Genomic DNA, 576716 nt, shown 5'->3' with positions numbered 1-576716 from the left:
AATTGGGATAATATTTGAGAATATTATATGAAAAAGAATTTTAAAAACAGAATATTATATGATACTAGGCCTAGAGACTCAGAAACTCCTAATATTCTAGTCCTGGTCATCCTCTCCTTCGAGTCCTATAAAAGAAAGAAGACATATAAAAAATAACAGACTGCTTTTTATTAATGGCACTGGTCCCTATTGTCACTGAAGTTCAGAACTCTGATAAGCCTCAGTTGAGGTGACCTACTATAAAGTCTTTCAAAATCTTCAACCTCCCTTGCAGCTTGAGTGGGATGTGGTCCAATGTATCTGTCCAGTTCCATGATGATGTGAGGAAATAGAACATGCATGACCTTTTAAAGCCCAGTAACCCTAGCCAGTAGTAAATAGGGACCAACCTACATCCTAAAATGTCACAAATCAGATTTTTCCTCATGGAGAAGAAAGGAACAGTAAAAAGGGAATCTTTCCTGCTCCGTACTATTTAGAAAAATTGAGAACAAAATATACAAATACTTAAAGTTTAAGATACATTTGACAAGGTTATTTTCCAGACAGGCTGGACTAATTTTACTACCCACTTGCACTGTACAAAAATGTGTTTTTTTCTGATCCTTCATTTTAAAGTTAATGAATTCTGACATTTATTAATTGTATTATTGGAGGAAGGAAACAGAACTTTTCTGTGCCACAATTTTTTTTGTCTGCAGAGTGAGATTAATAATGTCTAATTTACAATGTCATTGTAACAATGTAATTATATAAAAGCATCATGCCTGGCATGTGTTAAATTTTCAGTAAAATACAAGGTTACTATTTTGTGATGTGATTGTTTTGTTAAAATCCTAGCTAATTTTCCAGGAGGAAAACCATCTTTCATGTTGTAGTTGTCCTTAATTAGTTACAATAATATCAAGTATTCTTCTTCTATTTAGTAGCTATTCATAATTCCTCTTTGTAAGTAGTCAGTTCATATTCTTAGCCCATTATTTTTGGGGCTCAACAATTTTTGTGGTGTCTTATATGTAATCTTAATGTAAAAAGGACATTAACTTTGGTCTGACATTTCAAATAATTTCCTCAGTTTGTAGTTTATCTCAATTTTATTCGTGATATTATTTCACAAAAGCTTTTCATTCAATGATGTAAATTCTACCTGTTTTCTTTCATAGTCTATTACCTTCTATGTCAGTATGATCCTGTCCAGATAGCACAAGAATTTTGACTTGTGTTACCTGGTTTTTTTTTATTGTTTTACTTTTACCATTTTACTCTTTAATCAAAAAGGAACAATACTTGGTATATTAAGTGATAAGCCTCTATTTCTAAGCCAAGAAAAAATAGCAGTTTTTTAATGGGACAATTAACTTTGACCCTGTTTCATATTTTCAAGCATATGTTATAATTAAATATGTAGCATTTTGAACAGTTAGTGGTGCAGGTTTATACATGGTAATAGTGCTAACAGTACACACAGTCATTTTGTAACAATATGTGTACAGCTATTTAGTAAAATCCACACAAATTCCGATACCCTCATCGCAGAACTAGCCTGGCAGGCTTTAACAATGTCATTATCTATAAGTGGCAGTGGAAAGAGGAGATTTGGAAAAAAATTAAGTCTATTGAAATTACAACCACTATTGAGAATTAAGATATTCTATTTAGTATTAATTAGAATGACTTGGATAGCAAAAAGCTAGAAATACCCAATTTGGTTATAAGCTGAGCTTTAAATAAGACTCTTCTACAAGATGTTACAAACCGAAAGGTTGTTCTTTTTATTTGTGCAAACAGGTAAACAGGCATAATCTCAATGGAAGAGGAAAACCAAACCACTGTGGCTGAGTTTATTTTCCTGGGCCTTTCACAGGACTTGCAGACTCAGATCCTGCTGTTTGTTCTTTTTCTCATCATTTATCTTTTGACTGTGCTTGGGAACCTGCTCATCATCATTCTCATCTTCATGGACTCTCGACTTCACACTCCCATGTACTTTTTTCTTAGAAACCTCTCTTTTGCAGATCTCTGTTTCTCTACCAGCATCGTCCCTCAAGTCTTGGTCCATTTCCTGGCAAAGAAGAAAATGATTTATTTTCTTGGGTGTATGGCACAGATAGTTGTCTCCCTTCTGATTGGGTGTACAGAGTGTGCACTGCTGGCGGTGATGTCTTATGACCGGTACGTGGCTGTCTGCAAGCCCCTGCACTACTCTAGCATCATGACCCAAAAGGTGTGTCTCCAGTTGGCCATAGGATTCTGGGCCAGTGGAGCACTCGTGTCTCTGGTGGATACCACCTTTACTTTCCAACTACCCTATCAAGGGCAGAACATTATTAATCACTACTTTTGTGAACTTCCTGCCCTTCTGAAGGTGGCTTCAGCAGATACTTACAGCACAGAAATGGCCATCTTTGCAATGGGTGTGGTCATCCTCTTAGCTCCTGTCTGCCTGATTCTGGTCTCCTACTGGAATATTATCTCCACCGTGATCCCGATGCAGTCTGGGGAGGGGAGGCTCAAAGCTTTCTCTACCTGTGGCTCCCATCTCATTGTTGTTGTCCTCTTCTATGGATCAGCAATATTCAACTACATGAAGCCAAACTCCAAAATAATGAATGAAAGGGATAAAGTAGTCTCTGTGTTCTATGCAGTGGTGACTCCAATGTTGAACCCCATAATTTATAGCCTGAGAAATAAAGATGTTAAAGAGGGTCTCAGAAAACTAGCTGGAAGAAAGCCCTTTTCTCAGAGATGGTGATCTCAGGGTCTGACTTTTATTTTACTTTAAGTTTTTTTAATAAATTATTTTTTATTGGTGTTCAATTTGTCAACATACAGAATAACACCCAGTGCTCATCACATCAAGCGCCCACCTAGGTGCCTGCCACCCAGTCACCACCAACCCCCGCCCTCCTCCCCTTCCACCATCCCTAGTTCGTTTCCCAGTGTTAGGAGTCTTTAATGTTCTGTCTCCCTTTCTGATATTACCCACTCATTTTCTCTCCTTTCCCCTATAATCACTTTCACTATTTTTTATATTCTCAGAATGAATGAGAACATATAATGTTTGTCCTTCTCCGACTGACTTACTTCACTCAGCATAATACCCTCTAGTTCCATTCACGTTGAAGCAAATGGTGGGTATTTGTCATTTCTAATGGCTGAGTAATATTCCATTGTATACATAGACCACATCTTCTTTATCCATTCATCTTTCGATGGACACCAAGGCTCCTTCCACAGTTTGGCTATTGTGGACATTGCTGCTATAAACATCGGGGTGCAGGTGTCCCGGCGTTTCATTGCATCTGAATCTTTGGGGTAAATCCCCAGCAGTGCAATTGCTGGTCGTAGGGCAGGTCTATTTTGAACTCTTTGAGGAACCTCCACACAGTTTTCCAGAGTGGTTGCACCAGTTCACATTCCCACCAACAGTGCAAGAGGGTTCCCTTTTCTCCACATCCTCTCCAACATTTGTGGTTTCCTGCCTTGTTAATTTTCCCCATTCTCACTGGTGTGAGGTGGTATCTCATTGTGGTTTTGATTTGTATTTCCCTGATGGCAAGTGATGCAGAGCATTTTCTCGTGTGCACGTTGGCCATGTCTATGTCTTCGTCTGTGAGATTTCTCTTCATGTCTTTTGCCCATTTCATGATTGGATTGTTTGTTTCTTTGGTGTTGAGTTTAATAAGTTCTTTATAGATCTTGGAAACTAGCCCTTTATCTGATACGTCATTTGCAAATTTCTTCTCCCATTCTGTAGGTTGTCTTTTAGTTTTGTTGACTGTATCCTTTGCTGTGCAAAAGCTTCTTATCTTGATGAAGTCCCAATAGTTCATTTTTGCTTTTGTTTCTTTTCCCTTCGTGGATGTATCTTGCAAGAAGTTACTGTGGCCGAGTCCAAAAAGGGTGTTGCCTGTGTTCTCCTCTAGATTATTGATGGAATCTTCTCTCACATTTAGATCTTTCATCCATTTTGAGTTTATCATTTTTGAGAGAGTATTGCATGTGTGCTTGCTTTAGCAGGTTAGGGGAAGGGCAGAAGGAGAATTAGAGAGATTGAATCATAACCGGCTCCGCACCCAGGCCAGAGCTGACTCAGGGCTTGATCTCACAACCCTGACATCATGACCTGAGTCAAAATCAAGAGTCGGATGCTCTATTGCCCGAGCCACCCAATCACCTCTGTGGGTATGATTTTTAGAACTATTGTAATATTCTTAAAAGATGCATAGGATTGGGGACCCGGGGTGGCTCAATACCTGGGTCATCAAGGTATCCTTGGAAGAGTCTTTAATACTTGGATCACTCATGGCTCAAAGCATTTCACCTTGTATAATAGCACAAAAGCCAAATACTTACTAGTGCACAATTGTTTCTCTTAAAAGCTTCAAAAAAATGAATTTATTTTCACTTGATATCCCCAATTTTATGTAAACATAAAATAGCAGAGTAATAAGGAAATTTAAGTCATGTACACAAATATAGTTCTGAGTCTTAAACTACTCTGTATATATCTACTGAGTGATTATCCAGCATTTGCCTAAAGAAGAATATATTCCTCCGTAACGTCTTGGATCATGAGATGAATGGTCTACTTTCATTTATACAGATGACCAATGAACAGCATATGCCAACCACCTCATATTTGAAAATCCTCATACCACTTTTGACTCCCCCAAAACTTAACTTCTAATAACCTTGTTGCCTGGAAACCTTACCAATAACATGAGCAGCATTCAACTAACATGTATTTTGTATACATATTACACACTGTATTCTTACAACAAATAAGCAAGAGAAAAAAATGTTATTAAGATCATAAGAGGGAAGCCCTGGTGGCTCAGCAGTTTAGCGCTGGCTTCAGCCCAGGGTGTGATCCTGGAATTCTGGGATCCAGTCCCACATCGGGCTCCTTGCATGGAGCCTGTTTCTCCTTCTCCCTGTGTCTCTGCCTCTCTCTCTCTCTGTGTCTCTCATGAATAAGTAAATAAAATCTTTAAAACAAAAAAAGATCATAGGAGAAAATACATTCACAGTACTGTACCGTATCAAAAAAAAAAAAATCCATGTATTAGTGGACCCATGCAGTCCAAACCTGCATTGTTCAAGGGTCAACTATAGATAGTTTTTTGCTTTTACAAAGATCTTCCATATCATAAGTCAAAATCAATGTTCTGGTACCTTGAACCAAACTTCTCTAGTTCTAGTCCTAGAGAAATTTCATTTTCCTCTACCATAGCCCTCTGAAGTCAGTTCCTGTATTGGCCCAAATTCAATTCTCAGAGCCAATCACTCACTTGATTCTTTAAAGTTCCTAGATCTAACATGCTCAGGCACCCTGTATTCATTCTGGTCATCCTCCTTTGAATGAGCTCATTTTATCCATAAATACCTTTTCCATAAGCAAAAGAGAATTTAGGATTTTAGAAATTGGAATTTGTGAACCTGAGGCAGACCCGTCCATGGGCTTAGATGCCTAGAACCACATCTTACTGTGACTCAACTTCTCAAAAATAGTTGCTTCTGGGCTCCCCTTCAGGTTTCATGAACCCTTAGGACACACAATCTGCCTGACAGCCACCTGTCTATTTTACCCAAGCTTTTAATCAATCATTTGTTTAGAGGGGATTCAATGACAACTGTAAAACTTTTCTACAGTTACCATGGATATGAGTCCAGGAACAACAGACGTCAGGAGTCAGGAACTACTGACTCCACTATAGAACACCTTCCCAGTGAAGAAATATCTAGTAGCTAAATTTCTTCTTTCTTTCATTCATGCATCCGTGCATTCACTTTAAAACCATTATTGAGCTCTTTTTATATTTTCGCTTATCTGACTCTATCTGTATCCAATATATCCAGAACAGACACCTATGTGTTATGTATTTCAATACAAATTTTTGCAATCTTTACTGCCCTTTTAAAATTACTGGAGCTGGACCACAATAGACAGATGCTAGTCTGGGGTGTGAGGATCAGAGAAAACTTTTATAGTAACAGCATCTGATACTTGAAGTGACATAGACAGGAGAAAGCACTAATAGGTGAAGTTGCTGATCTGGCTGCCCATGATGATCTAAATGAGATCTATTTCACTAATGGGAGGGAAAATAAGGAAATGTAAACAGAAAATTTCAACACTAATTTAGAGAATTCTTGCCATGAAGAAGAAAGAAGGTATGGCTGAGAAAGTGGGATTATGAGTTTATAAAATTTTTAAATTCCTAGGTCACTTCCCTCTTTACTTTGAAGACTTTAACCCTTGGGTCACTGTCATCCCATGGCACACTCCTCCTTTTATAGATCTTGGGTTTTCTAGTCTTCACATAAAATGAAATATTTAATTATTCTGCCTTCTCAGAATTCCTTGGATGATCTCAGCCATCCAAGCCTTGGTCCTATCTTTCATATTACCATTACCAAGAGTTGCCATCCCCACTCCAAATTCTGAAACCACAGAATCCTGAGCAAAATAAAATGGTTACAGTTTTCAGGCACTAATTTCCGAGACAGTTTATTATACAGCAGGGGATAACCGAAATGCTGAGAGAATTATACTCCCATTCATTCCATCAAAATAGATACTGGTGGGGTTTTTCACACTACTAATTAAAGCTGCCATCTCTCTCAAAACAAAACGAGACAAAACAAAACAAGCTCCCCAACGCATGCTCTCTCTCCTGCTATGGAAGGAGAGAGGGAATAAACTGCCAGAAAGCTTCTAAAGAAAACATTTCCTGTATACACCAAAAAATAATAATAGAGATAATGTATAGATAAGGGTTCTTAGTTGTGGGCATTATGAAAGTCCTCATCTGAGGGTTTTGAGGGGCTCGGTTGCTTAAGCATGTGCCTTCAACTCAGATTATGATCTGTAGGACTTTGGATGGAGCCTGGTGTGCAGGGAGTCCGCTTCTCCTCTCCTTCTGCTCTCCTCTCTTTCCATCCCTGCCCTTCCCCCATTTCATGCTTTCTCTCTCTCAAACAAAAAATAAAATAAAATCTTAAAAATGTAGTGTCCTCTTCTGATTGTGTTTACTAATATAATCCAACTGCTAGTACACTATCTGCCACAAATTAGATTCATAATAAGAATTTGCTGAAAGAATATGAGTGTAGGAAACCTATTGGCTCAAGTCCAGTTTTTTCTGCATTTTAAAATGATTTTATTAATTTATTTTACATAGTGGCCAGAAGCAGGGGGACTGGCAGAGAGAGAGAGGGAAGAGGCTCCCCACCCCTAGGATCCCAGCCAAAGCCTAAGAAAGATACTAAATCAAGTGAGCGACCCAGGTACCCCTGTACTTTTTATTAAATATTAACAGATGGGTTCATATCAGAAGATCTGTTTTTCATGATGCTAGAAAGAAATAGAGTTTGTAGCAATCAATTGCATGCAACTCAAGGTCATGTCCCATAGACCTTCAAAGCCCTTTACCCTAACAATGAACGTCATATATTGAGGGAAACCTTACAAGATTGTTCATTTAAAAAAAATCTGGACCTTTAGTGAAGTGACTGCGACCAAAACTTATCTTGTTCTATTAGATAGCAGACTCAGGGCTTCAGGGGACCTCTGAGGGTACGTGGTCAGAAACCTCGCATCTATGATTGAGTTGGATCTATGAGAGGTAAGAGAGAAGGTCTGGGAGTTCTCCGTCTTGCTTTGTGCCTTTTCCATCTCCCTCGTCTCACTGGGTTTTGAGCCTGTTTCCTGGCAATACTTACAGGTTAAAATTTAAATTTTGCCTGGCTACGTTATTATGACTTTCATAAAGGTCAGCCTCATTACAAAGAATTCATAGCACACATTCTACCCACATCTTGAAAAATATCATTGAGTGAACAGCAGTGATCTGAGTATAAGTGATCTGAGCTTGGAGCTTAGCTTTGCCAGATTTTAGTTGCAAAAAATTGGGGATGCTAATCTCCACCTTACAGTGTTTTGTGGTGATGAGTGAGATGCTATGTATAATGTGCTTAAGACAGTAGTGAGCACAGAGGAGGTTAGAAAAAGCTCCTAGTAACCTTTTTGTTTTATGTTGGTGAACTCATGGTCTAGATTTAAAGCTCCCTCCCTGGAGGCTCTCTGTGACTGATTCTGTGGAGTCTTCCCCTGGGCCTCAAGCCAGGACCTTCTTTTAGTGTTTTCTTGTTTTCTCTTCCTTTCTGCAATGTCATCCTCCCCCATAGCCTCAAGGATCATCCACCCAGAATGGACACAAACTGTACACCTCTGGCCTCAGACACCAATAAACTGCGGACCCCCGGTCCATCTGCCTATTTGATAATGCTTCTTGGATGACCCAGAGTTATCTTGTACTTAACAAGCCCAAACTGGATTCACGAGACTTCCGTCAGACTTTTTACTTGGATGGAAACCAGAATGAATGATGAGTGAATCGATTAATCAGGGACCACCATGTTTTATACATCCCAGTATATTTTCGAAATTCTGCCCTGTTTTTTGGTCCCAGGCTAATGGGGTGGTGGTGACGTGGAGAAGTGTTAGTGTTAGGCTATCTCAGGAGAGGTGGTGGATTGAAGTACGTGAGGATGGCGGTGCTGTAGAAGAGGGAGACAACAAGGAGGTGGGAGGAATAGGTGGAAAAGGCCTTAGGTTTCCCCTCAGCTGAGGGCATCCTGAAGATAGTAGAGAGGATGTGGACATAGGACCCTAGGATCAGCAGGAAAGGGAAGAGGATAAATAAGACAGTGGCTGTCAGAGCCTCCAGTTCAAACAGAGAGGTATCAGCACAGACCAGTGCAATGACAGGGGGGCTGTCACAGAAAAAGTGGTTCACTCTGTTGGGGTCACAAAAAGGGAAGTGGAAAATCCATGTGGTTTGCACAGGGCCACAGGAAACTCTGAGAACCAAGATGTACCTGCTAGCTGGGCACAGGCTCTGCAGTTCATAATGACTGGGTAACGCAAAGGGTCACAGTTGGCCACACAGCGGTCATATGTCATTGTGGCCAGGAGGCAGCACTCAGCAGCCCCAAAGAAGAAGAAATACACTGAGTGGCATAGCCATGGAAGGAGTTAGTTGTATCTTGGATGATCAGAGTCGCTGCATCTAGGGCACAAAAATCAAGTTAAAACCTACCTCCAGGTGGTAAAAAATTCCTGGGGAAGAAGCAGGTAAGACTTTGTAGAGCAGAGCAGGATGATAAGAACATTGCCCACTACGGTGCCAGTAAATAGTCCAAAAAAGGAGAAAGAGTAGAGCTTGGAGCTCAGAGGACAAGGCTGAAAAGTTCACAGAAACAAATTCACTGTCAACTGTCCAGTTTTCCCATGTCATTTTTCTGCTCAGGAATTCCCCAGGCATCATGATCCAAGAAGCAAGGTGAGGATTTGGGGCAGCTACATGGGTGGGATGGGGGAAGCTAAGAATGTATAACAGGCTCTCCCTGCACCTCACCCTCGCCTCCACCCTCACTGTGGCCTGCTGCCGCCCACTCCCAGCCCCCTGGTTGGACAGCCTTCTACGGGTGGGTGGGGCCTAGGGAAAGGCTGGCCTGGAGATGGGGCGGGGCCTGGGGATAGGAGTGGGCGGGGCTTTATGTGGGGGGGGCCTGAGACGGGAGGGGCGTGGCCTGTTGCTTGGGGGCGGGACCTGGAGCTGGGGAGGGGCGGGGTCTTCTCAGGTGGCCTGGGGCCGCGGGGGCCGCTGGGGGCTCCTTCCAGGGCTGGTGCGCGTGCGCGCGCCCGGGGGCGGGGTCGGGGGGGCGCCTGGGCTTCTGGGACTCGCAGGACCCGGGCGGCGCGGAAGGGCGGGCTGTGCCCTGCTGCTTGGCTCGGGCGTCAGTGCCCACGCCGGCTGCCCCCGCCCGGAGCCGCACGGCCTCCGCGGCTGCCGTCGCCCCTGGCGCCCGGGCGGACGGAACGGAGCCCCTGCCGGGAGCCGCGCCCAGGGACCACCGGCTCGGTGGCGGTGAGGACGCGCTGTGCGGCGCGGGGAGCCCCGCTGCGGCGCGTCGGCGGGTTGGGGCGCGCGCCCCGCAGTGTGTGCGGGACCCCGGGGGGCGCGGGCGGCGGGGAGGCGCGGGCTGCAGGAGGAGGGGTGCGCGCCGGAGCCCGGGGAGCCGCGTGCGGCGCCGCCTCTCGGCCCTGCTGCGGGGGCGGCCTGCGGGCCTCGGGCGGCTGGCGGGGGTGCTTGGGGGCCGGGGTGACGGGGCTGGCTGCGTCGACTGCAGACGCGGTGGGAAGTCTGCATCCCCCTGGCCTTCTTCCCAGTCATCCCTGACCTCCCGCCAGTGCGGACGCTTCGAGGCGTCTTTCTGGGTTTCAGACGCTCCGTGTGCACCGGGCCCTCTGCGCCCCTCTCCCTGCGCCAGGCGCGAAGGGGTTTTACCTAGGCCACTGCCTATCAGCTCTTTAGTTGACATGTAAACTTGCTCTACGAAACAACCCTCTTCACCCACAGAAAGTACCTTGCGCATGATTGGCACCTGTTGAGTCCTCGGTGCTAGAAAATCCCTTGAACATCCCTGTGGCCCCTGGTTCAGTGCCCTGGATTCCCGCCGCCTGCGCCTGTCGCGCCCTCCGTGTCCGTGGGCCTGGCTCGCACTCGAAGCTCCCTCGCTCCTGCCACCGCCGTCCTGAGAGGCGGCCGTTCACTGCAGAGGTTAAACTCCGGCCCTTCTTGGCTTTGCTCGCCCCAGTGTTCATCGCTTACACAGCGCGAGGCTGCTCGCAGTCTCAGCCGTACGCTGACCTTCTGTCGTCCAACGGCTCCTTTTCTGGACTCTTCACTGCAAGCAGGTCCTCCTGAACGTCTCCGACCTTCAGGTTCCTTAATTATTGATACCGACTGAGTTATTAATTTATATTTTCAGCCTATCCATTCCCACTATATTCTGTTGCTTTTTCTCACTCTGAATTGGCTATTTAGCTCATCTCATTATTGCTTAATTACATATAAACGTCTTTGACATTGCCTAACAGTGGAACATGAGCTGTGCTGTATAGATGTTTCTGTGCAATGTTTTTATGGTGTTGGATTTGAGTTGTATTGTAGAGCAAAGTTTAAATTTCAAATTAGTTGAGAGAGTATCTTCTCTTTGTGGTAAATTGTAGTTTTCATTCTGATAAGTGTGGTCTCTACACAGGTAGGTGCTTTTTATTTGAGGAGGTTTTTGTGTAACCTAATATAGTAGCTTTGGAAACCTTTTCATAAGTGCATGAGTAGACATTATGTTTTGTCTGGTTTTCTATATCACACTAAGCACATTTTCATCTCTATTATTACTTAAGTTATTTTCTCTGTTAAGGATTGGGACTTCACCTGAGCCAGAATACCGGAAGACAGACCAATCTAAGTCAGGATGAGTGTGACTTGTGACCTGTCAGATGTAGGAGCTCTCACCAACTCTGGCACAATAGTAGAAGAATACACCCCTGGACTTTCCTGATTTGTTTTTAAAACCATATTATTCTCTAATGCAAATGTGGAGGAGAAAATGTTCCCCTAGGTGACCATGAACCTGCCCCCAGAGTCAGGAAGCTCCTCAAAGGGAATCGTGTGTGCTGCCAACCTTTCTCATTATTCTGCCTTTTCAAGAGATTGAATGTCAACTTTAAGTTCATTTCTCTAATAATGACATTTATGACGAATGAAACAAGATGATCAGTTCATGGAGCCATGCATTGTCTCATCTGACATTCCTTTTAGGAAGAAGATTCTGAGGGAGTCCATTGGAATCGAGAGAAAATACTAAATTTCAGTTCTGATTCCAAAATCTTTTGTGCTCAAAATCACGTACTCCCTATCCTCCATACCGACTTACTGTCTTCCAAGCCCAGCTCAGCAAGGCATATACATCCCCACATAGAGAATCAATATGGACTCCATGGAAGTTCTACTTATGCCCTCTCTATGTGGGGACCATGATTTTTTTCACAAGGAGTTTGACATTGTAGTTGTTTGTTAAAGTAGATCCACTGTGGAAAACACCTTGGCTAGATCTATTAGATTTACCCCTAAGGATCTGATTGTTTGGACCAAATTAGTTGAATTTATAGGCCAAATTCTAGTTCACTCCCAATATATGCCAAGTTATTACCTTTGTCACATTGTGCCTTCTCTTTTGATACCTTTATTTTTTTAATCTTTTTTTAAAAAAAAGATTTTATTTTATTCATGAGAGACACGGTGGGGGGGCGGGCGGGGCAGAGACATAGGCAGAGGGAGAAGCAGGCTCCATGCAAGGAGCTCAATGTGGGATTCAATCCCTGGACTTCAGGATCACTCCCTGAGCTGAAGGCAGATATTCAACACTTAGTCACCCAGACTCCCATCTTTCCATCCCTTTGATAATATTACAACCATTTTTCCATCTGAGGAATGAAAAAAAACATCAAATTAGCATGTTAGTGGGCAGAGGGGAGAATGCAAAAGTGTGAGCATCTTGGTATAAGTCATCTGAGTCAACCAGTTCCATAAAATCTCTGAAGCCAAGATCAAAGACAAGGCAGAAAGGGGAATCCCCACAACTCTGTTGTCCTGTTGCCTCCAAAGGTGTTATTGACGTCAAGGCATACTGTGCAACAATAGTTCCATTTAAACGAGGTCACCAGAAGGATACTTGGAGCAGTCTCTGCAGTGGGTGAAGTGCTCAGGAGAATTCTGAATCATTAGGGTGGATCTTCAGCTCTGTTTCTTCTCATAGGTTCCCAAATGGTTATAAGTAGAATAAAAAATAGCATGCAGTTAGCACTCACATCTCCATTTATGGGCCCCATTTTCAGTTCTGCTTACCTGTCCTCTTCTTTGTGAAGTGTTGTATTGTTGGAATTTCTAGGTTCTAGGTTGCAACCCCGTTGTATTACATATTCTACATATGATTATTAAGAACTTCATCATGTGTAGAATGTGAATATGATGTGTGATAGATTCTTTAATTATTAACATTTAACCCTATTTTCTTTGTCTCTCCTAATACCCATAGTTATTTTAATAACTTGATGCTAACTTGTGGATTTACTGCCCAGAATATATAAGGAACTCCTACAGGTAGGAAAAGTCAGAAAATTCCAGTTTATAAAATGGACAAAAGACTAGAACAAGTCTTTACAGCATAGGGAACACAAATAGCTATAACCATATAAAAAGTGGCACAACAGAATTAGCGACCAGAATACATAAATTAAAAGTACAGTGAAATACCACTAAGCCTCATAAGGATGGGTTTAAATGTCTGAGAATGTATAACACTTTACATTGCTGATGGAAGATTAGCTTGGCACAGTCAATTCAGAAGGTCTATTTGGCAGCATCTTTTAAACCTAACTTTAAATATATGCCTTCTCTCCTACAACCAGTGGTTTCCCTCCTCTGTCCTCCCGCACAGCCGCTGCGCCCCCCGCGCCCCCCGCGCGCCCCGGGACATGAACCTCAGCAGCAGCAGCAGCGCTGCCGAGAAGGCGCAGCAGCCGTGCTCTGGGACTGTGAGCTAAACCAGGAGAAGCGGACCTGGACGGTCAAACCCCAGAAGGAGGGCAAGCAGGACTCGAAGCTGTTGCTCAGTACGATTTGCTTGGGGGAGAAAGCCAAAGAAGAGATGAACCTGGTGGAAATCCTGCCCCCGGCCAGCCCGGAGGACAAACAGGCCAAGCCCATCACCATCGCCTCGCTCCAGGCCTCCGTGCTACCCATGGTTGTCGTGATGGGATTGGAGCTTTCTCCTCCAGTTACTTTCCAGCTCCGGGCTGGCTCTGGACCTGTGTTCCTCGGTGGCCAGGAATGTTACATAGACACTGCAGACGTATCCTGGGAGGAAGAGGAGGATCCCGAGGAGGAGGAGGAAGAGGAGGAGGAAAGTCACAGTGATGAGGTTGATGATGACGACGATGATTAGATGTGTCCCTAGAGGAGACCCCTGTTAAACAAGTCAAGAGGCTGGCGTCCCAGAAGCAGACAAGTGTTGCCAAGAAAAAAAGGATGGAAAAAGAAGAGGAGGCAGTGAGACCCAGGCTTAAAGACCAGAGTCCTGTGAAAAAGGCCAAACCCACACTCAAACCTAAAAAGCCAGGATCCAAGAAATGAGGAGCCAGGAGTGGCCTGGCTGCAGCGACCGAGGGAGAGCTGGCTAGCTGTGACCCAGGTCTCCCCCACCCAGCCTCTCTCCACCTGAGTCTGAATGGGATGGAGCTGCTGAGGCCAACACGAGAGGCCCTCGCCCCAACTCTCAAGTGTTCAGCGGGACCTGGAGCTCCAACCTCAGGGCCATTAATAAAGTTTGCTTTGCCAGGAAAAAAAAAAACAAAAACCATTCATTCTCTAATTTCTCCAAATTTGCTGAAATAGTCTCTAAGGCTATCTGGTGAGGTCTGCCAGCTTAGTCCACCAATAAACATTTTACCGGGGTCGTGCTGGGAGTTGTTGGCGCTGCCTGAGGTGCCTTGGCTCCCATTTGCCTCCATATCTGAGCCCCCCCCGCCCCCCCACCCCCGGGAAACCGAGCCCCACAGCGAGCGGAGGGGAGCGGCGGCTGGCTCCGAGCCCCGATTCTCCCGCTCCCGCTTCTTTATAATGATTACAACATTGCCAAAACTCTATTAAAAAATATTTATGGGGGTCCCTGGGTGGCTCAGCGGTTTAGCGCCTGCTTCAGGCCAGGGCATGATCCTGGAGACTCGAGATCAAGTCCCGCATTGGGCTCCCTGCATGGAGCCTGCTTCTCCCTCTGCCTGTGTCTTTGCCTCTTTCTTTCTTCTCATTCTCTCTCTGTGTGTCTCTCATGAATAAATAAATCTTTTTTAAAAATTATGAGAGACAATACTAAAGTAAATAAATTAAGGGGCAGTTGGCCCTCCCTCCAAAGAAATGCAAAAACATAACAAATACTGTCAGAATTAACTTTATCTGGTTTCTGGAAAATAGAAGTTTACAGCAGCCAATTGAATGTTTAATCAAGAAAAACACTACTGAAACCATGTTTGAGTTGTTTACCTTAGTCTCCCCATGAAAGTGAAATGACATCTCATAGAATGGGAGAAAATACTTGCAAATCATATATCTGAGAAGGATCTAGTATCCAGAATATATAAAGAATTCCTGAAACTCAAAAACGAGAAAGGGAAACAACACAATTTAAAAATGGACAAAAGGCTTCTAAAGGTATGTCTCCAAGTAAAGTATGCAAATGGCTGACAGGAACAGGAAAGGATGTTGCACATCATTAGATTTTTGGAATTGCAAATTAAAACCACAGAAATAGAACCTCTCCTTTCTTCTATAATCCCTTTTACTATTTTTTGTATTCCCCATATGAGTGAAACCATATAATAAATGAGTGGGAAAAATCAGAGAGGGTGACAAAACATGAGAGACTCATAACTCTGGGAAACGAACAAGGGGTAATGGAAGGGGAGGTGGGCAGGGGCATGGGATGACTGGGTGTTGGCACTGGGGGGGGCACTTGCCGGGATGAGCACTGGGTGTTATATGTTGGCAAATCGAACTCCAATAAAAAATATACATATTAAAAGAAAAAAGAAATAGAACCTCTTTCTTTTCTATTGGCAATATTGCTAAGTCACAAAGTAAAAGCCAGGTGGCACTGGTGGGAAAAAAGAGTGATAAGTGGAACGGAATGGAGAGTTCGTAGATAGACATATATGATTTTAATGTCTGACAAAGTTAATTCCAAAAATCCTTAGGAAGAGGACAAATAGTGAAGTATAAAGCATCACTAAATACTAGTTTACTACCTAGAGAAAAATAAAACTGGATTTCTACCTAACATGACACAAGAAGGTAGACTCTAAATAGATTAAATAACTAAAAGTTAAAATAAAACAATGACATTATGCAAGAAAACATAAGGGAACATCTATCTTTCTGACCTAGAGGACAGAACCTCCAAAGCACAGACCATAATGAAACAGTTGATGAATTTGATTTCCTCAACATCTGAGATTTGTCTTCAGTGAAAAACATTTTAAACAAAGAATTTATGAATAAAAAAGGTAAATGAAGGAGATATTCACAGTATGTAGGACAAATAAGAAATAAGAAGTTCATATCAGGAATTGATAATGAATTCTAAAATTCAGGAAGAAAAGGAAGAAACCTCCAATAGAAAACATAAACAACCAGATGATATACAAGGGAATTTACAAAAATTAACCAAAAGTCCTCCAAGAATAGAAAGCAAAACTGAAATTCATTAGTATTAATGGTCTACAAATGGAAACAAGAAAGAGATATCTATTTACCTCTATTAGGCCGGCAGAAATTAGAAAGTCAGATACTGTAAATTGTCGGCAAAAGCAGAAGAGAGAGGAACACGCATTTACATTTGGGAAAAAGGAGGTAGAGCCATTCTGGGAGGGAAATTGGTATCACTTGGTCACCTTATGCCTGTGCATACACTATGATATAACAATCATGCTAAATGATTGCTTTTCTATTGGCAATATAGGCAAATAGAGAGCCACATAATTTCTCACACAGAATATGGTACGGTCATATGGTATATTTCTGTAATGTGTGTGGTTCTGTACTTTGTGTTGGCAACACGTTGTGTGATTTGGATATCCTTCACTGGAGAAGAGATATGGCTAGCTGTGACCATGAAATGAAAATGCAAGAGATGTGCACCAAGGATATTGCACAGCAGTAGGGAGAAGGATTAGATGAACCCCTGGCATTGTAAATGATCTTAAAGACTCAGGTAAGTGAAAAGGTAAGCAAAGAGGCATATAACACAGTATCATATATGTAGAGTGCTCATCCTGTCAAGTGCCCACCTCAGTGAAATTTACCTTTTAAAAAATGTTTTCATTAGCTTGGGCTATAGGAGTATTTCCCTATAGCCCTTTCATTAGAGGGCTATAGGAATAATTCCATTTTTATGTGGCCAAAGTCTTAACTTAATAGTTTAAAAGTCTCATCCTTTAAGACTGTCCTTTGTGAATTATTCCCACAAAAGGAAAGCTTTGACTTTATGTCCAGTAAATTAACAATTTTAATAGAAGAGCCCACCCAGACCCCTACTATCATGTTGATATTAAGACCCTGCTAACCAAATGAACTACACCGTCGAAGGTGAACATAGGGCATTAAAACAACCAAAATGAAACTATGAGCCCTGCAATTAAGCTTGTAGTACTCAGAAAGTTGGCATCCAGACACTCCAATATGTATTTCTTTTCATTTCTTGTCATTGCCATATATGTGAAAACACAAGTTTGATGACTTGCGAACCCCTGAGATATATCTGCTGATGCTATCTGGAATACCACTGGTGTAAGGTTTGAATGAAGGGTGCTAGCATGAGTTAGAGACTTCAGTCTGTGACCTCAAATAGAACACCGAGTGCCCTAGGATGTCTCAGAGGATGGAAAGGTAATCAGGTTGAGGGCTTCTCAAGCTCCAGGGAATGCCCTGTTTACATACTCTCAGGACCTCAGCTTTAAATAGATCCTTGAAGGAAAAATGCTCTCTGTTCAGGAGTGGGACCTAGGAGAATTGGAGTTTGTACCTGGAATTCAGTAAGGCAGAAAGGCTTGGGGTGGAGTCAGACTCCTAGGATGACTGGAGTGCAGCCCCGAGAGGCATTGCTTAGGAGCCAACCCACAACCGGTGCTGTCCTTCCAGACTGGATCTGGAGGCTGCAGACATCATTCCCTCCCACACTTGATCCTTGATCCTTCACCAGGGACCTGGCAGCACAGTTTCTGCCTCCTCTCTGCCCTCAGGTGAGAGTGGACAAGCTGGTGATGGGCCTCAGGCTGAAGGAATCTTGGTACCCGTTGGGGGTTGTGAGGTGGGCATGGCATTGGGAAAGGTAAATTTTGTCATTTGCTTTCTTGCACATCAATGTTGTTCCTTGCTAGCCACCCCGAGACAATTCTATTCCCACTCTTCTCCAGGACCCCAGCCCAAAAATGCTTTCCCAGACTTTCTTCTTCAGGGATGAGGCTCCTTCCAGAGAGATCACAGAGGTTGTGCTTCTTGCTGTTGAAAAGCAACTGCCTGATTCTTTCTTTGCCTCCTTGGTCAGGCCTTCAGCAGCATTGCTTGCCTCAGCTTGCATTTGTCCCACCCTCTCCCATTGAACAAGCAAGGGGCTAGAAGGAAACAGGAATCTTGCTTCAAGGAATTCCATCAAGAGCTCCTTGCTCTTGCGTCTTCTCCGGGTCTAGGAGATGTGAAGGAATCAGGACTGCGTGGTACAGCCTTCTAGGAAGGCAGCACTGCTGCCTCCAAGCCCCTGGTGAGTTAGGGCAGACAGTAGGGTGTGAGTCCAGTTACAGGCAGTGGTGGCCTTCTAGCCCTGAAGAGGATACTAGCGCTCACTACAGGTGCCCTCGGGCAAACATCCCATAGTGTGGTATCCTTCACATAAGGTCAGGCATGTGGGTTCCCACAACACCCAGCCTTGGTCAATATCCAGTTGGCTCAGGACCCACTCTGGGACATTTTTGGTTGTTTTGAAAGAGATAGTGGCCATGAGGGTATGCAAATTAGAGTATGAAATACTTCAGTGAGTATATCTGTGGTGATGGATGTCTGTGTGTTTATATAAGATATTGTGAAGCTGAGAGTAAGTATATGTAACATGTGGTGTGCGTATATGACAAGGAATAATGCCGTGTACATAATGTGAGTGTGTGAGACACAGTCCCTAAGAGAAGATGTCTGGAAAGGCCATACTAGTGACAATATTACTAGGGCCTCAGAGGATGAAAGATGCATTCCCTGTTCCTTCGATTTGAGGGCACAGCTATACTTTCAAATCTCTTCCTGTATTTCTTCCTTCTGCTTTTTCTCCACATCTCTAGATTTCTGTCCTCTCAGCTTAGCTTCTGTTCCCTGAATTCTTCTAATTTCTATTCTCTCTATTGTTTTTCCCACTCTGATTTTTTTCTTCTTCCTTTTTTCTCTAAATTCAATAACATAGCATCATTGTTTAATGAATTAGTAAAGTTGACAAATTTAAATGAATTCTTTAAGACTATGAAACAGTAATAGTCCCTGGCCTTCTTTGGAATGTAAGATACTACGTTTCATTTTATTTACCTCCTTTTCCATTGATTTTTATACTGCTCTGTTTCAAGGTTTTCCCAATCCACATATACACATATTTATGTAAATGTACATGTCCTACTTTTAAGGGACAGAGAATCATTCTTCAAATGTATTGTACAGTCTCTACATGATGCTAAATTTTTGTTGTGGTTAAGGGTTTATTCATTTGGTAAGGATATTCTTTTTTTTCATTGAAGTTCAATTTGCCAACATATAGCATAACACCAGTGCTCATCCCATCAAGTGCTCCCCTCAGTGCCTGTCACCCAGTCACCCCCACCCCCTGCCCACCTCCCTATCCACCACCCCTTCTTCATTTCCCAGAGTTAGGAGTCTCTTACGTTCAGTCTCCCTCTCTGATATTTCCCACTCATTTTTTTTCTTTGTCCTTTATTCTCTTTCACTATTTTTTATATTCCCCAAATGAATGAGACCATATAATGTTTGTCCTTCTCCGATTGACTTATTTCACTCAGCATAATACCCTCCAGTTCCATCCACATTGAAGCAAATGGTGAATATTTGTCGTTTCCAATGGCTGAGTAATATTCCATTGTAAGGATATTCTTTAATGGAATTATCTCCAGAGGGACCAAAAGATACACAGCCCGCACATGCGCGCGCGTGCGCGCACACATACACACACACACACACACACACACACAAAACCCCATATGTTGTTCATACCCAAACATGTTATTTTGCAACCCATTTTTTTAACTCAACAATCTGAACAACATCTTTCTATGGAAAATATAGATCTACTTACTTTTAATGACTTAAGGTTAGTGTATCATGATCACAGCAGCCATTTCTTTCAATGTAGTTGTCAGGCATTGTGCGAGCTAGTTTCCATTAAGTGCTTAATTTAATCTGTACATCCATACTATGAATTTGTGGTGTTATATCCATTTAACACTAGGAAACAGGAGGCATAAAGGAGCTAAATCAAGTGGCCAAGGCCAAAGAGCTAAGAAATAGAGGGAAAGAATTCAACCTATGTCTGTAAAATTCACACATCTCTACTGTTACCCATTTCTCTATATGGTATAGTATATTGTATAGGAAAATAATTTATTTTGTGCACCTACTGTTAGACTGTAAATTGTTTTATCCTGGTAACAATCCTATACATGAATATCCTTTGAAGCAAAGTTTTATGCATACTTATTTTGAAAATGTAAAATACTAAATATAGCATTGTTCAGAAACAAAAGGCAAATCCATTTTGTAAATTTTTACTACTTTCAGATTGCCTTCCAAAGAGATTTTATAAATGATACAGGCCTACATTTTCCATATCTGCCCTATTCTCAAAAATACAGTGGGTGATTTCAATCTATTTCACCTTTGCTAATCTAATGTGAGAGATACAATAGCTATTTTATTTTTGTTTCTCTATGTGAGGATGAACATTCTTTACAGAGTCAGTCTTGGGGCATTTGCATTTCTTCTTTGAATTGTGTGTTTAACATCCTGTTTGCATCATTTTCATCGCTATTCTTTTTATTCTTTTTAGAAGCTCTTTGATGTCCTAGTTTCCTATTTGTTGTTTATATGTTAAATATACATGTTCTTTATTTAACTGCTCATTTTACATTGTTTTTTAATAGACTATACCCACCTTAACTTAAGGGTTATGGTTTTCATGTCATCCTTAGAAGGTCCTTTCCCACAGAAAGATCACAGAAAGTATTCACTTACATTTTCTACTAGTAATAGTATGACGTCTTTGCTTTTGTTTTGTCCTACACTGAGATATTTAATCCATCTGGATTTGGGGAGAGATTAAGAATTGTTGCAAGAGTGTTTTGTTTCCAAACAGATAGCCAGATATCCTAACACCATTTTTAAGTAATACACCTGTCTCTATTAAGGTAGATGACACTTGTATCATTCATTTCCTTATATTCTTGATTTTGATTCTTGTCTACATTATTTCATTGACATTTTGGTTTTTGAGTGAATACAATACATATAAATTAATCAGATTTAACCATATATCTTAATGTGTCAGGTAGGTTAAATTTCCCACCCTCACCCCTACCACAGTGCTTTTCATTTCATTTTTTTCAAATATTTACTGTGAACAGTTTCACATGTATTCTTCTGGATAAACTTCAGAATTATCTTGTTAAATTTCCCATCAGAAATGTGTATGGATTTTGATTATAATTGCACTTGATTTTAGCGTGTTTCTGGGGAGTGCTTCTCAAAATATGGTCCATGAAATAATCACATCAAAATCATCAAGAATACTTGTTAGAAAGGCAGATTTCTTTGTTCCACCACCAACCTATTGAAAATCTCCAGAGCCCAGAAATATTTATTCTTGACAAACTCTCATGTGTATTTTTCTGGTTTAGGATGGTTTGTTCTGAATATATCAGTGAGATCTGTCTGGTTCAATCTGTCATTGAAAAGCACTGATTCTTTGCTGATTTTTTGTTTGGGTGATCTATCCAAAGATCTATCATTCTTGGTCTCTTGTTTTTAAGACTATTTTATCTGATAGAAGTATTGCTACCATGGCTCTCTTAAACTTCCAATTGCATGATTAATGTTTTCCTATCTATTCACTTTCAATCTAATCTTCATGTATCTTTAGGTCTGAAATGAGTCTCTTGTAGTCAGCATATAGATGGGTCTAGTTGTTTTTTTTTTTAATCCATTCTGTCCCCTGTGTCTTTTCATTAGAGTAATTAGTCCATTCACACTCAACGTAGTTTTTGATAAATATGTATTTATGGCCGCTTTGTGGTTGTTTTGTAGTTTTTCTCTGATCCTTTCTTCTCTTTCCGTCTTTCATGGTTTGTTGGCCTTCTTTAGTGACACACTCAGATTCTTTTCTCTTTATTCTTTGCATATCTTATTACTGGTTTTTGATTTGTGGTAACCATTTCATTTGTATGTAGCATCTCCTGCAAATACCAGTTTATATTAAGTTGACAGTTTTTTCTGCGTGGACCCATTCTTTATTCCAATCGGCCCCCCACGTGTACACACACGTCTCAGCTATATGGCATCATATTTTACAGCCTTTCATTTTGTGAGTCCCTTCACAATGATTTTTACAGATTTTTAAATTTGTGCTAGTTTTCTGTTTCCTATTCCTTGTATTCTCACTTATGGTCTTTACTTTCCACTCAAGCAGTCTCGGTTAATGTTTCTTGTAGAAGTGGTTCAGTGATCCTGAACTCTTTCAGTTTCTGTTTGTGTGAGAAACTCTTTATCTCCTATTCTGAATGATAACCTTGCTGGATAGAGTATTCTTAGCTGCAGATTTTTCCCTTTCAGTACTTTGAATTTATCAGTCACTACCTCATGACCTGCAAAGTTTCTGCTGATATGCTGATAACCTTATGGGATATTCCCTGTAACCCTCTTCTTTTCTTTTGCTGTTTTTTCTTTCCTTTTGCCATTTTAATTACTATGTCTCTTGTCGTGGAGCTCCTTCAGTTGACTTTATTGGGGGATGTCTGTGTCTCCTGAATCTAGATTTCTGTTTCTTTCCCATAATATTGTAAGTTTTCAGCTATCACTTCTTCAGTAAATGCTCTGCCCTCTTTTCTCTCTCTTCCCCTTCTGGAATTCCAGAGTGCAACTGTTATTAGGCTCAATGGAGTCACTAAGTTCTCCATGTCTATTCCACTTTTTGATAATTTTTTTTTACCACTTGCTCATCTGGATTAATTGCCATTACTCTGTTTTATTGCTGATTAATTCATTCCTCTCTCTTCTAGCCTGCTATTTATTCCATCAAATGTATTTTTATTTTCATTTTTTGTATTCTTTGTCTCTGATGGGTTTTTTCTTAAGCTTCTCGCTGATGTTCTTTATTCTTTTCTCAAGTTCAGTGAGTGTCTTTATGATCATTAGTTTAATTCTCAGTGTCTATCAGATAAGTAGTATCTGTTTTGCTTAGATCTCTTGCTGTTGTTTTGTCCTGTTCTTTCACTTGGGACCTATTCCTCTGTGTTTTCAGTTTGGCTTACTCTCTGTGTCTGTTTTGTGTTTTAGAAATGTAGCTGTATCTCTATATCTTTTGAAGGTAGTGACTTTATGAAGCCTGCAGTGCAGTGTCTGCCCTGCAGTTCAGTGTCTCCAGTTCTTCAGGACGTGGTGCTTCAGAAAGTGTCCTTTATCTGTGTTGTGTATGCCCTGCTGTTAGTCCTGGCCACTTCTCCCCTCAGTCCAGTAGTCTGCAGAGGCCTCTCTTTGGGTGTTGTGTGCAGTCTTTAGTCCCCAGTCAAGTGGGAACATTATAACAAAGTGATATGCTGGTCTCCTTGTGAAATGAGACCTGCAGCTGCCAAAACTGAGGTCCTACAAAATGTGGGGGTCAGGAGATGTGGTGTTGGTGGGGTTCGGGCTACTCTGGGGGAGGCTTCCCATGGAGCCAAGACTGAGGCAGGTGTGACTCTAATGATCACACTGCCATGTGTGAGTGTAAGTGTCAGCACTGTGCAGGTTCCTGCAGGTGACCTGTGTTTATGGTGGAAGTGAGAGGAAAAATGGTACCTGTCAGCTGCTGTGTTCCTAGAGGGGTCTCCCTGTGAGACTGTCTGTCTGTGGCATGCTTTGAGATGAATAAATAACTCTCCAACCTGCCTGCCCCAACACTTTTTCAAACAACTGGATACAACATACATGCTGTATCTTCCCTGGCTGTTTGTTGTGCTATCTCTTCAAGGGCTTCCTGGTCTCTCCTAGAGCCAAGTTTGCCAATATATTAAATTCTAGGCTGTCGTTGGAATTTAATGGTTCTGAGAACTCAAAAGATTGGATCCCCACTCCTTTCAAATCCAAATGACAATTGGCTTCATCTTTCCCAAGGAAGCTCCCTGGTGTGACTGTTTTTTGCCCTTCTCTGTACCAGTGGCTACCTCCTCACTTCCACAGTCCATTTCATTCCCAAAGTATGTCTTCACCCTTCCTATCTACTTCAGTGTGGCTTCTTTTATACATGAGGTTTGGAGTCTGTTCTGCAATCTTCAGGTCATTTTCTGGGTTATTAAATGATGTAAGTGTTATCTAGTTGTATCCATGGGATAAGGAGAGTTTAAGGTCTCTTCCTTTTCATTAGAATCTTTTATCCATTTACTTTTAATGGAATTATGAATACAATTGTGTTTAAGTCTACCATCTTGTTATTTGCTTTCCATTTTCTCCCATGTATTCCTTGTTCTTTTCGTCTCTCTTGCCTTCTGTTTGAGTACTTTTTATTATTCATTTTACATGTGCCATTTATTTTTTTCTATTCCTATCGTTTTATATACAGAGGGTTAGAATATTCATCACAGTTTTATTCCTAAGAACTGTCCTCTGAGAGGTAGCAACTCATTGCCAGGAGTTTTCAATGAAGCCCTTCCACTCTAGATGGCTGAAATTCCAAAATCTTGCTGCCTTACCTGGGCTTCCTAATAATTGCTTTTTGAGTGGCATGCCCTGTCTTACCCTCAGCCTGCCTGTCTTAATGAACAGCGAAAACCTGTTCAGATTCCTAAAGCCCCTTTACTGTTCATTTTCTTCCTTTCTGATGCTCTCTTTCACCGTTTCCAAATGTTTTGCCACTCATCAGTATGGATCTCTTTCTTCTCAGCTCAGCGAAGCCATCATGCTCTCCTTAAGTTTCAGCTCCATGGACCGTGATTCTGAGAATGCCTCTAGGCATAAAGTTAGTAGGACCATGGAACTCAGCTTATTTATTGCCTTGCTGTACAGGAAATCTTTCTGAATTAGCTTTTACGCAATGTCGGAATATACTTGTTCCATATTTTGTTTTATATTTGCTTTTAGCGAGAGGCCTGGTCCTATAGCAGTTACTTTATAAAGACTGAAATCAGATGCAATAATGTAACTTTAGTTTAGAGCATCCTCAACTAAGTGCTGTTTAGATTTTTCATGTTTATATTTTTCCATATTGACAATAGAGTGTGATTTATTAAAGAACAATATTAAAAAAACAAAAACATTAAAAAAGAAGAAAATAACCCACTCATATTCAAATACCCAGAATTGATCACTCCCAACATTTTGGAAATTATTTTTTCAGTCCTTTCTGTACATTCTGAAACATATTAACATTGGTCCCTAAGGCATAACAAAATCACGTGTGGTAAGTACCAGTAGAAGGTGATTGTCATGATTGTTATTAACGATATTGATTTTATCTGTAGGATATAGAGGAAATAGTAATGCTCAGGTAACAGCTAGATGATCAAATGAGGGGAAAAAGAAGGTGACAAACATTACATTACTGACAGTGCTGAGAACAGTTGTTACCTGTGGAATTTCAGAAATAATTGTGGGAAGGGTGCCTAGGTGGCTCAATTGGTTAAGTGTGTGACTTTGACTCAGGTCATGATCCTGAGTCCTGGGATAGAGCCTGGTTTTCAGCTCCTTGCTCTGTAGGTAATTTGGTTCTCCCTCTCCATCTCCCCCACTTCCTTGCTCATGCTCTCTCTCACTCTCTGTCACAAATACATAAATAAAATCTTTTTTAAAAAAATAATTGTGAAAGTGGACATGGTTCTTTGAATAGCTATATGCACTATGCTATACAGTACCTCTAGGACTTATTCATTTTACATAACTGAAACATAGTATCCTTTTACTAATACCTAATTTGATTAATAATTGCCTCGTTCTCCAAGTCCCTGGCTATGACTGTACTGTTATCTTGCTTCTAGGAATTTGACTATTTTGCATAAGTGATATCATGTAGTATTTTTCCTTCTGTGTCTGGCTTATTTCACTTAGCTAAAGTCTCCAGGTTCATCCATGTTGTCACAAGTGGAAGAATTTCCTTCTTTTTATTAAAGGTGAATAATATTCTATTATGTGTACAGTCAACATTTTCTTGATCCATTTGTCAATGGACATTTAAATTGTTCCTATGTCTTGATTGTTATGAATCATGCTGCACTGAACATGGGCGTTCACATATTTCTCTGAGACCCTGATTTCAGTTCCCTTGAATATCTACCTAGAAGTGAGATTATTATATTATGTGATAGGTCTAGTCTTAATTTTTAAGAAACCTCCAAATCATTTTCCGTCGTAGCTGTACCAATATACATTTCCACCAATGATGTATGAGGGTTTCCTTGTCTCCACTTTCTTTTTTTTTTAATTTATTTTTTATTGGTGTTCAATTTACCAACATACAGAATAAACCCCAGTGCCCGTCACCCATTCACTCCCACCCCCGCCCTCCTCCCCTTCTCTCACCCCTAGTTCGTTTCCCAGAGTTAGCAGTCTTTACGTTCTGTCTCCCTTTCTGATATTTCCCACACATTTCTTCTCCCTTCCCTTATATTCCCTTTCACTATTATTTATATTCCCCACATGAATGAGAACATATAATGTTTGTCCTTCTCCGACTGACTTACTTCACTCAGCATAATACCCTCCAGTTCCATCCACGTTGAAGCAAATGGTGGGTATTTGTCATTTCTAATGGCTGAGTAATATTCCATTGTATACATAAACCACATCTTCTGTATCCATTCATCTTTCGATGGACACCGAGGCTCCTTACACAGTTTGGCTATTGTGGACATTGCTGCTAGAAACATCGGGGTGCAGGTGTCCCGGCGTTTCATTGCATCTGAATCTTTGGGGTAAATCCCCAACAGTGCAATTGCTGGGTCGTAGGGCAGGTCTATTTTTAACTCTTTGAGGAACCTCCACACAGTTTTCCAGAGTGGCTGCACCAGTTCACATTCCCACCAACAGTGTAAGAGGGTTCCCTTTTCTCTGCATCCTCTCCAACATTTGTTGATTCCTGCCTTGTTAATTTGCCCCATTCTCACTGGTGTGAGGTGGTATCTCATTGTGGTTTTGGTTTGTATTTCCCTGATGGCAAGTGATGCAGAGCATTTTCTCATGTGCGTGTTGGCCATGTCTATGTCTTCGTCTGTGAGATTTCTGTTCATGTCTTTTGCCCATTTCATGATTGGATTGCACCAAAGAAACAAACAATCCAATCATGAAATGGGCAAAAGACATGAACAGAATTCCACTTTCTCCCAACACTAGTTACCTTTTGGGTTTTTGAAAAGACTTTTTTATAATAGCCATTTTAACGGGGGTAATATAATATATTTCATTGTGGTTTTAATTTCACTTCCACAATGATTAGTGATGATGCACAACTTTTCATGTACCTATTGGCAATTTTATGTCTTCTCTTAAAAAAAAGGTTATTCATTTATCTTGTCAATTTAAAACATTGGATTATTTGCCCTTTGTCATTGAGGTGTATGAGTACCTTGTATATTTCAGATGTTAGCTCTCTATCAGATATGTGGTTGGTAATAATATGCTCCTATTTCATAGTTTGCCTTTTTATTTTGTTGATTATTTCCTTTGCAGAAGGAACTAAAAGCAGAATATTTTTAGTTAGTTTTTTTTTTAATCTCACTTTTCTAGTTTTTGCTTTTCTTGCGGGTGCTTTAAGTGTCAAAACCAAAATTACCGCCAAATCTAGGGCCCAGATGTATTTCCTATGTTGCCTTCATGGAGTCATACTTCAGGTATTATGTTAAGTCTTTCATCCGGGGTTGATAGTTGTATATGACGTGAGATACAGGTCCAATTTCATTGTTTTCAATGTGGATATCCAGTTTTCCTGACACCATTTATTGGAGAGACTGCCATTTCCTCATTGTGTATTATTGGCACCCTCGCCACAGAAACCCAGCCTTGTGTAGGTTTATTTCTGATTCTTTATTATATTCCATTTGTCTATCAATTTTTAACCATTATTATTTAACATGATGAACATATTCTCTTGCAAATATTTTTCTGCAATTTAAAGTAGTTATCTAGAATAGATTCCTGTAATTAGATTTCTAAATTGGGATAATATTTGAGAATATTATATGAAAAAAATTTTTTAAAAGAGAATATTATATGATACTAGGCCTAGGGACTCAGAAACTCCTAATATTCTAGTCCTGGTCATTCCTCTCCTTAGAGTCCTACAAAAGAAACAAGAAATATGAAAAATAACAGACTGCTTTTTATTAATGGCACTGGTCCCTATTGTCACTGAAGTTCAGAACTCTGATAAGCCTCAGTTGAGGTGGTCTACTATAAAGTCTTTCAAAATCTTCAACCTCCCTTGCAGCTTGAGTGGGACATGGTCCAATGTATCAGTCTAGTTCCATGAAGAAGTGAGGAAATAGAACATGCAGGACCTTTTAAAGCCCAGTAACCCTAGTCAGTAGTAAATAGGGACCAACCTACATCCTAAAATGTCACAGATCAGATTTTTCCTCATGGGGAAGAAAAGATTAGTAAAAAAGGGAATCTTTCCCTCTCCATACTATTTAGAAAAATTGAGAACAAAATATACAAATATTTAAAGTTTAAGATATATTTGACAAGGTTATTTTCCAGACAGGTTAGACTGATTTTCCTACCCACTTGCATTGTACAAAACTGTCTTTTTTTCTGATACTTCATTTTAAAGTAAATTCTGACATTTATTATTTGTATGATTGGGGGAAGGTAACAGAACTTTTCTGTGCCTCAATTTTTTTTTGTCTGCAGAGTGAGATTAATAATGTCTAACTTATAATGTCATTGGAACAATGTAATTATATAAAAGCTTCATGCCTGGCATGTGTTATATTTTCAATAAAATACAAGGTTACTATTTTGTGATGTGATTGTTTTGTTAAAATCCTAGTTAATTTCCCAGGGGGAAAATGTGTCTTTCATTGTTGTAGTTGTCCTTAATTAGTTATAATAATATCAAATATTCTTCTTATATTTAGCAGCTATTCACAGTTCCTCTGTGTGAGTAGTTCATGCTTTTAGCCCATTATTTTTTGGGCTCAACAATCTTTGTGGGGTCTTATATGTAATAATAATGTAATAAAGACATTAACTTTGGTCTGACATCTCAAATATTTTCCTCAGTTTGTAGTTTATCTTAATTTTATTCGTGATATTATTATTTCACAAAAGCTTTTCATTTGATAATGTAAATTCTACCTGTTTTCTTTCATTTCTTTCATAGTCTCTTAGCTATTATGTCGTCTGACCCTGTCCAGATAGCACAGGAATTTTGACTTGTTTTTCCTTTTTTTTTGGTGTTTTACTTTTACAATTTTACTCTTTAATCAAAATGGAACAATAATTAGTATATTAAGTGATGTCTCTATTTCTAAGCAAAGAAAAAATAGCTGTATTTTAAGAGGTCAAATTAAGTTTGAGGCCGGTTTCAAGAGGTCAAATTAAGTTTGAGGCCGGTTTCACATATTGAAGCATATGTTATAATTAAATATGTAGTATTTTGAACAGTTAGTGGTTCAGGTTTATACCTGGTAATAGTGGTAACAGTATGCACAGTCATTTTGTAACAATATGTGTACAGCTATTTAGTAAAATCCACACAAATTCCAATGTCCTCATAGCAGAACTAGCCCAGAAGGCTTTAACAATGTCATAATCTATAAATGGCACTGGGAAGGGGAGATTTTGAAAAACAAAAATGAAGTTGACGAGCTCCCTGAAGGGCTGCAGCGCGCAGGGCTGGACCCAGAGCAGTTCGGAGGGGCTCAGGCGGCGGCTCCGTGGAGGGGGCTGCGGGGCGGGAGCACGAATCCAACAGCACAGAGCGGGAGCACAGGGCGCCGGGACACAGCCCAGGATCCGGCCTCCCCACGGGCCAGGCAAAGGCCAGGAGGGCCCAGGACAGCAATGACGCTCCTGCCCTGAGCTGAGCAGATCAGCGGCCCCGCCCCAGAGCCTCCAGACCCTGCAGATGGAGAGCTCCGGAGTTACTGCGGGAGCTGACTCCAGGGCTCCAGAGCTGGCCCCGCCACTGCGGTTGTTCCTCCTGGGGCCTCACCGGGTAAACAACCCCCACTGAGCCCTGCACCAGGCAGGGGCACAGCAGCTCCCCCAAGCGCTAACACCTGAAAATCAGCACAGCAGGCCCCTCCCCCAGAAGACCAGCTAGACCGACAAGTTCCAGGGGAAGTCAGGGGACTTAAAGTATGCAAAAGCAAAAGATACTCCCCCGTGGTTTTTTTTTGTTTTGTTTTGTTTTGTTTGTTTTGCTTTTTGATTTCTGTTTGCATCCCCCACCCTTTTTTCTTTCTCTCTTCTCTTTTTTTTCTTCCTTTTTTCTTTTTTCTTTTTCTCTTTTCTTTTTACTCTTTTCTTTCCTTCTTTCTCTCCTCTCTTATTCACCTTTTCCCAATACAACCTGTTTTTGGCCACTCTGCACTGAGCAAAATGACTAGAAGGAAAACCTCACCTCAAAAGAAAGAATCAGAAACAGTCCTCTCTCCCACAGAGTTACAAAATCTGGATTACAATTCAATGTCAGAAAGCCAATTCAGAAGCACTATTATACAGCTACTGGTGGCTCTAGAAAAAAGCATAAAGGAATCAAGAGACTTCATGACTGCAGAATTTAGATCCAATCAGGCAGAAATTAAAAATCAATTGAATGAGATGCAATCCAAACTAGAAGTCCTAACGACGAGGGTTAACGAGGTGTAAGAACGACTGAGTGACATAGAAGACAAGTTGATAGCAAAGAGGGAAACTGAGGAAAAAAGAGACAAACAATTATGACCATGAAGATAGATTAAGGGAAATAAACGAAAGCCTGAGGAAGAAAAATCTACGTTTAATTGGGGTTCCCGAGGGCGCCAAACGGGACATAAATCCAGAATATGTATTTGAACAAATCATAGCTGAAAACTTTCCTAATCTGGGAAGGGAAACAGGCATTCAGATCCAGGAAATAGAGAGATCCCCCCCTCAAAATCAATAAAAACCGTTCAACGCCTCGATATTTAATAGTTAAGTTTGCAAATTCCAAAGATAAAGAGAAGATCCTTAAAGCAGCAAGAGACAAGAAATCCCTGACTTTTATGGGGAGGAGTGTTAGGGTAACAGCAGACCTCTCCACAGAGACCTGGCAGGCCAGAAAGGGCTGGCAGGATATATTCAGGATCCTAAATGAGAAGAACATGCAACCAAGAATACTTTATCCAGCAAGGCTCTCATTCAAAATGGAAGGAGAGATAAAGAGCTTCCAAGACAGGCAGGAACTGAAAGAATATGTGACCTCCAAACCAGCTCTGCAAGAAATTTTAAGGGGGACTCTTAAAATTCCCCTTTAAGAAGAAGTTCAGTGGAACAATCCACAAAAACAAGGACTGAATAGTTATCATGATGACACTAAACTCATATCTGTCAATAGTAACTCTGAACGTGAACAGGCTTAATGACCCCATCAAAAGGCGCAGCGGTTTCAGACTGGATAAGAAAGCAGGACCCATCTATTTGCTGTCTACAAGAGACTCATTTTAGACAGAAGGACACCTACAGCCTGAAAATAAAAGGTTGGAGAACCATTTACCATTCGAATGGTCCTCAAAAGAAAGCAGGGGTAGCCATCCTTATATCAGATAAACTAAAATTTACCCCAAAGACTGTAGTGAGAGATGAAGAGGGACATTATCTCATACTTAAAGGATCTATCCAACAAGAGGACTTAACAATCCTCAATATATATGCCCCCAATGTGGGAGCCACCAAATATATCAATCACTTAATAACCAAAGTGAAGAAATACTTAGAAAATAATACACTTATACTTGGTGACTTCAATCTAACTCTTTCTATACTCGACAGGTCTTCTAAGCACAACATCTCCAAAGAAACAAGAGCTTTAAAATATACACTGGACCAGATGGATTTCACAGATATCTACAGAACTTTACATCCAAACTCAACTGAATACACATTCTTCTCAAGTGCACATGGAACTTTCTCCGGAATAGACCACATACAGGGTCACAAATCGGGTCTGAACCGATACCAAAAGATTGGGATCATCCCCTGCATATTCTCAGACCATAATGCCTTGAAATTAGAACTAAATCACAACAAGAAGTTTGGAAGGACCTCAAACACGTGGAGCTTAAGGACCATCCTGCTAAAAGATGAAAGGGTCAACCAGGAAATTAAGGAAGAATTAAAAAGATTCATGCAAACTAATGAGAATGAAGATAAACGTTCAAAATCTTTGGGATGCAGCAAAAGCAGTCCTAAGGGGGAAATACTTCGCAATACAAGCATCCATTCAAAAACTGGAAAGAACTCAAATACAAAAGCTAACCTTACACATAAAGGAGCTAGAGAAAAAACAGCAAATAGATCCTACACCCAGGAGAAGAAGGGAGTTATAAAGATTCGAGCAGAACTCAACGAAATCGAGACCAGAAGAACTGTGGAACCGATCAACAGAACCAGGAGTTGGTTCTTTGAAAGAATTAATAAGATAGATAAACCATTAGCCAGCCTTATTAAAAAGAAGAGAGAGAAGACTCAAATTAATAAAATCATGAATGAGAAAGGAGAGATCACTACCAACACCAAGGAAATACAAACGATTTTAAAAACAAACTATGGCCCTCCCGAGGAGCAAGATGGCGGAAGAGTAGGGTCTCCAAGTCACCTGTCTCCACCAAACTACCTAGAAAACCTTCAAATTATCCTGAAAATCTATGAATTCGGCCTGAGATTTAAAGAGAGACCAGCTGGAATGCGACAGTGAGAAGAGTTCGCGCATCTATCAAGGTAGGAAGACGGGGACAAAGAAATAAAGGAACAAAGGCCTCCAAGGGGGAGGGGCCCGCGAGGAGCCGGGCTGAGGCCGGGGCGAGTGTCCCCAGGACAGGAGAGCCCCGTCCCGGAGACGCAGGAGCTGCACCGACCTTCCCGGGGGAAAGGGGCTCGCGGGGAGGTGGAGCAGGACCCAGGAGGGCGGGGATGCCCTCGGGTTCCCTGGGACAGTAACAGCAACTGCGCGCCCAGGAGAGTGCGCCGAGCTCCCTAAGGGCTGCAGCGCGCACGGCGGGACCCGGCGGGACCCGGAGCAGCTCGGAGGGGCTCGGGCAGAGGAAGAGGCTCCGTGCGGAGGGGGCTGCGCGGTTCCAGGAGCAGCTCGGAGGGGCTCGGGCGGCAGCTCCGCGGAGGGGGTTGCGCGGCCCGGGAGCGCGAATCCACCAGCGCAGGCTCCGGAGCACAGGGCGCCGGGACACAGCCCAGGATCCCGCCTCCCCCGGGACAGGCAGAGGCCGGGAGGGCCCAGGACAGCAAGGACGCTCCTGCCCCGAGCTGAGCACATCAGCGGCCCCGCCCGGAGCCTCCAGGCCCTGCAGACGGAGTTCCTGCCGGAGCTGAATCCAGGTTTCCAGAGCTGCCCCGCCACTGGGGCTGTTCCTCCTGCGGCCTCACGGGGTAAACAACCCCCACGGAGCCCTGCACCAGGCAGGGGCACAGCAGCTCCCCCAACTGCTAACACCTGAAAATCAGCACAACAGGCCCCTCCCCCAGAAGACCAGCTAGACCGACAACTTCCAGGAGAAGCCAAGGGACTTAAAGTACACAGAATCAGAAGATACTCCCCGGTGGTTCTTTTTTTGTTTGTTTTTGTTTTGTTTTGCTTTTTGATTTGTTTCCTTCCCCCACCCCCCTTTTTTTTCTCCTTTCTTTTTCTTTCTCTTTTTCTTCTTTTTTTTTTTTTCTTTTTTCGTTTTTTTTTTTTTCTTTTTCTTCCCTTTTTTTTTCTCTTTCTCTTTTCTTTCCTTCTTTCTCTCCTCTCTTTTTCTCTTTTTCCCAATACAACTTGCTTTTGGCCACGCTGCACTGAGCAAAATGACTAGAAGGAAAACCTCACCTCAAAAGAAAGAATCAGAAACAGTCCTCTCTCCCACAGAGTTACAAAATCTGGATTACAATTCAATGTCAGAAAGCCAATTCAGAAGCACTATTATACAGCTACTGGTGGCTCTAGAAAAAAGTATAAAGGACTCAAGAGACTTCATGACTGCAGAATTTAGAGCTAATCAGGCAGAAATTAAAAATCAATTGAATGAGATGCAATCCAAACTAGAAGTCCTAACGACGAGGGTTAACGAGGTGGAAGAACGAGTGAGTGACCTAGAAGACAAGTTGATAGCAAAGAGGGAAACTGAGGAAAAAAGAGACAAACAATTAAAAGACCATGAAGATAGATTAAGGGAAATAAACGACAGCCTGAGGAAGAAAAACCTACGTTTAATTGGGGTTCCCGAGGGCGCGGAAAGGGACAGAGGGCCAGAATATGTATTTGAACAAATTCTAGCTGAAAACTTTCCTAATCTGGGAAGGGAAACAGGCATTCAGATCCAGGAAATAGAGAGATCCCCCCCTAAAATCAATAAAAACCGTTCAACACCTCGACATTTAATTGTGAAGCTTGCAAATTCCAAAGATAAGGAGAAGATCCTTAAAGCAGCAAGAGACAAGAAATCCCTGACTTTTATGGGGAGGAGTATTAGGGTAACAGCAGACCTCTCCACAGAGACCTGGCAGGCCAGAAAGGGCTGGCAGGATATATTCAGGGTCCTAAAGGAGAAGAACATGCAACCAAGAATACTTTATCCAGCAAGGCTCTCATTCAAAATGGAAGGAGAGATAAAGAGCTTCCAAGACAGGCAGCAACTAAAAGAATATGTGACCTCCAAACCAGCTCTGCAAGAAATTTTAAGGGGGACTCTTAAAATTCCCCTTTAAGAAGAAGTTCAGTGGAACAGTCCACAAAAACAAAGACTGAATAGATATCATGATGACACTAAACTCATATCTCTCAATAGTAACTCTGAATGTGAACGGGCTTAATGACCCCATCAAAAGGCGCAGGGTTTCAGACTGGATAAAAAAGCAGGACCCATCTATTTGCTGTCTACAAGAGACTCATTTTAGACAGAAGGACACCTACAGCCTGAAAATAAAAGGTTGGAGAACCATTTACCATTCGAATGGTCCTCAAAAGAAAGCAGGGGTAGCCATCCTTATATCAGATAAACTAAAATTTACCCCAAAGACTGTAGTGAGAGATGAAGAGGGACACTATATCATACTTAAAGGATCTATTCAACAAGAGGACTTAACAATCCTCAATATATATGCTCCGAATGTGGGAGCTGCCAAATATATAAATCAATTATTAACCAAAGTGAAGAAATACTTAGATAATAATACACTTATACTTGGTGACTTCAATCTAGCTCTTTCTATACTCGATAGGTCTTCTAAGCAAAACATCTCCAAAGAAACGAGAGCTTTAAATGATACACTGGACCAGATGGATTTCACAGATATCTACAGAACTTTACATCCAAACTCAACTGAATACACATTCTTCTCAAGCGCACATGGAACTTTCTCCAGAATAGACCACATATTGGGTCACAAATCGGGTCTGAACCGATACCAAAAGATTGGGATTGTCCCCTGCATATTCTCGGACCATAATGCCTTGAAATTAGAACTAAATCACAACAAGAAGTTTGGAAGGACCTCAAACACATGGAGGTTAAGGACCATCCTGCTAAAAGATAAAAGGGTCAACCAGGAAATTAAGGAAGAATTAAAAAGATTCATGGAAACTAATGAGAATGAAGATACAACCGTTCAAAATCTTTGGGATGCAGCAAAAGCAGTCCTAAGGGGGAAATACATCGCAATACAAGCATCCATTCAAAAACTGGAAAGAACTCAAATACAAAAGCTAACCTTACACATAAAGGAGCTAGAGAAAAAACAGCAAATAGATCCTACACCCAAGAGAAGAAGGGAGCTAATAAAGATTCGAGCAGAACTCAACGAAATCGAGACCAGAAGAACTGTGGAACAGATCAACAGAACCAGGAGTTGGTTCTTTGAAAGAATTAATAAGATAGATAAACCATTAGCCAGCCTTATTAAAAAGAAGAGAGAGAAGACTCAAATTAATAAAATCATGAATGAGAAAGGAGAGATCACTACCAACACCAAGGAAATACAAACGATTTTAAAAACATATTATGAACAGCTCTACGCCAATAAATTAGGCAATCTAGAAGAAATGGACGCATTCCTGGAAAGCCACAAACTACCAAAACTGGAACAGGAAAAAATAGAAAACCTGAACAGGCCAATAACCAGGGAGGAAATTGAAGCAGTCATCAAAAACCTCCCAAGACACAAGAGTCCAGGGCCAGATGGCTTCCCAGGAGAATTTTATCAAACGTTTAAAGAAGAAATCATACCTATTCTCCTAAAGCTGTTTGGAAAGATAGAAAGAGATGGAGTACTTCCAAATTCGTTCTATGAAGCCAGCATCACCTTAATTCCAAAGCCAGACAAAGACCCCGCCAAAAAGGAGAATTACAGACCAATATCCCTGATGAACATGGATGCAAAAATTCTCAACAAGATACTGGCCAATAGGATCCAACAGTACATTAAGAAAATTATTCACCATGACCAAGTAGGATTTATCCCTGGGACACAAGGCTGGTTCAACACCCGTAAAACAATCAATGTGATTCATCATATCAGCAAGAGAAAAACCAAGAACCATATGATCCTCTCATTGGATGCAGAGAAAGCATTTGACAAAATACAGCATCCATTCCTGATCAAAACTCTTCAAAGTGTAGGGATAGAGGGAACATTCCTCGACATCTTAAAAGCCATCTATGAAAAGCCCACAGCAAATATCATTCTCAATGGGGAAGCACTGGGAGCCTTTCCCCTAAGATCAGGAACAAGACAGGGATGTCCACTCTCACCACTGCTATTCAACATAGTACTGGAAGTCCTAGCCTCAGCAATCAGACAACAAAAAGACATTAAAGGCATTCAAATTGGCAAAGAAGAAGTCAAACTCTCTCTCTTCGCCGATGACATGATACTCTACATAGAAAACCCAAAAGTCTCCACCCCAAGATTGCTAGAACTCATACAGCAATTCGGTAGCGTGGCAGGATACAAAATCAATGCCCAGAAGTCAGTGGCATTTCTATACACTAACAATGAGACAGAAGAAAGAGAAATTAAGGAGTCAATCCCATTTACAATTGCACCCAAAAGCATAAGATACCTAGGAATAAACCTCACCAAAGATGTAAAGGATCTATACCCTCAAAACTATAGAACACTTCTGAAAGAAATTGAGGAAGACACAAAGAGATGGAAAAATATTCCATGCTCATGGATTGGCAGAATTAATATTGTGAAAATGTCAATGTTACCCAGGGCAATATACACGTTTAATGCAATCCCTATCAAAATACCATGGACTTTCTTCAGAGAGTTAGAACAAATTATTTTAAGATTTGTGTGGAATCAGAAAAGACCCCGAATAGCCAGGGGAATTTTAAAAAAGAAAACCATATCTGGGGGCATCACAATGCCAGATTTCAGGTTGTACTACAAAGCTGTGGTCATCAAGACAGTGTGGTACTGGCACAAAAACAGACACATAGATCAATGGAACAGAATAGAGAATCCAGAAGTGGACCCTGAACTTTATGGGCAACTAATATTTGATAAAGGAGGAAAGACTATCCATTGGAAGAAAGACAGTCTCTTCAATAAATGGTGCTGGGAAAATTGGACATCCACATGCAGAAGAATGAAACTAGACCACTCCCTTTCACCATACACAAAGATAAACTCAAAATGGATGAAAGATCTAAATGTGAGACAAGATTCCATCAAAATCCTAGAGGAGAACACAGGCAACACCCTTTTTGAACTCGGCCATAGTAACTTCTTGCAAGATACATCCACAAAGGCAAAAGAAACAAAAGCAAAAATGAACTATTGGGACTTCATCAAGATAAGAAGCTTTTGCACAGCAAAGGATACAGTCAACAAAACTCAAAGACAACCTACAGAATGGGAGAAGATATTTGCAAATGACATATCAGATAAAGGGCTAGTTTCCAAGATCTATAAAGAACTTATTAAACTCAACACCAAAGAAACAAACAATCCAATCATGAAATGGGCAAAAGACATGAACAGAAATCTCACAGAGGAAGACATAGACATGGCCAACATGCATATGAGAAAATGCTCTGCATCACTTGCCATCAGGGAAATACAAATCAAAACTACAATGAGATACCACCTCACACCAGTGAGAATGGGGAAAATTAACAAGGCAGGAAACAACAAATGTTGGAGAGGATGCGGAGAAAAGGGAACCCTCCTACACTGTTGGTGGGAATGTGAACTGGTGCAGCCACTCTGGAAAACTGTGTGGAGGTTCCTCAAACAGTTAAAAATATACCTGCCCTACGACCCAGCAATTGCACTGTTGGGGATTTACCCCAAAGATACAAATGCAATGAAACGCTGGGACACCTGCACCCCGATGTTTCTAGCAGCAATGGCCACGATAGCCAAACTGTGGAAGGAGCCTCGGTGCCCAACGAAAGATGAATGGATAAAGAAGATGTGGTTTATGTATAGAATGGAATATTACTCAGCTATTAGAAATGACAAATACCCACCATTTGCTTCAACGTGGATGGAACTGGAGGGTATTATGCTGAGTGAAGTAAGTCAGTCGGAGAAGGACAAACATTATATGTTCTCATTCATTTGGGGAATATAAATAATAGTGAAAGGGAAAACAAGGGAAGGGAGAAGAAATGTGTGGGAAATATCAGAAAGGGAGACAGAACGTAAAGACTCCTAACTCTGGGAAACGAACTAGGGGCGGTAGAAGGGGAGGAGGGCGGGGGGTGGGAGTGAATGGGTGACGGGCACTGGGTGTTATTCTGTATGTTAGTAAATTGAACACCAATAAAAAAAAAAAAAAAAAGATGAGTAAGTTCTGAGGATCTAATGTACAGCATGGCAACTATACTTAATCATACTGTATTTTACACTTGAAGTTTACTGAGAGAAGATCCTAAGTGTTATCACAACAACAAAAGGGTAACTATGTCAGGTGACAGATGTGTTCATTAGCTTGACTGTAATAATCATTTTGCAATGTATACCTAAGTCAAATCATCATATATACCTTGCATATATATAATTTTTATTTGTCAATTCTACCTCAATAAAACTCGAGAAAAAAAGAAAAAAAAAAAAAAAAAACAAACTATGAACAGCTATACGCCAATAAATTAGGCAATCTAGAAGAAATGGACGCATTCCTGGAAAGCCACAAACTACTAAAACTGAAACAGGAAGAAATAGAAAACCTGAACAGGCCAATAAGCAGGGAGGAAATTGAAGCAGTCATCAAAAACCTCCCAAGACACAAGAGTCCAGGGCCAGATGGCTTCCCAGAGGAATTTTATCAAACGTTTAAAGAAGAAACCATACCTATTCTCCTAAAGCTGTTTGGAAAGAGATGGAGTACTTCCAAATTCATTCTATGAGGCAAGCATCACCTTAATTCCAAAACCAGACAAAGACCCCACCAAAAAGGAGAATTATAGACCAATATCCCTGATGAACATGGATGCAAAAATTCTCAACAAGATACTAGCCAATAGGATCCAACAGTACATTAAGAAAATTATTCACCATGACCAAGTAGGATTTATCCCGGGACACAAGGCTGGTTCAACACTCGTAAAACAATCAATGTGATTCATCATATCAGCAAGAGAAAAACCAAGAACCATAGGATCCTCTCATTAGATGCAGAGAAAGCATTTGACAAAATACAGCATCCATTCCTGATCAAAACTCTTCAGAGTGTAGGGATAGAGGGAACATTCCTCAACATCTTAAAAGCCATCTAGGAAAAGCCCACAGCAAATATCATTCTCCATGGGGAAGCACTGGTAGACTTTCCCCTAAGATCAGGAACAAGACAGGGATGTGCACTCTCACCACTGCTATTCACCATAGTACTGGAAGTCCTAGCCTCAGCAATCAGACAACAAAAAGACATTAAAGGCATTCAAATTGGCAAAGAAGAAGTCAAACTCTCCCTCTTCGCCGATGACATGATACTCTACATAGAAAACTCAAAAGTCTCCACCCCAAGGTTGCTAGAACTCATACAGCAATTCGGTAGTATGGCAGGATACAAAAATCAATGCCCAGAAATCAGTGGCATTTCTATACACTAACAATGAGACTGAAGAAAGAGAAATGAAGGAATCAATCCCATGTACAATTGCACCCAAAAGCATAAGATACCTAGGAATAAATCTAACCAAAGTTGTAAAGGATCTATACCCTCAAAACTATTGAACACTTCTGAAAGAAATTGAGGAAGACACAAAGAGATGGAAAAATATGCCATGCTCATGGATTGGCAAAATTAATATTGTGAAAATGTCAATGTTACCCAGGGCAATTTACACGTTTAAGGCAATCCCTATCAAAATACCATGGACTTTCTTCAGAGAGTTAGAACAAATTTTTTTAAGATTTGTGTGGAATCAGAAAAGACCCCGAATAGCCAGGGGAATTTTATAAAAGAAAACCATATCTGGGGGCATGACAATGCCAGATTTCAGGTTGTACTACAAAGCTGTGGTAACCAAGACAGTGTGCTACTGGCACAAAAACAGACACATAGATCAGTGGAACAGAATAGAGAACCCAGAAGTGGACCCTGAACTTTATGGTCAACTAATATTCGATAAAGTAGGAAAGACTATCCATTCTAAGAAAGACAGTCTCTTCAATAAATGGTGCTGAGAAAATTGGACATCCACATGCAGAAGAATGAAACTAGACCACTCTCTTTCACCATACACAAAGATAAACTCAAAATGGATGAAAGATCTAAATGTGAGACAAGATTCCATCAAAATCCTAGGGAAGAACACAGGCAACACCATTTAGAACTCAGGCACAGTAACTTCTTGCAAGATACATCCACGAAGGCAAAAGAAACAAAAGCAAAAATGAACTATTGGGACTTCATCAAGATAAGAAGCTTTTGCACAGCAAAGGATACAGTCAACAAAACTAAAAGACAACCTACAGAATGGGAGAAGAGATTTGCAAATGACGTATCAGATAAAGGGCTAGTTTCCAAGATCTATAAAGAACTTCTTAAGCTCAACACCAAAGAAACAAACAATCCAATCATGAAATGGGCAAAAGACATGAACAGAAATCTCACAGACGAAGACATAGACATGGCCAACATACATATGAGAAAATGCTCTGCATCACTTGCCATCAGGGAAATACAAATCAAAACTACAATGAGATACCACCTCACACCAGTGAGAATGGGGAAAATTAACAAGGCAGGAAACCACAAATGTTGGAGAGGATGCGGAGAAAAAGGAACCCTCTTACACTGTTGGTGGGAATGTGAACTGGTGCAGCCACTGTGGAAAACTGTGGAGGTTCCTCAAAGAATTAAAAATATACCTGCCCTATGACCCAGCAATTGCACTGTTGGGGATTTACCCCAAAGATTCAGATGCAGTGAAACGCCGGGACACCTGCACCCCAATGTTTATAGCAGCAATGGCCACAATAGCCAAACTGTGGAAGGAGCCTCGGTGTCCAACGAAAGATGAATGGATACAGAAGATGTGGTTTATGTATACAATGGAATATTACTCAGCCATTAGAAATGACAAATACCCACCATTTGCTTCAACGTGGATGGAACTGGAGAGTATTATGCTGAGTGAAGTAAGTCAGTCAGAGAAGGACAAACATTATATGTTCTCATTCATGTGGGGAATATAAATAATAGTGAAAGGGAATATAAGGGAAGGGAGAAGAAATGTGTGGGAAATATCAGAAAGGGAGACAGAACGAAAAGACTGCTAACTCTGGGAAACGAACTAGGGGTGGTAGAAGGGGAGGAGGGCGGGGGGTGGGAGTGAATGGGTGACGGGCACTGGGGGTTATTCTGTATGTTAGTAAATTGAACACCAATAAAAAATAAATTAAAAAAATACAAAAATGAACAATAAAAAAATTATGAACAGTTATACACCAATAAATTAGGCAATCTAGAAGAAATGGACGCATTCCTGGAAAGCCACAAACTACCAAAACTGGAACAGGAAGAAATAGAAAACCTGAACAGGCCAATAAGCAGGGTGGAAATTGAAGCAGTCATAAAAAACCTCCCAAGACACAAAAGTCCAGGGCCAGATGGCTTCCCAGAGGAATTCTATCAAACGTTTAAAGAAGAAACCATACCTATTCTCCTAAAGCTGTTTGGAAAGATCGAAAGAGATGGAGTACTTCCAAATTCGTTCTATGAGGCCAGCATCACCTTAATTCCAAAACCAGACAAAGACCCCACCAAAAAGGAGAATTATAGACCAATATCCCTGATGAACATGGATGCAAAAATTCTCAACAAGATACTAGCCAATAGGATCCAACAGTACATTAAGAAAATTATTCACCATGACCAAGTAGGATTTATCCCGGGACACAAGGCTGGTTCAACACTCGTAAAACAATCAATGTGATTCATCATATCAGCAAGAGAAAAACCAAGAACCATAGGATCCTCTCATTAGATGCAGAGAAAGCATTTGACAAAATACAGCATCCATTCCTGATCAAAACTCTTCAGAGTGTAGGGATAGAGGGAACATTCCTCAGCATCTTAAAAGCCATCTAGGCAAAGCCCACAGCAAATATCATTCTCCATGGGGAAGCACTGGTAGACTTTCCCCTAAGATCAGGAACAAGACAGGGATGTCCACTCTCACCACTGCTATTCACCATAGTACTGGAAGTCCTAGCCTCAGCAATCAGACAACAAAAAGACATTAAAGGCATTCAAATTGGCAAAGAAGAAGTCAAACTCTCCCTCTTCACCGATGCCATGATACTCTATATAGAAAACCCAAATGTCTCCACCCCAAGATTGCTAGAACTCATACAGCAATTTGGTAGCATGGCAGGATACAAAATCAATGCCCAGAAATCAATGGCATTTCTATACACTAACAATGAGACTGAAGAAAGAGAAATGAAGGAATCAATCCCATGTACAATTGCACCCAAAAGCATAAGATACCTAGGAATAAACCTAACCAAAGAGGTAAAGGATCTATACCCTCAAAACTATTGAACACTTGTGAAAGAAATTGAGGAAGACACAAAGAAATGGAAAAATATTCCATGCTCATGGATTGGCAGAATTAATATTGTGAAAATGTCAATGTTACCCAGGGCAATTTACATGTTTAATGCAATCCCTATCAAAATACCATGGACTTTCTTCAGAGAGAACAAATTATTTTAAGATTTGTGTGGAATCAGAAAAGACCTCGAATAGCCAGGGGAATTTTATAAAAGAAAACCATATCTGGGGGCATCACAATGCCAGATTTCAGGTTGTACTACAAAGCTGTGGTCATCAAGACAGTGTGGAACTGGCACAAAAACAGACACATAGATCAATGGAACAGAAAAGAGAACCCAGAAGTGGACCCTGAACTTTATGGTCAACTAATATTTGATAAAGGAGGAAAGACTATCCACTGGAAGAAAGACAGTCTCTTCAATAAATGGTGCTGGGAAAATTGGACATCCACATGCAGAAGAATGAAACTAGACCACTCTCTTTCACCATACACAAAGATAAACTCAAAATGGATGAAAGATCTAAATGTGAGACAAGATTCCATCAAAATCCTAGAGGAGAACTCGGCCACAGTAACTTCTTGCAAGATACATACATGAAGGCAAAAGAAACAAAAACAAACATGAACTATTGGGACTTCATCAAGATAAAAAGCTTTTGCACAGCAAAGGATACAGTCAACAAAACTAAAAGACAACCTACAGAATGGGAGAAGAGATTTGCAAATGACGTATCAGATAAAGGGCTAGTTTCCAAGATCTATAAGAACTTCTTAAACTCAACACCAAAGAAACAAACAATCCAATCATGAAATGGGCAAAAGACATGAAGAGAAATCTCACAGAGGAAGACATAGACATGGCCAACATGCACATGAGAAAATGCTCTGCATCACTGGCCACCAGGGAAATACAAACCAAAACCACAATGAGATACCACCTCACACCAGTGAGAATGGGGAAAATTATCAAGACAGGAAACCACAAATGTTGGAGAGGATGTGGAGAAAAAGGAACCCTCTTACACTGTTGGTGGGAATGTGAACTGGTGCAGCCACTCTGGAAAACTGTGTGGAGGTTCCTCAAAGAGTTAAAAATAGACCTGCCCTACGACCCAGCAATTGCACTGCTGGGGATTTACCCCAAAGATTCAGATGCAATGAAACGCCAGGACACCTGCACCCCGATGTTTATAGCAGCAATGTCCACAATAGCCAAACTGTGGAAGGGGCCTCGGTGTCCATCGAAAGATGAATGGATAAAGAAGCTGTGGTCTATGTATACAATGGAATATTACTGAGCCATTAGAAACGACAAATACCCACCATTTGCTTCAACGTGGATGGAACTGGAGGGTATTATGCTGAGTGAAGTAATCAATCGGAGTAGGACAAACATTTTATGTTCTCATTCATGTGGGGAATATAAATAATAGTGAAAGGGAATAGAAGGGAAGGGAGAAGAAATGGGTAGGAAATATCAGAAAGGGAGACAGAACATAAAGACTCCTAACTCTGGGAAATGAACTAGGGGTGGTGGAAGGGGAGGAGGGCGGGGGGTGGGGGTGAGCGGGTGACGGGCACTGAGGGGGGCACTTCACGGGATGAGCACTGGGTGTTATTCTGTATGTTGGCAAATTGAACACCAATAAAAAATAAGTTTATTATAAAAAAATTTTAAAAAAGGAAAAGGAGAAAGAGAAAGAAGGAAAGAAAAAAAGAAAAAAGGAAGCAGAAAGAGAAAAAAGAAAAAAGGGGGAGGCATACAAATCAAAAAGAAAAAGAGTAAATAAGCACACAAGGAGAGTATCTTCTGATTCTGTATACTTTAAGTCCCTTGACTTCCCTGGAACTTGTCTGTCTAGCTGGTCTTCTGGGGGAGGGGCCTGTTGTGCTGATTTTCAGGTGTTAGCACTTGAGGGAGCTGCTGTGCCCCTGCCTGGTGCAGGGCTCAGTGGGGGCTGTTTACCCCGTGAGGCCCCAGGAGGAACAACCGCAGTGGCGGGGCCAGCTCTGGAGCCCTGGAGTCAGCTCCCGCAGTAACTCCAGAGCTCTCCGTCTGCAGGGCCTGGAGGCTCCGGGGCGGGGCCGCTGATCTGCTCAGCTGGGGCAGGAGCGTCCTCGCTGTCCTGGGCCCTCCCGGCCTCTGCCTGTCCCGGGGGAGGCCAGATCCTGGGCTGTGTCCCGGCGCCCTGTGCTCCGGGTCTGCGCTGTTGGATTTGCGCTCCTGCCCCGCAGCCCCCTCCGCGGAGCCGCGGCCCGAGCCCCTCCGAGCTGCTCCGGGTCCAGCCTGCGCGCTGCAGCCCTTTAGGGAGCTCGGCGCACTCTCCCGGGGCGCAGGTGTTTGTTAGTGTCCCAGGGAGCCCGAGGGCATCCCCGCCCTCCTGGGGTCCTGCTCTAACTCCCTGCAAGAGCCTTTCCACACGGGAAGGTTGGTGCAGCTCCTGCTTCTCCGGGACGGGGCTTTCCTGTCCTGGGGACACTGCCCAGCCTCAGCCCGGCTCCTCGCGGGGGTCCTCCCCCTTGGAGGCCTTTTGTTTCCTTATTTCTTCCCCCCCACCCCCCCGGCTTCCTACCTTGGTAGAAGTGTGAACTCTTCTCACTGTAGCATTCCAGCTGTTCTCTCTTTAAATCTCAGGCCGAAAAAAATAAAACAAAATAAATCTCAGACCGAATTCGTAGATTTTCAGGATGATTTGAATGTTATCTAGATAATTTGGTGGGGACAGGTGACGTGGGGACCCTACTCTTCCTCCATCTTGCCCATGCATTCATTTTAAAACCATTATTGAGCTCTTTTTATATTTTCTCTTATCTGACTCTATTTGTATCCAATATACCCAGAACAGACACCGATGTGTTATGTATTTCAATACAAATTTTTGCAATCATTACTGCCCTTTTAAAATTACTGGAGCTGGACCACAATAGACAGATGCTAGTCTGGGGTGTGAGGATCAGAGAAAACTTTTATAGTAACAGCATCTGATACTTGAAGTGACATAGACAGGAGAAAGCACTAATAGGTGAAGTTGCTGATCTGGCTGCCCATGATGATCTAAATGAGATCTATTTCACTAATGGGAGGGAAAATAAGGAAATGTAAACAGAAAATTTCAACACTAATTTAGAGAATTCTTGCCATGAAGAAGAAAGAAGGTATGGCTGAGAAAGTGGGATTATGAGTTTATAAAATTTTTAAATTCCTAGGTCACTTCCCTCTTTACTTTGAAGACTTTAACCCTTGGGTCACTGTCATCCCATGGCACACTACTATTTATAGATCTTAAGTTTTCTAGTCTTCACATAAAATGAAATATTCTATTATTCTGCCTTCTCAGAATTCCTCAGATGATCTCAGCCATCCATGCCATGGTCGTATCTTTCATATTGCCATTACCAAGAGTTGCCATCGCCACCTCAAATTCTGAAACCACAGAATCCTGAGCAAAATAAAATGGTTACAGTTTTCAGGCACTAATTTCCGAGACGGTTTATTATACAGTAGGGGATAACCGAAATGCTGAGAGTTATGCTCCCATTCATTCCATCAAAATAGATACCGGTGGGGCTTTTCACACTACTAATTAAAGCTACCATCTCTCTCAAAACAAAACAAGACAAAACAAAACAAGCTCCCCAACGCATGCTCCCTCTCCTGCTATGGAAGGAGAGAGGGAATAAACTGCCAGAAAGCTTCTAAAGAAAACATTTCCTGTATACACCAAAAAAATAATAATAAAGATAACGTATAGAGAAGGGTTCTTAGTTGTAAGCAAGAGATATTGACTATGTTTGATTTAAGCTAAAAGGAAAAATGTTGAAAGTGGTCATTCTGGTCCTGCAGCCAGAACCACAGGCCACAATCAGATAGAATGGGTGTGATGACAGCATCGCTGCCACTCAGCACTAGATGGCGCACGTCGCTCTGCCAACACCATCAGCCCAGGCCCTGCTGCTGGAGCCGCTGCTTCACTGAGGCTGGAAATTGGGCTGTTGGTGCTTCCTCTGCCCCTGAAAGAAAAAGACTAAGAAAAGTGTATGCTGACCAACAGTAGGTCAGTCAGGTGATCCAGGTGAACAGCAGTAGTGATCATGTGGGTAGTATGTGCCCTTGAGATGATGTGATGGAGATAATACTTTATCTTTGTGACCTCCCTCTCCTAAACCCATAACCTCAGTCTAATTCGAGAAAAACACCAGACAAATTCTAACAGGTCATCTTCCTATAAAATATGTGACCAGTGATCCTTAAAACTGGAACAGTCAACAAAACAGAAGTCTGAGAACCTGTCACAACCAAGAGGAGCTTAAGGAGACATGACCAGTAAATGTAATATGGCATCCTGTGTGGGATCCTGGATCAGAAAAGGCATATAAGGGAAAAGAGAAGAAAAGAAAAGAACGGGGGCACCTGAGTGGCTCAGTCAGTTAAGCATCTGCCTTTGGCTCAGGTCATGATCTCGGGGTCTAAGACCAAACCTCACGTGGGTCTCCCTACTCAGGGGGGAGTCTGCTTCTCCCTCTACCCCTCCCCCCACTCCTGTAATCTCTCTCAAATGAATAGATCAACTCTTTAAAGGAAAGAAAGAAATCCAAATGAAGTATGAATTTTGGTTAATACTGTATCAGTATGGGAGAGAGCTTGGTGGCTTAGTCATTTGGGTGTCTTCCTCTTGGTTTCAGCTCAGGTCGTGATTTTGAGATGTTGGGGAGGTAGGATTATTCCCACATTTGGGGCTCCATACTCAGCATGAAGGATACTTGGGATTCTCTCTCTCCCTCCCCCTAGGCACTTCCCCCTGCTGTCTCTCTCTCAAATAAATAAATAAATAAATAAATAAATAAATAAATAAATCTTAAAATCATGGGATATCAATGTTGATTTTCTTAATTGTGACAAATACTATAATAATAATAATGTAAGATGTCAGTAATAAAGGAAAGTGGCATATGAACACTCAGGGTACTTCTCAGTTTTTCTATAAGCCTAAACCTGATCTAAAAAAATACATTTATTTTTAAAAAACAAAAGAAACAGCTTGTTTTCCTTGCTTTTTCATGTCACTAGAGCTTAATTCAGAATATACACTGGGAATTTCTGAATGACTCCACCTTGCTAGCTAACTACTGCCGCAGTGAAGACAAGAAACTGAATTTCAGGTGTATTCAGCTTCTAAGGAGGGAGACAGGCTCTAACTAGCCCAAGACACACAAAAGACCATAAATGTGGAAAGGCAACTCAAATGACCAGAAGCCAAAAACTGGCATATGGCCATTACACATGGCCTGTGAAACCAAATCCCCTCGCTAATGTCTTGACTACCGATAGATTTCAGCCTGACCAGTGTAATTCATAATCTGCATAACACCATATTCTAAGTAGTTGTAGAGCACAGAATGTTGAGTTCAGACATACAATAGCTTAGCATATGGACTGCTTCTGTGGGCATTATGTCAGTCCTCATCTGAGGGTCTTGAGGGGCTCAGTTGGCTAAGCGTGTGCCATCAGCTCAGATCATGATCTGGGGGTCTTTGGATGGAGCCTGGTGTCAGGCTCCCTGGTCAGCAGGGAGTGCGCTTCTTCTCCGCTCTGCTCTCCTCTCTCTCCATCCTTGCCCCCTCCCCTGTTTCATGCTTTCTCTCTCTCTCAAACAAACAAACAAACAATAAATAAATAAATAAATAAAATCTTAAAAAATATAGTGTCCTATTCTGATTGTGTTTACTAATATAATCCAACTGCTAGTACACTATCTGCCACAAATTAGATTCTCAATAAGTATTTCCTGAAAGAATATGAGTGTAGGAAACGTATTGGCTCAAGTCCAGTCTCTTTACATTTTTAAATGATTTTATTAATTTATTTTACATAGAGGCCAGAATCAGGGAGAGCGGCAGTTAGAGAGAGGGGGAAGAGGCTCCCCACCCCTAGGATTGCAGCCTGAGCCTAAGAAAGATACTAAATCAACTGAGCCACCCAGGTGCCCCTGTACTTTTTATTAAATAATAACAGATGGGTTCATATCAGAAGATCTGTTTTCATGATGCTAGAAAGAAATGGAGTTTGTAGCAATCAATTGCTTGCAAGTCAAGGTCATGTCCCATAGAGCTTCAGAGTCCTTTACCTTACAATGAACGTCATGTATTGAAAGAAACCTTACAAGATTGTTCCATTAAAAACTCTGGACCTTTAGTGAAGTGACTGCAACCAAAACTTATCTTGTTCAATTAGATAGTAGGCTCAGGGCTTCAGGGGACCTTTGAAGGCACATGGTCAGAAACCTCGCATCTATGAGAGGTAGGAGAGAAGGTCTGGGCATTCTCTGTCTTGCTTTGTGCCTTTTCCATCTCCCTGGTCTCACTGGGTTTTGAGCCTGTTTCCTGGCAATACTTACAAGTTAAAATTTAAATTTTGTCTGGCTGCATTATTATGACTTTCATAAAGGTCAGCCTCATCACAAACAATTCATAGCACACACCTACCACCCCCTCAATCTTGAAAAATACCATTGAGTGAATAGCAGTGATCTGAGTAAGAATTTGCACATTAAAAGGTAGATTATGGGGTTCTGTTTGGATGATAGCAATCAGACAACTAATTGTATTGGCACCATTATACATTTAAATCTATTATTTTAGCCAAACTTTAATCATGCCTTCACATTCATTTTACTCGTCCTTATGTGGTAAGCTGAATAATGGTCCCCCAAAGATGTCCATGTCCAAATCCCCAGGAACTCTAAATATGTTACCTTACACCAGAATAGGACTTTATGCTTAGAATTAAAATAAATATCTTCAAGTGGGAGGTTATCCTTGATTATTTATTTATTTATTTTTGGAATACGGTAACAGGAAATCAGAAGATAGGTAGAGAATGAGCTTGAAAAAATTATTCCTGTGTCTTTCTCACTGCCATACAACTAAGTCCACAACTCCTGTCTCATGGCATTCTATATTCAGGTGTCCTGTTCAAGTCCTAGTTGTCTTTCAGGCCCAGAGTGGTACCAACTGCTTTCTCACTTGGTAGCCCTGGGATGCCACTATGTGTTGTTAGTTTCCAAAATCCTGTCTTTACCTTTATCTGATAGATAAAATCTCCACGTACCTCATAAGAATGTGAGAAGGACAGCAGAAACCATATATACGTCTTCTTTGTACTCATGCTCTTCACTACCCACTTCAAACACACATGCATGCACATGTGCAGGAACACATACATGTGGCACCTTGCTTATAGTAAGTGATTAGGTACTGATTGTTTATTTATTGGTTATTTGATGAAATAAATTCAGAAATATCTAAAAATAAGAGTTGGAGCATGATCTGGGATAGATTCATAATAATATACCATGTATGATTTTAAACAGATGGATTTCACTGGTCCCAGGATTTATAAAATGTGCATGTTTCTTATAAGATTTCCTAACTCTTAGGAGCCAAAAGACCAACCAGAAGGAAGCAGACCCTCCTTCTGTGGGTCCATGAATTATTGTCCTTCTTCTACAAAGGAAGTACTGGATGAAGGATGGAGGGTAGGTCGACAGCAAGGTCCCAGGATGAGGATCTAACCAAATTCCAAGATTGCTGAGGAAATTACTCAGTAGTTTGTATAAGTAGGGAGCTAAAAGGGTCTCACAGTCAGTGGGAGATTTCAAGCCTGCATGGGAAATTCCTTGTGGCCACTTTCCTCAGAGCTCCCTTCACATCCTTGTTCCTCAAGCTATAGATGAGGGGATTGAGCATGGGTGTCACCATCGCATAGAACACAGACACCAGTTTTTTCTGTTCTTTGGAAGACTTAGGTGTCATGTAAGTGACAATTCCTGACCCATAAAAGAGGATGACCACCATGAGGTGGGAACCACAGGTAGAGAATGCCTTGAGCCTCCTCACAGATGACTTCATCCTGACCACAGTCACTATGATGTGGCCATAGGATACTAGAGTTAGGGAGACAGGTATGAGGAGAATTATGACACCCATGAGGAAAATGGCCATCTCTGAAGTGTGGGTGTCTGTGGATGCCAGGATCAAGAGTGCAGGGGCCTCACAAAAAAAATGAGCAATACTATTGCTGCCTCGGTAGGGTAGCCTTAGTATAAAAGTGGTATCTACCACAGACACCAGAATGCCACTGGTCCATGATCCCGCAGCCAGCTGAACACACACCCTCCAAGTCATAATGCTAGGGTAATGCAAAGGGTTGCAGATGGCCACATATCGATCATAGGACATCACCGCCAGCAAGGCACACTGTGTACCCCCAAAAATGAGGAAGAGTAAAAGCTGAGCTGCACAACGTGTGAATGAAATGATCTTTTTCCTGGATAGCAGATGAACCAGGGCCTGAGGAACAATGTTGGTAGAAAAACAGAGGTCAGCCAAAGATAAGTTGCAGAGGAAAAAATACATGGGTGTGTGAAGCCGAGAGTCAGCCTGAACAAGGCGCATGAGAAGCAGATTTGCAAGCACAGTAACCAGGTAGACACCCAGGAATAAAATAAATAGGAGCTTCTGAGTGTGGGGGTCATCAGAGAGTCCCAGGAGGAGGAACTCTGTCACCTGCGACTGATTTGCTGCTCTCATACTTTGTTGTTTCAGGAAGAAGTCTACATGCTAAACATAGGTCCATAGAACCTCAGATTTGGAGGCCGTTTGAATTGCTCTCAATCACTATCAACCATTCCAAAACTCCCCTTGTTATAAAAATGATCATGCTGCTTTAGTTGGAGCATTTTCAGTGTTGTAAAACTTCGTACTTTTAAGCTGGCGCCTTCATTCTTAGTAAGTGTAGAGTAGATCAAAAGAATCTTCTTATTCTGAATATCTAATAATTAAAGAGATTTGATTAATCTGTAAGTTATGGCATAGAATTTCACTTTATTATCAACTAGAAATTTGAGTCCTATGCTGTTATTGCCACACCTCCCCCATTTTATGCTGGCATAGATTTTTTATTTATTCTTTGGGCATATGACTGTTGTCTCTTCCCTGAAAAGACAGTCACTAAGATATAAAAAATGAAAAAGGGCCAAAGTATCTTAAAGAACTGACATTTTCTTGGACAAAATAACTTGTTTTGAAAGAGCTGGCAAATCAAGAAGTAATGGGCTAGTATGCCATCATCTCTTTGGTAATCGCACCCACGGCTTCGGATGGAACTCCCAAATATCAATCTTAACCATCAAAAACTTCCAAAATGGCAGACACACTATGACAGCATTTCCACTTGAAGCCACCAGGTTGACTAATTTTCTGTGTGCAGACTACACAGCACTAATGCACCACCTCTAGCCCATCAGCTCTCATTGCCTTGCATTACGTGTCTCTTCTTCCCAGAAAATAAAAACTCCTCTTAAAACTAAATCTTCAGCATTTTTGTGACCTTTTATAGACATGATGTGGTGATTTATTTGATCAATTATCATTAATTAATTAAATTTAAAACTTGACCTTATGGTTTAGTAGAGTTGCTTAAGAAGCCTGTCAGATTCTCTGTGTCTAAGGCGGAAACATTGGTTGTTCCTGACTTTGTTCCCTCTCACAGGAAAAAGAAACAACAACTATTCCAGAATAAAACACCACTAAGAAGCAACCTGCACCACAGAGACCAAGAGAGATGGCATTAGAAAGGTAAAAGAAGCAACTACACGTTGAATGCATTGTCCTTCACCCAGGCCGGTGCAACATCATGTGGACAGGCCTCCACTGAGCTTTCTAGTTCTCTAAATAAGAAAAGAAAACCCAGGGGAGATGATCTGCGCTGCCCCAGCATTGTGAGTGCTTTGCAGGAGGCCCTGCTCTGACCCCAAACTATAGGGACTGCAGGGGAGTCAATGGGGCTCTACCACTGGAATCTGATTGTGATAGAGAAGGGAGAGAGGCTTGCAACAATCAGCATACAGATCTTGGCAGAACAAAATTCATACCTGCTGTGCCCAAGGACTAATCCCAACCTGTAGCTTTGCTCATATGCAGGACTAGCTCAGATATGTACTCTGGCCAAGGAACAAGGTGGGGTGCAGAGCTGCTTGATTCAGATCCTCAAAGGAGTTTTACTAACCTCAGAGACTGGTTTCCCAGATGCAGACAGTGAGCTGAATCACAACCCTGCCTGCTGTGAAAAGTGTCTGCTGGCCTCATCTGACCAGAAGGGCTGAGGATAACTCCTGAAGCAGTACAGCCGAGCAGAGCTCTAGCTGAGAGGTCAGTGGGAAGAGCTGATTGCACCCAGAGAAAAGCCAGTACCAGAGGAACATTCCTGTGCTACATACAGGCAGAGGCATTAATTCATAGCCTAGACTGAAGGTAAATCCCAGCCCCTCCTAACTGGAGAACCTGCCTGGGAAACTGAGAGTAGCCTGAAATGACTCAACTCCCACCTAGGCAAGGAAACTAGGGCATCGCCCCACCCACTGTCAAGAGGGTCTCCTGGCTTCATCTGATTGGAAGGACTGGTGACAGCTCCTAGGGCAGTGCATCCCAGGGACATTCAAGCTAAGAGGCAGGTGCACAGAACTGAGAGTTTGCAGAGCAAAGCCAGTGGCTCTGTTCCATCAGGAAACTTAGGGTGGGTCAAGGCAAGAGAACAGAGATTAGCCAGCTTTAGAGCTGCTTTCCCACTGTGCTCAGGCAAGAAATCTTGTGTAGCTCTACTCATCACTGAATACAGCCTTCAGCTTGTGCAACCACAGAACCTCACCACAGCACATTGAAACTGCCTAGCCCATCCAACGGCCCTATATACAGTGGCACTAGAGAAGAGAGCACAACTGTAGCTTCCCTCATCTGTAGAGCAAAACTGATAACATCACTTGGCCAGGGAATTCAGTAAACCTTCTGAAGGACGGATTGGGGTCCTTAAATAAGAGCTGTACAGGCTTTGGGTTCTGTCTTGCTGCCCTGCCAGAGCAGGGAGGCTCTTTCATATATTATTACTAAATATAGTACCCAGTCTTAATCCTCTAAAAAGCCTGACCAGAGAATCCAGGCAGCCACGGGGCCCATCCTACAACCTCACTTCGGTAAGGAACTAAGACAGAAGTCCTAACCCAACTGTTTTTGGCCGGTGGCACACCTCCCATCACATTAATAGAATGAAAGAAAAGAATCATATGATCATCTCAATAGGCACAGAAAAAAAAGATTTGACCAAATTCAACACCCATTTGTGATGAAAACTCAACATATCATTCATAGAAGGAACATAGTATAATAAAGGCCATGATTTGACAGCCCACAATTATTGTCATAGTTGATGGTGAACAATTGAAAAGCTTTTCCTCTAGGATCAGGAACAAGACAAAGTTGCCCACTTTCACCACTCTAGTCAACATAATACTAGAGGTCCTGGCCAGAGCAATCAGGGAAGAAAAGTAAAAGGTATAACAATTGAAACTGTCTGTATTTGCAAATGATAAAATTTGACATGCCGAAAACCCTAAAGACTCAATCAAAAGAAGAAAACCTGTTAGATCTAATTAATGAATTCAGTAAAGTTGCAGGATCCAAAATCAACAAAATCAGTAGCATTTCTATACACCATCAACACAGTTTCTAAAAAACAAATCAATCCCATTTGTAGTATCATCAAAAACAATAAAATAATTTGGAATAAATGTAAGGAGATGTAAGTGCTCTACGATGAAAACTACAAGACATTGATGAAAGAAATCCAAGACAAAAAGAAATGGAAAGCTATCTCATGTTCATGTTTAGAAGAATTAACAAATGTCAGTACCACCAAAACCTAGCTATAGATTCAATGCTTTCCTTATCAAGAGTCCAATGGCAATTTACAGAAGTAAATGAAACACTCCTCAAGTTTATATGGAACCACGAAAAACTGCAAATCGCCAAAGAAATCTGAGAAAGAAGAACAAAGCAGGAGGCATCACACTTCCTGATTTCTAGCTATATTAAAAACCTATCATCATCAAAACATTATGGCATTGGCATAAATACAAACAAATAAACCAACGGAACATAATGGAGAATACGTAAATAAGCTCAAACATATGGAGACAAATAACACTGGACAGGGGAACAAAGAATGCTCAATGAAGGAAACATAGTCTGTTCGATAAATGGTGTTGGCATAATTGGATAGTCACATGCAATAGATTGAAACCAGACTCACCTCTTATACCACTCTCAAAAATTAATTTCCAATGGATTAGACTTAAGTGTAGGTCCTGAAAGAAAACAAATAAAAAACAAAAATAGTAGAAAAGGTGATCAGACTTGTTACCAGAGGCAGAGGGTATGGGGAGGACATTTTGGAGGAGGGGGACCAAAAACTACAACTTCTAGTTATAAGATAGATATATACTAGGGAAAGAATGTAGACCATGACGGCTACAGCTAAGACTACTTTATAGTATATTAGAAAGTTGTTAAGAGAGTACTTCTAAGTTCTCATCAGAAGAATATTTTTCCTTTTCCTTTTTTTTTCTTTTCTTTTTTTCTTGTTTCTCTATAAGAGAAGATGGATATGAGTTGAACCTACTATGGTAATGGTAATCATATCACAATATATGTAAATCAGGCCATCATGCTATATTCCTTGAACTTACACAGTGATGTATGTCAATTATTTCTCAATAAAACTGAGAGGGTGGAGGGTGGAAGACTTTCATTATGTGTAGAGAGATTTGCAAGACTTGGGGAGTAATAATAAAATTTCATGAAATGGTTCAAAAAGAAGGGAGAACAATCTAAAGTCTAAAGATTGGTTGGGGAGGAGCAAGATGGCGGAGGAGTAGGGTCTCCAAATCACCTGTCTCCACCAAACTACCTAGAAAACCTTCAAATTATCCTGAAAATCTATGAATTCGGCCTGAGATTTAAAGAGAGACCAGCTGGAATGCTACAGTGAGAAGAGTTCGCGCATCTATCAAGGTAGGAAGACGGGGGAAAAAGAAATAAAGGAACAAAGGCCTCCAAGGGGGAGGGGCCCCGCGAGGAGCCGGGCTGAGGCCGGGGCGAGTGTCCCCAGGACAGGAGAGCCCCGTCCCGGAGGAGCAGGAGCTGCACCGACCTTCCCGGGGTAAAGGGGCTCGCGGGGAGTTGGAGCAGGACCAGGAGGGCGAGGAGGCCCTCGGGCTCCCGGGGACAGTAACAGAGCAACTGCGCGCCCAGGAGAGTGCGCCGAGCTCCCTAAGGGCTGCAGCGCGCAAGGCGGGACCCGGCGGGACCCGGAGCAGCTGAAGGGGCTCGGGGGCGGCTCCGCGGAAGGGGCTGCGCGGCCCGGGAGCGCGAATCCAACAGCGCAGGCTCCGGAGCACAGGACGCCGGGACACAGCCCAGGATCCCGCCTCCCCCGGGACAGGCAGAGGCCGGGAGGGCCCAGGACAGCAAGGACGCTCCTGCCCCAGCTGAGCACATCAGCGGCCCCGCCCCGGAGCCTCCAGGCCCTGCAGACGGAGTTCCTGCCGGAGCTGAATCCAGGTTTCCAGAGCTGCCCCGCCACTGGGGCTGTTCCTCCTGCGGCCTCACGGGGTAAACAACCCCCACCGAGCCCTGCACCAGGCAGGGGCACAGCAGCTCCCCCAACTGCTAACACCTGAAAATCAGCACAACAGGCCCCTCCCCCAGAACACCAGCTAGACTGACAACTTCCAGGAGAAGCCAAGGGACTTAAAGAACACAGAATCAGAAGATACTCCCCGGTGGTTCTTTTTTTGTTTGTTTTTGTTTTTGTTTTTGTTTTTGTTTTGTTTTGCTTTTTGATTTGTTTCCTTCCCCCACCCCCTTTTTTTCTCCTTTCTTTTTCTTTCTCTTTTTCTTCTTTTTTTTTTTTCGTTTTTTTTTCTTTTTCTTCCCTTTTTTTTCTCTTTCTCTTTTCTTTCCTTCTTTCTCTCCTCTCTTTTTCTCTTTTTCCCAATACAACTTGCTTTTGGCCACTCTGCACTGAGCAAAATGACTAGAAGGAAAACCTCACCTCAAAAGAAAGAATCAGAAACAGTCCTCTCTCCCACAGAGTTACAAAATCTGGATTACAATTCAATGTCAGAAAGCCAATTCAGAAGCACGATTATACAGCTACTGGTGGCTCTAGAAAAAAGTATAAAGGACTCAAGAGACTTCATGACTGCAGAATTTAGAGCTAATCAGGCAGAAATTAAAAACCAATTGAATGAGATGCAATCCAAACTAGAAGTCCTAACGACGAGGGTTAACGAGGTGGAAGAACGAGTGAGTGACATAGAAGACAAGTTGATAGCAAAGAGGGAAACTGAGGAAAAAAGAGACAAACAATTAAAAGACCATGAAGATAGATTAAGGGAAATAAACGACAGCCTGAGGAAGAAAAACCTACGTTTAATTGGGGTTCCCGAGGGCGCGGAAAGGGACAGAGGGCCAGAATATGTATTTGAACAAATTCTAGCTGAAAACTTTCCTAATCTGGGAAGGGAAACAGGCATTCAGATCCAGGAAATAGAGAGATCCCCCCCTAAAATCAATAAAAACCGTTCAACACCTCGACATTTAATTGTGAAGCTTGCAAATTCCAAAGATAAGGAGAAGATCCTTAAAGCAGCAAGAGACAAGAAATCCCTGACTTTTATGGGGAGGAGTATTAGGGTAACAGCAGACCTCTCCACAGAGACCTGGCAGGCCAGAAAGGGCTGGCAGGATATATTCAGGGTCCTAAAGGAGAAGAACATGCAACCAAGAATACTTTATCCAGCAAGGCTCTCATTCAAAATGGAAGGAGAGATAAAGAGCTTCCAAGACAGGCAGCAACTAAAAGAATATGTGACCTCCAAACCAGCTCTGCAAGAAATTTTAAGGGGGACTCTTAAAATTCCCCTTTAAGAAGAAGTTCAGTGGAATAGTCCACAAAAACAAAGACTGAATAGATATCATGATGACACTAAACTCATATCTCTCAATAGTAACTCTGAATGTGAACGGGCTTAATGACCCCATCAAAAGGCGCAGGGTTTCAGACTGGATAAAAAAGCAGGACCCATCTATTTGCTGTCTACAAGAGACTCATTTTAGACAGAAGGACACCTACAGCCTGAAAATAAAAGGTTGGAGAACCATTTACCATTCGAATGGTCCTCAAAAGAAAGCAGGGGTAGCCATCCTTATATCAGATAAACTAAAATTTACCCCAAAGACTGTAGTGAGAGATGAAGAGGGACACTATATCATACTTAAAGGATCTATTCAACAAGAGGACTTAACAATCCTCAATATATATGCTCCGAATGTGGGAGCTGCCAAATATATAAATCAATTATTAACCAAAGTGAAGAAATACTTAGATAATAATACACTTATACTTGGTGACTTCAATCTAGCTCTTTCTATACTCGATAGGTCTTCTAAGCAAAACATCTCCAAAGAAACGAGAGCTTTAAATGATACACTGGACCAGATGGATTTCACAGATATCTACAGAACTTTACATCCAAACTCAACTGAATACACATTCTTCTCAAGCGCACATGGAACTTTCTCCAGAATAGACCACATATTGGGTCACAAATCGGGTCTGAACCGATACCAAAAGATTGGGATTGTCCCCTGCATATTCTCGGACCATAATGCCTTGAAATTAGAACTAAATCACAACAAGAAGTTTGGAAGGACCTCAAACACATGGAGGTTAAGGACCATCCTGCTAAAAGATAAAAGGGTCAACCAGGAAATTAAGGAAGAATTAAAAAGATTCATGGAAACTAATGAGAATGAAGATACAACCGTTCAAAATCTTTGGGATGCAGCAAAAGCAGTCCTAAGGGGGAAATACATCGCAATACAAGCATCCATTCAAAAACTGGAAAGAACTCAAATACAAAAGCTAACCTTACACATAAAGGAGCTAGAGAAAAAACAGCAAATAGATCCTACACCCAAGAGAAGAAGGGAGCTAATAAAGATTCGAGCAGAACTCAACGAAATCGAGACCAGAAGAACTGTGGAACAGATCAACAGAACCAGGAGTTGGTTCTTTGAAAGAATTAATAAGATAGATAAACCATTAGCCAGCCTTATTAAAAAGAAGAGAGAGAAGACTCAAATTAATAAAATCATGAATGAGAAAGGAGAGATCACTACCAACACCAAGGAAATACAAACGATTTTAAAAACCTATTATGAACAGCTATACGCCAATAAATTAGGCAATCTAGAAGAAATGGACGCATTCCTGGAAAGCCACAAACTACCAAAACTGGAACAGGAAGAAATAGAAAACCTGAACAGGCCAATAACCAGGGAGGAAATTGAAGCAGTCATCAAAAACCTCCCAAGACACAAGAGTCCAGGGCCAGATGGCTTCCCAGGAGAATTTTATCAAACGTTTAAAGAAGAAATCATACCTATTCTCCTAAAGCTGTTTGGAAAGATAGAAAGAGATGGAGTACTTCCAAATTCGTTCTATGAAGCCAGCATCACCTTAATTCCAAAGCCAGACAAAGACCCCGCCAAAAAGGAGAATTACAGACCAATATCCCTGATGAACATGGATGCAAAAATTCTCAACAAGATACTGGCCAATAGGATCCAACAGTACATTAAGAAAATTATTCACCATGACCAAGTAGGATTTATCCCTGGGACACAAGGCTGGTTCAACACCCGTAAAACAATCAATGTGATTCATCATATCAGCAAGAGAAAAACCAAGAACCATATGATCCTCTCATTGGATGCAGAGAAAGCATTTGACAAAATACAGCATCCATTCCTGATCAAAACTCTTCAGAGTGTAGGGATAGAGGGAACATTCCTCGACATCTTAAAAGCCATCTATGAAAAGCCCACAGCAAATATCATTCTCAATGGGGAAGCACTGGGAGCCTTTCCCCTAAGATCAGGAACAAGACAGGGATGTCCACTCTCACCACTGCTATTCAACATGGTACTGGAAGTCCTAGCCTCAGCAATCAGACAACAAAAAGACATTAAAGGCATTCAAATTGGCAAAGAAGAAGTCAAACTCTCCCTCTTCGCCGATGACATGATACTCTACATAGAAAACCCAAAAGTCTCCACCCCAAGATTGCTAGAACTCATACAGCAATTCGGTAGCGTGGCAGGATACAAAATCAATGCCCAGAAGTCAGTGGCATTTCTATACACTAACAATGAGACTGAAGAAAGAGAAATTAAGGAGTCAATCCCATTTACAATTGCACCCAAAAGCATAAGATACCTAGGAATAAACCTCACCAAAGATGTAAAGGATCTATACCCTCAAAACTATAGAACACTTCTGAAAGAAATTGAGGAAGACACAAAGAGATGGAAAAATATTCCATGCTCATGGATTGGCAGAATTAATATTGTGAAAATGTCCATGTTACCCAGGGCAATATACACGTTTAATGCAATCCCTATCAAAATACCATGGACTTTCTTCAGAGAGTTAGAACAAATTATTTTAAGATTTGTGTGGAATCAGAAAAGACCCCGAATAGCCAGGGGAATTTTAAAAAAGAAAACCATATCTGGGGGCATCACAATGCCAGATTTCAGGTTGTACTACAAAGCTGTGGTCATCAAGACAGTGTGGTACTGGCACAAAAACAGACACATAGATCAGTGGAACAGAATAGAGAATCCAGAAGTGGACCCTGAACTTTATGGGCAACTAATATTCGATAAAGGAGGAAAGACTATCCATTGGAAGAAAGACAGTCTCTTCAATAAATGGTGCTGGGAAAATTGGACATCCACATGCAGAAGAATGAAACTAGACCACTCTCTTGCACCATACACAAAGATAAACTCAAAATGGATGAAAGATCTAAATGTGAGACAAGATTCCATCAAAATCCTAGAGAAGAACACAGGCAACACCCTTTTTGAACTCGGCCATAGTAACTTCTTGCAAGATACATCCACGAAGGCAAAAGAAACAAAAGCAAAAATGAACTATTGGGACTTCATCAAGATAAGAAGCTTTTGCACAGCAAAGGATACAGTCAACAAAACTCAAAGACAACCTACAGAATGGGAGAAGATATTTGCAAATGACATATCAGATAAAGGGCTAGTTTCCAAGATCTATAAAGAACTTATTAAACTCAACACCAAAGAAACAAACAATCCAATCATGAAATGGGCAAAAGACATGAACAGAAATCTCACAGAGGAAGACATAGACATGGCCAACATGCACATGAGAAAATGCTCTGCATCACTTGCCATCAGGGAAATACAAATCAAAACCACGATGAGATACCACCTCACACCAGTGAGAATGGGAAAAATTAACAAGGCAGGAAACCACAAATGTTGGAGAGGATGTGGAGAAAAGGGAACCCTCTTACACTGTTGGTGGGAATGTGAACTGGTGCAGCCACTGTGGAAAACTGTGTGGAGGTTCCTCAAACAGTTAAAAATATACCTGCCCTACGACCCAGCAATTGCACTGTTGGGGATTTACCCCAAAGATACAAATGCAATGAAACGCTGGGACACCTGCACCCCGATGTTTCTAGCAGCAATGGCCACGATAGCCAAACTGTGGAAGGAGCCTCGGTGTCCAACGAAAGATGAATGGATAAAGAAGATGTGGTTTATGTATACAATGGAATATTACTCAGCTATTAGAAATGACAAATACCCACCATTTGCTTCAACGTGGATGGAACTGGAGGGTATTATGCTGAGTGAAGTAAGTCAGTCGGAGAAGGACAAACATTATATGTTCTCATTCATTTGGGGAATATAAATAATAGTGAAAGGGAAAATAAGGGAAGGGAGAAGAAATGTGTGGGAAATATCAGAAAGGGAGACAGAACATAAAGACTGCTAACTCTGGGAAACGAACTAGGGGTGGTAGAAGGGGAGGAGGGCGGGGGGTGGGAGTGAATGGGTGACGGGCACTGGGTGTTATTCTGTATGTTAGTAAATTGAACACCAATAAAAATAAATAAATAAAAAAAAAATAAAGTCTAAAGATTAAGGCCCTATACAAAGTTTAAGCTTTTGGCCCTTTATCTACTTGGTAAAGGTGTCTCAAAATAATGGTTCAAATGCATCACATCAAATGTATAGGGTTGCCAAGAAGACCAGTAATATTCACATAGAGTTTATTACAATAGTTTTAGGAAGCAAATATATAATATAATGATACATGTGCTTCTTTATTAATGAATTAAATATCAAAGCATTGTGGCAGGTCTAATAATGATCTTAATTAGAAAATTAATGAGCATAAAGGATATTTGTAGGTATCTTCAACAACTACAACGTGATATAAAAATACCTGTGATTTCTGTTGGTGATGAAGTCATGGATACTGCTAATGATAGTTTGGCTTAGATACCAACATTCAAACAAGCAGGACATTTTGAATTCCAGTTAGAGTAAAGAAGAAATAAAGAAATAGCATCACATCTTAATTGAAGAGCACTCTAAAGTTCAACTTAAGAAGTCCTAGGCTAGGGGTACCTCGGTGGTTCAGTCAGGGAAGCATCTGCCTTCAGCTCAGGTCATGATCCAGGGTCATGGGATCCAGCCCCACGTTGGACTCCCTGCTCTGCATGGAACCTGCTTCTCTTCCCTGCCCCTGCTTTCGCTCTCGCTTTCTGTCTAGTCAAATAAATAAATAAAATCTTAAAAAAGCGTTTCCTAGGCTAAAGAAATGCCCCGTTTTCTCAAAAAGACATTATCACATTCTATGTTATCTGATAATGGGGTCTTAGGCATCTGGATAGATCTATGAGTCAAAGCGATGAAGGGTTCCAATTCATCATTGTAAGAAAGCATGAATCAATAAAACATTAATATAAGCAACCACATCTCTAGCTGACATTCTTTGAGGGTTCCCTTATCTAACCCTAGGCCACCTTTCCAGCCATTTTCCCTGCCACATAGTTAGGACACATTGAATTTTTTTCCTCACTGATTTTTGCTGGGCATAATCCCTTTATTCAGAGGTATGCCCACTACTAGGTTTACTATCACTTTCTTGAACATTCATGATACTTTGAATATTCAGTCAGCTTCTTTGTAGATCAAAAGACATTGGCCAAGCACATTATTGGTACTGGGGATACAGAAAAAAGAACCAGGCCCTGAAGTCAAAGAACCTCAGATACAAATACCCAAGCTATAGTCATATTTCATCCTCAGTATCAGTGTGGTCCCAGAAATATCATAGATTCGTGGCAAATAATAGCTTAATGAATGAATATACTGGGTCAAGTGAGTCTGTATGACCTAACAGTTACTTAAATCAAACTTAAAAAGAACAGCTTCTAAAGAAAAATGTAGTCTATTGCTGAAGTAGCTGACATAAAAATACATTTTGAGACCACACCCTGTTTTAAGAACGGTACTTTGGGAATTTCCTTTCATCTGGTGGAAGGTATTACTTGGTTAGTTCTTAGAGTCTCCCCAAATGCTTTAGACTTTGTTACTCTCTCCACCACAGTTCACACCCGTCCCAGAGTAGAAATTATTGCATGTCTCTAATCTCAGGGAAAATTAAAGGACAAGCAAATATTCTCAGTTTTGATGAATAGAGATACCATAAAACTGAACACTTTTCCCAAAGTTTTAAGTGATGCTTATAATCAGTGGTTAACCTAACAGACGGGCAGCTGCAGGATTTTGCTGATTTCTATACCTTCATCCAACTAATAACTATAGGTTTTTAATGATTCCATTTAGGAAGCATATTACTCAGGAACACCTTTCTTTCTGACCCACACATGTTTCCCATCCCCCACTCCCACTCACTCCCAATACATGTAGACATATACAAGTCAACACATCTAGTCTAGAGACTAGATACATTAGTGTACCTTGAGCCTCGTGTACTTTTATCATGGCTGATAACTTTACATTGGATTTATTTTCTTTCTCTGTGAGTGTAATAAGTGCAAGGACCGCATCTGACTCAACTTTTTTCACAGCATAGAATAAATTGGTCCAGAATAAGTGTACAACACACGTTTTCTGAGCTGATTTCACCTGAGCCAGAATATCAGAAGACAGAGATCTATCTGAGTCAGGGATGAGTGTGACTTGTGATCTGTCAGATGTAGGAGCTCTCACCAACTCTGGCACAATAGTAGAAGACTACACCCCTGTCAAGTCCAAATTTGCTTTTAAAACCATATTATTCTCTAATGCAAATGTGGAGGAGAAAATGTTCCCCCAAGTGACTGTGAACCTGCCCCCAGAGTCAGGAAGCTTCTGAAAGGAAATCATGTGTGCTGTCAACCTTTCTCTCACATCATTCTGCCTTTTCAAGAGATTGAATGTCAACTTTAAGTTCATTTCTCTAATAATGACATTTATGAGAAATCAAACAAGATGATAGGGTCACGGAGCCATGCATTTTCTCATCTGATGTTTTGTTTAGGAAGAAGATTCTGAGGGAGTCCATAGGAACCAAGAGAAAATACTAAATTTCAGTTCTGATTACAAAATCTTGTGTGCTAAAAATCACCTAGTCTCTATAATACATACCCACTTCCTGTCTTCCAAGCCCAGCTCAACAAGGCATAAACATCCCCACTCAGAGGACAAGTACTGATTCCATGGAAGTTCTACTTAAGTCCTCTCTAGGTGAGGACTATGATTCTTCTTCACAAGGAATTTGGCATTGCAATTATGGTTTGATAAGGTAGACCCACTATGGAAAACACCTTGGCTAGATCTATAAGAGAGTTCTACCCCTAAGGATCAGATTGTTTCAACAAAATTAGTTGAATTTTAAAAGCCAAATTTATGAAAAGATTGACACCAATTCTCTCACAATGTATGCCAGATTATTACCTTTGTTCACCATGTGCCTTCTCTTTCCATCTCTCTAATAATCTTACCCCCATTTTCTCATCCGAGGAAGGAGAAAAGATCACATTAGCATGTTAGTGGTCAGAGTGGAGAGCGAAAAAGAGTGTGAGCATCTAGTCATAAGTTATCTGAGTCAAAGAGCTCCATAAAATCTCTGAAGCCAAGATCAAAGACAAGGCAGAAAGGGGAATCCCCACAACTCTGCTGTCCTTCTGTTGCCACCAAATGTGTTATTGACATCAAGGCATACTGTGCAACTATAGTTCCATTTAAATGAGGTCACCAGAAGGATACTTGGAGCAGTCTCTGCAGTGGGTGAAGTCTCAGGAGAATTCTGAATCATTAGGGTGGATCTTGAACTCTGTTTCTTTTAGAGGTTCCCAAATGATTATAAGGAAGACAGAAAATAACATGCAGTTAGCACTCACATCTCCATTTATGGACCCATTATTAGTTCTGCTTACCTGCCTTCTTTTTTGGGAAGCGTTGTATTGTTGCAATGAAGTAATGGGTTTCTAGGTTCTAGGTTGCAACCCCGTTGTATTATGTATTATATATATGATTTTTAAGAACTTCATAATTTGAACAATGTGAATATGATGTGCCCCAGATAATAAAAGATTCTACGATTATTAACATTTTAACCCTATTTTCTTGGTTTCTCCTTATACACATAGTTATTTTTTAGAATGGCTATTATTTTTTTATTGGAATTCAATTTGCCAACATATAGCATAACACCCAGTGCTCATCCCATCAAGTGCCCCCCTCAGTGCCCGTCACCCAGTGACCCCCATCCCCGGCTCACCTCCCTTTCCACCACCCCATAGTTATTTTAATAGCTTGATGCTAAATCATGGACGTACTGCCCAGAATACATAAGGAACTCCTACAGGTAGGAAAAGTCAGAAAATTCCAGTTTTTAAAATGGGGAAAAGACTAGACAAGTCTTTACAGCATAGGAAATACAAATTACTAAGAAGTATATGAAAAGGTACACAGTGGAATTAGCCACGAGAACACATAAATTAAAAGCATAGTGAAATCCATTAAGGCTCAAAAGAATGGATTAAAATGTTTGAGGATGTGGAGTACTTCACATTGCTGATGGGAGTTTAACTTGGCACAATCAATTCAAAAAGTCCATTTGGAAGCGTCTCTGAAAACTTACCTTAAATATATGCCCTCCCTCCTACAACCAGTAGTTTTACTCCTCTGTGGTATCCATACTTTGTGGATAGGAGTGTTTAAATCCACCATAAATATGAACGATGATTTTTATAAAAGCCTTACTTTTAATAGCTCGATGTGGAAACAATATAAATTTCATGGATAGTAGAAAGGATAAATTGTAATACAGTCATGCAGTGCAATACTTTGATATTTTTGAAAGAATAAACTACTACTACATGAAACCAGGTAGACAGAAAGATGTTTAGTAGAAGAAGCCAGACATTAGGAAATGTATTCCTTTTATAAAAAGATTTTATTTATTTATTTGAGAGAGAGAATAAGCAAGAGAAGGAGCAGAGGGAGAGGGTCATATCCAAAATATATAAAGAACTACTGCAACTCAAAACTAAAAAAGATAAACAACACAATTTAAAAATGGACAAAGGACTTGTCTGTAGGATAGATACACAAATAGCTGACAAGAACAGGAAAGGATGCTGCACAACATTAGGCATTTGGTAATTACTAATTAAAACCCAGTTAGAAATAGAACCTCCTCCTTTTCTATTTGCAATATTGCCAAGCCTCTAAAAGAAAAGAGTGGTGGCATTGATGAAAAAAAAAAAAGGACTAATAAGTGCAACAGAATTCAGAGCTCATAGACAGACTAATGTGAAATTTAATGTTCAACAAAGATATTTCCAAAAATCCTTGAAAGAAGGCAAATAGTGTATTACAACGTATTGCTAAATACTAGTTTACTACCTAGAGAAAAATAAAACTGCATTTCTACCTACACGACACAGAAGGTAGACTCTAAATGGATTAAGTAACTAATAGTTAAAATAGAACAATGACATTATATAAGAAAACATAAGGGAACATTTATCTTTCTGACCTAGAAGACGGAATCTCCAAAGCACAGACCATAATGAAACAGTTGATGAATTTGATTTCCTCAATATCTGAGATTTGTCTTCAATGAAGAACATTATGAAGAAAGTTTAAAAGGGGAAAAAATGGATGATATATTTGTGTTATGTGAAACAAATAGAAAATAACTTCATATCAGGAATTCTTAATAAATTCTAAAATGCAGGAAGAAAATGAAGAAATGTCTAATAGGAAAAACACAAGCATACACACACACACGCACGTGCATACACACACACACACACACACACACACCAGAGGATATACAAGGGAATTCACAAAAATTACCTTCAAAGGCTTACAAGAATAGAAAACAATACTGAAATTCATTAGAATTGAAAGGTCTACAAATTGAAACAACAAAGAAGCCTCTATTTTCTCCTATGAGGCATGCAGAAATTTGTCAGATACTGTAAAGTGTGGGCAAAAGGTAGAAGAGAGAAGAAAACTCATTTACATTTGGGAAAATGTAGAGAGGTGCAGCCATTCTGGGAAGGAATCTGGTGTTACTGGGTCACCTTATGCCTGTGCATATTCTATGATACAAGAATTATTGCTAAATAGGGAGCCAAAGATTTCCTCACACAGAAAATTGTACCGTCATATGGTATATTCCTGTAATCTTTGTGGTTCTGTTATTTGTGTTGGAACCGTGTTGTGTGATGTGGATATCCTTCACTGGGAGAAGAGAGAAATGAAAATGCAACAGATGTGCACCAAGGATATTGCATAGCAGTAGGGAGAAGGATTAGATGAACACCTGGCATTGTAAATGATCTTAAAGACTCAATTAAGTGAAAAAGGTAAACAAAGAGGCATATAACACAATATCATTTATGTAAAGTAAAAATATGTCCACAAACAAAACATTTTTTGGAAATGTGAGGAAAATAAGAGCATCACATGCATTAAACGGTTACAAAGTCAGTGGGAATGAAGTATGGGTATATATTATGCAGACAAATTCATAATAAACAAGAAAGGGGCTTTAAAATCACTAATCATGCAAAGTATCGTATACTGAGGAATATAATTAACTCCATTCTCCACACCGGAGAACACACACCCAAAAACCAGGAGAAATAAAATTGCATGGTACTTGTACAGAAATACGAAGTCAGGAAAGGAACCATCTACAGAGTGCTAAAATAGATCAAATTTAGCAAGAGTTTAATTTCTCTAATAAAAGACACTTAACATTGATGAGAATTTTCCAGTAAATGGTGTTAAATGACCATTAAGAGGAAAAAGCTCGGATCTCTAAAGCACTCCTTACATCAGAATAAATTCTAGATATATCATGATGTAAATTAAGCTGTACATGTAAGCAAAACTATGAAAATCTTAGAAGACAAACGGGATGTTTTTTTTTAAAAGATTTATTTATTCATGAGAGACACACAGAGAGAGAGAGAGAGGAGAGAGAGAGAGAGGCAAAGACACAGGCAAGAGGGAGAAGCAGGCTCCATGCAGGGAGCCCGATGGGGGACTCGATCCCCAGACTCCAGGATCACACCCTGAGCTGAAGGCATACGCCCAACTCCTGAGGCACCCAGATGTCCCACAGAATGATTTTTAAAAAGCATAACTTGTTATCAATAGAGACATTTCAAATTTTAGCACAAAATCAAGTCATAAGGAAAACGACTGATTAAATTATAAATGTATGATACAAAAGTCCCTAAAAGCAGGTCACCTGGGTAGTTCAGTGGTTGAGGGCCTGCCTTTGACTCAGGTCATGATCCCAGGGGTCCTGGGATCAATTCCCATATCAGGCTTCTCACAGGGAACCTGTTCCCCCTCTTTTATGTCTCTGCCTCTCTTTGTGCCTCTCATGAATAAATAAATTAAATCTTTAAAGAAAAAAACTCCATAAAGTCAACTGGCAAAGTAGAAAAAGACTTGCTTTTCGGGATGCCTGTGTAGCTCAGCGGTTAAGCATCTGCCTTCAGCTCACGGTGTGATCCCAGGGTCCCGGGATCAAGTCCCACATCGGGGAGCCTGCATGGAGCCTGTTTCTCCCTCTGCCTGTGTCTCTGCCTCTCTCTCTCTATGCTCTCATGAATAAATAAATAAAATCTTTAAAAATAAAGACTTGTGTTTAACACAAAATCAAACAACCCATTTTTCATAATATACAAGGATTTTACACAGCAGTAACAAAAATTTGAATGGCCTAATAAAAGAAAAGTAACAAAGGAAATACACAGTCATTTCACAGAATAAATAGAAAATGAAAATCATCAATAAGCATATAAAACTATGCTCATCCTCAACTGTAATTAAAGTATCATATAATAAGCTAAGAGGGACATACCATTTTTTGACCTAATGGATTAACAAAATTGAAGAGTTTCACACTACCAAATGGTAGTAAAGTTGTAACTAAATAGAAACTTTTATGCAATGTTGATGAGTGTATCATGTTGATATTAAGACCTTGCTAAACAAATTGAACTCTACCACATAAGGTAATCATATGACATCAAAACAGATATAAACCAAAATGAAAGCACTAGCCCTACAATTAAGCTTGTAGTACTTGGCAGCCCCGGTGGTGCAGCGGTTTGGCGCCACCTGCAGCCCGGGGTGTGATCCTGGAGACCGGGGATTGAGTCCCGCGTGGGGCTCCCTGCAGTCTGCTTTTCCCTCTGCCCTTCTCATGAATAAATAAAATCTTAAAAAAAAAAAAGTTGTAGTACTCAGCTAGCATCCAAACAATTCAATATCTGTTTATTTTCATTTCTATTTAATTACCATATATGTGAAAACACAAGTTTGATGACTTGCGAACCCCTGAGATATATCTGCTGATGCTATCTGGAATACCACTGGTGTAAGGTTTGAACGAAGGGTGCTAGTATGAGTTAGAGACTTCAGCCTGTGACCTCAAATAGAACACCGAGTGCCCTAGGATGTCTCAGAGGATGGAAAGGTAATCAGGTTGAGGGCTTCTCAAGCTCCAGGGAATGCCCTATTTACATACTCTCAGGACCTCAGCTTTAAATAGATCCTTGAAGGAAAAATGCTCTCTGTTCAGGAGTGGGACCTAGGAGAATTGGAGTTTGTACCTGGAATTCAGTAAGGCAGAAAGGCTTGGGGTGGAGTCAGACTCCTAGGATGACTGGAGTGCAGCCCCGAGAGGCATTGCTTAGGGGCCAACCCACAGCCGGTGCTGTCCTTCCAGACTGGATCTGGAGGCTGCAGACATCATTCCCTCCCGCACTTGATCCTTGATCCTTCACCAGGGACCTGGCAGCACAGTTTCTGCCTCCTCTCTGCCTCCAGGTGAGAGTGGACAAGCTGGTGATGGGCCTCAGGCCATAGGAATCTTAGTACCCATTGGGGGTTGTGAGGTGGGCATGGCATTGGGAAAGGTAAGTTTTGTCATTTGCTTTCTTGCACATCAATGTTGCTCCTTGTTAGCCACCCAGAGACTATTGTGTTACCACTCTTCTCCAGGACCCCAGCCCAAAAATGCTTTCCCAGACTTTCTTCTTCAGGGATGAGGCTCCTTCCAGAGAGATCACAGAGGTTGTGCCTCTTACTGTTGAAAAGCAACTGCCTGATTCTTTCTTTGCCTCCTTGGTCAGGCCTTCAGCATCATGTTTGCCTCAGCTTGCATTTGTCCCACCCTCTCCCATTGAACAAGCAAGGGGCTAGAAGGAAACAGGAATCTTGCTTCAAGGAATTCCATCAAGAGCTCCTTGCTCTTGCGTCTTCTCCGGGTCTAGGAGATGTGAAGGAATCAGGACTGCGTGGTACAGCCTTCTAGGAAGGCAGCACTGCTGCCTCCAAGCCCCTGGTGAGTTAGGGCAGACAGTGGTGTGAGTCCAGTTACAGGCAGTGCTGGCCTTCTAGCCCTGAAGAGGATACTAGCGCCCACTGCAGGTGCCCTCGCGCAAACATCCCATAGTGTGGTATCCTTCACATAAGGTCAGGCATGTGGGTTCCCACAACACCCAGCCTTGGTCAGTATCCAGTTGGCTCAGTACCCACTCTGGGACATCTTTGGTTGTTGTGAAAGATATGGTGGCCATGAGGGTATGCAAATTAGAGTATGAAATACTTCAGTGAGTATCTGTGGTGATGGATGTCTGTGTGTTTATAGAAGCTGAGAGTGAGTATACTAACATGTGATGTGTGTATATGACAAGGAACAATGCCATGTATGCAATGTGACTGTGTGAGACACAGTGACTAAGAGAAAATTTCTGGAAAGGCCATATTAGAAATAATGTTATTATGGCCTCAGATGATGAAAGATGCATTCCCTATCCTTTCGATTTGGGGACAGAGCCATACTTTCAAATCTCTTCCTGTATTTCTTCCTTCTGTTTTTTCTCCACATCTCCAGATTCTATCCTCTAAGTTAAGCTTCTGTTCCCTGATTTCATCTAACTTCTATTCTCTTCATTGTATTTTCCCACTCCGATTCTTTCCTCCTCATTTTTCCTACAAATTCAATAACATAACATCATTATTTAATTAATTAGCAAATTGAACAAAGTTAGATGAAATCTTTAGACTATGGAAAAATAATTATCCTTGGCTGCCTTTAGAATACAAAAGATACTACATTTCATCTTATTCACTTCCTTTTCCCCAAGTTTTATTACTCTCATGTTTGGACAGCTTCCCTATCCACCTATACACATATGTATGTCAATCTAAAAATCCTACCTTTAAGGGATAGAGGATCAGTCTTCAAATATGCTGTACAGTGTTTACCTGGATGCTAAGTTTTTGTTGTGGGTTAAGAGTTTATCACTGAGGGGCACCTGGGTAGCTCAGTGGTTGAGTGTATGCCTCCGCCTAGGATGTGATCATGGAGTCCCGGGATCGAGTCCCTGTGAGGGCTCCCTGTGAGGAGCCTGCTTCTCCCTCTGCCTATGTCTCTGCCCCTCTCCCTGTGTCTCTCATGAATAAATAAATAAAATCTTTTTTTAAAAGTTTATCACTGAGGTAGTAAGGGTATTATTTAATGGAATTCTCTTTAGAGGGACAGAAACATACACAACCTGCATATGCACATACACATGCAGATATACACACCACATATGTATGGTTTATACCCATACATGTTATTTTCACAACCTACTTTTTATTTTTTTAAGATTCTATTTATTTTTTCATGAAAGACACAGAGTGAGAGAGAGAGAGAGAGAGACAGAGACACAGGCAGAGGGAGAAGCAGGCTCCATGCTGGGAGCGTGACATGGGACTCGATCCCAGGACTCCAGGATCATGCCCTGGACCGAAGGCAGGCACTAAGCCGCTGAGCCACCCAGGGATCCACAACCTACTTCTTAAACTCAACAGTGTGAGCAACATCTTTCTAAAGAAAATATAGGTCTACTTATGTGTTAGTAGACATAGGTCTACTAACCTTAATGGCTTAAGGTTAGTGCATCATGATCACAGCAGCCATTTCTTTCAATGTAGCTGTCAGACGTTGTGCAAACTACTTTCCATTAGGTTCTCAACTTAATCTGTACATCCATGCTATAAATTTGTGGTGTTATACCCAATTCTTTGTGGTGTTATGTCCAATTCACACTAAGCAACAGGCATAAAGGAGCTAAATCAACTGGCCAAAGCCACAGAGCTAAGAAACAGGGGGAAAGGATTCAACCTGTGTCTGTAGGATGACACATCTGTACTGTTACCCATTTCTCTATAAGGTATAGATTATATTATATAGGAAAACAAGAATTTATTCAGCACATCACTTACTGCTAGACTGTAAATTGTTTTATTCTGGAAATAATCCTATATGTGAATATCCTTTGAAGCAAAGTTTCATACATACCTATAATTATTTCCAAAATGTAAGGTCCCAAAAATAGCATTGTTCAGAAACAAAAGGCAGTTCCATTTTGTAAATTTTTAATATTTTCAAATCACCTTCCAGAGAGATTTTATAAATGCTACATGTGTACATTTTTCATATCTGCTTGCCCCATTCTCAAATGTACAGTGAATGATTTCAATCTATTTCACCTTTGCTAACCTACTGTGAAAGGAACAGTATTATTTATTTTCTGTTTCTCTAAGTGAAGATGAACATTCTTTACACAGGTTGGGCATTTGTATTTCTTCACTTGTAAATTGGCTGTGTAACATCCTGTTTGCATCATTTTCATTGGTATTCTTTTTACTCTTTTTAAAAGCTTAAAAGCTCTTTGATATCCTAGTTTCCTACTTGGTGTTTATATGTTAACTGTGTATGTTCTTTACTTAACCACTTATTTTTACCTTGTTTTATAATAGACTATACCCTCCCCCTAACTTAATGGTTATGGTTTTCATGGCATCCTTAGTAGGTTTTTTCCCACAGAAAGTACTCAGTTACATTTTCTACTGGTAATAGTATGGTGTCTTTGGTTTTGTTTTTTCTTACACTGAGATATTTAATCCGTGTGTATTTGGGGGAAAAATAAGAATTGTTGTGAGAGTGTTTTGTTTCCAAACAGATACCCAGATATCCTAACACCATTTTTAAGTAATACGTACACCTTTTCCTGTTAATTTAGATGACGCTTGTATCATTCATGTCCTTGTATTCTTTTTTTTATATATAAATTTGTTTTTTATTGGTGTTCAATTTGCCAACATCTAGAATAACACCAGTGCTCATCCCATCAAGTGCTCCCCTCAGTGCCCGTCACCCAGTCACCCCCACCCCCCACCCACCTCCCCTTCCACCACTCCTAGTTCATTTCCCAGAGTTAGGAGCCTTTCATGTTCTGTCTCCCTTTCTGATATTTCGCACTCCTTTTTTCTCCTTTCCCCTTTATTCCCTTTCACTATTTTTTATATTCCCCAAATGAATGAGACCAAATGCTGAGTAAAATAAGTCAATCGGAGAAGGACAAAGATGTCCGTATATTCTTGATTTTGATTCTTCACTACTTTATTTCATTGAGATGTTTGTGCTTGGGCTAATACAATACATATAAATTAATCAGATTTAATTGTCTATCTTAGTATCAGGTAGGTTAAATCTTCTAACCTCACCCTACCACAGTGCTTTTCAGTTTCATTTTTTCAGATATTTACTGTGAATATTTTCACATGTATTCTTCTGGATAAACTTCAGAATTATCTTAATTTCCCATCAGGATGCTTATGGATTTTGATTATAATTGCATTTGATTTTAGCATGTTTCTGGGGAGTGTTTCTCAACATATGGTGCATGAAATAATCACATCAAAATCACAAAAAAATACTTGTTAGAAAGGGGGGGGTTTTTGTTCCACCACCAACCTACCGAAAATCTTCAGAGCCCAGAAATATTTATTTTTGACAAACTCTCACAGAGAGAATTATGAAGAACACTAATGTGTGAGAATCAAGGAAGGAAGAACTGATATCTTTATAATATTTTAATTTCCCATCTGGGAATTAGGTGTATTTCTCCTTGTATTCATGTTGATGTCTATGATTCTCACTGGAGTATAATATTCCCCTTGCATTGGTTTCTTTTTTTTTTTTTCTTGCATTGGTTTCGATCATATTCTGTTAACATCACAACTGAACATTTGAGAGAGCGCGCTGTTATGAACTTTAAGTGCATTTATTTTTTTATGACTTTATTTACTCATAAGAGACACACAGAGAGAGGCAGAGATATAGACAGAGGGAGAAGCATGCTCCCTGTAGGGACCCCAAATGTGGTACTTGATCCCAGGACCTGGGATCATACCCTGAGCCAAAGGCAGATGCACAACCGCTGAGCCACCCAGGTGTCCCAACTATAACCACATTTAATAAATTCTCTAATTAGTTCTCAGTATATAGAAAAAGTGCATATAACACTCATTTGTTTACAGATCTCTTATTGCTTTTAATCACTTTTCAGTAGATTTAAGTTTTCCAGACAAAAAATAATATTCATTTACGAATAATAAAGTTACCATTTCCTTTCCGATAATTAGATCTCTTCATTCTAGTTTCTATTTCTAATTTCTATTGCATTAACTAACTCTTTGCAAACAGATACCTTTTCTGAACTCAGAATGTAATGTAAATGTTTCTAATATTTCACTGTTGAGTATGATTGAGCCTTTGATTTCAAATAATGTGTAATACCATAAAAGGATATATATTCAAATTCCTTCTAAAATGAAATATACCAGGGAGCTGTGTGGCTCAGTTGTTTGAGCATCTGCATTTGGCTCAGGTCATGATCTTGGGGTCATGGGATATGGCCCAAGTCATGCTCCACTCCATGGGGAGCCTCCTCCTCCCTCTCTCTCATCCACTCCCCCTCATGCTTGTGCACATTCTCTGTCAAATAGATAAATAAAATCTTTATTTTTTAAAAGATTTTATTTATTCATTCATGAGAGACACTGAGAAGTAGAGACAGAAAGAGGGAGAAGCAGGCTCCATGCAAGGAGCCCAATGCGGAACTCGATCCCAGGTCCCGGGATCATGCCCTGAGCCAAAGGCAGATGCTCAACCACTGATCCACCCAGGTGTCCCAATAAATAAAATCTTTAAATAACATAAAATAAAATGATATACACCTAAGCTCATTTTTTACATAGAATGTTCATTACTAATGAAAGTAAACTTTATTCAATGCCCTTTACAGCATCTACTGACATTATTTTATCCTCATTTTGATCTGTTAATATGAAGAAATGTTTTAATCAAGTTCCTAATAATCAGTTCAACTGTGCATTCATGGGAAAAATTCACTTGATCATGAAGCTTTATTCTTTTGGAATACTGTGATATCCTATAGGCTTTTATTTATTCTTAATTTTAATTCCAGTATAATTAACATGCAGTGTTATATTAGTTTCAAGTATAAAATATAGTGACTTGGGATGCATGGGAGGCTCAGTGGTTGAGCATCTTCCTTTAGCTCAGGGTGTGATCCCAGGATCCGGGTTCAAGTCCCATGTCCAGCTCCCTGCGTGGAGCCTGTTTCCCCTCTGCCTATGTCTCTGCCTTTCTCTGTGTGTCTCTCATGAATAAATAAGTAAAATCTTTTAAAAATATATAGTGATTCAACAATTCTGTTTATTACTCAGTGTTCATCATGATAAGGGTATTCTTAATCCCCTTCACTACTTCCTCCATCCCCCCACTTACCCTCCTTTTGTAACCACTAGTTCTCTATGATTGAGTCTATTTTTTGTTTATTTTTTCTTTGTGTAGTTTTTCTTAAATTCCACATATGAGCAAAATTATATGCTATTTGTCTTTCTCTGAATTATTTCACTTAGTGTTATACTCTCTAGATCCATCCATGTTGTTGCAAATGGCAAGATCATTCTTTTGTATGACTAATATTCCACTCTGTATATATGCCACTTCCTATTTTCCATTTATCTCTTGATGGGCATTTGGGCTGCTTCCATAACTTGACTATTGTAAATAATGCTGCAATAAACATAGGGGTGCATGTATCTTTTCAAATTAGTGTTTTTGCATTCTTTGGGTAAATACTTTGTAGTGGAATTATTGGATTATATGAGAATTCTAATTTTAATTTTTTGAATCACCTCCATACTATTTTCCACAGTGGCTGCACAAGTTTGCATTCCTAGAGTAGAGCACGCACGACGGATTCTTTTTCCCCACATCCTCCCCAACACTTGTTTTTTCTTGTGATTTTTATTTTAGCCTTTCTGACAGGTGTGAGGGGATATCTCATTGTGGGTTTGCTTGTATTCCCCTGATGAGTAGCGACATTGAGCATCTTTTCATGTGTCTGTCCGCCATCTGTATGTCTTCTTTGGGGGAATGTCTGTCCATGTCTTCTGCTCATTTTTTATTGGAGTATTTGTGTTTATGGTGTTTAGTTGTACAAATTCTTTATATATTTGGATACGAACTCTTTATTGGATGTGTCATTTGCAAATATCTTCTTCCATTCGGTAGGTTTTCTTTTAGCTTTGTTGATTGTTTCCTTTGCTGTGCAGAAGATTTTTATTTTGAAGTCATGCCAATAGTTTGTTGCTTTTCTTTCCCTTGCCTCAGGAGACATTTCTAGAAAGATGTTGCTATAGTCAAAGACAGAGAAATCACTGCCTGTGCTCTCTTCTAGGATTTTTATGATTTCAGGTCTCACATTTATATCCTTAACTCATTTTGAGTTTCTTTTTGTATATGGTATAAGAAAGTGGTCTGGTTTCATTCTTTTGCATGTAGCTGTCCAATTTTCCCAGCATATTTGTGAAAAGACTGTCTGTTTCTCATTGCATGTTTTTGCCTCTTTGGTCAAAGATTAATCCACCATATAATGATTGGTTTATGTCTGGGCTCTCTGTTCTACTCTCTACATCTCTGTGTCTGTTGTTGTGCCAATGCTATATTGTTTTGATTACTAGACCTTTGCAGTGTATCGAGAAATCTGGGACTGTGGTACCTGCAGTTTTTCTTCTTTCTCAGGATTGCTTTGGCTCTTCAGGTTCTTGTCTTGTCCCATAGAGATTTTTAGCATTATTTGAATCAGTTCTCTGGAAAATGCTGTTGTTATAAGGATTGTGTTTAATCTGTAGGTTGTTTTGGGTAGTGTGGATATTTTAAGGATTTGTTATTGCAATCCATGAGCATGGAATATTTTTCCATTTGTGTCATATGCACTTTCTTTCCTCAATGTTTTATAGTTTTCTGAGTACAGGTCTTTCACCCCCTTGGTTAATTCCTAGTTATCTTGTTCTTCTTGGTGAAGTTGTAAATAGGATTGTTTTCTTAATTTCTCTTTCTGCTGCTTCAATTATTACGTGTAGAAATTCAACAGAATTCTGTAGATTGGCTTTATATCCTGTTACCTTTCTACATTCGTTCATCAGTTCTAGCAGTGTTTGGGTGGAGTGTAAAGGGTAATCTATATGTGGTATTGTGTCATCTGCAAATAGTGAAAGTTTTACTACTTCCTTACCAATTTGAGTGCCCTTTATTTCTTTTCTTGTCTGATTTCTGTAGGGCTAGGACTTCCAGTATTATGTTGAATAAAAGTGGTAAGAATGGACATACTTGTCTTGTTCCTGATCTTCGGGGGAAATCTGTCAGTTTTTGACCATCGAGTATGAGGTTAGCTGTGAGTTTTTCATGTGGGGCCCTTATGATATGGATATATTCCCTCCACACCTAGTTTGTTGAGGGCTTTTATTTTGAATGGTTGTTGTATTTTGTCAAATGCTTTTTTCTGCAACATTTGATTGTTGAAGATTGAAACAATCTTAGGGTTTTATTCTTTCTTGTGTTGATGTTATGTATCATGTTGATTGATCATAGTGAAAGATTTTTAAATATATTGTTGGATTCAGTTTGCTAGTATTTTATTGAGGATTTGTGCATCGATGTTCATCGGAGAGATACTGCCCTGTAGTTCCCCCTCCCTTCCTCTGTCTCTCTGTCTCTCTCTGTCTCTCTGTCTCTCTGTCTCTCTCTCTCTTTATAGTGTCTTTATCTGTACTGGTGGCCTCATAGAATCAATTTGGATGCTTTTCTTCCTCTTCTATTTTTTGCAATACTTTGAGAATAGAATAGAGAATATTAACTCTTCTTTAAATGTTTAATTGCATTCACCTATGAAACCATCTGGTCCTGGACTTTTGTTGTTGGGAGCTTTTTGATTTTGATTCCAACGTTATTGCTGGTAAGCAATCTGTTCACATTTTCAATTAATTCCTGCTTCAGTTTTAGGAGTTTATATGTATCGAGGAAGTTTTCCATTTCTTTGAGGTTGTGGAACTTGTTGGGTATGATTATTTGTATTTCTGTGGTGCTATTTGTTATTTCTCCTCTCTCAGTTGTAATTCTATTTATTTGGGTCTTTTCTCCTTTCCTTTTCCTAAGTCTGGCTAGGGGTCATCAATTTTAAATTTTTTTCAAAGAACCAGCTCCTGGTTTCATTGATCTGTTCTATTGGTTTTTTTAGTTTCTCTGTCATTTATTTCCATTCTAATATTTATTATTTCCCTTCTTCAGCTGGCTTTAAACTTCATTTGATGTTCTTCTTCTAGCTCCATTAGGTGTAAGATTAGGTTGTTTATTGATATTTTTCTTGCTTCTTGAGGTAGGACTATATTGCTATAAACGTTCCTCTTGGAAAAGCTTTTGCTGCATCCCAAATATTTATGACCATTGTGTTTTCATTTTCGATGGTCTCCATGTGTTTTTGTATTTCCTCTTTGAGGAAATATTTTCATATTCTATTCTTTTCTTTTTCTTTCTTTCTTTCTTTCTTTCTTTCTTTCTTTCTTTCTTTCTTTCTTTCTTTCTTCTTTCTGGATCATGCACACAAATGAGCTGGGGAGGGTAGGGCAGAGGTAGAGGAAGGGAATCTTAAGCCAGCTCCATGCTCACATGGAGCCCAACGTGGGGCTCAATCACTACCCTAGATCATGACCTGGACTGAAATCAAGAGTCAGATGTTCAACTGACTGAGGTACCCAGAACCTCTATTTCTAATCTGATTTCTTGATTCACCCATTCATTGTTTAATAGCATGGTATTTAGCTTCCATGTATTTGTGCTCTTTCCAGATATCTTCTTTTGTTTGATTTCCAGTCATAGTATTGTGGATGGAAGCATGCATGGTGTGACTTCACTGTTTGTTTGTTTTTTTAATTTCTTAAGACTTATTTTGTGGCCTCATGTGTGATCTCTTCTGGAGATTGTTTCATCTGCACTTGAAAAGAATGTGTATTTTTCTGTGTTAGGATGGATTCTGAATATATCAGTTAGATCTATCTGGTTCAATATGTCATTGAAAGGCACTGTTTCCTTGTTGATTTTGTGTTTGGATGATCTATCCAATGATCTATCTATCCTTCTTGGTCTCTTGTTGCACTCTTTGTTTTTAAGTCCATTTTGTCTGATAGAAGTATTGCTTCTGGCTTGCTTTGCACTTCTATCTGCATGATAGATGTTTTTCTTTTTTTTTAATTTTTAAAAAGTTTTTATTTATTTATTCACAAGAGACACAGAGAGAGAGAGAGAGGCAGAGACATAGGCAGAGGGAGAAGGAGGCTCCATGCAGGGAGCCGGATGTGGGTCTGGATCCCAGAACTCCAGGATCAAGCCCTGGGCCAAAGCAGGTGCTCAACTGCTGAACCACTCAGGCGTCCTGATAAATTTTTGCTATCAGTTCACTTTCAATCTGCATGTGTCTTTAGGTCTGAAGTGAGTCTCTAGTAGGAAGCATATAGATGGGTCTTGTTTTTTATCCATTCTGTCACCCTGTGTCTTTTCACTGGAGCATTTCTCCATTTACATTCAAAGTAGTTATTGACAGATATGTATTTATGGCCATTTTGTTACTTGTTTTGTGGGTTTTGTAGTTTTTCTCTGATCCTTTCTTCTCTTGCTCTCTTTCAAAGAGAGAAGGTTTATTGGCTATCTTTAGTGATATACTCAGATTCCTTTCTCTTTAATCTTTGCATATCTATTAGTGGTTTTTGATTTGTGGTCACCATTTCATTTGTAAATAGCATCTTCTGCATAAAGAGGCCTATATTAAGTTGATGGTCGCTTCAGCTTGGACCCATTTCTTTACTCCAATACCCCCAAACATATGTAAACATATGCTTTAGTTATATGGTGTCATATCTTACATCCTTTTAATCCATTTTGGGTTGATTTTTGTATATGATGTGAGATAAGGGCCTAATTCCATTGTTTTGCATGTGGATATCCAGTTTTCCCAACACTATTTATTGGAGAGACCGTCTTTTCCTCATTGTGTATCCTTGGCATCCTTGTCACAGAAACCCAACCTTGTAAGGGTTATTTCTGAGTTCTTTATTATATTCCATTTGTGTATCTGTCCATTTTTAACCATTATTATGTAACAAGATAAACATATTTTCTTGTGAATATTTTTCTGGAGTTTATTTATTTTGAATAGATTCCTAGAATTGGATTTAGAAATTGGCATAATATTTGAGGATATTATATGATATTAGGCCTAGGGACTCAAAAACTCCTAATATTCTAGTCCTGGTCATTCCTCTCCTTAGAGTCCTACAAAAGAAACAAGAAATATGAAAAATAACAGACTGCTTTTTATTAGTTGTGCTAGTCCCGAATGTCACTCTAGTTCAGAACTCTGATAAGCCTGGGTTGGGGCACTTGGTCTAAAGTCTTTCAAAATCTTCAACCTTTCTTACAGTTTAGTGGGACTTGTTCCAATTTATTAGTGCCAGTTCCATGAAGAAGTGAGGAAATAGAACATGCATGACCTTTTAAAGCACAGTAACCCTAGCCAGTAGTAAATAGGGACCAAGCAACATCCTAGAATGTCACAAATCAGATTCTTCTTCATGGGGAAGAAAAGACCAGTAAAAAGGAAATCTTTCCCTCCCCCCCTATTGAGAAGTCGGTCAAGGTATACAAATATTTAAAGTTTTTAGTATATTTGACAAAATTATTTTCCAGACAGATTGGACTACTTTTCCTACCCTCTTGCATTGTACACAAAAGTCTTTTTTTGTAAACCTTCACTTTACACTTAATGAATCCTGCTGTTTATTAATTGTGTAATTTGGGGAAAGTAGCTAAACTTTTCTATGCCTCAGTTTTTTCATCTGCAAACTAAGATTAATAACGTCTACCTTATAATGTCATTGAGACAATGTACTTTTAAAACCCTTCATGCTTGTCATGTGTTAAGTTTTAAATAAAATCCAAGTTACTATTTTGTGATGTGGTTGTTCTGTTAAAATCTTAGCTAATTTCCAAGGTGAAAAATGTATCCTTCATTGTTGTACTTAATTACTTGTAATAATATCAAGTATTCTTATATTTAGTAACTAATTGTATTGCATCTTTTTTTGTTGTTGTTTTTTAATTTAAATTCAATTTGCCAACATACGCTGTAACACCCAGTGGTCATCCCATCAAGTGCCCTCCTCAGTGCCCATCATCCAACTACCCCATCCCCCCATCCACCTCCCCTTCAGCACACCTTTGTTTTCCAGAATTAGGAGTCTCTCATGTTTTGTCTCCCTTTCTAATATTTTCCACTCAGTTCCCCTTATTCCTGCATTTCATCTTTGTAAGTAGTCTGTTCATGTTCTTAGCTCATTATTTTTTGGACTCAACAATTTTCATGGTGTTTTATATGTAATCTTAGTGTATTAAAGACATTACCTCTGATCTGACATCTTTAAGTATTTTTGTCAGTATGTAGTTCAACTTAAATTTATTCATGATATTATTATCGCACAAAAGCCTTTCATTTTATGTTATAACTTCTGCATGTTTTCCTCATGGTCTCTTGGCTTTTGTGTCAGTCTGATCCTGTCCAGATATCACAAGAATTTTGACTTGTTTTTCCTGGTTTTTTACTTTTACTTTTAGCATTTTATTCTTTAATCCAAAAAGAACAATACTTGGTATATTAAGTGATAAGCCTCTATTTCTTTTTTTTAAGATTTTATTTTTTTATTCATGAGAGACACACACAGAGAGAGAAGCAGAGACACTGGCAGAGGGAGAAGCAGGCTCCATGCAGGAAGCCTGACATGGGACTCGATCCCGGGTCCCCAGAATCACACCCTGGGCTGAGGCAGCACTAAACCGCTGAGCCATTTGGGCTGCCCAAGCTTCTATTTCTAAGCCAAGAAAAAATTGCTGTTTTTTTTAAGAAGTCAAATTAAGTTTGATGCCTGAAAGCTGTTTCACATTTTCAAGCATATGTTATAATTAAATGTGTAGTATTTTGAATAGTTAGTGGTGCAGGATTGTACATGGCAATAGTGCCAACAGTAAACAGTAATTTTGTAGGAATATGTGTATAGCCATTTAAGAAAATCCATTCAAATCCCAAATCCTCATATGAGAACTAGCCAGGAAGGCTTTAACGATGTCATAATATAGATAAATGGCACTGGGAAGAGGATATTTGGAAAAAAATTGAAATGGGTTGAAATTACAACCAAGCAATCAGAATTAATATTTAGTATTAATTAGAATGACTTGGGTAGCAAAAAGCTAGAAATATCCAATTTGGTTATAATATGAGCTTTAAATAAGACTCTTCTACAAGACTTGATGTTACAAACCAAAAGGTTGTTCTTTTTATTTGTGCAAACAGGTAAACAGGCATAAATCTCAATGGGAGAGGAAAACCAAACCTCTGTGGCTGAGTTTATTTTCCTGGGCCTTTCACAGGACTTGCAGACCCAGATCCTGCTGTTTGTTCTTTTTCTCCTCATTTATCTTTTGACTGTGCTTGGGAACCTGCTCATCATCATTCTCATCTTCATGGACTCTCGACTTCACACTCCCATGTACTTTTTTCTTAGAAACCTCTCTTTCGCAGATCTCTGTTTCTCTACTAGCATCGTCCCTCAGGTGTTGGTCCATTTCCTGGTAAAAAGGAAAACGATTTCTTTTCTTGGGTGTATGGCACAAATAGTTGTCTTCCTTCTGGCTGGGTGTACAGAGTGTGCACTGCTGGCAGTGATGTCTTATGACCGGTACGTGGCTGTCTGCAAGCCCCTGCACTACTCTAGCATCATGACCCAACAGGTGTGTCTCCAGTTGGCCATTGGATCCTGGGCCAGTGGAGCACTCGTGTCTCTGGTGGATACCACCTTTACTTTTCAACTACCCTATCAAGGACAGAATATTATTAATCACTACTTTTGTGAACCTCCTGCCCTCCTGAAGCTGGCTTCAGCAGATACCTACAGCACAGAAATGGCCATCTTTGCAATGGGCGTGGTCATCCTCTTAGCTCCTGTCTGCCTGATTCTGGTCTCCTACTGGAATATTATCTCCACTGTGATCCAGATGCAGTCTGGGGAGGGGAGGCTCAAGGCTTTCTCTACCTGTGGCTCCCATCTCATTGTTGTTGTCCTGTTCTATGGCTCAGGCATATTCGCCTACATGCGGCCAAACTCCAAGACCACAAAAGAGCAGGATAAAATGATCTCTGTGTTCTATACAGTGGTGACTCCAATGTTGAACCCCATAATTTATAGCCTGAGAAACAAGGATGTTAAAGGGGCTTTCAGAAAACTAGCTGGAAGAAAGTCCTTTTCTCAACAGCGGTGATCTAGGGTTTGACTTTTATATTTGTTTAGCTTAGTTTAGTATTAGTTTTTGAGAGAGAACGAGAGTAGGAGCTGGTGGATTGGCAGTAGGAGAGGGAGAGGGACAAGCAGACACCCTGCTCAGTGGATAGCCCAGGAGGGGTACCATCCCAAGATCCTGAGATCATGATCTGAGCTGAAGTCAGCTGTTGAACCGATTGAGTCACTGAGGAGGCCCTATTTAATTAATTAATTAAATGGAGAGTGTGGATGAACAGGTAGCACAAGGCGAAGAGGGAGAGAGAAAGAGAATGTTTAAGCAGGCTCCATCCCTAGCATCGAGCTGATTGAAGGCTCCATCTCATGACACTGAAATCACGACCTGAACCAAAATCAAGAATCAGATGCTTGGGATCCCTGGGTGGCTCAGTGGTTTAGCGTCTGCCTTTGGCCCAGGGAGTGATCCTGGAGTCCTGGGATCGAGTCCCACATCAGGCTCCCTGCATGGAGCCTGCTTCTCCCTCTGCCTGTGTATCTGCCTCTCTGTCTCTCTGCCTCTCATGAATAAATAAATAAAACCTTAAAAAAAAAAAAGAATCAGATGCTCAACTGGTGAGCCACTATGTTACTCTGGTAACATTCTTATAAGAGGTACAGGATTTTAGTAGACAGTTATGAATTAATTCAAGAAGCATAAAAGTGAAGACATGTTCTAAAAACCATGAATATGCACACTGAGCTAGAACACAGAGGAGAGAAATAAAAGGATAAAAAGTTTATGTTTTCCTGATTATAAAACACAAGTGCTATTTTGGAATTTGTGGGTTAATTCCGCTAATGTGGATATTTTTTCAACATGATACAACTGAATCTAAGGCTTAAACTGAATTATTTTGATAAACATCTAATATGACTGGCATACATGATTCTAACACCAAAGACATTTCCGGTTTAGATGTCCCACTCATACAAATCTAGGATTAGGCTCTGATAGAAACAACCAATATATCTGGAAGAGTCTTTAATATGGGATCATTCATGACTCAAAGCATTTCATCTTGTAAAATGCCACCAAGGGCAAAATACTTCCCAGTTCATGATATTTTCTCCTGAAAACTTCAAAAACAACAGATTTTTTTATCTTGATATCCCAAATTTCATGCAAACACAAACTATAGGGTAAAAAGGATATTTAACATTTAACTGAAACAAAGTTCTGAGGCTTAAACCAGTCCATAATATTTCTATTGAGTGATTATCCAGCATTTGCTTAAGATTATATACCTCTCAAAAAAAAAAAGATTATATACCTCTCTACTATCTTGGATCATCCCTTTTCATTTATACAGCTGACAATCAAACAACATGTGCCAACCACTGCATATTGGAAAATCCATGTAACAACTTTTGAATCCCCTAAAACTTAACTGCTAATAGCATTGTTCACTGGAAACCTTACCAATAAAATGAGCAGTCGATTAACACATATTTTGTATGTGTATTATATACTGTATTCATACAATAAAGTAAGCTAGAGAAAAGAAAATGTTATAAAGAAGATCATAGGAGAAAATACATTCACAGTACTGTACTGTATAAAAAAATGTGTAAGTGGACCCATGCAGTCCAAATCTGCATTGTTCAAGGGTCAACTATCGATACTTTTTTGCTTTTACAAAGATCTTCCTACGGTAAGTCAAAATCAATGTTCCTGTATCTTGAACTCACGTTCTCTAGTTTGAGTCCTTTAGTCCTATAGGAAAATTTCATTTTCCTATTCCATGACCCTCTGAAGTCAGTTTCTGTATTGGCCCAAATTCAATTCTCACAGCCAACCACTCACTTGTTTCTTTAAAGTTCCTATATCTAACATGCTCAGGCACCCTGTATTCATTCTGGTCATCCTCCTTTGAATGAGCTCATTTTATCCATTGAATCCCTCTTCCAAAAGCAAAAGAAAATTTAGGGTTTTAGAAATTGGAATTTGCAAACCTGAGGCTGACCCCTCCATGGGCTTAGATGCCTAGAACCACATCTTAGTGTAACTCAACTTCTTTAGCATGGTCCTTCTGCATTCCACTTTAGGTTTGATGAATGCTTAGTACAAACAATCTGCCTGACAGCCACCTGCTTATTTTCCCCAAGCTTTTAATCAGTCACATGTTTAGAGGGGATTCAATGTAACTGTAAATTTTTTCTACAGTTACCATGGATATGAGTCCAGGAACAACAGATGTCAGGAGTCAGGTACTACTGACTCTGCTGTAGTAGACCTCCCCAGTGAAGTAATATCTAGTAGCTAAATTTCTTCTTCCTTTCATTCATGCATCCATGTATTTATTTAAAAACCGTTATGAGTTCTTCTTTGCCAATTTGAATGCCTTTAATGTCTTTTTGTTGTCTGATTGCTGAGGCTAGGACTTCCAGTACTATGTTGAATAGCAGTGGTGAGAGTGGACATCCCTGTCTTATTCCTGATCTTAGGGGAAAGGCTCCCAGTGCTTCCCCATTGAGAATGATATTTGCTGTGGGCTTTTCCCAGATGGCTTTTAAGATGCTGAGGAATGTTCCCTCTATCCCTACACTCTGAAGAGTTTTGATCAGGAATGGATGCTGTATTTTGTCAAATGCTTTCTCTGCATCCAATGAGAGGATCATATGGTTCTTGGTTTTTCTCTTGCTGATATGATGAATCACATTGATTGTTTTTACGAGTGTTGAACCAGCCTTGTGTCCCGGGATAAATCCTACTTGGTCATGGTGAATAATCTTCTTAATGTACTGTTGGATCCTAATTGGCTAGTATCTTGTTGAGAATTTTTGCATCCATGTTAATCAGGGATATTGGTCTATAATTCTCCTTTTTGGTGGGGTCTTTGTCTGGTTTTGGAATTAAGGTGATGCTGGCCTCATAGAACGAGTTTGGAAGTACTCCATCTCTTTCTATCTTTCCAAACAGCTTTAGTAGAATAGGTATGATTTATTCTTTAAACGTTTGATAGAATTCCCCTGGGAAGCCATCTGGCCCTGGACTTTTGTGTCTTGGGAGGTTTTTGATGACTGCTTCAATTTCCACCCTGGTTATTGGCCTGTTCAGGTTTTCTATTTCTTCCTGTTCCAGTTTTGGTAGTTTGTGGCTTTCCAGGAATGCGTCCATTTCTTCTAGATTACCTAATTTATTGGTGTATAGCTGTTCATAATATGTTTTTAAAATCGTTTGTATTTCCTTGGTGTTGGTAGTGATCTCTCCTTTCTCATTCATGATTTTATTAATTGAAGTCAAACTCTCCCTCTTCGCCAATGACATGATATTCTACATAGAAAACCCAAAAGCCTCCACCCCAAGATTGCTAGAACTCATACAGCAATTTGGTAGCGTGGCAGGATACAAAATCAATGCCCAGAAATCAATGGCATTTCTATACACTAACATTGAGACTGAAGAAAGAGAAATAAAGGAGTCAATCCCATTTACAATTGCACTGAAAAGCATAAGATACCTAGGAATAAACCTAACCAAAGTTGTAAAGGATCTATACCCTAAAAACTATAGAACACTTCTGAAAGAAATTGAGGAAGACACAAAGAGATGGAAAAATATTCCATGCTCATGGATTGGCAGAATTAATATTGTGAAAATGTCAATGTACCAGGGCAATTTACACGTTTAATGCAATCCCTATCAAAATACCATGGACTTTCTTTAGAGAGTTAGAACAAATTATTTGAAGATTTGTGTGGAATCAGAAAAGACCCCGAATAGCCAGGGGAATTTTAAAAAAGAAAACCGTATCTGGGGGCATCACAATGCCAGATTTCAGGTTGTACTACAAAGCTGTGGTCATCAAGACAGTGTGGTACTGGCACAAGAACAGACACATAGATCAATGGAACAGAATAGAGAACCCAGAAGTGGATCCTGAACTTTATGGTCAACTAATATTCGATAAAGGAGGAAAGACTATCCATTGGAAGAAAGACAGTCTCTTCAATAAATGGTGCTGGGAAAATTGGACATCCACATGCAGAAGAATGAAACTAGACCACTCTCTTTCACCATACACAAAGATAAACTCAAAATGGATGAAAGATCTAAATGTGAGACAAGATTCCATCAAAATCCTAGAGGAGAACACAGGCAACACCCTTTTTGAACTTGGCCACAGTAACTTCTTGCAAGATACATCCATGAAGGCAAAAGAAACAAAAGCAAAAATGAACTATTGGGACTTCATCAAGATAAGAAGCTTTTGCACAGCAAAGGATACAGTCAACAAAACTCAAAGACAACCTACAGAATGGGAGAAGATATTTGCAAATGACGTATCAGATAAAGGGATAGTTTCCAAGATCTATAAAGAACTTATTAAGCTCAACATCAAAGAAACAAACAATCCAATCATGAAATGGGCAAAAGACATGAAGAGAAATCTCACAGAGGAAGACATAGACATGGCCAACAAGCACATGAGAAAATGCTCTGCATCACTTGCCATCAGGCAAATACAAATCAAAACCACAATGAGATACCACCTCACACCAGTGAGAATGGGGAAAATTAACAAGGCAGGAAACAACAAATGTTGGAGAGGATGCAGAGAAAAGGGAACCCTCTTACACTGTTGGTGGGAATGTGAACTGGTGCAGCCACTCTGGAAAACTGTGTGGAGGTTCCTCAAAGAGTTAAAAATAGACCTGCCCTACGACCCAGCAATTGCACTGTTGGGGATTTACCCGAAAGATACAGGTGCAATGAAACGCCGGGACACCTGCACCCCGATGTTTCTAGCAGCAATGTCCACAATAGCCAAACTGTGGAAGGAGCCTCGGCGTCCATCGAAAGATGAATGGATACAGAAGATGTGGTTTATGTATACAACGGAATATTACTCAGCCTTTAGAAATGACAAATACCAACCATTTGGTTCAACGTGGATGGAACTGGAGGGTATTATGCTGAGTGAAGTAAGTCAATCGGAGAAGGACAAACAGTGTATGTTCTCATTCATTTGGGGAATATAAATAATAGTGAAAGGGAATATAAGGGAAGGGAGAAGAAATGTGTGGGAAATATCAGAAAGGGATAAAGAACATAAAGACTCCTAACTCTGGGAAAGGAACTAGGGGTGGTGGAAGGGGAGGAGGGCGGGGGGGTAGTGGTGAGTGGGTGACGGGCACTGAGGGGGATACTTGATGGGATGAGCACTGGGTGTTATTCTGTATGTTGGTAAATTGAACACCAATAAAAAATTAATTTATTAAAAAAAACCGTTATGAGCTCTTTTTCATTTTCTCTCATCTGACTCTAATTGTATCCAATATACCCCGAGCAATAGCTGACACATTATGTGTTTCAATACACATTTTTGCATTTGTTACTATTTTTAAATTTACTGGAGCTGGACCACAATAGACAAATTCTAATCTGGGGTGTGAAGATCAGAGAAAACTTTGATATAAGCAGCATGTGCTACTTGTGTTATAGACAAGGACAAAAAACTAATAGGTGAAAATGCTGATTAGGCTGCCCATGATGATCTAAATGATACTGTTTAAGCAACAGGAAGAAAAATAAGGAAATGTAAACTGAAAATTTGGACATTAACTTAGAGAAGTCTGGCCATGAAGAAGAAAGAAGAAAGAAGGTATGGCTGAGAAAGTTGAATTGTGAACTTTATAAAAAATTGAAGATTTTAACCCCGTAGGTCACTGTCACTTGCCCCAACACACTACTCCTGTTATAGATCTTAGGTTTTCTAATTTTCACATAAAAAAATATTCAATGATTCTGCATTCACAGAATTCCTTGATCTTCATTCTTCCAATGAACTCAGCCATCCACACCATGGTCATATTTTTAATATTGCTATTACCAATAGTTGCCATCCCCACTCCAAATTCTGAAACCACAGAATCCTGAGCAAAATAAAATGGGTACAGTTCTCAGGCACTAAGTTCTGAGATGGTTTTATTATACAGCAGTGGATAACCAAAATGCTGAGAGAATTATGCTCCCATTCATTCCATCAAAATAGATGCTGTTGGGACTTTTTCACACTACTAATAAAATCTATGATCTCTCTCAAAACAAACCAAATCAAAACTCTCAACACATGTTATCTCTCTTGCTATGGAGGGAGACAAGAAATAATCTGCCAGAAAGCTTCTAAAGAAAATATTTCCTATATACATCCCAAAATAATAATAAAATAATATGTAGATAAGGGTTCTAGATTGCAAGTAGGAAAGACCCACTATGAGTGATTTAAGTTAAAAGGAAAAATATTGAAAGAATGGTAATTCTGGTCCTGCAGCCAAAACCACAGGCCAAAATCAGATAGAATGGGTGTGATGACAGCCTCGCTGCCACTCAGCACTAGATGGCGCACGTCACTCTGCCAACACCATCAGCCCAGGCTCCGCTGCTGGAGCTGCTGCTTCACTGAGGCTGGAAATTGGGCTGTTGGTGCTTCCTCTGCCCCTGAAAGAAAAAGACAAAGGAAATTGTGTGCTGACCAACACTAGGTCAGTCAGGTGGTCCAGGAGAACAGCAATAGTGATCACGTGGGTAGTATGTGCCCTCGAGATGATGTGATGGAGATAGCACTTTATCTTTGTGACCTCCCTCTCCTAAACCCATAAACTCAGTCGAATCATGAGAAGAACACCAGACAAATCTAATAGGTCGGCTTCCTATAAAATATGTGACCAGTACTCTTTAAATCTAGAATGGTCAGCAAAACACAAGTCTGAGAACCTGTCACAGCCAAGAGGATCTTAAGGAGAGATGCCCAGTAAATGTAATATGGCATCCTGTGTGGGATCCTGGATCAGAAAAGGGATATAAGGGAAAAGAGAAGGAAAAAAAAGATTGGGGGCACCTGAGTGGCCCTGTCAGTTAAGCGTCTGCCTTTGGCTCAGGTCATGATCTCTGGGTCTGGGACCAAGCCCCATGTGGGCCTCCCTGCTCAGTGGGGAGTCTGCTTCTCCCTCTAACCCTCCCCCACACACTCCTGCTGTCTCTCTCAAATGAATAGATCAACTCTTTAAAGAAAAGAAAGAAATCCAAATGAAGTATGAATTTTGGTTAATACTGTATCAGTAGGGGGCTTGGTGGCTAAGTCACTTGGGTGTTTGACTCTTGGATTCAGCCCAGGTCATGATTTCAATATGTTCAGGTGGTGGGATTATTCCCCATTTGGGGTTCCACACTCAGCCAGGAGGATGCTTGGTATTTTCTCTCTCCCTCCCCCTAGGCACTTTCCCCTGCTGTCTCTCAAATAAATAAATAAATAAATAAATAAATAAATCTTAAAATCATGGGATATCAATGTTGTTTTTCTTTTTTTTCTTTAAGATTTAATTCATTTATTCATGAGAGACACAGAGAGAGAGAGAGAGGCAGAGACACAGGCAGAGGGAGAAGCAGGCTCCATGGAGGGAGCCAGATGTGGGACTCCATCCTGGGTCTCCAGGATCAGGCCCTGGACTGAAGGCGGTACCAAACCATTGAGCCACCTGGGCTGCCCTCAATGTTGATTTCCTTAATTGTAACAAATACAATAATAATAATGTAAGATGTCAGTAATAAGGGAAAGTGTCATATGAACACTCAGGGTGTTCTCAGTTTCTATACGCCTAAAACTGATCTAAAAAAATAAAGTTTATTTTTAAAAAACAACAGAGACGGCTTGTTCTTGCTTTTTCATGTCACTAGAGCTACTTCAGAATGTAGACTGCGTGACTCCACCTTGCAAGCTAACCATAGCCGCAGTGAAGACAAGAAACTGAATTTCAGATGTATTCAGCTTGTAAGATGGGAGACAGGCTCCAACTAGCCCAAGACACACAGAAGACCATAAATGTGGAAAGGCAACCCAAATGACCAGAAGCCAAAAACTGACATATGGCCATTACACATGGCCTGTGAAACCAAATACCGCTTCTCCTCTCCCTCTTCTCTCCTCTCACTCCAACCTTGCCCCTCCCGTTTCATGCTTTCTCTCTCTCAAACAAAAAAATAAAATCTTATAAAATATAGTGTCCTCTTCTGATTGTGTTTACTAATATAATGCAACTGCTAGTACACTATCTGCCACAAATTAGATTCTCAATAAGAATTTGCTGAAAGAATATTAGTGTAGGAAGCGTATTGTCTCAAGTCTAGCTTTCTCACCATTTTTAAAAAGTTATATTAATTTATTTTACATAGAGGCCAGAAGCAGGGGGAGTGGCAGTCAGAGAGGGAAGAGGCTCTCCACCCCTAGGATCACAGCCAGAGCCCAAGAAAGATACTAAATCAACTGAGCCACCCAGGTGCCCCTGTACTTTTTATTAAATAAATACAGATGGGTCCATGTTGGAAGATCTGGTTTTCATGATGCTAGAAGGAAATGGAGTTTGTAGCAATCAATTGCATGCATCTCAAGGATCAAGTCCCAGAGAGCTTGAGAGTCCTTTACCTGAACAATGAACGTCATATATTGAGGGAAACCTTACAAGATTGTTCCATTAAAAAAATCTGGACCTTTAGTGAAGTGACTGAAACCAAAAATTATCTTGTTCAATTAGATAGCGGACTCAGGGCTTCAGGGGACCTTTGAGGGCACATGGTCAGAAACCTCATATCTATGAGAAGTTGGAGAGAAGGTCTGGGTGTTCTCTGTCCTCCTTTGTGCCTCTTCCATTTCCCTGTTCTCACTGGGTTTTGAGCCTGTTTCCTGGCAATACTTACAAGTTAAAATATAAATTTTGCCTGGCTACATTATTATGACTTTCATAAAGGTCAGCCTCATTACAAACAATTCATAGCACACACCCTACCCCCAATCTTGGAAAATATCATTGAGTGAACAGCAGTGATCTGAGTAAGAAGTGATCTGAGCTTGGAGCTTAGCTTTGCCAGATTTTAGTTGCAACAAATTGGGGATGCTAATCTCCACCTTACAGTGTTTTGTGGTGATGAGTGAGATGCTACGTATAATGTGCTTAAGACAGTAGTGAGCACAGAGGAGGTTAGCAAAAAGCTCCTGTTCCCCTTTTGTTTTACCTTGATGAATTCATGGTCTAGATTTAAACTCTGTGACTGATTCTGTGGAGTCTTCCCCTGGGCCTCAAGCCAGGACCTTCTTTTAGTGTTTTCTCGTTTTCTCTTCGTTTCTGCAATGTCATCCCCCATAGCCTCAAGTGTCATCCACCCAGAACAGACACAAAGTGTACACCTCTGGCCTCAGACACCAATAAACTGTGGACCCCCGGTCCACCTGCCTATTTGATAATGCTTCTTGGATGACCCAGAGTTATCTTGTACTTAACAAGCCCAAACTGGATTCACGAGACTTCCGTCAGACTTTTTACTTGGATGGAAACCAGAATGAATGATGAGTGAATCGATTAATCAGGGACCACCATGTTTTATACATCCCAGTATATTTTCGAAATTCTGCCCTGTTTTTTGGTCCCAGGCTAATGGGGTGGTGGTGACATGGAGAAGTGTTAGTGTTAGGCTATCTCAGGAGAGGTGGTGGATTGAAGTACGTGAGGATGGCGGTGCTGTAGAAGAGGGAGACAACAAGGAGGTGGGAGGAATAGGTGGAAAAGGCCTTAGGTTTCCCCTCAGCTGAGGGCATCCTGAAGATAGTAGAGAGGATGTGGACATAGGACCCTAGGATCAGCAGGAAAGGGAAGAGGATAAATAAGACAGTGGCTGTCAGAGCCTCCAGTTCAAACAGAGAGGTATCAGCACAGACCAGTGCAATGACAGGGGGGCTGTCACAGAAAAAGTGGTTCACTCTGTTGGGGTCACAAAAAGGGAAGTGGAAAATCCATGTGGTTTGCACAGGGCCACAGGAAACTCTGAGAACCAAGATGTACCTGCTAGCTGGGCACAGGCTCTGCAGTTCATAATGACTGGGTAACGCAAAGGGTCACAGTTGGCCACACAGCAGTCATATGTCATTGTGGCCAGGAGGCAGCACTCAGCAGCCCCAAAGAAGAAGAAATACACTGAGTGGCATAGCCATGGAAGGAGTTGGTTGTATCTTGGATGATCAGAGTCGCTGCATCTAGGGCACAATAATCAAGTTAAAACCTACCTCCAGGTGGTAAAAAATTCCTGGGGAAGAAGCAGGTAAGACTTTGTAGAGCAGAGCAGGATGATAAGAACATTGCCCACTACGGTGCCAGTAAATAGTCCAAAAAAGGAGAAAGAGTAGAGCTTGGAGCTCAGAGGACAAGGCTGAAAAGTTCACAGAAACAAATTCACTGTCAACTGTCCAGTTTTCCCATGTCATTTTTCTGCTCAGGAATTCCCCAGGCATCATGATCCAAGAAGCAAGGTGAGGATTTGGGGCAGCCACATGGGTGGGATGGGGGAAGCTAAGAATGTATAACAGGCTCTCCCTGCACCTCACCCTCGCCTCCACCCTCACTGTGGCCTGCTGCCGCCCACTCCCAGCCCCCTGGTTGGACAGCCTTCTACGGGTGGGTGGGGCCTAGGGAAAGGCTGGCCTGGAGATGGGGCGGGGGCGGGGCCTGGGGATAGGAGTGGGCGGGGCTTTGTGTGGGGCGTGGCCTGAGACGAGGAGGGGCGTGGCCTGTTGCTTGGGGGCGGGACCTGGAGCTGGGGAGGGGCGGGGTCTTCTCAGGTGGCCTGGGGCCGCGGGGGCCGCTGGGGGCTCCTTCCAGGGCTGGTGCGCGTGCGCGCGCCCGGGGGCGGGGTCGGGGGGGCGCCTGGGCTTCTGGGACTCGCAGGACCCGGGCGGCGCGGAAGGGCGGGCTGTGCCCTGCTGCTTGGCTCGGGCGTCGGTGCCCACGCCGGCTGCCCCCGCCCGGAGCCGCACGGCCTCCGCGGCTGCCGTCGCCCCTGGCGCCCGGGCGGACGGAACGGAGCCCCTGCCGGGAGCCGCGCCCAGGGACCACCGGCTCGGTGGCGGTGAGGACGCGCTGTGCGGCGCGGGGAGCCCCGCTGCGGCGCGTCCGCGGGTTGGGGCGCGCGCCCCGCAGTGTGTGCGGGACCCCGGGGGGCGCGGGCGGCGGGGAGGCGCGGGCTGCAGGAGGAGGGGTGCGCGCCGGAGCCCGGGGAGCCGCGTGCGGCGCCGCCTCTCGGCCCTGCTGCGGGGGCGGCCTGCGGGCCTCGGGCGGCTGGCGGGGGTGCTTGGGGGCCGGGGTGACGGGGCTGGCTGCGTCGACTGCAGACGCGGTGGGAAGTCTGCATCCCACTGGCCTTCTTCCCAGTCATCCCTGACCTCCCGCCAGTGCGGACGCTTCGAGGCGTCTTTCTCGGTTTCAGACGCTCCGTGTGCACCGGGCCCTCTGCGCCCCTCTCCCTGCGCCAGGCGCGAAGGGGTTTTACCTAGGCCACTGCCTATCAGCTCTTTAGTTGACATGTAAACTTGCTCTACGAAACAACCCTCTTCCCCCACAGAAAGTACCTTGCGCATGATTGGCACCTGTTGAGTCCTCGGTGCTAGAAAATCCCTTGAACATCCCTGTGGCCCCTGGTTCAGTGCCCTGGATTCCCGCCGCCTGCGCCTGTCGCGCCCTCCGTGTCCGTGGGCCTGGCTCGCACTCGAAGCTCCCTCGCTCCTGCCACCGCCGTCCTGAGAGGCGGCCGTTCACTGCAGAGGTTAAACTCCGGCCCTTCTTGGCTTTGCTCGCCCCAGTGTTCATCGCTTACACAGCGCGAGGCTGCTCGCAGTCTCAGCCGTACGCTGACCTTCTGTCGTCCAACGGCTCCTTTTCTGGACTCTTCACTGCAAGCAGGTCCTCCTGAACGTCTCCGACCTTCAGGTTCCTTAATTATTGATACCGACTGAGTTATTAATTTATATTTTCAGCCTATCCATTCCCACTATATTCTGTTGCTTTTTCTCACTTGCAGTTTTCTCACTTGCACTTGCAGTTGACTCATTCTTGTTTAGGAACTTAAACAAGTACGTATGTAAGGCTTTGACATCGCCTAACAGTGGAACTTGATCTGTTCTCTATAGATTCTGATGTGTGATTTTTTTTTTAAAGATTTTATTTATTTATTCGTGAGAGGCAGAGAGAGAGAGAGGCAGAGGGAGAAGCAGGCTCCATGCAGGGAGCCCGACATGGGACTCATTCCCGGACTCCAGGATCACGTCCTGGGCCAAAGGCAGGAGCTAAACTGCCGAGCCATCCAGGGATTCCCCCCAATTATTTTTTTTTTTATTGGTGTTCAGTTTGCCAACGTATAGCATAACACCCAGTGCTCAGCCCATCAAGTGCCCCCCTCAGTGCCCATTACCCAGTCACCCCCACCCCCCACCCACCTCCTTTTCCACCACCCCTTGTTCATCTCCCAGAGTTAGGAGTCTCTCATGTTCTGTCTCCCTCTCTGATGTTTCCCTCTCATTTTCTCTCCTTTTCCCTTTATTACCTTTCACTATATTTTATATTCCCTAAATGAATGAGACCATATGTTTCTCCTTCTCCGATTGACTTACTTCACTCATGATGTGTGATGTTTTTATTGTTTTGAATTTGAGTGGTATTTTAGAAGCAAAGTTTAAATTTCAAATTAGTTGAGAATGTTTTTTCTGTTTCTGTTAAATTCTAGTTTTCATTCTAATAATAAAGGTGGTCTCTACAACTGGTAGATACTTTTTATTTGAGGATTTTTGTAACTTAAAATATAGTAGCCTGGAGGGTATTATGCTGAGTGAAGTAAGTCAGTCGGAGAAGGACAAACATTATATGTTCTCATTCATTTGGGGAATATAAATAATAGTGAAAGGGAATATAAGGGAAGGGAGAAGAAATGTGTGGGAAATATCAGAAAGGGAGACAGAACGTAAAGACTGCTAACTCTGGGAAACGAACTAGGGGTGAGAGAAGGGGAGGAGGGTGGGGGGTGGGAGTGAATGGGTGACGGGCACTGGGGGTTATTCTGTATGTTAGTAAATTGAACACCAATAAAAAATAAATTAAAAAAATATATAGTAGCTTTTGTAAACATTTTCAAAAGTGCTTGAGTAGAACTTACATTGTAGGGCCGCTTGGGTGGCTCAGTTGGTTAAGTGTCTGCCTTAAGCTCAGGTCATGATCCCAGGGTCCTGGGATGGAGCCCCATATGTGTTTCATTGCTTTGCAGGTAGCCTCCTTCTTCCTCTCCCTCTCTGCTACTCTTTCTGCTTGTTTTTTTTTTTTTTTTTTAAAGATTTTATTTATTCCTTAGAGACACACACACACACACACAGAGGCAGAGACACAGGCAGAGGGAGAAGCAGGCTTCATGCAGGGAACCTGATGTGGGACTCAATCCTGGGTCTCCAGGATCAGGCCCTGGGCTGAAGGCAGTGCTAAACCGCTGAGCCACCAGGGCTGCCCGGTGCTCTTTCTGCTTGTTCTCTTTGTCAAATAATTTAAAAAAAGAATCTTATTTTAAAAAGTGCTATCTCGTTTTATATATCACACTTAAATACATTTTGCATATCTACTATATTGTTACTTAATTTTAGTTTATCTTGCTAAGGATTTAGAAAGTTGCCATAATCTCTGCTGTTTCTAGCATCTCATTGTTGATTTCATCTTTCGTTTTCTGAGGAATATGTGATAAATATATTCCAATTATGTCATTTGGTACATTTAGCAAGCCATATTTCAGCATAATTTGGTCATTTAATGTTTTATTTTTGTCTGGTATAATGCATTTGTGCTTTTTAATTCATTGTATTTCTGTGCATTGTTTATACTTGGCCTTTGGAAGATCTCCCAGAGTAGATGCCCATTAGGAAACCAATCTACTGATACAACAGAAGTAGAAATTGGTATGACCCTCTGGAATAGTCACCCTAATGCTTAAGTATGAACAGAAAACTAAGAAAACTAAACTACTTATTTATAAATAAATAAAATCTTTAAAAAATAAATATAATTAAATAAAACTCACCTCTCTGTAGTAAACCTGGGCATAGAAATGAGAGTGGGGTGGAACACTTGATTTTCATCATAAAAGTTCTCATATGCTTTTGATCATTTTTCTTTTTGCCATATGCATGGATCACTTTGAGTTGAAAAAATTTCTCTATAATTTTAATTTGCTTTACACCATAAAATGTTGTTCTCCCTTTACCTCAGCATTTCGGGAGAGACTGTTAGGTTTGTCTGTCATATCATTGGTTCAGTGAAGTGTCCCTTTTGTTCTTTACTCCTTCCAATCAAGGTTGTCAGTCTCTTAATCCATTTTGATATTTATCTTAATCTCCTCTTGTTTTACCAAATGACTCCCTAATTCTGTTCTACAAATTTACCATGCATCCTTTTGAATATGAATACATCAGGCAAGTGTCTTTAATATCTTAAATAAAATTTTTATTTTATCATTTCAGATTTACAGAAAAATTGAGAATATAGTGCAAAGGATTCCCACATACCCCACACTCATTTCCCCTATTAGTAACAAATTAGTACGGTACATTTGTTGCAGTCAGTGAAATAATATAGACATGTTAACTGAAGTCCATACTTTAATCATACTTCTTTGATTTTTACCTAATGACCTTTATCTGATCCAGGATCCCACCCAGGATGCCACATTACATTAAGTTGTCATATGTCCTTAGGCTCCTCTTGGCTGTGACAGTTTCTGAGACTTGCTTTTAATGACCTTCACAGTTTTGAGGAGTACTAGTCAGGTATAGTATGGGAAGCCCATCTATTAGCATTTGTCTGTTAGAATTTTTCTCATAATTAGACTGGGGTTATGGGTCTGGGAGAGGAAAATCACAGAGATAAAGTGCTGTTTCTACCACATCATCTCAAAGGTACATACTGCCAGCGTGACCTGTCATTATTAATATTAACTTTGATCACATGGCTGATATATATTTTTCAGCTTTCTCCACTATAAATTTACTCTTTTCCCCTCCTCCATATATACTCTTCCAAAGGGATTCACTATGCAGAGCCCAAACTCAAGGGACAGAGTTATGCTCCACTTCCTGGAAGGCTGAGTATCTACATAAATATTTGGAATTCTTCTGCATGAGAGATTGGTCTATTCTTCCCTATTTATTGATTGATTCAGTCAGTCATATATATCTATATTGCTTATGAGTATTAATTTTATGATTTAGGTTATTGCTCATATTGTTTCAGCTTTGGCCCCTGGGAGTTCTCTCACTTGACTCCTGGACGTATATGACATGATCCAGTACATGTGTTTTTGTTTTTGAGCTCTTATTTAGTTTTTTTTTTTTTTTTTAAGATTTTATTTATTTATTCATGAGAGAGAGAGAGAGAGAGAGGCAGAGACACAGGTAGAGGGAGAAGCAGGCTCCATGCAGGGAGTCTGACGTGGGACTTGATCCTGGGTCTCCAGGACCAGGCCCTGGGCTGAAGGCAGTGCTAAACTGCTGAGCCACCCGGGCTGCCCTCTTATTTAGTTTCTAATACTTCAAGATGCTCCAGCGTATATCTTTTGCTCCAGTTCTAGAATAAGCCGTTTCTCTATAGAGCCTTGGTTCCTTGTATTACATTAAAAAACGAAATCTGGGAACTAAGTGTTGTTGCTTCTGGGATGTTCTTGCTTCTAGGTCCACTCAGCTGACAGAGCAAGGAAATATATGTGTGTATACCAACCCCTGTATATACAAATATCTATAAGTACTTCTGTATGTAACCACTTTTACCTGTATTAAGCTAAATATAGGTTCATATTGATATTTCCAACTCTAATTCATTACTGCCTGGGTCATTCTTATTTCCTTCCTTTGATTATCTGTAAACTACTGAAACATGGAGAAACCTGCCTCTCATCATCTGCGATCCACTTATTGTTCAGTATAGCAGTATCAGAATTGTTAACCTATACCTCCATAGGAATTAACTTTATCAACAGAGTACAGTGCTACTGTATATTTTCCTCTGCCTTTAGTCTTAGAGATTCCACTCATTTCCATACTTCTATTTTTTTCTTCAGAAAGTTGCATTCTAAAATGTTTTTTTCTGGAGATCCCTGGGTGGCGCAGCGGTTTGGCGCCTGCCTTTGGCCCAGGGCGCGATCCTAGAGACACGGGATCGAATCCCATGTCGGGCTCCCGGTGCATGGAGCCTGCTTCTCCCTCTACCTATGTCTCTGCCCCCCCCCCCTCTCTCTCTCTCTCTCTCTGTGTGTGACTATCATAAATAAATAAAAAATAAAATAAATATATAAAAATAAAATAAAATGTTTTTTTCCTTTGACTTTTTTGAGCATTGTGCATTTTTCCTTCTATACTGTCTTTTCATAGGTCTCCATATATTGTTCTCTCCCTCTGTCTACTAATCCATATTTGAATGTTGAGTGGTCTTTTAAGTAGACATTGCCAACAGATGAGGTCAGGAAATACTTTTGTGAACAAACTTTTGGCCAATCTGTAAGATCTGCTAATAAGCAGACCTATACATGTATAGATAATAGTCTATTGAGTGCTGTGTCTGGGTTTTTAATGGTTGTTATATGATTCCAATAAAACACAATGGAAAGTATTGAAAATTGATACTTTGCCCATTGCTTCAGGCTTTTTTTTTTCCTAAACCTTTGACGCCTTTACCCATTTCTCCCACCTGCCACCCTTCTCCAGCAAGCACCAATTTGTTTTTTGAGCTTGTCTTTTTGTTTGTTTTGTAAGATTACACATATAGGAGAGATCATACAGTATTTTTTTTCTCTGACTTTAGTTCACTTATCATAATGACCTCAAAGTTCATCCATGTTGTTGCCAGTGGTAGGATTTTATTCTTTTTATGGCTGAATAATATTTCTGTGAGTGTGTGTGTGTGTGTGTGTGTGTGTGTAGATAAACATCTTTATCCATTCATCTCTTGATGGACACTTAGGTTGTTTTTATATCTTGGCTATTATAAATGTGCAATGAACATGAGGGTGCATATATCTTTCCCCATTAGTGTTTCCATTTTCTTTGGATAGATGCCTAGAAGTGGAGTTGCTGGATCATAGGGTAGTTCTATTTTAATTTTTTAAGGATCCTCCATTCTGTTTTCCACAGTGATTGCACCAAGTGACACCACCATCAACAGAGCACAAGGGTTCTCTTTTCTCCACACCCTCAGCAACACTTGTTATGTCTTGTCTTTTTCATAATAATCATTCTAACAGTTATGGGGTGATACCTTATTGTGGTTTGATTTGCATATGCTTGATGATTATTGATGTTGAACATCTTTTTATATATCTGTTGGCCATCTGCATATCTTCTTTGGAAAAACATTCAAATCTCTTCTCTGGAAAAATAGTCAAATCTTATGTCTTTAAAACATTGTTTTTTGTTATTGTGTGAGTTCTTTATATATTTTGGGTATTAATCTCTTATCAGATATATGATTTGCAAATATATCTGCAAATCAATCATGTGATATACCACATTAAGAAAATGAAAAAAATCCTATCATTTCAATAGATGCAGAAAAAGCACTTGACAAAATTCAACATCCACTTATAATGATAAACTCTCAACAAAATGGATATTGAGTGCTTATTATCTGCCAAGAAGTGAATGGGTGTTCTTTTAATCCCTATAATTCAGTCAGATGGGTATTGTTATATCCACGTTACGGTTGAGAAAACTCAAGGTTTGGTAAAATAATTTGTTTAAGTTTATACATGTAGTAACTAGTACAGCTGGGATTTAACCTCAGGTCAGTAGGACTCTAAAGTATGTACTCTTAGTCACTGTATATTCTCTATAGCAGGGTTTCTTTCTTTGGAATTACTGACACTTTGGACTGGATAAGTCTATGTTTAGAGCATTGTCTTGTGTATTTTAGGATGTTTAGCAGGATTCCTGGGCTTCTCTCACTAGATGCATGTAATAGCCCCCCAGCCGTGACAGCCAGAACTGTCTCCAGACATTGTCAGATTTCCCCTGGTACCAAATGTCCCCGGAAAACCACTGGCTTAGAGATGGGTAATAAAAGTGAACCCTGAAAGTTGAATTACATCCAGACTGGGAGAATTGTAAATTGGATAGAAAGCTGTATCTGAACTTCTCTGAATGTAATGACTCTCATAATTGGGCAAGCTTTTGGGGGAATGCTGAGTACTCTGCTCTTAAAGTTTTTAAAAGATACTGGCTCTTATGGGAAGGCTTTTCAGTCAGTATGCTTTCTGCACAAGATGTGGATCTCTTCATTTGGCTATACTCTATGAGGACTCCCACAGAAGAACAGTGCTAGTTACTCTGCTAGTAAGCTGTGTTTTCTGTCCAGTGGCCTTCTGAACAAACTAGTGCCAAATACAGCCCATGTAGTCTTGTGTGTCTACATGTTTAGTTGAGCCTATAACCTCCCTGGTGGACATTGCAGATTGGCCCATAGTGAGTCCTAACAAATGAAAACTCCTAATCATTATAGTCTGGGAATGCACTTTTTTTTTAATTGAGGTAAAATTAATATACAGTATTAGTTTTAGTATTCAACATATTGATTCTACAGTTCTATACAGTACTTAAAATGACCACCATGATAAGTGTAGTCGATTGTACATATATTGTACACAAGTGACAATAACATCTGTCACCATGTGTTATTATGATATTATTACCTATATTCCCTATGCTGTACTTTTCATCTCTGTGACTTATTTTATAACTGAAGTTTTTTCACATCCCCCCACCCACCTGTACTCTGGCAGTACCAATTCTCTATAGTTAAGAGTCTATTTGGTTTGTTTGTTTGCTCATTTTTTTTAGTTTTTAGATACCACATGTAAATGAAATTTTGTTTTTTTTTTCTGTCTTATTTTCACTTAGCATAATACCCTCCATATCCATCCATGTTGTTGCAAATACAAGATCTCATTGTTTTTTATGACTAATATTCAATTGTACATGTATACTACCTCTCCTTTATACATTCATCTTGTGTTATTTCCGTATCTTAGCTATTGTGAATAATTCAATAAACATAGGGGTACATATATCTTTTCAAATTAGTGTCTTCATTTTCTTTGGCTAAATACCCAATGGTGAAATTACTGGGTCATATGGTATTTCTATTTTTAATTTTTTGACAGACCTCCATACTGTTTTCCATAGTGGTTGCACCAGCTGACATTCCCACCAATAGTACACAAGATTCCCTTTTCTCTACATTCTTAACAACACTTGTTATTTCTTGCCTTTTTTATACTAACCATTTTCTGACAGGTATGAAATGATAGCTCATTGTGGTTTTATTTTGCATTTCCTGACGATTAGTGATGTTGAGCATCTTTTCATGTACCTGTTTGCCATCTGTATATATTTGGGAAAATGTCTATTCAGTTCCTTTTCCCATTTTTTAAAAATATTCTGTTTATTTATTCATGAAAGACACAGAGATAGAGGCAGAGACACAGGCAGAGGGAGAAACAGGCTCCATGCAGGGAGCCCAATGTGGGACTCAATCCTTGCACTCCAGGATCATGCCCTGAGCTGAAGGCAGACAGACGCTCAACCACTGAGCCACCTAGGCGTCCCTCTTCTTCCCATTTTTTAATTGAAGTGTGATGTGATATGCGTGTGTGTGTGTGTGTTGAGTTGTATAAGTTCCTTATATATTTTGGATATTAAATACTTATCAGATACGTCATTTTCAAAAATATTCTCCCATTCAGTAGGTTGCCTTTTTGTTTTGTTGATGCTTTCCTTCACTGTGCAAAAGGTCTTTATTTTGATGTAGTCCCAGTAGTTTATTTTTGCTTTTGTTTCTCTTGTCTGAGAAGATATATCCATAAATATGTTGCTAAGGTTGATGTCGAGGGATTACTGCCTATATTTCTTTTAGGAGTTTTATGGCTTCAGGTCTCATATTTAGATCTTTAAATCCATTTTGAGTTTATTTTTGTATATGGTATAAGAAAGTGGCCCATTTGCATTATTTTGCATGTAGCTGTCCAATTTTCCAGCACCATTTATTGAAAAGACTGTCCTTTCTTCATTGTGTATTCTTACCTCCTTTGTCATAGATTAATTGATCATATAGATATGGGTTTCTTCCTGGCCTATCTATGTATCTATTTTTGTGTCATTGGAATATATTTTTGATTTATCCCTGACAATGAAATGATTCATATTTATTCTCTTATTTTTTAAACAATTGTTTCTTAATTTCTAGGAGTGTTTGCAATTATACTCATTTTATATAACCTTATTGATATTTTAGTGAGAATTTAGAAAGATATTTTTAGGCATCACTAGTGTAAAGCCTTAATAACTTGAGTATCTTTCTGAAGATGTATTTTGCTTAGTTTTAAAGCAAAAATGTATTCTCGCCTGATGCAGGAGAAATCTAATTGTAATTATGAGGTTTGTTTTAAAAGGATTGTCACTTTTTGTGTGTTGTCTGTGTTTTCTGTCTTTTTGGTGGGTGATTAAGGGGAAGAGAGCATATTTTCTTGTTATAAAAAAAGAAACAAGAATGGAAGGATAATCCATAATATTTATCTTATTAGACAATTTTAAGAATATTATTTGTATTATTTTATCTTTTAACACTGCTAAAACATGTTCATTATATATAGGTCATATTGGTGTCTTTTTTTTCATTGTCTCAGGTACCTGACTGTTGACTTTGTGTCTGAAGCTCCTGGAAGTTTTCTCTTTTTGAGGTAGAACTTGGCTGAAATCACACTGCACACATATTGTATACAAGTGCTTAGCCCATGCCCAAGAATTACTATCCTCTAGTAAGACAAATTTGAACTACAGTGGGAGTTCTGTATAGGAAGATGCAGCCTCTGATCAAGTTGATGGCTATCTCAAAACCTCAAAACCTGATTCTAAATGAACAAAGTGAGGCCCTGAGATCAGATGTATCTTGGCAACAGGAATCCATCCCAGTCGTGGAAACATATGACTCTGAGGCCTCTCGTCAAAAGTTCAGACATTTCCAGTATTTGGAAGTGTCTGGGCCTCATGAAGCCCTGTGCCAACTCTGGGAGCTCTGTCTTCAGTGGCTGAGACCAGAGGTTCATACAAAGCAGCAGATTCTAGAGCTGTTAGTGCTAGAGCAATTTCTGACAATTCTCCCTGAAGACATCAGGACTTGGGTGAATTTACAACATCCAAAGAACAGCAAAGAAGTGGTGACCCTCATAGAGGATGTGATTGAAATGCTTAACGATAAAGGTGAGAATGTAGAAAATTGTCAGTAGAATTGTTGACCTTTATGTGGAATCTTGAAAAAAAAGAAAAATGAGCTCATAGGTACAGAGAACAGATTGGTAGTTGCCAGAGGTGGGGATGGAGGGTGGGCAAAATGAGTGGAGGGTCACAAGGTATAGAAACTTCCAGGTATAAAGTAAATAAGTCGTGGGGATGTAATGTATAGGGTAGTGACAGTTGATAATACTGTATTTCATATTTGAAAGTAGTTAATACATTAAATCATAAGAGCTCTCATTACAAGAAAAAAAGTTTTGTAGCTATATATGGTGACAGATGTTAACTAGACTTATTGTGATGATCATTTTGCAATGTACATAAATGTTGAAGCATTACATTGTACACCTGAAGCTAATACAGTTGACCCCTGAACAACATGGGTTTGAACTGTGTATCCAATTATACGTGGGTTTTTTTTTTTCCAATAAATACAGCACCGCACTGTAAGTGTATTTTCTCTTATGATTATCTTAACATTTTCTTTTCTCTAGCTCACTTTATTGTAAGAATATAATATGTAATACATTTATAAAATGTGCATTAGACTGCTTATGTTATTGGTATGGCTTCTAGGCAGTGGTAGACTATGAGTAGTTAAGTTTTTGAAGAGTCAAAAGTTATATGCAGATTTCCAACTGCTCAGGAGGTTAGTGCCTCTGACGCCCGTGTTGTTCAAGGGTCAGCTGTATGATATTATGTGTGAATTATACCTCATGTAAAAAGACAAAAAGAGCATTAAAAAAAAGTCATTGACTCTTCCCATATGAAAATAAATTATCTCTTTCTGAAGCTAGAAGATGTCAAGTCCAGATCCTGAAGGACTTTCCTATATCAGGAAGCATGGATTTTATTCTGTAGGAAATAGAAATAGAGAATGAGATCTCACAGAATGGAGAGGGGAGTAAAATTATTTGATTTGCCTTTTAAAATGTCATTTTGATAACATTAGAGAGTAGTGGTTGGCAAACTATGGCCCAAAGGCCAAATAGTTTTGGAAATAGTGTTTTTGGAACACAGCACATCCACTGATTTACATTTAGTCTACAGTTACTTTCATGCTATGACTGGAGTCGATTAATTACAGCAGAGACTGTATTGCCTGCAAAACCCAAAATATTTACTATCTGAATCTTTGCAGAAGAAGTTTATCAACATCTTGTTTAAAAGATAGACCTGAGGGCTCTGAAAACAGGAAAATCAGTTAAGATAGATGAGGTGTTAAAGAATGAGGGAGTAGGGATGCCTGGGTGGCTCAGTGGTTGAGTGTCTGCCTTTGACTCAGGGCATGATCCTGTAGTTCAAGGATTGAATCCTACAGTGGGCTTCCTGCGTGGACCCTGCTTCTCCCTCTGCCTATGTCTCTGCTACTCTCTCTGTGTCTCTCATGAATAAATAAATAAATAATTTTTAAAAAGGATGAGGGAGTATTGGGAAAACAGAGGAGTTTGAGCCTGAAGGAATTATGGGCTGTATATAAGGTGTGAGTGGGATAAGATTGATGTAAATGTGCATGTTCTTGCTTTATAAGAATGAGGCATAAGTAGCAGATTTTATGGGAAGGGATTTATACAGTAATTATGTGGCTTGTTTAATTTGAGGTCTCTGTGGGTTTGGAAACTTATAGGTATGAACAGAAGTAGGAAAAAAATATATCCTCAGGGAGCATCAATATTTAAGGGCAATTGCAGATATAACTACTCATTACAGGAAATACAGAAGATGGGGGAACATGTTAAATTATACCAAGGGAATGCCATTAGTAAAATTTAAACTCTGAGAAACTACAGGACAGTCTAGTTTCTAAGACAAAATAATTTTGTTTCTGTTTTTTTTTTTTTTAAAAGATTTTACTTACTTAGAGCAAGCACATATGCACAAGCAGGGAGGGAGGGAGAGATGGGGAGAGAGAACCTCCAGTACTCTGCACTGAGTGTGGAGCCCAGCATACAGCTTTATCCCATGACCCTATAATCTATGAGCTGAGCCAAAATCAAGAGTTGGACATTTAACCGACTGAGCCACCTAGGCACCTCTCTGAAACAAAATAATTTTAAAGGAGAAGTAGGGGTATGGAAGAGGGATTTAGAAATTAATGTAAAAGATGTATGATCAATCACATAAATGTGTGAACCTTATAAGTCATGAGGCAATTAATTGGATATTTGACAAGGAATTATTGACTGGGAACAGTGATATTGTTATTGTTCCTATGTTTAGTCCTTATTTGAAAAAGAAATAAAGGACTAAACAGAAGAAGAGAAGCTAGTTAAGCAGGCTAGAAAACTGTGACCTAGGACATCAGAGAACCAAGAAGCGTTAGTATCTTGAGCTAAGAAAATCTTCAAGAAGGGAGTGTTCAAAAATGGTGTGACAAAAAGGTTTTCCTCTTAAGATAAGTATTGAAAGTAATTTCCTGAAATTGTTGATTATGAAGTAATTGTTAAACTCTGGAAAAGTTTCAGAGATTGAGTTGAAGTGGTGCTTATTTGTAGTTATATTTAGTTTTCTGTTATTGTTATAACAAATGACCACAAAGTTAGTGGCTGAAAAGAATGTGAATGTATTTTACTACACATTTGTAGATCAGTAGTCCAACATGGGTCTCCCTGAACAAAAATCAAGGCCTCGGTAGGACTGCATTCCTTTCTGAGCCTCATGATTCCCTTCGCCCATCTTCAAAGCTGGCAATGGCGAGCCATGTCTTTTCCACGCTGCTTTCTCTTCTCCATTCTTTGGTCACAGTACATGTACTTGCTCAGTTGAGCATGTTTGCTCTCTCTGTGTCTCTCTCTCTCCTTCTCACTGTCTCTCACTGTCTCTCACTTTCACTGACCACAGCTGGGAAACTTCAGTTATTTAGAATTCATGTGATTAGATTGTGACCACCCAAATAATCCGGGGTAATTCCTCATTTCAAGGTCCTTAACTTTAATCGTTCCTGCTGAGTCCCTTTTGCCAGTATATCCAAGGATTAAGGGTGTTGGTATCTCTGGGGTCTATTATTCTCCCTATCACATTCCCCCGCCCCCCCCCCCAAAAAAAAACAGATGGATGAGGTATGAATGTGATAATGATTATAGACTATTGAAGTTTGGTTTAGGAGGAAAGGAGAGGTTGCTAGGTAATAGAGGAGGAGAAAGGTTTTTAGTTTCTTTTAATCTGTCTTGGCTCTCTGAAGAACCCACCCAAAGGACTTGCTCTTATTTTATCTGACTCAGAACTCTCCCAGGACAGAGGTAAGCCACCTACAGGGCAGGGCATTTGTCAAAGCATTTAATGGGAAATGTGTTAGCCTCTGCCACCTAAGACAGTGGATAACTGTTGAGGCAAACACAAAAAGATTGGGAGGAAAGGTTGGGGTATGAGATGCTTTGGGAATAAGGGATTTGAAAAGTTCATATGTATTTCTAGAGATCTAGAAGGCTGGGCACATGTTCAGAAAGATGTGATAAGGCCTTAACTATCACTTTTGGCTGACCTTCAGACTTTTCATAAACAGGAACTAAAGATTAAGGTAAAATTGAAAAATTATCTAGCTAAGAGTTGAAGGCCAGCTTCAACACACACAGCCCATCTGCAGACTAGGAAATGGGTGTGTGTGTGTGTGTGTGTGTGTGTGGTTTTTTGGTTTCAGGTATCTAAGGAAATCTCTGTGGAATCATGAGCTGACCACTAAGCTAAGGGAACAGACTTAAGTGGACACATACAACAAAGAATATAGACTTTGCAAATCAGTTCAGAAAAGTAATTGAGCAAGAATTGCAACAATCAGGCCGCCAAAAATATGAAGCAGAAAACTGACAGAAATGAAGGGAGAAAGAGGTCAAGTTTAATAGTTGGAGACTTCACTTTAGAGGATTATACACCATGATCAAAAGGGATTTATCCCAGGAATACAGGATGGTTCAACATATGAAAGTCAACATTATATACCATACTAATATAATTAAGGGGAAAATCTCAAGGACCTCGATGCAGAAAAGCATTTGGCAAAATCCAATGCCCTTTCATGATAAAAGCACTCAACATGCTAGGGATAGAAGGGAATTTCTTCTTTCTGATAAAGGGCATCTGTGAAAAACTTACAGCAAACAACATACTTAATGGTTAAAGACTGAAAGCTTTGCCCTTAGGCTAAGGAACAAGATAAGGATGCCTACTCTCACCACTTCTGTTCAACATTATACTGCAGGTACTAGCCAGTGCAACTAAACAAGAAAAAGAAGTAAAAGGCATCCTAATTGGAAAGGAAGCAGTAAAGCTGTCTTTACTGTCATTTGATTTGTTATGCAGCTCACCCTTAAACAACATGGGTTTGAACTGCGTAGGTCCATCTTTATGTGACTTTTTGTTGTTGTTTTTTAAGATTTGATGGCAAAAGCCACAGGCATTTATTTACAACTGCTCACTCATCTCCACAAGTCAAATGGAAGACAACTGGTTTAAAGGTCATAGCTACTGACCCTGAGTACCCAGAGAGGCCTGCAGAGCCTGTCAGCAGCCCTTGGGATCCCTGAGACTGGATTACCTATCAATTTTTTTCATCAAAAAATGATTTTAGGGTGGCCCCAGTGGCTTACCGGTTTAGCGCCATCTTCAGCCCTGGGTGTAGTCCTGGAGACCCGGGATCGAGTCCCACGTCAGGCTCCCTGCATGGAGCCTGCTTCTCCCTCTGCCTCTCTCTCTGTGTCTCTCATGAATAAATAAATAAAATCTTTAAAAATAATAATAATAATTTTAAAAAGACAGCCTGTATTCATGTATTGGATGACTTAATATTGAGGTGATCATGCTCTCTAAAGCATCTGCAGTTGAATGAAATTCGTATCAAAATTCAGCTACCTTTTTTTGCAGAAATAGACAAGCTAATCCTAAAATTCATATGGAATTACAAAGGACTCCAAATACTCAAAACAGCCTTGATGAAGTACAAACTTTGAGAATGCATATTTTCAATTTCAAAATTTACCTCAAAGCAATGACTTTAGTTAGGACATAATTCTAATTATCCCTAATCCCTAATCCCTCTTCTCCCTAATCAGAATCACTATTAGAGCTTTTAAAGACTATAGCGTTTGAGCTCTCAACCTTTGGAGATTCTGTTTGCTGGTAGGGGCTGACATGGCTATTTTTCCAAAATTCTAAAGATGATTCCTATGTGCTTAAACTACTATAATCATTAAATGTTTCTCCAGGGTAAACCTTATCTCCCTAATGTTTTCCTTCATCTTCCTCAGAGATACCCTGCAAGGATTCTGTCCTGCTCCAGAAGGAGAGCATTAAGGAGAAAATGGATGCTGACTCACTAAATGTCAATTCCCAGGTGAATTAGGATCTTTACTGGAATGACCTTTTTCTTTTTGGCTTTTGAACTTTTGCTAAACATAGGTCCATCTAAGGACATAAGACTGTTACTTCTCCCATAAGACATTGGATCCATTTTGTTTTAGTTGGTGATGAACTCTCTGGAAAATATTTAATCTTTCTATTTTTCTGTGCATCTTTTCCCTCAGGTTTATAGATGATAAAGCTATAGAAATAGAGCCCACCAGAGAATGTTTAGAATTAAAAGTGAAAGGGGATACCTGGGTGGCTCAGCGGTTGAGCATTTGCCTTTGACTCAAGGCATGATCCTGGATTCCCTGGATAGAGTCCCATGTCAGGCTTCTTGCATGGAGCCTGCTTCTCCCTCTCTATGTCTCTGCCTCTCTCTCTCTCTCTGTGTCTCTCATGAATAAATAAATAAAATCTTAAAAAAAAAAAAAAAAGAATTAAAAGTGAAGGGAGCCAAGGACAGTATCCTGAGTAAGGTCATTGATTAGGCAGGAGCAGAGGAAACCTCAAATACTGAAATGAAAGCATCAAAGTGGTAGAGGAAAACCAAGAAGATAGGATGTCACCAAAAGCCAAAGATGAGAAGATTTCAAGGATAAATCCTTTAAAAATTCAGGAAAATTTAGCCTGAAGAGTACCTATTTCCTAAGCATTGTGGAGATACTGTCATACATGGGAATAAAAGCCAGGTTGCAGAGGACTGAGGAAGACAGTGAGGAGGAAGTAGGCAAACTAATGTAGATGATTTACTCACAAAGTCATGTGATGTCTTAGAGTCATCTGGCTCTGAGGTAGAGTGAGGAAAGAGATTCATGTATTTCATTGCGATCAAAGGTGCCCATTATGACAAGGTTGAGAATCCTGGGGAGAGAAGTGCAACAATTGCTGGTGTGAAGGCCTTCATAAGAAATATTTGTGTAGTTCCCAGTATGCCACTCGTCTAAGGGCTGGGAATATGATGATAAACAAAAGGAAACCCCCTGCCTTTGTGGAAATGTCAGTAGAAGTAGATAGGTGCACACATGCAAATAAGATAATTGCAGATAGTAATAATTATTACAAAGAAAAGAAATAATACAGTAGAGACCAATGAGGAGGGTGGCTACTTGGTTTGGGTAATCAGGAAAGGACTGCATGATGAGATGTCCCTGGGCCGGAAGCCCTGAATAGGAAGGAGTTAGCAGACTGCATTTCTCAATTAGAGAAAATACCCTACCTCTTCTGCTAGCAGAAGCTCCATCTTCATTACAAAGTCCCATCAAATCTACCTGAAACTCCTTCTGTTCTGAATTCCTTTTATGTCAAGTATTTTTACTCTATAGTAATGTTTTATTCCACAATTATTCCAACTGTATTTTTCTCAACCAAAATGAAAATTTGGGATTAGGACTACACTTGATTTTCCTTTTGCAGCCCTTACAAGAGTACCAGGTTGATAGACCTCTAATATAACTTCGATTTTCATCACTTAGAACCCCAAATGTTTGTCTGTTTTTTACATATTCTGGGCAGCCTATCCTTTCCAAATTCATTTCTCCTCTATTAATATTTTCGGGAGTTCCCTTTGATTAAAAAGGAATTTAATGTTTTAGGAACCAGTAACATTCAAAGATGTGATTGTGGAATTCAGCGAGGAAGAGTGGGGACAACTGGACCCTGCTGTAAAGAACCTGTACAGGGATGTGATGCTGGAGAACTATAAGAACCTGAATTCATTGCATCAAGGTGGCTTCTGTGTATTTCCCCCATCTGCCCATCAGTAGTCTCTTCATCTGCTGCTAAAAACTATAGGACTACTATGGTGGTTAAGGGCACTTGGGTTTGGGTTCAGGTTTCTTAATATCCTTTGGGCACAATAGCAGATTTTCCTGCTGTATCTGAGGGGAAGTCCTTTCTGTGGAAGAGCTAGAAATACCCAGGTCTGTGGTGACCCCTGGCCTTATATTTCAGCAGCTCTTTGACTACTACATAAGGATGCAATCTTTTCCCTGTAAAAATATCTGAAGTGTCTGCCTGTTGTTGTTTTTTCATTTTCCCCATGAATAGAACCTCTACTTTCCAAACCAGCTGAGATTTCCAATTTGGAGAGTAAGGAAAGAAGATGGATAATGGAGCAAGAAATCCCAAGCACATCTGTTTTTGGTAAGAACCAGGCAGATACGAGGCATTTGTAAGAAGCTTCTCTTTGTTAAACACACTGTGTACTGTTAACAGCTTTTAAGAGTTGAGGAAGTAACAGCAAGACTGCTGAAGCTTTGAAGGAAAAAAAGTCATCATTCCTTCTCGTTCACAGATTCTTTTTCTTAAGTAGGGAGGCAAAAGAATGTTGTAGGTGAGGATCATAGAAACTAAACTTAAAGCTGTGTGCCCTGGAGCAACTTATCTGCCAGTTTCCTCATCTATAGCATCGAATTAGTAACAGTATTTTCTTCCACATTCCTGTGAAAATTAAGTGAGTTTACATGGGTAGCACACTTAGAACAGTGCCTAGCACATAGTAAGCACTATGTCAACAAACTAGCCAACGTAATATTAAATCATATTCTTTTAAAGAAAATGAAAAGCTCTGCTTTATACTAGAGTGACTTTAGTAATTTTCCATTTTTCCTTTGTTTACCATAGAACTTCTTGTGCCCTCTCTTTCTACCTTCATTGTAATCTCTTTCTTTTTTTTTTTCTAAGATTTTATTTATTTGACAGAGGGATAGATAGAGCCTGAGAGCACAAGCGGGGGTGGGGAGGTAGGAGGGAGAATGGCAGGAGATGTCTCCCCACCAAGCAGGGAGCTCGATCCTAGAACCCTGAGATCATGACCTGAGCTGAAGGCAGACACTTAACCAACATAGCCACCCAGACACCCCATAATCTCTTTATTCTTATTAACATTTTGTTTGTGGGAGATTATCTATTATTGTGTGCTTAATATAAATTTTAATACATATAGAAAAATATGAAGAGGAATAGAACTCACCACATAATCTCACTACCCAGAGCTATGCAGTACTAACATTTTTTTTATTATTTCAGTACTAACATTTTGATATATTTTCTTTTTCTTTTTTTTTTCTCCCACTCTTTCTTTTTTTTTTTTTTTTATTTATGATAGTCATACAGAGAGAGAGAGGCAGAGACATAGGCAGAGTGAGAAGCAGGCTCCATGCACTGGGAGCCCGATGTGGGATTCGATCCCGGGTCTCCAGGATCGCGCCCTGGGCCAAAGGCAGGCGCCAAACTGCTGCGCCACCCAGGGATCCCATTTTGATATATTTTCTTAGGCTTTTTGTGTGTGTGTGTGATGATGTATCTTTGTGGCTTGTGAAAATTTGTTATTTTTCCAAAATTGAGTTTGTCAAGGATATGTCATTTTATATATGTCAGTCTTCTCACCTTATATAATACCATGGGCAATTACCTGGGTCACTTTAGTCTATGGAAATGTGGTTTCTAATTCACATGTAATGTTCCATCATATACATGTATCATAATATATTTGACCATTCCCCACCCCCAGCTGTTGGACATTCAGGTTTTTTTCTTTTAAGATTTTATTTATTAAAAAAATATATTTTTTATTTATTTATTCATGAGAGAGACAGAGAGAGTGAGAGGCAGAGACACAGGCAGAGGGAGAAGCAGGCTCCATGCAGGGAGCCCAATGTGGGATTCGATCCCGAGACTCCAGGATCACACCCTGAACCAAAGGCAGACACTCAACCTCTGAGCCACCCAGGCGTCCCAAGGACATTCAGGTTGTTGCCAAGTTTTCAGGCATATCTGGCAATAGGATATACCTTATTAGAAGAGAAACTTCAGCATCAAAGGGCATGAATATATTTAACAGTCTTGTTACTTTGTGCTGTATTGTCTACAGAAAGGTTATACCAGTTTATAGGTCACTGATAATGTATTATCTATTTATTATTATCACCCTAGAACCATATTGTTTACCTGAAATCTTTGATTTGATAGGCAAATTATTTAATTTCTTCCTTTCTAAGGTAAATTCCCACCCTCTTCCAGTGGACCCCATGCCTTTTTTCCCCCTGCCTTTTTTCACTTAAGATTTTACCATTTCTGCCTCATCCTCCCATTAGCTTTTTAACATTTTCAGGTCATTAAGGATTTAAATTTTTTTTCTCTCAACCTATTACTCTCTCTTCCACCTCTTTATTGCCAAACTTCTCAAGATATATTATACTTGTCTCATTTCCTCAGCATTTATCCCTCACCCCATTCCAGTTTAACTTATTCCAGATCTCCATCTGAAACAGTCCTTACTAAGATCATAGATGACTTTCTTGTAGCTAACTCCAGTGGATATTTTTTCATTCCTTGTCCCACTGACTTCTCCACAGCAAGTGCCTCTATTACCTGCTCCTCACTTTTAAAACACTTGTAGGTTCCTGTAAAACTTCCAATTTTCCTCCTCTCTTTCTGACCCTTCTCTCTGTCTGTTGGAGACTTGCTCTCTCTAGCTCTAATTTCAGAGTTTCTTATCATTTGGTCTCATTTTGTCTTCTTTTATTACTCTGTATTTTCTTCTCTAAGTTATCATATCCACAACTGCAACTTCACTTACTACACCCAAGTGTAGGTGAGTTTACAAATTTGTGTCCCCAGTCTAGGCTTCTTCTCAGAATTGAAAAATTTAGAGATATGTGACATTTCTCTTGGATGTCTGAAAGATGACCAGTTCTATAAAACCAAAGTCATAACTTTTTCCTTTTCAGTCCTCCTTCATTGTTCCCTGAGTGAATGGCACTGCTGTCCATCCAGTTACAGAGTGTAGTGTATTATCCTTGACACTTCTTCATCTCTCTAATACTTGGTATTATTTTATCTTTCTCAATATCCCCTGAATGTCTGCACTTCTCTCTGTAGTCCATGTACCGTCATCATCTCTCCTCTACACTATCCCCACAATCTTTTAATTCATCATACTGCATGATCTTGCCATGTCTCTTGGCTTTTTCCCCAGCTCCAGTGTTTGACCCACATTGCAATCAAAGAGATTGAATTCTGTCCTGTACTTGCTTAAATCATTATGTTGACTGCAGTTTTGCTTTTCCCTACCTAGTCCCTACCTACTTCTCCAACCTTGCCTTACACTGCATCCTCCCCTCACTCTTTACACCCAAACCACACTGCTCTTGTAGTCAGCACCATATAAATATTAGCATCTATTGTGTCCTAAGCACTCTGATAGGTGAAGAAAGACTGCAGAGAAAAGAGTTCCATAGGATACACATTCCAGATGACCCTTGAGTGCGGCTGGCCCTCCAACTCAGGGCCTCTGTACATGCGGCTTCCTTACATAAAGTGCTCGTTCTCATTCTTTGCCTAGTTGACTCTTCATCTTCCTTCAGATCTCAGTTTAACATTTCCTCAGGAAAACCTGTCTTGAATAGTTTCTTCTGTTACATACTTCCATAGGATCATAATTTTCTTTTTAGCACGTATCACAGTTATATTTTACTCGTATCTGTATAGGTCTTTGTCTTCCACATTAGGCTTTATGTTCCTTGAAGGTAAGGACCATGTGTCTTTTTGCCCTACCTTTATTTCTCAAGTTTTTGCACATTTATAGGAACCAAGGAAAAAAATGGTTAGATAAATATTGGATTATGAGAAAGGTAAAAATTATTTGTTTTGGTCATTTGTGATTAGTAAATGATTTTAGGTCCTTTATCTATTAAGACCTTAGAAATTTTTAAGTAAGATCTTATGTAAATTCCCACTATTGATCACAGTTATGGCAAATGAAATATCACTGAAGTTTATTTTATTTATGGTGTCTGCTGTACATATTTTTTAAATTTATGTTATCATTATGTCTATCTTATACCCAGTGCTTTATATCTGTTATTTTTAGGCATAAGAATTTTTCCATCCCCAAATTAGAAACCTATTTCCTAATTTCTTTCTGATTCCATCTATTTCATCATTTAAATATACTTAAGTCAGTCAATCCAGAATTTACCTTGGTAAATGTAATTTATTTTCTGAAAGGGTTAATGGATTACAGTGGATTAAAGGTGGCTACAGAATCTTTATCTCTCTCTCCATCAAGATGTAGACTTGGTACATCTGAAACTAATGTAACATCGTGTGTTAACTATACTTCAGTTAGAAAAAAAAAAAAACATGCAGACTATGTTTCCCCTCCCTTTGAATCTCAGCTAGCACTAGACTGTGTTTAATCAATAAAATGCGGCAGAAGTGACACTGCCATTTCCAGGTCTAGCATGTAGACTTGAACCTGCCACTTCTTTGTCTTAGAAGTTAGCAGCCACTACTTCAACTAGCTTGACATCACTCTGTTTGTGAGAAGCCCGATGTAGCTACATGGAATGTACATGCATATACACACATGTGCACATATATATACTTTCAAGGCTCGTCAGATGATCAGAGGCAAATCTAGATTTAAATGCTAATGATCCAAGTTTATTATAAACAGTTTAAGGTAAATTTGGACAGAAATATAAAGTCAAATTTTGGACAGCTTAATTAGTCAAAACCTGTGAAAAAGAATCCTGTGGATTTTAATCTACTAAACACAGATAAGCCACTGGAATGATTTGAAAACTTAGGGGAGGGCAGCCCAGGTGGCTCAGTGGTTTAGCGCCACCTTTGGCCTAGGGTGTGGTCCTGGAGACCCGGGATCGAGTCCCACGTCAGGCTGCCAGCATGAAGCCTGCTTCTCTCTCTGCCTGTGTCTCTGTCTCTCTCTCTCTGTGTCTCTCATGAATAAATAAATAAAATCTTTAAAAAAAAAAAAAAAACTTAGGGGAAACTTTCAGATAGGCCAAAGAAAGGCAGAGATGGTTTGGCCTAGCGTAGGCTAGTCTCCAGGGGAGTTATGAGCAGACACCCAAGATTGGGATGATAGCTAAGGTTTAAAGTGTTCATTTTTGTTTCAAATTAGAGATAGGGACGAAGTCTTGTAGATAAAGCATAGTTTATCAGTTTGGGATTGGTAGGAATAAGACAATGATTCAGAATCTGTTTAGGGCAAAAGGGGAACAAATCATGAGTGTAAAGATAAACTGTGGTGTTTCCACTAAAATCAATAGAAAAGAGTGTTTGTTGCTATAATCGTTTAATGTTGACCTGAAAGACATAAATGAAAAAATGAGAAAGTTAGTAGAAAAAAGGAAAAAAAGGCTATTATTTGTAAATGATAGCTTTTCTACTTAGAAAATCCAAGAAACTTATTGTCAAAACTGTTAAGAGCTTTGTTAAGATGGCCAGATATAAAATAAAAATATTGGTAGCTTTCCTATATGTTAGTACTGATTTGAAAATAACAAAATAATATGAAAGTGATTTTAAAAGGACTAAAGGAGTTATATGAAAAATGAGTTGTAGAAATATGAGAATATCAGAGATTTACTTAGAGAACACATTTAGGTATTTTCCAATCAGTAAATACTGCTGGAACAGTGTCAGTTTCAGTTACCGATTATTTCTAACAAATTGCCTCAAAACTTACTGACTTTAAACAGCCACCATTTTATTAACTATCACAATTTTGTGAATTGACTTAGGAGTTCTCAGGATTCATATGATGTGGCTGAGAATACAGTGTTCTGCTGGGATGGAATGGTCAAGATGACTTATCACATGGCTAGCAGTTGACATTGATGTTAGTGGGAACTTTTGCCCTGTGGACCATGGCACTTCCATGTGGTCTTTTCTTGAGGCACGGGTTTCTCATAGCATGTCAACAGGTTCTGGGAATATCCTGGGAATTGGAAATCGTTAGTCTCCTAAAGGCCAGGCCTGGAAGTGACATGGTATCACTTCTACATTCTTTGGCTAAGCAGTTACAGGAGTAGCCCATTTTCAAGAGAAAGAAAATTAAATTCCACTTCTCTATGAGAGAGTGTATCTATTTCTTTTTATTACTCTAGTATAATTAATATGTGGTGTTATATTAGTTTCAGGTGTACAATATGATAATTCAACAATTCTATACATTATTCAGTGTTCATCATCCTAAGTGTACTGTTAAGCCTCTTCACCCATTTCACCCAATGCCCTCACCTCCCCTCTGACAAGTGCCAGTTTGTTCATTGTATTTAAGACTCTGGTTTTTTGTTTGTCTTTTTTCCTTTGTTTTTGTTTTTTTTTTTTCTTAAATTCCTCTTACGAGTGAAATCTTAAGGTATTTGTCTTTGGTTATTTTACTTACCATGAGCCCCTTTAGATCCATTCATGTTGTTGCAAATGGTGAGATTTCATTATTTTTTATGACTTAGTAAGTAGTGTATTCCATCATATGTGTATGTATGGGTGTATATATATGTATACATGTGTGTATATATAGACATATGTATACATGTGTGTGGGTATATGTATGCGTATATACGTGTGTGTATATGTGTGTATACACACACACACACACACACACCACATTGTCTTTATTCAGTCCTCTATAGATGAACATTTTGGTTGCCTCTATATTTTGGCTATTATAAATAATTCTGCATAAGCATAAGGGTATATATATTTTTTTGAATTAGTGTCTTCCTTTTCTTTGGCTAAATATCCAGTAGAGGAATTACTAGATCATATAGGATTTCTATTTTTAATTTTTTGAGGAAACCCCATGCTGTTTTCTATAGTGGCTATACCAGCTGGCATTCCTGTAACAATGCACAAGGGTTCCTTTTTCTCCACATCCTTGCCAACACTTATTTTTTGTGTTTCTGATTTTAGCCATTCTGACCAGTGTGAGGTGATATCTCATTGTGGTTTTGATTTACATTTCTCTGATGTTGTGTGATGTTGAACATCTTTTCATGTGTCTGTTAGCCATCTAATGTCTGCTTTGGAAAAATATTCAGGTCCCCTGTGCATTTTAGAATTGGATTGTTGTTGGGTTTTTTTTCATGTTGAGTTGTATAAGTTCTTTATATACTTTGGATTCTAACCCTTTATTGGATATGTGATTTGAAAATACCTTCTCAGGGCATCTGGCTAGCTCAGTTGGTTAAGTGTCTGCCTTCAGCTCAGGTCATGATCCTGGGATCAACTTCCATCTTGGGCTTCCCTGCTCACTGCATAGTCAACTTCTCCCTCTACCCTTCACCTTTGCTCATGCTCTCACTCTCTGTCTCAAATAGATAAAATCTTTAAAAAATTTTTAAAAATCAAAATATCTTCTCCCATCAGTCCTTAATTTTGTTGATAGTTTCCTTCACTGTACAAAATATTTTTTACTTTGGTGTAGTCTCAATAGTTTATTTTTGCTTTTGTTTTCCTTGGCAAAGGACACATATCTGGAAAAATGGTGCTATGACCAATGACAGAGAAACTACTGCCTATGTTTTCTTTTAGGAATTCTTTGGTTTCAGGTCTCACATTTTTGTCTTTAATTCATTTTTAGTTAAATTTTGTATATAGTGTTAGAAAGGGGTCCAGTTTAATTCTTTTTCATGTAGCTGTCCAGTTTTCCCATCACCATTTGTTGAAGAGACCATCTTTTTCCCATTGTGTATTCTTGCCTCCTTTGTCTTAGATCAATTATCATAAAGCTGTGGGTTTATTTCTGGCTCTCTATTTTGTTCTGTTAGTCTATATGTCTATTTTTTTATGCCAGTACCATTGTTTTAATTACTACAGTTTTGCTTAGTATGTCTTGATACCTTCAGGTTTGTTCTTCTTTTTCAAGATTGGTTGGCTATTTGGGGTTTTTTGTGGTTCTGTACAAATTTTACTATTCTTTGCTCTAGTTCTGTGAAAATTGCTGTTGGTATTTTTATAGGGGTTGCATTAAATCTGTAAATTGCTTTGGGTAGTATGGACATTTTAACATACTGGCTCTCCCAATCCATGAACGTGGGATATCCTTCCATTTCTTAGTGTTATTATCTTCAAGTCATTTTTCAGTACCGTTTTATGCTTTCAGAGTATAGGTTTTTGACTCTTGATTAAATTTATTCCTGTATTTTTTATTCTTTTCTATTTTTTATTTAAATTCAGTTTAATTAACATATACTGTATTATTAGTTTCAGCAGAAGAATTTAGTGATTCATCAGTTGCATACAACACCCAGTGCTCATTACTTCAAGTGCCCTTCTTAATGCCCATCACCCAGTTACTCCATCCCTCCACTCACTTCCCCTATATATTTAGTTTTTTGGTGCAATTGTAAACAGGACTGTTTGCTTCCTTCCTCCATTCCTTTCCCTCTCCTCCCTTCCCCACTCCTCCCATTTGGTTTATTTTCTTAATTTCTCTTTCTGCTACTTCATTTTAAGGTATAGAAATGCAACAGATTTCTGTAATAATAATTTTGTATCCTGCAGCTGTACTAAATTATTAGTTCTGGTAGTTTTTTGTTTGAGTCTTTTATGGTTTTTTATATATAGCATCATGTCATCTGCAAATAGAGTTTTACTTCATATTTACCAATATGAATGCCTCTAATTTCTTATTCTTCTCTGATTGCTGTGGCTAGGACTTTCAGTACTATGTTGAATGAAAGTGGTGAGAGTGGACATCCTTGTCTTGATCTTAGAGGAAGAGCTCTGTTTTTCCCCCTTAGAGTGCAATGTTAACTGTGGGTTTTTATGAATGTGCAGCCATTTTGATCTACTTGGTCTGTCTCTGGCCACAAATAATTTTTTTCCTCTCCCTTGTTAAATACACTTACTCTCTCCTAAGAGACCTCATCACATTATGGATCAAGCTTGAAGTCCAGGATCTCACCACCTGAATTAGGTACAGGTTTAGAAGAGGTTTATCTCTCACTGAAGATCTATGAATTAAAATATAGATTATCTGACCACATACTCAGTATACACTTAAGAGGCAGAAACAGGGCAGCCCTGGTGGCACAGCGGTTTGGCGCGGCTTGCAGCCTGGGGTGTGATCCTGGAGACCCGGGATCAGGTCCCGCATCGGGCTCCCTGCATGGAGCCTGCTTCTCCCTCTGTCTGTGTCTCTGCCTCTCTCTCTGTGTCTATGAATAAGTAAATAAAATCTTTAAAGAAAAAAAAGAGGCAGAAACAGGGAAACTATAGTCCGTACTCTCATTATATTCCTAGACTCTGCCCTAGGAGATTGTTTTAATCCTCCAGTTTCTGGTGTATTATACAGACAATTTCTGCTAGAAATTAGGCTAAATCAGGGTGAATTAATAGGTATTCGACAAAATTGGATGTATCAGTGGGCTGCTTGAGGTAAAAGTCATTTCATAAGATAATAGTACCTCAGGGCAGATTAGATACAAGAAATAAAGAGCAATGAGTATGCAAGAAATCTTTGCAGACTCTAGTATAAATATTAGAAGAACAATGACTCACCAAACAAGTAAGGACATTGAGGGAGGTTCTTTCCACATGAAAGATGAAATTCTCAGGCTCGTTTATTGAGTTGGAAGACAGTAGTAGGATAGCCAAGTGGCATTGTTTTGGAGACAGATTTAAAAAAAAAAGTGGATAATATAAGTGAGACTAGAAAGCTGAAGATGTGTTTTGGCTAGCAATAAAATGTGGAAGTAAAAGCATTAGATAAAGCTGAAGTTATATGCAGAAGGATAAAGGGAAGTCAGTGAAATTTAATTATTAAAAAATTGCTAAAAAATACAGTATATTGGACATATTTATACAGAAGCTAAATGAGAAAGGGATTTTGATGGGAAGCCGAGGTGGCTCAGTGATTGAGCATCTGGCTTTGGCTCAGGGTGTGATCCCAGGATCCAGGAGCGAGTCCCATATCATGCTTCTTGTAGGAAGCCTGCTTCTCCCTCTGCCTGTGTCTCTGCCTCTCTCTCTCTCTGTGTCTCTCATGAATAAATAAATTAAATAAATTTTTTAAAAAAGTAAAAAATAAAGTTAGGTAGGTATAGCCCACACAGACTATTTATGAACCAGTAATAATTTGAACTGTAATAGGTCACCCCATCCCAGTTCATATGCTGGTATTTTACCAAGCCCTATGTATTCTCTCTAATATTCCTAAATAGCTGTCCTCATATTTTATGATCTCCTGACCTCCTTTTTTAAAAATATTTTTATATTTAAATATTTAATATTTAAATATTTAATATTTTTTTATTTATTTATGATAGTCACAGAGAGAGAGAGAGAGAGAGAGAGAGAGGCAGAGACATAGGCAGAGGGAGAAGCAGGCTCCATGCACCGGGAGCCCAATGTGGGATTCGATCCTGGGTGTCCAGGATCACGCCCTGGGCCAAAGGCAGGCGCCAAACCGCTGCGCCACCCAGGGATCCCTCCTGACCTCCTTTTTAATACTGTTTCCCTTTTATTTTTTCTATAATTCCCCTTTTCTAATTTCACCTCACATTTCCATTCTGTATTTAAGACCTATAAAATATGCATATTCCCTTGTGTGGTTTAGCATTCCTTTCCTAATTAAACACTTGCCTTTCTTCTATTTCATGGAATTTTTAATTTCTTTTTAGACAGAGGGGTAATTTCAGAAAACCAAGATTCAGTTCCAATGCAGAAAATTTCTGGAAAAGTTTCATCTCCTGGCGTGATTATGACAAGACTGACCAAAAGTGGATCCCCTTCTTTAGATGCTTGGGTGAGCGATGATTGGCTATATAGGAAACAAGAACACTGGGACATAAATTTGTCAGAAGCTTTTGTTCATAAGACAGTCTGCTCTGAGGTGGGAAACTTTGAAAGTAGAGAGAATAAGAAAAGCTTAGATGTTAAGTCAGTTAATTCAATTTTGGGTATACAACAAGGAATTCCTATAAGAAAGGGGTCCTCAAAATGTGATAAGTTTAAAACTAACTTCAAGTTTAATATAGACTCAGGTAAGCAATATTCAAAATATGATGAATGTGGGAATGCCTTGAGCCTGGGTATAGGTGTTCAGTACCCAGAAGGTCATACCTTAGTGCATTCCTATGAATGCTGTCAATGTGGAAGAGCCTTCAGCCGGAGTTCATCTCTCATTCGACATCAGATCATTCACACAGGAGAGAAACCTTATAAATGCAGTGAATGTGGGAGATTGTTCAACAGACGTACAAACCTTACTAAGCATCAAAAAATTCATACTGAAGCAAAGGTCTGTGAAGGCAATACCTGTAGAAAAGCTGTCAGTGAGAGTGAAGACAGTAATAAAAATTCAAGACTTCAGTCTGGAGATAATCCCTATGAATGTATTAGCTGTGGAAAATCCTTCAGCCGAAGCTCATCCCTTATTCGACATCAAATGATTCATACAGGAGAGAAACCATTCAAATGTCAGGAATGTGAGAAAACCTTCAACAGGAATTCAAACCTTAAAAAACACCAAAAAATTCATACTCAAGAGAAGTCCTCTAACAGGAAGCAACAAAGGATTACTTACTTACATCAATGAATTTAACTGGAAGGAATCCAGTGAATAGAGTAAATGCAAGAAAACATTTGTCAGGGATTATTCTTTAATTGATATGACGGAATTAATATTGGAGAGAAATCTGTTATTGGATAGGAATCTGAGGTGGTTTCCAGGCTCTCAAATGAAGCCAGAAGGGTTTGGAGTTAAATGTATCACCATACAAGTCTGCCTATCATTATTCTGTTATCTGTTGCCATCATTCCTGGTTCATAAATGGGAGCTATGGCATCCTATATTCACATGATTTATTGAAGTAGGTATTAGTGAGGAGCCAAGCAAAACCCTTGGAGTTGGATATTTTAATAAAACTCAAACTTTCAGTCCTTATAAGAAGGTCATAAGAAACCAGGAGCCCAGAAGAATACAGAAAGACTATACTTCTAAGGACTGAACTCGCTGAATTAATAGAGATGACAGCCATGGCAAATTACTCCATCCCTGATAGTATCCTTCACTGTCCTGGTGCTGAGTGGGGACTAGAATTGGAGGAGCGTTATCAACTGCAGTGGGAGGTGGGTTAACAAATCTATAGGTAGTCTTCATATCTGCATTTTTAAAAGTACTCTTTGGGATCTAGGCTGGAGAGAGATCCATAGCTTCAAGGTTTATCATTTATACCAAATATTAAGAGGTCAATAAAATGTCTTAATACTCGATGCTCTAGAACTTCCTTTTCCTTCTGTAAGTTACTTCAGGATCCCTTTGGGATCCTGAGACAAAGGGATCCTGAGACAAGCTTATCTTTAATCTGCCCCAAAATACTTCTATAGGAGACATTTCCAATGATTGATGATTGGGGCTTTTTGTTAAAGCTCATATCTTATTCAAAAACCAAAAAGGTATACTGGAGTGTGAACACTTATGAGTTAATGTAGAAAATTATTCTGTATTCATTTGTTTTATGGTTTCAGGTCTTTAATCCATTTTTTATTTAATTTTTAAAAAAGATTTTATTTATTCATGAGAGACACAGAGAGAGGCAGAGACACAGGCAGAGGGAGAAGCAGGCTCCATGCAGGGAGCCCGATGTGGGACTCGATCCCAGAACCCCGGGACCACAGCCTGAGCCGAAGGCAGATGCTCAACTGCTGAGCCACCCAGGCGTCCCTTTATTTAATTTTTGTATATGGTATAAGAGTCATCTACTTTTGTCTTTTTTTTTTTTTTTTTTGTCATGTGGCTGTCCAGTTCCCCTCTACCCCAAGAGCCTACAGAAGACAAATATAGGACTCTTCTTTCAGCTTTTACAGTGAACATGTTTCTGGCACCATGTACCTGCTGTATGATGTGAGCTAGTCATCCAGCTCTTTACTGGGCATTGATGCTTACCAGAAATCCTTCTCCTTCCCCAGACAGCAGTCTTCTCTATTTCCCAAACACTATTTAGACACAATTTTTAAATGAATTATGCAGAATTATGCCTTCTTACTCTCCTCACCTTCATAAATCACCACACCCAGCCCTCAGAAGATCAGCTTGTTTCCATCAGAGAAGTTGTATACTGCCAGACCAAAACTATCTCCACATCCTGCCATCAAATCTTAAGAGTGCATTTCTCCTCTGTAACAATGGAAGAACTATCCTTTCATACCATGGTGCTCTGAATCTTTCCCTTTTCACTTTCTTAGAGAAATCACTCCCTTATACTATATGTTGGCAAATTGAATTTAAATTAAAAGGAAAAAAAGGAATAAATTATTTTTAATATGCAAAAAAATCCCCACTCCCATCAATCACCTCTCCTTTTATATCTTTATTTTTTTAAGATTTATTTATTCATTCATTCATTCATTCATTCATTCATTCATTCATTCATTCATTCACGATAGACCTAAAGAGAGAGAGAGGCAGAGACACAGGCCAAGGGAGAAGCAGGCTCCATGCCAGGAGCCTGACGCGGGACTCGATCCTGAGACTCCAGGATCGCGCCCTGGGCCAAAGGCAGATGCCAAACCACTGAGCCACCCAGGGATCTTACCCCCCTTTTATATCTTTAAATTCACCTTCTATACTTGGCATCTTCTCATCAGCATTTAAAAGGTCACATCTTCCTTGAAAAACTAGGAAAGGAACAAAGGCAAAACAAAAACCTCTCTGCTCCACTACCCATAGTAATTATACTTCTCTTTCATCTTCATGCCAGCCACACTTCCAGAAAGTGTTGTCCATACTGGCTCACTGCCCACTCCTCAACAACCTGCAATCTGGTCATAATCCTCATCACTCTAATGAAAGAGTGCTCGACAAAGTAACCAACTGCTTCTTTTTTGGAACCTAACATACTTTTTAGCCTTTATCTTCCTTCACCTTTATCTCCCTGTGGTGTTTGACTCTATCAGTGGCTCCCTTTTTCTTGAGGTATCTTTTTCCCTTGCTTTTTATATACTACAGTACAGTATACTGTATTGTATACAGGATAGTACAGTATCCTGATTTTCCTCTTAAATCTTTGACAGCAGTTCCTCCTGAGTCAGAGATCTGACTATCTCTCCATGTGATGTTGCTCCTCACTGTTCTAGTCTTCAGTTACTGAAGTAACTTCAGTTACTATCTCTGCATGGATGACCTCAAGCTAAAATATCTTCCCCAAGCTCCAGACCTATAAGACATCTCCATATGGATGGCTCATGAGCTGTTCAGCCTCAGTGCAGGGAATGGTCCAGTTGTCTAATCTCAAAAACCTGCCCCTTCTCTCTGTGCCTGTATGCCGTATCCCACGAATTACTAAGGCACTCTGCTAGTTGTTATCCATTATCGTTATTCATCCCATTTTCACTGTCAATAGAATTTTAGCCACCCAACTCTAAATTTCCCTCTGTTAGTACTGGCCAATGGGATGTGAACAGAAGTGATGTGTGTCACTTCCAGGTCTTCAAGAAGCTAGGCATTATCCTACTCTCCTGACACCTTTTCCTCTCCCTGCTGGCTGGGAAACCATGAAAACTGTAGTAACTGTAGTGAACTACAAATGGAAGCCAGTATTGGGAATGGGATCCTGGACCACCCACCTACCTCCATACTGGTAGAAATAAACTTGTCACATATAAGCTCCTGGTTTTGCTGTGTTTTGTTTTTCTTTTGTATCACAGGTTGCCCTGTACCTTAGTTAATATACTCACCAGATCTTTTAGACTCTTCCTTGTATCTATCTGCATATATCCCTCCTGATACTATATTTATATTTCTGGTTATTGTCCTCTCTCCTACCTTACTGCAACTAGTGTCTCTGCCTTAAATTTTGTAAAATGCAGGCAGAGGATCTTTTTTGAAATACAAGTTTTGATTATTGTACACAAATGCTTAAACCTTTCAAAGACTCCCTGTCAACAAAAGTTGACCTAAAAAGGTGAAATCTAAACTCTGAAATGACTCATTTGCCTTTCATGTTCTAATGTTCTCTTGCCCTACACCCTTTGGACTCCATGTATCAGCCATGCAACAGCTTCCAGTTTCCCATCCACTGTGTATGCTTAGCAGTGTGGTTTTCCATATATTTCCTGTTCTTGGAGACCTCTTCCTTCTCTTCATCTAGCTAATTTTCATTCCTTCAAGCTCAGCTGAAGAGATTTCTTCCCCTAGAAAGCCACCTCTGACAACCCAAGACTATCTATGTGCTAAATTCCACATACTTACATGTGTATAGCACCTATAGGAATCTTATTACAATTATTTATTGGACTGTATCCTGTATTTAGTATGGCTTGGGGGGGGACAAGTATTCTGTAAAAAGTATCATACTGACAGGCAACAAATAATATTGAATGTGAGTAAGAAGGAAATAGACCTACCACTTATTTTTTACATCTCATTGTTAAAACTATGTAACCAAAGACATTTTTAAAAAATATACTATTTATTGCGAGAGTGAGTGGGGGGAAGGAGAGAGAGAATCCCAAGCTGATTTCATGGGGATTGTGGAAACCTACAAACGTACATAGAGGTGAGCCTCTATGTCCTGACCCTGAAATCGTGACCTGAGCCAAAACCAGGAGTCCAACTTAGTGGACTAAGCAACCCAGGCACCCTTACAAAGACATCTTTAAATGAATACGAATGATCCCACTATAACGACAGTACTTTTTCAAGTTTGTGTATTTGAATATAAAAAATAATTGTTCCCACTCAATTAAGATGGAATTATGATGCGTGGCCCTGATTGGGCTCTATTTGCTATCTCCATACACGTGAGCTTTGAAGTCAGTGATTCGCGAATACCAGTTCTGCGCTCTCCACGTTCTCCAAGTACTACTTGGTATCCATGTTGTTGTCTCTTGCTTCCATTACTTCATTGTGATGTTGTAATGGCCACGCTAGGTCACTAAAAGGAAGCTCCTTAACTGTCATAGACCGTAACTATGTGCCGGTCTAGCGAGTGCGGGAAATAAGGTGACAGAATCTTCCTTTACATCTTCTGAGGCAAGACGGTAACAGCTCAGTGGGTTTGGCTTATGAATGAAAATGTGTAAGAGGGACGTGCGGGAGAAGAGCGCAAGGACGGTCCCTTTTGCAGTTTCGCGAGGTCACTTCTCGAGGCCCACCGCCTTGAGGGGTTAGACGGATCCCAAATCCCTCCCATCATTTCCAGAATAGAGTCCGCCTGGCTCGGCCCCGGTGGTCTGAGCTCACGGTCGGCAGTCCCAAGAGCTGCAGGAAGCTGCAAAGGAGCCCTGCGAGGTCTGCAGTCAGGGCGTCTACAGTACGTGGCTTCGGCCTGTCAACAAAAACAAGAAATCCCGCCTAAATCTCTGCTTGCCTGGGAGCGCCTCCGGTGTCAGAGGGCTCCGCAGCCCAGTCCGGCTCCCCGCCCGGCTCCCCCGCCCGGCTCGACCCCACCGCCGCGGGCCTCCCGCACCGCTGCGGCTCGGGGGTCTATCCCGGCCGGAAGGCGCCGCCCACGTGGGGCCTGGGCGGGGCAGGGGGCCGGAAGTGGGGCGGCGCGGAGCCTGCGTGGTGGCCTGCGGCCGCGTCCGTCCCTGTGCGCAAGCGCGGTGGGGGTCAGCCGGCGCGGGGTTGGTCCGCCTGTACCTGCGCGGCCGCCTCGCGGTCCTGGACTTGACAAGCGTTCCCAGGAGAACCCGGTAACCGCTCTGACTTTTGGGCTTGTCTTCTCTTGCACGTGCTACTGGAGGTGTACCGCGACCCCCAGGCCCCAGGGCCGTGAAAGCCGGTTCCTCGCGGTTTCCGGCTGGGCGGCTCGGCGGCTCGGCTTGCGGTGGTCGCGGTCCTCTCGAGCCTTCGGGGCCGTGATCGCTCCGGGCTCCAGCGTGCCGCTCGCCAGGACCGCCCCTGGATTGCGAAACTAACAGGACGTTGAACCGTTAAGAGTTTGCGGAATGAGTGTGCCGTGAAGATGGGCACTTTCTTAGTGTGATGCGCTATTCTAGAGCTCATGAGGGGACTTAAGACTTGTTAATCCAACCTCTATTAATTTACAGTTTACGATGCTTAGAAGAAGTCAAATGATGATCCCAGTGCCATGCAATCAGTAAAAGACCCTGGGTAACACGCAGACAGTCCTTCCGATCTTTCAGCCATTGTGCCTTTTCACTGTTCACCAGGAGAACTTTTTCCAAAAAAGAAAAAAAAAAAGTTAAAATTCGAATTCATTTGGCAATTTTAATGTTTAGTGAAAGACAGCTGTACACATGACTCATAGCGGTATTATAAATTCTAGAATCTGTGAAGATGAACAAAAGCAGAAGATAGTGGATCTCCTAAGCCTGCGTAAGCCTCGTACAATATTTAGTAGGTGTTTGGTGGGCATTTCTGGCACCTCTGCCTGACTCTGACGGTTGGCCTGATGACAGTCTGCATTCCTCCTAGTTCACATTGGCCCAATGATTGTAACCTTTGGCATTAGGTAGAAATATGCCTTATTTTCATAGTAACTGATGTGAGCTCAGGCACCTAGCTCTTAATCACCAGGCTATACTTACTTACTCCTGAGACTCCGTATTTTGCTCAGTCTGCTTGAAACACCCAACTCCAGGGCACCTGGGTGGCTCAGTGCTTGAGTGTCTGCCTTCAGCTCAGATGATCCCTGGAGTCCTCGATCGATCGAGTCCTGCATCAGACTCCCTGCAGGAAGCTTGGCTTCACCCTCTGCCCCTCTCTCTCTCTCTCTCTCACTCTTACTCTTTCTCTTCCCCCACCCCGTGTGTCTCTCATGAATAAAAATCTTTTTTTAAAAAAAAGAAACACCCAACTCCCTTTTTCTGCCTTCCTCCACAACTCCTGGCCCCAGTTTATAACTGAATAAAATTTCAGTTTATTCGGACTGAGATTAGAATCACCCCCTAACTCCTACCCAAGGTTGGGCATGATTTAGTCTTATGGCACAATTTGAGCTTTATATTATCCAGATTGGAAAAAAAAAAAAACTAGGAATAGCTCAAACTCCAAAATGAAATCATTAGATAATTTCACTCTTCCTAAAACACCATTGTGCTCAACTACAAGTTTTTACAAGCAATTCCTCCTATTTCTAAACTATTTTGGCCACCTTTTTGGCCACCACTAATATGCTATCCAAAGCCCAATTTTAAAACTGCCCTCTGATAATCATCATACTGAGACTCCATCCAAAATTTCTCTCACTTCTCTTAAAGGCATTACTGCAGTACCTTCCAAGTGGAATCCTGGCTTTGCCTCTAGCCCCTACCTTGGGTCAATTCTCACAGCCTTCAGAGTGACCTTGTTAAAATTTAAAGTTAAATCATGTTCCTTAAAACCCTCCAATGGCTTTTCATACTATCTCTCACCTTATTTTTTTAGTGTTTTCCAAATTTATACTGGTGAGCACTCAAGGAAACAAAAAAAGAAACTACCTCCTACTGTCAAAACTCATTGATACCACCTAGTGGTGTGCTAAATGGTCTTGGACCTCCATTCTTCCTCATTCTCTTCCCTCACTCTATCAATATATCCCATCCCATTTAACACTGTTGTTAAAGCCATCTTTTTTTTCAAAATGGCAGTATCACACTCTTCATGTTTCTTCACGACCAACAGAATTTTTTTAGTTAAACACAGGAAGTCCTTCATGATCTGGCCATCCTTTAACCTCTCCTTTCACTGACACTTTCTACACCAACAGTGTCAGGGTACTTGTAGCTGGCTGTCTACATCATTTAATTTCATTATTTAATTTCTTTCTTTTTTTTAAGATTTTATTTATTCGTGAGAGACACAGAAGGAGAGAGAGAGGCAGAGACACAGGCTGAAGCAGGCTCCTTGCAGGAAACCTGATGCAGTACTCAATCCTGGGACTCTGGGATCATGCCCTGAGCCAAAGGCAGACGCTCAACCACTGAGCCACCCAGGCGTCCCACTATTATTTAATTCTTTGTACAAATTACACTCTGTGACCTGTATTTCAGTAATTGAACATAGAAAATTATAAAAGTTGACAAGAATAATCGAAAACTTCAGACATGACATTTATGGCAGTTAAATACATGATATAAAAATGAAAAGTCCAAATCCCTGATATAAAGATAAGCATTATGGTACAGTAACACAATGGAATATTAACCATTAACATTTTAAATAAGTTGTATGTAAAAATGTGATTTTATTTTTTATGAAAATAAAGCACTAATAAAAATATAAAAAATACAGAAAAGTATGAATAACATAAAGATAGCCACAATCCATTCTATCAAATAGATCCACTAATAACATTTTTGTGTGTATGTATTTATATATATATATATATATATCCAATTTTTCCCCATGAGACTATCTATATAAATATATAAATAGAATCTTACCCCATATACAGTTCTTTATCTTGTACTTAACACTGTAGGTACATTATCATTACAATAGTCTTAGAAAATATAATTTTAAATGACTGCATAATAGTACACATACAGGTGCATCATAATTTATTTGACCTTTCCCCTATTTGGGGGAGGGGAGCACAGCATAAGGAATAACCTCAATAAATATCTTGAATATTTATCTTTGTGGGTCTAATGTAATTCAGAATGCTTAAACCTGCCACTTTCTGGGGAAACCTTTTGGAACATCAGCCTAAAAGGGCCGTGTTATATGCCTTATCCTATTCCTGGGCATGTCTGAAGGGACCAGAGTGAACATCTGATACAAAGCTAGCCAATCCAAAGGCTTCCCAGGAGCCTATGGTTTAGCCTGGCTTTAAAGGCTTATGTAGAGGCAGTAATGAAAATTGAGCCAATCATCTTCCCCCACTCAGAAATCTGAACAGAGACCCAGAAGGAAGTTACAAGTTAGTGGCAGGCAATAGAATTAAAAAACATATATTCATGAATATGGTGGCAATTACAGACCTGCAAAGTAAGGACCTGCAGAGTAAGTAAGGAGGTCAACAGGTAGAGAGAATAGAGACTAGTGAAAGAGAAGTTTTTGGAAGAGTGGCTTCATCTAATGGCTTTCTAGTGCAAGTTCTAAAACATGAATGTTATATAGCTCTTTTTTCAATTAGATAACTTTAGCAGGCATCTGTTTTTTGGAAATAGAAATGCTCTAAAATGTGTAATCTATTTCCAAAAGATATATGTCTAGACATGAAATCACTGTAGGAAAGAATATCAAGACTTTTGAGGCTTATGATTAGCCAAATCATAAGTCCAAAATCTATCAATTTACCCTCATTGTAAGTAGTGTGTAAGCATCGATCACTCTCTACTCACTGAAAATAGCTATTATAATTGTTAATGAAAGTGGGATTTCATTGCTTTAATCTACTGATGTTTTTTGCCAATTTTTAGTAGATATCCAGTCTTCCATTTTAATTTATAAAAGTTCTTACCTGTCCTAGCCATGGCAAATATTTTTCCTATTGTCTGATTTCCATGTTTTTACCTACAGTTTAAAAAACCTTATGTGTCCCAAATTCTTAGGTATTTTTTCTGAGTTCTTCCATTTTATCTAATTCTCAAAAAATGCATATGTGTGTTTTCAACCATATAAAAACCAACTTTGGTGAATTTTAAACATTTATGTTAAAGCAGCACAACCCTTTTTAAAAAAGAAATCTTATGCTAATCTTGAATATCAGATAAAAATGGGGTTAAATTTGTAGTGTATTTCTAATGCACCAGGCTTCATGAAACAACATGGAGGTTAATGAAATTCTGCCTGAAAACTTTAATCAGTGCTTTAATCAGTCTGTATTAGATCAATATATATATGATGTGGGTCATGAGATGAAAGTCTAATATTATTTTTCACCAGAGGTAAATCATTTTCTTAGCACCATTTACTGAATAATCCTTCTCCTACTCATGGATCTATATAATATGTAAAGTATATATGCATATATACTAAATTCATATATACATATGTAATCCATATTCTGGTCTGTTTCTAAGTGACTTGCTGACTGAGCATTCTTAACATTTTTTTCATATGTATAATGAAGTTCTCCATTTTAGCTTCAATTATATCATCTTATTTTAGGGCAATCTCATTAATCTTATAAATTATCTTTGATCTTCTCCAGTGTGTTTTTCTTATAAGATTTTAGATTTTTTTTAATTTCAAATCTCATTGGGGTTTTGATGAAATTTCAAATAAACCAATAGATTAACGTAGGAACATTTCCTCTAAAAAATTTATAAGACTTCTTTATGCAAGTCCTTTTTTATTTTCCTCAGATTTTTTCATTATTTTCATTCTACATCTTTATTCTTTTTTAGAAAGAAATTTTAGTGTTATTACAAAGTATACTTTTTCCCACCTATTATATTTTCTGATTACAGCAAGAATTCAGGAAACTACTGGTTTATTTTTACTCACCTTATGGGTTTAATTAGTTCATTTTAATTCACTTTTAAAGACGTATTGTAGGTACTCACTTATGTTTGTCTAATAAACCTTTGCCTAGTCTTTTAGATCAATAAAATTAATCAATAAGTCAATATTGAACAATCAGTCAATTAATAATGGATAGTTACTGACCAGTATCATTTTGCTTTAATTTTTTTCTCTCTTTGGCTAATATAGGGACCAAATATTTCTGTTTTTATTTTCTCCCCTGTTTTGAAAAGTATATTGCTTCAGTTCTATTAGTTGCAATTTCTAACTTGTAAAAATATATATGTATATATATTTTACATCTTTATTTCTTCAATTTTAACTGTTAAAGAAGATGTAGAGTCCCTGCTATTTAAGATCAGAAATGTAGCAGATTTTCTTTTGCTCTTCTTACCCCCATACGGTTGCTGGATTTCCAAATAAAAACACAGGTTGCCTAATTAAATTTGAATACCATATAAGCAAATAGTTTCTTGGTGCAAGTCCCATGCAATATTTGGGATATAGTTATACTAAAAAATTATTCATTGTATATCTGAAATCTGAACGAGGTGTCCTGTATTTTATCTGACAACCCTAGTCTCCCACTCAGGCATTTATATATAATCTGCTTTTATACCCAGCATTCATATATTAAATATTTTCTTGCACAGCTATTTAAAATTTTTGACATTTTATAAACAAATTAACAATTATTCTGACTTAACTCTGTTTAAGTGATTTTAGTGTTCATTACCAGTTTTAGGCACATTTAATGGCCACATTCTTGACCTCCCTTTAAGAAAGGAACATGTATGATACTTTGTTTTCTTATTTAACTTGGTGCTTGCATAATTTAAACAATGACAATTTAATTTTAAAAAATACCAAAAGTGATAATAGGTTTTTTAATCTCACAATTCTAAAGGTGTCATTCAGCTGTCTTTTGACATTTATTGTTGGAGTTCTTTATCTATTCTCTCTTTCCACTCTCTTTGTAGAGACCAGAATTTTTCTTTCTGCATGCTTTCAATTGTTCTTTTTTCCCTGTTTCTAAGCATGATTTTTATTTGGTTTTGCCTAAAATCTAGTAAGCCATACGTACGTTTAGCGCAGGTAAAATGTCTTAATTTCTTTGATCACTGATTCTATTCTACATTCTTTTATCTTCCTTAGAAACACCTTTAATACCTACATTGCATCTCCATTCTTTACACTCCGTCTTGTCTCATTGTTTCCATCTCATTATCCTTTGTGTATGCACTGAAGATCTTCTGAAGTATATTCACTGCAGTGTTTGATATCCTGCAGTGCCAATTCTGCTCTTACTGCCTTTTACTTTGATCCATTTTAAATTTCCCTGTAGTCCTTCATTATTTCTCTTTTCATTTTAGAGGCTCTTCTGTACTTAACAGATTTCTACTCTAGTTTTACTGATTTCAGGTTTTCTGTCATGCCACTTAGGACACCAATTTTTTGAAAATTCCTTCAGGAGACTGAAATAGCTAATTTTCAGGGCTATCAGGTTTTACCTCTTCACAGTGGTGTTCTTTCTTTGGTGCTGCAATTCCTTGTTATTTCCCTGAACACGTCCACTTAATTTAGTTTCTCTTGGGTAATGATGTCTAAGCATATTTATATTACCAATAGTTAGGACTGGTGTATTCCTGCTGACTCTGCTCCATTTTACAATGGCCACATTCTCTCTCCTAACATCCTTAGCTTATTAATTCAGTTTTGCACATAGCCCTGCATTCACTTCTGCTTCCAGCAGCTATTTCTCATTACCACTCTGTTCTGCTGAGAATAAGTCAGTCTACTGCTTACATCTCTTAATTCTGAACAGTTGGACTATCTTTAGTTTCCTGAAGATTCACTTCTATCAGCTTTTGCTGACATCTTTCACACAGATATTAAATATTGTACTTCTTGTTACATGGTATCTGAACCTATGAATCAATGTGGAAACCTGGAGAGGGGGATGTGAGAATTGACCGTGGTAACGTAAAAGTGCAGGACCCCTGCAAAAGAATGCTTCCTGACTCTTCTGGTTGACAGAGATAACATCTCTTAAGACATCCTATCTTTAGATAAAGGGTCATGCAGTGTTTTCCTGTGTCCTAACCAATCGAATTGTACTGGCCCTATAGTTAATTCTTCCACATTTGAGCAAGAGGTTATCTACCAGTTTGAGTTTCAAGTTTTGTGTTTTGTCCCCGTGGCTTTCTGGAGACTTTACAAAGGAGTCAGAATGCTGTTTCATAGATAGCTAACCAATTTCGGTTCAAAACAAAATGTAAGTAAATGTTTTGAAGTCAATGAAAACACAGGGTTGAATACACAGTATGATTTCAATGTACATGAAAATGCACAAAAAAAGATTAGAATAAAACAGGATGAAGAGTTTTCTCCTTGAATCCTTCATATATTTTATAATGGACAGGTATAATAGAATAGAAAAAGTAAATACACTTTCACTTTAAATATATAGGCATCCTAAGGATTTCTTCTTGAAGTAAATGATTCTTAGTGGGAGTTAGGGGAAACTATAAATGTTGCTTGGGATTATTCGGGTTATTTATAGAATTTTCTTCCCAGCAGCATTTATTGGGCTTAAGGTTAAGCTTTGATTAAAGTGGTTAACTAGATGAATGTAATTATAAGGTTTCTCGTGGGTGATTATTGTGAATATGTGAACTGTGATCAAATCCCTTATAATACTCATGGCATTTATGAGGTTTTTCTCCTGTGTGGACTCTCTGATGAATTCGAAGAGCCGAGCTATGACTGAAACCCTTACCACACTTAGTGCATTGATAAGGCTTCTCTCCTGTGTGGACCCTCTGATGAATGTGAAGATTAGAGCTGTGACTAAAGCCCTTTCCACAGTCCTCACATTTATAGGGTTTTTCTCCTGTGTGAACTCTCTGATGAATGAGAAGGTGCGAACGCTGACTGAATCCCTTACCACACTGTTCACATTTATAGGGTTTCTCTCCAGTATGGACTCTTTGATGAGTGTGAAGCTTCGAACTCTTGCTGAAGCCCTTCCCACATTCATGACAAGTATAGGGTTTCTCCCCAGTATGGACCCTCTGATGAATACGAAGATCAGAGCTGTGACTAAAGTCCTTCCCACAGTCATCACATTTATAAGGCTTCTCTCCTGTATGTACTCTCTGATGAATCTGGAGATTTGAGCGCTGGGTAAAGCCCTTACCACAGTCATCACATTTATAGGACTTCTCTCCTGTGTGGACTAACTGATGAATTCGAAGATTTGAACTCTGACTGAAGCCCTTACCACATTCATCACACTTATATGGTTTCTCTCCTGTGTGGACTCTCTGATGAACATGAAGTACTGAACTCCGACTAAAACTCTTACCACACTGATCACATTTAAAAGGCTTCTCTCCTATGTGAAGTCTCTGGTGAATATGGAGTAAAGAATTTCGACTGAGGTCCTTATGACATTCAAATTTATAAAGTTTCTCTTCTGTATGGATTCTTTGATGATTGTGAAGACTAGAGATCTGACTGAAGCTGTTACCACACACGTGGCATATATAAGAAACCTCCCCTGGGCAGACTCTCTGATGAAATCGAACACCTAAGCTCTGAGTGAAGTTATCATCAACTTGATCACATCCATACAGCTTCTTTCCTATGTGAATTCTTGGATGTCTGGATAGATCTGATCTTGGAGAGAAACATGCTGTGCTGATAGAGCATTGATAGAACTTTTCTCCAAGTTGATTTCTTTTGTGGAGAACACACTGTGAATTCCAATAATAAATTTCTTTACATATATTACATCTACAGTATTCCTCTTCCATAGAGTTTTTCAGTAGGTCATGTTGACATAGCTCCCCAGTGTACTCCGGAAGGGCTTCCACTGTTGGGACATAAGAATGCTGAACTATGAGCTTCTGTTCTTTTTCCACAGAGAGATTTTTCCTAGATATGTCAAAATGGCATCTGCTTCCTTGAAAACCATGTGATTCATTCATGTAGATTTTTCTAGCATAGTCTTGAGGGTTATGTTTTGTTTCTAAGGACTGCCAAGGTATAAGCTTTGTATATTTTAAGTTCCTGGCACTTTTGTCTTCAAAAGTCAGTTCATAGTTCCCATACCCTGGTACTTGTGTGGAGAGTATTAACCATTCTTGATGGTGGGAAAGGTCTTGTTGCTTTAAGTCTTTGGAATTTATTCCTTGGACAGTTTCCACATAGTTTCTATTCTCATATATCTGAGTGCTGGCATTCCTCCAGCCTTGCCACCAGGGAAGATTTTCATGTTCTAAATATCTGAATTTTTCTTCTTGGAATTTGTAGCTCTCTTTCCAGTTTCCTAAAAGAATAAGCAGATAATCCACTGGTGAGGTGAAAGTGGTTTTAAAAAATTTCCAAGTATCTCAATCTGTGAATTCCAGATTTATGGGAATATATGTGTGCGTGAGAGTGGGAAAGAATTATGACTTAGGCTGCTTCGTATGTCTGAAATTCATGTGTTTGTTCATTCATTCACTTAGTCATTCCATAGATATATCTTAAGCCATCTACTACTTACCAAGTATTGTTATAAATAAACAAGTAAGGCCGACTGCTTTGTGGAAATCACCTTAAAAACTAATATTTGGGATCCCTGGGTGGCTCAGCAGTTTAGCACCTGCTTTCAGCCCAAGGCGTGATCCTGGAGTCCCGGGATTGAGTCCTGCATCAGATTACTGTATTTGGGGCATTATGATAAGAAATAACATACTGTTTCTATTTTTCTGTTCTAGCAGAGCATGACAGATTGTGTGAAAAAATGGCTGCATTAACTCTGTACCTTTGGTACCCCCTCCATGCTGACTTTAGCTTGGCTATACAGCTTACTTTGTTTACTGGGACAACAGCAAAAGTGATACCAGTAGAGACTTGAAAGTGCTTGTGTTGGGGCTTGCCCTCTCTCTTGCTAGTTTTGAAATCCTATGACCACTACCATGTAAAAAAAAGCCTGGGCTAGGCTGCTTGAAGAGGGATATATGGGGATCCCTGGGTGGCTCAGTGGTTTGGTGCCTGCCTTCGGCCCAGGGCGTGATCCTGGAGTCTCGGGATTGAGTCCCACATCAGGCTTCCTGCATGAAGGCTGCTTCTCCCTCTGCCTATGTCTCTGCACCTCTCTCTCTCTCTCTTTCATGAATAAATAAATGAAATCGTTTAAAAAAAAAAAAAGAAGAAGAGGGATATATGGTCAACAACACATCCCCATTATCCCCACTGATAATGACCAACTGCCAGACATGTAAGTCACTGTCCAGCCTCATCTGAGACCATCCAGCACCAATCAGATCATTCTGTGATAGAAGATCCATCTAACCAATTAGAATCATGAAAAATAATGTTTGTTTTAAGTCACTAAGTTTGGGGTAGTTTGTTATATAACAAATGCTAACTTGTACAAATATATGAAGAGAGAACAAATTTAGGACCACACAAAATTGATTATATATGGAGATTTGTATTTTAAGTATAATCCAGAAAATAATTAAGACTAAAAATCACAGGGGCACCTGGGTGGCTCAGTGTTTGAGGTCTGCCTTCAGCTGAGGGTATGATCCCAGGGTCCTGGGACTGAGTACTGCATTGGGCTCCTTGCAGGGAGTCTGCTTCTCCCTCTGCTCATGTCTCTGCCTCTCTCTCTCTCTCTCTGTCATGAATAAATACAATCTTTCAAAAAAATAAAAAAAAGAATAAAAATCTGGGATGCCTGGGTGGCTCAGCGGTTAAACATCTGCCTTCTGGCTCAGGACGTGATCCTGGAGTCCCGGGATCGAGTCCCACATCAGGCTCCATGCTTCTCCCTCTGCCTATGTCTCTGGCTCGCTTGCTCTCCCTCTCTCTTTCTCTCTCTCTGTGTGTCTCTCATAACAAATAAATAGAATTAAATAATAAAAATCACAAACACCTATTAATTACATAGCCTAGGTGTCTTAGGGGAGATGTCTCACTCTATCTTCTGTCCTCTATGACCCAATTTCTGAGGGTCATATTTCTATCTCAATACAATACCTAGATGAAGAACCAAAATACTCAACAAAAGTGGTCCCAAAAGAAACAAATTCTGTTACTTAAGAGCTGGGATAACTTTACCTACTGACATGACATTTGTGTAGTTCTCCCACATGACCTCTCTGTAGAGCTTTTTTTGAGAAGAATCCAGGAACTTCCACTCCTCCCAAGTAAAAATAACAGTCACATCTTCAAATGTTACTGCCATCTGGTCAAAGATCAGGTTTTCCAGGAAGAAGAGATCTAAGTGAGAAGATGGGTAAAGAAACAGCCATTTAACAGGTAATATAAGTGACAAAATCAAAAAAGAAAGAACTTCAGTAATGAAGAAAAACAAGCAGAGACATAATAATACGGTTGGATAAATAATGTATCCAGTCACTGAAGCCCATCTGTCATAAGAAACATTTATATAGAATCTTTCTGCTGACCACTAGGCTAAGGACTTTACATATATTTCAAGTAGTCCTCACAGCAACCATCTCTTGTAGACACTATTATTATCCCAATTTTAAAAATTAGTAGATAATGGTTGAAAAAGATTAAGTCAATTGACCCCTCAACCCTTTATATTCTGGAAATGTTCATATTCCTGCTTCAATCTGGGCTGGCTATTCTTTAGTGCTCTATTTTCTTTTTTATTTATTTTTTTAGTGCTCTATTTTCAAGATCATAGACTTCTTTTTGTGATTTACTCCATTAATTGGGAGGTATACACCCAAATGAGTTCAATCAAGCTATGAATGTTAACTCCATGGCCACTGGAAAAGCAAAAGGTGACAAACAGGCAAGGTTTTTTTTAGGATACCTTTGATTTAAAGGAGAATCTCCAAGCATGGTTACACTGTATGCTCGAAGTCCTTATCATCACTCACAAGTAGTTGGGTATTAAATTCTAGAGCAAAAGGAATTTTATCAGAACTGCTTCACTGTTCATAAGTCTTCATTATTGTTTCTAATTCTTCTATTGTTTCTATTGTTTTTTTTTTTAATTTTAATTCCTTTGCAGGCAACTTTTTCTTTCCTCTTTGGAAATATTTCAGGATCCTCTTTTTTGACTGGCCCTTTGCCTCCAATGGTACGGATGCATCCTCAGCTTCCCAAAGTTCACAGGGCTCATCAAATCCTTCTTGTGCTTATTCTCCTTGGGAGCATTCCAGGATGTAATTGTCTAGCTCTGTGTGGCCCTTAACACTGTTCTTCCTGTTCCCTTCCAAGCTTTTTTAAGATTTGATTGATTGAATGATTGATTGATTGATTGATTTAAAGAGCCAGCAAACATTCACGCTAGTCCCGGGGCAGGGTAGAGGGAGACAGAGAGAGAATCCAGAGCAGACTCCGGACTGAGTATGGAGCCTGAGGTGGAACTTGATCCCAGCACCTCAAGATCATGACCTGAGCTGAAATCAAGAGCCAGACACCCAACCAACTGAGTCACCCAGGCACCTTTACCATATTTTTTGTTGAAATTTCTCATTTGCTGATGGTTCTTTCTTTACTTCGTCATTGCAGGTTCATATATTTTTTTAGTTTTTTATTATCATGCAGTTTTAGAAAGAAGAAAAATGTATGTATTCATACTGCCTAAAAATACTTTTTAGTGAAGAAAACAGCTCATAAGTTGATTATGTGACAAATTAATTTCATTTCTTTGATGATATATTCTCAATTCTAAAGTTTAATTAAAAATGTTTAGTAAATACTACGAATAAAGGAAATAGGTACTTTTCATGGAGGAAAACTAGAATATCATGACCATCAAATCATAATCATAGCAGTTAAATATTATCAAGAAGTTATGTGAAAAGGGCTGTTATTTCTATCACAACAATCCTTAAGGTATAATTATCAACACTAAAGGAATAAGGAAACCAACATTTAGCAAGATTAAGTAACTTGTACAAGGTAATGCAGTTAAAAAGTAATGGTTTTTAAACACAGGACTACCTGCTAAGTTGAAGTCAAGAGAAGTAAAAAACAACTTGGTGAAGGGTTCTAAATTAAGATTTCTTTTTTTTTAAGATTATTTATTTATTCTTAGAGACACAAAGAGAGAGAGGCAGAGACACAGAGAGAGGGAGAAGCAGGCTCCATGCAGAGCCTGATGTGGGACTAGATCCAGGGTCTCCAGGATCACACCCTAGGCTGCAGGCGGCGCTAAACCGCTGCGCCACCAGGGCTGGCCTAAATCACGATTTCCATTTACATCCTTTTTGTGTTAACAAAAGGACAAAAGGAGGATGTAATGAAATATTTAAGGATTCAAAATATACCTCCTAGGTATTGCTTTCCATATAAACCACATGAAAATCCATGCCTAAACAATGAAATATTAACCACAAGTAAGAACTCAAGAATGAGAAAATTCAGTGTTTATTTTTAAATGTTTATAAAACAAATGTTAAAAACTTAAAGTACAATAAGTCTATTTTAATACATACAAGTGAAAATATAAGAAAAAATTGGGATGCTCAGAAGCCCAGACTACAGGACTGAAAACTGCAGTCAGAAAATAAAAGAACTCATTGGTTTCTTACTTAGTAAAAAGTACAGAAAAATAAAACTCAGCCTGTTGTTATGGGCTTTGTTACTTTTTAAAATATTCAAGAATTCCTAAAAAAAAAAAAAGTAAGAATTTCTTTAAAAAATTATACTAGAGGGCTCAGTCAGTTAAGTGGCAGACTCTTAATTTCAGTTCAGGTCGTGATCTCAGGGTCCTGGGATTGAGCCCCATATCAGGCTACACACTCAGCAGGAAGTCTGCTTGAAGATTCTCTCTCTCTCTTTATCCCTCCCCTTGCTCTTGCGTGCTCTCTCATTCTAAAATAAATAAATAAATCTTAAAATATATATACTAAAGATTGAGTCTAATTGCTCTTACTGAAAATAAGTCCATAAAACTTTTAAATAATTCTGAATTAATATCAATAAAAACTAAAAGCCATCCTCCCCAAATACCTTGAGAGATAATCAAGATAGTTTTTACTGTGCCCTTTCTGACATGTTTTCATGCATACACAAAAGCATGCATACATACCCCACTGCATTTTTTCTTAACAAAGATGTGATAATTCTGGCTTGCATTTTTCACATAATATATAATGTACAGCTTCACATTTCAGTACATATAGGTCTATCTTATTTGTGGTTTTAAGATATGTCCACAAATTATTTGATTCCCTTCCCTTCAAGATGTATAGCCAGTTCCCCACCCCTTGAGCATGGGCTGGACTTAATAACTCACTTCTGATTAATATTATATAAAAAAATGTAAGGGAAAGAAGTAATGGCGTACAACTTTCAAGACTGGCGCTTTTTCTAAGATTTTATTTTGTTTATTCATGAGAGATATAGAGAGGCAGATACATAAGCAGAGGGAGCAGGGTCCCTGCGGGGAACCTGATGCAGAACTTGATCCCAGGACCCGGGGATCACGACCTGAGCCAAAGACAGACACTCAACCACTGAGCTACCGAGGCGTCCCTCAAGATTAGCTCTTAAAGGCACTGCAGCTTCCTTTCTGCCCTTTTTCTTAGATCATTCGCTCTGGGAAAAGCTACCTTCCATGTGGTGAGAATACTAAGGAGCCCTGTGAAGCTGCCGCATGGCCAGGAACTGAGGCCTTCTGTCCTCAGTGAGAAATGAGGCCTCCTGCCAACAGCCACATGAGTGAACCATCTTAGCAGAGGATCCTCCAGCCCCAGTGAAGCCTTCAAACGGCTGCAGTCCCGCTGACAGTTTGACTGTAGTCTCATGACAGACCCTGAGCCAGAACCACACACCTATGCTGCTCTGAGCTACCTGACCCTTAGAAATTGAGTGACATAATGTCTGTTATTTTAAGCTGCTATGTATAATTTACTATGCAATAAATGTTATTGTTCTAGCATACATTCTATTAGCAGTTAATTACCATTACAGTTAAACTTTTTTATAAAAAATAGAAAGTAGGGGATCCCTGGGTGGCTCATCGGTTTAGTGCCTGCCTTTGGCCCAGGGCATGATCCTGGAGTCCCGGGATTGAGTCCCACATCAGGCTCCCTGCATGGAGCCTGCTTCTCCTTCTGCCTGTGTCTCTGCTTCTCTCTCTCTCTCTCTCTCTCTGTATCTCTCATGAATAAATAAATAAAATATTTTAAAAAATAGAAAATAGAAAGTGAAAATTGCTAGATCATTATGTAGCTAGTGTAATCTTGACTCCCAAGACCATATAAAGACAATACAAAAACATGAAATTATAATCCCATTTGTAAATTCTATAAATCTATAAAAGTCCTAAATAAAATATTAGCTAATTGAACTCAGAAATATAGTAAAAATATACATCATGATCAAGCATGGTTTATTACAGGAAGAAAGGACAGTTAAGCATGAGAAAATCTATTCACATAATTCACAGTGTTAATAAACTACAGAAGAAAACCTTAATTCACTAATGAGAAAAATCAGACAATAAAGTTCATAATATTCACCACCTTTATATGGTCTTTAAAAATACTTTTAGCAAAGTAGGAATAAAAACAAACTTTCCTCATTCAGTAAAGTTTACATATTAGAAACCTACATAAACATTAAGCTGAATAGACAAATTTTTTGTGTTCCTTTTATTATGGTAAACAAGTTATATAAGAATGACTACCATCACCATTGCTTTCAACAATGCTGACAAATACTATAAGAAAATGAAACAAGAGGCATAAGGATTAGAAGTAAAAACAAAAAATGTAACTTTCTGCATGTTATAGCAATCTACCTAGAAAAATCAAGAGTACAGAGATAAACCATAAACTAAACATAGAGCTTAGCAAAATTACCAGATATAATAACGCATAACTGTATCAGCAATCACCTACTAGAATACAGAGGATACCATTCACAAAAAGCAAAACAGAGGTGCCTGGATGGCTCAGTGGTTGAGCGTCTGCCTTTGGCTCAGGACGTGATCCCTTGGGATTGAATCCCACATCGGGCACCCCCACAGGGATCCTGCTTCTCCGTCTGCCTATGTGTCTGCCTCTCTGTGTCTCTCATGAATAAATAAATAAAATCTTAAAAAAAAAAAACAAATATGAAAAATACTATCTTAACCAAGGATATAAAGAACTTTTTGAAGACAACTTTTAAATTCCAATAAACAGAAAGATGCAGCCTAAATAAAAGGAGAAGCATACTTCCATGTTCTTTAATGGGTTGAATTAAATTCAGTATACCTCCAGTCAAATTTCCAGCTGGATTTTTTTTTTTTTTTTTTTTTTTTTGAGGAACACAATATACTTTTTCCCCTAAAACTTACAGGGAAGGAAAAGAAGGATATAATATAAAAATTTAAGTAAACCAAGCAGGAAGACTTGTCCTACCAGATTGTGACATACCACCAACCACGATAAAATCAGAATTGACAAATAGACCAGTAAAACAACATGGAAGGGGGTAGCCCCAGTGGCTCAGCGGTTTAGTGCCACATTCAGCCCAGGGCATGGTCCTGGAGACCCGGGATCGGGTCCCATGTCAGGCTCCTTGCATGGAGCCTGCTTCTCCCTCTGCCTGTGTCTCTGCCTCTCTGTCTCTCATGAATAAATAAATAAAATCTTAAAAAAAAAAAAAAACAGCATGGAAAACTCAGACTGTGCTTGTTTATATATGACAACACAACAATAAAGATGGCATTACAAATAAAAGGAAAGTATGGATTATTTACTATGTGGTGCTGTGAAAAGTGATTAACTGTATAAAAAAAATAAAAACGGATTCCACTTAGTATCATACACAATGTGGACACTTCGGTGGATTAAACGCTTAAGGGCACGCCTGGGTGGCTAAGTTGGTTAAGTATCTGCCTTCTCAGGTCATGATCCTGGGGTCTGGAATGGAGCCCCACGTCATCAGGCTCCCTGCTCATCGAGGAGCCTGCTTCTCCTCCCCCTCCCTCTGCCTCTCCCCCTGCTTATGCTTACTCTCTTTTTCTCAAATAATTTTTTTTTTAAAGGGGAGGTGGAAGCTATAGAGTAAGTAAAAGAAAATGGTGGAGTTGAAAACATTTACCATTGTGAACAAATCCAAGAACTGGTTTTTTGGAAGAAAAATATTAACAATAAATTAGATAAATTACCAGCTGGCTAACCAAAGGGGAAAAAAAGTAGTGAGCATGAATTGAAAAAAAGTTAGAATTGATACAGGGGAAATGGCAACAGATAAAAATTTAACTTAATGTTAGGTGAGCACTTTCCACAGCTCTTTAAAAATAAATCTTAAAAGGAAGTATATTTTTTCCTAGAAAACTATGCAATATGTCCTAAAGAGAAAAAAGTCTAAACAGATCAGTTATTATGAAAGAAATTGCTCAAGTTGTCAAAGAACTATAACCTTCAAAAATAACTGACCCAAAAGTTTTCTCACATAAATTCTTTCAAATTTTCAAGGAACAGATTTGGAGTTACTAAATTCTTCCAAACATATAGAAAAACTATGAAATTTTTAAAACATTCAGGAAAACACTGAGACAATAAAAGTCAGAAAACTATAGTTCTACACTGTTACTAATGAATACTGATATAAATTTCAAGACAAAATAAAGGAAAATATAAGGCCAATAAAATCTGGCAACACCTATATTTATAACATAACTGCCACAGAACTAATTACTCCAAAATGTACATGGCTTCACATGACAATAATTATTATCTTTCACAACTTCTCTGGGTCAGAAATTCAGGAATGGCCAGGCTGGGCAGTTCTGGCTCAGATCTCTCACAAGATTGTTGAGTAGTGGACTAGAGAAGCAGTCACCTAAAGGCTTGATTGGGCTGGAGGATTCACTTCCAGGGTGGCTCACTCACATGGCTGGCAGACTGGTTGTGACTGTTGATGGAAGGTCTCAGTTTCTTTGCACTTGGTCATGTGGCCTGGGCTACCTCTCAATATAGAGGCAATCAAAAGCTACATCCTATCTATGACTTAGTTTGGAAGTCACATAGCATCTACTTCTACTGTACTCCACTGGTTGAGGTGATCATATGCCCCAGCCAGATTTGAGAAGAGGGTAGGCAAATCCTGCTTTTTGGAGGGAAGAGTATACATCACCTTGTAAAATAAGAAGTCAGATATGTTATAGGTGTGGCCAACTTTGGAAAATGCAGATGCAATCTGCTATAATACCAAAACACATTATAGCATGATAGAATAGTGGTTTATTCCAAAACATAAATAAAGGTCCAAATAAAGAAATCTATTAACTATAAACTGTCATAATAATGTCAAATAAGAAAAGTCATATATTTTAATCACGGCCAAAAAGGTACTTCTTAAAATGCAATATGGGTCCTTCATTTAAAATTACAAACAGGGACGCCTGGGTGGCTCAGTGGTTGAGCATCTGCCTTCAGCCCAGGGTGTGATCCTGGAGTCCCAGGATGGAGTCCCACATCGGGCTCCCTGCATGGAGCCTGCTTCTCTCTCTGCCTAGGTCTCTGCCTCTCTCTCTCTGTGTGTGTCTCTCATGAATAAATAAACAAAATCTTTTAAAAAAAAAAGACTGGAACTCAACAAAGATACTTCAAATTCATTATTTTTAAACCACTGATGATAATACAAGTAGGTAATTACAGAGGGTATGATTGTATATGGGAAACCCAAGAAAATCAACTGAAAATCATTAGTAATTACAAGGAAAGTCAATGTCCCAGAAATTCCAATACTAACTAGGTTTATACCCTAGAGAAACTTACACATGCATACAGAAGATATGTACAAAAACATTTTCAGTATAACTGCTGTAAGAGCAAAAGACTGGAAGCAATACAAAAAGCCCAACAACGGTAGAATGGATAAATAAGTTGTTTGTCATTCTGTGAAACAGTACACAGCAGTGAAAAAAACTAAAGCTACATAAATCAACATGCATGCACTATAAAAATTAACATTATACTAAAGAAGCCATTCACAGGAGTATACAATTATTCCATTTATATAAAACTAGGGAATAATAAACACAACATTTAAGATAGCAGGTGCCTCTCTAGAGAAAGAGGGAATGAAATTGTGGGGTCAGCAAGGGGGCTTTTAAAAATATTTGCTGGTCTAGATAGTGGGTGTTCATGTTATTTTAAATTACACATATATATTTTAGTATATTTTTTTGCATGCACGTAATGCATCATAAGTTCAAATTAATTAACCATGTAAAATACAATTACATAGTTTCGAAAGTTCAGACATGTAATCATTAAAAGGTATTTTAAAAAAATTAATGGGGGTGCCTGGGTGGCTCAGTCAGCTAAGCTGCTGCCTTCAGCTCAAGTCATGATCTCAGGGGCCTGGGATGGAGCCCTGCACAAGGCTCCAGCCTCAGTGGGGAGTCTCTCCCTCTGCCCCCACGCCTGTGTTCCCTGTCTCTGTCTCAAGTAAGTAAGACAATTTTTTTTAATGACATTTACAATAGCAATTAAATATAAATTCCTATGAACTCAATAAAAATGCTGAGAACGTAGATAAATGTAGCTTTTGAATTTAGAAAATACTCCTTAATCTTAGGTAGGAGAAATAAATATAATTTTGTTTTCAGTAAACTTATCTACGTTTTCAGTGACACTAACAGGTTTGAGGGAAGGTCTGAGAACTGATTTTAAGTACTTTCATGATTTTAAGTACTTTTGTGAGAAAAAGGAAAAGTGTTTAAAAGAGATGAGCGGTGACTAACCTAAGTGGCATATTAAAACTCTGCAACTCTGTAATTATAACATCATGAGGTTGACGCAGGAATAGAGAACATCAATAGAAAAGAACAGAAATTTGGAAATGGACTCAAAGAGAGCAGTGAATTCTTTTTCTTTTTTTAAGATTTTATTTATTTATTCATCAGAGACAGAGACAGAGACAGAGGGAGAAGCAGGCTCACTGTGGGAAGCTGGTGTGGGACTCGACTCCAGGACCACAACCTGAGCCAAAGGCAGCCGCTCAACCACAGAGCCACCCAAGTGCCCCTATAGCAATGAATTCTAAACATGATAAAGATATTATCAAATCTGTGGGGATAAGATGGTTTATATAATTAATGATGCCGGAACATCTTGACTAGCCATTGGCCAAACCTATATACCTAGATTAAAGCCCATGTACCTAGAATGGAATGATACATACTTGGAATGGAATATTATATAGTCATTAAAACCCATACTACCAAAAAATATTTGGAAAAGTTAATTATATTTATATGTAATATATATATAACAATGAAAAATTATACATGTAACACCTATCCATACATTCAAACAAATATTCAAGGAGGGCTTAGTATATACTAGGCAGAGTTCTATGTACTGGAAATGTTCTCTGCCCTCGTAGAGCCTACTTACTGTGTTCAAATTTTTTATATATACTCATCTCTCTACATATATGTATGTTAGATTACCTATGTGCCTATATTTGTATATATGTGTATATGTAAACATATTAGTGTCTATACAGACTAGTGAATATATGTATGTATATCAAATATTAGATAAAAGCCTTAAAGCAGGCAGATGTGTCAGTAATGCCTGCCTCTGGTTGATGTGCAGGGGACTGAATGGTGCACAAGAATAAGTGACCAATTAAACATGAATGGCCTCCCACAATGTGGCCTCACCTTATACTTGCACACTTACACGCTCTACAGTAATTAGCTCAGTTTTCTTATTTTTCCACTCAACTTCTGCCTGAGACAAAAGGATGGTCCTTCCTCTCTAGAAGAGTATCTTCCTATTCATGATGATTTTTCAGAACTGAGCTCCTGTTCCTGTTTTTTGAGTGTCACTCATTCTGACACTTTAATATATGATAACTTGAGGAATTATTATTCATCTCATTTGGTTTATCTCCCCAATGTTAAGGAAAGACATTCTTTTATTTCCTTTCTCAGAGCATTAAGAACAGTACAAATTATACAGCAGACCTGAATGATTGGCTGAATAAAAGAATGACATTCTTTTATTTCCTTTCTCAGAGCATTAAGAACAGTACAAATTATACAGCAGACCTGAATAAATGAGTAAATGATGGGAAAAGACACTGGGTGGGAGGCAGGGAAATGCTGCATAGGAGGCTTGGAAGTTTCTCAGGCAAGTGAGGAACATTCTCTATTCTATCTGGTCTGTCCATCTCCACTCCCACTTCCTCTACTCCCACCACTCATAGAGAATTGAGGGGCATTTTATAAGTGAGAAAAGACAATCCTACTCACCTGGGATCAAACTATGAGGAAAATAGTGAACATTCCTTCCTCTTTTATGCTCCTCTTTTGGGGAAGGGTAGAGTTTTGAGAAATCTGAGCTGAGGGAGAACAAAGGAGGAATCAAAGACTGGACATGCCTTGCAATTCTCAAACTCACTACAGTCCCCACATACTAACTGGGTGTGACCACGAAGCCTCCTAGAGAGAGGCCAGAAAGAACCCAAGAACATTTCTATTCCCTTTCAAGGGCCAGATTGGAGAGTTATGAGAATGGCCACCCTGGACTTTATTTCTGAACCTTTAAATCTTCAAAGGTACAATTCTAGCTTGGGCATGAAAACAGAATTTGATCCCACAGTCCCTGCAGGGATGCAGATGCTCTCTATGTAATTTAGCCTGAGTTTCAAGGCTTTCCTAGTTAATTATTGACAAGCATAGTAAAATAACAAAAATGAGACACTTAGCTTCTCACTAAAAGTCCTTTCCTTATTTTGTTCAGTCAGTAAAGCAGAAAGATAATTCCATTGCTCTTCTGTACGTATTACAACAGAAATACCGGGTTTACTATCAGAGTACCTAGAATCTCATAGAAGGATCCCAGATCCAGCGTTCCCAGGACCTGATCAGTCTCAACCCCATTACCAGTTGTAGAACTTTGAAAACCGCCAAACTTCTAGACTTCCCCGGGGCCTCACTTTCCTCACCTGTAAAATGGGGGCATGAGCCTTTGCTACCCCGGTCCTGCCTTGGTGGTCACAGGTCCCTGGGGAAAATGATAGACAGTTAAAAGCCCTCCGGGGAGCAAGAGAGAGAGAGAGAGATTCGTGGACGTTTCGAGAGCAGCATGGGTTTGGGCTCCCCTCCCCGTCGCGCCACGCGCTGCCGAGTGTTTCTGGACTCGGACACACGGACGGTTCTGCAGGAGCCGGCTCCGCCCGCGTCCCGGCCGTGGCTGTGCGCGGCCTCTGCTCCCGCGGCGACGACACGCGAGGCCTCGGGTCCACGTCCAGGCCCCCGCCCCCAGCTCCGCCCCAGCACTTCCCGGCCCCGAGCACCCGGCCCCGGGCTCCAAGCTGCCGCTGTCCTCCTCTCCCCGCCCCACGTTCGGATCTCACTTGGGGAGGGCGGCCGTGAGAGACCCACCTACACTGGTGTCTTCGGGATTTCTAAGCCGGAGCCGCTTCTCGGCCCCTCACCCTCCCTTTTCTGCCACTCTTCCTTCGATCACAGCTCTCCCCGCCCTTGTCCGCTCCTGGCTCGGTGCTCCCGAGAGTCCGCGTCGCCTATGGAGCCTCGGGGGGGACCGGGACCCGCCGAGAAGGTCCGTCTACCCAAACAATGGCCGCAGCCCCGCAAGCCCGAAACGGAAGCCCCGGGCCTCGGAGTAGACACTCAGCGTTTCCATGGAGACGGGGGCGGGGCGGGAAAGGCGAGCGCCGGGGAACGTGGCTCCTGATTGGCCAGAAGGTTCGGGGCGCAGTTCGGCCCTCTGCCCCCCGCCTTGGTGGGCAGGAGACCTGCCTCTCCGCGCTCGACCCCGATGCTAACGAAATAGGACTATTCTAGGTGCTTTTATTTTTTATTTTTATTTATTTGGATTTTTTATATTTTTTTAATTGGAGTTCAATTTGCCAACATATAGCATAACACCCAGTGCTCATCCCGCCAAGTGCCCCCCTCAGTGCCCATCACCCGGTCACCCCAACCCCCAGCCCACTTCCCCTTCCACTACCTCCTGGTGCTTTTAGAGCCCCTGGGAAGGGGGCAGGGCTGGGGATTCAGAGCAATAAGGGCTGCTCGGAGAATTCTGGGATCCTCAGAACCCCCGAGTGGGGACCCTCCGACCCCCCCCGTAGGAATCTGGGGAAACCCTTGCTGTCACGTCTTTGGGGACGAAGGATGCTTGCGCCCGCTGTCCCGCGCCTCCGGCGGAATAGACGCCCCGCTGGCTCCGGCCCCAGCATTGTCCCTAAACTCCAGGTTGGAGCCGCGCAGCCACGAAGAGGACCTTGCACATTCCAGGTCCCCAGGCCCCGGCTTGGCTCCTGCGGACGCTGTGGCGGCCGCGCTTTCCTCGTCCCTCGTCCCTTGCCAAGTCCCGGGCTTCTCTGGAGACTCCAGGCAGAGAGGAGAAAGACAAGGTGGGACCGAGGCGGCGCCGCGGAAAAAGCCTCAGAAAGAGATCGCGCCACCTGCTCTTCTATTATCTCGTTCAGTGTTCCCTTAGGAAAATGTTTTCATTTCTTTAAAGCACTTTTCCGCAAACTTAGGCTGGATCAGTAAGATTCAACTGTTTGGTAAGGAACGCTTTGTAGGGTGGTCTTTAGAAGCAGTGGACTCCGTCGGATCCTGTTCTGACTATACCACCCACTCGTGATGGGATCTTGGCTGAATAACACCCTTTTTGTGCCATCTTTAACATAGGCATAATAATAGTAACTATTTTACAGGCTTGTTGTGAGAATTAACTGAGTTGGTGTCCTCGAAATGCTTAAACCGGTCCCTGGCACATAGAAAGTTATATATGTTAATATGTTTACAGTTCAAGGATTAGCAGAAGCAGGTGGTCAGGGCCTACTCCTCTGGCCTCCACTAGGAAATGAACACCTGGATTTCTGTGACTCCCAAGATCACATTTTGCAAACCACTGTGTGGATCCCTCCCTGACTTACACATTCAGGGGCCATAGGGCAGTGTTTAAAGGCTTGGATTTTGCTGTCTAACAGAACTGACTTTAAAACCTGCTGTGGGGGATCCCTGGGTGGCTCAGCGGTTTGGCGCCTGCCTTCGGCCCAGGGTGTGATCCTGGAGTCCCGCGATCATGTCCCGCATCGGGCTCCCGGTATGGAGCTTGCTTCTCCCTCTGCCTCTCTCTCTGTGTGTCTCATGAATAAATAAATAAAATCTTAAAAAAAAAAAGATACATTATAAAAAAAATTTTTAAAAAACCTGCTGTGTTACCCATTAGGTGATATATTGGGCAAGATATTCAATCTTTAACCCCCAGTTTTCTAATCTGTAAGATGAAGATTTTAATATGGTTAAATAGTTCTAGCTTAAATTAGAAAGGGCAAAGGGAAAGAGAATCTCTAAGACTGCTCAGGGAACGAAACTGATGGGGGCTCTGCATGCGGCTTGATCTCAGACCTTGAGATCACAACCCTGATACCATGACCTGAGCCAAACCAAGAGACAGCCCACTGCACCACCCAGAAGCCCCTATAGTTTCTTTTTTATTAATTAACTTATTATGTATTTATTTATTCATGAGAGACACAGGCAGAGAGTGAAGCAGGTTCCATGCAGGGAGCCCGATGTGGGACTCGATCCCAGGAGTCCAAGATCACAACCTGGGCCGAAGGCAGACACTCAAACCGCTGAGCCAGCCAAGCATCCCTATAGTCTCATTTTTTCTTTAAGGTTTTATTTGTTTATTCGTGAGAGACACAGAGGGAGAGAGAGGGAGAGAGAGAGAGAGAGAGAGAGGCAGAGAGGCAGAGACACAGGCAGAAGGAGAAGCAGGCTCCACGCAGGAAGCCTGATGTGGGACTCGATCCTGGGACTCCAGGATCATGCCCTGGGCCAAAGGCAGGCGCCAAACCCCTGAGCCACCGAGGGATCCCTAGTCTCATTTTTTAAATGTGCTTTGAGACTAAACTATTGTGTATCAGAGGATCTCAGATGTGTGATCGGTCTCCTGCATTGTGAGCTTTTCTGAACTTATTTTGAAAGGGAAGTGGAATCCAGAGTTTTGTTTCAAACAACTGTTTTTTTTTTTCTAATTAAGAACACTAATCCTTAAGACCTTTCATCTTAGACACATGTCTTCTCCATGCTAAGGTTGGCAATACTTTGAAAAAGCAGGGCTTTTTCTTATAAAAGAAAGTGAATGGATCTCCCATTTCATAAGGTCATTCACAGAAAAGAGCAGTAGCTCTCTACTAAAGTTAGATGTGGATCATGCGGGAGATGTGTAATGAGCTCTTCTATTTCCTATTCTGATGTCTGCTTCTCCTACACCAGAGAACTGGAACTTATGGAAAGGAACCTTGAGCTCAGAGCACTGGTTTAGAAACCTGATATTGGATCTCTCTCCATCTCCTTCTTTATGGGGTAGATAAGAATGTAGCAAACAATGTCAGAGCCCACGTGTGAGGACTTGAAAGTGGTTTCTTGAAAAGAGCCTAGACCTTAGGAGATCTGTATACATTTACTGAGGTTCTCTGACTCCCAAGAGACCACGAAGAAGCTGAACACGTAGGCTGCTGGTCCCCTGTGCTGAGTCTGAGAGATTATAAGGAAACTAGAAAGCCAGAGGGTTTTTTTATCTAGGGGTCATAGTAGGAAAATGGCAGGCTTCATGCTTCTACCCAACAGCCAGCTGCAGTAAAGTTCCTGGCCTCTTTTGTTTTCCCCTATCTATGGGACTGCTACTTAAAATAGTCCATTAACCAGACTTGAACCTCAGTGAAATGAAAAAAACAAAACAAATTTACAATATACACATACATATGTGTGTATGTATGCATGTATGTATGCATTTATTTATGCTTTAAAAAAAAAGACTTTATTTATTCATGAGGGACACAGAGAGAGGCAGGATACCCTCAGGGAGCCTAATGCAGGACTCATCCCAAGATCAGGACCTGAGCCAAAGGCAGAAGCTCAACCACTAAGCCACCCAGGTTATATATATATATATACCTTTAAAAATAAAATTTTAATTTAAATAAAATTTTAAAAGTATATATATACTTTAAAATTTGATATTAATAAAAATTTAAAAGTATGTATATACTTTTAAAAATAAATAAAAATAAAATTCTTAATTTAGAAATCTCTAAAATTTAAATTTAAAAATGCTAAATCTGTGTCTATCTACCTATATCTTCCTAATTCATCAATTTAGCTAATGAATTGGGATAGTCACTTTTGAGAGCCAAAAGTAGCCTAGGTAACTTTTAAGAAATACCCCAAAAGCATAGAAGAAAAAAAGAGATAGAAATCATAAAAAAAAAAAAGATAACAGGCTTAAAGGATAGATCTATGATACCTACTACGCAGACAGAAAAGTTCCAGGAGGGAAAAAAGGACTGGATAGAGGTGAAAAAAGTAAATGAATAACAAAATAATGAAAAATTCTTCTGGGCTGAAAAAAAATTTTTTAATGCCTGAATCTACGGATCTAAGGAAGTCACTACATTTCAATCTGGATTAATGAGTAAAGACTCACACTAGGCATATACAGATATCATTTCTACATGCTAAGAAAAAAGAAAACTCAAGCTTTCAGGCAGAAAGGGCAAGTTATCTAAAAAGAAAAATAACATTAGACTTCTCATTTGTAATGTTGAAAGCTAGTAAACAGAGGCTATTGACTGGGAAAATAAAGAGGCTGCATCCATCAGCCAAAATAGGTCACCTGTCCTGGTGAAATAAATATTTGTAGATTTGTAAGAATTCAGAGTCCATATCATTCTTCTATCTGAAGAAACAGTTCAAGAAAGGAACAAATAACAAATAAACCAAAGATGGAGGTAAGTTAGAAAAATTATGGGAAAGCAAACAGAAAATAGTGGTATAAAATAAATAATGAACTCAAAGTAACATATAAAGAATGCAATAAATTTTCAGTCCATGTGCTAAAGGTGAATGGACTGAATTTTCTTATATAAAGGCAGAGACAGACTGGGTCAAGCAACAAAATCCAGGCATATGCTGTTTACAAGAAACACCTGTGAGGTTGGTCAAAAAGCTGCCAGGCAAACATTAAAAGCAGAAATTGCAGAAAATTGGAAGTTCAGAATCAGAGATGGATTTTATACATTGAAAAGGGGCACAATTTATGAGGAAGTATAATAGTATTAAGCCTACTAAATAAATAGGGCAAAAATTTACAAATTTAAGAACTTGATAAATACAGTTTCTATGGGAAAATTCAATACATTTGTGTCAGAATTACACCTAGAACACAAAAAATAAGGTCCTACAGAAATTGAGTACCATAAAAATCCTGATTTAAGAGTTATGTAGAAGGACACCTGAGTGGCTCAGTGGTTGGGCGTCTGCTTTCGGCTCAGGGTGTGATCCTAAGGTACTGGTACCGGGATCCCCATGGAGTCCCCCATCGGGCTCCTTGCATGGGGGCTGCTTCTCCCTCTGCCTATGTCTCTGTCTCTGTCTCTCCCTCTCTCTGTCTCTCATGAGTAAATAAATAAAATATTTTTTTAAAAACAAGAAAAGTTATATAGAAACTTTTATCTCTAGAATAGAGAACATAATTTTGTGTCCATAGAAAATTAACAAAAATGAATTACAAGGTTTGCTATCCTCGTCCATGTATATTGAATGTGCTCTTAATTGCCTTTATTATCTCCCCACCTTATTTAGTTTTATGAAGAATGATGTCTCTCCTTTCAGCTGCGGGGGCATGAAGTGATATCTTAAAGTTTTTTTCCAAGATGTTTTCTTGCTAGTAGTTGTTAGATAAGAAGACTTGCATTTTTCATTATTGAGCATCTCAAGACAAAGAAGGCCTGAAAGATTAAATTTTAGCAAGATAGAGAAACAACAAAACCCAATTTTCTTTAGCGATAATGCAATAAAGGGCAAGGAATGCTCTTCCTCACAAAGGTGGCTTTCCATGGCAGGGCCAAACCAAGAGGGAAACAAAACCAACCAAACAAGAAAAAAGATCGCACTAAAATATAATATGTAGGTATGTATGTAAAATTAAATATGCCAGGTATATGTAAATTAAATGAAAAGGGGGGGAGTCTAATTCACTTTATTAAGGCACAGCTTGAGGGGATCCTTGGGTGGCTCAGTGGTTTAGCGCCTGCCTTTGGCCCAGGATTGATCCTGGTAGTCCTGGGATCGAGTCCCACATCAGGCTCCTGCATGGAGCCTGCTTCTCCCTCTGCCTGTGTCTCTGCCTCTCTCTCCCTTTGTGTCTCTCATGAATAAATAAATAAAATTAAAAAAAAGCACAGTTTGGGATGCTCAGCTTCTAAAACCCTTACTCGAAGGGTTGCCTCAATTTATTTTTCATGGAATGAATATGTTCTTTTTTTTTTTTTTAATGGTTTTACAAACATGTTAGAAATGGCTTTGGAACCCAAACTTATGACATTCATAGTTTCCCTTAAGATGTATGTACTTGTGAACTTCGGCTGTTTTATTCCCGGCTAGAAAGGGCCCAGCCGACTGCCAGGCGCGAGGCAGGTGCTCAGAAGTCACACGGCTTACCGGATGGATGAGGAAAGAGATGAAGCTTACTGGGAGTCCGCCTGTCCGGGAAAGGTCCTCGGCAGCTGGGGCCCAGCGCCCAGCCCCGCTCGTCCGCACCTGTTCTGCGTTCTCGGGAAAGCAGGTGTGCGGCGCGCGGGGCGGGAGCGCGGGGCGGGAGCGCGGGGCGGGGAGCGCGGGGCGGGGAGCGCGGGGCGGGGAGCGCGGGGCGGGGAGCGCGGGGCGGGGAGCGCGGGGCGAGCCCGAGGACCGCGCGAGGAGCGGGAGCGCGGGCGCGGCGTCCCCGGGACCAGCCGCCAATAGGAGGAGCTGCGCCCTGGGCCGGCGGGGGGGCGGGGGGGGCGCCAAGCTCCGCGCGCCGCGGGGATGGAGCTGGGGCATAAAAGGCCGAAGAGCGCGTTCCCGCGTCGCGTCTGGGAGCGGGCCCTGGGGGGTCGTTCCCTTCCCTCTTCGCTCCTTCCCCGGCGCGCGGCTTTGGGCGCTGGGATTTAAGCTTGGCCCCCGACGCCCTCTGGCCCGCGGGGTAGAGGACCCTCCCCCTCCCTGGGCGTGTTTTGCTCGCTCTAAACTAGAAGGTTAGGACCCTTGAGGGTCTTCCCAGCGCCCCCATTCTTATGGAAGGTAAGGAGGGGAAGGGAGACCCCGCCGGAGGTCCAAGGCGAGGAGCTGTCAGGCGTGGGCGGCCCAGGGGGGAGGTGGTTTTCCCGGGGCGAGGCCGCGCGCTTGGATAGGGACCCGTGGGGACCCGCGATAGCCTTGAACTGGCGCCCAGTACCTGCTGCTTAATTCTCCTGAGGGCAGGTGGTATGATGATCCTCACTTTCGCCAAACTTCGTAAATTCAGGCGCTCCTCTCTCCTCCCGGCCGGGGAGCAGGTGTTTAGCCTTAAATCTGAGAGTATTTCCTCCCCCTGGGCTCTGCCTTTGTTCCTCCGCTCTGCCTCCTCTCAGCCCCTCTTCCTACTGAAGAGGATACTAACAGCCAAAAACTTTACAGACCCGTGCTCCGCGCTACAAGTTTTTCTCCGAACTAGCAAAGGTCTAGAAAGAACAGCGCATGCTTGCTGTGTCAGTCTCTTGTACCCATTGTAGTGAGGCTTTAAATAACTCCCACCCTTCTCCCCCAGCAGTGACCTAAAACCTAAAATTGCCCTCTCCTACAATGGTTACCAGTGAGCTCCCACCTACTAAGTTCAAGTACAGTCGACAGGCATTCATTTCTTGGTCTCTTCGGGATTTGACAAACTGATCTTGCATTCCTTTTTACCTTTTGGATTTTCCGCTTTTTAAAGGAATGTATTCTGATTAAGATTGTCACATATTTTCAAAAACCCAAAACACAACCACGGTTAATATTTTGGCTTTTTTTTTTCTGCAGAGGTTTTAATTATCCTCATATTACCATATGCTTTTAACCCTCCACCTGTTGCTTGTCGCTGCATGAAGAGGTTATTTTAATGACCAGAAAGATCAAGCGTGGGACGTATTTCTAAATTTTTAAAGTAGGCTCCACTTCCATCGTGGAGCAAAACCCGGGGCTTGAACGTTCAACCCTGAGATTAAGACCTGAGCTTAAATTAAGAGATGGTCCTTAACCAGCTAAGCCACCCAGGTAACCCTAGTACATGCTATATTTTAATGCATTTATTTCATTATTCATAATGAATTTTAATTTGGCAGTTATTTTTTAAAAGACCTTTAGGTAGAAAACCTTATTTCTATATTTGGGATTCTTTCCATTGGATAATTTCCCAGGGGGAGGTTGCTGATTGAAAAGTCAAGCAGGTTTTTAAAGCTCTTCATAGGTGGGCACAAAGCTTTCCAAGAATGTAGCTATTAACATTTTCCTACAATATCTGCTCCATTCCATTCTCATTGTCCTATTGTATTTTTTAAGGCTAAATATTTTTGCCATTTTGATCAATGTGAAGTGATATCATCTTGTTTGTATATTATCTCTTTCAGTTTGAACTAACCTTTCAGAAAATAGTAATAGGTTTACCCTTCTCCCTGTATGAATAGGCTATTAACAATACTTTGCTTTTAGTGTGTTTCTTTTTTTTTTTTTTTTTTTTTTTTTTTTTAAATTTTTATTTATTTACGATAGTCACACAGAGAGAGAGAGAGAGTCAGAGACACAGGCAGAGGGAGAAGCAGGCTCCATGCACCGGGAGCCCGACATGGGATTCGATCCCGGGTCTCCAGGATCGCGCCCTGAGCCAAAGGCAGGCGCTAAATCGCTGCGCCACCCAGGGATCCCTTTTAGTGTGTTTCTAATCTATAATGTGAACCTTTTTAAAACCATATTTTAGTGTGAACTATAATTCATATAGAAAACAGCATTAAACCTAAATGTGCAGCTAGTGGTTACCAAGTGATCCTCCATGTAAACCAATACAAAATCAAGGAAAAGAACATTACCAGCACCCACGCACCCCCAGGGGCATCTCCCCGAATATAAACCCCTCCCTCCCTGCCAGGGTGGTGTTAAATCAACTTTTATAAGTAGTAATCTCCTTACCCCTAGCCCATTTAAAAAGTATGGTTTTATCACCTATACATGCATCCATAAACAGTATAGTTAAGCTTTCTTTTTTTTCAGTTTCAATGTTTTTATAAAGTTTATTTTTTAAAGTAATCTCTACACTCAACGTTGGGCTCAAACTCCTGAGATTAAGAGTTACAAGCCCTTCCAACTGAGCCAAACTGGTGCCCTAATTTTGATCATTTTATAAATGGAATTATATGGTACATAATCTTTTTGGGTCTGGTTTCTTTCACTATGTGAGATTCATCCTAGCAGGTAGCTGCATATCCTATATTTTCATTGCTGTATGAGATTTCTTGTATGAATTTTCCAGTATTTCTGGTTCTATAGGTGGGCTCTTGGGTCTTTTCCAGTACTTGGGAATGACAGATAATGCTGCTATGGCTAGTCTTCTACATCTCTTAGCGTTTCTGCACACACTTCTCTTGAGTGTATTCTAAGGACTGTACTTGTTAGTCTATAGAGGATGCATGTCTCCAATTTAAAAAAATTATTATAAAATAGCTTTAGATTTACAGAAAGAGGGGATCCCTGGGTGGCTCAGTGGTTTGGTGCCTGCCTTTGGCCCAGGATGTGATCCTGGAGTCCCAGGACTGAGTGCCACATCAAGCTCCCTGCATGGAGCCTTGCTTTTCCCTCTGCCTGTGTCTCTGCCTGCCTCTCTCTCTCTCTCTCTCTCTCTCTCTCTCTCTGGTGTCTCTCATGAATAAATAAATAAAATCTTAAAAAATATTTACAGAAAGAGTTTTTATATACTCCTTAGCCAATTTCCCCTATTTTTACGTTTTGTGTTACTATAGTATATTTGAAACCACTAAGGCAATTGAGACCACAACTAAGTCACACTTACATTTCACCAGCATTTCCTAGTGTTTTTTTTTTTTTTCTAGGATCTTTTCCAGCATACCTATTACATTTTGTCAGTTTGATCTGTGACAGTTTTAGTCCTCCTACCCCCACCTGCCTTTTCTTTTTAAAGATTTTATTTAAATTCAAGTTAACATAAAGTTTTGTTTTTATTATTAGTTTCAGAGGCTGAAAGTAGTGATTCATCAGTTGTATTAACACCCAGTGCTCATTACATCAAGTACCTTCCTAAATCCCCATTGCCCAGTTACCCTATCCCCTCACCCACCTCCCCTTCAGCAACCCTCAGTTTGTTTTCTATAGTTAAGTCTCTTACAGTTTGCTGCCTTATTTTTCCTTTCCTCCCTACGTTCATCTGTTTTGCTTCTTAAATTCCACATGAATGAAATCATATAGTATTTGTCTTTTTTTGACTTATTTTGCTTAGCATAATACCCTCTAGTTCTAGCCACGCCCTTGCAAATGGCAAAGGTTCATTCTTTTTAATGGCTGAGTTATATTCCATTGTGTATATATACCACATGTTCTTTATTTCTTCATCGATGGACATCTGGGCTCTGCATATTTTGGCTAATGTGGACATTGCTTCTATAAATATTTGGGGTGCGCATACCCCTTTGAATCACTATTTTTGTATTCTTTGGATAAATACTGAGTAGTTAAATTTCTGGGTCATAGGATAGTTCTATCTTTAACTTTTTGAGGAACCTCTTTATGTTAGTGAGTGGCTGTACTAGTTTGCATTCCCACCAACAGTATAAGAGGGTTCGCTTTTCTCTACATCCTCACCATCTATTGTTTCCTGAATTGTTAATTTTAGCCATTCTGACAGGTATATGGTATTTCGAGTGGTTTTTATTTGTATTTCCCTGATGAATGATGTTGAACTTTTTTTCATGTTTCAGCCATTTTTAAAAATTTATTTTTAGATAAATGCTAACGAGAGCAGGGGGAAGGGCAGAGAGGGAGAGAGAATCTGAAGCAGGCTTTGTGCTGAGGGCAGAACCCAATGCAGGGCTCAGTCTCAGGACCTGAGATTATGACATGAGCCAAAATCGAGTCGAAGGCTTAACTAAAGGAGGAACTCAGGCACCCCTCTGTTAGCCTTTTGTATGTCTTTGGAGAACTGTCTACTCCTGTCTTCTGCCCATTTCTTGTTTGGGTTTTTTGGGTGTTGAGTTCCTTACAGATTTTGGATACTAGCCCTTTATCTGATATGTCATTTGCAAATATCTTCTCCCATTCTATGGGATGTATTTTAATTTTGTCCACTGTTTCCTTTGCTGTGAAAAAGCTTTTATCTTGATAAAGTCCAATAGTTCTTTTTTGCTTTTGTCTCCCTTGCCTCTGGAAACCTATCTAGCCAGAATTTGCTATGGCTGAAGTCCTATAGGTTGCTGCCTATGTTCTCTTCTAGGATTTTGATGGTTCCCTGTCTCACATTTAGATCTTTCATCCATTTGAGTTTATCTTTGTGTATGGTATAAGAATAATCCAGTTTCATTCTTCTGTGTGTGGCTGTCCAATTTTCCCAGCACCATTTGTTAAAGAGATTGTCTTTTCTCCATTGGATATTCTTTCCTACTTTGTTGAAGATTAGTTAACCATATACCTGAGGGTCCATTTCTGGGCTCTCTATTCTGTTCCATTGGTCCATGTGGCTGTTTTTTTGTGCCAGTACCATACTGTCTTGATCACAGCTTTGTAATACAGCTTGAAGTCTGGAATTGTGATGACTCCAGCTTTGGTTTCCTTTTTCAACATTCCTTTGACTATTTGGGGTCTTTTCTGGTTCCATAAAAGTCTCAGGATTATTTGTTCCAGCTCTGTAAAAAAAAAATGCTGGTGGTATTTTGATAGGGATTGCATTCAATGTGTAGATTACTTTGAGTAATATAGCTATTTTAACATTTCTTCTTCCAATCCATGAGCATGGAATGCTTTTCCATTTCTTTGTGTCTTCCTCAATTTCATAATTGCTCTGTAGTTTTTAGAATACTCTTTTACCTGTTTGGTTAGGTTTATACCTATGTATCTTAGGAGTTTGGTGCAATTGTAAATAGTATGGATTTCTTGATTTCTCTTTCTGCTTTTTTTTTTCTTTTTAAATATGACCCTGACAATTTTGAGAAGTACTGATCAGGTATTTTGTAGCAGATCATTTTGAGTTTGTCTGAGGTTTTCCTCATGTGTAGACTGGGATTTGAGGGAGGAATAGGACGGTGGTGATGTACCATTCTCCTCACATCATTCCAATGTCAGTGACCTATGGCTGATACTAACCTTGATCACCAGGCTGAGACCACTGTTTATCAGGTTTCCTCACTTAGCAAATCACTAAGCACAGTCCACACTCCTGTGTAGGAGTGGGATGGGGTTAAGATATATTTCCCGGAGGAGGGAATTATCTATATAACATATTTGGAATTTTTCTGTAAGAGTGATTTGTCTCTTTCCATTTATTCATTCAGTCATTTATCTCTATCTGTATGTACTCATGGTTATTTGCTTTCTGCTTTGGGTTATAATAAAGTAGATAAATAAATAATAAAATGTTATTTTGGCCAGTGGAAGCTCTTTCCAGTTGGCTCCTGTGTCTTTTTGACCTACCCCATCCTTTTTTCCTTTCTGACCTTATAAGTTCTAGGGTCATCTTGTATATTTCTAACCCCGGCCCTAGAATCTGCAATTTCTCCAAGAAGCCCTGATTCCTCTTATTGAAGGACAGTATTTGAACCTGTCTGATCTGAATCTGAGTGCATATAATTTTAGAAATTAGTAAAAACCACTCTAGAACTGTTGACATTTATATTCCAGTTGTATTTGCTAAATTTCCTATAAAAATTTTTGCTATTTTTTTGATTTGCCATTTGTGTTTGAAATCTTATAGACAAGAGGTTTTAATTTCAACATAGTTAACCATATTTTCTAATATACATCCTGATTCTTTATTTCCCTTATTATGCCCAAGCTGGTAAGTCTCTCCTCTCCTGAGGTGTAATAAATATTCTTTATTTTTCCCTCCTCTGGTTTGAGTATTGATGACTTACTGATTTACTCGGAGATTTATTCTATAAGGATACTAATCATTTTTCCTGAATGGTTTACCAGTTGTCCTTAAATAATCTGCACCGATATGCTTCCTTTTCAATTACATTATTTATTATACATGAAATCTTATCAGATTGTCTTTTCCTGAGTTATCTACTCTGCTGCTTTGATTATGGTAGCATCATAGAGAAGGACTGATCAAGTTACATATTCAGCAGTAGGGGGGGTAAGGCTTTGGAAGTGGTTTCAACCTCTGGGACAGTTTACTGCCCTGGGACATCTGGCAATGTCTGAAAACCCTTTGCCATGACTGCAGGAGACTGAAAGTTCTAATGGCATCGAGTGGGTAGAGGCCAGCAATGCTGCTAAACATCATATAGTGCACCCGAGTGTCCTCAATTATCCAGTCAACAATGTTAGCAATAGTGAGGTTGAGAAACTGCTATAGGAGATTGCATTAGAGCAACCAAGAAAGAAAATCAGGTGAGAGTACTATGAAAAAGGTGGGAATATCATGTTTTCTAGATGAAATGTCCCTTTCCCCAGACCTTCCCATCTCTACCCTTTATAGAAAAGAATCCTGTGCTCTAAAATTCTACTAGAGCTCAGAAGATTGCCATTATATATTTAGAGGCCCTCCTCTTCCCAAAGACCAGTGTTCAGTGCAGTATCACAGAACATGGCCACAAAGATTACATTTAACCCCGAATTCCCCATGCCTAGAATAAGTGAAACTAAAAGGTAGTGGTACCTAGTAGAAAACAAATGAGCTTTGTATTTTGATTGGCTACTTGTCAACTCTGTAACCTGGGCAAGTTTCAGGACTATTTTTAAGACTAAGAATTTTCATAAAGAACCTATACACTGTAGATCTTCAACAAATGTGGCATTATTAACATGTACTGAATATTTTGAACAAATGTGGTTTAATTAAGGGCAAACATCTACGTCAATAAATTTGCAAATTCAATCCTCCAAGACCATGGATTCCTTTAGTTCAGAACATACTGGAATTTATGAATGTCTTCATAGAAGAGTAGCAACACCAGACAGAGCATCTTTCCCTCTTCCCCAAAATATGGTATATGGTACTTTCTGTTAGAATTTGTAGACATCATATAGTAGCAGAAACCCAGTAGGATCCAGAACTATATAGATCTTGGCTCCCAGAGACCCCCCAAAAAGCAAAAGGAAAATGAAAAGTGTGGGATTATGAAAGCAAAAGGGAAAGAGAATATCAAGAAGTAAGGCATTGTTAAAACAGCAGTTATTATGTGTATGGCACCCTGTGAGTTAGGTGCATGTATTAACTTCTAATCTTTGCAGAGGTAGGGACTGTTAGAAACTTGAATTCAAAGATCAATACCTATTAGGTTTTTGCAACAGGGTGGTGATTGCTCTAAGTTATCTCAGTGCATTTCTGATTGCAAAAGTGAGCTTGCAGTGGATGGTGGAGGAATAATAGGTTAAGTATAGAAGACTCTGAATAAGTTTGAGCATGAAGATGAGGGGGATGCAGAGTAAAGGGAACATAGATTTGGGCATGTTTAAATGTTAATGAAAAGGACTGAGGGGAAAAGCCTTTTTGTTCTGGATAAATTTCAGTCTTCCTTTGAAGTTTCCTCAAATTTACTCCTTTTTGCTGCTTTTTAATAAGTTACTATGGAACCTTATTTCCCCCATCCTTCTTTTTGAGGCCCATTAGCAAGATCAGTGGCATAAGCATTTTGGAGGCTGGAACGCTCTAGGTGGAGTTCTATCCTTACCACTTACTAGTTGTCTCTCTAGCCAGTTGCTCTAGAGGAGATAAGGCACTTGGAGACAGTTTAAGTGATCAACTCGAGGTACCTGTGCTGAATAAGAAACTGAATAAGGCTCTTACATGACTGACAAATAAGAGGAAAACAGGCCTCAAGAGAAGAGGATTTGATTGTATTTGAAGAACTGTCACAGTGGGAGGGAGAGCAAGAAATTGCTGCTATCTGGAAGGTATTCCGAGAGAATGGGTTATAGGAGCTTGCAGGTAAGTGTGAGTAGTCATTACTGATGAAGTCTGGAGTGAGAGCATCAGAATGAAATGTTGGAGTGGAATAGTCACGGGAGCTCAGGTCCGTGATGTAAGAGAATGCTGTTTGGGGTGAGCTGTAACTTGGAACACATCCAGAACATTTGCAGTGTTGGGACTCGGTGTGAAAGGAGCTCATGAGCTGGGAACACAGATCGTCACTGGCTATGTAGGGCTTGTGACAAGAAATGAGAAGACAAAAAGAGCTGGATGGTGGCATATTCCAAGTGTGTGTGCTTCAGGAGTAATGATGTGTTGGGAGCAGTGTAATAACAATGTTTTATGGACTGAGGTGTATGTTGGATGTTGGTAGAGGAGAGAAGGCATGACAAGAGTTGCCAGTACTTAGTAAGAGCCTAGACTATGCCAGGCAATAGATGAACTCCTACCTCATTTAATCCATACTGTTCTCTGAGGGTGATCCAGAGCTGCTCCTTTAGGAGAATAAACTGAGGCTCAGAGAGATGAATTGCCTTTATTTCTGACAGCTCATAAGTGGTGGGACTGGGAGTAACTCTGGAAAGGTGGAAGAAACCTACAGTGATCTGTATTAGAGGAATGTTTTTATGACAGCAAAACATATTGCAGGGGGCACCAAGTCAGTACTGAGTCTAACTGTGGGGCTTCAACATGTGTTTGTTGAATTAATCTATATTTTTATGGGTATTTCATTTTCTAATCTTTTGTCAGTCTTGTTTGTTCCTATATATTTTTTAAAGATTTATTTTTATTTTAGAGTGTGCTGGGGGGAGGGGGGAAGGACAGAGAGAGACAGCATCTTAAGCAACTCCTTGCTGAGCATGGAGCCCTACATGGGGCTGGATCTCACAACCCTGAGATCACACCACCTGAGCCAAAATCAAGAGTTGGATGCTTAACCAGACCACCAGGTGCCTCTATTCATATTCTTTTGATGTTTTTTTCCCCTCACTGAAGCCTGAGTATTGATCTGTGAACAAGATGACAGATGGGTCGTCATCTTCCTTCTTCCCTGATTTTGGGCTGCTGTTGTATTTGGAGGAGCTAAACAAAGAGGAGTTGAATAAATTCAAGTCATTTCTAAAGAATGAGACTGTGGAGCCCAGGTCCTGCCAGATACCCTGGGTTGAGGTGAAGAAGGCCAAGCGAGAGGACCTGGCTAATTTGATGAAAAAATATTATCCAGGAGAGCAAGCCTGGGATGTGGCTCTCAAAATCTTTGGCAAGATGAACCTGAAGGATCTGTGTGAGCGGGCAACAGCAGAGATCAACTGTGAGTGATGCTGGCAACCACTCTGGGGCTGGGGGAAAGATGTGCTTCTGGAGCCCCATCAGCATGATTCTATGAAAGGGACTTGGGGATTAAACCATTGTTGGATCATTTGAGAAACACTGAAGAGGCAGGAGGATTTTGAGTACTATTATTCAGTGTGGCTCCTTAATTGGTGGGGTGGGGGGTGGGGACAGAATTCATCCATTTTGTACTAATTAGAATGACTAAAGGAATTGAGTGATAAGAATTGTCCCATCTAGTTAGTGTTCCTTTGCCTGAAGGGCAAATAGTCGTAGGTTGCACTAAATTTTAAGTACCTTCAGATAGGACTTAAGATCTTCACTGAAATATGAGGAATGGGCAAAAGCGTAAGCCACGCTGATATTTCTAGTCATTCCTAAGTATAAAATATTATAGACCTCAAAAATTTCTTATGTACTTTACAAAGCTTTACAGCTACAAAATTGTATTCATTATTTCCTAGGAGCCTTACCATATCCCTGTGAGGTCAGTGTAGACAAGGAAACAGGCTTAGACTACAGCACTTGCCCTGGAGTTACAGGATGGAGAGCCTGGCAAGAGGTCCCTTCCTCGGTGCTGTTGACATTACCTCACTTCCTTAGCTAAGCTGGGGGAGTCTGAGGCTCTGTTTGCTCCAGTTTTCTTGAGCCCAGATGTCATAGAATTAGACCACTGAGGACCATTCTGGCCCCTGTTTGGCTATCACTAAAGCTCTCCTTGTGTATGGTAAATCTCACAATCCTGTTGGAACCTGTCTCAGGGACAGCCCGGACCATGGTAACAGAAGGTGCCAGGACACAAGAGGAACAAGATGATCAGGAGGCAGTGCAAAGTGAGTAGATGTTTTGTGATTTGGGAGGAGTTTGAGGGTTTGAAGTGTGCTAGAGGTTTATGCCCCAGGGGACAGTTGTTGATGATTATTCAAAGAGACTCAAGACAACTGGCTCTCTAGCCAAGGTCAAAATCGGGGCCATGTTAACTCAGGGTCTCAGTGAGAATAGTATTTGGAAAAGCCCAGTCGTGAGTTTACAGTCTGATGAAGGAGGGTATATTCATGTTTTATTTTACAGAATTAGAGTCTCTGAGTTTGGCAGGGACTACTGGGCTTATCACATCTACTCTCTTCCTTTAGAAATGATTCTGTACTGGGTGTTATTCTGTGTGTTGGCAAATTGAACACCAATAAAAAATAAATTTATTTTAAAAAATGATTATTTGAGTTGTAGGAGAGGTAACCAACTAGTCCATATAGAATGTAATTCGTAGAACCAGGTCTCCTCAGTCTTGGTTCAGTACTGTTTCCATTCCCCCAACTTTGTTTTAAATTCTATGTAGTTGAATTCTATTTTATATAAATGGAATTACAGTAGAAAGAAAATTGGACCATGTGGGAAATCCATTCTTACCCCAGCTATGGCTGCTTTCTGATGGGCCACATTATTTCATTCAAGAAGTTAATTGAGATCTACTTTATTCTAAGCACTAATAAAAATTGCTCATTGTGTTAAATGATCTCGAAGATAACTTTCTGCTTTGACTTTAATTTCTGATTCAGTATAGGGAAATTTTATTCCTGTGGTATTTATTACTGGCCATAAATTTAGGAAATCAGGATTCCACCTCATAGAAGTTGACTGTTAGAAAATTTGGAAGATAGATAAAACTCTAACAAAGAAAGTAAAAATCATCCTCATAATCCAAATTTTCTTTTAAGTACTGTACTAGATAATACCAAAAAGAGTATCTGTAATACAAACCGTCTTCTGGAGGAGATTTAAGTGATGTAATTTAGGAATATAGGTGAGGTTTGGTGGGGTGAGCCCCAGAGCTGATGACCCAGAAAGAATTCTTGAGAGTGCAAAAATGATGGTTTTATTTAAAGCACAAGGACAGGACCCGTGGGCAGAAAAGAGCTGCTACCCCAGGGTTATAAGCGGTGGCTGATTTTCTATAACCTGGGAGTTGGAAGAGGTAAGGAAAATTCTTTCAAAAGCCTCAGTGTCCATCAAAAGATGAATGGATAAAGAAGATGTGGTCTATGTATACAATGGAATATTACTCAGCCATTAGAAACAACAAATACCCACCATTTGCTTCGATGTGGATAGAACTGGAGGGTATTATGCTGAGTAAAATAAGTCAATGGAGAAGGACAAACAATATATGGTCTCATTCATTTGGGGAATATAAAAAATAGTGAAGGGGAAAGGAGAAAAAATGAGTGGGAAATATCAGAAAGGGAGACAGAACATGAAAGACTCCTAACTCTAGGAAACGAACTAGGAGTGGGAAGGGGAGGTGGGTGGGGGGTAGGGGTGGCTCGGTGATAGGCACTTGACGGGATGAGCCCTGGGTGTTATTCTATATGTTGGCAAATTGAACACTAATACAAAATAAATTTATAAAAAAAAATTTTTTGTATGCTAAACAGGACCTACAAGCTTTGGAGGCCTTGCCATTGTCTAGGTTCAGTTCTTTTTTCCTCTAGCAAGCATTAAGATAGTTGGGAGTTTCCTTCTGGAAGTTAGGTTATTGATAAATAATGCTTTTTTCTTGTAAATTTCTAAGACCTTTTGTAAGCTCAGGGAGACTTGTGTCTATAAGACTATAATTTCTATAAGTTAACTATTTCTCCTTTCACTTAGCTTTAGGACAGCCAGGAGTGCTTGAGGAATGTCCCACATAGCCCACCTGGTGGGCGGGGGTCCCTTGTGGGGTGTCAGCTTCTGTTTTGTCCTCAGCTAGCCTTCTGTTCCTCATCATAAGCATAATCTAGTGGGACTTGAACTGTTACATGTTTATACTGAATGCCCTGATAGAACAAAGAATTATTTACTTAAAAAAATAATTATAGCTTGTGAGATATGCTGTGAATGAAAATATACCATGTTTTGAGAATTATGAAAGAGAACTATTCTAGCATTGGGGTTCACAGAAGTTTCCTCTGAGATAGTGACGTTTCAGATTTAAAGAAGTAATTGGACTTAGGTGAAACTCTTTCCATTCTGGTTTGACACTTGGGAATATTTTTTAAACCTCCAGTACAGTTAACACAGAGTGTTATATTTCATATGTATAATATAGTGATTCAACAATTCTGTACATTACTTAGTGCTCATCATAAGTGTATTCTTAATCTTCTTAATCCCCTTCACCTATTCCATCCATTACCCACCCCACACCCCCTGCCCTGTGACCATCAGTTTTCTATAGGTAAGGGTTTGTTTCTTGGTTTATCTTTTTTTGTCCACTTATTTTGTTTCTTAAATTCCACATGAGTGAAATCATGTGGTACTTGTCTTTTTTGGACTTATTTTACTTAGTATTATATTCTCTAGATCCTTTCATGTTGTTGCAAATGGCAAAATTTCATTTTTATGGCTAATATTCCATTATATACATCATTTATTTATCCCTTCATCTCTCAATAAAAACACTTAGACTGCTTCCACGTCTTGGCTATTGTAAGTAATGCTGCAATAAACATAGAGGAGCATATATCTTTTTGAATTAGTGTTTTCATATTCTTTGGGTAAATACCCAGTAGTGGACTTACTGATTCATATGGTACTTCTATTTTTAATTTTTGGAGGACTCTCCAACGGTCTTCCACAGTGGCTGCATCAGTTTGATTCTCAACAGTAGTGCACAAGGGTTTCTTTTTCACCATATCCTCACCAACACTTACTTTTTGTGTTGAGTTTTAGTCTGACTGGTGTGAAGTGGTAACTCAGTATGGTTTTGATTTGCATTTCCCTAATGATGAGTGATGTTGAGCATCTTTTCTGTGTCTGTTGGCCATCTGTATGTCGTCTTCGGAGAAATGTCTGTTCATGTCTTCTATTTTTTTTACTGGATTATTTGGGGGGGTTTGGTGGTGTTTTAGAGGTGTGTGTGTTTTGTTTTGTTTTTAATATTAAGTATTCTCTACACCCAACATGGGACTTGAATTTACAACCAAGAGACAGTTGCATGCCCCACTGACTGAGCTGGCCTGGCTGGCTTTTTTTTTTTTTTTTTTTAAAGAATTTATTCATGAGAGGCAGAGACTTAGGCAGAGGGAGAAGCAGGCTCCCTGTGGGGAGCCTGATGTTAGACTTGATCCCAGGACTCTAGGATCACAACCTTAGCCAAAGGCAGATGCTCAACCACTGAGCCACCCAGGTGCCCCTAGAAATTCTTTTTTTTTTTTTTTTAAAGATTTTATTTATTTATTCATGAGAGACATAGAGAGAGAGAGAGGCAGAGACACAGGCAGAGGGAGAAGCAGGCTCCGTGCAGGGAGCCTGATGTGGGACTCGATCCTGGGTCTCCAGGATCACACCCTGGGCTGAAGGCAGGTGCTAAACTGCTGAGCCACCCAGGCTGCCCCCGCCCCTAGAAATTCTTTATGTAGTTTGGGTACTAATCCTTTATCAGATCTATCCTTTGCAAGTATTTTCTCCCATTCAGTAGATTGTTTTAGTTTTGCTAATTGTTTCCTTTGCTATACAGGATTTTTATTTTCATGTGGTCCCAGTAGTTTATTATATTTTAAAGGTTTTATTTATTCATGGGGGGGTGGGCAGAGACACAGGCAGAGGGAGAAGTAGGCTCCATGCAGGGAGCCTGACATGGGACTCGATCCCGAGAGAGAGAGACAGAGACAGAGACAGACAGGGGCAGGCACAGGCACAGGGGCAGGCTCCATGCAGGGAGCCTGACGTGGGATTCCATCCCGGGTCTCCAAGTCACACCCCGGGCTGCAGGTGGTCCTAAACTGCTGTGCCACTGGGGCTGCCCCAAGTAGTTTATTTTTGCTTTTGTTACCCATGCCTGAGGAGACATATTTAGAAAAAAGATTTAGAATATTTTTCTTTAAAAAAAAAAATTCTTCAGGCTATGCCTCAATGTTCATTTCTGTTAATGTTTTACTATAAAGTGGATTATTTTGATCTGTAGATTGAGATATGTCTTCAGGTCCTTCCTCACTGTCACTGTTAATGGTGTTCTTTCATTTGGGTGATGACTCTATCCTTCATACAGTTGTCCTTTTCTCCCTGTAGAGGAAAAGTACAAAGAAGAGAACATCTTTCTTTTTTTGTTTTATTTAAATTCAAGTTAATGTACAGTGTATTGTTAGTTTCAAGGGGAGAAGTTAGTGATTCATCAGTTGCATACAACACCCAATACTCATTCCATCACGTGCCCTCCTTAATGCCCATCACCAGTTACCCCATCTCCCCCCCCACCTCTCTCCTCCAGCAACCCTCAGTTTATTTCCTAGTTTAGCATCTCTTATGGTTTGCCTCCCTCTCTGTTTTCATCTTATTTTTCCTTCCTTTCCCCATGTTCATCTGTTTTGTTTATTAAATTCTACGTATGGTATTTGTCTAAGAGAACATATTTCTAGAATGAATCTAATTTTTACTTTCTACCCCAAATTCATTCTTCTGCATGATCAATTTTGTTTTTTCAGTTTCTTATGCAAGTTTTAAATCTATAGGAACTTTTTTTGGTTTACATTCTTAGCTAAACCAGCTGCACTTTGATTTGAGCCAAGTCCAGTGTTAACACTGCAGTTCATAGAATTTGCTTTGATTATGTGTTTTCTTTCTTCCTGCTGCATTCTGACTTAGGTGATGGAACAGAATACAGGATCCAAATAAAGGAAAAATTTCGTATCATGTGGGATAAGAAGTGTTTGTTTGGGGGACCTGAAGATTTCCATCCTGGAATTGCTCAGGAAGATCGAGAACTCTTGGAACATCTGTTTGATGTGGATGTGAAAACCGGCGAGCAGCCACAGACAGTTGTGCTCCAGGGGGCTGCTGGAGTTGGGAAGACCAGCTTGGTGAGAAAAGCAATAGTAGATTGGGCTGAGGGCAATCTCTATCAGCAGAAGTTTAGCTATGTTTTTTATCTCAATGCAAGAGAAATCAACCAGTTGAGAGAACGGAGCTTTGTTCAAATGATATCCAAGGACTGGCCCAGCACAGAAGGCCCCATCGAAAGGATAATGACCCAGCCGAGTAGTCTCCTTTTTATTATTGATAGTTTTGATGAACTGAACTTCGCCTTTGAGGAACCGGACTTTGTGCTATGTGAAGACTGGACCCAGGTACACCCCGTGTCCTTCCTTATGAGTAGTCTGCTGAGGAAAGTAATGCTCCCTGAGTCCTTTTTATTGGTGACAACGAGACTCACGGCTTGTAAGAAGCTAAAGCCTTTGTTGAAGAACCAGCATTCTGTAGAGCTGCTGGGTATGTCCAAGGATGCAAGAAAAGAATACATTTACCAGTTCTTTGAAGACAAGAAGAGGGCCTCGCAAGTATTCAGTTCACTAAGAAGCAATGAGATGCTTTTTAGCATGTGTAAAGTCCCCCTGGTATGCTGGGCCATCTGTACCTGTCTGGAGCAGCAAATAGAAACGGGTGGTGATGTTTCATTAACCTGCAAAACAACAACAGCTCTGTTCACCCACTATATTTCTAGCCTGTTCCCACCAGTAGATGGAAACTGTCCTAGTCTGCCCAATCAAACCCAACTAAAGAGCCTGTGCCACTTGGCTGCCAAAGGAGTGTGGACTATGACATCTGTGTTTTATAGGGAAGATCTCAGAAAGCATGGCTTAACTAAATCAGATGTCTCGATTTTCCTGGACATGAATATTCTTCAAAAGGACACAGAGTATGAAAATTGCTATGTGTTCACTCACCTGCATGTTCAGGAGTTTCTTGCAGCTATGTTCTATATGTTAAGAGACAATTGGGAGACCAGGAATAATTTATTTGATTCTTTTGAAGATTTGAAGCTATTGCTTGAAAGCAAGAGTTCTAAAGATCCCCATTTGATGCAGATGAAATGCTTTTTGTTTGGCCTTTTGAATGAAGATCTACTAAAACAACTGGAGACAACTTTGAAATGTAGACTGTCACTGGAGATAAAAGGGAAGATCCTTCAGTGGCTGGAGATACTGGGAAACATCAAATGTTTTCCAGCAGAGCTAGAATTTCTGGAATTGTTTTTATGTCTGTATGAGACTCAAGATGAAGCATTTATAAGCCAGGCAATGAGATCTTTCCAAAAGGTGGTCATTGATGTGTGTGGGAAAGTCCATTTGCTTGTGTCTTCATTCTGCCTTAAGCACTGCCAATGTTTACAGACCATTAAATTATCTGTGACTGTGGTATTTGAGAAGACGTTAAACTCAAGTCCCCCAGCTGAAATGTGGTAAGGGAGGTGCCCTGTCAGGGGAGTGAGGGGAAGTAAATTTCAGAGGGAGGAAAGGAGAATTGTTGAGCTGAGATTACCCTTCAGAGTTGTCCCACCTTGAGGTAGGGAGGCCAAGCACTAAAATCCCTTATTGACTAGTCATGGCTTCTGGTGAGGAAAGGACAAAATCTTGCCTGAAGTGACTCTCCTGGCCTGAGGGCCATCCCAAGAAAGGGGCGTGGCTGAGGGCAATCCCCTGGCAACACTTTCAACAACTAGAAATAATCTTTAGTCCTCAGGGAAGGATGTGACCTAGCACAAGGTTGGATCCACTATGATACGTATATTTAACTTTTAAAAAGAATGTACTCCAGAAGAGCCAGGGACCAGGAATTTCATGCTGAAGCTAATTTACACAGGGTATCTGGGTGATGTTCCTCTGTAAGCTACCAACCTAGCTCACCTTCTCCATTGCCTAGATGTAGGTCAGCCTTTGTAGTTCATGAAAGATCTCAGCCCTTTAACCTCAGTAGGGAAAGTCTGATTTGGGTAAGAAATAGTAGGAGCTGAATGTATATTTTCTTTAGTGTTTGATGCCTATATTACCCTCTTCTCTTCCATGAGTTGGCTTTTCTGGCATTCTCGGTCTATGTCTAAGGGAAGGATTAAACTATGGGATTAGCTCTAGATTTAACTAAAATTGAGGGCTTACTGTATGGTATATAGTACATGGGATATTTAACCAATTATCCAGTTTGATACTGGTCAAAAGCATATCTCCACTTATTTTTGAGATTACAAAACTGTGATTCAGAGAAGTTCACCTAGAAAGTGTACCATTATTGATTCAAGCACACATCAGATAACAGCATCTGCTTGACACGTGCCTGACAGTCTTCTGAGTCCCAACTCAATTAGTCTCAACAATCCCAGGAAGATGCTGTTATTTCCATTTTCCTAGTAGAAACCCTGAGGTACCAAGAAGATCTCAACTTCACTGAGGTCACACATCTGATTAAGTCCTTGGTTTTCTAGCTGACCCCATGCTCCCTCACTGCCATTACACGCAGTTGCAGAACCATGTCTCCTATAAGGACATACGTTTTTATTTCTCTTCTGCTGTGGACATAGGAATTGTAGGCTGGGATGCTGTGACCTTTACTGTCCTTGGGGTGTTGTAAATAACCTCCTTCAGTCTGTTATCTCAATTCTGACTTCATAGTTCTTTTTAATGCTGTGATTGAACCCAGGACATTAGAACGTATTTTGTGTTTTGTGCCTAATATTAGGAAGGCATTCTGGCCATTATATTGCTGGTCCTCATGCTACCTTCCCCTCACCTATGTTGTAATGTTACCTAATATTAGAGTTGGCATTGTTGCCAAAATAAACCTGAGATATCAGTGTTTTAAGTGGCACATTATAGGCGGGTCATTGTATTCTACAACACAACAACATTATAAACCTAACAGCCTCTCTGTCTTGTTCCCCATAATATCCTATGGCATTTCCACATAGTAAGCACTTGAATGTTTGAATGATTATTGCCTAATTTTGTCAAATTTAAGACCTCAGGTGATGTAGAAACCAGAACTCTGCAATGTTATTCAATCCAAGGTAAGTAAGGTATGGGGGAATCAATATTTATGGAGTACTGAAGGAGATCAGGATATGCCACCTCAAAATATGCCACTTTTCCATAAGAAGTCTTTTGAGCTGAAGACCTAAGAGCTCCTGAAACCCCTTACCTGCCTAGAAGCAAAGCCTCTGAAAAGAACTCCACTGTCCTAAATCTCCTCCCTGGAAGGAGTTTCTCTACTTTCTTCTTGGAGACAGAAGTTGGCACCACACCCATGTAGACATAGTCACAAACTATCCTGTCTTATCTGTTCTCTGAAGGGTCCATTTATCTTCCCAACAGATCATTTGTTTTTTCACAAGTGCCTTTACTTCCTCTGCCTTTTTCCTGCTAATTTAGCTATACAAAGCCCAAATTCTACCTTTGAGTTACTCCTCACTGAACGTCACCCACAAGTATCCACAATGCACAAGCTAGTACAACTTGTATGCTTTTCTCTTGTTAACCTGACTTTTGGCATTCCAATTTACAAGTCCCTAGCTAGAAGCTGGGAGGACACAAGGAAAAAGTTTTTTCCTCTCCTACAGCAGCTATTTGTATCAGGCAACATGCTAGACTTCATATATTTTAATATGAATAAGTGCAACTACCAATTGTTAGCAAGTATTTCCCATTGTAAATGCTAAACATTTTCTGTAGATTGTTTTACTAAATCTTCACAGAAATCCTAAGAAATCGTGTTATCTTCATTGTTTAAGATGAAGAAGCTGAGGCTCACATAAATTAGTGCCAGAATCACCCAGGTTAGCGAATGGCAGAGTTGGGACTCAGGACTGTTTTGTTCTAGAGTGTACGCTTATAATCATAGGGTGTTCCTCTGTCTTATTCCTTGTTAACCTTTGTTTATAATGGGTTTATTGAAAGTATGCCTCATAGTTAAATTATACAACATTTACAAAGTGCTTTTGTGTATGCACTAAACTTGACTATTAGATCCCTGCAATCCTGCAAAAGGGGATGGAATTCCCATTTCTTAGATGAAGAAAGCTTAGAGTTCTCAGAACTGATGTGATTTACCTAAAGTAATGCAGTTTAGAAAACTGGAGAACTAGAGCTCATAACCCATGGTTCTTAATCCCCACTCCGTGCCTGAATCTCTACCCACTACTCTTATTCTTCTACTTTGAGTCTTAGATTATTTTTCTCCTTGATACTGGCTCTTTGGATATTTGAAGACCTCTGTCATCCTTCCTAAGCCGCCTCATCCAAAATGAAGTCTCTCTAGTGTAATTTTGTGTGTGAGGGAATCATTGGGGAAGCATAGCCTCCTGGAGTGCCAAGAAGACGACTTTTGAGTGGACTGTGCCCATCCCAGACCTGCACTGATGCATTCGCCATTTCCAGAATATACTTTCACCCAATACCATCTTCTGAGAATTGCCTGGGCTGAAATAGATACATTGGTCTTGTCTTTTTCTCAATTATTTAGGCAAAAGGATGATGGTAGCATTATTCATTGTTGGCAAGATCTCTGTTCCGTGCTTCATACAAATGAGCACTTGAGAGAACTGGACCTATGTCATAGCAACCTTGATGAATTAGCCATGAAGACTTTTTATCAAGAACTGAGGCACCCAAACTGTAAACTACAAAGACTATTGTAAGTTTGGCATGAGAAAATTTCATGAAATTATTTCAACTTTCTTTGTCCTACCTTCCACTATTACTTATTAGGGGGAACCAATGAATACTTAAAACCCACTGTGTAAAATACCTAAGGACAGCCATAGTATAAGCCTCTGGGGATGTGGAAGCAGACCTAGTTTGTTCTGGGAAATATTGTATGGAGTGTAGCAGCTGTTGATGTGCATTTTTTTGAGGCTTTATAAGGAATTTTCTAGATGAAGAACAAAGAGCTAAGGCATTCTAGGCAGCTCAACAGAGTATTTTCAAAGATAAATTCTGGGGGCACCTGAGTGACTCAGTGGTTGAGCTTCTGCCTTTGGCTCAGGTTGTGGTCCTGGGATAGTCCTGCATCAGCCTCCCCACAGGGAGCCTGCTTCTCCCTCTGCCTATGTTTCTGCCTTTCTCTCTGTGTCTCTTATGAATAAATAAATCTTCAAAACAAAGATAAGATTTTTAAAAGATTTTTTAATATTGAATAATTGACATTTAATAAAATGCACAGATAATTGACATTTAATAAAATGCACAGACCTGGTTAAGTTTTGACAATTGCATACACCTATGTAAGCAATACCCAAAATTAGATGGAAAATATATCCCCTCTGGAAGTTTCCTTCTACCTTATTCTATTCAACTTTCTTACCTTATGCAGTCTCTGCAGCAACCACTTTCTTACCTTTTATCACTATAGATTAGGTTGTTCTGTCCTTAAAAATTGGGATTGTTTCATATAGTTAGTATGTACTTGTGTCAGTATTTTGCTCAACAAAATATTTTTGAAAATTTACCCACATGTTAGTTGCATGCTTCAATAGTTCATTGCTGATGAGCATGCCATTGTATGATATACTGCAACTCCTTCTCTTTTGAATAGACCCCTGGGCTGTTTCCAGTTTTTGGCTATTATGAATAAGGCTGCTATGACTATTCTCATATACACTTTTTGTGTGTGATTCAGGTCTTCATCTCTTAGGTTAATATTTCGGAATGGAATTGCTATTTCACAGATGGATGTTAACTTGTTAGGAAATTGCCAATGAGCTCTTTAGAGTGGTTGTACCATTTTTCAGTTGTACTAGCAATATATTAAAGTTCCTGCTGCTCCTCATCCTTGCCGACACTTGCTATTTCAGTCTTTATTACATCTTAATTTGATTCTACAGACCCTATCACTTCTTTATAGTGGCTGGTTTGCACTTCTGTCTCCTTGTCTACTGGCTCTACTAGGAGCTGGAGCTGAGCCTATTCTGTATTCAGTGCTCATCCATGTGCTCAAGGCCTAATTGGTGCTAAGTAATATGTACTGAATGCTGAACAAATGATTAGCACTGGAGATTGTTCTTTTTTTGGGGGGGAGGGTGAAGGGGTGGGAGGACAGGCTTCTTCCTAAATATGTCCCTTGGAATCTGTTTTTAGTGAGATTGACCTTCGGTTTCAAATAATCAGATTTGGCCTGGTTTTACACATAGATGTAGTAGGTGACTGCACAGATGTCAATATTAAGGGGTTCCTGGAAATCCTTTTCCTTTACTCCCAAACATCTCCCCTACATCTCCCTTTCACTGAATGTCACCAGTCTAAAGCCCTAACAATAGCTACTGCCTTCTTTTGGGCTAAAAGGCTTACTCTTTTACAATGTGAGGGCTTCTTGGGAGGACACCACAAAGGCTGAACTTAGTTTTTCCTCCACAGTGGAGTGGCCTTCCTTCAAGTCCCTCTTCCTTAACACATGAAATTGTACTTTCAATTTATATTTAGTGAGTGCATTAGGCACTTTTACCAGATGATGATGATTAATGCCATAAACCCCAGGTAAAAGCTGTTTTCTTGGGCCTGGCCAGAAGGAGGGTGAGGGTGAAGGGTAGGTGGTGGGCAAAAGGGAGGAGAGGTGATGTTACAAAGGGATGTTCCGAGCAGACGGTGAGCAGTGTAAACATGCAGAGACACTTATGGAAGAATCAGATATAGCTAACAGTCACTGAGTAGCAGATAACAACTAGGAAGAAATACGGGTGTATTTAACTTCCTTCCATATTTAGCTTTGGGCTATCTCTGTACACCTTGCCAAGTCCATGAGTTGACATATTTTGCAATAATCTGTTTTGCTAATCATTTACATCAGTTGATATTAACTATGAACTTATCTTGGGTTATTTAAAGCATGCAATATTGTGAATTAATGTTATAATTAAAGTATTTGGAATATCCTCCATTATTTGTGGTATACTGGAATTGAGTTCAAAAACTCCTCTTCTGCTTTTCCTGATACTACCTTCTCCTACTTCAAGGTCAAAAAAAGTTGAGAGTATCAGTTGTCAGGATGTAAGGGACACCTAAGTTGTAGCCCCATTGTTTTTCCAAGCAACGTCCTGAAACTGATTTATGACTACCCATGAAATATGAGAAACTAAAAGTAAGATAAGAAATGACAAGAATATTTAGATATATAAGAGTTGAGTTTGAAAAAAAAAAGGGGGGGGGGAATGCTCTAACCAGGACAGAGATAATTTTGTTAATTCCTCCTGCATATTTTTCCTCTAAAGGATGAGATTTCTTTCTTTCCCGGGTGGTTGTCAGGATATTGCTAGTTCTTTGACTCACAACCAGAATCTGATGCATCTTGACCTGAAAGGGAGTGATATAGGGGACGATGGAGTAAAGTCATTATGTGAAGCCTTGAAACACCCAGAGTGTAAACTACAGAATCTGAGGTAAGTTGTGAGTTGTTTTTTTGTTCTTGTTATAACTGAACAGATAGACTCTTTTATCCAGATAGATTCTTAAAGCCTGGATTTGCTGTTCACAGGACCAGCTTCAGTCTATTTTCACTATATGGAATAGCAGGAATCCATGATTTCAGAGTGACTTCCTTCTGACAAGACTTTTAACTGCTCCCATCCCCCCACTGAAGACAGTCCCCACTCCATTGTACAGTTCTGTGTCTCCATTTAAAAAAAAAAAAAACCCAGGGATCCCTGGGTGGCGCAGCGGTTTGGCGCCTGCCTTTGGCCCAGGGCGCGATCCTGGAGACCCGGGATCGAATCCCACGTCGGGCTCCCGGTGCATGGAGCCTGCTTCTCCCTCTGCCTGTGTCTCTGCCTCATTCTCTCTCTCTCTCTGAGTATCACAAATAAATAAAAATTAAAAAAAAATTTTTTTTTAAAAACCCAGAATTTATAAAGATTTAAATATTTTCATATTTAAGTACAGCCATATGTATATTCATTGTATCTTTGCTTATAAGAATGCAAGAATGGTAACTGGGGGCAGAGTTAGAGGGCTCAGTTTTACTTGTTTTGATAACTAATTACTCTTAAAATTGCAACTCCCGTGACCAATACAAAAAGTTGAGGAAGAAAACAGCAGCTGTTAGTTGTCAAGGTGCTCACTTGCTCTCACACACTGGATCCTAGTAGTGGGTCTGGTTTTTTGTTTTGTTTTGTTTTGTTTTTTTTCCCCTGAAAGTGAGGGTTGTCGATCCTACTTGGTCCCCACATTGTATGACCAATTTCAAGGGAGCTCTCCTTTTCCAAATAAAGGTTTTTAATTCAGTTTCTCACAAAGTAAAACTAAAACCAAACAAGAACAAAATAAAGTCACTGTAGTAAATTTTACCTTAAAAATTTTCACAATCCATGGACTCACTTAGGGGTGGGGAAGAGCTGAGAAGGGGGGTGGAGTAGGGTGGGCAGGGGGCAAGACAGAACCTTGACGCATGAAAGGCCAAGATAGGTTTGTACTTGTCAGAAGCAAATTGTAATCTATATGTAGAAAGCACAAGTAAAATCCAGAACAAGATCTTTTGGCTAATAGGGAGATGAACTAAATTACCTTTGGGAATTCTTTAAGCCTCCCCATGTTTTGTAGGATGAAATTCACTAATAGCATGTCTGGAAAGTTGAATGCTTCTTGAACATGGGTTGAGTTCAGTTATTAGCAGGCCAGGTTGGGGTATTGGCTTTACCATCTGTGAAATAGTCTTAAGACATTGTGAGGAATTTTCAGTCACCTGCAGCCTCTAGTCTAGAACGCAGGTGAGAAGTAGGTCATTGGTTCTTCCATCAAAAGTGAAACACGTTAGTAGCAAAAAGCTGTTAAATGGAGGGAAAGAGGTTTTCTTACAGTGGGAGGAGCCATGGGTCCAAGACAAAAATGCCCTGGCACTTTATAGAGCAGCAGGCCTTGGTAAGATTTTTATCAGTTGACTTTTTTTTTTTTAAGATTTATTCATGAGAGAGAGAGGCAGAGACTTAGGCTGAGGGAACAACAGCCTCCTTGCGAGGAGCCCAGTGTGGGACCCAATCCCAGGACCCTGGGATCATGACCTAAGAAAAGGTAGATGCTCAACCACTGAGCCACCCAGGTGCCCCTATCTGTTGACATTTGAACAGTGTTTTCCACTGCTAGCCTTCATGTAGACCCAGTTACTAGGCTTTCAAATAGGAAACCATCTATCTGGGTCAAGGAGTAGGGCTCCTTTTACCAGTAAGTAAAAGGTTTTGGTGGCAGAAGTCACTAGAGCTTCATAGTAATTGAATTATGTAGGATTGGATGTTCTCCCACGATGGGTGACCCCTTATTTACACTTTGGAGAAAGTTTCAGTTTTATGTTTGCATTAGACCTCATCACAGTTATGGACAGCTAGTCACAGTAGTCTGGTTTGTGCATAGATCATGCTGAGCTTAACATTGTAGAGTTGCATTTTGATATTTATTTTCCCAGTGATTCTAGATGATGTGAGCAGTGAGAGTATTGATAAATTAGTAGGTCTTTGCCAGGCTGTCTCACAAAATATCTCCAATTACCATAGGAATTTTGCAAATTTAAACTATTTAAGAAAACTTTAAATTCCTGAGAGACTCCAATTAGCTTTTATACATGAGCATACTGGAAAAGTACAATCACTTTCATGTGAATATTTCACTGTAATATTTACTAAAGATTCCCCTCTAGAAGGGGAGAAAGATCCACTCAAGATCCTTTTGCTAATAACTTTTTCTACTTCCTATGTGTGGTCCTGATAATAAAAGCCTTGGGCATATTAGTAATGCCACCTTGTGTAATTGTTGATTCCACCAAACAACCACCTGAAGAGTGCCAAAATGGTATTTTTTTTAAGATTTTATTTATTCATGAGAGACAGAGGCAGAGACACAGGGCAGAGGGAGAAGCAGGCTCCTCACAGGGAACCTAAAGTGGGACTCGATCCCAGGACTCCCAGGTCATGCCCTGGGCCAAAGGCAGACAATTAACTGTTGAGCCACCCAGGCATCCCCAAAATGGTTTTAAAGCAAAACATTCTCTACATCTTCAAAGATTTTGAATTTAGAGGACTAATATTTCAGAAAGGGTGGCATCTAAAATAGCTGCCAGGAGAAACTGATTACTGATCAAGATAAGAAGGAAGGTGCCTGAGAATGAACCACAGCTTTGACTTTATTATTAACTAGAATAAATATTTTATAAGAGGTAAATAGTATATAGACCAGTGGAAAATTTTTGCTTTCCCAGGAGTTTGGAATCCTTCTAGTTTACTACAATTGTTTATATTCATGAAGGGTTCAAAAATGAGTTATAAATATGAACAGACTTTGGAAAAGGGAGAGTATACACTTTGAAGTCAGAACTTCTGCACCTGCACAGATTATCCAGCACACAGACTGGAGTTGAAACCTGAACTATTAATGTTCTTTTCTTTATTGCAAAAATGTCTTCTACTCATTAACTTTAATAAACTTTGATATGTATACATCCACAGCTTCATAATCACACTACACAGGATTTAAATGAAATATAATTTAAAGATTTCAGCCCTAACTTCAAACATAAATAATAATGGAATATGAGAACACCTTGATTTTTGCTATCTTAATTTGAGTTGTAGGAAGAATAACAAATACATAAGAATGTGATTTATTTTCCCTTTGAAGTTTAACTTTTGTAGAGATTTTTAGAGAAACTATTTTTTAAAAAATATTACTCCAAGTTCCTAAAAATCAATGTTTGGAAACTATATTTAAATTAACATTAAAGACCGTATAACCACTGTTAAGTATACTTTTTTGGTATATTCTTCATTCAGAGGTTGATCCAGATAGTATGATATTTGCAATATTATCTGATTTTATGACTTACAAGATTACAACTTACAAAGATGTTGGTCATTTATGGTATTAGATATTAACTCATTTTAATTATATATCCCAATTTATATTTGCATGCTTTTAAATATTAATATAAGTAATAATTATGTGACCTAGAAGGGAACTAAAAGAGATATAGGAAATTCTTTCTTTTAGATTCTTTTATTAAAAATACAAAGCTGTGTATGATCTGAAAACTGTTTGCATTCTTATTTCTCATTATGGTAAATTCAGACATAAATCCCAACGACCTCTTGTAAGTCTCAAATTACATTTTATTTAAGTTTTTAAATTTATTTATTCATAGAGATGCAGAGAGGGAGACAGAGACACAGGCAGAGGGAGAAGCAGGCTCCATGCAGAGAGCTTGACGTGGGACTCGATCCCGGGTCTCCAGGATCATGCCCTGGGCTGCAGGCGGCGCTAAACCGCTGCGCCACCTGGGCTGCCCCAGTCTCAAATTACAGAACAAATTAATTTACCTTATGTCTTACCTTGATTTATAATGGGTCATGAAGCCTATCCTGTTCATCCAAAGGCTTTCCTTCTTGCAGGGAACAATTTCTATTACCATATTTTTTTAGAAACAACTCTCCTGCCTTCTTGCAATTTCTAATGCCTATCAAAAATAATAATAATCTTGTACTCAAATAACAAAAGAATTACAAAAGTCTTGGGCATCCTGGAAATGATGCAGCAGTTTTGAGAAAACATTCACACAGTTGTTCTGAGGGCCTGGAGGGAGCAGACCATCTTAGCTAAGGGAAGACTGGCCTCTCCGGCGATGCCTCTGGAATGGCAGTGTACTGATCCTGAGCTGCTAGCAGCACAGGAGAGCTTACTTCAGTGAAAAATCTGGCATCTTGCATCAGATAGAATCCTACCCCAACTATGTCTCCAACATCAGGAGACCTTTATCCTTGAAACATGGATTTCTTCTTCTGAATGCACTGTATCTAGGACCACCTGGTGGACCTGTACCCATGGACAGCTGGTTAGAGAAACAGACCGAAATCAATGAGAACAAAATTATAACTGCTTGCTTTAATTTTAAAAATTATAATTTGTCTGGAAATTGTCAGCCCTGGGCCTCACCATAGGGGCACTATTAAGAGATAATTGGGTCATCGCTGCAGCAGGACCCAAATGTAAGTTAACATGTCTCCTCTGTTTGCTGGCCCATATGCAGGGGGCCGTTTGGAATCTGCATCCTCAGCTCAGCTTTTGATTGAATCACTGGTGATTCAGGTTATATATTAATATAATGGAGATAAGATCTTCAAACTCTAGGGAAAGTTATGTTTTTAAAACTTCCTTATATATGTGAGAGGGGAGTACTGGTGATCTGATTGACAAAATCTGTTCCCTATTTGTAACATTTAGAAATTAAATATCAATTTGAAATAAGAGTGACACAGTATTCAAACAAACGATCAAAATTAGACTGATGAGTACTTATGAGTTGTTTTCCCAAGGCCTAGCAAAGGTTTTAGTTCTCTTGCTCTGTTTTTCAAGAGTGTCTATTAGTCACTGGTTGTAGCTCTTTTCCTATATAACTGTTACTTTTGGTCATATTAATCTTGTTTTCCCCTTCTTGAGGTATATCAAATTTATTTTCATGGATTTTTTTTTTTTTAATATTCATGAGAGAGACAGAGAGGCAGAGACACAGGCAGAGGAAGAAGCAGACTCCCTGCAGGGAGCCTGATGCAGGTCTGGATCCCAGAACCCTGGGATCATGACCTGAGCCAAAGGCAGAGGAACAACCACTGAGCCTCTCAGGTGCCCCTATTTTCATTGATTTTGTTTTTTATTGTCTGAAATATGGATTTCAGGTTTCCCTTGTCTTTAAACCATTGCAATTTTTTTTTTCTTTTTAAATCTTAAACCTTCCTTTTCTCAGCCTGATCTCCACTTAGGATGTATTCTTCAGAGAATTTGCATCTTCCTATACATTTAAAACCTAAAACAAGCCATTCTAAACATTTTCTTCTGTTTCTGTTTTCTCTTTTTCATATGTGTACTTATCTTCTCTCCCTTAGTTAAGCTTTAATATTTTCTCCACATTGGAATCTTTTATCCGTCTAGAAGGGCTCCATCCAAACCCAGCGTTTCTCTTGTTTCTCTGCCTGCTTGGCTGCTGACAGACTTCCCTTTTGTATCACTCTCTTTAGGCTGCTGTAACCAAGTACCCCCTTAAAACAGAAATCTATTTCTCAAAGCTTTGGAGCCTGAAAGTTCAAGATCAGGGTGCATTTCTGGTGAGGTGTCTCCCATTGGCTTGTAGGTAGCCCCCTTCTTGTGGTGTCTTCATGTGCCTTTTGCATGTGTGTGCGTGCATGTTCTTGGTGCCCCTCTCCTAAGGGCACCAGGCCTGTTGCATCAGGGTCCCTCTTATGACCTCATGTAACCTTAATTATCTCCCTAAGGCCTGTCTCCACATACGGTCACTTGAGAGTTTGGTGTTCCCCGAAATTTGTATGTTGAAGTCAATTCAGTCCGTGACACCTTTTCAGGGCAAGTTGAAGTTTTCAGCCTTAGGCTGTGTCCTTAGTCATATGTTGAAGTCTAGTTCTGGATTGAGGAGGGAGCAGCTCTTTCCTACCTATGGACACCCTTATTTTGATGAAGAGAACCAATTCCTGAGGAATGGAGTTGATACGTGCTTGGTTCAAAGAAGGAATTAGAGCAACTCCAAGTTTTTGGAACCTGTTGTCACCTGCCTTCTCTTGGAGCTGGTATCAGGCCCAGGCTCCTCTGAGCATAAATAGGAGCCTCTAAAAATGTGGGCTCTACCGGCACTTCTTCCATTCTTCTGCTTCCCTTCTTTATTTTTAGAAATTATTTAGTTTCTGACTCACTTATTTTTACTCTTAAGGACTAGGTTCCTCAGAAAACATGAATTGACTCCTATGAATAGGTGAGCTCTTAACAGTGGGAATCACACCTTTTGTTCCCGACGTCCTGCCCCTTTGTTTCAGAAGTCAGGGTGTACACAGTATCTTAGTCCACCTTCTTCCAGGTTGTAGTTGGAGGAAATTCTTCCTGGCTTAAAAAAAGATTATCATTTAAAAATATCTTTAGGGGGGACACGGGTGGCTCAGTGGTTGAGCCTTTGCCTTCGGCTAAGGACGTGATCCTGGAATACCAGGATCGAGTCCCGGCATCAGGGTCCCTGCATGGATCCTGCTGCTCCCTCTGCCTGTGTCTCTGCCTCTCTCTCTGTCTCTGTCTCATGAATAAATAAAATATTAAAAAAAAAAACCCTAGGGGACAGCTGGGTGGCTCAGTCAGTTAAGCATCTGACTCTTGATTTCTGCTCAGGTCATGATCTGAGGGTTGTGGGATGGAGCCTCCTATCAGGCTCTGTGCTCAGCAGGGAGTCTGGTTGAGGAGTCTCTTTCTCTGTCGCCCACACATGCTCTCACATTCTCTCTCAAATAATCTTTAAAGAATATTTTTAGTACATTCATACCTAATTTCCATAAGGAATTGGAGAGGTGGAGATGGAAGAAACAAGCTTCCTATTCCTCCCTTTTCTAATCTGCTGTTAGAGCCTTGTGCTGATTAAGGAACTCACTCCATGTAAGGAAGCTGGTCTTCAGAACTGGTCACAAAGCCTGGGATACTATACCCTCAGGCTGGGTGAGTGGTTGTCATAGCTCTTCTCTGAGTAGGGTCATTTCTGTTCTTTTATGCTGTTTTCCAGCTTGGAATCCTGCGACCTAACTACACTTTGCTGTCTAAATATTTCCAAGGCTCTCATCAGAAGTCAGAGCCTGAGATTTCTGAATCTGTCCACCAATCACCTATTGGATGATGGAGTCAAGCTCTTGTGCGAGGCCTTAGGACATCCCAAGTGTCACCTAGAGAGACTATCGTAAGTCTTGCTCATTTGTTTTCCCTGGAATCCTTTTGTGCAGTCTTGTGTGGCTTAGTGAAGAGCTGAAAGGGCAAACTGCTTGGGCCTTGACACCACTTGGCTCATCTGTCAAGCCTGGGTGAACTCTATGTAAAGGCCTCCTTTCCTTCCTTTTTTGATATTTATTTGTTTATTTTCTTATTTTAGATTTATTTTTTTTTAATTTGTTTTATTTATTTTTTTTTCATGAGAGACAGAGGCAGAGGAAGGGAGCAGGCTCCCTGTGGGAAGCCTGATGCAGGATTCAATCCTAGGACGTGGGATCATGACCTGAGCCAAAAGCAGACACTCAACCACTGAGCCACTGAGGTGTCCCTAGTTTGACTTTTAAATGCTGCTTTTCTTCATGACTGCTTATTTTTATTATTTTCCCCCTTTTCCCCTCCACTGTATATAGCTGCAGTGGCATTTGTAATTTTAGTAGATTGAAAAGGTTGATTCTATAGCAGAGGTGTAGGGGCTATAAGTTACAGCCTAGAGTCCCTGCAAAGGAGAAGAGAAACAGGAGCTTTGGTATTTGAATAATTCCTTCCTGTGTTTCTCTTTCAGCCTGGAAAGCTGTGGCCTCACGGTAGCTGGTTGTGAGGATCTTTCCTTGGCTCTCATCAGCAACAAAAGACTGACACATTTGTGCTTGGCGGATAACATCTTGGGAGATGATGGAGTAAAGCTTGTGAATGATGCTTTGAAACATCCACAGTGCAAACTCCAGAGCCTTGTGTAAGACTGTACTAGTTTTCATCCTTCTGATGTATATTACATTTTGAAATATATTTTAAAAAGGAAAATATGAACGTATCCTGTCCCTTTTTCCTTTGTTATCCATAATGAAAATGACAAGGATGATGCTGTTAATAACTACCACATATTGTATCTTTACTCTATGCTGGGCCCTGTGCTAAATTTGTTTAATCTGTAGAAAAGCACCTGTTGGTATCAGATTGGCCATCCAGGTTCTAAGTGCCTCATTGGACAGGTAGGAAATGTGAGGCTGAGAAAGATTATGTTGCTTGCCTTATACAAGAAAATGATGGATTCAGGACTAAAGTCTGCCTGTCCCGCTCCATTTCTGGGCTTAGAACAGATCTATATTAACACCATTAAACAGAAATGTAGCATCCCATAGTATGGCTATATCACAGTGTGATTATTCTCTTCATTGCTCTTAGACAATTTTAGATGTGGAATTAGAGGCAAAATTTTTATTTTGTCATATATGCTTAAATTTCTTCAGAGATTGTTCATATTTCCTCGGCAGTCTGGGGCCTGCATTTTAATATCCTCACTGGATATCTATTTTTTCCATCAATATTATTTGGATAATTGAAAATAACTAAAAATAATTTATTGAACATCTTCTTAAATATTTTTGGCCTTTAGTATTCTAAGCATTGCCTCTTTGTAGGCCCAATTTTCCTCTGGATGTTTTCTGTTATATATGTTATATATGATGATTATTAATAACACATATACATTATAAACATTATTTTTTTATATATTGCAAATAGTTTACCTAGCATGTTGCTGTATTCCTAGCTTATAGTCCTTTTTAGAATATAGAAGTTCAAAATTTTTGTGAAGTCAAATTATCTTTCTCCTTATGACTTCTTCTGGAAGTTTTGTCATAATTGGAAATATATTTCTTAAAAAAAAAGACTAATGTCCTATTCCTTATGGTTTACTTTTTAAATTTAAATGTTAAATTATTCCTAATTTACTCTAATAAAGCTTAAACTTATTTCCCCCATATGTCAGGTCTGCCTTCCCAAATTATTTATGGTATAATCTTTTCCCTACTGACTGGAAATGCTACTTCTATTATGTACAAAAAGTACTTATTATGATTACTCCTGTACAGTGTGAAGAAGTTAACATTTCACTTATAGTAAGAAAAATTCTGAGAACATGGATCCAGTTTGTGCAATTTGGTACAAACCTAAGTATCCCAAGGGATACAGGCAAAGAGGTAATGAGGGAAGAGAATATTTGAGATAGTGCTGGCAAATAAGGGACCAGAGCATGAAACCTTTTCAAAGATAAAAATCTCTGGCCAGTAAAGCAGTGATTCCATCTTTGCTTACATTGTCCTTCCTATAGGCTAAGGCGTTGCCACTTCACTTCACTTAGCAGTGAACATCTCTCGTCTGCTCTCCTGTGCAACAAGAGCCTGATACATCTGGATCTGGGGTCAAACTGGATACAAGATGATGGAATAAAGCTTCTGTGTGATGCCTTTCGGCATCCAAGCTGTAACCTTCAGGACTTGGAGTAGGTTTTCTGTGACCTTCCTTTATGTACTTTCACTACTGTGAGGTCAGGGGAGATGAGGAAAGGGATGAGCTGTGTATCTGTCAGAGAAAGAATAAACAGCTGATTGCCTCTCCTCCTTCCTGAGACAAGTTCGGGAAATATGTTCATCAGATTTTTCTTAAACAGTTACTACAGTAATTAAAGTCAACCTCCCTCAGGTAAGGAGGACCAGAGAGACAACAGGCTGAACATCAGCCATTTTATTTTATTTTTTGGTTGTGTTTATTGTGAGTTTATTGTGTGTCCTCTGCCTTATATCCATGAGGCAGAAATTATGCTTTACTTTTCTTTTCAGTTAAGCTTTTTTTTTTTTTTTAAGATTATTTATTCATATGAAAGACAGAAAGGCAGAGGGAGAAGCAGGATCCCTGTGAAAGAGCCTGATGTGAGACTCCATCTCAGGAACCCGGGATCATGACCCCTTTGTCCTGAGCCAAAGGCAGACACTCAACCACTGAGCCGCTACCCCAGGTGCCCCTCAGTTCAGGTTTATAAATAGGTCAACTTCTAAAAAAACTAGGAAGACAATTCTTTTTTTTCTTTTAGAGAGTGCATGTGCAAGCAAGGTAGCAGAGGAGGAGAGAGAGAATCTCAGGCAGACTCCATACCCTACTGGGAGCCATACTCTTGGGCTTGATCTCATGACCCTGAGATTGTGACCTGGGCTGAAATCAAGAGTCTGATGCTTAATGGACTGAGCCCACCCAGGCACCCACTAGGAAGGGAATTTTTAAAAATATCCAACAAGCCAGTCATTTTTTTTTAATTTTTATTTATTTATGATAGTCACACAGAGAGAGAGAGAGAGAGAGAGAGAGGCAGAGACACAGGCAGAAGGAGAAGCAGGCTCCATGCACCAGGAGCCCGATGTGGGACTCGATCCCGGGTCTCCAGGATCGCGCCCTGGGCCAAAGGCAGGCGCTAAACCACTGCACCACCCAGGGATCCCCAAGCCAGTCATTATTAAACAATAGCTGTTCTTATTATATCCTCCCATTCTGTGAGTGGGTCTACACACACATGCATGCTGCGTGTATATGTAATTGTGAGTCCTGCATAGATAGGACTTTGAGGCTTCCTTTTCATATGATGGTATTTCAGAAATGTTTGAATACTTATATACAGTTATCTTATTGGCTATTTTAACAGATGCACTATATTTAGTGTTTAATATTTCAATATGTAAATGTTGTGGCTAGAGTGAAGCAACATAGTGGTATTACTTAGTGGTCTTAGCTCCCTTTCCCACCAGGGCCTCCCATGGGACTAGTCACCCGGATAAGTCATTAAGTCAAACTCCAGCATTTTAGAACTATAAACTCTAGATTGTTGGTATATCCAGAGGTGTTTGGCTTGACTGGACTGACTCAGGATAGCCAAATTGCCACAAGAGTTTAATAGTTGATTGTCACATTGGTAAACAATAAGGCGATTCAACCTGTGAGTCCCGTAAATACCTGTACTTTCTTCAGGAAAACGTGTATGATGTGATTCTCTGAAGTTTCAACTGGAAGACAAAGTTTTACTTCATGGAAATTATTGTTAAATCCAATACCTTTATGTCAGCCACAATTTCTAAGTGACCTATACATGCAAGATGTTTGGTTAGTGCACTTTGTCTCCTCACCACTGCTGTAAACACATAGACAAATCTTTTGGTTTCTTAGCTACCTTCACAGCCTCTATGCAGCCCATGCCAATTCTTTTAACCAAAGTTGACAACAAATATAAGCTACATTCTGAGGGCATTAAAAGCTGTTACTAACGTGATGCTCTTGCCCTCCAGTATCTCACAAAATGCTGAGGTCAGGGAAATAAATACAAAGCCAGTTAGAACATATTCCATGTATTATAAAGATAGGACAAAAGTCCCAAGAAGCAAGTAGTGGAACAGAGGGGACTGAGTTACCTTAGCCTTGAAAGATGAGGAGGATTTTGTTGGGTGCAGATATCCTTGGCAGAAGGTAGGAAGAGAGAAGAGACCTGAAGATAGAGGTGGTAGGTTTGGGGGGAAAAATGGATGTGTATGGTTGGTGACTAGGATGGGGATGAAATATGGAAAGAGAATGCTGGAAGCCAGATTGTAAATGCTCTTGACTGCCCCTACTGGAGACTGAAAGAAATATATTCATATATGCAGTCTGCTGCTGCTTGGAAAAAATGCTTTCTTAAAAAAGATTTTATTTATTCATGGGAGAGAGACACACACACAGGCAGAGGGAGAAGCAGGCTCCCTGTGGGGAACCCGATGTGGGACTCGATCCCAGGACCCTGGGATCATGACCTGACCCAAAGGTAGACACTCAACCACTGAGCTCCCCCCGCCCCCCCCAGCCATCCCAGTAAACAACATTTTAAGATAGATTCCTGGGAAGTGTTTTTATTTCAAAAATATATTAGAAACTGAAAGCACAGAGATCTGTGGGTTCCTTGGGTAAACTTCTATCCCCCCCCCTTTTTTTAGTTTTGATAGGAAAAAGTATTTATACCTCTGATTTGGGAAGCTTGGTAGATAACGTGTTTTTGGGAGAAAGAAGCTTTATTCACTGCTTTTTCTTCTCATTAAGAAATCCCATTTGTTTCTGCTGATAATGTTAGACATTCCTATGTGCATCCTGGATTGTGGATAGAAAAGGGGTCAGGGAAAAGGCTCAGATACCTGGGCCTCTCTCCTAGGAATAACTAATTAAGCTTCACAACCAAATGTCTCACTTCTTCTGTATTTCTTGCAGATTGATGGGCTGTGTTCTTACTAGTATGTGTTGTCTGGATCTGGCTTCTGCTATTCTGAACAACTCACACCTACAGAACCTGGACCTTGGGCACAATGACCTGCGGGATGATGGAGTAAAAATTCTGTGTGAGGCTTTGAGACATCCAAACTGCAATATTCAGAGGCTTGGGTGAGTTCAGTTTTCCATCAAGAAAATGCTACATATTTGGTGGCTAGTGTGGCTAGAAGAAATTTAGTAGACAAAAGAGGATGAAAAATGGAATAGAAGGTAAGTTACTCTCAGAAATGAGAATCTGAATTTCAAATATATGGATCAGTGTGTATTAAGCATTAGTATTGAAGCTGTATTTCATGTTTCTTAGTGTCCTCCTTAGTGCCTTGGCCAGAGTCTATATTAAGTAAATGGTACTAGCTTTAAGCTCTTCTATGTTCTGTCATCTTTCAGATATTCCATCTGTCTTTGAATGAACTTCTCTTATTAAATTGAAGATTTTTGGAACACCTGGGTGGCTCAGTTGGTTAAGTGCCCAACTCTTAATTTCGGCTCAGGTCATGATCTCAGGGTCAGGAGATTGAGCCCTGCATTGGACATCACACTGGGTGCTTAAGATTTTGCTTCTCCTTCTACTGTTCTCTCCCCTCCCCTGGCTTGTGTGAGCTCACCTGCACATGTGTACTCTCTCTCTCTCAAAAAAAAATAAATAAACTGAATATTTTGCCAATTGTCTTCTATCTGGAAAAATGCTATCTATGCTCTTTTTAAAAAAGATTTATTTTTGAATCTTTTAAAATCTTTAACATCTCTTATTCTAAAGAGAGGTAGAGGCAGAGAGGAGAGGGAGAGTGTGAGTAGGGGGAGCGGTGGAGGGAGAGGTGAGGGAGAGGATCCCAAGCAAACTCTGCACACTGAGCATGGAGCCCAATGTAGGGCTTGATCTCCTGACCCTGAGATCATGACCTGAGGTAAAATGAAGAATTGGACCCTTAATCGACTGAGCCACCTAGGCATCCTACTATCTATGCTCTTAAGAAGCCTGTGGTCTAAGAAAATCTTATCTTCTGTTTTGAGTACTTTTTATGTTCAATCGTATATTTATTTTTTTAAAATCTTGAAATGATATTGGCTAGTACATTTTTACTTGTATTGCATGAATTATTGACCTCTGGGTCAAGAATTTTGTTCTGTATGTGAGAAACACAAATATTTTGTCTCCCAGACTCTTTCAAGAAAGTGCTGTTTTATCTATGTATGCATCAACTGTTTATTGTTGTTGTGATAAAAATATATATTGTAACTATTGGATCTGAAATGTAATTTTATCCTGCTTATAACCTAATAAGTTAGCCTTGTTATCCATTACAACTCATGAGAGGGAGCAGGACCTGCTGATCTTGGTATCATTGGCAATAAAGGGAGCAAAAAATTGGCCCAAAGCAGTCCCATCTCCAATAAAGAGACACTCAGTGGCCCATACTTCCACATTTAACAAACCTCTAACCTCACTCCAGTGTGGTCTGTATTGTTCCACTGATTTGGGTCATCATGCCCAGCTGATTCTTCCCCTTCAGTGTCCTTACTGGTTAAAAATTGTTTTTGTCTTGCAAGTCCATAGAATTGCTCTTCAGGAATAATCATTCCCGTGTAGAATTGTCCTTATTAATATTTTTCTGGGGAAATGGTGTGCTATTTTAGTCTATAGATGGTGCTCTTTATTTTGGTAGGGTTCCTACTTTAATTTCTGCTTATCTGATTTTCAGGGTCCTTAATTATGCTTGTGTTGGATCTCTTGTCTGTCTTTATAAATTTTTAAAAACTCCTTTTCTTTCACTTTTTCTCTAACCCATACTACATATTTCTGAGTGTATTTTCAGCAGTGGCAACCTCCTTTTTGCTTCTTATGTCACCTAAATTCTCTAATTTTTGTTTTTCTCTCCTGATATTTTAAAGATCTTCCTATGTTCATCTCTTTTGTTTCTTAAATTCCATATGATTGAAATCATATGATTTTTCTTTCCTTATTTCCCTTAGCATAATACACTCTAGCTCCATGCATGTCATTACACCTTTTTGATGGCTGAATAATGCCACTGAATGGCAAAGGAGATTGATTGAGATATTTATATATATATAAATATATATATAATCAGTGGACACTAGGGCTTTTTCCATTATTTGGCTGTTATTGATAATACTGCTATAAACGTCAAGTGCATGTATCCCTTTGAATCATTTTTGTGTCCTTTGGGTAAATACCTAGTAATGCAATTGCTGGATAGTGATAGTTAAAAAAACAAAAAAACAAACAAAACCAAAAACAAGAAAAGCAAATACAAAACAGACCCTTAACTATAGAGAACAAACCGAGAGTTAATGGAGGGAGAAGGTGGGTGGTAGATGGGCTTAGATGGGTGATGAGTATTAAGGATGGCACTTGTAATGAGCATGGGTGTTGTATGTAAGTGATAAATCACTAAATTCTATTCCTGAAATATTACACTGTATGTTAACTAACTGGGAATTTAAATAAAAACTGAAATGTTTATACACAGAAAAAAAATCTGCCAAGTCCTATTTTAAACATTTTCACTAGGAAATATAAAATATATACAAACAAGTAAATAAACCTGTTTTTTGTTTTTGTTTTTAAAAAAAAACAGGTCAGTAAATTGAATTTGCCCAGGAAACTAAAGTAACCTTTATCTTTATCTTTGTGGCCATCATTTATTTGTACAGTGACCATGAGTGTATATAGTCCTAGGCAATATATTAAATTATGCCAGGTTCTGCATTTTATGTACAGAGGATCCTACTCTGTATATTCTTTTGTGTTATGATTTTTTTGTGTGCATTGTTAGGAATTTGGCATCCAGTTGTTTCATGTAGTTAGTTTTTAAAATTATTTATTCATGAGAGATACAGAGGCAGAGGGAGAAGCAGGCTCCATGCAGAAAGCCCAATGCAGGATTTGATCCTAGGACGCCAGGATCACACCCCGAGCCAAAGGCAGATGCTCAACTGCTGAGCCACCCAGGCATCCCCATGTAGTTAGTTTTTTTAGGTCATTTTTATCGCAGTAAAGTATTCCAGTGAATGACTATACCACAAACTATGTAACCCTTCTATTATATGTGGACTTTTGTGTTTTTATTTTATAACCAGTGCTTCTGATGAATATTTCAATAATGAATTCTGAAGCACATACATATATATCCATCAAGGGTAAACAGGAGTAGATTTATTACATCATGGGGACTAGGTCCTCAAATTTATCAGATTTTGTCAAAAAAAAGATTGTACTAATTTCATCTGCCCCTGGTAGTGTGTGATGGTTCTTGTTCTCTATTCTTGCCAGTTTTGTCTGACTTAATTTTTAAAGTTTTAGTGAATCAGGTGTGTTTCAACATGTCATTGTGGTTATACGAATATTTTAATATCTTGGTTTATAAAGGAGATTAGGTTATAAATTTCTTGTGTAGTCCCCTTCAAGTTTTGGTATCCAGATGATCGTATTTTCAAAAAAAGGAGTTCAGGAGTGATCCTCTTCTCTTTTCTAGGGGAGTTTGTGTAATATTGGAATTATTTCATCCTTGAACTTCGTGGAAATTTCTGGTAAAGCTATATGATCCAGAATTTCCTTTGTGTGGAGATTTGACTTCTGATTCATTTTTAAAAATAATTATACATTTATGTAAGTTTTCTAGAGTAATTCTTGGTAAGATTATTCCTACGATTTTATCCATTTCATCTGAATTTTAAAACTTATTGGCAGGTGTCTAAAATTTTATTCTCTGCTCAACTTCTGATCAACTCCAGTGACTTAGACATCTAGTGATGTCTCCTGTCTTTTCCTGGTATTGGCAGTTTGAATTTTTTCTCGTTTTACTTTTTCAAAGAACACAACATAGATCTTCTCTATATATTTTATTTCATTAATTATTATTTTATCTTATTTCTGCTTTTATTGAGTTTATTTTACCATTCTTAAATTCTTGAGTTGGAGGATAAATATTTCCTCCTTTTCCAACACTTAAACATATGACTTTTCTTCAAATCATTGCATTAATTCCATCCTATATTTGATATTATATGCACCATTTGTTATTTTTGAGTCTAAAATATTTAACTTCCCTTATGATTTTTTTCTTCAATCTATGGGTTATTTTAAAGTATATTCCCTAATTTTCAAATATGAGGGGTTTCTTGTCATATTTTTATATTTAATCTCTTGCATTGTGGTCTGAGAACATACTAAGCATGATTACAGTTCTTTGAAATTTGATATTAGCCTCATGACCTAGTATATAGTCAGTTCTTCTATGTGTACCATGATGCACTTAATATGAAGAGTTATGGATTGCCATATTGTATATAAGTGAATTAATATTCTGTTATTCAGATCATCTATACATTTTTTTAAAGATTTTATTTATTCATGAGAGAGACAGAGAGGCAGAGAGACATAGGCAGAAGGAGAAGCAGGCTTCCTGCGGCAGCCTGATGCAGAACTTGATCCCAGGACCCCGGGATCAGTCTGAGTCAAAGGCAGACGCTCAACCAGTGAGCCACCAAGGCATCTTTAATTTTCTATATTGTGAAGCCATTATTAGTGACTGCAAACTTAGAATGATTATTTCCTGATGAATTCTTAACCTCTTATGTCTCCTAGTGCTTTTTACCCTACGGTTTATTTTGTGTGATATTAACCTCGTGTCATAAATAGTGAAATTGTTGTTCTATCACATTAATGGCGAGTTCCATGTGGAGGCAGCAACTTAAATGTTTTAAACTCAGCACCTATATAGGCACTCAATTATTGAATGGCTAGGTAAACATAAGATTAGTTGCTTGGGGATGTCATCAGGTGTAGAAGGCTGAGTTTAAAATACTTCAATTACTAGTAGTATCATTGGTTTATACAAATGTCCTCTATTGACTATTGGTTAATTTATCTCCTTTAACCATTTTCCTTCCCTTGTGTAGGCAGCTGGCCTACTGTGTTTGAAATATGCCATATAATTGTATCATTGTAAAAGATATAATGTTTTTTGGTGTATGCATTTCTATTTGCATAAATGGCACAGTGCTAGAGACCTCATTCTATACCTTGCTTTTGAAATACTCAATACCATATTTCAAAAGTCTACTTACACATCTATACTTTTAATAATCAAAAATCTAACTGCTTCAGCTTTTCTTAGTGTGTTTTCCTATTTATTCCCTGGACCATAATTATGAACTTGGAATTCTTGATTTAGGAAGGGATATATTCAGTCTATAAATATCTAGTAATAATGAATATGAGAAGGACTTACATTCTTCAAATTTACTCTAATTATGCTCCCTTCATTTTAAGCTTTGGAGTCCTCCTACACTCCCAGCTCACAGATCTCTTACGTTCTTGCTCTCTGGGATAAAATTTTTATCTTTAGTCTCTCTTCCCTGCAGATTGGAATACTGTGGTTTGACCTCCCTGTGCTGTCAGGATCTCTCATATACTCTTAGAAGCAACCAAAACCTGATAAAAATAAACCTGAAACAGAATACTTTAGGGTATGAAGGAATGATGAAGTTATGTGAAGTCTTGAAGTCTCCTGAATGTAAACTGAAAGTTCTGGGGTAAGTCTTCATTAACTTCTTAAGGTGAAAGTTTCCTGTAACAGGGGATTTGGGGAACCACTTATTTACTGCAGGCCTAAGGATCAGCCTGATTGTGGATCCTTGCATATTTTTGAGGCCCGTATTTGTTTTTCTCACATAGGACATGGAATTTTGAGAGTGTAGCATAGTTGTAACAGCGAAGAACTCTAAAGCAAGACTACCTGAGTTTGAAAGCTAGCTGGAACTTACTAGACATTTGAACTTGCACTAGTCTCCAATCTCTGTGTTCTGGTTTCCTTATCTACAAATGGGTGAAATGATATCTGCCCATGTGTTATTATGAGGATTGATCAGCTGACTCGGAAGGGGGGGGGCGCCTATTCTGAAGGTAGAGTGTTTCTATGAAAACTTTCATAAGCCAAAATGATGTAAAGCAGAGAAGCAATTACAATTAAATTTATATGGGAAATTTTTTTTAGCTTTCCTGGACCTAAACAATAACCTCTTTCAGGCTTTTCTGATACCTTAGGACACATGCACAAAATAAATTGATATAAAGCACAGATGCCTGACAGTTTAAAGCTATGCCAGCATGGTGCTGAGAGGCAGTGTAGGTCCCAGAGAAGGGGCTTGCTAGATCCAAATGCTATTTTCGCTTTTTACCTGTCTCTGTGTGTGTGTGTGTGTGTGTGTGTGTGTGTGTGTGTGTGTGAGAGAGAGAGAGAGAGAGAGAGAGAGAGAGAGAGAAAAGTAAAAATCTTTAGACTTCCTTTGGTTATCAAAAACAGTTGCTAATGTAGGTCTCTCATAAGGGTGAAGTGGTATAGGTATGATCTTTGAACAGCTAAGGGTACCTGTAGTTAGAACCGTGCCTAGCATATAACACATAATAGTGTTATGTGTTAGCTGTTGCTATCAGTAGTACTGTTTTGTTTGAGAAGCAAAAGCCTCCTGGAGGATCCTCTTAAATTTTAGTCTATTTCTATTTCTACTCTCTATTTTCCTTCACCTCCTGCCTTCCCTCTCCTGTGTATCCCTCACACTTTCCTTGCCCCACTCCCAGCCATGTTCATTTGGGTCTACTGCAGTCTTTCTCAGAGAAACAAATCTGAGTGCGAGAAGAGGTGTTCCCTTGTTTTCTCAGGGTGTGCAAAGAAGCATTTGATGAGGAAGCTCAGAAGCTGCTGGAAGCTGTGCGAATTAGCAATCCACACCTCATCATTAAGCGCGATTATAATGATGATGATGAAGATGGTTCCTGGTGGCGGTGTCCCTGATTTGAAGAACCTGATGTTCTTTTTAAAAGTAAAATGAAGGCCTCAGAGTGACTAGGCTTGGGCCTCTTAGCTTTAGGTGCTTTATGCCCAGACTGTTTAAGGTCTGTTAGATGTAGATGAGTCACTTCTCTGTAACATATCTGTTATACTTCACATGGGAGTTGAAAGGCTATAAAATAAAATGAAAAGCATAAAGCTCTGTGAAAGGTATGACATGTTTTTAATTGGATACAGAGCTTTAGAATTCAGATGTGAGAATCCTAGAAATGACACCAGAGGACGGGGCCAGGGCAGATGACATAAGAATGTCTGTTTTCCTTTCTCTCCCTCCCATAGTTGGCTTACTTCACAGCCTCACCAGATCTGGGATATTTTACTGACTGCTTTTCTTTGTGTGCTCCTGGGACCACTGGTGTCTAAATACTTCGGGTGTTTCTTAAAATGCAGATTATTGAGCCCTGTATCAGACTTACTGAATCAGAATAACTGGATGAAAACCTTAGGAACTAGCATTTTAAATAATTTTCCAGGCAGTTTTTAGGCATGTTATGATTTGAGAATTGCCAGTCTCAATTGAAGTGGGAGTCCACTTCCTCAGTGAACATTTTCCGTAGCCTGTTGCAAAGATATAAGTGGATATAGGATTATTGGGTTTAGAGCTAAAGTCATGTGCTTTGACAGAAACCTGATTCAGTAACCTTTTCTGTGAAAGACTTTTAATTATTTATTAATATGTGAAAAACCATTCCAAAATTTAGTGACTTAAAGCAGTTACTGCTTTGTTCTATCTCATGACTTGGTAGATTAGAATTCAGAGGGGCTCAGCTAAGCATTTCTTACACTCCACACATTACTTGGGGTCCTTCAGTGATACTCAGCTCGCAGCCAGGTTGCTCTGGAGGGTCCAGGGTGACTTCACTCACATGCCTGGTACCTTAGCAAAGATGGCTGGAAGGTTGGGTTTGGCTGGATATCTCTTCCCTCTAGTCTTAGGGACTTTCCACATGGTTTCTCCAGCAGGGAAGGTAATTATCTTATGGGGGTTTAGGACTTAAAGGGTCCAAGTGGAAGCTGCCCATTCCTTGAAAGTTAGGCCCCAGACTGGCACAAAGTCACTTCTATCTTATGCTATTGGTCAGGAACAGTCCAGGGCAGCCAGCCCAGATTTGAGGGCAGTCACTTCTTGATGGGCATAGTGTCAATGAAGTTGTGGTCTTCCTTAGTCTACCAAAGACTCAATTTTTTTTCCCTCCTTGTCTGTAAGAGATAAGTCTCATAGATGGTATAATCACCCCTGTGTCAATGTGGCAGAGCTGGAGGTAAAGAGTTGACCATAGCAATTAGAAGGAGGCGCAGGTGGCAGTCATGGGAAAATTCACAGATAATGTTATTGGAGCTAATATCTATACAGATGATGCCTAGAGAGAGTCACTAATGGGGTTCTCAGTTTTGACAGTCATGCTGGCTAAAGAAGACTAGCCTTGGGTTGTTATAACAAAAGAAAGTATGCAGCAAGGAAGTGGTATTCCCTTCACATGGCAGTTTTGGGCTGCAGTGAACATCTTATCCTTCATAGACAATAAAATTTCCAAGATGCCCAAGTAAAACTCCACAAAGGAGTTAATAAATGCTTATCAAGGTACTTTCTACCAAACTTTCAGGTAAGAGAAAATTCTTACGTTTTTTAAGCCATTTCAGAGCATCACTGAGGAAGGTAACTTTACCATTTTCTTTTATAAAACTACAAAACTTTAATAGTAAAATCTCAAAAAGCACTATAAGGAAATTCACAGTTGGATGTTACTTATAAATATATACATGAAGACTAAATATAAATATTTGAAATTTCCAAAATTTAATTTAAATATACCATGAATTAGGAGTGCCTGGGGTGGCTCAGTCATGTACCTCCTGAGCTCAGAGTTTTGGTTTTTTTTTTTTTTGTATTTTTTTTTAATTTTTATTTATTTATGATAGTCACAGAGAGAGAGAGAGAGAGAGAGAGGCAGAGACACAGGCAGAGGGAGAAGCAGGCTCCATGCACCGGGAGCCTGATGTGGGATTCAATCCCGGGTCTCCAGGATCGCGTCCTGGGCCAAAGGCAGGCGCTAAACCGCTGCGCCACCCAGGGATCCCACTGAGCTCAGAGTTTTGAATTTGAGCCCCACATTGGGTATAGAGATCACTTAAAAATAAAATCTTAAAAAAATATATATACCATGAATATTATGATTTGCATCCGAAATACGAGAGGACAAATATTAGGAGGCATGTTATAATTTAGGATATAGATTGATGTAGAAAGACCAAATGATCACTTCAGTAAATGTTGATAAGGCATTTAATAAAATTCAGTCTTGTTTTTTGGTCAGGTACTTTCATAACATAAGGAATTCTTACCCTGCACTATAACTGTATACTAGAAGCATTTCTAGTCATTTAAATTTTGGAAACACACCTGGTTTCCAGGGTGTTTCTAGGGTGAGGGGAGTGAAGTACTTACTGGAGGACTGTGGAGGCTGCTGGGGTGGATCTTGTGCCAGGGCAGAGTCAGACGCTGTCTTTAAATCTTTGGTGTTCAGTTATCATGGATGTTTTGGGTGAATTTTGATTTACAAAGTATTCCACTAAAATGTTTATCTTGATTACTGAGTTTCTCCATATCTCCTTAAGTTTTGTGCATCACCCAAATTACTCCCCTCATCCTAAATCCAGCCCTGAAGACAGAAGGGTTTGCAATTTCAAATACTGTAGTTAAGGAGTGAAAAAAAAGAGTCAAAGAATAAATAGGGTGATCAAAACAACTTTAGCTTTGTTGGTTTTTTTTTTATTCTTTACATTTTTGAAAAATTTATTTTGTAAATTCTTTTTTTTTTTTTTTAATTTTTACTTATTTATGATAGTCACAGAGAGAGAGAGAGGCAGAGACACAGGCAGAGGGAGAAGCAGGCTCCATGCACCAGGAGCCCGACATGGGATTTGATCCCAGGTCTCCAGGATCGCGCCCGGGGCCAAAGGCAGGTGCCAAACCGCTGCGCAACCCAGGGATCCCTATTTTGTAAATTCTTATTCATTACATTTGAATTTGTTCTGTTAGTATGCTAACGTCTTAAGTTAGATTCTTACTGATTTCTAGCCTCTTTATTACAAGCATTAAGGCTATAAATTCCCCTCAGTTTCTACTTTAGCTGAATTCCCAAGCTTGAATATGGAGTAGTATTCATGTCCTAACATTGTCTTACACTGGGATTTTTTTTTTCCTGTGGCTCATATGTCAAATAGAAGTGTTCATAATTTCCAGACGTAAGAGTTTTTAAAGTTATCTTTTTGTTATTTTTAACCTAATTATCAGATAATGTGTTCTGTTGGAAAATATTTTTTGAAATCGGTTAAAACACTTTATGACCTACCATATAACCAGTTTTCTAGGTGTGCTTGAAAAGAATGTAAACTTTCCCATAACTGAGTCCCTGCACACATATATAGACACATATACATCCATTAAATTAAGCTTTTTAATTATGTAGTTCAAACCTTCCTATACTAATTTTTGCTGTTTAACCTATCAATTGAGAATATTTGCTTTAAATCTAATATGGAATTATTTTTTTCCTGTATTTAAATTTTTGCTTTAGATATTTTGAGGCCATGGTTGTCTACTAAATATGATAGAATTATGTCACAGGCAGATTTGAACTTGCCTTTTGTCAGCTTAGCCAAGGAGAAAAGATGTCTTTTATTATACTGCTTTGGTTTAAAGTGTCTTTCAGAGACTCTAATTGGTGCAGAATGGATCCAGGGATGCAGTAAAACATAATTTTTAAGGATTTAAAATCATGGCTCTTATATAAATGCAGAATGAGTCAAAGATTCATCAAAGACTTATCAGTGCATTAGCAGGGAACTAGTGAGCTAATGCTTTAAAAAGCATTTAAGGAACAAACGTTTATATATCCATCAGAAGTGGTGTTCTTTAAAAAGTTGGAATAACATTTCAACCATTAAAAATGGTTAATGTCCAGGGTGCCTGGGTGGCTTAGTCTGTTGGGCTTCTGACTTTGGCTCCAGTCATGATCTCTGGGTCCTGGGAGTCTGCCTGTCCCCGGGCCCCTCCCCCCACTCGTATTCTCTATCAAAATCTTTAACCACCTTTTTTTTTTTTTTTAATGTCCTACAAGGTAATAAGTAACCTTTGGTATTCTCTTTCAATCATATAGAAATCATTTGCACTGCTAGCTCAAAGAATTATTTATATTGCTATTAGGTTTCTACAGAATACTCTCTGCCCTTAGTTGTGAATCTCCTGATCAAATAGCAAATTGACTGAGAACTTTTAAGTTTTTTAATATGCCTCTCAGTTTATCTTTTTAAGAGTTTGAGGGAAAATCAGTTTGAATTATGCAGCACCAAACAGGAAGTGGAAAGAAGGGTTGCACCCAAAAACAGGAGAAAGTCTTTTAATAGAGAAGATATGAAAGCAAAACAAATTATTTGAATGGCTATAGGTTAAGCATTATAAGCTTTATTTGGAAAAGCCTAGTTGGGTATTTGTGATCAGTTGTCCTTAGGTTTCCATTTAACCTTGAGGCATTTACAGGTTTTTGTTTTGATTTGCTTGGATAGTGTCATTAGCACACTGTGAAGGCACACACTGGAGTGTGTCTTTCCACAATGTTGGCTTTATTCAGTCATAAAGCAAAATTAATTATAAAGCAGGTTCAGCATTCCAAACTCAATGACTTTTCACCATGTGATTAACTGAGCTTTTCACCATGTGATTAACTGAGCTGCTTATAAGGCACACAAAGCCATGCACAAGACAAATCCTACAACAAGACAGAACAGGGGGTAGGAGGTTAACCAAATGTGAAGTCAGTCAGCATATCAGTAAGCTCTTGGCCCCCGTGTAAGTCACTTCTCAGCACTTAAATGCTTATGTTCAAGTGGTGAAGGATCGGTGTTCTTTTCACAGATCAATTAGAGCCTGCTGCAGCAGCTCTGAAGTGGTCAGACATAAAGGGGTCAGTATTAGTTAGACTCTCAAAACAGTTTGCTGCAAAAATCCTACCTTGTTAGAGACTTAATCCATCTTGGGCCCCTGCAGACCTCTTATCTTTCCGCTGGTTATAGGTTCTGAGTGTGTCATCAGCTGGTGTTGGCCTCGGCGATATCTGGTCTCAGCTGAAATGCCCTCGGTGCCTGTGTCACTTCTTGACATAGGCCACTGCTGGATATGAGTGATGATATCTTGCTCTCTGCAATAGGATGCTACGATATTAGAACCACCTCCGTCTAATGGCCACCTGTACACCCCTGGAAAATCAGATAATCCCCTGCTTGCTAGCCAACACCTACCATTGCAATGAAAGGATACCTAGTAATCCTTTTTGCCTATTTTTAAGTTTTGGATAATTTTTCTTAATACTCCTCTCTAAGAATGGTGAGTCTCAACTGTGGTGATTTGGCCACCAAGGAGTGATTTTTGGTTGTAACTGAAGGTTTCTCTTGGTAGTCAGTGGTTTTCCATACATCAAGTGAACCTGGGATCGACGGATTTTAGTTCTGTTACTACCAGCTGCAGCTCTGTAATGTTGGCAGGTATTTTATTTTCATACTTCAATTGAGTTATCTATAAAATGGAGGCTAAAAAATGTCTCACTAACACCCCTGAATCTTAGCCTAGGAGAAAATAAACTTTAGGGTGAGGGAAGTGTGGCAGACAGGACAACCGTCTTCCCCCAACTGTGCTATACTGTACTTTACAATATATTTCAGTCTTCAGGCTTCCTGGCTTACAGCTCTTGAAAATTTTTTAAAGATTTTGTTTATTCATGACAGACACAGAGGCAGAGACACAGGCAGAGGTAGACACAGGCTTCCTGTAAGCCCGATGTGGGACTGATGTGGGACTCGATCCTGGATCTTGGGATCACACCCTGAGCTGAAGACAGCCGCTCAACCTCAACCACTGAGCCACCCAGGCGTCCCATTCTTGAAATTGCTTAAGAAAACTCTTGAATTTCCTAACCCATAAGAGCAATAGGAGCATCTTTTGTTATAATATTTGGTCTTTTTGTCCTCAGTTCCTGAAATTGCCTCAGAGCCATAAAGGTGAAATGGCTGTCTTGTTATTCATGAGTCCTTTCCAATGATGAATTTATGTTGAGGTGACCTTCAGAATGCCCCTGAGGAGGAGGGGCTGGTTGCCAGTGGAACCAACCTTGATTTGAAGGTTGGAATTTTCAGTCACAGCCCCTGACTGGGAGGGGGGGGTGCTGGTGCTTGAGGTTCAATCACACATGCCTATGTAATGGAGCCTCCATAAAAAACCAAGAGAGTTTGGGCAATTTCAGGATGGTGAACCTAAATGTTATCAACCTGCTAGCCCCCAAACTCCATGGGAACAGAAGTTCCTGCTCTTAAGGACCTCTCCCTATGGATCTCTTCATCTGGCTGTTTATATACTATTGTAATACATCAGTAATAGTAAGTGATGTGGAGAACAAAGGTAAAAGAAAAACTTCCTTACAGCTTACAGCCCATTGACAAGTACTTGAGACAGGTAGAATTACTTTCCTCATTGCCTAGCCGCCTCATTGTTAATACTCTGCTAGAGGCGAAAGGCAACCATAGTTTGATGTTAGCCTGACCTCCAAGACTCCATAAAAATCCCTTTGGAAACTTCCTTGTCCCCTAAACCAAGATATATATTAGCAATCTTCCTCCAAGCATATGGCCCACTTAAGTGTTTCATGACTAAAGTTTTACTAGACACAGTACGAAATGACCTTTTCCCAACAACTAGCCCTTGAGGTCCTGGAAACCTTGCTTCCAAATTCCCTTAGACACTTACACTATCCCCAACTCCCTCCCATCATGAAAGTATCTCAGCCACTCCTCACAACCCCAGTGCAGCTCTTTCTGCCCATGGGTCCTGTCACTGTGCTTTAATAAAACCACCCTTTTTACACCAAAGACGTCTCAAGATTCATTCTTGACCATTCGGTCCCAAATCCCAGCATTTCCTATCAGTAAGTTTTCTCGTTTCCTGAGTCTGTGCAACACTCTAGCAAGTTAATCGAACCCAAGGAGGGGGCTGAGGTGTTACCAAATAATCTATCACAGGCCAGCCCAATGCTCCCTTCCAGGGAATCCCAAGGAGGATGCACAAATCAAAAGCATAGCTCCTGACTGGGTTTGCCAACACTGTTGCCAAACTGATAAATTTGTCATGAGAGGTCAGTAACTCAAGAGACAAGGGTTTGGAGGAGGGAGAAATTTATTTTGGGTGCCAGTAGCTAAGGGAGGTGACAGGCTTATGCCTTTACAACTGGCCTCTCCAGCAGATGGACACCTAGAGTTTTGCAGAGGTTTGCAATGTGGGTGGAAGGGGTGGTATGTGCGAGAGAGCATGTGATCAGCCTTTGATCTTGGGCAGGGAGGGGGGCTTGTGGGGTGTGATCTTCTAGGCATTCCATTACTATCAGGGCTTTTCTACTCTGACCCTTGGAATGTTCCAGTTATCATCAATGCCTTAGGAAAGTGTAATAAGGAATGATTGTTGGGGTTCTATAGTTGAGGAAGAGGGGTAACTGACACTCTGATTTACATATAGCCAGTTCAAGGGACAGATGAGCAACCTGGACTTCCAATTGGCATCGTGTGGGACTCAGTACTCATCAACCTGTGGAATATGATGCTATTTCTAGGTGGGCAGTGTCTGAGTTGAGTGAATTTGTAGGATATTCAGTGTCTGGGGAGAATTAATTGGTGTGGGAAAAACACATGGTACCTTCCATTGTCAATACACTTTAAGAGTGCAAGAGAAAAATTCTAAGGGAAGACTCGATTGAAAAGATTTCTTTCCAGTGTTAGTACAGTTTATTTTAGGTCATTTCCTATCTGATCTCCCAGCTTCTCACTTATTGCATTCTACTATGTCCTTCACTCAAAGTAGTTTTCTTTAAAAGCAAAACAAAACTATATTCAAGTCTCTTTTCCCTGTCCTTCCACTTCTAATGCTTTACATTCAACTTCATCTCTTGACCCCCACAGTGTAAGCCATTGATAATGTTGTTTCAAACAGAATAATACTCTATTCAGTTTATTTTGTCCCCATTTCATTGTGCACGTATTGTTCCCAATAATATTGTCTTCATTTATTTTTTAGTCATAAGTCCCTTCCTAGAAGATAAGTAACATCTAAGTGCAGATTAAAGGGTGGACCCTAGCAGGTTCCTTTACCAATAGGAGGAAGAAAGGTGATGAACTCACATATTGTTATGTCTTTCAGATGTAATTAGTTGTTTAAACAGTCCCTGTTCTTTTTTTTTTTTTTTTTTTTAAGATTTTGAGAGTGCATGAGAGGGAGAAGCAGAGAGAGGCAGATGCAAACTCCCCACTGAACAGGGAGCCTGATGTGGGGCTCCATCTTAGGACCCAAGATCATGACCTGAGCTGAAGATAGATACTTGACTGAGCCACCCAGGGGCCCCCTCTTTGTCTTTACCTCAGAATCTCCAACACCTAGTATGGTGCCTGTCCTATCGTAGGTACCCAATATTTGTTGAATGAATGAAAGAGTAAGTGAATGTGAGAACTGGATAAAATTCTCCTTATTTAAAAGGCAGCATAATTTGGGCATCAGGGTGGCTCAGTTGGTTAAGTGTCTGATTCTTGGTTTCAGCTCCATTCATGATCTCAGGAGTCCTGGGATCAAGCCCCACATTGGGTTCCCTGCTGGCAAGGACTCTCCTTGAAGATTCTTTCTCTCTGACCCTCCCCCCACTCACATGCTCTCACTCTCTAAGATCTTTTTTTAACAAAAAGGCAGCATAATTTGGTTCCACTTTCCAATATGTCACTCCCCCTTCTCACTAAACACTGATTTCTTCTCAATTCCTTGAATGTTGCAATTTTTTCCACCACTGGTCCTTTGCTTTGTGATCCTGTCTGTCCACTCTGCTCTTCCAGCCTTCCACAGAGCTGACTCTTGACCATCCTTTACACTGCAGTTTAAATATCCCTTGTCAGAAAGGTTGAGCATTGTTATCTGAAATACTACTGCCCCTTTCCTAACAGAGCATAGGTGCTTCTATCCAACTTCACCAAGATTTCCTTGTTGCCTATTTTCATCAACACTGTGTAAGTTCAGTGAGGGCAGGAACCATGGTTCTTTCCTTCCCTGTTCTATTTCTAGCTCCCAGCACAATGTCTTGCCCAATGTGGGCTCTGAATGAATGAATGAAAGCAAAAATATCTCACTCTTCCTGAAGGCATCTGATGTATTACTTTCTAACTTCCTACTACCTCAGTGAAGCTGTTGATCTTGTCATGCTGAGAAAAGCCACTGACTCCCACAGCTTGGAAATGCCCAGCTTCTAGGAAACTCCTGGATTCACATCCTCTGCATCCCGCTGTGGTCCCTGGATTCTAACTTTGATGGGGAGGACGGTGCTTGTTTCCAGTTGGCTTTTTAGAATTATTAAGCAGGGTGAGTCTGCCTTCAGGTCCTGGGATGAAGCCTGGGAGGCAGGCCAGGAGTTTCTTGCGGAGTGTCCGAGGTTGTGGCAGATTGGGGAGAAGACAAGCTCAGGCTGGGGAGGCCAGAGCCAGGCGCACAGATGCATGGCTGGCGTGCCTAGCTTTCGGTGGGTCGGGGCGCAGGCCGCCCTGACTAGGCTTGTAGGGGGCGGGAGCCCAGAGTCGCAGGGTGGGTAGTCGGCTCCCGGGCCTTGTGTCCCAGAGGCAGGCACCCTCAGAACATGGCTTGCGATGCTGTTCATGGTATGGACGTGCTTAGAAAGGAAGCGACCCCAACCCTGGCCTCCCAAGCCAGAGAACCTGGACACTAGGACCCTGGACAGCGTTTAGAGGCCAAGAAGGCTTGAGTCCCTTTGAGTTCCCAGATCTTTTCCCCTGGGGCAATTTGGCCACTCCTAATAAAGCTGAGATCCCAATCTGTGGAGCTGCTTTCCTAAAGCTGGGCAGAAATGGATTTCCAAGAAATGGACATGTGTTATCATTCACCAAAACAATATAAATATCTTTGAATCAAGAGGAACATAAAGAAGTCTTTCAGTTCATATTATTTGAATAAATGAAGGGGTCTAGTACTTAGATTGTGAAGACAGAAAGTACAGAGGTGGTGGCCAGGGGCTGGAAGGAATGTGGAGTTGTTTAATGGGTAGTCTCAGTTTTGCTGGATGAAAAGAATTCTGAGCTTGGTTTCACAATGTGAATGTACTTAATGCTACTGTAAAGGGAACCTCTTATTTTCATTTACATCAAACACAATACTCTGAATACTACACTATGTCTGACGCTTCTGGTCACCACATGTGTACACATCCAGCAATTCTCCAACACCAGCTGAGTGTCCTACAATTCAACTCAATTCTGATATTCTCCACCAGGAGAGCACCTCCCATCCCACAGGTTGAAAACTCAGCCCTGCAACACTGCCCCTCCTCCTGGTGGCTCTTTAGGTGCCAGTCACAAGTCCAGATTGTACCTGTGCTTCTGACCCACCAGCTATGAAGCAAAGATTCCCAGGATCCCCTCTTCAGGTCTGATTAATTTGTTAGAGTGACTCGCAAAACTGAAGAAAACATTTTTAAAAACATTTTTCTTATTAGATTACCAGTTTGTTACTAAATGGCCTAACTCAGGAACAACCAGATGGAAGACATGCTTAGGACAAGGTATGGGACAGGGTGCAGAGCTTCCATGCTCTTCCTGAGAAAGAATGCCACTTTCCCAGTACCTCCTCATTCACCAGCCTGGAAGCTCTCCAAACCCAGTATTTTCGGGTTTTTATGGAGACTTCATTACATATGTGTGATTGATTAAATCATTGGTCAGAGTGATTGAACTCAATCTCCAGCCCCACCCCCCTCCAGAGAGGTGGGAGCAGGGTGGGACTGGAAGTTCCAACCCTCTAATCATAGGCTGGTTCCCCTGGCAACCAGCTGCCCTCCTCAGGTGTTTCCAAAAGTTACTACATTAACTTAAACTTAGGTGTGGTTGTCTGGAGCCTGCTATGAATAACAAGACACTCATTTCACCTTTATGGTCCTGGAGCTACTTCAGGAATCCATGACAAAAGATTAAATATTAAAAGTTGCTCCCATTGTTCTTATTCCTCAGCAAATGCCAAGGGTTTTAGGAGCTATGAGCCAGAGACCATAGACCAACAACAAAATATATAATAAACCACAACATCACAACTATTGAACTATGTACCTAAAAATGGTTAAGATGGCAAATTTTATGTTAAGTGAATTTTATAATTTAAAAAATTTAAGTTAAAAAAAAGGCAGTGCCCAAGCTGCAGAGTGCCTGGGAAGCTCCCTCCTCACTGTCAAGGAGCTTGTGGGATAGTATAGAGCCATGAGATCACTCCATGTGTCTGGATGGTTGGACCAGAACTCAGTCTCTGAAAATACTGGAAACAGATTCAGGGTCCCAGGCCCCAGGCATTGGTGTTGCTTCCAGAGATAGTCCCTGACCTTCTTATTAGGAAGGATGGGGATCTCATTCAGTTGACTCTCATATCTGCCCTGAGGAAATGGGGAACCTCATGACTGTTCTTTTGCACTCTCCAAGTCTTCCTTGTCAGGGCATAGCCCTTTATAGAGATTATTACTGTTACTACAGAAGGGTGATTTTTTTTTCTTGAAATGTGGATAGTGGATAGATTTCTTTTTTTCATCTTGGAGCTTCTCTACCCACTAAGTCCCTACCTCCCTGGCCCAGTTACTCTCTTGAAGGATCTGGTAGCCAGTGAGATACTCTATAGGGAATGCCCCTGCACTCCATTGCCTGGCTCTCCTTTCTTTGATGTATCCTTCCCTGTCCACTGATTTTCACAACTTGATGAATTATTAAGATCTACTACAGTTTGCTGCTAGTAGTTGCAAAAGGAGTGAAAAAATAGTATTAGCATTCTTTTTCACAATACATGGGGAACAGCTGTAGACACATAAAATATTCATTATCATTTTGCAATTTCAAGTATTGTAATTATTAAAATATTTCAAAATGAGTATGTGGGTGGTTCAGTCGGTTAAGCATCAGACTCTTGATCTCAGCTCAGGTCTTGATTTGAGGGTCATGAGTTCAAGTGGGCATAGAGCCCACTTAAAAAAAATTCAGAGTGGCCCAGACTATGAGTGTTAGAATATAAAACAACCATGTATGTTAGAACCTCTTCATCATAGGGCAGAAATTCATGTGATCTGGGGATCCCATGTGCACCTGGCCTCTGAATAAGGGCAGTTTTGTTGGGACTGAGCCCTTAGGCTGTGGAGTCTGTGCTAATTCCCAGGCATTAATGTCAGAAGAGAATGACGCCCCGTTGGTGTCAAAGAATTGAGAGTTGTTAGAAAATGACACACTGGGACAGCCCGGGTGGCTCAGCGGTTTAGCGCCACCTTCAGTCCAAGGCCTGATCCTGAAGACCTGGATGGAGCCTGCTTCTCCCTCTGCCTGCGTCTCTGCCTCTCTCTCTCTCTCTCTCTCTGTGTGTGTGTGTGTGTTTGTGTGTCTCATGAATAAATAAAATCTTTAAAAAGAAAAGAAGAAAATGACACACTGTCTCTCCTTGATTGCTACAATAGCCTCCTGGCCAACTACAAATTTAGGAATTCTCACAATGCCCCTAGTTTCCATAATGCACTAGAAAGACCCATAGAACTCAATAAAGTGCTATCCTTATGATTACAGTTTATTATAAAGGATGCAAATAAACAACCAAATGAAAGGACAGAAGGCAAGTTCAGGAAGTGGGTCTGTAGCTTCCACTCCCCTCGAAGCAAGCGACCTCGCAGCACATCCATGTGTTCACCCAACAGGAAGTTCCCTGAACTCTATTGTTTAGGGTTTTCTATTTTTTTAAGATTTTATTTATTTATTCATGAGAGACACAGAGAGAGAGAGAGGCAGAGACATAGGCAGAGGGAGAAATAGGCTCTATGCAGGGAGCCCGATGTGGGACTGACTGAATCCCAGGACTTTGCCCTGAGCCAAAGGCAGACGCTCAACCACTGAGCCACCCAGGCATCCCTGTGTAGGGTTTTCATATGGGCTTTCACTGCAGAGGCATGATTGGCTAAATCATTGGCCATTGGTGATTGAACCCAATCTTCAGGCCCTTTCCCCTTCCAGAGTCAGGTTCTAACCCTCTAATCACATGGCTGGTTCCTCTAGTGACCAGCCCTATCCTGAATCTATTTAGGGAACCCTTTAGGAGTTACTCCATTAACATAAACTTTGGTATAGTAGAAAGGGTTTATGGGTAAAAAAAAAAAAAAAAAGACACTTGTATTTTCTAACATTCCAAGAATTTTAGACAAAGATTAAGTATGTGTTTTACTGTGTCCCTGACCCCCTCTAGTCTTTGACCATGGATCCCTTAAAGCAAAAGAAACATCATATCTGAACATAACCAATAACAGCAACATTTGGAGGAGTTCATGTGGGATAGAGATGGGAGGCTTTTAATTTAATTTCCCAATACATCTGACCATCAATATCAGTATTACAATTTTACCAATGATGTAGATATAAGACCATATTTCATTATGGTAAACGTAATTTGAAAAATAAAAGATACTGGCCTATTACTAGAGTCCCATTGAGTCCAGGCCATCATCGTACTATCTGGAAATACCTCCCACGGTGAGGTCACTCATGTTTGCAGGCTTTCATTTGATCTTGACATGTTCCAACAGCAGGAGTAGCCTCAGCACTACATAGCTTCACTCTTTCAGGCATCAGTATCACTGCGCTAAGGGACAGTATCATCTCCTGCTTTGAGCCTCTTTCTAAGTGTTACTGAGCTAGAGCGTCTCTCATTATTTAACTCATTTATTTATTTTATCTTCTTTTTTATCCAAATTTTCTCACCTTTCGAAGGGACATTAAGTTCCCTCACGGTGCTGCTCTAGATCGCAGACAGCAATATCAATCTAGCAGGTACCCTCCCCTCAGGCCACTCCCATGTGTTTAGAATAGGATGATACAGATACAGAATTAGTGGACTGATTTTACTACTAGTCATAGTGGAACTCACTGTTAATCACTGTTTTCCCAAATGGGGTAAAGGTATACTTCATCAGGTCCTTAGGGATTCTGACAGAAGGATTTAAAATATAGTCACAGTTTCTTACTAAAGAATCATCTCTGCTTCTGGAACTTATAGCTGCAGCCTTGATCCTGCGACCATTAGGTAAGAAAAAGAAAGTTGAGGTGGTAAGGGGAAGAAAGAAAAATTACAGTCATTAGTCATTATCCCATGAGAAGATGCATAGTCATGCTACCATCCTCTTCCAGTCCTCTTCCTCAGATCCACCAGGAAAAAAAAAAAAAAAGACTCTATTCAGTGAGGACAGTACCTTAGCCCTCCCTGTGTTGAGTGTGAGCATATACTCATAAAGGCCTTCATGCCTTTATCTCTCCCTGTTTCAGATGAACAATGTCTAACTGCCCATTCCAATTCTCTATCAAACTATTACTAAGAGGATACCTCCCTACTCATTGTTGGACATTATGGGCCATAATGTATGTTCCTTGTCATACTTCAGCCAAGTATGTTCCTTGGTCTGAAGAAATATGATTTGGTGATCCAAACTGGTACAGTCTGTTCTGTCATGGTTCTTTTACAGTACTCTGAACATTTGCATCTTCTATTGGGTAAGCAGAGTCTACTTCAAAATCCACATCTATTCTAAGACCCCTTGGCTACCAGTATCAGTTTCACTTGCCAGCTGTGTTTCCCCAGCTAATTTGCCCATACATCATCTGTAGTTTGTCTCTCTTGTTGGCAGACAGAACTGTAGCTCGTGGCATTTTGTGCTCCAGAGGTGCAAGACAAAAATGTCTAGATTCAGGCCATATCTGCATTGCTCCAGTATCCAGGCATTTCTTGCATGCAGGTAGCCTCTTCAAACAAGTACACAGGGCTGTCGACTAGTGAATTCCAATCACCTTGTGAAGCTGCAGGTTGCTTCTTCTAATGGGCATCAACATGTCCTGTAGTGCACCCCCCAAATTCTCACAGTGATTTCAATAGGGCCATGCCTCACATCTCTCTCTTATTTAAATATTTCATCTATTAAGTAATCTCTACCCCCAATATGGGGTTCGCTAATGACCCCCAGATCAAGAGCTACGTGCTCTACCTACTGAGCGAACCAGGTCCCCCATGGTTATCCACCCCTGATCAATGGACACCACCCATGAGTCAGTGAAAGCTCAAACCAAGAGGCTTTTATCATTGTTGACTTCTTCAATCACTGCTAAGAAAACAGCATGTAATTCTGCCCACCAAGCTGATTTGTTTTTACCTTCCCTCAAACAGTTTTTAGCCTTCCAAACGGGATGCTATCTGTTCACCTTGGAACTGCCATCCATGAACCAAGCAGCTCCTTGTTGGTCACTTGAGAAACTGTTTACAGGGCACTGTTCATAGAATATAACCCTACAGCTCGTCATGTGGTTCCAAAGTCAATCCAAGGGGAAAGTCTACCTGGCTTGCTTGTGAATCCACTGGGCAAACTTTCTGCAGTCCTCTGATAGCATATTCCTATACAGACCATTTCTATTTTATTGTAGAAGTCTTCTGGGCACTGTTCTACCCATTAGTATGTTTCTGTGACCTCATCCAATTATCATTAATATTTCTGGTCTTAAGATTATTATTTTTCATTAAAAATTTTAATTATGTTAAATACACGTGACATGAAGTTTACCATCTTTACTGCTTTTAAGTGTACAGTTCAGCCGTGTTAAGTATATTTACATTGTTGTGCAACCAATCCCTAGAATTTTTTCATCTTGCAAAATTGAAGCTCTGTGCCAATTAAATAACAGATCATTTTCCCCTCCCTCCGGCCCCTAGCAACCGCTGCTCTGCTTTCTCTTCCTATGAACTTGACCATTCTAGGTACCTCATATAAGCGGAATCCTTGTTCAGTATTTGTCTTTCTGTGACTGGCATGTTTCATGTAGCATAATGTCCTCAAGATTCATCCGTGCATCTGTGTTGTAGCAGTAGTCAGGATTTCCTTCCTTTTTCAGGCTAATATTATATGTACATTTATACTACATTTTGTTTTTCCATTCATCTGTGCATGGACACTTGAGTTGCTTCCACCTCTTGGCTACTGTGAGTAATGTTGTATGAACATGGGTGTACAAGTATCTGAGGCCTTGCTTTCAGTTCTTTAGGATATATGTCCAGAAGTAGATTGCTGGATCATAGGGTAATTCTACTTTTATTCTTTTGAAGAACCACCATACTATTTCCTATAGTGGCTGCAATATTTTACATTCCTACCAGCAGCGTGCCAGTGTTCCAGTATCCCCACATCCTTGCCAACATTTGTTATTTTCTGGGGTTTTATTTGTTTGTTTTGGTTCTTTGATAGTAACTATCTTAATGGGTGTGAGATTATACAATTATTTATATCTTTCAGGCATAGGAGCAGTTTCAATTAATGTCTAATAGCAAGCGACTATTATATGAAGTGACTGCTCTTCAAATGGAAATTCTCTAGTCCAAAAAGTTCCAGTAGTCATGGCTGTAGGCCATTCACAGGCTGTTCCATAAGCTCCAGTTTATACTCCATATGGGTCTCTGGTACAGAGAATTCACTCATACCAGCACTCCAGCTTTTCTTTTACACTGTGTGGGCTTGGGCAGTCTTATCAGTTCCCAGTTAGCATGTCTAATATTGCTTGAAGGGTATATTTACATGCCAATGTTTTACATAACAGGGAGGGGAAACATTACTCTATCAGGCACAATAGCCATCCACATAATACATGGAGATAAAAGAGATATAGGGATGCAGTCACTTCGTATAAACATTCCTGTTTTCACCCAAATCTCTACATCAATCCTATCAACCCTTAACATTTCTATATTCTCTCCTTTTAAAAAATTTTTTTTATTTATTTATGAAGACACAGAGAGAGGCAGAGGGAGAAGCAGGCTCCACGCGGGGAGCCTGACGTGGGACTCGATCCCAGGTCTCCAAGATCATGCCCTGGGCTGAAGGCAGGTGCTAAACCGCTGAGCCACCCAGGCTGCCCCTATGGTCTCTCAATCTGATTATAGCTCCCGTTAGGGATGTATCAATGGGTTTTTTTTTTTTCAATGGGTTTTTTGATACCACAGTGCACAAGGTTCCCTGGTCTAAGGGTCCCAGAAACTGCTCTTCTCCATTCCTGTCCATTTATCTGCTCAGAAGACTTTGTGTCCTGAGCAGGTGTCAGGTCAAGGTACCTATGCCATTTGTCAATCTTTGTCTTGATTAATCTGCATGACTATTACCCCAGGTGATTCCAGGTCAGGTGTTTCTCATTGTAGTATTTATCTTCAGGCTTTTAAAACTCTTCTAAACTGGAGTAAATAGAGCAGATTTATTTGAAGCTGTTTAACATTGAAAGACTAGCAGGAGGTCCTATTGGTTCACCCAACATTAAGACCTCCTGCTGCATTAAGATCTTTGTTACACCCCTATCAATGTCCATTCGATTTATCTTGTTGCTTAATAACCATGCAGGGATTTCTACCTTGCTGGGGCAAGTCCTCTGACTACCCTCTGCCTTTCTCCATTTTATTGTTAGTGCCTTTTTTTTTTTTTTTTGGATTCATTTATTTTAGAGAGAGAGAGAGAAAGAGAGAGAGAGAGCGCGCACACGCACCTGAGGGGAAGGGACAGATGGAGAAGGAGAGAGTCTTAAGCAGACTTCATGCTGAACACAGAGCACTAAACGGGGCTCGATCTCACAACCCTCAGATCATTACCTGAAACAAAACCAAGAGTGAGACGTTTAACTGAACCACCCAGGTGCCCCTACTGATAGTATTTTTAATAGCACCTATAAGAGGGGAAGCTGAGATTAAATTCTATGAGGATTTTCAGACTGCTGCTCTATTTTGCAACTTGGGATACCCATACAAAAAGGTCCCCTAACCAACCTGTGTAACTGGCATATTCAATGGGTGGATATCTTCATTATCAAAAAGCCAGTCCCACATGGCTTGCATATGAAGCATATCAGTTGTTTCATGTTGGGTGTTCTCCTTGGCATTTATAGGGGTAGTTGAATTGTCCCCCTTCTCAGACTTCACAGTGTTATTCAGGCTGGCTGTTTTCTTGAGAATAGCTTGCTGTGTTTCTGGATCATGTATTGCCATCTGTGGATTGTTCACTAGTGAGCTGTTGGTCCTGTATCAGTGTAAACATGTGTTTCTGCTCTGCAGCATTCAGAACCAAAGATGTCCCCCTACATTAGTCACTTTGTGAACTGTGAAGTCCCATGCAGCACAAAGGACTTACCCAGACACTGCGCTAAGAGACCTAAGTGTAGCCTGGTTTCCACCTGTACTGGGACATGTCTTTAGAGGTGACCCCAGCCCCCTGCCCATGCTCAGTCTTTTTTTTTTTTAAGATTTTATTTATTTATTCATGATAGTCACACAGAGAGAGACACAGGCAGAGGCAGAAGCAGGCTCCATGCAGGGAGCCCGACGTGGGATTCAATCCCGGGTCTCCAGGATCGCGCCCCGGGCCAAAGGCAGGCACCAAACTGCTGCGCCACCCAGGGATCCCCATGCTCAGTCTTTGTCTAAGAAAGCACAGAGTTGCCAAATTGCCAAATATATATCTTCCCAGCCCCCATTCCCAAACCATGTTCAGTACTTTCCCACAACCTCCTTCTAAAGTTTTTCCATTTCTCCAGGGCCCCTTAGTCCTACTTTTTTACTTCCCCAATCACCCCTTTTTGTTCCTCTCTGTTCTTCCTTTAAAGACATATCTCCAGGACGCCTCTGTGGCTCAGTGGTTTAGTGCCTGCCTTTGGCCCACGGCGCGACCTTGGAATCCAGAGATCAGAGTCCCACTTCGGGCTCCCTGCATGGAGCCTGCTTCTCCCTCTGCCTGTGTCTCTGCCTCTCTCTCTCTCTCTCTCTCTCTCTCTCTCTCTGTGTCTCTCATGAATAAATACATAAAATCTTTAAAAAAAATAAAGACATGTCTCCTTTGTCTTAGTTGGGTTGAGCACAGTTTCTACAGTTTGAGTTTATACTTAATGTCTGTCTTGCCATCTTTAACAAGTGGCTGATGCTGTATCTCTGTTCTGTGGTGCCCCTACCCAGATCTGCATTGAAACCACCAAAGGACTCTGGTACGCGACAACTGGACTGACTCAGCAAGCACTGAGACCTTTTGTCTCCAGTTTGCTTGCTTGTTTATCCAGTGAGGAGTCTGACTCCTGATCCAGTGCTTGGAAGCACAGTGAAGAAAGATTTTGATTGTTAGGATCCTGGGTATACTCTTGAGGTTGAGATAAAGTTCCAGGCCTCTTTGTAAGTTACTATTAGTTAAGGATATGGGAACTTCTCAGTTGACATAGTACCCTTCCCCTCCCAACTCCTCCAGACTGTATGTTTTGCAGCAATGGCCCTAATGCTGTTCACTTTCTTTTACCCTGACAAAACTTTACTAAAGACAATACTGAATTATAGTGGCCTTTTTGGGGCTCCTGGGACAAGACCAGCCTGGTTTGAAAGGAGCCCTGGAGCAAATGGGAGCAAAAATCTCAGACACACAATGGTCCCTTTACTTTGCCCGGAAGGAGAAAGATCAGAAAAAACTCTCCAGCTTCTTGGTCCTCCCTAGAGGGGGGTGTAGGGGTGTGTGTGTGTGTGTGTGTGTATGTAAGGAGGCGGGAGCTCAAAGTTCTAACCCTGTAATCACAGGGTGGGTTCCTTAGGCTATGAGTCCCCATTGTGAAATGATCTAGGGGCCCCACTAGGAGTAACCTTATTAGCATAAATTCAGGTGTGTCAAAAGGGATATCTTTTAACAAAAGATACTGTATCCCTTAGGAAATCCCAAGGGTTTTAGGAGCTCTGTGCCAGCAACTGGGGACAAAGACCAAACATATATATATTTTATTATTCCTCAGGTGTGATAGTTTGTATGCAGTTGGTAGTAGTGCAGAAGTAGGTAAGTGAGTCTGGATGTGTTTTGGGACTGGGGACTGATTGGGTAGGGAGGGGGCACCATGGGAACTGGAGGAAACAAGAATCACTACCTCCCTCCACAAGCCCCTATATCCATCAGTAGGAAAATGGGAAAAATAAATTGTGGTATAGTCATACGGAGAATATTAGAAAATCAAAAAGAACAGACTACTGGTGCATACAAAACATGCATGAATCACAGAAATAATATGCTGAGGGAGGGGCATCTGGGTGGTGCAGTCGGTTAAGCCTCAACTCTTGGTTTTGGCTCAGGTTGTGATCTCAGGGTGGTGATCTCAGGGTCATGAGACCGAGCCCTGCATCAGGCACTGTGCTCAGCACAGAGTCTGCTTAAGTTTCTCTGTCCAGCTCCCTCTGCCCTTCCTCTGCCCCTCCCCCACAGGCACGAATACGCTCCTGCACTCTCTCTCTCAAATAAATCTTTTAAAAAAGAAGAAATAACAAACTGAATGAAGTAAGCCAGATACAGAACAGTTTATTCTATAGATTACTTTTATATAAAGTTTAAGGACAGGCAAAACTAACTTATGATCAATATAAGTCAGAAAAGTGGTTACCTCTGGGAAGAAGGTATTGTTTTGAAAGGGGCGCGAGGGAACTATCTGGGGTTGTGGAAATGTTATTGATCTTGACGTTGGGTCATGGTTACATGGGTATGTACATATGTAAAAATCTATAAGATTCTATAAACTTATAAACTTAGTGTTTATTAGTTAGCCCTAAGTAAACACATTCAAGGTAAACATTCAAAGAATAGAAATGGAAGGCAAAACTTCCAATTAGAGGAAAAAGAAAGGAATAAAGACAAATCATTTGATACAAGAATGCAAGAAAGTTGGGGAAAAAAAGAGGCAAGAAAGGTATGGTTAACAGCTCACAAGAAGCTGGCAGAAAGAAATCTGAAAAATACTGAGCTATATAAGTATTAGATAAAATAGATTAAGATAAAAATGTTTTGGGTAATGGGGATCATTACATAACAAAGACATTTACCAGAAATGCATAGCAATTCTCAATTTTTATATATCCAACAATGTAATCTTAAATTACATGAAACAAAAACTTACATAAAAAGAGAAATTTCCAAATCCACAATTACAGGAAATTTAAAAACCATTCTCAGTGATTGATAATTCTGTCAGACAAAAATAGGATAAGGTAGATTTAAACATCGTAATAGAAGGAAAGAATTCTACCCCAGTATTTGGAGAATATACTTTCCTTTCAAGCATATATGGAACATTACACGGACACACACACACACACACACACACACACACAGATCCACAGCAGATCACAAAGCAAGTTTCAAGCAAAAACCAAAGAATGGAGATCATACAAAGTATCTTAAGAAAAAAACCCCAAATATGTATGTTCAAAAACTTGAAAACATACTTCTTTATAATTCATGAGTCAAGAATGAAAATGAGCAAATGTTAGGAACTGAGGAGCAATGCAAACACCATGTTTCACAGCTCAGGACATGCTGTTAACTAGCATATAGAGAAGAAGTTTTAAACTTAGATACAGCAAGTAGAAGAAATATTTTTTAAAACTCTTAATGCACAGTCAAAAAATTAGGACAAAAATAACACAAACTGTAAATCCAAAGAATGTGGAAAGAAGAAAGACAATAGTAGCAAATAAAATAAAAACAAAGTATCAACAAAGAAAAAGGCTGCTTCTTTGAAAAGATAAAAACTTTTGGTGAGACTGGTTACAAAACAGAACACAGCTATCCATAAAATGAAATTTCAAATTAAAAAAAGATGATACACTTAGAAAAGTGTAAACTACAAAAACCAAGTCAAGAAATAAAAAAAAAAAATCTGAATAGCCTTAAAACTGAAAGAAATTTAGGCAAAAATCTCCCCAGCTCAGTAAGGGTATGAAAATTATAGGCCAATGCCCTTTATGCTCAGAAATGTAACATTTCTATGTAAAACATGAGCAAAGAAAAATAAATTTATTTAACAATAAATACATCATGAATTGGTAGGCTTACCTTAGAAATATAATGATTTAATAATGTGTTACTGCAACTCATGAACTGATGTGATGCATTTAACTTCTATTCATGCACATTAAAAAATCTTAAAACTTTAAGAAAGTTCACATTAAAGTCAAACATAAAAATGCCTGCTTTTATCACCTCTTTCAACATTATGTGGCTATTGCAGTAAACCAAATTAACTCATATGTACATACATATGTACACGTTACATACACAAATATTGACTTCTCATGACTATTGTTAACTTTTCATATAGCAGCCTTTGAAAAATCTAAATTATTTTATTTTTAAAAAATTTTTTTTAACTTTTATTTATTTATGATAGTCACAGAGAGAGAGAGAGAGAGAGAGAGGCAGAGACATAGGTAGAGGGAGAAGCAGGCTCCATGCACCGGGAGCCCGGTGTGGGATTCGATCCTGGGTCTCCAGGTTCGCGCTCTGGGCCAAAGGCAGGCGCCAAACCGCTGCGCCACCCAGGGATCCCTAAATTATTATTTTAAAAAGCCCTCAAACACATTATGGTTTTTTCAGACAGTAGTTTTAGATGTCACAATCTCAAGCACAGCTATGTTCACCAAGTTACTCTTCACACTTAGTTTCACTCAGAGAATATTGTAAGGAACAAATTTGAATTGTGTAACCCGTTTGAACCTAAAATGCTTTGTTTCACTGAGATGTACCTCCTTTTTGGAGAGGAAGAGGCAAGGGCTTCAGTTGGTTTTGCTTGCCTCAGGTGCTACTGTGAGGAATGTCTAAGAGCTCTCATGTTTTCCTTTTATTTTTCCTAAAGGGGACTTTTTGTGCAATACCTTTATATTAAAGGGCAGTACTACATAAAACTATGAGCCCTTTGGAGTTTGGCAAACGGATGAAAATGGTGCAGAAGGGGAAAATGATGCATCCAAAGAATGACTCCCTCTTTTTCCTATTCTAGCAACCAACCCTCCCCCTCAAGTCTTCTCTTGCCCTTGGACAAGTGCAAAAGTTCTTAATACACTTTATGTACAAACTGCGTTTTTAAACTTTTCAGTCACTATTTCATTTTTCAGTGGATTTTTTTTTTTTTTTCCTGTTTGAAAAAGTGGCTCAGCGGTTTAGCGCGGCCTTCAGTCCAGGGCGTGATCCTGGAGACCTGGGATGGAGTCCCACGTCGGGCTCCCAGCGTGGGGCCTGCTGCTCCCTCTGCCTGTGTCTCCGCCTCTGTGTCTCATGAATGAAAGGAAAGGGAAAGGGAGAAGAAAGAAAAAAGAAAGAAAAAAGAAAGAAAAAAGAAAGAAAAGAAAAGAAAAGAAAAGAAGAAAAGAAAAAGAAAAAGAAAAGAAAAGGAAAAAGAAAATGGCTTGGATAACTTGGATTAGAATACTTTATAATTTTTCTCCTTAAGGGGCCCCTGGGTGGCTCAGCGGTTGAGCGTCTTCCTTTGGCTCAGGTCGTGATGGGGGCGTGGGGGGGTCTTCGGGATGCGGCCCTCCGTTGGGCTCCCCGGCACGCAGCCTGCTTCTCCCTCAGCCTGTGTGTCTGCCTCTTTCCGTGTGTCTCTTATGAATAAATAAGTAAAAATATCTTTAAAAACATTTTTTTCCTCAAGAGTGATGGGGAAAAAAATTTTTTTTTTTTTAACCTAACGGCTTTTCATTGCGCAACGGAGCTTCCAGGAGTGACAGCAAGCCGGGGCAGGTCAGGAACCGGAAGCTGGGAGACCTGCCTCGGAGCCCCCCCGCGCCCCCCGGCGCCCCCCGCGCCCGGCAGCCAATCACCAGCAGAGCCCCGCCGGGCCGCGCACCCGCCGGAGGCTCGCCTCAGCCGTCCGCCTGCGCTGCGGGGGCTCCGCCGCGACGCGCCGCCCGACCGGTAGGAGCCGCCGTCGCCGTCGCCGTCGCCGTCGCCGTCGGGGAGCGCCCCCGAGCCCCCCCGCCGCCCCCGAGCCCTCGACCGGCCGACATGGTTGAGGCGGATCGCCCCGGGAAGCTCTTCATCGGCGGCCTCAACCCCGAAACCGACGAGAAGGGCCTCGAGGCCGCGTTCGGCAAGTATGGCCACATCAGCGAGGTGCTCCTGATGAAAGATCGAGAAACCAGCAAGTCCAGGGGCTTCGCGTTCGTCACCTTCGAAAGCCCCGCGGACGCCAAGGCCGCCGCCAGAGACATGAACGGCAAGTCCCTGGATGGTAAGGCCATCAAGGTGGCCCAGGCCACCAAGCCGGCGTTTGAGAGCGGGCGGCGGGGCCGCGGCCGCCTGAGGGGCCTGCGCGGGGCCCGCGGCGGCCCGCGGCGCCCTCCGTCCCGGGGCGGGCCGGCGGACGACGGCAGCTACGCGGGGGATTTCGACCCGCGGCCCTCCAGGGCCCCGATGCCCCTGAAGCGCGGGCCGCCGCCGCCGCGCAGGCCCGGGCCGCCCCCCAAGAGGGCCGCGCCGTCGGGCCCGGCTCGCAGCGGCGGCGGCGGCGGCGGCGGGATGCGCGGGCGGGCCCCGGCCGCGCGGGGGCGAGACGGCTACGCGGGCCCGCCGCGCCGGGAGCCGCCGCCGCCGCGCCGCGCCGCCTACCTGGGCCCCCGGGAGGAGGGCTACTCGCCCCGAGACGGCTACTTGAGCCGAGACTACCCGGGCGCCCGCGACCCCCGCGAGTTGGCCGCCTCGCCGCGAGACTACGCCTACCGCGATTACGGCCACGCCGCGGCCCGGGACGACTGTCCGTCGAGAGGCTACGGCGACCGAGACGGCTACGCAGGGCGCGACCGCGACTACGCGGACCATCCGAGCGGAGGCTCCTACCGAGACCCCTTCGACAGCTACGCGGACCCGCGCGGCGCCGCGGCGGCGCGGGGGCCCCCGCCTTCGTACGGCGGAGGAGGCCGCTACGGCGAATACCGGGGCTGCTCGCCCGACGTGTACGGCGGCGGCCGCGACACTTACGGCGGCGGCGGCCGGAGCGACCGCTACTCGCGGGGCCGCGACCGGGTGGGCAGGGCCGACCGCGGGCTCTCCCCGTCCTTGGAGAGGGGGTGCCCCCCGCCGCGCGAGTCTTACAGCCGCTCGGGCCGCAGGGTCCCCAGGGGCGGAGGCCGCCTGGGAAGCCGCCCCGAGAGGGGGGGAGGCCGCAGCAGGTACTAGGCGCCCGCTGCCGCTGCCGACGACCCACATTCCGTTTTCCGAGAAACTAGCGGAAAGAGAAGAGGAGTCTGTGCGATGGTGAACTCTAACCCCAAGGACTCGTGCCAGGAAGAGTTGTTTTTTTCTTTTTTTTTTACCTTTTGAGCGTTCTCTGTTAAGCTTTCTCTCCCTAACCTTGGTGCTTTTCGGGAGGAAGAAGCTAAAGCTCGTTTAATTGCTCGTTTAACGTTTTGGAATTGTTTAACGTTTCTTTCAACAAGCTCGTGTTAAAAGTATAAGACTTGAACCCGCGTACTGGTCTTCTTATATTTCCAAGTAAAAATCCTTCCAAAGGCTTCCTCCCTCCTCAATTTTCCTGATAAATGAGACAGACAGTTCTCAAACCGTTTACAAACATCTGCCCGCCAAAAACGGAAAGAAGGATCATTTCTATTAATACAGACCAACTAGATTTTTTGGGGGGGACGAGTGGGAGGGAATTGGTGTATGCCACTCTTAAGATTGCAGGGTGTCTTTCAAATCCGGGCTCAGTGCTCCCAGTATTTAAAAAAAAAAAAAAAGTGACCAGCAGCAACAGCAAAAATCACTTAGATGCGTATTTAAAGAAAGTTCTATTCACTCTATAAGTCTAAAAAAAAGCAAGTCAACAATGCTGGCCATATTTTGTTTTTTATTTTGTTTTTGCCTTTACTTTGGGAATCTGCAGGACCTCCTGTTCCCTTTCTCCCCAAAATACTGTTCATATGTGTTGAACAAGAATGGAATCCTAAGTTAAAGATTTGGCCAACCAACCACAGAGCTGCAAAAATCCCAAACATCAATTAATAGAGTTTATTTTCACCACCAACAAATTACTAAGAAACAAGTAGAAAATACGGTAGTGGATTTGGGGATCATAGGGCTTTCATTCCTAACTCTCCAAGCTACTTGCCCTTGGCTCTAGGGCTGGCTGCTGGCTCATGTGGAGAGAATTAGACTTCTACCCCTAAGGGTGGAGGAATCAAATGTGAGAAGCATCAGAGCTCAGAAGCTCAGAGAATTCTTGAGAGAGCTTGGCATTTCAACATCTGAGGATTTCATCCCGGTGTGAGGGACCTGGGTCTGTTCACAAGAGGCCGGGGATGGGTTGAGGGTTCGGTTCTATTAAGGTGGGGAGAAGGACTTGAACAGACAGAGATCAGAGAGGCTCCCTCTAGAGTGCCTCAGGAGGGAAAGTGAACAGTCTCTTCTTTCCACCCCAAGCTCAGGACAAGAAACACCTTTTCCAGTTAGCACCTGTGGAATTTCCTGGTTTATCAGAGAGAGAGAGAGAGAGAGGTAATTGCACCTCAAGGTGCAAGGAGCTCTAGCGGCCAGAGAAAAAAGGATCAGGTTAAAATAGTAGGATTCATGTTCTGCGTAATAATTGCTGGAGGAAAACAGATGAGCACCTGAACTACAACAACAAAGTACTAGAGATCTGAACATACCACACTCACATACACAACTCTAAAAATACAGTTTTTTGACAAAAATAATAAAGTAGGGGATTTACAGGAGAGGCTGCATTAGTGGCCCAGAAGATCAAATGCAAGAAATAGCTTAAAAAAAAAAAAAAAAAAAGTCCAGGACTCAATCTGGCAAAAATGTGTTATAGCTTTATGGAAAAATTGTTAATGTTTATTAAAGGACCTAAAAGAAGAACTAAATAAATGGGAGGTTTGTATCATGTCATGGTTGGGAAACACTTTTTATTATAACTCTTCTCAACCTCACCAAATTAATTTGGAGATCAATACAACTTCAAATGAAGTTACAACATGATTTTTCCACACAGCTCTCTTCTCTTTCTCAATAATACCCATTTATTTGTGTGATCAACGATGGAATACTAAATAAAAGATTTGGCCAACCGGCCACAAAACAAAACAAAAGCTTCAATTCACTACAAACAAATGATGAAGAAACAGGTAAGAAAAAAACACTAATGGGAGTTTTAGTCTAATAATCCTAAAGCTTATATAGTGAAATAAAGAGCAAGAAGAGCCAAAGCAATTCTGAAAAAAGCAATAATTAGGAAGGACTCACTCCACCAGATACCAAATTTGTTACAAAGTTAGAGTGATTTAAGCTGTGTGATATCGACAGACAAGGATAGACAGACCAACAGAGCCAAAATAGTGAGCCTAGGAACAGGCCCACTTGCATATGAAAACATGATACATGACAGAGGTAACTTTGAAAGTCACTGGTGACAGGATGGACTTTTTCTTGTTTTTGATGGCTATCTCTTTGCAAAAAGAGAAATGAGATTCCCTAACTCAGCATACACAAAAATACATTCTAGATGGTTTGAAGATATAAATCTGAAGAGGAGATTTTTTTAAATACTTAGAAGAAAATAAAGAAGAAATGTATCACACTGAGGTAGAGAACTTTTTAAGACATAAAACACAATCCTAGGAGGAAAATGTTAATAGAATTTTCCACGTTATTAAAATTTTTTTATGATAGGATACTTAACAGTGAAATACCTAACCATACATTGGAAGAATTTATTTGCATTGAAATAACTTCCAACAGAATGCTTAGGAACCAGTAAGAAAGAAAACACCCAAGAAAGAAAAGGGGGAGGGGGCAAAACGACTGATACCTTTCTGATAGAGGTATAAATTGACATAATCACTGGAAATAATTTTGGCAATGCCTAGCAAAGTTGGAGGGTGCATACCTTATGACCCAGAAATTCCACTTCAAGGAGAGGACCTAGAGAAACTTGCACATGTACACAGGAGATTTGCACGAGTCTGGGTCTTAACTGCACTCCTGGAATGTTAAAAAGTAGAAGGTCTACCTGGAGTGGATCAACGTGAGGTTTATTCTTATAATGAAGTTCAATGTAGAAGCTAATGAGAATCAGCCATATCCACATGCAATCTAGGTAAATATCACAATATTTGTTGGGTGAAAAAGGCAAGTTGCATAAATACAGGTGTAATAAAAAATACATGATTGGAGTGATACACCGTAAAGTTGGTAAGTTTTGCGGGAGGAAAGGAAGATGGGATGAGTGGGCTTTAGCTGAATCTGCAGTGTTCTGTTTAACAGATGGGTTTTAAGCAAAAATGACAATGTTAGCATCTTAAATTTGTGTCTGTACATTAGCTTCTCCAGTATTCTATAATTTTGATATATTTCATACTATAATCTTTAACATGAAAAGTAGAGCTTAGCACAGAGCCAGCATATAATGGCTACTCAAAAATGCTAGTTATTATACTGAAACTGTCTTTCAGATTTAACACTCTTTTGACAATAACGGTCCCTCTTGGCTTTGTTTATGGGTGATGCCTTATTCTATTTGACTCAGTTTATAGAACCTCCTGTCATAAACTGCTCACAGCTGGCTCACCATAACTTCAAGAATGGAATTTGCATATCTGAGGACCAAATCTTAGAGGAAAGTGTAGTTTTTCCCTTTACCATTCTTTCAGAAGCATAATAGCGATGAAAATTTTTTTCCAATTAACAAAAATGCCAATTTCTGGAGAGTAACCTCCTGAATATTGAACTATTAATAACTTTTATTTTTTTTTAAAGATTTTATTTATTTATTCATGAGAGAGAGAGAGAGAGAGAGGCAGAGACACAGGCAGAGAGAGAAGCAGACCCCAAACAGGGAGCCCAGTGTGGGACTCGATCTGGATCCTGGGTCTTCAGGATCAGGCCCTGGGCTGAAGGCGGCGCTAAACCACTGAGCCAACAGGCTGCCCCTTAATAACTTTTTAAAAGAAAACATTTAGAAAAAAAGTCTCCGGCAGAGCTTAGATGAGTTCAAGAGATCATAGCATACAAAGGTTTTGGCTTTCTCATGCACATACACGGTAGAGGAGCCCCAGTTCTTCTTTACTGGAAATTAATGCATAAAGCTGTTTTTGTAGGAAAACATGTAAGAGATCTAGCAATTGATAATTCTTGTTTATAATTGCTTTCATAATGATGAGAAAAAGATCATACCAGGTATTTCACAAGACCTACCCACTGAGGGCAGTTTAAAGAATGTGCATCTCATAACCCAAGCCTTTGTGTTTTCTATCTTGAGTTTGGCTCAGTCTACTCCTGAGACCCTCTCTCCACATTCCTTCTGTCCAAAACAGGGTTCCAGGAGCATCGAAAGTATCCATGTGGCTACTGACAGCATTACTGACTGTCCCCCACCAGGTGAGGCCTGAATGTCTTCCATCTCTGATTGCATCCTGCATCCTGTTGTGGGTCCTGGGGCTCTCTGGAGGGCTGGAGGTAGACCTCTTTCCTAGAGGGCAGTAGCTCCCCTTTTTCCCTTGCTGCAGGCCAGATAAGATGGGGAAGTATTTCCTGCTTATATTCCTTCTACCTGGAACCCCTAACATCTCTCAGCCTTTAGATCATTGGGGTTCATGCTGCCACCCTTTTAGCCTTTACCTTAAAAAGGTTGTGTGATTTTCCTTCTTGTACAGAAATTTCCTTTTGGGGGACAGTTACTCTGTTCTTGGCTCAAGTATATTTAAGAACTCACCAAGCAGAATCGATGGTGTTGCTTTTGCTGTGCACGTATGGAATCTAGTGGTAGTGGGAATTCTTTCAGAATTCATATGTTTGTGGTGATGTCTGAAGCTAATTTCTCTTACAGTATGGCACATCTAAGAACTCTTTAAAAATTATTCTGAGTATAAAATATTTTGAGGGTGACATTTAATATGGGAATCAAGTACAAAAAATAAACTATAGCAACTACAAAGCAGTGATGACTCTGTGGAAGGCATTCCACTATCATATTTACTAAAATGTTCCAGGAGAATGAAAAAAATATGAGGATGTATTATGAAATTCTTAGGGAAAGCATTAGGAAAGAATAAGCTTCCTTGTAATATTTGGAGGCTGCTTGTTATAGTAAAAAGGTAATCTTGGTCATATGTATGAGTCTTCATTCTGTTATTTAGGTGACTTGGACAATTTTTTTTTAAAAGATTTTATTTGAGAGACAGCACAAGTGGGGGAAGGGACAGGGGGAGAGGGGGAGGTAAAAGCAGACTCCATGCTCAGCAGGGAGCCCCCATGTGGGCCTCCATCCCAGGACCCCTAGATCATGACCTGAGCCAAAGTCAGATGCTTAACTGACTGAGCCACCCAGGTGGTCCTGGGCAAGCTTTCTAAAATTTTTGACCTTCAGTTTTTTTCATGTGGAAATGGAGATGATATAACTATTTTGAAAGTTTAAAATAAGATAATTCATGTAAAGCATGCAGCACAGTGACTGGACTTGTAGGGGGGCTCATTCAATAGTAGTACCACAGTGCTCTGCATATAGCAGTAGCACAGACTTTCTTTTGGAATTTATCATTGCCATTGACCAGTAAAATTACTTATGTACTAGAAATCTTCAGAGAGTTCAATTTGAAGGTGTTAATGTATTTATCTTCAAGGTGTATTCACCCAGCTTGAAATCTTGGAGACATATTTGACTTTTTACAGTTCCCACTTTGCCTCTGCCTTCTGTTGTTCTTCTTCTTCTTCTTCAAAAAAGATTTTATTTATTTATTAATGAGAGACAGAGAGAGAGAGAGAGAGAGAGAGGCAGAGACACAGGCAGAGGGAGAAGCAGGCTCCCTTCCATGCAGGGAGCCTGATGTGGGACTCGATCCCCTTCGGCCCAGGATCATGCCCTGGGCCGAAGGCAGGCGCCAAACAGCTGAGCCACCCAGGGATCCCCTGTGTACTTCTTGACAGAGAGGGTGACTTTGACTGGTAGGCTCAGTGTCCCATTCCTAACCAAACCGAAGTGATAAATTTATCAAGACCTTTTTTCCTTCAAATCTAGTAGGATTTAGAATTCTTACCCTCTGGTATAATTAACTTAGACTTCACTTTATGTCATAAATAATATAGCTAATGCAGTGCCTGAATTTTAAAGCGTGTGGCTATTATTGTTATTTACAATTGACCCAGGGTCCAGTGCACCTCAGGAAGTCCCTGAGTTCCAGTAGTGTGTATTGATCTAGAATAGGCACAGAATCTGGCAGACCTGAATTCAAATCCTGTATCCACCACTTACTAAACATGTGATCTTGGTCAGGCTACTTTACAGCTCTCTGCTTTGCTTCCCTTACCTATGAAACAGAGATGAGAGTGCTCATTCATGAGGTAGTTTGTCCATCTACTTACTCATTAAATCCAATGATGAGCAGATACTTATGTAATACCCACCATATGTCAAGCACCGTGTTAATCTGGGACCAAGGCAAACAACACAGTGGCACATATACTTGGCTGCCGAATTCGTGTTCATTAAGGAAGAATCACAGTGGTGGTTGCCCAGATGCAGACTAGGGGAATGTACATGTATCTAACAGGATTAGTCATTGGTTTCCTCCCACCCCCATCCTACCTGGGACTCTAGTTTTCTTTTACTTTTTTGCCCCCCCCCCATTTTTTTAGTATAGTTGACATATAATGTTACATTAATTTTAGGTGTACAACTTAATGATTTGACAAATTTATACATTATGTTTTGTTCACCACAAGTGTAGCTATCATCTATCACCATACAATGCTCTTGCAGTATCATTGACTATATTCCTTATGCTGTGCCTTGTTCATCCCATAATTGAAAGCCTGTATCTCCCCCTCCCCTTCACCTATTTGCCCAACAGCCTCCCACCCCTCTAGCAACCATCAGTTCTTTATTTATAGGCCTGATTCTATTTTTTGTTTATTCATTTGTGGTTTTTGTTTGTTTGCTTTTTAAGATTCCACTTATGAATGGAGTCATCTGGCAGTTGTCTTTCTCAGTCTGACTTATTTTAGTTAACATAATATCCTTTAGGTCCATCCATGTTGTTTCAAATGGCATGGTCTTACCTTTTTTTAATGGCTGTGCATTGTTCCTTTGTGCTCATGTGCATTTGTGTGTGCATTGCATGTATATCTTATGTCTGTTGATGAACACTTAGGTTGTTTCCATATCTTGGCTTTAAACATACAGGCCTGGGGGGGCACCTGGGTGGCTCAGTGGTTAAAGGACTGCTTTCAGCTCAATGCGTGATCCTAGGGGTCCTGGGATCGGGTCTTGCATAGGGTTCCCCAGCCAGGAGCCTGCTTCTCCCTCTGCCTATGTCTCTGCCTCTCTCTCTCTCTCTCTCTCTCTGTCTCTCATGAATAAATAAATAAAATCTTAGAAAAAACACACAGAGATGTGTATATCTTTTCAAATTATTGTTTTCATTTTCTTTGGGTGGTAAATACCCAATAGTGGATTTTTTGGATCATATGGTATTTCTTTCTTTTTCAGGAATTAAAAAAAATATTTTATTTATTTATTAATGAGAGACACGGAGAGGCAGAGACATAGGCAGAGGGGAAAACAGACTCCCTGCAGGGAGCCTGATGTGGGACTCGATCTCAGGACCCTGGGACCTCACCTTGAGCCGAAAGCAGATACTCAACCACTGAACCACCCAGGTGCCCCTTTTTCAGGAATCTTAATACTGTTTTCCACAGTGGCTACACCAGTTTACATTCCCACCAACAGTACACAGAGGTTCCTTTTTCTTCACATCCTCTCCAACACTTGTTATTTCTTGTCATTTTGATTTTAGCCATTCTAACTGGTATAAGGTGATATTTCATTGTGGCTTTGATATGCATTTCCCTGATGATTATGATGTTGAACATCTTTTCCTGGGTCTGTTGGCCATCTGGATGTCTTCTTTGGGAAAAAAAAATGCCTATTTAAGTCCTTTGCTATTTTTTGATCAAACTTTTTGTTTTTTTGGTATCAAGTTATATAAGTGCTCTGTATATTTTGGATATGAACCCCTTATTGAATATATTATTTGCAAATATCATCTCCCATTCAGTATGCTGTCTTTTAATTTTGTTAATGGTTTCCTTTGCTGTGCAAAAGCTTCTTATTTTGATGTAGTTCTGATACTTTTGTTTTGCTTTTGTTTCCTTTGCCTTATGAGACATATCTAGAAAAGGGTGGCTATGGCTGATAGAGAAACTACTGTGCCTGTGCTCTCTTCTAGGATTTTTATGGTTTCAGGTCTCACATTTGGTCTTTAGTCCATTTTGAGTTTATTTTTGTGTGTAGTATAATAAGAAAGTAGTCCAGTTTTATTCTTTTGCATGTAGTTGTCATTTTCCCACACCATTTTTAAAAATTTTATTTATTCATGAGAGACACGGAGAGAGAGGCAGAGATACAGGCAGAAGGAGAAGCAAGCTCTCCGAGGGGAACCCAACGCGGGACCTGATCCTGGGACCCTGGGATCATGACCCAAGCCAAAGGCAGACATTCTACCGCTGAGCCACCTAGGTGTCCCCTCAACACCATTTATTAAGAAATTGTCTTTCCCCCATTGTATAGAAATTAATTGACCATAAATTGTGGGTGTATTTTTGGAGTCTCTATTCTGTTCCATCAGTCTAATGTCTGTTCCTGTGTCAGAACCATACTGTTTCGATTACTACAGCTTTGCAGTATATCTAGAAATCCAGGATTGTGGTACCTACCATTTTGTTCTTAGGATTGCTTTGGCTATTCAGGGTCTTCTCTAGCTCCATACAAATTTTGGTATTTTTTGTTCTAGTTTTGTGAAAAATGCATTTAATATTTTGATAGGGAATGAATTGAATATATAGATTGCTTTGGGTAATATGGACATTTTAACAATATTAATTCCTCTAATTAAACATCAGCTTTGAGAGAGAAACTTCTGCATTTGGACTCTGGGACATTTGAATTGCATAATAGAAAAAGTACCAGCTGGAATAATCTAGGATTAAGGTGTAGTAGTAATATGTCATGACAGAACTTTAGCTCTAACCCTGCCATTACTCATTACTCATGGATGGGATTTGAAGGAGTCAAGATCTTAATAATAAAACCTACCTGCCTACTTCAGACTGATTAAAAAATGGGACACAGAGATTCCTGGTAAGGGTTTTTGACTAGCCCAGATATCAAGGACTGGAGAAAGGAGGGGCAGTAGAGTATAAATGGTGGTATAATATAATGGCTGTGAAGGTATTACTCTGCATAACACCTCTTAGATATTGGGGGAATGGGACCAAAGTCTTACAATTGAAGCTGTATGATATAGCCAACTAGCAGTAGGATTCGCTACATCAGCATTCATGATTGGGAAAGGATTAGCCCTTTCCTAACATCATAGCTGTAGGGGCCACTGCAGTCCAAGCTGTGCAGCTGACCATGATTGATTGCTTTCAAAACTAGGTCTTACCCAGTTTCGTCTGATACTCTGCATAAGGCCAATCTCTGGGTGGCCAATCTGCTGGGGATTAGTTTTGGACAAATTAATCCTTATCTCTTAGCTAACCAATGGAGAGACATGGTGTTGAACAGAAGTAGACATCATTAATCCTCAGGAGATTAATGTTCAAAAGAGATAGATTTGGGTTGAAAAATGTAAAATTTTAACTGCGATAAGCATTGTGAGAGAGCTGCCTAGTGCTATGAGATACTATAGTAATAAAGGTTTGGTGTAGTACAAGATGTTGGAGAATGCATCCTTAAGGGAATGATGATTGAATTCAGATGTGAAAGAAGAGTAAGAGCTACATTGCTGGGAAAATTAAATGAGACAATATGTTAAAGCATGTAGCACTTAAGTTCTCCTTAAATAGAGACTGTGGTTTTCTTATGGCTATTCTTTTTTGACACTGAGGTAGTTTTTGCTGGAAGTTTAAGCTATATGGGTAAGGGTAAAGGAACAAATCACTAACATATTAATTTAAGAAGGCATACCTTGAGGTTGATTGCCAGGAGCACACAAAAGAAGAATGCCAAAATGTGGATCAACCAAGGCAGAAAGTAGGAGATTCAGTTAGAGGTCAAACTGAGAAGAAAAACTTAACAGGGAAAATGTGGAAACTGGGAAGCAGGCATGGACTAACTTTTGGGATTGATGCCCTGGAACGTAGTGCATTTGTATTAACTGCCCTTCAAAGTCTGTATCACATTCCTGGAGAAAGTCACTCTTCTTAAAGGTATCAGGGCTGTTTGGATCTGGGATGAACCAGCTCCTGTCTTTATCCTTTTTTTAAAATTTTATTTTTAAAGATTTTATTTATTTATTAATTCATCACACACACACACACACACACACACACAGAGTGGCAGAGACACAGGCAGAGGGAGAAGCAAGGTCCATGCAGGGAGCCTGATGTGGGACTCCATTCCAGGACTCTATCCCAGGACTCCAGGATGACGCCCTGGGCGGCGCTAAACCGCTGAGCCACCCAGAGAGGAGGGATCCCTCCTGTCTTTATCCTTAAGGCACTCACAGTCTAGTGTGGTTGGCAGATTGTTCTGTGTTAAATTACCTTTAGTGCAAAGCAGAGGAATATTAAATGCTGTGAGATAGGTAAGGGCAATGTGCTAAGAGAGCAAAGGAGTTCTGAGTAGTGGAGGGCTTTCCAGAGAATGTGAATTTCAAGATTTTTCCCTGAAACAGAGAAACTCCTCTTCAGTGCTTGTATATTGTACATTTTAGAGACGGCTGGGTCCATTTTTTTTCCTATTTGTACCTCATTTTAGGATTGTTACCATTTTTTATCTCCCTCTCTGCTGATTTCCATCTACTTTATTCCATTGCCAATTGGAAGCCATTGAAACTTCTGAAGACAGGAGTGGTGATCTGAGCGGCAGTTGACTGTTCTGTCCCTGGCATCTAAAAGATGGATTGAAGAGAAAGGTTGGAGACAGAGGGCCATCCTTTACATGATAAGACTTAAAGCTTTTATATTAAAATTGCCCTAGTGGATTAAGAAACTGGGGGGTGGCAAGGGTTTCTGGTCTTTGAACAGAGGTTAACCCATAAACAGTCCACTAGATGGCACCAAAAGCTTAAGGATTGTGGCTTCATGGTTCCTGGCTCCTGCCACGCAGAACCGGGGCTCCAGGGCCAGCTGCTATGTGGCTGAGTGGTGCCTGAACCTTCCTTCTGGGCATGATGAAAATGAAATAGGGACAATTGGAACTCTTTATTGACTCAGATACTGAGCATCGGTTACAGTTGGAAAGACCAGAAATACATCCACGTGTATCCAAGTATTCAAACTAGTAGGGAATGACAATGCAGTGAATAATGCTGATTTAATTGGCTAGTACTTTGGGAATAAAAACACATACTTTTATACTCCAAAATAATTTCCAGGTGGATTAGCTTTTTATTTTAGGTAAGGTTTTTTTCTATAAAAATTATTTCCAGTTTTCTTCTGTAATAATTGACCTGTATCATTGTAAATTTAAGGTATACAGCATAATGGCCTGACTTACGTGTTGAGAAATGTTCACCAAAATAAGTTTAGTTAGCATCCATCATCTTATATAGATGCAATAAAAAGAAAAAGCAAAGAAAGAGAAACCTTTTTTGTCCTTGTGATGAGGACTCTCAGGATGTACTCTCTTAGCAACTTTCCTGTATGTCACAGAGCAGTGTTAGCTGTGGTCATCAGGTGCTTCACGTCCCTAGTACTTGCTCATAACTGGAAATCTATACCGTTTGACCACTTTTCTTCAATTCCCCCACCTCTGGTAACTGCAAACCTGGTATCTTTTTCCACGGGTTTAAAATAATTTTAAATGTGGTAAAATATACATATAAGTTACCGTCTTAGCCATTTTTAAGTGTTTAGCTCAGTGGCATGAAGTACATTCACACTCTTGTGCTACCATCATCACTGCCCACCCACAGGACTCTTTTCATCTTGTGAAATGGTAAATTAACTTTTCAAGTCTAAAAAGCAGAAACTAGAAACTGGGGAACGTGGGTGGCTCAATCGTTGAGTGTCTGCCTTTGGCTCAGATCTTGATCCCAAGGTCCTGGGATCAAGTTCCACATCAGGTTCCCCACAGGAAGCCTGTTTCTCCCTCTGCCTATGTCTCTGCCCCTCTCTCTGTGTCTCTCATGAATAAATCTAAACAAAACAAAACAAACAAAACTTTATAAAAAAATAAAAAGCAGAAGCTTTAGAAAGCTTAGAAGATTTGGTGTGTTTTATATAATCTTGAGTTTGGGAAGATTTTTCTATGCCCAATAGCAGAAGTATCAAAAGTTATATGTTGATACATTTGATTGCATAAAGATTAAAATTTTGTTTCCATATAAATAACCTTCAAAATTTATGAATTTATCATATATACTTATTATGTTCACAGAATTCATCTTCAAGTGGTTAGAGGGTTGTAAACCCGAGAACGTTAGTATTAATAACATCTGTATGACATCTCCATAATCAGAGTGGTGACAGCCTGTCACCTTTGACATATAATATAACCTAATCAAGGAGTCGCCCCCCCATATATGTTTATCACATTGAGGAAACATGAAATATGAGTTTTAAGAATATACTAAAATTTTTTTGTGGGGCTTTGAGGAATGTGTGGATTACAATTCTATTTTATTTTTAATAAAGTTTAAGTCTAAATTCATATTGGAACTTATTGCTGTAAAGAAACTATACAATTAAAGAAAAGAGGTTTACATACTTGGGATAAATATCAGAATATTAATGGAAATTATGCAGTCAGTCCGTTAGCCTAATATTCTTCAAATTAAAAAGAAAAGAAATAGAGGTTAAGATAATTTTGATCTATACGATCTCTAAGTTTTCTTGCTGGCTGCAATGATAATAACTGAAATAACTAATATTTTTTGAGTGATTCCTCTGAACAGGCACTGAGATAATTTACTTCATATACTCTTCACAGTGACCCTAGGAAGTAGGGTAAAACCCATTTTACAGATGAGGAAAGCGAGGCCTAGGGATGATGGTAGGTTTCTATGATGTCAATTCAAGTGGCTCGTTTCTCAGCTTGAAGTTCTGGGAAAAGTTACTAAATGGGGAATGTTCTTTTCCCATCTAATAAGCATTCACATTTCAAAATTGCAGAAAATATTTAATGAGAAGAAATATATTAAAAATTAGCATGTAGATTACTTAACAGAGATAAAGCTCCACCAATCCCTCATTTCACCGAATATATTAGTACCTTTTAAAACTCATGCTTCATACTTCTCCAAGGATAAGATAATAAGGATAAAGCAGGAGGACACCTTGGGTGGCTGCTGTGGCATTCTGCTGGCTACTTACTACCTATTCTTAATTATTTTGATTGTTCTTTACAATTAGCATCTTTTTTTCTTAAAAGTTTTATTTATTTACTCTTGAGAGACACAGAGAGAGAGAGGCAGAGATGTAAGCAGAGGGAGAAACAGGCTCCCTGCAGGGAACTTGATGTGGAACTCGATCCCAGGACCTTGGGATCACGACCTGAGTCAAAGGAAGATGCTCAACCACTGAGCCACCCAGGTGCCCCTATAATTAGCATTGTATCCCTCAATCATCATAGCTGTTTTGAAGTGAGAAATCTTACAATGAATCTTGAATTATAATTGATAAAGTATATATTTTTAAAGATCCTATAGTGATCTTTGGTATCAAATCTAGAGAAGCTCGGCTCTGTCAGAATCATGGGGCACACACTACGTTCAAACTGACCACTTTTAGGTGGCAGTTGTCTGGATATAACTTGAAATAAATCCTTCCTAATATTCGATTCCCTATCATGTGTAAGTTCAATCATGTCCTCACATGAGTCCTCCAGTTCCCTCTCAGGCAGTAACTCATTGATTCTTGTTTGGTTTGAGATTGTAAACTCACAGATGTCCTACTTTCCCCTACTTTCCCTATTACATTATGATACCATTTGCTTTTATTTTTCCAATAACATCAAGATACATAATAGGATTCTGTCTCCAGACTTGAATTTGTGCCAGAGAACTCAATCATTACAACATTCTTATTTTCATTTGTGTTTTATTTCATTATCGAGGCCACATGCAGCAGAGTATGGTTTTAGCCTTCATTTCCGCCTGGAAATTTAATTGTTATAAGCTTTTTTTCTGCAGACCTCATTCTGGTTTTGGGTGAGATTCTAAACCTTCTAAAGTAGATACTATGTTGGGTGTTTCTACCAAAATTACAGACCTGGAAAAACTAACCATTTGTATATTTAATTATGGGGGAAATGTTCCTGGGGTAGTAATCGGTCTGGGCATTTAGACAGGCTGGACATGCAATTCCACTTTTCATAGGCTCAGTGGCTTCCAAGAAAATGTCCAACCTGCTGGTGAGGAATTAGAGGCACAGAGCATGTAAAAAGGAGCCTCTTCATGCTTGCAGCTGTCCTCAGCCTTCCATTCGTTCATTTAGTAAAGATAATTCAACACTTCAGGCTGGGCAAATGAGATTCTGAAAGGTGGACATGCAGATAATGACACCAGTGATGATCTCTTCCTTTGAATATTTATCTCTCGGTCCAGGGGAGGGGGAAGAAGAACAAACTAGCAATTGTAACCCAACTCCTGTATAAGAGTACAAATGAAAACATTTCACCTCAGTAGCAGAAAACAGATTTTGGCACTTTACAACAGAAGGAAAATGGAAGATCAGAAATGAAGCAGGGTCTGGAGGAAGCTGTTGTGTGTTTCCTCTTTTAAGTCCAGTGAAAGATTTTTGACACTAGAACTCCAAAAGTACTATATAACACATTGGAAAATCTCTTTCTCAAAACTTTGAGGAACCATCAATACTCTGATATAAGGGAGTCATAAAAATTATGAACATTTTGATATACTAAAATAGCAAACTAAGATTAGTTTTTGCCAAATGGACTTTATGGCCTCAATAATAACACTGCTTCATTTATTTTCATTATTTCCAGTGGAGTAAACACTCCACATGTAACCAATATATTTGGATTAACTCCTCTGTGCTGCTTTTTTTTTTTTCTGGGAAGGATTAACAACAAAGCTAGATTTATGAGCCTTGGGGGGAGGGATGTACTTTGTGGAACTCCTCATCTGATTTTATACGTGTTTCTAAACAGCCGTGTTCACAGGCCTCAAAGGGTGCCCAGGAGAGATGAGATTAAGCAGGCCTCCACTCTGTAAGGGTGCAAGTGCTGGCTGACCCAGACGGCTACATAATTAGGGGAAGCTGTGGAGTAGTGCTCAGGCTAGTGCTAATCCACTGCTGCGGCAAAACACAGGATTCCCAGCCTGGTGTGTGGGCCAGGTGCTGTTCTTAATCCTTTTGGATGGTGCTTTCTCAGCCTCAGATTGTTTCCTCAGGCACATGCACCCATCAGGGCTTGCCTGAATCCCCAGGTGGGACCCCCTACAGATGTCCGGAGTTCTAGGTCTTTGTGCTGCCTGGCTCTGGTCCTCGGGCCTGCGGGTGGCGGAGGCCTTGTTCCCCTCTGGACTCCTGTCTCTGGATCCTCAACGAAGGGCCTCTTCCTTAGGCCAGGCTCTACCTGGGTTTCCTCCCTGCTCTCAGAAAAAAAATAGGCATTTCATAGAAAAATAGGAATTGTAGAAAGAGATCCAAGAATACACAGAATATGTAAGTAGGATAATAATCATGGAAGTAATCTAAAATGTGAAAGAATTCTCTAAAGCCACACTTGTTCAGATTTTAAAGAACTCCCATGTTATATAAATTTTTGAAGAGTATTTTAAAAGATAGACCATGTCTAAGTTCATTTTACAAGGCAGTATAAACTTGCTACCAAAACCTGACAAAAATATAAAAACATGAAAATTATAGGCACTTTCCCCTGTAAATATAGGTAAAACTATATTTTCAGTAATATAATAATGATTCACATAACATTAAAAGAGTAATATGCTATGAATAAATAGGAACGTAGTTTTATAAAATCTACTAATATAATATTTTATACAGTAGACCTAAAGAAAAGTCACAACTGTCTCCATAGTTTCCAATGAAGCATTAATAAAAATTTAATATCCATTTTTGATACAGGCTCTTGGGAAACCAAGAACATGATAAATGTACCTAATTTAAGGTATTGACATTGACAGCATTGACAGCATTCTTTTTCTTTTTTTGAAAAGCATTTCTTTTTTTGACAGCATTCTTTTCTTTTTCTTTTTTTTTTTTTTAAGATTTGTTCATTTATTTTAGAGAGAAAGAGCAGGAGAGAGCGAGCATGTGCGTGTAGGGTAGGGGCAGAGGCAGAGGGAGAAAAACAGACTCCCCTCTGAGTGGGGAGCCCAACGCAGCTTGGTCTTGGTCTGGAGACCCTGAGATCATGACCTGAGCCAAATCAAGAGTTGGAGGCTTAACCGACTGAGCCACCCAGTCACCCCTCAACTGACAGCATTCTTAATACTTAAAGCAGAAGGAATCTGACTGAAAGAAGAAATAAGACAAAGATATTGCCCTCATAATTATTTAGTATTGGTCTATGGTGTCAGCATATGAAAAAAGGCAAAAGCAATTAAATGAGATGAAATATAATGATGTGGTGATAACATGATTATTTACATTTAGCTGCTTATAAATGAGGAAAGAGCTATGCTTTCAATGTCAAGAACAAAAGTATTTTCCACACCCCCTCATTTTTCAAAAAGAGAAGATGAGAATGTTTCTACACCCTAGTTGTCTCCCATCGCCCTTTACAGTTTTGAATCATTGGGATTTTATTTATTTATTTATTTTTCATTGGGATTTTAGATATAGTTTCTGTAACTTCCTTGGCAAAAATAATTAGTGACCCGAAACTAAAACACTATATGTTAATTATACTTCAATAAAAGAAAAAATTAGTGACAGTGGTACTTAATTCCATTTGGATATTTTTAAATTATGGAATTTTGTTTGTTTTCAATACTTACTGCCAATTTTTATACTATCTTCCGTTTTATTAAGTTTAAAACAATTTTAAAGTTATAGTCTGTGAAAGTAGAATCTGGAATACCTTTCAAGGAAAAAAATGTGATTGTCAGGTTTTAAGTTCTTATATGGTTGGAAATGTTTTTCAGTGGCTTCTCAAATGAATGCTTGCAAGACCAAATAGAAAATGTTGGTGTGTTGATTGTTTTCAAGATTCTGTAGTTAATGCTAAACTGTTTTCTGGCATTTATTATTATAGAGTAGACATCTGAGGCCAACAGGATTCTATTTTTCCTTTGTGGTTCATTTTTTTCTTTATACTTGATGGTGGATTGAATTTATTTTTTCATCCGTAGAATTATAGGTTTTATGAGATTATACCTTTTCCCCCCATTACATTTGCTGTGAGTGAAGTGAAACATTTCAACCTAAAACTTCAGCCAGTTCTTTAGTTCAAAGCAGGTTTTTCTTCTACTTGAGTTGAAACCACACAAGATATTTAAAGAATAATATGCCATGAACTACTTTTATATCAGTAGACTAGAAGAAAAAAAGATCACACGATCATACCCATAGGTCCCAATGAAGCATTAATGAAAATTCAATATCCATTTTGCTACAAGCTCTTAGCAAACCAAAAATAGAATGTGTTTCTATTTCTCTTTTAAGGATGCTTCTTATATGTGTATTTCATGTGCTTGATTTATCCTCTGTGTCTCTAATATTTTCTCCTATCAGTTCTGTCCGTTCAGAGTCATTTGTTTTGAGGTTCAAGAGTTTTTCCTGAGCATGTATTGAGGTTGTTATGCCAGTGTTTTTCTCATGGCAAATCTCCCCCATTAAAAAAAATTAGCAATCATGCTTTTTCAAGCCCTGAAAAATATCTCCTAATCTCATATTGTGCTTTTCTTGTAATTTTATATTCTATTTTAATAAATCATAATGTACTCCTAAATCTTGTTAAGTAGGTAAATTGGAGGTTTTGTAATGATTTTTCTCTTTAGGACAAGAAGTCCGTTTACTTGGGATGGCCAAGGTGTGAGACATGCTCAGACTTGTCAGCTTGGTTCCTCTTTTCCACTGCTGACTATTTCCATAGTCTAATTATCTTTGGTTTTTTTGTTGGTTTTTTTTTTTTTTTTTTTTTCATTTTATCTGCGGAGGGGTGTCTCTTTTTTAGTGGAGGGGAAGCAAGGTGGCCTTAGTCAGAGACCATGTGGGTACTTGAAGCACCAACACATACAAGGAGACAGTCTCAATTTTCAGATACTTGAAGCACCAACACATACAAGGAGACAGTCTCAATTTTCTCAGGTTTTACTTTGCCATTGAAAAGATCCAGAAACCTGTCAGGAAAATTAAAACTGTAAAGCTAGAAGTGGCCAAAGCAAGAAGCATTGTCTTGGTGCCTAGAAGATAGGTTTCTGTGTTTGTCGTGACAATCAAAGTTAGAGAGTTGTGTGCCTTGCCTTCAGTTTTCCTCCTTTTCTTCCTCCTCCTCTTCTCTCATCCTCCTCCTCTCAGTTTTGTTTATTTTTGTCCTAGTTTCCTTTTTAATTTTTTTTTTAAGATTTTATTTGTTTATTCATGAGAGACACACAGAGAGGGGCAGAGACACAGGCAGGGAGAGAAGCAGGCTCCTTACAGGAGAGCCTGATGTGGGACTTGATCCTGGGACCCCAGGATCACCCCCTGACCTGAAGGCAGACCCTCAACCACTGAGCCAAAAGGTGCCCTCCTTTTTAATGTTAATTGCAAAATACACCATATGTGCAGAAGAGAACGGAAATTTCCACTTACAGTTTAAAGAAAGATTATAAAGTGTATTACACTGTATGTTTTCTTTTGTGACTTTCTTCTTTCAATATTTTATTTGTGAGTTTTATCCATGTTCTTGAACAAAGTAGTATAGTTTGTTAATTTTCATTGCTGTGTTAATTTTCATTACATTGTATGAGTCTACCGTAATTTATTTGCCCATTTTGTGATTGTAATTATCTGCATCTTTTCCAGCTTGGGATCATTTGGAACATTGCCCATCTCAACATCTTTGTTGTATCTCTGGGTCTAGAATATTTAGCAAATAATCTGCTTTTTCAAGTGTCGTGGCCTCAACGTATAGTATACTTAGTCATGTTTGTAATGTCAGAACACATTCATTTACCAGTCAATGTAAATTGATAGAGAAGTAGTAGGGAAGCAATCCCTGGGTATGTGCAGTAGGGAAGGCTGCTTGATGTCTGTCTTGCCCTGTCTCTGGGGGTACAGCTCTTTGGAGGGAGGCTCTCTTTCCAGAATCCTCACCTCACTGCACCCTGGATTTGGTTTGTCTCCCAGGCTGAAGCCAGCCTTAGAAACTACCATGAACGTTCAGAGGCTTTGGCAAATGTTCTCCCAGCAAAAGTTTTTTCACTTACATTCTGGTCTGATAATTTCTTTTACTATTTGGGAAGATCTTTGATGGGCAGGATTTATTTTTGTTTTATATATTTCATTCAAAAGTTTAGTTTTTAAGTTGTTTTTTTTTTTTTTCATCTCTCCAGATCAAGTGGCTCAAATAGCCTTAAGTCTATACTCTTTTATAACTGGCATGATTGCCTATTTTAGATATCACCACAGCAGGCCCCTCACCTTCATTAGCTGGTAATCTGTGCTGTGGGGCTGGATTCTTTCTTTGGACAATGTCATTTTCCCTTAGGTGCCAGTAGGAAATAAATTTGCCCTCCTTTCAGCACCAAATGAAGGTGCAGTGAAGGTGACTGGGAAACTAGCTCTGATTAATTAGGGATTGACTTGGCATTACTCTCCACTTACTCCCAGATAGGCTTTTCAGCCTCTTGCAGGAAATTATAGTTTGGTATTCCTTTTTCCGATCTTATATCCATTATGTCTTTAAATATCATTTTGATGTAATTGACAGGTAAAATACAAACCTTCTATGGTCCCTTCACTGATTGATTACCCCCCCTTCATTATATCCTCTTAGTCCTTTTCAGTGAAAATTTGGAAGGGATTGGAGGTAGGATTTTAGTTAATATGTTCATGTTGCCACCCTAAGCAAGAATTCTGTTTTGTATATTCTGAAACAGTGTTACTAAGGGTCTGAACGTTCATTCTGTTATGAATTTGGGGAATGTATCATACTCCTCAGCTATTTAGGAAACTTATGCTACTATTTTTTTCAATTTCAGCTCCTCCCCCTCTACTGACTTTTCTTCATCAGCATTTAAAGCCTCTGAAAAAACTTTCTTAATCACCAAACCCTCTCTAGCTGTTACCCTTTGACTCTCCTTTCCTTTGCAGCCACGTTTGTTCCTGTTTCCTTATCCTCAGTCCTGTGGGATTCTTCCCTGACTGAGAAAATTGGAAATCAACATGTTAAGTTCCTTAAAATTTCATTTTATATTTTAATTGGGACTACACCAAAGTTATAGATAAATATAGTGTGAATTAGTATTTTTAAAATACTGAGTTTTCTCATTGAAGAATAGTTTGCTTTTCTATTTAATAAAATTTCTTTCATACCCTTGGATAAAGTGGAGTCATATTTTTTATATAGATTTCATTAGGTTCATTGCAACATATTTAACAATTTTTTTTTCGTACAGGGAGTGCTTTTCCTTCTCAGTCAGTTGTAATTATTACTGCTGGTTGATATAAGAGGCTGTTGATCTTTGTAGACGTCTCTCATATAGAGCCAACTTACTCAATACTCCTAAGTTCAGAGAGTTACGTAATTGATTTTATTGTATATTCAGAGGAAGTAATTTGCAAGATAGCACTTTCTCTTTTTTCCTAATCTTTATATCTCTGTGTTTTTTTGTCTTAGTGAAATGGGTACAATTCTCAATAAACTTAATGAGATATTAATCTGGTATTAACCATTAATTCTGGTATTTACCATGAGGCATGTTATTTGCTGTGGAGTTTGTTAGAAGACCTTTATTTTTTTCCTAGTTTACTCCAAGTAGCAAGGTTTTGGTTTATTTGTTTTAAACTAAGAATAGTTGTTTAACATTAATAATTATTTATGAGATATCCATCAATCAGGTCACATATTTTCCTTTAAACTGGTAGTATAGAAGGATCTTCAGATAAACCCTATGTAGCATGTTGTCTCATTTTTTAATGCACCGATGGATTCAGTTTTCTAATATTGATTTATAATTTTCTCATCTATATCCATAAGTGAGTCTAGCCTGCAGTTTGTGTTTATGTTTGTTTTTCCTTTCTAGTTTAGGTATTAGGGTTAGGTTGGCCTCAGAGAATTTTACAATTCTACTGTAAGTCTGTGTATTACTTGCAGACAACATGATGATTTCCATACAGAGAATGGAAAGAATCAATAGATCAATTATTAGAACATTGAAGTGAGTAAACACGATTGCTAGGTGTCAACTTACAAAAATAGGTACCATTCCTCTATATGGACAGTTATTATTTCTAGAAAACAGAAAATGAGATAACAGTACAGTAATAGCAAAAAAAAATATAAATTACATGGAAACTAACTTAACAAAGTCTTCACAAGATCTTTAAGTATAAAAATATTAAAAGCTGTATGAGAACATAAAACTTCATGTGCCATGTTTTAAGGCAGATTGACTTAACATTGTGGAGGTTAAAATTCTTTACATGTTAACATATAGGAGGTTAAAATTCTTTACATGTTAACATATAAATAAAACAAGATTTGAACAAATATTTTAATAGATTTTTTTGAGAAACTTGGCATATATAGTATGCATATATTATATAAATCTTTTCTCAATTTTATTTTTTTCAATTTTATTTTTTAAATAAAGTATCTTATTTATTCATTTGAGAGAGACCAGGAGTGGAGGGGAGAGGAGGGGCAGAAGCAGAGGGAGAAACGGGCTTCCCACAAAGCAGGAAGCTGGAATCAGGGCCCAATCCTATGGTCCCAGAATCATGACCTGAGCCAAAGCCAGATACCCAATTGACTGAGCTACCCAAGCACCCCTTTTCTCAATTTTAGGTGTAAATATCTTCTTCCAGATGATAATTCATCTGTATCTCTGCTTTTAGCAGTCTTCCCCAGAAGAGAATCCTTATTTTTGATGTAGACAAAGCCATCCAATGCTCTTTTTGTCTAAAAAAGTATTTTTCCAGGTGTGCCTGGGTGGCTTAGTCAATTAAGCGTCTGCCTTTGGCTCAGGTCATGATCCTGGGGTTCTGGGATCCAGCCCCATGTCAGGCTCTCTGCTCACTGGGGAGAGAGCTTCTCCTGGCCTGCTTCTTCCTCTGCCTGCTACTCTGCCTGCTGGTGCGCTCTTTCTCTGTCAAATAATAAATAAAATCTTTAAAAATATATCTTAAAAAAGTATTTTTCTACTTCAAAGTTACAAGATATTATCCTGTATCTTTTTCTTTGTTTCTTTTTTCCTAGAGAAAGAGGCATTTGTTCTGCCCTATAAGCACATCTCTTCTACATCTTTTTCTATTAGAAAATAAAATATTGGATCATAAAATAAATGAAATAATGAAAATTCACAACCAGCTAAGAAATTTTTTTAAATGAACAAAAGAAGAGACACACCCTACCAGAATTTAAGACTTATTATGTAGTCAACTAAAGTGGAAATGGCAAAAGAACAATGAAACAAGATAGGCCAGAACTAGTTATAGGTTTGTGTATGTATGACTCCATATATAGTAGAGGTAGCAGTGAGGAAAAGAAGTATTGCTTAGTAGATGTTGCTGGAAATGGATTCATTCTATTGAGAAAAATAGAATGAAATCACTGCCTTATATCCTAAACATGGATAGACTTAAGATTAGGTAAGCTAAGGCTAACATGTAAATGGTAAAGTTGTAGACCTAATGGGCAAGGGATCAGTATCTCTAAAAGAATAGCCACTGACTCTTGGCCAACTGGCATTTGTGAATATCAGCCTAGTGTTTCTAGATAGTCTCTATTTTTCAAAAAGAAGGCAGAAATACAACTGTTATGTGAAATCTACCAAATTTAAATTATTTATGATTTAATTTGTAAAGTTAAAATTATTATGTGAGTCCTTATTTGGCTCATAGACCAAAGATTTAATACATCTGAACAGATGTAAAGCCTACCAGTAGCTAATTTCTACCCAATGTAGAGCTTCCAATCAGTCTTATTCCCTTATTATTAAATATGAACAGACCACTATGAGTCATCAGATATTTAAAGAATGCCTGCAGCATAACCAAGGTAGACGTACTGAAAACTGATCCCTTGGGGAAACAGAGATAATTCTGGAAACAGAAGACAAGTTAAACTGCATCACACATGGTAATCTCCCTCATAAATCCAATAAATATTTTTGAACTGTAAGTTCTAGAGGGTCAGAAATTAGTGTCCTTATTGGCTGGTGGTACTTATGGGGAATTCGATACCTATTCTAGAATGTAATCCGTATTGCGAAATCCTACTGTGTTGTGAGATTGGTCACCTCTGGCTCTTTCTCCATACTATTTGCAGAATAAGAGAAATATCATTACACTACCACAGAGTGCTCAGGTTGCTGACAGAATGATGACAAATTTAATTCGTGTGAGAAACACTACCATGTCAGTGCCATGCATCGTTCTTGAGACGCATCAGGCTCCACAGGCCTAGGATGGGATTTGATGACAGGACTTTCTTTGTGGCTTTTGCATTATGTTATTCTAGGATATTTTTAGAACTATGTAAAAAGAAAGTGTCAATTCCTTTTATATCTTCTTCCATTTCTTTTCTGGAGTAATAAGACAGAATAAGGCCAAGAGCAAATATTTTAGTATATTAGGCTATATGCTTTTAAGGAATAATTAGAGCAAATTACAGACTTCCTTAGTTTGAATTCCAGTCTTACCAGGGATTTGTGCTTTAAGATTGGTAAATTCTGAGCTTTTAATGGAAGAGTTGAATAGAATAATTTATTTGAATATCTTTGCCATTTATCTCTTAAATAAAATTTGGTGCCTTTTAGTGATTCTGTTAGTGACTGAAGTCTACATTTCTCCATTCAAAGGTACTTGCCACTTACTATAGAGTTCTTATTCTCTTTTTAACTAAAATATACTGAGCAATTACCAAAGCATAATGCTGGGGTGTGGTGGGGGAGGGATACAAAGATAAATCAGATATAAGCTCTGCCCTCAAGATAGTCAGGCTCACCATGCTGAAAATAGTTGGTCATTTGCATTGGGTCCAAAAAGAATGCCATATTATACTTTGCCAGAAATAGAATAATGTAGTGGTTTAAAACTGCAGGCTCTGGAGTCAGACTGCCTGAATTCAAATCAACTCCATAATTTAATAGCTATGTGACCTTGGATAAATTACTAAACCTTTCTGTATCTTTGTTTTTCTCAATTGTAAAGTTATAGTAAAAAAGAATGGTACCACATAGATTGTATGAGGATTTAATGCAATAATATTCATAAAGTTTTAGGGAGCTGTGTCCTGGAATAATAGTCTCTGAACTATAATCTCTATAATCCTCACTGCCTCTTTATGAATGACTGGGATTTTTAAGTCTCAAGCTCCAGAAAGTGTTTAGAGAAGGGGAAGTTTGAAAAAAAAGAGCAATACCTTCCTATTTTTAAAAAATATTTTATTTATTTATTTGACAGAGAAAGCACAAGCAGGGGGAGTGGCAGGCAGAGGGAGAGGGAGAGGCCAGCTCCCCATGGAGCAGGGAGCTTGATGAGGGACTCCATCCTAGGACCCTGTGATCATGATCTGAGCTGAAGGCAGATGCATAAGCAACAGCCCCCCAGATGCCCCTATTTTTTTAAAAGACTACACCCAGAGTGGAGCCTAATGTGGGGCTTGAACTCATGTCCCTGAGAACAAGACTTGAGCTGAGATCAAGGGCTAGACAATTACTCAACTGAGCCACCCAGGTGCCCCAGTGCCTTCCTATTTTGGAGAAAGTTCTGGGGTTTTGGAAGACCATATTCTGCTTGTATCTTTCTTTCAGCCCACAGGCCTGGTCTTGCATAGTGATGTCAGTTGGTTTGATTTAGGGAAAATCTCCTTGCACTAAACTTCTTTCTTTAGAGATTGGATGAACAGACACCCCAGAGAGACATAAATTGGCTCTCAGAAACTAACACCCTTTTATGGTTTGATTTAATCAGCTTACTATCCTAATGCAAAACTGAGCCCAGTTGAAGAAACAGATAGATGTTTTGTTGCGATAAGAATAAAGTGAGGAAGACAATGGCATTGCTGAATGCCAGCATAAAAGTAATGATGCATAGTGGGTAAGAGGAGAGGAGGAGAGAACATAGGTTGAAAGAGGCAGCAATAGGGAAATAAAAGGTATAGAGCTTGAGAAGGGTATATAGGGAGGTGTGTAATATTACAGATGGAGATAGGAGAGAAAGCATGGAGTACTCTAAACCTTGCTACTCAAAAGTGTGGTTCTCCAATCAATCAGTTGCAGCATGTCACCTGGGAGCTTATTAGAAACACAGCATCTCAGACTCCACCCACAAATAAAATCTGCACTTTATCTTCAAGTGACTTGAATGTACATTCAACTTTGAGAAGGGAGCATAAAAGACACAAGTCCCCACTGTCTCATGGTGATGAGAGAAACATGCAGGTGTATAGTGGAAGGGAACAGCCTAATGGATAAGATGGAGATGCATAGATGGATCCAAAATATTCCAGAGAAAAGTGGTTATAGAGTAGTTTGTGAGTAGTTAAGCTGACAGTGAATTATATTTTAGTATCCACTCTGGCTATCAGAGCTTCAGTGGTATGAGACAAAGAGAGTTTTTAAGGATTAAAGTTACTGGAGATTCCTAAAATATTCTGATACCATTGGGTATTGGTTTTAATTTTCAGCATTTGGTGTTAAACGTATATTTTTGTTCTTTTTGGTTGAGTTATTTAGTTGGGGAGGCTGTATTTTGGGGAGTGATGCAGAGGTAATTTTAGGCAGGAAGTCATTCACATCACTTGGCTTCCATTCTTGTTTCCAGACACAGCCTCATTCTCAAACCATTCCTTCAAAGGGCCTCTTACAAGTCTTACTTTTGAGCATCTCCTGGATGTTTTTGTTTCTGGGTTGTGTCATTGGTCATCTCTTCTCTTTCTTCACAGAATAAACTTCTATAGATTGTATCACTTATTATTGTGAATTCTACTCTCCCCAGCAAATTGCCACTTGAGATTTATCTTCAGTCTTGTCCAGTCTTCAGAGCTCTAGAACTACTGCTCAGTATCTTACTGAATATTCTGTAGGCAACTCAGATTCAACAGATCACAAACTGAGTTCATCTTTTCTTTAAATTGCTTTCTTTATTCTCGGGGAATGTCACCAACATGAACTCATGTGAGCCTGATGTTGGGGCAGAAAAAGTACAAGATGAGCCTAAAGTACTTTGATTTGAAGCAAGAATTTGATAAAAATTGATGAGGACTTGTCAAAAAGACACAGTAGCCAGCATGAAGAACAGCTGGGACAATTTGAGCATCAAAATAAATAATGACTGTAACCTATTATAACCTATGGATTAAAATAAGAATTAATGAGTCTACAAATGAATGAATAAATAAATGAATATAGGAAAAGGGAGAACTCTTTCTTACAGTAAAATATTAACATAGAAGAAATGGTAGAGCTACAAAGTCATTATTAATAAACATCACAGTAATTGTTTAGTCAAGAATCATCAATAGAGTATCAAAAAAACTGTTGAGGAAAAGTTTGATGATGAATAGGATAAAAATGTAATTTCAAAGGATCACCCTACAAGTACTTCTTAATTACAAAGGGAGAACTGTAACTTTATACAGAATTTTGATAGGCACTACCTAACCCAGTGATGAAAGTTAGCCTCACTAGGAATGGTACAAATCAATATTGTGTTCTTGATAAGATACCCTGAGAAGAATATAGCATCACTTCTGTGACATTCCTGCCAAAAATATATAACCTGAATCTAATATTGGGGAGACACGAATAAAACCAAATTGAGGGGAACTCTACAAAATAACTACATTGTACTGTTCAAAAATGTCAAGATCAGGAACCAGGAAAGACTGAGGAACTGTTCCAGGCTGAAAAAAAAGTTAAAAGGCATGACAATGAGATGTAATACTTGAACCCCAGATGGATGTTGAACCAGAAGATCCTTATACTTTTCTTTGCTATGAAATACATTACTGGGGAAATTTGTGACATTTGAATCGCATTTGTGGGTTATATGGGCTCAGTGTTAATTTTCTTAGTTTTGTGGTTTTATAGGAGAGTGTCCTTTCCTCTAGGGAACAGCAGTAATGGGTCATGCCTGCAACCTATTCTCCACTAATTTGGAAAAGAATGTGTGTGGTTGCAGGGTGGTGGGATGGTGGGAGGAGGGGAAATAAGAGAGAGAGGGAAAGAATGATTAAGAAAAATGTATCAAATATTAACAATTGGGAAACCTGGTTGAAGGCATGCAGGAGTTCTTTGTTATTCTTGAAGCCTTTTGTAGCTTTCGTAATTACTGAAAAACAAAACAAAACAAAAGTTGTGAAAAAAAAAATCACTATTTCTCTGACACTTTCTTTACTTCATTTTATTTCCTAACTATAGGTTCCTTCTAATGATTCCCCAGAGCCGATGGAAGCAAATTAGTAAACCATAGGAATAAATTCATTAGACGCAGTAGTAGTAAAATATGATGGTTAAGCTTTCTGGGCTCTTCATCAGACAGCCTGAGTTCAAATCCCATACCTTCACTGACTTTTCAGACAAGCCACTTAATCCCTCCATGTCTCTTTTCTCATGTATAGAATGAGAATGATAAGAATGCTTACCTCACGATGGTTTGGAGAGGATTAAATCATTTAACGGTTACATTTAAAATACTTAGCACAGTGCCCACCATATGGTAAAAAACTGAATTAATGTGTCTTCAGGTTTTTTTTCCCCCAAAGGACTTATTGAGAGAGATTAATCCTGAAGAATAGCTGGTTTCTGTGGCATTTTGTTTATCGGATCTATATAGAACCCTTGTGTGGGTGACAGTCCTACCCACACAATATTGAATTAATTCAATTTCTCCAAGCTCCATGAAAATGCAAGGTGTTTGGTATCACAGGCTGAGGAATTCTTCCCCCCGCCATGTGAGATTTTTTATTAATTATAATGAGTGGGGTTTGGGTGGGGTTTTTTGTTGTTGTTGTTGTTGTTGTTAGTGTAACTTAAAAACCACTTGCTACCACTGTCCAGAATCATCAGAGGATAGGGAGGATGGAGAGAAGGATGAGGCACCTACTTTCAGTGAGAGATTCAGAAGAACAGAACAAACTCGGTGCTGCAGGCAATGCCTGAGAATGATTCCATGAGCTATTTAGAAGCTTATTTTAAGAAATATTGGATTTTATCAGGTCAGTCAGTGAGGCAGAAAAAGCTCAGCTTGCTTGTGATGCTTCTGGAATACAAGAAATGCATCTGTACCAGAGCTTAGAGGAGCAGTGCAGGAAAGGAGATGATAAGAAAAAACAACTGGATGAGGGAAAAACAATTAAAATCCCATGCTCCTCACTTTCAGTCCAAAATAAAGTCCTGCCCAAGTGATACTCAACATAGATTGTCTTTGAAGGACATGATGGTGGTTAAGAGCACCAGTTTTAGAGCCAGGCAAGTCTGCAAGTGAATCTTGACTCTGTTATTTAATAACTCAACAGTACGATCTTTAGAAGTTATTGAACTTCTCTCAGCCTTAGATACTGCAAATATAAAACAGAGATAATATTGCTTACTTCACAGTGTTATGTAAGCATTAAATGAAGTGCTATTAGAATGTCTGTCACATAATGTGTTCAATAAATATTTCTCCTATTCTGATAGGAAGCATAAAGTAAATCACAAAGACAAAATTTGGAAGAAACATTTTGACTCATCTTTGAAAATAAAGTTCATTTTTTTCATTTTTTTAACTTTTTATTTTGAGATAAGCATAGATTCATTTGAATTTGTAAGAATTAATACAGAGAGATCCCAGTCTACAGTACCATAACTCATTTTACTCAGTTTTGAGTACACGTTCCTTGATGTCTGGTAACTACTAGACATTTTACCACTTCTGTGGTTTGGTAATTTTAGGAATGATATTTAAATGGGCTCATATAGCATGTAACCTTTTGTTATTAGCTTTTTTAATTTGCACATCATAATTTTATGGACATTTAAATTTTTGCGTGTGTCAATAGTTCATTCCTTTTTATTGCTGAATAGTAGTTCAAGATATGAATGTGCCACAGTTAGTTTAAGTGTTCACCCATTGAAGGATTTGAGAATTGTTTGTAAGTGTGAATCTGGGATAAATGCCCAGGAGTGCAGTTGCTAGATCATATGGTAGTTACACATCAGTTTTTAAAAATACTGCCAAATTGTTTTCCATAGGGGCTATACTGTTTTACATTTACACCAGCAATGTATGAGTGATTTGGTTTCTCTGCGACTCTGATGTCTATTTTTAATTTTAGCCATTCTGATAGGTGAGTAATGACATCTCTTTTGTTGTTTTAATTTGTGTTTCCAAAATGACTAATGATGTTGAACATCTTTTCGTCTGCTTATTTGCCATCTGCTTATCCTCTTTGACTTATCCTTTATATGACCTTTCCCTTTTTTAAAAAATTTGGATTGTTGGTTTTATTACTGATGGGTTTTGAGAACTCTTTATACATTCTAAATGTGAGTACTTTGTCAAATAGGTGGTTTGCAAATATTTTCTACTACTTTGTAACTTGCCTTTTATCCTAACAGCTTTTATAGAGAAAAAGATTTAGTTTTGTTGAAGGTCCAGCTTATCAATTTTTCCTTTTATGGATCATGGTGATGGGGTTGTAATAATCCTCACCTAGACATAGTTCCCTAAGATTTTTAGGTTTTTAATAAAATACTGTAATTTTACATTTTACATTTAAGTCTGTGATCCATTTAAGTTAATTTTGTTTAATGTATCAAACTTAGGTTAAGGTTTTTGCCTATAGATATCCAATTGCTTCAGCATCATTTGTTGAAAAGGTTGTCTTTCCTGTATTGAACTATTTATATTACCTTTGAATCTTTGTCCACAGTCTATCAGGCATATCTGTTTGGGTTTCAGTGCCTTGGAACCCAGGCATTTCTGCATTCCCTATTGTTTTTCATCATTCTATTTGCCAATAATATACAGTATGGATTACTGTAGCTATATAATGTCTTAAAATTGAGTAGACTATCTGCTTCTAATTCTTGTTTTTCAAAATTATTCTAGTTTCTTTGCCTTTACATATAAATTTTAAAATAGTCTTATCTGGATCTACAGAAGTCTTTCTGGGACTTTGGAAGAAGTTATATTTAACCTACATATCTATTTGGGGGACAATGGGCATCTTTACTATACTGAGTCTTAGAATCCATGAACCCAATATGTCTATTTATTTTGATCTTTGATTTCTTTCATCAGCATTTTGTAATTTTTAACATGTAAGTCCTTCATATGTTTTGTTAGATTATACTTGTGTGTCATTTTTCTAGTGATTATATATGGTGTTATATTTTAAATTTCATTGTTCATGTAATCATTGCTAGTGTAATAATATTTGTATGTTTCTTTTGTATCCAATTACCTGCTGAACCTGTTTACTAATGCTAGGAGAATTTTGTAGATTCCTTGATATTTTCTACTTAGACAATCATGTCATCTGCATATAAGGTTTTATTTTTTTGCCTTATCTCTGTCTCTATCATCTATCTATCTATCTATCTATCTATCTATCTATCTATCTATCATTTCTTTTTCTGGCCTTATTGCATGGGCTGGAACTTATAGCACTATGTTGAACATGAGTAGTTAATGTTTCATCCCAATTTTGGGGGAAAATATTTAGGCTTTATTCCATTAATTATAGTGTCATAGTTGTTTTTTTTTTTTTTTTATAAATGCTTTATCAAATTGAGGAAGCTTCCATCTGTTCCTGTGTTCCTGAGAATTTTTACCATGAATAGATGAGGAATTTTGGCAAATTCCTTTTCTGTATTATGTTATTTGATTTTTTCCTTCAACATGTTAATATGGTGGATTACATTGATTTTTTTGAAGACTTTATTAGTTAACTTATTTATTTAAAAGAGAGAGAAGGAGGAGGGAGGGGAAGAGATAATCTCTAGTAGACTCTGCACTGAGCAGAAAGCCTGACTCATAACCCTGAGATCATGACCTAAGCTGAAATCAAGAGTCAAAGGCTTAACCGACTGAGCCACCCAGGTGTTCCACCTTGATTGATTTTTGAATACTGAATCAGCCTTGCATCTCTGGAATAATCCTAACTTGGTTATGGTATATATAATTCTTTCTATAGATTGTTAATTGTATTTGTAAATATTTCATTATGGATTTTTTATGTGTATTCATGAGGAATGTTGGTCTTTGGCTTTATATTTAAATATACTTTCTGTTTTGTTTTGGTACAGGGATTGTATCACCTTCATAAAATAAATTGGGAAGTGATTCATCTTCTATTTTCTTTTTTAATTTTTTTATTTTTTAAAGATTTTATTTATTTATTCATGAGAGACACAAAGAGGCAGAGACATAGGCAGAGGGAGAAGCAGTCTGCAGGGAGTGTGATGCGGGACTTGATCCAAGGACCCCAAGATCACACCCTGAGCCGAAGGCAGATGCTCAACCACTAGGCCACCCAGGCATCCCTCATCTTCTGTTTTCTAGAAGAGATTATGTGTAATTGATGCTAATTATTCTTTAAATATTTGGTAGAATTCTCTGGTTAAACCATCTGAGCCTGGAGATTTCTTTTTTGGGGAGTTTTGAAAATTATGAATTCAATTTCCTTAATAGTCACAGAGTTATTAAAATTATCTTTCATATTAGGTGAGCTGTAGTAGTGTATATTCTTTGAGGAATCAAAGTGGATAAATTTATGAGTGCAGAATTATTCATAATTTTCAAAAGGTTATTCTCTTAGCCTTTTTTTTTAAAGCTTATTTATTTATTTTTAAAGAGTTTATTTATTTATTCATGAGACACAGGGAGAGAGAAGCATAGACACAAGCAAAGGGAGAAGTAGGTTCCATGCAGGAAGCCTGATGTGAGACTCAATTCCAGGACTCCAGCTCACGCCCTGAGCCAGTCAGCCGCTCAACCGCTCAACTGCTGAGCCACCCGGGCATCCCTTCTATTAACCTTTTGATGTTTGCAGGATCTGATTGATATCCCTTGCTCATTCCTGATATTGGTAATTTGTGTCTTCTCTCTTTTCTCTTTTAGTATTGCTAAATTTTTGTTAATTTTATTGATTTTTTTCATTTTTCTTTCATTATTTTAATTTTTTCTGTTTCTATTTTCACTGATTTCTATTCTGTTATTTCTTCTTGCTTTGGTTTTATTTTGCTTTTCTTTTTTTAAGTTTTTGAGAGGCCAGCTTAGATTATGATTTGAGACTTTCCCTCTTTTCTAGTATATAAACCACCAAGAATATATTTATAAATATTGTATTTATCCACATTTTTGCTTATCATCTGCTTTCTTCTTTCCTAATGTTCCTTTTTTAAAAAAAATAATTTCCTTTCTTTTTAGAGAACTTCTTTTAGATATTGTTTTAGGGTATATTTGTTGGCAACAAATTCTTCATTTTCCTTCATTTGAAAATATCTTGACTTCTTTTTCATTCCTGAAAGGTATTCTGGGTTGGCGGTTCTCTTAACGCTTGAACAATGATGTGCTACTTTTGGCCCCAGTGGTTTCTGATGAGGAATCTGTCATTTAAAGTAATATTATTCCCCTTATTGGCTGCTTTTAAGAATTTTCCTTTATCTTTAGATGTAGAAATGTAGTTAATTTAAATTTGGGTGGATTTCTTTGAGTTTATCCTGTTTGGAATTTGCTCAGTGTCTTAAACCTTTAGATTAATATCTTTTGCTAAATTTGGGAAGATCTCATCCACTATTTTTTTTTTTAATATTTTTTTCAGTCCCTCTTCTCTTCCGGGCCCTCTAGATTTTGTTTGTTTTTTGTTTTAATCTATTTTTAGTAGGTAGCTCCAAGTAGGTAATTACTATTGCTCTTTCTTCAAGTTTACTAATTCTTTCCTCTGTCTTCTCCAGCAGGGAGGGGGAAAAGCATCCTGTTAGTGTCAGGTGGGGGTAGAATTCCGGGATCCCCACGTGAATTATTGTGGTTTTAATGCAAAGTCACTTAGAGAGAAGTCTGACATCCTCTCTGGAAGTAAGTTGGTCATCCAGACAGATCCTTCAGATTGGCATTACCTTGGCAAATTCATGACAGGCCTGAGAATGGCTCTCAGGCCATCAACTTGAAAACCTAATTGTCAATGTGATGCGAACTAGATCTGTTTCTCAGAGTGGGCTCATATTAAATAAGCTCATGGAAGCCAATGACTGAAGAAACCTACAATGCCAATTAACTTAAAATAAGAAGCTTAACCATTATATAGGCTTAAGAATAAATGCTTTCTCTGGGGAAAAAGGAAAACATAAAGTTTAAATATTAGAAAGAAGCTTGCAACTAGAAAAAGAGCAGGTAGCTGGAGATTTTAATGTCTGTGTCGTGAAGCCCCCCCAAAATTGCTGAGTGTACCTCTCCCATAAGGTCATACCTGTTACACTGTCTGGTTGGTCGTTATATTGGGCTGGATGGACATTCTCTTCCGTGAAATAAGACACTATCAATGTTTGACTTTCCCTTTTCTAAACTTCCTTTGCTGACTAAATCACTTAAAGACTGCCATGTTATTTGCATTAGTACATTTAATATAGTTTTGTCCAAGGGACACCTGGGTGGCTCAGCAATTGACCATCTGCCTTCGGCTCAGGTCATGATCCCAGGGTCTTGGGATCGAGTCCTGCATCCTGCAGAGAGCCTGCTTCTTCCTCTGCCTGTGTCTCTGCCTCTCTCTGTGTGTCTCTCATGAATAAATAAATAAAATCTTTAAAATATATATATATATATAGTTATAGTTATGTTCAAGTCTTAGACCTCATTCTGTCTCTGTTTTGCAACTTTACATTATCTCTGATTAAAACCATCATTTAATTGGGCACCCTGAGTGGCTCAGCGGTTTAGCGCCGCCTTCAGCTCAGGTCGTGAGGAGTCCCAGGATCGAGTCCCAGGATCGAGTCCCAGGATTAAGTCCCAGGATCAAGTCCCAGGATCAAGTCCCACGTCAGGCTCCCTGCATGGAGCCTGCTTCTCCCTCTGCCTGTGTCTCTGCCTCCCCGCCCCCTCTCTCTCTGTCTCTCATGAATAAATAAATAAAATAAAATCTTTTTAAAAAATTGTTTAAAACTCCAGATGAAGCTTCTTTCCACATTCTTGAAGGGAATCTAATTGCTCTCCCTGTGAACTCTACTAAAATTGAAAATATTATTTGACAACAAAGACTACGTGCAAGTTATTCCTTTTCTTTTCCCCAAAAAAGCTTCATCATCCTCTGGGAGTTAAAAGCTGGCAAGAGTATGTTTCCTCTATAACTTCATCTTTAGGAAATAGATAAGAGATCTTAGAAGGTGGGACAGAGTAAATTTGGTTCTGTGCCGTATACCTGATTTTAAGGACTTTGGAGGAAAACTGTGGAGAAGGCAGACGTTGGACTGTGAGGTATAACCTCATTCCCCACACAAAATTTCTCCCACAGTTACTGTCTTTGGAGAATGCTGGCTGCCTTTACCAGACCTGGAAGGTTTCGTTTAGTGCTGGATGAACTGGTTTCTTTGGTCAGATAGTTATCATGCTTAGTTAGAATATAAGAAATCGATTCCTTTTTTTTTTTTAGTAAAGAAAATCATCATTTATAATAGCAATAAAAATATGAAATACTCAGGATTCAATTAACAATTATGATTACTTATTATCCAATAATTTAGCTCCAATTTAGGAATCATTTAAGGAAAGAAACTTTTCTCATGTTTGGGGATGAAATTCAAATTCTCTACTGTTCAGTTGTTCAATACAAATTGAATGACCATTTGTCGAGCTGATGATTAATCTGATAAGTCAGTTTCTGTTGTAGCAAGCAAGACTTTGAGTAAAATTTTAAAATCACCTCAAGTACGATACTCCATTGCTCATAGGAAACTGCTGATTTTAGAATCAAATTCGAACATATAAGTATGGGCAACCCAGGTGGCTCAGCGGGTTTAGCGCCACCTCCAGCCCAGGGCGTGATCCCGGAGACCCGGGATCAAGTCCCACATCAGGCTCCCTGCATGGAGCCTGTTTCTCCCTCTGCCTGTGTCTCTGCCTCTCTCTCTGTGTGTGTCTATAAATAAATAAATAAAACGTTTAAAAAAAAACATACAAGTATGATACAGTCCCCGCTTAACTTCCAAGTTCATTGCCCCCAGTTCCCCCTGCTCCTCATAGAGTTCCTGACCTTATGGAGCACGTGTTTAGTGCAAATGATAGACATTAGTCAAACAATCATGCAAATAGAAATAACACAACTGGAACAAGTGTTATAGAAGGAGAAGAGTGTGATATTATAAGAAAATAAAACAATATTTTTTATGTTATCAAGGACATAAGCAGGTCAGGAAGGACTTCTCTGAGGAAATGATGCTTGAGTTGAGATTTGAAAAAAGACATGAAGTTAAAAAAGCAAGAGGAGGAAGGGAAAATATTGATGTCATGAGGAAATGATATATTCAAAAACCTGCAGCCAGAATGCCAACTGTAGTTTGCAAAAGTTTGTAGCTTGAGTTGAGCAAGTGGTGGAGGAGCATGTTCAGTTCAGATGTTGCTAGAAAGACACGCATGGGATGAATCATGTTAAGGAATTTATCTTTACATATATATATGTATATATGTATATTTATGAAATAAACTCATTTATTTCATAAAAAGAATGAAATCTTGCCATTTGCAACAACGTGGATAGAGCTAGATATTACGCTAAGTGAAATAAATCAATCCCAGGATTTTATTGATGTGTGGAATTTAAAAAACAAAATCAAACAAAAGGAAAAAAAGGACAAACTAAAAACAGGCTCTTAATTATAGATAACAAACAAATGGTTAGCAGATGGAAGGTGGGTGGAGGGATGGAAGAAGTAGGTGAAGGGGATCAAGAGGACACTTACCAGGATGATCACTGAGAAATGTACAGAATTGTTGAACCACTATATTGTACACTTGAAACTAATATAACACTGTATGCTAACTATATTGGAATTAAAATTTAAAGAAAAGAGCAATGGGAAGACACTGACATATTTTAAACAGAAAAGTGACGTGATAAAATGTGTTTTCACAATAACACCCTGGCTTCTGTGTGTATTGCCACAGAACAAAGGTAGATTCAGAAAGATCATTTATTTATCAGACTACTGGAATAGTTTAAACAATAGATGATGTAGGGGAGGGAGAGATTTCCTTCTTTTTTTCTCAAAGTCTTCTAGCTGGCTTAGGAATTAAATTGATATGAAACAGATTAATAGGAGAAACAAACCAAAGTTTTATTATGTGTGCAAGAAGAGCCAATAATGAAATTGAAGCCCAAAGAAATGACCCAAGCAGGCAATTTTTATACATTTTAGACAAAGGGAAAATAAATTAGTGGGGAATTGACAGGATAAAGAAAACAAGTATTTGGTAGCTTTAGTTAGTAAGGAATTCTGAACAGAATTTAGGCTGAGGTAGTAAGTTAGAAAAAAAAATAACAAGGTTTGTTTCTGGAACTTTTTCCACTTTACAGCCTTTACCTCTGGTGATAAGGATGTCTTTATACTTCTTCTGCAGGGAGGGTACCTTTCCTATGAGAGATTTATTTCCCACTTTCAGGAGGACAGAGGAGGGTCTGAGTGTCCTTCCTCTGGCTGTTTCCCAAGTAACTTGAATTCAAAATAATCAGTATACCATGTGATACATTTTGGGGAGCCTTCCCTGGGCCCCTGCAGTGATGGTAGCATGGCCCAGCCACACAGTGTGATAGGAATGAAGTTGGGATAGATCATAGAGATATTTAGAAAGCAAAATCAAAAAGAGAGGCAGAGGGGCAGCCCGGGTGGCTCAGCGGTTTAGCGCCGCTTTCAGCCCAGGGCCTGATCCCTGGATCCAGTCCCGTGTGGGGCTCCCTGCGTGGAGCCTGCTTCTCCCTCTCCCTCTGCCTGTGTCTCTGCGCATCTCTCTCTCTCTCTGTCTCTCATGAATAAGTGAATAAAACAAAACAAAACAAAACACACACACACACACACACACACACACACAAAACAAACAAACAAAAAGAGAGGCAGATGAGAAGTAGGAAGTCCTTCTTGACTATGTATTCCCTGGGATTGGGCTAGGAGCTCCTCCAAGGAGTATTACTCCTTGTACTTGCCACTTTCAAAGGGTTTTTAATAAAGTAGTGAAAATTGCCTACCTACTCTGTATATTGTAAGCTCCATGTCTTTGCTCATTATTATATCTGTAGCACCTAGTACCACACCTAGTACACATTAGTTTTAAGAATTTATACAAAGAAAGAGTAGAAATAGGACTTTGAAGTGGAGTTCAAATGTTAACAGATTTTTCAGAAAAAGGAGTTTTAATATGAAAAGCAGTAAGATATCCTCAGTGCTTAACTCTTGGTTATGCAATATGTATTTACAAGTTCAGAAATGGAGCAAGCATACTTTTGTACTCCAGTGATATATCCAATGAAACAAAACAAATAGCAATTTTAATTGCAGTTTTGCAGGACCTCCAGGAAGGGGCTTGGAATAGAGAAGTCAGACACAGACACTAATTCTAAGACACAAGAAACCAGCATCTCTTACACTGCCTCCCAGCAGTTATGCTCAGAGCTCTAGTCAATTCTGAGAGCTGGGTCAACGGTGCCCCCATCTCCAGGCTACCTTGATATAGACAAGAGCACCTGTACATGTCTTCATCTAATCCAATGCTATTTTTGAAATCCTCTTCCTTTGTACCATCCTCCACCTTCTTTTGGCCCATCACTTCTTGCTGCTTGTAAAATATATCTACGGATACCAATCCATGTTTTTAACAACTTGTTTCTTTTATTTTGTTTTCAAATGTTCTCTCCTACAACCTAATGAGCTTATCTGGAGTCACATTTTACCTTGGATTACCTTGGTCTTTTTCTTTCATGCTGCAGGTTTTATCCATATGTCCGATAATCATTTTTTGCCTACTATGGGCAGCCAGCCTCCAAGACGGTGTCCAGTGGTACCATCTTCTGATAGTCTTGTCCTTCTGTTTCCTCTCCCACTGTATCAAGATTGGTCTGTGTGACCATTAGAATATGGTTGACATGATGGTATATAATTTTACAGGTTGGGGCCTAGAAAGCATTGTGACTTCCTGCTTCCTGCTTTGCCCTTCCTCTTGGATTACTCTCTCTGGAGGAAGCTAACTACAATAACATGAGGAGAAGTCCATGTAGGAAGAAACAGAGGCCTCCTGATAACAGCCATTCCAGTGAGCTTGGGAGAGGATCCTTCAGTCTCCATTAAGCCTTCAGATAAATAAAACCCCAGCCAAAATCTGGACTGCAAACTCATGAGAGACCCTGAGCCAGAATGACTCAGCTAAGCCACAACTGCATTCCTGATCCTCAGAAACTATGTGAGGTAAAGTATTAGTTATTTTAAGCTACTAAGTACTGGAATAACTTGTAATACAACAGTAGATAAAAACTATTGATATTTAGAATGGAGGGAATAGAAAGTGTCAAGTAGGAGTTCTATGCATGTGAGTGGGCTTATTTCCCTTAAAATGAATTATTAGAAAACTTTGTGAAAAATAGGGCCTCACTTCTGTGTTACAGCACTCTCATTAGGCACCCTATTTCTCCCCTATAGTTCAATGAACTTTTTTCCAGTGACAAATGCTGGGCTACTTCAGCTCTTCCTGTAGTAGTGAGGCTGGTATAGTCTGTTCTGTACCTAGATCTTCAATTGATCTTTTTGTTTTCTATCTTACTTCTAACCTTCACCTCATTTTTTAAACTAATTAATTACTTTTTATTTTTATTATAATTCCATTACAGTCAACATACAGTGTTATATTAGTTTCAGGTGTACGATACAGCAATTCAGCAGTTCCATACATTACTCAGTGCTCACATGCTAAGTCTATTCTTATTTCTCTTTATCTATTTCACCCATTCCCCTACCCACTGCCTCTTTGGTAACCATTTGTTCATTCTCTTAAGAGTCTGTTTTTTGGTTTGTTTTTTTTCTTTTTCATTGTTTTGATTCATAAATTCCACACATGAGTGAAATCATATGGTATTTGTCTTTCACTGACTGACTTATTTTACTTCCATTATACCCTCTAGATCCATTCAAGTCATTGCAAATGGAAAGATTTCATTATTTTTTAAAGATTCATTTATTTATTTTAGAGAGAGTAAGAGAGAAAGAGAGAGAGAGAAAGAATGTGTTGGGGGGGAGGGGCAGAGGGAGAAGGAAAGAATGAGTCTCAAGCAGACTCCCCACTGAGCATGGAGCCTAACATGGGGCTCCTTCTCATGACCCTGAGATCATGACCTGAGCCAAAATCAAAAGCTGGATGCTTAACCAACTGAGCCACTTAGGTGCCCTGGCAAGATTTCATTGTTTTGTTTTGTTTTGTTTTATGACTAATATTTCATTGTGTGTGTGTGTATATATATATATATATATATATATATATATATATATATATATCACCTTTTCTTTATCCTTTCATCTATTGATGGACACTGGGCCTACTTCTATAGTTTGTCCATTGTAAGTAATGCTGCAATAAACATAGGGATTAATATATCTTTTTGAATTAGTGTTTTGTATTCTTTGGGTAAATACCCAGTAGTGGCCTTCCTGGATCATATAGTAATTCTATTTTTAATTATTTGAGGAACATCCATACTGCTTTCACAGTGGATATATCAGCTTGCATTCCCATCAACAATGCACAAGAGTTCCTCTTTGCATCCTCACCAATACTTGTTATTTCTTGTGTTTTGGGGTTTAGCCATTCTGACATGTGTGAGGTAACATTGTGGGTTTGATTTGTATTTCCCTGATGATTAGTGATATTGAGCATCTTTTCATGTGTCTATTGGCCATCTGTAGGTCTTCTTTAGAGAAATGTCTGTTCATGTCTTCTGACAATATTTTAATTAAATGGTTTGGGTTTTTTTTTTTTTGGTGTTGAATTGTATAAGTTTTTAAAATATATTTTGGATACTAACCCTTTATCAGATATGTCATTTGTGAATATTTTCACTTGTTTAGCAGAACAAGAACAAGTTATGTTGAGATGTGCTCCCTCTAAACCTACTTTGTTGAGGGTTTTATTCTGAATGGATGTTGTACTTTGTGAAATGCTTTTTCTGCATCTATTGAAATGATCATACAGTGCTTATCCTTTATCTTGTTGATGTGATGCAGCATGTTGATTAATTTGCAAATATTGAACCACCCTTGTACCCCAGGAATAAATCCTACTTGATTGTGGTGAATGCTTTTTAAATGTATCATTGGATTCAGTTTGCTAATATTTTGTTAAGGATTTTTGCATCTGTATTCATCAGAGATACTGGCCTGTAGTTCTCTTTTTCTGTAATGTCTTTATCTGATTTCAGTATCTGGCTAATTCTGGCCTCTGAAGCTTGAATTTGGAAGAATTCCTTCCTTTTTTATTTTTTGTAGTAGTTTGAGAAGAATAGGTATTAACTCTTCTTTAAATGTTTGGTAGAATAGATCTATGAAGCCATCTGTCCTGGACTGTTGTTTATTGGGAGTTGTTTTGCTTACTGTTTTAATTTCATTGTTGGTAATCAGTCTGTTCAAATTTTCTATTTCTTCCGGATTCAGTTTTGGGAGGTTATATGTTTCTAAGAATTTGTCCATTTCTTTTAGGTTGTCCAGTATGTTTGCATATAATTTTTCATAATATTCTCTTACAATTGTTTCCATTTCTGTGCTGCTGGTTGTTATTTCTCCTCTTTTATTTTTGATTTTGTTTGAGTTCCCTCTCCCCCCCCCCTTTTTTGATGATTCTGGCTAATAATTTATCAATTTTATTGATCTTTTCTAAGAACCAACTCCTGGTTTCATTTATCTATTCTGTTTTTTTTAGTTTCTATTTCATTTATTTCTGATCTAATCTTTATTATTTCTTTCCTTGTACTGGTTTGTGATTTGTTTGTCCTTTTTTTCTAGCTCCTTTAGGTGTCAGGTTAAGTTGTTTATTTGGGATTTTCCTTGCTTCTTTAGGTATGCCTGCATTGCTATAAATTTCCCTCTTAAAACAGCTTTTGGGGCAGCTCTGGTGGCTCAGCGGTATAGCACCGCCTTCAGCCTAGGGCGTGATCCTGGAGTCTTGGGATCGAGTCCCATGTCAGGCTCCCTGCATGGAGCCTGCTTCTCCCTTTGCCTGTGTCTCTGCCTCTCTCTCTGTCTGTCATGAATAAATAAATAAAATCTTAAAAAAAAAAAAAAAAAACTTTTGCTTCAGCCCTTTTTGACTTTGTGTTTTCATTTTCATTTGTATCCATATTTTTTTTTATTTCTTATTTGATTTCCTAGTTGACCCATTCGTTATTTAGTAGCATGTTATTTTACCTCCATGTATTTTTGTTCTTTCCAAAGCTTTTCTTGTGGTAGATTTTTAGTTTGATAGTGTTGTGGTCAGAAAAGAAAGATGCATAATATGTCTTTAGTGTTTTTGAATTTGTAACAGAATGTAACAGAGATTTGTTTTGTGGCCTAATACGTGATCTATTCTGAAGAATGTTCCCTGTGCACTTGAAAAGAATGTGTGTTATTCTCTTTTAGGATGGAATATTGTGAATATATCTCTTAGATCCATCTGGTCCCATGTGCCATTCAAAGTCACTGTTTTCTTATTGATTTTCTGTTTGGAAAATCCATCCATTGATGTAAGTTGTGTGTTAAAATTGCTTACTACTATTGTATTATTATTGATTACTTATTTTACGTTTGTTATTAGCTACTTTGTATATTTGGGTGCTCCCAATGTGCTTGCAGAAATTTTTTCAATTGTTATATGTTCTTGTTGTATTGTTCCCTTTATGATGATATAGTGTTTTGGTCTGTTTTTATAGCCTTTGTCTTAAAGCTACTTTTTAGATATAAATATTGCTACTCTGGCATTCCTTTCACTTCCATTTGCATGATAAATCCTTTTCCATCCCTCAATTTAAATCTATAGGTGTCTTTAGGTTTGGAGTGAGTTTCTTTAGACAGCACATAGATGGGTCCTGCTCTTTCATGCATTCTGTTACCCTATGTCTTTTGATTGAAACATTTAATCCACTTAAAGTAATTATTGATAGGTATGCACTTACTGCCATTTTATTACTTGTTTTGTTGTTTTTCTCTGATCCTTTCTTTTGCTTTCTTTCATGGTTTGTTGGCTTTCTTTGGTGGTATACTCAGATTCCTTTCTCTTTACTCTTTGCATATCTATTACTGGTTTTTGATTTGTGGTCACCATTTGGTTTGTATATAATAGCATCTTATGCATATAGCAGTCTATATTAAGTTGATGGTCACTTAAGCTCGAACCCATTCTTTACTCTTTTCTGCTCCACATTTTAGATATAAAGTGTCATACTTTATATCCTTTTATTTTGTGCATCCCTTAGCTGATTTTTGTAGACATACTTAATTTTACTGCTTTAGTACTTCCTAAGTTTCTTACTCCTACTTATGGTCTTTGCTTTCCACTCAAAAAGTCCCATTTAACATTTCTTGTAGGGGTGGTTTAGTGGTCATAATGAATGCCTTTAACTTGTTTGTCTGGGAAACTCTTTATCTCCACTTCTGTTCTGAATGATAGCCTTACTGAATAGAGTGTTCTTGGCTACAGGTTTTTACCTTTCAGTACTTTAAATAAATCATGCCATTGCCTTCTGGTCTACAAAGATTTTGCTGAAAAATCAGCTCATAACTTTATGGAGTTTCTTTTGTAACCGTTTTTTCTTTTCTCTTGCTGCTTTTAAAATGCTCTCTCTATCCCTGTTTTTTTTTTTTTTTTGCCATTTTAATTACTATGTGCCTCGGTGTGGACCTTCTTGGGTTGTATTATTGGGGCTTTCTACGCCTTCTGGATTTAGATTTCATTTTTCTTCTCCAGATTTGGGATGTTTTCAGCTATTGTTTCTTCAAATAATTTTCTGAACCCTTTACTGTATTTTCTCTGGGATTCCTAGAGTGTGAATGTTACTATGCTTGATGGTATCACTGAGTTCCCTAAGTCTATTTTCATTTGTTATTATTTTTCTTTCTCTTCTGTTCACCTTGATTGCTCTCCATTGCTTAACAAGTTATTGATCCACTCTTCTGCTTCTTCTAGTCCACTATTTATGCCATCTAGTATACCTTTAATTTCAGTTATTGAGTTCTTCATCTCTTATTGGTTCTTTTTAATGTTTACTGTCTCTTTATTGGGGGTGTCATTGAAGTCTTCCACTCTTTTCTCAAGTCCAGTGAGTACCTTTATGACCATTGCTTTAAATTCTCCATTAGGCATATTACTTATTTCCATTTCATTCATGTCTCTTATTTTGTTCTATACTTTAATTTGAGACATATTCATCTCTCTTTATTTTGTCTAAGTCTCTGTGTCTGTTTCTATGTTTTAGGAAGGTCAGCTACATCTCCTGCTCTTCAAAGTAATGGCCTTATGAAGAAGAGGTTCTGTGGCACCTGGGTAGCTCAGTCAATTGAGTGTCTGACTCCTAACTTCAGGTCAGATATGATTTCCTGGTTGTGGGATTGAGCCCTGCTTTGGGCTCCATGCTGGATGGGGAACCTGCTTAAGATTCTCTCTCCCTCTGGCCTCTTCCCCTCACTCTCACACACATGCTTGCACATTCTCCCCCTCTCTAAAAACAATAACAGCAACAGCATGGGGCACCTGTGTGGCTCAGTCAGTTAAGCATCTGCCTTTGGCTCAGGTCATGATCTCAGGGTCCTGGGATTGAACCCTGCATTGGGCACCTTGCTCAGCAGGAAGCCTTCTTCTCCCTCTCCTGCTCCCCCTGCTTTGCTCTCTCTTTCTCTATCAAATAAATAAACCCTTAAAAACAACAACAAACCAGGAGAGTTTCTGTAGTGCCTTGCAGTGCTGTGTCCCCTGTTCACCAGAATCTGGCATTTCTGGAGTGTCCCCTATGTGTGTTGTGTGCACCCTGGTTTTGTGGGTGCTTTTGCCTTCAATCCAGTTGTCTGCAATGGCTCTCTTTGCCTGTTTGTGGGCAGGGTTTGGTCCTCGCGTTGTTAGTGCTAGTCTGAGGCCACCTTGGGTTTGATATCAGTCAGAGCAGGCACTTGCCAGAGATTCAGCACCAAACTGCAGAGTCCTTTAGTTGATGTGCAGGACCTCTAGGCAGACCAGATGTCTGACTCCAGCCCACTGCTGGGGCCATAGTTGGATTGGTGTGTGTGCGTGTGTGGTTATCTTTTCCCAGGAGTCACTTTGGAGTGGTGCTGGACCTTGTCAGGGCTGCCTGCACCCTGTTGGACTGTGGTACCACTTTGGACGGAATCCAGCCAAGGGCTTATTAGAGGGGGCAGGTGTGCAGAAGAGTGCAGTAAGGGATGAGGAGGCTGAGGCATGTGGTATTAGCAAGATTCACCTGGGTCTTCTATGGGAGGGGACCTGGAGCCAAAGCCAGGCTGGAGGGAGTGTGTCCATAGGAGGACAATGAGGTGGAACATGTGGTTAGCAGGTTAAGTGGAGAGGGTTAGCTGCTACCCTGGTTCCTATGGGTATCTATGTGTCTAGATTGGAGTATGAGTGAGGGAATTGGTGCCTGCCATCTCTGCTGTCCCTGAAGAAGTTCCCTAAAGATTCCTACTCCTCCAGTAAACGCTCTGAGATTAGTAAGTAAATCTCTCCATACGCCTCAGGCATTGTTCAAACTGCTGCTTCTAGGTAGTATCTCTGTGGGATTGTTTCTCAGGCTGTCTGTAAGGGTGAGCACTGTTTCCTGTCATCTTCCCAGCTCTCCCAGAGCCAAGCCTGCTGATTTTTAAAATTCTAGGTTCTAAGTACTGCTGGATGTAAGAACTCACAAAAATTTAGCCCCTCTTGGTTTCTGGTTTTATCATTTTAGTGGGATTTAGGGATTGGGAAAGGCAAAGTATGTTCAGTCTGTCCTCTTGAACCAGAAGCCCTCTGTGTAGAATCCTGTATTCCAGTCATTTATTACACACCACTTCACTTTTAAAGATCTAAAGCAGGTTACTGTTAGTATGGGTTTTTTTCCCCCAAAAGGTCTCTGGGACCATTGTACCTCCTTCATTTACTCTTTGTCTAGCCCTACCATTGGGGTCACTATTCCTCTCCAGATTATCTCCATTCTCTCCAACATTTCCTCTCACCCTGTCCCCCCCCTACCCCCCCCGCTCCAAACAGTTACAGGTATTTTTATGAATCCCAGTCTTGTGGACAAATGATCCTCTCTTGTCTGGTGTCATATAAATGACTAGGGAAGTCCTAGTTAGGAACGATTTTGTGACACAGACCTCTAGTAAGCTACCAAATGGGGCTGGAGAGAATAGTATCTGCTAAAGTTAACAGAGAAAATGAGTATGATGAGGAAGGAAGACTCCTTCACATTTCTGCTGAACGTATCCACAATCTTCCTGAGCCACAGGATACTCCTTCCCATAGATGATTATAAACCCTGGAGTATAGAAAAGGAAAACACAGTTCTGGAATTAAAGAACCCCCTGCTTCTGCCTCCCTAAATCACAGAGAAAGGCATTTCTGGAAAAGAAACTCCTGATAGCTGTCCAAGTTCCACAACTAGCTCTGTATATTTGTTTCACACCAAGGTTTAGGAAATGACAACTGTCACTTTGATATTTTGAATTTCTTCTTTTAAAGTTTATTTATTTAAGCAATCTCTACACCCAATGTGAGGCTTGTATTCAGGACCCCGGGATCAAGAGCCATATGCTCTACCAACTGAGCCAGCCAGGCGTCCCAATATTTTGAATTTCTGATAGTGATGCTGTCCACGTGTGAACCATATGTAATTCTTCTTTCCACGTGCAGAATATTGATAAACAACAGTGTTATAATTTAAAAGTTTGAGTCTGTGTCTTTAATTATTACAATATTGACCCAAAAAGTGTGTATTTCATGTGAGCAGCCAGGGAGAAACCCAAGAAATTGGTGCATCTTCACATGTGGACAAAGTATAGTGGGGACGAATACAATGCAAATGGTATCTTGACATGTTCTCAACATTTGGAAGGCCCAGTCACAGAGGTAGGGTCCCAAGATGGGGAATCATTTAGGAAAGTAATTCCAGTATTGAGCTTATCCAGAATGTGACAGAGCCTCAGTTCCAGAAAGGGAATGGAGGGTGGCGCAGGTCACAGGTCAGGAACTAGAGAACTGAAGGACTTCAGTTTCACTAGACACCTGGGGAAGATGCCCAAATCAGGTCATGTGAAACATGGGTGCTGTGCTTTTCTTCCTGTTTGAACTAAGTTTTAAAAACTTAACCTCATTAAATAGAACAAGATCTGGACTTAGTATGGTTTATCTCTGGAAGGGGCATTACTAGGAATTTTTCAAGATTATCCTATGTGGATCCCTAAGATGGGGCAGCTTCCTGCCCAGGGATGCGGAGACATCTGCTCACAAAGTTGGGTTTATTTATAAAGCCATGCTGATAGGTCAGCAAGGCCTTCCAGGCCTGGGCCAATAAGCATAATAGGGTGACCTCTTCACTCTCATATTTATAACCATGGCAATCTCCTATTCGGACTTGAACATTTTTACTAAATTTTCAAATCTGAGAATGCTTTCAATTCTCACTCCCATTTACTTGCTATAATTAGTCTTCTGCATTAGTCCCTGTTTAGACAATGTATAAAATAGCAGCTTAATGCTTACTTTGTGCTCAGCTTTATGTATTCTAATTTACATATATCTTCATGTAAACTTCAGAACAGTCTCGTTAGTTTTTCCACTTCACAGTTTTCACAGTTGAAAGGACCAAAGTAAGGAGAGATTAACTAATTTACCCCAAATTTTTCAAGTGCAAAGTGCATGTAAAATGAGTCTGGCTTCGAAGTCTGTGCTCTGAACCACCAAAGCCAGGCCTTGTTCTTGCCAATTGTTTCCAGAAACTTTGGTCTTGTCTCTGAACTTGAAGGCAGCCAACTCAACATGAATGACTACCTTGGGTGTAGGCAGCCTCTCTGTAGTCTTTGAGGTTCTGTCCACTATAGGCTCTCCATCACTACACTCTACCTCCTGCTGATCCGGCAGCTATTTCAGTTCTGTCTTTTGCCCCTAAACTCAGTATTGCTCAGATACCCGTAAATGTGGACATGGCTTGACAACCACCGTCAGCCAGGAGGGTCACTTAGTATCTCTCAGCTCTGTCCAGGTGGGTCAGTCTATTGCCAGGTTGTGACTTCTTTTCCTACCTACATTTATCTTGCTGTAAGTTAGCCACTAGCTTTGCCTATGAATTATAAGCCATTACAGATGTGCAAAATAATAAATAAATAAATAAATAAATAAATAAATAAATAAATAATCTGACATGAAGTGAAGAAAAATACTGCTTATATATGTATATGTGCTGCTGAAGTGAGCACTGAAATACTGTTTATATAAGAAGAAGCTATGTGCCTGCAGAAGACACAGACTGAGCATGGACCTTCTCTGCAGACCATGTGGGCAAGAAAGAAGACCTAAAAAAAAGTGCAATAATTATGGACACCTTTAGGCAACTGAGCGAGATGAAACGAGCACAGGATTCCTGACACAATGCTTGATGCATAATGAGTGATCAGTACAAAATGTTTGTTTGGGAATAAGTGACTGAACAATACACACTTCCCACAAAGTGTAAACCTGGCAGAGGCAGGACATTGTCATGAAAGGGAGTAAGAATCAACTAGTTGTCTGGAGGGAACCTCTGGCTAAAAGCAGAGTCTGAAAAGGCCTTGATTCCTCTCAGATTATTTTCTGAAAGCAGAGAAAGAATTAGAAGACCTGGCAACTAAGGGCCTGTGATGGTTAATTTTATGTGTCAGCTTCTCTGGGCCACAGGGGGCTCAGATATTTGATCAAACATTATTCTGGGTGTGTCTGTGAGGCTGTTTTGGATGAAATTAACATTTGAATCACAAATCACCAGCCTGAGTAAAGCAGATGGCCTTTCATAATGTGGGTGGGCCTCATCCAGTCAGTTGATGGCCTGAATAAACCAAAAAGCCTGACTCCCGCCCCCATTAGTAAAAAGGAATTCCTCCTGCCTGACTGCTGGAACTAGAATATTGTTATTTTTCTTCAGACTCAAACTGAACTCTCAGCTATTTATGGCTCTTGGACTGGAACTATACCATCAGCTGTCCTGGGTCTCTAGCTTGCTGATGGCCGATCTTGAAATGTCTTAGTATGCATAATCATGTGAGTTAGTTTCTTTTATAATAAATCAATCTCTTCTTCTCTCTTTATCAAATATGTATATTTGTTTCAAAAAATAAAAATATTTATCATTTGTATAATATATGTAACTTAGAGGTGCAATATTATATTCTTTTAAAAATAATAAATAGGGATCCCTGGGTGGCGCAGCGGTTTGGTGCCTACCTTTGGCCCAGGGCGCGATCCTGGAGACCCGGGATCGAATCCCATGTCGGGCTCCCGGTGCATGGAGCCTGCTTCTCCCTCTGCCTGTGTCTCTGCCTCTCTCTCTCTCTCTGTGTGACCATAATAAATAAAAAAAAAAAAATTAAAAAAAAATAAATAAATAAAAAATAAAAATAATAAATATATTTACTTGTATGTGTGTATATATATAATATATATATGATAAATAAATAGGATATTTATATTCTGTTTCTCTGGAGAATCTTGACTAGTACAGGGCCTAATTCTAACCAATAAGGAGGAATTTGTTGGTGATGGAAAAATTGAGAAAAAGAGAAAGGTCGGTATTAGATTTGAAAGTGGTAGATATTCTAAAGACAAGAAGAAAATAAGATTGTAGTTCTGCAGTGGAAGACTTTAAATGGAATGTTGGCTTTAAGAGAATTGGATAATTCTGACTTAAAAATAAAATACATTAGCTAAAACAAAGGAAGAGCCATACGAAGATACCGAGGAGACTGTAGAGGGAGCTGTCTCATCAGCTCAGATACCTAAAAACATGCCAAGAGGAATGAAGAGTACTCAACCAGACACTGCCTTGCGTGCACTATTCATGGGACAATAACTTAATAAACATTTGTATGAATAAGACTGAAATGAAGGACAAAGAGAAGACATACGAGAATTTGTGTCCAGAAAAATTTATATTCAAGTTTGCTAGAATTCAAAAAATGCTGTGGGGCAAAGAAGGAGAGGGTGGCTCTATGTTTAGACACAGGCTATGAAAGAATAGATGCTGTTCTAAGAAAGAACAGACCCCGCTTGAAGACCATACTCTAAAGTAGATGTCTCAGTCCTGATTTGGTCCTATATTATCTTTCAAGGATGAAAGATTAGGATGAGAAGAGTTACAAGGACTCTGGAAAGAAGGGACAGTACAGAATGGGATGGATATCAGACAGTTCAGCCCATCTCCAGATCCAGGACTCATCCCATCTTCCACAAGTTTGCAAAGGGAATTCTTGATATACTCACAGTTCAGTTCAACATTCATTTATCAAGCACATGTTGTGTGCTTGGCAGTAGATCAGACAGTCAAAATACAAAGATGAAGACAACACAAAATAGTCTCCTTAGAGCCTGGAGAACTCCAGAAAATGGAAGAAAATGGAACAAGTTCTGGAGATTAGGAAATGTTCCAATTCCCCCAAGGATAATATGAAGCGGAGTCCTCAAAGTACTAGTTTCCTGGTTCTGGGAAACTCAGGCTTCCAATCAGGTTGACATATTCCATATCAAGCATCTGGTGGGCTATAAAAGTGACTTTCAGGCTTTTGAACCATGGACCCTTCTGTCTTTGATTCTGCTCCAGCTCCTAGTGCTTCTGTTGTTATGTCCTCCTGGCTTCTGGTCCTTACCTTTGTCTCTTAGTTATAATTCTGTCCTTTCTTGCTGAATAAAATGCCAAATGTGGCATTCATACATTTATTTATTCAACAAATATTGATTGAATGTCTTTCATATACTAGACTCTGTTCTAGGTGGTAGGGATACATCAGTGACTAAAACAAAGTCCCTGACCTAATGGAACTTACCGCCTGATACTGGTTGTGGGGGTGGAGGCAAAATATAAACATATACATATCTATATATAAATAAATATATATGTATATGGTCATCTACACAGATATATAGATATGAAGAAAAATATATCAGCAAGAGCAAGACAAGGAGTACTAGGAGTTAGTATTTTATGTAGTGTGATCATGGAGGGCTTCTCAAATAAGGTGATGCTTGAACAGAGATTGGAAGGAACTGAGAGTGAGAATCGTGCTTTGCTGGTGGGAAGAACATCCCAGTAGAGGGAAATGCTAATGTAAAGGCTGCAACAGAGTGGGTGGAAGAAGACTGATAAGAGGTGGGGTCATAGCCGTAGTGAGGGCAAGGGGAGAATAGAATGTAGGGCCTTTCAAGCCGTGGTCAAGACTTTGGCTTTAACCTGAAACTATTACTTTTGAAATGTTTTGAGTAGGGAAGTGCAATCATCTGATATGTTTTGAAAAGATAACTTGGACTGTCATATGGAGAATTGGCTTAGGGTAGGGGAGGTAAAATCAGAAGAAAGGAGAGCAGTTGGGAGTCTATCAGACTATGTAGGAAAGAGTGAAAGTGGCCTGGATGAGGTTGCAATGGTAGAGGCAGAAAGATGTAATGGAATTCTCAACATACTTTGAAGGTATAACTGAAAGAGTTTGCTGTTGGGTTGGATATTGGGTATGTAGAATATTGGAGATGCAATGTTCCTGGCTTTGGTCATTATTATTCTCTAAGACATGACATATTCTCATCTTCTGGCATTATCTACTTCTAGGCCCTTTGGTCTCCAACTCTTTCTACCCTCACTGAGAATGTCAGCACCCAGCTCTGGCATTGGGCTCTCCTGCCAATTGCTCCTACTGGGCTTGCTCTAACCCCCAAAGGAGGATTAGACGGGTGTTTTCCTCCCTCAGATTGAAAAACAAAAGCAAAAAAACTAATTGAAATGGCTTCTAGTGTAACTTGACATGGTTATAAATCTAAGAACAAATAGGATTAATAACTATGTATAAAAATTTAGCATTTTCTTTTCTTTTTTTTCTGATTAAAGATCAATGTTTGAATGATCATAAAATGAAAATGGGTGCATAAATCCTGACCAAAGAGGAGAATGTCCTAGGAAAATAAACTCATGTTTCTGTATCAAGTCAAAAGATAGATGATTCAGAAGAAATCTTTTCCTTCATGTTGTGGTAGTGGATTTAGCCCAGAAACTTCTGATTCTAGCAATAGTCTAAGGGCACCAGAGAAATTGTGTTTATCCACAGCTGAAGTACATCGATCTCCTCTGCCCGACTGCTACTTTCTCCCCTTTTACACTAATTGGAACCCAGGCAAGTGTCTTTGGCATAGGAGCTGATGGTGGCATTCCTGCATTCCTGGGTCAGACCAAGGGAATCCAGCTTCTCTGTTTTGGCTGTTACACAGATGGCTTGCCATTCCCACACACGAACAGGAGCTGATTAGCACTCCGGTGCCCTATTTAAGCTTTCTGGCTCCAGAGAGAAGCTATTTTGAAAGTGAAAAGATTACACTCCGATAATAGACCAGAGGCCTTACCCATGTGGATGGCTCACAGAGGATTAAAAGAGCAAACCCAGAATAAATGCGGCCTGCACCTGATAGAACAATGAGGGTGACTCGTTCTCTCACTGACTGCAGGGGCTGTTTGAAGGAAGTTCCCTGTTCAGATCATTGGAGCGTCTGTGAGCCAACACAATGGCAAGTGGTTTAGGGGGCCAATGTCTGATCCAACTGCTGTCTTCTCGAGGAACCAATTAAACCACTTCATACTCCTTTGATAGCTTGGGGATCTTAGGTCACAATTGGTAGACTTGTCCCTCCAAAATTTGTTTGATCTTTTTCCGAGTGTTCAGCATTTTCCCAGGGTTACTAATCATCTGAAGAAGTGAGTGAGTGGGGGAAATTCACACTTGTTCTAATTTATTTTAAACAAAAGATGATACAGATTGGAATTCTATTAATTTCAGGCCAAGATCCCCTAGACCTGTCTGTAAGAGGAGCCCATGGATGGAAAGGCCTTTAAGCCCTGTGATCAGATTTAAGGAGATCAAAGCTTTGGGAAGACTAACTCATTCAACTGTGTTAATACCCATATGTTAAAGTATTCATTTACCAAGATAAGTTATATGGTCCAAAGGATACAAAGTTTATCGTCATATTGGTCTCAATGCATTTTCTGTCCAGAAATTAAACAAACATATTTAATAACATTTATTAAGCACATATTGTGTGTCAAGAACTTTGCCTAGCATTGAATATTCAGTGGTGAAAGAGAATCAAGGCATTGGTTTGCTGTCTATAATCAATGAAGAGGAAACTGTTGAAACAGTACCCCTCCTCCCCAATCCTATGGTTGATAGTGGGGTCCATTATGTAATCCATGGTGTTTGTCCCAGAAATTTTTTTGGTGTCTTTCAGATCTGTTTTTGACTCAAGCATATTAATCATAGGTGAGAAATCAATCATGGACCACCAGGCCAGATTTATAGCCACAAAGCATCCCAGTATTCTATATTATCAAAAGTGGTCCACGGGGTGATGTTGTAGCAGAGTACGGTGTCTAAGTGGAAGCAGTGGCCTTCCCTGCTGCGCAGCACAGGCTCACGCTTCTTGTTCCTGCCTGACCATCTTGGTCAGTCAGAATGAGGCCAGGGAAAATTTTCCTGGGTGTGAAAACCAACTACTGTTGTTCCAGTTTTCAGGCTTGTGGTACTTGGCATCTATTTGGTGGATCTGACTTTCCTGAAGATAGAGTTTGAACCTCTTTGGGGAAACTTTCTGGTATGTCTCTTTTGCTCTAAGAATAGGTAGGCAGAACTTGCTGTCAAGAGATACATGGTCTTTTGAGGAAGTGTCTCTGTGCCTCCAAAGCGGCATACTGTCACTAGTTATTACCCACACTGGGTTTTGGTACTTATTTTAAAATATGAGGAAGTGGTAGTTAGAAATCCAGGAAAGAAATATCAGGCAGGGAGGGGTATACATCCTTCAGTTTCAGCCGTGGTTAAGCAGGAAGCCAAATAGGTCTCATGGATACAGTGAGAGCCACTGTCATAGGATCCTTTGAGTATGTTTCATTTGCCCATGCATCTGAGCATGACTTGAGCCCTTCCTAGGCAAGAGTGGCATGATTAACTTTTAAGTAGGTTTTAAAAATTTTTATACAAACTTTAAATTTTATAAGAATATTTGATTTACAGAAATGTTACAAAGATACCACAGAGAGTTTCCATATACTCCTCACCCATTTTCCCCCGTTATTAATATTTTACATTGCCATGCTACATTTGTCACAGTGGAGGAGCTAACATTGGTAAATTGGTATTAAGTAAATCCCACTCTTTGTTTGAATGTTACCTGAATTTCCTCATGTAGGAGTTTTTTTGTTTTTGTTTCTTTTTTTTTAAAAGATTTTATTTATTTATTTGAGAAAAAGAGTGAGAGAGACAGAGAGAGAGAGTGAGCACCAACAGGGGGAGGGGCAGAAGCAGAGGGAGAAGCAGACTCCCCACTGAGCAGGGACCCTGATGGGAGCTCAATCCCAGAATCCAGAGATCATGACCTAAGCTGAAGGCAGGCACTTAACCGACTGAGCCACCCAAGTATCCCTTTTAATTCATTTTCTAATATTTTATTTTTAAGTAATTTCTATATCCAACATGGAGTCTGAACTTGAAACCTTGAGATCAAGAGCCACAGGCTCTACTGACTGAGCCAGCCAGGTGCCCCCTATTCAGTGTAGGGTTTTGAATCGTCATTCATACACAGCACTAGTTGGTAGCATCCTATCACCCCTATTCAGTGCAGCAATGTCTAGTTTTGATTCCAGTGTTATGTCAGCTTTATAACCTTTCTCTAAGCTGTGGAACAGTTTACAAAAGATTGGAATTACTTGCTTATTGGTTTGAAAGAACTGACCTGTGACTTGTGTAGTTTAGTGCTATTTGGGGGATGTTACATGACCTGAGACAAAGGCTGAGAGGAGCATCAATATAGTCAGGACTTTGGCCCCACCCTCCAGTGTGATCGATAGTTGAGGTGTATGAGCACTTGGATCCAGAATTCTCACCTCGGCCAGGTTGATCTGTATGTCATGGAGAGCAGGCTGAAAGACCCACCTAGTCTCTTCCCTTTGGGCCCACTCAAGAATCTCAGGTTTTATGTCTCTTTGAGAAGGAAAGGCCATAGCAGAGCCTTGTAGTTGGTGAGAAAATGACAGAACAAAACCAGAGGAACCAGACTTTAATGTGATGCTCAGAGAGCCTACTCTTAATCCTTATATGCTCAACCCCAGAATTTTGATTCAGTCTCAAGAGGGGTCTGGGGCGTGGCACTGGGAACCAGTTCTCAGGTGATCACTGCTGGCCCAGGGACCACACTTAGGAAACACTGCCTTAAGGTGTACTTTGTACAGAAAACAACAACAACAGAATAAGTGCTTCGTTATTTCTCTTCATCTTCCAGCTTTCTAAATGATAATTCAGGTCCCTTGAGCTTCCAAAGGACCAGTGATTTTTATTTCCATAACATTATGAATTCAGGCGTTGTTTCTGACATATTTAATGTGTCTCAGTTACTTGCAGGTATTTTTCTTCTTGGAGCTCAAGTTGTCTCATGTTAGGCTTATGAGAGCCTCTTCACATTGGCTCCATGTTCTTTTGATAGGACCCATTTCAACAGTCTTCAAGAGCTTCCTTGTTTTTGGATACCAACAAAATACAGCAGGCTCGTCTTATAAATCTCATACCACAACTTTGAATTCAGCCATTTCTCCAGAGTCTTGGTTCCTTTTAAGGTGTATCTGTGTTTTATATTTAATAATTTTTTAAATTATAAAAGCATTTTCTCTGTGCAGAAAGTGTAGAAATAGCATAATAGTGTAAAGAAGCAGAAAAATCAATCCTACCTGTTTAAAGGAGGTGATAGCATTTTAATCTATTCCTTCCCAGATCTTCGGCAGTGATATTTGATATAGTTGAAATCACATCGTGGATGTAAATTAATATCTTGCATTTTTAATTTAAAAAATAATTTTTTAATTTTTTAATTAAAAAATTGTTCATCATAATTTTTTCCCCCTGGGTGGAATCTCCCTGCCTCTCCAGCTTTTATTTTTTATTTTTAATATATATTTTCTTTTTATTGAAGTTCCATTTGCCAACATATAGTATAACACCCAGTGCTCATCCTGTCAAGTGCCCCTCAGTGTCCATCACATATAGTATAACACCCAGTGCTCATCCTGTCAAGTGCCCCTCAGTGTCCATCACCCAGTCACCCCATCCTCTTCCCACCTCCCCTTCCACTACCCCTTGTTCATTTCCCAGAGTTAGGTATCTCTCATGGTTTGTCACCCTCTCTAATTTTTTCCACTCATTTTCTCTCCTTTCCCCTATAATCCCTTTCACTATTTTTTTATATTCCCCATATGAGTGAAACCATATAATGATTGTCCTTCTCCGACTGACTTCACTCAGCATAATACCCTCCAGTTCCATCTACATTGAAGCAAATGGTGGGTATTCGTCATTTCTAATGGCTGAGTAATATTCCATTGTATACATAGACCACATCTTCTTCATCCATTCATCTTTCAATGGACACCGAGGCTCCCTCCACAGTTTGGCTATTGTGGACATTGCTGCTAGAAACATCGGGTGCAGGTGTCCTGGCGTTTCATTGCCTCTGTATCTTTGGGGTAATTCCCAGTTCAATTGCTGGGTCGTAGGGCAGATCTATTTTTAACTCTTTGAGGAACCTCCACACAGTTTTCCAGGGTGGCTGTACCAGTTCACATTCCCACCAACAGTGCATTACAATTTTTCTATATCATTGAAAACTTTCACAAGCGTCATTTCAATAGCAGTACCGTGTCCTAGTGTATGGACTTTCCATAACTTCCCTAATCATTTTCCAAATATTGGTTCTTATAAATAATGCTTCCAAGGACAGCTGTGTGCTTAAATTTTTGATCCTATTTTATATTGTTTCCTTGACATCTATTACAGAAGTAGAATTCATAGATCAGAGTATATGAACATTTTTAAAGGTCTTGAAACCTATTACCAAATTGCTTTCCAGAAACCATTATACTACACCCTTGCCAGCATTGAGCATTGTCATTTTAAAATCTTCAGTGTGAAAGGTGAAAAATTCACATCATTGTTGTGATTTGCATGTTTTGAAATAATTAACACTTGGTCTGTTAGGATTTTGCAAATATTTCCTCTGGTTTATCATTTGTCTTTCTGTATTGGGTTAGTTTTTGATACATAGAAACCTTCTATACTCACCTGCTAATATCTTCTTTCATAATTTCTCCCATTGGATTTATAAGGTCTAAATTGATAACAGAAATAAAAGGGAATATCTAGTTTATTTAAATTAACTATACAACTGATTTTACTAGAGCACATATGTTCTGTAAACCAAGATATAAGAGCGAAGAGATTTTTCAGTCCTCCCTGTAGTCACACATGAGTGGAGTCTCTGGCCTCACACTGTAATCTGTGTGTGGTATGGTCCTTTCTTCCCGGCTCTGCTCTGTGCAGGGCAGTTGAGTCTCCCATATTTAGAGGGGTGATCTTTGTTGAAATAATAACTGCTGAAAACCAGTTGTGGTTGAATAATCCACATGGGCTAATAACCCTTCAAAAATGTCTCACCCTGGGCCCTGTGATGGGACAAGGGACAACAAAGTCTTCCTCTGGCTACTCTGCCAGAGCCTGGCTGTTCTCCATCAAAAAAATAGGCAGAACTATAATAACAGAAGGGAGGGATGAGGTCATCTTAGCGTAGGAGCATGGTGTGGGGAGAACAAACTCAGAGCTCGGTCTAGTTTGTGCCACGGAAGACGTACTTGACCCTCTGCACAGATGTGCCCCAGTGGGTACTAGCTTCCACTGGCTCCTCCTTCTCTCTGCCTATGTCAGCTCCCCCTTTCCCTTCTACATCTCTCCATTCTTCCAGACCCTTCTTACACCCTTCCTCTGCCCTCATGGGACTCCCTTCATCCTTTAGGATTAAGAGTTTCATCCTTTGCATTTCGCAGACTCCAGCAGTGTCTCAAGTTTCTCTACCAGGCTCCTTGAAGTTTGCTTCTCAGGTCATTGCTAGGTTGAGAAGGGTGAGGCAAAGCTTAACTTTCATTTTCTAAGAGAAAACTGAATACCAGTTGGGTTTTTGTTTGTTTATTTGTTTGTTATTATTTCACCTAACATATATAAACACATTTCAAGTGAACATTGTCTTTGTTAAAAAAAAAAACACCATGGTTTAATATATGCCAAGAGAGAAGTAATTTGTTATCGGTATGACTCTGAGCTTTGCCCATCTTGGAACAATAAACCTCATCATGATTGTGTTAAAGAGCATTTGGCAATCTCTGAGCCTGGCCTGCTTTTGCAGAAGGAACTACAGTAGCTCTAAAAGGCCTGTCCTTGCTATGCAGAATGGATGCTGCTTGCTCCAATTAATTTAAGAGTCAGTTCATCTCACCTCAAAAAGGCATGCTCCCCACCTGCCACCAAGATAAATTATGTTCCTGTTGGATTGTCAGTCTCCGTACTTGCTTTGGCTCATCTACCACTTGTATCTTTCAGAATATATTTTTACACAGTCACATTTTTTTAATGGGAGAAATATATGTTCATTAGTGTTTATATTAGTAGATGACTTTTGAGGTAGAAAATGTGGCTTTATGGTGGTCTTCTGCTTCTTTGGATGGAGATAGTAATTGGGAAGATTTCCCTCACTGTGAGCAAAACATTTGAGTGGTTAGTTATTTAAATGTGTGACCAGTAGGCCCACTTTGCTGTGGGACTAGGTTTAAAAGGGCATTTTTCCTCTTTATGTAACCAAGCAAATGCTGAGCTCAGGGGAAAACATGAGATAATTTGCATAAGGAGATTTGATGATAGGAAAGCTTTAAGAGCCCGTCTTCATGGTAAACATGAGGCCCAGGGCTGAAAATGATACAGAGGACTCCAAACAGGAGCTATCCATGGGTGCATCTGGGCTGTGGCCAAGGGTCTTGAGTGGGGTTAGGAGCTTTGCTTCAATATGTGATTGAGGTTGGCAATGGCAGAGACTCAGCCACCCCAGTGGAACTGTGGGGGAAAGCCTCCGCATGTATTTGTATTTTTGTGCTGACCAAGTTATGAGTTTGAAATCCAAGGCTGAAGCAGTGCTGTGGCCATGAAGGATTTTTGTAGGATTGTTGCTGCAGCTGTACATCAGCATCCTCTGACCTGCTGAAACCAGTGTTCAAGTACTGTGAGACAGCCGTGGGAACTGTGTAGGCTAGGGGATGAATGTGCTTTCCGGGTTTCCTTCTTCATATATTTTTGGAAGCAAGATGGATTCCTTCAAACAAGCAAGCTTCTAATGCTCTTGCATTTTTGGACATGGTGGCAGCTTTAACCAGGAGAGACTGGATTTCTCAAAGTTGCCAGAAATCTTAGATTCTGTTTTCCTTTCCTTATTTCTAATCTATTGGTAATGCTTGATGATTCTACCTCCAAAATCAAAAAGAATCCCATCTGCTGCTATGCTGCTGGTTTGGGCCACTGGTATGCTCTCCTGGTTTCTCCTGTTTCAGCCCCCCGCCCCTGTAGAATTCACTCTCTGTACAGAGTAAACTTTTGAAAATATAAATCAGTCTTGCTATTCTCCTGCCAAAACACTCCAGGGGCTGACCTTCCTGCTCATAAGAAATGCACATCTCCTTGTACTGGCTCACAGATCCTCCAAGGCCTGACCCCCTCTCTAGTCTTTTCTCTCTGTTCTTCCTCTGCCCACTGCATCCCAGCCACATGATTTTCTGTTTCTGGAATGGGATATTTATTCCCACCTCAGGGCCTGGACACCAGCTGTTACCTTTGCCTGTACCTCATTGCACTTCCCCTGACTCCTTAGCTTCCATGTCATAGCTTCAGAAGGGCCTTTCTTGGACACCCAGGTTAGGGTAGCCCCCACACTCATCACTTGGATATTTATCAACACTTAACATTTTCTTAGTTATTTTTATCTATCTATCTATCTATCTATCTATCTATCTATCTATCTATCATCTATCAACATCTAATTCCAAGCTAGCTACTAGTTTATGGTCTAGTTTGAGGGGGTGGGAAATGAGTGGTGAAAGATGAATGAATAATTGAATGAGTGGCCAGCTATGAATTTATTCCTTTACTTATCTCTTCCAGGCTTTGACTGAAAATTTCACAGGAGCAAGAATTTTGAATGGATTCTTAGCTCCTAGAACATTGCCCAGTACATAGTAGTCATTCAATAAATGTTTATTGAATGAATGAAAGGGCCAAAGTGTATAATTGAAAAAATAAAGGCGTGTGCTCACTTTTTATCCCCAGGGGGGTATGAAATGCAGCTCACCTGTAACACATGACTAAAGCATTTTAGTGCTTCCTAGGAGACAGGTAATGTGCAAAGTGTTTTTTCCATGCTTCATTCAATAGTTACAACAACCTTCTGAGTATATTACTTCTATTCTATAGGTGGAGAAACTGAGGCTCAGAGAGATTAAGTAACTGATATGTAAGTCAAATAATAGTATCTGGTCATTTGATACTATTTAGTAATCTGTAAATATGGTTTCATTTCATTAAAACATGCTTGGCAGCCACAATTTTTTAAATAAGATTTTATCTGGGGCTCCTAGAGGCTCCTAGAGGCTCACTCAGTTAAGGATCCGACTCTCGATTTCTGCTCAGGTTGTGATCTCAGGGTTGTGATATCGAGCCCTGTGTTGGGCTCCACGCTCAGTGTGGAGCCTGCTTGAGATTCTCTCCCTCCTTCTCCCTTTGCCCCTTCCTGCTCATGCTCTCTCTTCCATTCTCTCCGGAAAAAAAAAAAAAAAGATTTTATACATCTTAGAATAGTAGACAAAATGGCAGCATTGGTAACAATAAATGGTAAAAAGTATCCTTTCTTGCTGGTTTCCTGTTCCTGGAGGCAGTGCTACCTTATGGCAGAAACAGCTATTAGCAAATGATCAGATTATAAATGATCAAATAGGGGGACAATTTGTTGCAGATTGTCTTTTCAGTTTGCAGGAAAGGAAGAAATGGAGTGAAATAATCTTGTATTAGAGGGGATGTGACAGAGACTTAAACTAAATAGTAATCTCTTCCTCTCATGTAGAGAAAAACATTCTGCTGTTTCCTTTGGAAAGTCCAGGCTTCTTTTAGAGATGCAGGTTTGCTTCCTAACTCCATGGGGTCCCTGACTCCTAGGAGCAGCCTGCTTTGGCCGGTGGCCCCCACTTCCAGCTTTAAGCAGGCCCGGCATTTGTCTCCTTGTGTCCATCCCTCTGGGCTTCATGACGGACAGATGGAGCTTGATTCCAAACTGACCTGCTGAGCTTGGGGATGATGTTTTCAGACATGAAATCTTGATTAACAGCAAATGTTAATTGAAGCAGTGAATTATTAAAGTGCTTTTCCATAAATGATAAATGGTGTTGTTGGCTGTTTTGTCTCTTGTGACATCACAGAACTTTCCAAGAAGTTGCTAGCTTTGTCCAAGGAAAACCGGAAGAGGTAGCTGCATTTGATGGCGTTCTTGATGACCCACTTATGCTCTGTGGCCAGGCCTGGCTGGGGATGACACCACCTTCTCTTCTGGAATGCTACATCACCTCAATCAAACAAGCAAAGCCTTTTCCCCTTAAATGCAGAACTGTCACCAGGTAATATCATCCAGCCTCCCAGCTTCAGTTCCCATCAAGAGCTGATAACTCCCAGTCCCTACCTAGAGTACAGATTTTCCCCTGAGTTCCTGACTTCTCATTCCTGGACCACTCCACTGGATGTCCCAGGGGATCTCAAACTTGTATTCATCCACTTAACAAATATTTATCAGGCACCTGTCATATGTCCCCAGTACCACTTTGTCCTAGGCACCACCAGAGAAATAACAGCGAGCAAAATAGATATAGTTCCTCCTGGATCGTACATTTTAGTGGGGAAGGGAGGAGGCACATGGCCTAAAGCAGGAAAGGGAAGCAGAAGCCCTGTGCATTGCAGATGGTGGCAGTCACAGGGGTTTCAGTAAGGTGCTCAGAGAATGTCCCGTTACGTGACTTTTGAGTAGAGACTCAGAAGAAATTCTAGATGGATCTAAGATTTAAGAATAAAAAAAAAAAATTAAACCTCCAAGTAGTACAAATTCTGTTTTTTCAAATATCCCCTTGTCCTTACTCACAATCTTGGAGAATGTTGCATTCAATCGCTAGAGCTATATGCATGAGGTTATCCTCTGTGACCTCTACATTTGTGGGAGAGAGCAACCTCTCTCCCCTCCAGAATTCCTGCCAGCCCCAAGTGGGACCTTAGAACCTCAGAGAGGCAATGGGTTGAATCCTCTGCCACCTGTCTGCTGATCCTCGGCTTCTCCGCTGGGCCAGATGAAGAGAGTCTCTCATCCACCCGTCCTGTTTCTCTGGTGTTCTCTGGTGGCACTTCTCAAACTCATGTGTGCAGGGGACAGCTGGGGCATCTCATTCAAATGCAGACCCTGATCCAGTCTGTCTTTCCTGGGGTCTGGGATTCTGTATTTCTGTTAAACTCTTGGGTAAGGCCAATGCTGCTGGTCTATGGGCCAGACCCTGGGTGACAAGGGTCTGCAGGATATGAGAAGGCTTCAGTCCTTTACACTAAAAAGCTTCTCAGCAACTCCAACATTCCTCCCCTGTAGGGCCTAATAAATGGGCTGGAGAGCACATGTTAGGAAGCCCGTTTTCACTTCAAATCCAAGCCAAATCCACCAATTCAGGCTTATCAGATCAAAGCCTATATATATTGATTTCTATTTGACATCTATCTATTCCTCAATTGGTTCAGAAGTCAGGAGAGAGAGGAGGAAGGTATTGTTATTTTAAAGACAGGAAAATGGACACATAATGAAGCTGAACAAATGATTTCAAGGCACACGTGGAGGAAGTGCAGACTCAGATGCAAAGCCTCTCAATTTGACCCTAGCATTTACCCCATTACCTGCTGTTTTATGCTGCCCCCCTCAAAACTGCCCTGCCCCACGTGATCTGATTGCTGTGTTGCAGTGAATGACACTGCAGTCCCTGTCCCCTATTTCGTACCCCCCACACCAGTCACGGCTTCCTTATCCTTTTTTGCTTCTTGGCCATCTTCTTACCTATCAATATGCAGATCAAGGTCTGCCTTCTTTCTGAAGCTTTTCTTTGATGCTTCAGCAAGAAATAATCCCTTCCTATTTGTCTCTTGGTTTACTGTGTACAGAATCTATTGGTTCCCTTGCAGTAGTTATTGCATTTATGTGTTACATGCCAATTTCCTCTACTTGGAAAAATAGGAATAGTGTTTGCTTCATCTTTTCTTCCCAGTGCCCTGCTCAGGGCTTGCACTTATTAAGTGCTAAATATGTACTGAATGAATGTTTAATGCCAGTTTTGGAACTAAGTGGCTGAATGCTGCTGTGCCCCATCTTCCTTTCCCTCTCTCCTCCTCTTCTATCCCTTGCATTTTGTTTGAAATGTCCATTTCCTTCTCCACCATATGAGCAGAAATAGAGAGAGAGGGCAGGGGCAATGTCTTACTTGCTCATCACTTGGTGAGGACCTTGCACAGACTTGTGACAAAATAGAAGCTTGGTAATAAAATACTTCTGTGTCCTGAGAAGAGCAAAATACAACTTTTAGCTCAAAATTAAAAGAACCAGATATCCCATTAATGAGTGGACTTGTTATCTCAATTATCTGAACTTTTAAAAAGATTTATTTATTTATATTAGAGAGAGAAAGGGGCAAGGGGAAGGTCAGAAGGAAAGGGAGAGGATCCCAAGCAGACTTCTTACTGAACATGGAGCCTGTTGCAAGGCTCGATCGATGCTGGCTCAATGCCACAACCCTGAGATCATGACCTGAGCCAAAATCAAGAGTCTGACACTTACCCAACTGAGCTGCCTAGGTGCCCTTAAATTATCTGAACGTTTCCACCCTTATCTGTAAGATGATGGTGTTGACACCAAAGTTTAAGGATTAAATGAAATAGTGCATCTTAAAGAACAGCAGGCACTCAATCCCCTAGCTTCCTTTTAACCATCTTCACTGCCAGCATGAGGTTTAAGACCTCATCATACTTGTTTCTTTCTACTTCCCGTCCCTCCTGTTTTGGTCCATTCAACATATGTTGCCATGGCCCTCTCCCTAAACACAATATTCACCCTGATGCTCTTCTGCTTTACGATCTTGTCACTAACAAGATAAAATCCAAGCAGCCTTATTCCAAGGTGCCCCTTCAGCCTCCCACTGTGCCCTGACACCAGTTCCTGCTCCAGGCTAAGTGGGCAGGCTCTACTTCTTTGAACATACAGTTTACTTTCTTATCCCTGGGCACTTTCTCATGTGGTTCCATTTACTAATTATACTCAACTATTGAAAATCCAAATCTTATCCTCAAAATATACTGCAAACCTTAATTTCCCAGGCACCATGTATAATGTGTGCTTGCTCTTCTGACCTGTGTGTCCCAATTAAGGTAATTGGCTTTGCATTTTCCTATTGGAATAATACTTTTCCTATTGTTTGAAAAGCCCCTTTAATCTTGCTGCACCATTTTCCCTCTTCTACCAGATGCAGAGTCCTTAGGAGCAGGGCCCATACCTTGTATTCCACCTAACTTTGTATTCCAACCACTGCCAAACATGCAGTGTTTTGTTTGTTCAGCCCCATAACAACAGTTTGCTCTATGCCAGGCACTAGTATGTGAAAATAAATATCAAGACATGGCATATGAGGATTTTAACCTAATTATGGAGAAGCAGGTGTAACACAGGGGGTATGGTAGATAAAAATGTCCATGGATTCTGTGTAACTCCTTTCATCAAGAGGTGAAGTATATCCCCCTGTTCCTTGAATCTGGCTGGTCTTGTGATGTACTTTTCCAGTAGAATGCAGCAGAAGTGACATCATGTGAGCCCTTGCAGCATATATTCTCCTTCTCTTGGGATACTGCAACTGTGAGCCACTAATGAAAGCACATACATCAAAATACAGGCTGCAAGGTGCTATGGAAGGGGACATGAATTGTCTCACTGAGCTCCAGTTTTCTTCTTTTTGGCGAGTCTTACTTTTTGTTTTTTTCAGCTTAGGCTGAAAAGCTAAAAAAAAAAAAAAAAAAAAAAAAAAGATATTTTCCTAGACTCTCTTTCAGCTAGGGTTCTGGATAAATTAGATTCTACCAATTTGATGGATGCATATATGATTTGGAAGGGCAAATTCCTGCCCCTTTGGTTATTTTCTCTTGGCAAGGTCCTGTGATTAGTCTGCTCCAGCATCCCAATGCCCATTTAGCAACTTCGTGGCTGCCAAGAGGCAATTTCGGTTGAGGTATTGACAGCTTTCCAACTCTGATTTTCTGATCCCTGGATCATAGGTATCATGTGTTTTCTTATGCTAAAGTCCATTCTGTAGTGTTCTGAGTCATTTCAGAAGACCTATCCTAGAACCGTTGGAACAATTTTGTAAGCATTTAATTCTCAGTCTTAAATCTCAGTCTGCTTAAAGCACTTAGTGTGGTTTCTGTTTCCTGTACTGAACATTTACAGATGGTATAAAAGTATATAAACAAAGTAATGAGAATCCAGCCAAGTGCATGACTAATTCTGCTTCGGAGATTTGGACAAATTTCCATGGAGGAAGTGATAATATTATGTATCTTGAAGGATGAGTACTAATAATTATTCAGTAGGCAACTAAGAGAGGGAAGGGCAGTGACAGCATTGAAAAAAGAGCTCATGTAGAAACACAGAGGTGCTGAAGATACCAGTGTTCAGGGAATGAGAAATAGACCTCTGAATTTCTACTGGCATTTCCAGCCCGTTTTCTAGTATCTTCTTTTAATAATGCAATTATACCTCAGTTAGTATTTCCCCATGGAGTGCCAATTTTTTATAGAATTTTTCATGTCATAAGTACCAGTATGTATGTGTATATGTGTGTGTGGAATTAGAATATACCTTTCTCATGTCCAACCAAGCAGTAGAGAGATGTGAGGGAGTAGTATATATAGTAAGGTGATTAGGTTATATGATTGGGAATCAGATTGCCTTAATGATAACCACCCCCTCTATTTTCTCCTCCATAAAAATAGGGATAATAATAGTGTCTTCTCACCAAATAATTGTTTGGAAGACTAAGATTAACCCATGTAAAATGCTGAGACCACAGTAGACATGCAGAATGCCCTCAATAAAGTTACTATGGTAATTGCTTAAGCTTACGGTTGTACTGTCTCAGCCAGAGAGAGCTAGTGGACTAGCTTGTGCTCTTTGCAATTGGAATGACCCTCACAGGTCTGTTTGTTTGCTCTTCTGTCATAGTTCTTTTTACTGTAATTTGTTTTTGAGAACTATTTTGACCCTTTCCGGCTATCAAAAGTTATGCCAAGAAGAGTGCTTGTAGTGCCACAAAATTGCCAAGGAAGAATTCCATGCTGGTCAAAATGCAATGTTTATGATGGTTCAAGGCATTTGATGTAACGGGCAAGGCAACAGAAGATAAATATCAGTAGAAATTGGTGCAAATCTTTTGACATTTTAAAGGGTATTGTAAACAGTACTGCAGACCAATGATTGTATGACAGAACCTAGAAAGAATAATGTAAGTGGCATAGAGGCTCTGCTAAAACTTTAAAACTTAATACTCTCGTTTCCAAGAAAAGATTTACTAAACTAAAAAGGCTATGCCTGTACCTTCTTTTTAAATCTGTGCTATTTGTATTGTCCTCCTCGCCCCCCCCCCCTTTTTTTTAAGATTTTATTTATTTATTCCTGAGAGACACCAAGAGAGACACAGGCAGAAGGAGAAGCAGGCTCCCTGTGCTGAGCCCTATGGGGGTAAGGGTGGGAGACTCCATTCCGGGACTCCAGGATCACGCCCTTAGCCAAAGGCAGAAGCTCAACCACTGAGCAACCCAGGTGTTCCTGTCCTCCTGTTTTTTTGTCACCTTTGCACGTTTCTGAAGATTTGGGGGACCTGACTTTTTATTGTCTATCCCACAGACTTTCCTGCGAACTCCCAGAAAAACTTCAACTGACAATTTTCGGTTCTAACCGCCGCCGTTAGAACTACAACGTAAGCCCCTGTTGTCAGCAACTTTGACCTCTTTCTATTAAGAGCTCCACTTTAGGAAATCCCTTCAGGCCACATTAGGGAAGGCATTCAGTCCCACCCCTTGGGTCTGTGTACCCTAGAGAACTTGACCTCTTGTTTTCATACCTTATCCTTAAATTTGCTCCATCACACTACACTTTTACCCTTTTATAAATTTCTGCAGTTGTTTCCTATTCTGAAGCAAAACCAAACCCTTTCCTTTATCTTTGTTATTAATCTATTTCTTCATTTTCTTTCTTTTAACATTTACTTAAGCCACTATTATGTGTGTTCTAGACCCTTGGGATTCGGAACAGGAAGACTATCCCTATTCCCAAGGAACATTCAATGTGCTGGAACAGACAAAGGAGTAAAACCTAAAACAGCTGGTGATTTAAGCAACTGCCAAATTCTGTAGGAAAACTAAGAAGGACACAGAACCAAGACTTGCTTGGGGAGCAAAACTGAAGTTAATTTTTATTAATGGTGTAAAGGAATATCCAACTTCATTCTTTTGCACTTGGTTATCAAGTTTCCCAGAACTCTTTGTTGAAAAAAAAAGATTCTTTCCCCATTGGATGACGTTGACATCCTTGTAAAAAATTAGTTATCCATGGACATACAGGCTTATTCCTAGACTCTCCATTCCATTCCATTGATCTGTATATCTGTCCTTATGCCAATACCATACTGTCTTGATTACTGTTGCTTTGTATAAGCTTTGAAATCAGAAAGAGTGAGTATTCTTACTTGTTCATCTTTTCTGAAATTGTTTTAGCTGCCTGAAAAGGCCACATACTGTATGATTCCAATTATGTGACATTTGGGAAAAGGCAAAACTAATAGAGACAGTAAGCAGATCATTAGATGCCAGAGGTTTAAGGTGGAGGAGGGTTGAATAAGTGAAACTCAGGGGATTTTTTTTTTTTAGGTTGATTAAACTATTCACTATTCACATGGCAGTGTAATAGTGTATACAGGACACTGTGCATTTTTCAAAACCCATAAAAATTTAGAGCAATAGAGTGAATCCTTATTGTATGCAAATTTTAAAATCATTTGGAGGTTGGAGATCTCAGGGTAGAATGCAGACTTTAGCAAAAGAATCTAATCATGTTATGATTATATTACTAAAGTGTCTATGGGACTTATAATATTCTCATTTTGTAAATGTTAGAAAATTTTCATTATTCTTTGTAAAGGTAAGTGAAATATGAAAATATATTCATGCATATATGCATGCACACACATATAAAATCTGTGGTACTGCAGATTCCAGTCACTTGAAAGCAAATGCTTAGATGGAATTTACCATGCAAGATGTTTATTAAGGAGTGTCCTTGAAATTAAAACTTGTGGAAAAGAAGCAAAGGAAGGAAGCAGGAGTGTGTAGAGGGAAAAGTCAAGCTGCAATGTAAGGCCAACTTCAAGTGGAGCTCCGGAGCAAGAATAGTCTTTTAGAGTTTTCCCTATTTGGGCCTAGCAGGCCAGGATTTTGTACTGCTGCATCAGTGAGTCACTGGATATGGGATAGCCCATGAGGGACTGTGACATCAGGCAAGGCAGCTCTCCGCAACCCCTAATGGGTCTGACAGCTAAAGGTTGTCTACTGACAACACTTCAAGCACCTAAGCTGATGCAGCAAGTCCTTCCTTGAAATGGGATCTGAGCAGTGCAACATTGGGTCCAGCACAGGTGGTAACCGGTCATATAGATGCGAGAAGTCAAGGCGAGCCAGAATCTATGCAGGAGAACACGGATGGGTTCAAGATCAAGTAAGTTTCCAGAGTTCAGGGAGGTGTGCAAGAGTATGCCATAAAAAAGCTGGGGAAAGGAGTGGTGGGAAAGCCAAAGAGCCAAGCAAGAAAGGCTTCACAAAGCCTCAGAATGAGAGGGCTTTTGAAACTGTAGCCAATTTATGACCTAGAAAGAAATTTTTCACCAAAAGGCCAGAGCCAGCAACTGACTATTGCAATGGGAAGGAGGAAACAAGGAATAGTAACTAAGTACTTTGAATGACCTGCTTAGAATTCCACAACTTGCAGAGAGATCTATGCTCATCCTGCTTAGTGATACTTAACGGTTGCCTGATAGGAGGGAGAAAATGCTTTCATTCGTGGAAAAGTCCTACTCAATCTTTAAATCCTATTTCCACCATAAATGTTCTAAGATTCATAATCTGTTTTCTAGATCTTTTCCCATTCCCAGAATTACCTTGTTGCTAAATGTAAAGAATTCTGATCAGATTTCTTTGTTCATGGATGCTACTAGTCATTCCACATTGTATACTTAGTTTCTGAGAATCTGTGAGTCTTCTTATATTCTGCATCTTTCACTGGAACACTTTGCCTCTCACTGACAGACATCTCAGATAACCCTGTCCATCTTTGATTGAACCAATAGGCTCTGGGTCTTCACCATTTTGTGCCACACTACCTGTTTGGATTGTCCAGCCTATTGACTTGTGGGCATTTCTAAATGGTAGGATATCTTTTCTAACATGTCTAGCGAATAGGATCATATACAAGATTAATGAAGAAAACTTCACTTATAACATAGGGGTCTTACATCCATCCCATCTAGTGTCATGAAATGTTCCTCGTTACCTGATGGTGAGGCATAGGTGTCAACTTTCTCTTCCTTGGTTCTCAGTTGGAAAAACTTTACCTAGGCTGCCCCTTCCAAATATCTATATTTGATCTTTCTGGCTACTTTACCTAGAATACCCTGCTTTGTCTTCTAAGTCCGTGGCTCAGCAATGACTTGTATTTTTTTTTTTAATGACTTGTATTTTTTAGTTTGCCAACCACCTCTTCTCTTTCTTCTAATTTTTATCTGTAACTTGTTATTTTTATGAAGGAAACATTTTTTAAAATTTTTATTTATTTATGATAGTCACACACACACACACACAGAGAGAGAGAGAGAGAGAGGCAGAGACATAGGCAGAGGGAGAAGCAGGCTCCATGTACCGGGAGCCCGACGTGGGATTCGATCCCGGGTCTCCAGGATCGCGCCCTGGGCCAAAGGCAGGCGCTAAACTGCTGCGCCACCCAGGGATACCCTGAAGGAAACATTTTAAAAGAAATATTCCAAAGAAATTCTTGCTGACTTCCTTAATATTTCTGTTTAGTTAATAGAGATTTGTAGAAAGATACTCTGCAGAATGCTTCTCTGCAGGAGTCTACCTCTGACTAGGAAGGTTTCCTACTTCACATTTCCATATCTTAAGCATATAACTTACATACATACATACATACATACACACAGAGGCTGATTGATTCAAATTCACAGTCATTTATAGGAATGGAGTTTCCCTTACCTTGGGATGGATGTATTGTCATATTTCTTCCAGATTTAATGGCAGCCTTCCCTCGTGTGATTGCTTTCTGTTTTCTAAGCTATGTGACAAGTTGAAATAAGGTAGAGGCAGGTAATGTAGAGAAGGACATGTGTACACCAGGGCAGCAGAATAGAGATCCAAGTGTCTAAAGCAGCTGGGGCTGGGAGGAACTAGGAATTTAGTATGACTGGAGCATGGTGAATGAGAGAAGATTGTGGGAACTGAAGTTGGAGGGTGGGGATGTAGGCGGGGACAGGAAGTGCAGGTCTTTTGGATCCTTTGCGGCCACAGTAAGCACACTTACAGTTGTATCTGAGGAGCATGAGAAATTTTCTGTTCTCCTTATCTCTATTCAGTTTTATTTTTTCAGAAACATCTTTTAATTTTTTTCCAAAAATGTGTAACTGTGGTAAATGCACATAACATAAAACTTACTATCTTTACTATTTCAATGTATAGTTCAGCTGTATTGTATATTCATGTTGTGCAATCATCACCACCATCCATCTCCAGAATTCTTTTCATCTTGCGAAATTGAAATTCTAAAAAGTAACTCACCATGACGCCTTCTCCACAGCCCTTTGCAACCACCATTTTTCTTTCTTTTTCTTTTTCTTTTTCTTTTTCTTTTTCTTTTTCTTTTTCTTTTTCTTTCTTTCTTTCTTTCTTTCTTTCTTTCTTTCTTTCTTTCTTTCTTTCTCTCTCTCTCTCTATTTTTAAAAGATTTATTTATTTGAGAGATAGAGCATACTAGCCCACGAGCTATGAAAGATGCAGAGGAAGAGGGAGACAAGCAGGCTCCCCGCTGAGTACAGAGCTCAATGTAGGACTTGATCCCTGGACATTGAGATCATGACCCAGGCCAAACCCTAGAGTCGAATACTTAACCAACTGAGCCACTCAGTCATCCCTCTTTTTCTCTTTTTTTAAATCTCCCCTATTCCCTAATAACCTCTGGTAACCAACATTTTACCACCTGTAGTACTATGAGTTTACTTTTTTTTCCGTTTTATTTCTGCATACAAATCATATCATGCAATATTTGTCTTTCTGAATCTGGCTTCATTCTACTTAGCATAATGCCTTCCAGTTTCATCCACATTGCCACAAATGGTAGGATCTCCTTTTTTAAGGCTGAATAATATCCCATGTTTTTCTCTAGGAGTTTTTTTGTTTCAGTCCTTAGATTGAAGTCTTGAATCCATTTTGAGTTAATTTTTGTGAGTGGCGTAAGATTGGGGTCTAATTTTATTTTTTTTGCATATGAATATCTGGTTTTTCCAACTAGAAAGATTCTCTTTTTTGCGTTCAAAGTTAAATCCTATCTAGTCTCTGTTCTTCCTTATTTTATAAATTGTATTTTTAAACGTATTGACTCTTGTTACTTAATTATGATTGTATGGAAATTTAATCTTTCATATAGTCTTTAATCATGTTTTTTTACCTTAAAACCAAGATTTGCCTTGAACTCTCATGTGGTTTTGTGATTTTTAATAAGAAATACATACTGTCTTTGTCTCGTTCTGGCAAAGCTCCTAAAACCCTTGGAATTTCCTAAGTGATAAGGGGGAGGAGTAAGAGGTGTCTTTATTGTGATAATGAAGTGACTTTTATACATCACCTAAGGATGGCTACTGGTTGCCAGGAGGACCAACCATGTGATTGGAGGGTTGGAGCTTTCAGTCCTACCCCCAGACTTTTGGGGAAGGGAGAGGAGCTAGAATTTGAATCAATTGCCATTGGCCAATGATTCAATCAATCATGCCTATGTAATGGAGCCTCCATAGAAACCCAGAAGAACTCCGTTCAGAGAGCTTCTGGAATGGTGAACTCAAGGAGGTGCTGGGCAAATTGTTCGCCTGAATGGCAGCTCCATGCCTTTTCCCCATACCTTGCCCTATGAATCTTTTCTATACGGCTATTTCTGAGTTACAGCCTTTTAAAATAAATCAGTGACCTAGTAAGTAAAATATTCCTTTGAGTTCTATGAGCAGCTCTGGCAAATTAATTAAACCCAAGGAAGAGGTTGTGGGAACTTTTGATTTATAGCCAGTTTATCAGAAGTGTAGGTGACAACCTGCTGTTGAGACTGGCATCTGAAGCCCAAGGAAGACGTAGTTCAAACCTCCTCCTTTGTTGCTGGCACATCAGAAGCACTGGTAACAATCTGGTTTGGGAGTGGCATCTGAGGGGTGTGTGTGTGTGTGTGTGTGTGTGTGTGTGTCAGGGGTGTGTGTGGGAGGCAGTTTTGTAGGACTGAGTTCTTAACCTATGGATTCTGCCCCTTCTGGGAGGATAATGTCAGAATTGAGTTGAATTCTCAGATACCCTGGTGGTGTCAGAGAATTGCTTGGTGGATTTGGCGGGGGGGATCCTTACCACCACCACATTGTAATTGGGTCCTAGAATCATTTTATCTCACTTCCCTGTCTAGCTAATATCCTATTTTGTTTTGTTCCTTTATAACTAAATTTTTAAAAAAGATTTTATTTATTCATTCATGAGAGACACAGAGAGAGAGAAAGGCAGAGACACAGGCAGGGAGAAGCAGGCTCTATGCAGGGAGCCCGGCGTGGAACTTGATCCCGGGTTTCCAGGATCATGCCCTGGGGTGAAGACAGACACTAAACTGCTGAGCCACCCAGGCTGCCCCATAACTAAATTTTTTTAAAAAGATTTTATTTTTTTGTTCATGAGAGACAGAAAGAGGGGGGGTGGGCAGAAACATAGGCAGAGGTAGAAGCAAGCTCCATGCAGGAGCCTGATGTGGGACTCGATCCTGGGATCCCAGGATCACACCCTGGGCAGAAGGCAGCCCCTAAACCGCAGGTGCTAAACCTCTGAGCCACCCAGGGATCCCCCATAACTAAAATTTTAAAACAGGAGCTTACCTTCCCTTTTCTGCTTCATCTCCTATTCATGATACAAATCACAGTGGTCTGTTATTCACAGAAGTGACTCTCCAGAAATATCTATTGCTAAATGCACAAACTACCCCTAATTGGTCAAATTCAATAAAACCACTTCAGTCCTTTTCATACATGTACTTTATATTGACTAGTCATTTTACCTTGAGATTCTTTCATTTGTTGGCTTTCAAACCACTTTTTCTTTTCTTATCTCTGCTAGTGCTTTGTTAGCTCCTCTCTCCATTCAGCTCTATATTTTGGTATTAACCAGCATCATATTTTGGGGTTTATTACTTTTCTAAACACTTAAGTTGAATTATTTCATTCACACACACATTTCAGTTACTGTGTAATAACCTATCAACTTCCAAACCAGTCTCTGACCTTGACTTCTTTCTTGAGTTTATATATACTTACATGTGTTTATCTGGCATTTTTCACATTAATCTGTCACAGATGTCTGAAGCTGAACCTGTCCAAACCATAGTGTTTGCTTCTCAATTTATATTCCCAGTTCAGTCCATAACCCTATAATCTATTCATTAAGGCTAATAAAAAACACAGAAACCATCCTACTTTTTTCCACTTTCTACTCTAATATTAAACCTGTTAATTCTCTTTGTCAGTAAGTCCCAAACCTATCACCTCATCTCAATTCCCACTACCCCTGTCTTAGTTCAGGTTATTATTATTATATTGTCTAGACTACTTAAATACCTTCTTAATTCCTCCTCCTTTAAACTTCAATTGCTTGATTATTATGGAAGTCTCACTTCATGGTCTGTGATGATATTTACCCCACTTCTTGCATATCCTCCTTTCCCATTGCCCCTGCTACATAATGATTTAAGTGCTTGATGAAATAAAATTTTGAGTTATAAGAACTTAACTGTACATAGAAGAGGCTTAAAGGAGTTTGTTTAGGGCATAAAAATGCCTTTCAGAAACTCACTGGGATTAGTGCTTGGCAGTGTGCCAATTTTCCCCTGTGATCCTAATATTTTCTGGAGCTGCCTATGAATAACAATCACAGAAGTCTCTTTCTTGCTGCATGGGGAGATAGAGCCTTTTAGTTTATTTTAACAGTTATTTCTACTGACTGCCAGATGTTAAGCCAGCCAGCTATAAAACCCTTATTCAGCCAACGTGTATTCTGTACCTAGTTGGTGCCAGGCACTGAGGTAGATGTGGGCACACCATGATGGCTGAAACAGCTTCACTGCCTCCTTGTAGTTTAGAGTTTCTGTGGACAGATAAGCATGTGAACTGGTAACCTCAGTGCAATATTACAAATACTATCCCATATATAGACAGGATGCTAAGAGAGTATTGAGGATGGTACACTTAAACTTGATTTGGAAGGAAAGAAAACTTTGGGGGAAGAGTTGACACTGAGGTGAGTCTTGAAAGGGAATAGGAGAGTTTATTACATTGACAAGGCCATGCCACAAAGAGGGAACATGTTGAGTAAAGTCTTGGATTTAAGAAAGATCATACGTAGGAAAAAGGTCTCATGTTGTTTGGCTTTCTTACAATTCACATAGCCTGTTGAGAGGCAGGAAATGAGTATGGAAAGATATTCATGGCAAAGACCTTAATAGATTTTATATGTCAAGACAACAAGTTTGGTATTTTTCTTACAGATCATGAACATGAAAAACGATTTGTAATTTTCTGGCATTGGTTGCAGCTTTCTTTCTCCAGTTGGCAAAGTCAGTTACATTTGCCATTTGTTTTCCAACTCCCTGAATTTTGTTGTTGTTGCTTCTAATCACTTCTAATTCTTTGTTCCTTCCCCTTGAGAACTTTATCACTCTTCTATAATGGGGGGGGGCATGGAAAAGAGGGGAGCTAGATGCATTTAGTTAATCTGTCATTAGGAAGTCCTCATCAGCTTTTTATTTTGAAATTGCTCCCAGCTCTTTATTTTAAAAAACCTAAAAGATACATAAAAGTTGAAAGAATACTCCCATGAGCACTCATATCCCCCTTCACTCAGATTTATCAATTGTTAGCCTTTTCCCATAATTGTTTTCTATTTCTGTCTCTGGCAAGTTTTGGGCAATTAGAGTCTAAAAAACAATTATCTAATTTTGCTAATCCATTTGAAATTAAGTTGCAGATATCATGAACTACACTCCAAAATGTATGCAGAGCCTTAAGTACATGAAGAATAAAGAAATCCTTGTACATAAGCACATTACCATTTCACACCTAAAAATTTAACAATAACCCAAAGGAAATAGTCAACAAAACTAAAAGGCAACCTAAGGAATAGGAGAAGATATTTGGAAATGACATATCTGATAAAGGGTTAGTATCCAAAATATATAAAGAACTTATAACTAACACCCCAAAAAACAAATAATCCAGTTTAAAATGGGGCAAAAGACCTGAATAGACATTTTTCCAAACAAAACATACAGATGGCTAATAGACACATGAAAAGATGCCCAACATCACTCATCAATAGGGAAATGCAAGTCAAAACTACAATGAGATATCACCTCACACCAATCAGAATGGCTATATAAACAACACAAGAAACAACAGGTAATTGGTGAGGATGTGGAGAAAAGAGAACCTTTTACACTGTTGGTGGGAAGACAAACTGGTGCAGCCCCTCTGGAAAACGGTATGGAGGTTCCTCTAAAAGTTAAAAATAGAACTATCCTGATCCAGCAATTGCACTACTAGGTATTTACCCAAAGGTTACAAAAATACAAATTCGAATAGGTACATGCACCCTGATGTTTATAGCCATGTTATCTACAATTATGGAAAGAGCCCAAATGTTCATCAACTGATAAATGGATAAACATTTTATTGATTTGTTTATATCAAACTTTTGTCTCTTTTTCCTTAACATGAACATCTTGGTACCTATATATTTTCTTTATTCCACGGTATACATTAAAGTGTTTCAGAATTACATTACTGATATTACTACTAACAGTAAAATATTATAAGTTGTTCAGGATTTCTTTGCAGTTCATTTTGTCCTCAGAATAGATGCCACTAGAAATGTAAAGCTACAGTGCAGTATTCAAAAGTTATTTAAAAAAATTGTTTTCCTGTGTCTTATCATCAATTTCAAAAATAGCTAGTTTTCTCACCTTATCTTTATGTTCAGTTGTAAATGTTTTCTTTTTAAATGTTTGTTCTTTAATTTTATATATTGAATATATAAAGCATGTACATTATTCCAAAATCAAAACTATATGAAAATGTATAGTCAGATAAGGATATGTGAAAGCATGTATTCAGGTAAAGGTATACTTAGACACTAGCTCCTAACCTTACCCTCTCCACCCTTCTCCCCCACATGTTACATAACTGTAGGAGGCAATCACTCAATTTAGATAATCAGTCAGGTTCTGATCTTTCCTTCTTGTGATTCTTTTTGCAAAAGTGAGCATATATTTATATTCTTATTTTCTCTTCTTTTGTATATGAAAGGAAGCATTCTCTTTATATGCTCTTTTGTAGCCTTTTTCCTACTTAATTATGGAAATTAAAATGGAAATTACTCCCTATCAGTTTATAGAAATCTTTCTAATTATTTTTAGAAGCATAGTAGTTTATTACATAGACATTTGTTGAGCCATATTTGTGACAGGAATTTGTGTTGTCCCACATTTCAATAGACTTTACTATTATGAAAATGCTGCAATGAATAAACTTATGCATATGCTGTATTATTCTTGTACCTTCAAGGTAAGTTCTAGAACTGGAATTGGTTAAAGTGTAAATGCATAAGTATTTTTAAAGTCTTCTCCACAAGGAGCTAATCAACTTTTAAAAACATCTAAACTTAATACCTAACTACCTTCGTTAGGTAATTTTGATGCCTTTTTATAAATAACAGTTTAAAAAATCTTTGCATACACCCTTCAAACATTAACTCAAAATAGACCACAGACACAAAAGTAAAATACAAAACTATAAAACTACTGGAAGGTAACATAGGAAAAAATCTAGATGACCTTGGGTGTGGTGATGGCTTTAGGTACAACCCCAAATGTACAGTCTTTGAAAGACATAATTAATAGTCTGAATTTCAGTAAAATTAAAAGCTTCATCTCTGCAGAAGACATTGTCAAGAGAATGAGAAGACAAGCCACAGACTGGGAGTAAATATTTGCAAAAGATACATTTGATAAAGGACTGTTACCCAAAATATACAACTCACAAAATTCAGCATAAGTACTCATAAAACTCAGCAATAAGAAGACAACCTGATTAAAAATGGGTCAAAGACCTTATTAGACACCTCATCAAAAAAGGATATACAGATGGCAAATAAGCATATGAAGAATGCTCCACATCATATCTCATCAGGGAAATGCAAATTAATACAACAGTGATACCAGTACACACAGATTAGAATAGCCAAAATTTGGAACACTGACAACATCAAATGCTGGCCAGCATGTGAACAACAGGAACTGTTTTTTTAAAAAATAACTTTTATATTTATTACATGGTGGAATAACATTTTGGATATTGGCTAAATAAAATATATTATTAAATCTTTTCACCTCTCTTCTTATTTTTAATTAAGTTTTTGGTTTAATGAGAGACACCTAACTCTGGGAAATGAACAAGGGGTGGTGGAAAGGGAGGTGGGTGGGGGTTTGGGTGACTGGGTGATGGGCACTGAGGGGGGCACTTGACAGGATGAGCACTGGGTGTTATGCTATATGTTGGCATATCGAACTCCAATAAAAAAATATACAAAAAAAAGAAAAAAAGTTTTTGTTTTAATTCTAGTATAGTTAACATATATTATCATATTAGTTTCAGGTATATGATATACTGATCAACAATTCTATATGTTACTTAATGCTCATCATGTTAAGTATGTTCTTTAATACCTATCACCTGTTTCACCCATCCCTCCCACCCACATCCCTTCTAGTAAGCATGTTTGTTCTCTGTAGTTAAGAATACGTTTCTTGGATTGTCTCTCTTTTTTTCCTTTGTGCATTTTTGTTTCTTAAATTCCACATGTGACTGAAATATGGTATTTGTCTTTCTCTGACTGACTCATTTCACTTAGCATTATCCTCTCTAGCTCCATCCATGTTGTTGCAAATGGCAAGACTTCATTCTTTTTTTTTTATAGCTGAGTAATGTTCCATTATATATATGTTCCATGTCTTCTTTATCCATTCATCTATTGATGGACACTTGGGCTGCTTCCAAAAGTTGGCTATATCAACAGAAACTCTAATTCATTGCCTAGTGGGAATGTAAAATGGTGCAGTCATTTGGAATATAGTTGGGTGGTTTCTTACAAAACTAATCATACTCTTACCCTGTGATCCAGCAATTGCATTCCTTGGTATTTTCCCAAAGGAGTTGAAAACACTCATCCACACGAAAACCTGCACATAGCTGTTTATAACAGCTTTATTCATAATTGCCAAAATTTGGAAGAAACTAAGATGTCCTTCAGTAGGTGAATGAACAAATAAACTGGTACATCCAGACAATGGAAGTGCTAAAAGCAAATGAGTAATCAAGCTATGAAAATACATGGAGGAAACTTACATGCATACTAGTAAGGGAAAGAAGCCTGTCTGAAAAGGCTCTATACTGTATGATTCCAACTAAATGCCATTCTGAAAGGGCAAAACTATGGAGACAGTAAAAAGGTGAGTAGTTGCCAAGGGTTGGAAATGAATAAGCAGAGCACAGAGGATTTGGGAGCAATGGAAATACTTTGCATGATACCATAATGTTGGATGCATGTTATTATACATTTGTCCAAACCCTTAGAATGTACAATATCAAGAGTCAATTGTAAAAAAAATAAAAAATAAAATAAAAAAAGAGTCAATTGTATTATTGGCAAATAGAACTTCAATAAAAAACAAACAAAAGAGTCAATTGTAACGTAAACTGTAGACTTTGGGTGACAATGATGTGTCAGTGTAGGTTTATCAGTTGTTACAGAGGTACCACTCTGGTGGAGGATTTTGACAATAGGAGGCTATGCATGAGTGGAGGCAGGGGCTATATGGGGAATCCCTGTCCTTTCCCCTCACTTTTGCTATGCATTTTAAATTGCTCTAAAGAAATAGTCTTAATTAAAAAAAAAAAAACACCAAAATATTTGCATTACCTTTTGAAGAACTAGAATTTTGTTTTATTTTAATCTATTATTTAGCCCTTTTTCCTTTAATGCTTTGATACCCACCCACATCCAGTTTTCCTTGTAATTTCTCAATAATCTTAAAACGCTTTATGGATCCTTTTCTGGGGCCCTATAGTTATGGAAGTATATTTTGTACTTCACAATTGTCTCTTGTTAGCCCACCCATGTTAAGATGTTAGCCGCTTATCTTTTCAATGTGTACCTCTCTGTAAAACCAGCTCAATCAATCAATCACAGTATTCCTCAGCGGCATGGTATTTTCTGTTATTGTGGTTTGGGAAATGTTTTTCTTCTCCCTTCAAAGAGAATAGCAACTTAGCAAGATAATTGATCTGTGGTGAGAGAACGTATCCCATAAGTGTTCTATAAGTATTATCCCAGACTCTTTGGTCCTCTAATCTTTAAGTTATGAAAGTAAATATCTTCTTTTCTTCCCACCTTTAATGTTAGGTCTCCTCTTATCCTCGCTGCATGTAGTTCAAGTTCTTTGAATTTGTAATCTGAAATACTAAGAAACATATTGGTTTAATGCTGATGATGAGAGACATGTTAAAATCTCTCTCAAATTCTAGGATACGTGTTTTTTTTTTTATCAATTCAGGAAAATTGTTATAGATCAGTTTCTTAGTTTCATAATTGTGGTTTAATTTTTTTTCCATGTATCCTTGGGTAATGCATTTGTTCACAGAGTAGCTTACATTTATGATACACCTCAGTCTTTATTTTCAGTTCATTATGTATAGTTAACATCCATTCTAGTTGCAGTGTCCATTCTGATCGGTTAGTATCCATTCCATACAGGTGTAAAATACATTTAATAATATCTTCCTAGTGTGATATCATCACACTAAATCAGTGGACCAGTGCCAGTCCCTGATGAAATTTGCATTTATCTCTGGCTAATTGAGAAATATTAGGACAATAAAATCAGTTTGTAATAAAGATAAGGTTATTCAGTTTACAAAACAATTCATAGGCTGTGTCACTTCTAAAGTTTTGGTTACAAAATGATTGTTCTTTTGTGGGAAAAAAAAAAGGAAATTTAAAAATAAAACATTCTTACTTGGCTTAATAGAAAGATGCTAACACTGTCCTCAAAAATTTAAAAAGGAGAAAAAATCAATTTGTCAAATTCAAAAGTCTGGGAAAACTATTCTTTGCCATTGCCTGTAAGTTAATGTCCAAGCCAGTTAGTTGTCTTTGAATCTGTCTATATCATTTCTCTAGGATTAAGATTTGAGATTGAGATTTAATTTTGTCTTTAGAGTTACTGAGCCTTTTTCCCTTCCTTTTTGCTATTTTCAGGAGTTTTTATAACTCTTCTTTTTTTCACTTTGTTTTTTTTTTTTTTAATATTTATTTATTTATGTATGATAGTCACAGAGAGAGAGAGAGGCAGAGACACAGGCAGAGGGAGAAGCAGGCTCCATGCACCGGGAGCCTGATATGGGATTCGATCCCGGGTCTCCAGGATCACGCCCTGGGCCAAAGGCAGGCGCTAAACCGCTGCGCCACCCAGGGATCCCCTTTTTTTCACTTTGATCCAAACCATTCAGTTCTTGTATATTTTCATAGTTGATGTTGTCTACTTCACATTCCTCTGGTTGCAGAGGCCAAGGGGCCTAGCAATGGTAATAAAGAGAATCTAGTAATAAATGAGATTTTTCTGGCTCTAGTCTTCACCTACCATTACACATTTCCCACTCTGCAAATTCTCCTTCTGTTGTTTCCAGAAGTCACTAGTGAGCATTTCACGTGTGTGCATTAATCAGTTTCTTGGGTCCGCTAGTTGCATGTAGCTCTGTAGCCCACATTGCTAATAAAGATGCTTTGTCATCATCAGTGGCACCAAAGCTCACTCTTGTGAATATGATGTCTGTCCAGTAATGCTATGTTCTCATACTCCCATAGATGAGGGCAATCAGTACTGGAAAGATTGAAACAATATTTTATTATCTGTAGTTAAAATTGTATATTAGAAACTTTCCAACAATTGGCAAAAAATAATAGCATTAGTTTTTTAATTGAGAAGGCATGTCAGTTGCCAAAAAAAATAATGCTCTAATGTATTAATAATAAATGGAAAGTCTAAACAAGAAAGGCCCTTCCTCAATACACACATACAAATACACACACACACACACACACACACACAAACACATAAAGGCACTGGAATAAAATAATAATACATAACTACATAATGGAAATAATAAAACCTTGATAAACATAAGCAAAAGTTTTGAGCAAATATAGCAAGCCAGTTAAGAGATAGGGAGAAAAAAACATCTGTTAACTTTTGCTGCAATTCTAGGATCTAGAGTTGGACAAGGAAAACAGGAGAACTTGGCAAATAGTCTAAAATACTAGAAACAAAGTAATAGGAAAAAAACATAGCACCTTTCAGGGAACACAGGCCAGAAACCAAGTAACTGAAAAGATCTGACCAATAATAAAAAGAGAAGTAAAGGAAAAAGAACAAAGTTCAGGGCCAAAGGTCCATTAAAGCATATTTTAAAAAAGCAAGAGAATAGACTCAGGGAGGAGGGAGGGCATGCATGGGGTGTAAGGCAGAGCTTGAAGAGTTTCCCTTACAAATGGATTCAAATCAAATATGAACGGAAAATATGTAGTTAGCAGTCACATCACAGGTGTTACAAATTTCAAGCTAATCGAATAATTTTCCAAGAGTTAACTTAAAAGTTATACACAATTCTGATTAGCACTCCAATCAGATTTTAACTTAGAAAACAACAAAATGCCTCTAAATTTCACATGAAAAATGAACAGATCACACAATCACAGAAACTAAAAGGAGTAGTGAAGGCCCATTCTACTGAGTATTGGAACGTGGTAGATACTAAAACGTTCGGCTTCCGATTCTACCAAAGAATATAAGAAATATTAGGACAGATTAGAACTCTAAAAACTGTGTGATGAAGCAATCAGCATCACAGAAGAACTGAAAAAGACCATGTATTAAATGACAAGTTGATCACTGGATAATACTTTGAGAAACCAGTAATTTAAATCCAACACCTACCGAATTTATATCTCTTGCCAAAATGAACCCTTCACTGACTATTTAACACTGGCCCCACTTTCCCTTCCGTGTGATTTGTACTTGTTACCTCTCATACAAGATTCTGAGCTTCTTGAAGAATTGATATAAAATGTACCAAACACAAAACAATAAATATAAAATAAAGAAAACGTTTAAAATCAACTGTATTGTATATTTATATTTGCAAGGGAACAGAGATGTATATGCATATGTGCATAAATATGCCTTTACTTTTATATGTGTAGGGAGAAAAGGAAGATACCTAAAAAATCAAAAATATGTTTATTGCTGGAGAGTAGAATTACTCTAGGATAAAGGTTTTCATTTTTTTTTTTTTGTCTTTTGACTCCTTTATATCCTTAAACATTATTGAGGACCCCATGGAGTTTTTTTCTATATAGAAAAATAATCATATTTTCCAAACTAAAAATATTAAGGAGAAGAGTAATATTGTTTTGCCTTTTTATAATTCTCTTTAATGTCTGGCTAAATAGAGACAGGTGGATTTTTATTCTGCTTTTGAGTTTAATCTGGTGCACTGTACACTCCTGAGAGAGAGTATAAGAGGAAAATAAAATCTTAGTATTATTATGAAAATAGTTTTGACCCAGATCCCCCAACACTTCAGGAACTACTTTTGTAGAAGAAGAGAGAAAGGTTTTTGTTTTCAGTGGAGATAGTTTGTGTTTTATAGTTCTCTAAGCCTTATCTATTAAATAGGAAAAATAATTCTGCTTTATTGAATATTTGTGATGAATGTATATAATGTGCTTAGAAGAGAAATAAGCATATTTCAGGCAAGTAATAAATGATAGACGTCATTATAATGGTAATTTATTATGATGATGGTTAAATGCAAAGGCAGGATGAAAACTTCTGAATTTAAATCCAGTACTTTTTTCACTGAGGCAACTTATGGCTTAGAGGCTGCATGGAGTTGCAAAGGCTTAATACAGCCTCCTTTCTCTGAGATCTCTGGAGAGAAAGGAGGCCAGAGAAAGGCAACCAAGTAATCAACTCAGAGTCTCGTGTGTCTATTGAAGGACCCACAAGAGTTTATACCCAGAACAGTATTGGGCACAACTCAAAAACGATAATGAAGCTGGTAGTCTAAGAAGTGAAGGGTGATATGATGGTGTTGAAAAGTAGAGCAGACAGGTCAGAGTACAGCCTGCACTGGCAAAGCCAGGAAGCTCGCCTAAAATTTCACCTGCTCCCCAACACTCTTGTGGTTAAGTAGGGTCAACATGGCTGGTTTTGGACAATGGAATAAAAAGGGATAAATAATTTAATATATACATTGTGAAGTGGCGGTTAAGAGGCAAGAAGATTTATTTGATAGAAGTCCAAAAGAATCTAAGAGAGGAAATGAAAAAAAAAATCTCAGGAGATAAAAATTGAAATTTTTACAATCAAATAAATATGGATCTTTAGACTAAATATGTACTCCTGAGAGCGCCTGGGTGGCTCAGTTGGTTAAGCGTCTGCCTTCAGTTCAGGTCATGATCTCTGTGTCCTGGGATCAAGCCCGGCTTTGGGCTCCCTGCTCAGTGGGAATCCTGCTTGTCCCTCTTTCTCTGCCACTCCCCCTGCTTGTGCTCTCTCTTTCCATGGCAAATAAATAAATAGATAAAATCTTTTTAAAAAGTGAAAAATAAAAAGGTACTCCTGGAACCAAACAGGTACATACCATGTGCCACACCTAGACATTTTACAGTGAACCTGTAGAGCATTGGGATGAAAGGAAATCTTTATTTTTTTTTAAAGATTTTATTTATTTATTTGAGAGAGAGAGAGAGTGAGGAGCAGAGGGAGAAGCAGACTCCCCACTGAGCAGGGAGCCCAAATTGGGGCTTGATCCCATGATATGAGCAGATGCTAACCCACTGAGCCACTGAGGTGCCCCTGAAAGGAAATCTTTAATACTATTAGAAGAAAAATACAGATTACATACGAATCAACAACATTTGATAGCTGACTTCTTGGTGATAATAGATGGCAAAAGACAAAAGTAATATTGAATGATAAGCTATTAATCAAGATTAAGACAAAAATGTTTTCAGCTTTATTTTTTCTTTTTTAGGAGGGAGGGGCAGAGGGAGAGAGACTGTGTTTAGCAAGCTTCACACCCAGCATGGAGCCTAACTTGGGGCTTGATCTCATGACCCTGAGATCATGACCCTGAGTTTAAGATCCCATCCTTATGTTTAACTGAGCCACCTAGAGCCTCTTAGCTTTTCCTTAATAAGACCCAAGGTTAGAGGTTAGAAATAGGAGTACATGTGTATGTGCTAAATATTGCCTGAGGCTCTACCCCCCAGGCTCTACCCCCAGATTCTATAGGTAGAAAAAGCCAGGAAACTGGGAATATATGGAAGCTACTAGGAATTCTAGAACTAAATCTGCCCCCAATATTGCAGTGGAGCAGTAAACTGAACAATCCTTAAAAGACTGGATACTAAGCTGGAGAATTGTGAGGATGCATCTGCAAAACCCTTAATAAGAAAAGGTAAACACAGAGGAAAAAATAAAAAATAAAAAGAAGAAATCTTTAACATTCAGAATTGAGCTTGCAAACCAAAACTCAAACATATTAAGAGACTTAATGTTAAGAAAACAGCCTACAAAATCAACTCCAAAATCAGGGGTGCCTGGGTGTCCCAGTCCAACTCTTGGTTTCAGCTGAAGTCATGATCTCAGAGGGTCATGATTTCAGGGTCATGGGATCAATCCCTGTGTCCACACTCAGCAGAGAGTTAGCTAGAGATTCTCTTTCCCTTTCAGTTTCCCTCTACCCCTCTCTCCCTTTCTTTCTCTCTCAAATCAATAAATAAATCTTTTTAAAAACTGAAAGTTTATTATAGATGTGATTACATTTCTAGGACAGATGGTTATAAAGTCAGTGTACTGAATGTATTTGAAGAGGTAAATGAAGACAAACATCTCATTATAAAAATAAAAATAAATTATGTTCCAAATAGGCAAGGATAAAAACAGATTTTAAAAGGACAATTAAAATACATTGGAAATGAGTACAGTCATTAAAGTAAGAAGCTAAAATAATAATATAAACTCAATATAAATTCTTAAGAGAATTGGGTATTTGGAAGAAATAAATTTGAAAGTCATCCAGAACATAGTCCAGAGAGACAAAGAGATTAGAAAGTATATTAGTGTAACTAAGAGATGAGGAGATCAGAATAGGATACCTGCTTTTGCCATTTGTATTCAATGTTACACTTGGAGGTTCTAGTCAGGGTAGTTAGGTCAGAAAAAGAAATTAAAAGCATACAGTTTGGAAAGGAAGAAGTAAAACTATCTCTTCACAGATGGCAAGATCTTGTATATTAAAAATCTTGAGGACCACACCCCCCAAAACTATTAGAGCCAATAAATGAGTTCATCAAAGTTGTAAGATACAGTATACACAACTCAATTGTACTTCTATACACTAGCAATGAAAAATCTGAAAATGAAATTAAGAAAACAATCCCATTCACAAGAGCATCAAGAAGATACATTACTTAGGAATAAGTATAACAAAAGTAGTATAAGACTTGTCCACTGAAAACTACGTAACATTGTAGGACCATGTGGTATAGGTATAGGATAGACATATAGATCAATGGAATAGAATTAGAAGTCCAGAAGTAAAGCCATACATCTATAGTCAATTGATATATTGAACAAGGGTAGGGAAAAAGTAATCTTTTCAACAATGGAGCTTGGACAACTGGATTGTCACACACAAAAGAATGAATTTGAAGCCCATCCTTTAAACCATATACAAAAAAATTAACTCAAAATCAATCAAAGACTTAAAGACCTGAAGTTGTAAGAACCAAAGCTGTAAAATTCTTAGAAGAAAACATAGCAGTAAATCTTTGTGGCCTTGGATTAGGTGACATTTTCTTAAATAGGACACCTAAGGCACAAGCAACCAAGGACAAAGTAGATAAATGAGAGTTCATTGAAATTAAAAACTTATGTGTTTCAAAGGGCACTATAAAGAATTGAAAAGACAAACCACAGAATGCGAGAAGATATTTGCAAATTGTATTTCTGGTAAGGCTTTGATATCTCAGTCATGTGAAAATAAATGAGAAATAGTATTGGCATTGGGTTTCTCTTCAGCATTACAGAAGGCAAGAAGACATCGACCTAATTGAGAATATGTTAGAAGCACTCCCTTTTAAAACAGGAACAGAAGAAATGCTATGTGTTCTCATGAAGAAGAAAAGTAATTCCAAATTCATCTATTGACTCAGTGTAATTCTAGTTAAAATAACTACAGAGCACTTTTACAGAATTTACTAAGCTAATTCTAAAATTCTTATGGAGAAATTATGGACCAAAAATAGAAAATCTATTTTACATAAAAAGATCAGGGGAAAGGTATGACTTACCATTGTGAGATTACATTGTGTCCAAATGATTTCTAGACAGAAAGAGGAATAAACATTTATAATTAGTTTGTCTCCAGTTTATGAATCTAGAATTCATTTAAATATTAATAACATCCTACTGAATATTTACATAGCTTGTACATAAACTGATAAATCAAATTTAAGCACTAAACAGATTAAATTTCCCCAAACATTTAAGTGTTGATTGGAAACTTAATCAAACACTTCTAAACCTTTAATTAGAATCCCTTTGAATATATCAGAATCTCTTAAGTGCTCTAAAATTTCAAAGAGCTGTCAGAAATAACATGCAGTATAATTATTATGCTGCTGATCAGATGTTCACCAGAAAATCACTGTATAAAAAGTTTAAACCAAGGTTTTAAAGTTATTTCTTTGTTATCTTCATCCTTATACTTATTTCTTACTGGAGTTGCCTTTAAGATGAAGTTTAGCAGTTTTTTACGTTTATACCTTCCTAAAATTTCCTTAGTTTTTCAGACCTCCAAGAAAAGAGGTACTCAGGTGAGAACTGCTGAGATTTCAGTCTGGGTTTGGGCTACCTCACTGTTGGTGAGGACACATGAAGTTGAGTCCTTCTTTATAGTAATGCTTTAGTTGTTACGTTGTGAGACTGTTTCATACACCATCTATCATATTGATATTAATTTGTGACACTTGGTATCTTTGCCAGAAACAATAATGTATTTATTATTCATTATACTTTTCCATTTTTTTGTTTCAAAAATTTTAAAAATTCAAAATGTGCAAATGTATATAAAGTAAGAAATTAGTGTCTCCTGTACAACTCATTACACTATTCCTACTCCCTAAGAGAAACTATTAATAGACTTTTTTCTATAATAAGCAACTATAACACACATGTGTACACATCCAAAAATATAAATATTAAATGCTGTATAACATAAATATAAAATTAAAGTTATATACCATATAAATGTGTCAAAATATAAAATATCTTCATTAAACAAGCAAACAATATACATATTTTCCCGTAACTCAGTATCATTCCATGTAAATATACACAGAACAGCATCATTTTAATGCTTACTACATACAAATATTTCTATAAGTGTCTTAAGTACTGTCTTTCAGTTGGACATTGTGGTTACCTCTGATCTTTTAGCTCTTACAAATAATGTTCCAGTGAACAACCTTGTACATTTAATTGTATACAATTGTGTAAGTATTTCTATAATTTATACCAGTGCTGTCCAGTAAGTCTTTCATAGAAATAAGAATAAGTGTTTTAATAGAAATGTTTTATGTCTCTTCGGTCTAGCATTGCAGCCTCTAGCTATGTGTGGCCATTGAATACTTGAAATGTGGTTAGAGTGACTGAGGAAGTGAATTTTGTTTTAAGATTATTTATTTATTTATTCATGAGAGACAGAGAGAGGCAGAGACACAGACAGAGGGAGAAGCAGGCTCCCCCCGGGGAGCCCAATGCAGGACTCAATCCCAGTACCCTGTGAACACACCCTGAGCCAAAGGCAGACTCTCAACCACTGAGCCATCCATGCGTCCCTGAATTATTAATTTCATGTTTAAGACACACACCGTGGGTTAAACCAAACTTCAGGGCAGATATCAAGTACTGTGGCCCTGTTAGAGTCCTCAGTTTTAAGTAAAGCATTTCCTTATGCTTTTGCTGGGTTTGAAACCCCAGTGACTCCCCACAAAAGAGGGAATTCAGACCATTCGGGCACTAGCAACAATGTGAATTCCTTGCATGAAGGCAGAAAGAAAAGCAGGACAGTGGAAGGCCATGTTTGTGGGATACCTGGGCTCTTCCATCATAATCCTAATTGTTTAGTGGTCTTCCTCTGCCACGTTTGGGGTTTACTATCATACCCAGTAGAACTACATTCTTCCCTTCCACTAATTAAGGGGAATTGTGTTTGACATTTTAATGAGAATGAAAATTAAACCAAATCAGTGATTAAGGATATATCTCCTTGTGATCAGTGAAACAATCTTAAAACTTGGGTGAGAGGGGATGAAGTGAGGCATAGTGCTGAACCACAACCCCTAAAATTACTGCTAAAAGCAGAGCAGTGCAGGAGGCACTGCCCCAGTGCCAAGGAGGTTTTAGCAGCTGGATCCCACCAGGAAACAGCCAGCTCATGTGGAGGGTTTAACTCCAGAGAGCTCCATGGAGGGGGCCAACAAGAATTGTGAAATACCACTACACCCCGTAGCAGGAAGCAGGGACAACCCCTGGATGTGAAGAGGCTAGGAGAGGATGGGGGGGGGGGGGCGGAATCATTCAGTAAGTGTGTTTTGAAGTATTAAAAGTGTGTTATAAAGTATAAAATGGCACCCCTTTCCACCATTATTTCTTGGTTATCAAACCCATGTATTCTCTAAAAGAGATGTTTATGTAAATGTTTATGTAAAGATTTTGTAAACATAATTATATGTAAATATAGTTATGCATACCTTAATATTTAAATACATTTTTTACTTTATATAAGGTTTTTTAAAAAGATTATTTATTTATTTATTCATGAGAGACAGAGAGAGGCAAAGACATAGGCAGAGGGAGAAACAGTCTCCCTGCAGGGAGCCTGAGCCTGATGTGGGACTCGATTCTAGGACCCTGGGATCACGCCCTGAGCCAAGGGCAGATCCTCAACCACTGAGCCACCCAGGTGCCCTACAGGTGTTTTTAAGACACATCTCTATCTATCATCTATCATCTATCTATCATCTATATATCTATCTATCTATCTATCTATCATCTATCATCTATATACACACACGTGTTTAAGGTATATATCACATTTTATCTTTATATCTATATCTATACACACACAAACACCTGTATTAAAGTAAAAAAAAGTATTTAAATATAAATTTATATATAAACACAGTTACATGATTATATTTACATAAGTTTATATTCCTATTTGTATAAGCATATATTTATATATCTTTAAGACATATTCCTCATCCCATTGAATAGCACCATGGTTCACAGAATATTGTCCCATATTTACTGCCCTTGTTGAGCTTCCCCAGGCTATTTGGCACTCCTGTCAGCCCAGCTGCTTCTAGGGGATTCTACAGTTAGAGCTCATTGCTACACTTCTTTTGCTGTAAAATATATTCCTTGGTTGGAAATGGTATTGTGTAGGATGACCTGGCAGTGAATAAGACAATCCAACATCCAGAAATGGCAGTGTGAGAGTATATGGGAAAAAGATCACAGGGGTGCCTGGGTGGCTCAGTGGTTGAGCATCTGCCTTTAGCTCACGTTGTGATCCCAGGGTCCTGGGATTGAGTCCCACATAGGGTTTCCCGTGGGGAGTCTGCTTCTCCCTCCGCCTGTATCCCCACCTCTCTCTGTGTGTCTCTTATGTATGGATAAATAAAATCTTTCAAAAAAAAAAAAAAAAGGAAAAGGAAACCCAAATTTGAATCCCAATTTTGAGTCTGTGGCTATGAGGAGAAATCTCTGCCGACCCCATGATGGAAGGAAAATTGAAATAATCAAAAACATGTATCACTGGGGTGATAAAAAATAATGGAAAGAATATAACTCCAGTCTTGGAAGTAATGCATAAGGGGTAATTTATGTCTGTAAAGGTAGCTGTTTAAATTAGTAGGGAAAAACAAAGATTAATAAATAAAATTAAGACAGTTATCTAGCCATTAAAAAAATCTGGATTCCTACCTCATTTACCATACCAATGTAAATTCTTGCTAAAACCGTAAAATACTAAAGCACTAATGAATACTTTTATAATCTTGGGTTGGGAAAGACCTGTTTGTCTCAGTATTAGAAAACATAATAGGAAAGGTTGGTAAACTTGACTACTAAAAGTGAAACTTCTTTGTAAAATAAACACCATAAGAGTTTGAAAAGTAGAAGACAAATTGGAAACTTATTTGCAAAATGTTAGACAAAGGATCAATATCCTAGATGAATAGAGAGCTCTTAAAAATCAATAAGGAAAATATTTAATGTTTTAATGGGAAAATGGGCAAAATACACTGAGGCAAGTTACCAAAGAAACACAGAGACTTATGAAAAATGTTTAACCTCATGAATAATCAAAGAAATGCTAGTAAAATGTGAATAGTCATTTCCTCCATCAAACTAGCAAAGGTTACAATTATTGACAAACTTGAATTTGCAGTTCTGAGGGGCAGCAAGTCTTCTGCAATATTGTTGACAGTGTAGAATAGTCACATCACCTTAGGAAAGTAGTACAGCGCTGTATCTTGAAATGTAGATTATTTCTAGCTGTAGCATACTTCTGGGAATTTACCCTAAGGAGATGAATGCACATTACTGCTCTATTTACAATATTGGAAATGTGAAGCAACCTCAATGCCCATCGATAATGGACTGAGAAAGTAAATTATGATGTAGGAATTTCATACAGCTCTTAAAAGTGGACTCTATATTTATTGACTGGAAAGATCTTGTTGAATGAAAAATAAAGGATTCAGAATACAGGCCACATAAAATTATAATAGATTTGTATGCCTATTTATGAATAAAGAGGTGCTTGAAAGGATGCTAGCCCTCTCACCCTCTTTGCTCCCCCTAAAGAAAAGTAAAAATAATTAATTAATTAATTAATTAATACATGTTTCATGTTTAAAAAGAAGTCTGATGACACAGAAATGTAAAAAGGAAAAGGTCAAAGTGCTTCTCTCACAGATTCCACATAACACCTGCCTCCAGGGATATAAGCAGTGTTAATCAGTTGAGTTCTATCTAACCTTAAGATCTCAAAACCCATATCTGTCCTTGTGCTAACATGGGTGGATACAGAGATATATTGATATTTACAAAATATATGTTCTGCTACTTTTAAATGTATTTCATGGCAGTATTGTTTGCATACATAAAAGTGCACAGGCCACAACTGTACATCTCAGTGAATTTTCACCAGTCGAACACACCAGAGTAGCCAGTGCCAAGGTAAAACAATGCCTCTACCACCCCAGGACATTACTGGCGCTCCAGAAGACCTCCTAGTGCCCCCTTTCCAGTCCCTACTCTGACAGTGCTGACTTCTAATAGGAGTGAATCATGTGGCTAGTTATGTATTTTAAATAAATATAACAACAGCAGGGGCAGCATCAATAATATGTGCATGTGTGCATTTGAGTCTGGCTTAGTTTGTTCAGTGTCCTATCACTGAGATAAGGCCACGTTGCTACATGGGATTGTAGATTGTTTATGCTCATCACCGTCTAATATTCCACCATGTAACTGTACTTCAGTGTATTTATTCATTGCACTTTCCATAGGTTTCTGGAGAGTATTCAGTTTATAGTGCTGCTGTGAACAACTAGACATGCTTTTTGGGAATCATGCATATGCATTTCTATTGACTCTAAACTAAGGGGTAGAACTAATGGGTCAGAGAGTATAATATTCAGCTCGGGTGTACAGTTCAAAGACATTTCCCAAAGTCCACTTACATCCCTTATGATAGTTAATTTTACATATCTACTTCTCTAGGCCACAGTACCCAGATAGTTGGTGAAATTTTATTCTAGATGTTTCTTTTTTTTAAAGATTTTAGTTATTTATCTGAGAGAAAGAGAGAGAGCACAAGCAGGGGGAAGGGCAGAGGGAGAGAGAAGCAGACCCCCTGCTGAGCAGGGAGCCCAAAGGGATGTGGGGCTCGATCCTAGGACCCTGGGATCATGACCCAAGTTAAAGGTAAATGCCCAACTGACTGAGCCACCCAGTCGCCCCTATTCTAGAAGTTTCTGTGAAGGTATATTTTACATGAGATTAACATTCAAATCAGTAGACTTTGAATAAAGCAGATTGTCCTCTGTAATGTATATGGACCTCATTCAATACTTACAGGCCTGACCTACTTGGAGGAAGAGAGAATTTTGTTAGCAGGCAGCCTTCACACTGGAACTATATAGCTCTTCCTGGGTCTCCAGCCTGCTGGCCCACCCTGCAGATTCTGGACTGCCAGCCTCCACAATTCATGAGCCAATTCCTTAAAATAAATCTCTCTCTATATTTACACATCTGGTTGTTTCCATGTCTCTGGAGAACTCTGACTAATACACCCCTACCAGACAGTGTTTGAGAATTGCTTTTCCTCCTCCACATACTTCCTAAATATGGTATTTCCTGTCTTTGATTTTAGCAGGCTGGTGGGTGTAGTACCACTTGTTTTAGCAGCATACTTTGGACAACATTTCACATCAAGATATTTGGCCTTTATTTGACTTTAAAGGCTATACATCTTCCACTTTATGTCTATATCATCTTTTATTTAACTACCTCCTACTAATGGACATTTAGGTTATTGCTGGTTTTTCATTATTATAAGTAATACTGCTGTGAAAAAAAAATTGTGCAGAAATCTTTAAAAAATTTTGTGTTTCTTTGGCCCCTGGTTGGCTTAGTTGGTTAGAGCATGCAGCTCTTGATCTTGGGGTCTTGAATTCAAGCCCCATGTTGGGCATACAGCTTACTTTAAAAAAAACAAAAAAACAAAAAACTGTGTTTCCTGGAACTGAAAATTTGGGTCATGTACACACATATCTAAAGTGATGGTGAGTATTTTCAAAGTGTTCTCCAAATGTGTGCTAGTATTGTACTCCTACCAGTAGTGAGTTGAAATACTTAATTTTCCACCCCATTGCTAGGTAAGATGTATTTTAAAAACCTCTCTGATTTTCATTTTTATTTTATTTGTATTTCTTTGGTTTTATTTTCTAGGTTGACTTTTAAAAATATGTATTAGTCATGTATATTTCTTATGGTTTTTCTGTTTATATCTTTCCCCCCCACTTTTTCTATTGACTTAATTTGTCTTTCTAAATCGTATATAAGAGTTCTATAGGCATCATAGATATTATTGTGTGGGATATTTTGTGATGCAAAGATTTTTTCAGCTTTTCATGTATTAAGGAGGCAATGTAGTACACTTGTTAAGCAAAGAGGTTTTAGAGTCAAAGTTTGTTGATAACTCAGGTTTGTTGCTAACTCATTGAATAACCTTAGGGAAGTTATTTAACCACCACCCCCCACCAAACCTCAGTTTTCATAATTTTAAGTATAGATGACAATAACTTTCTCATAATGGGATAATTGTGGAAATTAAATATTGCATGTCTAAATATAAAACACCTAGCCATTTTGTCATTGAAAAGTGCTTATTGTTATTGGAGTTGTCTTATAACTTCTTATATGATTTCTTGAGAAAGTTATAATTCTTATGTTAAATCAGCCAATTTTCATGACCTCTCAGTCTCCTGGTGTCCTCCTGTAAGATAATAAAATAGTGCTCTTTGGTTTCTTCTAGTATTTACATAATTTTATGTTCTTTGAGATTATCAAGCCACATGGAATTTGTTTTTTATATGTTATAGAGATTTACCTTCATCATCTTTCAAATAGAGAGCCAAATACCAAAAGTCATTTTTGTAATCATCAGGCATTTCCTCGCAGACTTTAAATGTCACTGTTTTAATACTAAAATAATATTTGTACTCGCATGTGTTTCTGGACTCTCTTTTATGTTCCCATTGATCTATGTCCTCAATTTTACACTGGCTGTGTGCTATTTTAGCTTTGCGGTGTTTTTTCATATCTGCTGGTCAAGCCTCTTTTTATTATTGGTCTTTCTTACACCGGTTCATTCTTATTTATTTATTTATTTATTTATTTATTATATTTTTCTATTGGAGTTCAATTTGCCAACATATAGCATATCACCCAGTGCTCATCCCGTCAAGTGCCTCCTCAGTGCCCATCACCCACTCACCCCAACCCCCCGCCCACCTCCCTTTCCACCACCCCTTGTTCATTTTCCGGAGTTAGGAGTCTCTCATGTTCCATCATCCTCACTGATATTTCCCACTCATTTTTTCTCCTTTCCCCTTTATTCCCTTTCACTATTTTTTATATTCCCCAAATGAATGAGACCATATAATTAATGTTTGTCCTTCTCCAATTGACTTACTTCACTCAGCATAATACCCTCCAGGTCCCTCCATGTCGAAGCAAATGGTGAGTATTTGTCATTTCTAATGGCTGAGTAATATTCCATTGTATACATAGACCACATCTTCTTTATCCATTCATCTTTCAATCTTACACCGGGTTCTTGATTGTTACTGCAGATTAATGCTTTCACACAGAATGCAGAATCAAGTAGTCAAATCAACATCCTGTGGCATGATGCGATTCCTCTTCATTTTTCTTTTTAGTTTTTTTCTGATCTTTTAAACTCGTCATTGATTTTTTCTTTCTTCATTGATGTTTGGATTCAAAGAATATGTGTCCTCTGTAATTGCTCTGAGAAGGAAGAGATGGTTTTGATTTCAGTGTTTTCTTTTTTGTTGTTTCTATGCTGTGTTCATGTTATTTCCTTTCTGCCAATTATTTATCCAGAATGGGGAACAGGGCCACAATCCTAGGAGGCATTGTTCACAGAGTTGCAGTGCAGATCCTACAAATTTGTTGTACAGCAGGCCTAGGGATCAGTTGTATGGGAACTTCTATGGACTCAAGAATAGCATGTATTAATTCTCCTTGATTCTCCTCTCTGGTAACCTGGACACTATTTTAATTGTGGTGTTATATACTGAGCCAGAGAATCATTTGTGTCATGGTTTATCATCTCTGTGCAGCATTTCATTTACTGTTAGGGGACAGGAAGCCAGGACTGGAACAACCAGTGTACTGAGGCAAACTATTCAGAAAGGTGGTATCACGGCACTGTGGCAGATGGCCCAGCTCCCATGGTGGTTAGGTGTGGTCACATGACAAGTTCTTATCAAGGCAATGTGAGCTCAAGTCGTGGGTGTCACCACAAGGATGAAGTGATTAAGAGGCAGAGAAATCTTTTCTACTGTGATATAGTGAAAATATGTATTTTGTCTTGTATTCCTGCCCTGGAGCTCTTAAAACCCTTGGAAACTTTCATTTCATTTTATTTTTTTTAAATTTTATTTAGTTCTGATAGTCACACACACAGAGAGAGAGAGAGAGAGAGGCAGAGACATTAGGCAGAGGGAGAAGCAGGCTCCACGCAGGGAGCCCGATGTGGGATTCGATCCCGGGTCTCCAGGATCGCACCCTGGGCCAAAGGCAGGCGCTAAACCGCTGCGCTACCCAGGGATCCCCCTTGGAAACTTTCAAGTGATAAAAATGGTTTTGTATGCAGGGCTCCTGGATGACTCGGTTAAGCATCTGATTCTTGGTTTCAGTTCGGGTCATGGTCTCTCTCTCTAGGTCATGGGATGGAGCCCGACTGCAGGCTCTGTACTCGGCATGGAGTCTGCTTGAGATTCTCTTCCCCTTTTCCTCTGCCCACCTCCACTTGCACATTCTCTCCCTCTCTCTAAAATAAATAAAATCTTAAAAAAAAAAAAAAAGAATGTTGTTGTATGCTAGTGAGATCACACCTGGCTAAAGGGGTGGGAGGGTCTAGAAAGCTTCTGACTGGTGGCCAGAAAAACCAAGCCATGATTAAAGGTTGGGACCTGGGCAGCCTGGGTGGCTCAGCGGTTTAGCACAGCCTTTAGCCCAGGGCGTGACCCTGGAGATCCAGGATAAGGTCTCATATCGGGCTCCCTACAAGGAGCCTGCTTCTCCTTCTGCCTGTGTCTCTGCCTCTCTCTCTCTCTCTCTCTCTCTCAAATAAATAAAATATTTTTTTAAATTTTATTTATTTATGATAGTCACATAGAGAGAGAGAGAGAGAGAGAGGCAGAGACATAGGCAGAGGGAGAAGCAGGCTCCTTGCACCAGGAGCCCGACGTGGGATTCGATCCCGAGTCTCCAGGATCGCGCCCTGGGCCAAAGGCAGGCGCCAAACCGCTGCGCCACCCAGGGATCCCATAAAATACTTTAAAAAAATAAATAAAGGTTGGGACGTTCAGCCCCATCTCCTAACCTGGAGAGGAGAGAGAGGCTGGAGATTGAGTTAATCGCCAATAGTCAGTGATTTAATCAGTCATGCCTCTGTAATGAAACCTCATAAACACTCATAAATGATGAGTTCAGAGAGCTTCTGGTTTGGTGAATACATTGAGTTACTAGAAAGGTTCCATACCAAGCCATGGAAATTCTGCACTCACCTGTGTACTCCCTGCTTCACTTTGCCTCATGTATCTCTTCATTTTGGACGTTTCTGAGCTGTACCCTTTGTAATAATAAGCAAAGTGCTTTTCTGAGTTCTGTGAGTCATTCTGGTGAATTATCAAACCTGAAGAGGGGGTGTGGGAACCCCTGAATTTATAACCAGTCAGTCAGAAGTCAGGGTAGCAACCTGGGACTTCTGACTGGTATCTGACATGGGAGTGGTCTTATGGGACTGAGCCTCTAATCTGTGTGGTTTGTGTTAATTCTGCATAGTTAGTGTCAGAATTGAATTGAATTGAATTGAACTGTTGGACACCCAGTTGGTGTTGAAGTGATGTCAAAAAAAAAAAAAAAGGCAACACATCCACCCTTTATATTTCTGTCTTCTATATAAATACTGTGAGGCCCTAGAGAAAGGTGAAACCACAAGATAGAAGGAGCCTTTGATCCTGAATGACAGGTAGATGACAACAACCACCAACCAGGAATATTTACAATGGATAGCTATGTGAGGAAGAAATTACTTTTTATTGTATTAAACCATTCAAATTGGAAGTTGTTGTTGTTTTTTTAAGATTTTATTTATTCATGAGAGACACACGGGGTGGGGGGGGGGGGCAGAGACACAGGCAGAGGGAGAAGTAGGCTCCATGCAGGGAGCCCGATGTGGGACTCGATCCTGGGTCTCCAGGATCATGCCCTGGGCTGAAGGCAGGCACTACACTACTGAGCCACCCAGGGATCCCAGGAAGTTGGTTTGTTATAGGATATGCTTCCAAATAAAATGTAGAATAAATTAGCCACATGAATCTCCTGAGCCACAACCCCTGACCCCTTCCTTACCCGGTTTATTTTGGTGTCTTTGTTGATATTTGATTCAAAGAATACATTACCTCTTTAATTTCTCTGAGAATGTAGAAGATTTGATTTCAACATAGAATAACAAAAAAGGATACTGTTAGCAATATTCCAATTAATATTAATACTTACCACCAAATATAACAAGTTGTCAACCCTAAATCATGATTCCCCTCAGCAATTTTTACACCCCTTTTAAATAAGTAGGACACTGATGGTACAATGTGAAGCTCTTTTGGCTTATATTTAGGACCCTTACTACATAGATCATATTTTAGTGATTTAGTTTTAATTTGTTTGATTTTTAATAGTTATTCAGTTAACTTTACAGCTGATGTCAAACCAATCTGATGGCCAAATTAATCTCCTAGAACTTTTATATTTATATTTTATTCTTATTGTCCAGGCTTGACACCTGTCACTCTTCTCAGTGTACTGTTGCATAGCCACACTTTATTCTTCTCATTCTCCAAATATATGCTCCACTTTATTTGTCCTCACCTTACTCCTGCTATAGCTTAGTCTGGGACAATTTCCTCTGTTTTCACCACTATGAAAAGCTTAATTAATCCCTCTGTAGTAAGCTCCAATACCACTTTATCCATGAGATCATCACTGTATAAATTTTTCCTTTCTTGCAATTCTTCATAGCTTTCTTTGTATCATTTATTTTATATTGCATTATAATTATTTACATGTTTATATCCACCTCCAAATTATCAAGGAAATATATTTTACTCACTATTGTATTTTCTTCATGCCTGGTATGGAGCCTAGAAAAAAGGGGACATCATGAGATGATCACTGATTTAATGTCCCATGTTAATTAACTTAATAAATATCATTTAAGCACTTACTATATACCAGGCATCTGATACAAAGAATCTAATTTCAAAGTTGCTTTGTGAGTGAAGAGCTTCCATATTACCTGGCCCACAGTTTATTCTCAGTGTGAATATTGTGATTGAATGTGGTTATCAGAGGAGGCATTTGCAAATAGCCCTTCTTGGTAAATCAACATAAATTCTCCTACTTGGCCACTTCCTAACACAGATGGAAAATTTGAAACTCTCTTCTTTATGACCAGTCTAGTCGGAGCATATATATAGGCTCAGTAATTCATTCAAGAATAAATAAGTTGCTGTGCTTGGCTGTCAGAGTTCAAGTAGGGTGAGGAGGTGTTTGTGTGGAGAGGTAGTCTGGTACAGAGTATGCATTCTAGTGCAGCTTGTGGAGGGTGTTGACACAGAGGAGCTCCCTGATGGGATTCAGGGACCACGTGGAATGGGGAAGGCACCCACACAGGTGCCCTGGAGTGGGATGCTAGAATCAGAGCAAGTAGAGGAGAGTATTCACATAGGGAAGAGGATAGGCAGAGTGATGGGAGATTGGTTACATACCTTGGAGTTGGTAAAGTAGGAAATATAATAAAGATAATAGGAGTGAGATTTCTCACTATCACAGAAGAGAGTTACAGATATGGACAGAGATAAAACTAGGATGAACTGTAGTGTGTGAATTCATGGACGTCTCTAAATATAGGTAGATATAGAAATAAATGTATATATAAATATATGTGAATGCTCTGTTGACTATGAGGCCTGGAGGCCTTACCTCAATAGGAGTGAGCACATGGTACCCAGATCTTGACTTCTAAATGTCATTTTCCAATAAAAGAAACCAGTGCTTCCTGGAGAAATGGCTGATCCTAAGGCTGGGCAGAGGGATGAGCCCAGAACATCTTTTCATACCAGAAAGCAAGGAAGTGCTCAAAGAATGATGAGACATGTCCAAAAGACACACGAGCCATCTTGAAGGCCATCACATCTGAGCATCAAAATATATTGTGGGAATAAAGGATTATAACCCATTGAGTAAAATAGGAACCAATAGTCTGTTCTGATAGAAATAAGAACATTTGATGAATAATGGGATAATTACATAGTTTTAAAAAACTTCTTCACAAATCACTTCCTAATTTCAAAGGAAAAAAATGTAATTTACAGTAAAGAAGTGTGGCATAAACTACCTCATAAAAGTGAACATGATCAATAATGGGACAAACTGAAATCTTATGTTACCTGATGGGATGCAATGACAAGAGCACAGCATTATTATCTGATAAATTAATCTGATTCTGATCATGAGGAGGTATCAGACACACCAAAAAAGAGAGACATGATGCAAAATAATTGGCCCATAATCTTCAGAAGTCATAAATGCAACACATAATTCCTAACAGTTAAATGCAATATTTAATTCTAGATTGGATCTTCTTGCTATAAAGGACATTATTGGGACAACTCGAAAAATCTAATGGGGGTGTAAGACTGAGATAGTATTAATGTATCACAATGGTTTCTTGATTTTGATGTTTATGTTATGATCATTGAAACAATATCCTTGTTTGTAGGAAATACAAGTCAACAATCCACTCTCAAAGTTTTTTTGTACTGTACACACTACTTTTCTGGAAGTGCGAGATTGTTTAAAAATAGAAAACTACATGCCAAAGAAAGAATAAAATGGTTTGTGGGATATTCTATCACCTTAAAATCAGAACTTCCATTTCCAGTCCCAAATAGGTTTTCCCTGAAGTGCATGCTCACCTTCACAGCCTGGAGCAGCTTCTTTTCTCAGATGGCTCACCATGGCACTGATCACACTAGCCACTCCTGTCTCCTCTTCACTACTGTTCAGTGAACTCTTTCTGGACTTAGAGTGTACTTATTTTTAGAGCCCATATTTTAACCATTAGAAGAAAGGTGTAAACACTTTAGGTGCATTTCAGCATATCCATGTTAATCAGAACTTGAGATCAAGTTCTCAGAGTCCTTAGTTGATATGATATTAAATTTGTATTTTTTGTTCCATTGCATCATTATATTTGATTCTCGTGAAAACTTTTTTATTATGCAAACCAAATGACATTGCATTATGTATTTTCTCATATGCAGCCTATAAAAGTTTACATAGAAAATACATTTTATCTTATTTTAATAATTAAAACTTTTAAAAATTATCAATAATTTCTTTAAAGTTTGCAAATATATTTAGCTTAGAGAAGTGACAGATAAATATTGCAATGTATTGATATAAACATAGTATACTCTAAGTGTAGGAAACCAAATTATCTGTCAGGGAAAACACAATATGTTTATTGCCATCTGCCTAGATAAGTAAAAAAAAAAAAAATGTATAAATCAACTAACTGAAGGAAAATTGAAATACCAAAGATACTCCCTTATGTGTCAGGGAAAGGAATATGATTGCTCAGCTATTTAGGTATTTCCTTTTGAATGGAGGGGCTTTGTAACAACTTGAAATAAATGCACTATTATGAACACTGTGGTTTAGTATAGGGGTTAAAAGTATACATCAGTGGACCATAAAATAGGAAACTCCTTTGGCTACTTTGTCACTATGGTGGTCTAGTATGTGCCAGCCTGCTTACACCATGACAGTCCACTGACATTAACCCAATATGTTTGCCTACCTGTCCCAGGAGGGCACTACATATGTCTTATCAGCTCAAAGTATGTCAGTGTGTGTGTACCATGCCGGCTCATGACCCACTGTGACAGCCCTATATATTAATCTGCATGTGCCATGACAACCAAGGATATATGACAGCACTGAATAGGTCAGTTTGTATATACCTGGAGAGCCATTTTACGCTATGCAGGACCAGTGTCAGTCTCATTCACCATAACACTCCCATATTCGCTGAAACAGCACAGAGTATGTCAGGATGTATGTATCATGACAGCCAATATAATCTGGGACAGCACAGGATCTATGAGCTGGCATGCACTGTGACAATATTCTGCATATACCTTGGCAGCTCAGTATATATACCATGACAGCCTTACATGAACCACATTAGCCATCTTACACAAAGAGGGGTGGCATTTCATGTCTGTCTACATGTACTATGATTGCCTGGGGTAGATATCGTAACATGCTAGCAGACCAGTATGGGTCAGTCTGCCGGTACTCTAACAGTCTGTGTACACTGTGACAGCACACATCTTATCAGCCTGCATGCTCCATCACAGCCACTGCCTGTCCTAACAGCCCAGCACCAGCCATTCTGCAGATATAATGACAAATACAGACTGTGATCACCCAGTGTGTGGCAGTCTACATGGACCAGGATAGTCAGTACATAATGTGATGGCTCATAATGTGTCCAGACTTTTGCTCTGACAATGCAGCTTGGTGTGTTGTCCCTGTGTATGTGTGCTGTATATGCTTAATTTACCTACACTGGTTCTACTTGTACTTCTTTCCATTGCATTGGCTTCTATTTCAGATTACTTGCTTTCTGTTTCCACTTCCTGCAAGTGTTTGTGTCTATTTGCTTTCCTCATTCCAGAGGGCCACAACAGCCTATTGGCTAGCTATCACTTGATGTTTTTTTGAACTAGGAGCACTTGGGTGGCTCATTTGGTTAAGTATCTGACTCTTGGTTTTGGCTCAGGCTGTGATCTCAGGGTTGTGGGATTGAGCCCCACATGGAGTCCTTCACCAGGCTTCGTGCTCAGTGTGGAGTCTGCTTGAGAGATTCTCTCTCCCCCTTTCCCACTGCCCCTCCTTCTACTCATGCTCCCTCTCTCACTCTCTCAAAAATAAATATTTTTATTTATTTATTCATGAGAGACACAGAGAGAGAGAGGCAGAGACATAGGCAGAGGGAGAAGCAGGATCCATGTAGGAAGCCTGGCGCGGGACTTGATCCTGGGACTGTGGGACCATTCCCTGAGCCAAAGACAGATGCTCAACCACTGAGTCACCCAGAGGTCCTTTTTTTTTTTTTTTTAATGTCCTTCCTTCTAATCATAGACTTCTCTGTGGAAATCCGCTTGTGTGATTTATTTATTTATTTTTATTATTTTTTAAAGATTTTATTTATTTATCACAAGGAGAGAGAGACACAGGTGGAGGGAGAATCAGACTCCGTGCAGGGAACCTAATGTGGGAATAGATGTCTGGACCCGGGATCACGCCCTGAGCCAAAGGCAGATGCTCAACTTACTGAGCCACCCAGGCACCCCTCAAATTTTAGTTTAATCTCCTTTCCTCTCCTTTGATTGTCTACAACTACAACCTCACACTCTCTTCATCTCTTTTCTCTCTCTGTCTCTCTGCTTCTCACTCTCTCTCTCACACACATATACACAATGGCACTTACATCACATTTTTAAAAACCCTCAAAGTTTCCCATTGCTAAAGAAACAAATTAGCATCACTGCCATGACCTCCCATGCTTTTCTTCAACTTTTCATTCCAATCTATTTTTGTATTATGCTTTGCCCCATTTCATGAATGAAGCTCTGCACTTTCCCACCATTGGACCTTGATTTGCTGTGTGCCCTCTTGGTATGATGTACATCTCTGAATATTTTGTAAGTTTGAGACCTTTCACTCTTTCTGTCCAGTTTTCCCCTTTCATTGACTCAAAAAGCTGAATATTTGATGGGGGAATAGTATTTCATTAAAAGGATAGAGTTCACATTAAGCATTTGTTTTTAATTGTGAGGGATTTTAGTGGGATATTAGACCAGCACAATTTCTTCTAACAAGTGGCACCCCATCTCAAGTTCCAGTTTCAAAAAGATGATTCTACCTAAATATATCTGTTGACCAATCATTATTCTGTGAGATATGCATGATTTATTAGGATGATTTTCATTAACTTGTAATTAGAGGAAACTGGGTAGTCACATCAACTCCAAATCATTGGAACCAGTTTTTTACAACCTCCCTACCTTTTGGAAGAAAAAATTTTTTGGAAGAAATTATTATTATTCATAATTATTGTGTGTAACAGACATTTTGTTTAGGTAATGAAAAAAAATTGCCTATTGTAACCAAAGACCTATATTTTAATTGTTGGGACTATGTTAGTAATTTTTAGTGTTCTATTCAGTATACTAATAAATTTTCGTTTCAGTTTCACCAGCTAATAGTTCTTTGAATATGAACCAGATAATATATATAAGCCTCAGTTACTTCATTTGTAACATAAGAAAGTTTTTTTAACACCTACCTCATAACATTGTGAGGGGCAAATGAGATCATTTATTCGTTCAACAAATATTTATTGAATACCTGCTACATGCCAATAACTAACTGTTCTTAGTGCTCAGAATATATTGATGAGCAAAACAGGGGAAAAATTATTTACCCTCAAGAAATTTGCATTTCTAGTAAATAGTAATGGTTACAGTATATTAGAAGTACTATAGAGACACAGCGTGGGTCAAGAGAGACTGAGTTCTGGGGTGGGGATGGGGGAAGTTATCACTGAGAAAGTGACATTTCAGCAGTCTTGAAAAATGCCCTGGAATAAATGAAGCAAACATCTTGGGGAAAGAGTGCTCTAGTATATGGGGAGCAGCCAGGACAATAGCCCTACAGTTCAAAGAACCTTAAGCATATTCAAGGAATGGCAAGGAGACCAATGCAGCTGGAGCAGAGTGGGTAGGGGGAGAAGGAAGGAGATGAGACCAGAAAGGTAACAGAGACCCAGATCACATGGAGTATCGTTGGTTATTGTAAGAATCATGTGTTTACTCTGAATGAGACCAAAGACCATTGGAGATGTTTGAACAGAGGGATGACGTGAGCTTATTTACATTTTGAAAAATTTTCACTAGCCCCTGTGCTGAGAATGACAGAAGGGTAAGAATGAAAACAGGGACACCAGGATTAAGGAGTGTACTTGTGATGAGCACTGAGTAATGTATAGAATTGTTGAATCACTATATGTACGCCTGAAACTAATATAACACTGAGTATATTAACTGTACTGGAATTAAAACCAGAATGAAATTTTAAAAAGAAGAAAATAAGAAGTCCAAATCCAGGTGAGAGATGATTATAAACAGAGAAAAGTGGTCAGAGTCTAGATATATTTTGAACAGAGTTCAAAGGATTTACTGATGAATATATGTGAAATATGAGAAAAATAGAATAAATGGATAGCTGCAAAGTTTTCGGCTTAAGCAATGGAAAGGATGCCATTAGCTGGAATTTTTTAGAGTGCAGGTGAAACAGGATAGGGCTGGGTAAGAACAGCTCAAATTTGGACATGATAAATTTGAGGTGGTGATTTGACATTCAAGTATAGATGGGTTTTTTGTTTGTTTGTTTTAAGATTTTATTTATTTATTCGTGAGAGAGGCAGAGACATAGGCAGAGGGAGAAGCAGACTCCCTGCTGGGAGCCCCATGCAGAACTCCATCCCAGTACCCCAGGATCACAACCTGAACTGAAGGCAGATGCTCAAATTGAGCCACCTGGATGCCCCAGGAGTTGTCATTTCGTACATGATACTTAAAGCTATGAGACAAAGAGGGAGTATGAATAGAGAAAGGAAGTCTAGGGATCCCTCCATGGCTCAGCTGTTAAGCGTCTGCCTTCAGCTCAGGGCGTGATCCTGGAGTCTCCGGATCGAGTCCCACATCGGGTTCCCTGCATGGAGCCTGCTTCTCCCTCCGCCTATGTCTCTACCTCTCTCTGTGTCTCTCATGTATAAATGAATTAAATCTTAAAGAGAGAGAGAGAGAGAGAGAGAGAAAGGAAGTCTATGGACTGAGCCTTGAGATCCTCCAGCTTTAAGAAATCAGGAGTGGGGAAGAACCAACACAGGTTAGGAATGAGGATGTGAAGGAGTGGTCAGTAGGGATGAAGAGTAACCAGGAGATAAGTAGTACTGAATGCAAAGTGTCTACTACTGCTTATTAGTCAGGTAACATGAGGATGTGGAATGAAATATTGAGTCAATGGAATTTAAATATGGAATTAAACATTGGATTTTTGGATCTGGCAAAAATGGGGTCATTGTCGATCTTGAAAAAAGTAGTTTTAGTGAAGTAGTAGAAGCAAAGTCTGAGTGAGTATAAGAGAAAATGGAAAGAGAACCATATTAGTGAGTATATACAGCTCCTTAATTTTTTTTTTTCTGTAAGGGGAATAGAAAAACAAAATAGTAGCTGGAAACAGAAGTAAAGTTAAGAGAGTTCTCTTTCTTTATTTTTCTTTTCTTTCTTTCTTCTTTCTTTTGTGGGACAAATAATAATATGTTCACAGGTTGATAAGAAAGTTCTAGAAGAGAGGGAAATTGTTTTTTCAGGAGCAAGAAGGAAAAATTACAAGAATGATATCCTTGAGTGACAAGAAAAGGTGAGATCTCACACATCTAGTGGTGTTTCTGAGTCCTGCTCATGCAAGCTCCAAAGACCAGATTATGAACATCTCTTTCAGCTCCAAGTTCAATGACATCAGATAGGCCATCTTGGGACTCTTTACACCACAGAAATCAGTAGAGACTACAAATCTGGGCTCTTTTACCCCAGGAGAATAGGATATTAACATCTGTGAGCATACCACTGAGTCTGTCAGTGGAGGGGCTTTAGATAAGCAAGCACACAAAGTGTTCATCATTAGGAGAGAAAGGAGAGAAAGAATAAAGGTGCAGATTCTGGTGAATGGAGATATGTATGCACCATACTTGTCCCCAATGACTATCACACAGTAGTGATTAATTATTAATTTTTATCACCTCATTCAATCATAGCACATTGCCTCCAGCTACAACAAGGCTTGCAGACTATGTAGTATAACATTATGTCTTTAAAAGGAGGAAGATAAAATATTCAGTCTCTATGGACTAAGACTTTAAGCTCATTGATTCTTTAATTCATTCATTCAATAAACATTTATTGAGTGTCTATTAGGTGCTCCAAATTATGTCTTAGATTCAATTAAGTAAATCCAGTAAATATTTGATAAGAAATGATACTAGACAAAGTATTTTAGTGGGTACAGTAAAGGACCAAAGATGAATTCTGGTTAAAAAATATTTAATTTGTACATGAGTTCTAAAACATATAAGCATGTTGTGTGGTATAAGTATATAAAATAAATAAAAAATCAAAATAGCAGAACTAAATTTATTATATATAATTTGGGGAATTTTAGGCATAGGATAAGTGTCACTTATAAGTATGCATTTTATTTTTCAGTAATTCACTGATAATCTAATTCTATCCAATTTGGGAATAGGAGCCACTAAAGGAATCTTGAAACTAGAAGAAAGCTTAATACCAATTGTTTTCTAATTCTTATCCTATTGGACTTTTCTTTAGCATATTTCCTTTTTTGGAAATATTTTATTCTGTTTTTGAAATTCTCCCCTCTTGGCTTCTTTAATCACATCATATTTTGGTTCTTCTATATCATTGACCTCTATTTTGAAAGAACAAAAGGTTATCTTCCTCTGCTCTCCTTCCCGTATTATTTTTATATTTCAGTCTCCCTCAAGATATCTAATAGACACCTTAAACTCAACACAGCCACCTCCTGGAAACTAAGGAATTGCCTGAGTTCCACCATTCTCTCCCTACTGCATCTGCTCAGACATCCAGTTCTATCAGTTCTTCTTTTTAAATATTCACTGTCCCTGCCAATTCCTTAGTTCAGTGATTACTATTTTTATCTCAGTCATTGCTAACAGTCTCTTTAAAAAAATATTTTGTTTATTCATGAGAGACACAGAGAGAGAGAGGCAGAGACATAGGCAGAAGGAGAAGCTGGCTCCCTATGGGGAGCCTGATATGGGACTTGATCCCAGGACCCTGGGATCATGACCTGAGCTGAAGGCAGATGCTCAGCCACTGAGCCACCCAGGTGCCCCTTGCTAGAGTCTCCTATTTTGTTTCCTTATGTCTAGTTTTTTTCCCTTTTCATCCGAACTGTTTTTCTGAAGATTTGTTTTTTTATATGAGAGAATGAGAGAAAGAGAGAGAGAGAGAGAGAGAGAGAGAGAGAGAGCTCACTAGCAAGAGGAAGGGCAGAGGGAGACGGAGAGAATCTCAAGCAGACTCTCCGCTGAGTGCGGAATCCGATGCAAGACTTGATCTCACAACCCTGAGATCATGACCTGAGCCAAAATCGAGAGTCAGACGTTTAATTGACTGAGCCACCAGGTGCCCCATCAGAACTATTTTTCTGAGATACTCATAGGATCAGATTAAATTCCTTCTAAAAATCTGCAACTATCTATCCTAAGGATATTGTGTAATATTTAATAGAAACACAAATGCATGTATGAAGATGTAAATCACAGTATTATATGAGTGAAAATATGGAAATGACATAAATTTTCAACAATAAGGGAATGGGTAAGTTGACTATAATGTATAATTCAAATGGACTATCCAGCCTTCAATAGTAATAATTTTACAGACAACCAGAGCAGACTGAGTCTAAGGGATGCTTATTGGAGCTAGTGCAAATTTATGTTCTTATTTTTTTCTACAGCCCACACAGATTTCTGACTTAATCCTCCCAAAAAATTGCTTCGTGCTCATGGATATCACATACAATTTCAATAGATCTCAGAAACTCTGCAAATCTTTTTTTTAAGGTTTTCTTTATTTTTTCATGAGAGACACAGAGAGAGGCAGAGACATAAGCAGAGAAGCAGGCTCCCTGCAAGGAGCCCAGTGAGGGACTGGATCCCAGGAGGACCTGGGGATCATGATGTGAGCCGAAGGCAGAGCTCAACCACTGAATTGACGTGTCCCAACTCTGCAATATTATTCCCCAAAAAACTATAAGCAGTTTCATAAAGGTGATCACCAACACTTCTGTGCCTGTGCTCTTGCTTTCTTCATCCCTGATTTTTGTCTCTTGAGCCCCGACCCCAAATTTAATATCCAATTCTAGTCCCATAGGCTTTTAACAAATTAAGACAGACAGTCTTCCATCACTCACTCAAGGCAACTGATGAGAAATGGTCACTGTGCTACCCCTGCAAAAGGGAATGCAGCATGCTTATATGAGGATGAGAAATTACAGACAGGAAACTGCTCTTGTCACATTGACAATGATGAAGTTTGAAATCATGACAGAGTATTCATAAGAATTGTGAGAAAAGGCATTCCTTGACCCAGTCTCCTTCCTAAAACTGATTTAAGGTGGTTGGGGTGGAGGGAGAGCAAGAAATGTCCATAAGAAATGCTCAGACTTTCTCCTGCATAAGCCACCTACAGTTTGTAGGGAGCCTTGAAAGAGAGGTTTTTCTTGCTGTTTGTTTATCTAAAAATGAATAATAAGTGGGTGGTCTCCATCCAAGTAGAAGGAGTCCCTTTTAATGGAATACAGAGGATTCTGGGACCCCAAGTGTCATGTAGTTAACATCCTATATCATATATATTTCTTTTATCTCCTTTATCACCTGTGTATCCTGTGTTCAGGATGTACTGAATGCTGATAAAAGTGAACATTTCTCTCTGGCAAGGTAAAGAAGTGGGAGCCTTCCTATAGCTCAGCGTTTATCTTGCTGGTTTTACATCTATAAAGAAACCTCTCCCTTTTGTGGGTTGAGGAAAGACTTCATTTCTTCATGGCTATGGCCCTTAATCCCATACGGGGGAAGGAATATGTGTTCTATTCACCACTGCTTCCCCAGAGTCCAGTGCAGCATCTAGTAAGGAGGTGTTCAATAGATATTTGTTGAATGAGTGAAGGTCTGATTGCCTCTTTGCCACATAGCCTCTGTCCTATTCCTAGAATGCCATTTCATGTGTGAAAGTTTCTACCTCTGCACAGAGACAAGTATATTCGTCCCTTAGTATAGTAATCCCCAGGTAGTGTTATTAAATTTAGCCATCTGATTTTCCATACTGCTAGAGTACCAATCACCTCTTCAGTCTGCTATGATCAAGCTTGTTCTCATCTAGTTATCAGACATCTCCTTGTGGCCAAATCAAACTATTTTATCAGACCTTTCTGCTGCATATTACCCTAATTCTTTTTGAAATCTTCGTGTACCTTAACTACATCGGTGAATTTCATTTTCAAAAATATATGTCTCTAGTCCTGATCTTGGTCTTCAGTCCCAGATATTCAATTAATTGTCAGAGAGGAAGCTCAAATTCGGTGTGGGAAAAATTTGGTTTATAATCATCCTCTCAGAAAAGCTTCTTTTCCTGTATTTATCATCATAGTTAATAAACTGGATTGATCAAATTATGTTTGTTCCTCTTTTCATCAATTGATTTTAAAGTCCTGTAACCTATTTCAAGTTTTCTACTGCTTTCCTTACCTTAAATAGACATTTTGAAACTTTTTGTTTTTTTCTAGTGGTGTTAAGAATTAAACAGAAATTATGTTTTTGTCCTCTCAGTGATATAATAACAATAGCAGCGATGATGATGATAGGTGATGTTTATTAGGCACTTACTATACGCTGAATACTTTTCTAAGCCCTTTATATGTACTAATTTTAATACGTGTGAAATACTTTTCCAAGCTTAATATGAATACTAATTTATTTATTCTTCACAACACCCCTATGAAGCAGATGCTATTATCAAGCTCATTATACTGAGGAAGAAACCAAGGCACAAGAGGTCAAATAATTTGCTCTTGATTATAATAGCTAGAAAGTGATAGAAGTAGTGGTTAAACTTGAGGATCTGTATTCTTGAATTTATTCTTACATTGTTATTCATTTTTGCTTACATTATGTCCTTTCTATTTCAAGAAATCTTTGTTAACAATTCTCACATACCTCAGGACCATAGTACCAACTGTTATTTAGATTGAATTACCACTAGTTTCATTGATTGCTACTGTTTCTTGTATATTAAATTTTCACCATCTTGAGATCTTTATGCTAATGCAATTTTCATTTGGCTAGAGTACTTTTATGAATATCTTTTTTTTCAGAGAGGAAATATGGATGTAATACTTTCTAAGTACTTGCATGTCTAAAAATTCTTTGCCATCACAAATGAACAAAATTCGGTCGGATATGGTAATGCAGAATTACCCTCTCTTTTTTAAAAAATGCACAGATATTTCTCCATTGATACTGTATATCCAGTATTACATATGAAGATACTGGTGCCAACCTGATTAAAATTTTTTTTTAGGTAACTGCTCTTTTCTGTGTGGGAGCTTTTAGGACTTTATCTTTTGATTCTAAAATGTCACTGGATATGTCTAAGTATACATAGATATTTTTTCAGTAATCTTGGCCAGTATTTGGTTTTTCAACTCAGAGAAATTTTCTTCCAGGTTAGTTTTTATTGGCATTTCTTCTCCATCAGCTCTTTTCTCTATTTTCAGTTCTCTCATTGTTCAGATTAGAGCACCTGAATTTGTCCTCTATGAGTTTTCTCATAATTTCTTTTGATCCTCTTGCTCTGCATTCTGGGAGAATGTGTGTTTCAGTAATTAAACTACATTCAAGAATGTAGCATACATTCTTCTGTTCATTGCCTCTGTTGAATGTTTTATTTTGGCAAATATAATTTTTATATTGAAAAACACTTTTTTATTGTCAAATTGCTCTTTAGTATGGCAGCCTGCTGAGTTTTATCAATCCAATATCCTATTAACAGAGCATAGGGTTTAGGGGTGCCTGTGTGGCTCAGTCAGTTATGCATCCAACTCTTGATTTCAGCTCAGATAATGATCTCAGGGTCATGAGAGGAGCCCCAAGCCAGGCTGCATGCTCAGCTAGGAGTCTGCTTGAGATTCTCCCCCACTCAGCCCTTCCCCTTGCTCACTCACACTTGCTTGCTCTCCCTCTCGCTCTCAAATAAGTAAATAAAATAATCTTTAAAAAGAGCAGAAAAGGGTTTAGAATTCTTTAAAGTCTTCTCCTATTTTCTACATTAACTCTTTTTTTATGAAAGAAATGCTGATTTCTTTGCTCTGATTACTCTGTTTAATACTCAGTTTTGAAGTACTAGTTTTATTTTCTCCATGATTTTGTTCTGCCTTGAAGAGCTACAAAGTTTCCCTCACCTTCAAATTCTATGTAATTCTGATATCTGTATACCTAGAGAAGCAGCAATTGGGTTTATTTCCTAGAAGATCATAGATGAGAAGTGGGAAGGCCCTCTTATACAAGGTAATAGATCCATAGATCTTCACCTCAGGTGAGTCTTTTCTAAGAGGTAAATGACTATAAGACCCCCTCAGATTATTTTTGTGACTATGGGAATTCTTTCCAATTGCCATGTTATATTTTTCTGGAGGCTATATAGGTTGGAGGTGCAGAACTATGACTGCCAAGCAGACCCTCAATCTAGGCATCATCTATGGGTAGTTTGGGCTCATTTTGGCTTTATCTATTTACAGGAAAGTAAAATATCTACAGTCAGGCAGCATGGACCTCAGTTAGCCAAGAGAGCTGCCACCCAGCCAGCCACCAGTTTCATGCAGTGACTAATTACAGCCAGTGGACATGTGATTATCTTTTAAAGTCATTTTCCTTGGAACGCGTTTTATGAACCTAACATTGCAGGTATGTTGGTTTGGTCCACTTCTGTTTTCCAGTGATAATAATTTTTCTGTGCTCTACCTTCATCATTTGTTGGGTTGTCTCAATAGCAAGTTGAATTTAGAATCCTATCTTCTCAGAGTCCTAAATATCTTTTATGCCTTATTTTTCCTAACTTTAATTTTGAAGTGATGGTGGTACACATTTTTATCTCTAGGAATTGTCTCCATTTATCTCCACCCCTCCAATTGTATGAACATTCAGGTAAAACTTACCAACCTGTCCTCACCCGTATAGTTCTCCTTGGACGACATGGTCAGATGAGAAGTGCTATGGACACACAACTCACTTCAGCAAAATAGTCTCCAGAAGTGGGAAAGGATGGTCCAAATGAATCACCAGAAGCAAGACATGGTAGTATGAGGAGCATGAAAAATTTTGGAAATTGCAGAAGGTCTGGAGTGTCTGCAGTGGAATGTGGCAAAAGATAAGGCAACAGAGCTGGGCAAGAGCCAGATCCTGGGATTTCTTTTAATGGCATGACAAAGAATTTGAACATTATCCAGAAGGCAATCAGAAGTTGAAAGCTTTTAAGGAAGGGAGCAAAAACATTAGATGTGTGTTTTAAGCATATCGTCCTATTAGCAGTGTGGAAAATGAATTGGAGGAAGAGAGAATGGCATGAGGAACCCCATTAGGAAGCTCTCAGAGAGGTTTAGGTGAGAATTTATGAGGCTTCTACTAGAGCTATAGGCAATGAGAAGAATAGTGGAGATATTCAAAAGCTACTTAGCAAGTAGAATAAACAGACTTAGTGTTTGATTACACTTGGAATGAGAAGAAGCCAGAGCCTAGGATGGCTTGATGATGGGTATGTCTGGTGATATATTTCTTGAGGCAGGGAATGTATATTTACAGAAAAAGAGGGCATATTGTGTATAATTTGTCTAAGATGTTTGTATGTAAATGTCCCAAGTATATCTAATATGTATACCACACATTACACATGTAACAAAATTGCTCATTAAGGATACATGCGCTAAATTTGTAGATATGCACATCGATAGCATATGGTTGATATGTAAAGAAAGAATATAATAGTGAATACAATTTCTGGGTTTTTAGTATGATCTAGATCCTATATTGGTGTTTTGAAGATAGACAGAGGAGTCTAGAATCTCAAAGATTAGAGCCAGAAGTAAACAGAATATGAAGAGAATGTGAGGTCAAAAACATGGAGGAGGGAAAGAAGGGAGTCTCAAAGTGTAAAATAAGCTCATATTCTAGAGATGTCAAATGAGTTGGGGAATAAAAAGTGTCCTTTGGAAATACAAATAAAAACCACAATGAGATACCACCTCACACCAGTGAGAATGGGGAAAATTAACAAGGCAGGAAACGACAAATGTTGGAGAGGATGCGGAGAAAGGGGAACCCTCTGGCACTGTTGGTGGGAATGTGAACTGGTGCAGCCACTCTGGAAAACTGTGTGGAGGTTCCTCAAAGAGGTAAAAATAGATCTGCCCTACGACCCAGCAATTGCACTGCTGGGGATTTACCTCAAAGATACAGATGCAATGAAACGCCGGGACACCTGCACCCCGATGTTTCTAGCAGCAATGTCCACAATAGCCAAACTGTGGAAGGAGCTTCGGTGTCCATCGAAAGATGAATGGATAAAGAAGATGTGGTGTATGTATACAATGGAATATTACTCAGCCATTAGAAACGACAAATACCCACCATTTGCTTTGACGTGGATGGAACTGGAGGGTATTATGCTGAGTGAAATAAGTCAATCGGAGAAGGACAAACATTATATGGTCTCATTCATTTGGGGAATATAAAAAATAGTGAGAGGGAATAAAGGGGAAAGGAGAAAAAATAAGTGGGAAATATCAGAAAGGGAGACAGAACATGAAAGGCTCCTAACTCTAGGAAACGAACTAGGGGTGGTGGAAGGGGAGGTGGGCAGGGGGTGGGGGTGACTGGGTGGCGGGCACTGAGGTGGGAACTTGACGGGATGAGCACTGGGTGTTATTCTGTATGTCGACAAATTGAACACCAATAAAAAATAAATTTATTTAAAAAAAAGTGTCCTTTGATTTTGGTAATTAGGAAGTCATTAAAACTCTAATTAAGTTGGAAGTATAGACAAAGGATATGGAAGAGTTCCGGTTTCTTTCTTTAGAATTGCATTTGACTTTGATTATTCACCTTTTGAACAGGTTTTAGAGGAAGTACTTGAAATTAGAAGGAAGCCTCTGGGAAGAAAATTGTGGTGGTGGCTTGTTATTGGAGGGTGAATAGAGCCCACTTCCTAAAGTGGGAGAGAAGGAATAAAAAAAATCATGCTCTCAACACATTGAGGGAAATGAACAACATCACCTCAATGTTTTGAGAGGCCTACCATACTTCTGCGTAAGAAGGGATGGGCAAGGCTGGGATACCTGAACGGGCTTGAGGAGAGTGACTTGGAGGAAGGAAAGGTAAATGTGCTGCATGTGAGGCCCGTCTTCTAGATTCATCTTCAAGGAGTGAGTTTCTCATTCTTCCAGTTGTCAAGAAAGTTGACTGCTGTTTGTTTGCTCATGGCTGAGTCCTTCCACAGAAATTGTCCTTTTTCAAGGTTATGCTTCTTCCCCAGGAGCAACCTGCATTCAATGACTTGTTGATGCAGGGATATCAGAACCTAGACCCCTTGCCTCAATTCAGGATATCTGTGAAGAGCCATCTCGGTTTCAGAGCTACCATGAGATTGGCTGAAATCTCAGTGCAAGCACTTTAACCTCTCTTAGTAGAATCCAGTTTGTCCTACTCATTTACAGGTATTGTTCTCAAGGACAGTCTTCAGTGAACCTCTTGCATCAAATCTTGGTTGCAATGATTGTTTCTAGGGAACCCAACCTAACGGAGATACTATATATGTTATAATCTGCTTAATGTCTCCCAGATTTGGATCCAATTAACAGGAACAGATTTTTGATTTTGCTATTTAGTGGACTGATCAAAAGATTACAAAATGAGAAGTTAATGTGATTCTAAAACAGTAGTTCTCATCTGGGAGCAGAAGATATCTCCCTTCCCCAAATTCTGACACACCCCATAACACCTCCTTGAGAAAACACAATTTTAATACTGTGGAACTATCTGTACTTTGGGATGGACCTGTTGAGGAAGGTGTGACACTGCAAATGGAAAGTCTATCTGTGACACAGGTAGTCCCTAGAGGAGAGAGGGAAGAGTAGAGAAGAGCGGTCTTGTTTAAGGAGATACTTTACTATATTTATATTCTAGATGAAAGAAACCACTGGAGAGAGAAAGAGCAGTTGTGAATCAGGGGAAAGAAGAAATAATTGATGGAAGGGCACTTTGCAGGTGCCTGGGCAGCTCAGTTGGTTAAGCAGCTGCCATCAGCTCAGGTCATGACCTAGGGTCCTGGAATTGAGCCCTGCATTGGGCTCCCTGCTCAACGGGCAGCCTGCTTCTCCCTCTCCACTGCTTGTGCTCTTTAGCTGTCTCTCTATCCCAAATAAATAAATAAATAAAATCATAAAAAAAATTTTTCAAGTAAAAAAAAAGAGCACTTTGCTTGAAAAGACCCTATCCCACCCAAACCCACTAAATTATTCTCCAGTAGTCTCATGCCCACACTCGGAAAGCAAGAACTCTTTTTTTTTTTTTTTTTTTTTTTTTTTTAGATTATTTATGATAGTCACACAGAGAGAGAGAGAGAGAGAGGCAGAGACACAGGCAGAGGGAGAAGCAGGCTCCATGCACCGGGAGCCCGACGTGGGATTCGATCCCGGGTCTCCAGGATCGCGCCCTGGGCCAAAGGCAGGCGCCAAACCGCTGCGCCACCCAGGGATCCAAAGAACTCTTATCTTGCATCTTTAGAATTGGAGTTTCCATCTCCAAATCCCCAATCCCTTCAGACTGAAGATTGGTGATATTTGACAGAGACTTCCAGGGCTTTATCAACTCATTTCTTTCTTTTTTTTTTTTTTCTCAACTCATTTCTAAATGACTTGGTCATCCTGACTCTCAGCTGCTGAGGGTCATCACGAGACCAGCAAGTTTCAGTGTCTTTGGGAGATCTTATAATGACTGTGCTTCCTGCTTACAGCTCTCCTGATGGTCTAGGAAGTTTTGCAGTGGTCACCCTTCCCCTTGAACCAAAACCCAAAGGCTAATAAGTCCCTTCACATCTCACAGCTGAGATAAGCTATAATTATGATGAAACAAAACTGGGAGTCCAAGTGAATGTTCCAACCACTGCAGGAACTGTGTGCCCAGGAGTGGTCATGCGATAAGGCTTCGCTGCAATTAGAAATCTCTCCTGGATGTTGACACTTCCCTCTGAGTTTAAGTGGGAAAATAAATTGGATGAGAGGAAGGGGCAGGACATGCAAGAGGAGGTAGAAAATTTTAAAAGATGTCTGACAAATCACAGCTAAAAGGTTGAATTTGTTTAGTTTTGTTTTTTGGGTGTTTTAATTCGGTTGCTTGGTTTTGGGGTTTTGTTTTGTTTTTAACTGCTTTGGGGGATGAAAGCAAATTTCCCTGGTAAGAAATGATTGCTTTCCACGGCCAGTTTGGGGGCTATTAACCTGATATGACCTGAGTGCAGTACTCCCCACAGGTCATAGAGATGACTCTATATAAGAACTGATCATAGGGAAAATGATTGAGGCTATTATTAACGCATTACTCAATTACTTATTAATTACTTTAAAATGGATAGAAATGAGGCAATTAGGAGTTCACAATTCTAATTGATATTTGAAATCACAGAGAGTGAATTGATGAGCACCAGCTGCTCTGACATTTTGCCTGGTGATCAGCTACAGGGGAAGAGGCTATAGAGTGATACTCTACAGTCTCTCTTTTCACAGCACGGCCACACTGAGGGAGGGCAGATGGTTCTCCTGGGAGAATAAAAAAGCACTTGTACTTCCATTTGACTAGACAGCCATGAAGTCAGGATCTGGCTATGGCATGCAGTCCTCATAGAAAGTAGGAGGAAATCTGTGTGCATTGGTCTTTCCTACTGTGGACACTGGAACTAAATATGAACCCAGGAAATGAGGGATGATTACGAGTATGACTGAGTTCAAAATTAAACTTTGGGGATGAATGGGTTATTAGCTAGCCAGACACAGTATAAACCATTACTAAATCCCACAGAATCCTCCAGCTTGTTGAGAGTAGGCGGGCTAACCATTCATGACACCTTCCCTTCCTTATTCAGGTCCTCAGAAGGTCCTTGATGTCTTTTGGTCATGTGTCCACTAATTTTGTGAAAAGAAGTCAAGATGCTCAAGGAAGCATCCCATGAATTTTCTAGAGTTTTCTTTCTCCAAGGACATATTTTTATGATATTAAATATGTCCTAATATTGTTCTGTATATCTTTCTGTTCTCCTCATAGGCATCTTTAATCACATCCTTTGAAACAGGAGGAACTTGGGACGCCTGAGTGGCTCAGAGTCTGCCTTTGGCTCAGGGCGTGATCCTAGAGACCTGGGGTCGAGTCCCACATCAGGCTCCCTTCATGGACCTGCTTCTCTCTCTGCCTATGTCTCTGCTCTCTCTCTCTGTGTCTCTCATGAGTAAATAAATAAAAATCTTTTTAAAAAACAGACAACAATTTTCATCATGTCACAGCTGTGGAGAGTTAGTTTTCTCATTTTAGTAACTGAGTCAATATGAGAACAGTCTTTCCTGAAAAGTCTGCAATTGTCTTTTTTTTTTTTTTTTACCAGAAAAGATTTTAATTTCTATAAGAAAATCTAAAATATGGGAAAAAAGCATGTCAGGAAGGAGGAGAAGAGGGCACATGAGATAAGAAGAATGAAAGACGGAATAGAATAAAAAGCCAAACAAAGAAGCAGAAGGGACTGAGAACATAGAAAATCAGGGACATCTCCCTGTCCCCTTCTGTGTGGTTAATTTTATGTATCAATTTGACCAGGCCATGGGGGCCCAGAAATTTGTTCAAACGTTATTTTGAGTGTGTCTGGGAGAGTGTTTCAATATAAGATTAACATTTAAACTGTTAGACGGGAGTAGAGCAGATTGCTCTCCCAGTGTAGGTGGTCGTCACTTCCTGAAGGCCTGAAAAGAATAAAATGGCAAATAAGAAGGAACTCACTCTCCTTGACTACTGAATTGGTCTTCTCAGCTTTCAGACTCAGATTGAAATATTAGCCTGGATCTTGAGTCTGTTGGCTTTCAGAGTGGAACTTAAATCATTGGTTCTCTTGGTTCTCAGACCTTCAGACTCAGACTGGAACAAAACATCAACTTTCCTGGGTCTCCAGCTTGCTAACTGGGACAGTTGCTGGGACTTCTCAGCTTCCATAATTGTGTGATTAATACCTAATGATAAATATCATATCATATCATATCATATCATATCATATCATATCATAGTTATCCAAAGAAACAGAACCAATAGGATATATAGTATACATATACACATACATATATTTCACTATAAAGAAGCATATCAGAATATATGTATTCTTTACCTATTGGTTCTGTTTCTCTGGGTAATCCTGACCAATATGCCATCCCAGACTTTTCTTTCTCTGTGTATTTCAGGGAAGAAGGATTTTATTCCATATCTACTTCTAGGCTACTTCATGCTGAAGACTTCTCTATTATCATCTAGTTTCTCATATCACTTTCATAAAAGCCTTAGGTGTCGACTTTGATCTGGAGCCATTACCTGGAGCTTTGGGACTCCCATCCTCCATAATGTTGATCCAGCCACCACCATGCTGGCCTCAATAGAAGGATGATTCAGAGAAGGCTATTTTTTTTAAGTTTTTATTTAAATTCCCATTAGTTAACATACAGTTTAATATTAGTTTCAGGTGTACAATATGCTGATTCAACACTTCCACACAACACCCGGTGCTGATCACACAAGTGCACTCCTTGATCCTGATCACCTATTTAAGCCATCACCCCATCCACCTCCCCTCTGGTATCCATCAGTCTGTTCTCTATAGTTAAGAGTCTATTTCCTGGTTTGCCTCTCTTCCCCCCCCCCCAATATGTTCATTTGTTTTGTTTCTTAAATTCCACATTTAAGATTTCCAGTGAAATCATATGGTATTTGTCTTACTCTGACTGACTTATTTCACCTAGTGTTATATTCTCTAGATCTATCCACGCTGTTGCAAATGACAAGATTTTGTTCTTTTTTATACCTGAGTAATATTCCAGTGTGTGTGTGTGTGTGTGTGTGTGTGTGTGTGTGTGTACACCACCTCTTCTTTATCATCAGTTGATGGACACTTGGGCTGCTTCCATAATTTGGCTATTGTAGATAATGCTGCTATAAACATTGGGGTGCATGTATTTTAGAAGGCCATTTTTCTTTAAAGTTCCATTTTAATTCTCTGTAGAACCACTAATGGAAAGATGTTACATGTAAGTTTAGAGATAAGTAGAAAGAATTTCTAGTAGTCTCTTGGTACCAATTAGTTTTGCTGTCCAGCATCTCTTCCTTTTTGTCTGGTAATAGCACCATTCTTCCACTGGGGAAACTCTCCATTCCCATTCTATTTTGTTCTGGTAGGGTATCATCATGTGCCCACACCTCATGGCAACAGTAAGTGGCCCAAGGGAGTGACACTTGGCCCAAACAAGGATATCAAAACTCTTTCTTAGGATTGATATGTGGACACTGAGAAAAAGTGTCTATCTTTCCACTGAAGTTACTAAACTCAAAGAGTATAAATGTGGAGCTGCAGGCAACCATCTTCCCTAAATGCATATTTAAAGCCATCTCTAGTAGGCGAAAATAGGGCCAACAAGAACAGAATAAAAAATTGAGGAGTAATATGAAAAGGAGAAGAAGGAGGAAGAGGGATCTAATATTTAAGTTCTTGAGTCTACCTATGTCTGAAGGAACTGTTAAGCCTTGGACTTCCCAGGCATATGAGCCAATGGGCTTCAGTTTTGGTAAGGTAGTTTGATTTGAGGTTCTGTTATCTCTAAATAATACCAAAGCACATAATCCATAGTATTTTGATTAATCCTAATCATTTAAAATATCCAGATTAAAACCAAAGATGAGGGGACACCTGTGTGGCTCAGATGGCTAAGCATTTGCCTTTGGCTCAGATCACGATCCAGGGGTCCTAGGATTGAACCCTGTGTTGGGCTCCTTGCTCAATGGAGAGCCTGCTTCTCTCTCTCCCTCTGCCTCTGCCCCTCCCCCTGCTTACGCACTCTGTCTCAAATAAATAAATAAATAAAATCTTAAAAAATAAAATAAAAAATAAAGCCAAACAGTGTACAGAGGTTGGAGTATTACTACTAACAGAGTCATAGTTGTAGAGCTAGCAGAATTCGGGTATTGGTTAGTGGGGCCTCTTGCTGAGAAGTTGACAATTTGAGTTGAGTGGTTGTGAAGCAGCTGGTTAAACTTCTGTCTACTGGGTCATTAGAGTCAGATTCTGCCTACTATAAAGCTAGGACTTCAAGGGACTTGATGGGAAAATGTAAGGGAGATGAAGCATTTTTGCTATTCCTGTTGCCCTTTACAAACATTGTGCAATTAAAAAAAGATAAGCTTTGTTTCAAGATGGCGCATCTGAAAACAGTAAAATAGCACAAATAAGACAGCACATGGCTTTGTAAAGGATACCCTTTAGCCCTGGAACCAACAGTCTGAACCCATGGAGGGAAGGAGGGATAGGGGTCAAATAGTCATAAATCTTTCAATAAACTTAATTATCTGCCTCTACAAAATCAAGAAAGTGGCAAAAAGTGGGAAATACAACTGGGATCTGAGACACTTACAGTATTTTGTGGGATTGATGCTTCCTTTCTTGAGATAGAGGGATTGTCTTTTTTTTTTAAGGGTTGGAAAGATCCTTAGGCTCTCTTGCCTAAGAGATTATAGGTTTTTTCATAAGAAATTTTGAAGATAAGGAAATACAAGAATAATAATATAACAAATACCTAGTTTCCCACAACTCAGAATTAATGGTGGCAACTGCCTACAGACATAGGTAAGCTATATATAGCTTAAATTTTTTATTTACTGTGGAGTATTTCACGACATGATTATTAGCCTAAAAAGTTTTGTCTGTTCCCGTTGGGATTTTTTTTGTTTGTTTGTTTCTGCTTTGTTTGTTTTTTAAAGAATTATTTATTTATTTATTTATTTGAGAGAGAGAGAGAGACAGATCGATCATATAGGAGGAGGGGCAGAAGAAGAGGGAGACAATCTCAAGCAGACTTCCTGTGGAGCACAGAGCCCAATGCGGAGCACGAGCACGATTCCTCAACCTTGAGATCATGACCCAAGCCTAAATCAAGAGCTGGAAGTTCAACCGACTGAGCCACCTAAGTGCCTCTTGCCTGGTCCCTTTGTAATAGACATTGAGGTTGTCAGATTTAATAGATAAAAAGCAATAGATTAACTAATGTCATTATATGTTTTGTGGTGCATACATGTGAGAATTTTTTCTAGTTTATACATCCAGAGTGAATTGCTGAATCATAAATTTTACATAGCTGCTACCAATTGCTCTCTGAAGTTGTGCTAAGTTATATTCTTGCCAGTAGTGTATGACAATTCCATTGTTCCCAAATTTTTGCAAATAATTGACATTGTAGAACTTTTTAATATATACCTATTTGATGACACAAAAATAGCACTATGCTGTGGCTTTACTTGCTTTTATTTTGCAAAAACTAAATAAGGCTGAACTTTTTTTGCCTAAATAAACAAACAATAATAACAATATTTATTGTTCATGCAGATATCTTCTTCTATGATTTTTCTGTGTTTTTTCTTCTTGAATTGTGGGAGATCTTTATATATCCTGCATGTGAATCCTTTGTTTGGGTAGTGTTTGTAGACTATAGGTTTTGACCCAATCTCTGTTTGAATTCTGGTTTGTTACTAAGCAATAAGTTACTTATCTCTTCTGTGCTTCAATGTTCTTATCTGTAAGCTAGAGAGAATGCTAGTTCCTCTCTCATGGTGCTTTCAGGAAGATTGAATTAATAGCTAGGAAAGGGATTTAGAGTAGTGCTCTATTACTGGTCAGAAGGTGAAGGAGAGAAAATATGAGAAAAACGCAAAGAGCTCACATCCTTTTCAATTCTTTTACAGCAGCAGAAACAAAACCACCATTAGTAGCAATAAATTATCCTGGTTCACACTTTATAGTATTCTTGTTGGTTCCTTAACTTTTCACATGCCTCTTCTTTTCCTGCCCCTCATTTTATGTGCTATTTGAGCTTCTACATGTGTGCAAACTTAACACAAATAGTTTATGTTCATGAGAATTTATGAGATGATCTCTCCTTTGGGTCCCAAAGATTCTTGAAAATACCTTGAACATGGCTCTTACCTCTGCTCAGCTTGGTAAAGGAGTTAGGACCAAAGACTGCCTCATGCATCTAATAGCCCCAGTGGCTAGGATCATTACTGCCACTTGGAAGGGATTCTCTAGTTGACCATAAAGTTGAGGGTCCACTTCTGGATTCTCTATTCTGTTCCATTGATCTATGTGTCTGTTTTTGTGCCAGTACCACACTGTCTTGATAACCACAGCTTTGTAGTACAACCTGAAATCTGGCATTGTGATGCCCCCAGCTTTGGTTTTCTTTTTTAAAATTCCCCTGGCTATTTGGGGTCTTTTCTGATTCCACACAAATCTTAAAATAATTTGTTCTAACTCTCTGAAGAAAGTCCATGGTATTTTGATAGGGATTGCATTAAACGTGTAAATTGAAGGAGGAAAGACTATCCACTGGAAGAAAGACAGTCTCTTCAATAAATGGTGCTGGGAAAATTGGACATCCACATGCAGAAGAATGAAACTAGACCACTCTCTTGCACCATACACAAAGATAAACTCAAAATGGATGAAAGATATAAATGTGAGGCAAGATTCCATCAAAATCCTAGAGGAGAACACAGGCAACACCCTTTTTGAACTCGGCCACAGTAACTTCTCACAAGATACATCCACGAAGGCAAAAGAAACAAAAGCAAAAATGAACTATAGGGACTTCATCAAGATAAGAAGCTTTTGCACAGCAAAGGATACAGTCAACAAAACTCAAAGACAACCTACAGAATGGGAGAAGATATTTGCAAATGACGTATCAGATAAAGGGCTAGTTTCCAAGATCTATAAAGAACTTCTTAAGCTCAACACCAAAGAAACAAACAATCCAATCATGAAATGGGCAAAAGACATGAAGAGAAATCTCACAGAGGAAGACATAGACATGGCCAACATGCACATGAGAAAATGCTCTGCATCACTTGCCATCAGGGAAATACAAATCAAAACCACAATGAGATACCACCTCACACCAGTGAGAATGGGGAAAATTAACAAGACAGGAAACCACAAATGTTGGAGAGGATGCGGAGAAAAGGGAACCCTCTTACACTGTTGGTGGGAATGTGAACTGGTGCAGCCACTCTGGAAAACTGTGTGGAGGTTCCTCAAAGAGTGAAAAATAGATCTGCCCTACGACCCAGCAATTGCACTGCTGGGGATTTACCCCAAAGATACAAATGCAATGAAACGCCGGGGCACCTGCACCCCGATGTTTCTAGCAGCAATGTCCACAATAGCCAGACTGTGGAAGGAGCCTCGGTGTCCATCGAAAGATGAATGGATAAAGAAGATGTGGTCTATGTGTACAATGGAATATTACTCAGCCATTAGAAACAACAAATACCCACCATTTGCTTCAACGTGGATGGAACTGGAGGGTATTATGCTGAGTGAAATGAGTCAATTGGAGAAGGACAAACATTATATGTTCTCATTCATTTGGGGAATATAAATAATAGTGAAAGGGAATATAAGGGAAGGGAGAAGAGATGTGTGGGAAATATCAGAAAGGGAGACAGAACATAAAGACTCCTAACTCTGGGAAATGAACTAGGGATGGTGGAAGGGGAGGAGGGCGGGGGGTGCGGGTGACTGGGTGATGGGCACTGAGGGGGGCACTTGACGGGATGAGCACTGGGTGTTATTCTGTATGTCGACAAATTGAACACCAATAAGAAATAAATTTATTATTAAAAAAAAAAGGAAGGGATTCTCTAAGTGTCCAATGACTGCCTGACAGGAGCTGTTCCCAACTGGAGGAAAAATAATGCTTTAAAAATTTGGTCCAGCCAATCAGTAAGTTCAAGGGCAGTAGCTTTACCAAATGTTAATTTTGGAATCATTTATTAAATATATTTTGAACTAATTGTTCAGTTGCACTTGGGAAATCTAGTATACATATATCATGTGTACACAGCACCTATGCACACAGGCATCGCGTGCACGCACACACACACACACTCACACTATGTTGTAGAAATATCAGCAAAACCTTGGGGGAAAATGTATCTCACTGTAGCTCTTCCTGGAGCTCATCTTACTGCTTATTTAAAAGAAACAATTCTTTCCTTTTGGGCCTCAGTACAGAACTCTGCTAAACTGAGCTCCTGGGCTGGTAACACATTAGAGAGAAAGGAAGGTGTCATTTGGCAATTTGGCTGCTGCTGATGACACAGTCATCTTTCAGGAAAAAAGTTTGCTTCAGGGAGGGCTGTCTATTAGAGCAAAAGGATAGCAAGTTAAGAGAATCGGTTGCTAGCTTTTCTTTGCAGTAAAGCAAGCTTTTTTTTTTTTTTTTTTTTTTTTTGCTGAGTATGAGAAAATGCAACCTATTTATTCTGAGGGAGATAATACCAGGAAAGGAGAGGCTAAAAACCGAACATACAAATCTTGAGAGGCACAAGAACTATATAGTCACTGGGAGAAGGAACCGTGCCTGTTTTGTTTTGTTTTTTAGCCCTTTCTATATGTACACTGAGCACCTGGCACAGTGACTGGCATCAACAGACCCTTGGTAAATATTTGTTAAATGAGTGTATGGATCAATGTCTCCTAGTTCTAGAAGTATCTCTTTATCCTTTTCCTTCAAATTCTTTAGTATAAAAATATATATTCTCAGTATTTTCAAAATTACCAAAAATAAAGAGACTAAAAGAAAACACATTCAGAATCCACCCATAAAGATAAAATTTGGTTTTGAATATTTTCCTGTAACATTTTTATGTCTGCGCATGTATTAGTATTTGTTTTTATTTTTTGGCTGCTTTAAAAAAGATTTTATTTATTTATGCATGAGAGATACAGAGAAAGGCAGAGAGACATAGGCAGAGGGAGAAACAGGCTCCCATGGGGAGCCAGATTCAGGACTCGATCCCAGGACTCTGGGATCACACCCTGAGCTGAAGGCAGACACTCAACCACTGAGCCACCCAGGTGTCCCTCGGCTGCCTACTTTTAATTTATTTCTTTTAAGACCACCTTCTTGCAGGTCACCTGGGTACCTGAGCAGTTGAGCATCTGCCTTCAGTTCAGAGCATGATGCCAGGGTCTTGGGATCGAGTCCCACATTGGGCTCCCTGCAGGGAGCCTGCATTGCCTTCTGCCTATGTCTCTGCCTCTCTCTGTGTCTCTTATGAATAAATAAATAAACTCTTTAAAAGAAAAAAGACTACCTCCTTGCAATTTCCAGAGAGAAAATATAACACAGAAAACAGACTTCATTTCAAATATATAAACACTGTGCTGGAATTTAAAGTATTACTGTTAATGTTGTTACAGAAGAATGTCTGCTTACTCCAGGGCACTTCCGTATTCCTGAGGAATAAATATGATTTCGCTTTTCCTCCCACTGGGACATTCTCAGGTATGTCACTGCTCCTGCTCTTTGACATATTTTCTATGTAGAAGATAACAGAGCCTGGAAGTGAGGGGTGCCTGGGTGGCTCAGCAGTTCAGCATCTGCCTTCCACTCAGGGCATGATCCCTGGATCCTGGAATCAAGTCTCACGTTCGGTTTCCACAGGGAGCCTGCTTCTCCCTCTGCCTATGTCTCTGCCTCTCTCTGTGTGTCTCTCATGAATAAATAAATAAAATCTTTAAAAAAAGAAAAGAAGCTAAGTGAAAAGCAAATCCTGATCCAAAAACCAGACTGCATCTGCCATGTACCACCCATCCCACTTCCTGCTGAGCTCTGAATCTGACATGTGTTGTTGTTTGTATATGCATGTGCATAGATATACACAGATTTATGGTCATGGTATATAAACAGGTTTTCATTCTAGTTTTTATTTGCCTTGTGAATGTTTTTGAAGGTCATAAATTTCTTTAAGAATTTGATTTATAATTGCTGAAATATTATTAATCTTTCAACATTTAATGATTCTTTTCTATTGTTAGATAATTAAACTTTTAAAATAGCAGCTATTTTAATAACATGAACTCCAATTAATAAGGTTACTTAAGTCAAAGGATATTAATATATAACTACTTTGGCATACTTTCTCAAAAGAATTTTCCAGACAGGATTTAAATGCTAGGATAACCCTTAGTAACGCTGAGCATTACAGCTTTTTAAAAGCTTTTTCAAATTTGGAATCGGGAAAACATTGCTTCATTGTTATTTTAACCAACATTTTTTCATAACTAAAAGATCATATTTTTTTCACATTGTTTGCTGCTTCTGCCTGTTTGATAAATTATCTGTCCATGTCCTTTATTCATTAGAAGCTCATGAAGTGGCAGTGTTCTTTTTGAGTTGACAGTAATTTTATTTTACTTTTTAAGTTTTTATTTAAATCCATTTAGTTAATGTACAGTGTAGTATTAGTTTCAGGTGTGCAGTATAGTGTTGCAACACTTCCATACAACACCTGGTGCTCATCAGGACAAATGCACTCCTTAATCCCTATCATCTGTTTAACCCATCCACCCCCCCCCACACACACACACACACACCTCCCCTCTGGTGACCATCAGTTTGTTTTACAGTTAGGAGTCTGTTTCCTGGTTTGGCTCTCTCTCCTCCCCATCTTGTTCATCTATTTTGTTTCTTACATTCCACATATGAGTGAAATCATATGGTATTTGTCCCTGTCTGACTGACTGACTTAGCATACTACTTTCTAGCTCCATCCACGTTGTTGCAAATGGCAAGATTTCATTCTTTTTATGTCTGGGTAATATTCCATTGTATATGTATACCACATCTTAATCCATTCATTACTCGATGGACATTTGGGCTGTTTCCATAATTTGGCTATTGTAGATAATGCTGCCATAAACATTGGGGAGCAAATATCCCTTCAAATTAGTATTTTTGTATTCTTTGAATAAATACCTAGTAGTGCAATTGCTGGGTTGTAAGGTAGTTCTATTTTTAACTTTTTGAGGCACCTCCATCCTCTTTTCAATAGTGACTGAACCAGTTTGCATTCCCACCAACAATCTTAGAGGGCTCTCCTTTCTCCACATCTCCACCAACACCTGTTATTTATTGCATTAATTTTAGCCATTCTAATAGGTGTGAGGTGATATGTCATTGTAGTTTTTATTTGTATTTCCCTGATGATGGGTGATGTTGTGCATCTTTTCATGTGCCTGTGGACCATCTGTATATCTTCTTTGGAAAAACGTCTATTCATATCTTCTTCCAATTTTTAAATTGGATTATTTGGTTTTGGGGTGTTCAGTTTTATAAGTTCTTTATATATTTTGGATACTAACCCTTTATTAGATATGTCATTTGCAAATATCTTCTCCCATTCCATAGGTTGCCTTTTAGTTGTTTTTCTTTTAAGATTTTATTTATTTATTTGAGAGAGAGAGTACATGCTGGGTAGACAGTACAGGGTGGGTGAGGAGGGGCAGAGAAAGAAGGAAAGCAGATTCCCTCCTGAGCCCTGACATAGGGCTCGATCCCAGGACCCCGATACCATGACTTGAGCAGAAGGCAGACGTTTAACTGACTGAGCCACCCAGGAGCCCCTGCCTTTAGTTTTGTTGATTGTTTCCTTTGTTGTGTAAAAGATTTTTATTTTGACAGGTCCCAGTAGTTCATTTTTGCTCTTGTTTCCCTTGCCTTAGGAATCATATCTAGTAGGAAGTTGCTGTGGCCCATGATAAAGAGGTTATTGCCTATGTTTTCCTCTAACATTTTGATGATTCTGTCTCATATTTAGGTCTTTCATTCATTTTGAATTTATTTTTGTGTATGGTATAAAAAAAGTGGTCCAGTTTCATTCTTGTGCATATTACTGTCCAGTTCTCCCAACACGACGATTTTTATCATGCATGGATGTTGTACTTTGTCAAATGCTTTTCATCTGTTGAAAGGATTGTATGGTTCTTATCCTTTCTTTTATTAATGTGGTACATCATGTTGATTGATTTGTGAATATTGAACCACCCTTGCAGCCCAGGAATAAAGCCCAATTGATCATGGTGAATAATTATTTTAATGTACTGTTGAATTTGGTATGTTAGTATTTTATTGAGAATTTTTGCATCCATGTTCATCAGGGATAGTAGCCTATAGTTCTCTTTTTCAGTGGGGTCTTTATCTAGTTTTGGTATCAGGGTAATGCTGGCTTCATAGAATGAATTTGGAATATTCCTTCCTCTTCTATTTTTTGGAATAAACTCTTCTTTCAGTGTTTGGTAGTATTCACCTGTGAGGCCATTAGGTCCTGGACTTTTGTTTTTTGGGAGGTTTTCAGTTAGTGATTCAATTTCTTTGCAGATTATCAGTCTGTTCAAGTTTTCTACTTCTTATTGTTTCAATTTTGGTAGTTTATGTTTCTAGGATTTATTCCATTTCTCCCAGGTTATCCAATCTGTTGGCACATAGTTTTTCATAGTATTCTCTTATAATTATTATTATTATTTTTTGCTTTGGTTGGTTGTTATTTATCCTCTCTCATTTGTGATCTTATTTGTTTGGATTCTTTCTCTTTTTGATAAGTCTGGTCAGAAGTTTATCAATTTAATTGATTTTTTTTTCCAAAGAACCAGCTCCTGGATTCATTGATCTGTTCTATTGATTTTTAAGTTTCTATATCATTTATTTATCCCCTAATCTTTATTATTTCCTTCCTTTTTGGTGGTGTTAAGCTTCGTTTGTTGTTCTTTTTCCAGTTCCTTTAGGTGTAAGGTTAAGTTATTTATTTGAGATTTTTCTTGTTTCTAACGAGAAGCCTGTATTGCTATGTCCTTCCCTGTTAGGACCACTTTTGCTGCATCCCAAAGGTTTTGGACCATTGTGTTTTCATTTTCATTGGTTTCCATATATTTTTTAAATTTCTTCTTTGATTTCCTGGTTTGACCCATTAATTATTTAGTAGCATGTTGTTTAACCTCCATGTATTTGTGATCTTTTCAATTTTTTTTTCTTTTGGTTGACTTCAAGGTTTAGTATTCTGATCAGAACAGATGCATGGTATAATCTCAATCTTTTTGTACCTGATTTTTCAGCCTGATTTGTGACCCATGATGTAATCTATTCTGGAGAATGTCCCATGTGCACTTCTCACCCATGTGAGAAGTATAGATATTCTGCTGTTTTAAGATGGAATATTCTCAATATATCTGTTAAGGCCATCTGGTCTGAGCGTGTCATTCAAAGCCATTGTTTCCTTGTTGATTTTCTGTTTAGATTATCTGCCCATTGATATAAGCGGTGTGTTAGACTCCCCTACTATTATTGTATTAATACCAATGAAGTCTTTTATGTTTGTTATAAAGTATTTTATATATCTGGGTGCTCCCATGTTGGGTGCATAAATATTTATAATTGTTAGATCTTCTTTTTGGATTGTCCCCTTTTTTATGATATTTTGTCCTTCTTCATCTCTTATTACAGTCCTTGATTTAAAGTCTAGTTTGTTTGTTTGTTATGAGGATTGTTATTCCAGCTTTCTTTTGATGTCCGTTTGCATGATAAATGTTTCTCCACTACTTCACTTTCAGTCTGCAGGTAGCTTTAGGTTTATTTTTTTATTTTTATTTTTTATTTGATTTATGATAGGCACACAGTGAGAGAGAGAGAGAGAGGCAGAGACACAGGCAGAGGGAGAAGCAGGCTCCATGCACCGGGAGCCCGACGTGGGATTCGATCCCGAGTCTCCAGGATCGTGCCCTGGGCCAAAGGCAGGCGCTAAACCCCTGCGCCACCCAGGGCTTTGGGTTTAAAATGAGTCTCTCATAGGCAACATATGGGGGAGCAGTCTTGATTTTTTTGTTTTTTGTTTTTTGTTTTTTTTCCATTATGGCACCCTCTTTTGATTGGAGCATTTAGTCCATTTACATTCAGAGTAATTATTGGTAGATATGTATTTAGTGCCATTTTGTTACTTGTTTTATCTCTTCTGAGCTTTCCTCTGTTCCTTTGTCACTTTTGGTCTTTCCACTTGATTTGACAGTAATATATTGACAGTAAAATATATTCTAAAATATTTTAAGAAGACTTAGGCTGTCTATAAATAATTTTCCAAGTTGTTAGATTTCTATTAACTTTATTTTATGGTAATTGATAAGAAACACATTTTAGATTTTTAAGTAATTAAATCTACTGTTTTTCCCCTTGTGATTTCTTCTATGTCATTCATTCTTGGAAAACATTTTCCCTTTCTGGAGTCTATAAAATACTCATTTATGGTTTATTCTTGTTTAGTTTGGTTGACTTTTGTTTAGTTTTATTTTGTCTTAATTTTAAGCACAATACTAAGTCATTTCAATCTAGCTTTATTTTCCCAGCATCATTTACTGAATATTTCTCCTTTTGCATACTGATTTACGATGGGCACTTAACTATATTTTAAATTCTTATATAGAAGAACTTTGGTTTCTAGAATCTATATTGCTCCATTGATCAAACTGTCAATTCTTGCCCTAGAGACACAGGATCTTGATAACTGAAAGTTTATTGTAGGCTTTATTATCTCATAAGACAAATCTCTCTTCATTACTCTTTCCATCTTATATTATTTCATCTTTTTGAAACTTTACTATTCAAAACTATATACTTTTAAAATGAGCTGTATTATCTCTTTGTCGAGGAAAAATCGGAAGAATTCTTTTAAAAGATTTTTATTGGAATCAGATTAAACCTTTCAACTATTTCAGAAGAATTAAATAATCACCTTTATAATATTTAGTATTCCCATTCAAGAACATGGTATATCTCTCCATTTATTCTCCTATTATATCTCTCTGTTTTCTAATTTTCTTCATAGAGATGACATACAATTTTCTAAATTGTTTTTCACTCCTTCCTTCTTTCCTTCCTTCCTTCCTTCCTTCCTTCCTTCCTTCCTTCCTTCCTTTCTTTCTTTCTTTCTTTCTTTCTTTCTTTCTTTCTTTCTTTCTTTCTTTCTTTCTTTCTCCCAACACAAGGCTTGAACTCATGATCCTGAGATCAAGGCTTGAGCTAAGATCAACAGTCAGGCACTTAAACTAAGCCACCCAGGCACCCCTTCAGAGATTTCTTATTAGTGTTTTTTGAAAATGTGCTTTATTATTTTAAATGACATAGAATAAAATAGTTTCACCATTATAATTTTAAGTAGACTATTGCTGGTGAAAAGAAACACCTGTTATATTTGCATCTGGACATCTTCCTAACTTCTCTAATTAGTTTGAATAATTTTTAAAATTTCTTGAGTCTTTCTAGATCAACAAAGCAGTAATTTGTAAAATATTTTTCCTTTATTTTAACAGCAATACCATGTTTCCCTTTAACTCTTTTATTGTTTTGCAAATTAAAAAGTATTGTTAAGTAAAATGACATTAGAACTTTTTATTGTTGTTCCTGAATTTGAAAGGAAATATTTCTGTTGTTTAAGCATTCAGAATGTTGCCTCTAGATTTTTATATCATTGTAATGTTAAGGAAATTTTCTCCCTTGCTTATTTTCTAAGACTTTTCTCAGGAATTGATACACAATTTTATGGCATATTAGGGCATCTGTGGGAATGATCATGTTGCTCTTCTCCTTTGGCCTATTACTGATGGGCAATACTAATAAATTTGCTATTATAAGTGAACTTTTTAAAAAGATTTTACTTTTTATTTGAGAGAGAGAGAGAGAGAGAGAGAAGAGCGCACAAGCAGTGGCGAGGGCAGAAAGAGAAGCTGACTCCCTCCTGAGCAGGGAGCCCAACACAGGGCTTGATTCCAGGACCTCAAGGTTACAACCTGAGCCAAAGGCAGAGGCTTAACCAACCACTTAGGAGCCCCTAAATAAACTTGTATTCTAAGAAAGAAGTCTGCATAATATTCTGGGCAGATTATTCTTCTAATTTAGTACTATATTATTTTCATTGACTTATTTCAGATTTTTACATCTTCTAAAATATTATGGAAATTATAACCTGGCTACCCCCTTCCCCATATTCTAGATGCCTTTTGCCAGGCGTCTCTCCTTTAAAAAAAAAAAAAATAATGGGACCACCTGGCATATTATATAATTAGAATGAAAGCTCCATAAGACTTTGTTTTATTTGTTGATGATGCATTTAAGACCTTAGAAGCATTCCTAACACACAATTGGTATTTAATGGTATTTGAATTTAATACTTCCCGAATAGATTAGTGAATTCTCTCTTGTATTGATCTTTACTTTCTTCTTCATTTATACTACAAATTACACATCCTTTTTTTTTTAGTTTAGCTGGAATAAGACATAGAAGTATATATATTGTGCACAATTTTTTTCCATATGAATATGAGCATGGTGTATTTGCTGAAGTTTTGATTATCTGAGGATTTCTTCCTGTTGCTATCAGGAATAGAAAAATAGCTGAAGAAAAAAATTCTTCTCATATACTTTTTTCTCTTCAAAATTGTACTATATTGTTTCATTATTTCCTGATACTTAGCATTGCTGAAGAGTATTATAAAGCTGGCTTTAGTTTCTTCATCTTCCAACTTTTCTTTTTGTTTCATGCCAGAATACTTCATTCTTGAATTTTAAAGAGAATGACAAAAAGAATACATTTGATTCTTTAAGAATATACAGACATATGTGTTATATAAAATGAAAATCTCTCTCACTACTTATTCCTTCTCTCATAGAATTCCTCCAAAATAACCTCACTCCTCAGCTATAACTACTCTAACTACTCTGACTTTCTTCTAGGTTTGCTTCTATATATTTATAAGATTATAGAGTTTCTGCTTTCTAAAATAAGATCATATTCTTGTAACAAGGTACCTGGAAGAGAAAAACTTTAAAAATATTTTAGCAATAGAAGCTGCCAAATTCTTCTTTGTATAGATGGACACAGAGATTCACATTGAAACAGATATTCTTGGCCTACTGCCGCTACTCGATTTTGTAAATATTAGAAGAGTAAGCACTTGCCATCCTAGGGAAAAGAGACAAGAGGGACTTTTGTATATTTGTCAAGGCTGCCTTTTCTGAGTGTCTCAAGTATGTAGACATAACTGATCTTTGAGTGTAGAAAGTGGAAAATTTTACATAGGAGCCATGAAGCTGCCCCAAACGACAGATAAATGTTTCATCCCCTTCCTGTTGAAAAGTCAACATTACTAAAATCTCAGAGATGAATTAAGATGGTCCCAACCTAGCACAAGGGTCCCAAAGTAAACAGACTAAGAAGAAATTTTGAGTCTCTAGAAGATTACAAAGAAATATGAGATGTATGACAGAGTTGGAGGTGGTGAAGAGCTCCAGGAACATGTCATGTCAGGAGGTTAAGCTAGTTCAGAGCATTCCAGCCAGTGAGAAATTTTTAAGAATGGAGAATGGCTAATATATTTCTAGGAACAATGATGTCTGTTATTAAATTTGGAGGCATTTCCTTGATTGACTACTATTACCTTCTAATATTTCTAAACTTTCAGTAGAAATCTGTTATCTAAAATAACCTAATGTTTGTGGTACTTGGTAGGTATGGAGGAAGAGGAAAAGAGTCTACACAGACCCAAAAACAAAGAAAGTCTTTCAGGAGCAGGCTGTGATGAAGCAGTGGGATTCAGGATGGAATGTAATGTCAGAACACAAGCCCTCCCTGGAAATCCAAAGGACAATACCAGTGGTAGAGGTAGGTGTACTTTGTACAGTAATAGGATGGATGCTTGAACCATCTTATTTGGATAATAGGATAAGACTTGAAAGATGGAGAATTTGGGAAGTACTAGATTGTAAATGCTTGAGTATAAATAATTCCCAGTCAGAATGACCCTGCTGTAAGGGGTGTGGTGGGTGGCCTCTAAGATGGACCTCAATGATCCCCACCTCCTGATATTCATGCCTTTGTGGAAGTCCCTCCCCTTGATTATGGGTTAGATTTAGTGATTCACTTCTAGCAAATAAAATACAGCAGCAGTGATAGGATATCTCTTTTAAGATAAAATTACAAAAAGATTACAGATTTCATCTTGGACATCCTATCTTACTCACCCTGAGAAATGCCAGCTACTGTATTGTGAGCTTCCTACTGGAGACATCCACATGTCAAAGAACTGAAGAAGGTTTCCAGCCACTAGTTAGCAAGAAACTCAGGCTCCCAGTTCGACAGCCTGCAAGGAACTGAAGTATGCACACAACCACATGCGTGAGCATGGAGAGAGATTCTCCCCATCAGATCCTCGGATGAGACCATAGCCATGGCCCTGTGGCTTGACTACAACCTCCTAAGAAGCCTTGAGCCAGCTAAATTGCACCCAGATTCCCGACCTACAGAGACTATTAGAAAATGAATGTTTGTTGCTTCAAGTTCCTAAGTTTTATTTGTAATTTGTTATGCAATAAGATATAATTAATTCAGTGGGAGAAATAATCAAGTGTATATCAGATAGTTGATAAATTTGGGTGAAGACTCTGATTTGGGATTCTGAATGGAATTAAATGTTTAATAGAGCCAGAGTATAGGAAATGCAATGATATGTTTAAGGATGCATCATTGTATAAAAGCAGCATGCCACAGGATATTATACCAAAGCATCTGTTTTCATGATTCCACTTGATTTTTGAGATATGTATGTAAATCTGTTTTAGAAGAGACAACTCAAAGACTCAGGGGGAGCCTAGCAAGGCAACCCTGACTTGTCTTCCCTTCTTTCCCAGCAATCATATCCTGAAAACACAGAAAGTTACATAGGAATACTATTCAGAAGTCTAGTAGATTCCAAGTAAAGCCAATCATCAGAGTGTAGCGAGGGCATTAAGTGAGGAGAATCCAAGAGGCCCAGGGACTTTACCCACCAAAGGCTACAGAAGAGCCACTCTCCTTGGACCTCTCTCCCACTCAAGCCATACACAACAGTGTCCACATTAATACCTCTCTTTCTGGAAGCTTTTAGAGAATTGAATTCCCAGGATTCAACCTAGCTAAGGGCATAATATAGACAGGTGGGGGAATACTGTATCCAGAGATATCAGGCTGATTGTATAAAAGAGTAGAGACAGAGAAAACACTACAGCCTCCTTACAATTATCAGTATATTTCAAAAAATTACAGTCATAGGTTGTTACAACAAATTCCTAGTGTTTCTTATTCTTGTATTTGCCTTGTTATCATCCTAAAAATCAATCAATATCTAAATATATAGTTGCCAAAGTTCTGTTCTATTTTAAATTGTGATTTTATTTAATATTAACATTACATGTCCATTTCTAGAACCTGGCTCTAAGGGGCCTGGTTAGTCAGAAGGTGTGGTGTTGCCGTTAATAAAACAGTCTCTAGACAGACTGGTTGGATTTGAACCCCAGCTTTCCTACTTACTGGCTGTGTCACCTTGGGCAAGTGACTTAATCTGTCAAGGCTTCAGGTTCCTTACAAGATGGAGATAATAATAGCACCTATCTGATAGCATTATTTTGAGGATTCAGTAAGTCAATGCTTGCAAAGTGCTTAGAACAGCAACAGCTCCACAAATGGGTCCGCTTTCTGTTGGCCATTAGTTTTGTAATAGAACAGCAGATGATGGGGGAGGGGAGGGGTGTTAGTGGACAAGAAGAGAAACTTTAAGCTTGCCCAGTACAGAGTTCCTTTTGCCTCAGGAGTCATCTTGACCCAGAAACAGTATAAGTGGCGTGACATAAGGCTGTTTTGTGTTCCCTGAAAATAACAGATTAATATTAACACTCATGGGATAGTCTCTGGAGGCCCAGACTTGGACCTGCTTATGCTTTAGCCCTGCTGGGCCTTACCTCATACATATTCACTCAGACAAGTATGGTTTAAACTGGGAAAAAAGTCAGCTTTGGGGGCCTTTGTTTTTTATTTTATGGTTCTTTCTTTTGAAAACCAGATGATTTATGCTCTTGCCCCTCTGGGAACAGAGCAGGTCATAAACTGAAAACAAATGTCTACAGAAAAAAGAAGTTTCCAGACAACAGTTCTTCTAACAGACAGAACATTATCTATTCAGTAGAGAAAGCCAAGCTTGCTCGCTTACTGTTTTTTAATACTCTAAAAAAACCAAAAACCACACCCCTGAGAATGGCCACTTTACCATAGTCATCTTTATCTAAAGCTTCACAGTGAATTGAATTTCCTACAAAGAATAGGAAATGGAGGCCCAAAGACTGACAACAAGAGATATGAGCCCCTACCTCAGGTAAGAAATTCTGAGATGTTAGAATAGGAGAGAAAGATGAGTTTCAGTGCATTAGCATGCATTTAGTCGATACCTACTGTGGGCCAGGCAGTGCCCCAGGGATGACTGTGACATCAGTCCTACTCCATAATTGTCTAACAGGGGAGGTGAAACCAATACACATGAAAGAGACAATCCAAGGTCAAGGTTATGCTGTCAGTGCTTAAAAGGACCTGGTTTTGTCAAATGTGTTCATTTTGACAATGGGATCCCAATATCCAGAAAGCCATTTACTTATGGCCACACAACCAGATAATAGACAAATGCTTCTTAATAGAATGACTCTCTCCATCCCTCTTAATTGTTTTGTAATTCCACATAAACAACAACAATAGTAACTTTAGCATGGTTCTGTGTTTTACCTAGGTACCACTGTTTTTTCTCCAGAACTGGGAGGTCCCATAAGGTAAGAGCTGGTCTTATACATTTTCAAACCTCACAGTGACTAATACCATCATAATTATCCAGAAGGTGCTCAATTCATCAGCCTAAAGTGATCTGGCCTAGTCCAGGTAGTTTGCTATTGGCGTAGGGCTCCATTGGTTACACAAGGAAGCAACACAGGTAGTAAAGAATTAAATCTAAGATACAGATTCAAGTTAAAAATACTTCAAACTTGGCATAAAAACTACAGACATATTTCCAAGTCCTTCTGTTTCCTTATCCATTTTGACCTCAGGTCTTGTATAATTATATGGACAAAGGTAATGCGTTTTTATTTCAGCTAGCAGGAAAAGGTCAAGATCCTCAGGGTGCTTTTGATTCTTCATATTCACAGACAGAATCATTGAAAGGTTTTGATATATTTCTCTTGGGGGTTTTCTGAAATTATACCAGGTTACCCTATCATCAAACATTTATTTCAATAAGAATTTTTTAAGTCATCATGCCAAACACTGGGCAAGTTGTTGGCTACAAATTTGCCTGGCTGAATTATTGAACACATACTTTATGCCCAGAAAAAATAACAGCAAAGCTGTTGTATTATTTTTCCAAGGCTTCTGTAACCAATTGCCATAACCTTGCTGACTTAAAACAACAGAAATTTATTCTCTCATAATTTTGGAGGTTGGAAGTCCAAAATCAAAGTGTTGGGTGGGGCCAGACTCCTGGAGGCTCTAGGAGGAATCTTCCCTTGCCTTTTCCTAGCTTCTGGCGGCTCCTGGCAATTCCTTGACATTCCTTGGCCTGTAGCTGCATCACCCCCATCTCTATCTCTGTCATCTTCTCTGTGTCCTCTCCTATTCTTAGAAAGAGTCACCCCTAAATACAGAGTGATTTCATCTCTAGATCTTTAACTGACTACATCCACAAGTACCTTGTATCTAAATAAGGTCACATTCTAGAGGTTCCAGGTTGGCATGAATTTGGGGGGACACGATTCAATAGCTGTGCTTGTATTTTGCTTGCTTTGGTCTGTAGTGACAAAACTGACAGTGATAGAGATGGCCATGGTGGGGGAAGCTTTACTTTGTTTCCATGAACCAGTTCCTCCCATCTTGCTTCTGGTTCTCCACAGTCTTACCCCATGTCCTGCATATACCCAGATCCAGACTGCGACTCTTCAACATATGACACTGGTTCTTATGTGTTCCAAACTAATGACCCATGCTGTCATGAGTACCCTGGCCCATCAGAATTTGAATGCTGCTTGCCATCATCCAACTTTCTTTAATTAACAAATATGTACTGGATATTTCATGAGAATCAGGCCCTGTCTTGGATGCTGGATTCTCAGTATGACAGACAAGGTCCTACCCCATGAGTAATGAGGGGTGGGAATAGGGGAAAAACAAGCAAATTTGGCATATGAAACAGTTTCTGGTACATAGTAGGTGTTCAATAAATATTTGTAATTTGGTAGAATTAGTAAGATTGTTTCTGATAGTGATAAGTGATATGAAGGAAATAGATTAATATGAAGTGAGGCATTTAAATAGGATCAACACGGAAGGCCTCTCTAAGAAGGTGATGTTTAAGCTAAAATGTTAAGAAAAGGAAGGAGCCAACTGAGGACATATGTCTCAGAAAGAGGAAAGAGCAAGTGAAACATCACTGAACTACGAACAAATGGATTGTATTTGGGGACAGAAAGAAAACAATGTGACTTACAGAAACCCAGCAAGGGGGAGAATAGTACAAGATGGTGTCAGACACATGCTAGACACTATGGATCAAATAAAGGAGTTTGGATTGTTAATGTCCACTGCACTTGGAAGCCATTTGGGGTTTAAGTAATGAATCGAAGTGATTTAAACTCATGAAATAAAATGAATTAAAAGATCACTATAGCTGCTCTGAGGAGGAAGGATTGTAGGAGGAAAGACTGGAAGAAGGGAGAAAAATGTTTTAGCACATAAACAGGTTATAGGTGTAAAAGATATTGATTCCTTTAGTCTTTAGTGTAACCAGGAGAGGACTGAGCTGACCAAAGCCACAGAATTGGTCTGTCTACAAACAAACTCATCCATTAATCTGAGATTACTGAATAAATAGCATCATTTTCCATGTCTGCCACAATGTGAAAAAGATTGGAAAGCACTGCACTTATGAACATTTTTCTTTTTTCTGTTTTTTGTTTTTTTTTAATGAACATTTTTCATGTTTTCTGATCATCGAGCTCCTTTTGCACACTCTTCTTGTGTTTAGACAATTTCCTGTTGTGGTAACCGGCCTCCAAGATGGCCTCCAGTGATCCCCCATCCCGTTCGTCACACCTCTGGTAGTCCCCCACACTCAGTACCAGGGTTTATTTTGTGTAACTAATAGAATGTGACAGAAGTGATTGTATATAACTTCAAAAATTAGGTCATAAAAGACTGTGGCTTATATCTTGGGCTCTGTCTCTCTCTTGGATGACTCGCTTTGGGGTAACCAGCTGCCATGTCTTGAGAATACCCAGGTATTAGGCCTATCCAGCCCTAATTCCTCTCACACTCCCCCACTCTATCACTGAAGGTCTGTGTTCAAAGGCAACAGCCATCGTTTGCATTTTAACTTTCATCTGTGTTTGAAGTTCTATAGAACAGATTCACTTTACTTTAAGAGAGTTTCACCCCTGAATTGAGCCTAAAAACTACTGGAAGTCAAAGGAGATTAAGAATGTAATTGAGGGTGAAAAACACTTTAAAAAAACTTGTCTAGTTTTTCTTTCTTGAATAATATATGCAAGCCATTTTTCTCCAAAATGGCATCTTAAAAGGCAAACACAAAAATAAAAAACAAACAAACAAAAAACAGCTCACAAAACAAGCTTTGAATGTATCTTGATGGGATGAGCACTGGGTGTTATTCTATATGTTGACAAACTGAATACCAATAAAAAATAAATTTATAAAAAACGAAATAAAACAAACAAACAAACAAAAAAGAATTTATCTTTTAATATGCCAAGCATTTTAAAACAAAAAATGAACAAGACCACCTCTGCTAGTTTATTGAGTCCGTATCCTTAAAGTAGTTCACAAATAACATTATGTTGCTTAAAATAGAACGATTTCAAATAAGACAACCAATATATAATGACCCCTTTTTTTTTAGATCTAAAAGAAAATTAAGGCATGTACTTTTATTTTAATCAATGAGAGTTAAAGGTATAGTTTAAAAGGTACCCTTCTTCTTCTAATTAAACCCTCAAAGTCAGGCAGCCATCTACAGTTCATTAAGGTTCAGATTTTGCACAAAACCTTCATTATCTGAACTTGATGAGTTTCTCTTCCTTTCAATACATTGTACCCTCACAGAAGATGTCTGATCTCAAAAGACTCTTCAAGAAATGTGAAGTAAGCCCTCACCCTGGCTCACTGTTGTGCCCTGACAAACCTGAAGAATTCTAACCTTTTTCAGAAACAAATACTCTTCCAGAGGGAATAACATGGTTCAAAAGAAAAAAGAAATAGCTTATTTACTACATCCATATGTATCTAGGGAAGCTGCTTTGTACTGCAACAGAGTCAATTACTTCCTCTACAGGCCACGCCCTGAAAAGAGTTCTCTTTTGCTAACAAGATGGTAGAGATTATTTAACACACACACACACACACACACACACAGCACATATTTTAGAGACCATCATGAAAATGAGAGAAATAAGGTAATGGAGAAATAGTAAAGTACTACTCGTGTACAAGGAGATAAAAAGTATTTGTGTGGTAGAGGATAGCAATTATTTTACAGTTCCTGAATAGGAGGAGAACTTATATCTGGTTTGTGGAAACTCATAAAGATTTATTTATTTATTTGAGACAGAATGCTGGGGAGAGGCAGAGGGAGAGAGAAAATCTCAAGCAGACTGTAGGCTGAGCATGGAGCCTGACTCGAAGCTTACTCATGACCCCTGAGATCATGACCTGAGCTGAAAGGTTAGTGGAAACTCTTTATGCAAAATCTGAACTTTCATAAGTTACAGATAGAAAAGTTGAAGTTTCTGTGGATGAAAAAGTGATTCTAATGCTGACATGAAAGGCAGAAGAAAAATAGGAAGAAAATGCAGGCCAGGAGAAATTCAGTGGAGCGGATCCAGACTCCAGTGGGACTGCAGATTTTTAGGTCAGGTGGGAGTGGGTTGACAAAATAATAGAAGATTACAGTGTTCTACTGGTAGTTTATCATAAAGTCACTTGGGCTTTAATCAGTTCTTTAGTAAGCTACATGTAATTCATTTTACAGTGTGGATTTGGTTTTCCTGCAGTTGTCCAAGGGGATCATAAGAGTCGCCAAGAATATACATAAAACTTGAAAACTCCTGTAAGACAGTTCTGATAACAAATTCATGGGGAAACATATTGTGTGATAGTTAGATTTTGGTTTTTGGAGTCTCCCCAACATGAGTTCGAATTTGTGTTTCATCCTTTGCTAACTGCGCCACCTTAGGCAGGTAACTTAGACCTCAAAGTTTTAGTGTTGCTGTCTCTAAAGTCAGGATGATAACAAGTATTTCAAAAGGTTGTGATTCAGTTAAGCCAAGCATGTGAAGCACAGCATTACAGTATATGGCATGAGGCAATTGTTCAATAAATGTCCACTATAAACGAACACTTAAGGCAGTCTGGAAAGACCCCACAGGACATAAATGTACATTGATCAGATCCTGCCCATTTTCACTTGCAGAAAACAAAATCAAGGTGTAGCTCTGATTGCAACTACCAGAGTTGGTAATGGCATGATGCCAGTTTCTGCTCTTTTGGCCTTTGGGTTCGTTCAGCTTTGGGATGTGGGCTCTGCTCTCACCTGAACCCAGCATATCCACCTGCAGAGGAGGACAGTGTTCAAGGCAGAGCTGAGGATCACACAGCCCATCATGACCACTGACTAGCTTTGTGACCTTGGGCTGGCTACTTGAATTCTGTGCCTATGTCTTCTCAGTTGAATAGCAGGGATACTTAATAACAATACCCTGCTCATGTGGTCATTCTGAAGATTATATGAGCAATATATTTAGAATACTTTTTAGAGTGTCTGGTGCATAGCGTAAGCTAGAAAATCTATAGTAAAAAGTAATATAATAATCCTAATAAAGTTTTGAAATAGACCCCTGGCATCCCAAATTCTACTTTGCTTCCTGACAAAAGCTTTGCATAATGGATTTATGGAAACAAAATGAGAGAGAAGAGGATGAAGAGCAGGTAGGTTAGAGGAGGCAAAGAAAGGCAGGAAAATTTGCCATAGGGATAACTCAAAGTATAAGCAGTACTAAGAGGATGAAGTTTTAAATTACAAAAGATACAAGAAGAAAGCTTAAGTATGGAAATTTAATATTCATGTCAGAAGTTGTAACAAAAACCCCTTGCATTTAGTGAGCACTTAGTAGACATATGATTAATTGGTTGATTAAATGTGATTAAATACTGAACTTTTCAGTAGACAACCTGAAGCTTGGTTCTTTGGATAGAGTGAGGGCTGAGGAAAATATACAGTCTTATGGTCTTCTGAATAAGGCTAGAGAGGCAATGACATGAATTCTCTCCCTCCCTCCCTCCTCCTTCCTTCTCTCCTTCTCTCTCTCTCTCTCTCTCTCCCCGTATGACTAGAAATTTTTGTCCAAACCATTTATCGCCAAGCAAAAGATCAAGAAAGGCATTGTTGAAATTCTTCCTTAAGTGCTTAATGCTTACATTCTTGCTCATAAATCTGCACATTGACCCCTTTTCTTAATAAGCAGGCACTTGAATGCAAGTCAACCTATTTTTAACACTGAGGATAAATGGAAGTTTGATGTGGAAGACAAGAAATGGTACTGGCTATTTGGAATCTTTTCTTCTGTCACCTCTTTAGCTGGTTGGATATTTCATGACCACTGTGACATGGTCCAGCCAGTATTGGACTCCATCATCCTCTTTTCTCTTTGCAGCATCCAGAGTGACTCCAGCAGTTCCCTAGACCTGTCAAGGGTGAGGACATCAGCCACTTTGAAAGGCAGCTCCAGGGACGCAAAAAGTGTTATTAAAAAATTACTTGGTGGCAGAAGGTACCTAGGTGTAGGTTTTTATCGGTCAGCAGAAATCTGACCCCTGCTCTCTCCCCTGTCCTCATTCTGAAAAGATGAACAAATGTAGAATGAGTGTCTACTAAAAAGAGACCGCAGAGGAGTGCCAGGCCCTCTGACCCGGAACATTGCCTTCTGTTCCTTTTAATATACTCCTTTTATGGTGTATCTTTTAAATACTAAAGTTAATAAATCTCTACTTTTTTTTTAAGTCAAAGAAATTGTAGCTATAACTCTGTAACCAGCAATCATAAAACTGAGAAGGAACTGCACAGCTCAGGAAGGAAAAATAAAGATTTTGAACATTCCTGAATAACCTATTTGGTGTAATGATTAACGGACACATGGGCAAAGTGGGGCCCCTCAATCCAAAATCTGCTTTCATTTTATCTCTCAAAAAAAAAAGTTCACTCCAAATAGGGAAGAACTAAGCTCACAGACTTAAAAGGAGGGTGATGCCCAGGATGAGAGAATGCTTGTCACAGAACATGAGCTCACTTCTCGTCTCCTCGTCCAGGTGAATTATAGGGAGTGCAAGCTCTACAAGAGTGAGGATGAATTCCTATCAGGATTAATTAAGCAGGAGGTCTGGGAGTATTTTATAGGGGTGGTAATCACTGGGAAATAGCATGGGCTCACTAAAAACAAGTGCCAGTTGGATCTTATTTTCTTTTGTTAGAGGCAAACTGGCAAGGAACTGAATCAAACAAAATGCCAACAAATAGGAAGTTCTGCCATTAGGAGTGCCAAAACACTTCCCAAGAAACAGAATATGGGTGTTGAAAGCAGGAGTAAGGATATGGTCTAAGAGCAGCGTGGAACGCTTACGGGATTTTTTAAAAAATTATCCCCCCCACCCCAGCTGGATGTTTATACTCTATGTTGGCAAATTGAATTGAAATAAAATGCAAATATAAAATAAATAAATAAATAAAATATAAAAATTATTTCCCCCACTTTTATTGAGGAATAATTGACAAATAAAATTGTATATATTTAAAATGTAAATGTATACATGATCTGGTATACATAAAGATAATTAACACATCCATCACCTTTTAAATTTTTAACTCTATTAAAAACATTTTTTTGTGTGTGTGGTCAGAATATTTAAGATCCACTCTCATCAAATTTCAAGTGCACAATACCATATTATTAACCATCATCACCATCCTATGGATTAGAGTCTTTTAACTGAGAGTTTGTATCCTTGTACATCTCCCCATTTCACCAATCCCAACCTCTAGCACCCATCTTTCTACTCTGTTTCTGTGAGATCAGTATTTTGGTTGGTTGGCTGGTTGGTTTTATAGGTTCCACATGCAAATGATACCATGTGGTACTTGTCTTTCTCAGTCTGGCTTGTTTCACTTAGCATAATTCCTTCCAGGTTTATCCATATTGTTAGAGATAGCATGATTTCTTTCTTTTTTAAAGCTGAATAATATTCCTGTGTGTGTGTCACATTTTCTCTTTCTCTATCCATTTGTCCATCGATGGACACTTAGGTTCTTTCCATGTCTTGGCTATTGTGAATAATGCTGCAGTGAACATGAGGCTGCGGATATCTTTTTAAGACAGTGATTTCATTTCCTTCGTGTATATATCCAGAAGTGCAATTGCTGGATGCTGGATCATATGGTTGTTCAACTTTAATTTCTTTTTAAAGATTTTACTTATTTATTTATTTAGATTTATTTATTTATTTTAGAGAGAGAGAGAGAGAAAGAGAGCATGAGCAGGAGAGACAGAGAGAAAGGGAGAGAGAATCTCAAGCAGACTCCATGCTGAGCACAGAGCCCTACGTCACCCTGACATCACAACTTGAGCTGAAACCAAGAGTCAGACATTCAAGTGACTGCGCCACCCAGACATCCCTATTTTTTAAAGGTTTTTTAAAAAATTATTTTTAAAGCTTTTATTTATCTATTTGAGAGCAGTGGAAGGACACAAGGAGAGGGAGAGAAGAGCCTAAGCAGACTGCACTGAGTGCAGAACCAGAGGAAGGGCTCGATTTCACAATCCTGAGATCAGACCTGACCTGAAATCAAGAGTTGGATGCTTAACCAACTGCACCACCCAGGTGCCCCAAGATTTATTTATTTATTTTACAGAAAAAGACGGGGATGGAGGGAGAAAGAGAGAGGGGGAGAGAGAGAGAGACACTAGGGGGAAGGACAGAGGGAAAGCATCTTTAAGCAGACTCTCCACTGAGCTCAGAGCCTGTTGTCTGTGGGGCTAGATCTCATGATGTGTGAGGTCACAACCTGAGCTGAAACCAAGAGTCGAACACTTAACTGACTGAGCCACCCAGGCACCCCTTTAATTTTAATTTTTTGAGGAACCTTCATTTTGTTTTCCATAATGGTTGCACCAATTTGCATTCCCACCAGTGGTGCATAAGAGTTCCTTTTTCTCCACATCATTGCCAGCCACCATTCTGACATCACATCACTTTCCCATATTCTTTTGGTTAAAATAAGTCACAAGGCTAGCCCAGTTCAAGGGGGATGGGAAATAGACTCAATTTCTTGATTGAAGGAGTGGTAAAATCACATTGAAAAAGGATATGTGGAATGGGAGGGATGGTTTTGGCAGTCTGGGGGGAGGGATGGTTTTCCCAATTTGTCCTTGGGAAAATTATTGAACTACCTGATTTCACATTCTTCACCTGTGAAATAGGAAATAACACTTACTGCTTAGGAATGTTGTCACTAATAAATTAAGAAAGTGTGTTTAGCATCTCATACATTGTAGTAGACACATAACAGCCATAAAAAAAAACAACAACAACATATATTGACTGAGCCTGTGTTGTGTGACAGCACTGTTCCAGGTCCTTTTATGTAATCTTTATAACAATTCACTAATGCATATATTAGTATTATCTGAAGAGAAACCCTAGGCACAAAATTTTAAGTAACTTCCATAAGGTTGGTTCCAGAGTAACTATTCTAAATTGCATATGTCATACTGCCTGCTACATCCAAAGGGCACCTCTTAGTTTTTGTCTGTGTAGGCTCTGTTGATAATTGATGGCTGTAGATCACTCCTCCATCAAATGTTCTTCCTCCTTTGGCCCCCACGACTCCCCTCTGTCCAGTGTTTTCTCTGTCACTGCTGCCTTTCAATCTCCTCCTTACTGAACCACATTTTAAATGACAAAGCTCTCTCCCATTTTTCCAGCTCTCCTTGCCTGGAGGAATCCATCCAATATGGCAACTCAATTTCTCTTTCTATGGATGATTTCCAGTCTCCCCTCTCTCCATAACTCTAGGCTTCCAGTTCTAAGCATTTTCCATTATTCACCACATATGACCCAGGTCAGTTTGTGAAACTTCTATGTCTTTCATTCTATCTCATCCCATTGATTGCAGTCCTGTCAACTAATACTTGAAATGTTTTTCCAGTTTAGATGTTCTTGCCAATCTGCTAAGTGCCTTTGGCCTGATCTAGGCCCTCATTGTATCTTAACCGGCTTATCAAAGTAATTTTTTTAAAAGTTTTTAAAATTTATTTATTCATGAGAGACAGAGACGGAGAGAGAGAGGCAGAGACACAGGCAGAGGGAGAAGCAGGCTCCATGCAGGGAGCCTGATGTGGGACTTGATCGTGGATCTCCAGGATCAAACCCTGGACTGAAGGCAGCGCTAAACCGCTGAGCCATCCAGGCTGCCCTCAATGTAATTTTTTGACTGGACTCCCGCTTTCAGCTCCTCTCTGAGGTGGTCACATCAGTAGTATATTTATACATGCTTGAACATACACCTCCTCCCCACCATTACTATACTAGCCCTAGCCCCTTGCTCTCTCTCTGGTTCCCCCTTCACCATTACATGGTTCCCTCCTTTCAGGGACCAGCCTCTGCACTACCTCCTCCACAGGCTCCCCCCCTTCAGCTGGCTTCATCTCCTTCCTCGTTTTCCTAGGTCAGAGAGTCAACCTGTCTTTTCACTGTCTAGTTATCTTTATAACTCTGCATTTTCTCTGCTGTTCTAATATAAGATGCTTGAGGCCCTAGCACCGTTCACAGCAGGATTTCAGAGCTCTCTGTTCAGCGAACACTCTGGCATCCTGAAATACCTTCCTGCACAGTATTATTTGCTATGAGGTGTCCCTAGCAACAGCACAACCTATGGCTAAGAGTGCCAGCTGTGGAGAGTCAACTCTAATTGTTTTATAGCAGGGCCAGGACACTAATTTTACTTGAAGCTAATAATAATAATAATTATTATTATTACTATGTAATAATACCATGCCTCCTCAAGTATGAACTCGGGCAAGTGATGCCTTTCTGAGTCTGAGGTTGCTAAAATGAGGATAACAGTTACAGACCTTGCTGGGCTGTCAAGGGAATGAATTGAGATAATGTATTTAAAAGGCTCGTGGCGTAGAGCCCAGCACCCCTCTTCTTCTCCCTCCCACCCCCCCAAGAGTTCAGTACTTCGGAGTTATTTCTGGGCTTATTGCCTGGGAGGCTGAAGAGGGGAGTTCATGAGAGGCGCCCAGAGTTCCCTTCCAAAAAAGCTCTGATTCTGTGATACTCTAAGTTGGTGGATATGGGAGAACAGGTTGGCAAGCCCCCGATTTCTAATCAGTTGCTTAGAAAGCCGGCCAGGATCTATGTCCTGGCATCTGTCCTCGGGAGCCATTCATGTGACCTCAGTACTAATGCTTGGGCCTCCCCCTCCAAAACGCGGCGGGGATCGAAAACGTCCTGCACGTGGGAGATCCTTCCTTTGTTGGCATATCTTGGCCTCGAACCCGCATTTGGGAGCGGGGTGGGGGGCGGGGCTAGAGCCCTTAGGCCCATGTTTCTTGCCCAGACGGCGCTTTCGCAAGTTCGAAACCAGGACCCGGTTCTCCAGACCGCGCGGGTGCGGTCCCGATGGCACCTTCGGCGCGGACGCCCAGCGCGGGCGGGAGAGGGCAGGGCTGGCGAGCTGAGGACCGAGCCCCGCGGCGCCGACGACGCGCCCACCCCCCGCCCGGGCGCAGCCGCGCCGAGCGCCGGTCCCCACCGCGTCCCCACCGCGTCCCCACCGCGTCCCGCGCTCCCGCAGGAGCCGGCGAGCGCCCCCCACCCAGCGCGGGACCGGCCCCGGGATCCCAGCCCGCGGCGCGCGCCCCTGACCCGGCCCCGCCCCCGGCGGCCGCGAGTGGCGGGCGGGGCGGCGGGCGAGAGGCGCGCGGGGCCGTGCGGCGCCGCCTCCCCTGGTGCCGGGGGAGGGACGGAGCGCTCGGGCGGGAGAGCCGGAGAGCCCGACCGACCGGCCGCCGCCGCGCTGCATGCAACCGGTGGGAGGCCGGGCCGGCCGCGGCTGGGGCTCGCGCCGGGGCTCGGCGGCTCCCTGACGGCGAGCGCGGACGGCCCGGAGGCGGCGGCTCGGGGCTGGCAGGCGGAGGGTCGTCTCCGCGCCCGCCTGCCCGGCGCGGTCCGAGGATGCGGGGGGGCGATGCCCGGGGCCAGGGACGCGCTCTGTCACCAGGCGCTGCAGCTGCTGGCCGAGCTCTGCGCCCGTGGGGCCCTGGAGCACGACAGCTGCCAGGATTTCATCTACCACCTGCGGGACCGCGCCCGACCCCGGCTCCGCGACCCAGGTGCGTGCCGCCGCCGCCGCCGCCGCCGGAGGGCCCTGGGCCGGGACTTGGGGCCGCTCCGGGGCCTGAGGCAGGAGAGCGACGCGGACTCGGCGGGGCGGGGGGGCGCGGGGCTAGAGACGGGGACCGGGACGCGGCGGCCGTGGCCTGATGCCGGACCCGGGCGGGGACCGAGGCCGAGCCCGGGGGGGGGGGGGGGGTGGGACCACGCCCGCCACCTGCGCTCGGTCTCGGGGCTCCGCGCTGCACTTCCCGGGCTCTGCGCTCCGGGCGAGGGGAGGCCGCGGCCGCTCCGGCGGCGCTGGGAAGGGGGACGAGGCCGGAGGAAACTCTGGGAAGTTGGGAGTTGGGGACGGCCCGGCTGCGGCTGAATCCGCCGGGGCGCTCCTCGCCCCCGCCCCCGGGCGCCGGTCCCTGCTCGGTCTGCGCTGGGCAGGGCGGGGCGGGGCTGGCGCTGGGCCGGCGGCGCGGAGCTCCGGGTCCCGGCAGCCGGGCCTGAACCCGGTCCCCGCGGGCCGCCTGCGTGGAGGCGGCCTGGGCCTGGGCGCCCGACTCGCCGCCGCCGCCGCCGGGCGCTCCCGGGTCGGTGGGCTCGCGGGGCGCGGGGCGCGGCGGGGGCACCGCACCGCAGGCCTCCCTCGTCAAAGTTGCACAGCTCCTAACTTTGGAAAGTTCGTGTATTTTGGCATTTGACCAATTAAGGTTGGAGGAAGGAGTTCTGGTGGAGCCATTTGCTTTCCCTAAGGGCCCTGGGTCTCCCACGTCTCACCCACTACTGGTTCCTGGAAGACACACTGCTTCCAAATGTCCACTTGAGATTCTTCTTACCTGGAGAAATCATTTTCTCGAATATTCTCTCTCTCTCTATATATATATATAGTCTTCTGTTAAAGATGAGGTGAGAAAATGGCCTTCACCCCTGATATTCCAGTGTATAAATATTGGAAATGAACCATTGCCTCGCAAATTATCCAGTACAAATTTACCTATTTTAAGACCATCCATTATATTATATATATAAATAATATATGACATTTATATATTCTATATATATAATATAAAAGTCTACTTTCACAAAGGATAAGTTAGGGAATTATTTGATTTGTAGAGAGATATATATGGAGCCTGACTTAAATAGCATTTCCTTGATAGTATCTTCAAAATGGGCCTGTGTGGTGAAGAAAAATCATCTGCTCAAAGTTTATATCAGATTTTCCCTATTTGAAATCTATTTCTCTACTGAAAAAGAAAGATTGTTTCCCATTGCCTGTGGTTACATTAATTAAATTTATCGGATGATCACTAATGTCCTACTTCAAAGTACAGAATTAAGTCAAGAAATACTGTTGATCCCCAATGATCTCCCTGGAGGTTCAGTGCTCAGCCTTTGTGTGGCTCATTGCTGGCTGTGATATGCTGCACAGACCACAGATAGAAATAAGATCTCCTTGTCTCATGAACTGGGAGTCCGGGATGATGTCCTAAGTGAGGAACGTTTTCTCTTTAAGCTTCAGGAACGAGAAAATTATTTGGCATGCTTCACCCCAAGCAAGTGTTAGTGTTGAAATGTCCCACTTTCTTGCCCATGACTGTGCCACAAGTTTCCATTGTTTTCTCACATAAGTAAATAGCGCCTTTGTCTTTATAAGAGAAGATGGATGAGGCCTCTTGATGAGTCTCCTGTTTAATAGTCGACTTCTTTTTGTATGATTTTATGCCCCTGCTTCCTTTAATACATGGGCTGGATTCCACATTCTGGGGCTTTACTCAACCCTTGCACTGGACTGCCAGAGTCACAGAAAAAAAAAAAACTCCATGCAAGAAACAAATCATTCCTTGGCTGAGAGCCACAGTTAAGAGTATGCCTTGCTATTCTTTGAGTTCCTAAGAACACTATTGCGCTTTCTGAACAAGTGGTTTTTAGGTAGCCCGTGTCCTTCTGGCTCTTTGGATTGGGTTAGAAGTAGCCTGCTCGTGAGATAGGAGTGGGGCACTGTGAGCTAGAGTGAGAGGAACTAAGGCTGAAGCTCACAGAGTGCATCCTCTCTTCCAGGGCACTTCAGCTCAGGCCAGAATCTCTCTTCATTTCCCTCCTTCCTCTCCTTGCCTTCATTAACTCTTACATTAGATGCATTTATCTCCATCCCTCTGATGCTGTTTGATTGTCTGGACCAAGAGTGGCTTTCATTTCAGGCCCTAAAAGCTGAGTAACTGGAGTAGCTGTATTGTACAACACTGTATGTGCATGGTGCCCTTGCTGTTGTCTTGTGGGGAACCAGAATGAGCTTACACAGCAGCCCTGGGACGTGGGTCCCTGAGAGAGTTCTCTCTGTAAGTGGATGACTTCCTTTCCTGTGAAGGAAGTTGCCCTGGGCGCCATGGACCAGCCTTTTCTGTCTGTTGCCCATCCATGGCTACTCATTGGTAGTTAAGTTTTCTCAAGCTCAACTAAGGAACTTTGGTTTCAAAAGAAGAAAACAGACATGATTCCCTGTGGGCAGCAGAAGGACACTGTATCCGGGATGTTTGCTCAGTTTTTCAGAGGCGGGCTACGCCCAGGTCACAGACCAGTGGGCCATCTAAAAGGATTATTCTCTGCCTAGGTAGCTGCGGTGCTCTGATGTGGAAGTACAGCACCTAGTCTTACCTGACCTGGTGTTAAGAGAGGATTTGATGAAAGAGCAATTTTTAAAAGCAAAGCTGTGTCACAAGTGGAACTGGAACGCCTCACCCAGCCTTTCATCTGTACCAACTATGGAAAGTAAAGTGCTGATCTTGAAGCTGAGTGGGGGCACTTTTTTCCATAGACAGCAATTAGCATCCTTCTGTTAAGTATCTTTATGTTGTTTCATACATTGGCAATGTGGGACATAAACTTGCAAACCCCAGAGGATAGCCTTCGTGACGAAGGGAAGAGCAAGTATAGAGACAGGGGCATCCTTGATGTGATTCAAGGAATGGTGAAGTTCAAGAGTGGCTGGAGAGAGAAAAAGATTGAGAATGACAAGAAATGTGGTTGAGGGCTGCAGGGTGGGGGGGGAGTGGATTGGGGGGAGGGGAGATCATGCAGGCCCTTGTAACCAGTAGGAGGACTTTGGATTTTATTCTGAAGGAGAAGGAAGGGGTTGAGAAGTGGCAACAGCACTCTAGCTGCTTGCTGAGAAAATGCTGTTGAAGATCAAGAGTGAAGACTGAGAAATGTAGCAGGAGGCTATTGTAGTCATCCAGACAGAGGGGAGAGTGACTTGGCCAACATCATCATAATGGAGGTGGCCAGAAGTGACTGGGTTGTGTACACGTCTGAAGGTAACAGTGCTAGGATTTGTTGATGGAATGGATGTGAGGGGTGAGATAAGTGGAGTTAAAGACTCCAAGGTTTTTGACCCAAGTAATTCTATTTACTGCAGAGGGGAGGACTTTAGGAGGAGCAGAGTCAGAGTGGGGAAGGAAATGAGGTTTCCGTTTTAATTTAAAAAATATTTTCTTTTGGGTATCCCTGGGTGGCCCAGTGGTTTAGCACCTGCATTTGGCCCAGGGCGTGATCCTGAGTTCCTGGGTTTGAGTCCCACGTCGGCTCCCTGCATGGAGCCTGCTTATCCCTCTGCCTGTGTCTCTGCTTCTCTCTCTCTCTCTCTCTCTCTCTCTCTCAATTTCTGTCTCTCATGAATAAATAACTAAAGTCTTAAAAAATATATATTTTCATTCCTAGTGTGTGATGTCTCTTATTAGTTCAGCAGTCCACCTAAAATGTGAATGTATTCTTTAATATCATCAACTGTTCTATGCTCACATTTTGTAACTGGAGACTTCACATTCACTCCTCAAGAGGGCCAGTTGATTGTAGGGCAACATTTATTGTTAAATGGTTTTTCCTGGTGTAGAATGAAGAGAGAGCTCCATTGAACTTCCACTTATAGACCTTGGTTGCACTTTTTTGCAAGTGAAAACAATGTTGTTGTTGTTTTTTCCTTTGGCTGTAAGGGGGTAGAGATTTCAACTATTCTGAACCTGCTGTTTTCACATCTGGAAAAGAAAGGAGGATCAGATCATATATCTCTGGATTTTCAGCACATTTTATTATTTTCCTTGTTAAGTTTTTTCTTTTGTAGGACACCAACCACATCAGTGCCAGGAGTTTTAGGTAGGTCATTTCATTTAATCCTCATGATGTCTTCTAAGATATTGCTGCTCCAAGCGGACCTGTGGACCAGCAGCATCAGCAACAAACATCTGGGAGCTTATTAGAAATGCAGACTCTCAGACTCCACCTAGACCTACTGCATTTGAATCTATGTGTTAACAGGATACTCAGGTGATTTGGAGGCACATTAAAATTTGAGAAGCATGGCTAAGAGAGGTTGGTATGTATGAATAAACTGAAGCTCAGAGCTAAGCACCAAGGCCATGGATCCCATTTTGAAAAGGTTGAATCTAAGTCAAAGTAGTTTCTTAGGGAAACACATCACATTGTACTAAGAATCTGAAAGTTTTCATCGATGAAAATTTCCTAGGTATTTTTCTTTTTCCTGGTGTAGAATGAAGAGAGAGTATTATATATTTTGTCTACTTAGTTCTTCTGTAAAGGATTCAGTATCTTACTGTAGATTAAATTCTGTGCAGTTATGGAAGTTCAGCTTAATTTTTAGGTTATACATTCTTTTTGTTTAGGATATTGGGTTTACATTGGCATTGCAGCTTTGTATTTCAAGAGATTTTTCTTCATTTTCTGGTCAAGGTGTGAAGCAGAGTCTTACAGCTCATCATTAATGACTCTTCTTTTCAAGTGGACATTAACCCTCCTAAGGAAAAGCTTTTTCTAAGCAAATGATTTTCAACTTTGGCTGCACATTGAAAACATTTAGGGAGCTCTAACAAAAATAAAACAAACAAAAAGCTACCAATGACTGAGCTTTTCTCTAGAAAAAATCTTTTTTTTAAAAAAAGATTTTATTTATTTATTCATGAGAGACACAGAGAGAGAGGCAGAGACACAGGTAGAGGGAGAAGCAGGCTCCCCGCCGTGCGCCTGATGTGGGACTCGATCCCTGGATCCCAGGACCACGACCCTAGCCAAAGGCAGTTGCTCAACCCCTGAGCTACCCAGGTGCCCCTCTCTAGACAAATTCATTCAGAATCTCTGGGGGTGGGGCCTGGTATCAGTATATTTTTTAAGTTCTTTAATTGATTCTAAAGTGTAGCCAAGTGGAGGACAACTGTCAAGACCATCAAGCAAAGGATGAAACCACCTGAACTTCTCAGCTCAGCTCATATTTCTTTCCTGAAAAATTAGGAAAGATGTATCAAAAGTCAGGGGCCTTGTAACAGTTACTACACATATCGACTGATTCTTAACTCTCTTTTGATAATATTACCTCAAATTTTTATTTTGAGGGTTCTATAAAAATATAATGAGAATCCATTATGTTCACGTAACTTGAGGAAAAAAAAAAAAGAAGAAAATTTTGTCCGAATAGTATTTCATTAAAGGGCTAGAATGTGGAACCTTCACTAATGTCATGTTATACTGAATTAGAATGTAATCATTTATTAGGAGATATACATATAAAATAATAATTAAATATAGTTTCTAAGGAAAAATCTTCTAAATAATCATCAAGACTAAATATAAGTCTTAAAACTTTCAAAGATAGTCAAAAGACAGGTAACCTTAAAACATTGGATTTTTTTAATAGGTGTTGGTATTATGCACAATGGGATTAATTTTTAAAAATTAATGTTAATTGCAATCAGGAAATAGACTTCTAAGGAATGAGTGGCATATTGGATGCACAATATGTGAAGATAATTTGCATTTACTTCAGTGACATTTTAGGGCTTCTTCATAAATATTTTATTTAAACAAGTGTGTTTTCATCTCTGTGGGATTCTTCTACATGGACCAGTGAGTGGTTTAGTCATGAGGTAATTATCAAGAGGGAGAAACAAAAGCAAACTGTGGTAAAGGCATCACAGGCAGCCCTGTGGCCAGCTGCCTCTTTCAGAATAAACAATCAAAAGCACAAACTTTTTGATGTGGGCTAACCTCTCAAGGAAGAATTAAGCTGACACCTAAGGGAAATCACCTAAAATTTCCTATTATGTACAGAGCATAGGCATTGCTTTCACTGTGCAAAACATATCCGCACTTTTGTGTTTGTTTGTGCACATGTGTTTTCCTACATGATTGGCCTGAAAAAATTCATAATCTTTTCTTATCTGAGTTATTTGAAGGAACCGACAAGTTTACATGCTGATATGTATAGAGAAAGGGGAGGAGCTTAGTGAGAGGCATAGGTAGGGGAGCAATCTCACTTTTAAAAGGATAGGTATGGAGTATGCTTTTCTACTTTCTAAATGAAATCACAATTTAAGCCACAATGTGCATCCTGACTTTTTCTTTTAAGTCTTTTATTGGGTTAGTTCTAGAAAGGGCTTAAAACCAAAGCAAACCCTTAATGTCTAGGTCTTCCAGATCTCATTGAAATATTCATGTGTCTTTGTGCATTTATTTTATCATACAAAAACTTATATATCAACATTGATGGAACTGCACCTGAAGGGGAAAAAAACCTCACCCAGGAAATCAAGATGACAACGTGGAATAAAGCAACAGCTTAAAGTCAGAATCTGATTGTGCTCTTACTAGCTTTATGACTTAGAGCAAAATATTTAACTCTTCAGTTTATTCATCTGTAAAATGGGAGTGGAAGGCTGCTGTAGCACAGTGCTCAGACTAAGTGCTCCAGAGATTTTGGTGGCAGTGGTGTCTTCTGTCCTCGTTCCCTCTCAGCCATGATTCATGGGCATGCATATGTTTTACCCATTTATAATCACTCAGAGACAAAAGGTTTCCATTCTGCCTTTTTTGTATGCTTAGCGTTTTATCACTGCTCATTAGCTGTATGTCCCTAGGCAATCTCCATGTCTTAGTTTCCTCATCAGTAAAATGGACTGCCAGTATTCAGATAAAATATAGGATGCCCTGTTCAATTTGAATTTCAGATGAACAGTGGATAATATTGCATGGGACAGATGTATACTGAATATCTGTTATTTATATGAAATTCAGATTGAACTATGTACCTTATATTTTTATCTGCTAAATCTAGAAACCCTATTTTAGTACCTATCTCACAATGTATGTGAAATCTTACCACAGGGACACCCGGATGGCCCAGTGAGCTAAGTGTCTGAATCTTGATCTCAGCTCAGGTCTGGATCTCAGGGTTGTAAGTTCAAACCCTGCGTTGGGATCCATGCTGGAGCCTACTTAAAAAAAAAAAAAAAAAAAAATGGAAAAATAAATACAGACTTACCATAGTACCTGGCACATGGTAAATGCTCAATAAATACTAACCATTATCATGATTATTATATTTTTTCTGTGATGAAAGTCATTGTGTAATTTTTACAATGACTATATATATATATATATATATATATATATATATATATATATATTCCAAAGAGTAAGTGAATCTTTTTCACTTAACCATGCTTTTGGCATTTCTACCTTCTGATTTTTTTGTTACCTAAAAATACTATTTTGTGTCTATAGTATCCTACTCCCTTTTGGGAAAATATCTTCCCTTCCCTTTCCCCTTTCCCTTTTCCATTTCTCTCTCCTTCCTCCCTCCCTCCCTCCCTCCCTCCCTCCCTCCCTCCCTCCCTCCCTCCCTCCCTCCCTCCCTCCCTTCCTTCCTTCCTTCCTTCCTTCCTTCCTTCCTTCCTTCCTTCCTTCCTTCCTTCTTCAGTTAGTGAAAAGGAAACTATATTGAGGTCCCAGGGCTCTGGGGCTTTGTCAGGAGGCTGCCTTGCCAACAAAAGAAGAGCTAGTGGAGGGGCCTTATTTGACCTTCTTGGGGTGCAGGTAGTTGATGTGCCTGCACTTTTTATGGCTGCTGATAGTGCAGGGGTAGACGTGAACATAATACTTAAGGCCGATCATCTTGTTGCAGTTGTATTTCTGGACCAGCTAATGGAGGAAAGGTTCAATGATGCCATCCTGCAGGCCAAGCGCCCAAGTGCAGGGCGGACTCTGGATATTGTAGTCCCAGAGTGCAGCCATCCTCCAGCTGTTTGCCCACAGAAGTCAGATGATGCTGATCAGGTGGGATGCCCTCCTTGTCTTGGATTTTGGCTTTGATCTCAGTGGTGTTACTGGGCTCAACCTCAGGTTTGATGGTCTTGCCCGTCAGGGTCTCCACAAAGATCTGTACCTCTACATCTGCCATAAGACCATAGCCACCAATCCGCTCGGCCGCCTCCTTGAAAAGGAAGAGGTGGAAAATTTCTTAATGATAAATTATCAACAATGGGTTCCAATTACTTTCCTGTAGATTGTCAACCTTACAAATAAAAGTTGCCTGATATTTTACCAGCAAAAGATGGGTTTATTCAGGAATAAAAGAGAATTGACATCTGGGACAAACAAGCTGTGGCAAAACCACAGAAGTCTGGAGAACAAAGGGATACTTTTTGAAGTAACCAAAAGACCAAAAGACCATAGGAGTAAACTGGGTTCCAAGTGCGATGGCTTCTCATTGGCTGAGCCATTGAGTGGGTGGGGCGATAGGAAAGCATGTTTTCCTGGGCTGGGATAGTAAAGTACCTCAAGCAAGGTCAAGTCCATTTCTTCCTGTTGGGTCTGCTGTTGATTAGGAGTGGTGGGGTGATAGGGCGTAGGAGCACCCCTTCCCAAACCTCCTGACTCCATTTTTAATTTTCCACATTTTAAAGTTCCCTATTATTAATTTTCACAAGATTGAGCCAACTATCCCTGCTATGAATCAACCAGTAAATCCACTAGCATTAGGTGGTAATGATGTGTACAAAAACTTGCTAATTTAACAGGTTTTAAGTAACTACCTGGTTGTGGTTTCAATTTGTATTTTTTTATTGGCAGTGGTGGAATTGAATATTTTTAATATTTTAAGCCTGTTTATATGTCTTCTTTTTTTTTTTTTTTTTAAAGATTTTGTTTATTTATTCATGAGAGATACCGAGAGAGAGGCAGAGACATAGGCAGAGGGAGAAGCAGGCTCCACACATGGAGCCTGATGCAGGACTCAATCCTGGGACCCCAGGATCGTGACGTGAGCCAAAGGTATCTGCTCAACTGCTGAGCCACCCAGGCGTCCCCCTACTTCTATTTCTTATGTGAATTTTCTGTGTTTAGTGTCCATCATGTGGCAGCTTATTTTTTTGAGAATCTTAATGGTTTTATTACTAATTTGCATTAGTTAGAATATAAATATTCTGACAGATTAGCTCACAGAAGGATTAGTTCACAGTTCAGTGAATGAGCTCTCATTGTCTGACTACAATCAATCATTAACTAGACTGCCTTTTAAAATTTTAAGGGTGCCTCAACAAGTAGGGATTCATTGTAATACTCTTTTTTGGGGGGAGGACTTAAGCTTTAATTGAACAATGTTGAGAATTTAGTGTTTTTACTTTCTGCCCATAATGGCAAAGAAAAAAATTGACACATTATAACATTCTTTCCAATGCAAAGTGTTGCCTTTATTTATGTATGTGAAATATGAAAAGAAATTGTAATATAACTTGAATCTCTCTTTCTCTATGTTCTTTTTCCCTTTATCCAACTCCTCCTTCCTTCACAGCACTTATGAAGCCTTACTTACTCTAGCCACACTGACCAGATCATTTTTTTCTAATTATAATTAAATTAAATTAAATTAAATTAAGAAGACATTGGAATGCCTCATAATTGCCAGGTACTAGGTTAGGCATCGTAATTCAGAGATCCATTAGACATGGTTGCTGCCCCTATGGAATTGAGATAAAAGAATAATTGCAATTAATAAAATGAAGACAGAAAAGGAGATGTATATGAGACGCCATGCATTAAAAGAAGAGAGAAGTAATTAGCTGGCTTGCGTGGATCTGCGAGGATTCCTAGAGAAGTTGATTCTGGGTCAGAGTACTTTGCCTGCAATGTATCAGTGGGAAGGACATTCCAGGAATTTTAAAGATCCTATCACAAGAGAGGATGAATCTTTGGTAGTAATAGTAAGCAGAGTATGTATTGAGACTGTTAAGGGATGAGTCTGTTCTAGTAAACATCGGTCAGTTAGTGGAAGTCTTGTATGCCATTGTCAAAGTCCCACAGAAGACTTGAGCTAGAGCACTCTGATCCAGAAATCTTGAAAGAACCACAGTTTACTGTGATGAGTCCAAACAACCCATTCTCAGCAAAGTACTCCAGGAGATTTCAGGATAAGAGAAGTTCTGCGGGTGCACATCTCAAGTCTTTCTGGTTCCTCATGGGAAACAAGCTCAAGTTGGTGGTGGTGATGCTCTTCCTGTCCAAGGGTAAGGTCCTGACAGATTAGAATCACTTAATGGGAGATCACCTATTTTAAATCCCCAATTATGTCACCCTGAAACTCAGGTATAATTACCTCACATAATTGCCTTAACAAGTTAGTCATCTGGTTCAAACATCTGGGCTCCAGATATAATTTCAGATTATGCCAACAGTGACATCTTGCTTCCTCACTTGTTTATTTAATATTGAAAAAACAACGTGTTCAGTTGCATTGCAACCACTCAGCTCGTGGATATGCAGTCTGTTTTTTCTGATGTTATAGGGCCCAGGAGGAGGTAAAAGCATGGCATGCCTGCCTAGTGCCTACCAAGCTATGCTGTGGAAATGGTTCTTTATTGTGCATACAGGGGCTTCCAAGTAGTGGGAACAATATGTTAAAATAATTCAATTGAATGCCTTAGATGGGTCATATACTCTCCACTTCTCTTATCCTCCTGTTCCCTGCCCTACACGAATGAACGTTAGTCATCACATTTATGGTATATGCCTGGCTACTGAAGACATTTCAGTTTGCATCAGCTATGGCACTGCAGACCCATTGAAGAGTTCTAAGCTGAAAATTAAGGTGAACAGATTTATCTTCTTATTCTGTCACTCTGCAGACAGGATGAAGGTTGATTGGAGAGATCATGATTGGAGAAGCCATTTACTAACTCATCAAATGATTATTGAGCATCTCCTAAGTGCAGGGTTCTGTTGTAGGTAGGGTACATATCTAGATAAGTATTGTACATATAGCAGGGAACCAAACCAAGCAAAAAGCTTGCCTTTGTGGAACTTACATGTGGCTGAGAGGAAAAATGATAATACATAAATAAATTAATTAATTACATAGTAGTGTTAGATGGTAATAAGTACTAAGGAGAAAAATAAAACATGGAAGAAGAATGGGGGACCAAAATGGCATCACTGAGAAGTTGATGAGTACAGGTCAGAGGAAGATGACGGGAGCGAGGCATGTGTGTATCAGGGGAAGAGCATTCTAGGCAGGGCAGCAGCAAATTTAAAGGTCCTAAAAAAAAAAAAAAAAAAAAAAATTTAAAGGTCCTGAGGCAGGCACATGCCAGGTATTAGCCAGGAGCAAGGAAGAGAGACATAGCAGGTGAGGTTGGAAAGGGGATGTGAGGGCCCTATAAGCCATTTTAATGAATATGACTTTTAATCAGAGTAAGATGGGAAGTCATTGGAAAGTTTTAAGCAAAGCAGTGATAATATCTGACTTAAGAATAGAAAGGATCACTTCAATTGGACTGTAGAAGAGTAAGGGTAGAGTCAGGGAGAACAGCTATGTGATTATTATAATAATTTATGTGAGAGATAATGGTTGCTTGGACCAGAGTGATGGCAGTGGAGATAGTGAGAAGTGGTCAGACTCTAGGTAACCTAGTGGTAGAGTTGACAGGATTTATCAGTGAGTGGATGGGGGGTGTAAAAGAGAAATCAGAATGACTCCCAAAACTTTTGCCTGAGCAAGGGAATAGAGTTGTATGAGAGAGGTAAGTTTGAGGGGAACAATTAAGGGCTCAGTTTTGATGTGTTAAGTTGGAAATGCTTATAGTGAGTCAAATGGGGCACGGATTAGGAAGTTGGATATATGAGCCTGGAGTTACAGAAAGATGGCTGGACTGCAGATATATATGGGAGCATTGTCACATAGAGATGATATTTCAGATGAATCTGGCTGAAATGATCTAGGAAGGTAGAGGAAGGAAGAAGACCAGTATTGAATCCCAGAGCTCTCCCAACACTAAAAGGATAGAGAGAAGTTGAGGAACCAGCGAAAAAAGACTAATAAAGATGGACCAGAAAATCCAAGAGTGTTGACCTGAAAGCCAAGATGAAAAGCCAAGAAAAAGCTATATCAAAGAGGAAGGCATAAAAGTTGTGTCAATGCTACCATTAGGTCAGGTAGAGTAAGCACTGAGTACTGACCACTGCCATTGGTATGTAGGGGTCTTTGGAAGTGATGTTGACAAGCAGTTTTGGTAAGAGGCAGGGACAAGAGCCTCATTAGGGTGGCTATAAGAAGAATTGGCTGGCAAAAGTGGGAGAGTAAGTATAGACTATTTCAAGTTTTTCTGCAGATGGCAAGTATCTATCTGATGTGAGGGAAGTGAGATCAAGGGTTTTTTTTTTTTTTTTCTTTGTTTAAAATTGTTAAGAGAGAACATCACTAATGTGATGGGAATGATCTGGTGGAGAACAAAACTATATGATGTAGGACAAAGGGGGAGAATTGTTGGAGCAATATTCTTGAATGGGTATTAGGATATCCTTCCTAGATGCTCAAGAAACAAGGGTAGTCTGTAGATACATTTAGGAGCATCAACATAGAGATGGTATTTAAAGCTAAGAAACTAGATGTGCTTAGCAAGCAATGAATGAAAATTAAAAAAAAAAAAAAGAAGTCATCACACAATTAGTGAGAGGTTAGGAAGATGAAAAGGACCACCAAAAGACTGAAAAGGATCAGCAAGTAGAGTGGGAGAAAACAGAATTACCATGTGACCCAGTAATTCTAATACTGGATATTTACCCAAAGAAAACAAAACCACTTAGTTCAAAAAGATATATGCACATCTATATTTATTGGTATTATTTGCAATAGTCAAGGTATAGAAGCAACCCAAGTATCCATGCATAGATGAATGGATAAAGATATGGTACACACACACACACACACACACACACACACACACACTGAAATATCACTTAACCATAAAAAAGAATGACATCTTGCCATTTTCAACAACATGGATGGATCTAGAGGGCATACATAATGCGAAGTGAAATAAGTCAGACAAATACCATTTCATTCATATGTGGAATTTAAGAAACAAAACAAACAAGCAAACAAAGAAAAAGGAAGCGAAAACAAAGTCTTAAATATAGAGAACAAACTGATAGTTACCAGAGTAGAAATGGGTAAGGGGATGGGTAAAATAGGTAGAGGATCAAGAGGACATTTATTGTGATGAGCATTGATAATGTATAGAGTTGTTGAATCATTATATTGTACACCTGAAACTAATATAATAGTGCATATTAATCATACTTCAATTGAAAAAGGGAAAAAAATGATGTAAGGGATTCAATTGCCTGAGTGATATACTTGAGTAGGTGGGTTTTCCAAAGGATTTAAAGTGATATGCACCACCACAGGCATGGGTACTTTTCCCACACATGCACTTGTGTTTGTGCAGGCAAGGAGTTGTGTTTAAGAAGGGTTGTACTTATGTATGATGATGAGAGAGTGGCAAGAGTTGAGGGTGTAGAGTGAAGGGGTTGAGATCAACTCTGAAATCTCATTAGAGGTAAAGAGGGGAAAGTGGACAGGTGGAGGTAGTGAAAAGTTTATAGGACTAGAGTGTTGTAGGTCCCCTGGTGTAGGTCAATTATGGGGAATGCAGTGAAGAGGAAGGGCTGCAGTTGTTGGTATAATCAAGTCTGGGGTGTGATAGTGGAGTGAGGCCCTCAGGTAGGGAGAAGGACAGGTTACTGAACAAGACAGGAACAAGAACAGAAAGAGCATGGTTTTGGAAGTACTGAATTAATCACAGGTTAAGACAAAAGTAGTGTTGGAGAGAGTGACAAGAAGCCAGGAATGGTGGGAGAGTGGAGAAGTGACCTGAGGAATATAGATATCTGTGATGAGGATGGGCAGTTGTGGGATAGTGGTGCAGTTAGGCAACATGAGATTCAAAGCTTGGGGATTTTAGAGAAAACACCAGAAATAGTAGACTGTTAGTATTTATCTAGGCTGAAATGTTGAAGGAATGTTTTAAGGCAATGGAGTTAGGGAAGACGGGATTGATATAAAACATATTTAAGGGGTAAAAATAATCAGTATGTTGATACTAAGTAGAAGGATCCTAGTTCTCTGATTTTTGGCATAAGTGCCTGGGAGGATGGTCACATGATTTATTAGGTTTATGACAAAAAGTTGAGCATGTTTTATGGGAAAAAATAAGATTTTTTTAAAGATTGTATTTATTTATTCATGAGAGACACACACAGAAAGAGAGAGAGAGAGAGGCAGAGACACAGGCAGAAGGAGAAGCAGGCTCCATGCAGGGAGCCTGATGTGGGACTCGATCTTTGGTCTCCAGGATCAGGCCCTGGGCTGAAGGTGGCGCTAAACCGCTGAGCCACCCGGGCTGCCCCAAAATAAGATTTTAAACGCATTAAGTTTGAGAATGTCTAGGAGATCTGATGCAGACAGTTGACTGGGAGACCACAGGGAAGATATACCAAAAATCATGGTTGAATGCTAAGGCTCCTTCCAGCTGGAAGGGTTTGGGGAAGCGATTCTCAGTTCTGGCTATGCATCAGAATCAATTGGGGGAACTTTTGAAGTCATAACTGCATCGTTCCCTAACTAAATCAGAATCTTTAGGAATGATGCCTAGAGTATGCCTACATATGAGTCTGGTGTGCATCCGGGGTTGCACATGACATGCATTTATGGCCTTTATGGATTTAAATGATTTCTCACAGCCCCATTGTCAAAATAAATGCTTCAACCATCTGTATAAAACTGTTATAATATAATAGGCAAGGAAATCCAAGCATGAAAATGCTTTTACTATCTATCATTGATCCTTCTTTTTTTTTTTTTTAAACCACAGTGGGAGTTAACCTCAAATTATTAGACAGCTGCTGTTGGCACAACTAATAATACATTCTATAGAAAATTTAGCTGTAGGATGTAACTATAGCATCCTGGCACTGACTAAAATCATGGTCTTCTTTATTGCTAGACATGTAATATGATTATCATTTATTTTTAATGTAGGATAACCACACTAAATAAGCTCTGTAAAAACTCTAACTAGGCTGAGCTTAGAGACTAACAGGGTTGCTTGATTCCTGTCGTCTATCACTTGTTTCTGCTTATATGTTCATTTCCTATCAGAAGAACTTGGGAAACAAAGAAGGGCATATATGAAGATGAATGCGGGGCCACATTCGAACCACTTTTAACACTTTACATTGAAAATCTCAGGTCAAACATATTTTATTTTGGGACAAGTTAGTTCAGAAGGAATGAGAAGACTGTTGTTTGCTGTTCTTTAATCTGTTCTACTGTACTTTAGATTTCATGTCACTGTAATATACTGAATTTATAGGTCATCTTTCTTCTGGGGCTTTTAAAGTACTTTGTGTGTATCACTTTAATTTTGAGGTAGCTAAAATTCATCATGTTATGGAATCTATTTCAGAGAGAGTCTACAAAGAGAACTAGAAAATCCCCCAAAGTGTTTCTTTTTTTCCTTCCACATGCTATTGGGAGAAGCATCCATTGATTCGAACTCCACGCTGCTTCTGAGGCCATTTATGTGTGGATTACTGTAGGCTTCTCTGGAGGCAATCTAATCCCTGTAGGTTCAGTTTGAGAGGATCTACTCTTTAGGCCAATAAAGATTACAATCACAGCTCTTTCCCATTACCTTGATTTCTTTATCTTTTATTTTTTATATTGTCTTACATATCAATGTCTTAATCACAGCTGTCTTCCTAGGGCCTCTGTACCTTAGAAATGGAAAGTTGAATTGGACAGATTCACAAGACAAGGGCCCGTATAGCATATGTCTTTATAGTAAAAGGGGATGTTTTAGGGCTTGCAGTCACAGTACTAAAGACAGTCATCAGATTTGATCCAGGGAATGGACAGAAGTGGGTGTTAAATAGTGGCCTTAATAATGCAACTTAGAACATGGGGAAATGTCAGAGGAGGATCAGAGTTGAATGTACACTCCCTGATTTTTTAAGTGTTCAGGAAATGGCTTCATTGAAAATATTAAAATAACAAGTGTAAAATATCTGTGGAGTTTTAAAAAATAATTATTTTGAGAGAGAGAAAGAGAGAGAGCAGGGGGAGGGGAAGGGTTAGAGGCAAAAGGAGAGAGAGAATCTCAAGCAGACTCCTGCTGAAGATGGAACCAGATGTGGAACTGGATCTCACATCTGACATCATGACCTGAGCCAAAATGAAGAGTTGGACGCTTAACTGACTGAGCCACCCAGGCACCCCTCTGTGGATTTTATATCATCTTTATCTGCTTTTTTTCTAAGACTTCATGCTAATCAAACTAACATTCCTATAATAAACACACTGAATGTGACATAAACGTCATCACAATGTATTTTAGCTTGGTACTAGTGCTATAAACAATGCAGACTTACCAGTCATTAATTTTTAATGAATGAAGTAGGATTCAAATATATTGAACTAAGTTTGTTCAAACTTCAGAAGTTAGAAACATCAGAATTATCATGGGAGACTTCACTAATAATGACATATTAATAGATAAAAGAAGTGGATAGAAATGATGTTGCTAAAAGTTTGATTTATATGAAATACCAATGGAATTTTCTACTTACCAAGGGAGAAATAATGTTCACAGAACATTAAAAAAATGGGTCAATACCATAAAAAAGAAACATTAATTCCAAAAGACCAAATTTTATGAGCCATGGTTATAGACCATAATGCAATAAAACTATCAATAAGTGAATAACAAGTAATAACAACACCAGAACCCTAGACACTTGAAAATTGAACTCTTTCAGAGATCTCTTTAATTAAAAACTCAGATATAGAATCAAAAGTTATAGACATTGAAAATACTATGGAAGTGAAAGCACATAAGTTAAAAACTGTAAAGTGAAGCCAAAGCTATATTTAGGTGACAATTCATAACTTTCATTAGTTGAATACATAGAGTTATAGGAAAGGAATATATATAGCATTAAATTTACAAACCTAGAAATGGAAAAATAAACCAAAAGCATGAAGTAGCAAAGCATTAGTAAGACCAAAAGAATGTATTAATCAATTAGAAAGTGAAGAATAAAAAACACAAACAAAAGCAGTATTAAAAAACAAAACTGTGTTTTTTGAAATATACATAAATATTTTGCTATTCTGACCAAGAAAAAAAAATGTGAAAACACAAAACGAAAGGAATGAGAAGGATTTAAAAGCAGATATAGAAGAGGTTAAATGAAAATGCCATATATGCCAGTGATGTAGAAGTTGTAAATGTCTCAGAGTAGGTATAGAAATATTTAGAAGAAACTAAAAGGTGGTCAAAGAACTATTCCCCCTAAAAAAGTATAGGCCCAGATATGTGTATAAGTCAAATCTATCGAAATGTCAAATAATGCATCATCCTCTTCTCTTCTGTTGGAACCCAATAGTCATTGCAAATTTGTTTTAAATTCTCATTGCAAAACAATATTTTACATGAGTACAAAAATTAAATAAAGGTCACTACTACTTTCACTGTCCAGAAAGAGTCATTGTTATTTCTTTTTACTAGAAATTGGATTGCTAGATCTAGGCTTATGCTCTTTATTTATTTATTTTTTATAGCCACAGGTTAAAATTTTATTATATGTAACTGGAAAGGTATTGCTAAGGAACAGCTGTATGTCCATGTTATAATTTAAATAAGTGAAAATATCAGTGAGGGTGACAAAACATGAGAAACACTTAAATCTGGGAAATGAATAAGGAGTAGTGGAAGGGGAAGTGGGTGGGGGGTTGGGGTGACTGGGTGATGGGGGCACTTGGTGGGATGAGCACTGGGTGTTATGCTATATGTTGGCAAATTGAACTCCAATTAAAATAATTAAAAAAAAAATGCTACCGCCTGGGTGGCTGGGCGGTTGGGCGTCTGCCATTGGCTCAGGAAGAGATCCCAGGATTGAGTCCCACATCAGCCTCCCACAGGGAGCCTACTTCTCCCTCTGCCTAGGTAGAAGCCTCTCTCTCTGTATCTCTTATGAATAAATAAATAAAATCTTAAAAAAAAAAAAAAAACGCTACCACAATTGAACTTAAGGTTTGAGGGTTTTTTAACTTTTGAATGTAATGTATATTATATTTGTAATAAAAATACATTGTATCTTTTTATTAATGAGTTAAATATATTTATAAAAAGCGCTGTGCATTGTAGTGGAAGGAGCACTATATGGAAGTCTAAAGTGTTGGTTCTAGGTTCTGCTCTGAGACCATCCAGCTCTATAATCTCAGACTTACAAGTTACTGTAGCATTCCTGATTCCTTTTTTTTTTTTTAAGTTTTATTTAAATTAAAAAAAAAAATTGGGCAGCCCCAGTGGCTCAGAGGTTTAGCGTCACCTTCAGCCCAGTGTGTGATCCTGGAGACCCTGCATGGAACCTGGTTCTCCCTCTGCCTGTGTCTCTGCCTCTCTCTCTCAATCTGTGTGTATAAATAAATAAATAAATAAAATCTTTAAAAAATAATAAATAAATTTTTAAAAAATTATTTAAATTCAATTAATTAACATATAATGTATTATTGGTTTCTGAGGTAGAGGTCAGTGATTCATCAGTCTTATATGTCACCCAGTGCTCATCACATAATGTGCCCTCCTTAATGCCCATCACCCAGTAATCCCATCCCCTTACCCTCCTCCCCTCCAATGACCCCCAATTTTTTCCTATGATAAATAGTCTCTCATGGTTTGTCTCTCTTTCTGATTTCATCTCGTTTTATTTTTTTCTTCTCTTCCCCTATGATCCTCTGTTTTGTTCTTAAATTCCACATATGAGTGAGATCCTATGATAATGGTCTTTCTCTGATTGACTTATTTCACTTAGCATAATACCCTCCAGTTCCATCCACATTGTTGCAGGCTTATGCACTTTAAATATTTAATAAAAAAAACTATCAAGTTGTCCTCTGGAAAGATTTTATTAAAAAAACTATCAAGTTGTCTTACTTTTAAAACTATTTCAAGCTTAGAAAAGATATAGAAAGCATCCTAATTTCACTTTATGAGGCTGATATCAAATATAACAAATAAGAAAAAAGATCTTTATTCACATAAAAAATCAAGCACATAAATGCCCAAGCTCTATGTTAAATAATAGTAAAATAAAGATAGCTTTGTATTAAAAGCATGGTATATTGTAGGGGCACTTGGGTGGCTCAGTTAAGCGCTTGACTCTTGATCTCAGCTCAAATCATGTTCTCGGGGTCATGGAATTCAGCACCAGGTTGAGCTTCGCACTGAGTGTGTAGCCTGCTTAGGATTCTCTCTCTCCCCCTGCCCTATCAACTAGCCCTTGCTCTTTCTTAAATAAAAAAAAAAATAAATAAAAATAAAAAAAAAAAAAAGAAGGAGAAGGAGAAAGAAGGAGAAGGAGAAGAAGAAGAATGATATAGTATAATCAGTGGAATTTTCTACTGGGTGTTTACTTTGATAATATGAGAAACCTATCCCTGCATGAATAGGATTTATTGTAAATACATATGCATACATATATATGCATATATATAATTGTTTTAAGTTTTGATCCTGTTTATACAAAATAACTAACATAAACTTCTCCCATTTTTTCCAATTAATCTTCATCCATTCCCTCATTAAAAAAAAAAATAACTTTAGGGGCACCTGGGTAGCTCAGTGGTTGGGCATCTGCCTTTGGCTAAGGTTGTGATCCCGGGCTCCTGGCATTGAGTCCTGCATCAGGCTCCCCACAGGAAGCCTGCTTCTCCCTCTGCCTATGTCTCTGCCTCTCTCTCTCTCTATGTCTCTCATGAATAAATAAATAAAAACTTAAAAAAAAAATAGCTTTATTGAGGCATGTTTTTACATATTCTGTAATTCAGCCACTTTTAAAAAGTATGCAATTTGGTGACTATTTAGTAAATTTATTTATTTATTTATTTATTTATTTATTTATTTATTTAATTTAATTTAGTAAATTTATGAAGTTGTGTAAGCATTACCATAAGTTTGGAACATTTCCGTTACCCTCATGCCCATTCACTGTTACTTGGTTCCAGAAGGCCTCTAATCTACTTTCAGTCTCTAGATTTGCCTTTTCTAGACATTTCATTGAAATGGAATCCTACATAGGTGATCTCTTTTGTGACTGAAATCTTTTATTTCCATGCTGTTTTTGAGGTCCAATCACGTTGTATAATGTGCCATTAGTTCTTTATTTTTTATTACTGATTAATATTTCATTACATAGATATTCCACACTTTATTTATCCATTCACTGGTTCGTGGGTGTTTGGGCTGTTTACAGTTTGGGGCTATACTAAGAACATTTATGTGCTAGTTTTTGTATGGAGGTATGTTTTGAGGAACTGCCAAACAATTTTCCAAAATGGCTGCAGTAATTTAATTTGCATCAGTAGTGCTTGTGGGTTCCCATTTCTCCACCTTCGTCATTTCTTGTTATCTCTCTTTTTTGTTATAGCCATTCTAGTGGGTATGAAATGGTGTCTTATTCATAATACATAAGTTTTTGGAGAAACAAATAAACACAATCATGTCAGATGATGCCAAAAAAGCATCTGATAAAATTCAATATTATTCTTGATAATACCTTAGGAAACAAAAAAGCTGCCATCTTAATGTTAAGAATGATGATGGTGACAATGATAATGTTAAAAATTTCAACTATTAATAATAATAATACCAATGAGACATAGTAGTACTTGATGCCAGATATTGTTCTAAGCTTTTTATGTAGTACCTCATTTAACACAGCCACCTTGAGATAGGTTGTAATGCGATCTCCATTTTACAGAGGAGGAAGCCAGAGTGTCAAGTAAGTGATTTGTCTGCCTCCGCACAGCCAGTAAGTAAGTCATGGAGCTGGAATTTGAATGCAGAGTCTACCCTGTTAATCCTTAGGCTGTAATGTGGAGAGTCTCATTTTATCTAGGCCCTCAGTGCTGCTCAGTAGTTCTTACTTGTTATCTGGTCTCTTCCTTGCCCTTCTCTCCCTCCTCTACTCTCAACTTCCACTTCTCAGAGAAAATAAAGACTATGCAAAAACAAACAAACCAATCTAATAGAACAGAAATAGAATAACATGCCATTATTGTATTTGGTAAATGTGGCATTTCAAATTAGTGGGGGAGGAAATGGATTATTCAGTAAGTGGTGCTGGGAAAAGTACTCTATTTCTGCTCCATTCCCCAAATTTATTTTAAATTTTACAAAAAGTGGGACGCCTGGGTGGCTCAGCACTTGAGCATCTGCCTTTGGCTCAGGTTGTGATCCCGGAGTCCCGAGATCAAGTCCCACATTGGGCTCCCTGCATGGAGCTTGCTTTTTCCTCTGCCTGTGTCTCTGCCTCTCTCTCTCTCTCTCTCTCTCTCTGTGTGTCTCTCAAGAATAAATAAATAAAGTCTTAAAAAAAGAAAAAAAAGGAAAAACCTGGATCTTAATTTAAAATAAACAAATTTTACAAAAAGTAAAATCATTAAAATTCTAAAGGAAATTATAATTTATATAATCAGGATCCTCTACATGTGACAGGAAAACATTAATAGTGTCTTAAACACAGAAGGTACATTTAAAAAAAATATTTATTTGAGAGAGCAAGAAATAGAGTAAGAGAGTACGAGCAGGGCGGGAGACAGAGGAAGAAGAGAGATAGACATCCCAAGTGGACTGTGGGCTGATCACAGAGCCTGTTACAGGGCTCAGACCCATGACCCTGAGATCTCAACCTGAGCCAAAACCAAGAATTAAATGCCCAACTGACTGCATCACCCAGTTGCCCCAAGCCCAGCTTCTAACTCAAGTCACCTCATGGGCTAAGATGGCTGCTGGAATTCCAGCACTCACATTTACATTCCTGAAAGAGACAAGAGTCCACCTCCAGCCCAAGTCTGATCTTCTTAAGTAATCTTTTTGGAAGCCCCTGTCAACACTTGTGCTCTCATCTCTTGATCAGAATTTAGTCACATGGCCATACCAAAGTTGGGAAATGTGGTCTTTTGGTGTCAAGCCAAATTCCAAATTCAATTTGTTTCATTGTTTTGGGGGAAAGGGAAAAATAGGTACTGGGTAGCAACTGCCAGTTTGGGGCATATTTTTGGTAGGTAGGGTGATCCCAAAGCCCACAACCATAAAAGACAAGCTTGACAGATTTTGGCAAACAAAATAGCAACAGTGTTTTCTTTTGCAAAAGGCATTATAAATAAAATGACGACAAACCATAAAATGAGACAGAGTAATTGCAATGAATGGCATGTAGTTAATATTCTCAAAATGTAAACAAATATACTAATTAGTAAGAAACCTGATTGCTTTTGCCTTTTGGAGAGAAAGCATCAGTTCTTTGGTTTTTCTTTAGATGTACATTATAGACTAGACAAGACTTAATCTTACATGTACTTTTTAAAAAAAACCATGTTGATCTTTTAGCAAGGAGAAACATTTTGTTTGTTTTAGGCATTTTTATTTTAATTCTCTACCCCTCAGAGGGACATACTAGGCTCATCTGTTTGCTGCTACCCTCTATTAATACATGTAGATTTCTGGGTTGTCTGATTTAGGACAGATTCAACTAGATTACCAGAATGCTCAATTAACTGCTATGGTTAGAATCATCTGCTTTCAGATTAATAAGAAGATCAAATCAGTAGCCATTCTCAGTTTGGTGCTTCATCAGGAAGTGAAAAAGTGAAACCATTAGCGGTCATTTTTCTAAATACTAATCACTGAGTTTTAAATCCTAGAAAAAGCCTTGCATGTTTTTAATGATTATTATAGACTGGAATGTTTTTAACTGAGTTCAGGACTGAGGGACAATGGGAGGTGGTACTTTCTTGGCCAGATTACTTAGACAACAATAATTCTTCACAGCTTTCTGTTAATATCTTCTGATTAACAAGTAAGTTGGAGCCAACTGATTTCGGCTATTTGGTATCCTTGGTAACCACTGTTAGATGATGAATTGAATCAGTTAAAATTAATTTCTTGTGAAAATATGCTTCCATGAGAAAGTATTGACTTTGATATCTAGATAACACAAGAAATATATATGTATATGTGTGTGTGTGTGTGTGTGTGTGTGTGTGTGTATGTCATCAGATGTGGAGAATATTTGTAGATTAAAAATCTGCAAAGCCTAGTAAATTCAAAAAGTGGGGAAGATGAGGGAAAGCTGCAAGAGCTCTGCCTTTAAGGATTCTGCTTCTACCTGGAGAGGGACTATCTAAAATGAAGGAGCCTAAGGCATAATAGCCACTGTGTGAGCCTTTGTTCAGCTACAGGAGTAAGTAGCCTTCTTTCCCTTGCATCTATGAATGCTGTCATGACAAAGCTATTTTATTGTTATAGAAGTTTGGAAAAAGAGAACAGTTTTTTTCCATTATAAAATAATGCAATATGTATATTTTAGCTCCAAGTCCATTTTTGATGTCAATTTATGAAGGGTTTTCCTTTGGCCCTGATGGGTGCCTTATCTGAAGCCCATATCTGCTGCAAACTGTGCATTTCCAGAAATTTACATTTTGGGGGTATTGCTAGAACATGGAAATGCAGTGCTGGACTGTGTAGCATGAGCCAGGATTGCTGGTTGCTGTGATAGCAGCACTGCTACACAACCCCCAGGCCCATATGCAGCCTGTAGCAAAGGGTGGGCTAGAGCAACCTCACTATATAGATGTCACCTAGGTCCTTGTAGGCCAACATTTCCCTAGACAGGGCTGGCAGGAGGAGGAGGAGCGGCATGGATGGTCCTGAGATCAGTTCCATGTAAGATTTTGGCAAATTCTGGCTTCAGGACAGTCTGCTTGCTCTCAGAGGAGCTATGTAAGAAAAGAAGGAAGAAAAGCAGGAGCTGAGCTATCACAAGGTAAATCACAGTTTCATTTATAAGATTTGCTGCTTACAATTTTTTTTTAAACCATCAAATCTGGCCTTTGTTCTATAGTTAACTATTTCCTGGGCAGTGCATGTAGAGTGGGTTCAAAGACGACCTCAGCACTTTATATTTGTATAACTTGAGGATGGTTACCTAAATTATTGGTGCCTCAGTTCCCTTATCTGCAAAAGGAAGATGGTAATGTTGATAGGGGAACTGTAAGATATAAATGAGATTGTGGATTTGGGACAGGACCTGGCACTCAGAACTCAGTTAATGTTAGTTCCCTTATTACTCCCCTCGAGAAAGATTTGTCTGAGCTTCCTGAAAATCCGCACAGGTGACTTTTACTGCATCCTTTATTTTTTGCCTTCTTTTACCCTGTTGCATTAATCTCTCTTCTTGTTTTCCACTCATCTTCTGATGCCCTACTCCATTAATGTTTTCTCTCCTTTTTCTTCATCTTACTCCCCCTTGCTTCATTTTATCCTTCAAACTTGTTATTGGCTCTTTTCTTCGGCTCTTTATAAATGAAGATGTCATGTAATCTGGCTAATCATTCACCATATTTAACATCAAACTACCGCGTGTGAGATGCTGTCCTTGGTGCTGGAATTATTATAATTGAGAAAGGCATGGTCCTTAGTCCCAAGATGACCTTCTAGTAGAGGATACAGACAAGTAAACAGGCAATTACAATTGAGCGCAATAAGGGAAAGTGTGGTATGTTAGGGAAGCACATAGGAGGAGCACCTAACTCAAACTTGCCAGGAGTGGTGTCGAAAACAGCATCTCCAGATAAGAAGTAAAGAAGCTCTGATGTGTTATGGAAGTGGGAGTTCAAGCAAAGCATTCAGAGCAAGAGTTTTTAGTAAAGAAAACAACACATGCAAAGGCTTGAATACTTGAAGTAGGGAATGACCTTAGGGAGCCTGATTGGGTTTAGGGTTGGTAAAATTGAGTTTGGGAGCTGGAGTGGCGGGTGTTTGTGTGATGAAAGATAAAGTCAGAAAGGTAAATAGGGGTCTTGTGGGCAGTGGTAAGAATTGAAATTTTATCCCAATGGTAATGGTGATCTATCTGATGATAGAATTTGTAGGGCATGGAGTACAGTAGGAGGGAGTTGTAAAGGAAGTCTGAGGTTTCTGAATTAGGACATACAGAATGCACAAGAAGGAGCAGGTTGAGGGAATGAGAGAGACTGTGTTGAGTTTTAGGAATGTGTGTCTGTGATATATAGTAAATATGAGTTATAAGCATGGGTCTGAAATGGAAATGCAATTTCAAATATTTTGAAATGATGGTAGTGATCACGTTTGTTACTGCTAGTAGTTTTCTTGTCTTTTTTTTTTTAAGATTTTATTTATTTATTTGAGAAAGAGAGTGTAGGGAGAGGGAGAAGCAGACTTCCTGCTGAGCAGAGAGCCTGACGTGGGACTCAATCCCAGGACACTGGGATCATGACCTGAGCTAAAGGCAGATGCTTAACTGACTAAGCCACCAAGCCACACCAGTTTTCTTGGGTCTTTCTGCATGATTCTGGTCCTTCTGCTTGTCTTTATATTTTGGTATGCATAGCTGGGTAATGATGGCTCAATTATATGTATCCAAGTGGGATCAAAGTGTGAGAACATAGTTGTGGTGAGGAGAGAGAATCCAGGATGCACTTCCTGTGAAGGCAATTAGAATAAAATGGAGAATGTTTAACCTTTGGTAAAGGAGTTGCTTATAGGAACTTGGAGGTTAGCTTCTTTCTAAGAATCAGAAGTGCCATTCTAAGTGAATCCTGTGGCCAGAATCATGACTGATGGTGGCCCCAAGGGAAGTGTATGAATGAGAGTTTTTGGGGTGGGTGATAAATAAGGTCTTATCCTGCCTACACTCAGCCTTCAAGATGAGAGGTATTTCTAAATCAGCTAATTTCTGGGCAGCCCACGTGGCTCAGTGGTTTAGCACCACCTTCAGCCCAGGGCATGATCCTGGAGACCTGGGATCAAGTCCCACATCGGGGTCCCTGCTTCTCCCTCTGCCTGTGTCTCTGCCTCTCTCTCTCTCTGTCTCTGTCTGTCTGTCTCTCTGTGTCTCTCATGAATAAATAAAAATCTAAAAAAAACCTAAATCAGCTAATTTCATTTAAGAAACAACTGTGGTTATGTTATTGCTGAATTTATCTAAAAATGTTTAGAGTCTATTTTTATTTCTGGCTTCTATGTCCTTTGAAATGAAGTCCTATGGTAAGTTTATTACCTGCTGAGCTGTGTAGAGCTGCCTTTGATTAGTAAGAGCCTGACCTCCGCTTTGCTTCTAGTGCTTCTCTTTTGCTGCTAATATCTCAGATTTTGTTGACCACATCCATGTGTCTGTAATTTACACCAGTCCTGATTGTATAATCTTTGCTCATACCTCTGTAAGTTCATATTTTTATGATGTTACTTTGTATGGTTGTTTTTTTCACAGACAGGTGGGTTCTTATTTCCATCACTACTCAAGTTTTCCCTTTTACACCTCCCACATCCCACCTGATATATGGAACTGGACCTGACCTTGGACTCTGAGGCTGATGCCTAATGGTATAAATGGAGGAACGAGGAGTTTTCCATTATAGGATATAGTATCACACATAAGGCCACCTTCTCAGAAAACCCAGCAGGGGCTTCCCAACCCCTTCCTCATGGCCAGGCCCCTCCACCGACAAACATCATTTGTTATGTTTTGCTTACAGTGTCTTCCATGACACCCAATTCCTCATATAGATTTGGGAAGACTTCTTAAAGATTTCTGCAGTCCACTGGAGTGAGGAAAGCTAGGTAATCTAACAGCTCTATCCTGGCCCTGTGAAGTCCAGGGCACGGCCTGGAATGAGTTCTTGGGAGGCAGGGCTGCACAAAGCCAGCTGGCAAAGCATGCATGGCCTCTGCTCCAGCTCAGGGCATGCCCCTGGCCTGCCAGCACTGCCCCAGCTGATTTCTCCAGACTCGACAGATTCTGGATTCTCCTGGTATAGATATTCTCTCTGCTACCTGTCACCTCTCCATATGACCTCTCTCTTCACATCCACACTCTCATAAGATGCCTTATACTTGCTGGGTTTCCTTCTCAACTTCTTCAAACCCCTGTCATCCAATTTCCCCTACTCCCCAACCCCCCTACTCCTCTGAGGTTGCTCTCCTAGAGTCATCAAGGACCTGCTAATTGCTAATACCAGCAGCCACACTGCAGTTATTAGAATGCTGCTCCTATGGGCATGGTGTTCACTGCTTTCTATCTTCTTGCATTTTGCAACATTGAACCCATTCCTCTCTTTCTACTTCATGGTTTTCTTTTTTTTTTTTTCTATTTGCCGCTTAACTGTTTGTATGTCTTAATTACCTAGCTTGGCCACTGCTTTTCTCACTTTCTGCATTTTTCCCCAACTCATCCCCTCTACTCTCAAAATTCAGCAGCCTCTAACACATTGACAGTTCTAAATACACTTCTAGCACAGACTCCCCTGAGCATGAGCCCTGTATATTTTACTGCCTTGGATGTCTCCATCTGGATAAATTAAAGTCACCTCAAATTCAACATGTCCAAAACAAGAGTCATAATTTTGGCCTTTATACTGATGTTCTTCTGCCTGGAATATGCTTCCTACTGGTCCCATGGGGCTTACTACTCTCTTCATTGAGTCTCTCTGCTCAGTGAGCATCTTCTCAGAAAGGTGCCATATCTACCTGTTTCTTCCCTGACTTTTTTTTTTTCCTTCAGAACACATATATCTGAATTGATATGATAGAATTACTTTTACTTGTTTAGTGTTTGCTTCCCCCCATTAGAAAGGAAGCTCTCTTTATCTACCTAGTTCACTATTATATTTATAGGATCTGGACCAATTTCTGCAACATAGTAGGTACCCAAATCCTGAGTGAAAAACTAAATTATCCCTCCCCCTCACTCCCAGACTGATTTCCATGTTTTGTTATCTTGATGGGTAATACCACACCCATCCTTAATCATTCATATCAGAAACTTAGATGTTATTCCAGAAACTTCTGTCACTGATACCCCAGCCTTCCTTTATTCAACAGTCCCCAATTCCAGTTAGTTTTATCTCATAAGTATTTCTCAAATCTGTTTCTCTGACTACCACTTTATTTTAGGCCTCAAACCTCCCTCTTGCATTACTGGAGTGCCTAATGACCTGCCTCTATTGTTAACACCCAAACTGAACCTCTACCCAAAGCCAGAGTAGTCTTTCTGAAAAGCAGATCTGACCCTGCTGCTTTCTTTTGAAAAACTCGACATTGGTTCTAGTCGGCTATAGGATCAAGTCCAATCTCTTTTTTTTTTAAATTTTTATTTATTTATGATAGTCACAGAGAGAGAGAGAGGCAGAGACACAGGCAGAGGGAGAAGCAGGCTCCATGCACCGAGAGCCCGATGTGGGATTCGATCCCGGGTCTCCAGGATCACGCCCTGGGCCAAAGGCAGGCGCTAAACCGCTGCGCCACTCAGGGATCCCCAAGTCCAATCTCTTTACTATGACCTGTGAGAGGCTACTCCAGGCGCACACTGTGCCAACCCTCGCTTTACTAAAGGTAGAGTGTGCCATGCAGTCTCCTGCCCTCTTACTTAAACTGTCCTCTTAGCCTGGAATGACTCTCCTCGCTCCCCTGTCCCCTTCCTTCTAGAGGAGTCTTTCGTATCCTTCTGTTAACATTCAGGTGTGGATCACTTTCATATGGATTCTCTGTGCTCTTCTCCCTTTCACCGTACCTACACTTAAAACATTATCTGTCCATGTATCTACCTCTTACATTTGAGAATGCTTTGATGGAAAGGACTGTGTTGTTATTCATCTTTCTATTCCCTTCCTCTTAATCTTACCCACTGGCTGAAGTATAATACGTACTTGATGAATACTTGAATAGATGAAAGAAAGAATGAATAACCTGTCAAGATGGGTGTTTCTGGCTGAAATCTGGTCATTGTCATCAAGTTATGGCACAGGATTGCATTTTAAAAACCTGGAAGATATTAGTATAATCTGCAAGATGAGGGTTCTTGTGTTCTATGTGCTATAGAACATTCTCTTTAAACTTGCTTGTCAGGAAATGCTATGTCTTCCCTTTCCTATTGTTCTGTTAAGACCCCAAATCAACAATAACCAAAAAGAAAAAAAAGGGCCATTGGAAGATTATGTTTCCATGTTGTATGAGTCTGAAGGTTTTCTGAAGAAAGAATAAAAGGACTTTTTTTGGCATAGTTAAGTAATTGTGTTATTATAACATGTATTGTGTCAGCTACGTGGACATTATGGCTTAGTAAACAATTTCTTAAGGATTTAGAGTATCCGTAGTTGAAAGTCACTATTCCATCCCCCAGAGTACATACTGGATTTGAGTTTTCAATGTGAAAATAAATGTTTCTGTTGTGGAATTTTATCATCAACTTGTTGGAATCCATGCCCAGAATTTTTTGAGTTGAACAGTTCTGTCTCTGTGGCATGTAGATTCACCAAGAAAGGCACTGTGCCAGTGATACTGTAAACTTGTTCAAAGCTACGAAAGCTGCACATTACTTAAACGGCAGAGGGAAGTCAGTCCTAAATTGAGGTAAGCACTTAAATCTTCAGGGTGGTTTTAAAACTCTGGTTTCATGAGCTCTGATGAGATTCTGCAACATTGCCTTGGCTACACTTGAACCTAAGGTGTGAAAGTGAAGCTTCCCTTCACTCTCACTGAACCTGAGCAACAATACTGGTATCTGGTTTATAGTAGGTGGGTTCCTTGTCATATTTCCCATGATATTATATTTGGCTTGATTTGACTGAATAGAGCTGGACTTGTGTTTTATAACATGGAAAAAAATTGTAAGTGAGCACAACTAGGTATAATTTCATGTAGTCAGATTCCAAATAGCTTAAGCGGAATGAAAAATATAGAGGACTCTACATTCTCACATTCTAACTCTTGAAAGTAGAGGAGGAGGGGAAGACCCCATTATCTTAGAAACTAGGGCCAATGGGCACAAATGTAAAGGGTTATGACACCCAAATGAAGGGGCCAGACAAATATAATCCAGGAATTTTGAGGAGGCATATGCTACAAACATGTTTCCAGGAATGCTGGTGGCAAGAATGAATTGGTCAGTATTTTGGAAACATCCAAGGAATAATCTGAAATGTATTCTTTTAATTTATGTTCAAACCAAGAAGGAAGGCATCTCCCTGCCTGGGGAGAGGGATTAATAACAGATGCCAGGAGACATCCAATAGAGGCAGAAGCCATGCCAGCAGATAAAGCTGGGCAGATGGCCCGGTCCTCACAGTGGAGGATATGCGGAATCTAGAAATTCAAGGCTTGCAAACTTGGTGTCCATCTCTGGCAAAGTCCTAAGCCAATTTAGCAGATGGTTTGTGATCACCTAGGAAAGAAAATGTGCCCCAGAATTGGCTTATTAAAACCAAGTCATAGTAATTGTCCTGTGCATCCTTTCTTGATTGAATCCTTCTTGGCTTTAGCAAGATTTTTCATGAGGCTGCTTACAATACCGAACACAAGTTCTTTTTCACTGAAAATGAAGAAACTGAGTTGGGGAAAAGGTGTGTAAGGTGAGGCTCCTGTCAGCTGAAGAGAAAAGCCAAGAGGCAGGACAGTACTTCCTGTGGCCAGCTTGATGGATCCAGGGAGAGTCTGCTTGAAAAGGGAGTGGGGAGCATCAATAAGCTACTATATTTGGACTGCCCCCTCACACTGCATTTCTCAAACAGGGAGCCAGGAGCCACCTGCCTTCAGAGATACTTGGTGATACTCATTTAAATGTAGATTCCTGGGCCACCCACAATCAGGATCTCTGGAGGCACAGCTCAGGAATCTATACTTTTAACAATCTTCCCAGGCAATCATCAAGCACACATAAATTTTAGAACTATTGTTTTAAAGATAAGCTCATGTGCTGTAAAGAAAGTTACCCAGGTAGAGAAGTATTGGTGTTTTTTTAGTTGTTTTATACACAGATTCTTTTTTTTGTATATGATTATGACCCAGAAATTTCTGATCTTTCTCTGTATCTAATTGCCCAGGGTCAGACCCAACTCTGTTACCATCTGGTGATAGTCCATTTATGCTGGAAAAGTAGGGCTGATGAGGCAAATCTTTTGAGCACTAAAATGAGAATTCAGCATCAGGTAAAGACCTTATGTAAAGAGCAGTGGGGAACATGCTTGAAGAAACTTAGCTCTGTACAGTTCCTTAAGAGAGTCAGTCTCCATGATGCCTGAATTGGGGTGCTGTTCTATGTGGAACAACCATTTATGCACAGATTTTAAAATAGGTGCATAAATATACACACATAAGTTTATTGTAAATTTTACAATAAAAGATGTGCAGCACACAATTCATAATATACATACTTTATTGATTACATTACAGTTGATTCTTACAGAATGCCTTCTGTGATTTTTGTCAAACATCTATATCCATAGCAACCTTTGGTTGCAGTTGACCAAGTGTGGGTCCAACATGCATGGTGGTTGATAGTTTCATGTATGTTAGAAAGTAAAATGAAAGTGAATAACAGTAACACATGCCCTCATGTCACTCATTCCTCAATAACGGAAGCAGCCTCTTTGTTGAATCAGGCAATAGGCTGAAATACTGGAAGAATGTATCTTTAATCTTTTGTGCTGTTCACAGTGTAATGGCTATAGGCATGATACACTTTTCATCTATATTATTGACATTTTCTCCATCACTCTCTTAAGACTAGTCCATCAACAGAATAAATCAAGCCGTGATTTGTTGTGTTTGAAGTCTCCATGGTGTAAATGCTTCTACCATAGCTGATTTTAACCTACCAGTATGACATCACTGAACTCAAGAGTTGGGAAGGCACGAGCAGTAGCATATAATTATATAGTATTTCCACCATACAGGTGCAATATATCTAAATAACTTTGGGAACAGAGGTCATAGTAAATGTAGTCAAATGGGTAGGAAATGGCAACTTTTGAATATTTATTACTTTTGTTTTCAATATAATTTATACAATTGTAACTTCTGTAATTTAATTTTTTTCGTGTAATTTAATTTTAAAATAATGGCTGTGTTTAATAACCAGCTCTCAAAATCCCTGAAAATTTAACAATTGGCCCTTACGCTCTGCTGTGAGCTGGCTCTAACCCGCTGCTGAATAGGGGCGCATTTTCTGAACCTGCAGATTGGTTACTTGGTTATGTTCCTACTTTTATGCAGGAGTACAGATAAGATATTCAGGCACCTTTTCATATTTGCATAAAATGCAGCTCTTCTAAGCCAGAGCATAGCTATAACATGCCTGACAAATGTGTCCTGCCCCTGGGCATCAGAGTAAAGAGGAATTCCTAAACAGATGAGTTCAGATCCAATAGAACAGGTTTCCCCTGTCATGTCTGGGAAACTATTTATGACTCATGTTCTTTGCCAGCTTCGAGTTTTGCATCAGTAGATAATCTGACATGTAAGGGTACCTCTCTTGGTTGCATCCTACTGATTCCGGCAAAACTGTTTTTGATATTTTGACACTCCAGTCAGGAAAACCTGAATACAAGTATGTTATGATATTATTATTTCTTTTCTATTTTCTTCTACACCTGTTCTGTAAAAGGGCAGTCAGTTTGTTATTAAAATTTGATGCAAGACTAGCTGTGGGCATTAGAGTAGATTTTTTGGAGTCATTTGCCCAAAGCCAGATATGGAATTTGCTTGCAATTTGTAAGTTTTTGGAGCTGGAAGTTTGAGGCTATCTGCCTCAATATCCAAAGATAATTAGGATTTGAGCTGCACTTTTACCTGAATTCTTATTAAAACTGACAGTGCTGTGCAGTATTGTTTCTTTGATAGAATTTTTGGATAGTCAGGGAGTAAGTAATATGCCTCCGGTGCACAATCACATCCTTTCTTCCTGTTTTCTCACTGTTATGCTTACAAGCACATTGTTGAGTAATTTCATCCTTCTCCCCAAGAGCATTTCCTGAGGTGCATTTGAATTTCCCACTGTAGGGACTTAAGCTCTATCAATATTTTCTGTACTGACCCTTGTAATTATGGCACTGGGACCCACTTAAACAGACTTTCACCTAACAAATATAAATGCAAAATTGCTTTAAGTTGCTAATGCTCTTTCCTGCTGTGGATATTGGCTATATAATCCAGCAACTTGGCTGCTATTTCAGTCATAAGAAATCTTCTACAGGCTCTCAAATACTTCTTCAAGTTAAAATTCTTAGGGCACTCCCTGATTGTTAATTGGGGTAAAGGAAAATTCACTCCTAATATTGTAAGAAAATTTTACATTTATTAAATGAACAAAACCCATTTTTTTTTTCGTATCATAAAAAAACCCATAAAATGAAACCCAACAATCTTTTGGCTGGAGGGAGACCCTGAACCTATTTTACAGTATGGATACCGTCTTCCCATTTTTCTCTTGAAGCCAAATCCATGTTCATAGACGCTCTCTCCGTGTGTGTGCAGCTGACTCCGTGATTCTGGTTCGGGGCAAAAAGTGGAACCATGACCAAGGGCTTCCATAAAATGCCCTTTGGCCGGGTATGTATCGAGGTGTGAATTCACAGAGGCAGGCAGGTAGACAGATGGCAGGCTAGGCACCCTGGGCTTCACGTGCGTGATGACAGGCGGTGCCTAATTACAGATCCTCCAGCACGTACCTCCCAGGGCCCTCTGAGCAGGCGCTGACCCAGGGACTCCTGGGAAGCCATCTGCGTCCCCCACCCTAGGGTTACCTGCCGGCAGCTCTGTGGCAAGTTTCAGAGAGCAGAAATCTTCCCAGGTGCTTTTGTGTGGCTTTTGGCATCTGCTTCAGTTGAGACAGAGCCCCTTCTGGGTCCTTAATGATCTTCTTTCACCAGAACTGGGCATATTTCAGCTTCCTGATTTAAAGCATGTTTCCTTTATGTGTACTATATTTAACTTCTCCACATCTTATTTGCAGTTTTTAATTATAATTATCTAAGTAATATATATGTTTAGAAAGTGTTTCAGGAAATCACGCAGTACTGAAAAAAGGAGAAAGAGAAGCTTTATTTCTTACTTGCAGGTCCACTCTCAGAGGTGACCATTTTCATCGGCTCTTTACTAGGTTAGGTTTCTGGTAATTGCCTTCACAATGTAAATAATATACTTGTGCTTCAGTTTTTTATTTACCAACTTCATGATTTTTATTTATTTATCCGTGAGAGACACAGAGAGAGAAACACAGGCAGAGAGAGAAGCAGGTTCCCTGCAAGGAGCCTCATGTGGGACTGGATCCCGGGACCCCAGGATCATGACCTGAGCCAAAGCTAGATCTCAACCACTGAACCACCCAGACACCCCTGTTTATCAACTTTATATGTAAACAGGGTTAGGAATGTTCCCATTCCCAAGTTTTATTTGTTATTATGTTTTGGATCCTTTTATTGGTTACTCTAAAAAATATTTAAATTTTTTAAATTTCCATATCCTGTTGTATCAACTTTAGTCATTATTTCTGGGTCCTCTGCTTTGTAGGATGAAGATAAATTGGTTGACTATCATGCTGTTACTATGCTGTGATGGCAACATTCTTACATTCTGTAATCATGAAGCCATCCATGCTTTGCCCATATGTTAATCCTAAATATTACATACAATATTACATACCAACAAACTGTGTTTTACGGTACACTTGAAGCTTTCTTAACTAACTTCCAGTTGTCTGTTTGGCTGGAATTATCAGGGCTTTCCATTTCTTCTAGAAGACATTTCATAAATACCATGAGAAGCTGAGTGCTCAGAGACAGCAGGCTTTTCACTACAATTCGTGTTTGTTTCTGCTTCCATAAGTTAAGTGGAATGCTTCCTAGGAAGCAGTTATTTTTGTTCTAGAACTTATTTATTCTGGTTGTATTTATTATTTCAATTATGTAATTTAATTAAATATTACATATGCTGGTGAAATAAGAATACTAAAAGGGAATTATTCTTTCTGTGAAAATTGAACCAAATGCTCCCTAAGACTTACTAAAGGTAAGTCGTATTTTTAAATGTTGCTGATATGGTTAGAGTAGAGGAGCGATTGTGAAAGACTGAAAACCATGGTAAAAACCTAGGATGCTCCTATCAGATTGCCTCACAAATATCTTTAACTTCATATTCTAGTTTAAACAAACTCAAGTTGAACACAAACAGTCTTATGGGTATTTGTGACATAAGAAAGACAACACAAAACTATAATCTGAGGACCCATATGTAAAGAGAAGTGCTTTACCCAGTATCGAAGAATTGGTGAATTAATATTTTAAGTTAAAACAAAATGTTTACATTAAGATAAAATATTTGAGGTATAGGGGAGGTGGGGTTTTTCCTTTAACTGACTTTTTCAATTAACTGGCAACAACCACATGAGCTAAAAGTGTTATTGACTGGTAATGTTAGAGCACAGTGACTGAGTAGCCTTCAACAAGTTACCTTTCTGTAGGCAGGTTTCCTCATCTGCTAAGCTCTGGTGATCATAGGGTTTCCGTATGATCAGTGAATTAACACACAGGTGATGCTTATCACAGCATTGGCCCTTGTTAGGCGCTCACAGGTGGAGCTATTATTACTGCTATTGTCTTTTTGTGATTTTGTAAAACTCAGTAACTGCTGCACCATCAAGTGGGATTGGACCTCGGAAAGGGAAACACGGTTTTATGTTGTTAACCTTGTGCCACTTGAAGGATTTGGTTCCTTGGATCCAAAGTTTTCAGTAATGTGCCATCACTTGTTCATAATTTTGTTGTATTGTAATTAACTTGATATCTGACTGTAACTTTATCTGACTGTAACTTCCTTTTTATTTTTTTAAGATTTTATTTATTTATTCATGAGAGACACAAACAGAGAGAGGCAGAGAGACATAGGCAGAAGGAGAAGCAGGCTCCATGCAGGGAGCCTGACGTGGGACTCGATCCTGGGTCTCTAGGATCAGGCCCTGGGCTGAAGGCAGTGCTAAACTACTGAGCCACACTGGCTGCCCTGTAACTTCCTTTTATGGCATTTTGTGTTTCTTGGACTATCTTACAGTATTTTCTATAGCAAATATAAAAGGAAGCATATTTCTTCACTTTATTATCAAAAATAGCCAGTCTCTTGATCATATATATGGTATTGGGAATCTACTTTCTTCTTGATAGTATTCTTCTCAGGAGTTCCTGCTCTCATCTAGAAATATTCTCTCTAACATAGACAGAGGTCCTGTCCTGGGACCCCATATCACTGGCACTTGAAGGTTAAGCACACTGTTTATTAGTTTCCCTACTTTCTCTTTTTTGAATTCCTTTTATTTTTATTTAGTTAGAGTACATTCTCAAGTAAATTTTTCAGAAGATGGACATAGGATATAGATACTGAGTTTTTGCATTCTAAAAATGCTTTTATTTTGCCCTCATTTTTATGGATGATTTGGCTAAGCATACATTCTATAATGAGAATAATTTTCTCTTGGATATTTAAAGGTACTGTTTCACGGTCTTCTTGCATTACAGAATTGCTTAAAAGTCTAAAGGTGCTTGCTTCTAGATCTCTTTATGATGTTCTCTCTAGCCTTGGGGTTTTGAAATTTCATAGCAATGTGTCTGAATATATGCCTTTTTTCATTCATCTTGCTCAGCATTTTCTGGGATATTTAGTCCAAAACCATATGTCTTTCTTTTACTCTGGGAAATGTTATTTTTATGAGAACTTCTTCCTCTCCATTTTCTCTTTGAGGGGGACTCCTGGATTAATCCTCTTTGTTTCCCAGCTTCTCTGCAGCTTTTTTCTTTCTGCTCTGTATTCTTAGTATATTAGAAGGCAAAAGTTTACATCAGAATAGCCTAATGTGGTGAATCCTTTGTTTCCTCCTCTCATTTCTCCATACTTTTCTCTCCTTACATGACCCTTTAACCCTAATTTTCCACATTCTCCCCCTCACCTAATCATGGGGTTTGAGCATTGAGAAACAGAAAGACAACTCAGTATGAGTTTACTCAGGCCATTGGGTTCTATTTCCACATCCTGGGGGCCACACTGTCTTAGTTCACTTGGGTTCCTATAACAAACTACCATAGACTGGGTGACTTATAAATAACAGAGATTTATTCCTCACAATTCTGAGGTCTGGAAAGTTCAAGATTAAGATATAGGCAGATTCAGTGTCTGTTAAGGGCCCACTTCCTAGTTCATAGATGCCATTTTCTCCCTGTGTCTTTATCTGGTGGAATGGGCAAGAGAGCTCTCTGGGGCCTCTTTTATAAGGGAACTAATCCCATTCATGAGGGCTTTACCCTCATAACCTCCCAAAGGCCCACCTCCTAACACATTGGGTATTAGCACTTAATATATGAATTTTGGAGGTATACAGTCTATAGCACAAGCTACTCCTAGATCCAATTTTAGGGGATTTTGAGACTAAAGTTCAGCCAGGCTTCTATCTTTTCAATGCTCATATTAAATTAATGGTTTTTGGAAACCTGGGTGGCTCAGTGATTGAGTGTCTGCCTTTGGCTCAGGTCATGATCCCAGGGTCCTGGGATCAATCCCACATTGGGCCCCCTGCTCTGCGGGGAGCTTGCTTCTCCCTCTGCTCCTTGCTTCCCCTGCTTGTGTTCTTGCTTTCTCTTCCTCGCTATCTCTGTCAAATAAATAAATAAATAAATAAATAAATAAATAAATAAATAAATAAAATCTTTAAAAAAAATAAGGATACAGATTATCTCAAGGTGAAGAAGGCTATAGTAAGGAGCTTGATCCTCTTCTAAGACAGGGAGCAACTCAATTTCTGCTCAGACCTTTGAACAAGTAAGGGTAGAAACCATAACCACCAGCAAACTGAGAAGCCAATGTGGTAAATATGTCCAATCATTACTTGATGTTATCTTAGGAAGAAGTAAGCTGACTTTGCTGAAAACCCCTTCTGACTAATGTTGGTTGCAGAGTTCTGAACCTTACACTCCTGACTTTATAAAAAGAACCATTAATTAATTAATTTTTTAAAAGATTATTTATTCCTGAGAGACACAGAGAGGCAGAGACACGGGCAGAGGGAGAAGCAGACTCCTGGCACAGAGCCCAATGCGGGACTCAATCCCAGGACCCTGGGATCATGACATGAGCCGAAGGCAGACACTCAACCAGCTGAGCCACCCAGGTGCCCCTGTACCCTTATTTTATTTTTTATTTTTTTAAAAGATTTTATTTATTTATTCATGACAGACACACACACACACGCACACACACAGAGAGAGAGAGAGAGAGAGAGAGAGAGAGAGGCAGAGACACAGGCAGAGGGAGGAGCAGGCTCCATGCAGGGAGCCTGACATGGGACTCTATCCTGGGTCTCCAGGATCACACCCCAGGCGGAAGGCGGCATTAAACCAGTGGGCCACCGGGGCTGCCCTGTACCCTTATTTTAAACGTAACTTGATTAATAGTGATGATATCTAATTGCAACTTTTTTTTTCTCATTTGGTACAATGAGATAGAGGCCCCCTTTTAGTTTCTAACAAATTATAAATCAGCAAACATCTAGAATTTTCCAAAACAGTATGTAAGTTATAAAGACAACCAAACACTTTATGCTTTCATTCCCTTTCCTTATATATTTTATAAGTTATTTATGGAAGTTGAATTGTTTAGGCTCTGATGCACCACATTTTCCAAGTGGTATATAGCAGTCCATATGTTCACAGTGGAAAGAAACATCATGACTTCATGGCAAATGGCAAAGATACTCCTAGACTTGATTTTACAAGATTGTCAAAGGCTCTTCTGACACAGACTCCGGAGTCACAACAGTGGGAATAAGTAAGTGATGCTAGGGCTCTGGGAAACCCTGGAAGGAACCCCAAACTGTGGAGTGGGCAATACTCCATTAAGAGTATTTTGGTAGAGGGACTTGAGAGAGAACGGGTGCCTGGCTATTACTGCTAAAGCTGTGGAGTTATGTATGTATTTGTTAGAAATGTAACTCTTCACAACCTGCTCCTTGCATAGTAATTCTTGTATTTTTATGATGATGTCTCATCCTTTCTGATCATTTCAATAATTCTTATTTCTGTTTAATTGATTAAATATCTCCTGGGCACATAGTTGCCTCCTATGTGAGGCAACTTTAGCATTTTATACCTAGGCCTGCTGGACCATCATTCTTTACCTGCTATGGGATAGGAAGGACTCCTGTCTTCCCACTTCTTGTGTTTTCCTATGAGTCTCCCATAGGCAATATGGTAGATAATAATATCCCACTTAAAATGAGCCACTCTGTTTGGCTCTGCCATCTTTCAGCTGAACCTACTGCTTGTGTCCTGCCTCTAATGTGTACTTGCTGCTCCTGCTGTTTCTTCTTCCAATGTTGCTCCTGTGTTCCTCGCCTTGGCTGCCCGCTAATCTCAGCTCTGTCCTTAGGGCCCCCTGCATGATCTACTGCTAGTGTTCTAGCCACGATTTCTTTTGCACCTTTATGTGTGAGAACCCTGCCCTCTCTACTTGCTCTTTGGAGTTTTCATCACTCCTGTCTCTAGCACTCGCATTTTTGGTCTTTAGGAAAACACTTTTCCTGTCTCAAGCCTTGTTTGTATAGAGTGTGTCATGGCAGTGTTGCTTGGGCTGAGTGATACAGGATGCTGATGAATGACAGAAAAGTGTCTTCCTCAATTTCTTTCAGAAGTGTTCTATAGTTTTGAGGGTATAGATCCTTTACATCTTTGGTTAGGTTTATTCCTAGGTATCTTATTCTTTTGGGTGCAATTGTAAATGGGATTGACTCCTTAATTTCTCTTTCTTCATTCTCATTGTTAGTGTATAGAAATGCCACTGACTTCTGGGCATTGATTTTGTATCCTGCCACGCTACCGAATTGCTGTATGAGTTCTAGCAATCTTGGGGGGGAGACTTTTGGGTTTTCTATGTAGAGTATCATGTCATCGGCGAAGAGGGAGAGTTTGACTTCTTCTTTGCCAATTTGAATGCCTTTAATGCCAGATTTCAGGTTGTACTACCAAGCTGTGGTCATCAAGACAGTGTGGTACTGGCACAAAAACAGACACATAGATCAGTGGAACAGAATAGAGAATCCAGAAGTTGACCCTGAACTTTATGGTCAACTAATATTCGATAAAGGAGGAAAGACTATCCATTGGAAGAAAGACAGTCTCTTCAATAAATGGTGCTGGGAAAATTGGACATCCACATGCAGAAGAATGAAACTAGACCACTCTCTTTCACCATACACAAAGATAAACTCAAAATGGATGAAAGATCTAAATGTGAGGCAAGATTCCATCAAAATCCCAGAGAAGAACACAGGCAACACCCTTTTTGAACTCGGCCATAGTAACTTCTTGCAAGATACATCCACGAAGGCAAAAGAAACAAAAGGAAAAATGAACTATTGGGACTTCATCAAGATAAGAAGCTTTTGCACAGCAAAGGATACAGTCAACAAAACTAAAAGACAACCTACAGAATGGGAGAAGATATTTGCAAATGACGTATCAGATAAAGGGCTAGTTTCCAAGATCTATAAAGAACTTCTTAAACTCAACACCAAAGAAACAAACAATCCAATCATGAAATGGGCAAAATACATGAACAGAAATCTCACAGAGGAAGACATAGACATGGCCAACATGCATATGAGAAAATGCTCTGCATCACTTGCCATCAGGGAAATACAAATGAAAACTACAATGAGATACCACCTCACCCCAGTGAGAATGGGGCAAATTAACAAGGCAGGAAACAACAAATGTTGGAGAGGATGCGAAGAAAAGGGAACCCTCATACACTGTTGGTGGGAATGTGAACTGGTGCAGCCACTCTGGAAAACTGTGTGGAGGTTCCTCAAACAGTTAAAAATAGACCTGCCCTACGACCCAGCAATTGCACTGCTGGGGATTTACCCCAAAGATACAAATGCAATGAAACGCCGGGACACCTGCACCCCGATGTTTCTAGCAGCAATGGCCACGATAGCCAAACTGTGGAAGAAGCCTCGGTGTCCAACGAAAGATGAATGGATAAAGAAGATGTGGTTTATGTATACAATGGAATATTACTCAGCTATTAGAAATGACAAATACCCACCATTTGCTTCAACGTGGATGGAACTGGAGGGTATTATGCTGAGTGAAGTAAGTCAGTCGGAGAAGGACAAACATTATATGTTCTCATTCATTTGGGGAATATAAATAATAGTGAAAGGGAATATAAGGGAAGGGAGAAGAAATGTGTGGGAAATATCAGAAAGGGAGACAGAACGTAAAGACTGCTAACTCTGGGAAACGAACTAGGGGTGGTAGAAGGGGAGGAGGGCGGGGGGTGGGAGTGAATGGGTGACGGACACTGGGGGTTATTCTGTATGTTAGTAAATTGAACACCAATAAAAAAAAATTCATTAAAAAAAATAATAAAAATAAAATTTGAAAAAAAAAAAGAAAAGTGGGAGAAGGTCTATGCAGCTGCAGGACAGCACATTCCATCCAGGGTCGGGGAACTGGCAGAATGTTAGTAAAACAATTACTTGTGGCCCCCTTTCCCAGTTAAGTCTCTGAAGTATCATTTGGAATGGCCCCCCAGGCTCTCTTGTTTACTGGGCATTTTGTAGCTGCCTGCCTGTGCTCTCTGGCTGACATTGTCTTCAGTTCTCTCTGCACTTTTGAGAGGTGAAGAGCCTATGTAGGCTTCATTAAAATGAAGCACACTATTTGGCTTATCAGAGAGATGGAAAGTAGAACTGTGGTTACCTGGGGCTGGGGAGAGGGATGGAGAAGTGAATGGGAGGTTATTGTTTAATGGGTGCAGAATTTCAGTATGGGATAATAAAAAGTTCTGGAGATGGACGGTGGTGATGGCTGTACAAGTGTGAATGTGCTTAATGCCACTGAAGTGTGTGCATAAAAATGGTTAAAATGGTAAATTTTCTGTTTTGCAGAATTTTACCACAACAAAAAAAAAAGTGGAAAATAAAACCCTACCCAATATAAAGAGAAGTGAAGACCACAGAAAAGTCTTAGGAAAAAACATCAGTGTGTGCTTATAGCTATAGTAGTAGCCACTTTGCCTGTTAGTCAAAATTTCTGTGACTCAAGGAGAGGCAGTCCTAAAGAGATAATTTTTGAGAAGCATTGGTATTCTTTGTATCTTCCAGTTAGTAATTTGTATTGAAACCTAAAGTATATTTTTCTTTACAGCGAATGCTTTTTAGAACAAGTACTACATTTTGGGGTCATATACCGGTAATATTAATCATTCTGGTGTTGAATAGATGCCACTTTCTATACCTAACTACTAATGAAAATGAATGATTTAAGAGAAACCATCTTCATTTTGGCAGCATGAAATATTTACTGAAAGGAAATCGACTTAAAAACATAATTTGTAGAAAATTAAGAGTTAAATACAAGACACGAGAGCCCATGCTTTTAATCAGTTGCCAGTTATTTAAGCCTGAATGTCTTGCACAGGCAGATCCATGACCTGGTGGGTACATTAGGGTTTCACGTATAGAAGTCCAAACTAGTAAAAAGTTACACGTTGGAAGAAGCCTGTTCCTATGGACCAGGGTTCAAGACAGACAGAGGGGAAAAAAATAGGGAAGAGCTGGAGCTAAGAGTTCACTCTCTGTTCTGACTTAAGCATCCTGTGGCTTGGAACCTTTCTTAGAAGAGATGCTTCTAGGGTTAGTGTTGCCCTAAAAGCAAGACTATCTGGAGACACTATCTGGCTGTAAGAATGTCTCCTGAAAATGTGATTTCTCTGACACACTCTTTATAGGTCACTCTACCCCTAATTACATAATAATTTCATCAAGGCAGCTCAATACAATGCATTGTGAAGTTCATTTAAGAAATGATGCCTGGGCCAATAAAAAATAAGTTAAAAAAAAAAAAAGAAAGAAATGATGCCTGGGGATCCCTGGGTGGCGCAGCGGTTTAGCGCCTGCCTTTGGCCCAGGGCACGATCCTAGAGACCCGGGATCGAATCCCACGTCGGGCTCCCGGTGCATGGAGCATGCTTCTCCCTCTGCCTGTGTCTCTGCCTCTCTCTCTCTCTCTCTGTGTGACTATCATAAATAAATAAAAATTAAAAAAAAAAAAAAGAAATGATGCCTGTCTACAGAGCCCATGCTCTTTCCATTGCCCTGCACTGCCTCTATAGAGTCTTAAATGTTCAAAGAAGCATGGAATACTGTATCATTTTCAATCGTGATGAAAAGGTTATCTTAACGCTCACTCTATATATACTGAAGCACACGACTTCTTTGGCAGTTTCTTTTCCTGAAGCACATTTTTTTAGTGGATACAAAAATGGAAATGATACACAGCTTAGAATTTTATCATTCATCAAACATTGAGTGCCTCCTGTGTGCCAGACATCATGCTAAGTTGTAGAAGAGACTTTAGATATAAAATTTCTCTCACTCAAGAACGTGAGATCTGGAAGGGCCCTTCCATCTCATTGCATCTTATTTTATATATTAGGAAACTCAGGCTCAAATATGAGTTCAGGTTCCCTGAGGTTAAGCAGGTGACAAGAGGTAGGGCCTAGAATATAAAACAGCTCATTCTACAGCATATCATTCTGGGTCCCAGTGGAAACAGGCACTGCGGTCAAACTGGGTAATTTGAGGATTGCTTAATAAGTGAGTTTTACAAAGGCATGGTCAGGATGCAGGGAAGCCAGTACAGTACTCCAGGGCTTGAAATAGTAGAGAGCCATCGCCACCCATGAGCCTGAAAGAATCCAGAAAAGGGGCTATGGTTTCCAGTAGTGGGACACATATGGCCTGGTAACTTAGCTGGAAGAGAACTGGGGGAATAAATACTGTAACTTCATTCTCTACTCACCCTCTGATTTCCTATTAGGGCCTCTTCTTGGCCTAACTCAACAGAAGCCAAGGCAAGGAACCTCATGGATACAGTCCATTTGAGTCAACCTCCATGTCCCAAAATGAGACAGAGGGGGAAAGAGATGGATTTGGGGTAAATGGACGATGCTGTGGGGCTTCTGGGTGGCTCAGTGATTGAGCATCTGCCTTCGGCTTGGGTAGTGATCCTGGGGTCCTGAGATGGAGTCCCACAATCAAGCTTCCTGTAGGAAGCCTGCTTCTCCCTCTGGCTATGACTCTGCCTCTCTTTCTGTGTCTCTCATGAATAAATAAATAAAATCTTAAAAAAAAAAAAAAGGAAGATGCTTTCTAATTGAGCAACCAACCCACTTCACCTCTGAAAGGAGAAGAGGAGGGTAATGATAAGGAGCATTTAGGGAAAAATCACTCCTCATGGGAACCAGGAATGGGAAGAAGCATTGTCACCCTAACATTCCATATTGCTTTATGAGATTTTTCTAAATGCTTGTTCACAAAGGTGGTGGTCAGCAACCTCTTGATCTTGTTCCACAGGGTAGAGGAGAGATTTCAATGGTAATTGGATCAAAGCAAGACCAGATCTGGTCTAGGAAGTGACTGGGACTGATGAAATTTGGAAAGGGGTCCTGTGGAGGGTACAAATTATTGGGTCAATGCAGCAGTGCCAAGCTTAAGGAGAATCTCAACACTATGAAAGTATATGGAAGGCTTTTATATGGATGCAAGTGCAGCTAACTTTCAAAAGAGCCAGGCATGGAGGACTTTCCTCACCCCTTTTAGAAGTAAACAACGGCCCTGGAGCAGTTGCAGGCAGTCCCTAGTCTCATACAAAAAAAAGAAGTGGACATCAGGTCTCCGATTGCTGCCCGTATCCTTCTGCACTGCTGGGTGGGCTAGGACCCCCAGTTTCTGCAGACACACACCAAGGAAGGTTGCCGACCTCTTTGGGTTGTGTCTATCCCCCACATGTTCTTGGGTTCCACTTCACGGTGTTCTTTTCAGGCAAAAAGTCCCCATTGTCTGACCCCATACATGTCAGATTTTCTATTATTTCACAGGAACCTGAGTACATCTGAGTGTTTCCATTTACTCTGCACAGGCCAGAATCCCATGATATGGAAAACATTGTATTTGCAGGCACTTCCAGTGAAGCTACAGTGGGTGGTAAAAGATTTTCTTAAGTAGATTTTGTTTCCAGTTAAATAATTTCTGCAGAGAATAACAAGAGACTGGGAGCCCAGTGGCAAACCTGATAATTCTGAACCCTCCTGTTGTGCAGACAGGAGGGGCTCAGGTGCCACAGGACTAGAAGGGCAGGGGAACCAGAGTTAAAAGCCAGCTGTTGGTGTTTGTGGTTGCAGCCCCAGTGTTGTGGGAGCAAGCCCCTGCCCCGTGTGGCCGAGGCAGAGGGGCTGATGCCATTGTGAAGAGGAGTGGGTCACGCTGATGAGGCTGCACTTTGCAAATAGAAGGTGCGACAGAAGGTGTTCTCGCAAGGCTAATTTTAGGCCAGCTGTTTAGTTAACATACAGGATCACTTGGGCAGCCTTTTGAGGAAGGGATCTGAGGGATCTGAGGGCCTGAGACACGGTCCTGCTAAATGTGCTCCACCTTTTATGTCAATCACAGGAAAATGCAGTCATTGCCAATTTCCATGTTCTAATTCATTTTTACTAGTCCACGGGCTTCTTAGGGTTAAGGCAGAGAAGAGCTCTGTCTGGCTCAGGACCTTCATCACGGTATGGACCCTGCAGACTTGAGTTAACGCTCCTTAATCCTTGAAGTTTTTACCATGAGCTAGTGCTAAGAGGACCTGCTGCAAGCATGAAAAAGTAGGAATGGTCCTAAACTGTAGCCTCCAGTTGGATAGCACCCATTGGCTTGTGGTCACTAACGGGCATGAATGATGGTAATGACTTTAGCTCTGGATACAGATATTGCTGTGAACCCAAGGTCATTTGGCATCTTCACACGAACCACAGAATTGCAAGAGCCATGCCCCAGACCTTTATGACAGATGAGGAAGACCATAGAGAGGCAGTGACCTACACAAGGTTATGAATTACAAATGGTGGCATAGCTGGTCCTAGAGCTCGTGGAACATGCCAGTTCTTTCCTGGAGCCTCCATATACAGCTGGCCTTTCTTCTGGTAAAGTCTTTTGCTCACATGGCCAAGTGATCTGAGTTTGGTCTTTGTATAAGAGAAGTAGTTATAAGTAGGACTTGGCTCCCTCCTCTTTTATGGTAAGCCTTGTCTAAAAGCCAGGTTGGGTTATGTATCCCCCACTTCGGGCCTTCAGTAGCTAGCACTCGGTGGTGATTCGCTGATTCCTGAATAACATTGTTGAAATTCTCTTGACTAGTGGTTCCCTGAGGGCAAGCAAATACCAGGTGCTTAATAGGCCCTCCTTTTTTTTCTTTTTGTCCTCAGTAATTAAGCTCCATAAGCACCTATTAGGCACCTGATGTTTGCTTGTCCTAGCCCATTTCATCAAGCTACAGGAGGTCTCACTATTTATTAACCAGGCTGACCATTTTTTGACATAAGACTAAGTCTGGATAAGCAGTGGCTGAATCCTGAAAACACAAAACCCAATAATTTATTGAGTGCTAAGACCTTTCTAAACACTCACTATAACCCCAAGAAGTAAATACTATTATTATCCCAGCATTGTTACAAAGAGAAATAAGATAAGGAGAAATCTAAGTGTGGTTACACCACTGGTGTGGGGCTGCAGACCTTGACTATGTGATTCTAGAACGTGTGCCCCTAACCACTGTGCTCTTGTGCTTGCAGTATAATTAAAGAGAAAGTTCTGCAAGATTGCATTTCCCAGACAACTTAAGTGCAATAATTTAAACACCAAAACATCTAATTTTAGTCTAAAATCTATTATATACTTTTTTTTTTTCTAAAGATTTATTTATTTATTTGTTCATGACAGGCATAGAGAGAGAGAGAGGCAGAGACAGGCAGAGGGAGAAGCAGGCTCCATGCCGGAGCCTGACGAGGACTCCCTGGGCCAAAGGCCAGGGCTAAACCGCTGAGCCACCCAGGGATCTCCTATTATATACTTTTATCTAAGATGCCTGAGGGTCACCATCCAGAAGATGCCCTCTGGGCTACTGAGGTGTGTATGAGGCTGAGTTCCCCTTTTCTGGATAACTCCAGAATGCTGTGATTATTAAACACAGCAATTTTACTATATTATTCTCTTTTTAAATTGTAGAAGAATACATATTCATTGTATTAAGGCTAAAAGGACAGTAAATAAAGTATTCAAATGAAGGCCTCATGGTCACATGGAAGGGATTGTTGATGAGGGAATTCTGACATGGGCTGTTGTGGGTGATCACTCAAGTTTCTTGTAGTACAGGGTTTTTCATGTTGGTTCCCTGACAGCTTATCCTCAAAGCTGTCTGTTCTTGCCTGTTCCCTCCATCTAATTACATTACTGCTTTACCTACAAGGCACCAGTTAATAGCCTCAAGTTCTCTGTGGCCTGACTGTCTAACTAGATTTTCCAGTGTTATCTTTATTAGGCCCTCAAGACACAATTGTTTTAGGATTAGGAAGGCGTCTTGTGTTCTGAACCACTATGTGTCTGTGTGCGCGCATGGATATGTGTATGCCATATGTATAGATATACATCAGGTGTACTCAGTGTTATCTGTATACTGCCTACATTAGCTTAATCAAGATTTGAAATGCTTATTAAAAATGGAAATTAAAGGTCTTCACCCCAAGGCCTATTAAATAAGAAAGTCTAAGATTGGAGTCAGGGATCAACATTTTTCCTGACCAAAACATGTTTTGTTTTTTATTTTTCATTAAGAAATTGTCAGAAGTAAAGAGAATAATAAACTCCACATACTCATTACTCAGTTTCAATAACTATTAACCCGTGGTCAATCTTGTTTCATTTATTAATTTGAAACAAATTCCAGATATCATTTGAATGTTTTCATTTGTATCTACACAACATAACCTCAATATAATTATATCTAGAAAGTAGTTAACAGTAATCTCTAACATCATTACGTTTCTAGTTCCAATTTTCCTTGTCTAAAATGTTTCTTAATTGTTTAGTGTTTTGGATGCTGAATCACATAATTATTTATATGTCATTCTTTTCTCTGACAAGTGGGATGTTGGGAGCCAATTCTCTAGCCACTTCTGGCAACTTTACAAAACTTCATACATGTTTTTTGGCTATGTACCTTACCCCTGACTTCATCTTCATTTTGCTTTTATTTTTCTTCGGTCCTGATTTCCTCACAAAGTTTATTTTATTTTATTGTGCTGTATATTAATTTTTTAAAGATTTATTTATTTATTTTAGGGAAAGAGTGTGTGTGCAAACATGTGAGCAGGGGAGGAGCAAAGGCAGGGAGAGGGAGGGAGAATCTTTGGGAGACTCCTTGGCAGAGCATGGAGCCCATGGGGGGGCTGGATCTCACAACCCTGAAATCATGACCTGATCCTCAATGGACTGAGCTATCCAGGCCCCCCAGTGGTGTGTGTGTGTGTGTGTGTGTGTGTGTGTGTGTGTGTGTGTGTATGTGTGTTATATATATCTTTTAAGCTGCCTCCAATCCTTTGATTGAAAGGTAAGTCGTATGTAGATGAATGGATCAGTGACATTGAGCCACTTGCCTGCCTTCATTTTGCAGTCTTTTAAGCCAGTTCCTATCATCTTAGCTTCTGACTTTAAGTTCCCTCTTCTTTATGTCCCACTCCATCTCAGGCCCAGTGCTTAGCACCATTTTTCTGGTTCTGATCTTTTATGCTTTCCCTCCTCAATTGTGATTCCCAGCTTCTTTTGCCTACCCTGGAAATACCACATTTCCTTCATCCCGAGTGTCGATTGGCTTCTCTGGGTCTTCATTGTCTGTTTCCTTTGGCCAGGAGAGGACTAGACACAGACCCTAAATCTTTAGGTTCCAGTGTAATCCTTTTGAAAACTCCAGTCCTCTGGGACAATGCAAAGTTGGGAGGAGATAAGAATAAAAAATATTTCTTGATCAGCCCCCATCACTAGTTGGGCCTGGGTGATCCCATGGACAATATCTCCCGAATATACATCTCTAAATTTTCTGCAAAGTGTCCAACTGAGTTGTCAGTAGTCTACTTAGCATCTCCTCTTAGAATTTCCATAGGTATCAGATTCTCCACTTTGTTGCCTATGGTTCCTGAATATGCAGTTTGTGGTTTTCTAGCCAGAAGCTAAGCTTCTTGAGGACAAGAGGATGTGTCTTCTCTTCATTCCTTTCTGAAATTTATGCATAGTACTTGCTTACTTCATTTAGGTTCAACAACAGGCAAAGTAGTTCTCAGAGTATATCCCAGACCAGTAGCAGCAGCAGTGGCCACACCTAGGAACTTGTTAGGCAGACCTACCGAATCAGAAGTTCTCTGCCCTCTATGAAATTTTTAATTTGTTTCAGCAGTCATGTTATTTTACTTCTAGAGAATTAGAACATTGTCTAATTCTTCATTCATTTACTAGTGATCTACTCTAGTTTTGTGGATTAAAAACCTTCTGGAAACATCCTGTGAATGAAAAATTCTTATTTCCTCACTGATTTTATCTGTTTTCTGTAGGAATCTCTTTTTGGCTTCTATACATTGAACTGGATGCTGTAAGATTTCCTTACATGGCTGGTGATTCTTTGTAGCTTAGTCATATTTAATAATGAGGTAGTAGAAAAGCTATGAGGCTGTGTATCTGTGGGTGATATTTTATTTTATTTATTTTTTTTTGTGTGTGTGGGTGATATTTTAACAGGCAAAATTTACTTTAATGGGATTTAGGGGGTTAGATTTTTTGCAAGAATGTGGCGGATTTTGCCCTTGGGCACTAATTCTCATACTAGTTGCCTTGGTTTCTTCCTATATAGATCGGACAATATTTTGGTGAATATTTTCAATCTGTGCCCATATTTTTAGCTTTGTATCTCAGTCTTAGCTGCCTCCATATTGGAAATGTCTGTGTCCTGAAGTTGAGGTCAGTAGGTGAGGTTGCCTACCCTTTTGCTGTATTACTTTCTGCATCCTCTCCTGCTTCTCTATCCACATACAGTCTTCCAGGAAAGTTTTTCAGTTTGTCAGTTGTCTTGTGCTGTACTCCCTGTTATTATCATTTATATTTTTTATTTACTTCCTATCACTTAATGGGGGTCTCCAGAAGAAGAGGATATTAACATGTATACAGATGTGTCATTATGAATCAAAGTCCCCCTTAAATATTTCGTATACATATTTGCACTCATGCTTCCTTATCAACATCAAGTCGAGGTATCGATAATTTCTACATGCTAACAATATAGGACATTTAATTTGTTTTTACATCTTTCCTTCTTCTGCCTCCCATATTTTGTTGGAATTGTCAGAATTTAAGTGTGCGTATAGCATCATTCTTTTGCTCTTTTATGTGTTTTTTTTCCTGAGCAGTTACATTGAACTTCATAACCTCATAACAGCAATAACTTAGATTTAGTGCACTTTGTGCTATTTTCTTTGCTTATCACTAATTCTTGTGATACACAGTATGTAAGTCTATATCTTATATAGTATATCTTTCCTTTTCTTGGGTTCTCTATTCTGACAAAAATTTTTATTTGTTTGTTTGGAGAATTTCTTAGGTTTGATGCAGGAGAAGGTACATGAATGGTATATTTTCTGAGTCACTGACTGCTAAAAAATGCCTTTTTCCCCCTCTTGTGATAATGTGGCTAGCTATAGAATTCTAGGGGTACAATCTTCTTTTCTTAAAAGATCAGGTGGGATCTCAAGGCTGTCTGATTCTGATCACTACTGCATCCGTATTTCTTAGTTTTATTCACTATTTTATAAATCTTACTGAGTATAGAAATTAATTTGCCTCTTATGTTAATTTGTTTAATGTCAAGGGCCAGTTTATTCTAATGGCTCAGCTTGGTTAACTTCTTTTGAGCTGCTCATTTGTCCCATAGCTTTTCTTTGGTTGTCAGTTTATATATTCTCTTCCTGGACCTTCACAGTTTAGGGGAACAACTACTATTCATCTGTCCATGTACAGTGTATGGACTAGGGACTTTGAAGCCTTTCTTTCATTGGACAATAATATTTGCCATTCCAGAACAAGTCTTTAGGCTTGCATGGATCTCTTAGAATTATAGATGTATAGGGATATCTGTTGAATGTAGGGATGTCATGGTGTCTTGTATCTGGTGTTGAGGGGTATTGCTACAGTACATCATGTCCAATGGCTACATCTAATAGCAGGTAGAAGAGAGTTCTGATGGTCAGACCTGATTGCAGGATCTTCTGTGCCACATCTTCCTTGGAAGAATGTACTCAATGTCAGGTCTGGGTATAGTTTTCATGCACAGTCACCTCCAAGCAGCAGCACCTCCAGGGATCTGGAGCAGAACTGGGTTGCCATTTGCCTCCCTTCATCCCTGAATCACCATCTGGTTATTCTCTTGGCTCTTGGACAAAAGAACTAATTATACTTTCCCATTTTTTAAGAAAATTTATCTTTAGAATAATCATTTTTTGATGTTACTATTTTTTTCCATTTTTGTTATGAAATATGCCATAAATGCCAAAGAATATATATATTGATAACATATGGTTTCAGGATCAATCAGAAAACAAATGGCCATGTACCTACCACCTAACTTAAGAAATAACTTCTCTTCTAAGCAAAGCTATTGTGTGATTCTGAGCTGATTCTCTTCCCTATCCTAAGGTTGTGAGTCTGAGGTGGCTAGTATCTATGGCCGTAGTGACTCCACAGCAGTTTTTTCTAACACTTTGTTCTGAAAAAAGAAAATTGTCCAGAGGGTACCCTGAGTTGTTTGCAAAACAGAAGCCCAGATGATTGTACTCAGTGGTTGGTGTGTCTGTGTAGGTCATCATTGGTTTCTTCTGGAAGATATTCCCTGGCCCATTGCTAACACACATGGCACTTTAGAGTGAGTAAGAAAAAAATCATTTTTGTCACTTGCAGAAATTCTCTGTAATACCTGTATGCTCCCAAATCCATAATGATTATGAGGGTGAGTAGCACCTCCAAGGGTGTGTAGGCCACAACCATAATTCATGGTAAATGTAGCAGATGGCTACAGCGCTCCTCGGGTGGTGTCATCAGACATTTACTGAATGCCTACTGTGTGCCAGGCATTCTTTTAGTTGTTTGGCATTCAGTGCTGAGATAGACAAGATTCTTGCTCTCATGGATCCCCCATGACTGGACTTGTGAGCAGCAAGCTGAGGGATTTTTTTTGGTGCATGAGCTGAAGTCAGCTAACAAGCTGGGGACATTCTTGAGCTGGGTCAGGGCCCTGTGGTTACTAGCAAAAGTGGCCCCAGGCTTTAATTTCTTTTATTTAGTATGTTGTCTATGCCATGTTAACCCTGTGATGTTATATTGTACCAAGGTGATGAGTCCAGAGTGACCATATGCTCTAGTTTACCCTGGGTACTGGTTGAAGTCTCTTGTCCCAAATGATTATTAATATCACGCCTTCTCTCTGTATATATATTTTTAAAATTTATCTATTTGTTTGAGAGAGAGCATGCATGTGAGCAGAAGTTGTGGGGGGGAGGGCAGAGAGAGAGGGGGAATCTCAAGCAGACACCCCACTGAGTTGGGCATCCAATGCAGGGCTCAGTCCCACAACCCTGAGATCATAACCTGAGCCAAAATCAAGATTTGGACAGTTAACTGACTGAGCCACCCAGGCACCCCCACCCTCTTCTCTCTCTTAAGGTGTCCCAACTTTAGACAATAAATTATATGGTCATGTGTTAGTCAACGTTTTTTGCCATGGTAACAAACATCTTCAAAATGTTAGTGACTTAAAACATCAACTCTCTAGGATTTGCTCATGGATATGTGGATCAGCTACAGCTCTGCCCCACAGCTGGTTCCGTCCTAAGTTGGAAGAGTGAGCTTTATTTAAGATTTCTTCTCATGGGAGAAGGTGGAGCCAAGAGTACTCTGGTCAGAGGTGGCATGGGCCATATCTACTCTTATCAACTAGAGCAAGTCACATGGACAAAACCATTATCTAGAGGTTGGGATTTATTCTCCTTCCTCGGCATAGGGGGGCACTGTGATGGAGAGGGGGGAGAGCAAATACTGGGTGAATAACAATATAATTAGTACATTGTACTGGTGAGCACTACTGCTTTCCAGTGTGCCCCAACTCCAGTCTGAGCTGGTGTCTTGTAGCAGTGTCTTGTGTCAGGACAGTGCCAAAGTGATTAACAGGCAAGGAGTTTTGTCTCAGTTTGAATAACTATGTGTTAAGGGATTTCACTGTGTTGTGGAGCCTGTTTTGTTTTTAGATTTTTTTGGACAAGGTAGGAGTTGATGTTTGCTGTGGCAGTCTGATTAACTGGGACAGGGTCTCCTCCTTTCTGTGTCCCCAGCAGTACTACCTATGCTAGAAGTTTGTGTTGACAAATTTTCCATGCTCCTGTGTGAGCCATCAGAATGCAATGGAGCCTGTGGCTGGACCATGCTCTCTCCCTGCCTTATGTTGGGGCTCCATAAGATGTGATTTCTGGTGCCCCTTACTTTGCCCCCACTGACTCTCCTTCCTGTTGCCATCCCTGCCCTTGCTGCTCTGCACCTGGGAGTTTTAGTTTTTATTGTTCCTTAGTGTCACTTCATTTGCTTGTGTTAAATGTTCAGTACTAATTGGCTTTAACTTTAAAACAATTCTAGAAATTCCTCAATGTTACTGGTTCACTGATGGATTGATGGAACCCATCCTTGTTTTCAGTTGCTGTAGAGTTTGCTAATCCCCTTCAGTGGGACTAGAGGAGAGAAAGGTAGCAGAGTTGAGCTCACTAACCCATGTGAAACTCTTAGTATTGTCGAGCAGAGATAGAATACAATTTCACCAAAAGGACAAAGATTGATGGGGAGGCATAGAGGAGATACATTAGATCCATCACCAGCCCTAGCAGCTGGCGCTCTCTCAAGAGCAATTTTTCAATTTTTCATGAAGAAACTGTTTTATCATTTCATAAGAATGATCAAGTATCTTCAGAGACATGCTGAAAAGCACACGGATGGTGGGTGGTCAGCTTGGCTCAGTAGGTAAGTGACTTGTGGTTGGGCCTCACACGCATATCTCAGCAGAAAGACCAGTTGTTTCATGTCGTGGATTGTTGGCATGCTGTGGATAATTGATATTGTGAAAATTAACTTATTCCTAATTATCTCCTTCATAAGAATATGAGTCTATGAAGAAAGTATGGAATGTGTCTGTCATGTTTTCCCTTGTACAGTTCCCTAAACCGAGCACAGTACCTGGCATGTAATGGACATTCAGAAAACTTGGGCTGAAGCAATGCAAATATTTTGATGATGGACAGTAAAGGCAAAACCTGGGAGAATTCTTGGAGCTCCTGAGTGTAATGGAGCACAGTAAGGGCAGGTGCGAGTGTCCTTTAAAATAAGGGGTTTACAACCACCACAGTGCCAGGAATGAGTTCAGGTTGATGCCTTAGCCTCCCTGGCTCCACTGAGGCACGGGGCAGAAGCCTGAAGGGGGGTGGGCTATATTCTGGGAGTTAGGGGCATAGCTACTGCACTGCCATGGGCCCTAGCTGAGGTCACACGGTCCAGGTAGCAGATGCTATGGTTGCCTTGCCATATCCATTCACCCTCACCACTTCAGCGCGTGCCTGCTGACCTCCAAAGGCCAGCCCCCTTTATTTGAATGTGGGAGTTTGGGACTGCACCACTTGTGCTGCAGGTGGGAAATGCCCCATGAGAGCTGCCCTCCAATCCCTGACTAAGGGAGCTGACGTTTTACGTAACCCAGCTCCTTGCCTCTTGTGGGGGTGACTGAGGTGTGACTCTTGCCCAGGAGATGTAACCTCCATCTGTAGTGACTGGCTTGGTAAAGCCTCTTTTGCTGGCCGCCTTCCCTGGACCACTTCCCTACTCCTCTACCTGTGTTTTCTTCACTTTATAAATAAACCACCTGCCCTTGAATACTTGTCTCGGGGAGTGCTACTGGGAGACCCAAACTATGATGGCTGGTGCTGGGTCCCGGGCACCCGGCCACTGGCTGTAGGATATCCTTGAGGCTTCAGAGGACTTGAGCTTCATGTTGCTTAGATTCTTCAAAATCAATATCAGAAAGAGAAAGAAAACATTCCAGTTTCTTTTGATTTAGAAAACTGTTGCACAACTCCCAAATTCTATTATACGGCTCTCTGAAATGACCGAGTCATTTTTAAGGACTGCTGAAACTGTCCTGCTCACAAAACCCCAGTGATTTATATTGCCCTGGTGTAGGGTCTCAGTTGCCTTAGAGGGCATTCCTAGTCTCCCTGAATATATCCTGCCTCTTGCTAGAGCAGACCGTTCATCGTTTGGAAATACTGCCTGCCTGTTACCTTCCCTATGCTGTCTCTGAGTCTCACTGTCCCCACGCCAGAATCAGGTGACCCTGCGGCCAGCTCCCGAGGGATGAATGGATGAAAGGGTCATCTGCCTGCATTGTGCAATGGATGGGCCCAGGAAGAGCAGCCACACTGACCTTTGATCTTTGCTTCTTTGCAGATATCTCGGTGAGCCTGCTGACCCTCGTGGTCACTGCCTGTGGCCTCGCGCTTTTTGGCGTGTCTCTCTTCGTGTCTTGGAAGCTCTGCTGGGTTCCGTGGCGAGAACGAGGCCTGCTGTCTGGTAGCAAAGACAACAACCGGGAACCTCTTAACTACACGGACACAGAGACCAATGAGCAGGAGAACAGTGAGGGCTTCTTAGACCCTCCCACCCCCTGCCCTGACTCCTCCATGAAGATCAGCCACACGTCCCCGGACATCCCCCTCTCAACCCAGGCGGGGGGGCCGGAGAACTGTGCCCATGGCGTCCGTGTACAGCGCCAAGTCACAGAGCCAACCTCGTCGGCCCGGTCAGTAATGCCCCCTTCCTTTCTGAATGCAAGGCAAGGACCACTCTCTTCCCTCTCTTGCCAGTAGTAGCATTGGTTAGCGCTGGAGCCCGTAGCCTTTCATACGTCCATTCAGTATTAGAGACATGAAGATGGGAACATGAAGGAACCAGTGGGCTCCTCCTTCCCTCTCCTGAGCTCCCTACGTAGGCTCCACTTTAGCCATAGTAGTAGAGTTACATCACCAAGACTTCCCATGTCAAGTACTAAGAACTTCATAGGCATAATTTTACGGTAGTTCACAACTTTGCACAAGATGCCAAAGTTATCATTTTCATTTCACAAAAGAAGAAACTTAAGTCAGAGAGTTTATTTTTTTTAAAGATTTTATTCATTTATTCATCTCACACACACACACACACACACACACACAGAGAGAGAGAGAGAGAGAGGCAGAGACATAGGCAGAGGGAGAAGCAGGCTCCACGCAAGGAGCCCGACGTGGGACTTGATCCCGGGTCTCCAGGATCAGGCCCTGGGCCAAAGGCGGTGCTACACTGCTGAGCCACTGGGGCTGCCCAAGTCAAAGAGTTTAAATTTAAAAAGGTCATATGTTGATATGCCCTGATTCAGCCAACACCAGAGCCTGAGCTCTTAACCACTCTTCCTGCTGTCCTCCTGGTGCTATTGAATTTATGCCCCATGCTTCTGACCTGCCCTAGCTGTCACACACAGGCTGTCCCCATAGTACACAGAGTGGCTCCAGGCCTGACTTTCTTCAGCCTTTGAAAGGCCTAGAGCCCCCAGGCCTAGGGTTACTTGCTTTCTATGGGTGGGATGCTCTGTGCTTTAAGCAGGAGAGAAATCCTTTAGTGCAGTGATAAGCAGCAAGGGTTCGGGGGATCAGGTGAACTGGCTTTACTTATGTGCGTGACACTGGACATATTACTTAACCTCCATGTTTCCATTTCCTCTTCTGTGAGAGAGGAATAGTAATAATAGCAACATGTGGGTGGTTTTAAGAATGAAGCAGTAGCATGTACATCATGCCCTTTGTACAGGCTGCATCTGGTAAGCACACCAAAGCCTGAGCTGCCATTTTGATTGCAGTATTGCCTTGGTCATGATCATTTTCATTGTGACTGGCTTCTCCCAAGACTCAGATGGGGCACAGATGTGGCTTTGAGGTTAAATAGCCAATTCCCAATTGCTGGATGTAAAAATCCTCTTTCCGTAGGAGATTTCAAGAAGAGAGATGGAGAAAGCAGCTTTTTTAAAATGAAAATTTGCCTGAGCGATAGAGGAATAGCATGTGCTGTCATTCGGAAAGTATGAGCACAGTTTGGGGGCATTTTTAAAACATCTTTTTTTATTTGTTCTCTAGAAACAGAAATAAGATTTTACCCTTTTTTTATGTTAATCGAGTTTATCCTAGAGACTCTGCTCATTCACATTAAGTGGGATGGAATATGACAGTTTATAATTTAATTTTTCCACAAACCTATTTTAGCATCATTTCCAATTCTGAATCAAAGAAGTAAACCTAAAATATTCCTCTGTAAGGAAATGAATGGTTGTTTGCCATTTGATTTAGAAGAACTCCTCAGATTTTATCACTAGGATTTCTCTTTAGATATAGACTTAAATATAACTGGAGCTCTGTTTGATGCTGTCATGGCATTCATGTAGTGGTGCAGACTTGGAATAAAATTCCTTCAGTATTTCAAAAACTAGAATCTTTCAGATGAAGTATCCATTGAAATCATCTCCTATTTGTTTTTACTCTGCCTCTTAATTTTTCTGATCAAGTCCTCATTGATATAAGATATAAGGTGATAGTACTGTGCTTTTATTAGATTATGTAGCTGAAGACTGCTGTAATTCTAATGAATTGATAGCAGTAGTATCACTATAATTATCACAATATTTATTCTAGAAAAATATATAAGTAATCTACACCTCAAGAAATATATTTCATTTAAAAATAAAAACTGTGGTAAAAAAAATAAAAGTAAATGAAAACTGGTATCTTCAACATTGATTTATGGAAATTGAATAGAAGGAAAAAAAGATAAAAAGAAGAAGCAAAGGAATTATCCCTATAAAATGAATTTTACATTTAGATTTATTTTAGTTTTGGAGTCACATAATTATCTTTTCTGATGGCCAAAATCAAGTTTAGTAAAATCTGACCTACCGTAAGAAAACTAAATTCTTTCCAGCTGCATTTGATCTAATACTGATAATCTGCATCATTATGCATTTAAAACATTCTTACCTAAATTACTACTGACCCAGTTTTATGGGTTATGTCTGGAAATACATATCTATGATTCATGGTCTCACCATAATGAGTGGTGTGTCATCTTCTAATTCTTTAGGAATTGTGTTATATTATAAACAAACACAAAACCTTTTTACTGACAGAATGGGAGAAATGATGTTCCAAAACATTTTTAACACTGTTTTTTAATTAATATTTTTGATACTGAATTTGGGGAGGGAGCAGGTACTCTGTACTGAGATACCTCTAAAGAGTCTGCTCTGCTAGTTCTTATTTCTTTTTCTTCTCATTATGCTCTTTATTTTCTCACTCCTGTCTCTTTCTTTCTTACTGATTCTCTCCTACAGTTGTTGTGATTTGTTCCAGGGGTCTTAGGACATCTCCTTGACCCAGAGCACATAAGACCTAGACTCCCAGTTAAGGGTGTCTCTACTGTCCCCGAGATCCATTGGCATAGCTTCTCTCATAGCATTGACATTGGGAAGCTCACTGTCTCCTGGCCTCTTGAACTTGACTATATGTGGCCCCCCACCAATGTCTATGGAGTACCCTAAAGATGAGCCAAGTTGTGTTATCTTCTCAGAAGGTTTCTGGTCAGGATGACTTTCTCTTGTTTTCCCAAGATCAAGCATGTTAACATTCTGTTTCTACTTAGCTCAGTTACTATTAGAACCCTCCAAAGTTCCTCTTAATTCTTTGCAGTTTAGATGAAATATCTTTTGTGTAATATCCTGGGAATATGGATTTTTTTTTTTCAGAATGCTTCAATACCAGAACATTTTTAAGATCTCTCTTCCAAATATATAAAAATCCCTGAATCCTCAAAATAGAAGGAACCTTGACAGGCCATTTCCTGGTTCACATCCCGAGATTAAAGTCCAACCTATTTTATTAAGTCTTCTCAAACTTCCTAGGTAACACTTTGGTTTTATAAAAATTTCAGTGACCACACTGCCATCTTTTTATCAGGCCTGTTAGGGCCTGCATGTTGTTGCCACAGTCTCCTGTCAGCTCACCAACTCAGCGCCACATGGCACTACCCTGGAGGACATGGACTCACTAGGAAGCTTTATCTGGGAAACCTTGTCACGTTCCACCTACCCTAGCCTCTCTCTCAGTGTCTTCAGAACCTCCCACCTTTTCCTGCCTTGAGGCCTTTGCACGTGCTGTTCCCTCTGCCTGGAATGCTTTTCCTTTTCCTCTCCAGCTCCAGCGTCCCTCCTACAGAATCACCTCCTCAGAAAGACCTCACCAACCACCCTGTCTGAAGTATGTGCTCTTGCCTCCACCACTTTGCACTCTTCATTCCCTCACATGCTGCCTTGCTTGCATTTCTTCACAAGGTTGAACTCTCCAACTAAATGATCATTCACTTACTGGTCGCCTGTAACCCCTCTCTAATCTGTGAGTTCCATGAGCTCAGAGACCACATCTGCTTTGTTTTTCCCTATATATCCAAACCTTGTGCAGCCCCCGGCATAGAGCACATAGAGCAGACTTTTAGCATGGATGACTAACAGAATACCTTCATCAGTATGCAGCCACTTTTCTCATGTTCTGCTGACAAGAATGGCAAAAGGCCAGAAGTATAAACCGAAGAAGGGCCTATATGGGATGAGGCTGGAGGAAGGCCTTTTGTAACCTGTTTTACCTTCATCCAGAGCCTTACACGAGGACTTTTGACCTTATCTCTGGAGTCCATAGAGTCACAGAAATATTCTGACAGAGTTGAAAGAAGATGACAGTCATTGAACTTTAAATTTGGGTCCCATGGCTGGCCACAACTTGGTATGCTGGGGTCAAATGTCATGATTACTCAAGAGTACCACGATTCTATTAAGCTATGCTTTTGTAGGTGTGTGGTGAAAACATTAGTTAGGTGTAAACATTCAAAATGCAACAGTTTTTTGAATTACTCTTAGATGTTTCTTCAGATTTTAATACACTGACAGCTTCAAAAATGGAAGCTGCTTAGACCTCTTTTAATTCTCATGAGGTTCTGAAATTAGATGTAAATGTACATTTTCTCTACTAGGATTTAATTATTGGAAACCAAACCATATGTCCTTGGCATTCATATATTTCCTCAAGACACTTGTATTAAGCATCTGCTACATGCAAAGTTCTATAGCATGCGCAGGTCATAAAGATAGATAGATAGACAGACAGACAGACAGACATCCCTGACCTCAACAGGTCCATAGCCTAATTGGGAAAATAGGTGAGAAGAATACCAGTTACACACATTGAAGTGCTCCAGTTGTTCTCTAGATTAATCTGGCAGGAGTGTCTCAGATGCTTGGGACAGGGTGAATAGGGGCTATAAGGGGCTGATTCAGGCCTGTAATGATGAGGCCTGAACTCAGTTGGAAGCAATGGGAATGGAAAGAGGCATGAGTTGTAAGCTACTTTTGAGAAGGTGTTGGTGGACCTAGGCTTGTCAAATAAATAGGGAATAAAATATTCTAAGTGAAACCAGGATTTCAAACTTGTTTAACTTGGGGGATGTCGAGGATGTAGGTCATGTATCAGAGTATCCAACTGCACTTGACTACATACCTCCACGGACCAAGGTGTGATGCTTACATCTTTGTTATATCATCCATTCTGGAAACCTCTGAATCCTGTGCTAAGAAAGGTCCCCATTTCCTTCTGCCCTGTAGTCAGTTCACTGCATCTGCTCTGAGACTTCCTCTTCCGAGTCTGCCTGTGGCTCAGGACAATCCAGCTCTCTCCTCTTTATTACCCAGGGATATCTTCATTGTTCCCAAACTGCCCTGTCTTGACTTGAACCTAGTAAAGAAACCCATGTGGTTCTGAAATCACAGTTTGCTTCTCTCTTTCCTCTCCTTGAATCCTGAAGCTCTGTCAACAGTGGTGCTCCAGATTCAGGGAAGGGATAGGCCAAATTTCACCTCTGAAATAGGGTCACTGAGGTGATGGTGGATAGAAGAGCGCATACTTGCCTATAGTTGCATGGGAGATGCAGAGGTGGAAGGGATTGTGGGAATGATGAATGTTGGCTCTCCCACAGACCCTGGATGGAACATGTAGGCATATGTAAGGAGAAAGCTTTGGGGACACAGAGTTGAAGATCCTATCTTGCTGGAGAGCTGGGATCCAAGATGGCAACTTACTTAATTTCCCTATTGAGGTCTATAGCATCAGCTTGGAAGCTAATAATATGAGGCCAAGTTAATGTAGCCAGGCTCTATGAGAGTGCCATTTCCTCCATGACCATTTCCCAAGCCAGGGGCCTCTCTCTCTGCCTGTCTGGCTCCTTAATGTCTGGTCAATTCTTATCCTCTTCTGACCTGCTGTGTAGTCAGTGTTTGACTAACTTGCAGGCAGTGACTAGGTTTGCGTTTCTATGCCCTCCACCCTACCTGACCCCTTGCTTTGCACATTCATATTTGGTGAATTGTGGTACTACCCTCTTTCTTAAAATCCAGTGGAGGTAGTTGGCTATTTGGGTGATGGTTCAGGGACTTAAAGTGGGACCCTGGAACTGGTTAATTCAATTTTGAGGAAAGAGAGAAGGGAAAGCTTTTTACATCTGGGATCTTGCTTCTGCTAACCTGAGGCTACATATCAGCAGGAGGCTCATAGTCCTTCAAGCATTAAAGTGTTTTTGAGTTTGTTGTGGGAAATATGCTTTACAGGTTTTGTTAATCATCTTCAAAATTAATCTTTCTCCAGGCTCAACCATCAATCTTCCAAATCAGATTGGGACAGCAACCTCCAATCTTTCAGTTCTCTTCCACAATCTGAAAATGTCCTCCCCCTGCAGAGGATCTTCCCCTCACTGTCCAGCCTCTCTAAGGACAGCATCAGAGTATGACTTATTTACAGAGGACCTTGTCTCTCAGCTTTCCCTTTCCCACCCCAGTCTTTGGAATCCATTCTTTCTCCTTCCTTTCATTATGCACATTTAGTCCTGAGAACACCCAACATACAGGACTCCTCAGACCCTCTCAGGGGACTGTCTGCTTCAGACACAGATCCCTCCTTGTCACACACTCTGTGACAGTAAAATTCCAGACCCTTACCCTGGAGGCTTCTAGTTTACTGTAGTCAAAGGCCACCTCCATTGACCATTTTAGAACCACCTCACCTGGGATGGCAGGAGCCAGATCAAAAGATTCTGCCCCTCCCCCCCCTCGTACCTCGATTTAGACTTGGTTTTCCTTCCCACCTCCATGTGAGCAATCTATGAGAGCTATGGGATGGATATTGATTTTCCATTTCCTCTCCTTTGTCTTCTTCTCATCCCTGGGACAGCCCTTTTTGCTCATGTCTCAGCCCAGAGAGCTGCAGAGGTTATGTGGAGGGGCAGTGAATTACCCTGGTTCCCTGACTGCTTTGAGCTTCTCTGGTCTGCTCACCCACCCCCCAACTCCTGTAATCCCTGACTCTCTCCTGAAAGGAAATTGAAAGTGATTGAAAGAGAGCCCCAGGGAGCGAGCACTGTCATGGCCTGTTACAGTCTGTGCTGTCTGCTTTAGGCCACTGCCTTATAGTTGGATTTAGTGGTTTTCCTAACAGTAAGTGTGGTTCTGATTGGAGACAGAAGTATTGAGAATGAAATTAGTGATGAAGAACATTTGGATAGATGATTGTGTTCATATCTGTGTTTTATTTAAAAAAAAAAAAAGACTCTTTAGCTCTATTACAATTTTGAATGGAGGCATCCTGTGCAGTTGGGATCTTGCTTTGGTCTTTGAAGTAAGATCTCTTTATGATGTCCTCCCCAACCTACTGCCTCGATCTCCTGGCAATCCATTGTGGTTAGGAAAGACAAAGCACATGGGACTTATTTCTGTTCAGATTTCCTGTCTAAGAAAATGTATAAGTAAAACAGAATATGTTCCATTGCTAAGCAGTCAGAGTCATGTATTTTAAATTTAAATTTACATGGCAGGCCTAGCCTACAGATAGGGTTAAGACAAAATGTTGCTATGATGAGTCTAAAACCAGTACTCAAAAAACTCAAGGTAAGTTGTTAGGCACAGACAGTCTGCTCAACAACCACCTTGGGAGAGAAGTGGTAGCCGAGTGGCAGGGTCTGGGTCTGGCATAGACACAGGACTGGTGTTCCATCAGACGTTGGTACAAAGAAGGTATGTGTCATGGGCCTTGAGGAAGCACTTTTAATATTTAAGCAGGATTACTAGACAGTTCCTGGAATGATCTGTTGTAGGTGGGAACTGACACCAGACCCAAGTATGACCCTTATTTCAATCCAGCCTAGAAGGAAAAATCAACATCAAAGGCCAGAACTGGCACTAGCCCCTTATGGCCTGTGCAGAGGGCTGGGCACTTGCTGCTCCCTGCCAGTCTCTTCCGCTCACAGACCCCAGTGGAGTGAGACTGGAGCTCTGTTCCAGCCCTACAGAGGGCCGGTGTCTGGACAAGGGAATAGCTGAGCTTTACCAGCACAGGGAGCCACTTTTAGGTGTTTAACAGCATCCCTTACCCTCTCCCTCCCCCTGAGAAAGCATAAGATGCAGAGAAGACTTCAGATGGTAGACTTCTTTGTAAGAAATTAAAATCTGACAACAGAGACTTTCAGATGACACAGTTTTTGTGCATACGGGAATGTATATGCCTTTGGGGTATCCGCTTGCAGTGGACTGTGTTGGCCCTGACAGGTCCATGTGACAGTTCCATGACTGTGTTTTTGCTGTGCCGTGGAGGTGTTTGGTGACCACAAGTATATCTGAGGATGAAGAGGAATGTTCAGCAGCACAGCATCTACACCACAAGGGAGAGTAGTTTCAAACATGTTTGGGGGTCTTTTAATCCCATTTTACATCTTTATTTCATAAAGTCATCTCAGGAAAGGAAGAGAAGACAGACTCAAATGTTTACTCTGCCTCTCCAGCTATTTATCAATCCCTCAGAGACAGCCTGGCTATTCCTTTCACCTAATGGTGGAGAGAGGCTACTTTGGTTAGAAAATACAATATAATGACTCTGAACTCTGAGCAAAAACAAAGATAACATGAAAAACAACCTTGTACATAATGACTACGTCTCTCAGTTTATGAGAGACCTGTATCTCACACAGATACATCAGGTTCCAAAGAGAATTTCAGGGAAACTACTCACCGAAACCAATAAGCTGATAGGGTGAAGAGTAAATTCTCTCGGCAAATATTTAATTTGCAAATATCAGTATTCGACCTTCTCTGAATCCCTACATACATTTATATGGCTTACCTTTAATTTCTATACTCTTAGAGTTTACTACAGAAATAAAACCCTTCCTCTTGATCACTGATCACCCACATAGTGTGACAGGAGCTCCGTCAGGGAGCTGCCACTTGTACCTGTCACAGACAACACAGTCCACTGCAGGCAGACACATCCTGTCACATGCATTCTCACAAGAGCTAAAACTGTTCTTGGGATGAAATGCTTTGATTTGAACCAGCAAGAATTTACTTACTAATAAAGTTACAAGCCAGTGACGGGAAGTACTATGTGATTTAGAGACAGATGCATTTCTCCTAAGACAACACAAAGTTAACTATTTCAGTTTCAGGATGACATTATGTATAAAGGTGAACAATTTTATTTTGAAAGCAATTTGTACAAATCTTTACATTCTACCAGCCGAATAAGCTTCTTTAATGGCATATTAGGTTAGAAAGTGCATTAAACCTTAAAAGCTCCAAGGTCACATGTTACTTGGTTCATTTCCTGATACCAAGCCTCAATTTTGAGCTTCGAGCCTTGGGGAGCAGCTTACTCACATTGATGAGCATTTTGAATTTAGGCCAAAAAAAAAAAAAAGGCCCACAGATCTAAGCTTTTAAAAGGGCATAACAGGCTACCTATATCCCATGCACAAGTTTCTGAGAAACCTGTGGCTAATGAGATTGTAACTTTGTTCTCTCTTGCTCTTCACTCAAGGCATAATTCAATCCGAAGACAACTCAACCTGTCAAACCCAGACTTCAATATCCAGCAGCTTCAAAAACAGGAACAGTTGACCGGAATTGGTCGAATTAAACCAGAATTATATAAGCAGAGGTCACTGGATACTGATGATGGGACTAGGGGTAACAGCAAAGCCTGTGGGAAACTGAATTTCATTTTAAAATATGACTGTGACTTAGAGCAGCTCATCGTGAAGATTCACAAAGCTGTCAATTTGCCTGCCAAGGACTTTTCTGGAACTTCAGATCCTTATGTCAAGATCTATTTGCTTCCTGATCGGAAAACAAAACACCAGACTAAAGTGCACAGAAAGACCTTGAACCCTGTGTTTGATGAAGTGTTTTTGTTTCCAGTTCCCTACAATGACCTTGCAGCACGGAAGCTTCACTTCTCTGTGTATGACTTTGACAGGTTCTCTCGCCATGACCTAATCGGCCAAGTAGTGGTGGATCACTTCCTAGACTTGGCTGATTTCCCCAGGGAGTGCATCCTTTGGAAGGATATCGAGTATGTCACTAATGTAAGTCCAACATTTCTCCATTTGGGGGGCGACTTCTTGGTCTGCGTGCAAACAGATTATTTACACCTTCTTTTATTTTGGGGGCGAAGTATAAAATTCATGTCAATGTCCGGATGGCTGTTGTTTCAGAACCTTCTTGTACCTTCTCAGAAATGGGTCTTTACCAATATTCATTTTAAAAGTTCCCAGAATTACTCATGAAACAGTATTAAAGAATAACAATCTCTCTTTTCTACTTTCTAATTCTTAGCTATCCCCTAATTGGCAGTAGATATTATCTGCCCTCCTTACCACATTTTCTGTAGAGCTTTCTTAGGTTATTTGCACTAAATGGATCTTTGCGTCCTATTAACTGTAATCTACAGCTATGAGACCATTGCCAGACTCTCTGAGAGCATTAAATCCTTGCCCATGTTCCCAGGTCAGCTCAGTTGCATTTTCCATGATCAGATCTTCCTCTTTAATCCCAGAAGTGAGAATGATTGAGAAGAGTTGGCACCACATTTTAAAATACAGAGTCAAAGTGACAAGGAGTTCAGTCTGAAAAGATGTGCAGATAATGGCAAAACTAATCTATGGAAGGTCAAATCCAATTTAGAGCTCAGGAGAGAGTGCAAAAGTGCTCTGTAGTGACACCACATACCTGTGTTTACATTTTAAATGAGATTGCAGTGGTGATATTATTACTCCATTTACATCCTTTCCACTGTCCTGCAGATGTATTGACACTCCTGAAAGAGGAGAATAGACTCTCTTAGGGTAACTGTGATACTTTAAAGCCACTTCTTTCTTCCAGATTCCCTCAAGCAACTCTGCTCACACATCTTCTAGAATACAAGCCCTACTGAGGCCAGCATAGTTTTCATTCTCTGCCTTGGCATGCAAAGGCACCAAGCACTATAATCCTCCCTCAACTCAAATGATGATCCAGCTTGGAGTTTGGAGTCCATTAAGTGAAAGGCTTTCATTCTGTTCAGGAAGAGAACATGCAAAACCTCTGCCCAGTGACCAAATACCCACACTAGTACTTTCTCACTCTTGGCTGCCTTTGTGAACTGGGGATTCACTCACACTTTTGCTGTTTCAAAAGACACCATCTCTTCATGTGCTGCAAGATACCAGTGCCAGGTTTGTCCTGACTCAGATAAGCAAAGAGTAGCATAGAGTTTGGCTGGCCCTTACCATAATGACGAAGAAAGGGAAGAAAGAACTGGAGAAGGTGCAGGGAACATCAGTTGGTGAAACTAAGATGATTTGGGAGATGGGAAAAGGAATAGATCTCTTCAGACTTGAAAAGGTCTGTAAATCCAAAAATGGATGCTGGGGGAAGCAAGGACTGTATCGCAAATCCCATTTGCCAAAATCAGGAGGTAGCATGAGAAGCTTAAAAGAAACAAAATGGACTGTTTATACTAAGATATGAGTGGCTCAAGAACAAACTCTTTTACTGAAGTATTTACCAGGTTCCCTGGGGAATGAGCTGAGATATTGCTGACCAGTAGGGACACTACTTGACAGAGCTTGGTCACACAGTCTGGTGTGGCATCCATTTATATTTTTTGACAAATGGATTCCACAAAATAGCTGGGATGATTATCAGAAAGCTCAACAGGGATCCTGCTCTGAGTGAACTTCTGAGAGACTTTATGGGCAGAGTAACACTGAGTACACAGTAGCTGATAAAAATCTGGATAAGGCTGATCCCTGGTGGAAACATCTAGAACAGTTTCCCATGGCATGAGAATAGAGAATGGCAGAGACCTCCTGCCCCTGAAATCACTGCCATTTTAGCACTTCACTGAGAGTAAGAGTTTCTGTGTCTATTGTTGGAGAATCCTGGATTTCTACTGAGTGGAGAAGACTGTAATATTATTTATTAAGGAGGAAAACTTACAAGGCTAAAGACTTCAGAATTCTCAGCTCTTTCCTCAGGCGAATAACAAATATTCTGAGCATTGATTTAGACCTTTGGATGGGCAGCAGGGGAGAGGAGGTTTTGAAAATGGAATTACAGTTTATGTCATAATCTGCCATATAATTTTTTTTAAATTGAAGTATAGTTGACACATAGTGTTACATTAGTTTCAGGTGTACTGCCCTATAGTTTTTAGAATCCCATTTTCAAAATTGTTATTTGAGGCTATTTTGATTGTGACTTTGTATAGATACTGAGCATGAAGGTCTGAGGTTTGCCAAGTTTCTATTTTTGTAGTATAACATGTAGGGGCACCTGGATGGTACAGTCGGTTAAGCATCTGACACTTGGTTTAGCTCAGGTTGTGGTCTCAGGGTCGTGAGATCAAGCCCTACTTCAGACTCCACACTCAGTGCAGAGTCTGCTTTAGATTCTCTCTCTCTCCCTCTGCCCCTCCTGCTCATCATGCTCTCTCTCTCAAGTAAATAAATAAATCTTTATAATATAGCATATATATAATGCAGTGTAGATAATGTACACATACAGATTAATGAGGGAATAATTAAATGAACAGGCACGAACCCGCTGTTCATCCGAAGAATAGAACAGGACCAATATTTGTGCTGACCCTTGGGTTGTCTTCCCTCCTCACATTCCCTCTCAATCCACTCCTGCCAAGCGGAAAACACTATCCTGAATTTCATTTATATTGTGACATATTTGTAAGACAATATATTGTCTGGTTTTGTCTGTTTCTGCTTTTCATAGCTCTTCTTTGACTACTTTTTTTCAGCCCACTTTGATTATGACATTTAACAATAGAGTTCAGTAGAGCTGCGGTTCATGTATTTTCATTGCTGTTTAATATTCCATTGCATTATAGATGACAAACTAGCTTTCCTGCATTGATGATATTTGGGTGGTTATTTGTTTTTAATGATTCTGAATAATACTCCAGAGAACCTTTTGGTGCCCGTCTTCTAATTTACAAATGCATTGCTTCCTCTGGGGTGCATCCCTGATAGATGTAAGGTGCACATGCGTTTAGCTTTTCAAGGCCACACAGAGTTCCTTTCCACAGTGACTGTCCAGACTGGCCCTTCCATTGGTGGGATAGAGAGTTCTTGCCTTCTACCTCCTCATCAACTCTTACAGATGCCACACTATTTAATATGTGTGTATGTGTATGCCCGTGACATGGTAAATAATTTATATTTCCTTTGTTGTCAAGTTGAGCATCTTGGATATGTTTATTGGTCATCCACATTTCCTTTCTTGCACAATGCTTGTTCAGCACTTTTACCTCTTCCTTACTGATTTCTGTATGCTCTTTGTATAGGCTGGATGCAAATCCTTTGTTGATGATGTGTATTAATGGACATTATCTCTCAATTTATGACTGTCTTTGTACTCACTTGATACTGTCTTCTGATCAATAGAAGCTCTTATGTTTAATGTAGTAAAACATAACAGTATTTTCCTTCATAAGTTAGTGCTTTTGTGTCTTTTTAAAGAAATCCTTCCTTACCCTGTGTCATAAAGATATTTCTCCTATTTTTTCTATTAGAAGTTTTAAAGTTTTGACTTTCCTAGTTATGATTCTCATCCACCCAGAATGAAACTGTAAGTGTATTACAGGCATCCTGTATTAGCTCAGGCTGCTGTAGCACCATATCGTATGCTGGGTGGCTGAAACAACAGGCATTTATTTCTCACAGTTTCAGAGGCTGAAAAGTCCAAGATCAAGGTGTTGGCAGATTTAGTTCCTTGTAGCTTTTTATCTGCTTTGCAGACAGCTACCTTCTCAATGCATCCTCACATTTTTTTTTTTAAGAGTTTTTTAAGTAATCCCTACCTGGCCCTCCCGGGTAACCTTCTCAATGCATCCTCACATTTTGGGGCTCAAACTCACAACCCCGAGATCAAGAGTTGCACACTCCACTGACTGAGCCAGCCAGGTGCCCTTCTCTTAAAATGCACTAATCCCATCATTGAGTCCCAACCTTCATGACCCCATCTAAACTTAATTGCTTCCCCAAGAATCCGTCTCCAAATACCATTGTGTTGGGGGTTAGGGCTTTAATATATGAATTGGGGAAGGGTGGGGGACACAAACATTCAGTCCCTGGTGCATCCATGTTTTTCCATATGGATAACCAGTTTCCTGGCATATCTTTTCAAAAATCTGCAGTGCATGCTCTGTCCCACATATATTTCCATATATCAAGAATCTACTTCTGAAAATTTTTTTATTTTGTCCTTTTTGACTATATCTACCTATAGCACAATTTGCAAATTACTGTCATTCTGTAATAAAGTTTAATATCTGAAAGGACAGTCATCCAACCTGCTTTTTCTTCAATTCAGTCTTGGCTGATATTTGACCTTTCACATAAATTTTAGAATCAAATTGTCAAGTTAATAATTTTACAGGTATTTGTTTGGACTTGTACGAAGTCTGTAGATTAGGGAAGTTTTGCATGTTTTGTGATACTGAGTCTATTCACAAAAGACAGTATTCTTTCATTCAAGGCTTGTAATTTTCTTCACGAGGATCCTGCATGTCTCTTGTTAGATTTATTGGTAGGTGCTATACTTTTCATCATTTCAGCTGCAGTTGACCCTTGAACAACACAGGTTTGAACTGCTTGGATCTACTTATACATGTATTTGTTTCATAAATCCAGTTCAGTGCTGTAAATGTATTTTCTCTTCCTTATGATTTTCTTAATAATATTTTCTTTTCTCTAGCTTACTTTATTATAAGAATACAGTATATAATACTTAAAATATACAAAATACATGTTAATTGACTATGTTATCCATAATTCCAGTCAACAGTAGGCTATTAATAGTTAAGTTTTGGGGGATCAGCAAGCCTAACCTTCACATTGTTCAAGTATCAACTGTAGCATTTTTTCTAAAATTACATTTCCTCACTTTTGCTGCCCTGCCTTACTAATGCAGTTTAAATTTTGTATATTTATCTTCAATTTGACAATCTTGAAAAATTCTTATTAATTCTTATAATTTGATTGCAGAATCTCCTGAATTTTCTTTGTAGATAATCAGATATGTGAATTGTGATAGTTTTGTTTTTTTTTTTTCTAATCCGTATGCCTTTATTTATTTTTAAATTGAGTTTACAGACTAGGATTTCCAGTATAATGCCAAATAATAATTGTGGTAGTAGTCATCCTTGACTGTTCCTACTTTTAAGTGAAATGTCTTTAATATTTCACGGAGTAGGGGATGCCTGGGTGGCTCACTGGTTGAGAATCTGCCTTTGATGCAGGTCATGATACTGGGGTCCTGGGATCGAGTCCCATATCAGGCTCCCTGCAGGGAGCCTGCTTCTCCCTCTGCCTGTGTCTCTGCCTCTCTCTCTCTCTCTGTGTGTCTCTCGTGAATAAATAAATAAAATATTATTTTAAAAAATATTTTATAAAATATTATTTATTTATTCACGAGAGACACACACACACAGAGGCAAAGACACAGGCAGAGGGAAAAGCAGGCTCCATGCAGGGAGCCTGACATGGGACTCAATCCTGGGTCTCCAGGATCAGGCCCTGGGCTGAAGGTGGCACTAAACCATTGAGCCACCACCTGGGCTGCCCAAATAAATAAAATCTTTAAAAAAATTTCATGGAGCATGATTTTTCTGTAGATATTTTATGGACGTCTTTATCATATTAAGACTACATCCTTCAAAAAAATGTATCCTTCCATTCCTAGTTGACTAAGACTTTTTATTATAAACATTTGTTTTGTCAAATGCTATGATCCTGTGAGGTTTTTCTCTGCTTTACTTTTTTTTTTAAAGATTTTATTTATTTATTTTAGAGAGAGAAAGAGAACATTACTGGGGGGGGGGTGGCGCGGAGGAGTAGCGGAAAAGAGACAAACAGACTCTGCAGTGAGTGTAGAGCCTAACACCGGGCTTGATCCTATGACCCTGAGATCATGATCTGAGCAGAAATCGAGAGTTGGATACTCAACTGACTGAGCCATTCAGGTGCCCCAGGTTTTTCTCTGCTTTAATTTGCTATGATTCTATGAAGTTTTTCTCTGCTTTAATTTTCTTCTTTACTCAATCACATTTATCAGTTTTCTAATTTTGAAACAATCTTATATTCCTAGTATCATTCAAACTGACTTTGATGTATTACCTGTCTCATACATTGCTAATACTTTGTTTACATTTTTTTTATCTGTGCTGATGGGTGATGCACGTAATTTACTTTTTTATATGGTCCTTAGCTGGGTTGGAATCAAGGTAATTCTTGATTTATAAAATTAGTTGGGAGACTATTTTGGATACTTTCTTTTTTATTTTATTTTTTATTTTATTTTTTTATTTTGGATACTTTCATTTGCTCCCCCTTGGTGCTCCTGGAGGCTTTGCAGGGTTTTGTTTATTTTTCTCTGAAGTGAAAAGACCTCTTTTAGTCTCTGGCTTCTGTTTGGGTTTTGGAAGTGAGCAAGGGAGGAGAGCGAGGTTGGCATATTTATTCCCCTAGAATACCCTCCTCAGGGCATATGTAGGCTGGCAAAAACTTTCAACTGAAAGCCTCAGTTCTAAATATGTCATTTTTTTGCGGTTGTTCTTAGAATGTTTTCCTGAGGATTAAAAGTGAGGGCTTAAAACTCTCAGCTACTTTGATTCTGGCATTACAAAGCTATCATTCCATAGTCCTCTGACCTCCATCTACATTTGAGAAGTTGACAGCATAATATTTATTCCTCTGTGTGTGTAATTTTTCTTTTCTTCCTTATTGCTTTCATTATCTTGCTTTCTTCTTTGGGGTTCTGTAATTTTACTATGACATTACTAAGTGGTGATTTCTTTTTATTTATCCTGACAGATTTATTGGGATTCCTGAATATGAGATCGATTCTTTTTATCAATTCTGGAAAATTCTTACCCATTTACCTTGCCTAATATCTCTGATAGTCTCTTTTGTTGTTCTTGTTTCGAGCATACTTTCAATTCCCTTTTTTATTTCTTTCATCATTCTGTACATAGTGTTTTTTATATTCTGTGACTCCTAACTCCAACTTGGCAGCTCTGATTTTTTTTGTTTGGTATTTCCATTGGCTCTAACTCATCATGCCTTATTGCTCCTTGTATTAAGTGATTTGTGATTGTACGCTCATCTAGCTTGGAACTTTGTCAGTGGAAAATTTCAAGCTCTGGTTTTAAATGCATTCCTTCAGAGATGATTTGTGAGCTGACCAACATGGAACCATTCTAACTAAATTTCGAGCTTGAGGGTTTAGGGGCAATAGAGAGTCAGGGTGAATATAGGCTCCAAATGTGTAAGTGCAGGCTTGTATTAATGGTTAGACTCGGGCAGGGGAGCCTTTTACCTTGCTTTACCTAGAGCAAGTCCAAGACCAAATATATTGCCAACATCGACTTACGCAGGGGAGAAGTTCATTTTTGCTTAGCCTTTAAGGATGTGTCCCTTAATCTTTAGGACTTTGGCGTTATGCATGATTCTCCTATAGTCTTCTAAAACCAGGCACTAAGCCACTGGAGATTCACATTTATTTCCATTCAAGCTCCAGATCCAGAGCTTATTTACTTCCATGGATTCATATTTTCTTACTCTTTCTGGCCTTGAAAAAAAAAATTCTGTTACTGTCCTATCAGCTCTGCAATGCATTAAAAAGGATTTTGTGATCCAGTATTTTTAGCTGGAGGAGTTTCTGTGAGCATTTGCCCTATTGCTGGAAATACCATGTGCTATATTATATTGCTCAAAGTTTGTCCAAAAAAAGCAGTTTTTACTTGTATTAACTGAGTAGTAATCTCTGTATTGTATGTTTGCCTTGTGGCAAAGAGCCAGAAAGAACCTTAGAGGTTCTGTAATCTGAAATCCTCCTTTGGCACATAACACTGAAGTGGAAGGTTCAGCCAAGGTCACATAGCTGAATAATGGCCACACAGGAATTAGGACTAGGGTTTTCAACAACCAATTCATGCAGTTCATGAAAAGGTGTCTCAGAATTATCGTATATGCTGGTTTACTTCTCTTTACCTAGCTAACTCCTATGAAGCTCTTAGATCCCAGCTCAAATGCCACTTTCTCAGAGAACTTATATCTGAGACCTGGAGTAGGAGAGTAGGTGTTTTTGGTATTTGCTTTTATGACACTCTGTACTTTTGTCATTACTCATCGTGCCTTCTCATATGTATTTATTCAATTTTTTTCATTCTCCATTAGACTATTCTGGAAGTGCATGGACCATATATGTCATGTTCACTACCATGTGCCCAGCCTCTAGAATGGTGCCTGGAAGTGAAATAAATAATATACACTTATTGAATAAAATGCAGCTCCTTAGGAGGGGCTAATTTGGTGAAGCTCTAGGGACTGATTTGGTTAGGAAGTGTTACACAGTGCTGAAACCTATAAACTAATCTTTTCATTAAAAAATTTTTTTGTTCTTTATTTCCCCAAGGAGATTATGGGCTTTGTAAATTTAGCAATCAAATAAAAACTAATCCTCACACTTTCTTGTGAAAGAATAAAATATGGCAATTATTGAGTGTAAAAACAGTAGTTTGATTAAACCTCTCAACAAAGCCATATGAATCAATCATACTAGGATGCATCTCTGTGGGACATGTGTCAGTCAGTAGAAGAGAAGACCGCATCCGGGAGAAGGTCGGAGTTGGGAGGGCATGAGTTCAGTGGTTTGGGTGAATGTTGGTTGTCATGCCTGAATCTAGACATTTCTGTATACCTTACTCATCACTGGCTGCCTCACAATAGGCATTGCACGTTCAGGAATCTCTCAATGGCACTTAGAAACTGATTCAGAGGGACACCTGGGTGGCTCAGTGATTGAGTGTCTACCTTTGGCTCAGATAATGATCCTGGGGTCCTGGGATATAGTCCTGCATTAGGCTCCCCACAGGGAGCCTGCTTCTCCCTCTGCCTATGTCTCTGCCTCTCTCTGTGTGTCTCTCATGAATAAATAAATAAAATCTTTTAAAAAAAGAAAGAAACTGATTCAGAGACTTTTTTTGAGAATGTACCATCATCTCAGCAAGACTCTAATTTGGGGGAGATGCTGGAGTTTTCACAGGGTAACAGCGGAAGTCATGAGGTTCCCTCCATGCCAGTATGGATCCCAGTTCAGAAAAGGAAAAGGTACAGTTTACAATAGTATAGAATCTCTTTTAATATTAGGAGTTTTAAAACTTTACATTTCCATCAAATTTTGACTTGTGAGTCATTGCAAAGTCCTGTATTTTTCAGTAGGCTGGTTTAGGAATTATCCTGTTCCATCTTCCAAGTTCCTGAGGCCATTTTTAGACCTGATAGAGGTAGATACCTGGAACTACTCAGGAGCAAATATAAGTATCCAGGGAAGCCAGTTGAATGCAAATGGGGCAGGCAGTCTCTGTTACTGAAGAAGTTTATCAGTTTAACCCTGTTTCAGGGATCCCTGGGTGGCTCAGCGGTTTAGCGCCTGCCTTCTGCCCAGGGTGTGATCCTGGAGTCCCAGGATTGAGTCTCATATCAGGCTCCCTGCATGGAACCTGCTTCTCCCTCTGCCTGTGTCTCTGCTTCTCTCTCTCTCTCTGTGTGTCTCTCATGAATAAATAAATAAAGTCTTAAAAAAAAAAAAAAACCTGTTTCATTCTATTGCATCATTAGTCCTGAGTTACCATCATAAGATTGTATGGCTATGTCAGATTCGGTGTCATCTTGGTAGATGTGTAACATCTGGCTGCTAGGGTGGAGGAACAAGAAGGGGGCCTAATTTGTAGCATTTGTTTATTTCTGTGTGGTGTAAATACTCTTAGCAGGGCTGATTTCAAGCTATCAGTGTGACATCACTGAAGGTGGAATTGGCAAATGATGTTCACATTGGCTCTTGCAAGCTGGTGCCAGTTGATAAGAACTGGCTCCAGGACACCACTGCATTTAGTGCTGAAAATACTAAGACTGGTTGGATAACTGATCCTAAGGGAACAGCAATTCGTAAAATCCCATAGAAGTTTCTGGTTTCCAGCTGACGACAGGGAAGCCAAGTTCTTTCCATAATGTGGATGTGGGTGCAGTCAGCCAACCCTGGAGTCTCATGAACTGAATCTTCATGAAAATCCACGGAATCCCACGCTATCATTTCTCCCATTCATGATCCTTCAGACATGCTGTCCCCCTGACATCAAGATTATTCAGAAGTAGCAAGAAGTGGCACAAGTGTAGAGCAGAACATCTGAAGGAAGAAGCTACTAAAGCTGCAGGTCTCTGATGGAGAGACTTGGATAGGCTTTATCCTTTCAGAGAACAAACATTTGCTTTTCTAAGTGAAATATATGACAAATACAGTGTATATGTAATATATATGTAAGATTTGACAATACTAACAAAATCTACATTAGTCAATCCAGAATTTAGTTCAAGAAAGAGAACATCATCCATCTCTTTGAAGCTCTCTCTATGCCTTTTGTCTATCCCCCAAATCTCCCCAGAGATAATTGATAAACTAAATTTAAAAAAAAAAATTTTTTTTTTAAGAGAGAGAGTGAGCAGGCAATAGGGAAGGGCAGAGGGAGAGGAAGAGGGACAACCTTAAGTAGACTCCTTGCTGAGTGCAGAGCCCGATGTGGGGCTCCATCTCACGACCCTGAGATTATGACCTGAGTCAAAATCGAGTCAAATACTTAAATGACTGAGCCACCCAGGCACCCCAATAAACTGAATTTTATATCTATAGTTCTCTTGTTTGTAAAATCACTTTACCACATAAAAATAGGTTGTTCGGTTTTGCCTATTTTTGAAATTTATGTGGATAAATTATATGTATTCTGCAAACTGCTATTTTCAATATTTTGTTTTGAATCATTTATGTTCATGTATATACTGTAATCCTTTTTTGTCTTTTTAAAATTTTGGGCAGGGGTATTTTAGCATTCCATTGTATGGTGTACCATACTTATCTAGTCTTTTGTCAATAGATATTTGAATTAATTTGTTTTTTCTATTTTAGGAAATGCTGCTATATGTATGCTTTCTGTACATGTCTCCTGGTAAAAATGTGCAGGAATTTCTGTGAGGATATACACCTAGGAATGCAGTTGCTAGAGCAAAGAACATTGTATCTCAAAGAGATTTGACCAGTGAACAATCCCAGCAACAGTACATGAACCTGTCTTTCTAACACTTAGTATTACTCCATTCTCTATTAAATTAACCACAGATTCTTTGGAATTTTGTACAGTGACAGTTATTCCATTCATGAATAAGAACAGTTTTGCTTTTTCTTTTCCTTTTGACTTGTCTCCCCACATCACCCTTTTTGCTTGCTTTGTTGTATTTGCCAGGACTGCTGGTACAAAGGCCCATAGAGTAATCTTTGCCTTTTTCCTTATCCTAATGCTTTGAAGGATGCCTGGGTGGCTCAGTCAATTAAATATCTGACTCTCGATTTTGGCTCAGGTCATGGTCTCAGGGTCAAGAAATTGAGCCCTGCTCGGGCTCTGGGCTCAATGTGGAACCTGCTAAAGATTCTCTCTCTCAAAAAAAAAAAAAAAAAAAAAAAAAAAAAGATTCTCTCTCTCTCTCTCTCTCTCTCTCTCTCTCTCTGTCTCCCTCTGTCTCTCACTCCCCCTTTCCCACCCTCTCCCCCTGCTCCTCTCCCCACTCCTATAAATAAAATAAGTAAATCTTTTTTTTAAAGGAATTCTTTGAATTTTCATACTAAGCAGGACATTGGCTATAAATTTTGAAAACCTGAATGGATATTGAGTTTTATCAGATCATTTTTATGTATTTATCTAGATGATCATATGTTTTTGCTTCTTTCATATTTTAATGTGATAAAGTATGTTGTGTTATTTCCTAATTTTGGTAAAAACCACATTTCTGTGGTAAATCCAACTTGTCCATGATGTGTTTTTCATATACACAGATATACATAAATGTATATCTGTAAGTAAATTAATGAGTGAGATCAGCTTCTAATTTTATTTTCTTGTTTTCTGTTCATCTGGTTTCATGATCAAAATGAGTTGATGGAGCATTCTCTTTTCCTATTCTCTTGAGGATTTTGTGAACAATTGAAATAATTTTTTCTTTCTGTATTTAGTAGAACCGACCCATACAACCTTCTATGTCTGGTATAAAGGGTCTGCCAATGTTAATTCTCTCAGTTTTTATTTGTTTGAAAGTAACACTATTTCACATTTACAACTGAGAAAACATGAGTAGACAGGTCTTTTGTGGATAATTTTTTTCTCAGCAAATGAATCTATTATTTCATTGCCTCCAAATGCTTGGTTTTGAGAAATCAGGTACAATCTAATTGTGCACTTTTTTTCTTCTCTGTATTAACGTTTCTCTTTGCGATTTGATAACATAAATGTTGTGGATTTTTAAAAAAATTATTATTTATCTTCCTTAGGATTCACAGGGTGTCCTGAGTCTGGGGATGAGTATCTCATTAATTCTGAAAATTCCCAGCCACAATCTCTTCAAATATTGTTTCTCCCTGACACTTTCTGTTTTTTCCTCCTGGAAATACATATTTTTAGACCTACTCACTATGTATTTTATGTTTGTTCCTTTGTTTACTTTTTTCTGTTGCTGATGCATCCTGGGTAATTTTTAAAGATCTGTCTTTCAGTTCTATATATCTCTCTTTATCCATTTCTAATTAGCTATAGACTGAATCCATTGATCCTCCCAGTTATTAATGCAGTTTTCATTCCTAGAAGCTTTGATTCCCAAAGCTTTGGTCATTTGTATAATCCTCTTTCACATATTCAATATCTGTTAAAAATTTCTTTAAGCCTATCAATCTACTTATATAATACTTTCAATCAGACAATTATAAAATAATACGATTATAGACATCACTTCTGCCTGCATTTGAGACAAAAGGAAAGTGTCAGGAAGAAAGAGTAGTACTTACTACCTCTCAAACTTTCCATCAGGAAAGTAAAGCTTTCTTAGAAGTCACACCAGTGTCTTCTGCTTATTTCTTACTGGCCAAATCTATGTCTAATAACCACATTTAAGAATGATATTAAAAACACAATTTTCAATTTTTCACCCTCTATGCTGGAATGTGACCAGATGAGGGGGTTGGAAATTAATGTCAAGTTATTTGGTCTCTAGGGTCTGCCCCAGTGGCACATGAGGAGATGCTCAAGAACTTCTCATTGAATCTGAGTCTGAATTGCAATATCCCATCTAGACATATAAGTAGGTGGACAAGGAGAAGGACAGAGCAGAAAGCTGAGCAAGCAGGCTGGCTCTGTTGGGATTCCTGTGTAACGTACATGGAGGCAGTACCAACAGCTCAAGAGATAGCAGGGTACTGATATTTTTCTCTATAAAATCTACCTATATTTTCATTATTTTAGGTGGAATTTGGAAAAGAGAACATTTATAGGAGAAATAAAAACACTTATAAAAAAATCTATGGATTTGTATGTGAATATTTACAGCAGCCTTATTCATAATTACCAAAAATTGGAAACAAATGTCCTTCAGTGGATAAGTGGATAAAATGTTACATCTATACTATTAATACTATTGATGCTACTGAATAGTATTCAGTAATGAAGGGAACAATGTGTGCATGATGCACACACAGTAACATGGATGAATATCAGATGCATTATGCTCAGTGAGAGCAGACTGAAAAAGCTCCATGCTGTAGGATCTGTGTATATGATATCATCAAAAAAACCAGACTACAGGGATGGAGAACAAATCAGTGGTTGCCAGAGTTGGGGCCAGGAGATGCAGTGGGTGCAAAAGAGCAATAAGAGGGAATTGGGGGGAACTGATGGAACTGCCTAGTATAAATGGGGTGGTGGGTACAAGCCTCTGTGCATTAGTCAAAAATCTCATTCAACTGTCTAACTGAATTTTACTGTATTTAAATTAAAAACAAAAATTTCAAAATCACCTTTGAAAGGGAAAATAAATAATTAAATGAGAAAAAAAAAAGCTAATGAAAAGTCAGAATAGGTAGAGTTTGAAAATACCGAGAGAGTAGAATAATCAATAGAACAAGTTCCCTGAGAAAATAGGGGACAAAATCCAAAATACAGGTCCAGGGGTTGACTTTAGATACACACAGGGACATCGTTTTCTTTGTTATCAGGGGTTAGTAGGAAAAGGACAGGAGCAGAAGCAGGGAAGTTTGTAGATTTGGAGATGCATAATGGAAGATAAAACATAAAAATGTATGTGCCAAAAAAAATGGCATGAAGTTTTCACATGGAGGATCAACATTAATCAACTGGTGGTAGCTGACTAGAGGGCTGTGGGAAGGTTTAAGAAGCAGTATCATAGCCCAGCAAACGAGAAGGCCAGGATCCAATAGCAATGACTGCCATAAGCCTTGGACAACCAATTCTCTTCTGTGATTCCAGTTTATTCTCTCTAATTGCTCACTCATGTATGTGTTCTCTATACATACTATTCTCTGTCTGCAATGACCTTTTTTTCCCACTCCTCTTCTCTGTTCAACTAAATGTTACTCGTCTTAGAAGTCCCACACTCAACCATCACCTCATTAAGTCAGCCCCCGCGCCCACTGTATCCACCCAGAACAGATCAGGTGTCCAAAGTATCCTATATGCAACTCTTCAGAGCCTTGATCCCATTTGACTGGAGGTATCTGTTGATCCTGACCCACCCCACTAAGCTAGTTGCACCTTGAGGACAAAGTCAGTGACCATGTCTTTCTTTATTAACCCAAGAAATAGATGATAAATGCTTTTGAGTAAAAAAAAAAAATGAATAAGTGAACAAAATGAGCATAGCTCCAATATAGTGTGTGTATCTGGAGTAGGGATTCCCCAGAAGTAGAGGCTGGGAGGGATCCTTGTGCAGGTGATTTCCTGAGGCACTGCTCTCACGGAAGTCTGTAAGGAAGTAAGGGGAGGAGGATAGGCAAGGGTGAAGGTCTGGTGAGAGCCTATCTTGAGCCTGATCCCATAGGCAGCTGTGGAGCATGAAAGGCACCACAGGGGTATCCCATCCTGAGTCAAGCGGAGTGGGCTGCCTTTAAACCCCGAACTGGTTTGTCATCTGCTGCAGGCCATTTCTGGGGGAGAGGGTGTAACTAGTCCGTGATTTTTAAGGTGACTGCCTTCGGCGGAGGGCAACTCTCCCGAGAAGGATGCAGCCATGAGCTGTTTGCAGCCAGTGGTCAGCAGCTGAGGAATGGGTGCAGCAGTCTGGCCAAGGGGATGTGGGCACGACACAGTGGAGTCTACCGCAGTGTGATAGAACAGCAGGGGAGACCCTGACTCGCGTGGCCTCTGAAATGGAGGGTAATGATGAAGGAGGGAAGGGACTCTTTCCCACCCACCCCCATCTCATCTTGCATGCTCTTTTTACAGCCAAGAGTCCGCTTGCTGCCTGGGGGAAGGTACCGAAGGCAGGTGTGCGCATTGTGAGCCCAGCGCTCCTGAGGGAGAGGCTGGCATTGCATGGAGCTGGAGGGGGCTCTCCTTGGCCTCCCCTTTACACAACCCAACAGCTCCTCAGCTGAACACGTGGGGACAGCCTAGCTCAATGAAAATCTCCTGCAACCCTGAAACAGCTAAAGGAAAAGTTAATGGAGTTGTCAGGGCGGCAGTTTCATCCCTGAAGAAAGGTGCGACTAGTCAGGTAGGATGTTCCCCTGGGACAGCTTTTAATGATCTTCTACCTGTGGAAGCATTCGTGTCCAAAATAGCAAGCCAGTTCCTGATGGAAAGCCTGATCCCATGGATTGGCATTTGCTTGCTTAGAAATGAGTTTTGAGCCTTTGGAGAATCAAAGCAGTCTGTGGTATTTACAATACAGCCTTACTGTCCAGTAGCTAAGTATAGTCCAATTCTGACAGATGGCTCTCAAGGGAAATTTTCTTTCAGATTGGATTCTGCTTCCATGCTGAAATGCTCTAATTAAGGGGAGTCTATAAACATAGTGGGGGAGTAAACGAGAGGGGAAGGTAGGCTGTTTCTTAGGAAGCTGTTCTGGAAAATGGCCATGTTTGCAATCTTTATCTTTCCAGCCCCACACACTCAACTACACTGAGAATCTAGGCCACTGTTTGCTAAAATACATGGTAGTGCTGGGTCCGTGGTCACCTTTCTGCAGGAGGCTGTGATTTCATTTCCTGCAAGGTCCTGCCTCTCTTTCCTCTTCTTCCTCCTATTTCCTCCATGCTTTGTTAACTGTCTCCTTAACTAACTTTGTGACTATCTTGGGGTGTAACTTTCAGAGTAAATGTATCGTTACAATGAGCATGACTGACTTTTTAAAAACCTCAGCTGATCTATTAGTTCAGCTGTGCCAAACATTGCTAACTTTTCTAAGTCTAATATTTTGGTTTTAAAGTATTTAATACTTAAGCTATTGCTTCATTACATTTCCTAATTCTTAACAATTTGAGACATAAGTAATTCTAGAAAAAGTCTACTTGGCTGTCAGATACAGGACGGATTTTGCATGTGTGGGTTAGGAAAAATCTAATTTGGAACTCAGGAAGTGAATTCTTAGTCTATCATTTATTCAGCAAATGTTTTTGGGTACCTACTATGTACAAGACAATGTACTAGGTATCAAGTACTGTCTTAGAGCTTATGGTCTTGGGAGATGGAATATGAGGAGAAGGGAGAGTAAAGACAAAAATTACAGAGACAATTGATTACATATGTATGTGGCTGGTTCCACAAAGGAGACAGAGGTAAGTGTTACTTTTAAGACCTAACCCATTAGCGCGTCAAAGAAGAATGGCTAGAAACCATCGAAACTGTGACAAAAGGAAGGTTGGGAGTTCATCTGGAAAAAGGCCAAGTCCAGGGACTGACTTGTACAAAGGCCCTGGGACAGACACAACTCTGGCAAGTTCCAGGAGCAGAAAGTGCAGAGTGGTTAAAAAGAGGGAAACACAATGGAGTTGTGAGACTAGAATTCAGGCAGGAACAAGAACAAGTGTTTCAATCTTTATGAGTAATTTTTGAAGGATTTTGAGCAGTGAAGTGATACAAGTAGGTTTATGTTCTTCAACAACAACAACAACAACAACAACAACAACAACAACAAAAACAAAACACTTTGGCTGCAGCATAGAGAATGGATAAGGGGACCCAGCAAGGAAAGGGTCAGGCTGTTGTAGAAGGCCAGGAGGGAGATGATGATTTCTCCCTCCAGGCTGGTGGTAATAGAGTGGGAGGAAAAGAACAGATTCTAGGTTTTAAAAAAATAGTTTTGTTTGAAGAATAATTGGTATACAATGAACTGCATGTGTTTAAGGTGTACAATTTGACAGTATTTGACATGTATACATTTTGTGGAACCACTTACACAATCAAAATAATGAACATATTTGTTACCCCCAAAACTTGTCTTCTACCCCTTGATAATCCCTTCCTGTGTCACCTCCCTGGTATGCGTCCTCCAGCCCTTCAGACACCTGTCAAGCTAGATTCTGTCACTGTAGGATGGCTAGGATTTTCCCAGAATTTCATATACATAAGAACCATACAGTATGTTCTCTGTTTTGTTAGGCTTCTTTCAATCAAAATCATGATTTTGAGATTTTTTCTGTGTTGTACATATGAGTAGTTCACTCCTTTTATTGCTGAGTACTCTTCCATTACATGGATATACAACTATTTATCCATTGCTTGTTTGGATTATTATTATTGGATTATTTGGATTCTTTTCAGTTTGAGACTATTTCAAATAAGCTGCTGTAGGGGCATATGCTTTCATGTTTCTTGGATAAGTCCCTAAGAGTAGACTGCCTGGATTATATATATATATATGGTAGTTATATAGTTACCTTCTAAGAAACTGCCACACTGTTCACCCGAACAGCTCAATCATTTTACCTCCACACTAGCTGTGTATGAAAGTCCTTGTTGCTCTGCGTTACCACCAGCACTTGGTAAGGTTGGTCGTTAATTTTATACATTCTAACAGGTATAAAACGGAATCTCATTGGGCCTTAATTTGTGTTTCCCTACTGATTTATGATGTTGAACATCTTTTTATATACTTATCTACCATCAGCTTATCATGTATGATGAAATGTCTATTTAAATCTTTTGTCCATTTTTTTTTAATATTTTATTTATTATTTATTTATTTAAGTCACAGACAGAGAGAGAGAGGCAGAGACACAGGCAGAGAGAGAAGCAGGCTCCATGCACCAGGAGCCCGATGTGGGATTCGATCCCGGGTCTCCAGGATCGCGCCCTGGGCCAAAGGCAGGCGCCAAACCGCTGCGCCACCCAGGGATCCCTTTTGTCCATTTTTAATTGAGTTATTTGCTTTCTTATTATTGAATTGTGAGAGGTCTTGTGTATGATGGATGCCACTCTTTTATCAAACATTTGAGGTGCAAACGTTTTCTTTGCAGCTATAGCTTGTGTTTTTATTCTCTTACTATTGTCTTTTGAAAGGGAAAAGTTCTTAATTTTGTTCAAGTCCATTTTATCCATTTAATCTTTTATGGAGTGTGCACTTACTGACATGTCAAAGAAATCTTTGCCTAATTCAAATTTATATAGTCTGATTTTCTCCTGTTTTCTTTGAGCAGTTTTATACCTTTAGCTCTTAAATTTGTGACTCTGATATATTTTGAGTAGTTTTTATATATATTATGAGGTATGGATTGGAGTTCTTTTTTTTCTGTATATGGCATTCAATTGTTTGAACACCACCATTGACAAGACTATAATTCATCTATATAACTGCCTTTTTCGCTTTTGAAGAAAATCAGTTGATCAGATATGTGGATCTGTTTCTGGACTCTATCTTCCATTGTTTATTTGTCTGTCTTCTCCAATATACCACAGTGTCTTGATTTTTGTAGATTTATAAGTCCTGAAATCAGGTAATATAAGTATTCGATTTTGTCCTATTTCAAAGTGGTTTTTATTATTCTAGGTTCTTTGCATTTCCGTATGAATTTTATAGCTAGCTTAAGTCTTATCTCTCACACACACATACATACTAATGTACATGCTGTTGGAATTTTGATTGGAGTTTCATTGATTATAAAAATCAAATTGGAAAGAATGGATATCTTAAAAATACTGAGTTTTCCTAATAATGGAGAGCATATGTCTCTCCATTTAACACATCTTCTCTAATTTCTTTCAGTGGTGTTTTATCCATCTTTCTCCTCCCAGGACTCTAGCTGGGTTGACCTTTCTGGACTCCCAAGTGCCTTTCCCCATGCTCAGAGCCCTCTGGGCTCTGCCAGGGGTTTTCATCTCTCCATGCTGTGTCTTGAAAACTCTTTCCGGGTAGTGAGCCAAGCTCCTTGTAGGACTCATCTCCTTTCTTTCTTATCACCCAAGTATCACTTATCCTCCCTGCCTGGTGTTCAGTGTTTTGGAAATCGTCATTTCACATACTTGGTCCAGAGTTTTAGTTGCTGAAGATGTGAGGATAAATTCTTTTCCTGTCTCTCTGTTATTTTCTCTGAGACTTAAAGAATGGACATCATCAAAATTATTTCCTGGTTTCCAGAGTAAGAACCACCCCCTCCAAAAAAGGTGCTGGTATTTATCAAGATAGGGAGTGTTAGATAAAGAAGTATTTATATTTTTGGTGTTGATAAGCTCATGCATGACATTTTTAGCCTATGTTGTTTGTGCATCCAGTGACACATTCAGTGCAAAACACAAAAAGTGATTGGATACCCAAGGCGGTGGTTCAGAAGCAGGGTCTGAGTTGGAAGTAAGAATTTATGAATTGTCAACATATATTGTTTATGCCCTTTGAATCTTAGAGGTTGAGGAAGTTACTTAAGAATCTAGGGTGAGGAAAGGAGAGTGCGGGACCAATTCCTGAGACTTATGGTAACCTGAGGGGGAACACCCCAAGATTGAAAAGGAAAACTGGCTGAATGTGTCACAGAAGTCACTACAAGAATGTTTCAAGGACCTGGGGGCGGTCTGGTAGGTTTAAAAGTTGCACTGGTGTGTCAATTAAGAAAGGACTGAAAGAACCCATTGGAGTCTAGGATGGGAAATACTGGTGATCCTAGGAAGGGAAGTCAGCAGTAAGGAACGAGGCCAGCATGGAGCCAGCTGAAGAGCAGATGAGCAGACAGGGAGGCATTGTGTTGAAATAGCTCTGTGACTCATTTGTCTGCAAAGAAAAGAGATTGGAATTAAGGCGGTTTTGTCGAGATGGAAGGGACCTTTGAATTGCTGACAGGTGAAGAGGAAGAGTCTCAAGATGCAGGAGAGCGAGAATGAGCGGCAGAGGGTGCCCCATGGCCAGGAGCCCCAGGACCAGTGGGACTGGACAGAGGAACCAATGGTGGCCGGCTGGGGTAGGGCACTTCCTCCCCTGTCACAGCGGATGGGGAGACCCCACACAAGCAAGAGGTTGAGTGCAGCCCCATCCAGTGACTGTCTTCTCTGAGAAGGGTGAGACCGAGCTGGGTGCTGAGAGGGTATATGCAGGAGCCCCTGCCCTCAGGGAGCTTGTGGTCTTTTGATATGTGCTGGCCCAATGAGTTCTTTTATGATAACTACAAAATGCAATTTATTAAACTTAGTCTCCCTTTAAGTTTGGTCTGTTTTATATTTTAGGATATATTTTACTTTTCAAATCAAGTTGTTGGCTTTTCCTTTTATTGGGTGATAGGCTCAAACCAGAAAACTTGAGTAAGAGCAGAAGGATAGATAATCCTGAATACAAAGTTGTTCACAATCCCTCTGTCCAGAGTCACACATTGGACAGGTTAAGGTTTGGATATGTCTTTCCCATGTGATCTCTGCCCATGGCTATTCGTTGGCCATTTTGATAGAGTTGTGACATGATTTGGCCTGCTTCTTTGCTTTCATGTGTTTCGGGAAAGAAGCAGAATGCACCATTGTGTGTCTCAGAGGGTACCCTCTGCAGGTGGGTGTGGCCTCTGTCCCTGAACAACTGGACGGGCCTTTAATTCCCATTGTCCACATGTCCTGAGGTCAGGGTTTCCCTGGGAGCCAGGCAGCCCTGGACAAACCCAAATCCAGTGTGCAGCCTTCAGAGGAAGCTTGTCTGGCTTCTTCTCTCTCTCTTTGGAAGCTGAGGGGTCTTAGTCAGTGTGTCTGAAAGAAGGGCTGGCACCAATTAGCCAATACTACTTTCAAATAGTTATTATGCAAATATTCCAATCAAATTAGGGTAATGCTTGCAGGGCTAGGCACTGGGGAATGGGAAGTCTCAGGTGCAGCTGTCAGGATCTTAGGGCCAGCATCCCTGTGCTAAAGGATGCTGCTGGACCTGGGGAGCAAGGAAGTTTGCGGCTCTGCGGTGCTTCCACGTAGGCCTAGAGGGAAAGTTCTCAGTGTTCTTTCACAGCAGATGTGGACAACAGCTTGTTGAAGAGATGGAGGCCCAACAGAGGAAATTTGGGAGTCTTGTTGTACTGAGCTGGAGGTCTATAACTCAGAGCAGAGCATGAAGGGAAGAAGGGTCCAAGGTCCGGTGAACCAGCAAACATTGCTAGTTAGGCTGGATGCTAGGCCCTGGGATGCCCATAGAAACTGAAGGAGAAGCCACCATCTGGCAGACACCGAGTCTGTGGCATCAGAGTGGGAAGCAATTCCAAGAAGAAGAAACTTATCTTTAGCTGCATTTATTCCCCTCTCATCTTAGAAGAGTGAGAGGAAGGAAGCAAGCATAATTCCTAATGAGGGACTTCTCTTAATACCTGCATTTCATGTTAATAAATTAGAATTACATTTCATAATTAAAAGAATACTCTCTGCATAGAAGGAGTCCTCCATAAGATCATGCAATGCTTAATGACTATAGCTGGACCACACTCTTCTAGAAAAAAGTAGGGATCCCCTCCCCCCACCCCCCACAAAAGACATACACTAGCTCCAGGAAGCCACCTGAGAATCTTGTGTTGGCCTCTGTACCACCCTCCCCGGTCTCCCTTAATCTGTTCCCAAAAAGAAATGTCACCAGATGGCCCTGCAAATGTCACCTGGCCATCAGCATGGCTTCGCCCAAAACAGGGAGGCGTTAGAGAATCTAATCCATAGTTCATTTTCTTCATTTCAGGTCAGTTTTGGATCCTTTCCTAGGCATTTAGTATTTTATTAACACACAGGGTTGGACAGTAAGGTCCATAATTGTGCTGCTATTAAAGAAAATTGCTTTTGCATTTAATGGAAGAGGCTTCCAGTGATTCACAGATCCCAATCATTTTGGAAGAACTCCTCTCTTGTTAGCATTTAATGCCAGGTTTTACTGCCCTCTGCTTCATGAACTGTGTACTCCCTCAGCATTCTTAATGCTTTGAGCTATTTTTAGCATTTAATCCCTTCCAGGTATCAGAGCCACCAGACTTTTTTTTTTTTTTTTTTTAAGAAGAGAATCCTTCTGGATTTTCAGATTGTGGATGAGTGGTTTTTAGGAATTGAGCTAGTCCTTTTGCAAAATGGGTTTTGCTTTTACTGTCTCCCTAGATCTTTAGATTTCCTACCCAGCCATGGACGTCAGATCAGGTCTCATCCTGGCTGTGGTGTGTGTATTTCTCGATTCTAGCAGTTATCAGAAGGTAGTTGAAGTCGGTTTGATCCTGGAGAAGGGAAGGGAGCCAATCTCCACACACTGAGGAGGGTACAAGCCACAGCTGGGGATGGGGTGGGAGGAGTATGGAAGGCCTTTCAGGCAGAGGGGCCATACGCCATGCCATGATGTGGTTTTGAGCTCACTACAGCTTTTGGGGAGTGACTTGCAGAGGAGTCAGAAGATTCACAAGTGGATTTGGAATAGGAAATTTCAGGTGGGTCCCTGTGCCTAGTTGTCACCACCACCCACTCCTCGGTGGGAGTTGTCAGGGGATGGGAAGGGGAAGTGAGTAATTAATGGATATAGCATGTCTGGGATAATGCAGAAGTTCTGGAAATGGGTAGTGATGACGGTGGCACATAGTGCATGTACATAACGCTACTGATTTGTACACTTACAAATGGTAAAAATTGTAGGCTTTGTGAAATGTGTATTTTTTCCTCTATGAAAAACAACAACCCTCCACCAGGAGATGAAAGAGACCTATAGATAGCAGAGGAGAGCCTATAGCAGAGCATACAGAGCTGCCCTGCCTCCACTGGGCATGGAGACAATATGGTAGGCATGGTTTCTCCAGTATGGACCAGGCTCCAGGAGATGCGAACTGGCCTTTTTTCAGCTCCTGGAGACCTGTGTCATCACCCATGGGCACGCATCCTTACAAAATTCACTCCTTTTATTTCACTTTCTTTGAATTCTCACTTGTCTCAATACCCCATCCATGCAAGTCTCTCTCCTGGGTGCTGCGTATACCCACTGGAGGGAAAAAAAAGTCTAAATTGGAAAAATATTTTCTTTCCTAGAAATCATTGGGATGGTCAACAAACAGCTCAACAGCAGTTGAACCCTGGTTGGTGCTGGATTCTCCACCAGTTTCCAGGTGGGGTGGGGGTAGGGAGGCAGGCAGGATGTAAGGCAGGAGAAAAGAACTCGAGCGATACACACTTCCTAGGTGCCAGAGCCCAGTTTCAGGGCTTTTATGTATCCCAACGAATTTTTAGAACTGGGAAATAGGTGTTATGCCCATTTTACAGAAGAGGGGATTGGGCATAAAGGAGTTCATTCCTTGCCTAAGGTCACACAGGTAATAAGGGGCAAAAGAAAACCTGAATGTTAGGCATATTTAAAGCCTGTGTTCTGAAACCTATGTTTTTTCCATTATACCACACTTCCAAATATCCGTTCCCAGTATAAAAATAGGCTTTGAACAATGCCTTCTCAACTCTGTAATGAAAATGCGTCTGTATCCTGGTTTGCGTCTAGCACACTAACGAACGCTGCTAGTGTTCCTGGTGTTTCCATCACAGATCCCCTCCGCCCTGTGAATCACTTGTGCCGGTGGGATCCACCTACAGCATTTTGTCCCCCAGTGTAGTTTTTGATGAATAGATGATACATCAGAGCTTGAATAGGGGCAGGCTGGCCAGACAGATTTCCAGAGAAGTAATCAATAAAAAATGCTAAAACACTGTGGTGGAGGAAACTATTAATCAAAATTTCTCTCCAGGAGAATATTACATGTAGTTGGAACAAGTACCACAATAAGCCACAGAGGGAGCGCATGGACATTCCTGAATAGCCCCGACAGCAGTGGATGCTCATTGTCATGTCTTCTGATGATACTGGTCCACTTCATGGGAAGATGGTGATGGAGGGGAGAGCAGTGCTGCCTCCAACAACCGTCTTTCTTGACCCACCGGTACAGGCAACGTATCTTCTGATAAATACCGAGGAGGTATATAAATAATGCCACTTTGAAGGACAGCCCATGGCTCCTGCCTGAGCTGCCCGCATGCGCTGGTCTGTTGTGCAGGCTCAAGCCTGCAGTCCTGTCCACCCACATCTGCCTCACAGACATGGACCTCCAAGATGCAGTCCTGTGGCCTATGGTGACTTCCCATCATCTTCCTTATCCCAAGACTCATTGTTCAGGCCTCCCTATGCCTCTCTCTTTCCACTCCTCTCCCCCATTGCCACATCCCCAGCTCCTTTTATCACTGGTGTTGCTATTATTGCCACCACCAACATTCAACCTGAGAGCATGATTTTTCCAAAAGAAATGAGGGCGGGGCAAGAGGTAGAAAATAAACCCTATACTGAGTGCCTGGTTAACTCAGCTGGTAGAGCAGGTGACTCTAGATCTCAGGGTCTTTTTTTTTTTTTTTAAGATTTTATTTATTCATGAGAGACACAGAGAGAGAGGCATGCTCCTTGAGGGCAGCCCGGTGTGGGACTTGATCCTCACACTCCGGGACCATCGCCTGAACTGAAAGCAGATGCTCAACCACTGAGTCACCCAGGCATCCCCTAGATCACAGGGTCTTGAGTTCAAGCCCCACATTGGGCATGGAGCCTACTTAAAAAAAAAATTAAAAAAAAAAAAAGGAAATAAATACTCTGTGTGTTTTGACACTGCCTAAAAACAAACAAACTTCCAGCACTTATAAACTTGTCTAAAAAATGTGTAAAGCAACTGTGTTTAGAGGATTCCCAGCTCTGACCCTGTCTCTAACCCTCATCTTATTTGGGAGTGATGATCACATAGAAGTGAGGCCAGGGATGAGGGTAGCACCCACTTGATAATAAAATCAGTGATTTTTAGGATAGAATGCTCTTGTCTTAAAACCATCCAGATTCAAATGTCTGCCTTAAAAAGTTCTGCTCCTGTATGAATAGCCAAGATTTTAAAAATAATTTTTAGTGATTTTTTTTGTACTTTGAAAATATAAAGTGGTATGTAGTTCCTATTTTTAATGGTTGAATATCATGAACTTCAGTGGGGGAAGAAACTAATAGTTCAACAGTTCCTAAGATCTTTAATAGAAGTAAAGTATTATCTGTGTGTCATTTGGGGCAGTGGTTACATTTTCAAGATTCCACCATCTGTGCTAATTGGCCAGGGATGTGGCTAACCAGGGTCAAGCTCCTGCAGTCAGTACAAGAGAGTTCCCATGGCTTTGGGCAGCCTGTCTGATGGGAGTCACCTAATGCTCGATGCAGTGGTGAGGCTGGCCTACTTTTGAGAGTAGCTTCAGAGTTACGGGCTCCCCATATGGGGGGTGTGTTGGACAGAAGCGCCAGACTGCTCGTTCCCTGCCCAGACCCTTAGCCTGTCAGCATTGATTTGATGGGGAAAGAAAGCATTTCCTTTTGTAAACACCACACCAGTGTCTTCAATAAGATGATGTAATGGGATTAATGATGCACTTTCCAGAATGCTCATCGATTCTGAAGATGGAAGTGGAAATTTGAGATGAGGCTGAGCTCTGTTTTGTCAACAATTGGCCACTCCGTTAAGCAAAGTATCCTCAGACAAACAGTGGGCTCAGTTGAAAGATAGGCTGCTATTTGAATACCCAGGACTAGGAGGATTCTATCTGAGTTACAGACATCGCCAGGAGTGTAACAGGCCTGAGAGTGAGCAGAAAGGAAGAAAAAACTAATGAACAACCAGCACCCTGTGCCAGAGCCTACTGTATGGGTGATCTGGGATGACTGGCTTGTGAATATGTTTTCCAGAAAGTAAACCCCATGGGAGTAGGAGGAACAGGATGGAGTGAGGGGAGCAGAGAGACCACTGGTCCTTGTTTTTCTTTGCAGGTGTAGGTCTGCTATGAGCCTGAGGAGGTCCCTGATGGTGAGCAGTTGTGTGGTTCTTTGGCCAAATCCCAACTGGCTTGACAGGCCATCTCTGAAGGTTTGGGAAATGTGTGCTTGTGTGTGTGTGTGTGTGTGTGTGTGTGTGTGTGTGTGTGTGTGACAGAGAGAGAGAGAGAGAGAGAGAGAGAGATTTTACCCAGTGACATCCCCAGGGAGGGATTTTACGCATCTTTAGACTCCTGACATAAATGATCTCAAAGGAAGTGGGCTTTTTCCTTCCAAAAGAAACATAAACACAGAAGTTTCTATTACAGGTGCTGTCTAAGCACTCAGAGATGGAGAAGAGATAAGGGTCTCTCCAGTAAGGCAACTGGGTCTGCATAGCTGCCCTGAATGTCTGTACTGGGATTGAGAGAGTATTTATGTAAACTCATTAGAAAGTTGTACAACAAATGTTCCAACTGACAACAACAAATGCATTTTATTAAGTGTGCTCTTGCCTCGTATCCTTTGAGGACTGAGTTTTAAAAAAGGACCCAGACATCATAATTTAAACTTTGGAAACATGTACTTCCTCTGGCTCATTGTTATTTGTTTTTTTTTTAATTTTTATTTATTTATGATAGTCACAGAGAGAGAGAGAGAGAGAGGCAGAGACACAGGCAGAGGGAGAAGCAGGTTTCATGCACCGAGAGCCCGACGTGGGATTCAATCCTGGGTCTCCAGGATCGCACCCTGGGCCAAAGGCAGGCGCTAAACCGCTGTGCCACCCAGGGTTCCCAGTTATTTGAATAGTAAAGAAAAATGGTGTTCAGTAGATATTGATGTTATTTAAGAATAGTGGATGATGATGGATATATTTGTGGCATAGATTGGGGTGATAGTTTTGGGGGTATAGGCATTATCCTCAAACTTATCAAGTTGTATACATTAAATTGTCTAGGTTTTTATATGTCAAGTGTACCTCAGAAAAGTGGTTTTGCAAATAAAAAGAAGAGTCAGTGACTCAACTATTAGAAGTTTGTGATGACTGTAATTTTTATCAAGCCCTGTGGGGAATAGTATAGTGTGACCTGTGCCCCTGCTGTTGTTGGGCAGCGGGCGGGGGTGAGGTACACTTGTGTGACACTGAAGGAGCAGTACATAGCGGGATTCATATAGGAGTGGAATGAATGAGGAGATTATTATGAGTTACAAAGATGAGAAAGATGTCACAGAGTAAGTAGTTTGGCTGTGGTCGCTGACAAGTTTGAGTGGAGTACATTGAGGTGCAAGAATAAAATAGAATTTGGGCAGCCCCGGTGGCGCAGCGGTTTAGCACCGCCTGCAGCCTGGGGCGTGATCCTGGAGACACTAGATCAAGTCCCACGTCGGGCTCTCTGCATGGAGCCTGCTTCTCCCTCTGCCTGTGTCTCTGCCTCTCTCTGTGTGTCTCTATGAATAAATAAATAAAATCTTAAAAAAAAAAGAATAAGATAGAATTTCTATTTATATCATCTTTGTGGTTTCTTTTTTGTGTATATTCTATGTAATTTGTTAGAATTTTCTGTAGGTAAATTATAAGTAAGCAAATGTACATAGGTTGAGGATAATGCCCCAGTCTTTTGTACTGCATGTGCCAGTTATAAATTTATTTCCTCTCAACTCCAAATTAATCCTTCATTGCCTACTCTCGAAAAATTAATTGGAACCTTTGAATATTTTACCTTTACCACCTGACACAATGCTAAGCTCTGGCAGTAGAGGGCGCTGGACAGACAATGGAGCAGGAAGGGATTTGTGTTCCTTAGTTTTGGTGTTTTCAGGCTCCCACCAGGAGGCCAGGCTTCTCCAGCACCCGGCTCGGCACCCCAGGGCCCTCTTCCTGAAATGCGAGCATCTGTTTCAGTGCCGGCCTCCACAACGCAGGTGGCCTTTCCAGCACTCGGTGGCCATTAGCTTTCCCTGGTACCCCTCTCGGGTGGTTTTCTAGCAGAGTACCTTTGGTGAGACATCTCATGAACAGTCCTTCCTGGCACCTCAATGGCAGATTCTCGGCAAGTTCCAGAGGGTGGATTTCCAGTAAGCTCTGCTGGTGCAGCACTACAGCGACTTCTTTGTCATTCAGTGAGTGAAAGCTGTGCCCTCTCCAACAATGTCTGGGGCTCTTCCTTGAAGGTGGGAAGGATCTTTTCCTTGGGTGCTCTATCTCAGTCCCAGGAAAGTGGCTGCTCCTTTTTTTTTTTTTTTTAAAGATTTTATTTACTTATTTATTTATTTGAGAGAGAAAGAGAACATGAGCAGGGTCAGTGGCACACATAGGTAGAAGGAGAAGCAGACAAGCCCAATGCGGGTCTCCATCCCAGGATCCCAGGATCATGACTTGAGCTGAAGGCAGATGCTCAACTGAGTTACCCAGATGCCCCTCCTGTGTTCTTTAGAGCTTTCTTTCCTCCTTGGTAGCCACTCTCTCTTTACTCCAGTCCTTTGGTATAAATAGTGATTCTTCATATTAAACTTTGCCTGTCCAAATTACTGGGTGGTTTTCTCTCTCCTGTCTGGACCCAGACTCATAACAGTGCAGTTCTATTAGTTAAAAAAAAAGAAAAAGAATTGAGCCTTAACTGCCAATATATGTTTATTTTCTTATTATCAATTATAGTCATGAGCTATTTTACTAATTTCCGTAAATGTGTTAAAATATACATAAAAATTTTAATAAAAGATGAAATATTGTGTATTTGAAATTTTGTTTATTAACTATCTTGCTGATTATAATAGTTTTATACCATCATTAGTGAATATCTCAAGTAAGAGATATTAGCAAATATCTCCGTAAAGATCAAGTGTGGTTAATCATTAATAATTATAAATATCTACATTTTAAATAATGTTTCTGATTGAGATCAAGAGAGGCTGCCCACATCCATCTTTATATTAAGTCTAAGTCTACGCCTTCTCTCCTTTCTAGCTCATTTCACAGTCCACAGCCATCATAATCCAATAAAAAGCACGTCACTCTCTTGCTTAAAACACTTCATTGGCTCTCCATTGCTCTTATGATAAACTACAAAGCATATCGTAGACCATTCTGAGAAGGCCACCAGTTTGCAAACATGTATGTCCTCATGTAATTCAAGGTCCTGCTTCCTCGTGCTCTCAGCTGAACGGTGTTCTCATCTATTCTCCCTCTTCAGTATAACGCTGTGCTTCTTCTAGGCAAGAAGCCGCCCATGTGTTGCGCCCACAATAATGCTTTATAGTTTGTTCTCAGAGGTGTGCAGGGACCATGCAGATATGTCCATTGTCTTATTTGCCCCTAACACTGCCACTTGGGAACACTCTCTCAGGCTGCTCCTCTGTAAATCCTATGGTCACTGTTTCTCCCTATGTCTTTGTCTCCTCATATGGAAAAGATATTAATACTTGTATCTACCTATGGAGTTGGGAAGAACAACTGAGTTAGTGTTTGGACTGGTACTCAGAGTAGATTTTTTTTTAAGGTTTATTTATTCATGAGAGGCACAGAGAGAGAGAGAGAGAGAGAGAGAGGCAGAGACACAGGCAGAGGGAGAAGCAGGCTCCATGCAGGGAGCCTGATGTGGGACTCGATCCCGGATCTTCGGGATCACGCCCTGGGCTGAAGGCGGCGCTAAACCACTGAGCCACCCAGGCTGCCCTAGAGTAGATATTTCAGTAAACACTAACTTTTTTTTTCAAGGCCCACACGAAGACAAAAGTATATATGTCCATAGGCTTTCTCCTCACAACTTCACTCACACTGCATACTTGACCCTACTTGAAACCTAAAAGCAGCAATTTGCTCCTTCCTGCCATCAGACTCTTGCCCAACTGGCATGCTGTGGGACACAGGGGTGCCAGATGGCCTACAGGTGTGCTGATATACTGATTTCTCCTCAGTTTTCTGGGAGGCCAGGTGGGCTCCCACCACCACCAGCCCTCCCACCCACTCTGGGGTGCACTACAGTTATAGCTTTGTTTGCCACAACACAAAATATTAGGGAGGCGCTGTGTTGGAGTCACCTTCTATTCTTCTCCTGTCTCTTCCATTATTCCTTTTGGCTCCAACTCTAGTCCCATCCCTCCCTTAAACTCTCTCTGGCCTTCCTCAGCCAGAAGGAGTAGAGCATCCATCTGGAGCAGATTACCCCACCCTCTTTCATATACTTCTACCACAGTTATTGCCTGATCCATTGATTAGACAGTTGAAGAGATATTTCACCACTGCCTTGGGACATCTCTTAGATGCAAGTACTGGGTTAGAGAATAGGGAGGGCACAGTGAGATGGGTGGGGAGGGCACAGTGAGATGGGTGGGATTGCCTTGAGAGAAGCTTTACTAAGATTCAGTGGAACTAGTTTAATCCCCTGGAGCTGGCATTGGAGTGCCAGGATTCTCATAACTAGTCCACAATTGTGCTGTTTGCATTTCTTGTGCTGTGTCTTCTCTCCCTGGTTATCTTAGGAGCAGCTTGGAGGCCCATTGCTTTCCTTATTGATTTGTGTCTGCCTGGCCCAGGGCCCTGTACAAAGTAGGAGCTCATGAAATGTATCTTACTGAACTTGATTGGTTGCACCCAAGCCTCTCCCTTGGATTTCATTTAAGAATCAAACTTAAATCATTCCAGTGGAATGGTAGTTTCTCTTATGCTCATCAACTGTCTCAAGTCTAGCCTGAGATAACTGACAAAGTATTTGAGCTTATGCAGGAGCTGAGCTTGGTCACTGAAGTTCAAGTCACAAATGGTAATGAGCTTGGCCTAAGGATGGAAGAAGCAGTTCTGTGACACCAGTTGTCTGGATCCTAATATAGTTCTAGCACAGAAAGAAAGACTGAACTGTTTGGTTAGTCCACTGTTTGCATCTTCAAACTTGACTCATCTTTCTAGTTCTTGAAATTTAACTATAGTACCTTTGCAACTTTGACACTCAGCATTTAGATTCTCCCTTGGGAGAAATGGCCACTTTTGTATTTCAGTGATCTAAAATAGGAGCAGTGAGCATCCAGGCCATAGTCTAACCTAACCTTACCTGGTTTAGGGGCTTGCTCTTTTCTGCCCTTGCTATCTCTCCTTCCCAGCATGGCTTTGACTTCATATAATGCAGCACCCCAGGGAGGGAAGAAGAGGATGCCCTGTTGCAATTACCCCCCTGTTCTCCACTAATGCTACTTTCCCCTTGTGATCCAATTACTTAAACCTATGACTTGAGAGCACTTTTTGAAAGATCTAAAATGAGTCTTTTATAGACAACTGTCAACATTTTACAGTAGATGCAATGAAAAGTAAAAATCATCAGCACTTGAAACTCCACTTGCAGGTTCTGTTATTTGGAGAATCATTATCTTTGATTCACTTTTTTTTTTTGAGTTGTAATATTAAGACATGCTAATTCATGCATCCCACAATAACATGTTGAATGGTTACTGTGTGCCAGGCATTGGCTGGCTACATCTGAGGGTCTCTGTTTTCGTGGTGTTTCTACATGGAGGGAAGGCAGATAGATAGATATTCAACAACTAATTACACAGATTCCTATTTAATTGATAGTGTGAGAAGTGGCACAAGAAAAAATATCTGACACTCCAAGAATCGGTAGCAAGAGGGCAGAACTTGTTCTGAGGCCTGAAGGAAGGTTTCCCCAAAGTTGTAATGTTTCTGCTGAGGGCAAAGTGTGACTAGAAGCTAACCAGAAGAAGAGGATGAAGGAGAAGTTCTGGAAAGGGCATTTCATGATGAAAAAACAAGCCATGTTGAGTGTTTGGGATTTTCCCCCCTTAAACAACAAGTAAAAACCTACTGAAGGATTTTTAGGAGGAAAGTGACATGAAATTATTTGCATTTTTAAAATAGCCCTCAGACTGTTATCTGAAGAAGAGATTGTAAGGTGTCTAGGGAAATTGTCAAGGACTATATTGGTATTGTCTTAATGTTGTGAGATTACAAAAGGGAGCTAATGTTTGCCATAGGATATGAATACCAGCATAAGAAGAAAAAAGTAATATTATGTTTACACTGGTCTTTAAGACCTGATAATAAAATTTTTTAAATTATTGGTATTACTAAACTTTGTCTCCCAAGTGAGGTAATGTAAACCAACCAACCATAATTGGATGAGTGTCCTAAAGGTAAAGAGACAATGAGAAGTAAACCCCTGATATGATAGTTTTCAGATAAATGGATAACCAGAGACCCCAAACTTAACTCCTACTTTTTTTTAAGGGCACTTTGGCAGGAGCTAACAAAATTAAGACATTACCCAAGAAGAGCCATTGCTCATCTGTCATCAGTAACATCCATTTTGGGAAAATATCCACAATTTTAAAGATATTCTGTCCTGGGAACAGGGGTTGACTGAGAAGTCAGGAAGACTAGAGTGGGGAGAGAATGGATGGCTAGTATGTTAATTCCTTCCATTGTCTCTCTATTTTTTTAAAAAAAATATTTTATGTATGTATGTGTGAGAGAGAGAGAGAGCACAGAGGGAGAGGGAGAAGCAGAGAGTGTGCTGAGCAGAGAGTCAATGTGAGGCTCAATCCCCAGACCTTGAGATCATGACCGGAGCCAAAGGCAGATGCTTTACTGTCTGAGCCACTCAGGCACCCCTACATTGTCCTTTTCATTTGTCTTTTATTCCTGATATTTTAACTTATAGAAAAAATCCAAAAAAAAAAACCCAGATGTTCATATGTTAATATCTTGCCATATTTGATTCTAATATTTTTATAGTTATAAAATAGTACAGACATAGTCAAAGCCCTCCCAACCACCTGACCTAGCCACTGAAGTTGGTGTATATCTTTTCCATGCATATCGTTAGTATTTTACTACGTGATTATGTCCATAAACAATTTAATATTGCCATGTGTTGAAATTTTTCATAAGTGGCATTACAATTTGTACGTCCCTTTGTAACTTGTTTTTCTTCTTATTTATTTTCTCAAGGTTTATTTCACATTGATACTTGGATGTATAGATAACTTACTTTAATTATTATTCAGAATTCCATTTTGTAAATAAATTAGTTTGCTTATCCATCTCCTGCCTGCTGGATAGTTGCATCGATTCCACTTTCTGCTAAAAAAAAATCTATAATGAGCATCCTTCTACATGTCCCTTTGGGATATTACTAGAAATGAAATTGGTAAGGGTTGGAATAGATACATAATTCAATTTTTATTAGGTATTTAAAAATTGCGTCCCTAGGTAGTTATCCCAATTTATATTCCCAACAGAAATGTATAATTTTCAGTATCTGTATGTGTTCCTCCAAATTTGGTCGTTTGGTTAATTTTGACAGTTGTAGCTCATTATTTTAAGTTACATTTCCTTATATTTTTATTACATTTATATGTTTTGCCATTAGGATTTTTTGCAGATTGCCTAATCATATAGTTTAGTCATTTTTCTTTTAGGATTCCTGGGTTCATTAATCGTTAGGATTTTTTTTTTTTTTTACTTTCTAGTTATAAATCATTTTTCAATTATAGATATTGTAAATCCCTTCTCTCATTCTAAAACTTAGCTTCTAACCTTGTATGTTGTATCTTTTGCCCTACAGAAGCCTTTACTTTTAACACGGTCAGAATTGTCTCTATCCCTATGGTCTGCAGTTTTAGATGGTTTTAAGAGATCTTTCCATACCTCAACTTTATAAAAAGAACCTTTTCGACTGTCTTCTAAAACTTTTTAGTTTTGTATCTTACAGTTTATTCTTTGGTCTGTGTGGATTTTCTTTTATGTGTGCGGTGTGAGTGTTCTCTAAAAGATACCTGTCTTTTTTCATAAAGATATCTATATCCATTATCTAATGCCACAGCAACGTTGCATAAAAAATAACCACAAAACCTCAGTGACATAATTATTTTGCTCCCAAGCTTGGCTGTTGTGGTGATCAGAGGAGGGCCTAAAGGGCCTTGCTCATGAGTATGTTATCTGCTAGAAGCTGGCAGGTAGCTCTGCTGATCTTGGCTGGGCACATTTACTTGTCTGGAGCTTCCATTGGGACAACTATACTTTGCTCTGCTCCATGTGGTTCCCCAAGCTTATTCTCCTGGCACAGGTTCAGGAATAGGAAAGTAGAAGCACATAAGGCCTTTGGAGGCCTAGGTTTGGAACTGACACACAGGCACTTTGGTGTCATCTTATTGGCCAAAGCAAGTTTCAGGGTTGGCCCAGATTCAAGGGATGGGGAAATAGACCACCTTTTTATGGGAGGAGCTGAAACCTGATTTTGCCAAAGGTATGTACAGAGAGGGGTGGAGCATTGGAGCCATTTTTATAGGCAGTCCACCATAACAGCCACATGTCTCAGCACCATTTATGAATAGTCCATCCTTTCCCCTGTGAGTCTGTAAGTCTACTTTTGACATATGATAAATTCTCAGATAGACACTGTTTTTCCTCTGGGCTCTCTTCCCTTTTCCATCAGTTTTTATTTCATCAATTTCTATAGCATTTTATTTGTTCATTTCTTTTCATTTAAATTCAATTAGCCAACATATAGTACATAATTAGTTTCAGATGTAGAGTTCAGTGATTTATCAGTTGCATATAACACCAAGGGCTTATCACATCATGTGCCCTCCTCAATGCTCATCACCCAATTACCCCATCCCCCCACCAACCTCCCCTCCAGCAAGGGAGAGGTTTGTCTCCCTCTCTATAGCATGTTAGTAACTGTTGGATCTGGCAGTGTGAGTCTTCTGCTCAACTCTGTTCTCAGTTTCCCTCTCCTCCCTCTTATGTGAATAGGCTATTTTTAACCTTTCATTATTCCTTAAGAATTTTAGGGTCAGCTTATTCAGCTTCATGAAAAAAATGTAGACATTTTTATTTAAATTGCATTGAACTGATATATTAATTTGACTAGAAATGACAAACTTAAAACACTGATTTTTTTTTCTACCCTTCGATACTAGATTTCTCCATTAGGTTAGATGTTCATTAATTCATTGAAAAAGTATTTATTGAGCCATACTATGTGCCAAGCACACTATTCCAGAGACTTATGCAGCAGAGAAAAAAAGCAAAAAGAGTACTAACTTTGAGGACTTTATATTCTAGTAGAGGAAACACACAATAAAAAATACACATGGTAGAAGGTCAGAAGTATCACTGAGAAGAAAAAGTGATGTGCAAAGGAATAAAGAATGACAATAAGGTTAGTACTGTTTTATATTGGACCTTTTTTTGTCATTCAGTAATAATGTTCTCCTTAAATTTTTTTACAACATTTATAGATTTATTTCTCAGTACGGTATAGTTTTGTATGCTACTGTGAAAGTTATCTTTTAAATGACAGTTGTTTTGGCTGCTGAATAAAATGCTATTGATTTTTTTCAATATTGATCTTATATCCAGCAAACTTTTATATTTGGCTATTAGTTAAATTAGTTTGCAGAGTCTCTTTAGGTTATAATTTTAACAAAATACAACTTCGTTTCTCTTCATTCCTTCTGCTAGTTGTTTCTCCTATTTGGAACACTGTATAGGGCTGTCTATAGTTTTTGATGTGTTTTTTTTGTTGTTGTATCCTATGACTCATTCAGTTCTAAGTAGCTTCTATTTCCCATTTTAATACCTGTTTCAACTGGTGAATTATTTAAAAGTATGATTTTTAAGTTTCCAAGTTTGTGGGTTTGTTTAGCTTTCTATTGTTGATTTATAATCTTATTGCACTTTGCTCAGAGAACATGATTTGAAGAATATCGGTGGTTTGATTTTACTGAGGCTTGCTCTGCAGCTTTATATGTGTTCCATGGTTCTTTAAAAAGTATGTATTTTCAACTTCTGGTTTCTGGTTCTTCATGTGAGGAACATGGAAATTGCTTCTCTCTCCTAACAACTAAAAGGCTGAGCCGACTGAAAAACACCACCAATTCTTTTAGAATCTAAAATAGAGGTGAGGACACAGAACAAACCCCCAAGACTGGAGAGACCAACAGGCAGTATGGAGCATAACAACTTCTGGAGTGAGGTCTCACTCATGGAAACCACTGCTGGTCATTTTTTCTCCTTTGCCCTTTAAAAAATGAGTGGGAAATATCAGAGGGAGACAGAACATGAGAGACTCCTAACTCTGGAAAACAAACAAAGGATGGTGGAAAGGGAGGTGGGCCAGGGGGGTGGGGGTGACTGGGTGACAGGCACTGAGGGGGGGTACTTGATGGGATGAGCACTGGGTGTTATGCTATATGTTGGCAAATTGAACTCCAATTTAAAAAATATGTAAAAAAATAAAAAATTTAAAAAATGAAAAAAAATTTAAAAAAAAGGAAACCACTGCTGGAACTAGTGCTTGGGTCAGAAACCTGATGAATTGCTAGAGGCTCAGTGTAGACAACTCTGAGAATTAAAAGCTCCAGGGGAACCCAATCATAACTTCACAGTTTTGTAAAATTTACCTCCAGTTCAACCAGGTTTTCATAGTAAATATCAGAAAAAAATCCCTTCTTGCTTCTGGAAGGTGGAAGGGAAAAAGAACCATTTTGAACTGTGCCAGGTACCCTGTTCTACTTAACAAGACCTGCCCTTAGGAGAAAGTTTAACCAGAGACTTACCTGCTGGTGTATTATGAAAGCCTAACTAGGGGAGGGAAGTACCCAACTCTGGCCAGCTCTAGCCATCCTCCCCCACCTGAAGATGGGAGAAAAAATAATTAAAAACACTTGTGAAGGTCACAGTCCAGAGGCACAGGCTCATAAATAGACTGAGTCCTAATCATAGAACCATAGAATGCTTCCTCTCCCCCACAACTCAGTACCACATAACTAAAGGCCTATTTACAGCAGTTCCTTTTACCCAGTACATCATGTTCAGCTATCCATACAAAATTACAAGGCGTACACCAAAAGGAAAAAAAAAATTTGAAGAGACAAAGCAAGCATCAGAACCAGACATGGCAGGGATGTTGGAATTGTCAGACTAGGAATTTAAAACAACTATGATTAATATGCTAAGGGCTCTAATGGATAAAATACAGAGCATGCAAGAACAGATGGTCAGTAAGCAGAAATAGGGAAATGCTAAGAATTAACCAAAAAGAAATGCTAGAGATAAGAAACACCATAGCAGGAATAAAGAATGCTTTTGATAGACTTATGAGTAGACTGAGTACAGCTGAGGAAAGAATCTCTGTGCTTGAGTATATCTCAGTAGAAACTTCCAAAACTGAAAAGCAAAGAGAAAAAATACTGAGGAAAAATACTGAGGAAAAAAAAAAAAGAAATATTCAAAGACTTTGGGACAACTACAAAAGGTGTAACATCCATGTGACAAGATTGCCAGAAGAAATTAAGATACTAAAGAAATATTTGAAACAATAATAACTGAAAACTTCCCCCAAATTAATGTTAGACACCAAACCACAGATCCAGGGAGCCCTGAGAACACCACAAAAGATAAATGCTGAAAAACTACACTGAGGCATAGCCCTTTCCAATTGCAGAAAACCAAAGATGGAGAAAAAAAATCCTGAAATCCAGAAAGAAACCATACCTAACCTATAGAAAAACAAAGGTAAGAATTACCTCTGATTTATTTTCAGAAACTGTAAGCAAGAAAGAGTGGAGTGAAATATGTAAGGTATTAAGAGACAGGAACCAACCAAAAATTCTTGCAAAATTGTCCTTCAAAAGTGAGGGAGAAATGAAGACTTTCTTTGACAAATAAAAACTGAGGGAGATTTGTTACCAGTTGACCTGCCTTGCAAAATGGTTAAAACAAATTCTTTAGAGAGAAGGAAAATAATATAGGTCAGAAACTTAGATCTGTATAAAAAAGGAAGTAGATCAAGGAAGAATTAAGCAAAGATAAAAATTAAAACTTTCATCTTTCTTATTTTTAATTGATCTAACATAACAGATCAATTCACAGATAACATTTTGTCCAAAATAAGAACAGTGTAATTTATGATGTATATTTCTGTATAAAAAAGAATGTTTTCTCCTGTTGTTGAATTCAGGCTTCCATGTATATCCAATAGATCAAGCTCATTTATTGTGTTTTTCAAATAATTTATACTTCACATAATTTATTTGCTTGGGTTATCATTTACTGAAAAGGCTATATCATAATGTCCTACTATGACTATTAATTTGGTGTCTCTTTCTGGTACCTATATGCTGGTTCAGAATTATTATATCCTAATGAATTGTTCCTTATATCATCATGTCTGCTGGAAATGAGATCAGCTGCATGTTATGGAAAACCAACTAGAGTGGCTTAGTGAGAGAATATCATTCTTCTCAAGAAGTAAGAAATCTGATAATAGATAGCTCAGGGCTGGTCACACTCTAAGGAAGTTTTCAGGGACTCAGATCCTTCTAACTTCCCACTCCACTATTCTTAAAATCGTACTTTCAAATTCATAGTCACTGAATGCCTTCTCTACCTACAGTATCAGTTCAGCATTACGCATAAGAAGATGGTAGGAAGTTGAAAGACAAGTGTCAGCTAAGACTATTCTTTCATATCAGGAAAATAATAGCCTTCTGAAAAGTACCATCCAGTAGATTTCCACCTTTATATTCTCAGCCAGAAATGATGACAGTCATCCGTTGCTGCAAAACAGTCCAGAAAATTGAGTATTTTTAACTGGGCCCATTGCTGCCTCAAACAAAATTGGGGTTCCATTAGTCAGGAAATGGGAGAGGTTGAATATTTAGTAGAAAATCAGCTGAGTATGCTGTACTTGCTTTATCCCAAGTAGTGTTTTTCACCTTAAAGACCCTTTGTCCAATATCATATGAACTTTTGGTTAGTGTTTACCTTGCATATATTTTTCATTTCTTTGTTTTCAACATTAATATGTTGTTGTATTTTAGGGATGTCTCATAAAGAGCTTAGAACTAAGTTTTATGTGAAAATTTAATCCACATGCATATATTGCTGTTACTTATATATGTATGAATTTATTTCACTGTTTTACTATTTTTCACTTTAACATAGTTGATATCTTTTTTGCCTCCTCTGTCTTTTTTTCTTGTTGTTTGTTCAATTGGCCACTATACCTTTTTTGTACCAATACCTTTTTTGCACCAGTTACTTATATTAGGAACTCAGACCATCTCTCTCTACTCTTCTCTTGTTCTCCTCAAACATTCCATCAATCACCAGCTTTTGTAAATTTCAGTTTGTACATTTAGCTTGAATCTCCCTTACTGCTACCTTGGTCAAAGCTATTATCATTCCTCTGCACAGTCTCCTAATTGGCCTCCTGGAATCACTCTTGCTACAACTTTTGAGTGATTTCACTGAGCTGGAGAGAGAAATTAGTAAGAAAACAACTAACCTAAATTTTCCCATATCACCCCACATGGCACAAATTGAGTACTTTTCATACCAGAAAGTCATAAAAAGAAAATGATGATCCTAAGTTTTTTCACACTAGCATCTAGGTGAATGGTGATGCCATTTATTGGAATGGAGGATACTAGAAACATGTTTAGAGTGGTAGGTAATGAATTCAGTTTTTTACGTAGTGAATTGGAGGTGTCTGTAGGCCATCCAAGTGGAGATGCTGGATAGGCCCTTAGATGTGTGGGTTTAAAACTGAAAGGTAGGGCTGCCCTGAGCATATTGAAGCAATCATCCCAGATCTAGAGGGGAAACAAAGCAATGCCTAGTGCCAAACCATGGGGGCTTTCTACATTTAAAGGTCCAATGTAGTGGAAGCCTAACCAAAGGAAACTGAAAAGGTAGAGTCAGAAAGAAGGAAGAAAAGCAGGAGAATCTAACGTTGTCAAATCCAGGGGAAGTGAATGCTTTCACAAAGAGCATATGGCTCATTTGTGACAAGTGCCTCTGAAAGGTCAAGATGAAGATGGAGAAATGCCCACTGTATTAGTAGGTTTGTGAGAGCAGTTTGGATAGAGCCCTGGCTGCATAAGCCAGGTAGACATGGGTTGAGGAGCAAGTGGCAGGTAAGTAATTGGAACTATTTTGTCTAAACAACCCTTTAGAGAAGTTGGGCCAAATAAGAAAGTGGCAGGCAGTAGCTGGGACGAGGGCCATATTTTCAAGGACGAGATTTATTTAGGGCACGTAGGTGGCCTCAGTCTGCCTTCAGCTCAGGTCATGATCCCAGGTCTTGGGATCAAGCCCCATGTCAGGCTCCCTGCTCAGTGGGGAGTCTGCTTCTCCCTTGTCCTATACTCTCCCCAGAGGGCTCGTTCTCTCTCTCTCTCTCTTTCTCTTTCCCCCCTCCATCCCTTCCTCCCTCAAATAAAAAAAATAAAATCTTTTTTAAAAAAGAGATTTATTTAAAAATTCAGAAGTATGTTTATTTTTTTTAAAAGATTGTATTTATTTATTCATGAAAGACACACAGAGAGAGAGAGAGAGAGAGGCAGAGACACAGGCAGAGGGAGAAGCAGGCTCCATGCAGGGAGCCCAACGTGGGACTTGATCCCTGGTCTCCTGGATCAGGCCTTGGGCTGAAGGCGGAGCTAAACCGCTGAGCCACCCGGGCTGCCCCAGAGAGTATGTTTAAACAGTGATACACAGGATGCATTGGAGAAGCAAAGGGTGAAAAAAAAAATGAGGAGAGCAGAAATAATTCATTAAGTTCCTCAAAGGGCTTAGTGGGGTGGAATGTCAGTTCTGCCTCATCAGATGAGGAACACGTCTTCCAGCTCAGGAAGGAGAATAAAGATACGGAGGTCTTTGTCAGGATGTCGAGGGAGCAGCCCAATGACTTCTGTCTTCTCCTCAAAGAAACAAAGTCATTTGCTGATGTTGAAGCACAGGTAAAGTTCAGAGAGGTTTGAGAAAGAGTTAGAAGCCTTATTTACAGGTAAATAATAGCTTATGTTTTTTTAAATTTCTAGTGTCAGGGACATATATTATTTCTAATAATCACAGATAAACCTATTTATGGGGCATTGGAGTAGCTCAGTTAAGTGTCTGACTCTTGATCTCAGCTCAGGTCTTGATGTCAGGGTCTGGAGTTCAAGTCCTACATTGGGCTCCATGCTGGACATGGAGCCTACTTAAAAAAAAAAAAAAAAAAAATCAGTGCTAGTACCTTCACTCTAGAGATGTGAAAACAAAGGTTCAATTTTTTTGCCCAACGTGGTCAGCAAAGCTGGGACTAAGCCACTGATCTGTTTGCCTTTCAACTGACCCTTTAATTTGAAACACTAGAGCCTGTGGCAAAGACCAAACGACCCCCTTCCAGTTTTCCCTGGCTTGTTGGAGTTCTCGGCCGCCCCTTCACTGTCCTGTTTATACAGTTCACAGGGATATTGAAGATCCTTTGTGACCCAGTTGAAAAGTCTAACCTGAGTGAGCAGGGTTTGTCGTCTTCTGTGGTTACATTTATTTCTGTTAAATGTAAGGCATCACTAGGACTAAAATAGAATTTGGGGTCAGATTCCTTCATGGCTGGGGAACTCTGCAGCTGTGACGGATGAGGGAGCAAATGCTAGCAGGAGAAAGGGAAGAAAAAAGATCTGTCCTAAACTGAACCTTGTATCGGGACAGCCTTGCCTCCTGGTACAGGTTCTCTGAATTGCTCGGGGCCCTTGCTGTGTGTCCTGGGGTATCCGAGTGAGTATGCTGTTGAGGCCACCAGGCTCCCTCTTCCCAGGCTAACCCTCATCTCCTCTCACTCCCTGGGTAGTGAAATCCTGCAGTAATCTGTCCATTTCCAATGATATGGAGAGCTGTGATGATGTACTCAGTTTTTGTCATCAGGATTGTGGAGAGAAGAAACAACTTAGAAATCGTCCAGATGGGGTGGGAGAATGGGAACAGATGACTTGTCGGGAAAACAGACACCCTAGTCTAAAAAGTACAGCCTTTATTCTCCTCCCATGTTATGGTGAAAAGCACGTTCTCCATTTTTTTTTTCTCAGCCAAAAATGAAAAAAATATTTTTCACATTTCTCAATTTGTGTCTTTGCAAGCCTAAAAATGTTTTAAGACTTCATAGTATACCATGTTCTGATAATGTTTTCATTATATTTAATTGCTGGGTGTATCTGATTTGCATTTCTGAGAAAACAGGATGGGATGGGAACTCCTCAGGGTCTGGAGACTCTGGTTCACCTTTGCAAACCCCAAATTCTAGCACCTCGTGCCAAGTTTGACATCTCGTGAGTGACAACTTTTTTTAATTAAACGAATGAATAAGCAGATATACTTTTCTTGCTGAGTATTCTCGCCAGTTTTATTTTTTTTTGTATATTTTTTATTGGAATTCAATTTGCCAACATATCGTATAACACCCAGTGCTCATCCCATCAAGTGCCCCCTCAGTGCCTATCACCCAGTCACCCCATCCCACCACCCAACTCCCCTTCCACTACCCCTTGTTTGTTAACCAGAGTTAGGAGTCCCTCATGGTTTGTCACCCTCTCTGATTTTTCCCACTCATTTTCTCACCTTTCCTCTATAATCCCTTTCACTATTTTTTATATTCCGCATATGAATGAAACCATATAATGGTTGTCCTTCTCTGATTGACTGACTTCACTCGGCATAATTGACTTCTGATTCTCTTTGCTTTTTCTCTTTACTGACATTTTCAGAGGATTTCTCACCTGTTTTAATTTTTTTTTTTTCTGGTTGTTGTAGTTATTCTTTTAGTCTGAATAGATCTCACAGGTTTTTTGTTATCATAATTGAAGTATTCTCTGACAGGCAAAGTACAGGTTTTGATATAAAAATTTGCGTTACAATATTCATGAAGATGAACATCATTTTATATATTTATTGACCATTTGTTTTTCTTTTTCCTTTTGTGATTTGTCCATTTCTTTCATTTGTTTTTGTATTGGGATTTGCATTTGTTTTTTCTTAGTAGTTTTTAAGATCTTTTTGAAAATAAAGGTGTCAGTCTTTGCTTTTTGACCTTTTTAAATGTATTCACATACACGATGTTCTTCTACTGAAAATTCTGCCTTTGGAGATGTGCTTCGAATGTCCCTCCCATCTCCACCGTCATTCCTGAGATTACAAAAATCACCTATACCCACAACCAGAGGCATCCAGGACTAACATTTACTAAGCACTTAACCATTTGCCAGCCCCTGTTCTAAGAGCTTTGCACATGAAATTTTCTTTATTCATCACAAAAACCCCCTAAGGCATATGCTGTTATTATAACTTATTTTACAAATGAAGAAACTGAGGTACAAAGAGGTGAAGTGATTTGTTCAAGGTTAACATGCTGAGTGGCAAAGCCTGGACTCAAGCCCAGATAGTCTGACTCCAGAGGCTGCAATCTAAATCGTACTCTCAACTTTAAAACTTGAATCCACTTAGAATGAATTTGGTGTACATACAAACTAGCGATCTTAACTAATTTTTCCCAAATTATTAGTTATTTCAACCCCACCTGATTAAGCCAACATTTCCTAAACTGCCAATATTGTCATATAACAAATACTCATATTTTTAACTTTTGTGCAGTCTGTACCTTTGTGACTTATACATTGACATCACTAAACCACCCTTTATAGCCCAAATTTAACATTTAACACATCAGCTGATAAAGCTCTTGAAAACTTTTTAAAGTGGCATGGCTGGAACAGAGCAGTTTTAGTGATGTTTTCATCTTCATTTGATTAGTGATATTTATATAATTGTTTAAAAATTCTATCTTGCCCTTATTTTGAAGCCAGACACAGTAGAACATATATTGTATGATTCCATTAATATGGAATTCCATTAGTATGGGATGTCCAGAAAAGGCAAATCTATAGAGATCCAAAGTAGATTAGTGGTTGTCTAGGACTAGGGAGGTCATGGGAAGTGATGAAATAGGTGTGAGGTTTCTTTTTTTAAATGATGAATATGGTCTGAAATTAGATTGTGGTGATGTTAACGGAATTTTGTAAATGTACAGAAATTCACTGAGCTTTACGCTAAAAGCAGGTGAATTTTATGGGGTGCAAATTATTTTTTTGCAAAGCAATTAAAAAAGAAAAGCAAAAACCTACGCGCGTGCACACACAGAAGATGGGAAATTAAAAAGTGCTGATATTAATCATAAAGTATAACCCTCAAAAATGTAATAAAATTGGGATAAATATGGAAATAATTAGAATTTGAAAACAGTTCACTGTTATCCTCAGACAGATGCTGTCTTACACTTAGCCTGGTGATTCTGGGATCTCTTGTGAATGAAAGAGAATGTTGGGAACATGTTAAAAATTGTTCTGCTAAAGTAATGAGTGATTAGGGTTTTAATAAGAAATTTAGTTCTTAGAGAATAGAAACCCCTTTATTAAAAAAAAAGTACATTTCTTGAGTTGTATGCATTTGTATACCTTATGTTTTAATGAGATAATTATGCATCCAAGTAGGGGACTGCTTATATAGTTGGTCTATTTTTGTACTTTATGGGGTTTTTTTTTTTCCATTCATCTTCTCTTTTTTGGTAGCAGTATACTGGTATTAGAATTACAGTCTCTTAACAATACATTTTACTACCTAGTAAGACAAATGTCTCATCTTATTCTTATAAATAGTGAAAAGATTGGTTATTTCATGGATGTAATCTTCCAAGTAATCCTTTACATAATTTCAGAAAGATGTTTAAAAAATGAATTATGACATTTCTGTGGGATTTACTTATGTTTATGTACAATTTTGGTATGAATGAGCATCGTTACAAATTTAAAGATTCCCATCTGGGAACATAGAATATCTCCATGTACTTTGGAATCTTTAAAAAAGTCATTTAATAACATTTTGTAAAATTTCTTTATCTGGATTCCTTACATTTCTTTTTAAGATTTTGCCTGTGTACTTCATATTTTTGCTGCCATTGAGAATGGGAATTTTTTTCATTTTCAAAATCTGCTTCACTGATATATATAGAAAAGACTTTTAAAATTGAGATATAATTTACATTTGATAAAATGCATAGATCTGACGTGCTCAGTTTCATGAGTTTTAGCATTTGTGTTCACCCACATAACCACCATCCACAATAAGGTATAGAACATTTCCGTTGTCCCAGAAAGTTCCATCATGTCCTCTTCCAGTCAGTCCCTCTATCCTACTCTAACAGCAGCCAAATTCTGACTTTTATCACCACAATTTCCTGTTTTTATATTTAATAATTTGTGTAGGAGGGAATTATTTTGCTCAGCATAGTTTTTGATATTTAACTATGCTGTGGAGTATATCAGTAGTTCATTCCTTTTTTTTTTTTTTTTAAACTGAGTAATATTACAGCATAAGAACACACCAGAATCTGTTTATTCATTCTTCTGCTTTTGGACACTTGGGTTGTTTCTAGTTTGGAGTTTTTTTTCTTTGTTTGCTTTTGTTTTGGCTAATATGAACACAACTGTTATGAATATTCTTGTATAAGTCTGTGGATAGACATGTGTTTCATTTCTCTAGAATAAATACCTAGGGTAAAATTCTTTGCTCATAAGGTAGATATATGTTTATAAGAAATGCAACTAGTTTCTTAATACATTGTCCTATTTCATATTCACACCAGTGGTGCATGTGAATTCTAGTTGCTTTGTGTCCCTGCCAATATTTGGTATTATCTTTTTTATTTTGGCTACTCTAGTGATGGTGTTTCATTGTGGTTTTCCCCTATGACTACTGATATCAAGCTCCTTTTCTACCTTTCCATGTATCTTCTATAAAATTTATGCTTTAGCTTTTTGCCCATTTTTAATTGGGTTGTCCTTGTTTTATGACTTTTACATACATGTAATTACCTACCTGTTGCATTAGTTTCAGTAGTTACTCATGTAGTTGTCATTGATTTCCAGATAAGCAATCATATCTTCTGTAAAGAATTGTATTTACTCCTTTCTTATAATAATTTTAGCTTTTATTTATTTTTCTTACTTTGTGGCATTGGCTAGAACTTCCCAAACTGTTGAATAACAGGAGTGATAGCCAGAATTCTTGTGATCATGAATTTAATGATAATGCTCTTAATTTTGCATTATTATTTTATTAGGAATGGGTGTTGAATTTTATCTAATACCTTTTCTGTTGAGATGCTTCCTCTTTAATCCATTAATGTATATACTAATTTTGAAAAATCTTGGCATAAATCCTATATGGTCAAGGTGTATTATTAATACCAATAGATTTTGTTAATATATAGGATTTTTCAACTATGTCCATATAAGAATTAGCCTATAGATTTGTTTGCTTGCTTGTTTATTACTATTTTGGTAGAGTTGCTTGTGACTTTTGTGCACCTTTGTCAGATATTAGTTTCAGGGTTATACTAGACTCAATATAAGAGTTATTATTTTCTTCCCCTTTGGAATATATGTTTAAGTAAGTCAGTTATGTATGTCACATTTTCATTCCTATCCTCCTATCCATTTTACCCTTGAGTGATTTTCCTTAAGCTTGCACTTCCTCTTCCCATATTGTTATTGGCCAGTACTGAGCTCCAGGTGTTCCCACCTGCTGTTGGTCTGCTCTTGGTCTGACTGCTTCAAGTACAGACTTTATCAGCCTCCTTTGTACAGGCTGCCCTGAGTCATTGAGGCTTGCATTTTATTTTGGAATGAGTTCTCTTGTACTAAGTCAGAGGGCATTTGTGAGAGCATTTAGGGCAGCAGCAAGTTCAGTTTACACTGACTCTGAACCATGAAATAGATTGAACTATATGAAATTACTAATAGTCTATCATTTTTTAACTACAGAAGTGGAACTTTCACATAATTCAACCTAATACTTGAATTCCCTCCTCCCAGATGTCTAGAAGCATCTAGAGGCTGAGGAAGCCTTCACATCTTCTGTTTTGGAGAACCTAGAAGGAGCTACCTATATTAGGTATGACTGAGGCCTCCAGCATTGGGAAAGATTGCCTGGTGAACATTTTCAAAGTTCTTTTTACATTTTGCTAGATTGTCCTGGAGAGTTATGTTTTGATAGCCCAGAGTTCCTGGGAAAAATAATCATCTAGTCCCCTATTGTGAATCTTCCTAACAAAAGGAATGTTGTATCATACCCTATGGCATCTGACTAGATGAGTAGCAGAGAAGTGTATATAACAAAAGCAGTGGCGAATTCCTTAACCAGTTAAGCCACTTCTTAATGACTAAAGAGACCTTAAAAATCCAAGATAATCTTAGGAAAATAGCTAAAAACAATATACACTTGAATAGGATAAGTTGCAGGCTTATTGCAATGGCCTCCTAATTGGTTATCATGATCCTATATTGCCTCCCTGCTTCATGCCATTCTCTACACAAAAACTAGAATGATCCTTTTAAATTTTTGGTTAATTCTTGTCACTTCTTTGCCCTCAATCCTCTGATGGCTACCAGTTTCATCAGAATAAAAGCCGAAGTCCTCCAGGATTTGGACCCCATCTCCCATTACCTCTGACTTCATCTCAAGTCCTTTCCAAAATATTTTCTACATTCTAATTATACTAGAGGCTCCTGCTGCTGTTCAGACGCTTCTGCCTCAGGGCCATTTTCTCTGCCTGAACCACTTCTCCTAGATATGCACAGGCCTTGCCTCTTCACTTCCTTCAGGTCTGCTTTTCAGTGTCATCATCCCTGAGGTCTTCCCTGACCATCCTATTTAAAATTGAGTTTCCTTCCACCACCTCCTATCTGCCTATAATTTATGGTAACCCTTCTTACCACTTAACATACAATATAGTTTACTTTTTAAAATTTGTTCGTTGTTTGAATTCTAGAATATCAACTGCAATGGCAACTCCATCACAGCAATGATTTTTACCCTTTCTTACCCTTTTGTATTTCCAGCACCTAGTATAGTGCTTAGTACATGGTGGGTTTTCAACGAACACTTGTTAAGTAGATGAATGAGTAAATTTAAAGCAAAGACTCCAGCTCTTGGGTGGCTCAGTTGGTTAAGTGTCTGCCTTAGGCTCAGGTCATGATCCTGGGGTCCTGGGATTGAGTCCTGCATCAGGCTCCCTGCTCAGTGGGAAGTCTGCTTCTCTCTCCCTTCTGCTCTTACTCTCTCTCTAATTAGTTAATTAATTAATTAATTAAAAACTCTTTCTCTCTTTTTAAAAAAATATGCCTAGGTCTCCCTTGCCTCCCGCAAAGCTGCCTTTCTTGTCCTGCATAAATGAACTATGCCTTTGCAGAGAGAAGATAGAATTCCTACAAAATGAGACTCTAAGGAGTCAGGGAATTCCTCAAGTGATCAGGGCAACGTTGGTGCCCAGGTTTGTCACCCAAAACACCCCAACACACGGAATGGTCGTGCATCATCACCAAGAAGTAGACTGTCTATAGCAGTTGACTTCCTTTTCCTAGAAATGCCTGTGAGCCTCAGCTGGAGCATTAGGTGGAGAAAATTGCAGACTCTGCTGAGTCCTGGGAGTTAGAGTGGGAGGTTTGTTCTAAAGTTCTAATAGGATGGTTTGACACCTTCTAAAAGTCACTACTTTTGATTGAAGACTTGGCGTCACAGCCCAGGGAGATAGAAAATATCTTCAGATCCATTCTTGACATTGGTGAACTTTGTGACCATAGGCAGGTTGTTCAACCTCTCTGTTGATATCTAATAACCTTCTGTAGCTCCTAGGGCTGTACTATTTTAGAAGGATATTTTATTTGTCTTCTTTCTTGTATAATTCTTTTCATAGCTTAGGAAATTTCTGTAGTATCTGTGTGTCTCCTTTATCCAGCTAGCAGATCAGGATGTAAGAGTGTTTTCAAATGTGGATTGAGCTATTGGAGAGGAATTTTTGCTCTGTGCTTTTTCTGATGAGTCTCTCTTATCTTTTCCATAGAGATAAGTGATACATTGTGCTTGATAGTTCTAGACCTCCTCTGTGCCATGCAGTGCTCTAAGAGGTGCGGGAGCCACACAGATAATGAGTTAACACGTACTTCAGACATTGTGTTAAATGTTTTACCTATATTAGTTCATTTAATTTTTAAGAGAGAGATGATTATTATTGTCTTTGTTCGAAGCACATCTGAAATGCTTTCTAATTACACTACACTTCCCTTTATTGTAACCAAATCTCTTATTTCCCTAAAGAGTATTAGGAACATTTAGTGGATATAGAAGGAAATGGTCTGATGCTTGTGCAGGAAGGAAAGGCAGATCCTCTTTTGCTAAAGCCCCATTTGCCCTAGTTCTCAAATAGGATTCAGTCAAAGTCGCTTCTCTTTTTCCTTTTTTCTCTCCCCCACTAACTGCAAAGGCAGAAGTGAGTACCTGCTGATAAAAAGTAAAGGTCAGCCATAAGGGTAGAAACCTTGTGTGGTAAAGGGAAGGTTCTGGAGACTTGTATTTCCCAGTTCAGCTCCCCCATGCTTCCTCAAGTCTCTCTCCACCATACAAGAAAGGAGAATTTGGCCACCTTCTCCTTTACCATCCTCTTAGAGCCTCTTGGGCTAGGCAAAGATTCTCCACTTGGGAGCACTGTAGGCTCTCCAGTCAGGCTGCCTGGTTGGGGCATGGCTTCAGCACTAACTAGCTGTGTGACTTTGGGCCAGCTACTTAACCTCTCTGACCCAGAGTTCTCTTCTGTTGAATGTCTGGGGCCCTGATAGAAGTGCCAAAAGAAAGGAGATATAGCTCCTACTTTCAGCATCTCACAAGCTAACACAAATATCTCTAACTTCATGCAGTAATGGAAAGATGGACAAAGAGCTTCCCCGAGCAGAGAGCACAGGCTTGGAGGGACCTGACGTTTGCACAGTAGGGATTACTTGCAAGTTGGGTATTCAAAGATACAAAAGAACATTTCATCAGCAGAGAAGCAAGCAGTCATTCAGGAAGAAGCAGCAGCACACAAAGCAATGAAAGGGTAATGTATGTGCTGAGAGTTAAGAATAGTTCAGATTGATTGGAGAATTGGAGATGTTAGGAGAAATAAGAAGAAATCAGCTGGACAAGTCATCATTTGCAGGATATGCTAAGGACATCTGGGATCTAGCAAAGGTTTTAAGCAAGGAGTGGAGTGATCAGATCTGTGTTTCCATGGACGGTAGATTGGAAGAAGTAGAACTACCACCAAGGCATCTTTCAGAGACTAATGCAGAGGGAATAGAGAGGAAGTGTTAATGAAGACACATTTTGGAGGTCAAATGAAGTGAGTGACTCAGTGACCCAAGTACTAAACTCTAAGAGTCATATAGTGATAGGGATGGAGGAACAGATGATGGGGATATCTAGTGCTTGTCTCCAGTAAAAGATTAAAAACACCCAAATCCTGTGATTCTCTCTGAAGCATGTCTCCATCCATGGTAGGGTAAAAATAATGTGTTTATGATTATTCTTACCATTGAACATGTTGGTTTCATTCACTTACTGTTATACTTCTTTTTAGAGGGTGTTTTTTACTAGAGACTCTCATTCTCTCATCTTCAATAAATGTGAATTCTTAGTTTTGATGGACATTTTCAGAATGGCAAGAATGTTTAGAATGCAAGGTAGATTCATAATTATCTCCAACTTATCTTAATGTTTTGATTTCTCCAAAAGCCACTGATACATGTTGTGGCCATCAGAGCCAACACACACCGCCCAGGCTTCTAAGGATGCTCTGATATTACCAAATGAAATTTGTGCTTTAATAAGAACAAATGTTCATCTCCATTTACTTCTGGGTTTTTATTCCTATTGAGAATTGGTAGATCTATAAAAAGTCTTCAGAATAAATCATTTTACATTCAAATTCAATACGAAAGCCTTTTCTGTAGCCCTTTAACTTCTGAAACCTATTTTTACAGAGGACAGTCTTTGACTAGACATGCACTCTGGGAAAACAGGAGCATTAAAAAAAATCATGTGTAAATTTCAAAGTATCTATTAGGGAAGCATGTTGAGAAAGATTAAGAAGGTTCAGGAAGACTCCTATACTCAGTATTCCTGTGCTAGGTGCACCAAGGCTTGAAATTCACCTCCTCTTTCCCATGTCCCCCTTTAAAGTATACGTGCTCCTGAGACACACAATTGAGCTTTCTTAGTCAACGGCCATTACTGCTCTGACCTCCCAGTCTCCAGATCTTTCCCTCAAATACAGTTGCAAACCCCACCAAATCTTATCTCCTAATTTCACTTCTGATAACACAGTTGCCTTGCTCCAAAACTTTGTCTCGCTTGCCTGTCAATTCATGTCTGAGATCAGGAAATTGCAGGATACCAGGGCTGGGCAAGGCTTTACGTTTGTTTACCCACCTCTCCATATTCTGTTCTTCTTCAAAGCAGAGTAGCCCGCCCAACAGGAAGGGAATTTACCACTTTCAGAGATGAGCAGACTGTGATTCTGTGTTGTGATAGAGAAAAATGTTCTACATCTTCCCATTGCTTCTACTTTTGGGTCCTAGTTCTAATTCTTGGAAGCATTAAGAACAAGTTGAGTCCTTCTTCTGTGTGACACCATTTCAAATATGTGCTGCCAATAACCTCATCTTTCTTGAATCTTTAAATCCTTTCCTTAAAGGTTAATAGCTCCTCATTGCTCCTCCTATAATCCTGACGCTCTCCCATGTGATTGTTCTCACACTGTTTTCCAGGTGATTACATTCCTCTAAAATTGAGATGTCCAGAAGAGAATAAATGTTTTGGGCGTGTGGTGACTGGTGTATACTTTCCTTTCCTAGACTCTACTTCTATTGATGCAGCCCCCAAACAAAATCAATTTCTGGTAGTTATATCACATTTTGATTGAAGGTAGAATTAAGCCATACAGGCTTTTATTTTTACATAATTGCATCTACTTCAGAGGTTGCATCATTGACTTTGTAGGCCCTCAAATAATTTATCTTAATAAGTTTATATTGTTAGGCTTTATCCATATCACTTACCTATCAGGATTTTTATGAATCTTGATTCTGGGCTCCAGTGTACTTATTGTACATATTGTGTCATGCCCAAATTCTAGGTTTTCTTCCAAATTATTGACACAATACTAGACTGGATAATACCAATTGTTGAATCATTAAGCAGCACCTTTTGGTATGGTTGTCCAATTAAATGGTAATTCATCTTTTTTTTTTCTATCATCCAGCCTAAATTTATCCAGATTATGTACAAGGGGACTGGGAAAAACTTCACCAAATACTGTGCTGAGGTCCACATTTACTGTGCTTACAAAAGTACCCTGATGTGGGAGTCAAATCAAAAAAAGGAGGTGATGTTGGTCTACTGACTCCCATGTTTAATGAATCCATGAAGACTCAATAAAATTTTAGAGCCTTCAACACCATGGTTTTAAAATAATCAATCTCGGGACACCTGGGTGGCTCAGTCAGTTAAGCATCTGCCTTTGGCTCAGGTTATGATCTTAGGATCCTGGGATCGAACCCCATGTCAGGCTCCCTGCTCGATGGGGAGTCTGCTTCTCCCTCTCCATTTGCTTCTCCCCTCGCTCACACTCCCTCTCGCTCTCTCAAATAAATAAAATCTTAAAAAATAATAATAATAATCAGTCCTAATAAGGTGAGGGGAGCACCAAGTGTCCTTTCCCTGGAAAAGGGCCTAACTATACCCTGAGTGTATGGTTTTCCTCTGCCAGCTAGCACCCTACCCCTGCCTGTGCTGAAGCTCTGTGCATCATCGTAGGCAGTCAGTCCCTCCAGAGCACAAGCCAGTCACCAAGCTTTTCTCTTATCCTCTAGTGCTGAGAATAGTTGAGTACCTCATAGGCCCTCCATGAGCTACTGTCAGCTAAGTATGTCACAGAAGAGAGTGCCTGCCAAGTCACTACATCTTCCCTGGCTGTGTTGGGTCGTGTTCTAAAATATGAAAAACTCAAATCCCAGCAGAGTAAAACCAGCCATCATGTCACTCAAGATAAACCAAAGCTGCCTCTCTTTTATGAGAGGGAAGAGAGGTTGCTGAGACTGAGCTCTTAACATTCTTCTCGTCGGTGGGTTTTCCCTCCTGTTGTTACTATTAACAGTCTCGTCTGCCATTGCAGCTCTAGGGGACAGCCACTTCCTGTGTGGTAGGGGCATCTTGGGAGCTCCCCAGCCCCCAAGCCATACTCCAGAAGCCTGTAAGGGAAAGCACCAATCACAGGGGCAAGTAGGGACTGCAGGATCCTCTCCCTGGTGGGACCAGTCCTTTCCTGAAGTTCTGTCCATGTACTCACCAGTGCACGGGACCAGACTAGGAATCCCAGATAGAGTCATGTTGCAGTGGGGTTGTGAGGATATGTAAGCAAACAGTGAAGGCTTCCTTCCACCTTGAGCACCGTGAGCCATCGGGGAGCATGCTCTGTGGGCCTAGAGCAGCCAGTAGCCTCAAGGACTCGCCTCTCCTTTTTCCTTTACTGCTCTTCAGTCGTTCATGTGAGAGAGGTGACAGTATCCTGGAATAAGGAAGTGTATGGAGAAGGAGAAAATTGGACAGACTCGAGATATTTTGGGAGGGAGAGATAGCATGACTTGCAGATGTGGGAGGGTGAGAGGAGAGGAGGAATATAGATATGCTGACTACCAGATTGTGAGCTTCAGCTTCTGGAGGATGTTTTTACCAAACTGAGATGAAGACGACTTGGGTGGGAAGGCTGGGGGCAGGAGAGGGAAGTCAGCTCCATTTGTGAATTGTCAAGGTTGGGTTGCCTGTTAGTTAACTAGACATCTAGAGAACACACCTCGATGTATGAGTCTATAATACCAGGAAGAGCCTGAAATGGAGACATAAATGTTGGGGACAGCCATGCAGAAGTTGCATTTTAAACCAGGGAGCTAGGGATGCCTGGGTGGCTCAGTGGTTGAGTGTCTGCCTTCGGCTTAGGTGGTGATCCCAGGGTTCTAGGATCAAGTCCTACATCGGGCTCCCTGCATGGAGCCTGCTTCTCCCTCTGCCTGTGCCTCTGCTTCTCTCTCTGGGTCTCTCATGAATAAGTAAATAATATCTTTTTTAAAAATCCAAACAAGGAGCTGGATAAGATCAGATAAGATAGGATACTGAATGTTTAGTCAACCATGAAATACTTTACACACATGTGATGTTATTCTCTGGTCCTCTCCTAGCCGAACCTATCACTAGTCCGAGCAAATGCTGTCTAATGTTGGGCCAGCCCTATGGAAAATGACTTGGAGTCATATGAGAAAGCAATTCAGAGAAGGAAAAGGAGTGGGCTGACCACAACCCCGTGCAACACCCTGCAAGGGCTGCTGGATTTACTTGTGCCCCAGCACCGATCAGAAAGTGTCATCCTCGAGGCTCACTGCCAGTGCAATTAATCATGTTAATATCTATAAATAAAGTGCAATCAACAGTTACTTTAACAGTGCATCGCTAATTATTGGTAGGATCTGTCACTGGAGGATGTTTCTGCCAATTTTGTCATGTCTGTGGCAAGTATCAGGAATACAGTTGAAGTTTCTGAGAAAGCAGGATGATCAAATCATGAACAGCTTCCATGTTACAGGTGGGGCAGGTTTGGGCCATCACTGTGATTATTACAGTAGAGGATTCATAACACTCGAGGGAAATGTTACAACTAGGATTTCCTCTCCACTTGCTAAATGACAATTTCATGCTGCTGCATCTCACAGGGACTTTATAGTAGGCCTTCTCAACGAGTCAGGAGTGCTAAAGAATATGGGCAGTTTGTAGTGATCACATGTCCCATTGCATGGTGGCTCACTGGAAATTTGACCAAAAGGCCCCAGGAAGGTAGGCTTCTGAGGCTGTAGCAGGTGTCCCAGGACCCTTGTACCAACTCTTCATTTGTGCATCATTTCATTAATTCAAGTAATACTGACCAAGTTCCTCCTAAGTGTTGGCCACTGGGAGAGGTGAGTGAATGGGACTTCTGAAGAGTACATAGACCAGTGAGAGTGAGAAACATGTGATCAAAGACAATGTGGTAATAGATACCTCGTATTCAGTACTGACATATATAGCAAGTGTTTTCACACTTAATCTTTTTTTAAAAGATTTTATCTATCCATTCACAAGAGACACACAGAGAGAGGCAGAGACATAGGCAGAGGGAGAAGTGGGCTCCCTGATGGGAACCCAATGCAGGATTCGATCCCAGAAGCCCGGGATCATGCCCTGAGCCAAAGGCAGACGCTCAACTGCTGAACCACCCTGCCATCCCACATTTAATCTTTTTAACAACGCTGTGCTTTAGATATTAATTCCAGTCTCCACATGAGGAGATGCTGAGAAATTACGTATCTTGTCTAAGTTTGCATAATAGTAAGTGAGGCGCTGAGACTTGAATTCAGCTCCCGTTAGCTGCACTACATCAGGGTCATTAAAATACCAATCTATGTCATCAGCAGGGTCTTTGCCAATTTATGTCGTCATCTTTATGTTTATGCATCCAATTCCAGTTCCCACTGTAGAAGCAAATACTTTGAGCTACTTTAACTATTTCTTTTAAAATCCATATATTTTTAAATGCTTTATTTTGTTTTTAGTTTTAGCTTCTATTGAATTTTATTATGGAAGATGAGAGCATAGCTCCTAAGTCCACTGCACATGCAAACTCTTCCCCATCTTCTCAAAACAGTTATAAATTTGTGGAAGTAATTATGTCTAGGCCATTATTATGCTAACTTGGTTTATAGTTGAACCATGAAGTGTGCTGTCATTCTCTATTCTCACCTAGGAGTTGGTCATTTGTATCTCTAGCCTGGCTCTTTCCTCTGATCTCCATACTCATACCTGATTGGCTGCGTGACATCCCCATTTGGGTCTCACATTTAATGTACAAAAAACTGAGTTCTTGATCTCTCCCATAGTCCATTGTCTTTTCCCTCTACCTGTAGAAATGAGGGTTAATAGAAATTCTACCTTTCTATTAACTCAGGCCAAAAATACTGGAATCATCATTGACTCCTCTCTTTCTATTATTTAATCTACTAGAAAATCCTCTTATCTTCAAAATCTGATGACTTCTCCCTGCCTCTACTGCTTTCTCTGGACGAAACCACATTACCTCTCACTAACTGATGATAACCTCCTTAACTAATGGCCCTGCTTCCACCTTCGTCCCCTCAGACTATTCTCAATGCAGCAGCCTGGCTGATCCTGTTAAAATAAAGTCACATTGTGCTACTTTTCTGCTTTAATCCTTTTAATGGCTTCCATTCCCACTCAGAGCATAAGCCAGAAATCTTTTGATAACCTACATGATCTGGTCCCTCACAGCCTCTCTGATCTTGTCTTTTTTACTCTCTTCCTTTTTCCCTATCTCTTTTTCCTTCCTCGGGAAGAGCAGATACACTCCCACCTCAGGGCATCTGCCCTTACTCTATGGTCTGTGTGGAGTCTTCCCAGTTAGCTGCACTGCTAGCTTTTTCACTTCATTTCCCCAAGTCCTTACTCAAAAGCCATGCTATGATGAAGCCTTCCTATTTAATATTTTATTTAATCCTTTGACACTACTTAAACCTCTTTTCTACTTTTTTTCTTTTCTACATTTCATTATATGTGTGCTATACGTGTATTTAGGAGTGTGTGTGTGTGTAATTTATTGTGCTTGTTGTCTAGCTTCACAAGAAATATAAGCCTCATGAAGGAAAATGATTTTTGCCTGTTGGGTTCACTGATGGATTCCCAGCACCCAGAAGAGTCCTGACAGTTAATTATATTCCATAAATGTTTGTTGAATGAAGAACAAACAAATGAATTATCTGGGATTATTTGCTGTATGTGTCCATATTCCTATCACTAATTCATTCCAAACTCTTATCAGATGTTTAAATCTCATAATATATATATACCAGATTTTATTTCTTACTGTAGAAAACAGCCTTTTAGGGCATAGAGCAGGGAGTTGTGTGGAAAGGCAAATGAAGATAACCAGTACATAAAACAAATATCCATACATACACGGGTCAGTTTCTGGGCTCTCTATTCAATTCTGTTGGTTTGTTTACTTTGCACAAATGTTACACTAGTCCAGTCCATTGTGGACATTAGTCCAGTAGAATTCTAATTAGTTTTCCTATCTAGTGAAGTCTCCCAATGTTCTTCTTCAAGAGAATTTGGACTTTTTTGGCATTTTGCATGTCCACATAAAATTTAGGATTACTTTGTCAAGTTGTAATCTGATTGGAATTATATTTAGTATGTAGATCAGTTTTGGAGAGTATCTTCATAATATTATATCTTCCAGTCTATGAACATGGGATATCTCTTCATTTATTTACACCCTCCTTAACTTTACTCAATAATGCTTTATCTTTTTTTCTATAAAAAAAATTGGACATTTTTTGGTAAACATATTCCAAGGTATTCGATGGGGGGTTTTTTGATGCTATTTTAAGTGAGGGGTTTTTTTTCTTTCTTTTTTTTTTCATTTTTTTTCTGGTATGTAAAAAGAAAACTTATCTTTGTTTACTGATCTTGTGGCCATTAATCTATCAGTTATTGATAAACATGCTTATTGATTCTAATAATTTTTCTGTAGGGTTTGTTGGATACTTTTATACATCATATCAGCTAACAATAATGACAGAATTAATTCTTCATGTCAAAACTTTATGCCTTTTATATCTTTTTCATGCCTTATTTCCCTAATTAGGACCTCAAGTATAATGTAGAACAGAAGTAGTTATGTGTCTTATTCCTAACTCAATTGGGAAGCTTTCCACATTTCACCATTAAATACACCAATGCTATAGCCTTGTTTTTAGATGCTGTCCATCAGGTAAGTAAATTCCCCTGTCGTATATGGTTTGTTAAAGGTTTTCATCACAAATAGATGTTTGATTTTATCATATTTTTCTATATTCATTTAGATAATTATATGATTTTTCCCTTTATTCTGTTATGGACAATTATGATTTTTAATTTCACATGTTAAATTAACATTGTAAACTTGAGATACAAAACATAGGCTAATAATGTGTTATTTATGTTTTTCTGCATTGTTTTCTAATATTTTATTTAATTTAAAAAAACCTCGGTTCATAAGTGAAATTGGTCTGTAATTTTGCCTTTCTTGTAATGGGCCTCTTATATTTTGGTACCCAAAATTTAATGGCTTCAAAAACAAATTTTTTCTGTTCTCTGAAAGTGTTCGCACAATATTGGTTTTATTTCTTCTCTAAATATTTAATAGAATTTCCCATGAACCCAGCTGGGCCTGAAAGATGTTTAATTATAGATTCAATTTCTTTAATAAACAATAAAAATTCAATCTTTAATTCTTCTTATATTAATTTTATAAATTTTGCGATTTGAAAAGTTCACCAATTTTCTCTAATTTTTAAAATCTATAGGTGTAAGGTTGTTTATAAATTGTTTTTTTTTTATCTTTTTAATGTTTTTAGTAAAGATCTGTAGTGGTGTTGCATTTTCAACCGTGACATGGTTATTCATACATTCTTTTATTACCCTGCCCCCTTTTTTATCTGTCTTTAAAAGAGTTCAGTAGTTTTCATTAGCCTTTTCAAAGCTAACTTTGTCTTTGTTTGGGTTTTTGACTCTTTCTAATGTAGTTTTCTAGTTCATTAATTTCACTCTTAGAGTTATTATTTCCTTCCTTCTACTTTGGGTTTAGTTTATTGTTCTTTTTCCAAGTTCTTCAGGTAGATGTCTTGATCACTAGTAATCAGCCTTATTTAAAAAATAATAATAACCAGCCTTATTTTGTTATGCATTTAAATCTAAAAATTTTCCCTTAATCTGATTTTTAAGCATTTATGTAGAAAAAAACCCTACCATTCTCTTCCCATGTGTTTCTCCTTTACTTTCATACCACTGTCACACTCACAGCACGTCTGATGCCAAACATGTGGGGTTTTCCCAAGCATTTCTGTGACACCAACTTGGTATCCTAAAATTTAACTCAGTTCTGATACTATATACCTGGAGAGAGCATCAAGATCTCACAGGTGAAGGGCTTAGGCTCATGAGATTGCCTGTACTTTGGATGCCAATCATAAGTAGTGGGTCCCTGGGTTACTCACAACTTCTGTCCAACATGGCTACAAATCAGGGATTCCCCTGACCTCTTTTCTGTTGGGATTTGATTATTTGCTGGAACAGCTTATACATTCAAGGAAACACTTACTTACTTTTACCAGTTTATTAAAAGATGTGATAAAGGATACAGATGAGCAGCCAGATGAGGAGATGCATACATAGGGCAAGGTTTTGGAGGATCTCAAGCATAGGAGCTATCCCTGTGGAGTTGGGATGTGTCACCTTTCCATTATACAGACATGTTCACCAACTTGGGAGCTCTCTGAACCTAGGACTCTTGTGATTTTATGGAGCCTTCCTCATGTATGCATGATCACTTATTAACCCCTTCCATCTGGCTCTCCTCTGGAGAATAAGGAGTGGGGCTGAAAATTCCAAGCTTTTTATCATGCCTTTGTCTTTCTTGTCTTCCAACCCTCATCCAGAAGCCCACACAGAGTTGCTTCAGTAGAACAAAAGATGCTCCTCATTCTCTTTATCACTTAAGAATTTACAAGGATTTCAGGAAATCTGTCCCAGGGGGGACACAAACCAAATATACATTTCATTGCATAAATCATAATATTACAGCATTGTACATACTTTGAAATGTATTATTTTCACTGTCATCTGATTCAATATACTTCTAATTTTTATTGTGATTTTCACTTGTACCCATGGTGTATTTGGAAGTATATTTCTTAGTTTTCAAAAAACAGAAATATTCTAATTATCTTTTTTGGTGTAGATTTCTAGCTTATGTGCATTATGGTCAGCCCTCATCTTGCCTAAGGTCTCTGCCAGGTCCTGCTGTTAATTAACCTCTTTCCAGAATGTCTTCCATGACATCAACTGTTGATCTCTAGGTTATGGTTGGGTACAAAAGCATTGGACAACAACCACGTCTCCCCTTTCCAGTACCAAAAAATATGTCTGACAAAGCAAATTGAAATGAGAGCACTGAGTGCATTCAGTAAAGGGTTAACTCAGTGAGTTTTGGGTACTCAAACCCATTTTATTTTATTTTATTTTTAAAGATTTCTTTCATTAATTCATTGATTGATTGATTGATTCATTCATTCATTCATGAGAGACACATAGAGAGGCAGAGACCTAGGCAGAGGGAGAAGCAGGCTTCCTGCAGGGAGTCTGATGCAGGACTCGATCCCAGGACCCCAGATTTATGACCTGAGCCAACGGCAGACAGATGTAACCACTGAGCCACCCAGGTGGCCCAAACCCTATACATTTTGAAGAAAGCACTGGTCTTTGACTGGTTCTTGAGAGACAACCTCTAAGTCCTTCGAATATCCTGCCTGATAAGAGTTCTTTATATAATGGACCTTGGACCACACCAGATATTTTACATTAACAATATGATAATGGTGAACACCTGTTTTTGTTCATGTAGGGCCCTGAGCCATGCTTTTTGACCTCTGATGAGGAGAATGAATACTGACTAGTTAAAGTCATGTGGACATTCTTTGCCACCCACGATATGAACCTTGGACATCAAGGTTTAGATAAGTTTCCCAGTTGGCAATAGTTGATATGTGTCATCACACATCATGGCCGAGAGAATTAGGTGCTATCTGTGTGACTCCACTGGGAGAAGCCAACTGGAAACTCATGCCTGGTTTTTCCTGGACTCCACCCTATGTATCTTTTTCCTTTGTTGATTTTAATCTGAGTTCTGCTGTAATAAACCATAGCTGTGGGAATAACAGCCTTTCTAGGTTCTAAGAGTCCTTTTAGTGAATCATCAAAACTGAGAGTCATCTTGGGAACCTCCAGTACAGTGGTACTTAAAAATATTGAGGAAACTGGGGTATCAAAAGTCTGTCAATAATGATTCTCTTTGCCTAATTTTTGTAACCTTCTAAAAGCCAAAGTCCAGTAATTTTGTGATGTTAATATTACACAAGTAGCATTAAAGAATAATTCATCAGAACTAGTTAAATGCATCAGATGAAAAATATGAGATTGCCTCTACTCCCTCTTGGTACCCCTCATAAAATAATAGTAAAGGAACTGCAAAGGTCAAAGCAGTAGTAGACTTTTGCTTTGACCCTTTGATTATATAGATAGACAACTAGGGATATCCGAGAAAAACCACCATCATGGTCCAAAATAAACAAATAGATCAACTGATCACTGGAGAAAAAGACATTAAAAGAAAAGAAAGAATTCTAATTAACATAGATCATTGAGAGCCAAACAAGATCAGTGAAAAGTTATCCAAATACCTTTTGGGGAAATTTCTGAAGGTTTAAGTACAAAGTAAAAGTACAAAGAGACAATCTTAAAACCTTCTTGAAAGGAAAAAAAAATCTACAAAAGAATGGCATCAAACACCCCAGCTGGAACATGAAGTTCTTAGAGACATTGCGACAATGTAAAATGATTCTAAGAGAAAATAATTTTAACCTAAATTTTGTACCCAGCCAACTTTCTTTTAAGAATTAGACAATAAAGATTCTTTTAACTGTCTATGAGCACTCACTGGAAAAAAAGGTCTCAAGGACATACTCAAGCAAAATGAAAAATGTATCTAAAAGGGGCGGGGGGATGATGTGGGTTTTAAGAAACTTCAGTAAGCAAAGAAATGAAAATATTTTAGCCATAGTTTAAATGTTAGTTAATTTGGCTGGGAAACATAATTGAATAGCAAAACAAAAACAAAAACAAAAACAAAAACATATTTTAAAAGACAAAAAGCATAATTAATTAAATTCTGGGAGGAAGAAGATTCAGATACAAAATTAACAAGCCTGATTTAATCTACATAGAAATTTGGCCCTGGCAGATGGAGAATACACACTGAGCACATTTAAGCACAAGTGAATGGGATAGGATAGGATAGAATAACATAATATTTTAAATGGTTGAAATCATTAAGACGTATTCTCTGAACTCAAGGCAATAAAATTAGAAGAGTATAGTCCTCTGCAAAATGTGTCTTTTCAGAATTTTTAATGCCCATCATTAATTTATACACAATGAAACTCACCAATTTTAAGTGCACAAGTTTTGTCACATGTATACAGTCATGTAACCATCACCATAATAGTGGCATAAAATATTTCTGTCAAAGGTTTCCCAGTGCTGCTGCAGTCAATCCCCTCCTCCCACCCCCCAGTCCCTAATTCCCAGGGATGACTTTATGTCACTGTTATTTTGCTTTTCCCAGAATTTGACATAAAGGGAATCATGCAGTGTTGCCTTTTGTGTGTAGATCCTTTCACTCAACATAACGCTTTTACAATGTATTCCTGTTTTTTTTTTTTTGTTTTTTTTTTTTTACTAATGGTTTTCCTTTTAGTTGCTGAGTAGTATTCCTTTGTATGAACATACCACACTTTGTCCATTTACCATTTGGGTTTCTTTTGGTTTGGTCTCACAACAATTGCATACAAATCTTTGGTTGGATATGTGGATGGAAAAATAACCAGGTGTGGGATTTCTGGGTCATTCAACAAGTGTATGTGTAGCTTAGGGGAATCGCCAGACAGTTTTTCCAAAGTAGTTTCAACATTATGCATTTCCAGCAGAGCTTGTGAGAGTCAATTGCTCTGCATCCTGGGCAATAAGTCATATTGTCAGTCTTTCATTTTAGCTGTTCTAATGGGTGTGTGGTGGTATGTCACTGTGGTTTAATGTAATTTTGATGAAATGCCTGTTCAGCTATTTTGCCCGTATTTTTGTTAGGTTCCTTCTCTGAGTTGTAGGAATTCTGGATATAAGTCCTTTATTGGTTGTATGTTATGCAAATATAATCCTTCCGCCTGTGGCTTACTTAACCTCTGCCTTTCCTAAGTATGAGTTTGAAGAGGAAAAGATTTTTAACATTGGTGACGTACAGTATTTTTTAGTTTTTTCTATTATGCTTTGTGCTTTTAATGTCCATCTAAGGAATCTAATCCAAAGTCACAAATATTTACTCTTATTTACTCTTGGGCTTTCTTCTAGCACTTTCATAGTTTCAGTTCTTACATGATCCTTTCCATCAAATTCTTTCCTATCATGTGAAGGAAGGTCATGGTTCTTTTGTTATTGTTATTCCAAATAGATATCCAACTATTCCAGTACTATTTGTTTAAAAGAGTATCCTTTATTAGATTATGTGGCCCCTCTCTAGAAAATCACCTGACCAGATAAATGAGGGTCTAATTCTGGCCCCTTCATGCTGTTCTGTTCATCAGTATGTCTGTCCTTTTGCCAACACCTCCTTGATTATTGATTACTGTGATTTTATTCTGTGCTTCATAGGCAGGTAGTATTAACTCCTTCAATTTTTTTTACAAAACTATTTTGATTATTCTAGGTTCTTTATATTTTCACATACATTTTAGAATCAGTTTGTCAACATCTGCAAATGGTATGTTGAGCTTTTGATTGGAATTGCATTGCATTTATAGATTATGGAAGAATTGATATCTTAATGATATTGAATCTCTTGAATGTAGATTATATCTCCATATATTTATGTCCCCTATCTAATTTTTCTCAGCAGTGTTTTGTAGTTTTCATTGTATAGATGTTGCACATAATTTGCTAAATTTATCTGTGAGAGTATAAACTTAAATATATTTGGGGGGGGTACCTGGGTGGTAGTTGGTTTAGTATTTGATTCTTGATTTCAGCTCAGGTCATGATCTCAGGGTTGTGGGATCAAGGCCCCCATCCAGCTCTGTGCTGAGCTTAGAGAATCTTCTTAAGATTTCTCTTTCTCCTTCTTTCTCTGCAGTTCCCCACTCGCATGCTGTTTCTCTCTCAAAAAAATTTTTTTTAATAATATAAATAAATGTAAATGTATTTTTAAATTTGAATTCTTAATTGTTTCATTTCTAGTATATAGAAATAATGTTGCTTTTGTATTAATCTTGTTGGCCTTGCTAAACTTGTTTTTGTAGCTTTGTATAGATTCCTAAGGACTTTCTCTGTAAACCATCATTGCATCTGCAAATAAAACAGTTTCACTTCTTCCTTTTTAAGGTATACGTTTTTAATTTCTGCCTTATTTCACTGGCTGGACTCTTTTGCACAGTGTCGAATAGAAGTGGTGAGAGCAGATGTCCCAGCCTTGTTCCCTAATCTTAGGGGAAAAAGTCTATCATCATTAAATTAAATGTTAACTGTAATATTTTATAGATGTCTTGCTCGTTTCCTGAGAGCATCTATCCTGAATGGGTATCGACTTTTTTCAAAGGTTTGTTTTGTGTTTGTCGATACGGTCTTTCCTTTATTGTATGTTGATATGGTGATTTACTTTGATTAATATTTTCAAGTGGTAAGCTAAACTTGCATCCCCAGGATAAATCCCACTAGTTCAGGATATATCTCCTATTTAATATATTGCTGGGTTTAGTTTGCTAAGATGTTATTAAGGATAATTGTATCTGTGTCCATGAGGATGCTAGTCTGTAGTTTTCTTATAATATCTTTGTCCAGTTTTAGTATCAGGATATTGCTGTCTTTGTATAATGAGTTGGGAAATGTTCCCACCTCTTCAGTTTTCTGGGACAGCTTATATAGAATTGGCATTATTTCCTTCTTAAATGGGCTTGACTTTTCTTTGTGAAAAGGTTTTTAACTATGACTTCAGTTTATTTAGTGGAAAGAAAACAATGAGGTTATCTATCTTTTCCTTTAGTATGAGTTTTTGGCTTTCAAGTAATTTGTTCATTTTATATATGTTGTCAGATTAATTGGGATAATATGTTCATAATATTTCCTTATTATTATTTTAGTGTCTATAATTATAATCTGTGTAGATGTATCTGTGTAGATGTACCCAATTCCATTTTTTATATTGATGATTAGTATTTCCTAATTTTTGCTCCTGATCAGTCTTTTTTTTTTTTAAGATTTATTTATTCATGAGAGACACACACAGAGAGAGACAGAGAGAGAGAGAGAGAGAGAGAGCCACAGACACAGGCAGAGAGAGAAGCAGGCCCCATGCAGGGAGCCCGACATGGGACTCGATCCCAGATCTCCAGGACCACACCCTGGGCTGAAGGCAGCGCTAAACCGCTGAGCCACCCAGGCTGCCCACTCCTGATCAGTCTTATTAGGATATTGGTTTCATTGGTTTTCCTCTAGGTGTTTCCATTTTTTATATTTCATTGTTCTCTACTCTTATATTTATTATTTCCTTCCTATCTATGTTGTGTTCAATTTTCTCTTGTTTTTGTGTTCCTAAGTTGAAGATCAGATCATTGTTTTGAAATGATACCTCTGTTTGAATGTAAGCATTTTTTAAAGATTTATTTATTTGTGTGAGAGAGAAACAGCAGGGGGAGGGGCAGAAGGAGAGAATCTTCAAGCAGACCCCCACTGAGCACGGAGCTTGATGCCCGGGCTCTATCTCATGATATATGAGCTCATGACCTGAGCTGAAATCAAGAGTCAGAGGCTCAACCAACTGAGGTATCCAAGTGTCCCAAAAATGTAAGTATGTTTTCCCATAAGCCCTGCTTTGTCTGTGTCCTACAAATTTTGATATATTTTCATTTTTATTCCTTTCAAAATAATTTTTAATATCCTTTATATTTTTTTATTTGACTTGTGCATAATTTAGAGAAGTATTTTTTAATTCTCAAGTATTTGTGGGTTTTCCAGATAGCTATGATTGCATTGTAGTTTAATTTTAGTCTTATTTGGAAAATACTTTGTGTGATTTCAATCCTCTTGAATTTAATGAGAATTATTTTTATGGCCCAGAACGTAGTTTATCTTGGTGACTGTTTGGTGTATAATTGAAAAGAATATGAATTTTGTTGTTATTAAATGGAATAATAATGGGTAAAGTAAATGATAATTAGGCCAAGCTGTTCAATATTATTGCTCAGGTCTTTTATATCCTTACTTCTTTTCTGCTTGTTTATTCAATCAATTACTGAAAGGGCAGTGTTGAAATCTCTACCTTTACTTGTGGGTTTGCCTATTTCCTCTCTTAATTCTATCAGATTTGTTTAATGTATTTTGAATTTTTATTGATGAATATATACACATTTAAGATTATGTCCTCTTGATGATTTAACCTTCCCTTCCTAGTATTGTTCCTTGGTTTGAAATCTTCTTTGATATTAATATAGCCTCTAAAACTTTCTTTAGATTAGTGTTTATATAGCCTAATTGTTTTTAGTCTTTTTGACTTATCTTTGTCATGATAGTTTAAGTGGATTTCCTGTAGACAGCATATATAGTTAGGTCTTGCTTTGTTTTACCAATTAGTTTTTTAGTGAGTACTCTATTGTTTGAAATATACATCTTACATTATTTTACCTAATCTTTGTTATTTCCTTTCTTCTACTTACTTTTTTTTTTTTAATAAAGATTTTATTTATTTACCCACGAGAGACACAGAGACAGAGAGAGAGAGGCAGAGGGAGAAGCAGGCTTCAGGCAGGGAGCCTGTCGTGGGAGCCTGGGATCAAGTCCCAGGTCTCCAGGATCACGCCAGGGGCTGAAGACGGCACTAAACTGCTGAGCCACCCGGGTTGCCCTACTTACTTTGTTTTTATTAATCTTTTTAATTTTCATTTATTTATTTTTTTCTTCTTAATTCTTAGAATGGAAGCTGAGGTCATTGATCTGAACTTTTTTTGTTATAATATAGGCATTTTGGTGGTATAAATTTCCTCCTAACTGCTGCTTTAGCTGCTTTTCACAAATTTTAATATATCGTGTTTTCATTTCAATTCAGTTCTAAATAATTTCTAATTCCTTTTTTGATTTCTTCTTTGATCCATGGATTATTTACAAGTATGATAATTAGTTCAAAATATTTGGAGATTTTCCAGATGCCTTTTTATTATTGACTTCCAATTCATTTCCACTGAGGCCAGAAAATATACTTTGAATCTTCTCAAATTTGAGACTTGTTTTATGGCCCAGAACATAGTCTTTCTTGTTTGGGTTCTGGGTGCCCTTGGAAAGGATGTGTATTCTGCTGCTGTTTAGTGCTTTTGTAATGCCACTGGTTACACTGAGTTAGTTGACAGAGTTGTTCAAGTATTCAAACCTCTAACTATAGCTTGTCTATTCTCACAATTCAGTCATCTTTTGCTTTATGTATTTTGAGAGTGCTCTATCTGGTGCATAAATATTTAGAATTGTCATGTGCTTTTGATGAAATGACCCTTTATGATGATGAAACAATTCTCTTTGCCCTGGTAATATTCATTGCTCTGACATATACTTTGTCTGATATTAATATAGCCACCCCAGATTTTTTATTAGTGTTAGTATGGCATATCTTTTTTTATTCTTTTACTTTTAATCTACTTATATCTTTATATTCAAAGTACATTTCTTGTAGAGACCATAAAATTGAGTCTTGCTTTTTTACTGAATCAATCTTTGCATTTTATCTGGATGCTTAAATCATTTATATTTAATGTGTTTGTGGAAATAGTGGGTTTAAATTTACCATCTCATTTGTTTTCTATTTCTGTCAGATTTGTCTCTTCTAATCTTATTCTCTTTCCCTTTTTTTCCTGTCTTCTTTTGGATTAATTTAATATTTTTAAAGCATCCATTTTATCTCCTTTTTTGGCGTGTTAGCTATAAATCCTTTTAATACTTTAATCATTTCTTGTGGACTTATAGTGTACATCTTTAATATATACGAACAACCTAACTTAAAGCAATATTATACTATGTGTGCTATATACAGTACAAGAACCTTACAATCCTACTTTCATATCATCTCAACGAGTAATCCCAATAAAATGATAATTTCTCCATTTCAGTATCAATTTTCCAATCCCAGAGAGGACTGCAAGTGGCCTTGCTTGGGTTTTATACTCATCCCTGAATAGACAACAGTGGACAAGGGCATGAATATTTTGCTGAGCTTTGCAGCAGCTGTTCTAAAACTTCATAGAATTGGAAAGTTGCTCACCAGAAGAACCTAAGAAGAGGAATGCAGAAGTGCGCTAATTAGACAAAAACTAGAGCTATCATGGACCACTGTAGGTAAACATACCACATTACAAATTGGCAGGTAGAGAATTCACACACACTTGCTATAAATTCTTAATGTATTTTGCTATCAATACTGAACTTGGCTACACAAGCAGGAGCAAATGAAGCATTTCTTTATATGACATTTTCTTTCCCCTTGTATCCGCCAGGGCACACAGCCACCAGTGACACTCTACATATCTGATTCCTGTCAAGCCGAAAAAGAAGCCAAATACTCCATCACCCTTTTATATTTGACTTTTATCAGCACTCTGGAAGAATTTTTATGAATAATATTAGGCACTTCTGTGTAGGGCAGTTTCTCAACCTTGAAACTATTGACATTTTGAACCAAATAATTCTTTGCAGGAAGGAGCTGCCATGTGCATTGTAGGATGTTTAGCAGCATCCCTGGACTCCACCTGCAAGATACCAGTAACACTTGCCTCCCCCGTTGTAACAATAAAAAATTTCTCCAGATAGTGCCAAATGTCCTCCCAGGGGAGCAACACTGCTCCTAGTTAAGAACCATTGGTTTAAGGGAGTGTTTGCAAACATCAGAATCTATAGGTTCTTGATCCCAAATCAACATCAGGGGGTGAGGAAAAAGTAGAATTAAGATTAGGCTCCATCTACTCCTGTTGCATATCCCTGCAAGCCCATCTGTCCTTAAGGGACTGTGTCTGTTGTTCCCCCACTGCAAAAACAGCTCCCAGCACCTGGAAAAGAGCAATGTTCAACCATCACAACCATAGCCAATACTAAAGGAATAAGTGAGTGAGTGGATGGTTGGATGGATGGATGAAAAGAAAATAACAATTATTCACAGTGTTACTCTGAGGATAGGAGTGACATAGATGTTATATGCATAAGAAAGGGGGATGATTACTGTTTCACTAAAAGTTTCTATATTTGAATTTTATCATCATTTTTACTTTCATGACTTAGAAAATGTTAACTTTTATTTTTAAAGCACTTGGAAATCAAATCAAGCATTTTCTCCTCGGTAACTACATTTTAATTTTCTGGGGTTTGGGGGGTTTTAAGTAAAAATGTGGATTTTAGCCCTAGTTGACTTTTCAAATACTGTCTCACCAGGTCTGAAGCTTGATTTTTTTTTTCTTTTAAATTATGAGCAAAGAGCCATATTATGAGTATTTGTGAATGTGGTTTATATTGGGAAAAAATGTACTTAGCACAAAGTAACGGACTCGTCACATTCAGCATGTGCACTGGGCTTGAGGGCAGGGTCTGGCATGCACATCTCGAACCCTACAGAGCTTGGGTAAGCCCAGGTCTTCCAGAATTGTATGCTAGTGACGATTAAGCTTCATAGGCATGATTTTGGTCACTCCTGTTTTACTTTGTCAAACTCTGATTTTCTGGGCAGGAGGAGAGGAAGTGGTGGCGATCAAGGAGCAGTGATCAGAATGCTGAGGGAGGAACAGGTGTTTTAGCCTTTTTGCTTAAGAAAGACAGAAATCAAAGGGCAAAGGAATAGGACAGGGAATGTAGAAGGAAAAAGATAATTTGTAGGAACAGCTGTTGTTTCTCTTTCTCCTCTACCACCAGCAGGAAGCTGGGTCAGATCTTCCCTTTTTAGGGAGACCACATACTTGTCCTGCAATGGGGAGTCCAGCAGCATGAAACTGTCCAGTGTCCACCCCGTGTGACACCCCCTCTCCTGTAGAATCCTTGTCTCTCCTCCTCACTCTACCCCAGAGGGAAAGGACCAGCTACCTGGGTCTCTTGAGATCCGGGCTTCAGAATACAGGAAAGCCTTGCCTGCAAAGTGAGGTCATTTATTTACAAAAGGCAAGCAATGCACGAAGATGCAGAGCAATCCATCTGCCTTAGCGACCAAACAGATTCCCTTCGCCTCATCATCCTGCAGAAGCGGTCAAGGCAGGGAGGTTGGGCAAGGTCACCTTCCAGAACTGAATCTTTGCTTCTAAAAATAGAAGCATCCTTGGCGAATGGAGGAGGGGAGGGGAGGTTGTGGATGTTGAGGGCAAAACCCAGACTCCCCAGAGCATTGTCAGTATGAAACTGTATTAATTAGACACAGGCACCCAGCTCGATAGCATTAGGTATCACAGAAATTGAAACTAAATGAACTGGCTTTTTTCCGCCTTTCTGATAACACTCTCCTTGGGCTAAAGAGGAGGAAGAGAACTTCCTTTTTGAACCACTGCACACTGCCTGGGGAGATGTGTTCCCCAGCAGAGGGAAGCAGGGGCTCCTCATGGGACACACCAAGAGAAAATAAGAAGTATAGCCAGGTGGGAGGCCCCGAGGCCAGCAGTAGGGGGTCATCACCCCTCTCCCTGTGTGGAGCCTACACAGGGTTCTATCTGAGGCTGGACAGGGCCAAGTGAATGTCTGGATGTGTCTAGGACTGTGAATGGCACATATGGGTCAAGGGGTGCCACTCTCAGCCTTCTGCAGAGTGCTTGTCTAGAGCCAGATGGTAGAGACTAAGTATTTCAGGACAGAGCAGAACTGTATGTTGGCCTACACACATAGTATATGACCAGTTTGTGTGCAGTGCTCTGGTGGGTGGAGGGTTGTGTCTGTGTGTGTGTGTGTGTGTGCACGTGCATGCACCAGTGTGTGTTTTGGGGGTGCAGTGTTTGCAGGAGTGTGTGGAAGTATGGCAGTCCTGTGTTAGGGCGTATGTAGGACTGTAAAGGAAGGAGGTATATGGCTGCTGACTATCTGAAGGACTTTGTGGACTGATGTGGGGCCTGTGGGAAAAACTATGGGGGAAGCTCTAGAGGAAGCAGGGAGGGACTAAATGGGGAGCTGTTTGAGACGCTGCAGAAGGCAGTGTGGGGCTGTGTGCAGAGTATGTCTGGGCTGTTGGTGGGGCTGTGCACACCTATAGAGCAGCTCTTCAGGCAGCTTTGTCCTGGGGACCCTGGGGGATTGTGGTGGGACTGTGAATGGAGCCACATGGGGGACTCTGTGGAGAAGAGTTGAGGCTTTGGGGGCTTCATCCCTGGGGGCTACATTCAGGGCTGCAGGGACCTATGTGAGGCTGAGCAGGGCTGCAAGCTGCCAGCTAGAGAGTGGTAGAGGCCCTGCATGGCTCCTTAGCCCTGCCATCTGAGCAGGGGCTGTACTTCCTTGGGGGCAGGGACCCCCAAGTCCAAGCACCTGTTCCTCTCCGTGTGACTGACATGAAGGGAGAGATACCGGGGACTCACAAGATGAGCAGAAGTGCTATCCCTTCCAGGGCTGCCCCACAGCTGATCCGTGTACAGACCAGGCTCAGGACACTTTCTAATGCATCAGTTTGTGCTTTCTCACAGGACAATGTGGATCTTGGAGAGTTGATGTTTTCCCTCTGCTATCTTCCAACTGCTGGCAGGCTGACCATTACCGTTATAAAAGCAAGGAATTTAAAGGCAATGGACATAACAGGAGCATCAGGTAGGACATTCTCAAATTCGGACTTCCTCATAGGCTTCTAATGTAGTGCTCATGAAGTCTCTAGTAGAGTAACGAGGTGCATGGAACCAAACTACCTAGGTTCAGTCCCAGTGCTAGACCTCATGGCTGTGTGACCTTGGGCAAGTCCCTTAACCTCTCTGCACTTTAGACTCTCCTTCTGTAAAATGAGAGTAATAACAGTATCTGCCTCATCGGCTTGTTGTAAGATTAAATAAGTTAATGCATATAAAATTGTAAGAATAGTACCTGGCACATACTAAATGCTATCTAATGTGAATAATCATTATTATTCTGTCTTAGGTCTTCTTCACCATGATTGTGAACTAATCCTATAGTTTGCACATGCTGATACAGCTTATCTAACTGGGTCCTTCCTCAGATATAAACAGTTACCATCTCAGGCCTACGAAGATTGAAAACAATCTTATATCCTCAAAAAAGGCCCATCAATGAGCTGTATAATTTGGTATTACCAGTGAATCAAGCATGTACACTTAAATTCTAAACCCTAAACCAAAAATGCCTCAACATGCAGTTCTTTCTATATAAGTTTATAAGCAGCCTCTGCAGAGGCTCTCAAAATACGGTCCTAAAACACCCAGTCCACTGGCTATTGATCACAGAAACCAAAGTGTATTGGATGCAATATATCCTGTTTACTGTCCTTCAGTATTTTTCCAAGAGAAAAAAAGATGTGGCCCCTTCTGAGTCCCTCCTGGACGGTGTACGGGCAGTCAGGGCAGTGCATGGTTATGCAGGTAAAGAGAGAGAACCCACCCACTGAGCAGAAGGATAGTGAGGTGGAACCAGAAAGTCCCACTGGAAGCAGAGACCAGCCTTGTCACCTGTCACCCTGTGCTTGTGTTGCACCGCAGGCAAGTCTTTGGCCTTCCTTTCCTTGCAGCTGCAGGCAGCTCTGGGGCTCGAGGCCCCTGCTCTCCCCCAACTCTCCCTGTCATCTAGATATCCTGTCCATCCCTTTCCTAAAGACCTAATGTTTAGGAAGAGTCTCTGGGGTGGCCCAGAGTCGAGGCCTGCAGCCCATTTCCCCTGCCTTGGAACACCTTGATGTCTCTTCCCATGGAAGCCAGGCAGGTCTTGCATAGAGCTGGAATGTTTTCTTATTCGGTAACAGATGTTTTCACACTATCTTTAAATTCCACACACTTTGAGGAGTCCTTTGCTTTTTCTTGAATGAATGTCTTAATTATCCTAACTCTCATCACTGCCCAGGCATCATATTAATTAAAATCCTCAACTCCCGTCGATAGGCAGGTAAGGGAGTTCTGCATCCCACAGTCCGTGGAGCTCTGCCGTGATGAAACTGGCCCCCAGATCCACATTTATCCTCACATTTATCCTTTCTGCTTCTCATGGTTGTACAGATCCCTACGTGAAAGTGTCCCTGATGTGTGATGGCAGACGACTGAAGAAAAGGAAAACATCCACCAAGAGGAACACTCTGAATCCTGTTTACAACGAAGCCATAGTCTTTGACGTCCCCCCTGAGAACATTGACCAAATCCACTTGTCCATAGCCGTCATGGACTACGACCGGTGAGATGCCTGGAGCTCTCTCTCAGGGTGGCTCTTCCATGCTCAGGGCAGGGAGGGCAGAGGGGGCGTGTGGCCACAGACTCTTAGCTGGGGTCCCATGCTGTGGGAACCGAGTCAGATGAGCCCCATGGGGAAAGCTGACTGACCAGGAGCCAGCATTTTCCAAACCTTGCTGTAGTGGTTTGCTCTCCCCCTTTTCATTTCTTTCTCCTTCCCCACCCTCCCCACCCTCCCCACCTCCCAGCCTCATCCCTTCTCTGGCCCTGCACACTCCTCAGAATCTCAGCCTGGAAAACCGTGGCCCCACCGCTCTTAATATTCTCCCGTGCAATCCTGCCTGGCCTTTTTGGGAAGATTCCACTCAAAATAGAAGAGTGATTCCTTTAGCTGCATTTCTAAATACATAACTCTGTTATTTTTTCCCTTCTCTCAATGTGTTTAATAAAGATCATTTCCATCCACTTAAGTCTGAAAGCAAACAGAAATGTTCTCTTGAAAATGCTAGAATCAGTATGGATGACAGGGTACATTAAAATGTATAAGATGCTCGACTTTCTAATTAATACAGCACAGAAGAGATATTTATAGCCTGCATTGTAGCCAATTGTGTATTTAAAGGACAGATTTGAAAAACAGTCATTTTAATATGCAAAGGAAGTACCAACAGGGAATTAGACATGTTAAACCAGTCATTAGACTGAAATGCAGTCTCTTTTTAATTGGAAACCTCCCACGTGGTCTGGGCACAATTATAAAAAATCATTCTGACTTCTGATAGAATCTTATAAATATTATTTGTAGCCACGAATTTTCCCACATACCCCTGAAATGTCAGTAAGGCAGCTTCAGCTCCCTGAACACTCTTTCTAGCTGATGCCTAGGTCAAGCAGACCCATTTTCCAACGCAGGGAGCCCATGGGTTGGCTCAGCTGCCCATGGGTGTGACAGCCCACATCCAGCGATAGACCTCATCCTGTCCTCCCTGCAGGAAATGCAACACCAATAGTGTCAGGCCACAGGAGGGGCCATTGCCCACCAACCGTGGAAACCTAGGCCAGCTTTTTTCAAGCGATTGCCAAGTTTCCCGCATCGACAAATCTGATTATATGAGCTCTGCTTCAATTCAATTCTCAGTAAACTCATGAATCTGCCTGGAAAAATCCATAGCAGAATTCATGGGGCTTCTGCATGCAACTGATTTTAATGAGCATAGACTCGAATATCCCTCACTCTCCCCCACCCATGTCTCACTCTTATTCCCTACAAACAAATAAGGAGAAAAACCATTCATCTTTGCAGGAAGGGAAAAGAAAGTCCATGAGTTTGGATCCCAAAGAGTTAAAGGATGGGTCCTATCATTGTAGGTATGCAGATGACTTCTAACCAAAAACTGCTAAGGAGGACAAATTGTCCTGAGGCAGGGACATACCCAGGGAAAGTTTCAGAAGTATTAACCCTAATGTTACACAGGCGAAATTATCTTTCTATAGTAGGGAAATCAAGTTGGATCAAAGAAGCACTGATGAGCTTGGAAGGAAAGAGCATAGGGCATGAGAATACATGTTCTCTGAAGAGAGGGGTTGCAAGAAGACCCAGGAGCTATCTCCACCCTGCCCTCTTTATAAGCTCAAGACCACAGCTGCCCTCCACAGCACTTCTCCCTTACCCATACTTGGTTGCCTCTTATGGGAATTTGAGCAGCCATTAATGCAAGGAACTCCTTTCAGATGGTCTCCTCTTTGGTATATAGGTTTGAAGACCTAGAGGTCAGCCTAGTTCTAGAATTAGAGTCATCCTTAGCAGGCATCAAGAACAAGCCAAGCCATGCCAGTGTGACAAAAGCTGAGATGTATAATGGCCATACTCTGCTCCTCCTCTCTGTACCACCAAGTACAGTATTGGATCCCAAGTTCTATTACCTGTTATGCTGGTCCTGTAGTTTTAAATGAGGGAATGAAAAAAACCACCCTTTCCCTAATTCCCACTCATTTAATTGAGTAGTTGTTGCTGTTGCATACCAAAATTTTAAGCAAAAATTATTGTGGGCCATTTTCACAGTGTAGGTCATAATGAGATCATCGGCGTGTGTCAAGTAGGCAACGAAGCTGAGAGGCTGGGCAGAGACCACTGGAGTGAAATGTTGTCATATCCTCGGAAGCCCATCGCACACTGGCATTCCCTGGTGGAGGTGAGACCCTACTCCCACATGTTCCACTTTATGGAAGAATAAATGCTTTGCTGTTAAAATGCAGGAGCCACCAAAAGTGTGAGTGTACCAGGGTCTGTGGTCACTGACGGGTTTCTCTGGTTGCCTTTCCTGGGGCTGTTGGAAATTGCATTCAATCTGAGGTTGAATCTATGTGCCCCACCTGTCTAGTAGGTTTTAAACATGGATCACTCATCCCTCACTTTGATTGTCTTCAAAAATCAGGATTTTCTGATTCCCTGTTTGTTGGCTTTGGGTTGACATTTGGAAGGTATCTGCAAGATCTGGATGAGTGTGGAGTTTCAGGTTGCCATATGGTGACTTATGTGTAGCATCAGAAAGAACTGGAGACTGGGAGGGAGGAGGCCTGGATTCCAGGACTGGCTCTAGCATTAACCTATGATTCTGGACAAGCTGATTAGTAGCAGACTCAACTACCTGTGATTAAAAAAAAAAAAAATGCAATGGAAATTTCTCTCTCTCTTACCTAAAAAAAGGTCCAGAAGAAGGCAGTCTAGGTGTTATAGTGGCTCTCTGATCAACAGAGACCTAGACTTCTGTCTTTCTGCTTCACTGCCCGAGTATGGGTTTATGGGTTTGGTTTTGTTTTGAGGTTACCTCATTGAATAACATGGCTGCTAAGCTCCAACCATCACAAATCTTCCAGGTTACAGAAAAGTTGAAAAAGACAAAAGACAAAAGCACACACATTTTCTTTGAAAGGATTTTCCTTGATGTCTTGTGCAACACATCTACCTATATTTAACTTAGTCATAGAACAGTCACATGGCCACATATGGGAAATGGATTCTTTTGTTGGTTGGAAATATGCCCAACTAAAAACCAGGGTTCTGTGCGCAAGGAAGAAGAGAGGAGTGAATACTTGCATACGGTGGACCATCATTCTGCCGCACACGTTCATTCATTTCCGCCCATCACTTACTTCTCATTTTATGCATCCCCCACTGGCCCACTCTCATTTTTATTTACTGACTCATTCTCTCAAAAACAAATTGCATTCACTAGGTCACATTTGTGAGAAAATAGATGTGAATAAGCAGCCTTCCCCTGAAGAGCTTATAGACCACAAGGGAGACAGAAGAAGGCATGCAAACTAATCATTAAAATGTACGGTCATAAGCTTAAACCCACAGTAGGTGCTGCAGGAGCACACAGAGGAAGGAGGTGAGATTGCCCAAGAAGTGTTCTCACCTCCTGCTCTTGGTAAGTGAAGGGAAGTGAGCCCCCAAGACCCGGGACTCCAGGGAGCATGACTTCCAGGCAGAAAACATCCCTCTTATTCTCCCAGTGCCGGCAACTCTGCTCCCTGCAAAGCCATCCTGAGAGGCCAAGGCAAGAGCCTTGTCAGTGTGAGACCTGCTGCCACTGAGAGTCAGGAGCCTTAGGTTGAAGTTGACATGCGGGGCGGCTGTGGAGAGGCAGCAGGCCTGGGGAGGAAGGGACAGTCTTTCCTTTGTTGGAGGTGATGCCAAAGGAGAAGAGTAGTATGGGCCTTATGGATTGATTCTAAGCTTCAGGGCCTCTGGGTGTATTTGAGCAGCACCTAGGGCCCCCTCATTTACAGGTCCCTGGGGACACCTTTGCCCCTGAGCCATCGAAGCCAGGACTCTTTCTTTCCTGGACTCAAAATTAATCCCTAAGGGAGACCCACAGTCCCTGGGAAGCACCTGAGAAGTAGCTGAGAGATGGAAACTGACCCAACTGCCCCTTGCTTCTTCAGCTTCTCGTGGAGCTCGCTCTCAAAGGAGTCCACGTGTGGGCTTATTATACCGCCTGAGTCTGTCAGTAGCAGTGGCCATCAGAGCAGTTGTAATAGACTTTTTGCACACTAATGAGTCACTGCTGACTATAATTCTTGCTTATAATCTGGAGTGTCACAGAGCTCTCTGCTTCTTAGACACAGGATGGGGAAGGAGTGAGGTTTAGGGGTCTGGTGTAAGGCTGAGACAGGAGCCCCGATTCAGTGCACAAGCCACTCCTTCTCAATGCCCTTTGCTGGGAAGTAAGGATGGGTGGTGTGTTGCACGCTGGGCCCAACTGGCAGCGCATGCATGGTACCCGACAGGAAGTGTAGAAAGCGGGCTTTGGGAGCTTCCTTCACTGCCAAGGAAAAAACACTGTCTGACTTTACTCACCTAGGAGATATTCCCTAAACCCTGAGCACTTGGCTTTTTGCAAATGTGTGTATGACAGCTATGTAAGTGAGAAATCGATGTTTTTAGGGTTAAACTGCTGAAACTTGGGAGTTGTCTTTTGCAGCAACTAGAGTGACTCCAGCTGGCACACCAGTAGTTTCTCAACTGCTGCAGCAGAACAACATGCTGGAGCACCCATGTGAGGGGCAAGCAACTGTCTCTGCCCAGTTGCTTCCTGTCTCTTTGAAGTATGTACCCAGGGCTCCACATGCATCCTGAGAATGGAAGCAATACTTTACCTTTCAAAAATAAAGTGCAGCTAGCAGAAGTGGGACACTGGTACCAGAGGAGATGACAAGCAGGATCGAGAGGGTCACCATGACAGCTCTAAGGACAGAAGTGGCAGGAGGCTGAGCCATAAGGTAGAGGTGTTCACTGTGGAACTGAACGGACCTGGGTTCAAATCCCTGTGCTGCCACTTGCAAGTTGTTTGTTTTTCCCTTTCTGAATCTCAGTTTTCCCATCTGCAAAGTGGCCATAACAGCAACTGTCTCCCAAGTGTGAGAGCACCGTGGTGACACATAATAAGCACTCTGTGAGGTTCTCCATTATGGTCGTTATTCTGTATGTCGCACATTGTGAGGGACTGCTGTGTGTCTTCATGGTCCTATCATCCATAATGTTTGTCACAGAGGGTAAAAGGGAGGTTGGAAATGCCCCCAATGGATTGGGGGGAGGGGTCACTTGAGACATGACTGGACGTAGGTGCAGGTGCTTAAATTCTGTTTCTTCTCCCCTCTCCTTGTACTATCTAAAAACCTTTACATTTTTCTGCTTTAAAACAAAAACAGCAACTAAATCCCAGTTCTGTATGTGTGGGTGTGTTTGTGTGTGTGTGTGTGTACATATGTGTGTGTATGAATGAATGAGAGAAAGGGAAGAGAGAAGACATGGGGTAAGTAGGATTTAGTATAAAGGGAGGCTGACCTGCCAGAGGCTCTTCACTGCTGGGGGCTGAGGGACCAGGTTAGGACTGAACCCCGACCCCTGCAGAGGTCTGGCAGTTGCCTCCAGGCTGCATCCAGCACACCCTGACCTTGCCAGGGCAGGTGGCAGATGGAGTCTTCAAAGCCAGTGAGTTCAAAAATCCATTTCTCTCTCAGGGTTTCTGGACGGCTTCACTGCACACTCAAAGGTCAGCCAACACAGCTCCCTTTACTCTCCATGATGCCAAAGGCTAGGGAAGTTGTACAGACTCCCCCAGAGCTGGCTGCCTGGGACCTGGGGACAGGAAGGAGTAGCCCCTCAGTGGGGCCTCAGGAGGCAGTAGAGCTCTTGGAGCTCCCACCACAGCCTTGTCTTCTCTCATCCCAGAGAAGATGGTGTTTGCCTGGCCGCATCCCAGCACCTGTCCCACCCTCCTGCATGTGGAGCTGGCCTCCATCATGAACCTTTGGCAAGAATAATAAAAGCAGCTCTGGGTTTTCTTTTCTTTTCTTTTCTTTTCTTTTCTTTTCTTTTCTTTTCTTTTCTTTTCTTTCCTTTCCTTTCCTTTCCTTTCCTTTCCTTTCCTTTCCTTTTCTTTCCTTTTCTTTTCTTTTCTTTTTTTCTTTTTTTTTAATTGGAGTTCAGTTTGCCTACATATAGCATAACACCCAGTGCTCATCCTGTCAAGTACCCCCCTCGGTGCCCGTCACTCAGTCACCCCAACCCCCGCCCACCTCCCTTTCCACCACCTCTTGTTCATTTCCCAGAGTTAGGAGTCTCTCATGTTTTGCCACCCTCTCTGATATTTCCCATTCATTTTCTCTCCTTTCCCCTTTATTCCCTTTTACTATTTTTTATATTCCCCAAATGAATGAGACCATATAGTGTTTGTCCTTCTCCAATTGACTTACTTCACTCAGCATAATACCCTCTAGTCCCATCCACGTTGAAGCAAATGGTGGGTATTTGTCATTTCTAATGCTGAGTAATATTCCATTGTATCCATAGACCACATCGTCTTTATCCATTCATCTTTCGATGGATACCGAGGCTCCTTCCACAGTCTGGCTATTGTGGACATTGCTGCTATAAACATTGGGGTGCCCTACGACCCAGCAATTGCACTGCTGTGGATTTACCCCAAAGATATAGATGCAATGAAACAGTGGGACACCTGCACCCCAATGTTTATAGCAGCCATGTCCACAAAAACAGCTCCAGGTTTTCACCACGTCCCATTGGAGTGCTCTACAACCTCTGCATCAACAGGGAGTGACCTAGTCTAATGGAAAGATCAGATACAGACACTGTTTGGAAAGATCAGATACAGACACTGTTTGGCTAAATAAAATTTTACTTTTCTAAAAGAGCTAGAAGACAGAATATCCATCAGAATGTATAGTGAAGGGATGCCTGGGTGGCTCAGCCATTGAGTATCTGCCTTGGGCTCAGGTTGTGACCCCAGGTCTGAGGATCTAGTCCCGCATCGGGCTCCCTGTGAGGAGTCTGCTTCTCCCTCTGTCTATTTCTCTGCCTCTCTCTGTGTGTGTTTCTCATGAATAAATAAGTAAAATCTTAAAAAAAAAAAAAAAAAGAATGTATAGTGAAGATCAGTAACATTATCCTGACGGGCAGAAGTAGAAGATTATAAACCACAAAGTCCTACTCAAGTTGTGCTCAGGTGTGGATAAGTCTCTTGTCTCCAAGCTCAGCGTTTCACTCGTATATGTGTATAAGGCTAACGAGGTTCTGTACTTGGCTGGTCTGGCAATCTGCAGGGCCATCTCACTGAGCCCAGTGCCCCCTTGCAACTCAGAGTTATTCCCCAGGGTAACTGAGGGACAGGTGTGGCATTGTACACCTGTCTGGCATGAGCATCTGCCACCCTCTGGAGCCTCCTTAAAAGTGTAAACTTAGAGCTGTAGAGCTCAAGCAAATGTCAGTTGCCTAGACTGCACTGTGAGTTACATGAGCAGGCCCTTAAAACCAGCTCTAGGTAGTATCCATCAGGTGCCCAGCAGGACCTACCTGGAGTCTTTGAGGTACACATACTCTCAGGGGAAGGCATCTGATTGCCCTGGTTGGGTTAAGTGTCTCTCCCGACTCACTTTGCTGTCGGTCGGGGGTCATAGAAATGTGAGCCAGGGCCCATTTCCACTTCCTGAGAAGAGCTCAGCAGGATGGGGAAATTGACATGGGTGAACCCTACTGCTACCCAGATTTTGAAGTGAGGGAGTCAGAGGCCTTAGCACTTTGGGCAAATGGTTATTTATAAAAGATTGAAGAAACAGGAGTGATTCTCCAGAAAAGGGAGGAGTTGGCTGGAAAGAACCAAGCAGGAGATTGGGTTCTGATCAAAGGAATTTGGGTCTTTTGCAAGACTTGAGTCCTGGTGAGGACTAGACTAACAGAGAAGAAGACTGGTTGGAATGAGGAGGGAGGATCACGGACTGAGGGATAGGACAAGAAGAGCCCTAGAAAATGCTGCCACTCAGAAGCAGGAGGGACCCATTGCAGGTCTTTGGAGATACCATGAATCCAGTTCCAATAAGTAGGGAATGAACTGAGGCTGGCAATCACATGCTTTGCCCTCTGAAGGGGTGGCTCAAGAACTGGGTCAATGAGCTGAGCATAAGCCTAAAGTGTGTGTTGGGGAAGTAATGGAGATGAGGATTCAGTACCCAGAAGGCCACGAGCTATCACAGTATTATCCCCATGTTGTGACATGCTCCCCCCCCCACACACACACACATAATCCAACAGAGAACAAAATGCTTGCTCTGGATGGAACTGAGAGAACAAGAAGCATTTAAAGTATATTAAAATAGTGTAAGAAAATGTAAATTTCTGTATTATCTAAAATGAATACCATCCTGGTAAGAAACAGGAAGGGGAAAAAAATAAACTTGATCTTGCTAATTCATGTTTCTGGTCTTTTCTAGATAATTTCAGTCTCTTTGGGATAAATATTCAGTCAAATTTAATGTTCAAATTCCCTACCAGAGTTTTCTCCCTTCTTCCTAGAGTCCCCTTCTTCCTACTTCCTAAGCTGTGTCCAGGTGGCAGGGGTGGACCGCATGCTTTCATCTGACAGGGGACACTGTCTTTCTTGTCTTTGGGCATCAGATACTGCCTGTCACTGCCTGTGCTGAGGATCTCTGCTCATGTAACTTGGAACCTCTCCTCACAGTACAAGCCAGGTAGGATTGCTCCTTGGGCGTTTGGCTCTTGCCAGCCCTATAGATCCCAGCAGTCTGGTGGCACCTCTCACTTGATGCCCAGCCTAGGAAGCCTGGAAAGTCTTTGCAGCCCCTGCTATGGGGTCACTTCCCCACTTGCTGGACCCTGCTCCAACCCTGTCAGCTAGCTGTCACCTTTCTACACCCTCCAAACATCAGGGACACATGGGAGCTACAGGAGACTTGATGACATAGGAGGTGCCCTCTGCATGCCTATTCTATTCTTTTAAGGTTTTATTTTCAAGTAGGCTCCATGCCCAATGTGGCAAAATCCCAAGATCAAGTCACACATTCCACCCACTGAGCCAGCTTGGCACCCCTTGTGGCCATTTCTACATTTTTCCTTTGGCCTCATGTGGGCAGAGGGGTCACATCCACCTTCAGCTTCCTCCTCAATCCACCTGAAACTTGGGATTTCAGGCCTGGGGGGTGAAGCCAGGACCTCACATGAGAGCCTCTATTCCCCTCTCTCTGTCTCTTCTGCCAAAGGCTCTTTATTTCCTCCTCTCAGCTGGTGGAAACTTCTGTAACTGAACTAATGTGAGTTTGCTCCTTGGTGAATTCCAAGTGGAGACTACCCCAAGGGGAGTTGTCACACAAAGAAAACTTCATTTGCAGCAAATAAGGAGATCACAGGGAATAACTTCCAAAACTATGACCACCACCTCCCTCCCCCCAAGCAAGCATGAGCAGGTTCTGCATGAGCAGGTTCTTTTTATTTAAAGTTTAGGATAAAATAAAATAAAATAAAATAAAATAAAATTGAGGATGAATATTCAGAAAGAGGAGCTTTGTCATCACTTGTAGACAGACAGATTGTGTAGACATACTTAGAAAACATGGCTATGCGTTCATCCTATGTTATGTTAATGAAGTTTGTGCTCCTTTTAGGGGCCTGATGGTATAGTGAAGCAGAGGTAGCTGTCAGACAAGGGGAAGGGGCTCTGGACATGCTCCTGGAGCTCAAGAACAATATAAACTGCCTGGAGTCTTGGGGTCCGTATCTTGGAGCCCACTGCAGGTCCTTGCTTACTTTTGAAACAGCACTGGGTGGTTTTACCACTGATTGATTGTCTCTGATGCAAACAGGCTATTCCCTGGCCTGGTAGAGATTAGTGGTTTTTGCATGTCTTTGTGATTCTGACACATCCTAGGAAGTTCTACAAGAAGTGTGCTTGTGCAAGTAGATCAGAAAAGATAGCTGGGGACCTAAAGGACTTCTCATAGGTCACTGAAGCTCTATCGCATCTTTCTTTGGTGGGGGGACCCCTAACTCTTTCTGTTTATGCTTCCTTTATATCTAGCATGAGTCCTCTTTGCTTATGCCTTATGTTCAGATCTCCAGTATTTCCTATCTGCATGTAAAAGGAACAGTTGGAATTTATCTCTTCTCTCAACAAGGCCCAGCTTTCCAGACTCTTATTTCATAAGGGACTAGCTGATGACTGACCTTGCGTTATTTGCCTTTAGCTTATAGGAATCTATGGCATTGATTCATTGCATGGAACAATATGATTTGCAGAGAACAGAAACATTACTTCTGTTATGTAGGCATTGAATTAGTATTGATGAATGAATGAATGAATGAATGAATGAATGAATGAGACATATAGTGAAAGCATTTGGGTTCCTTTAGTTCTAAAGTTCCACAATTTTCCATTCAACAGAGTCCAAAGTGGAAGTCCTTTCAGGGCAAGATGTAAAAGGTACTGACACTCAGTGGGCTGTTCAAATGAAAATGGCCTTTAATAAGCTCCAAGTTTTGATTAACTTTTCTCCATTTAGGAGAAGGATGAGAAGAGGTCATTTTCTTTCTCTGTTCCCACTGTTTAAAAAAATCGAAAGTCAACTGAGTAAATTTAAAGATCTTATTGGCTTTATCCAGTGATTCATGAATTGGGCAGCATCCCATCTGGCAGATAGAAAGGAGCTCTGAGGAGCTGTACAAAATGAAAGACTTCTGTAGGCAGAAGGAGGTGAAGCAAGGAAGTTGTTCTAGCAAAGAGTGGATTGTTTCAGCAAGATCACCTTCCTTTGGGGGAAGAGAGGGGCTCAGCAGGTTACCTCACTAGCTCTGACCAGGTAAGTCCAGATTGACTGGTTAAAGGTCACATTCACTGGTTAAAGGCTGAAACTGCAGTTGGTATTAAGTCTTGATTTGCTGACATGGGGCTTTAGCAAAAGTGACTCCATTTGGGGCCTATTGTTTCTGCCATCTGGTGATAGCTTTGCATTTTGAGTATAATTGAGAAATAATCAGAACAGTAATGAGGCACTGTAGTAAATCATGAAGGACCCCCCACAAACTGATGTAGGTGGCCGGGTCCTAGAGTACTTCAGTGTCTTCTTTTATATTAGACAGAGGAAGCAAAAACACCATAAAGACGTCTATGGCGAGTGGTAGACAGATGCATCCTGTGACTAGACTAGACTATGAGAACTAGTCAGGAGGGACAAGGACATTAGTCCGTAAGTTGGCTTTTCTCACCAGGGAAACACTTTAGCAGCAGTTTTATACAATGTAATGATTCACTCCACCTACCTGTGATGACAAAAAAGAGAAAAATACCAGGAAAGTATTTTTTGGACAAAATGAAGAACTTATAATTGAGATTTTTTTTTCCCAAAAAATAAACTTTTTATTGATGATATTTAGCATGCCAGTATCCATAAACACCTCCAGGGCCACTGAAGCAAAACCAATTGCAAGGAGCATAAAGATACGCTACATGTTTGGGGATCTGAAAAACATTAACAAACCTTTCAGCATCTGTGCCAATTGTTACAAGCAGCCAGAATGTTGTTTGGACAAGTAGGCATGGTTAGTGTTAATGGGGCATTGTATTTCCAGCTGGTAGAGGAAATGGTCAGCAAGCAAAGCCAAGAGCACTCAGTCGTTCCCAAGCAAGTCTTCTTTCTTATATTGAATTAGCTGTAACAAAAAGAGAGAGAGACAGCCAGCCAGAGAGAGATGGTAAATATTTTATCATCTTCAGCTGGGATGCAAAATCAGCATTCTTCCAAGTGTCTGTAGAGATAGTAATCATACAAAACATGGAAACATTTGAGGGTAATACTAGAGATATAAGAGATAATAATAACGTGTTAGAAAATAACATTTCTGCCTGAACAAAAAGTCAACTGCATCTGAACTCTCCTCTTATTCAAAAATGACCTTGCCCCAGCAGTCACTGCCCTGGAGTGCATCTGCTGCCCACTTGAATAATAATTAAATAAGAAAGTGGTTAACAATGGGCTTGGGTCTTCAGCAATACTCCATCTCCAGGAATGGCATTCAGAGGCGACGGTTTATACAGTGGGCCAGTGGGCCAATTCTTCCCGCACAGATGAAACCCACTCGAATCTGCCAGCCTCTAAAAGAGCCACACCCCCACATGGTATCTGGGGGTAAGAGGGAACCTCCTGGGTTGAGGAGCTTGGAGCAAGGGTAGTGCATCTTGGCAGAGGATGGAGGAGTCTGGAATTCCACTGCTCCTGCAAAGAAGTCTTTCAGGAGCTGAGCCTGTTGAATGCTGCTTCCGATATATCATCAGAACAACCGTTGCTAGGGTAAAGCTGAGTTTATTGTTTGCCTGGTATGGAATGGGGGTACTTGGTTAGGACTCAGTGAAGATCATGATGTGATACCTTAGGTAGACACAGCAAGATGAGGATTATGAGACCAAGATTCAAAGAGTTTTAGGGTAGGGGTGTCTGGGTGGCTCAATCAGTTAAGAATCTGACTCTTGATTTTGGCTCAGGTCATGATCCTGGGGTCCTGGGATCAACCCCACATTGGGCTTCTTGCTCAGCAGGGAGTTTGTTTCTCCCTCTCCCTCTGCCCTTCCCCCCTTCCCCCCCCCCCTCAAGTAAAGGGATGAGATCTTTGGAAAAAAAAAATTGGAGGGAAAACTGCTTTGCTTTTGTATCTTAACTTTGCAAAGGGAAATTCAAAACCTGTATGTACCTGAAGGACCTGTGCACAGCTCTGTATCTGATGATGGCTCCTTGGGTTGATGAAGGCACAGTTCCTCAGGAATGAAGATCAGTCACATGCTTGTCATTTCCCTGTGATGTCTCTCCCCGACCATGTACTACAATTCCTCTGTTAAGAATGAAAATAAAAATCGATACTCTTTTTAATAACAGTATTTTGAGCAATTCTAACATTATCTTTTAATTCCATTCTTATTTTATTTATTTATGAGCTATAGCTCAATTGTATGTTTAAAGTCTGTGATCAGTTTACACATTTTCCCCCACTTTAAATCAAGTTCAGAACATGAAGTGTAATAACATTGATCATTCAAATGCTTTGAAATAAAGAAACAGGGGAAAAAAATCATTGAGCACTTACAAAGTACAACTTTAACTCTGAGGCTTAGGGTGTACTACCATGAGCCATGCTCAGATTATCAGGAAAAGCAGTTATGAATGAGGGGCAGGGAAACAAAGATGTGCCTTCTTCCCCCTGGGTAGCTGAGGATCTGAGTGGAATGTGCTTTCACACTGTACGTATTGATAGGAAATGTCCAGATTTAGGAAGTTTACTAGAAAAAGGTCATAAAGCCAATCAAGAAAATGCCATCCAAAGAGACTCAAATTGACTCAAATTAAGCAATTTAAACATTCCAAATTTTCCTTCCTGATATTAATGCTTAATGAAGTCTCTGAAGGGGGGGACATGAAGATGCAGATTCACAGAGTGTTATTAGTTGGGCTTTATCTACATTCTCTCCCCCTGTTGCCTGGAATCATGGTCACATTGAGGAGCAGATCTGAATTGGTACAGGCAACACCTACTCATGAGGGGAAGATGGGCACAGCACCCATAGAATCCATAACTAAGATACTGAGATGGAGCATCTAGGGCACCCTTTTTATTTCTGGAAGCTTCCATACAGGGTCATGAGTGGAGCCCTCCAGTGGCAATAACTATAGCTGCAGATTCAACCTCTAACGAAGCCAAGAGCCAAGGCAGGGATCAGGGCAGTTAGCACTAGGCACTAGCATTCTGATAACTTCCATTATTAGAATGATGGCAGAGCTCTTCACGGCAAACTTTGAGGATTGAGATAGGATCCAAGTAGGATCTCAGCTTTGAAGGCTGGATCCATCTGGTGGTGGAAGCAAAGGGTATAGGGGTTTGACCCACCTGGGCACCTAAGGTCTTCCCCTGGAAGATGGCCTCACAGGACCTTGAAGTGCAGCAGGGCAACCACAGAGCTGCAGTTGTGCCTCTCCAGCCGCAGCCTGCAGGGTGAAGTCAGCAGTGCCTCCATAGGTGAGTGGTGAGGAGTGACAGGATCTGATCTTACACTTGCATTTAAAATTTTATGTTCCAGGCAGCCCCGGTGGCTCAGCGGTTTAGCACCGCCTTCGACCCAGGGCGTGATCCTGGAGACCCAGGATCGAGTCCCACATCAGGCTCCCTGCATGGAGCCCGCTTCTCCCTTTCCCTGTGTCTCTGCCTCTCTCTCTTTCTCTCTGTGTGTCTCATTAATAAATAAAATCTTTAAAAAAAATTTATGTTCCTTAAAGGCACAAAATGTCCACTTCCAGGATTGGTGCTAATGGCTCATCTCCTACTGCTTAAAAATAATGTGAGTGTTCTGTTGTTTCTCAAGTATGGAACCAAAGTATGGTGTGAATGTGGGCATACCTAGAACTAAACCTTTTACCGGGAATAAGGATCCAGAGATCCTTGTAGTAAAAGAAATAGTGACTCAGGGAACCCCACATTCTCAGAGTAACAAGGGGAAATCTGAGATCCTGCCGTCACTCACAGAGTCCAGCAGAATCTAGGCCATCCCACATAGTGTGCCCACCGCTCCACCCTGCATCCTGCTACTGCTCTCACAAGTCAGTGGGCACCAAAGTGTTAATAGCAAGGCCTTGGGAAAGCTGTGCTTTGTTACAGCGAAATAGCTTTTAGCTCCAGCCGCTGCTACCAGAGGAGATGCTTGAAAGCAAGAAAGGGAATAATAGGCAAGAAAAGGACTTTTGAATCACATGGGAGTCTTCAAGGACTACTCAGCCCAGGAGATGTTCTTCTTACTGCTTTATGCCACTAATTCTCTAAAGCCCCCAGCACAGATGCAGCTTCTTTCAGTGTCTGCAGACGCTGTTTGAGTTCATGGGAGCCCAGGAAACTGCCCTGCTGCATAAGGACCTCCTCAGTAGCTGGAACTAGGCACGGCATTCATGATAGGAGCAGCCCTGGAAATGCAGTGCTGAGCCATGTGTTGTCGTCAGCATGGATGGCTCTGAGCTTTTTGAGAGTCCTTGAGCAACTGCAGACAGAGACTGCTCTAACTCTTTGCTTACTGAATCAGCTGCCAAGACCAGAAGGGGAGTCCATGAGCCAGGGAGTGCTGGGGAACCAGGGCTATGAAAGATCAAGCAGCTCTGGATCAGACTCAAGGCTTCATCTATTCCCTGGAAGGTCAAGGCCAGCCCCCTCCACCATCTCCACCCCACCATGCTAGGAGAACATTAGGTGACCTCTGTTTTCAAGGTTCTGTGTTGCAGGATGGGACCTGCCTGCTGAATAGCTACTGAGTGGGGTGGGGTAAGAGGTTGAATAAGAAGCCCTACAAATGGTTGAAGAAGTCGAAAGAAGAGTAGGTTTGGGGGAGAGGATTGGGGGGCAGTAGCCAGCCACAGGGAAAGGAATCTGGTGGACTAGGGGATGCTGGGAGATGAAAGACATTTTAGTGAGATCCAGAGTCGGTTTTATTGGCCAGAGACAAGGTAGCCTTAATAGCTCCAGGAAGTCTTCAATAGGATTGACATAGATCTGCATTTAGATTTTAAGGTGAGAACTCACTGGATCTGGCCCCCAGACTGGAGGGCCCATGGAGGTCCTACATGATTCTGAACTATTTGTAACCCACTCTTTATATGCATCTGTAAATGTGCAAATTTAATAAGTTAGCTCTTTGCAAATTTAAGCATATACCCAAGGGCTTAAATTAATTCTTTAAGACAGTCATGTCCAATTTGGGGGGCTGGGGTTTGTTTTGTTTTGTTGGTGAACTCTTTCTTGAAGTCAAATCTAATTGGAACCTGAATGAGTAAAACAGATAAATGCAAGAGCTACTGTGATTGAAGCCGGCAAAATAGATGGAGAGCAAAATAATTTAATCAAAGAGGAAGGCATGACCAGTTACACGTCCCAGTGGGCTGGTCCGGTTGTGCCACATTACTGGTGTCTAACAGGGAGGGGAGCCTGATTCTAGTCTGCCCCTTAGAGCTCTGGTAATCTGCACCAGAGCAAATTACCTACTCCCTTTCAGGTCAGTTTCCTCCAAGGCAAACTGAGGCAAAATGAACTGTTTAAATGACCATTGTGATGATTAAATGATACAGCATATATGAACGCACCCAGCATAGTCCCTGGCAGTGAAAGATGCTCAGTAAGTGAGGAACAAGTGGGAAAACACAACCCTACCCAGACTTTCAGCCACTAGTTGTTGAGGACATTCTTGCAGTGCTCAAATAAGGTAACTTTCCTGGGGATATTCCACACTGTCGTTTCTCTGGCTTTTGGAATTTCCAGAGACTTCAATGTCAAGAACGTGAGGGGCAGCATTGTATTTCAGTAAGCTCCCAATTGTAAGGGAATAGAGCAGTGTCCTCAAATGATCTTAGCTATGATTTAGGGTAAGAAATACATTTTACAAAAAAAAAAAAAATACATTTTACATCATGACATACCAGATATAAAACTGAAATAAGCTTTTTATGAAATAATAGACACATATTGATGCATTTTTTTTTTGAAAAAGAAATTTTTTTTTCTAAAAAAAGAATACTGGTCACAACCATTAAATTGGCTTCACAACCCCAGTAACAGGTCACAGTTCACACTATGAAAAACGCAGAGGTACAGGATATGCACCTTTAGGGCCACTGTGATTTTGATGTAGTATGGGAGTTTTAGGAAGGAAATGTGGACCATAACTAGCTACATGGCATTTTTTTAGGACCATCCAGAATGCTTTTTGTCCAAAAGATTGGGATTTTAGGCTTTTCATCACATGTATTTATCAGGAAACACCACCATCCGCTGGCTTTAGTTTTTCTATGTTGGATGCCGCAGGCCTGACTTGATGTTGACTCATGTGTGTGAACACAGATAAGTTATTTTTAATCACAAATATTTAACCTCCTAGTTTGGAGCTGTACTTAGCCTTACAATGCTTTAAACATCACAGAGACACCAACTGTGCATTTATAATTGAAGAAAAATGTTGTGTAAAGCTACAGAAGGAAGGGAGAGGCAATTCTTGTTGGATGTATGTGTTGCTGCTTCCAGAGTTCCCTGGGGGTAACTATCTCTCCATGGACTCCTATACCCCTGCCAGGTGCTGGGTACTGTCCTAAGCACTGAGGACCCAGTGCCCATCTTCAAGGAGTCTGGTGGGGGAGTCTGACAACAGACTGTATTATCATTTTCAAAATCTGTAAGGGAGCATAGATGGGAGTCCCCAGCCACCCAGTGGAGAAGGCTGGCCAAAGAGAGACACGCTGGTCCACTGGGGAGGCTCCGCATAAGAAGTAGGGATCTTCCCAGAGCAAAGAGAAGGACAAACACATTCAAAGTCATGGAATGTTGATGGAAGGCTGGTGCCTGGGGCAAGGGAGTTCAGGATGATTGAAACACAGGATCCGTGGGGATGGACATCGGTGCAAAAGGGAGGGAAAGGCTTCTTCAGCCATGATAAGAAATTTGAACTTTCTGCTGGGACAGTAAGGGCCTTTGGAATGATTTGTAGGAAGAGCTGCAGGGATGCCCAAATCCGTGTTTCAAAAGGATCACACCGACCACCTGGAGGAACTTGAGTGACAGGGATGAGGCTGGGGGCAGACGCTGCTATAGGGTCCAGGTGAGCTGTGCTCATGCCCCGACCTGAAGAGGGCACAAGTAGAGGCATCGATGGGAAGAGAGTCTTGCTGAGGCTTATGGAAGGCCAGGAAGGGAGAGGAGTTTGGGGAGATTCCCAGGCTGCTGATGCTGACTGAATGGATGATCCTGACGTCTGCTGAGCTACAGGATGGTAGAGAAGGGATAGGGTGTTTGGGTGCAGGAAAAGAGTGCAGAGAGCTTGTACAAGCGTACAAGGAGTGGAGAGATGAAAGAGTTTCACCATGTGCGGACAGCAGTGACATTTGAAACAGTACATTCTAAAAGATGCTCCTCTGAAGATATATAGTATCCACAACTAAGTTACTTCAATTTTGACCATTTACTCACCCCCACACACAGACGTGCATGCATGCACACCCACACTGCATTCCTACCTCCTGCCCTCCTCTCAGCTCATAGCCAGTCACATTCTAATCTGGGCCCAAGGCCATGGAAAAAAGGCAGATTTGTTCACCCATTTTTGTTTTTTGTTTTTGTTTTTAAGGATTTTATTTATTCATGAGAGACAGAGAGAAAGGCAGAGACATAGGCAAAGGGAGAAGCAGGTAGAAGGGAGCCTGATGTGGGACTTGATCCCAGGACCCTGTTATCACGACCTGAGCCAAAGACAGACACTCAACCATTTTCACTGGGTGAAAATGCCCATGCCCATAATCTGCTGACAAAAGGCTAATTAGCCTGATTTTAAACCCAGGATCCCGTGAGGAAGAGCATGTCAGAAAACTCTGAGCTTTACCAACAAAAGCTCTCCCTGAATTAAGGGAGGTTGTGGGTTTTCCCACATGGCCTGTGTATCAGTACTGGAGAATCCAGACTCGGCTGTGACCCTACTGTGAACAGAAGGGCCATCCATTCACACAGGCTGAGTCTTCGAAGCGTGTCCCTCTCCCACTGAGGCCTAGAGTGAGGACTGAAAAAATAATTCTGGAACAACAGTTTCCAAGGGGCTCAGATGGATGGGTGTCTTCCAAACAAGGAGTGGATGAGGGAGCAAGGACTGGAGAGGCACAAGGGGACAGAGTAACAGTAAGGTAGTCAGTGTCAAGGTGGTGTCACGGAGCAGGGCAAGACAGAAGGAAGGTTAGCAAAATCTGTTCAAATCGTTGTCAAACTTAATGATACTTTAAAATCATTCCTCAATACTATGTGCATCTCTCTGCTTCCCTTCAAATTTCTCAAATATTTTTGATCAAATCTTGAGAGAAGGAGAGCACTCTTGTGTTTCCATATGCATGGGTTGATTGGGCTGACTGCCCTGAGTTTTTATGTCTGTATATCACCCCGCCCCTCAAGGAGAGCAGTTTCAGCAGAGTGGTGGTATCTGGTGTCTTCCAGAGACAGGTGAAAGGTTAATAAACACAGATAACTCTTTCACAATTCTTGGCTGAAATGGGAAGGCAAGAGACAGGCCAGTCACTAGAGAACGATGAGGATTTTCAAGAATGAGATTTTCTTTTTCAGAAGCAAGAATCCCCAATTTTCAATGGAGAAGGAAAGGTCAAAGATACAAGGGAGAGAAGGGATGGCGGCTTTGTGGGCGCTAACCTGGAGACACCGGGTCCTGGGCCTATGCCCAGCTCCTCTAGCAGAGCACACAGGTGCTCCTCCCACCTGGTTCAGGCACAGCACGGCTCCATCTTGCCTCAGGGGGCCTATGGAAGCAGATGCCACTCCATAGGCGGGGTTGATGCTGTGCAGAGCACTCAGCATTTACACAGTGCCCCTTTTCACCTCCCCTGATGACCAGAACTAAGGCCCAGATGATCCCCTGACTGCTCTCTTCTGGAGCCTCTGGGTCCCCAGGTTTCCTGTGTATACTTCTTACACACTGCCATGTCCTGAAAGCAGCTGTTCCTTTTTCAACCTGGCCCCACCTTGAAAGGGCCTCCTTCTCTACCTGGATCCTGCTGAGCCTTTTGCCAGCATCCAGACATTGCTCTTATTCTTCTGTCAACTTTGATCAGAATATCTGGAATGGCCCAGCCTCCTTCCAATGCTCTGTCTGCACTTTGAAACTGACCCTTCAGATCAACTGCACCCTGTCCTCCCATGCACCTCCCAGCGTCCCACGCCTGACACCTGAATGGGCGTGCCACGCCTCTGCCTAGACCTCATCTCTCATTTCAGCATCAGCCTTGATGCAGAAGCTTCTTCCTGCTAAGTCCTCCTCCTGATTCTAATTCATAGCCCCCACCTCATTCAATTCCAGCAGGTCCTGCTGTGGACAGTCTTTGAGCATTTATTCTAAAGTCCTGAAGCGCTGAAAGCTGATGTGAGAGGCTGCTCCTCACAACTCAGAATATGAACACTCGCTGTGCCCTTTTGGCCTTAATCAGACAAACTCTAAGATGTTGGAAGAGATGAAACAGCATGAAAAAAGGTTCCTAAAAACCCAGTTTAATAGAGGAGACAATGTTCCAGGAGAGAATGGAAGAAATACTATAAGCAATGGAGACACTGAGGCATGCACACACCATACAAGAGGAGAGGTTGCTGTATCACTAGAGTTTCATAATGGTGTGAAACCTTCACTTAGAATGTGAATTTAACCTTCTGGGAGGTTTCTCTGTTCCAGCAAACAAGGAGAAGGAGGCTAGGGGAAGCCAGTGTTGGCACACAGTGTGGGCTGATAGAGAAGAGGAGCATGTTTGATCCATGTAGCCTGTGCTGATGCCAGCAGGTTGGCCAGTGCTCAAGAACGCTGGGCCGTACCTACTGAGGCTTGGTAGAAATGTTCGATGATAGTGGACGCCCTGGCCAAGCCACAGGAGCTTCAGTCAGGCAACACTAAGTCAGCAGATAGGCTAAGAGGTGAGAGGGCTGTAAACTGAGATTGGAGAGGCTGAGCAGACTTCAAGGGTGGAGGTGAGGAAAATGAAGCAAGGATGGGACACAGAGCAGATGGGAGGCAGAGCCATGCAAGAGAATTCCACTGAGTATGTTACTCACGGTGCCTGCCCTATCTCAGCCTCCCTTGTATGCACACACAGCTCCACCCCGACCATCTGTTGAAGAAGCATTCCTAATCATCATGGTTTGTAAAATGTATCGCTGGCCACAGATGATTGGATCAAGAGGGGCACTTGCTCCTAGCAGCCAGTCTACGGGCTGCCCAGTAACGTACGACATGGTCACATGATACCCTAGGGTAGGTTGGGTCCATTACTGCCAGTGACCCTGGATATGTCAAAAAAAAAAAAAAATGAGGCATCAGCAGGACTATGAGATAAAGAGAGGCTTTAGAGGTCTCGGTTGGCCATGGAAAAGCCACATTCTAAGTATGCTGAAATTGTAGTGAGTAGAAGTATACGCTCAGTAGAAGATGAAGAAGCCAAGTGGTAAAAAGAGAACAGCACCGCTGAATTCAGTTAATAGTGGACCAGAGCAAAGATCCAGAATTTGTGATGCAGAGGTTCTAGGAGTTACCTTGGACCCAGAACAAAACTCCTGCCTGATTGGTCATAGGACCTACACCTACCAGGGTTCTTGCTCTCGAACTTCTGTGAGATTCCATTCCATTATTGCCCTGTGAGTGTTTTCATGATAAATTACACCATCCCTGGCTAACCTTTATATTGATCTACCTTAGTGAGCCTTTTTTCCTTGCAACTCAGTGACTTAGCAAAACATGTATGGATGTCGGGCTCCCCAGAAGTACATTTGGTGAGTGTTGGATTTGGGCCACTCCCTTTGTTGTCACATAATTTGCCACAATCCAGCTGTGCTTAGGATGAAACCTGAAGGTGGTAGGAAACTCCCTCAATAGAAAAGAAGCTATAATGAATAGAACAATACACAAGAGGAATAAGATGTATCCCATTGAGAGGAAGCCACCGTTTCTGGAAGAGTAGCACAGATGGAGAAACCTCAAGAACTTGAGTGTGAGGAAAGCTGCGTGGAGGGAAGCTTTAAAAGACCCTGGTCAGTGATTCCCTGTCATGAGACAGTTGCAGATGGATCCAAATGACCTGATGGCAGGATGGCCTCCTGGTGGCCAATGAGGTATAATAAAGAGTCAGATGAGACTGGTCAACTTACTGTTTCTCATGGACAACCCACTAGGAGCAAACATAGCTGCATCTTCAGAGATAATGGTTTTGCAGTGAGAAAATGAACGTTGAGAGGTATTTGCCTTACTCCTTCCCCTTGTCCTTTGGAACACTGGAAAGGAATGCCTCAGAGATGATCAACAGTTGCCTCAAAAAAATCAGGCTGATGTTTAGATGAGGTTCTGAACCATGGCTTAAAATACCAGACAAAATCATTTTTAGCCAAGAATGCAGATCTTAAAAAGAGATGGAGGAATTAGCAACTGTTTGATTAATCCCTTCAAGAGGACTTAAAAGTGAATACCAAGAGGAAAGGGGAAACAACACAACAAAAGAGATAGCACACCAGACTAATCCTTATTAATATTAAGTAGGATGTGGGAGAAAGAGTTTTGGGACCAGGAGTGTCAGTGATACACGGAAGGTAAGATCAGAAGCCCAGCTCTAAGTGACCTCCAGCATCCTAATGTATCCCACACAGAGAACAAGTCAAATAACCCAGCACAAGGTCTGTGGACACGCAGACATGTCAGCAGGATCACTTAGAAATGGACAGGTTAGAGACACCTGGGTGCCTCAGTGGTCGAGCATCTCCCTTCAGCTCAGGTTGTGATCCCAGGGTCCTGGGATCAAGTCCTGCATCACACTCCCCGCAGGGAGCCTGCCTCTCCCTCTGCCTATGTCTCTGCCTCTCCCTGTGTGTCTCTCATGAATAGATAAATAAAAATTTTAAAAAGAGAGAGAAATGGGCAGGTTAGTGTGCTGTACCCACCTGCAAAGCCATGCACCTATGGCAGAAAACTCAATGACAAGGGTACATGTGGGGCTTAGTGGAGTGATCACAGGCAGAGGGGCAACACTGTCCTAAATCGAACCATAACCCTAGTACAGAAGCAGAATCTCCCACCAAGGAGACAGGTCCTGGAAATCCTCTTTGATTAAGAACAGAGGATCTGGAAAGCTCTTGAGTTGCTTTGCTGGCAAGATGTATCAGAAGACTTTAGAGGTGAAGGACAAAATCCCGCCACAACTTGATTAAACAATAAGAAATGTATTCATCTGGCTGAGGAGGTGGAGTTAGAGTTGGACAGGGCTTGGGAATTATAGGTTCCCTACAGTGGTTAATGAGAAGATCAGGAACTCTGGATCTTTCTATACTGGTGTGCCATCTTTCCTTTTTGGTCCATCTTCATTCAGGTTGGTGGCAAGATGGATCTCTAGGCTTTGTGTCCAGACATGAAAAATAACCAGAGGAAAGTGTAATTCTTCTAGCTTTCTGTTGGGGGCAAGGAAAAGAATTCCCTGAGCCCTCCACAGACTTTCCCCTTACATGTCATTGACCAGAAGATGCCAATTTTTGAATCCACCACTGGCAAAAGGGATGGGACCATGTGGACCAAACAGATCCGACTCCAGAGATGGGTCCTCTTCCCCAAAGTTACAGAGGTGCGTGGGGAGAAATGGAAACCTGGCAAATTCAGGATTCCCTTAGGAGGGAGGACATTAGGGGGCAGTGGATGCTGGGCAGGTCATTAACAGTATGCTTCATAAGACATCTTCTGATAAATGTAGACAATGAGAAAAAATAATACATTAAAGTAGAAAGAGAAGAAGAAAGAAAACATGTAGAAAAAAAACAAGAACTCTTTGGCAAAGTAGAAGTAATTAGGCCCTTGGGGAAAATTACTGTTTCATCCTAGAGATCATGGTAGAGAAAGAGATAATGTTCGGATAAGGTCAGATTCTATTATCAGCTTTCGAATGAAGATTTTTGAAAACTCAGAAGAAAAAATAGGGAGGCATTTTCAATTGCTGGGAGCCTGGATGGAGAGACGGCACATATTTGGAAAGCTCTTTCTGACTGTATGGTCACAAATGATGGGAAGGGAAGGACTCGGAGGAAGACCTGCCTACTGATGCTTTACATGAACCGGGACAAAAGCTGAAATGAAAACCATAAGGAAGGTGCGCTCTTGCCTTTGTCTTACTACCTGGTCTCTCTCTCACCACTGTGCAGAGTCCTCGTCCTTCTGCCTCTCCACTGTACTTCCGCTCTCTAGAAAATATAGACCTTGCTTGTCTTACCACTTCCCTAGAGGGGCTCATGCACTTAGAAATCTGGTCTTCTGTCTCGACTGGGAAGCTGAGCTGCTTCAAGGAACCATGGACTTGACCCAGGGCCGCTTGTTTTTCACAATTGGGACATGTGGAGGCATCGTGCAGCAAATGTGCTTCCATCAACGCTGTGGTCAAAAAACCTGAGGTTATGCACCTCTTTATATCCTCCCCGGCTAAGGACCTCCCAAAGCTCCCGACACTCAGAGCATCCTGAAAGACTGTGTCCCACTTACCACTTGGGATAGCTGGCAGTGTCACACCCATCAAGGCACAGAGGCCTTCCTTTGATTTGGAGGACGCTGTCTTTCACATTGTCCTTCACATTGTCAAGGAACACCACCTCCTTGTCCCCTAGCAATGTCTGTCTAACCTTCCAGCTGTGACTCCCTCCATTCCCCTGAGGCCCGCCCCCAACAGCTCTGGGCTCCATTGTCTCTCCTCCTGGAAACAAACTATTTTCTAGCCAACATGGGCACCACAGGACAGCGAATCAAGTCCGCAGCTTGTGTTTGCCGGATCAGCAGCCCCCACTGAGTAATTGCTCCTCCAGGTGAGACGCAGTCCTGGCAGGCAGCCACGGCCTGTGCCCCACCTGTCGCCTGTCACACCTCTGCATGTGCCCTCAGCACTCTGTGCACCGGGGAAAATCGACTGAGATGAGGAGTGCTTCCAATGAGCTGGCAGTCTGCCAATCCCCACACCTATGGGGGACCTTGGGAGCATCCCTCCATGCAGCCCAGCTGGTCTTGGCCTTCTCCTCCTACTGTTCCTGAGCCCAAACCGGGCCAGGAGGTGGTATCAGGCCCAGCTTTCGGACACTTGTCACTTTAAGAACCAAAGCTCCAAGAGTCAGTCTGGAGCTCCGGGAGCTGTTCTGCACAGGGCTTGTGCTGCCAGCACTGTGACTCTAGACTACTGCCTTGGGATCCTGGACATCAGCCCCTCTGTCCACGCACCAGTACTCCATCTATGGCCCCTAGCCTCTCCAGCTGCCCACTCAGATTGGTCCCCCTACTTTATGACACTAGGTTTCATTGGACTTCTGTTGGCTGTGTTCTCAAGTCCTGGCACCTCCAGTGTCCCCAAATATTCACATGAATAATAGGACTTTTGCCTCCATGCCAAGCCATCCCCAAAGAGCAAACCTCTCTCTCCTGGGGCTCTGCCCTCAGCTCTGCTGCCCTTTGCTGCCCTCCCCTGGCCATCAGCATCACTGCAGGCAACCCTTCAGCACCCTGATGCCTTTACTGATGCTCTTCCTCAATAGATACTTATTTGGGGCCACTTTACTACGTAGTGTCTAGACACTGAGGATTCAAGGATAAAAACACATGGCACTTTCTTTCCAGGCGCACAGTCTAATGGGGACAAGTGTAGAGCAAAAGAGAGAGAATGGGAATGGATGAATTCTAGTGGACCCCTGGGGAAGCCTGGATTTGCTCGTCATTCCATAGACACCACTGCCCAGAACCTGCACCTGACATGCCTTCCCTTTTGGGGTGGAGTTGAGGACCTTTGACCTCCCTCCAGCAGTAGAATGTGCCCACCCCGTCTGCCTTCTTCCCCCATCCCCCGCCCCGCCCCAGCACGTTTGATTTCATTGATAAACCAGATATTTCTGAGCAGGTGCCAAGCATGGTGCCAAGCATACTGCCAAGCACTAGAGATACCAGGGAGCAAATGCTACCCCCATTCCCATGGAATTTAGAATCTAAGGACATAGACACAGGTAAGTAATCAGATTGATAGCACTTATAGTAAGCATCACCTTTCGCTACATTCTGCCCTGTTCACATCTAGTAAGAGTCCTGCACAGCAAGGATCGGGTATGGGATCCATAGTTTGGGGGTGGAAGGAGTGAAACAGGGGAGCAGAGTCTGTGCACATGATGAGCATCTCAGGAGGTGCCAAATGTGTGATGGAGGCTGCAGACCTGAGGTCTGAGAACCAAGCCCATTGCCTCCAATGAGCTATGCTGAAACCAGCAGCTCCCGTGCCTCCTCCTCAGCCACAGTGCTCCCACCCCTTCCTGACACTGTCTTGTGCCCAACCTCCTTATCTCCATGTGCAGCTCCAGATGTGTGAGATCTTCAGTAGGTTCCTGGTCAGGTCAAGGATAACTCGAGCAGCCTGGTCCAATATTACAGGAGCCGTATCCACTCCGTTCACCTTGGAACACCCAGTCCTTCACCCAGCACCTGGCACACAGGAGGCACACCCTCATTCTGCGGTGGTGGTTGAATGAATATGTGTATTGCGCATAAGTATCCTGGCAGGAGCTTGGGCTCCTTTGATCCGTGGAGATAGCCATTCTGGTTAATCTAGACCTGAATCTATAACCTAATTTGGTGTACTGGCCACCAACAGGGCGTAGACTGTGTTGTAGTGACGGTCAGGGCCAGGGGTGAAGCTGTGAGAAATGCAATGGCGAGAACACCTTCCCCAGGTTTGGGAGCTGAGCCTCTGCAAGGGCCGCGGCCCCTGTGACGAGTCCTAAGGAGCCCCTGTGCTGCTAGTGACAGACTTTCACTCAGTCTGGCAGGGGCTTCAACACATTTCGCTTAAAACTACAGCTGGTTTGTAATTTCGGCCTCAGACAGTAAGTACAGCTGCCAGGGCTCCTTGGAGAGATAATTACAGAAAGGATTCAGCACATTCATTTTATCTACACACTTAACCATCAATTAAATCATTACCGCCTAATCCTATTCCAGGGTCTGGAAATGTTCTGTGAATGTATAATTTTGAAGGCATGAAGTTTGTTTTCAGATGGTTTTAAGTGAAAAATTACCCAATTTCCAGAGCCAACGGAGGCCCGCTTGTGTGCTTCCCCCGTGGAGGCAGAGCCAGGGATATTCTGGTCCTGTGGTGGCTGCTTCCCTGGAAGCCTGCCATGGGAGGGGCCAGGTGGGAATGGGCTGGTGGGGTGGCACCAGCTTTGCCTTTGATCTGTCTTGGAGCTCATGATTTTCCAGAGCAGGATTACTACACAGGCCTAGAGGTCAGCTGCTGGGGACAGACGGGAGGGTAGCTCATCTTCCCAACAGGCTTCCAGGAGGGATTTTTCTAGGAGCCCTAGGCCACGCTAACCGAAAGCCAAGGATGAAGTCTTTTCACTGTGGGAACCCAGGAGAGCATGGTATTAAAAACATAAGCTCCAGAGTCAGACCACGGGGCTCCCGTGTTGCCTCCACCACTTCTGAGCTGTGTTGTTGGAGCACATTTCTGAGCCTCTCTGAGCCTCAGATTATTCACCTCTGTAACGGCACAGCAATTGACCCTCCCACATGGAGCAGCTTGAGACTTAATGAGAAAGTAATGTAGCATGTTTGTTTAATACGGTGTCGGCCCTTAAAGGATGCTAGGTAAATTTTGATAATTGTAGTCACTTAAATACACATATGTCCAGGGGAAGGAGAAAAGCAGAAGGGAAAACCAGACTGTCCAAAATGTGCCACGTCAAGGCCCAATGGCCTCTGGGAACAGATGGCAGCAGGCCTTAGGCTTCGCTGGCCAGCTGGGACTTTACAGCCCTGCCCTCAGGCCTCAGTCTCCCTCCATGGTGACCCGCCCAAGAGCTCCTGACTGCAGCCTCACTCTGTGCCCCTTCTGCCCCAATCCTCCCCTCTCTAGGCTCCTGCTGGCTCCCAGAACAAACTTGCTTTCCTCTTACATCTCCAACTGCCCTTTCCTGTCTCATATTCAGTTGGGCTCACCAAGTTGGATCCAGTCATGCCTCAAGTTTATGTTTTAACATAAACTTTCTTCTATGCCACACAAAGCAGCTTTTGGGGACGGGGCACTGGATGCAGTTGATGCCAGAGACACAGTTCTTTGAATAGGCACGGCTTTCGGGCCAAATCAGCTACTGAGACTCTGTACCTAGAGCAGGGATCCCAGAGGCACCGTCTCCACCATGGAGCACTGGGAAGTCCCCTATTGAGAAGCTGACGTTTTCAGACTGCCACACCACTCCTGGCCAGCCTCTGGGCTCAGCTGGCCCCACCCTCCTGCACTCAGGACGTGCCTTTTCTGCTGAGGTTGCTTCAAAGCCCAACTCATGTGGCCAGAATGGCACTGACCGCAGGGCTGGCTTTTCTCCTGACGTAAGCAGCAATTACGTGGCAGCCCCAGGCTGGGAACCAGCCCCAGGCTCAGCACCATCCAGGTGCCAGACCGGCCTGGAGCACCCACTGGATCCTACAGCTGTGCAGCCAGGACTGCAGAGAAATGAGACACTCCCAGCCAGTGACGTCACGGAGCTGGATGCCCAGTCTTTACGTTCATAGACGATCGTGGTTATTGTTAGGAAGGCTTCAGGTGAAGATTATCTTTTTAACTACCTGCCAGAGTTGTAAGAATCAAATGAGTTAATAAATATAAAGCACTTATAAGAGTACCTAGTGCCTACTATATACTCAATAGATACTAATTATTATTATTATTATCATTATCATTATTATTATTATTAAGGGAGAAACCAGACTCCATGTGGCTTATAGAGTCCTGGCCCGCCTGCTTTAGGACCTCTTGGAAGGTTTGGTCCTTCTGTCCACACCCAGTGATATCATGACAGCTTTTTGATTCCTAAACTCAGCATTTGGGACCATAGGCTCCACAGGCTGGTTCCTGAGGAACCTGGATCCTGGCACTGCCCAGAAGGAGAAAATGACAGGCCCTCCCTGCCCATTTTCCCTCAACACCCACCACTCACATGGCCTCTGGGTTGAGTCCCTCAAGGAGAAGCAGGAGGGGAATACTCTGTGAGCTCCCCATCCAGGGCTCAAGGCTGGTACACTGGTACCTCCCAGCTTCCCCTGCCCTCTTCCTGGGTAATGTGAGGAGGGGGTTCCTGCCCTGCCTCTCTGCCTGTGAGCCTTGGCCTTGGTCTGTCCCCCAGGTCTCTTGCAATGACTCCTGAATAATAAAATGCCCATCCAGTGGACAGGGAGGACCCAATCCTTGAGAAGAGCAAGGGAAGGAAGCATAGGGCATACTTTGATGCTAATACCACCTGGGCTATCCACCCTGGGTCCCAACAGAACTTGGCCATAATTGCAACACAGCTGTCACTCCTGAAGCCAACGGGCACACACATCCTTGTGTCTTTTAGCTTTGGCATATGGGGTTTGGCCACATGGAAGTATATGTGAGGCTGCAGGACAGGTGAGAACATTGGCTGATGGAACTCAGCCTTCCGGTTCTGTGAGATGCTATATTTTGGGGTCTGACCAGTCTAACCTTGTAACCAGAGCTCTTTGGAGCAGGAGACAGATGCAGCCAGCTTTCCCGTGCTCCAGTGGGCACATCTGGAAATTGTCTCCCACTACATGTCTCACCCTCCACCTTACCCCAATTCTGTTTTTCCCTCCAGCTCTTCCAGGCTGTCTATTACTGGTAGACCCCAAATTCCTGAGTGTGCACACACAGGCCTACACAAGCTGGCCCTTGTCTGGAGTCTGTCTGGAGTCCTAGCCCATCACTGCCCTTGACATTTTATGCCCAGCCACACCACATTCCCTGCTCCGAGGATGTGGAGACCCTGTGCTCTGTGATGTCCCTTTGCCTTTGCCCGTGCTGTTCCACCTGCCTGGGATGCCTCCCCAAAGCTTCCCTGCAAACACGTACTTCCTTTAGATTCAACCCAAGCATAACCTCCTCTCTTCACAGATAGACCTTTGATCCCATAATGCGATTTTTGCCATCTCATATTTATGTTCCTGAACAGACCATGAGTTCCTTGAGAACAGGGAGTAGATCTCATTCATCCCTGAATCTCTAGATCCTTATCTGGCCCCAGCAAGTGGTGCTTGCAGTTGGCTGGATGAGAGAGAGGCAGAGGGTCCAGCTTCCCACATGTCTCACATGAGGTATGCACACCCTTTCCTGATCACAGATTGGGCATCCTTCACTGACAGCCTCTGCGTGATCTCAGCAGATTGCCTGGTTACACATGTACCCACTGCAAAGCTGAATGGAAAAAGCCCTCCCTGGCAACACCTCATGCCTTGCCCTACAGCATGGGATCTCCCTCTCTGGAGGGGCTAGTAGGGAAAGTCTATAAGGCTCCCAAGGAAAGAAATACACCTGGGCGTCAAGGCCCCTGACTCTGGGATATTTCACGTTTTGAGATGGTTGGGTGACTTTGCTCATGAAACAATGAAGGCAGGTGATGGAGGGGTGGCAGGGGTAGAGGCCTTGCCCTGCAGAAAGGCTTCAGAGTCTGTTCTGCAAACAGCCTTTGCCATCCAGTGTGCCACACTCAGTTGTGAGGATGTAGCTTGAGGCTGGGGGAGCCTTCGATGGCACCTATGAGAAGGGCACCCCCTCGGATCTCAGCTTCTGTGTGCTCCCTGCAAGGTGGAGACAGGTAGTAGCAGCATGAAACCCCCGCTCTGAAGAAGAAAGCAGCCCATGTGTGTGCTTGCGCTGGCTTCGGCGAGATGACTGTGCCTATTTATTGCAATTTCATGCTGTGATTATCCCGCTTCGGTCTATGCTGAAAATGGCAACTGTACCCACTGTGTCTCCAGAGTTGTGTCCTGCATGGTTTTGTTTTCCAAACTTACTGAAATCCTTTGACAAAGTGGCAAAATCTCCTCTGCTTCAGAGCACAGAGAGTTCTCTCAAAATAACTCACCTTTTATAGGTCCTCCAATAGAATTTTGCAGGGAGCACAGTGAGTTAGAGGCCACCACTCTGCAGCTTCCCCAGAGATCTGAATTTCCGTCGACACCCCCACAGCCACCGTGACCACCACTGCCCTCACAGCTGGCCACGGTTCCATGGTGGGATGGGTTGGCACCCACGTGAGACACCCACGTGGACTAGTTATCAGTGCGGGGCAATCACAGGGCCGGGAGCAGCAGATACCTTAGTCTTCATTAAACGAAGGGGGCTGTTCCTGGTGGTAGCAGGAAAGAGAGGTCCCGGAGGTTTAATGAGAAGGTGGAGGAACAGAGGCATCAAGGAGCAATAGAGACAATGCCACCACCCTACCCTGCGAACCAGGGGACATAGGGGCCTAAATGGCCTTCTGTTGGGAGGCTTCTGAGTTGTAGCTCCGAGAGAGAGAACATAGGGTGGGGAGGCTGGTGGAAGGTTCGAATGAAGAGTCAAGGACGGAGAGGATGGCCTGTGGAGAGCACCAAGAGGGCCAGAGTTGGTTCAAAGAAGGGGTTCCTTCAGAGAAAGGGAAGTACAGAGCAGGATATGGGGGACATTGTGAAGAGATGAGATGACAGGATAGTGGGGGCAGAAGGTAAGGGAGTGAGGCCTGGTTGATCAGCTTCAGGGAGCAAAGTGTGCCTTCCCTCGGGGAAGTAAGGTGACCAGGCTGTCCTGGGGGTAGGACGATAAAGCCACAGCCACCCTCAGACTAGCTGCCCTCACAGAGTTGTTTGTGGGGGGACTTGACCTGAACCATCTGTCATCGGTGTATCCAGTCATTCACATGTCACCACCCAGTGCTCATGAGTCTTGGGCCTAGTGTGCCCATGGCCTTTCCACCAGTTTAGACACTTACCAGCCTACCTGATCACCACCTCCCCTCCTGCTGCCCTGAACTGAGCCCATCTAAGCTGGCAATGACTGTCCCACCTTCCCGGAGCCAGTCACCACCCTCCAAGCAGATGCACCTTGCCTATAACACAGTACCTCAGACTAATAATAATAATATCATGTTAGCTTTCCTAGCAAGCACCGACTCCAGGGCACCGTGCTAAATACTGTACATGCATCATCCAATTTCACCCTCACAATGCAATATCATCTCCCAGAACACTGAAACTTGGCTAACTTTTCCAACATCATGAGGCAAAGAAGTGGTAGAGCTGGCATAGGTTGCGTTATTTGGGCCTTGTTATCCGCGCTCTCTACACTCTGCAAGGATCTTATACTCTGGTTACTCTGGATGAGGCCCTCTGACTTGCTTTGCTCAACAGACAGGGCCATAGCTCCAGGTGAGGGCTTTAAGAGGCAGCCCATGTTTCTACTCATCCTGTGGAACTAACTTTTGGCACCTGTTCGGGAATTACGTAGGTCCCGGAATGAGAAGACGCAGAAGCAGACCTCCCCCTGTCTGGAGCCAGGTCTAGCCCACAGTCCCCTGAGCAAGAAATAGGTGTTTGTTGTTTTAAGTAGCTAAGATCGGGGAGTTGGTTGTTATTGCAGCAGAAGCTGACTAATACAGATTTTTCTGATTCTGTTCACTGCTTTTAAAGTCGCCATGTTCTCCTGCCCTGGTGCTTCTTGGGCATCAAGATACCAAGGCTGTTCTGACGGGGTCTGAATGTGGACCTCATCACCCTCTCAGAAAAGGCTCTCTCCTCCTGTCTTCATCAGGTTGAATCAGGTAGCCTATAGCTGTTCCAGTTGCTCTCTGTTCCTAGAAAAATACCTGCCCATACCTACACATCGCAGCAACTCTCAAACCCACTTCTTTGCCTGCCAGAGAGCTTGCAAGACACCGCGGCATTAGTTGGACACAGCCAGTCCCTCACATGGCCAGGCAGTTTATGGGTTGCACGGCTCCACTGGTTCTGTGAGATCTTTCTCTTTGTGCTTGTTGTTATTCAGCTCAATTAAGACTGTAAAGCCAAAACAACGCCTGAGAATCTTTGGAAAATTCTTTTGTGTTCCTCCCACATATGCTAATCCTCTATCCCTTACAACCTCACGCTCCCAAATGATTCCTCATGAAGTTTTTTTTTGGCTAACTTCCTTTCAGTTGTCTTGTATTAGCTGTTTCTCCTGCACCTCATCCTCTGCTGCTTCAACATGATCATAATTTTCAAAACCAGGAGGACATTCAATGAACAATATGCAGTAAAACTGATTCGCTCAAACCCTTTAAAAAAAAATCCTCTTGTGTTGTAGCAGTCACATTATGTTCTCTGGGTTTTTTTCTGCAAGTGTGTCTTGAAATGTGTTCTGATGAGACTAAACTTGATAGCAGCAAAGACTTTTTCCTTCGAATAAGAACATGATTTTCTCTTAATGTGAAAGGCTCTGGAGTATGAACTCGTGTTTTGCCTCTGCAGCATTCCTTCCTGGGATAAAAAGACCCTGTTCTCCTTGAGGACCCGCCACACACCCCTCCACCCCTGTGGTTTGGGGGGACGTGATGGGGCCCTCTGCCCCAGGAGCACAACTGCATCTGTGTCACCTCTGCCTGTGTCTGATTGGCACACTTGGGCATCGATTCAGGGTGATGACATGACCCAGCTTAGGCCCAGGGATTTTGCTGGAACTGTCAACCAGTCACATCTTTGCCCCAGACTGGGGCCTGAGGATGCCCATGTGGAGTCGCTCCTGCTCTGTCACCCTCACACAGCCCAGCACAGAGCAAGTCAGAGGAGAGCCGCGGTGAGATGCGGAGAAAGTGATGATGAGTCCGGGTGACACTTGGTCTGAACGTCTGGAGGGAGGGAGAGACGGAGAGGCAGACTGAGACACCGTGAAGTCATGTTGATAATGTCACTCAGCATCTCAGCGTTGACTCAGCAGCGGGGTGGCTCAGGGTGGAACTGGCCTGCCCCCCGGCCCCTGACCAACAGCAAGCTGAAGAGAGGAGTGGCAGCAGGTGGCTGGGGCTGGGGCGCCTCAGCGGTGCGGGAAGGGTAGCTGCCAGGGCCCGGGCCACAGGGACAAGTTCCAAGACTGACAGAGGCAGGCAGAGTCGGCGGGGCAGAAGTGGTAAACTGAGGCTGGGACCAGAAGCTGACCAGTCAGGACAGGGCCCCCCTGAGGCAGGAGGATGGCGGTGGGACCTGAGGGTGAGTGGGGTGGCTCTGCGAGCCCTGGCAGCTCAGGGGGGCTGCAGTGGTGAGACCGGGTCCCCCTTCGTGCAGGGCTGGGCTTCTGCCCTCCCTGACTCACCACCTCTACTGGGGAAGTGCCGGTTGCTGTCGGGGAGCCTGGGGGCCCGGGGTGCTCGGGGTGTGCAGTGGCACAGGCACCCAGCACCCTCTTCTTTTAGTTTATTCTGGCTACAGCTCAGAGAAACCAAATGGAACTAGCTGGGGCTATTTTGTGAGGAGAGGGAAATTCTTGGAATTCGAGAACAGAAATATATCTAAGTTCCAGGAAGGCCTGGGACTGGCACCTGGAAACTCTGGGGAAAGCAGATGACATTTATTTTCTCTTTCACTCTGCTCTCTCCTCCTTTTTACTTCTCTCTCTCCCACCCCTCCCCTGCCCCTCCCTCCCTCTCCCCTCCCCCTCACCCCACCCCTCTCTCTGTCTCTCTCCATATTCTCATTTCTCTCTTTTCCTCTCTCTTTTCTGTCCTGACTTTCTCATAGGAGATCTTTCATTCCCAGATCTTGGGTTGGGTGCCCACTGCGGCCGGGACAGCTGGGATAGTGGGGGTGCGGGGTGCGGGGGGGGATAAAGGGACAGCCAGGTCCTGCCAGTGTGGCTTCCAGGACTCACCGCTGCAGTGACAGAGAGGAGGGGGTGTCATCAGCGTGAGCTAACTGCCCCCCTGCCGTGAGGGGGGCTGGCCACCGGCACATTTACCATCGGTTCCCACGGTGGGCTCCAGCTGTTCCGATGGCTGCCCTCCCCCCGTCACGCAGCCAGCGTTCACTGGGCACCTGCCACGCGCCGCCTGCCGCCCCGGACGCTGGGAATGCAGTGTCGAGCGTGGGACTTGCACTGTGGCAGGAGGACGGACACTGGCAAACCGCAAAGGCGTAAACAGAAGTAGGTCATGATGAGTGCAAGGATGAAAGTAGCAGAGAGATGTGGGGGGGGGGGGCACCTTCGTGTTGGGCGGTGGCCCTTTGCAGAACCTGGGCCAGGAAGCAGCCCGCGGAACAGACTTGGGCAGAGCAGCAGAGAGGAGGCGGGTGGCTAGGACGCCGAGTCCCAGGGAGTCTGTCCCCGCCAGCAGGCCGGCTGCCCTTGCCCTTCTGCACCCCTGCCCCTCACCAGGAGCCCAGGGGACGGGCCTTGGCCTTGAGCTCAGCCTCTCAGCCCGTCCCCTCTGCAGGCTCATCGCGTCTCACAGGCCAGGTGCTCCCAGGAGAGCTGGGAGGGCTCAGCCTCCCCGCAGGTAACACCAGCCCCTAATCCATCCCGAAGAGCTGCTTTTCCCAGTCCTGGCTCCTCCCCATCACTTTTCTCCCTTCTCCCTGCGTTTCCAGCCCCTTGATGCAAGGTCCGCGGGTTCTAGCTGTGTGAACCTGGGCCTTTGTGTCTGCCCTCATGGACTTCTGTCCCCACACGGCTCGGCGAGTCCCTGTCTCACGAGTCCTACTCCTTGCTCACCCGTTCTTCCCCCAGCTGCGCTCCATGGTTCTCTGCTGGGCATCCTCAGAGCTCCCAGGCCTTCTCCCCCAAACCAACAGCCTCTCCCTGTACCGCTTACCCCCAGCCTGGACCCAGCTCCTCCACGGGTCCCCTGAGCACAGCTAGTGCCTGGCCACAGCGTCTAATGAAGCTTTCCTAAGGGCTGGGGGTGACGTGAGCAATTACAGGACTAACAGATCATATGAAACTAGAAATTCTATAGCCAGGGAAGGACACATCCACCTCATGTCGTGGCTATCCCTGCCAACGGGACACTGCCTGCAAGGAAGACACGTCACACAACAATGCAGCCTCCTGTGATGTCAGCCTCTCAGGCCAAGATAGGTTCTTACCTGATCATCTAGGCCCAAAAGGGACCCCCATCCCAAGAGCTTCTCACCAGGGCCTCACCAACACTCTGCACGTGGTTCCTGCAGCAGGGAGCCAGGCTGAGGGGAGACATGAAGCCAGGTCAGCTGGCTTCTCTCACCAAGTGGTGAGTGTGGCCCAGAGGGGCTCCTGTTTCTAATTCTTGCAAAGACCCAGAGTTAACGGCATTGTGGAGGGATACATTCCATAGCCGATGGCCGGGCAGATGTTTCAGAAGAGAGCAGCTACTCAGATAAGAGAAAATTGTGCTGATAGGTTTATTTGTTTATTTGTTTGTTTGTTTGTTTGTTTGACATTGTGGGAGGCTGAGATGAGAAGACGATGGTAGGAATAATACCCCAAATATTGATATTATTTATAACTTCATATAAGCTTCTAAATCTTTGGGAAAAAGAGAGTGTCTTCTATCACACCCTTTTCCCAGACAACAAACACATTTAATGATGTCTCTCTCCCACAGAAAAGTAAGCTGCAAGACATTACTTTTTTTTTTTTTATTTACCACGTAGTTAATTGACTTTTCAAGATGCAGTTCTGCTCAACTTATTAGATGTATTTATTTCCTACAACTACATCCCAGAGTTTAAGCTCATTCTGAGAACTTCTCCCAGGTTTCTCCCAGAAAAAATACATCCATACTCACACCCAGAGAAGGAAGGGGGAGCATAATGGACCTGGGTAAGCTGGTGGGGGTGGACCTCTGCTTGAGGCCACCACATAGCAGGGATTTTCTCTCTTGTGGTGCCGTAATAGGCTACAAATTCTACAGCTGTTCTCTTTGGCCTGTGTAAACTCTGGGCATGGATGACCATCTCCTGTGTCATATCTGCTGAAGTGAGGATCACCAGCCAGTTGGGGTGAGGCTGGCCCCAACAAGTGCCCAGGAAAGAGGCCCCCCAGTCCCTGCCATCCCCACCCCCTACAACAGTCCCTTGGCTGTTTCCTTCTCATTTTAAGCCACTCTCCTTAGGAAGGAGAACTCAGATTTTTATCAGATCTCCCTCCTTCAAAAGCTTCTGTTGGCTGGCCATGCCTATTTATGTTCCCTAAATTAATTTTCTATTTTTCACCTTTTCTCGTGTTGCTGCCTTTAACCTAGAGTACCTTTCCTCTACATCCTTACTGTATAAATCCCACATTATCCTCAGGGTTCAATTTAAGCGCCACCTCTTCTGTGAAGTCTCCAGTGAACTGCGCCCCACTTAGCATGAAGTACTCCCATGATACTTTGATTGTGATTCAAATTGACCACTTATTGCCTCTAGCTTCCGCTTTATACTGAGTTAGATTCATCTATCTTCAGTCTTGACTGTGAACCCCTTGAGGTCTGAGATTATGTTTCCTCCCCATAGTGAAAAGGAAGGGCTTTCATTATTCACTCAATTGATGTATTTAGCTGACATGAGCTCATTGCTGGACTTTTACTACAGATAGTGACTGAGCCTTTCCTCTGTGATCCATAGAGAAGTTTCCTGAATGTGATCAATAGGCAAGAAGGGACTGGTCAGTGTGAAACCCCCAAGAAAGGATTAAGACACATGCAGTCTGCATGTGGCTCTTCAGTGTGGCACCCAGAGGAGAGGTACAAATTACACATGCAGCAGACTGGGTACATCTGCCTACAATGTCTCCCTCGTGTCAGGCAAATGAGTGCTAGAAGATACTGGGGTCTTGTTCTTTAGTCAGAAAATGGTTACCATCCATAAGAGTAGTGGTGATATCCTGGAGTAAAATTCACAGGTGAACAGATGGAGCATTCGTTTTATTGTATACTACACCTTGGTGGGTTGGGAGGTGGATACATGACTCTTCATTCATTATCTCTTTGGTATATGTATGTGTAGCTCTTCATTATTTTTCAAAGTTCCATTTGTCCCTTTTTAGGAATTGCTGAATTTAAATACTCTGGTCCAGTTTGAGGACCAGCCAAAAAAAGTTTCTCAGGAGCCAAAGCCAGCTACCTCCTCTCTATCTCCATCTAACCAACACTTCTGTAGGGCCAGGGTGAATGAGGACCATGAAAGCAAGAGAAGTGCTTCAGCTGCTCCTACATGGTCGCTTCACCCTGGGTTCCCTGCTCTCCTGTGTGCTCTCCCAACCAGCCTCTGCACTGCTTGCAGGGTCCAAGTCCTAAAATACAAATCTACCATGCTCCTCCCCTACTTCAATAGCTGCTTTTTGCTCAGACCAAGATCAAGTTCCCTACCTTGCCATTCCTGGTCCTCTGTGACCCTGCCTCCATCTCTTCCTTGTACTGTATGTTGAGGCTATGCCCAGTTTCTGGTGGTCTGCTCCATGCTTTTTCTTCACCTCATGCCCTTGCTCCCGCTTTGACTTCTTGTGCTATCCTCTCTACCTCTCTTTGCTTGGTTATATCCAGCTCATCTTTTAAGCATCTGATCAGTTGTCGTCTTTTTCAGGAGGCATTCTGGAGAGCTCCCTACTATGAGTTAAATGTCTCTTGTATGTGTTCTCTTCCACTGGTACCCTGGGCCTGCCCCTACCATAGCATTTGGTGCCACTTGATATTATCTGTGTCTAAGTCATCCATGGCACATCCAACTGCTTCTTGACCATAGCAATTATTATTCATGGCCATATAACCAGGACCTGGCAAAATGCCTGTCATGGAGTCAGCATTGAATAAATTCTTGTTGGATAGAATTCCAATTTCTTCTATCTTACAACATGGAAAATAGTTGTGGATTTGTTAGATGAACTCTGCATGTCATATTTTCAAAACTGCAGCTACAGGGTTCTATTAATGTGTACGAGTAACACAGTGCTAGCTAGCTCTGAAAGCCAAAGAAGCTCCATTTTCTTGGACAAGCTCTACCTTCCTTCCAGCTCTCAGTTCTCCAAGTATGAGGCAACACCCATGAGCATTACAACAGTGCCAAGTTCCCAGTACTGGTTTAGAGGGGATTTGCGGTGACAAGAAGCACAGTTCTCATAAGGGTCTCTGCCAGAGTATCATCTTAGTCTAAAAACAGGTTGAAGAAATGGTGACCACTTCCTCCAGAACTTCTATATGTTCAGACTCACCATGCTGGCTACATATCTCCACAATCTTTCAAGATGCCTCTTTTCATTATTTGCATCATTTGTCTATATATATATGCCTGGGTGGCTCAGCAATTGAGTGTCTGCCTTTGGCTCAGGGTGTGATCCCGCAGTCCCAGGATCAAGTCCCACATCAGGCTCCCTACATGGAGCCTGCTTCTCCCTCTGCCTATGTCTGGATATATTTTTGGAAGGAGACCTAATAGGATTTCCTGATATAGGATATGACAGAGAAGTGAAGGACGATTTCAACATTTTAGACCTGGGCTAAGAAGACAGCAGGTGGAGCACCCATGTAGGGCAATCAGAAGTTGGCCCTCCCAAGTGTGAAGCATCTCTTAGATATCTACAGGGAGACATCAAGTGGAAGTTAGATGCAAAAACCTAGAGTTTCAGAGAAAGGTCAGGCAGACACTGTAACATATAGATGGAGAAGAGAAGGGTCCAAGGGCTGAAGGACATTCCAATACTTAAAGGGAGGAAAAAGAAGAGAAACCAACAGAGACTGAGAAGGAGAGAATCATTGAAGTAGTAAGGAAACCAGGAGTGTCCAAAGAGGAGAGAAGATACTGTTTCCAAGACAAGGCAGTGATTAGATGTTGCCAATAGGACAAAGAATATGAGGACTGAAAACAGACATTGAGTTTATCAACTCAATTGGTGGAATGAGATACTGGGTTGATGGTGTCTTCCCAAATCCTCACCTACTCTGAACCTTTCTTGGAAATAGAGTCTTTGTAGATATATTTAGTTATGTTAAAATAATGTCATACCAGGGGTGCCTGGGTGGCTCAGTCAGTTAAGCATCTGCCTTTGGCTCAGGTCATTCTCTCAGGCTCCTGGGATTGAGCCTCATGGGGGGCTCACTGCTCAGTGGGGAGTCTGTTCCTCTGTGCTCGCTCTCTATGTCTCTCTAAAATGAAATCTTTTTTAAAAATGACATCATCCTGGATTAGAATGGGCCCTACATCCAATGACTAGTGTCCTTATAATAAGCAGATCATGTGATGAAGGCACAAGAGAGCCAACAAAGAGAATTCAGGGTGATGGTGAAATTGGAGTAATACTGCTATGAGCCAAGGAATGCCAAGGATTGCTGGCAACTGCCAGAAGCCAGGAAGAGGAAAGGAAGGATTCTTCTGGAGTGCCTTTGGAAAGAGGAAGGGCCCTCTGACACCTTGAAATCAGACTTCTGGCCTCCAGAACTGGGAGAGAATAAATTCCTATTGTTTTCAGCCATCCAGTTTATTGTATTTTGTTATGAAAACACTGATGCACTTGGTGCTGTAGCTTGGGCTGCCATAACAAAATACCATAGACTAGGGGGTGGGGTGTGTATACACAACAGATGCTTATTCCTCCCATTTCTGGAAGCTGGAAGTCAAAGGTCAGGGTACTGGCATAGTTGGGTTCTGGTGAGGACTCTCTCCCTGGCTTGCAGATGGCTGCTTTCTCCCTGTGTGGTGATGGAAAGAGAGAAAGAGAGCACTAGCTTTCTGGTATCTCCTGTAAGGGCTCTAAACCCATCATGAGGGCCCTACCCCTCAGGACTTCATCTCACCCTAAAGTCCCACCTGAAAATATCATCACATTGGAGGTTAGGGTTTCAATATATGAATTTTGTGGGGTACAGAATTCATTCTGTAGCACTTGATAAAGCAGTCATTTTACATAATGTACTTTGACTTCCTCATCTGTAAAATGGGGATAATAAGAGTATGCGCACGTCAGAGAATTGTGGCGAGGAGCAAGTAAATTAACAGATGTAATATTCTTAGAATAGTTCATATGAAATGCTATGTAACATTAACTATTATGATGATTTATAAATCCATTCATTTTGTTTTGAAATTAAAATGCTCATTTTCATTTGTTCTTTGTTTAATTCTCAATTAGCTCATTAATTTGACAGATTATACTTCCCTAAACTGCTAAACACTAATTTCACACTTAATCAAATTCTCTTAAAAGTTCCAAATTAAAGAAAAAGCCTTATAATTTAACATAAAATTCTCCTACTATGTAAGCACCATTTAAGCAATCGATTGGCTACATTCCCTAAATATTTCAAACTGAAGTCACAAATTTAAAGTGTGATTATATCAAACACTTCAAACATCTAACACAGTAGGTGTTAAACAAAATTATTCTCAAGCACTGTTAACTTTTTTTAATAAATTTTATTTTTGTAAGCAGTTTTAGTCTCACACAGAAAAACTGAGTAGAATGTATAGAGAGTTCCCATATAACAGGTGCATATATGCACATCCTCCCCCACTATTAGTATCCCCCACCAGAGTGGTACATATGTTACAATCGATGACCCTACATTGACACATCAATATCACTCAAAGTCTCTAGTTTGCATCATGATTCACTCTTGATGTTGTACATTCTATGAGTTTACACAAATATATAGTGGAATCTATCCATCATATGATGGCATGTATCATACAGAGTATCTCCATGTCCTTAAGATCCTCAGTCAGACACTGTTAACTCATAATGCTAATAAATAAAACTTTAACATTTAGATTAAATCACCTTAAGCATTTCAGCATCTTCAAAAAATAAATTTATGAACTCATATTGGATTTTCCTAAGCATTTAAATGTTGAATAAATGTAACTAGTCGATTATCCTAAATATATCCATTAAAATCATAAATCTGGTAATTTTATTATATTGTATTATTCAGCACTTACCTCAAAAACATAAAGTAGATCACAAAATGTGTTATTGCACTGAAATAAATATAACCTACACAAAAGTATTATTCATCATTTAGAATTCTTCTGTGTTATACTGTTCTGGTGTTAAAAAGTTAATTTTCCAAAGAGCAGGAACAGAATTATCAGTTCTGAGACTATAGATGGTTATTCAAAGGTCTGAGTCCCAAATTGCAAAGGTAGGATACCTGCGCACAGATATGGGAAAGAGCTGGATTGCCACCCCCACCCCCAGGAAATGCCATCTCTGCATTAACAAGGCAAGTCTCTTCTAGTTGGCTTCTGCTAGTTGCACTGTCAGTGGAAGATAACACCAGGCTTTTTTAGTGGGATTTCATTTCACAATTCAGTGCATCTCATATATCCTAGGAACATTTCAACTTTTACCCTGACCCAATTGTTTTTATAACTTTTTTCCCTTTTCTTCCTTGATTTGGGTAGATGGAATTCTGTATGAGTGTGGGCATATGTGCACACACACATACACACTCTATTTCTCTCCCTCCCCCCAACCATGGGACTTACAGTAAGCTTCTTTAAAAAAAAAAATTATTTATTTATTTGAGAGAGAGGGAGGGAGAGACCACAAGCAGGGAGGAGGGGTAGAGGGAGAAGCAGACTCCCTGCAGAGCAGGGAGCCTGATGTGGGATTCGATCCCAGGACTCATGACCTGAGGTGTAGGCAGATGCTTAACAGAATGAGCCATTCAGACACCCCTATAGTCAAGCTTTGTTTTTTTTTTTTTAAGATTTTATTTATTTATTCATGAGAGGCACAGAGAGAGAGAGAGAGAGAGAGAGAGGCAGAGACACAGGCAGAGGGAGAAGCAGGTTCCATGCAGGGAGCCTGACTCGGAACTCGATCCTGGGTCTCCAGGCGCTAAACCCCTGAGCAACCACGGCTGCCCTATAGTCAAGCTTCTTGATGAGACCTCATTTACTCTTTTCTTGCTCAATGTCCTGTTTCTCTAGTCATTTGGTGACAATTGCAAGTTCCTCAAGAGTATGGTGTGCATTGATCATCTTTGAGTTTCTAATGGTCTGCACTTTGGTCTGGTGCTCAATAAATGTCTGTTGAATGAATTCATGAATAAATGTAATACATTATAAACTTGGAGTAGCAAACTCTAAATATCCTCCATGCAACTCCATCAAGTAGAGTAAGTTTTGCCTTGCCATAATTCCCTAACTTGCCCTTTCATCTGAAAACTCTGACAGCACTTCCCCAATACCTTTTTAATGACACCTCACTTTCAGCTCTTGCTTCTTGCTTGTTTCTGCTGAACCTTCTCAGTAACAGTGTACACGTCACTCATGCCAACACTCACCACCTTTCCCCTATTGGTTGACTTGATAATGGGTCTTAGTACACTTTCCTACAAAGTCTGGACTGTTCAGAATTATTCTTTGAATTGAAAGTCCTTTTTAGAAAGGTGATGGAGTTAGCATTTAGGGGGCAATGACTTGCCATCCTGATCATGGTACTTAAGAGCATACATTTGGAACCATAAACACATGATGTCAGATCCTGTCTCTGCCATTCACTACCTTTATTTGGCCTTTCTCAGACTGTTACCTCTGTAAAAAATGTGATTGTAGCTTCAATCATAGAGAGTCCAGGCAAGAATTGAAAGAGATAAGCTATGCAAAGCTCTTGGGATAGAGCAAAGTGCTGGAGTGCTCCACAAAGAGTAGTTATTTCCCAAGTGGATTCCCCTTTTCCGGCTATCACCCCAGTCTTCTGACTGGAAGTACAGTTACATTCACACATCTCTAACCTGATTTTTAAAGGGGTAAGGGGCAATGAACAAAGAACGCCATTGGAGAAAGAATAAAGATACTAATCAGATTGTAAGCAGGAGGGCATGATATTTCCTCATGTGTTTTGCATGGCAGGGCTAAGTAATAGTCAACAAAATTACAAGATTTTTATGGTTTTTAAATAAAAATTTAAAGTACAAGTTTAATGATAATAAGCCCATGTAAGATTGAATCATGTAATGAGTCACTTCAATTTCTGACAAGCTTCTTAGTTCAAAGCCCTTAGATACTTCCTGTAATCAAAACCCATTTTCAAATTCACAGGAAGATATTATCTAATGATCCACCCAGTCTTTTCATGTTCTTAATTTGGGGTCAGTTTCAATGGCCTGTCTCACATCAGCTGTCATTTTTATGATCGAAATGTCACTTCACATTACAGTTTTCATTGAGACTGTTCTCATCTTTGGTTTCAATTCAATTTAATTCAAATAGGATCTGTGTGTCTCAGGACAATTGAATTCACTTCAATTCCCCTCTGTTCTGATAAGATTGTAACCACTACTTCCTATTGATGCCACTGAAGTTCCTGATACTTTCCAAATCTCTGGCGCTGCCAGGGAGGCCACTGGTCAGATAACAAGGACACTGCCGCTTCCGCCCCCGTGAGATGGGCTTGGTGCCAGCCCTGGAACCCACTAGACCAGCCTTCTGGCCACCAGTGTTTGCACCACCATTGCTGTCTCTGGTGCTGGTGCCACAGTCTCTACCACCGTGTCCCTCCTCCCCTTTAAAACCCTGCTGAGTCACTGCTCTTCTGAATTATACAAAAATCCTTCCATACACCTCATTTTATAAAAATCTTGCCCGAGAAACAGCCCATTCGGTTATAAGAGTTTGGAAAAGTGTTGTAACTTACTTATTTTGTTTTCTTTGGTTGAGTTTTTCCAGTCTTTCCCCCCACAAGAGACACACAGAAGGGGTTAGGCCACAGCAAAGTTCACCCATGCCATACTCAAAATTGTCCTTCTTTTGTGACAACAACTATTTTTTTCACACCTGAATTCTATATCTGACTTTCCCTAGGAGAAGTTCATTTCCAAGAAGCTTCTCTTGCAAGACGCCTGGTAGAGATGACCCTACCATTCCAGCAGACATTGAAATTCCTTTATCCTGTAATTTTGTGGGCTGGCAGACCAAAAACATCCTGGGGCCTTCATGGCACTATCCAGAGTAGGAACAAAAAGATACTGGGACCAGACAGGATCAGAGCCTGGAAAATCAACCCAACTAAAGAAGAAGAGAATAGGCCACTCCACAGTATTCCCAGAGGCTGAGTTTGACTCCATCTAGTTGTATGTGCAAGGAACCTCACCAAGTGAGCAAAACCCAGCTATGGAGGCAAGTCAGAGCTGGCCCCTGGCAGCGTGGGCTCTGCTAATAATATCCCTGGGTATGGAGACTGATAAAAGATTGGCTAAAGTCACAGCTCAGCCCTTTATGCAGGCTTCAGGTGACGCCATAACACATCAGGTACAGAGATGGTTCCTAAGACAGGGAACTTTGGGAGAGCTCTACCCAAAGCAGTGTGAAGGGCTGCTCAAATGGAGAGGAGAAACTAAGGTGAGAACAGGGAAGATTGAGGTTGTACGTAGAGCTGAGGGAGCAGATGAGGTACACATGCAGGTCACTAGCCAGGGGAATCCCAAGAAATGGAATAATAAAGTTGGAAGCTGTAAGTGGACTGTGGCACCTGCTCCATGTTACTGACTCAGACTAGGGTTCCTGAAAGTTCCTTCATCTCAGTTACAGTATCTAAAAAACCAAGGCAAAAGCTCAAATGTATAGACTGGACTTACAGAGTGGATTTAGGAATTCTGTAATTGCTGAAGCATTGACTTTAAAGTTAGAAGTCTTATGTTCAAATTCCAGCTCTGACACTTAGTAACAGTGTGGCTTTGGGCAAATTAATCTTTCTATATGTCTGTATCCTCCAGTAAAGAAACTCGTAGATCTTTGTTTAAGGATTTGTAAAGTTCATATCCTAGTGCCTGGCACATAATCTGCACTCAAAAACTGAAGGAATATGGTACATGGCCTAGTTGGCTAATAGCAACACAACTAATTCTTTGGTGGGGCTAAGCCTGTTGACAATTTGCCTTCCTAGATAAAAAGGACTGAGGGACAGGGGCTGGCAAGCTGGGCCTGCAGGGTCTCACAACTGAGAGAAGGGGCCCTGGGAAGATCCTGCTGGATGTGGGGGGGATGCAATGGGAAGGAGATCCATTCATAGGCTACTCCAGCATCAGCTAGTCTGGGAAGGTTGTTCTGAATCACAACATAAGACAAATATCCACTCATACTTTCCTTCTAGACTCAGAAAAGAACATCCCTCCCACAGCCAGGCACACACTTCAGAGTCAAGGGTTACAGTCAGACACGGCTGTCTATCTACAATGTATGCTCTGGCTTTATTGCTTGCTCTAAGTTGGAGCCTCACATGTGAACATTTGACCCATGAAATGCAATCCATATATTTCTGTTTCAGAATGTTTGTGACCCTCCTATAGTTAATACATATGTTTTTTTGTTGTTGTTGTGCTGTGTCCTTGGGAGCGACTCTGGTTTTCTTTCTCTCTAGGCTGGCAGCATTAATACCCTTAATCTGTATTGGAACATGCCCTGAGTTTAAATTAAATCGATGTTGCACTGAGTGTGAGACAGGAGAGATCCTGCTGCTCTGAGTCTGGGCTCCCCTGAATGAGCCCATCCCTTCCCAGCTTGAAAACAAGGAATGGATGTTGTACCACAAAGACCCCAGCCACCCACCCACTCCTCTTCCTACCTTATTTCCTTTCTCTCTACTCCTCACACCAAATCCTACCTATTCCTCCAATGGGCCATATGCTTTCCTGCCTTTGTGCCTTTGGATGGGCTCTTTCCCCTGGCCAAAACGGCCTTCTCTTCTTCTCTCCTGATGGACTCTCCTTTAGACTAAATGGCCCAACTCAACTTATCTTTCAGAATCCGCTTTGTAGACCTCCTCAGGCCCCTCATCCTTTCCTCCTCTTTGCTCCTATGCATTCCATGCACACCTCTGTTACTCAGCTTCTAACCTTGTAACTTCTCCCCCTGGGAGCCCTTTGAAAGTGGGGTATGTGTCTTACTCGTGGGATCTGTATCCCCAGCATCTATCATAGTGCCTGGCTACATTAAGAAATACATGTGTGATTACTGCAGCTTTGTAGTATATCTTGAAATCTGGAATTCCGATACCTCCAGCTTTGTTCTTTTAAGAGATTGCTTTAGCTATTCAGGGCTTCTGTGGTTTTATACAAATTTTAGTATTATTTGTTATAGTTCTATGAAAACTGTTATTGGTATTTTTACCAGGATTGCGTTGACTCTAGATCACTTTGGGTAGTATGGACATAATAACAATATTAATTCTTCCAGGCCATGAGTATTAGAATATCTCTCCATTTGTTTGTGTTGTCGTCAATTTCTTTCATCAATGTTTTAGTTCTCAGAGTACAGATATTTACCTCCTTGGTCATGTTTATTGCTGAATCTTTTATTCTTTTTGGTGTAATTGTAACGGGATTTTTTTTGAATTTCTATTTCTGCTACTTTATTATTAGTGTATAGAAATGCAACATATTTCTATATATTAATTTGTATCTTACAACTTTATTGAATTCATTTATCAGTTCTAATAGCTTTTTGGTAAAGTGTTTAGAATTTTCTATATAAAATATCATGTTATTTGCAAATAGTGTAAGTTTTACTTCTTTCTTACCAATTTGGATTCCTTTTATATCTTTTTTGTCTGAATGCTACAGCTAGGACTTTCTCACCATGTTGATTAAAAGTGGTGAGAATGGACATTCTTGTCTTCTCCCTGATTTCAGAGGAAAGCTCTCAGTTTTTCACCACTGAATATCATTTTAGCTTCAAGTTTGTCATATATGTGGCCTTTATTATGTGAAGGTATGTTCCCTCGAAACCCCAAATGGCATGGTACTGACATAAAAACACACACAGAGCAGTGGAACAGAATATAAAGCCCAGAAATAAACCCATGCATATATGGTCACTTAATCTATGACAAAGGAGGCAAGAATATACAATGGGGAAAAGACATCACTTCAATAAACAATGCTGGGAACACTGAACAGCTACATGCAAAAGAATGAAACTGGACCACTTTTTTATACCATACTTAAAAACAAGCTCAAATTAATTAAAGACCAAAATGTGAGACCTGAAACCATAAAACTTTTAGAAGAAGACAGGCAGTAATTTCTTTGACATTGGCCTTAGCAATATTTTTCTAAATATGTCTCCTCATATGCATGCAACTGGTGTTCAATGTTAGAATGAAAGTTAATTGCCATCTCTGTTAGAAAGGCATGCATCTCAGGGGCATAAGCATTCTGGAATACCCTTTTCCGAGCATGCTTGTCCACTGGGGGAACAAAGGGGAAACAAAAGCAAAGATAAACTATTGGGACTACACCAAAGTAAAAAATTTTTGAACGGTGAAGGAAACCATCAACAAAACAAAAGGCAACCTACAAAATGGGAGTAGATATTTACAAACAATATATCGAAAAAAAAAGGTTAATATGCAAAATATAGAGAGAGCTTTTGTAACTCAACACAAAAAAAACCGCCACAAATAATCCTATTATAAAATGAGCAGAGGACCTGAGTAGATATTTTTCCAAAGAAGACATTCAGCTGGCCAATGGACACATGAAAGGATGCTCAATATCACTCATCAGCGGGGAAATACAAATCGAAACCATAATGAGATGCCACTTCACACCTGTCAGAAGGGCTAGAATCAAAAACACAACAAGTGTTGGTAAGGATGTGGAGAAAAAGGAACCCTCATGTGCTGTTGGGGGGAGTGCAAATTGGTGTGGCCTCTGTGGAAATAGTGCGGTGGTTCCTCAAAAAATTAAAAGTAGAAATGTCATATGATTCATAATTCCACTAAACTCCAAAGAAAATTCCAAAATTCCAAAGAAAAACACTAATTTGAAAAGATATATGCATCCCTGTTTATTACAGCATTATTTACAATAGCTAAGATATGGAAGCAGCCCATACACACACACACACACACACACACACACACACACACACACACCACAATGAACTATGATTCAACCATAAAAAAGAGTGAGATCTTGCCATTTGTGACAACATGGAGGACCTAGAAAACATCATGCATTGTGATGCCCCCAGATATGGTTTTCTTTTTTAAAATTCCCCTGGCTATTCGGGGTCTTTTCTGATTCCACACAAATCTTAAAATAATTTGTTCTAACTCTCTGAAGAAAGTCCATGGTATTTTGATAGGGATTGCATTAAACATGTATATTGCCCTGGGTAACATTGACATTTTCACAATATTAATTCTGCCAATCCATGAGCATGGAATATTTTTCCATCTCTTTGTGTCTTCCTCAATTTCTTTCAGAAGTGTTCTATAGTTTTGAGGGTATAGATCCTTTACATCTTTGGTTAGGTTTATTCCTAGGTATCTTATGCTTTTGGGTGCAATTGTAAATGGGATTGACTCCTTAATTTCTCTTTCTTCAGTCTCATTGTTAGTGTATAGAAATGCCACTGACTTCTGGGCATTGATTTTGTATCCTGCCACGCTACCGAATTGCTGTATGAGTTCTAGCAATCTTGGGGTGGAGACTTTTGGGTTTTCTATGTAGAGTATCATGTCATCGGCGAAGAGGGAGAGTTTGACTTCTTCTTTGCCAATTTGAATGCCTTTAATGCCAGATTTCAGGTTGTACTACAAAGCTGTGGTCATCAAGACAGTGTGGTACTGGCACAAAAACAGACACATAGATCAGTGGAACAGAATAGAGAATCCAGAAGTGGACCCTGAACTTTATGGGCAACTAATATTCGATAAAGGAGGAAAGACTATCCATTGGAAGAAAGACAGTCTCTTCAATAAATGGTGCTGGGAAAATTGGACATCCACATGCAGAAGAATGAAACTAGACCACTCTGTTTCACCATACACAAAGATAAACTCAAAATGGATGAAAGATCTAAATGTGAGACAAGATTCCATCAAAATCCTAGAGAAGAACACAGGCAACACCCTTTTTGAACTCGGCCATAGTAACTTCTTGCAAGATACATCCACGAAGGCAAAAGAAACAAAAGCAAAAATGAACTATTGAGACTTCATCAAGATAAGAAGCTTTTGCACAGCAAAGGATACAGTCAACAAAACTCAAAGACAACCTACAGAATGGGAGAAGATATTTGCAAATGACATATCAGATAAAGGGCTAGTTTCCAAGATCTATAAAGAACTTATTAAACTCAACACCAAAGAAACAAACAATCCAATCATGAAATGGGCAAAAGACATGAACAGAAATCTCACAGAGGAAGACATAGACATGGCCAACATGCATATGAGAAAATGCTCTGCATCACTTGCCATCAGGGAAATACAAATGAAAACTACAATGAGATACCACCTCACACCAGTGAGAATGGGGAAAATTAACAAGGCAGGAAACAACAAATGTTGGAGAGGATGCGGAGAAAAGGGAACCCTCTTACACTGTTGGTGGGAATGTGAACTGGTGCAGCCACTCTGGAAAACTGTGTGGAGGTTCCTCAAACAGTTAAAAATATACCTGCCCTACGACCCAGCAATTGCACTGTTGGGGATTTACCCCAAAGATACAAATGCAATGAAACGCCGGGACACCTGCACCCCGATGTTTCTAGCAGCAATGGCCACGATAGCCAAAATGTGGAAGGAGCCTCGGTGTCCAACGAAAGATGAATGGATAAAGAAGATGTGGTTTATGTATACAATGGAATATTACTCAGCTATTAGAAATGACAAATACCCACCATTTGCTTCAATGTGGATGGAACTGGAGGGTATTATGCTGAGTGAAGTAAGTCAGTCGGAGAAGGACAAACATTATATGTTCTCATTCATTTGGGGAATATAAATAATAGTGAAAGGGAAAATAAGGGAAGGGAGAAGAAATGTGTGGGAAATATCAGAAAGGGAGACAGAACGTAAAGACTGCTAACTCTGGGAAACGAACTAGGGGTGGTAGAAGGGGAGGAGGGCGGGGGGTGGGAGTGAATGGGTGACGGGCGCTGGGTGTTATTCTGTATTTTAGTAAATTGAACACCAATAAAAATAAATAAATAAAAAAAAAAAGAAAACATCATGCAATGTGAAATAAGTCAGAGAAAGACAAATACCATATGATTTTACTTATATGTGGAATCTAAAAAACAAAACACATGAATAAACAAGTAAAAAACTCTTAAATACAGAAAACAAATTGGTGGCTGCTGGAGGGGAAGCAGTGGGAGGAATGGCTGAAATAGGTAAAGAGGATTAAAAGATACAAACTTCCAGTTATAAAATAAATAAGTCACGGTGATGAAAAATACAGCATGAGGAATATAGTCCATAATATTATAATAATGTTGTATGGTGACAAATGGTGACTACACTCATCCTGGTGAACCCTGAGTAACATATAGGATTGTGAATCAGTATGTTGTGCACCTAAAACTAAAATAACACCATATGTTAATTATACCTCAATTTAGAAAAATAAAAAAATATATATAGATGAAAACCAAAGTATTCTTTCTGTTTCTTCTTCCTACAGAAACGATGACCATCAGTTAAGAGGAATGTTTGTGCCAAGGACACAGTGGGACAACCACCTTACAAAGATCTTAAGTAACTTTTCTCATCCAACAACACCCGGACGACTCCAGTGACCAAATGCTGAGCTGTAACTACGGCAATAACTGGCCCTCTTTCCAGATTAGGTTTGGCGAATATGAGCGTTCTGGCCATCTTCAAGTGGCCCAAGGTAGTGTGGGAAGCACGGCTGTCATGGCCAAGAACAAGATCGGACTATGGAAGAAACCACCCGATGTAGTGAGAACACTAAGAGTACCCTCGATCACTAGGATTCTTAGTGATTAACATGAGGCCCTTGGTGATGGGGTCATAGCACCTGCCCTGGCAACGTCACTCTGACATGATATTTGCTTGGACGCCCTGGAAGGACAGAATATTTAAAAATATATCCAGGTGCTAAATAGGCAGCAGATCCAATTCACACTGGACTACCTTTGAGCTAATAACTGTCTTCAGAAAATAACTTTACCCCAAAAAGTGCTTCAGCCTTGCAAGGAATAGCCCCAGGACAGTAAGAGGATAAACAGGCTGTTCCCCTGGAGAAAATCTAGTGCAAGGAGGGCTGATTCACAGCAAATTCACTGCCCCCTCCCATGCATATGGCAGAGAGTTGATCATAGTCCTTTCTGTGCTAAACCCAGATTCTGAGGAGTCAGAATCCCTGACAGTGTTTTCTAGATGGCCAGCAGCCACTTCCTTGCAACGGGTGTTCAATGTAGAATGAAAGTTAATAGCCATCTCTGTTAGAGAGGCATGTGTCTCAATGGCATAAGCATTCTGGAATACCCTTTTCCGAGCCTGCTTGTCCACTGGGGGAACAGCCACAGGAACAGGTGTACCGTTATGTATAAGTTGATGGAGAGGTAACACAACCCTCCCCCTGAGGAAGGCACAATTTTTGGACCATCTTGGCCTGAGTGCTTTCTGGGGTATTTCCATATGCAACAGCCCAGGGGCATAGCCTTGGGCAGCCACAAACAGGCTTCCTTTCACTTCCAGACACATATATCACTTTCATAGCACTTGGGGAATGGAAATACCTACAAGAGTGAAGGTCAAGGGCTCTCCCCGGGTATCTCATTCATTACGCAGCTTCCTTTGTGACCACATCAGCCAACCCACTGCCAGCTCTGCTCCTCATCCTCATTGCTTCTGCCTCCATACAAATGAAACCAAAGGCCTTAGCATACCTTGGGGCGGGGGGAAGGGGGGTGGGTGTTACCTAGTGGTCCTCTCTCTCCTATTATGGGTGCAAGGTACCCCAACCACACATTGCACCACTTCTCCAAGATAACATCCTCGGAAGCTCACTATCTTCATTTGAATTAACGTTTCGCTGTGGGACTAACTGGGTGGAAGCAAGATCCTTGCATGTCTGCAGAAAGTTCTTACTGTGGCAGCTGCCTGGTGCAAGAAACTCTACACGGATTTCACATCTAAAAAGGAGAGAGGCCTTTGGTTGTGTGAGTCAGTGTTACTACACTGTAGCTTCACGCATTCCCCAGCCTGCCTAGACCATTTCCATCTCTGATTGGCTTTCAACCACCTGGATCCAAAGAGAAGCCAAGGTTCTGCCTGTGTCTGATGATGTGAGAAGAATTCAACTTTCCTTGCCCAAAGTTCCACCCTGCCTGTTCCTCCCCATCCAGACATCCTCCACCTACCAGTGTTTCGAACCAAAGCATGAAGGACATGTGCCAGCAGGATAGCCAGCAGAAAGACTGTCTCTAGAGCCAGGCAGATGAGCCCAGAAGAATGGTCCCAGAGAAACCAGACTGGCCCCAATAGATAGCAGGCAGCCATCTCAATAAACTTTGACATGTCCTTGGCACTAAGAGCCTGGGTAGGAGATCCTGGGGCAGCTGTGCCTATTGTTTCCCCCCTAAGATCTTCCTGCCCAGAGAGCTAGCAGCCCTGGGTACTACTGAGTATGTTACTGGCTTGTTGGTGTGAAACAGAAGGTGGCTTTGTAGAGGCTAGCAGGCAAAGAAGCCCGGCTGCATGGCAGGCTGGTGGCTTTGTGTCTAGAAAGGTTAGTCTAGCCAGTCCAGCTGTGGCCAGAGGCTGTTTCTGGATTTGAACTCCCCGAGCCCATCTGCACCTCTGCCTCTGTTCTCTTGCATTCTGTTTGGTTTCCCTTTAGTTTCCTAGTAAATGTTCCTTTTGAAAAATTCCAACTTTGTCTCATTGAACTTGGGGGGAAGAGGATTCTCCAGTGTCTTTCCCAGGTTAGAGAAGGGAATTAACATGCCTTGGAAAAATGGAAATGGCAGTGAGAGGGTCAGATCTTAGGAAAAGACTTTGGGGAAAGCTGGTGCCAAGAGATGGGAGAGGCCAAGTGTCTCCCCTACCCACCTGGCCCTGATCCTCAGCCTCTTCCTCAGCCCCTTGCTGCCTTTATCTTCAAGCTGATCTGTCTCAGATGTGTGCAGCTGCCAGAGCATCTCCCCAGCAGCATACTGAGCACATTCAGCAAGTGATATGATGTCCAGGAAGTACACTGCTGCATGACCAGAGGAGGAATAAGGGAGGGAAGCAGAGCAGTGGTTTCTATAGTGTGGATGTTTTCAAAATGCCCCAACAATCCTCTCAATGAGACGACTTAGCCCTCATGACCATCAGTAGAACTAAATTTCATATGAAAAGAAGAAAGTGTTGCATGTTCTCATATTTAAGCCAAGGAGACTGACAAAAGGTAGACATGGAGAGCTATTTTCATGGCATCCTGTCCTGCAGCAGTGGGTGTTCCAGTTATCTGTCGCTGCATAACAAAGCACTACAAAGCTTACTGATTTAGAGGGAAATTCATTATCCTACATGGTTATATGGGTTGGCTGGGCTTAGGTGATCGCTCTCTCTTGGAGTCTCATGGTTGCAGTCAGATGGCAGCTAAGGCTTCATCTGAATGCCTGGCAGGGTGGAATATTCATGATGGATTCATCACTCACATGTCTGGCTCCTTCTCTGGGGTGACTGGAACAGCTGGATGCTGGTTGGGCATCTCTCTCCACATAGTCTCTCCACATGATTAGCTTGGGCTTCCTCACAACATGGAGGTCTCAAGGTAGTCAGACTGTTTGCATAGTACTGGCTTCCCCCAGAGCTAACATTGCAAATGTTCCCAGAACATGCTGCACGGTTCTTCTAAAAAACCTTTCAAGTAACAGAGTCATTCCTGCCACACACTACCGGTCAAGAGCAAGTCATTGCGTCGGGCCAGTCTAGATTTGAGGGACGGGATTACACAAGAATGGAATAGAAGGTGTGGCTCACTAGGGCTACTTTGGAAATAGCAGGGATGGGAGTGGAGGGGAGATGGCACTGAATCAGAGGGCTTCCTGGATAGCTGTCACCTTAAAAGCATATGCAATGCTTAACATGCACAAGGGTGGGGTGAGTGAGGCAGTAATTAGGGGCAGGGGGAGGTGTGCGGAGGGCTATCCATGGACACTTAAATAGAGCAAAATCTAAGGAAACGCAACTGGCTATCGCTGTTACAGAACTTACAATGTCACAAGAAACTTTGGAGGAAAAATGTGATTATCATCATTCTACTGAAAGCTCGAAAGCTTAAGTTGGACACTTTCCATCTCTAAGCCAAAGGGACACTTGCCACAAAGGTGTCCCCTTAGGTCATCGCTAAACTCCATCATAGGATAGATTTCTTCATGAAAGCAAGATGAGTGTTGCCAGACATTTTAAAAAGTATAATTATCAGTAAGAAATTAATTGATGATAAACACCATTGCATCTTATAGTTTACATCACATGGTGTTGCTTTTACCCATTTTCCTTACTTTTTGAAAATCCAAGTGTTATTCCAAACAGTAAAGGTAGTAAAAAAAAAAAAAAAAAATTACTATCTTCTTGGCTCAATACTAAATCTATTGTAGCTATTAGTCCAGTAATTATCAATTGCATTAAAGCTATTTCCAAACCAGCATCTGACGTAGTAATACTGATAGTTTTTCCTATCAAGTGAACATTCTCAAGACACTGATTTTAGCACAATTTAGATAAAGTTCTTTTTGCATGGCAGCAGTATCCAGATTTGACTTTATCAAAGAAAGGCAATTTCTCTAATTTATCCAACTCAAAGCTGTCAGAGAATAATAAATATCTGAAGATACGTCTGTTCAGGTCTTCACAGATGAGCTTATGGGCTACATAAACTAGTAAATAAATCTTCCAGAAACAAGTGGGTTTTTTCTTTAAGTTATTTATTTATTTATTTATTTGTTTGTTTATTTATTTATTTATTTATGAGAAAGAGAGAATGAGCATGAGTGGTAGGGAGGGGGGCGGGCAGAGGCAAGAGGAGAAACAGACTCCCCGCTGATCAGGGAGCCTGACACTGGACTTGATCCCAGGACTCCGGGATCACGACCTGAACAGAAGGCAGGCACCTAGACTACTGAGCCACCCAGGCACCCCAGAAACAAGTTTTTGTCTTCATTGCAAAAAAGTAATGATTTTTAAAATGTATTTTCCCCCAGGAGTTTTTAGAATTAAAGATTTTGAGTATAAAATTTGGTTTCAATCATTACCTTAAAAATGTGCTAGAAAGTGTAAGCAAGAGAAGAACCTAAGGAGAAAAAGCAATGCTTTGCTGTAAATGGTACGTTTCTTTACATTTCTTGAAGGGAAACAAAAGCACTAGCCCTGTCTGCATGTCTATCAACTCACACTGGGCCTGCTGGCTCCAGTGACATTCATGAACTTTCTTAACCAAGCAGCAAATCTGCATTATGGTCAACATTATGGATAGTATTTTTCAGTTATGGTCAGTGTTTTCTGAGAGCAAACACAGAAATTCTCTTTATTGAGAATAAGACACAGGCAGCCCTGAGTCAAGCCCCATGGAGAGAAACAGTATGTCTCAGCTTCTGTTTAAAAAGGAGGAGCTGTTCTATGTTACTTTTCAAATTAGAACTCTAGGGTTGAAAGTACTTCAACCAAAGTAAATATTTTTCCAAAATACATACTGGTTTTATGTTGCTCTCTGCGAAGTTAAGTGAAACCGTATCTTGAACAGCACTGGTAGGTTCTAAAAAAATTGTAATTGTTGGAGTAGAATTAACCAGAAGATGTGTAAACTTTGCCCTCTGGTGTCTCCCACACATGAAAGGCACATTGAGGTGCCACTGGTCTTGCAGGGTTGGTGTGAGGAAGCTGCCTACCTGACCTACTGTGGTGAATCGGTGGCCCGAACTAGTGCTCTTAATACCTACTGGCCCTGCCACCTCGAGCCTTGGCCTAGAGATACCCAGGCCTTGCTATAGCAGTCCACCTTGCAGCTTTGACAGAAACCTCTGGGGCTTCTGGGTCGGGATAATGCCATTTGGGCAGCAACTGCCACTTTGGCCCTTTGGTCCTCAAAAATCCAAAGCAAGGGAGAGTGTACAACCACTGTGTGTGCATGTGTGTGTGTGCAGGGGAGTGAGGCACACATAATCTAGAGCTGGCCCAAGGGCTGTGTTCTTATTTTTTTCCACATTTTAAAGTTTATTGATCCTGGATTTTTAAGGGGAATAAAGATGAAATTTCAAAAAATGTAAACAGTGGACTTAAAAGAAATCCAAGGGATCTAGCTGTGACTTTAAAGAGTCTCATAAAACCATAAAATGTAGGTAAATTATTCAAGCATTTATTAGATCTGATGGTCCACGTGTTGATGTTTGGCTGAACAGCTCTAGTATGTCATTTCCCTGCCCAGGTAAAGTAGCTGTTGTGGGTGCTTCTTAAGGGCTGCTCCTATGGGTAAAGCCTTAGTAGGACCTGCTTCCCCTCTTGGGTCCTTTATAGTTTGGAAGAAGAAAGAGTCTATTTGGGCAGGGCCAGGAAACCTCAGCACGGTCTTTGTATCTCATGTTTCCATGGGGAGGGTGGATCTTATGGAGGAAAGCATTTGTATAATGAGAAAAGAACCCATGACCTTCTTTGCTCCAAGGGACAACATAAAATCACCAGCTTAGTTTAAGAAAGGCAGATTTCAGGCTTGAAGCTATAATTATATGGGGGTTAAGGACTAGGAAGGAAGGTCAACTAAATGTTTACCCGCCACTTGAAACTATTCTAGTGCGTGATCTCACTGCTTTGGTTCTAACTGTAAAACATTTGCCTTTTTTGGTGGACAGAGCAGTGGTAGAGACCAGCTGGCCCTATAAGATGCAGAAGGATCTCAAATCAGTTTCCCCTCAGCAGAGTGCTGGTTGGAGACAGTCCTGACCTGTGGTAGGGCTGAGGGTCGACCCCATCACTGACCAACACTGTGATCTCCAGGCCTTACCTTTCTACTACACCCCAGGTCCTCAAGGGTTCCTGCCCAGACCCTTGTCAATCCCCATGCAACCAGATTACACACATGCCAGAGAGAGAAAAAGTAGTGCACTTGTGGGTGTACTTGGCTCCCACTCTTCTGGGGTTAAGAGGATTTTGGCAATCCTTGAAGAGCTCAAGCACACAACAGAAATGTGACATGGACTTTCTGCTTTGACTTAGCCTCTTACTGTTTTACTTCTGGTGCTCAGTATCCCTACTGCATCCTTTTATGTTTGGGATCTCCACTGTACATGTGCACACACATGAGCACAAATCCAATTATTATGCAGGAGCATTCAGAAGAGGCTGGTGCAGAGCTTCCTGTCCCTCCTAAGCAGGAGAAAATGATTAATGAAACATGGCCCCTTGCAGAGCCGGGAGACTTGATCTTTACAACTCTGCAACAAGGAGTTCTCTGGATCTTTTAGAAATTGCTGCATGGAAATATCAGAACTAAGGCAAATCTTCTTGAGTGCACTTGCCCACCTAGCACAAGTAGTCCAGTTCTCTCAAAGCCTCTTATCTCCTTAGATACCCATGACTCTCGGTCATGAAAGCTCAATACTCTCATTTAATGCAAGAGTCTGCAATGACACCTCCAGAACCCAGTCTTCAGCCAGGAAAACCATCACTGTGGATGAGTCCACCTGTAGGGCCATGATAGGTGGGTTCAAGAAAGGATCGAGTCAGAGACTACAGCATCATGTGTAGGGTTTGTCAGAGTGAAAGACCACCATTCACAGGTAGTACAGTTGACCCCCACGTAATGCAGGGGATAGGGCACTGAACCCCTCCACATAGTCGAAAGCCTACATATAATTTTAGACTTCCCCCAAATTTAACTACTAGCGGCCTACCATTGACCACAAGCCTTACCAATAACATAAATAGTTGATGACCAAATTTTGCATATTCTATGTATTATATACCTTATTCTTACAATGAAGTAAACTAGAGAAAAGAAAATGTACTGCAGGGTAAAAAAAACCCACCTATTAAGTGGACCCACCCAGCTCAAACCCTTGTTCAAGGTCAGCTGTTGTTCAAGGATCATAGAGACTGAGCAGGGGCCAAGAGGGGGAGCATGACATCATGGAGCCATGGTCTGGAGTGGGGCCTGGGGCTTTGCATGCGTCTGAAGCTAAGGCGACTCCTGTGGCTCTCAGTTTCTCCTCACATGAGGAAGTTTGGCCTAATGTGTTCTGTCCTCCTCCACCTGTGGTCTGTATATCTCTGAGTCTGAGGAACTGATGGGAAGGTGTGTAGCCGGGGTGCGGCCCGTACAGGTCTAGATTCCTGTTGCCCAGAAATCCAAGTGCAGGCTCACCCTGGGGGAGGGTTTTCTGTTTTTCAGAGGCCATAGGCTCTCTCCCCACTGCCTCCCATTTTTTCTCAGTTCCCTTTTCACTGGCTCTTCATCTGTAACAAGTGAGCTGAAAGGAATTTGATTTTGAGGATTACATAAATCCCTTTGAATGACCGGTGACATCTAGTGTGGATCATAACAACAGGACTGGCACTCCAAGCCGAAGAAATTCCATTTTGTATTCAATACCCATATAGATTCTCTCAATGTATCCTAAAGGACTCATCGTGGTCCTATGACTAAGCTGCAGGGAGGGAAGAGGGCAGCAGCAAAGAGCTCCCTGGAAGGACTTCTTCATGAAGTAGGTGTTAGATGAAGAGGGAAAGACAGTCTGGGTGGTTGGTTCTTAGGGGCAGGAAGGAGGGAGAATGCAGAGCAGCCTTTTTCCCTGGCTTACTTCCTCAAGCAACAGCCTGTAATCTCTGCCTCGGGCTGTGATAAAAATCTTTATCCCAGGAAGCTCGTGGATTTGTCCACAGCCTCAGCAGCTCAGGCCTATGCTCCTGATACATCAAGACAGAGGTGTCTGGGGGGAGTGGGGGGAGCGGAGGCACAGGAAGCTCCCTTCTCCAGACTGCATAGTTCACGCAAGCTAACACTGCTCACCCACCAAGCCCCCATGTGACTGATTTGAGATTTGCATTTCTAGGGCCTCGGGCACTGTTGACTGCAAGAACATTTTTGAATATGAAACCACTCAGTCCATTCTATTAATTCAATCTGATTGAGAATATCCATCAAATTTAGTGGGGGGAGGGGAAGAAAAGGGAGAAAGTTGATAGGCAACTTTTTGTAGATGGAATATGTTCCCATTCAAATATAAAAAGGAAAAAGGACTACCATGGAGCCACGCTTGGGTAACTGCCTAAATAGTGTCTGCCCTCTAGTGGCTAAAGGCTCAAACAAATATTTTGCACAAAATGGACTCCGTGTTTGGGCCTGGAACACTGAACTGAGACCAGCCAAGCAGGTACTTTGTGGGGACTTGATATACTGCCTCAGTGTTAAGACCTGGGGCTCTGTCCCCGGTGGGCTGAGTGCTCATGGGTCCCAGAGGCCTCACCTTCTCGGGGACCTGTGCAGCAGAGACCAAAGCTAAGTCCTATGCCGGGGAAGACACAGAGCCTGTGTAAGCCTCAGCTTTCCCACACGTGCGGACCAGCCCTGGCCCCGGGGCCTGCTTAGTGAGGAGCCCTGGGCAGGGGACCATCAGGCAACACGACGTCATCTCCTGGCCTGCAAGTCTTCCACAGCTGCCCCCACAGCTTTCCCACCACCAGAGGCACTAATCGTGTCCCATCCCCACCACTGGTGCTCACTGATCAGTCCCCTCCCTGCAGTCCATCCATCCCCCACTCCCAAGACCTCCCCAAGGTAAGTGAATATCGGCCAGACTTCAGGACTCTTGGCAGAGGTGTGGTTACCAGGTGCTCTAAGAACAGACGCTCCAAATAGGCCACCTGAGCCCAACCAGCCACACCTGGCGTTTGGCGAGTGCCAGGTAGGAGCAGACATTTAGCCTGCAGTGAGAATCCGTTCAAGGGAAATTGCCCAGGTGGCTTTCAAAAGCCAAACCAGGATGATCACTGAGAGAGGTTTTGGAAGGTCTAGGGATCCTGGTGCATATGGTTTAAATAAATCACGGGGATGTAATGTAAAGCACAGGGAATATAATCAATAATATTGTAATAACTCTGTATGGTGACAGATGGTGACCAGAGTTCTCATAGGGATCATTTTGTAGTGTATAAAAATATCAAATCCCTAGATACACACCTGAAACTAATAGGACGCTGTACGTCAGTTATACTTCAGTTAAAAAACGGCAGCAGGGCAGCCTGGGTGGCTCAGCAGTTTAGCCGTCTTCAGCCCAGGGTGTGATCCTGGAGTCCAGGGATCCAGTCCCATATCAGGCTCCCTGCATGGAACCTGTTTCTCTCTCTCTCTCTCTCTCTCTCTTTCTCTCGAATAAATAAATAAAATCTTAAAAAAAAAAAAAAAAAAAAAAAGACAGCAAGTACAACAGCAATGAAAGGCAAGGCTGTGGGTATTCCACCAAAGGAATGCTGCGCAGCGCCCCTCTCACCCCGGAGGCTGCAGGGTGAGGCTCTCTACTTCTGGCAGCTTCAGAGGATTCTGGCCAGAAGGTTTTTCCAGTAAGGTGTGGGGGAGTTGGGGGAGGAAGTCCAGGACCGAGAAGATTGCGCTCCAAGTAGAGTCAGGCCAGAATGGGGGAGCCTGGTAGGGAGAGGTGAATGGGGGTGAAGAGGGTGTCTTGGGAACTTCTTGCTCCTGTCAAAATGATGTCATCATGGACAAATGGAAGGTCTGGTGACACAGCCAAGGCTGCATGGGACAGAAGGTACCTAAAGGTCTACCTGACAATGATTGGACATCCCACAAGCATTTATATATGACTTCTGTTTTCTTGTTATCTTTATGGGGCCTTCTAAGGGGTTCTGTCCTGACTCCCTACATGCTAACATAAATCTGTAAAGATTTTTAAATGATTCCTCAAATATCTCATTATCCCCTAGAAACATAGCAACTTGCTTCAATAATCTCTTACGCCAGAATTCTCAGTGAGAACCTCTTGTTAATGTCTAAGTCCCTTCTACAGTATGTCGAGAGAGAGAGGAGAGAGAGAAAGAGAGTGAGAGAGAGAGATGGAGAGGGAGAGGGAGAACCTTAAGTAAACTCCATCCTCAGTGGGAAGCCTGACACAGGGCTAGATCCCACAACCCTGAAATCATGACCTGAGCCAAAATCGAGAATCGGATGCTCACCAATTGAGCCACCCAGGTGCCCCTATTACATCTCTTTAATTTAATCACACCCTGAAACAGTATTTAGTCCCTATGAAATTCCACAGACCACTCCCTATTGTTCCACTTCCACCTCCTTCCTTTCCATGTAATACAAGGATTTGAAAAGATGAGAGTACCCAATTAATAAGAAAATAAATCAATCCAGGGGAAAATGGCAGTAATTAAGATAGGAGAAGTGAGGCGCCTGGGTGGCTCAGTTGATTAAGCATCCGACTCTTGGTTTTAGCTCTCAGGTCATGGTCTCAGGATCCCAGTATCCAGCCTTCACAGGGCTCCAAACTCAGTGCAGAGCCTGTTTGTCCCTCTTCCTGCCCTTGCTCACATGTGCAAACTCTCTCTCTCTCTCTCTCTCATTTTCAAATAAATAAAACCTTTAAAAAAAAAAAGGAAAGGAGGCTGTTTCAAGTCCCCTATATACCTTTTATTTACATACAAACAACTATGATCCTCACAACTAGATCTTTAGTATTGAAAAGTACTTTTTTTTTTTTAACAATTTGGTGTTTAAGGCCCCCCTTCTTCATTCAGTGCCCCTCCTCCTAACTTTTGAGGTTTGTCCTTGCAAAATCCTCCCTGTCATGTCCACAGTACTACATAGCTCATAAATCTGACACTTCTGAGAACTTGGTCTTCAGAGGTGTGTGGAATATAGTGAATCGCAGTGAAACTATCTCACACCTGTCCAGTTTGCTAAAAGCTAGAGAGCACTGAAGCCTTCAAAATAATATAAGATTTGAGATCAATGCTAAAACCCATTCATTAAGTGGGCCTCTATAGCAGAGCTAAGGTTCTTAGATCATCCATGCAAAACTCTAAGTGTCTTTCAGAGAGGCTGTCAGGTGGTCAGGTGAGAGCAAGCAGATTTAGACAAGGGGGTGAATGGGTGATGGGCACTGAGGGGGGCGCTTGACGGGATGAGCACTGGGTGTTATTCTGTATGTTGGCAAATTGAACACCAATAAAAAATAAATTTATTATTTAAAAAAAAGATTTAGACAAGGGACCAGTTCTGGAGAGACCAAGAGCAAATGTGTCTGTCTTTCAGGAATTGGTCAAGGCAAGGATATGTGTCCAAACAAGGCTCTAAGAACTGAGTGGGAGACGTAGGCAAAGACAAACAGACTGGCAGAAATTGGGTCCAAAAGAAACATGGTCACTTCCTAGAGGTAGCCTCGCTAGTCAGAGCTAAAGGACTGTCTATCTGCCTACCTCCCCACTGGGAACATACCTCACACTTACCCCTCTTCCTTTGCTGACATTTTACATATGCTAGCATCTTAATTCAGATGTAACTTGCATCTTCCTTGCAAAGGAAGCCTTCCCTGAGCCTGGGCAATTCTGGATTTATTGGGGAGGAACTAGCAGACAGTCAGTGCTCCTAAGCAGGGGAATTACATAATGAGGTTGGCAAAGTGGCTTTAGGGTAGATAATAGACCAGAAGGGGTCAGAATGGAGGCTTTTGTAGGCAAGGCAAGGCCAAATCCAGCCATCAAATTGGACTCCTCCCTCTCTTTGCATGTGCAAAGATAACAGAACAGAGGACTTAATGGACTGGAGGCAGTGATGAAAGTTCTGTATGGACTTTCAATGACTGAGGAATAGTGCTAGGAAAGTATCATGGTTAGGTTCCCTAGGAAACAGGCACGGAGACCAACTTGCATGCAAGACATTTCTGGGGGTGTGCTCAGTGGACAATACCTGTGGAGGAATGAATGATGCATTATAATTATGCATCTGGGTGATTTGTCTCCCCTCCTAGACTACATCCTCTATGTGGGCAAGGAATGTGTCTATTGTATCTTGTCATTGTATCCCTAGTGCACAGTCCAGTGATTGGAACATAATAGGCACCCCCAAATATTTGTTAAATAAATGAATAAAAAGTACTAAATTTTAAAAGCCCTAAGTAAGGAAGTAGCAGTAAAAAGATAGAAGAGGGCATTTTTGATATATGTATTTATGTGATAAAACTAATAGGTCTTGGCAACTGATTAACTAATTAAACATAAGAATAAGAGTGAGGAAGAGTCTAGAATAACTCCTACGTTTCTGCATTTATATGTAGACAGAAGATAGTGCTATTTGGGGAGAGAGAAAATGCAGCAGGAAGTTTGAGTAGAAAGATAACAAGAAACAGCTCAAGTTTGAGTTATCTATTCTATATCCAAGTGCAAATGTCCAGTAGGGAGGTGAAAATAGGATTTGGAGCTCAAGCAGTAAGGCTGGACTTGGAAATCATTGGTGGTGTATCACCCAGGATCTTCCTTATCAATTTACTTCCTGCCAAGAACATCCTGTAGACCCCCACTGGAAGCTTTTTCTATTTTGTCCCCATGCTGCCCCTTTCAGCAATTTAGTGGATGCTCATATAAGTTTGTTGGGGCCGCCATAACAACAGGAATTTATTTCTCATGTTTCTAGGGGTCAGAGTTCCAAGATCAAGATGTCAACAAGCTTAGTGTCTTCTGAGGATTCTTTCCTTGGCTTGCAGATGCCTCCTTCTTACTGTGCCCTTCCATGGCACTTCCTCTGAGCACGTTGTACCTCTCAGTGTGCCCAAATTCCCTCATTTTATAAGGTCACCAGTCAGATTAGATTAGGGCCCACTGTGAAGGCTTCATTTTAACTTCATCACTTTTTTAAAGGCCTTGTCTCCAAATGCAGTCACATTCTGAGCTGTATGAGTTAGGACTCCAAAATAAGAATTTTATGGATTGACACAGCCCATAAGAAGTCTGTTTCCGGCAGCCTGGGTGGCTCAGTGGTTTAGCGCTGCCTTCGGCCTAGGTCGAGTCCCATGTCAGGCTCCCTGCATGGAGCCTGCTTCTCTCTCTGCCTGTGTCTCTGCCCCTCTCTCTCTGTCTCTCTGTCTCTCATGAATAAATAAATAAAATCTTAAAGAAAAAAAGAAGTCTATGTTTCTCCTCCTCTTCCTTCCACAGCACTGGCCCATAGGCAGCCAGCCCACACCCCTCCATCAGAGAGCACCAATGTCCGGAGGAGCCTCCCCCTCGGTCTTCAACATGTTATGGACACAGATGAGAGAGGGGCTTATACTGGCAGGGATGGGGGCGACGAGGTGGTGGGAAGGCTTGCAGGACAAATAAGAGTTCACTGGTCCCAAAAGGGAGAAACATTTTAGGCTAAGCGAAGATGCCATGATGTTAAATCTCGGAGTCCAGGGACAATTAGATGTGGCAGTTGTGGAGGTTGAACAAGGGGGATGGTAAGAGGGGTTGGCCGAGGTCACGTTTTAAAGTACCTTCCTGTTGGCATAAAATCAGCCAATGCTTTCTGTAAAGAGACAGGGAATTGGAGGCTGCTCTGATCACTCAGGCAGGAAACAATGCAATTACTTGTAAAAGGCTGGAAGGGTGGAGGATGATGTTAAGGCAAAGTGTTGGTGGGGTGGGGGCGGGGCCCGAGTGGGGAATAAAATACGAAGTATGGGGGGGAAGAAAAGAGAAGGAAAAAAACAGGAAGCATCTTAGTCAGATCTAAATGCTGCTTGCTGGCATCCCAGATGGCATTCTGTCTCCCTCCTCAAGAAAGCAGTCTCCTCGTTGGCCAGCCCTTCTCTGTGAAGGACGCAGGGAGCAGACGAGGCTCTAGAAATCAGGGAGTCGGTTAATCTAGAGGCACAGCAGCACAAGGGTCACCTGTGATGACGGTGGCACAGAATTCTAAGAGAAGCTGGGAAGCTGGGCACCGACAGGTCTGGGTCTGACTGGTCATCTAGAAAAGTCCACGTAGGACTGGGCTTACAGATCAAGACCAGTGACCTAGATCCAACCACACTGGGGACGTAGTGGTGGCTGTCAAGGGCTTAAGTTTCCTTTCTTAGGATACAGGGGCAGAAAAGCAGGAGGATCAGACACTTGCTGAGGAGAAAAGTGGGGTTGGGGGGCGGTCACCGTGCTTGGTCACTGTCCTCACTAGTGAGCTCCTGGCAGAGCTCAAGGCCAGAGGTGAAATACAAGGAAAATGAAAGAGCTGGGCAAATGGTTTTATTCCAACTGTGAGCTACCATGCACCACGCCATCTTTTTCTTCCTGCTCCGAGTGAGGATGTATGTTGACCCCCGCATGGCAGTCAAATCTGTGATTATCTCCAAAGGGAGTTTAATCTTTCTTTGTGAAACCTCATGTTACGAGAACACAAGGGTTTCCACTCTGGGTCTGCCCCATGGCCCATCAGTCCTGATGTGCCCGGGGAGCCTGCTGACTGACCTTCTCCAGCTACTGCCGGGGATGGACACTTAGAGTGGAGAGGCCAGTCTAGTGCCTCTGAAGCTGGTGACTGAAGAGACGTTGGTGTGGGCCTGAATCAGGGACAGGCAATCAGTTTCTGCCAGGTGGGACTGAGGGGCTCCCAGGCCCACTCTCTGGAGCCCACCGTGGAGACAGCAGGGCAGCAGCCACGCTGGGCACAGCCTGGGGACTTCACGCAATAGCCATGGCCTCCCACTGCCTTCTCACCTACTCACCAGAATTCCTTCGACTTCATTAGTATTGAATGTGTGCTTCATTGTGAAAATAATGTAAAGATGCTACAGAAAACCAAGAAAAAGTTTTCCCACAACACCGCCCCCCAAAAGTTAGTTGTCATACAATCAGAATTCTACTTCCACTGGACCTTACCCAACTGAGTTCACAGTCTCAGTGTTAGGACCGGAGGCATTCGTGAATAGAATCTACTAGAGCTCCTCCAGCGTAAGATTGGTTCCAAGATGCTGGGCACAAGGAGTTTCTGCAAGAATGTTCTCACTTG

At 40.4% G+C, this 576716-nt stretch overlaps 12 protein-coding genes, 2 long non-coding RNA genes and 2 pseudogenes across 34 annotated transcripts; 8 read left to right on the top strand and 8 right to left on the bottom strand.

Annotated features, from left to right (window-relative positions):
* Nucleotides 1-1807: 1807 nt before the first annotated feature.
* Nucleotides 1808-2752, top strand: LOC144295282 (olfactory receptor 2D3-like). Its single transcript, XM_077867671.1, has one exon. It carries the CDS (start codon nt 1808-1810, stop codon nt 2750-2752), a length of 945 nt encoding a protein of 314 aa, XP_077723797.1.
* Nucleotides 2753-8519: 5767 nt separating this feature from the next.
* Nucleotides 8520-9305, bottom strand: LOC144295133 (olfactory receptor 10A4-like; annotated as a pseudogene).
* A 1184-nt stretch (nt 9306-10489) lies between these two features.
* On the top strand, nt 10490-15396 carry LOC144294747 (nucleoplasmin-2 pseudogene; annotated as a pseudogene). Its single transcript, XR_013362118.1, has 2 exons — nt 10490-10795; nt 13328-15396. The product of XR_013362118.1 is annotated as a nucleoplasmin-2 pseudogene (transcript).
* A 34595-nt stretch (nt 15397-49991) lies between these two features.
* On the bottom strand, nt 49992-51544 carry LOC144295281 (olfactory receptor 2D2-like). The gene has a single exon (XM_077867669.1). It carries the CDS (start codon nt 51542-51544, stop codon nt 50597-50599), a length of 948 nt encoding a protein of 315 aa, XP_077723795.1. The 3' UTR covers nt 49992-50596.
* A 32-nt stretch (nt 51545-51576) lies between these two features.
* Nucleotides 51577-64775, bottom strand: LOC144295280 (uncharacterized). The gene is made up of 4 exons (XR_013362604.1): nt 64715-64775; nt 62378-62518; nt 55098-55152; nt 51577-51785 (listed from the first exon to the last, which is right to left on the bottom strand). It is a non-coding gene; the product is annotated as an uncharacterized LOC144295280 (long non-coding RNA).
* An 18126-nt stretch (nt 64776-82901) lies between these two features.
* On the top strand, nt 82902-83870 carry LOC144294744 (olfactory receptor 2D3). The gene has a single exon (XM_077866667.1). The coding sequence runs from the start codon at nt 82926-82928 to the stop codon at nt 83868-83870; it is 945 nt and encodes a 314-aa protein (XP_077722793.1). The 5' UTR covers nt 82902-82925.
* A 5997-nt stretch (nt 83871-89867) lies between these two features.
* On the bottom strand, nt 89868-95635 carry LOC144294746 (uncharacterized). Its single transcript, XM_077866669.1, has 2 exons — nt 95281-95635; nt 89868-90329 (listed from the first exon to the last, which is right to left on the bottom strand). The coding sequence occupies exons 1-2, from the start codon at nt 95516-95518 to the stop codon at nt 90256-90258; spliced, it is 312 nt and encodes a 103-aa protein (XP_077722795.1). The 5' UTR covers nt 95519-95635; the 3' UTR covers nt 89868-90255.
* ZNF215 (zinc finger protein 215) lies at nt 94657-124383 on the top strand. Of its 11 annotated transcripts, none has more exons than XM_077866658.1 (7): nt 94657-94781; nt 95274-95474; nt 104409-104982; nt 110256-110341; nt 111945-112077; nt 112399-112494; nt 122790-124383. In XM_077866658.1, the coding sequence occupies exons 3-7, from the start codon at nt 104583-104585 to the stop codon at nt 123704-123706; spliced, it is 1632 nt and encodes a 543-aa protein (XP_077722784.1). In that variant the 5' UTR covers nt 94657-94781; nt 95274-95474; nt 104409-104582; the 3' UTR covers nt 123707-124383. The 11 variants fall into 11 exon arrangements, with proteins under 11 accessions (XP_077722784.1, XP_077722781.1, XP_077722786.1 ...); XM_077866655.1 differs by having other exon boundaries at nt 95274-95638; XM_077866660.1 differs by having other exon boundaries at nt 94660-94781; nt 95274-95638; nt 104409-104462.
* Nucleotides 124384-127801: 3418 nt separating this feature from the next.
* On the bottom strand, nt 127802-129161 carry LOC144294745 (uncharacterized). Its single transcript, XM_077866668.1, has 2 exons — nt 128753-129161; nt 127802-128438 (listed from the first exon to the last, which is right to left on the bottom strand). Exons 1-2 carry the CDS (start codon nt 129116-129118, stop codon nt 128160-128162), a joined length of 645 nt encoding a protein of 214 aa, XP_077722794.1. The 5' UTR covers nt 129119-129161; the 3' UTR covers nt 127802-128159.
* A 155-nt stretch (nt 129162-129316) lies between these two features.
* Nucleotides 129317-151170, bottom strand: ZNF214 (zinc finger protein 214). Of its 4 annotated transcripts, none has more exons than XM_077866650.1 (5): nt 150915-151170; nt 150476-150534; nt 149781-149869; nt 139646-139807; nt 129317-137861 (listed from the first exon to the last, which is right to left on the bottom strand). In XM_077866650.1, exons 2-5 carry the CDS (start codon nt 150490-150492, stop codon nt 136165-136167), a joined length of 1965 nt encoding a protein of 654 aa, XP_077722776.1. In that variant the 5' UTR covers nt 150493-150534; nt 150915-151170; the 3' UTR covers nt 129317-136164. The 4 variants fall into 4 exon arrangements, with proteins under 4 accessions (XP_077722776.1, XP_077722778.1, XP_077722777.1 ...); XM_077866652.1 differs by having other exon boundaries at nt 149781-149864; XM_077866651.1 differs by lacking the exon at nt 150476-150534.
* Nucleotides 151171-157359: 6189 nt separating this feature from the next.
* Nucleotides 157360-202071, top strand: NLRP14 (NLR family pyrin domain containing 14). 5 transcript variants are annotated; one of them, XM_077866647.1, is made up of 13 exons: nt 157365-157640; nt 166486-166801; nt 167583-167654; nt 172441-174034; nt 177085-177255; nt 179825-179992; nt 187135-187305; nt 187897-188067; nt 189445-189615; nt 192390-192560; nt 197838-198008; nt 199135-199295; nt 200724-202071. In XM_077866647.1, exons 2-12 carry the CDS (start codon nt 166510-166512, stop codon nt 199265-199267), a joined length of 3285 nt encoding a protein of 1094 aa, XP_077722773.1. In that variant the 5' UTR covers nt 157365-157640; nt 166486-166509; the 3' UTR covers nt 199268-199295; nt 200724-202071. The 5 variants fall into 5 exon arrangements, 4 of the variants coding, with proteins under 4 accessions (XP_077722773.1, XP_077722772.1, XP_077722774.1 ...); XR_013362117.1 differs by lacking the exon at nt 200724-202071 and having other exon boundaries at nt 157360-157640; nt 197822-198008; nt 199135-199273; XM_077866646.1 differs by lacking the exon at nt 200724-202071 and having other exon boundaries at nt 199135-199477.
* Nucleotides 202072-222702: 20631 nt separating this feature from the next.
* Nucleotides 222703-224737, top strand: RBMXL2 (RBMX like 2). Its single transcript, XM_077866641.1, has one exon. The coding sequence runs from the start codon at nt 223282-223284 to the stop codon at nt 224449-224451; it is 1170 nt and encodes a 389-aa protein (XP_077722767.1). The 5' UTR covers nt 222703-223281; the 3' UTR covers nt 224452-224737.
* A 1521-nt stretch (nt 224738-226258) lies between these two features.
* On the top strand, nt 226259-375095 carry LOC144294738 (uncharacterized). 2 transcript variants are annotated; one of them, XM_077866643.1, is made up of 10 exons: nt 226259-226400; nt 228588-228651; nt 262491-262787; nt 267815-267920; nt 335581-335746; nt 349389-349473; nt 357518-357670; nt 360597-360636; nt 364479-364591; nt 374919-375095. In XM_077866643.1, exons 5-9 carry the CDS (start codon nt 335729-335731, stop codon nt 364525-364527), a joined length of 345 nt encoding a protein of 114 aa, XP_077722769.1. In that variant the 5' UTR covers nt 226259-226400; nt 228588-228651; nt 262491-262787; nt 267815-267920; nt 335581-335728; the 3' UTR covers nt 364528-364591; nt 374919-375095. The 2 variants fall into 2 exon arrangements, with proteins under 2 accessions (XP_077722769.1, XP_077722768.1); XM_077866642.1 differs by lacking the exon at nt 374919-375095 and adding an exon at nt 366580-367568.
* On the top strand, nt 372019-563607 carry SYT9 (synaptotagmin 9). Of its 2 annotated transcripts, none has more exons than XR_013362115.1 (7): nt 372019-372315; nt 427787-428138; nt 437320-437866; nt 509069-509189; nt 510596-510767; nt 512831-512955; nt 561390-563607. XR_013362115.1 is itself a non-coding variant. In XM_077866640.1 (7 exons), the coding sequence occupies exons 1-7, from the start codon at nt 372171-372173 to the stop codon at nt 561396-561398; spliced, it is 1476 nt and encodes a 491-aa protein (XP_077722766.1). In that variant the 5' UTR covers nt 372104-372170; the 3' UTR covers nt 561399-563607. The 2 variants fall into 2 exon arrangements, 1 of the variants encoding a protein (XP_077722766.1); XM_077866640.1 differs by having other exon boundaries at nt 372104-372315; nt 512826-512955.
* On the bottom strand, nt 380271-427902 carry LOC144294739 (ubiquitin-like). Its single transcript, XM_077866645.1, has 2 exons — nt 427764-427902; nt 380271-380582 (listed from the first exon to the last, which is right to left on the bottom strand). The coding sequence occupies exon 2, from the start codon at nt 380547-380549 to the stop codon at nt 380307-380309; it is 243 nt and encodes an 80-aa protein (XP_077722771.1). The 5' UTR covers nt 380550-380582; nt 427764-427902; the 3' UTR covers nt 380271-380306.
* LOC144294740 (uncharacterized) lies at nt 435028-455697 on the bottom strand. Its single transcript, XR_013362116.1, has 3 exons — nt 455604-455697; nt 435968-436120; nt 435028-435233 (listed from the first exon to the last, which is right to left on the bottom strand). It is a non-coding gene; the product is annotated as an uncharacterized LOC144294740 (long non-coding RNA).
* Nucleotides 563608-576716: the final 13109 nt, after the last annotated feature.

This window comes from Canis aureus, chromosome 23 (genome assembly GCF_053574225.1).
Source record: "Canis aureus isolate CA01 chromosome 23, VMU_Caureus_v.1.0, whole genome shotgun sequence".
Taxonomy (NCBI): domain Eukaryota; kingdom Metazoa; phylum Chordata; class Mammalia; order Carnivora; family Canidae; genus Canis; species Canis aureus.
The sequence above is the reverse complement of the archived record's forward strand: the minus strand, read 5'-3'. Positions and strand labels throughout refer to the sequence as shown.

What these genes read in the sequence shown, in the direction of transcription:
- LOC144294738 (XM_077866643.1), top strand. An exon ending in TCCCACTGGGACATTCTCAG is followed by an intron (nt 349,474 to 357,517) that starts GTATGTCACTGC and finishes GGTACTTGGTAG; the next exon opens with GTATGGAGGAAGAGGAAAAG. An exon ending in GGACAATACCAGTGGTAGAG is followed by an intron (nt 357,671 to 360,596) that starts GTAGGTGTACTT and finishes TGTTTTACCTAG; the next exon opens with GTACCACTGTTTTTTCTCCA.
- ZNF214 (XM_077866650.1), bottom strand. An exon ending in TCCTCATAGTTTGATCCCAG is followed by an intron (nt 139,808 to 149,780) that starts GTGAGTAGGATT and finishes CTTCTCACTTAG; the next exon opens with ATCTCTTCTTCCTGGAAAAC. An exon ending in CACAAATGTCATGTCAGTAG is followed by an intron (nt 137,862 to 139,645) that starts GTAAAGTTATCC and finishes TTATTCTTTTAG; the next exon opens with GAAACTGGAAAGAGAGCTAC.
- LOC144295281 (XM_077867669.1), bottom strand. Translation starts at nt 51,544, where the DNA reads ATGAGAGCAGCAAATCAGTCGCAGGTGACAGAGTTCCTCCTCCTGGGA.
- LOC144294746 (XM_077866669.1), bottom strand. Translation starts at nt 95,518, where the DNA reads ATGAACACTGGGGCGAGCAAAGCCAAGAAGGGCCGGAGTTTAACCTCT. An exon ending in AGGTGCCAATCATGCGCAAG is followed by an intron (nt 90,330 to 95,280) that starts GTACTTTCTGTG and finishes TTTTTCTTTCAG; the next exon opens with GGGCAGAGGAAGCACCAACA.
- LOC144295282 (XM_077867671.1), top strand. Translation starts at nt 1,808, where the DNA reads ATGGAAGAGGAAAACCAAACCACTGTGGCTGAGTTTATTTTCCTGGGC.
- LOC144294739 (XM_077866645.1), bottom strand. Translation starts at nt 380,549, where the DNA reads ATGGCAGATGTAGAGGTACAGATCTTTGTGGAGACCCTGACGGGCAAG.
- NLRP14 (XM_077866647.1), top strand. Translation starts at nt 166,510, where the DNA reads ATGACAGATGGGTCGTCATCTTCCTTCTTCCCTGATTTTGGGCTGCTG. An exon ending in AGTCCCCCAGCTGAAATGTG is followed by an intron (nt 174,035 to 177,084) that starts GTAAGGGAGGTG and finishes TCAATTATTTAG; the next exon opens with GCAAAAGGATGATGGTAGCA. An exon ending in TGTAAACTACAAAGACTATT is followed by an intron (nt 177,256 to 179,824) that starts GTAAGTTTGGCA and finishes TTTCCTCTAAAG; the next exon opens with GATGAGATTTCTTTCTTTCC.
- SYT9 (XM_077866640.1), top strand. Translation starts at nt 372,171, where the DNA reads ATGCCCGGGGCCAGGGACGCGCTCTGTCACCAGGCGCTGCAGCTGCTG. An exon ending in GAGCCAACCTCGTCGGCCCG is followed by an intron (nt 428,139 to 437,319) that starts GTCAGTAATGCC and finishes TCTTCACTCAAG; the next exon opens with GCATAATTCAATCCGAAGAC. An exon ending in GCCGTCATGGACTACGACCG is followed by an intron (nt 510,768 to 512,825) that starts GTGAGATGCCTG and finishes CCATTTTCACAG; the next exon opens with TGTAGGTCATAATGAGATCA.
- ZNF215 (XM_077866658.1), top strand. Translation starts at nt 104,583, where the DNA reads ATGCAGCCTCTGATCAAGTTGATGGCTATCTCAAAACCTCAAAACCTG. An exon ending in CCTGAATTCATTGCATCAAG is followed by an intron (nt 112,078 to 112,398) that starts GTGGCTTCTGTG and finishes CCCCATGAATAG; the next exon opens with AACCTCTACTTTCCAAACCA. An exon ending in CCCAAGCACATCTGTTTTTG is followed by an intron (nt 112,495 to 122,789) that starts GTAAGAACCAGG and finishes ATTTCTTTTTAG; the next exon opens with ACAGAGGGGTAATTTCAGAA.
- RBMXL2 (XM_077866641.1), top strand. Translation starts at nt 223,282, where the DNA reads ATGGTTGAGGCGGATCGCCCCGGGAAGCTCTTCATCGGCGGCCTCAAC.
- LOC144294744 (XM_077866667.1), top strand. Translation starts at nt 82,926, where the DNA reads ATGGGAGAGGAAAACCAAACCTCTGTGGCTGAGTTTATTTTCCTGGGC.
- LOC144294745 (XM_077866668.1), bottom strand. Translation starts at nt 129,118, where the DNA reads ATGAGCTCTAGAATAGCGCATCACACTAAGAAAGTGCCCATCTTCACG. An exon ending in ACCGCGAGGCGGCCGCGCAG is followed by an intron (nt 128,439 to 128,752) that starts GTACAGGCGGAC and finishes TTTTGTTGACAG; the next exon opens with GCCGAAGCCACGTACTGTAG.